At 40.3% G+C, this 576716-nt stretch overlaps 1 protein-coding gene and 1 long non-coding RNA gene across 6 annotated transcripts; both read right to left on the bottom strand.

Moving 5' to 3' along the window:
- Positions 1–122592: 122592 nt before the first annotated feature.
- Positions 122593–134104, bottom strand: LOC140194563 (uncharacterized). Its single transcript, XR_011885245.1, has 3 exons — positions 133891–134104; positions 132380–132585; positions 122593–127876 (listed from the first exon to the last, which is right to left on the bottom strand). It is a non-coding gene; the product is annotated as an uncharacterized lncRNA (long non-coding RNA).
- A 102304-nt stretch (positions 134105–236408) lies between these two features.
- setbp1 (SET binding protein 1) lies at positions 236409–501714 on the bottom strand. Of its 5 annotated transcripts, none has more exons than XM_072252440.1 (5): positions 500566–501714; positions 499496–500057; positions 306679–310225; positions 244432–244593; positions 236409–239918 (listed from the first exon to the last, which is right to left on the bottom strand). In XM_072252440.1, exons 2-5 carry the CDS (start codon positions 499943–499945, stop codon positions 239350–239352), a joined length of 4728 nt encoding a protein of 1575 aa, XP_072108541.1. In that variant the 5' UTR covers positions 499946–500057; positions 500566–501714; the 3' UTR covers positions 236409–239349. The 5 variants fall into 5 exon arrangements, with proteins under 5 accessions (XP_072108541.1, XP_072108542.1, XP_072108543.1 ...); XM_072252441.1 differs by having other exon boundaries at positions 500952–501714; XM_072252442.1 differs by having other exon boundaries at positions 500956–501714.
- Between the last annotated feature and the right edge of the window lie 75002 nt (positions 501715–576716).

The following is a 576716-nucleotide window of genomic DNA, read 5'->3' as shown; positions in this document are numbered from 1 at the left end:
CCCCCTCCAGTTCAGGTGCAAACCATCCCATTTGAACAGGTCCCAATTTCCTTGGAAGAGACCCAATGATCCAAGAATCTTCTGCCCTCCCTCCTACGCCAACTCCTTAGCCAAGTATTAACCAGTATAATCTTTCTAGTTCTGCCCTCACTAGCATGTGGCATGGGTAGCAATCCTGAGATCGTAACCCTGGATGTCCTGCCCTTAAACTTAGCACCTAACTCCCTGAACTCCCCATGCAGAACCTTGTCACTCGTTCTACCCATATCACTGGTACCCACATGGACCACGACTTCTGGCTGTTCACCCTCTCACTTAAAAATGCTGAGAACTCGATCCGAGGTATCCCGACCCTAGCAGCCAGAGGCAACATAGCATTTGGGAATCTCTTTCTTACTTACAGAACCTCCTGTCAATTCCCCCAACTAACAAATCCCTTATCACCACAACGTGCCTCTCCTCTGCCCTTCCCTTCTGACTCACAGAGGCAGACGTAGTGCCAGAGACCTGGCCACTATGACTTTCCTCTGTTAGGTCAACCCCCTCTACCCTCCCACCTTCCCCACCATAGTATCCAAAGAGATATACCTGATATTGACTGGATGGCCACAGTTGTACTCTGCACTGGTTCCTTAACCTCTTTCCCCTTGCTGTGTCCTGCACCCTGGGTGTACAAACCTCTCTATATGTCCTATCTATCACCCCTTCAGCCTCCCAAATGATCTGGAGTAAATCCAGTTCTAGCTCCAACTCCTTATCGCAGAGTATTAGAAACTGCAGCTGGATGAACTTCTCACAGTTGTAGTCATCAGGGATACTGGAGATCTCCTTGCCTTCCCACATCCTACAAGAAGGGCATTTGACTACCCCTTACTGGCATATCTACTGTCCTAGCTGAGCAGATATAAAGAAGGGAAGGAAAAAAAACATAACCTTGAGCTTTTGTTTCCTTTATTTCTTCTGACTGAAGCTTCTCTTCATTGAAGCCTTGATGAGCTAAAGCCTCAAGATCACCACTCTTAGTCTGTCTACTCAGACGACCGCTGCAACAACGATGGCCACAGCCCGTTCCCCTGCTTCCCTTTAATTTGCTCTTAGTAATTAATCCCAAATGCTGATCAGTCACTGGTCATAGCTCTTTCCTTTTTTTTGCTGTGGCAGCCTGCTGCTGGCTTTTCTACTCAAGCAGTGGACCTGAGTGAAATCCCCTCCTTCCGATGCGCGGATTGGTCGCTGGCTAAAGCTCTTTCTCAAAGAAGGCATGCAACGACTTCAGGAGTTTGCGAAGATTCAGCATGACATCTAAAACTTTGACAGACTTCTTTAACTGTGTAGTGGGAAGTGTATTGACTGGCTGCATCATAGCCTGGCATGGAAACACCAATGCCCTTGAACAGAAAATCCAAGAAAAAGTCACGGATATTGCCCAGTCTATCACAGGCAAAGCCCTTCCCACCATTGAGCACATCTACATGAAATGCTGTCACAGGAAAGCAGCATCCATCAATAGGGACCCCCACCACCCAGAACATGCTCTCTTTTCACCTCTGCCATCAGAACAATGTGACACCTACCTCAGGACTCACACCACCAGGGTCAGGACAGATATTACTCCTCAATCATCAGGCTCTTGAACCAAAGGGGACAACTTCACTCAACTTCATTTACCCCAGCGTTGAATTGTTCTCAAAACCTATGGATTCACTTTCATGGACTCTTCATTTCATGTTCTTGATTGTCATTGCTTGTTTATTGACATTCTTTCCTTCTTTTTGTACTTGCAGTTTGTTGTCTTTTGCTCACTGGTCGAATGCTCAAGTTGGTGTAGTCATTCATTGATTCTGTTATGGTTATTATTCTACAGATTTATTGAGTATGCCTGCAAAGAAACTAATCTCAGGGTTGTGTTTTGTGACATATGTACTTCGAAAATAAATTTACTTTTGAACTTTTTATATACATGGATTAATTGTATGTATGTAAAGTGATGTTAGATACAGGAGTGCCTGTACGTAAGGTGACTGACAGGAAGTGTTAAAGTGGTGGCTGGGATGTGGTGGGGTGGGTTACTGGGTGGAGGTGTTGATCATCCTTACTGCTTGGGAAAAGTAACTGTTCAGGAGTCTGGTGGTCCTGGCATGGATGCTCCGTGGCCTTCTCCCTGATGGGAGTGGGACAAACAGTCCATTTCTCTAACTTCTAGTAACTTTTCCCTCCTCCCTCTTCTGTCTTTTTCCAACCCCTATTCTGGCTTCCCTCTTATACCTTCTCTTCTCCTCAGCTGCCCATCACCTCCCTCTGGCACTCCTCCTCCTTCTCTTTCTCCCACGATCCACTCTCCTCCTCCAGCAGATTCCTTCTTCTTCAACCCTTAGTGGGTCCTCGGGTGGCTGTAGATGCCAATCTAGAACCCACATCCCTCAGGGGTGTTAGGGTGGATTCCCTTAGTGGAGAATCCCTGTGCATGGGCGGCCACTACACAGCCTTTTACAGATCAGGGTGAAGGTCCAGTGGCATGGGATGCAAGACATGGGATGTAATTAGTGAAAATACTTGGAACATCTATAACAAAATTAATGAGACAGCCTTTACATTGGGCACTCTGATGACAAAATTTGAGGAGTATTTGTCCCAAGTAAATACGTCACATTTGAGAGATATATTTTTTTCCCCTGTGACCAGAAACAAGGTGTTAGCTTTGACCAATGTTTAGCTGTGCTTCTCACACTGACTATGTCTTGTGGGTTTGGAGATTTGAGAGACTCACTAGTCAGAGACAAAATAGTTTGTGGAATCCCTGATAAAGGGCTCAGAGGAATACTGCTCTATGAAAAAGATTTGATGCTGGAAAAGGCTGTGAATATGTGGAGGGCAGCAGAGACCACATAAGCACAAGCTAAGGAGCTGCCCAGGGCAGACACAGCAGTATCAGAGGGGCAGAGCACAAGGCATTTTCCAAAGCAATGGCAAAGCAAAGATGTAAGCTCAAACTGCAAATGTGGCAAATGTGGAGAGAGGAACATCCCAAAGCTGAGTCCTACTTATGGAAAGTCCTGCAATAATTGTGGGGAGAAGAATCATTTTGCAAAGTGCTGCAAAGCTGGGGTTACCAAGTTAAAGGTGTACACAGTTGCTCAGGAAATGGAGGAAGTCTTTGTAGATTCTCTACAGACTGCTGGTGCTGGTAAAACAGAATGGATTGTTCCAGTGACTGTGAATGAGACAAAACGGTAATTCTATTCAAGCTTGACAATGGAGAACCTATTGTCCATGGATGATTACAAGATTCTCAAAGAAAACAGCAAGATTTACCCAGTGAAGTTAAAAGTGACAGGCTATACTGGAGAGAATTATCCAGTAAAAGGAGGCTGTACACTGACCTTCAAGCACAAGGGACAGCACCTAATGGCAAAGCTACTGATTGTAGGAAAGTGAGTGCAGGCAATACTAGGTCTGAGGGTATGTGAAAAGCTCAACCTGGTGAAAAGTGTTTTCGTAGTGGCTTCACAGACTAAAGATGACCACACAACACTCATGGAAGAATAAGCAAATGTCTTTGAGGGGCTTAGATGCTTGCCAGATGTAACTCAAGAAACTCATAATAGCATCCATGAGAGAATGAGAGAAGTTATGGAAGAGAAGCATAAGAACTCCACTTTCCATAGACATCCGTACCACCTACACTAGCATGACAGTCAGGATGCCAGTGCTGAACAGAGTGATCGTGATGAAGCAGCCGCCAGTCTTGCTTCCGTGTCATGAAGCTGTAGTTCAAAATCTGTCTCTCATCGACTTCCAGTTGAGGACTGGAAATCAAAACTATCTCCATGATCCACTCCAAAGTTGAAGAGGAAAAATAAAAAGGTAGATGAGAGACCACACAGTACCCAAGGTCAGAAGAACAGCAACAGTTTAACACAATCCAACAGGAGGAGTTGCTATCTATGATATGGAACCAACAGAAGGAGCTCTGTGAATTGAGACAGACTCAGTTAGAACTTGTGCCAAGACTCACTGATCACATGAATGTAGTCCAGGGCTCCATTATGGGGCATGTGGAGTGAATATTGGTCACAAAGCAGGAACAAGAACACAGACAAACAGGTAGGATCTTGGTAGAAGGATGTGAAAGAAATGTTGATCAGGATTTTCAGAAAGAAATTAATATTAACGCAGCAAATGAAAGCAGTGCATACATAGAAACAAACAGCAGATCAAAAAGAATCATCAAACTACCTGAGAGACTACCTGAAAGTTGCTGAGTGAATAATGGGCTGTGTTTGCTCATTACAATTGAAGTTAATATAGATATTTTTGTTGGAAAGGTTTATTGTTCCTTACAGGTTTTTGAGGACATAATATTGTGATTGTTTTTGTTTATACAGGGAAGATGTGTTAATATATGTGTACATAATAAAGAACTTACGTTCCCAGTGGGCAGTGAGGGTGGTTCACCCCAGACTGGAAGTGACAATGGTGCGCTGATTGCACACACACTGGTTGAACAGCATTGAGAGTAAAATGTGTTTGTGTTTTACCCACGCTAAGTTGTTTTCATTAAGAACAAACATAACAGTGCACTGCTTCTGCCATCCATCCTAGGCTCTTGGACTGTGGATGCCCAGTGGGGATATTATAATTTTGAAAGACGCTTCAAGAATATTCAACTATTTTCCTCGGCTAGCTAGCAATCTCTTCCTGCTGCAGAGCTCAGGATCGAGGATCTGTTGTCAGGTCAATGAACTATGTGGCCTGCTCAAAGTAACTGACTGGGCTTAATTAGTGTGCCTGTGCTGACAATGATGGCCTGGGAGAAAATTCTAAAATTGCTTCACTTATTAACAGCTTTTTTAAAGGAGTTTGCAGAGCCAGCATTGGTGGTTTCTCTCCAATGCTTTCAGGTGTTTGATGTAGCATTTCAAGTCTCGAGGATACAGGAAGGCAGCCATCACTACTGCCTGCAGACCATACGTTTCTATCTGGTTAGAAGCAGCTAGGATATGGAGTTAGAAGAATAGGCCAAAGTCAGAATCAGAATCAAGATTGATATCATTGGCATATGTTGTGAAATGTGTTGTTATGTGGTTGCAGTACATTGCAATACATAATAATACAAACTGTAAATTACAGTAAGAAGTATAAATATTTCAAAAAATATTAAATAAGTGGTGCAAAAAGAGGGGGAAAAGTAGTCACTCAGAACACCAAGTGGGTAAAATACCTTGTTTGGACTGAGCAAGCAACCAGGCAACGGAATACAGCTAGGGTCAAGTGGAACAAGAATGCCTTAGAAATAGGGGCGAGGAATCACTTCCGAAAAGAAAGAAGACCTTGCTGACTGGGTGTTCATTAAGTCCTCGTTGAGAGGTCAGAGGTGAATAGGATCTACCTGAGCCCAACACATAGAGCATGTCAGCAGCTCTACTTTCTTAAGAGTAGAGGAAATTTGAGATGTCACCAAAGACTCTTACAAACTTCTCTAGACGTACAGTCGAGAGCATCCTGACTGGTTGCATCACACAGCCTGGTAAAGAGGCACCACTGCACAGGAATGCAGGAGGGTGCAGAGTGTTGTACATTCAGCCAGTTCTATCATGGACTCGACAATTCCCACAATCAAGGACATCTTAAAGAAAGTGGCATCACCAAGGGCCTTCACCATCTGGGACATGCCCTCTTCTCATTATTCCATCGATGAGGAGTTAGAGGAACCTGAAGATCAACACTAAATATTCAGAAACAGCTTTTTCACCTCGACCATCAGATTCCTGAATGGTCCATGAACCCATGAACTACCTCATTATTCTTTTTTGAAATATTTATTTCTGCAGTTTAGAGTAACTTTATGTCGTTGCACTGTACTGCTTCTGCCAAACGACGTTTCGCATCATTGAAGTCAGTGATAATGAATCTGCATCTGATTCTGATTCAGAGGCTTCGGACCAGAACCAATCTAGGACTTCTCCCATTTCATAAGCAGGGCTCTGGGGTGTTTCAAGTCTGGTACTCTTCCAGTCTTCAGCTACATCTTCCCTGAACTGCTGTCGCATATCGGCCAAAATACTCTTTGTTGAATGGTTTAGTTCTTTAAAGTTTAAAGTTCATAATTTCAAAAGTAAAATTAATTATCAGAGTACATACTTGTCACCACAAACAGCCTTGAGATTCATTTATGCAGGCAATGAACAGGATCAATGAACAACAAATGGTGCAAATGCAGATATAAATAAATAGAAATAAATAACAGGCATGAAATAATAAAATAAAAGAGTCTGTGAATGAGTATAGCTGTTATCTTTAGTTCAGGAGCCTGATGGTCGAGGGTAGTAACTGCTCTTGAACCTGGTTGTGCAAGTCCTGAGTCACTTATACCTTCTTCCTGCTGGCAGCAGTGAGAAAAGAGCATGGCCTGAGTGGTGAGGACCTTTGATGATGGATGCTGCTCTTCCACGGCAATGTTTCATGTAGATGGGCTCAATGGTCAGGGGGGTTTTACCTGTGATGTACTGGGCTGAATCCACTAACTTTTGTAGAATTATCTACTCTTTGTGTTCCCATACCAGGCTGTAATGCAGCCAGTCACCACACCTTCCACCAAATGTAAATTGAAGTTTGCCGAGCTTTTTGATGACTTGCCAAATCTTTGAAGATTCCTAAGGAAGTAGAGGCGCTGTCATGCTTTCTTCGCAATTATATTTATATAATGGTCCAGGACAGGTCTTCTAAGATAGTGACATCCAGGAATTTAAAATTACTGACCCCCTACACCTCTGATCCTCCAATGACTACTGGCAGATGGACCTATGGTTTTCATCTCCTGAATACTACAATCACTTCCTTGGTCTTATTGACATTGAGTTATTATACCACTCAGCCAAATTTTTAATCTCCCTCCTGTATGCTGATTCATCACCACCTTTGATACAGCCACAACAGTGGTGTCATCAGCAATCCTATATATGGTGTTGGAGCTGTTTATAGCCACACAACCATAGGTGTAAAGCGAGTAGAGAAGGGGGACAAGTATACATCCCTGCAGTGCTCCTGTGCTGGTGGAGAATGTGGTGGAGATGTTTTTGCAAATCCAAAGGGACTGGGGTCTAAAGTGAGGAAATCCAGGATCCAATTGTGCAAGGGGGTATTGAGGCCCAGGTCTTACAGTTTACTAATTAGTTTTGAGGGGACGATGGTGTTAAATGCCAAGGTGTAATCAATAAAGAGTATCTGATGTTTGCATCTTTACTGCCCAGATGTTTCAGGGTTGAGTGAAGAGCCAACGTGATAGTATCTGCTGTAGACCTGTTGCTTTGGTAGGTGAATTGGAGCGGATCCAAGTCACCACTCAGAATGGAGCCTCTCAAAACACTTCATCACTGTGGATGTAAGTGCCACTGGGGTTATCACTTAGACAGGTCACCATGCTCTTCCTGGGCACTGGTACAATTGAAGCCTGCTTGAAGCAGGTGGATACCACACCCTGCCAAAGCAAGAGGTTGAAGATTCTGAGATGAAAGGACCACTGGGAGACATGGGAGTGCGCGATGGTTCCTTCCTGTTCTGGTTGTCAAAGCGAGCATAGAAGCTCATCTGGAAGCAAGGCTCTGCTGTCCCCTATGTCGCAAGATTTAACTTTGTAGGACGCTATGGCATTCAAACCCTGCACACAGCTATCGAGCATCCCTTGTTGTTTCAGTCTAGTCTGAAGTCTCCATTTCAACCATGAGATGGCTTCCCTGAGATCATACCTGCGGCTCTTGTAGTATTCTTGATCTCCAGACTTGAATGCCTCTGATCTGGCTCTCAGCAGTTTCCAGATTTCATTAACAAGAGAAAACCTGCGGATGCTGTCTGTATTTTATTATTCATCTAGGACCTCTGATTGTGAGAAAACTCTGAACGATTTCATGTGGACACACTCATCTAATGCTGTTTTAATAAGCTTGTAACGAACCTGGTGTAGTCGTCAGGTGCTTAGATAAATTCTTGAACAAGGCCCAGTCCATTGACTCAAGGCGATCCTGTAACCATTCCTCAGCCTTCTGTAACCACCTCTTAGTTGTCTTGGTCTCTGGAGCCTTGCTCTTTAGTCTCTGTCTGTATGAAGGTAGTAGGAGTGTAGACAAATGATCCGACTTGCCAAAATGTGGTCTCAGGAATGAATGATAGGCATTCCTTATGTAGCAATGGGCTAGTGTGTTGGGACCTCTGGTGCAACAGGTTATGTACTGGGGATAATTGGGCAGGGTCTTCTTCATACAGGGCTGGTTAAAGTCATTGACTATAATTTGAAATGCATTGGGTTGGAGTATTTCTTGCTTCCAAACAATATCATGCAGTTTCGCTTGCTTATACTGTAGTCGGCTGCTGGTGGTTTCTAAACTGCGGTCAGAATGACGATGAGAACTCCCGAAGCAAATAGAATGATCTACATTTAATCATTAGTTGCTGTTAGTCAGGGGAACGGGAAGATGACATAACCCTAATGTCTGTGCACCAATGAGGAGCACATGCCGCCACCTTGCTCCTTTCCAGAGTTTGCGGTTCGAGTCATTCTGAAAATTGTAAAACCTTCTGGTCATATAACAGCATCTGGAGTACTTGCCGTTAACCAAGTTTCGGTGCAGCAAACAACTGAGATGTCTCATCTGCTTCTGATACAGCAGCCGTGCCCTGAGATTAGCAATTTTATATTCCCGTAACTGCACATTCACCAGCAAGATGCCAGGTAGAGGGATCTCATTCCTCTGCTCTTCAGCCTGGTTTGAGTTCTGCCTCTCTTGCCACATTTTCAGCCATAGCGTTGACCCTTAAAGGAGACCTCCTTAACTGCTCCGCTGAAGTCTGTGACTTCTGCTCCGCATTTAACCATCAAATGTGAGATCTGAAGATTATTGATGTAATTTCGTAGTCTGTTGTTAAGCAAAAGCTTACATGCTGCAGATTGCAGCAAAAGTAATTCAAAGAGAGAATATATGAGGAAAACAGATACAATTTTCTGCAGTCCACAGAGTCGCTGATGTATGCCACCGCTATCTTGCTTTATCGAGTGTTGCAAGTAAAGGAGAATATGTGGCAGTGGTCAAAAGTCATCAGCCTCCCAGCCTGGAAAAGAACCAAACCAGATGTGGAATTGTAACTTAACATTGCAGTTTGTGACACAGTTGAAACACTCCTTAAGTTATTGAGATCATTGTAGGGTGAAATAGTTTTGGCCCTGAAGAGATCAGCTTTCACCATTGTGGTTGCGTTGTGGCCTCGGAGCTCGGAGTTCAATTCCGATGTCATCTATAAGAAGTCTGTATGTCTTTCCCAAGGAATGTGTGGTTTTTCTCCTGGTATTCCAGTTTCCTCCCACAGTATGAAAGACATATTGGCTAATAGGTTAGTTGGTCATTATAAATTGTCCTGCGGTTAGGCCAGAGTTAAATAAGGGCTAGCTGAGTGGTGCGGCTCGCAGGGCCAGAAAGGCCCATTCTGTGCTATACCTCAATAAATAAATAAATCTTGTACTCCGTAGCAGAGACCATGGCCAGTACAGAATGTGTCACTGCATACAAAACACATGGATTCACAGGCACATTGAGCCATCATTTTGGGAATTTTCCAAACAACCTCTCAACAATGTTTTCTGTCTTCTCAGCCTTAAGGAAATTAGAACTAACAAAGTATCACAAGCTGAGCAAATCTCCTTGTGTAGCGTCACTGAGTGATACTAATGATAGGCTTCCCGAATGCTTTCACTATTGTTAGTTCAGTGAAGGTAATAACAATGTCAACTGGTTTTAGATATAATGCCTTTCTAATCACTTCACACACACTAACTATAGCATTTAAACTCATCACATTGCTTTTACTTCCCACAGTTCGACTGGTTCTATACTTCAAGTTTAGCATGACTTCTTCATAGCCTCCTCGAACCTGTAAATCTGCCTTCACTGACACCTTCACTATTTGCCATCATATCATAGTCATGGTGTCATAGAACTGTACAGCATAGAAACAGGCCCTTACACATAATAATTTCACTGTCTTAACTCAATTTTTTCCCTTCCACATCTTCCCTGCAATTTAAATTATGCATGTCCACTAACTTTACTTCATACTGTTAAAAGATCATTGATCTGAAACATGAACTTTATTTTCATCTCTACTGATGCTTGCTGCCTGACCTCCAGGGTATTCCCAGGGCTTTCTGTTTCTCTTAAGTTTCTGCACAACTTCACCCTTGGTGCAGCATGATATAAGCACTTTCTGCGATTGTGTTTTACCAAACAAAGTCCTGGGAAGAGAAAATTGAGTGTACATATGCAAATCGGTAAAAAAGCTCATGCCAATTAATAAAAGCTCAGCAAATCATCAACAGGATTCAATAACTCTAATAATGAATTTTGAATACTGTGTGTTGATTTATTGCCAATAAAATGCATTTGGGTATTCTAAGGTTATAAAAGGTTCCATGTAAATGAATGTTCTTTCCTCTCAGATCTACTGAGATTCCACCCAGGTTGCATGAGACTAGAACTAGAGGTTATAGGTCAAGGGTGAAAGGTGAAATATTTAAGAGGAGCCTGAGGAGGAACTTCTTTACTCAGGGAGTGGTATGAGAGTGGAACAAGCAGCCAGTGGAAGTGGTATGTACAGGATCAACGGGTTCAATTGCAACAGTCTCTCAACACTTCACTTATGTTAAGAGGAAACACAAGTGACAATAACACGTTGTACATGCAGTATCTCTGCAAAAGTCTTAGGCACATATAAAAAGATTCTGAAAAGCAAAGATGCTTTCAAAAATAATAAGATGAAAAGTTTCTAAATGTCAAAAAAAACTATAAAAAGCAGTAAACCATTAAAAAAAACTGAATTGAATCAATATTTGGTGTGGCCACATCAACGGCATCAATTTTTGTACGTTTGTAGGTAAATCAGCTGGAAGGTTGTTCCAAGCATCTAGAAGTACTTGCCGCAGTTCTTCTGCAGACTCTGGCTATCTCACTTCTGCCTCTCCAGGTAGTTCCAGACAGACTCAATGATGTTGAGATCAGAGCTCTGTGGAGGCTGCACCATCTGAAATCATATAAAAAATCTACGGCGCCTAAGACTTTTGTACAATACTGTATCAAGTGTTGGTTTGACAGCACAATGAACATAAAAAAAGACATGTACTGACTACAACACACACAAATTCTGGAGGAACTCAGCAGGTGTGGCAGCATCTATGGAAAGGAATAAACAGTTGATATTCTGTGACAAGATCCAAAATGTCAACAGTTTATTCCTTTCTATAGATGCTGTCTGATCTGCTGAGCTCCTCTGACCATTTTCTGTGCATTATTCAGGATTTCCAACATCTGCAGAACCTGTTGTGTTCATATATTGACTGCATTATGCTTCCTGCATATATTCTTTCAGAAATGTATAGATTTAGAAATAGCGTAAATTTTTGGATTTAAAAAATTGTTTCAATGTGGTTAGAACTCCAGCCTTGTTCACCGGCAGCAGAGGCAGTGCTGAAATGTGCCATCAACAGAAGAGGGTGACTCCTAACAACTATTCCCTTCTCAATATGAGCAGACCTGACATCCACTTCTGCAGCATGGTTCCTGCTCTGTTAGTCTGCACAGAAAATAGCGATTCATTGTACAATGTTCACAAGGGTTAGTGAAAGGATAATCTATCGCTTTGAAAACACCTAAAAAAAAGAGCAGGCATTGGGGGTGAGCATTTAATCGATCACCGCTAGTGTTTGCATACCCTGGTGTCCTGAAACCCAGTACATAATGTGAATGGAGACACCATGCTGAGGATAAATGGCCAAGATAAATGGATTTGAAGTGGGAGAAAATTGACACAAGCCGATAAGAATAAACAGCAATCATTAGATAATTAAACAAAAAGCAAAATGCTAGAAATGCTCAACCGACCTTTTACCTTAAAGTTAAATCTATCTTTTATTCTGTTCTCTACACTGGGCCAGAACTTCCAGACCTTCTGTTTCTGTAACTTATATCAGTTACTGAGAATCCATGGCTTCTTGCTGTCCTGGAATGGTGATTCATGTACGTAAAGAATTTTCTTTGATTTTTCACATATAGATATAAACACTTACATCCACAAAATATATCATACAGTGCAAAGCAAACAACATCTTGAGGATAGTTTAGTGTCACCTTAAACCCGCTTTAATCACGTTTTCTGTGGAAATCATTAGCATCTAATTTTGGGAATTGTGCAGCTAGGGAAAAGTCTGATTATACGTGACCACCTGCAAATTTGAGCCTGTCTCTCAGATACCAGCCTTTCACAACCTATCTTGACCTTTCCGAGAGAAGTGAAAAAAAATCTGAAAGCCACAAAAAAGATAACCAAAAAAAAAACCTGCTCCTGAAACTAGAAAGCACACCCCCTACACCCACACACAGACACTCACATTAACTGAATTCACACTTGTTTCAGTAATGAATGGTTTCATTTTACATTCTAGTCTTTTTAATGAACTTCCTAACAGTGAGATTTGAGGCTTGTTCTTCCCCATACATTTTGTTAGCAATTGTAAAATTAACATCTTCTTTCAATGGGCAAGAAAATTCTCACAAGATCTCTGCGCCCCATTTTAGGCCTTTTCACACTTGCTCCCAGTCTCTTTGTCTGTTTTATAGATCAGTCTGCCAAGTTCAAGCACCTTCCTGTCTGGTAGCATTGACAGCCTGTTTATTAGCCTCTTTCGACTCTGAGGATTATGGACTGAATTGCAAGGAATTCCTTTTCAATGAGAACATTTGATGCCGGGAATGAAGAGTCGTGTTAAGAACTTAAAAGTGAAACTTTAATGTCTGATGTAGTAGCACATTCTATGGGGTAATTAGAGTTAGTTTTGCTTTGGAACAAAGACAAATTAAATATTTTTAAAAAAATGTTTCTTAAGTAGAAGTTCTGTATGATTTCTTCCCAGTTTTATAAAAATGAACTTGAAATTTAACAAGCAAAATGGAGAACATGACCAAATATAATCAAATTAAAGTATTGGGTACTTGTACAACCAACCATGGTGTGAGGAGAAAAGGACTTAAAAATCAGGACAACAGGGGGTAATCCACTATTTCTTTGGTTTCTCTTCCTTTCTCTTAGCTCCATAGCCATAGGAGTAACTGGGCTGAATAGAAGCTGCATGGTTTCAAGTTCACAAATTTTTTTGTTAACATCAATTTAAGGTTTGTTCAGCCAGCATATTCACACAACTTCAGATAAACTAATGCAATCAAGAGTATCCTTGCAGTGTTTGGCTTAACAAATTACCTCCTTTTCAATGATTCCGGTTGGCTTAATTTGTCCCCCCCCCCACCATTTTACAACCTTGAGTAATTGTACAATATGAGAACAGTGAGAGCGTGTTTTTGCTGTCATGGCAATCAAGTCTTACTTGGCTACAATTTGTCATTTACATTAGACACATGTGGGATTTTTGCAATTAAATATGAGCGGAGGGAAATACTATTTGAGACCTGCTCATTCTGACAGAAAGCATTTACTATATATATAAAAAATCTTATGTTCTGCCAAATGTATTTACACTGTGGAAGGTATTGGCACATCTAATGTGAGAACATATTGTTGGATTTCTCTGGCAGTTCATAAGTGCCGGCAATTTTTGGACTGTGGCATGAATACAGACAAGTCCACAACTTTCCTAGTAAGTTTTGCCAGTGATTGCCCAAGTGCATTCCCCACCCTGGATTCCAGATTGAGAAATGGGATCTTGGAGTTCCTCAACGTTTACACAAATGAATCTGCTCTTGGATCCAGCAAAGTGGTGCAGGGCTGATGAGTCTGTTCATATTGATGGAGGTTAGAATTTGAGGAAGAGGAAATAATGTTAAGAAAATAATAAGTTTTAATTATAGTATTGGTGTTTGGTTTCATTCTTTAATGGTCTAAGAGCATTTTCAAGTTTATTATCTCTCTATACCCATGACTGTGTGGCTAGGTATAGCTCAAATACCATCTATAAATTTGCTGATGATACAATCATTGCTGGTGGACTCTCAGGTGGAGGTGAGAGTGTGTATAGGAGTGAGGTAGGCCAACCAGTCGAGTGGAGTGGTGATGCAGTAACAACTTTACACTCAGTTTCAGAAAGACAAAAGAGCTGATTGTGGACTTCAGGAAGGCTAAGATGACGGAACATGAACCAATTCGCAAAGAGGGATCAGGAGTGGAGAAAGCAAGCAGTTTCGAGTTCCTGGGTGTTAGAATCTCTGAGGATCTAACCTAGTCCCAACATATCAATGCAACTATGAAGTAGGCAAGACGGTGACTATAATTCATTAGGGGTTTGAAGAGATTTGGTGTGTCAACTAGAACACTTGACAACATCTATTGATATACCATGGAGAACATTCTGACAGGCTGCATCACTGTCTGGTAAGGGGGTGGGGGTTAGGGGGTTAGACCAAAAAAAAGCTACAGAAAATCTTACAATCAGTCAGCTCCATTTTCTGTACTAGCCTACGTAATACCACAGACATCTTCAAGGAGAGTTACGTCAGGAAGATGATATCCATTATTAAGGACCCCCATCACCCAGGGCATGCCCTCTTTACATTGTTACTATCAAGAAGGAGGTATTGTTTTTAATATATATTATTTATGTTTTTGTACTTATTTTTAATCTATTCAATATACATATATATACTTACTGTAATTGATTTTTTTCCTTTCTATATTATAATGTATTGAACTGACTGAACTGCTGCTGCTAAGTTAACAAATTTCACAACACATGCCAGTGAGAACAAACTTGATTCTGATTCAGATTCTGAATAGGTAGCAAGATGGCGCTAGTGAACCATGGCGATGTGTTGCGGGTTGCTTACAAAACTTCTAAATATACTTTTTCTGAATTACTCTCAATGCAGTCTGCAGCCTGTAAGTTCTCTTTAAGCATACTTTTGAACTGTCATAATGAACCAGCGATTTCATGATCTTTTGAAGAATTTGGTGGATTTAACTCTCAGGGTGGATTTTGTCATGGCCAGAAGAAGGTGAGGAGGGGAGGGCTCCAAGCCAGACTGAAATGCCAAGGAATGAAAGTTCCTCTACCCAGCATCTTGTTAACAAATGTACAGTCACTGGAGAGCAAGACTGAGGACCTGAAGACAAGATTGTGAAATGAAGAACTGCTGTGTTTTGTGTTTCATGGAGACATGGCTCACTCCAAACACACCAGATAGGTTGATAAGACCTGAAGGCTTCTTAATACACAGGATGGAGTGGACTATTGATTTGGAGAAGACCAAAGGTGGGGTCTGTGTTTCATGATAAACTCTTTGCAGTGCTCGGATGTAGAGGTCTTGCACTCTTGTCTTCCCAACCTGGAAAATCTAATTCTACTCACCAAAAGAGTTCTCCTCATGATCCTGACCACAGTTTACATGCTGCCAAAAGCTAACAATAATGAAGCATTTGAGATATTGAATGCTGCCATCACCAAACAAGAAAAACCCACCCCGATGCATTTCAAATCATAGTCGAGGACTCCAATTAGGCTTTTTGGAAGAAATCTCTGCCCAATTATCATCAACCTGTAACCTGTAGCACCAGGGTTCCCAACAATATTACGACTGGGAACGCCTACCATTCCAAGCCCAGATTGCATTTCTGGAAATCTGACACAAAGTTCTCTTTCTCCTATCTGTATACAGGCAGAGGTTAAAGAGCAAGGCTCCAGAGTTAAGGACAACAAAGAGGTGATTGCGGTAGACAGAGGATTGCTTTGAGTAAATGGATTAGATTAGATTAGATTATGAGGACACTCAGTCCTCATTTATTGTCATTTAGAAATGTATGCATTAAAAAATGATCCAACGTTCCTCCAGAATGATATCACAAGAAAACACAAGACAAACCAAGACTAAAACTGACAAAACCACATAATTATAACATATAGTTACAACAGGGCAAAGCAATACCATAATTTGGTAAATAGCAGACGATGGGCACGGTAAAAAAAAGTTTCAAAGTCCCGATAGGCTCATCATCTCACACAGGCGGCAGAAGGAAGGGAGAAACTCTCCCTGCCAAGAACCTCCAAGCACTGCCAAATTGCCGATGCAGCACCATTGGAAGCACCCGACCGCAGCGGGCTCTGAATCCGTCCGAAAACTTTGAGCCTCCGACCAGCCCCTCTGACACAGCCTCTTCGAGCACCATCCTCTGCCGAGCGCTTTGACCCCATCCCGGCCACCACGCAACAAGCAAAGCCGAGGACTCGGGGCATTCTTCTCGGGATATTCTGGCCCACACAGTAGCAGCAGCAGCAAAGCAGGCATTTCAGAAGTTTCTCCAGATGTTCCTCCATGCTCTCACGTCCGTCTCCATCAAATCAGGATTGTGCACGGCACCCTACTTGACAAATAACAGATATCACCACCGGAGTGGCCGCTATGAGCTGCGTCGCGCCGCCATCTTCTCCTCCCAGATTGGGCTGTGTTCAAGGACTCAGAGGATCTAATGAATGCAACACAGTTGTAACGGACTTTACAAAGTGTGACCCACATATCATTTAGAGTCTTCCCCAACCGTAAGCCTGAATGAATCATCAGATCCACAATTGGCTTAGGGTCACATCAGTAGCATTCGGGCCTGGTGACTGAGTAAGATAGAAGAGGTTTAGGTATGATCGCCGGAAAGCCATCTCACGTGCGAGTGGCAATTTTGTACCAAACTTGATTCAGTGAACGATACTTAACAGCTGTGTAAGGACTTGAAAATTATTTCCTCTTACAAAGTGAGACCAAGCAACGTAGGTGACAAAGGAACTTTGCTCCCAGTTGAGCTCGATGAGGGCCACACAAATCATAAATGAACCTTCACCAACTCCCACAGCCCCCAGTGACCCTGTAATTTCAGTCTCTAGGGCTGACGTGAGAGCATCCTTTAGGAGGGTGAACCTACAGAAAGCATCCTACCAGAATGGCCACCTGGCTGAGAACTAAACAACTGTGCTGATCAACTGTCTTGTGTGTTCACCCATATCTTTAACTGCTTGCTTTGGCAGTCTGTAGTACCCACCTGTTTCAAGCTGGCTTCAAATTATGCCAGTGCCCAAGAACAGCATGGCAACCTGTCTCAATGACTATTGCCCAGTAGCACTTACTTCCCCTGTGATGCTTTGAGAGGTTGGTGGTGAAACATATCAACTCCTGCCTGAGAGGTGACTTAGATCCACTCCAATTTGTCTCATGTCACAGCAGATATCATTTAGTTTGCTCTTCATTCAATCCTGAAGTATCTGGACAGCAAAGATGCATGCATCAGGATTCTCTTCATCAACTACAGCTCGACACTCAAAACTATTATCCCACCAAAAGTAATCAATGAGCTCCAAGACCTTGGCCTCAATTGCTCCTTGTGCAGTTGGATTCTGGATCCTCTCACTTACAGACCCCAGTCAGTTTGGATTGGCAACAACATCTCCTCCACAATCCCCATTAGCACAGATGCAGCACCAAACTGTGTGCTTAGCCCCCTGCTCTACTTGCAGTACACTTTTGACTGAGAGGCTAAGTAAAGCTCCAATTCTAATATTCACGTGTGCTGATGACACCACTGTCATTTGCTGAGTCAAAGGTGGTGATGAGTCAGCATATAGGAGGGAGATTGAAAATCTGGCTGAGTGGCACCACAACAACAACCTCTTACTCAATGTCAGCAAGAGTAAGGAGCTGATTATTGACTTCAGGAGGAAGAAACTGGAGGTCCAAGGTCCAGTCCTCATCAGGAGATCGAAGGTGGAGAGGATCAGCAACTTTAAATTCCTCCATGTTTTCATTTCAGAGAACCTGTTCTGAGCCCAACACAGAAGTGTCATTATGAAGAAAGCATGACAGTAACTCCAGATCCCTAGAAGTTTGTGTAGTCTCAGCATGACATCTAAAACATTGACAAACTTCAATAGACGTTAGGTGGAGAGTACATTGACTGGTTGCACCATGGCCTGGTATGGAAACACCAATGCCTTTGAACAGAAATTCCTACAAAAAGTAATGGATACAGCCCAGTCCATCATGGGTAAAGCCCTCCCATCATTGAGTACTTCTCCACAGAGCACTGCTGCAGGAAAGCAGCATCCATCATCGAGGACTCCCACCATCCAGGGCACGCTCTCTTTTTGCTGCCGCCATCAGGGGGAAGATACAGGAGCCTTGGAACCCTCACCACCAGATTCAGGAAGTGTTATTACCCCTCAATCATTGGGCTCTTGAACTAGAGGGGTTAAGTTCAGTCACCCCATCAGGGAACTGTTCCCACAACCTCAGGACTCACTTTCAAAGACTCTTCATCTCATGTTCTTGATATTTATTGCTTAGTTATTATTATTATTATTATTAGCTTTTTCCCTCAGCTCAAGATGGTAAGATCTGAAGTAATTATTATTATTGTTATTACTATTATTATCTTCTTCTTCTTGTTTTGTGTTTGCATAGTTTGTTGTCTTTTGCATATTGGTTGTTTGTCCGTCCTGTTAGGTGGGGTCTTTCATTGATTCTATTGTGTTGCTTGCATTTATTATGTAAGCCCGCAAGAAAATGAATCTCAGAGTTGTATATGGTGGCATATATGTACTTCGATAATAAATTGACTTCGATCTTTTAATATTAAGAAATATTGAGAAAACATGATGTGACCTCCTATACATCATGATGCACACATCCCTCACCTGGAGCCATTCAGTCATCTAGAAGGTGCAAGGAAGCATAAAAAACAAGAACATTGGGGAAAATAACCTGAGTAATTTCCATCTGACCTCTTTTCTAAGGTGGGCTTACATTTCAAAGAAAATGTTCTAACTCAGATTTAGAAACACCTGTTTATCTCATCCCTAGATCATGGTTTTGACAAATTCTGCAGATATGAATTGAGGGAAGCTGTCATCAACCTACCACTGCCTCAACGTGGGACCATTCAAAGAACCATGTGGTAAATTAGAAATCATAGAGCTCAATTGTATTCCTGAGTACTTTATTGTTTGATGCCCTGTGTAGTTCATGTGAACCATATTAAAATATCAACCGCAGGTTGGATGTTTTCATTCAGTTACTCATTTACTGCCTGTGATTTAGACATCTGATCAAATGAAAAGTAGATTTTTGTGCCATAGTGAAGGCAACAAAAGTTTAGTTAATATTTTCTAATATTCCATATTACACAAGATCCAATTTTATTTATTTATTTAGTGATACAGTGTGGAGTGCTCCCTTCCAGCCCTTTGAACAGCATTGCCCCAGCAACCCCAATTTAACTCTAACCTAGTTACAGGACAAGTTACAATGATTAACTAACCTACTTAGTACAACTTCAGGCTGTGGGAGGAAACCAGAGAACCCGGGGAAAGCCCATGCATTCCACGGGGAGGATGTACAGACTCCTTACAGAGGGCACCAGGATTTTACTCCAAACTCTGATTCCCCAAGCCGTAATAGCGTCGCACTAACCACGCACTCAGAGCTAAGTTTTGCTAGTGAGATGAGATAGAGATAATCAGTGTTTACAAGTATAACTGCATCTGGTTTCACTTCTTGACAGAGCTAGTCAAATAAGTTTGATTGATTCTTCATCTATTCGAAGCTGATGTCTCTTACTGAAGACAGAAGGCAACCTTAATCCAGTCGGCCACTAATGTGTTCCATGACCAAACTGCACATTCCCTGTGGATATAATTATTATTAAAGGCTGAAACTTGAGTTGAGTTGTATTTGAATTGTATTCAATGGTAAATATTTGCTACGTAGATTTTTATCCAACTTTTTGTTGGACTTGGAAAAACAAATGTTATTGGTCCAGGATAATTATTTCAAAATGTTGTGCTCATTGTCACAATTAAATATTGCATTTTATTTATTTATGTCCAATCTAGATCTTGTTCTCTGCATAATATTGAACAAGTTAATTAGAACTAAGATCTTTTCATTTTCTGATTTTCTGTATGTGAGAATTTTTCATTGTGTTTACTTTTCATTGATATCTCTAATAAATGTGTTATACAATCTTTTTCATGAACCCATGTTGAGTCTGCCTGATCAAATACACTTTTTCCAAAGTCTGACGTCATTCCTTTAACAATAAATATCAAAATTTTACCAGTGACTGATCTTAGACTTATTGATTATCTTTGGGATCATTCCCTCAGTAATTTTTTAATATTTTTTTCACATTCATCTTTGACCTTTCTCGAATTAAAGGAATTTTGAAAGATGGCATCTACTGTCTCTGGTGCTACGTATCTTAGAACTTTAACCTCCAGTCTGTCAGGTCAAAAGAACTTGCCTCAGCTTGGTCCCACAAATTTGCTTCTCACACTTGACATTTCATTATATACAAACATATACAACCCTGAGATTTATTTGCTGGAGGGCATACTCAATAAATCAAATAACTTTAATAAAATCAATGAAAGACCACTCCACAGGGTTAACAACCAATGTGCAAACACAAAATCTCAATGGGTCTCCACACAGCCTTAGACCACCTGGACAGCACAAACACCTATGTCAGGATGCTGTTCATCGACTATAGCTCAGCAGTTAATACCATCATTCCTACAATCCTGATTGTGAAGCTGCAGAATCTGGGCCTCTGTACCTCCCTCTGCAATTAGATCCTTGACTTCATAACCAGAAGACCACAGTCTGTGTGGATTGGTGATAACATATCCTCCTCACTGACAATCAACACTGGCGCACCTCAGGGGTGTGTGCTTAGCCCACTGCTCTAGTCTTTATATACACATGAGTGTGTGTCTAGGCATAGCTCAAATACCATCTATAAAATTTGCTGATGATACAACCATTGTTGGTAGAATCTTAGGTGGTGATGAGAAGATATACAGGAGTGAGATATGCCAACTAGTGGAGTGGTGCCACAGCAACAACCTGGCACTCAACATCAGTAAGATGAAAGAGCTGATTGTGGACTTCAGGAAGGGTAAGACGAAGGAACACATACCAATTCTCATAGAGAGATCAGGAGTGGAGAGAGTGAGTAGCTTCAATTTCCTGGGTGTCAAGATCTCTCAGGATCTAACCTGGTCCCAAAATATCGATGTAGTTATAAAGAAGGCAAGACAGCGGCTATACTTTATTAGGAGATTGAAGAGATTTGGCATGTCAACAAATACACTCAAAAACTTCTATAGTTGTACCATGGACAGCATTCTGACAGGCTGCATCACTGTCTGGTATGGAGGGGCTACTGCACAGGACCAAAAGAAGCTGCAGAAGATTGTAAATCTAGTCAGCTCTATCTTGAGCACTAGCCTACAAAGTGCACAGGACATCTTTAGGGAGCGGTGTCTCAGAAAGGCAGCATCTATTATTAAGGACCTCCAGCACCCAGGGTATGCCCTTTTCTCACTGTTACCATCAGGTAGGAGATACAGAAGCCTGAAGGCACACACTCAGTGATTCAGGAACAGCTTCTTCCCATCTTTACTTTACTTTATTGTAGCCAAACAATTGATACCAGAGCGTACAATCATCACAGCATTATTTGATTCTGCGTTTCACGCTCCTTGGATTACAAATCGATAGTAAATATTAAAAATTTAATTTATAAATCATAAATAGAAAATAGGAAAGGGAAAGTAAGGTAGTGCAAAAAAAAACTGAGAGGAAGGTTCGGATATTTGGAGGATACGGCCCAGATCCGGGTCAGGATCCGTTCAGTAGTCTTTTCACAGTTGGAAAGAAGCTGGTCCCAATTCTGGCCATACGAGTCTTCAAGCTCCTGAGCCTTCTCCTGGAGGGAAGAGGGACAAAAAGTGTGTTGGCTGGGTGGGTCGCGTCCTTGATTATCCTGGCAGCACTGTTCCGACAGCGTGCGGTGTAAAGTGAGTCCACGGATGGAAGAATGGTTTGTGCGATGTGCTGGGTTGTGTTCACGATCTTCTGCAGCTTCTTCCGCTCTTGGACAGGCCAACTTCCATACCAGGCTGTAGAAGAATGGTTTCTACAGTGCATCTATAAAAATTAGCAAAGGTTTTAGGGGACAGGCCAAACTTCTTTAGCTTTCTCAGGAAGTAAAGGCGCTGGTGGGCCTTCTTGGCAGTGACTCTGCTTGGTTGGACTAAGTCAGGTCATTTGTGATATTGACCCCGAGGAACTTAAAGCTTTTGACCTGTTCCACTTGTGCACCACCGATATAAATTGGGTCGTGCGGTCCACTACTCCTTCTGAAGTCAACAACCAATTCCTTTGTCTTGCTGACATTGAGGGATAGGTTATTGTCTTCACACCATGCCACCAGGTTCTTAATTTCCTCTCTGTACTCAAACTCATCATTACCCGAGATACGGCCTACAATTGTGTCATCAGCAAACTTACATATTGAGTTTGATGGAAATTTGGCTACACAATCATGGGTGTACAGTGAGTACAGCAGGGGGCTAAGTGCACAGCCTTGTGGGGCACCGGTGCTCAGAGTGATTGTAGAGGAGAGCTTGTCCCCTATTTTTACAGCCTGCGTTCTGTCTGTGAGGAAGTTGAAGATCCAGCTGCAGATCTGAGTGCTAAGGCCCAGGTTCTGGAGCTTAGGAATCAGTTTATTTGGGATGATGGTATTAAAGGCAGAGCTGTAGTCAATCTGCCATCTGATTCCTAAATGGACATTGAATCTTTGGACGCTACCTCACTTTTTTTTAATATACAGCATTTCTGTTTTATAACGTTTTTTAAAATCTATTCAGTATATGTAAGTGATTTACTTGCTTATTTATTATTATGTTTTATTTTATTTGTTATTATTTCTCTCTCTCTCTCTCTCTCTCTCTCTCTCTCTCTACTAGATTATGTATTGCATTGAACTGCTGCTGCTAAGTTAACAAATTTCATGTCACATGCCGGTGATAATAAACCTGATTCTGATTCTGATTCTGAAAAGAAAGAAAGAAGGAAATAATAGTAATCAATAAAAAAAACAATAAATAACAAGAAAATGAGATGAAGAGTCCTTGAAAGTGAGTCCATCTGTTGTGGGAACACTTCAGTGATGGGGCAAGTGAAGTTGGGTGAAGATATACCCTCTCCTTCAGCAGCCTAATGATTGAGGGGTAAAAATGTATCTGAACCTGGGAGTGTGAGTCCTGAGCTTCCTGTATGTGCTCAGTGGTTGGGAGGGCTTTACCTGTGATTGACTGGGCCAAATCCACTACTCTTTGTAACATTTTCCATTTTCCATTCAAGGGTATCGGTTTTCCATACCAGGCCATGATGCAGCTAGTCAATATATTTTCCACCACACACCTATGTAAGTTTTAGATGTGATGCTGGATCTTCGTAAGCTCCAAAGGAAATAGAGGCACTGCTGTGCTTTCTTCATAGTTGCACATAGGTACTGGAACCAGGACAGGTCCTCTGAAATGATAAAACCAAGGAATTTAAATTTAAATTTAAAGATTCAGATCTTTACTGGCAAAAATTAACTCTATGAGTGTGAGGTAACCAAATTGAGCCTTACCCTCACCATTCTTCTTTCTACTTCTCATTCCTGAATGATAGTACCATGGACAGATTTTTTGATCCTCCATAATTTAGTTGTTGATGTCTTAAAGGCAGAAGGACATTTGATCAAAGTTCCTGTATCTTTAGATTCTGCATCGATGGATCTATTGTCACACTTTTATTGTTCTGCCCGAATACCACTGCATACTGGCCCAAGGTAGAGTGCTCTTATTATATGTCCAATTGGATCTATCCTTCCCATGATGTATTATAATATTTACAATTCAGACTCCAGCTTTACAACTCTGATCCAAAGTCCACCATGATGCAAACATTTCCTATCGACGTGGTTGCTGGGGATCTGGCTGTTCCCCGTCACTCACATGTTGCAGCCAAAACACATCACCTACTCTGCTATTCCCACCAAGTCTTTTTATGTATTTAATTAATTGAGGTTACTTACTTCTATCAATTGTTATTCAACTAATTATTTTACTGATTAACAGTTAATTGCTATCTTTTCATTCGTAACATGTTTGAAGACATTCCCATTCCACTGGGCAACAGATGTAATTTAAGTATGTCCTGTCTGAAATGAACATGAATTGGAGTCACCAGGCAACATTTTCCTCCCGTGTCCTATAAATTCCCAGGGCTCTGTTAAAAGCTGTACTTTGATTAAGTTATACACTAATGTGAGCACATTTCAACTACGTTCAAGTATTGACTTAGCCCCTGCAGGCAGTACAATATATTCTATCTATTCAAGTGACCAATATTTCTTTCTGTGTAGTCCCTCATGATTAAGTTGATTAACTTCCAGTCCAAATTTGTAGGCTCTGATATAGCTGATGAAAGCAATGTGCAGACTGCACACTGCTCCAAAAATAGGTGGTTGAGGCAATGTGGAGGTGGCTTATCTAATTAACTATCAACTAGAACTGATAGACAACTGGTTTACAAAAACTGGATTACATAGAACATAGGTCATATAGAATGAAGTGGAAGTGGAGCGGCTATTGTGTGAGTGGGATGGAGTTAGAGTGGGAGGTTCTGGCTCAACAGGTTTCGGCTGGAAAGGCGAAAGCTCTAGGTAAATTCCTAGTATAGTAACATAGATAACCTACAGCACAATACAGACCCTTCAGCCCACAATGATGTGCCGAACATGTACTTACTTTAAGAAATTACCTAGAGTTACCCATAACCCTCTATTTTTCTAATGTTTCTGGGGCCTCTATGTTTGTTTTTTTCTCTTTCTTTGACTATTAGTATGTAACTTGGATCCAAAATTAGTGATATGTTCTTTGTGTGAGATGTGGGAGATTTGGGAGACCTGCAGTCTCCCAGATAACTACATCTGCTGCTCCTTAGCGACCATATTAAGGAACTGGAGCTGCAACTGGATGACCTTTGGCAGATGAGGAAATAGGATGATTTGCAGTTGAGGAAATGTTTCAGATTTCTGGATCATTGGGATCTCTTCTGGGGCCATTATAATCTATAAGGACGGTTTACACTTGAACTCAAGGGACACCTTGTTATCCTTGTGGGTAAGTTTGCTAGAGCTGTTGGCAAGGAATTAAAATAATTTGTTTGGGGATGGGAACCAGAATAATTGAGCTGAAAATGGGGCAGTTGACATTCCATGTGAATGCAGTACGTAGTGGGACTGTGAGGAAGGACAGACAGATAACAGGGCACCATTGCAGTCAGTAGGATGAGTTGAAGTGTAAGTTGGAGGCAAAATTGAAAAGTGTGATGAAAATAGGACTGCAAGTATTATACTTGAATGCACACCATATACGGAATAAGGTAGATAATCTTGTAACATAGTTAGAGATTGGCAGGTATGACACCATGGTTCAAAGAAGATCATAGTTGGGAACTTAACATCCAAGTATACATGTTGTATTGAACGAACAGGCAGGTAGACAGAGGGGGTGGAGTTGCTTTGTTGGTAACAAATGAAATCAAATCCTTAGAAGGAGGTGACATAGGATTGGAAGATTGTGAATCCTTGTGGATAGACTTAAAAAACTGCATGAGTAAAAAGACCTTCATGGGAGTCATATACAGTCCTCTGAAAAGTAGCCATGATGTGGGGTGCAAATTACAGTGGGAGAAAGAAAAGACATGTCATAAAGGCAATGTTACGATAGTCATGGGGCATTTCAATATGCAGGTAGATTGGGAAAATTAGGTTGGTACTGGATCTCAAGAAAGGGAATTTGTAGAATGCCTATGAGATGTCTTTTTAGAAGAGATTGTGGTTGAGCCCACTAGAGAAAAGGCATTTCTGGATAGGGTATTTTGTAATGAACCAGATTTGATTAGGAAAATTAGGGGGCAGTGATCATAATATGACAGAATTCACTCTGCCATTTGAGATGGAGAAGTTAAGGTCAAATGTATCAGTATTCTAGTGGAGTAAAGGGAATTATGAAGACATGAGAGAGAAGCTGGCCTAAGTTGATTGGAAGGGGACACTAGCAGGAATGACAACACAACAGCAATGGCTTGAGTTTCTGGGAGCAATTTGGAAGGCACAGAATAGATACATTCCAAAGGAGAAGTCTTCTAAAGGGAGGATGACACAACCATTGCTGACAAGGGAAGTGAAGACAGAATGAAAGGAAAGAAAGTCAGTGGATGTTGTATATTTATATTGTCAGAAGGCTTTTGACAAGGTGCTGCTCATGAAGCTGCTTAATAAGGTAAGAGCCATTAGTATTACATGAAAGATACTTGCATGGATAGAAGATTGGCTATCTGGCTGGAGGCAGAAAATAGGAATAAAGGAGGCCTTTTCTAGTTGGCTGCCAGGTGACTAGTGGTGTTCTGCAGGGGTCAGTGTTGGGACCACTTATTTTCACGTTATATGTTAATGATCTGGATGACACAATTGGCGGCTTGTTTCCAAGTTTGCAGATCATATAAAGGTAGGAGGAGCAAGTAGTCTTAAGGAAGCAGTGTGTCTGCAGAAGGACTCAGACGGATTAGGAGAATGGGTAAAGAAGCTGTAGATGGAATATAGTGTAGGCAAGTGTATGATCACACACTTAAAGACATAGACTATTTTCTAGACAGGGAGGAAATTTAGAAATCAGAGGTGCAAAGGAACTTGGGAGTTGTCGTGCTGGATTCCCTAAAGGTTAACCTGCAAGTTGAGTCAGTGGGAGGGAAGGCAAATGCAATGTTAGCATTCATTTTCAGAGGACTAGAATATAACGGCAATGATGTAAGGCTGAGGATCAGTAGGCATTGGTCAGACACACTTGGCGAATTGTAGCAGTTTTCGGCCCCTTATCTTAGAAAAGATATGCTGGCATTAGTGAGGGTCCAAAGGAGATTCAGAAGAATGATTCCAGGAGTGAAAGGTTTAATGATTGAGGAGAGTTTGATGATTCTGAAGCTGTACTCGCTGGAGTTCAGAAGAATGAGGGGGTTCTCATTGAAACCTATCAACATTGAAAGGCCTGAATAGAATGGACGTGGAGACGATGTTTCCTGTAGTGGGGTAGTCTAGGACCAGAGGGCACAGCCTCAGAATAGAGGTACGCCCATTTAGCACAGAGGTAAGTAGGTATTTCTTTAGCCAGAGAGTGGTGAATCTGTGGAATTAATTGGTACAGATAACACTTTGGAAGGACAAACTCCAAGGCAGAGTACAAAGTAAATGGTAGGATACTTGGTAGTGTGGAGGAGCAGAGAGATCTGGGGGTACATGTCCACAGATCCCTGAAAGCTGCCTCACAGGTGGATAGGGTAGTTAAGAAAGCTTATGGGGTGTTAGCTTTCATAAGTCGAGGGATAGAGTTTAAGAGTCGCAATGTAATGATGCAGCTCTATAAAACTCTGGTTAGGCCACACTTGGAGTACTGTGTCCAGTTCTGGTCACCTCACTATAGGAAGGATGTGGAAGCATTGGAAAGGGTACAGAGGAGATTTACCAGGATGCTGCCTGGTTTAGAGAGTATGCATTATGATCAGAGATTAAGGGAGCTAGGGCTTTACTCTCTGGAGAGAAGGAGGATGAGAGGAGACATGATAGAGGTATACAAGATATTAAGAGGAATAGATAGAGTGGACAGCCAGCGCCTCTTCCCTAGGGCACCACTGCTCAATATAAGAGGACATGGCTTTAAGATAAGGGGTGGGAGGTTCAAGGAGGATTTTTTTTTACTCAGAGAGTGGTTGGTGTGTGGAATGCACTGCCTGAGTCAGTGGTGGAGGCAGATACACTAGTGAAATTTAAGAGACTACTAGACAGGTATATGGAGGAATTTAAGGTGGGGGGTTATATGGGAGGCAGGGTTTAAGGGGCGGCACAACATTGTGGGCCGAAGGGCCTGTACTGTGCTGTACTATTCTGTGTTCTACGTTCTATAACTGTAGAGGACGGTCATTGGATAAATTTAGGGTGGAGTTTGATAGGAGCTTTATTACTCAGGACGTCAAAGGTTACACGGAGAAGGCAGGAGAATGGCATTGGTAATAAATCTGCCATGGTGGAATGGTGGAGCAGATTCAATGAGCCAAATGGCCTGATTCTGCTTCTATGTCTTATGGTCTCATTGTTTTATGTTGGGGTAAACCAAGACCACAAGGGCTAAACAGAACAGTAACACCTGTTAAAAATAGTTTCATGACTGTTTCTGCATTGTGCTATGAAAAATAATGTCAGAAAAGCATTTGAGAAATTCTGATATTTTTAAATAAAATGCAAAATAAATTGTAAGTCAATTGCTACACCAACAGGACTAAAATAAATTCCTGAAATGTTTCTGTATGCGGAGTGTGAGTAAGTTTAATCATTTATCATTAACACTTTTTGTGGGCTGGGAGATGCAGTAGGGGTCAAGCAAATGGTGTGAAAGTAAGGAGAGATTGCTTTGGAGAGAGCTGCCTGAATTGGGTTGCAACCAGCAACTGCAGATTTTCTCTTGTTTGTGATTTAATTGGGTTGCCATTGTTGGGCTGTGACCTGTTCCGGGAGGCCCTTAACATTAGACAGCTGTAGACTTCACTCATGCTCTGAATATTTGCATGTGTATGAATAACACATGTATGATGTGGGCTGCATGCGTGTCATTGAAAAATAGAGAACTCGTGTTGAGTGTGTGCTGTGTGTCACTGCATTCCCCCGTACGTGTCTGCTTTCCTCTGTGCACAGCAATCTTGGACTTGGCACCTTAGGCACAGTGGTAGCGCCAGAGATTTTTTCTTGCTGGTGCTACAGTGGGGCTGAATTATTCAGTGATGGTGCTGAGGGATGTGCTGTATGGTACTGTAATATATATTCGCAAGGCCAGACGCTGGCGTTCAAAAGTCAGTTTCAAGCATTATGTGCCTACTATAAATGCCTCTGTTGATTCACAAGCAACAGCAATTGATAAATATAATATAGAAGTGAACTGTGACAATGTCAACAGCATCGGAGACAACCCGGGCTACACAGAGCATAAACAAACAGAGCATCCGACCCACAGCACACAATGTGAATCATGCACCAATCCCGCAATCAGCGTCAAATGCATGCTTTTCAACTGAAAAACACAACACTAACCCACAATGTCCACTGCTATTTGCATTACATAGACAGAAAATGCCAGAAGATACACCGTTATTAAAGTAAAATAAGGCAAACAACAGATGCAAGGCTTTACCAGGTGTTGGACAAATCACACTCTGACCATGCAATACCTCAATTAATTCGGCTACTGAATTTAAAACAAAAATCAACAGAATCACCTCTTGGAAGTCTAAGCAAAACCAGTACACTTAATAGCAGTAAATGTAATAGTTTAGGATTTGCAGGAAACATAAGGACTATGGGGTATTCACCGTAAAATAATAATAATAATAATCAGCATTAGTCTTGGCCCAAATTTTTTAAAAAATCAACTGCACTCACCATTGATGTTTTCGGAGAAGCACAATCCATCTGTTGATGTGATTGGTGGTGAAAGCATCAATGATTTTCTGGATGACAAGTGCTTTGGTCCTCCGGCTGTTTATGGCCAACAGGTTAAGTTGCTGTTCCGAGCATCGCCACTGCTATTCCTTAGGTAGTTTTTGGGGCGTCTGAGGCAAGAGAAACTCGGTTTGCATGAGGCAGATGTCACAGGTAGAGTCAGTGATATGCAGATTACTTTGTATGAGTCTATAAATGCATTGCGGTAGGGTCTCATTGGAGCTAGAAATTCCATTGTGTCATTCACTGTCTGTCCTTGCTAGAGACTCAACCACTGCTCTCATAAACTCACGATTTTCTTGGACAATCTTTGCATGTCCTTTGTCAAGCATATTTCCCAATCTTGAACCGTCTAGTTTTCTCAATCTGAATTCGGCCCATGCCTCCATAGCAAACTTCTGAGCTGCACTTACATGGTGGGTTTTGAAAGCTATTGTAGCTTTCCGCCAGTTGCAGTAACCGGTGACAGTGAAGGTAGACTCAGAATGGAACCCCTGTCCTCCACACAGGAAATGCCTGCATGCGAAGCAGAACGTACTATCTTTCATGATCGAATATTCCAGTCAGTCAAACCAGCCATGAATAAAACTCCTTTGCTGATTGCCAAACTGTTGCGAGCAGCAAAGGGTACTTTTTCAATGCTGGTCAACGGGGTCCTTCGTCAGGCTGCTGGCTGACATCACTAACAGTATTCTCACTAGCATGAAGAGCAGCTTCATTCACATTCTCTTCCGAATCCTGCTCCAGTTCTTGTTCCTCTACTTCGCCCTCACACTCCTTCAATGAACTGTTGTCGTCCTCATCCCCACTTACTTCTTTCTGCATGTCACTTTCAATTAAGACAGGCTCAGGTTGAAACACCACTGATTCCTCTGGATGAGGTCGTTTTCTCACTAAAAATCGATCCATTTTTCATGCCGGCCAAAATAATGCAAGTGCCAGGCCCACGCTGGCTTGTGAAAGCACAATGTGTGTGTGTGTGTGTGGGGGGGGGGGGGCACCTGTTAGTCTCGTGAGACCATGGATCTGCGCCTGGATGTATACTATCAATCTCTCGCGTGAGTGAGAGTGAGTGACATCACCACCTGAAATGATCTTAGATTAGCTTAACTGATCTGAGGACAGCAACGGCAAGACATTGACAACGAACAAAGTGTAGAGTGGATCTGACAGAGTTTATAACTTTATTGCTGTGTGGGTGCTATGGTAATTGGGGGCGCCATTTCACCAGATCAACTGGAGAAACAAGCTCTATTCAAAACTATACAGAGAAAGCAAAGCAGCTGCAATTTGTATGTGAAATTTCAGTTAATTTCTTGGTGGTGCTACGCTGGTGCTATTGCAATTTCTGCTAGGGTTATAGCACCAGCTAGCACCACCTTAGCGCCGCCCCTGCCTAGGCAACCAGTGCCTGATTTTCATTCGTGTTTCAATTTAATTCAATAAAATCTCAAACTGGCAAATAAAACAAAGGATCTGCATGGCACAATATCTAAGTAAAAGTAAAGACATTTGTGACATTTACCAGATGATTGATCCTAAACCTGGAAACACTGAAGCTGAAAATCAAGCCCAGTGGTTCTGTGGGCACCATGTAGTGTCTCAGCCCTTATGAACTTGAGAGTGTTGGTGAGACAGTCATGAGGATCAACAAGGCTGAGGAAGTGTGGAGAATCAGAAGCTGGTGGGATTCTGAGGTCTGGCAATATGAGAGACGGAAGCCAGCAACCTAATGAACAGGAGACCAAGGACATTTGGACTAAAGCTGGCCTCAACCTGTTTTAATTCTCAAAACCGCTGCCCCAATCTGTCATCAGCTCTTTTTGTGCCTGACTACCTGCTCCCACATACCTCTGTGAGTTTATATTTTTACATTCTAGGCTTTAACTATTTTTGTTTCTTAAAATTAACAACTGAAACATTAACAGAAGATTGGAGATTCTCAGTTCTTGCATGCAGGAATGTTATTGAATGGATTCTATGTTAGTTACTTCTTATCTATAAAATGATTAAATGGATATGGAAAATCAGTCACTCCAGGTGATTGACACTTACTAGTATGCAATATGAAAGCAAATCGATGGCTTTTGAAGTTACGGCAGTGCGATGCACGGAGATTGTACTGCACACATCAGTGACACCAACCGTCATGCTATGCAGGTTTGATATTGTTGCTGCGACACTGATGCATGTAGTTACAGATTTTGAGAAAACAGTACTGGCTTCACCAGAAAACAGGTCTTATCAGACTGAGGAATGGCTGCTCAATTGCTATTTAAAGCAGCAGTCATTGCCTGAGTTCCTTCCAGGGGATTTTCCATGAGAGAAGATCATGGATTATTCCCCATTGGATTAGACTTCTCTGCATGTTATGGATTAAGACTCCTGCTGTATTTGCTTCGGGAGGAGGAGTGGGTGTCTCTTATCCTTCTCATCCTTTGCCTGGTTGGTAGTTCTTGTTCAGCTCCAAAACTATGTGAAACATCCTGGTTTCCTTGGCTGTTTAAGTTTATGCAAGACACCTTCTGGTCCTGCCAAACTCGTGAGATTGAGACAACTGTTCCACCCCAGACCCCGGTTTGTGTGGATGCTGTGTAATTTGCTGCCCTGTTAAAAATTAGTGCCACAAAATGACAGACAGCACACTGCATATGATTAAAGGAATGATATTTATGAATCTTAACTTAACTGAAGGGTTAGCAAACAAAATTAAAAAAAGAAAAGGGCCCATTTTATTTAAACAGTCAACTGTATACAAGTTGGAGCTCAACGTTTCACCTTATTCACCGCTCCTCAATCGATCATCTCCCCTGGCTTCATCAAATCACAGTCCCGCTCCGGGTCGAATCCTACGCCCTGTTCTCTCCAGCATCTTCTCTGTTCATCTCCTGTCCTTCACCAGAAAAATCTCCCCTCAGTTCTACCATCCTAATTGGACGGCACACATTCCTCATCATCCCTTATCTTCAACAATAACCCAAACAAGCTGAAAGCAGAACAGACAGCTCTTAGGGAGGGGAGAGACGGAACGTCGACTCAGACCATGAGAGGCCTGCGTCGGGCATTTTCATGCCTTACAAGGCGCAGATTGGAAGTCTGTGTGGGGCGCCACTCCTCGCACAGACGCCACAGCCATGTGTGGTTAAGTGCCTTGCTCAAGGACACAAACACACTGCCACAGCTGAGGCTCGAACTAGCGACCTTCAGATCACTAGACGAATGCCTTAACCACTTGGCCACGTGCCCAACAGCTCTTACAGAACTGCTAAGTGAAATACATACACATAACAGTAAAAATATGAACCAGGGTATTACATGTGCATGGTTACTGTGTTGAACTACTTTTTACTTTTTATTTTTATTTAGAAATGCAGCAAAGTAACAGGGCCTTCTGGACCAGTGAGCCAGCACTACCCAATCATACCCATGTGACCAATTAACCCCCTAACCTACATGTCTTTGGAATGTTGGAGGAAACCAGAGCACCTGGAGGAAACCTTCGTGATCATGGGGAGAATGTATAAACTCCTTACCGACAATTGTGGGAATTGAACCTAGGACATCGTCACTGTACTAGCATTACATTACCCACTATATACAGTGCCACCTTGAATCACACTGCTTAAGCAAATGACTTTTCAGAATCCTGTAAGACAAACAAGAACTAACTGATGTAGGACCCCTGTTTTAAATTCTAACTCAGTGTATTTCACAACCTTCGCAATCTTCAAAAAAATAAATTCCAGGATAAAAGCACAGCCATTCTCAATAAAGTATTGGGAGAGGGGTAATTTTGGTGCAAGAGTGTAAAACAGCGACAGCTGACAATGGTTTGGTAGTGATTACATTGGTTAAGATTGTATTTGTCTTGACCTGTCACAAGTACAAGAACCAATCCTACGCCTGCTTTAACCTACTGTGGCCATGTGGTTACCAATGGCTGGAGACTATTGTCCCAGACAGCCTATCATTGAAGCTAGCAAAAGGACATCATAGCAACACACATAAAAATGTTGGTGAACGCAGCAGGCCAGGCAGCATCTATAGGAAGAGGTACAGTCGACGTCGGGTCTCGCCAATATATAGAAGGCCGCATCGGGAGCACCGGACGCAGTATATCGCCCCAGCTGACTCACAGGTGAAGTGACTTGCCAATATATAGAAGGCCGCATCGGGAGCACCAGACACAGGTTGGGAGACCGTTTCGCTGAACACTTACGCTCTGTCTGCCAGAGAAAGCAGGGTCTCCCAGTGGCCACACATTTTAATTCCACGTCCCATTTCCATTCTGATATGTCTATCCACGGCCTCCTCTACTGTCAAGATGAAGCCACACTCAGGTTGGAGAAACAACACCTTATATTCCGTCTGGGTAGCCTCCAACCTGATGGCATGAATATTGACTTCTCTAACTTCCATTAATGCCCCACCTCCCCTCCGTACCCCATCAATCATGAATTGACAATAAACTGGACTGGTCAAAGAACACTGAGGCTGTCTACAAGAAGAGTCAGAGCCATCTCTATTTCCTGAGGAGACTGAGGTCCTTTAACATCTGCCGGACGATGCTGAGGATGCTCTACGAGTCTGTGGTGGCCAGTGCTACCTTGTTTGCTGTTGTGTGCTGGGGCAGCAGGCTGAGGGTAGCAGACACCAACAGAATCAACAACCTCATTCGTAAGGCCAGTGATGTTGTGGGGATGGAACTGGACTCTCTGGCGGTGGTGTCTGAAAAGAGGATGCTGTCTAAGTTGCATGCCATCTTGGTCAATGTCTCCCATCCACTACATAATGTACTGGGTGGGCACAGGAGTACATTCAGCCAGAGACTCATTCCTCCAAGATGCAGCACAGAGCGTCATAGGAAGTCATTCCTGCTTGTGGCCATCAAACTTTACAACTCCTCCCTTGGAGGGTCAGACACCCTGAGCCGATAGGTTGGTTCATAATTTATTGGCATAATTTACATATTTCTATTTAACTATTTATTACTATTTTCTACTACTATTCTATTACTATTTATTATTTCTATGACTATGACTATTTACTATTTACTAATAGAAATATTACTATTACTATTTATTATTTATGGTGCAACTGTAATGAAAACCAATTTCCCCCGGGATCAGTAAAGTATGACAATGACTATGACTATGACTTCCCTATTTATTTATCTATCTATCTATTTATCTATCTATCTATCTATCTATCTATCTATCTATTTATTTATTTATTTACTTATTTATTTCTCTCTTTTTTTTTCTCCCTCTAACTCCTAGTCCATCCTCTGGGCTCCCCTCCCCCTTTCTTTCTCCCTAGGCCTCCTGTTCCATGATCCTCGCACTTCTCCAGCCTTGTATCCCTTTTGCCAATCAACTTCCCAGCTCTTAGCTCCATCCCTCCCCCTCTTGTCTCCTCCTATCATTTCAGATCTCCCTCTCCCCCTCCCATTTTCAAATTTCTTACTAACTCTTCTTTCAGTTAGTCCTGACGAAGGATCTCGGCCCGAAACGTCGACTGTGCTTCTTCCTATGGATGTTGCCTGGCCTGCTGCGTTTCACCAGCATGTTGTGTGTGTTGCTTGAATTTCCAGCATCTGCAGATTTCCTCTATGTTTCCCAGATATTATATCTGGGATACCTCCAACAATAAGAAACATCAAGTAAGCATTGTTTAAACATTTTTAAATTCAAAGTTCACTTAAAACACATGAATCTACTGATAATTAAAGAGAGCCATAAATATACAAAGATATGGGAAAAAAGAAACAAAAGAAGCTTAGTCAAATTTCCTTTCTGTTGAAGGTGTTGCCCCCCATTAACACCAATTATTGCTGGCAGACAGCTGGGGTACTGCATATAAAGTGCATCCAATCTCTACCTAGCACGTTACAAACACGAGAATATCTGCAGACGCTGGAAATCCAAACAACACACACAGAATGCTGGAGGAGCTCAGCAGGCCAGGCAGCATTTATGGAAAAGAATAAACAGTCGATGTATCGGGCCTTTATCAGGATCAAAGTGCTGAGTTCCTCCAGTATTTTATAGGTAGTATGTTACAGAATGCCCTGGATCAACAGGGTGACATCGTAAGGAAGCTTGCATGTTTCAAGGACTCCATCAGGCAATGCCAACTCAGGGCCACCATGTTGGAACGGCCATGGATGAGATGCCCTACGAAGATCGATCCAGCCTGGGCTCCCAAATGGACAGACTCACGTCTGCCCCTCCCGGGCCACACTTCATCAGCTGTACAACAACAACAGAATGCCCTTGAATTCATTATACATTGGAGTCCGAATGTTCAGCTGGCGGTGGAAATCCAGCCTATTATTCCCTAAGTCAATATTACTTCTTCACTTTTAATTCTCTAATCATCAACAAAGACACTGAGATCATGTGCAGATATTTGTTGATGCTGACCAATTAAGTTGGCAAAACTATTCTTTATTAATTCACACATACATCATACAGAATACAATTCATTCATACATCTATGAGTTAACTAGATGGAATCAATTTTCGGTGTCATTTTGAACAAAGTATAACTTCTGATGCTTTAATGCGTTTCTACCCTCCAGCTCCTGTTGATGCAAAATATATGCTCTGCAATGCTACACATTACACATTAACAATAGCATCTTAGAGTTTTACAAGTTGCAGGCATTTTAGCAGAAGGAGGCATTGATCCTGTCAAGGATTCATCTAACTTGGGTGTATAGTAAGCAAATTTAGCAAGCTCATTAACAGTAAGGATGCTTTTGCCTTTTAATTGCATGCTGGAGACAACAGATACAAGTGATAAGTCTGTTTCCTTCCAAGATTTAAATTACTTTCTGCTCATTATGGCACTGGTCCTCCATCTCTGGTGGTGTTCAGGGCTTCCTTCATCATGGCACTTTTCACTACCGTCAGTCATACAAGTCCTGGGTGAAGATTCAGGAATACTGTCGTACTCAGGTGTAGAAGGATACTTCATTGCTGTTTCCGTAACAATTTTGTTTTGCCATTCAGGGCTGTTAGCCCTGTGCTAAAGCTCTGAACCTGGAAGACCTGTCTGACCTCTACCCTTTGACCTGTTTGGCATGGGTGACCCTACCAAGAGCCAAAGCATAAAACCCTGACTCCAGCCAACATCGCTGTCCTGGTCATTGAAGCATGCAAGCCTCCAAACCACAAGGTTGTGGTCCTCTTGGAGGTAGAGATGTAAGTGTGGTATATTTGATCTGTTCAGTCTCTCTATGATCCCTCTTGATCTTTTCAAAATCTATTATGAACTGCTCCATCATAACATCCTACCCATATTCTACCCAAGGAGGGAGGAGAAGATGGAGGCGCGACGCAGCGTGCATGGCCGCTCTGAACGATATCGTATGTGTTAACTAGGGGCCGTGCACAGTCCTTATTTGATGTAGACAGCTATGAGAAGCACAGAGGAACACCTGGAGAAACTTCTGAAATGCCCGCTTCGCTGCCGCTGCTACTGTGCGATCGAGAAACTCCGAAGGGGAAGGCCCCAAAATCTTTGGCTTTGCCTATTGCCTGTTGCCGGGGCCGGGGTCGAAGTGCTCGGCAGAAATGGTGCTCAGTGCTCGGTGTCGGAGGGCTGGTCGGAGGCTCGGAGTTTTCGGACGGACCCAAGAGTCGGCTGTGGTCGGGTGCTTCCAGAATACTGCATCAGCAAGTTTGCAGCGTGGAAGCTCATGGCAGGAAGAGTTCTTTTCTTCCTTCTACCATCTGCGTGAGATGATAGGACTTTCGAGAGACTCTGAGACTATTTTTTAACCGTTCCATGGTCTGCTCTTTATCAAATTACGGTATTGCTCTGCACTGTTGTAACTATATGTTATAATTATGTGGTCTTTGTCAGTTTTTCAGTCGGTTTGTCTTGTGTTTCTGTGATATCATTCTGGAGAAACATTTTATCATTTCTTAATGCATGCATTACTAAATGACAATAAAAGAGGACTGCGTGTCCTCATAATCTAATCTAATCTAATGTTCCTGGAACAAGAAAATACATTTATACTTGGTTGTTGGCAACAAAGCGATGTGTAATTATTCCTGTCCATTGTTCCCAGCTCACATACATTCAATTCAATCAACTTCAGTGTATCAGAAACTTGTTGATACCTTTGCATGTGTTTAATACTGATAATCAAAGACCCTTTTCTAGAGTTACTTCACTAAGTATAATCAGGAACAAAAATAGGAAAGAAAATATCCTCAGAATTAGCCTGCAGATCTTGCTATGGAGCTTATTGTACTTCTCCTTAAGTTAAGCTCTAACTCAATATCTTTGTAATGTTTGGGACCCTGGTATATCAAGTAATTGAACAATCTCAACAACCCAATACAAAAAAAATAAAAAGGATCAGAAATGAAGATTACTAATCTTCAGAAATGGCCATTTAGGATAACATCAAGATTACTTGCATTGATTTTGAAGTGAGGAACATGCTGTGATTAATTTTTACAATATTAATCTTGGAAATATTGCTGCTGGAGTAAAAAGAATAACTTAATTTGTTCAGTACTTTTAATACAGAATCAGCATGGATAGGTTGGCCCATTTCTGGGCCATACAGCTCAATAGCTCTATGACTTTTATTAAATCTCAGGACATTTAAACAAGCCTGGCAAAGCTTGTGTCCATCCCCAAGTAAATTCAATTTTCTGAATCAGACTTGAATTGTTGAGGACTACTAGTGCAGAAATCAATGCTCAAGCGTGTATCTGACCCTTGTCCCTTATTCATGCCCTTCCGTTCAATAGAACACAAATGCAGAATACAACCCTTTAGAATGGAATATCTCACTGATTCTAGAAGCACTAGTATCATTCCAAGTACTATCCTGCACCCTAACTTAGATACATTATTCAACAGAGGAAATGAACTTAAGACCTCATTCATCTGTGTAACACATTTCCATACTCATCATCAGCGTTACGTGTCGTGTTGTATTACATAGGCGATTATGGTCTTTGAACATTATTGTTCTTGGCAAATTTTACCACAGAAATAATTTGTCAATGCCTTCTTCTGGACAGTGTCTTTACAAGACAGGTGACCCAGCCATTAGATAGATAGAGATAAATAGATAGTTTATTGATCCCAAAGGAAATTACAGTATCACAGTAGCATTACAAGTGCACAGATGTACAAATATTAGAAGAGCAGTAAAGTAAGAAAGAATAAAAAGTAAGTTACTTTAAAAATAGGATGCGCAAAATTTACAAGTCAAAATTACAAGATTTCCAAGTTCACACTGATAAGTTGGTAGTGCAAGAATTACCGCAATATTATACAGTAATGGATGCACATTCACACTGTCCAGATAAGAAGTAATGAAGTTTTGCACATGGTGTTCGTGGTAGCAGGGAGTGGTAAAGAGAGTTAAAGAGAGTTCTGGTAAACAGAAGTTAGTAACAGACTAACAGGAGGGGTCATCACTTCCCCGGCAATAGGTTGACTCATTATAAGGCCTAATGGCCGAGGGTAAGAATGACCTCATATCGTGCTCTCTGGAGCAGCACAGTTGTCTATTATTGAAAGTGCCCCTCTGTTCAGTCAAGATGGTTTGCAGAGGGTGAGAAACATTGTCGTCAATTGCCAGGATTCTGTAGGGTCCTCTATTTTACCACAGCCTCCAGTGTGTCCAGTTTGACTCCTATAACAGAGCCAGCCTTTCTAATCAGTTTATTGAGCCTGTTGGAATCACCCGTGTTGATGGCATTGTCCCAGCACCACAGCATAGAAGATAGTACTGGCAACAACAGGCTGGTAGAACATGTGAAGGAGAGGCCTGCATACTCCAAAGGACCTCAGTCTCCTCAGGAATTAGAGGCAACTCTGGCCCTTTTTGTACACAACCTCTGTGTTGGTGCTCCACTCAAGTCTGTTGTCCAGGTGCACCCCCAGGTACTTGTAGGTCCTCACCACATCCACATCCTCACCATCAATAGTAACAGGGACCAGTGCAAGCTTGGTCTTCCTAAAGTTCATCACCATCTCCATTGTCTTACTGATGTTGAGTTGCAGATGATTCAGCTTGTACCATTCAACAAAGTCCTCCTCCTGGGCTCTGTATTAATCCTCCTGTCCTCCCTTTATACACCCAAATTTTACTAAGTCATCAGAAAATTTCTGCAGATGACATGACTCAGTGATGTATTTAAAGTCCAAGGTATACAGGATAAACAGGAAGGGAGTCAATTCAGTCCCCTGTGGGGTCCCAGTGCTGCTTATGTCTGACACACAGCTCTGAAGTTGCACAAACTGTGGTCTGCCAGTCAGGTAGTTCATTACCCAGGATACAATGGAAGTGCCAATCTGCATTGACCAGAGCTTTCCCCCCAACAATGAGGACTGTATGGTATTGAAGGCACTGGAAACATCGAAAAACATGATTCTCACAGTGCTGCCCTGCTTATCCAAAAGGGAGTAGGCTCTGTTCAGCAGGTAGATTAGATTAGGTTAGATTATAAGGACACGCAGTCCTCTTTTATTGTCATTTAGTAATGCATGCATTAAGAAATGATACAATATTCCTCCGGTGTGATAGCACAGAAACACAAGACAGAGCAAAACTGAAAAACTGACAAAAACCATATAATTATAACATATAGTTACAACAGTGCAAGCAATACCGTAACTTGATGAAGAACAGGCCGCGAGCACGGTAAAAAAAGTTCAAAGTCTCTCGAAAGTCCCACATCTCACACAGGTGGGAGAAGGAAGAAAACTCTCCCTGCCATGCCCGACCACAGTCCGACTCTGAGTCATCCGAAAACTTCGAGCCTCCGACCAACCCTCCGACACCGAGCACCATCTCTGCCAAGCGCTTCGACCCCATCGTCAATTCCAACGTGTTCCTGGTAGGCAAACTGCAGGGAATCGAAGGCCGATCTGACCAGGGGTCGGAGGTGAGCCAGGACAAGCCTCTCTAGGGTCTTCATGATGTGTGAGGTCAGGGCCATTGGACAGTAGTCATTCAAGATTTCTGGTCGGCCCTTCTTGGGTACTGGGACAACACATGATGTTTTCCACATGGGTGTGGCCCTTTCCAGGCTGAGACTCAGACTGAAAATGTATTGGAGAACTTCACACAGCTACTCAGCGCACTCCTTCAGGATCTTTGGGTTCACACCATCCAGTCTCAATGCTTTTCTGTGCCTGAGTTTCCCCAGAGCCTTTTTCACATGCTCGGTGGTGAAGGTGAGTCCATGATGATGGGGTGGGGGGGTGTGAAGATCAGGACAATAGCAGTCGGTATGTGGAGGTATGGATAGTAGGTGCAGGGGAAGGAGGGGGTGTGGACAGTGGTAGCCTGTGTTGTTCATCCACAGGTTGAACTGAAGGGGGGAGGAGGGAGGAGGGAAGGCATTGGTGCTGAAGGAGTATTGGGCACCTGGGATAGTGTGCTGAGGGGGGGGGGCAGGGGATAATTGTCAAACCTATTGAAAAATTGGTTAACTCATTGGACCATTCACAGTTGCATTCCAAGGCTCTACAGCTAGGCCGATTATCAAAACTCTTCAGAGATTGTCTGCCTGGCGTCAGTGGTCGTATAACCAGGACTTGTGATATGTACCACCTGCTCACATGGTTTCACATGACCCTGATCGGGGGATAAGCAGGTACTACACCTTGCCCAAGGGACACTTGTAGGCTAGTGGAGGGAAGGAACACCTTACACCGCCTTTGGTAGAGATGTATCTCCACCCCACCACCCAATTTCTAAACTGGGAGGTGATTTTGCCAACTTTGCCACTGGGGAACTCTCAAATAAAAATAAACTGATTATTTAAAAATAAAATGAATTTATAATAATGATGAAAAGGTGTTGAAGTAAAGGAATGTGCCATTAAGAGTCTATTACAGATCCTGCAATTTCTTCCTCACTTTCTCTTTGGAAGATATTTTAGCTTTTGGAAAGGAGATCAATAGTTTCATCCAATACAAGTGACTCCTGTTAATTGCCCCAGGTTCCTGCCAATCAAGGAGTCAAAATTCAAGGTTTTCAAGCAGAGGTCGGCAGTGTAAGTTCATAACCTGTGCTCTACTGAATTTGATCTGTTGCTGCAAGGCATTAAGGATCTTCCAGACAGATGTCAGAGGGTGTAATGTTTTGTCAAAGGCAAGCTCCCTCATTTCTTCCTTCGTGTGAGGTGATATACGGTTATCAAGCCATTACAACTTAAATACACATTTACAACCCCATGAATTGAACCAAGATTAATAACAATTCTTTAATCTGCTGTCTAATGCCGGTAGTTCAGAAACACTAATTAATCCTAGCCGAACTCACAAGATTATGAACAGTATTTAGTATTTATAAAGAACTAAAATACATTATTTGACACAAGCCAGCAAAGGCAAGAGAATAAAATGGACTAATTTTGTAAGTTCTGCATCCATAGGTAAATTCTATTAACTCACAGGAATATTTTTTATCATTTATTTTGAGGCAGTAGCTGATACTTAAGTCATTGTATTTTCTACTGATAACTGTTGACCACAGATTAAACCATGAATGCCATGACTACAGATTATTGTTAAGTAACAAAAATACAACCAATTTTAACATGCATGAGAACATTTCAGTAGGACACCTTGGTGTAGTAAATGTTCTAAATAAGAATTGAGACATGACCTTGACTGTTAGCTCGCACGCATCAAAGTTGCCGCCTGGTTGAAAATTACTCTCCTCTCAAACATGTTTCAGATCTGGAGACACTTCATAAATCATTGGGCCAACTATCTTCCCAGAATCTAAACCAGATGCCATGAAATTGTACTTTGATCCCAGTTTTCCTAGTTTTACCCATCTTAAGTTATGGCTAGATCCTATAATCCCAGTTAGATAAGTTCCATGAGTCAATGTGTGACCCCCTTGCCCCACATGCTACCCCACCTCCCCACCAAACTGGGAAGAATTTTACCTGTGACATTAACATTTACCATATGAATCAATTGAATGTTTAGCATATGAATTTATCAGTTTAACATTGTAAGGAAAACATAGAAGACTGAAGATTACTGCATAGGAACAAGCCATTCAGCCCATGAAGTCTGTGCCAATGCCAATGTAAATCTGAAATTTGTCTGCATATGGTCTAATCTCTGTTTGTTTAAATGTCTAAATGCCTCTTAAACATTACTATTGTACCTGCTTCTACGACTTCCACTGGCAATGGTTTCCAGGCAATACCCTCTAAGTAAAAAACTTGCCTCGTAAATCTCCTTTGAACTTTCCCCCTCTTACCTTATCTCTGTGCTATCTTGTATGTGCCATTTCCATCCTGGGAAAAAGGATTCTGACTGTCTACCCTATGTACACCTCTCAATAGTTTATGTGCATTCAGTTGCTGTATAACTATTTGTTGATGCAAATTATCTAATCAGCCAATCATGTGGCAGCAACTCAATGCATAAAAGCATGCATACGTTGTCAAGAGGTTCTTTCGTTGTTCAGACCAAACATCAGAATGGGGAAGAATTGTGACACTGACCGTAGTATGATTGCTGGTGCCAGAAGTGGTGGTTGGATTATCTCAGAAACTGCAGATTTCTTGGGATTTTCATGCACAACAGAGTTTACAGAGAATGGTACAAGAAACAAAATACATCCAGTGGGTGGCAGTTCTCTGGGCAAAAACACCTTGATAGTGACAGAGGTCAAAAGAGAATGGCCAGACTTATTCAAGCTGTCAGGAAGGCGACTAGCGCACACTACACACACATTACAGCAGTGGTGTGAAGAGCATCTCAACACATTGAACCCTGAAGTGAGTGTGCTACAGCAGCAGAAGATCATGAACATACAGAAATATAGTTAGTGACCACTTCATTAGATATCTCCTGTACCTAATAAAGAGGTCAAAAAGTGTCATCACCACCCTGGAAAAGCAGCCTTTCACTAAGCCTGTGTACAAGCACAACACAAGCACAATAGATTTAGCATAATATGAAACATAATGACATCAAAATGAAACTGACCATATTTACATTATTTAACAATATACATCCAAATGTCTTACCTATAGGCTTTCCAGCTACATTTAGAAAACTTATAGGTGAGGCATTTAGATGTATGTTGTTAAATAACATAAACATAGTCAGTTTCATTTTGATCAAATTGCATTTGATATTATGCTAATAAATTTGTTTTCATTAGATGTTATTTAAGTTTGGGTAAGTGTGCAGAATGCTGAGAAAAGGGAAAATGCTTGGCACATTTACAGCCCTGATTGCCACCCTGAGTTGCATCCAGTCAATGAAACATTGTACAGCAAGTTACTGTAAATCAATTAGATAGAGCAGCTCTTATACTCTTCATCTTCATGTTAAAAAAGAGGCTTCTGTTAAAATGAGGAAGTGGCTCCTTGAAGTAAGGGTGTCTTTTTGCCAGTCTTTGCCTCATAATCACATGACTTCCTTAGAGTCTGAGTGGATGAATGGTCACACTAATCCTGAAATGGGGAAGCAAAATTACGAAGATATGGAGTCTTCACATAAGTTCACTCACTGCCTGGGGATTTATAAGTGATGTGGAGAGATGCTGAAACTTAGCTTTTCAGCTCCCTTCAACCCAAAGAACAATCTGGTCACAGGCTTACAATGGCTAAGTGGTTCATGAAGATATCTGGTAATACTTGAGAACTAAAGTCAGGAGAATCACCGCTATGAGTTTCACTGCACTGGAGTTTTATCCATGGGAACTGTTCAGGTGAAAATGCTCAAGGTACAGTAATGTAGAAGGCATAAATTGTGTCAAAATGCAGACACTGAGGCTAAACAAATATTAGTTTTCTGTTGACTTTGCATTCTCGCGCATGCTCAAAATAGATTTGTTTCCAAGAGATCATTTAACATTGCTCCATCTTATTAGTTTGAAAATTGTATTCACTGTAGAAATTAGACCGTTAACTGAATCTATTTATGGCCACTATATTTATTGTTGGCATAATGTCAATAATTCCTTCAGGGAAGTCTCATAATCCACCTTATTAAGAGTAACTCCCTGGCGCTACACTCAACTCTGGAGTACCTGGACAGTAAACACATCCACGCTGGATGGTTGTTTATTCAAAGTTTGATTTATTTAGTGATACAGTGCAGAATAGGCCCTCCCCATCCTTCAAGCCATGCTAGCCCAGCAACCCCCAACAAACCTGATTAACCCTAACCCAACCAAAGGTCAATTTACAATGACCAATTAACATAGAATAGTACAGCACAGTACAGGCCCTTTGGCCCACAATGTTGTGCCAACCCTCAAACCCTGCCTCCCATATAACCCCCCACCTTAAATTCCTCCATTTACCTGTCTAGTAGTCTCTTAAGCTTCACTAGTGTATCTGCCTCCACCACTGACTCAGGCAGTGCATTCCACGCACCAACCACTCTCTGAGTAAAAAACCTTCCTCTAATATCCCCCTTGAACTTCCCACCCCTTACCTTAAAGCCATGTCCTCTAGTATTGAGCAGTGGTGCCCTGGGGAAGAGGTGCTGGCTATCCACTCTATCTATTCCTCTTAATATCTTGTATACCTCTATCATGTCTCCTCTCATCCTCCTTCTCTCCAAAGAGTAAAGCCCTAGCTCCCTTAATCGCCGATCATAAATAAAGCCCTAGCTCCCTTAATCTCTGATCATAACCTACCCGGTACGTCTTTGGACTGTGGGAAGAAACTGGAGGACCCGGAGAAAACCCACGCATTCCACGGGGAGGACGTACAGAGATTCCTTACGGAATGGGGCCGGAATTGAACTCCGAACTCCAGAGCACCCTGGGCAGTAATAGTGTTGCGCTAACTGCTACTCTACCACAGTGCCGAAGTTCAAAGAAAATTTATCCTCAAACTACGTCCTGGGTAGTGTCACCTGAGATTCATTTTCAGGCCTTCATGGTAGAATCAAAGAAGACAGAATCAATGAAAAACTATACACAAAGACGGACGATCGACCGATCTGCTAAGGAAGACAAACTGTGCAAATACAAGAAGAAACAAATAACAATAACAATAAACAAAAAACAATAAATAGATATTGACTGCATCTCCGCCTTCAATACTATAGCTTTAACTGGAAGGGCATCTCCAGAGCTTGTTATTGATAAAAATTACCCTCAATGTTAAAGAATTCTTACTGCATAATTAATTGATGAATGATTGAACAGATATGAGACGCAGGATAATCCTCCTCTGCTTCTGTTTCTTATATTCTTTTGTTCTATCAAAACACTTACAGTGTTAAACACTTTTGAGGGTAAGAATTAATTAGGTTTCACCAACCCAAGAAATTTGCTAAGGTGGCAGGTGTGGACTTTCCCTTCTGATGAAAGACTCACTACACAGTCTCTTGGGATTGAGGATGACTTGTTTCCTCTCTGGTTTTGTGAAATCTGGGGTGGCTAATGAGGCCTAAATGCAAACCGCAGTCTTTTCCACAGATGAAGCAGAGGGAGACTACCAGGGTGTGTTGCTGGGTAGTGTCAGTGACATGATGTGTTCCTTCTGCCACCTACAAAGGATTTCTTTGTGAGAGATTCTTAAGGATGTCAATACCATCCCAAAAGACACTTCTCAATTTTTGAGTGTCATGGGCCAGACTTCCCAGGATATTGTAGGGACCTCCTCTAAGTGTAATGCAATATTTAATAAACTTTATATGGGAGGTTGAAGGGAATGCTGTTCAATGCATTGTATGATTTGGGTGGGTGATTGTCTTGGACATTTCTCTTGTGATTGCAAGACTCTGATGGACATTGATAATATAAGATGCCATGGGCCTGTGTCCCTTGTTTGGTGGTGAGGCAGGCAGCCTGGGAGGTTCATAGCCTCGGTTGTAACGAGGATTAGGCCTCAACCATGGCTTTCCTGCGGCTGCAGTCCAGGTGAGGAGATTCTGGATGTGGCATTGTGTGGCCTTCGTGCTCAGTTGGGAGGTGGCCTCTCCTGTTGGTGCTGCCTTCTAGTGCTTAATCTGTGAGATGACAGTCTAGATGGCCACGAACTGTAGTATTAATATGCGGGACATGTCTTTCAGGAGCATGGACTATATATGTGTTTTTTTTTTGCATGACTATGTTTTTTTTCTCACTATTTTGAATGCACTGTGTATGTTTTGTATCTTATTTCCAGAGTAATGCTGTTTCATTTGACTGTATTCATGTATGGTTGAATAATAATTAAACTTCATTTGAGTATCAATAGTTTCATTTAATATCAGAGAAAGGATACAATATACAACCTGAAATTCTTGCTCTTCATAGACATCCATGAAAACAGAAGAATGAGTGACAGTAAAAAAGTTAGAACCCGGAGCTCCCCCACTCACCCCTTCCACGCACCAGCAGTAAGGCATTGACCCTCCCCGTCCCCCACTTACTTCTGCAAAAAGCATCAGCACCCCCCACCCACCAAGCAAGCAATAGCAAAGTCCCCAAGAAAGACCATGATCTGCAGTACAACAAAAATGAATCATTCATTCAACAATTTAACATACCACAGGCACTCTCTCTCCCTAGTAATAGGACAGAGAGATATCACACAGCGACAGGTGCGTCATTTGGCACGCTTCCTTGTCCTTTGAGAATCGGAGTGTAGTGGACAATCAGTTCCATACTTCTAGGTGAACCATGATGTGTGAAAGAACTGTGGCATGGGGATTCCATGAGAATCTCTGGGCAATTAAGTCGTCCTTATTACATTTCCAGAAAATGGTTCCCCAATGATCATCACCCATTGGCATTTGTTGTTTCTGATGCTGATCAACTTTCTTCCATTTAGGCTCCTTTTCCTCCTCAACCACCATCCTGCTCCTCTCAATCAGTGTGGTCCTCCATTCGAGAGTTGAGCTTTCCTGGTGGTTCTGCTGTACTGTATCTAGCAGACAGCCATTCCATAAGATTTCTGAGGGAATTCCTAAACACAACATGAGAGCAGTACATCAGCCTCTAACCTATGTGTGGACAGATGGCAAGATGGCATACATTGTGTGTAGTTTGATAGGGACCTTGACATCTACGTGTACATCAATCCAAGTATGGGTGTGTGGCTGGTTGCCCACTTCGGAGATGTCTCAGTGACATTGCAAAGATATTGTTTCATAAGGACCTCCAGATGGGATCATGAGTCCCCATGAACTCAGTTCAGATGGGGTCTTTAAACATTCACATCTTAATGCTTCATCACTTAGTATCCCTGGCCTTCCATTAACAATTTGGAAGAGTGAACTGAGTGTAGCTCATCTAAGTTTGCTGATATCACTAAACTGAGTGGAAAAACAATTTGTGCAATGGATGCAGGGAGTCTGCAAAGAGATATAGATAGGTTAATTGAGTGGGCAAGGGTCTGGCAGATGGAGTACAATGTTGGTAAATGCAAGGCCATCTATTTTGGAAGGAAAAATAGATCAGATTATTAGTTGAATGGTGAAAGATAGCAGTATGCTTTTGTGCAGAGGAACTTGAGAATGCTCATGCATAAATCACAAAAGCTTAATTTGCAGATGCAACAGGTTATTAAGAAGGTATTGGAACCCCAAAGGTGACATCCTTCAGACAGTTCACAAAATGACTCTTCTTACTTCTTTTACTTCTTCTTTCAAATATGATTCTGCTACTATTGGAACCTATGGTCTACATTTTAATGGTGACTGTTCCATGCCAATTGAGCGATCTGGCGCTTTGCTATCTCTGAGGCAGCTTGGTGAGGTTTTGAGTGACGTGAAGGCCAAGAAGCCTGGAGACGGGGCATAAGCCCATGATCGCCTCCATTTCTCGTTGTTCTCGCCGATTAAAGTGTTGGGAAAACTAAAATCAACGAAGACAAGAGTGGAAGGTGAGTGGGCGTTCAGCACAGTCTGCCTTCATTTGACGGTCTCTCTCTCTCTTTCACTCTCATTCACTGCTCCCAGAAGAAGGTGCCTGAGTTTTGACCTGGTCTCTCTCTCCCTCTCACTCGGTGCTGCAGGAGATTGGTGCTGGAGTTTTGGGCAAGGTTTAACTGACGTGGTTTGTGGATTTGACTCATACTTCATGCTATGATATGTTTCTAGTTTCTGGTTACTCCTTTTATTTCTGCTATTTTTGTGGGATTTTAATCAGTTGCACTGGCTCAATGGCCTACACCCAATGAATGACTCAACACTAAATTGAACTGAACCAAACTGAACATTCCTAGACTGTTTCAATGATGGTGGTTTGATCTTTTATATTCTGTGTTTTTAACTTCTTTTTTGCTGTTTGCATGATTTGTTTCTTTTTTGTGCATTAGATGTTTGATTGTTTCTTTGAACAGGTTCCATGGTGTTTCTTTGTTTCGTGGCTTTCTGTGGGAAGATGAATCTCGGGGTTGTATACTGCATACGCACTTTGATAAAAAATGTACTTGGAATCTTTTGAATCTTTGAATGTTGGCCTTTATTGTGAGAGGGGTTGCATTTAAGAGCAAGGAGGTTATTCTGCAACTGTACAGGGTACTGGTGAGAATTACTACACGCAATTCAGATTGTCTTGCTTAAAGAAAGGTATCTTGGCTTTGAAGGTAGTTCACCAGGTTGATTCTGGAGATGAGGGGATTAGCCTATGAGGAGGATTGAGTCACCTGAGACTGTACTCACTGGAATCCAGAAGAACGAGTGGGGATCTTATAGAGACACATAAAAGTGTGAAAGGAATAGAATATATAAAGGCAGGGAAGCTGTTTCTTGGTAAAGGTAGAGACTAGAACTGAGGGACATAACCTCAAGATTCAGGGGAATAGATTAAGGATGGAGATGAGGAGAACCAGCTTTTCCCTGAAAGTAGTGAATCTGGGGAATCCTCCGTCTGGGGAAGCAGAAGAGACTACCTCATTAAATGCATTTAAGACACAGATAGATTTTTGCACGGTAGGGGAACTAAGGATTATGGGAAAAGGCAGGTAGATGGAGCTGAGTCCATGGCCAGATCAGCCATGATTGTATTGAATGGTGGAGCAGGCTTGACAGTTCAGGTGGCCTACTCCTGCTCCTGTTTCTTACATTCCTATGTTCTTATGTATTTAGTTCCTAAATGCTGATATGCTGTAACAGTGGGGCTAAGTGAAAGCCTCCTTGGTTAGATCATGATTTAGATTATGAAGACACACAGTCCTCTTTTATTGTCATTTAGTAATGCATGCATTAAGAAATGATACAATATTTCCACTGTTCCTCTAGTACAGTTTTTAGACCATGCATTTAGCCCCCAGAGAGCCCTACAGCCTACAGCCTACTGAGTAAGACGGAACCTTGAATGTGACTTGGTCTTTATATGACCTTTCCAGAGAGCAACAACTTGTCTGGAGTGTGACGAGTGTCCTCAATGAGAATGGATTGGACCCAAATGCTGGAGTGTCCAGGACTAGGATCGAGACATGGTTTCAAACAGGATCAAGAATCTGAGCACAGAACAAACACTAGACGGAATCACAAGTAGGCTTACAATTGAACACCAATCCTCAGTTCAGTTGCTCCTTAAATGCTCAGTCCTTGGTGCCAGAACAAGACTGCCAATTAGTGGGACTGTCCTGAATTTTTAAAGCTATCCATACTTCGGAGAGTTAGAGAGTCTAAACCTCAGCAGCTGGCGCGGATGGGTGCGTGTTGTAACAGGACCCCCTCCCCTACGGCTGATACCTGACGGCCCTGGCTGCTCGGAGAGATGACGATTGTAGTCATGGATGAAAGTCGGATCCAAGATGTCTCTTTCAGGCACCCAGCACCTCTTCTCTGGTCCCAACCCTTCCCAGTCCAGGAGATATTGCCGAACACCTCGAACAGTGTGTGAATCCAAAATTTTTCTCTCAGTGAAAACCTGCTCCCCATGGATATTGCCAAACAGTCCATGGAGATGTGAACCCATAGTCTTTCCAGAAAAGGCAGAGGGTGAAGGAGCCCTTGAGGTTGGGTGTGGAACTCCTTCTTCCAGGGTCACACCTCACCTGACTGCACGTATTGACAGACCCCCCCTTACTATTCCAGGCCACCAATATCTTCTCTTAATGAAATTGAGGGTCTTGGCAATGCCTGAGTGAGATGTCAATCTCGATGCATGTCCCCATTGAAGCACCTGAGACTGGATGGGACTAGGAATGAACAGCCAACACGGAGGGCTGTTCTGAGGAATCCCCCCCTTGCGCCTGGTCCTTGCGAACAAGTGTGTTGACCCCCAATGAATTGGTGCTAACACCTTGGCTTGGGTCAAAATGGTGGAAGGCTGCTTTTGTGTTTAGGTTCATCGAACTGACGGGACAAGGCATCTGGCTTCTGGTTCTTAGATCCCAGTCGATAGCTCAGGATGAAAATAAAACAGTTAAAGAAAAGAGACCACCTCATCTGCCTAGAATTCAGCTTCTTGGCTTCCTGAATATAAGCTAGGTTCTTGTGGTCCATCCATACAGTAAAAGGGTTCTTGGCCCCCTCAAGCCAGTAATTCAGCCCTCTAAATTCCTCCAGAGCTAACTTGACCACGAGTGGCTCTCTATTCCCAATGTCGTAAGTCACATCTGCCAGGGATCATCACCTGGAAAAAAAAAGGACATGGATGCAGTTTCTTATCCGAAGGTGTCCGTTGAGACTACACTTCACCCTCTCCAACGTCTGAAGTGTCCACTTCCATGATGAAGGGAAGGTCAGGGTTAGCTGCGACCAAAATGGGAGCTGTTGGGAATTGCGGTTTGAGCTCAGCGAAAGTAGGCTCTGCCTTGGTAGTCCAAACAAAAGGGCCCGTGGATCTCTTGGTTAGTGCCGTTAGCTGCGCCACCACTGAGCTGAAGTTTCTGATAAACTTTTGATAAAAGTTGGCAAATCCCAGGAATTGTTGGACTTGCTTCACATCAGTTGGTTGTGGCTAATCTCCGAATGCCTGGGTCTTGAGATTGACATTAGAGATGATGAAGCCCAAGAAAGAAATAGTGGTTACGTGAAATTTGGACTTCTCCAGCTTGATGTCAAGTCCATGATCAAGAAGTCTCTTTAGGATATCTCGACGTCAGCAATGTGCTCCTCCATGGACTTCAAGAAAATTAAGGTATCACCCAAGTAGACGAAGGCGTATTTATGGAGAGCATCCTGGAGCATGTTGTTTATAAAGGCCTGGAAAACTGCTGGGGGTGTGTTCACAAGGCCAAAGGGCATAACCAGATACACCTAGTGCCTTGTCGGTGTGTTGAATGTCATCGTCCACTCATCACCCTCCTTTATGCACTCTGAAAGCCCAGCTTCGAGAATACTCTGCCTCTTGGAAAATCTTGAAGGTAGTGTTCATGAGTGGAAGAGGGTAACAATTCTTGACTGTTATGTGTTTCAGCCCCCTATAATCAATGCAAGGCGGCAGACTCCCGTCTTTCTTCTGAATGAAGAAGAAGCCAGCGCCAGCTGGAGAGGTGTAGGGCCAAATGAATCCCAGGGCAAGAGCCTCCTTAGTATACTCCTCCATAGCACTTCTCTCTGGGCTTGAGAGTGCATATAATCGACCTTGCAGAGGACACGTACCTGGCAGTAGATCTATTGCACAATCATAAGGTTGGTGCGCTGGAAGAGTGAAGGCTTTTCCCTTACTGAAGACCTGTTCAGATCCTTGTAAACAGAAGGGAATTCTACCAGCTTGGGTGCTGCAATTACCTTGAACCTTCTTCCAAGGACAAATTCAGAGACTCTGTCGGTAGCGAGAGCTTCGGCAGACCCCAGAGTCCCCCCCCCCCACAGGTCCACAAGAGTCTTTAGTGAAAGCAGAAGCCAAATCACAGTCCAAGTCCTCGTCCGTCTCCTCAGACACCAGCAGCGGGGCGCCACATATGGTTCCAAGGATCTCCATGTTGGAGCCTTCCCCTTAGACAGGATCTGGCAACTGGAGCCCCTTGGCTCAGTTGCTAGAGTTCCAGACTGCTTGGGCACCTCCTTGGTTTGCTCCTGAACTGGAGATCTTGTTCCAGCACACCCCAGTCTGGAGTGGGTTGGGACTTACGCTGGCTTGACTTCTCTTGAAGGTAAGACTGGGTTTTCTGAAGGCTCCGGGTTACCTTGAGCAGAAGGCTGTCCCTGCTTTTGTTGCTGGTCTTGGGAGTGTCTAGGGGTTGTAAATCAAGCTGAAGACAAACCCCCTTACAATGGCTGGACCAAGCAGTGATTCTCCCCTCTCTCCAGTCCACAGATAAGTTATGCTGAGACAGCCAAGGGTACCCAAGGATCAGGGGTGTGAGTGGAGAGTCAATAATGTAAAAACTAATGTCTTCCACATGATCTCCTATCCTTATCTGCAACATCACAGTCTGTTGCTGGATCTGCCAGGAACCCAGCGGGCAGCCGTCCAAGACAGTCGCAGCCAAGGGCTGACTCAACTCTTGCAGCAGTATGTTGAACCGATGGGCATTTCCCCCATCAGGAAATTAACATTGCCCCAGAGTCCACAAAAGTCTTCACCTGCTTCAGGTTCTTACCTCAGGTAAACTCCGCCTTCAGCACAAAACCAGAATCTATGTGGTTGGGCGTGGTGGGTGCTACTGTCACGGTCCTCCTGACATTGGATAGTCTTAACAATCCCCCAGATGGCTACAGCTTTGACGTTCGGCCCGCAGGTGACCTGATATCCCATGGTAAAAGAAGCAACCTTGACTCTGGCACTGGGACCTTTCATCAGCTGAGAGTCTAGTGCATCCAGGCTGCATGGGTTCAACTGGATCTTGAGCAGGCGACGGGCTGGTCATGGGCCAAGGTTAGGGAGTGGCACAAGGATGCGTTGAGTCTGGGCTCGGGCTAGCCTTCTTCAACCCCATGATGTAGTCCCACCTACTCTCTGCCAGACGATTATTGAGACAGATGGACTGGTTGATGAGAACCTCTAAGTTCTCTGCTGTCTCCCCTGTTGGACCTTCATCAAGCAGTATGAGGCTTGGCTGGTTCCGGCGGCGTGATGACACACCTCCCTCCTGGAAGGCCATCTTTTTCTGCTCTGAAGGGAACAGGGATGACAGGAGCTCAAACAATAATGAACACTGAATGAGGAAGCTGCAGCAAGAACCCAGGTCCCCAATAAATCCCTCCGGGGCTGGAAGATATACTGGCTCCAGAGCAGGTCCGACTGGTTCTCCCAAGCAACTCTGGCTTCCTCCTTGCAACTGTTGACCAATGACTACCTGGAGGTCATGTATCTCCAGGCTCCTTCGGGAAATATCTTCGCTGTGGCTGGTCACAGCGGATGAAAGACTCTGATATCCTGCTGGGTCCATACTGGCTCAGTCGTACTGTGATGAGAGTGCCTGATGAGAATGGATTGGACCCAGATGCTGGAGTGTTCAAGAGTAGGATTGAGAAACAGTTTCAAACTGGATCAAGAATTTGAGCACTAAATGAACACTAGATGAAATTATGAGTAGGCCTATGATCAAGCACCAAATCACAGTTCAATTGGCCCTTAAATATTCCCTCCTTGGCACCCAAAACATGACTGCCAATTAGCGGGACTGTCCTGAATCTTTAAAGGGGCCGCGCCATCTATCCATAGTTAAAGCATCTAAACCTTGGAAGCTGGCACGGATGGGTGCATGTTGAAACATAGAAACTGCCCAGCGCAGTTGTGTTAGAGACCAATGCACCTCATTTTTACCAACAATGTTCTGAAAGTGTCACAACCATGGATTTCACACCACAGCAGATACGGCAATTGCGCTCACGAATATGCACATGTCAGCTAATTATTTCATTGTGATAGTATTTGATTCAACTCATTCCATTGTAGTGTTTGTCGAGACTTGGACACAGCAATGCTTCGCTGCCTGTTTGCATTCGACCTTGCCTGAGAAGTTGGACCGTCGAGTCAACTGACTCTGAAGACTAGTGGTATTCGTTTTATACTTTGTTGTTCTTTTCAGCTGCAATATAGGCTTCATTTTTCATTTGAGAGTTTTAGTTAACGGCCCAGTTTGGTCTAGTGCTTATTGCTTTGTTTCCCCTTTAGCACTGTTCGTATTAAAGTCTGTGAACTATGGACCTGCTTCAGTGTCTCTCACTCTGCACTTGGACCATATCCGAACCTGGTGCCAGAAAGTCTTGACCACACAAAGATGGACCCAGCAGCGAGAGAGGAGCTGACCTTGGCCATGAGATTCATTGATCAGAGTGATTCGTCAAGATAACAGTATTCCGTTGGAATTCCTATGGATAAACTCTTGTTTCTGTCTCCAGCGTGGCAGAAGGATCTTGCCAAGTAATGGATCCAGCAAAGTTTGAGGAGTGACATTTTGACATTGGTGGCTTGAGGAGAGGTTTCCTTCTATTCTCAGTGCATGTCCTGACTCTACATTTCGAGAGTCTCAAGTCTACATTTCAAACTTCCCTAGTTTCTCTGCTGTCCATTCCAAGCTTTTCAAGTCACAAGTACCCAGGTCCCCAGCTTTGTGATCCCGTGACTCAGGTCTGGATAACAAATGAACGCTTCAAGCAAGCTTATCAATTGATTCAACGTCAATTCATTCAAGTCAATAGTGTAAATTCTGGAAGAGCACTACTCCAAAAGCTGATCCCGGGCTGGAGTGTACAAATACACAAGTGAAGTAACCCTATCAAGAGTATTTTTAAACTCTTAATGAAAGTCATGGTACAGACTGGGAAAATTGAACTTTCATGTAGCAAATTAAAGAGGTCGACAGAAAACCCGCTAGCTTAGTGATGAAAGAAACCTGTTAATGCTGTCCTGATCTGTAGAATTGAGAGTATATCTTAATTGCATCTGGAAAAATTGTGAAAGATAAAACACTGTGAGCAAGATTTGAAAAAGTTCCTCCTCTAGGTTTCAAGTTTTGTGTTTTCAAGGTTTCCCAAGGACTTTTCTTTATGTTCCCAAGGATCTTTTCTCAATTGTTTCCAAGGCTTATTCAATATGTTTTAGGTTTTTCAATATCCTCCCCATCTCGAGGACTCCCAAACCTCCCCCTCAGCCCCGCCTGAGATTTCTTGATCTCACTCGAGGTTTCCTGGTCTCTCAGTCCTTTGGGGTTCCTAGATCTCTCAATCTCTCTGGATCCCCAAGTCTCCCAGTCTCTCTGGATCCCCAAGTCTCCCTGCCTCTCGAGTTCCCCATGCTTCCCTCTCAAGTTTCCCAGGTTTCTCGAGCCGTCTCGAGTTTTCAGATCTTCCTGGGCCATCAGATGCCAGCTATAGGGAAGTGGTGGGGGGGTCCTATAGTGACTTCTTCAGTCCTGTACAGGGCATCAGAGATCATTGGGCTCTGAGGTTTTTAGAGCAGCTGAATTGGTTAATTGTTGCTTAACAAGTTATAAATGGTTTGAGAGTTCCTTGTGTTTTTCCCAAGCAACTTGCACTTTGTAATAAGGTTTCTTGGTGCTTTCTGTTTGCTTATTTTGATAGGCTCAGGGATTCTGTGTTATTTTTATTGTTGAAGCAGATGCCTGATTAGCTCCAATCGGAGGGTCCTTTATGAGAATGGTTCTTCTCACCGTGTCACTTGGTCGAGCTACCTCTGAATAAGCTCTTCTTTCTGTCTCTATATGGAAGTCTTTGGCTCCGATATTGACAGTGCACAACATGGCACATATCTACCAGCATCACTGAAGGAAATATTGGACAAGTCTGTCATCCCGGACTTCCAGTGGACACAGGTCTGTGGGCGCCTCAGGAGCTGCGCCGAGAGATGGTGGCCCTGCCACAAACACAGATCTGGCAGCGCAGCAGATACGGCAATTGCGCTCGTGAATATGTATGTGTCAGCTAATTATTTCATTGTGATAGTACTTAACTCCATTCATTCCATCATAGTGTTTGTCAAGACTTGGACACTGCAACACTTCGCTGCCTGTTTATATTCGGCCTTGCCTAAGAAATTGGACTGTCGAGTCAACTGACTCTGAAGACTAGCGGTATTCATTTTATATTTAGTTGTTCTTTTCTGCTGCAATGTAGGCAGTGTAGGCTTCATATTGCATTTGAGAGCTTTAGTCAACGGCCCTGTTTGGCCTAGTGTTTATTGTTTTCTTTTTCCTTTAACACTGTTCTCATTAACGTCTGTGAACTATCGACCCACGTCAGTGTCTCTCATTCCGCACTTGGGCCATATCCGAAACCCGTGACAGAAAGAGTTCCACAAAAATTAACATTAGATACAGTGCATGACATGTTTATAAATGTGATATGATGCTTGAAACATTGTTGTTCCAGACACTGCTCCTCAGTAGTCTTCAATAATCTATTTACATCTCTAGTCTGCCTAATTATTTACATCTGCAGCAGATCATGGACGTTATTCAGAGAGGTATAGGCCCGAAAGTGAATCATCAGCACACAAATTTGCATCATAAGTTGAAGATTCAGGACAGCTGCATAACTTGCATATATAATTTATTTTCATTTATCTGAACTGTAAGAAGTAGTGTCCAAGTTCTAGGATTTTTTTCCCATTAAAAAACTTTGATTAGTACATTGATAAGTGTTTTCTGTAGATACCTTCAAGATTTTAAATTATATATCCTCTCATTTTCTATATATTTGAAACATGCTTTCCCAAGACATTCTTTTATTATTCTGAATCTATAAAAATAATACCATTGAAGTAAGCTCCGAAAAATATGGGTATTCTCATCATACAGAAAGTAGAAAGCGGTATGTGAAAACGTAAAGAGCTATTTTTCTCAAAAAGTTTGCTAAGCAAAATGAATTCACTAATTAGTACTACCCTTATATAAAAAAAGTGTTGAATACATTGTAAAATGTAGTTTGGAAATAAAAAATAAAATCTTTGAATGAGGTGCAGATATAGAAACTATTGCAATGATTTGTAATGAAGTGGAAAATTACTATTCTGGGTTAAAAGAGTTCAATTTATGAACTGCCATTATATAATTCAGGAAGACTGTGGTAATTACCCTGTGCATGGAACTGAAGCCACAGAATTAAAGGCAACAGATGCAAGATACTCAAAAAAATGTGGAAAAGCAGGAGGAAGCAAAGTAATGGTTTTTCCTATTATTAAGACTCAAGCTTTGTGTCATGCCAACAATTATCTGGTTACCCAAAGCAAAATTGTTTTGCCCGTGGGTTAAAGCACATAAAGGCAAGGGTAAGCTTCAGAAATCTGTTTTTTATTTTCCCCTTTGTGTAACAACCATAATGTCATTAAAATTCCGTTTAGTCCAGTTTGGAAAGAATAAGGATCAGTACTTGCTGTTTTTGACACATTTGGAACATATTATCATCACTTCTAGCATTTGAATAGTGGAATGCATGGCACTCAGTGGAGTTGAAATATAAAGTGAGAGGTTATATGGACTGCCAAAAATCATAACTGTGGAGTATGTTTTTCCATAAAAGTTAATTAACTTTGTGAACCAACATCTGAATCACAGTGAACCATCAATTTAAAATTATTACTCAAAATTGTACAGTTAAGTAATGAGAGGCAAATGTTAGAATTAACATAGTTTAGTAGTTTCTTGTTTGTTGCTTTTTTTTTCCAATTTTCATGATTTTTAATATCCTAGTGTTTCCTTGCCTCAATGTGGGTCAAAAGGTATCTGATTATTGTTCCATTTTTGTTGAGTGGGGATTGCAGAGAGAGAAATGACTATCTTACAAGATAAAGATACTGAATAGGTGATCTTACAATTTCTTGCATGGCTCAAGATCACTTTCTGGGGATGCCTTCAAAACATCAAATATGTTGTCTGATTTTCACCTTGCTGTTTAAAGTAGGAATTAGGGCCCTTGCAAAGATCCTAACATCCTTCTTCAGCTGATGTATCTCTGGGTTCTTTCATGTTGAAAACAATTGGAAGAAATACTCAAAGTAGCAGAAGCAATACATGTGTTCCAGTCATCCAGTCGTCACCAATGTCCATCGCCAAGAGGGGTCAGGCAATAACAGCACAGCCTGAGCTGGACTAATCTTAAAGGATGTAGGTGCCTCATTGGGTCAGTGGTAGGAAGCAAACCAAACTGAGGGATAAACCCCATCATCCTCACCAGTCTAGCTGCGACAGATGCACTGCTCCATGGCAGCCATGGTAAAAGTGAAGACAGATGTAGTATGGTACAATAACTGTGTTAAATGGAACAGATCTGTTAGCTCAAAACCGGACATCAATAAGTTGCTGGTGCCATAGAGAGCTGTAGAAAAGTACATTACCATTCTGTGTGGCATTGTTTCCCTTATTCTAACTTTATATTAAACCAAGGGTATCAAGTCAGGTTCAATGAGAACTGCAGGAGGGACAGCACCAGGCATATCACAAAATTATGCCATTCTAATGAGACTGCCACATGGGTCAACAGATGCGTAAAATGTTTAAAAACGCTATATTAGCAAAGAGACCTCACAACCAAAGCTCTGCAGTCACGTAACAGCTGGTTGAGGTTGGTGGTGGACAATTAAACCACAAACGGGTGAAGGACGCTCCAGAAACATCCCCATTCTCAATGACACTGGGCCCAGCATGTTAGAGCTAAAGGCTGAAGAAAGAACAACAATGTACATCTACAAGTACTGAATAGGTGATCCAGCTTGGCTTCCACCTGAAATCGCGGCTACCACAGAAACCAGTTGTTAGCCAATTTAACTGCTATTAAGAAACAAAATACAGCCAAGTCATAGGGGCCACATAATATTCTGGGTCTAATCCTGAACACCTACACTTCAGAACTAGCTGCATCATTTCCAACACACTTATGACAATGATATCTATCCAGCATCATGATAAGTTGCTCAGATAAATCCTGTCATTAAGTGACAGGAACAATTCAATCCAGTTAATTATATTCCAATAAGATGATTCTCGATCATCAGCAGTGATACTGTAGTGATATCAATCAGCAATTTCTCTCTAATTACCTGCTCTCTGTCCCAAAATTTATGTTTCATGATGAATGCCTGACCATAATATGCAAAAAATTGAACTGAGAATAATTGATATCACGGCAGTATTTCACTGAATGTGGCACCAATAGCCCTGGTAAAATAGAAGTCAGTGGGAATTAAAGGCAAAAAATAACCTACTGATGAAGTCATTAGTTGCATAGCTAGTTGTGGTTGATGGAGATCAGTGATGACAGTCCCAGGACATCACTGCAGGAGTTTCTCAGATCAGTGAAGTTAATCATCTTTAGTTGCTTCATCAATAACCTCCCTTATTTTATAACATGAGAATTCAGGGCTGCACAGAGTTCAATTCCATTCATTAACCTACGAAGGAGTCTATGCCTGCATGGAACACAACTTAGACAACATGGCAAATAACACTCATACTTCAGAACACAATGACCATCGAAAATAAGAGAGGGTCAAACCATCTACCTTTACATTAAAGGCATTACCATTGCTAAACCCAACTTCAACAACATCACTGTTGCAGTAGATATTATCTTTTCATGTATTCACTTTGAAAACTGAATAAAAATTATACTAAAAAAAACATCACTGTTGCTCAGAAACTTAATTGGACACATAAATACAGTGGCTGCAAAATAGAGTATCATAGGCTGGGAATCCTATGGCATGTGACGTACCTCATGTCAGACTGAATATCTTCCGCCATCTGCAAGACACAAGTCAGGATTTTGATGGAATACTCTTGACTTGCCTGAATGAATGCAACTCCAACAACTCTCTGGGAGTTTTAAGCATTCAGGACAAAGAGGCTGTCTGAGTGATGCTCCGTCCACCACTGTAAACACTCATTCCTTCCACCACCAGGGCATGGTGTACCATCTACAACATGCATTGCGGTTACTCTCCTAAACTACTCCAACAGCACCTCCCAGATGTGCATCTCCACCACTGGAAAAGACAAAAAACATTAGAACATCAACACCTGTAAGTAAGGTTTGCCACCATCTTGACCTGAATGTATAGACTCAGTAGCCACTTAATTAGGTACACCTGTACACTTGCTTGTTAATGCAAATATCTAATCAGCCAATCATGTGGCAGCACCTCAATGCATAAAAAGCATGCAGACATTGTCAAGAGGTTCCATTGTTGTTCAGACCAAACACAAGAATGGCAAAGAAATGTGATCTAAGTGATTTTAACCGTGGAATAGTAGTTGGTGCTAGTCGGAGTGGTTTGAGTATCTCAGAAACTGCTGATCTCCTGGGATTCTCATGCACAACAATCTCTAGTTTACAGAATGGTGCAAGAAACAATAAAAAATATCCAGTGAGCAGAGGTTCTGTGACAAAGATGCCTTGTTAATGAGTGAGGTTAGAGGAAAAATGGCCAGATTTGTTCAAGCTGACTGGAAGGCAACAGTAACTCAAATAACCACGCATTACAACAGTGGTGTGCAGAAGAACACAACAATTGAAACTGGAAGTGATTAGCTACAGCTGCAGGTGACCACGAACAAAAAACAGTGGCCACTTTATTAGGTACAAGAGAGTGGCCACTGACTGTATTCAGAAGGTATTTAATAAAGTGGACACTGAGTGTATAATGTGCAAGGAAACCTTCAGTGGACGGGCAGCAGCAGTTGAAGATGAGGGCTTGCCAGCACCTTCTCAAGGATGGGCAATAAATACTTGCTCTGTGAATGCTTCTCAAATCCTGGAAAATCTCTGCATGTTAAAAAGTGGTAGTGCGAGGCCCAAGTTTGAGCTAAAGTTCTGCTGTGGTTTTCTGGGTATGAGTATAAGCCAACAACCTGCCACTACCCAGAAAATTTGGTTTCATTTATTTGGTGAGGGTAGAAAGAGAAGCAGAAGGCTCTATACTCCTGATGGCCCAGGTCAGGCACCACTCCTCCCCTACCCACACCCTCCCCTACCCCTACACACTCCTCCTTCTCCTAGCATTTGATAACTTGCAATTGGCTTATTATTGACATGTACTAAAGAACAGTGAAAAACTTTGATCTGTATTCCATCCATATAGATCATTCCACGTTAGTACATCGTGGTGGTACAAAGGGAAAAGCAACAACTGAAAACCCAATAATGTGTTATTGTTACAGAGAAAGATATTTTTATCTAACAACAGCCAGAAGAAAATCTGCAGCTGCTTGAAATCCAAAACAATGCACATAAAATGCTGGTGAAACTCAGCAGGTCAGGCAGCATCGATGGAAAAAAGTAAACAGTCGACGTTTTAGGCCGAGCCACTTCATCCATCTTCATGAAGGGACTCAGCCCGAAACAGCGACTGTTTACACTTTAACATAGATGGTGCCTGACCGGCTGATTTCCTTCAGCATTTTATGTGTGTCATTTTTATTGAGTAATCATTTATTTATTTGTCATTTGATTTTCATTTGTTTGAACGCTACCAGGCAAAGCATGTGATCTGAACAATTGCTGGTCTTTCAGAACGTGTGCTTATAATTGGATAAGATCTGGGTTTGTGTCTCCATGCTGCCTGTGTAACAGTAACGATGGTCCTGAACGTGGACCATCCTTTTTTCTCCAGAGTAGAACTCTCATCTGTTTGTCCCATTGAGCCGATAGCAAAATATATTTTTACTCCTTTCAGTTTGTAGCCTTTAGTACACTTCTTCAAGCACAGTGGTTACAGTTACTGGAATAGCAACATATGGCCTAAGCTAAATAGAGATATTTATTCCAATGTCTTCATTCAGGTAATTTTAATTCAAATAAATTTGAAAGTAAATATAGAATAAAAGCACAAAAAAAACCAAATTGACAGTGAAACGTGAGTTGAGCAACATCTGAAGGGGCAAAAGTTTGGGTTGAAAATCATTAAGAAGGACTGAAAAGTTGGCAATTCATTTCCCCCCAATGATGTTGCTCAGCTTACTGAGTTCCTCCAGCAGTTTGCTTCTTGCTCCAGATTCTAGCATCTGCAGTCCACAGTCCAATCCGGAATGTAAAGCTAGTATGATACCTATGAAACTGTTGGATTGTTGTAAAAATCCATCTGGTTCACTGATGTCCTCCCGATGTTCTGACCTATATATGTTACCAATGTGGTTGTCTCTTAATTGCCTCGTCAGCCAAGGAGCAATTGGGGATGGTCAATAAAAGGTGACCTTCCCCGGCAATATTCACAGCTCCCTGAAAAAAATTAAGAAAGTATACAATTAAGAAAATTTTCCAGATATTTGGCTTTAGTTAGGAGTACCATGTAAAGTGGGTATTGAAAATCTTGGCAAATCCTACTACTATTGAGAACGTAACTGCAAATTACAGAAAAAATGATATGTTCCTAGGCAGCAAAACTCATAGCAAATGCTTATTTATTCCAACAATTACCAATATCAATAAATATTAGGCCTAGTATCCGGTCAAATATTGGCACAAAGCTTTTTGTTTGGAGTTGCATTGTTTGGTGTTAATTTTAAGCCATGCCAAACACAGCAAATGAACTAGATCAAATACTTGTCTTAAATTGCTGTTTCCAATAATTTCAAAGGAGGCAAAAATAAGAACAACAAGTGAAATTATTACAGGAAGAAATGACTGAGATATTAATTAAACATTTTGTATCTGTCTTCTCTGCCGAGGGCACAATAAATGAGACAGAAATGGCAGAGAGCCAAGGCTGTAATGACAGTGAAGGATTTAGCCACTAATATCACAAAAGAGATGCTGGAAATATTTGCTGGACCATGTTGGATGCAGCCGCTGTCTAGACTTACTGCTGCAGAGTCCATCTGCCAGCTCCTAGACTGGTTGGACGTGGTGGGGTGAAAAATTTGATCCCCTGCACCCAAGATGCATCCCATAAGGTGCAAGATGTATGTGGGCCTTAGGCAATGTACCCATTCCTGGAACGTTGCTGACAAATGACTTTGCATTATTCTCAAATTGCTTTATTATTTGAGTAGCTTAAAACTATTCAAAACCAGTTAGATAATAATAATAATAATAGACCAGACTCAAATATTAAGTGCAAAATGCAAACAAATAATTACTAATGCAAAAGTAAAATAATTTGAGCACTTACTCATACTTACCTTTTTCCACAGAGCTGACAATCACTTTCAAATGAATTGTTTTCTAGTCACAGCACAAACTGAGAGGGTAGATATGATCTGCACCTGGCCCCTCTTTCCAGCAGGTGGGAGAACTGCTGTGTGTGTCCAGAGGTGAATTCTGCAGTGGGGTGAGAGCCAAGATGTATCAGCATTTCATGTCCAAGTTCGTTTGAACCTTCAAGTTTGGTCAAGTAAGCATGTAAGTGGGATGTGTCACCCGATACAGAGGGGAGAGAGCTGTTCGGCAGAAACTCCTGGTCAGTTTGCTCCTGGGTCTGCTCAAGCCATTTGCCTATCCCTCTTCCAGGGTTACATCCATACCATGCTGTCTTTGGAGAAGGGAATGGCGGGATCTACAGGGGCTTAAGTGTGTTGTAAATAGTAATAATCATATTTCAATTTGAAACTGTAAGTAGTTTATGAAGCCCTGATTATTGTACAGTGTATTACTATGATATAATAGTCACTGAATAGACTTTTGTAAAAATAAATGGGAGTGGGGACTGCGCTGAACAGTGAGTGGCTGACGGGTGCCAGTCAGCTCTGTGTGGCCCATTCAGGGAACTAAAACCAGTCATTGTCTTTAAGTGTAAAAGAAGTGACTGGAGTAACAGAGGAAGCACTGGAGTTAATCTTACAAAATTTCCCAATGTGTGGAATAGTCTCAGCAAATGGGTTTCATCAGATGCAGCACCAATATTAAGAGAGAGAGAGAGAGAGAGAGAAAAAGAAGGAATTATAGATGACTCACCAAATGCTGGAAACAATAATTACTAAAGATACAGTAATAAGGATTTAGAAAATCATGATATAAATATCTATGCTCATGAAATAGAGGTACAGCCAATGGAATCACTACTGTCTGTGTAGAGTTTGTATGTTCTCCCTGTGACCTCCATCCCAAAGCCACCTGGGTTCGTAGGTTAACTGTCCAATCTAAGTTATCCCTACTGCATGGGTGAGTGTAGGATTGAAGTACTGTAAGTAGATGCTTGATGAGGATTCAGTGGGTGGAATGATCTGTTTGCATGCTGTAGACTATTTATGAAGGAAAATTCATCTTAGACAAATCAAAGTGGGCTTTTGAGAATATGACAAGTAATCTGAATCAGAATCAGGTTTAATATCACTGGCTTATGTCGTGAAATTTGTTAACTATGAACAATCTAATACATAATAAAGGGAGAACAGAACTGTGAATTTCATTATGAATATATTTATATATATGTGTGTGTGTATATATATATATATATAGTTAAATTAAATAAGGAGTGTAAAAAAGTAGTGAGTTGAATGTTCATTCAGAAATCAGATGGCAGAGAGGAAGAAGCTGTTCTTGAATCATTGAGTGTGTGCCTTCAGGCTTCTGTACCTCCTTCCTGATGGTTGAAATGAGAAGAAGGCATGTCCTGTGTGATGGAGATTCTTAATGATGGACACCACCTTTTCAAGGCATCTCTTCTTGAAGATGTCCTGGATACCAGGGAGGCTAGTACCCATGATGCTGACTAATTTTACAACTCTCTGCAGATTACTTCGATCCTGTGCAGTGTTCCCCCCTGCCAACACCCCTTTCCAGATGGTGATGCAATCAGTTAAAATGCTCTCCATGGCACACCTGTAGAAATTTGTGAGTAGGATGGATGATAGGATGCCAATGGAAAGGGCATTTGCCAAGCTAATTTAGAAAAAGTTGTTGCATAAAATAAGGGCTCTTATAGTTGGCAACCAATAAAATTGTGACAGAACTTTCCAGCACATACTCCAAAAAAACCCCAAAAGTTAAACACCATCCATGCAAAAAGCCCACATATGGTGATTCCATCAAATACTCTGAACATTCACTGCCTACATCATTGGTACTCCGTGGCTGTCTGTGTTTCACCTACAAAATGTTCTGCAGCACATTGCCGTGTCCTTTGACAGCTTCACCCAAACCTGTGAACTTTACCAGCAAGTAATGAGGAGCTGTCATTTTGGGACATTGCCAATTGTAGGTCTCTCTGTAAATGAGCAAATGAAAGAAGATCAAAGGAGATAAGCTGTCTATTCATATGTTCATACCCGAAGATTTTCTCTGCCTGGAAAGAATTAAGATGTAAAGTCTTACATCTGCCATCTTTATTTTATCTCCAGGTTCCAGTCTGCAGTAAAATTTGGACTTAAAGCTTCAGAGTGGTGTATGTTCTTTCATTATCAAACCTGATGAATCTTTTTCCAAACTGCTTAATGACAGCAGATGATAGAATCTTGTGCAACAAACAATCTGCTGGAAGAACTCAGTGGGTTGAGCAACATCTGTAGAGAAGAGAAATTGTTAGCATTTCAGATCAAAACCCTGCTGAAAAGATTAACAATTATTTTCCCTCTACAGAGGTTGTTCATGTTGCACAGATGAGCCCAAGGGAGGGGGGACTATCTTAAAAAGAATGCACGAAGAGTACTCTCGCCACTGATGACTTTAAAAACATATTTGAGATAAAATTTTAGTCATGAGATTGAATGACTGAGGTGTTGGACCTGCAATTCAGGTTCCAGGGCACACACATGCTATTATTTATCACTTTTGTGAATGGGACTAGAATGGGGACATGGGCCTTGACTTGACTTTGAAAAGGTGCCTGTTCTCTTTCAGAGTCCTCAGATAGGATCAACATCCCCCTAGCTCTGCAGCCAAAGAAGACTTGAGTCATCCTCCTGTGAAATTTGACACCACTGCACCTGTTTTAAATTTGTAAAGTGAACTCTAGGTTGAATTTAAACACCTCTTCTATTTTCATCTATAAAACTACAACATACTTGCCATTTTACCTTCTTGAAATAATAACCTTTTGGACTTTGTGATGGCTGGATATTCCTGTATACTGGTGGTGCTCTGTAATATGTACATCAAAGTGTCTTAAACTCCAGGATGACAATTTCTTTATGTAATGATTAATGTATCATTATTTCTCTCTATATGTGTGTTCTTTCATTTGAACTTGTCTATTTTCATCTACAAGAGAAAGGAATATTTTAGGTGTCTATTCCATTGCATTTCAATGTAATAGGAAAGAAGGCTGATATATATTTATTAACAGACAATTATCTCATGACCTCTATATCACTCTTGACCTAATCTGAGAATGCTGGACATCATAAACCAATTAGCATCTGTGACATGAAGAGATAAGGATTTAACACTCAATTAAAATGTAAAAGCTATGGTGAATAGAAGGAGAGGGCAGGAAATAAACTAAAAGTCATAAAAACAAGAGAAGTACAAGTACCACCCAGCAAATGTATTGGTTTCATTGCTAATGCAGTGTAGTTGTAATGTGTACAAAATGTACGTTAATTGCTCAGTCAGACTACTCCTTCTGCTGCTCTGAAACTTGACCAACAAGGGTAGCAGAAAGCACATGGGAACCCTCTACCTGAAATTCCCTTCCAAGCAGCATGCCATCCTGACTTGGAAATATATTGCCAATCCTTTGTCAGTGGGTCTAAATCTAGGAACTCCCTCCTCAGTAGTACCATGGGAGTACCATCATCGGAAGGTCTGAGGACTCTCTACCAACTGATCAAGGACAATTGGGGATAAACAATATAGACTGGTCTTGATAGAAGTGTCTAGGTCCTGGATATGCAAAAACGAAAGTGAAAAGACAGAGAAGATGATCAAAATTCAGACAGAAGCAAAAGTGTGATGGAGATATTGATATGGGATTTGAGAAAGGCAAAAAGAATAAGAGGGAATGTAATAAAGATCAAAATTTCTAATTTAAGGTCAAGGAAGAAGAATCTCCAAAGGGGGTGAACAATTTTTCAAAGGGTACTTAGAGTCTGTCTTCATAAAAGAAGATAAAATTAATTTTGCTTTGTGGAGGGGCTATGGTGGATAAAAACTGATAGAAAGCGGGTCTGACCTGTAAATGGACTATTCTGGCAGGTGAATAATGCAAAGATAGGCAAAACATCAATGAGCGAGTTGAATGGAAGCATATTTCAAAGGACACGGACGGGACTGGTACATGGTGGTATCAGAGGCAGGTTTATTGTCACTGTCTTGTACAATATGAAATTTGTTGTTTTGAGGCAGCAGTATAGTGTAAAGACATAAAATTACTATAAATTACAAAATCAGTAAATAGTGCAAGAAAATGAGTAATGAGGTAGTTTTCATGGATATTCAAAAATCTGATGGCATAGGGAGCAGCTGTTTCTGAATGGTTGATTGTGGGTCTTCAGGCTCTCGTAACTCCTCCCTGATGCTAACAACAAGAAGAGGGAATTTCCTGAAGTGTGTGGGTCCTTAATGCTCATGGAGGATTTCAATATGCTGGTAGATTGGGAAGATCAGATTGGTGCTGGATTTCTGGAGAGGGAATTTCTAGAGTGCCAACAAGATGATGTTTTAGAGCAACTCATGGTTGAGTCCACTAGGGGATCTGCTATTCTGTATTGGGTGTTGTGCAATGAACCAGAATTGATTAGAAAGCTAAAGGCAAAAGAACCCTTGGGGCAAATGATCACAATATGATCGAATTCACCCTGAAATTTAGGAAGGAGAATATAAATTCAGACTTATCAGTATAACAGTGGAGTAAAGGAAATTACAGAGGCATGAGAGAGGATCTGGCCAGAATTGATTGGAAATGAACACCGGCAGGGATGATGGCAGAGCAACAAAGGCTGGAATTTCTGGAAGCAATTCTGAAAATAGAGAATATATACATCCCAAAGAGGAAGATGACAAAATCATGGCTAATAAGAGAAGTCAAAGCCAAAGAAAGAGCATACAATACAGCAAGGATTAGTTGGAAGTTAAAGGATTAGAAAGCTTTTTAAAAGCAACAGACGGCAACCAAAGAAGTCATTAGGAATATAGAGATGGAAAACAAAGGTAAGCTAGCCAATAATATTAAAGAGGTTACTAAAAATTTCTTCAGATAGATAAAGTGTAAAAGAGAGGTGAGAGTGGACATTGAACTGCTGGAAAATGATGCTGAAGAGGTAGTAATGGAGGACAAGAAAATGGCAGACAAACTGAATAAGTATTTTGCATCAGTCTTCACTGTGGAAGGTGCTAGAAGTATGGTGGAAGTTCCAGGTGTCAAGAGTCAAGTGGCTGAAGTTACCATAGCCAGAGAGAAGGTTCTTGGGAAACGGAAAGGTCTGAAGGTAGGTAATCAGCTGGACCAGATGGTGTACATCCCAGAGTTCTGAAAAAAGTGGCTGAAGAGATTGTAGAGGCATTAACAATGATCTTTCAAGAATCATTAGGTTCTGGAATGGTTCCAGAAGACTGGAAAACTGCAAACATCATTCCACTCTTCAAGAAGGGAGAGAGGCAGAAGAAAGGAAACTATAAGCCAGTTAGTCTGACCTCAGTGGTTGGGAAGATGTTGGAGTCAATTATTAAGGATGAGATCTCAGGGTTTTTGGAGGCACATAATAAAATAGGCCGTAGTCAGCATGGCTTCCTCAAGGGAAAATCTTAATTGCCAAATCCATTGGAATTCTTTGAAGAAATAACAGGTAGGATAGATAAAGCAGAATTAATTGATGTGGTGACTTGGATTTTCAGAAGGCCTTTGACAAGGTGCCACACTTAAGGCTGCTTAACAAGCTACAAGCCCATACTACTACAGGAAATATTTTGGCATGGATCAAGCAGTGGCTGATTGGCAGGAGTCAAAAAGTGGGAGTAAAGGGAGCCTTTTCTGGTTGGCTGCCTGAGACTAATGTTGTTCCATAGGGGTCTGTGTTGGGACTGATTCTTTTTATGTTATGCGTCAATGATTTGGATGATGGAATTGATAGTTGTGTCACAAAGTTTGCAGACAATATGAAGATAAGTGGAGAAGCGGGTAGTTTTGAGAAAATAGAGAGGCTACAGAAAGACCTAGACAGCTTAAGAGAATGGGCAAATAAACTGCAGATGGAATACAGTGTTGGGAAATGTATGGTCATGCACTTTGGTAGAAGAAATGAAAGAATTGATTATTTTCTAAATGGAGAGAAAATACAAAAAACTGAGGTGCAAATGGATTTGAGAGTCCTTGTGTATGATTCCCTAAGTGTTAATTTGTAGGTTGAGGCTGCATTGTGGAAGTCAAATGCAATGTTAGCATTCATTTCAAGAGGACTAGAATATAAAAGCAAGGATGTAACATTGAGACTTTATAAGACAGATGTTAATAGATTCTTGATTGGTCAGGGCATGAAAGGATATGGGGAGAAGGCAGGAGATTGGGGCTGAGAGGAAAATTGATCAACCATGATGAAATTGTGGAGTAGACTCGATGGGCCAAATGGTCTAATTCTGCTCCTGTATCTCATGGTCTTCTGGTCTTAATGTTGAATGCAACACTGCCTCTTGAAGATGTCCACGTTGATGGAGAAGACCATAGGAAACACCCTCTCCACGTCCACTCTAACAAGTCCTTTCACTATTCGATAGGTTTCAATGAGGTCTCCTCTCATTCTCTGAATTCTAGCGAATACAGGCCCAGAACATGTATTCAAGAAAGTTGTTCTCATGACGGAACTGCTGGGTCTACAGCCCTCTGTATCCTTTTGCGATCCTCTACATTGGAGTCTCCATATCTGTGTTATGCTCTCAACAATTTAGCTTCTTCCCCTCTGCCATCAGATTTTTGAACAGTCCATGAATCAGTGGACACTACCTGGTTATTCCTTTTTATGTTCTATTTATTTATTTTGCACTCAATAGTAATTTTTAATGTCTTTGCTCTGTACTGCTGCTATAAAACAGCAAATTTTACATCATATGTCAGTGATAATGGACTTGATTCCAATTTTGAATATGTCAGTGGTATGACCTTGATGCATCACTGCACCTGATATCTTGTTCAATTGTAAGAATGGTTGCCTTAAATAAAGTAATACACACAAAACGCTGGAGGAACTCAGCAGACCTGGCAACATCTGTGGAAAAGGGTAAGCAGTCAATGTTTTGTGCTGAGACCCTTCATCAGGACTGGAATAGGACTCTCTTTGAATTGAAACACATATGGATAGGTCAGACACATTTGATAGCTCAAAAGTACAGGCAGACTCAATGATTCACCTTGTATATGAATCTTGCAGTGTTGCTTTTTAACACTAACAACATTGCTGAGGTCCCAGATGAGGAGAAAGGGCAGGGAAACCTGCCAATGTATGATGTGAGGAAGCTGATAATGCTGCTGGACTGGAGGTAAATGAGGTGACAATAATGCAAACTGCTTAAATACTATGAACCTAGTGAGTGAGGGGATAGCCACCGTCTGAGATGAATGAGAGGCTTGTTCGATTATCGTTCCAATGTTCAGATCGGAAACATTCTTCCCCTCGGTCAAGTCATGTGGATATTGTAAGGGGGTTCTGCAGGGAACCAGTAGGTCACATACACGCTAAATCTGGAAAAACTCAGGTTCATTGTGGTAGGAACCCTTGCTACAGAGACAATGGAGATACCCAGCTCCAAATACACAATCAAGATGGCTCTGTGTTAAGACTGCATATGACTGTGTTATGACAGTATGCAGGGTAAGGCATACTGCATAGAGTCAAGAAGCTAATTGCAGATAGAGATGATATTTACGCCTCGGAGAAGGGAGGCAGATCCATGGACCAGACCCACTGAATTCTGAAAATACTATGCACTCTGATGATGAAGAGTTGGCAAGAGGAATATTTGTTACACATCTGAAGAAACTGTTAAAAGTGATATATGTACTTGTATATAGCCAATCAGTTGTTGATTAAGGCAGCGGTTATAAATATAGAACATGGAACATAAAACAGTACAGTACAGGAACAGGCCCTTTGGCCCACAATGTTGCGCCAAACTAAACAAATTACTAATTTATTTCAATGTGAATAAATTACAAACTCCTTCTGCCTACACAATGTCCATATCCTACCATTTTCCTCACATTCATGTGCCTATCTAAACGTCTCTTGAAAGTCCTCAATGTATCAGCCTCTACCACCACCCCAAACAGCACATTCCAGGCACCGAAGACTCTGTAAAGAGTTTGACTCTAAGATCTCCTTTGAAATTACCACCTCTCACCTTAAATGCATGCACTCAGGCGTTAGACATTTCAACCCTGGGAAAATGATACTATCTGTCTACTCTATCAATAATCTTATCTCTCTCTCTTCTCTCTGGCTATCCATCCCATGGGATGATGATGGTTCCTTTCAGTCAGTTAGTGGGGTTGACCCCACTCCTCAGAAAGGAACAGCGTGTGCGTGAGTTGATTTTAGGTGAGTAGGGGGTTTCACAGGTCCAGACCCACCCTCTCGACATCCCCTCCCAGATCCAGCGGCATGGTGGGGTCCAAGATGGCTGGGGGAAGTTCTGTTGCAGTGAATAGCCAGACCAAGCTTCGATGCAAGGGATGTCCTTTCCGCACTTCAAGGCATGTGTTTGCTAGATGGCCGTTAACCTTACGAGAGGGTTCATCCACCCCTTGACAGGTCTTGTTTTTTGTCCTGCAGGGTGTCTAGCCACTCTCCTCACCAGGCAAGCCTGGTGCGGGAGCCGATTTAGTCGTCGACCACCCGACCATGCGACGGGTAGTACTGGGTTACATGGTACCAGTAGCACTCAGATAAGTGACCTGGCCTGGTAATCTTATAAACCTTTATCAGGTCTCCCCTCAGCCTCCGCTGCTCAAGAGAAAACAACCCAAGTTTGTCCAGCCTCCTGTTATAGCACATGCCCTCGAATTGCGCACCCTCTCCAAAGCCTTGATATCCTTCCTATAATAGGGCAGCCAGAACTGTATGCAATACTCAAGATGTAGCCTAACTAGAGTTTTATAAAGCTGCAACGTAACTCCCTGCCTTTTGAACTTAATGCCTTGACTAATAAAGCCAAACATGCCATATGCCTTCTTACCCACCCTATCAACCTGTCTACCCACTTTCAGGGAGCTATGAACTTGGACTCTAAAATCCCTCTGCTCATCAGTGTTGTTAAGGGTTTTGCCTTTTGTGTATACAAAATCATGGCAAGTCATTATAGGTGTTTGAAATGCGTGTTTGAAATACTTATACCTGTTCTGCTGGGTGGATTTACATGGAGTTGTGTGTCTACTTGGGAGACATTCTCAGAATCCTGGGTTAGATGGACAGCTAGGTGTCCGATAGGATCAGGTAACTGAAGTTTCTGTTGTGGTTATGGTCCTTTAAACACAAGTTAGCATTTCAGGCTGATGACCTTTCAGATGAACATTTACTCTGTATCTCTCTGCAAAAATTCTACCTGATTTGCAGTATTTTTTAATGTTCTGCTTAAGTATAATTGTTTAATTTTTTAAAAAATTTTGATAATTTAAATTAATCCTGTGCTTCCCTTCTCTACCCCCCTCCAACCCGCCCCCATCTTCAGATCCTCTGATTCCCCTCGGAGTCCAAGAATTTCTTGACTTGGCAAATCTCTCTAAGAAGGAAAATCATTTCATCCCAGGATTTAATCAAATAAATACGCTGAAGTGATACTGAAGAAGATATAATTATATTTGGGTATGAAGACAAAAACTCTGCAAAGTTCTCCAAGAGAGATCTCACAAAGGCCCTGTATCATTTCTCCAAGTTTTTCCAACTGTCTTGCAATCCAACATAGCAATTACCTCACAAATTGTTTGCTGTTCCAGCACAACAGGATCCCTCTGTATATCAACACACACACAAAATTGCAGGAGAAACTCAGCAAGTCAGGTTTTATTTTTAGAGGGAAATTAAAAGTTGACCAAAACGATGAAGGGTCTCAGCCTGAAGTGTTGTTTGTTCCCATCCATTGATGCTGCCTGACTTGTTGGGTTCCTCCAGCATTTTGTGTGCATTGTTCAAGATTTCCAGCATCTGCAGGATCTTTTGTGTCCCTCTGTATATCAAATGGTTTCCTTTGTACTCGCTACTTGTTTCCTGATCTGAATTGAGCATAGGGAGTGGATTACAAAGGGCAGCCAATATCCTAATACCATTCAATACTTGCAACAAAGGACTGATTTTTTAAAATATTTCAAGGTTTTTTCAACACATTCCATGGAATATTTTATAGAAACTGTAGACTGGCAAAGAATCATGAAATAAAGATCTTGCTATAAATTTTAAAAAATTTTAATTCTAACACAAGGAAGGAAATATTCCAATATACAAGAAAATTATATAATGGAATGTGAATTAAAATATTGAAAATTATTTTTTACTTATATCAATTATTTACTGACATCTAGGCTAATCCTGTGATAAAGCAACTGTGAATTGGCTTTAAGAGTTGGCTCTTTGCTGGAATGAATGATACACAGAGACAGCCTATAATTTATGGACGAATGATTGTTTTCATCTTCCACTTGTGTGTAACATTTTGAGCTCTGTTGTTCCTTACAGGTGATCTGCTGCTTTACTCTATGAGAAAGAGATTCGGTACAAAGCAATTAGTACAGTTTATATAAAACAGAAAAAATCAATTGCTATTTGAAACTACTGGATTTCTTTTTAAAGTAAGCAGATGCAGTAGTCTGGAGTCACAGTAACTGGGTTTCATATAACAAAAGAAAATCAGTGTTATCAGTTTTCTCAATTTGGCATTTCTTTTTTTAGGAAAAAAAAAGGTAAATGGTTGCTGACAGCTTGCTTTCAAGCCTGAATGATAAAAGAAAAACAGCACCATACCACATCTGGACAGCTTGCTGTGAGCTAATGAGCCTGAAGCAATTCAAATCCTGGCTACAGCAGTATGGCCACATTTCTGCCTTAATTTGAAAGGAAAGGGAAAAGGGAGGGGGGTGTTACCGAGTGACTTCAGTACGATATAAAGAGTTTGGGGACTGTTTAGTTAAAAAATAAAGCTATCCATATATATCATCACATATATATCATTTGAACACTCAGATGAGATTCAACAAAATGGTTCAATTAAGCTGTCAAGATGGTGCAGCTGATGCAGGGTTGCAACAGAGCTCAGTGCTAACCACTTGCCAAAAGGATTAATGACAGGGCTTGAAACGGCAGGCTGTGGCACTGCAGAAGCTGACAGACTGGCAGCTGAAATTAGTAGTGACTACAGGTACTCGTAAAATGCTAAGAATTAAATTATAGAGAAAGAATGTGTGACTGGAAACTGTAAGTGAATATTATTAAGTCTTTTGGGAAAAAATGTTTCAAGGCAAACATGTTGTCACGTTCAAGTGTTCCTTTTCACTCATTGTAACATATGGGATGAATTACAGCTGCTTACTTACTTTTTATACATGCTCATGCATGTTTCATTAAATACTGAAGCAGAAAAGGCTATAAGAAGCACTTTGTGACAAAGCCAGGCATTTTATTATTTATACATTGTAAAATCCATACATTCATATTGATCAAACTCAGACCCAACATTTAATATATATATAAAATATCATTATTTTTCATACCAAGCATTGGCTCATTTTTTCTCTTGATGCTTCTATAAGAATAAAGTAACTGGCCAGTAAAGATCAGTGGATCTAGTAATGGTATGTACATTTTAAGGGTGATCATCCTATTTTTTGCAAATTATACTTTATCTGATTTATTCATATCTGCAGAAGCTAGCCGGTTAAATGAAGCAGTAAGAGAGTAATTATTAGAATAGAGTGGAAACACAAGCTTGGTCTGGAACAGGGAAGAGCTCCATCAGTGCATCAAAAGAGAATATTTCAACATTTCTCAAACCCGAGGTACATGGAGGAGCTGCCAACGAGAGACAAATTTGGTTAGTTTACTGCTACCGTCGATTCAAAATTTAAGTACGTTTATTATCAAAGAATGTACGAATTACACAACCTTGAGATTTGTCTGCTTACAGGCAGCCATAAAGCAAGAACCCCAAAAGAATCCAATTAAAAAGAGGATTAAAAATAAGGACCAACACCCAATGTGCAGAGAAAGAAAAAAATAATAAAAAATCTTCGAACAATAGAAGTAAGCACAGCATTCTGAACCAAATCGCATCCTTAGATCTGAATCCCTGGAGCAGGCCAGAGATCCTTATCCAACCTTCTTGCTCATTTGGCTCCAAACAGTTTACACGAGTTGGATTATGCAAGAGTTTTTATTCATCTGTCTGCAACTGACTGACAAACATTTTCTAATTCCCCAGTGAAGACATCTTTAGACTCAGCTACATGTAATCTTGTTGAATAATGGATAACAAAGTCTCATTCTTCACTTTTTGCCTGCATTCTATACATTTACTTCCTGGTTTTCTGCTGGAGTTCACGAGTCACTCCTCTCACAGGTAGAAATGTTTGAAAATGTTGTTAGGAAGCTTATTTTAGGATGTCTCCATGTTGCTTGGTTAAATGTTACCAGAAGCAAATAAATTACTTTCAAAGAAAACTAAACTTGAGACAATGTGAGGTAACACAATGACTCTCTCTAAATAGAAACATAGAAACATAGAAAATAGGTGCAGGAGTAGGCCATTCGGCCCTTCGAGCCTGCACCGCCATTCAGTACAATCATGGCTGATCATCCAACTCAAAACCCTGTACCTGCCTTCTCTCCATACCCCCTGAACCCTTTAGCCACAAGGGCCATATCTAACTCCCTCTTAAATATAGCCAATGAACTGGCCTCAACTGTTTCCTGTGGCAGAAAATTCCATAGATTCACCACCCTCTGTGTGAAGAAGTTTTTCCTCATCTCGGTCCTAAAAGGCTTCCCCTTTATCCTCAAACTGTGACCCCTTGCTCTGGACTTCCCCAACATCGGGAACAATCTTCCTGCATCTAGCCTGTCCAATCCCTTTAGAATTTTATATGTTTCAATCAGATCTCCACTCAATCTTCTAAATTCCAGAGAGTATAAGCCTAGTCGATCCAGTCTTTCATCATATGAAAGCCCTGTCATCCCAGGAATCAATCTGGCGAACCTTCTTTTTACTCCTTCTATGGCAAGAATGTCTTTCTTCAGATTAGGGGACCAAAACTGAGCACAATGCTCCAGGTGTGGTCTCACCAAGGCCTTGTGCAACTGCAGTAGTACCTCCTCGCTCCTGTACTCGAATCCTCTTGCTATGAATGCCAGCATACCATTGGCCTTTTTCACCACCTGCTGTACCTGCATGCCCACTTTCAATGACTGGTGTACAATGACACCCAGGTCTCGTTGCACCTCCCCTTTTCCTAATCGGCCACCATTCAGATAATAATCTGTTTTCCTGTTTTTGCCACCAAAGTGGATAATCTCACATTTATCCACATTAAATTGCATCTGCCATGAATTTGCCCGCTCACCTAACCTATCCAAGTCACCCTGCATCCTCTTAGCATCCTCCTCACAGCTAACACTGCCACCCAGCTTCGTGTCATCCGCAAACTTGGAGATGCTGCATTTAATTCCCACATCTAAGTCATTAATATATATTGTAAACAACTGGGGTCCCAGCACTGAGCCTTGTGGTACCCCACTAGTCACCGCCTGCCATTCTGAAAAGGTCTCGTTTATTCCCACACTTTGCTTCCTGTCTGCCAACCAATTCTCTATCCACATCAATACCATACCCCCAATACCGTGTGCTTTAGAGTAGAATTTTAACTGCTTAAGCATTACACATGCAGCGTACAATATTATTGCAAGAGATGACCAACACAAGAGGTTCTGCAGATGATGGAAATCCAGAGTAACAAACACAGAATGCTGGAGGAATTCTGTAGGTCAGGCAGCATGAATGGCAAATAATGAGGAACTTATGTTTCAGGACTGATGAAGGGTCTCAGAACGAAATGTTGACTCTTCATTCCTTTCCATAGATGCTGCCTGACCTGCTGAGTTCCTCCAGCATCTTGTATGGTTATGTTGCAAGAAATCCATCGTTACATGCATAAGGTAACAATATATTCATGTGAACTCTCTATATATCCACCCCTATTATATCCTGCTCAGAAACACATATTCCCACACTATTCCTCTTTTGCATTATTTATTTCTTCTATTTCTTATTGTAACTTATATTAATTATTATATGCCTTGCACTGTACTGCTGCCACAAAATAACAATCTTCACCGGACTCTGATTCAGGAAGGCATTAAATCACAAGAATGTAACCATAATTGTATGCAGGGATGTGTAAAACAATTGTCTCAAAATTTGCAATTGATCCTGGTAAGGTATGACAGAACTTTTTATTTTCTCATGGACAAAATCAGATATTTGGAGCTGTTGCCTTTAACTCAGAAGACTGTGTGCTCATTCCACACGGAGGCAAAATTAAAATTTTCAGACAGACAATATATTACAGAAAATGTAGATGTGCAATTGAGACATCTAATTTGTGCACTGTAAGCTCTCATTTTGATTGAAGGATATATATATTGGTTAGTGAACTAGGGAAACCTCCCTTACTCTTCTTTGAGTAGCTCCATGAGATTGTTTCTATCCAATCTCATGGGGGGGGGGGAGGTGGGGAAGGTGGTAGACAGGACTTTTTTCAATAAAGTGCATACCTCTAACAATGCATCACTCCTCAGAACCAGACTGCATTGTTTGTGGGATTTCGCCCTGCACAAACTCAGTGTTGCATTTACTACATGACAAACGTGACTTCAGTTCAAAAACTTCTCTACTGACAGAGAACTTTGAGACATGCTGAGATATGGAAAGGTGTAATATAAGCATAACCTCTTTTTGTTTATTTGGAAAACATCCTATACTCTCACACAAAAATCCTTTTGCAACGTTTTGGCCACATTATTGTAGATCGTAGAGCAATGCAGCATAGATACAGGACCTACTGCAAGTCCAGCAAGTCCATGTTGACTGTGGTGCCTAACCAGCTAGTCCCAATTTCTTGCCTTCAGCCCATATCCCTCCAAGCCCTGTCCCAATATATACCTCTTCAAGTGCTTCTTAAATTATATTACTGTATCTGCCTCAACCACTCCTTCTGGCGGTTCTTTCCACTTCATGCGTGAAAAATTCATTCCTCAGATCCCTTTTAAGTCTTACCTCTCTCACCCTAAATCTATGTCTTCTTTCTCTTGGACTCCCCTATCCAGGGGATAAGACTATTACTGTTCACCTGATCTGTGCCTCTCATAATTCTAAACATTTCTATAAGTTCACCTTTCGCTCTTCTATGCTCCAAGAAGTAAAGACCTGGCCTGGCCAACCTCCATCTATAACTCCAGCATCCAAGTTCTGGCAACATCCGTGTAAATGTTTTCTGCACTCTTTCCTGTTTAACAATGTCCTTCCTATAACAGGGCTATCAAAATTGTACACATAATCCACTTGCGACCTCACCAACGACTTAGAGAACTGCAACGTAATGTTCCAACTTCTATACTCAGTGCCCTGACTGATGAAAGTCACCATATCTACTAGCGATGCCACTTTTAAAAAACTATGCACTTGTACCCCTGAGTCCCTCCGTTCCATTACACTCCCCAGTGTTCTGCATTCTTTATTTTAATCCAACATGGGTCTGTCTTTCCAAATTGCAACATTTCACACTTTCTGGTACTGAAATCCATTTGCCCACTTCCCTAACTGGTCAATTACCCATGTAATCTGCAATGACCTTCTTCACTATCAACCACACGGCCTAATTGTGTGTCTTTTGCAAACTTACTTATCAAGCTTTATGCATTTGCATCCAAATTATTTACATAAATAATGATAATTAAGGGACCCAACACCAACTCCAGCAGCACATCACTGGTCACCAGCCTCCATTCCAAGAAACAATTTCCAACCATCCTCCTCTGCTTCCATCCTCTGAGTCAATTTTGAATCCACTAATGTGATATCGATATGACTTTGCAATTGTCTCTTCACGATCCAAACCCATTACCTTGTTTAAAACAAGTATGAAATTAGATTTGGAGTCATGAATTCTGTTGCGTCATGTAACCTTTTGGTAAGCTGAACTATGGAATTCAATCTATGATTATGGTAGTTGTTCACATGTTGTATAAGTTATGCTATTTCCCGATCATTCCTGCACATGGGGCATATTTTGGGGCAGCACAATGCATCTGGCACATACTGAAATCTGGATGAAAGCCACATGGGCTGCAAAGATTTGATATTCTAACACATTGCATCCATTATCGTGGAGATTATTGGGCATGCACAATGGCATCACAAAGCAGGCAGTGTAATTCCCTTTGGAACCACTTCTGCCCACACCAGTTGCACATGCAAGACCCACAACGTGGTGCATGTTACTCATACAGAAGTAAGGCTCCCACAAGGTAAGTGTGACCTCTTTTTGTGCTATTCCAATAGATGGGTCCATTGTGTCCAATGTATGGGTCCTGCGTAGACAGGTATGTAAGATTTTAATTTAATCCCTTGCATCTAAGGCATTGGAAGCCTCTTCGGCTTTCCATTACCTGACACCAAGTTAATCTTGCAATCTTCCCTCAACCTTGCTGCAAACTCATCCTTCAATGCAATTCTGGTGTTACGACCACATTTTCCAACCAACACCCAGACCTATCTCTTCATGTCAGAAGAGACACCTTGGTCTCTCATCCATCAAAATCACCACCCTTTCTTTCACTTGGTCTTTAGATATATTCATGTGTGTAAACCTGTCCAAGCCTCCCACAGAAAGTTGAATGTACGTCCAAAAGTTGGAAGAATTTCTAGCCCTTTATTTTGTAATTGAAGTCAATTATAAATACAAAAAAGTGCTGAGATCTCAATACAGACCTTTAGAGGAAACACGAATAAAGGACTATGGATCTCATTAATTGTCTCTCCTCTCAATCTCCTACCTGCCCATTCCCTACCCATCTATATCATAAACACATTTTTACATATACCACAAACACGAGGAGTTCTGCAGATGCTGGAAATTCAAGCAACACACATCAAAGTTGCTGGTGAACGCAGCAGGCCAGGCAGCATCTCTAGGAGGAGGTACAGTCGGCCAGGCAGCATCTCTAGGAGGAGGTACAGTCCTGACGAAGGGTCTCGGCCTGAAACATCGACTGTACCTCCTCCTAGAGATGCTAACTGGCCTGCTGCGTTCACCAGCAAATTTGATGTGTGTTTTTTACATATACCATTTCTTTCATTAGTTGACTGAAGAGCTGATCATATTTATCTCTGTCATAAACATTTAATTGCCATGCAAAATGCTGGAGGAACGCAGCAGGCCAGGAAGCCTCTATGGAAAAAAATACAGTTGATTAGGACTAGGTGAGAGAGGTATAGCAATTGGGCCACTTGCAGAGATAATCAGCTTTCACTCATTAACGGATTTAAATTTGTTGATGTTTTTATGGCTTTTGTGCCTTTGTGAGGAGCAGGTCATGCCCCATGAGGCTAATTGAATTTTTTGAGGCACTGACAAGACTGACGAAGGTAGAGCAGTGGATGTGGTGTATATGTATGTTTGGTGTCCATTTGACAAGGTTCTCTGTGGTAGGCTCATTCAGAAAGTGAGGAGGTATTGAATTCAGGGAATCTTGGCTGTGTGGATTCAGAACTGGCTTTCTCACAGAGGCAGATGTTGATAGTAGATGAGGCATTTCTACCTGGCAGTCGGTGACCAGTGGTATTCTGTAGGGATCTGATCTGGGATCCCTGTTCTTTGTTTTTATAAATGAGTTGTATGGGGAAGTGGAAAGGTGGATTGGTAACTTTATAGATGACACTAAGATTGGTGGTGTTGTGGATAGTGTAGAAGATTGCACTAAATTACAACAGATCAGTGACAGGGTGTAGACACGTGTATGGTGTATTGGCCTTCATTAGTCGGTGGATTGATTTCAAGAGCTACGAGGTAATGTTGCAGCTCTACCCAATCCTGGTTAAAGCACATTTGGAATATAACTTTCAGTTCTGAATGCCTCATATTAGCAACAATTTGGAAGCTTTAGAGAGGATGCAGAGGAGATTTACCAGGATGATGCCTGAATTAGTAGCATGTCTTATGAGGATAGTGTTGTGGCGTGAATGAAATCACTGGAGAGACAGAGTTACTGGTAGATACAAAGCAGCTTCTATATTCGACACTAAAAGGTACAGCAGGCATCATACTGACAGAGACGTTTTCGGTAGAAAGGTCTGCTAGCCCAATGTGGACTCGATATTTACAGGTTTCCCCCGCCATCCGAAGGTAAAGCGTTCCTATGGAACAGTTCGTATGCTGGAATGTCGTAAAGCGAAGAAGCAATTACCATTTATTTATATGGGAAAATTTTGTGAGCGTTCACAGACCCAAAAATAACCTACCAAACCATGCCAAATAACACATAAAACCTAAAATAACAGTAAAATATAGTAAAAGCAGGAATGATATGCTAAGTACACAGCTTATATAAAGTAGAAATACCTGTAGAAATCATTGCCTGAACTGTTCTCCGTAGCGAAAATCTCACACAAGCGCTGTTGGCAAAAACACGCGCAAGTGCTCTCCAGTAACCTTTAAGCTATGAAGCTGCCAAATCATACCAAATAACACGTAAAAATACACAGCCCATATAAAGTAGAAATAATGTATGTACAGTGTAGTATCACTTACCAGAATTGGGAAGACAGCGCCGAGCACACTGATAGACTGAGTGTTAGACTGAGTCATCGGAGTTGGGGTGGTGCAGTGGCCCCCACACTCCGGGCAGTGACCCGATACCGATCCGCGAAGCATGCAGGGGTACAGCGGTGCCCGGGACACACCCAGCACATCTTTAAGAAAAAAGCCGAAATAAACAAGCTAATTAATTAGGTGCTGCCCGGCAAGTAGTTGTCGGCCCAGATCAGAGGCGATTGCCGATTGCATTGCCTCTAAACTGGGCCGACAATTACGTGCCGGGAGGTACCTAATTAATTAGCATGTTTATTTCGGGTATTTTCTTAAAGATGTGCTGTGTGTCTCCAGGATACCGCTGCATTCTCCGCGAATCGGTATCTGTCCGCGGCCTGGGTGTTGGGGTGGTGGAACAATGGGGTGTCATCTCGTCGTCTGTTTCCATTAGAGCAGGCAGCTCATCTTCTTCTATCTCTGCCTGCCTCGATATCGAAGGTCGAGGGTCGTCGTCTGCTGTGGCTGATGTGGAAGGCTTGCTTGACTGCTGAGCCTCGCGTATTTTTCTATCATACAGTTCTTTGTAAGCTCTCAAACCATCCTGCAAATATGCCTTAAACCGACATACCCTTTTAAAATTAAAGTCGTACTTTATCATTACTCATTCGGTTTCGATTGTTATCCTTTCCTCTTCCAATTGCATCAGCTCTTCATTTATCAGTTCTTGGTCATGGGATGCCAAAACCTCTTCAACATCAACTTCATCAGCTTCCACAAGCCAAGCTCACTTAGTCCTTACTTCGTTCACCACGATCGAAATGCTTAATTATGTCTAGTTTTACGCTAAGTGTAACACCTTTACGAGCTCTTTCAGGCTTTTCCGATACAATAGAACTCATCTTGAAAATGGCTGCTCACAGGCACGTGTTTAAGCAATGCTGGCTGGAACGCTGTTCCGAATCCGGGGGAGAGCGGCAGCTCGGGGCGCGCTGCCTTTTATCGCGCACTGCTTTTTCTGCACGCTGCTTTTTTGGTAACAGTGAAAACACCTTCTGTAGCGAAAACAGGGTACTAATGTAGGTCTTTCATAACAGTGAGGTTTCGTAAAGCAAACGTTCGAAAAGCGGGGGACACCTGTATATGCTAAACACAAAGAGCAATCTCTATTTATCAAATTATAGACAATGCTTCCTTTTGAAGCTACATACAAAACATCACACCTTCTGACTTCACCCTTTCCTCCTGACGCCAACATGCCTGCGTTGATACTCACAGCCTTTAGGAGTGCAAGTCAAATCCACAATACATTTATTTGGTATTTTACGTGCTAACATAGAGGACAATTAATATTATGAAGTATAGATAATACTGTCTTCAAAACTACCTGTAAACTTCACACTTCCATCCGCAGCATCTGGCTAGTATTTCGATATTCACAGCCTTTAGGAAATGCATTGTTGTGAACTCAATCCACAAACAGAAGACTGGTGGCCAGAGCTATTTAAGTGTAAATGAGAGGTACAGATAGGGGCTTCTGCGGCAACAGGTGGGATTTAAGGATGGTGTGTTGCCTCCCTGGTGCCAGGATCCAGGACGTCACAGACCGACTGCGGGGCATCCTCAAGGGAGAAGGTGATCAGCCGGAGGTGGTGGTTCATGTCGGCACAGACGACGTCGGGAAGAAGAGGAGAGACATTTTGCAGCGTGACTTCAGAGAACTCGGAAGAAGGCTGAAAAGCAGGATCTTCAAGGTGGTTATCTTCGGTTTGCTTCCAGTTCCTTGTGCTGTTGAGGGCAGGAACAGGGAGATAGGGGATCTGAATGTGTGGCTGAGGAGCTGGTGTGGGAAGCAGGGATTTAGATTCTTGGACCACTGGGATCTGTTTTGGGGTAAGGATGAATTGTACAGAAGGGATGTGTTGCACCTTAACAGACGGGGGACCAGCGTTCTGACAGGCAGGTTTGCCACTGGTACACGGGTGTGTTTAAACTAAGTAGTGGGGGGGGGAGGGGACGAACTGGAAATATAAGAATGGAGTTAAAGGGAAAGAGAGAATAAGGAAAGTTAAGAAAGACAACAGAATTAAAGGGGCAGAAAGCTCAGGAAGGGATCAGAGAGTATGGCCAAGTGCAATAGGAATCAATGTGAAAGGTGAGGGGAGTAAAAGTATTACTTTAAAAGGATTAGAGGTATTATATATGAATGCACGGAGTATAAGAAATAAAGTGGATGAGCTTGAGGCTCAGTTGGAATTTGGCAAGTATGATGTTGTGGGAATAACAGAGACGTGCCTGCAGGAGGACCAGGGCTAGGAAATGAATATTCAGGAATATACATCCTATTGAAAGGACAGACAGGTTGGCAGAGGGGGTGGGGCGGCTCTGTTGGTGAGGAATGAAATTCAGTCACTTGCGAATCAGGAGATGTAGAGTTGGTATGGATAGAACTGAGAAACTGTAAGGGCAAAAAGACCCTGATGGGAGTTATCTACGGGCCCCCAAACAGTAGCCTGGATATAGGATGCAAGTTAAATCAAGAGCTAAAATTGGCATGTTGCAAAGGTAATTCTACGGTTGTTATGGGGGATTTCAACATGCAGGTAGACTGGGAAAATCAGGTTGGTACTGGACCCCAAGAAAGGGAGTTTGTGGAGTGCCTCAGAGTGCCTCAGAGTTATTATGGGAAACAAGGAAATGGCAGACGAGCTGAACAGGTACTTTGGATCTGTCTTCACTAGGGAAGACACAAACAATCTCCCAGATGTAATAGTGGCCAGAGGACCTAGGGTAACAGAGGAACTGAAGAAAATTTGCATCAGGCACAAAATGGTGTTGGATAAACTGATGGGACTGAAGGCTAATAGATCCCCAGGACCTAATGGTGTGCATCTCAGGGTACTTTTATACATAGAGTGAACGCACTGCCAGGGGTAGTGGTGGAGGCAGATACATTCGGGACATTTAGGAGACTCTTAGATAGGCACATGGAAGAAGGAAAAATGTGAGGTAAGTGTTAGATTGATCTTGGAGTAGGTTAATGAGTTGACGCAATATTGTGTGCCAAAGGGCAAGTACTGTGCTGTACTGTTCTATGTTCTATGTTCTCAGTCAGTGCAACATCAACACAGAAATGAGTACAGCCCACTTTACGAGTTTATAGAAATTATTTGCTCTGCAAAAGAGTAGTTTGGCTTTGAAGCCTTATTGAAAGCAAGAAAACATAGCTTTCTTGCATTAAGAATATTACAGAAAAATCAAATGATATTTCTTTGTCACTTTTCATGACGTTACAACATCAGAGGAAATTCATTATTAGGAAATGTAATTTCGTAGCCAATGACACTTTAATGGCTCCAGTTCCACAATTACAGGTTCATAGTTCGCTGATTTAGCTGGCCAGCTGAGAAAGCAGGTGCGACAGTTAAGTTTAAGTTGGCAGCTAATACTGTAAACAGCTGAGAGTGTTTTAAATATTGTGTGTGCAATGGAAAACAGTTAATTGTGATCGAGCACTTTAAACATACTAACTGATCTCCTTTGTGTTAAATACAATGAATTGGAGACGATGCTTTTTTTAACAATGAAATGTTAGGTGACATTGCACAATTTAATATCAAATGATCATTGATTTACAGTAACTGAATAGGTCAGACTCCTTTCTATTAATTTCGAGCTATATTGGAAGGTTTGAAATTTAAAGTCAGTTGAATGACATTGATTTTGTATCCTGCCCCATTTTCTTTTTCATTCCTAGTTATTCTATCTGTTTCTTCTGTGCAAACTATAAATCAATGGTCTTGACTTCAACACTGCACAATCAATCTCCTGACCTTGTTCTCACAGAGAAAAATTCTTGATAATGCAGCCGAATGATTTAACTCCTCTATTAAAATAACACAGACAATAATACAGTAGGAATGGATTAAGTACACTTAAGAGAATAAACATAATAAGACACCTCCTTGCACCTGCTGGGAAAAAGCTACATGACATATTCCAACATATGAAAAATGCAAAGGTAATTATCCCATGTAAAATAAAGAAGACGGAGGCAATTGAATACCTCCGCTGTGTTCAGCAAGGTACTTGCATGAATCCTGCTGAAGACTCTGACCTTGCTGAGAGAGTCTATACTGTAGATTCTGAGCTTGAAGTTCCATGAAAGAAGTGTCTTTCAAAACAATAATATGTTTCCAAAACCAAAGCCATGGGCACCTGACACCAGTGCAGCAATTGTTAACCTAAAATACTCTCATCAGAAATATAATCTTCAAGATCTATTGAAAATTAACTGTCCATAGAAAATACTTCTCCTAATTAAGGAGTTAAGTGTGAAAAAAAGGTAATCTGCTATGGAAACAAAATATCATCACTGTGTAGCATTGACATTCAGATGAAGCAAGTAAGATATAGGATGAAGGATGAAGCAAAGCCTTTGCATTTTCTGCCCAACTTTTCTCAAACGTGTTTTCCAAAAGATCAATATGGCTGGCGTATGAAATTGATGATGGAACCCAGTTTGTTGAATATTAGACTAATTAAGAGCCAATAACATGTCAATCAGTTCACTGTTACATATGATCAAATCAAATCAAGTTTAGTTGTCATTCAAAACCAAATGAGACAGTGTTTCTTAGGGGCCAAGGTGCAAAAACATACCCACGTGTTCAAAATAAAGAGAAAAGAAAAAAAGAACATAGCTATGTAAGAAAACAAATTTTAGATCAAGTTCCTAGTCCGGCAAATTAATGGTTCCTGGCAGTCCAGCCTGTAATTTCAATGATCCACCACTGGGGGCAGTACCAATCGGAGAGGCCACACCAAACAGAGCCTGGTCACCACTCTACAACGCAAGCTTGAGGACTGAGGCTTAGTGCTAGCTACAATTGTGGTGACACTACCTCCTCACCACCTGACCCCCACCAAACAAAGGAAGCAGGCCTTTGGGTCAATGGCCAACAGAGTCTTGCAATCACAAAAGAAATGTTGATAAGACCAAAGACCAAAAGACCATAATTCATAAGAGCAGAATTAGGCCATTCAGCCCATCAAATCTGCTGTTCCATTCTATCATGGCTGATCCCGGATCCCACTTAACCCAATACACCTGCCTTCTCGCCATATCCTTTGATGCCCTGACCGATCAGGAAACAATCAAGTTCCACCTTAAATATATCCACGGACTTGGCCTCCACCGCAGTCTATGGCAAAGCATTCCACAGATTTACTACTCTCTGGCTAAAAGAATTCCTCCTTACTTCCGTGCTAAAGGGTTGTCCCTCAATTTTGAGGCTGTTCCCTCCAGTTCTGGATATCCCCACCATAGGAAACATCCTCTCCACATCCACCTTATCTAGTCCTTTCAATTCAGTAGGGTTCATTCTTCTAAGTTCCCGTGAGTACAGGCCCAAAGCTGCCAAATGCTCCTCATAGGTTAACCCCTTTATTCCCAGAATCATCCTCGTGAACCTCCTCTGGACGATATCCAAAGACAACACATCCCTTCTGACAGCAGCAGGCCAGGCAGCATCTCTAGGAAGAGATACAGTGGAAGTTTCAGGCCGAGACCCTTCCACAGGACTAACTGAAAGAAGAGATAGTAAGAGATTTGAAAGTAGGAGGGGGAGGGGGAGATCTGAAATGATAGGAGGAGACAGGAGGGGCAGGGATAGAGCTAAGAGCTGGAAAGTTGATTGGCAAAAAGAATACAAGGCTGGAGAAGGGAGAGGATCATGGGACAGGAAGCCTAGGGAGAAAGAAAGGGGCAGGGGAATGTACTACACAAGTGCTACACCTGCCCTTACACTTCCTCCCTCACCACCAATCAGGGCCCCAGACAGTCCTTCCAGATGAGGCGACACTTCACCTGTGAGTCGGCTGGTGTGATATACTGTGTCCAGCGCTCCCGATGCGGCCTTCGATATGTTGGTGAGACCCGACACAGACTGGGAGATCGTTTCGCTGAACACCTACACTCTGTCCACCAGAGTAAGCACGATCTCCCAGTGGCCACACATTTTAATTCCACGTCCCATTCCCATTCTGATATGTCTATCCATGGCCTCCTCTACTGTCAAGATGAAGCCACACTCAGGTTGGAGGAACAACACCTTATATTCCATCTGGGTAGCCTCCAACCTGATGGTATGAACATTGACTTCTCTAACTTCCGTTAATGCCCCTCCTCCACTTCACAGCCCATCGCTTATTTATTTATTTATTTGTTTGTTTGTTTGTTTGTTTATTTGTTTGTTCCTTTTTCTTCTCTCTCTCTCTCTTTTCTCTCTCTGTCCTCCTTACCTTCTCTCCATCTTCCTCTGGCGCTCCCCTCCCCCTTTCTTTCTCCCCAGGCCTCTCGTCCCATTATCCTCTCCCTTCTCCAGCTTTGTATCCCTTTTGCCAATCAACTTTCCAGCTCTTAGCTCTATCCCTCCCCCTCCTGTCTTCCCTTATCATTTTGGATCTCCCCCTCCCCATCTTACTTTCAAATCTCTTACTATCTCTTCTTTTAGTTAGTCCTGACGAAGGGTCTCGGCCTGAAATGTCGACTGTGCTTCTTCCTGTGGATGTTGCCTGGCCTGCTGCATTCCACCAGCATTTTGTGTGTGTTGCTTTCGTGTTTACGTCCTTTCTGAGATAGGGGGCTCAAAATTGCAGGCTGACTAGTGTCTTATAAAACTTCAGCATTATCTCTTTGCTTTTATATTCTATTCCCCTTGAAATAAATGGCAACATTGCATTTGCCTTCTTTATCACAGACTCAACCTGTAAATTAACCTTCTGGGAGTCTTGCAAGAGGACTCCTAAGTCCCTCAGCACCTCTGATATTTGAATCTTCTCCTCACTTCCATAATACCCTGTACTATTGTTCCTTTTACCAAAATGCGTTATCTTACATTTCCCAACACTGTACTCCATCTGCCTCTTTTATGCCCATTCTTCCAATTTATCCAAGTCCTGCTGCAATCGCATTGCTTCCTCAGCACTACCTACCCCTCCACCTATCTTTGTATCATCCGCAAACTTTGCCACAAAGCCATCAATTCCATTATCTAAATCACTGACAAACAATGTGAAAAGCAGTGTTCCCAGTACTGACCCCTGAGGAACACCACTAGTCACTGGCTGCCTTCCATCAGCATTTTGAGAGTGTTGCATCCAACCAGAAAAGGCCCCTTTTATTCCCATTCACTGCCTCCTACCTGTCAGCCATTCCCCTATCCATGCTGTATCTCTCCTGTAATGCCATAGGATTTTATCTCGTTAAGCAGCCTCATGTGTGGCACTTCATCAACTGCGTTCTAAAAATCCAAGTAAATGACATCCACTGCCTCTTCTTTGTCCACCCTGCTTGTTACTTCCTCAAAGAACTCTAACAGATTTGTCAGGCAAGATCTCCCTTTACAGAAATCATGCTGACTTTGATTTATTTTATCATTAGTCTCCAAGTACTTCGAAACCTCATCCTTAATGATAGACTCCAACACTTTCCCAACCACTGAGGTTAGGCTAACTGGCCTATAATTTCCTTTCTTTTTCCTTCCTCCCTTCTTAAAGAGTGGAGTGACATTTGCAACCTTCCACTCCTCCGGGACCATGCCAGAATCAAGTGATTCTTGAAAGATTAAGACCAGTGCATCTGTTATCTCTTTGGCAACCTTTCTCAGGACTCTGAGATGTAGTCCACCTGGCCCAGGTGACTTTTCCACCTTAAGACCTTTGAGTTGCCCTGCACTTTTTCCTTTGTAATAGCAATGTCGCTCACTCCTGCTCCCTGACACTCACAGACCTCTGGAACACTGCTAGTGTCTTCCACAGTGAAGACAAATGCAAAGCACCCATTAAGTTCATCTGCCATTTCTTTGTCCCCATTACTACCTCACCAGCATCACTTTCCAGCGGTCCAATATCAACTTTCACCATGACAGTCACTCACGGTTTCACTCCATGCTACCTTCGTGCAACTCAAAGGCACCAAATCTAATGCCTCCGAGTAGGAAGCAGCAGCATAGTCTCCAGCCAGGTCAGCCCTTCCAAACCCAATCCGGTTTCTCCTGCAACCTGACGGACTCACACGAATCCCCCAGCCCAACGGCCTGATTTGACCTCTATACACATTACACTGGTCTTGGCTCTGACCCAACTGATGAACTGAAGATTACAAGAACTGAATTCTCCTGATAGGCATGTAGCAAGTTTGACAAGGCAATCAACAAGAAGAAAACATTTGTCATGTCATGGAGTAAGATCTAATCAAAGCCTACATTGAAAATAGAGCTCTAGAAGAAAATGAATGCTCCAGATCCAACCCTTAACACTCACAAAGCATTGTTAACCAGAGTGGTGCGAAGTTAGTAAAGTCCTTATCACTTTTGGTGAACTTACTTTAAATAAAGTTACGAAACACTGAATGCAATGCTGTCCATCTGTCAGGCATTTGTCCTCAGGGAAAGCTTGTCTATGTACTCCAGACAGAAGTCTGAACATCTTCAATCTTCTCTGTCCTTCTGAAAAATCCTTGCAGTCACTTGGGACCACATGTCACCAACAGCAAAATCCTTGAATGTTCATAATTATGGTCTATGCTGACAATGTTAGATGCTTGCAGGTACCAATGCCTGAAGCACATATGCTGGCTAGTCTATGAGTCAAACCTGCCTGGATAATTTAAAAATTTATGCTCACTCAATTTTGGCCCATATTACCCAGGTTGTCAAAAAATTAGTTGCATGAGGTTAGAGGTTAAATATTCCAGTCTATGTTAGTGGTATCTTACAACTAAAATTAAGTCATCAAACCATTATGCATGAATTTAAAGAGTAAATGGTCTGACTTTCAGAACCAAGACAACCAGGAAGCTATAGACATGAAACCGTTTGCTCTAAATTCACTATCTAATTTGAAAACTGCACAGGTAAATTTCAGTTCATGACAGTTGCTATAAATTATATTGTGCACATTTAATTTCAAGATTAATTATGGCAAAGTTGAATTGTTTATGATCAAAATACATCCTTACACTAGTGAGCTAGTAAATGAACATTTATCAAGGGATTAAGGCTATACTGCATCAGTAAGGAAAACTAGATTCCTAAAGGTTGTTATAGCCAGGGGTGGAAGTGGGGACAAGCTCCCACTGTCTATTAAATGCTCCCAATGCATGCATCTCAAATAGCCTCTGACAACAAAGTCCAGTTCCTGGCCTTCACGTGTGTCTGAGCTACTAAGCCTAGTGCAACCATTTCCACTGATAGGAGAAGCAGCAAAGGTGGTTACTGGCTCCTTACAACCAGTTGTTTTGGGCAGATAGGGCATGTTAGCTAGAGCCAGCAGCTCACCGAGGAGAAGGAAAACTCTGATCTCAAGCCTCTGTTGCCTTGCAGCTATGTGCGCTCATGGGAAAGTTTCGAGAGTAAACCCCAAGGAAAAATCTGGAGCTGAAGTCCCTAAGGCAGTCCTATATTGAGTTCAATACCGACTGGCAACCCCTGTGACACCGCTGGTGGTAAACTGCAGTCACTACTGTCTCTTTGGATTTACCAGCTGTGTGGAGAGATGGATCCTGCTGCAAAGGCAACAGCTTGCTCTCCATATCGTGCTGCCCTGGCTTGTGTGCCATGTTCACAGCTGGGACACAGCATCCACGGTCAAAGCTGACCACTGGAGAGCCTCATAATAAGAAAAAGGACAACCTTCCAATCTCATCCAACACACACAAAATGTTGGAGGAACTCAACAGTTCAGTTAGCATCTATGGAGCAGAATAGATGTTGAGTAGATGACGTTTGAGGCCAAGGCCCATGACAGGATTGGAAAAGAAGGGGGAAGAAGCCAGAATAAAAGCTGGTAAGAGGAGAAGGAGTACAAGTTGGCAGGTGATAGGTAAACCCAACCGAGGGGGAAAGCAGATGGGTGCAGGACGGGGCATGAAGTGAGAAGTTGAGAGGTGATGGGTGGAAATGGTAAAGGGCTGAAGAAGAAGAAATCTTTTAGGAGAGGGGAGTGAAACATGGGAGAACAAAATGCCAAAGAGACAAGTTCCCAGGAAGGGCATGTGGCTGCAGCAGATCTGGGTGAGCAGATAGTTAAAGAGCAGCAGCAGAGATCACAGAGCAAGAGCTGTGAGAGGGGCCTTCACTGAACTCTCATCAAGGAGAAGATTTAAACTTCTTCAGGACAGATACACCTCAGAGAGACTTTGCAGTTGAGCAGCTTCTGAAGGTGCTGGAAATTCCGAGCAATACTGGAGGAACCAGTCGGTCAGGCAGCACCTATGTAGAGGAATGAACAGATGATGCATAAAATGCTGGAGGATCCTAATCCAGTTATAATCCAAGATATGTGCTGGATAATTTCATCCTGACACTCTTGTGGTATGGAACATTGCTCCGCTCCTCCAGTAACAAGCCCCCCTCCACCCTGCAGCATCCATAAATCACTTCCGTGTGAATTTAAAACTGCCTCCATATTAACTTCCACTACCTATCTCAGTCACAATGTGACTCTCCATTAAGAGGCACAGTTTGACTTGTAGAATTTTGATAGTTTGAACTGGTATCAACTATTCATAAAACTGGGTTTCCAGCATATAAATGCCAAAGTTCAGATAAAGGGTAGACAGCATGAACTCCATGCAGTGGATGGAAGGACAAGGATTAACATGGCACAGTGCAATTTAATGCAACTGTCTGTGAAGACTGCATGATTTGGATCTTTACTTACAAATGCTGTTAAAGATTGATCTTAATTCTTCCTTTTTTAATTTTCCACTGCTTTTTAATCCAAGACTAAAAACTTCTCTACTTGAACAAACACATTGAAAAGTGTTTAAAACCCAAGTGTCACTCATTCAACCCAACATACTTAGTTTTGCAGAAACATTTCAACAAGTTCCATATATTTTTCCTGGAAGTTCTTCAAATCCCGGTTTTCACTGGCTGATGTCAGTTGTTTGACTAGATGCCGTAGAAAAAAATTTTTTTATTTGACCCCAAGCTCTCAGGCTCAGACTTCCCACACAGTGAAGATAAAACAAAACCAGCCTTCTATTCACGCAGATGAACAACGCACTTCATAGGTTTGTGCACAGAACTTTTCAAAAGAATGGAATTATGCAAATACTCTGAGAATTTTAAATGTACAAAGTAATCAAACGTAAAAAATTATTAAACGTAACAGGGTCACAACTACTCAAAAAATAGCTTCTTTTTTTCTGCAAACTAATTTACAGTCTGTAGTGCAAGCTTAAATGAATTCCAGAAGTAGGCAACAATTAAGTTGCTCCACATGCATGAATGGATGAAATCAAGCTAAATCTCTTCAGATTCTAAATAGCGTTCTGATCAGACCAATGTGCAAATGGTGACAAATGGTGCAAATACAAACAGAAAAACAACATAATAACAATAAATAAGTAATAAATAATATTGAGAACAGGAGTTATAGAGTCCTTGAGTCCATATGTTGTGAAATTACTTCAATGTTGGGGTGAAGGAAGTTATCCACTCTGGTTTAAGAGCCTGATAACTGAGGGGTATTAACAGTTCCTGAAGCTGGTGGTGTGGAACCTAAGGCTCCAGTACCTCCTTCCCAATGGTAGCAGCGAGGAGAGAGCATGGCTTGGATGGTGGGGGTCTTTGATGATGGATGCTGCTTTTCTGCAACAGCGCTCCTTGTAGATGTGCTCAACGTGGGGAGGTCTTTACCTATGATGTTTCCACTACTTCTTGTAGATATTTCTGTTCAAGGACGTTGGTGTTTCCATACCAGGCCATGATGCAACGAGTCAATATACATTCCACTCAGCAATAAGAATTTTATTGAGGTTTTAGAGGGCAGCCGAATCTTTGCAAACATCTAAAAAAATGCAGAGGTGCTGCCGTGCTGTCTTCGTAATGCCAGTTCTGTGCTGGACCCAGGACAGATCATCTGAAATAATAACAGCCAGGAAGTGAAAGTGACCGAGTCTCTCCGCTGATGGGGCCTGCCTCACAAACCTTTGCTCTCTTCTTTCTTTCGATGCTGCTGTTGAACCTCATCCCACTATCCATACAGTTGGTTCACTCTCCTTCCCAAATTGAGTAGTTCTCACAAATATGAAAGCATGATGATATAAACTATTGGATCAATTTTTAACTGAATCACTAGTAAAGATATTTTATCTTCTTGCACTTATCCTTTAGATGTAAATTCAATACAATTTTTAAGAATTGAAAAATTCTGAGATTTCCTTTCTTACAACTAAGAAAATTGCAACTTTTTCTTACTGTAATAAAATTGATTGAAAACAGAATGATTGCATTTCTCCCACTGACCACTTTTGATTTTTATTTACCCAATGGAATTCAAAATCTGTCCACTTCCCATTCTGCAGTGATAATACAAAAGCCTATTTAAGGAATATAGCTGTCGCCATCTTGGTGTCCAAACCTTTTTAACATCCATAGGTGTCTTGCGTTAAGTTATCCATTGGTCTTTCATTCTAAAAAGTATACCCACATTCTGTTAGAAAGTCAGGCTATAAGATTATTTCTGTGCTATTCATAAGTCTGTGTTATAGTTGACCTAAAATTCTTCATGCTTGAGTGTTCTGCTTTCAGCATTAATTATAATGGAAAATCCATTTTCCAGGTTTTCCAATTAATCCAAATAAATTTAAATGCATTAGTATCCATGCAATATAAACTACATAACATAAACTGCTATACTTTCAACTTAACACTTCGATGATGTATCCAATCCAAAAACAAATGCACAGATCGGTTCAGGTCATTAGTTTAATATCAGTTTTATAACGTAGAAAGGCAGCTCAGCTGCTGCCTCACATGTCTAGCTGCCCAAGTTTAAACCTGACCTTTGGTGCTGAATGTGCAGAATTTGTACGTTCTCCCTGTGGCTGTGTGTGTTTCCTCCAGATACTCCAGATTCTAAAGGTGTGCTGGTTGGTAGGTAAATGGTGCCTAATTTGTGTTTGGATTAGGGAAGGAGAAGGGAGGCAATAGGAATGTGGAGAAAATAAACAGTGGTACTCAACAATCTCAGATGCTGGAAATGAAAAAAAAACTGAAAATACTGCAAATACCCAGGCTGCATTGGTGGGAAGAGAAATAAGATTTCATTTCTCATTGAAGTTACAATGCTTCATCAGAACTAGGAAGGAGACAAATATTGCAGCGAGGGTTGGTGAGGGGGATGTTTGGATATAGTAAAACTGGCTGGCCATCAGGACAATTGGTGAATCGGGGACAAACCAGCTTATCTGACCAGTAGGTGAAACTGAGTATTAGATAGTGAGAACACAGACATAAAAGAATGTAGGAGCTCTGAAATGCAGAGGAGGAAGAACTGCCCAGGAGGCAGGCAAGGCATGAGCCCCCCTCTGGCAGCTAAAGAAGGAAAATGAAAATAAAACAAAAGGAAAAGGTAAGGGGAAAAAATCAAACAAGTTGAGCCGGTATCACAAATGGACGCATTTCACTGTTCCTTTTGCAACTTCCTAGTTCACTTTTCTGTTTCCCATCAACTACCTCCCTTTTTATGGAACTCACATTTGCAACCTAGCAATGCAACACTTCTCCTTTCACCTCTTCCCTTCCCACCATCCGTAGAGTTAAACAGTCTTTCTCGGTGGAGCAGCAATTCACCTGCACTTCTTCGAACCTAATGTACTACATTCATTGTTACAAAACAGTCGTCTCTACATTGGCAGAACGGATGGTTGGCTTGAGGAACATCTAAGTTCAGTCCACAGGAGAAACCCTGAGTCTCCTGCTGGCTGCCATATTAATTTACTCCTATCAATCAATGGTCTCCTGCACCATCATTGCGAGGCCCGGCAGAAAGTGAGTATCATCAGCATTTTTAGCTTTTAAAATATAAACTTGGCTTAGTGTGGATGGGTGCTCTATTATCAGCATGACGATTATCTGATTGTGCTATATGATTCAACAATGGAGAAGGAGTTCATCCAGTCCATTGAAACTCTGCCAGATATATGAACAATTCCCTCTATCTCAATTTCCATCTTACTTCACTGCAAACCATTCTTTCTTCCATCCTCAATTATTCACCATTTGTCCATAAATTATAGAGGAGATTTACAAGTACCGCTTAACCTACCAACATCCTGACAAGACGGATAAAGCAGAGCGCCCAAGAGAAACCCATGCGCACGCTGAGAGGGTGTGCACAGTCGACACACAGCACGGGAAGTCAGGATTGAACCCAGGTTCCACTGTGTCATATTACCATAAGACCATAAAACATAGGAGCAAAATTAGGCTATTCGGCCCATCAAGTCTGCTCTGCCATTTCATCATGGCTGATTTATTATCCTACACTCTCCTGCTTTCTCCTTGTGATCCTTGGCACCCCTACTGATCACGAGCCTATCAACTTCCGCTTTAAGGACGCCCAATGACAGATTCACTACCTTCTGGCTAAAGAAATTCCCCCCTCATCTCTGTTATAAAGGTATGTCCTTGTATCCTGAAGCAGTGCCCTCTAGTCCTAGACTCTCCAACTATTGGAAACATCTTCTCTGTGTCCACTCTTTCTAGACCTTTCAACATCCAATAGGTTTCAATTGTTGCCTGAACTTAAGTCACACTGCTGCCAAGATGGTCTCTAGACTATTAGAACATGTGGGTTACTTATACCTTAAAACACTGTCTCCCTGTACCCTACCTATAGGAAATCATTCCTAAAATTTGTTGATCTTTGTCCCAAATTTGTCTTTTGCCTGTTATTCTATTCTCAATGTTCAATTTAACCAGAATCAGGCTCTGTTAAAACACTGTATGGTTTGATCTTCACATCCTCTGAAATTTTTTCTGTTATTTTGGCAACTCAGCTCAAGATTGTGCTGACTTTGTTGATTGGTTCTCTACACTGATTGGACGTGGTGTTTTGATAACATTCAGAAATTCTCCAAGGCAGACTGGTTTCCAGCAGCCCAGCTGTGTCTGGATGCTCCATACAATGATGAAATAGGCCGGGATAGTTCAATGACTGGAAGTACGTGTAAGAAAGATGTGTAAAAGTTGGAGTGTGTTGATGTTGGGTGCAATGCTGCTTAGAGGAGGTAATTAGAGCTATAGAGCACTACAACACAGAAGAAGGCCCTTTGGCCCATCTAGTCTGTGCCAAACTGTATTCTGCCTTGTCCTTTCGACCAACAACATAGACTACAGAACCATAGAACCATAGAACCATAGAAACTACAGCACAGAAACAGGCCCTTTGGCCCATCTAGTCTGTGCCAAACTGTATTCTGCCTTGTCCTATCGACTAACCACATAGACTATAACCCTCCATACTCCTGCCATCCATGTCGCAATCAAACTTGCATCAACTTTCCACTGGCATCTCATTCCACATTCACAACATCCTCTGAATTGAGTTCACCTTTCACCCTTAACCTATGGACCTCAGTGGAAAAAAACCTGTTTGCATTTACCATATGCATACCCTTCATAATTTTGTATACCTCTACCAAATTTTCCTCATTTTCCTATGCTCCAGGAAATAAAGCCTGAACATATTCAACTTTCCCTATAACTCAGGTCCTCAAGTCCCGGTGAAATACATGTAAGTTTTCTCCGTACTCTTTCAATCTTGTTGATCAAGACAGCGGCTATACCTTATTTCGAGTTTGAAGAGATTTGGCATGTCAACAAATACACTCAAAAACTTCTATAGTTGTACCGTGGAGAGCATTCTGACAGGCTGCATCACTGTCTGGTATGGAGGGGCTACTGCACAGGACCAAAAGAAGCTGCAGAAGGTTGCAAATCTAGTCAGCTCCATCTTGGGTACTAGCCCACAAAGTACCCAGGACATCTTTTGGGAGCGGTGCCTCAGAAAGGCAGCATCACCTTTTCTCACTGTTACCCTCAGGTAGGAGATACAGAAGCCTGAAGGCACACATTCAGTGATTCAGGAACAGCTTCTTCCCCTCCGCCATCCAATTCCTAAATGGACATTGAATTTTTGGACACTACCTCACTTTTTTAAAATATGAAGTATTTCTGTTTTTGCATGTTTTCTTAATCTATTCAATCTATGTAATTGATTTACTTGTTTATTTATTATTATCTTTATTTTATTTTTTATTATTATTATTTCTCTGCTAGATTATCTATTGCATTGAACTGCTGCTGTAAAGTTAACAAATTTCACGTCACATGCTGGTGATAATAAACCTGATTCTGATTCTGATCTCTCCTGTAGGGGGGTGACCAGAACTGCACATAATATTCTAAATTTGGCCTCACCAACATCTTACCAACAGCTTCAACATAACATCTCTGCTCCTCTGCTCAATACTCTGATTTATGAAGGCCAGTGTGCTCAAATATCTCCTTATGACCCTATCTACCTGTCTATCTACCCCTTCCTCCTCCCACTTTCAAATCTCTTACTATATCTTCTTTCAGTTAGTCCTGAATTTCCATCATCTGCCGATTTCCTCGTGTTTGCTATTTACCTGCGATGCCACTTTCAAGGAATTATGGGTATGTATTCCCAAATTCCTTCATTCTACCACACATCTCAGTACCTTATTGTTCACTGTGAAAGTCCTAACCTGGTTTCCCTTCCCAAAGGACAATACCTCACACTTGTCTGCATTAAATTCCAACTGCCATTTTTCAGCCAATTTTCCAGCTGGCCCAATACCGGCTGCAAGCTTTGATATCATTCCTCACTGACAACTATTCTCCCAATCAGTGTCATCTGCAAATATTCTGATCCAATTTCCACATTATCATCCAGATTGTAAATATTGATTGGTAGGGCACCATTTACAATGACCTTGACTGTACCTTTGAGTTTATTAACTATGTCACAACATCAGACCACGTGATGGTGCTGAACATCCTGACCACTTCCTCCCATTGTCCCTTTATTTACTACCCAGACTCTAGTTGCACAGGATTTCTCTCTGAACATTCATCTCTGCCTCCAGGTCTTTTTAAGGTTCATTCACCTCAAGCTGAAAAGCAACTTCTGGCAGCAGATATTGTGGTTATCCCTGCTTGGTGTGGACAAAAAGATTATGATGCACGTTAATTTTGGTGCCCGCGGAGCACCACTGAAAGGACAGTACATGAATGAAAACATAATCCCAAACAGGAAGGTTTAAGTGCAGAGATTCTTGCAGGAGAATTGATATATCTGCAGGCAATTACATTTGTCATTTGACTGTACAGCTAACTGAATAATCCCTCCACCTTCATGCTCAGAATATGTAAGCTGAAAATGAGTCATACACTTCATCATCACACACATCCAGTCCAATTGGTCAGGAAATAAGGAAATTTTATTTTAAAGTTACGTCTTTTTGGCCATTGGGACTGGGAAATGTGCTGCAGGGAGTTTGAAATCTGCAGCCATCTATGCCTCCCTTACCCAGCTCCCAACTAAGGGATAAAATTCACTTTATACACTAGAGGTTCTGCAGATGCTGAAAATCCAGAGCAACACACAGAGAAATATCCTATGATGTTTGTTAATTCTGTTTAACTTGCAGGTTCACATGCTATAACTGCCTTTAAAATGTGTCTCTTATCTTACCCTGACTTCCATGATCTGTTTTATTTTGTTTTTGCACTGAACCCCTTGTGGCAAAGCATAAGCAAAACTGACATCCCGTTCAGAGAGAGAGATCAATGTACTGAGACAGAGGTCGACTATACTGAGGAGGAGATTTCCTTGATGTAAAGGAAAATGGTTGTGAAGGTGTTTTGGTGCTCAAATCATTGAATGGACTTGGGGAGGCAGTAGTGTGCAAGGATTTCAAATAAGAGAAGAGAGAAGCAAGATATAATCAAAGTCGAAGAAGGAAACCAGGGGAATGTTCCAAGATAGTGATAACGTCCAATTGCCACTGCAAAAGTCTGGTGAATGGAAATGTGAAAGCTTCATTTAATGAGAAGGTGTTATCCTGTCTCAGTGGGTGGGTGGTGGCCAGCAAGATCAGTACAAGCACATGCTCCAGTGTTGGAGTTAATCATCTCACAATTACAATTTAGTCATAGAAAGCAGCAACTTAGCAAATACCTCCACTAACTAACACTCCTCCATAACATTGATGCACTCCAAAATTCATACTTTCTCGTTGTAAGCAGCTACAAATTCCATCAGGCAATTAGAGTTTAAGATACCAGAGTAATCATTTACAATAGGCAGAGCCAGAGGTAACCCAGTGACGAAGAGCCGGAATGAAAACTGGATTCCCAACAGCCCAAGTTGAGATCATTGCCATTTTGAATTCTGCCGTTATAAGCTTTGAGGGCATCATGCCACCTTCGATATCAGCCTACGAATGTAGATGCCCTGCTCCAGAGGAGTGACGGCAACCCTGTGGAACAAACACTGCCGTCGTCTTGCCTTGAAACAACAGCATGTTACCACCACTATTATTCTGATTGAGTGATATCACCTGTCACTTAGCCCAAACTTCTAGAAACATAGAAAAGTAGAAAACCTACAGCACAATACAGGCCTTTCGGCCCACAGATTTCTGCCGAACATGTCCCTCCCTTAGAAATAACTAGGCATACCTATAGCCCCCTATATTTCTAAGCTCCATGTACCTATCCAAAAGTCTCTTAAAAGACCCAATCGTATCCGCCTCCACCACCGTTGTCAGCAGCCCATTCCACGCACTCACCACTCTCTGAGTAAAAAGCTTACCCCTGATATCTCCTCCGTACCTACTCCCCAGCACCTTAAACCTGTGTCCTCTTGTGGCAACCGTTTCAGCCCTGGGAGAAAGCCTCTGACTAACCACATGATCAATGCCTCTCATCATCTCCAAGGAGAAAAGGCCGAGTTCACTCAACCCATTCTCATAAGGCGTGCTCCTGGCAACATCCTTGTAAATTTCCTCTGCACCCTTTCTATGGTTTCCACATCCTTCCTGTAGTGAGGTGACCAGAACTGAGCACAGCACTCCATATGGGGTCTGACCAGGGTCCTATATAGCTGCAACATTACCTCTCGGCTCCTAAATTCAATTCCACGATTAATGAAGGCCAATGCACCGTACGCCTTCTTAACCACAGAGTCAACCTGTGCAGCTGCTTTGTGCGTCCTATAGACTCGGACCCCAAGATCCCTCTGATCCTCCACACTCCTCTGATCTTCCACACTGCCAAGGCATCTGTTAGTCTTGCGAGACCATGGATCTGCGCCTGGAAAGTCTTCACTCTCCAGGGCGCAGACCTGGGCAAGGTTGTATGGAAGACCGGCAGTTGCCCATGCTGCAAGTCTCCCCTCTCCATGACACCAATGTTGTCCAAGGGAAGGGCAAGAGGACCCATACAGCTTGGCACCAGTGTCATCGCAGAGCACTGTGTGATTAAATGCCTTTCTCAAGGACACAACACGCTGCCTTGGCTGGGGCTCGAACTCCTGACCTTCAAGTCGCTAGTCGAATGCCTTAACCACTTGGCCACATGCCCACACTGCCAAGAGTCTTACCATTAATACTATATTCTGCCATCATATTTGACCTATCAAAATGAACCACTTCACACTTCTCTGGGTTGAACTCCATCTGCCACTTCTCAGCCCAGTTTTGCTTCCTATCAATGTCCCGCTGTAACCTCTGACAGCCCCCCACACTTTCCACAACACCTCCAACCTTTGTGTTATCAGCAAACTTATTAACCCATCCCTCCACTTCCTCATCCAGGTCATTTATAAAAATCACGCAGAGTAAGGGTCCCAGAACAGATCCCTGAGGCACTCCACTGGTGACTGACCTCCATGCAGAATATGACCTGTCTACAACCACTCTTTGCCTTCTGTGGGCAAGCCAGTTCTGGATCCACAAAGCAATGTCCCCTTGGATTCCATGCCTCCCTACTTTCTCAATAAGCCTTGCATGGGTTACCTTATCAAATGCCTTGCTGAAATCCATATACACTACATCTACTGCTCTTCCTTCATCAACGTGTTTAGTCACATCCTCAAAAAATTCAATCAGGCTCGTAAGGCACGACTTGCCCCTGACAAAGCCATGCTGACTATTCCTAATCATATTATACCTCCCCAAATGTTCATAAATCCTGCCTCTCAGGATCTTCCCCATCAACTTACCAACAACTGAGGTAAGACTCATTGGTCTATAATTTCCTGGGCTATCTTTACTCCCTTTCTTGAATAAAGGAACAACATCCGCAACCCTCCAATCCTCCGGAACTTCTCCTGTCCCCATTGATGATGCAAACATCATCGCCAGAGGCTCAGCAATCTCCTCCCACACCTCCCACAGTAGCCCGGGGTATATCTCATCCAGTCCTGGCAACTTACCCAACTTGATGCTTTCCAAAAGCTCCAGCACATCCTCTTACTTAATATCTACAAGTTCAAGCATTTCAGTCTGCAAGTCATCACTACAATCACCAAGATCCTTTTGCATAGTGAATACTGAAGTAAAGTATTCATTAAGCACCTCTGCTATTTCCTCTGGTTCCATACATACTTTCCCACTGTCACACTTGATAGGTCCTATTCTTTCACATCTTATCCTCTTCCTCTTCACATACTTGTAGAATGCCTTGGGGTTTTCCTTAATCCTGTCTGCCAAGACCTTCTCATGGCCCCTTCTGGCTTTCCTAATTTCCTTTTTATGTTCCTTCCCATTAGCCTTATAATCTCCTAGATCTCTAACATTACCCAGCTCTCTGAACCTTTTGTAAGCTTTTCTTTTCTTCTTGACTAGATTTATTACAGCCTTTGTGCACCACAGTTCCTGTACCCTACCATAACCTCCCTGTCTCATTGGAATGTACCATACAGAACTCCACACAAATATCCCCTGAACATTTGACACATTTCTTCCATACTTTTCCCTGAGAACATCTGTTCCCAATTTAAGCTTCCAAGTTCCTGCCTGATAACCTCATAATTCCCCTTACTCCAATTAAGTGCTTTTCTAACTTGTCTGTTCCTATCTCTCTCACATTTTTCGTCCCTCTTCCCTCCGGGAGAAGGCTCGGGAGCTTGAAAACTCGTACGGCCAGATTTGGGAACAGCTTCTTTCCAACTGTGATAAGACTACTGAACAGATCCTGACCCGGATCTGGGCTGTACCCTCCAAATATCCGGACCTGCCTCTCGTTTTTTTGCACTACCTTACTGTCCATTTTTCTATTTTCTATTTATGATTTATAATTTAAATTTTTAATATTTACTATCAATTTGTAATCCAGGGAGCGGGAAGCGCAGAATCAAATATTGCTGTGATGATTGTACGTTCTAGTATTAGTTGTTTGGCGACAATAAAGTATAAAGTATAAAGTAAAGTAAGGAGATAGAGATTTCCTGGTGGTGGCTGATGGAGTAACAGCAATCTGCCGTTGCTCCAATTCTAATTATCTTGCTATTTCCAACCTGTCTTGAAACTTCTTTTTTAAGTGTGATATTCTTTCATTATGGCTGGAAGGTGCACCAGAGGTACTAAAAAGGATGATTTCCTGCCTTTTTGGATTCTATTATGGAATCATACACAAGAAACCTCTGAGAAGTTTCAACAATTCAGCACTGAATTTAAACAGATAGATGGAAATTGGATTCTATTCAACAAACTCTTAATGAACACGATAAACGTATTAAAAATAATGAGGAAAATTTGTCGGCTCTGGAAACGGAAGTGGATGAATTGCAGAAGCTTTGTGAAAAACAGTCAAAGTCCAACGAAAAGTTAAGACAGGAGATTGTCAACTTAGAAAATAGAAGTAGAAGGAACAACCTACGGGTTCTGGGTCTCGAAGAATTAATTGAAGGTAATTATCCTATGGAGTTTTTTGCAAATTTTTGAAAGAATTATTTCCGGAGATTTTGATGTCTGTGCCTATGATCTATTGAGTTCACAGATCTCCTGCGTTTAGACCTCCTAACGGTCAGAGACCAAGATCAGTAATAATCTGTTTTCTGGAATTTAAAACAAAGGAACTCTTAATTCGTGCATCTCGTCGAAGAGGCATGATTGACTATAATGGTTGCAAAATTAGAATTGTCGAAGATTATTCTCTTGAGATTATGCAGGAACATGTTAAGTTCAAAGAAGTTATGTCCGAGCTTTTTAATAAGGGTTTTAAGCCTTCCATTTGCTACCCAGCCCTACTCAGAATCACACTTAAAAATGGTTATTTCGATTGGTTCCTCTTGACTGTTGAAGCACAAAAGTTTTTAAAATCCGAAGGCCAGCTGTTTAGTTTCTCCTTACATGAAGACACAAGATTAAATGAGAAACTTATAGTTCGCAAATCCCGTTGAAGGGGCATGATTGGTTATAGGGTGGAATATTAAGTGCCTTGAAGATTATTCGCTTGAGGTTATGCAGGAATGGGCTAAGTTTAAACAAGCTCCGTTGGAATTTTTTAAGTAAGGGTTTTAACCTGTCCCTTGGCTACCCAGTTTGACTGAGAATCTCATTAAAGATGGATCCTTCGAATGGTTTTGTTTGAATGCTGAAGCACAAAGATTTTTTAAATTTGAAGGCTAACTGCTTAGTCTGTTTTTCCATGAAGATATAAGATTAATGTTGGATGTCTATCTGTATGAATAATTGTATGTTTTACTTTTGGTAAACCTTTGTAACTGATTTCCTTTCGTATTTTTGATATATGAGAATTGAATCTCTTACTTGGGTATTGTTTAATTTAGGTTGGAATACAAATAACCTTGAAACTAATTGGAGCAATCACCAGGTTTTTTGGGGGGTTGTCTGTAGATCATATATGCCGACTTTCTATTGGTCGGATTTCTTTCTTTGGGAGGTGGGCGGGAGTATGGTTTCTTCTTCCCAGATGCCGTTTTCGAATTTTTAGCCAACTTGTTGCTTGATTACCATTTCTCAAGGTTTATGGCTTGGTTTTTAACGTACATTTTAACCATTCCTTTAAATAATATTAAAAATAGACCAAACTATTAATTTACTCAGTTTTAACATGAAAGGGTTAAATCACCCTGTTAAACATAGTAAGATTTTTGCTTATATTAAGAAATTTAAGGTCCCTATCATAATCTATGTTTTTTTTTAGCCGTTGGAATGGACTTTGTTTTCACTCTTCTTTTCAGCCCAAATCTAGAGGAGTTTCGATTCTTATAGATAATACACTTTCCTTTGTCCAACATAAAGTAGTGTCTGATACTAATCCCTGCGTTTTGTTATAGCTTCAGGAAAACTAGATAATAAGTTAATAGTATTTGCCAGTTGGCATGCCCCAAATGTAGATGACCCAGGATTCTTTGAACTTTTTTTTCATTTTTATCAGATCTGAATCTTTATTCTTTAGTGATGGGAGGAGATTTTAATTGTTGGCTAGAACCAATTTTAGACCGATCATCTTCTAAACCAGCGTCTCTTAATAAATCAGCTTTGTTTATTCAATCCTTTTTATTGAAGTGTGGTATAGTTGCTGTTTGGTGTTTTTTACATCCTTTCGATAGGGAGTATCCATTTTTTTCCCAAGTTCATCATACGTATTCCAGGACTGATTTTTTTATCGATAGTCAAATGATTTCATCAGTTCGTTCCGTGAATATAAAGAGATTGCTGTTTCAGATCATGCTCCTATATTTCTATCTTTAAAACTCCCTGGTCTTCTTCAAACCAACAGATTTCGGCGTTTTAATAAAACTTTGTTATCTGATAACGAATTTTTAAAATTTCTAGGGAAGCATATTATTTTGTTTTTTGAAGAGAATAAAAAGGAAAGGACTTCTAACTTTATTGTATGGGATACCTTCAAGGCCTATATTAGAGGACAAATTATTTCTTTTATTGCAAGTGTTAAGAATAAAGCTAATAAAGAAAGAATTGAATTAGCTAATCAATTGAAACAATTAGATCAAAAATATGCTATAGCTCCAGATCTTGTTTTATCTAAAAGACGTGTTGAAGTTAAAACTAAATATGATCTACCGTTAACATAACCAATTGAAACACAACTTCTTAAAGATAAAACTCAATTTTACATTCACGGAGGCAAAGTATTGGCTAACCAATTAAAAACTTCTGTAGTTAAATGACAAATTAAAGCAATTTGCAAAACTAATGGTGATAGGACAACTGATTACTCTGAAATAAATGATACCTTTAGAGAATTCTAAACTTTATAGTTCTGATTCCCTTAAAGATAATACTGCAATGAATAAGTTTCTAGATCAAGTATCCCTGCACTTTCTGTAGATAATTGCAAACAGTTGGATCAACCCATTTCTTATGAGGAAATCGCCGAGGCTATACGTTCATTACACACAGGTAAGCCTCCGAGTCCAGATGGATTTTCTGGAGAATTTTATAAGGCTTTTTCTTCATTAATTATACCACAGTTACACTTAGTCTTTTTGGATTCTTTCAAATTGGGTAGTTTGCCTAAATCTTTTTATGAAGCTTCTAATACGCTTATCCTAAAAAAAGAACAAGGGTCCAACTGAATGCTCTTAATATAAGCCAATTTCACTACTTAGTGTAGATAGTAAAATTCTTTCTAAAGTTCTGACTCGTAGGATTGAAAATATTTTACCTTCTATTATTTCTCATGATCAGACTGGATTTATTAAAAACCAACATTTCCATTTTAATATACGCCATGTATTAAATGTTACTTATTCTCCTTCTCAGGAGATATTGGAATGTATGATATCCTTAGATGCTGAGAAGGCATTCGATCGGTTGAATGGAATTATTTAGTTAAAACCTTAGAAGAATTTAATTTTGGACCAGATTTTATTCAATGGATTAAATTACTTTATCTCCTTCTGCTCGGGTTCTTACTAATTTTCAAAATTCTAAACCATTTAAACTTCACCTCGGAATTAGACAAGGCTGTCCGTTGAGTCTTTTGCTTTTTGATCTAGCTTTAGAACCCCTTGCCATTGCTTTTCAAGAGTCTAATGATAGCTGTGTTATTTTAAGGAGAGGTATCACCCACAAAACCTCGCTTTACGCTGATGATATATTGCTTTTTATCTCAGATGTTGAGACCTCGTTACTATGCGTACTTTCTTTGCTCTCCCGTTTTAGCCAGTTTTCAGGATATAAATTGAACCTACTGAGAATAAAGGTATTAAAGCTAAGAGTGAATTATTTCCTTTAAATAATTTGGTATCAATTAATACTAATCTCCCTTTTAAAATGGTAAAGAATCAATTTACTTATTTGGGTGTAACAATCACTAAGAATTACAAACATCTGTTTAAAGAAAACTTTCTTACTTTACTGAACCATGTAAAAAAGATATTATTAAATTGGTCAACTCTTTCAATATTATTGATTGGATGAATTAATTCTATTAAAAGGAATATTCTACCTAAATTTATATATCTTTTTCAGGCTTTACCCGTTTTATTCCTAAATCCTTTTTTGACTCTCTTAAGTCTATTTTATTCTCTTATATATGGAAAAAAAATTTAAATAAAGTTCATCTTCAAAAACTTAAAATGTCTGGAGGTTTAGGCTTACCTAAATTTAGGTTTTATTACTGGGCAGTTAATATACGATATCTTACGTTTTGGCTATATTATATTAATCATGTAGACTGTCCGGTATGGGTTTCTTTAGAAGCTAACTCTGTTAATAAATTTTGTATTATTTCTTTTCTTGGATCCACACTTCCTTTATTTGTAAGTAAACTAAATGATAATTTAATAGTTAAGCATACTCTTAGGATCTGGATACAATTTAGATAACATTTTGGTTTATTGAGATTTTCCCTTTCCAGTCTCATTTATTCTAATTTTTTTAAACCCTCCATGACTGATTTAGTTTTTAAAGAATGGGCAGGTTGGGTATTAAATGTTTTTGGGATCTGTTTGTTGGAAGAAATCTTTTCTCATTTGAGCAATTGTCAGCTAAATATAGCTTACCCAAAACTCACTTTTTAAGATATCTACAAATCAGAGACTTTCTAAGATCTCAATTATGCACATTTCCTATAAGCTCAGATAAGAACTTACTAGACGTAATTTTTAATTTGACACATTTTCATAATGGTTCAATATCTAATATTTATGGTATGTTACTGGAGAAAAGAAATGTTCCTTTAGACAAAATTAAGACTCTCCAGGAACAAGATTTACAGACAGCAATATCTGACGAAATTTGGAATGAAATTTTTAAACTGGTTAATACTTATCACTATGTGCTCGCCATTGCCTCATACAATTTAAGGTGGTACATAGAGTCCATATGGCTAAAGATAAGCTATCTCATTTTTATTCGGATATATCTCCCTATTGTGACAAATGTGATAATGGAGAAGCTTCATTAATTCATATGTTTTGGACTTGTCCATGTCTTGAAAAATATTGGAAGGAAGTTTTTCAAAATTGTTCTTTACTTTTCAAAGTCAATTTTAAGCCTAATCCTCTGACGGCCCTATTCAGTATTGTTGCAGGACAAGATATCAAGCTGAAGACATCTGATTTACATATTTTGGCCTTTAGCTCTCTTATAGCTAGGAGGGTGCTTTTGTTTAAATGGAAAGATGTCTCTCCTCCTACTCATGCTCAATGGTTATGCGACGTTATGTCATGCTTAGATTTAGAGAAGATTCGTTGTTCAATTTCTGAATCTCGTCAAGACTTTCAAACATTGTGGGGACCCTTTCCGAATTATTTTCAAAACTTTCAAAACCCTCAATTTGTTGTTTAAATTTAGATGTTGGCTATTATTAAATTTTATTATACGAGAAGGTATTTTACTTTTGTTCTCAATAAACAGCTTTGGTCTTGGTAGGGGTTAGACTCTTTTTTTGTAATAAATTAGTATATTTCAATATAACTTTGACTAACCTACATGAATACGGGATAATGAGATTGTTATTATGAATAGATATGATGTACAAAAGTAATTGGTAGTTTTTTTTACCTTTATATATACTTACTTGTACTCTGTATTCTTCTATGCAGAAACTAATAAAATATTGAAAGAGTAAAGGAGATAGAATTATGATCACTATCTCCAAAATGCTCTCCCACTGAAAGATCTAACAGCTGATCAGGTTCATTTCCTAATACTAAACCAAATACCGCCTCTCTTCTTGTCGGCTTATCTACATATTGTATCAAGAAACCTTCCTGAACACACCTAACAAACTCCACCCCATCTAAACCCTTTGCTCTAGGGAGATACCAATCGATATTTGGGAAATTAAAATTTCCCATCACGACAACTCTGTTATTATTACACCTTTCCAGGATCTGTTTCCCTATTTGCTTCTCGATATCCCTGTTACTATTGGGCGGCCTATAAAAAACACCGAGTAAAGTTATTGACCCCTTCCTGTTCCTAACCTCCACCCACAGAGACACCGTAGACAATCCCTCCATGGCATCCACCTTTTCTGTGGCCGTGACACTATCTCTGATCAACAGTTCCACACCCCCACCTCTTTTGCCTCCCTCCTGTCCTTTCTGAAACATCTAAAACCCTGACAAGAGAAAGCAATTCAAAACTAAACCATCCATGAAAAAAGCTATTCCAGGTCATTTTTCATGGTATTCTACAATCTCCTGAACTGAGCAACCTTCCATGAATTTGATTTATTAATATATCAAAAAAAGATTGATTACAAGCAACAAATGCTGACTCCTTAGAAATGAGAAATATGTAGACATTATTTTCAAATAGCTGAATTTGTCCTTTAAAGTTATAACTTAGCAGCATTATGAGGTCAGGAAAAATATAAGACACTTGCAAATCCTTTCCTTCAGCCAATCACAACATACCTTATCTTGCTGAGTCTACAATCTTCTCCAGCAATGAAACTAGCTCACGTTTTATATTGCTCACTGACCTGAACTTTGTATAGTTACACTGATCAAAATGCAGAGTCCTCTGATTGATTACGGGTATTCCGTGGCTCCTTAAATAAGGAGAAAGTGATAATGGGTGGGTCGGTATAGGAATTCAACTGACTTCATGCTTCAGTTAATGTGAGACTTGTTCTCTGGAATCTAGAGCAGCAAGCCATCTGCTGGAAAAAAAAATCAGGAGGACAATCAGCATCCATGGAGAAAGGAACTGTTAATATCAGGGAGAGAAATTTCACACTAGGACAATGTACTTCTCTTTATGCGCAGTTAAAGAAAAGTTTGTTTATAATGACAACCTAGTTAAAAAAGTTTTCATTGGCATCATACATGTAAGAACTTCTTTCTTCTAAATTAAGTGTATCTTTGTTTAAGATTAACTCCACATCTGGCCAATAACTCTATTAGCCTCTTGTTATTATCTTTCCCTTGAGGAAAGCAGCAATTACTTCATTTCCATGAATTTATTCTTGACATTAAATAAGCAATGTGTAAATTCTGTACATATTCCCTTTTGTTATTCATGTTACGACAGGAAGAAACCAGCTTTGTTGCAGATATTGGAATTTTAAAAAGTGATAACCATTTCCTTAATATTTACATAGCGAATATGTTTTATAACTAAAAATAGGGGTTTGTACTCTAGCAAGTAAATATCTTATCATCAATAGTCCAACCATGGATATAAGGACAAACTAAAGAGAACATTCAATCTAAGGAAAAGTTTTATAAAGTTGTCAGAAAGGCAGTTGACCTGAGAATTGGAAGCATTTAGAATTAAGTAGAGAATGATGTAGATGAAAGGAAAAATCGTGTATGAAGGTAAGGCAGTTCAAAACACTAAACAAATTGCAAGGGCTTCTATGGATACGTAGAAAGGAAAAGACTGAAGGCAAATGCAAGTCTCTTCCAGAGACAAGAGATTTCGTAATGGAGAATGAGGACGTGGCAAAGGAATTAAACGAATACTTTGTGCACTTTTCCATGGAAGAAGACACAAAGGTCATCCCACAGATAATGGAGAAACAAGGTTCTAGTGCAAGTGAGGAAAGAAAATAGATAATACCAGTAAAGAACAACAGAGATGTTAATGAGCTTGAAAATTAATAAATTACACAGACCTAAAAGAACTGCATCCTGACGATCTGAACCTAAATAAGAATCTGAGTAGTGATAAAACAGGCTTCAAAGGGATATCTGTAAGTTGGGTGAAGGATGAAGTCCAAAGTAGAAAACGGAAATTCACCATCTTCGTAAAAAAATCAGAAGTATTTTTCAAAATTGTATGGTAATATTGAGCTCTAAGGAACGTAGATATATTTCGGTAAATAATTGAAGGCTAACTTGCCAGTGGAGTTGGCTATTAAGAACATATATGGTATGTTAACCTTCTTTGCAAATTAAACTTTATTTTCGGATACTAGAATAAAAATAAAGATTATTTTAAATGGCAATTGAGTAGTTCATTCACATTTGGTTTCCCTTTGAATAAAAGGATCTACTTGTTCAAAAGGAAGTGTTGCAATGAATCATCATTTGCTGTTTCCTGCCATGACAGTCTGTCATGAGGACAGATGGAGAAGGATAGGGATTTATTCTCAAGTAACAAGATAAATGGGAGGTAACCTTAATGAAACATGCAATGCTTATTAAAGGGTTCAGCGGAGTAGTTGTAAAGAGGATATTTCCTTTGGTTGAGGAGTTGAGAACTTGGTGTCACAGTCTGAACATAAGGACATTAGAATTGAAAAAAGGAAGAATTCCTTCATTCATAACATGAATCTTTAGGGCTCTAGAATTAAAGGTTTTAGAAACTCAAGACAGAAATTAGTAGATACCCGGATATTAAAGGAATGAAGGGGCTTGGGAATAGGGCAGGAAAATGTTGTCTAAGGAAGAATATCAGCTTTGACCTTGTTAGTGCCGACTTAGGAACAGAAGGCCTATATCTGCATCTATTTCTTAGATTTGTTAAAGTAGTTCTCATCTTCACCATTCAAGTCTATGGAACCCATCAGATAATCATAAAATAGTTAGGATACAGAAGGAGATTATTAAAGGTTTCACTGTAATTTATTAACAAAGTACTGTATGTGTGCAGTATGCAACCCTGAGAGGCGTCTTCCCCACAGACAGCCACGAAGCAAAGAAAGCCAAAGAATACCATGGAACCTGTTGAAAGAATGCGCAACAAAAGCAAATCATAGTCATAGTCATACTTTATTGATCCCGGGGGAAATCGTGCAATTGACAACAAAAAAAATGAGCGAACAAACGCAGAATATAAAACACAAAATCGAAAGAGTCCAGGCAGATTCCCTTCAGCTTAGTTCATTATCTGTAGGCCGCCCTGATCAAAATCACCCAAGTTAGCAACAAAAAAAAGAGCGACCGGAAAACAGAAAAACATCGTAGCGTGAACTACAGAGTCTAATTTGCAAAGTGCATTGAACCAACCTGCCCAAGACCCAGAAATCTGGCACCATCCTTCAACAGTATCAGGGCAGAGAGATCATTCAAACTCAGGGACCTTCCTTTAGGAAGGTCATTAGGCCCATCAACTCAATGCCAGCTACTATTGAAGGAATGACATCAGTCCATTCCCCTATACTATTCTAGAGTCCTATAACTGCCTGTCCACTCCCTCATTCCCTTTTTATCAGCCAGTGATTTTCAGATCCTACCAACTCATTTTGTAAAAAAGCTTTTCCTCACATCTCCCTTAGTACCTTCCACACAAAAGTTTAAACCTGTATCCTCTGGAACCATCTTCAAAAGAGAACAGCTTTCTCTGTTTACCCTGTTTAAACTAATCATCAAAAAACGGAGCGATATGTTTAAGAAGAGACAAGTTTTAAAGAGAATCTGTGTAATTTATTCCACAGAGTGGTTCATGTCTGTGCTGTCAGAGCAGGTAGTAGATTTGGTATTGGTTTTATTATTGTCACATGTACCAAGATACAGGGAAAATTTTGTCTTGTGCTCTGTTCATACAGATCAAATCATTATTGAGGTGTACTGAGGTGGAACAAGGAAAAACAATAACAATGCAGAATGAAGTGTAACAGTTACAATGAAAGTGCAGTGCAGGTAAATAATGTTGAAAGATCATAACAGAGTAGATTGTGAGGTCAAGAGTCCATCTTATCATACTAGGAACTATTTAATAATCTTATAACAATGGGAGAGAAGCCATCCTTGAGCTTGGCGGTGAGTGTTCTCAGGCTTTTCTGCTTCCGCCCAGTGAAAGACAGGAGAAGAGAGAGAGAGCATGTGTTTTTGGGGAGAGGGGTCTTTGATTATGCTAACTGGTTTACTGAGATATAGACAAAGTCCATGGAGGGAGGTCTGCTTTCCATGATGTTCTGAGCTGCCTTCGCAATCTCTACAGTTTCTGGTGGGCACATGCAGAACCGTTGCTATATCAAACCATCATGCATCCATTTATAATGCATTCTACGCTGCATCGATAAGAATTTCTAAGTGCTAAATTTCCTACAGCCTATCTCAGTTTTTAGTTGGTTACAACAGTAATTTATGCCATAATAAATTTATGTTGCCCATAATTACCACCACATACCTTGAAATTTGGCATTCCAAGTGACTGCTCACATTTTAATTATTATGTTAAATATTACTTATGTGGTAAATTTATTTCTAATGCAAAAACTCCTTCATGCAGATAGCAATCCAGAGATCTGCATTTTGGTATGACTTTAGTTTAAGTCTACCTGCATTGCTGATCTTCTCTTCCAAGGTCTCGGATAAATATCAAATATTTTCTTTGAACATAAACTTTGTCCTTCTGGTTTGTTCCAATGTTTGCGATGGGGATGATTCAGAAGCAGCATATCTGAGCTGAGTAAAGCGTAGGAAGCTGTTATTACAAACTCCACAGGGTCTGAATGTAGTGGGAGCAAGGGGAAGTTCAGAATGTACTGTGTTCTAACTGCAGGCTATTGCATGAAACAATTACATGATGTTACCACATTTCTGCTTCAACGTGCACACTTGTTATGTTTCTCATGTTTTAATGCATATATTACAATTCCCATGATAATCAAATGGCAAACTGATTCACCTCGATGAAATAATTCAGAAAAGGCTATTACCATGATAATTGTGGTTTATCTGATCAGCAGCTTATACATGAAGCAGCTGTTATGTAATTGCCAAAGAATTTTGCAAAATGCAATCAGAACATTTTCTGGATGACCATCATTAGCATTAATATTTTCATTCTCGTGTCCAAGTTTACAATTGTTTATGTTACACAGTGTTCAGCACATTTTCATTTTGCTTTCATCAGAAGAACGAACTATTGAAAATGCAACAAAATCATTTTGCATCGTTAAACTATTGTACTTTGTCAGTACAGCTTTAGATAAGCTTGTACATCAGCATCTGTTCCATTGCATGACGATGGCTGAAGTTCACCAGCAAAAAGATGTTTCTTTTACTAGATGTCATTGGTAGCCAACACTGTTGCATATTCTTCCAGCTGAATAATTTTACTTATGGTATCACTTCTTTCACTGATTAATGGTCTTGAAAATAAATTGAATGGATATTATTTTGCATTTTATAACTGATGCCTCGTTAATGGATTTACTATTAAACTTGACCAAGACAGCTTTGCAATATAGTGTGTGACATGATTTAGTTTGTAATTCTATTTTGCATTTTGACTTTGATTTCACTTCTAATGAATTACAAGATAGCTCTAATCATCCCTTTCATGAAACACCACAGTTAAATTTGAAGGATAAACCTTTTAAATAAACTTACTTTACAAAAAGTTTCCAATATTTCTTATTTGCTATTATTTTGTCACTTTGACCCAAATCACCTATAGTATTTTATTCTTACTCTGGCCTTACTAGCCTATCGGTTATAAGAGCATGAAATCTCTACCCTTTTTATTGAAATGGCAAAAGCAGAATACACATGCACTAAATTGTTTGCTAAAGATTACAAGACACCATTTCTCAACCTTTGAAGTAAGAGGTGCAGGTGCATCATTTAATTGTTTTTCTTGGTATGGTGCCAATTGACCACTTCGAAGATTAACGACTGAAATAAAATCCCAGCAGGATTTTAGTCAAGGTTTTAAATCAAGGGAATAGTTTGACATATTTTTATAAAATGATGAATCTACCTGATTGAAATCTTGAATCTTGAAATAAAGATCAGGATCAGAAAAAAATCATGCATTTGGATAATACTGAATTTGGATGTTTAGAGACAGTAGATGCTCTGAGGAATGGGGAGAAAAGTCAGAGTGGCGTCTATGGTGCTGATTATACCAAGCAACACAGGTTCACAAAGCTCCAGAGATTAGGGTTACACAATATCTTCTTTATTTATGAGCTTTGGAAATGACAGAGAAGCAGAAGAGTTATATTTAAAAAAATCAAAATTTGCATTGACCAACGTTCATTCCATTTATATTTTGTTTGATGAGCTCTTTGTCATAAGGTATAGAATTTGCTACATTTTCATGTAGAAAATTGGTGGAAGCTTAGGTTTGTCCTTTAGGAAGTTTATTTATCTTCTCCAAGCCTGCTGAGGTCACAAGTCTGCAAACACAACTTTACCAAAATAGTGTATGCTCAAGAGCAAAACAGGAACACAAGATAAGCCTACAGGATGACCCCTGCTGTCTTGGAGGGGAACAACTATCAAATGTATGCAGATTAATTCATATATTATGTACATTACTAAACACTGGAAGTACCATTTAGTTCCAATGCCACAGGAACCAGATTATCATTATTAATATCTACCATTAATCATCAGCAATTCCCTCCATCCTCTTCCTGTTTGCTAGTTCAACATGTATGAAAATTTTAATAATTTTGTTGGCATCAGTTACTGTTAATTGGTGCCATCGCTAAAAAAGATAATTTAATTTTATAGTGTAATTAAGCAAAAAAGAAACCCAAGAAATGTGTGAATAAAACAAAAGCAGGAAAACACTTTGACCAATGTGCCACTCTTTAAATGAGTGCACTAAAAATAAGCAATAAAATTAATGCAGACAAAAGCTAAACTGAGAAATGTGACATGAGAGGCTTCACTGATGCATTAGTGTGAGATAGTCAGGACCAAAAACTAACTGTCCCAGCTGGAAAGGTCTGCAAGGACGAGGAGAGTGTGGTTAAGTGGAGCCTTCGTATTAAAGGTAAAAGAAAGAGAAGCACAAGCCTGAAGGCTGCCTGTCCATTCAATATGATCACGCCTGATCCGGCACAGTTCTCAGCTCCTCTACTGTTCCAGTTGCACGTTGGCCACGGTTCCCCAGTCCTTCAAAAAAAATGTATCTAGCCTTTGGTGGGCTCTGTGGTCAGCAGGAATGATTGAGCCAAAGGGCCTGTATCTGGGCTGTTTTGATCTTTGCTTTACGTGCCCCCAAAGGCATGAATCCATAGACTCATCACTAAGATTTCTTCAACTAGCGGAAACATTTCAGCATCTCCACCATTATTCCCCTTTAGGGCCTTATATAAGCTATCATTCATACTTTTCACTCTAAAGAATGTATATCTAATATTTTGAACAGTTTGTGATAGGACACTCTTCGCATGTCAGAAATCAAATCCAAGAACATGTAACTAAGATTGAAATTCATGGAATATAATATTATGCTTCAAAAACAATCAGTGAAGAATTATATATTGAGTAAAAATTAGAAGAAATGTTAAAACTGTAGAATGGCTAGCTATGATGGTTGAGTGCAAGGATTAGACAATGGTATAGTAAAGACAGGGAGGTATCAATGGAGGATTTTAACACACAATAAACTTGTGAGAGGCTTGCCAGAAAGATAGATGGATTAAGTAAAGATATTTAAATTATTCCACGCATTATGTAATTTAATTTAATTTAATTGTAAAAGGGAAATTATAAAGAAAAAAAACCGTGGGATTTACTGTGTTCCCTACAAAAAGTTGATTTTTCAGTTCCTCCATAATGAGCTCATAATGGCAAAATGAACCTTGAACTGTACATCCATGATAGTCACTAAATACTTACAACACCATTTTTCCTGGATCACATTATACTCCTGCACTCTCCCATTCAACATTCTTATCCCCACTCCTGAACGGGGATCTCATTCTCAATCCTGAATGATCTCTAGGTTAACAGTCCCAAACATCACCAACCCAATTTCTTAACACTTGAGTCTGACCTCTCACTTATCTCTTTCTTCATCATCAGCCGAATAACATGAATCTCTTGTCAATCTGATATCCCAATCTCCCCTTTTACTACCTGGATCCTCTATTCCCCAATATTTCTCTCCTTCTTGCAGTGCATACAGAGAAAAGGCTTTTAAGAAGGTACATTTGATGATAGACTGCTGTGTGCTTCAGGATTTTGCACCAGAAGGTACATAAAAGATAATGTTATTGGACAATTGTCAGTTTTTAGTAACAAGGGTCTCACTTGCCAAAATAAATGTTCAGTATGAATAATTGAAAGGTAGGGGGTTACAGAAGTTTTGTTTACTACTTGGTCAGGGTCTCAGAGTTGAGAACAAATTATTTCCATTTCTAAACATTGCATTTGATGGGATTTTGTATTCTTCCAAAATAATTCAACTGCACACTATCTTTTCAGATGTTTCTTCTTCATCTTGAGTTTTCTTAATTCTGGGATTGCCTCATGTCATTGATTCAATATGTTCTTCCACTCGAACACACCTACTCCCCTTTCGTACTTTCATTGATTCCTTTATGTAGACCTATGTTACTTCCAAGTAAAGAAAAATTCTGTTGTATTATGATTACTCTTCCCCAAACAGCTTTGACATCAAAATAAACAATCAACTCTCACACATTATAAAAATCAAGATACGCCTTTTCCCCTTATTGATTTCTTCACATAAAATTAGCATTTTGCACACTTCTTATATTTTCTTATGCTGTTTATTACAGTAAATTTAATTCATTCAGTCTACATCTAGATTAAAGTCTTCCACAATTATTATATTACCCCTTGTAAATAACCACTAATTTCCTGATTAATGGCATGCCTAATATTATAAATCCTATTTGGTGACCCATTAATAATTGTTAGCAACATTGTCTGCCCTCAGCTATTTTGTGCTTGATCCAAAATGTTTCCATAAGACCATTAGACATAGGAGCAGAATTCAGCCATCTGGTCCATCAAATCTGCTGCACCATTCAATCATGGCTAATCCTTTTTTTTACCTCCTCCTCAACCCCAGTTCCCAGCCTTCTCCCCATCTCCTCATAACCTTTGACGCCATGTTCAATCAAGAACCTATCAATCTCTGCCTTAAATTTACCCAATTACCTAGCCTCCACAGCTGCATGTGGTAACATATTCTATAAATTCACCACTCTTTGGCTGAAGAAATTTCTCCGCATCTCTGTTTTGAAAGGGAGCCCCTCTTGTCCTAGACTCTCCCATCATGGAAAACACCTTTTCCACATCTACTCTGTCTAGGCCTTTCAACATTTGAAAGGTTTCAATGAGATCCTCCTCATCCTTCTGAATTCCGGTGAGTACAGACCCAGAGCCATCAAGCGTGTCTCGTATGATAACCTTTTCATTCCTGGAATCATCCTAGTGAACCTCCTCTGGATCCTCTCCAATGCCAGCACCTCTTTTCTAAGATGAGGGGCCCAAAACTGTTCACAACACTCAAGGTGAGGCCTCACCAGTGCCTTATAAATCCTCAGCATCACATCTTCGCTCTTCTATTCTAGACCTCTTGAAATGAATGCTAACATGGCATTTGCCTTCCTCATCACCAACTCAACCTGCAAGTTAACCATCAGGGTGTTCTGCACAAGGACTTTCAAGTCCCTCTGCATCTCAGATTCCTGGATTTTCTCCCCGTTTAGAAAATAGTCCACACATTTATTTCTACTACCAAAGTGTATGACCATGCATTTTCGAACATTGTATTTCATTTGCCACTTTCTTGCCCATTCCCCTAATCTGTCTCAGTCCTTCTGCATCCTACCTGTTTCCTCAACACTACTTGTTGCTCCACCAATCTTCATATCATCTGCAAACTTGGCAACAAAGCCATCTATTCCATCATATAAATTATTTATATACAGCATAAAAAGAAGTGGTCCCAACACCGACCCCTGTGGAACACCACTAGCCACTGGCAGCCAACCAGAAAAGGACCCTTTTATTCCCACTCGCTGCCTCCTACCAATCAGCCAATGCCCTAACCATGTTAATAACTTTACTGTAATACCATGGGTTCTTAACTTGATAAGCAGCCTCATATGTGGCACCTTGTCAAAGGCCTTTTGAAAGTCCAAATATACAACATCCACTACATCCCCTTTATCCATCGTACTTGTAATCTCATCAAAGAATTCCAACAGATTCGTCAGGCAGGATTTGAAGGAAACTATGCTGACTTTGTACTATCTTGTCCTGTATCACCAAGTACTCCATCACCTCATCCTTAACAATTGACCCTAACATCTTCCCAACTACTGAGGTCAGGCTAACTGGTCAATTTCCTTTCTGCTGCCTTCCTCCTTTCTTACAGAGTGGAGTAAGATTTTCAATTTTCCAATCTTCTGGCACCATGCCAGAGTCCAATGATTTTTGAAAGATCATTTCTAATGCCACCACAATCTCTAACTCTACTTCTTTCAGAGCCCTAGGGTGCAGTTCCTCTGGTCTGGGTGGCTTATGCACCTTTCGGTCTTTCAACTTTTCGGGCACCTCCTCCCTTGTAACAATAAGTGCACCCGCTTCTCTTCCTTCACACAATACAACATCAGACATGCTACTAGTGTTTTCCACAGTGAAGAGTGATGCGAAATGCTATTTAGTTTATCAGCCACCTCCTTGTCCCTGTTATTATTTATCCTGCCTAATTTGCTAGCAGTCCTATCTCTCCCATTTCTCTTTTATTTTTAACATACTTGAAAAAACTTTTTACTATCCACCTTGATATTATTTGCTAGCTTGCTTTCATATTTCATCTTTTCCTTTCTAATAATTTTTTTAGTTGCTCTCTGTAGGTTGTTAAAAACTTCCCAATCCTCTATCTTCCCACTAATTTTTGCTTTGTTGTATGCCCTTTCTTTTGCTTTTTCAATGGCTTTGACTTCCCTTGTCAGCCACAGTTGTACTATATTACTATTTGAGTATTTCTTCATTTTTGAAATACACATATCCGGCACCTTCTCATTTCTCCCAGAAATGCACACCATTGCTGCTCTGCTGCCCTGCCAGCAGCTCCTTCCAATTTACTTTGGCCAACTCCTCTCTCATACTCCTGTAATTTCCCTTACTCCACTGAAATACTGCTATATCAGACTTTACTTTCTCCCTATCAAATTTCAAGTTGAATGCAATCATACTATGATCACTGGTTCCTAAGGGTTCTTTTACCTTAAGCTCCCTAATCACCTCTTGTTCATTACATAACACCCAATCCAGTATAGCTGATCCCCAAGTAGGATCAACGACAAACTGCTCCAAAAAGCTGTCTCTTACGCATTCAACAGACTCACTCTCATGAGGTCCATTACCAGCCTGATTTTCCCAATCGACCTACATGTTAAAATCGCCCATGACTACCACAACATTGCCCTTTTGACTCGCCTTTTCTATTTCCTGTTGTAACCTGTGGTCCACCTCCCAGCCATTGTTGGGAGGCCTGTATATAACTGCCATCAGTGTCCTTTTACCCTTGCAGTTTCTTAACTCAACCCACAAGGATTCAACATCTTCCGATTCTATGTCACATCTTTCTACTGATCTGCTGCCATTCTTTACCAGTACAGCCGCACCACCCCCTCTGCCTACCTTCCTGTCCCTCTGATATAATGTGTAACCTTGGACATTCAGTTCCCAACTACAACCATCCTGCAGCCATGATTCAGTGTTGGCCACAACATCATACCTGGCAATCTGCAATATTGCAACAAGATCATCCACCTTATTCCTTATACTCCACACATTGAGTTACAACACCTTGAGCACCGTATTTGCTATCCTTTCTGATTCTGCACCCCTAATGATTTGATACTCAGCCTGTTGGCTACAACTATGTCCCATCACCTGCCTGCCCTCCCTGACAGTCTGAATGCACACTATCTTTTCATTTTTACCATCTGTCCTACCCTGAGTCCCTTCACTCCAGCTCCCACCCCCCTGCCAAGTTAGTTTAACCCCCGCCCCAACAGCTCTATCAAAAATGCCTGCGAGAATATTGGTCCCCCTCGTGTTCAGGTGCAATCCGTCACTTTTGAACAGGTCATTCCTCCCCCAGAAGAGATCCCAATGATCCATGAACCTGAAGCACTGTCCCTGTACCAGCTTCTCAGCCGCACATATATCTGCCACATAATCCTGTTTCTACTCTCACTGGCATGTGCAATCCAGAAATTACTACTCTGGAGTTCCTGTTTCTCAGCTTTCTACCTTGCTCTCTAAATTCTCTGAGTAGGACCTCATTGCTTTTCCTTCCTATGTCATTGGTACCAATATGTACCAAAACATCTGGCTGCTCCCCCTCCCTCTCCAAAATGTTGAGATCTGAGACATCTCTGATCTTGGCACTTGGGAGGCAACATACCATCATGGGGTCTCGTTCATGTCCACAGAATCTCCTGTCTGTTCCCCTCACTATTGAGTCCCCTATCATTATTGCTCCCTTCTTCTCCCTCTTTCCCTTCTGCACCACGGACCCATGCTCAATGCCTGTAATCGGTTGCCATGGCATTCGCCCAGGAGGTCATTCCCCTACAAAAGTACCCAAAGATTTATCTTTCTCATGACTAAGAAAAGTATCTTCACAGGCGCCTTCTCCTCTCATTCTTCTAAATTTCAGGAACATTCCACCTTACCTGTTCAGCTATTTCTCCCTATGAACACCAGCATTCAGGTCTCAAAGTATTTTCTGAATTTCCATTCCTCCTATCAGAGTGAATAATCTCAGTTTTTATAGTATAATCCATTTGCTAATTATTTGGCCACTAACTTAACACATCTATATCCCTTTGAAGACTTTATGTGAACTTTACAACTTACTCCTCCTTCCTTTCTTCCTCTTTCCCATGTTCCATTAATTTCCTCAATAAATCGTTTCTTCTTGTCGGCTATCATCAAGAAAAAGGAAAGCTTAGATTACAGTCATAGCGTCACACCACAGAAAAGGGTACCACTTGACCCACAGAGTCTAGATCAATCTATAATAATCCTACAATTATCCCATTTTATTCTCCTGTCTCCAATTAATCTAACAACGCACAAGTCTTTGGAAAGAGGGAGGAAATTGAAGAGCAAACTCTACACAGCGCCAGAGGTCAGGATTGAATCCAGTTTGTTGGGACTGTGAAGAAATAGGATATCTATCTATTACACTGTGCTATCCATACAACTCAATACTGACCTTAATTCTTTCAAAGCATATAATTTTTATAATGAAGATCCCGGCTGAAAGAATTCAACTTTAAATTAAGAAAAGCCAGAGCTCACAACCCTAGAAGGATACTTGAGTATATTTGCATATAATAGTGGACTATTTAGTAGATGTTTAATAAACAACTTGCAATTAAGCAGTGCCTTTCACACAAGATGATTAACAAACAAAACCAAAACCCTACTTATTATCAGCATGCATTCACTTCACAACACAGATATTGGTACTTCCACAATAACATATGCAAGTTAGGTTATTTCTTCAAGTTGCTTGAAAGAGTTTTTTATGTATGAACATGGATGATCTGAATTGAGATTAGATTAGAATATGAGGACACTCAGTCCTCGTTTATTGTCATTTAGAAATGCATGCATTAAAAAATGATACAATGTTCCTCTAAAATGATGTCACAAAAAAAAACAGGACAAACCAAGACTAAAATTAACAAAACCACATAATTATAGCACATAGTTACAACAATGCAAAGCAATACCATAATTTGATAAAGAACAGACTATGGGCACGATAAAAAAAAGTCTCAAAGTCCCAATCGACCCATCATCTAACACAGGCGGCAGAAGAGAGAAACTCTCCATGCCATGAACCTCCAAGCGCCAACAACTTGCCGATGCATTGGAAGCACCCAACTGCAGCCGACTCTGAGTCTGCCCAAAAACTTCGAGCCTCCGACCAGCCCCTCCGATACACCCTCTCTGAGCACCATCCTCTGCCGAGCGCCTCGACTCTGCCCGGCCGCTGAGCATCAAGCAAAGCTGAGGACACGGGGCCTTCTCCTCCGGAGATTCTGGACCACACAGTAGCAGCAGCAACAAAGCAGGCATTTCAGAATTTTCTCCAGATGTTCCCCCGTGCTTTCATGTCTGTCTCCATCAAATCAGGATTTTGCACGGCACCCTACTTGACAAATAACAGACATCACCACCGGAGTGGTCGCTGCGTGCTGTGTTGCACCGCCATCTCCTCCCGACAGTATTCTTAAAAAATTGTACCTTGAGAATCAGGGAAGGGTGAGAGAGAGGAGGGAGGGGTTAGCGAGTGGGATAGGAAGGAGGTGGGAGATGGGGAGAGGTGGAAAGGGGGGAAGAGGGGAGAAGGGGAGGGGAGGGGAGAGGGAAAGGGAGAGATGGGGGAGAAGGGAGAGATGGGGAAGAGAGGAGAGGGGGAGAGAGGGGAGGGGAGAGAGGGGAGGGGTAGAGAGGGGAGGGGAGGGGCTAGTGGGGAGAGGGGGCAGGAGGAGAGGGGAGAGGGGTGGAGAGGGGGAGAGAGTGTGGAGAGGGCATGAGGAAGATTGGAGAGGGGGAGACGGGGGAGATAGGGAGAGGAGATGGGGGATGACGGGGGAGAGTACAGAGAGTGGTGAGTGATGGGAGAGGAGAGAGGGTGAGAGGACAGTAAGGTGGAATAGTGGGGGAGAGTGAGGAGACTGGGATAGGGGGAGGCTTAAGGCCATTTTTGATAATTGAATGAAAATGGAAGTATATGGTTATCCTTCATCTGTACTGATTTTCTAAGCTCATAGGAAGAAAGCAATCAAGAAGATGAAGAGCAGGTAAAAGAGATAGTTCAGAATAAATGATATAAGAGAAAGACAGGGCAGCAATAAAAAAGACAGACGTGTGAGGTAAAAGGAAGCCAGTGAATCAGAAATACTGATGGACAGGTGTGTGATAGCTGCAGCAGGAACTGTACCACTCAGAATTATCTCTAACAAGACCCATCAACTACCAATCACATTTAAATCAATGCTGGAAAATGAATACATGTGGTATAATCAGAGGAAACTGAAGGTAATGACCATAATTTTAGTATAAATCTACTCAGTCTGACGATTTAATCAAATCATTGATTGAGCAGTCTCAGGATTTTGCAAAACCTTCTATAATTAAGGAATAATGAACAAGAAGGCCACATTCGTCTCGAGTTTTAGCACACCAGGGATTGTTTTAACGTGATGCAAATTTGAACAGCAAAATGTACCCTTGTGTGTTAATACCTAGATTAGCAGACAGCTTTGTGTTCATTATGACTATAATGGACATATATTTTTAATACAATTTGTGAATTTATTATAGGCCGTCTGATTATCCTGACTTCAAAGAAGTAACCCTGGTTCAAATCAGTGAAATTGTGAGCGGAGGATGAAGAAAAATTTGGATCCACGCTAATTTTTCCCCTTAATCATGATTCAAATCTCATTCTGGCAATACAAGTTGCCAATGGGGAGTCATTTTTTTCAGATAGTCAATATTGTCACTATATAAATTAAGACATCCTTTAGGATATTTAGACCACAGACCACCACACGTAAGAGTAGAATTATGCCATCCAGCACTTAAAGAGTCTGCTCCATGCAGATGTAAGATACTGCCCATGAAAAAGGCCAAATTACATTTTTACAAAATGTTTATTATCAAATTATCAGAGAAAAATTAGCATTGGTAAAGAAGGAAACATTATGACATTGGCTGAAAAGTTAGCCAAAGTAAAATGCACCTTCTTAAAAGAAGAAAGAAATGAAGAGAAGCTGAGAAACGGGATTCATAGCAAGGCAATTAGAGAACTGCATGTGACCACCAGTGAGGCAAGAGTGACTTATGCATAAGGAAATATCCCTATAGCCAGAGAATTTTTGGGTAAGGATAAAGTCGCAAAGTAATTTGAATGCATGAATAATATGAGACTTAAGAAACAATCAGCAGAATCCCCAATGAGTGTAAGATTTATGCAAGGAAGACAGTACCAATAGCATCAAACAAAGATCATCAGTTGTATGATAAACTCAAGAGATTCTGCAGCTGCTGGAAATTCTAAACAACACGCACAAGATGCTGGAGGAAGTGAGGAAGTCAGCAAGTCAGGCAGCAACTATGGAGAGGAATGAACAGTCAACATCTTGGGCTGAAGCCCTTCATCAGGATTGGAAAGAAGGGGAAAGAAGCCCGAATAAGAAGGTGGAGGAGGGGAAGGAGTACAAGCTGGCAGATGATAGGTTAAACCAGGTAAAGAGGAAGAGGGGATTGAAGTAAGAAGCTGCAAGATGATAGGTGGAAGAGCCAAAGGGCTGAAGAAGAAGGAATCTGATAGAGCTGGAGAGTGGACCGTAGAAGGAAGAGGAAGTCACGAGGAAATCTGCAGATGCTGGAAATTCAAGCAACACACACAAAAAATGCTGGTGAACGCAGCAGGCCAGGCAGCATCTATAGGAAGAGGTACAGTCGACGTTTCGGGCCGGGACCCTTTGTCAGGACTAACTGAAAGAGGAGATAGTAAGAGATTTGAAACTGGGAGGGGGAGGGGAGATCCGAAATGATAGGAGAAGACAGGAAGGGAGGGGTGGATCTAAGAGCTGGAAGGTTGATTGGCAAAAGGGATACCAGGCTGGAGAAGGGAGAGGATCATGGGATGGGAAGCCTGGGGAGAAAGAGAAGTGGGGAGGGGAGCCCGGAGGGTAGAGAGCAGGCAAGGAGTTATAGTGAGAGGGACAGAGGGAGATAAAAGAGAGAGAGAAAAAAGGGGGAAAAATAAAAAAATATATTAAAAATATATTATATAAATAAATAAGGGATGGGGTGTGAAGGGGAGGAGGGGCATTAACGGAAGTTAGAGAAGTCAATATTCATGCCATCAGGTTGGAGGCTACCCAGACGGAATATAAGGTGTTGTTCCTCCAACCTGAGTGTGGCTTCATCTTGACAGTAGAGGAGGCCATGGATAGACATATCAGAATGGGAATGGGACGTGGAATTAAAATCTTGCTTTCTCTGGCAGACAGAGCATAGGTGTTCAGCAAAACAGTCTCCCAGCCTGCGTCAGGTCTCACCAATATATAGAAGGCCACATCAGGAGCACCGGACACAGTATATCACCCCAGCCGATTCACAGGTGAAGTGTCGCCTCACCTGGAAGGACTGTCTGGGGCCCTGAATGGTGGTGAGGGAGGAAGCGTAAGGGCATGTGTAGCACTTGTTCCGCTTACAAGGATAAGTGCCGGGAGGAAGATCAGTGGGAAGGGATGGGGGGGGGACGAATGGACAAGGGAGTCGCGTAGGGAGCGATCCCTGCAGAAAGCAGAAAGAGAGGGGGAGAGAAAGATGTGCTTGGTGGTGGGATTCTGTTGGAGGTTGCGGAAGTTACGGAGAATTATATGTTGGACCTGGAGGCTGGTGGGGTGGTAGGTTAAGACAAGGGTAACCCTATTCCTAGTGGGGTGGCGGGAGGATGGAGTGAGAGCAGATGTGCGTGAAATGGGGGAGATGTGTTTAAGAGCAGAGTTGATGGTGGAGGAAGGGAAACCTCTTTCTTTAAAAAAGGAAGACATCTCCTTCATCCTGGAATGAAAAGCCTCATCCTGAGAGCAGATGCGGCGGAGACGGAGGAATTGCGAGAAGGGGATGGCATTTTTGCCAGAGACAGGGTGGGAAGAGGAATAGTTACAGATAGCTGTGAGAGTCCATAGTAGAGGGAAGTGTTTGTTTCCTTCCATAGATGCTGCCTAACTTGCTAAGTTCAACCAGCGTTTGTGTCCATTTCTCAGTTGTTGGATGATACTGGTCAGTGGGGATCAGAACATGCTAACTTTCATGGTTCAGGAACAACCCTGAAACATGCCAGAGAAGATTTTGCCACATCTCTTCAATGGTAGGATCATGGAAATACTGTATACGCGTAAGGTATAGAAGTTATATTCTCATATATTTGCCTTTAATTAATAAATTTGATTTATTTGGAGTTAAAAGAAAAGGAATAATAAAGGTGCTTTAAGTTACTTAGTGCCTGTATGGGTTATTATATAATGGGAAGGAGATAGCAAGGTATATTTGCAAAAACCAGAATTGCTCCTTGTGTTATAGAGTTATATAGCATGGGAACGGGCTCTTTGCTGAACCAAGTCCACAAAGGGCCTGTTAACAAAGGAAACCCACGTTCTTCAGGAACAACAGTTTCTTCCACCAGGCCATCAGACTGCTTAATTCATGCTGGCGCAACTGTATTTCTATGTTATATTGACTATCCTGTTGTACATAACATTGATTATAAATTGCACATTGCACATTTAGATAGAGATGTAACATAAAGATTTTTACTCCCCATGTATATGGAGGATGTAAATAACAAAGTCAATTCAATTCAAACTCCACGCAGACGAGACTAGAAATAAAGATTGAATGAAGTTGCTGGAGTTGTTTCTGAATCACTGGGTGTGGGGTTTGGGGCTTCTAATAACCCCCATGACGGAGATCCTCAGTGATGGAGGCTGTCTTCTTGAAGCGGTGCACCTTGTTGTTGTTTTCAGTGGTGAACAAGGTTCTTCCCAGGATGGAGCTTCCTGAGTTGACAAGTTTTTGTGTTCCGTTGAACTGGAGCCTCCATACCAGACTGTATTGCAATCGGTCAAAAGTTCTCCAAGTGCATCCATAGAAATTTGTGAGTGTCTTTGGTGATATACCAAATCCCTCAATCTCCTAATAAAGTGGCATGTCTCTTTGTGAATACTATATCAATGTTTTGGGCCAGGATCTTCCAAAGTGTTGGCGCTCAGGCACTTCAAGTTGCTCTCCATTTTCACCATTGACGCCATCAATAATGACTGGTGTGTTCACCAAACCTGCCCCTTCCTGAAATCCATGATTAAATCTCTGTTGGCAAGGAGGAAATGTTATTACTTAAACCCACTGACTGTGGTCTCCCAATAAAGAAGTCAAGGAGTTAGTTGTAGAGGAAAATACAGCAGCCCAAATTTTGAAGCTTGGTGATTAGTACTGATGATGGTGTTGAACCATAATCAATAAACAGCAATCTGACATACAGTAGGTTTTGAAATGTTGAGAGCATTTCAGGAGAAGTAGCATTTACATTGTACAGAATGATTAGTTATGGAGAAGAGCAAGAGCATTTTTGAATATGAAAATACTCAAGTAAAGGGCAGTTAACTTTATTGATTGAGTTGAGATCAGGCCCAGGTTAATTGTAATCAAAAATGGTTGGATAGCATTGTAATAAAAGAGTTAATGGCTTCAAAACATGAGATGGCTCAAATACACTTGGGTTGCATTTCCAAAGTGGTCAAAGGAAGGATAACAAGATCCAGAGCTCAGGGTCAAGATCGTGTAAACACAAACAAGACAGGCAAAATGGACTGATGGCAAATATAAAACAGGAATCTATTATTGAAATATTAATTGTTTAAAGTGTTGTCTGAGAAACTTATGGAGTATTTTTTTATAAGTTACCAGGAAAATTGATCAAGGCAAGACAGTGAATGTTGTCTGCCTGGACGTTAGCAAGGCTTTTGACAAGATCCTCCATGGGAAACTGGTCATGAAGTTTCAGTCACTCAGTATTAAAGATAAAGGTAGTAAATTAGATTAGGTATTAGCTTTGCAGGAGAAGCCAGAGAGTATTAGTAAATGGTTGCCTCTCTGATGGGAGACCTGTGACCAGGGCTGTGCTGAAGGGATCAGTGCTAGGTCTGTTGCTGCCTGTCATCTATATCAATAATCTAGATGATAATGTAATAAACCAGATTGGAAAATTTGCAGATGACACCAAGATTGTTTAATGGACAGCAAGGAAGACCATCAAAGCTTGCAGCAGGATCTGGAGCAGCTGGGAAAATGGCAGATGGAATTTAATGAAGACAAATGTAAGGTTTTGCACTTTGGGAGGACAAACCAGGGTAGGACTGACACATTGAACCATAGTGCATGGAAGAGTGAGGTAGAGCAGAGGTCTCTGGGAATGCGGATCCATAATCCCTTGAAAATCGCATCACAGGTAGCTAGGGTTGTAAAGAGAGGTTTTGGCACACTGACTTTCATAAATCAAAGTATTGATTATAGGAGTTGGGATGTTATGTTGAAATTGTTGAGATGTTGGTTAGGCCTAAATTGAAATATTGTGTGCAGTTTTGGTCACCTACCTACAGGAAAGATATCAATGGGATAGAAAGAGTGCAGACAATTGACAAGGATGTTGCCTGGACTTGAAAATCTAAATTACAGGGAATGGTTGAATTGGCTAGGATATAATACTCTGGAGTTTAGGAGACTGAAGGGAGATTTGATAGAAGGATACAAAATTATGATGGGTATAGATAAGGTAAATGCAAGCAGGCTTTTTCCACTGAGGTTGAATGAGACCACAACTAGAAGTCATGGGTTAATGGTGAAAGGTGAAATGTTTAAGGGGAACATGAAGGGGAACTTCTTCACTTAGAGGGTGGTAAGAGTGTGGAACAAGCTGAGAGCAGAAGTGGATAACTAGGTTTGATTTCAACATTTAAAGAAAATTTGGATAGGAACATGGATGGGAGGCATATGGAGGGCTATGGTCCAGGTGCAGGTCAGTAGGACTAGGCAGATTACTAGTTCATCATGGACTAGAAGGGCCAAACGGCCTGTTTCTGTGCTCTAGTGCTATATGACTCTATGACTGACCACTGAAGATGGAAATTTACCAGAGACAGAAGCATATCTGTAGTACTAAATTAGTGATTTATGCCATTGTTTAACAAGAATGAAGAAGCTGCTTGGATTCTGAATGTAATAAAATCTGGATAAACTGGCAGTGCTAGAAAATGCTGTGGATTTACCATGTGGTCCTGGTGGGAGAAGAAGATCACTTGGATTAGTCAGATTTAACTTGTGCTCCACTAGTTCTAATGGTTTTCTTTGATCAGATAATCCTTGTTCAAAGGATTATCTCTGATAATAAATTTCGGAACCTTGCTCCACAATTAATATGAAATTAAGAACTTTGCAGATATTTAATCTTTCGTTCCCTTTTAAAATAAAGGAATGGCATTAGCAATGTTTTCATTAAATTGCAAGTCTCCCAAGAATTGGGATTAAGCAGCTCATGATGACTGAGCTTGCATTTAAACATCTAAACATCAATTTGACTTTTACCCCACAGCTGTTCTGCGTAGATCAATTGTAACACATGGAGCATACAAAGCGAAAAAAGCTGATGCAATAGCAAAAAGAGTTTACAACAAAAAAACATGCTGAATTGGCAACAAGCCTGAGCTGAGATTTATGAGTAAGGCAACATCTTAAAGGGAATTTATTAAGCGGGTCTTATTTCTAACCTATCTCTGGATTTTTTCTGTTTTTGTTATTATATACTCAAATCCACTATTTATTTTCTGTGAAGACTTAAACCCAGTTCTCCATATTTAACAAAATATTCTGAGGTAGCAGTGGGGCATCAATTTAACATGACTTATTCTGCAGACGCATCTAATACAACTTTGGCTGTATTACAGGAATGACTTTGGTGGTAAAGTTATATGCTTTTGAAGGGTAGGAGACCTGTTCAGCAAATTCATTTTTAAAGAAAGTTCCAGGCAGCTGTAACTTTCTTTCTGGCCAAAACTTCTCTTCCCCTCAATGAAAACTGAAAATACTTGAAACGACCCAGCAGGTCAGACAGCATTTGAGAAAGGCAAAACAGGATCAATGTTCCAGAGATGTTCCAGAAATGGGGGGGGGGGAGGGGGAAGAAAGTTGGACATTAAACAAGTTTAAAATTGCAAAGTAAGATGGGAATAGGAGGCGAGAAGAAAGGTTTTGTGACAGGATGGTAACCAGGAGTGCTTGTGTGGTGTCATCTGAAAGGTTATGATGTAGTCTAGTAAATAACAAAATATCAGGAGGAGCTGTAAATTGGAGATGAAAGAAAACTGAAATACTGGAAGAAAAGATAAATGTTACAAATATAAAAAAAGGTGACAGGCAGTGGGGGTTGGGGAGAGGTGGAACATAGAACACAGTACACAGAAATCTACAGCACATTACAGGCTCTTCAGCCCACAATGTTATGACAACCATGTAACCTACTCTAGAAACTGCCCAGAATTTCCCTACCTCATAGCTCTCTATTGTTCTAAGCTCTGAGTACCTACCTAAGAGTCTCTTAAAAGACCCTATTGTATCCACCTGGAAGCAGATAAAGTAGAATTCACTGCCACAGATGACTGTGGAGGCTGTCACCTGTCATTGGATATATTTAAGTTACAGGCTGATATGTTCTTGGTGAGTAAGGGTGCCAGAGGTTACTATTACATATCCCGTGAGCATGATGTAATTATCTTGAGAGCGTTATGTCATTATCTCATGATAGGTATGATGTAATTGTCTCACGATAGCGGGGTGATGTTATGTCACGTGATGGCATGTTCCAAACAGTATTTAAACAAAGCCCGCCACTGTGACGCAGTTCTCATTTTTATTTTTGTGCAGTGTTGTTGCCGGTCGGATGTTTGGAGATGCCACCGGTTTTGTTTGTTGCTCGTTTATTTTTTCCTTACAGTCCAGTATCGGAGAGTGAAGACGTTATCAGAGTTATCCGAGTTCAAAGGATTGGGTAAAGTTAATGTCGTTCAGCATCTTGGGAATGATCAACCTTTATAATCTTCGTTCAGGAATTGTGGCATGCACATTTGAGTGAAACCCCTGCAAGGTCGAGAAGGTTTGTGTAGTGACCACCCTCCAGTCAAAAAGTCAGTTCCTTTATTTCTTCGTGATTTCTTTGGACAAGGCATCTCTCATCTGTGATCGGCAGATTCGTCATTACTTCGGAGGAATCGTTTCGGGGAAGTCTCTCCTTAATGACTGTATAAATCACATGGACTTTTTGAATTTACCACTTTAAGTCTGTGCTTGGATGAGAACTCGTTAAGAACAGTTTATAAGTTTGACTGTTTGTTCGATATAGTCGCCTAACTGTTAACTTCCAGTTAAGTTAGTCGTTCGTTTACTTTTCGATGTTTTGAGCAGAGGTTAATAAATCTCGTAGTTTGTTTATAAACGCTGTCTCAGTTTCATATCTGTTGCTGCTGGCTCATAACATTACAGGGAAAAGACAAGAGAATGGGGTTGAGAGGAATAATAAATCGGCCATGAAGGAATACCAGAGCAGACTCAATGGGCTGAATAGCCTAATTCTGTTCCTATGTTTTATAATATTATAATCTGAGACTGTCAGATTTAATGTTGAGTCCTCAAGGGTGTAACCTGCCAAGCTGGGAGACAAGACATTATTCCGGATGATGGGTCAGTGTAGGAGGCCAAAGACAGGGAGAACAGAATAGGAGCTGCATGGACAATAAAAGTGACAGGCATTAAAAAGAAGCTCACCTCCATGGACTGAACAGGATTATCAGCAAAGCAGTCCCTCTTGTCGGCCTTTTAAATCCTGCAGCACTGGTAGCTTTTCCATCCATCACAGTAACACCAGATGAGTGGGGCTAATTAAGCAAATCCTACAACCTTGAAAGTTGCAGGCTCTCCCAATGCCCTGTGACCAAGAGCTGGTAATATTGGTTGTCCATGCGAAGGGCAGGCTATGAAGCGACAAAAATCAACAGCAAGGTTGTGAAGAGTGGCAGTGAGAAGGGAAGTAAGTACACTTGTTGCTTTCAATTAACTTATCAGACTTAGTGGTTTTTAAACAAAAAATTCTTACAATTACCAGCAAAACTTACTGTATATTCTCTTCCAGGCTCTCTCCCAAAAATAATTTCCCACAAATTCAATCCTTGACTAGTTTTGAGCATGTTATTTCTTTCCAGGGTGTAAATAACCATTTCAAAGTTTCCCTCATTAACTGACAAAACATTAGTTACATTGGTCCCGGTTCATAAAATGCATAATAAATTAGTAAGGAGCTTTGTCCAATTCCTCTGAAAGTTTGTTTTTCTATAATAATTTATTTTATCTTTTGTTTTGTTTGGTGACTAATATTTCTGCTGTCAGTGCTACCATAGTCAATCCATCTCTTAAACAAATGTTCTCATTACTGACAAGTTGGAGTCAGTGCATCCTTATGCTGCGAATGTCTCCTAGGTATGACCTCACAGCCCATTGTAATCCCCTGTTTCAACATGCATACCAAATCTCAGAACACAAGTATATCACAATGCAGGCAATTTTAACAAAACTTAACTATTCTCACATACAAGAAAATCATGTAAAGCAAAGCCAGAAACAGTTGTGGCTAGCATGAGGAATTTTGAACACAGAATGACAGATGCTGAGAAGTATTCCTTGAAGATCAGGTGTAACAACATTTGTAGCCCATACAGAATTCTCTGTGAATGATGATTAGAACACCATGAAGTAAATGAATGCCATGAAGGTTTTCAGCTCCAACTAGAAGAAACATTTGTCAATGGCAAGTTTTGTGTGCCAGTCAGGTTGATTTGTGGGTTCTGCAGCTTCAACTGCATTAAGGTGATACTCCTGATACCCACAGTTTGCCAAAGGTTTAGGCCCATACCATAAGATATAGGAGGAGAATGAGACCATTCGGCTCACGGAGTCTGCTCCCCCATTCGATCATGTCTCTTTCATCTTTCCCTCTCATTCCCATTCTCCTGCCTTCTCCCCCATGAACTTTGACACCTTTACCAATCAAGAACCTACTAACCTCTGCTTTAAATATACCCAATGACTTGGTCTCCGCAGCCATCCGTGACAATTAATTCTTTTAGTGTCTAATAGAAGCTGATACCAAAAGCAAAACTTCACTTCAACATTTTTGCAAATATTTTCTTCAATGCAGGTTATTTGGGTATACTATTATAATCATGGGGAAAATGAATTAGAAACTAATGGCATACAAACCTCTCTGGTCAACTATATCTTACCTGTTTGGTCAAAGCTCTGTTGTGCAGGTAAGTGAGTCTCTATCCAATGTTAACAGAGTTCATGAAAGTGAAGCAAGAAACAAAGGACTGGAGGAACTCAACAGGTCAGGCAGCAAAAGTTGAAGGAAATTGACATTCTGCTCTGCGGATACTGCCTGACTTGGTGAGTTCCTCTAGCAGTTTCATCGTTGCTCCAGATTCCAGCATCTGCAGTCACTTGTGTCTTTATGAAGGTACTTATTGGCCATTTATCTGCAGAAACTTCAAGTGAATTTTCCGGGAATGAAGTACAATGCACGCATAGACCACCATGTTGTGTGCTAACATTTGCACTCAAAAACAAATTCCTGCCCAGTGATTTCATTGAGCAAGGAATGTTGTCAATGCTTATTAGCAAAGCCCTGTATGAGAAAGCTACGAAAAGAACTTGCAGGTGCTGTTACATAATGTTGCTGCCTGCATTTCTTCCTTGCCAATATTTGTCTGGAGTCACTTGGGAGCTCATTTAAAGTGGTATGACGTTGCTCCAAATTTAATGAGATGGAGACCATAACAGTGTGGGAGGAGGCAGACTATTGCCAGGAGGCTCCCTAGCAGTATAATAGTTTTAATATGTTACATTTATTTTTCATCTCCTGCTGAGTTCATTGAATTTTTTTCTTGCATTGTTTCTGTGCCATTTAGTCAAGACTCTTCATGTTTATAGCCTCTGACATTCTTTCCACGCTCTGCACAATATGGCCATTAGAAGCCTGTATGTGTGACAGTGGCTTTCCTTCTTTGTTCCACATTTTACACCATTACACATTCAATGCCTCATCAAAGCACAGTTCCCACATTGTATTAGCCCTTCTGCCTGATTTATTTATTTACTATTCATTGAGATGCAGCATGAAGCCACGCAGCCCAGCAATCCTCTGATTTAATCCTAGTCTAATCACAGGACCAATTAATTTACCAACTGGTACATCTTTGGACTGTGGGAGGAAACCCACATGGTCATTGGAGAAGGTACAAACTCCTTACATACAGCAGTGAGAATGTAGTAATAATTTCCCTTAGACTGTTGAAAGAAGAATTCTTCCTTCTTGGCACTTATTTGAAGAAAGGTGGACTACTGGCATCACCAAATGGGGCAAGACTTTCCAGGATAGTTTTCAGCAAATTACATATTCCCAGCAGATGAAAGCTCCTTCAATGTACAACATTTACTTTGCAATCTCTTTGAGAGACACAAGAAGAGCAGTCACAGGATACCAAAGGCATCAGAGCAATGACCTCATCCCTTCTGACTGTAGCAGACCAGAGCTGTTAGTGGCTGACCATGTTAGTCACTAACCTGGGAAATATTCCTGCTTGTGTTGTAGCTCCCCTGCATGGTGTCAAGAAAAATCGGTCTTTAGGCAATAGAGAAGTGGTATTAACTTAGGGTAGACAACATGGGTCAGACAGTCTGAGCTTATAATAAACTAATCATACTTAGTCAATCTAATTGAAATCCTTGAAAAAGGATAAAAAGTTCAATTGGTGTGCTTTACATGAATTTACAACAACAATTAATGGGAAAACAAATTAGAACTAAAATAATGACACAAGGAATAAATTGGAAATAGCTACAGTGATATGGAACAACTTTAGCCACAGAAAGAAAAAGATTAAATTGAAAGGATCTTTATTCGATTGGAAATTTATGAGGAGCATTTCCACAAATATTTGATTTTGCATCTAGAATCACAGAATATAAAACCAGAGAGATAATGTTGGACTTTTATAAGTAATTGGACTGGCATACTATTGGGTGCATTTTCTCACATAACCATAATGGCCTTTTAGGCCTCAGGCTATTTTAATAAATATGAATGAAGGACATAGGTAAAATGGAAGAGTTTGTTGAAGAATCATAATCAAGTTTATTACACTGACATACTGTGTCATGGAATGTGCTGTTTTGCAGCAGCCATCCAGAACAAGACAAAAATTACTGTAAATTACAAAATTAAATACTGTAAGAATGGGATGATTTTTTTATTCAGCTAGGTTAAACGATGGTCATGTGGAACAGAACAGAGCTGCGACCTACTTAATATTCCTTTCTTCAGATACGTCAGAAGGAAAATGGTTGCCAGTTGCAGATTTACATGCCTCAATGACCCGGAGGGCTATGTTGACTGGAGTCAGGGTTTTATGCTTTGACTCTTGGTAGGGTCACCCATGCCAAACAGGTCAAAGGGAAGAGGTCAGACTAAGAGTGGGCCACCAGTTCTCCAGGTTTGGGGGTTCAGCTCAGGGCTAACAACCCTGACTGGTCAAACAAAATTGTTATGGTAACAGCAAATGCGAATCCTTCTACATCTGAATGTGACAGTATTCCTGAGTCTCCACCCAGAACTTGCAAGACTGACAGTAGTGAAAACCGAGAGGAAGCTATTGACACGATGAAGGAAGCCCCGAATGCCATCAGGGATGGAGGACTTTGATTAAGTAAGTAACAGCTGTAACGTTCCGTTATACTGGCTCGTGTATGTCTAGGGGAAATCCAGCCGAGCACCCGCCTCAACACTCCCCACAGGGTTGGTTGCCGCCCGAATCAATCACAACATCAATCATTAGCCAACACACCCAGTAAATTTTAACAAATACACTTTGTAGATATTACTAATTCTATGACATTAATATACATTTGATACAGAGAGGAAAGTAATGAAAAAAAAAGGCACCAACACTTATCAAAGTCCAAGTTCTTTGCGCGCTACGTTGGAGCTCAATTCGACTTCAGACGACCACCCAAATTCCGTCGACTCACAGCTCGGGACCACCCTGAGTGATCAACCGGAGCCTCTCCACACGTCCGCGGTCTTCGTCGTCTCTCCTCCGACTCCCCGCCAAAACTCAGTCCACAGTCATATCATACAGCATGGTATCCGAAAACAAAACGATACATAACCACCCATTGGCTAATAGAACCCTGTTATCTCATTTTAAAGTAAAACAAACTGTTAGCGCAAACTCTCTTCAGCGTTAAAGCACAACAAAGCCGCATTCCCCAGATTAACATAACAAAGTTGCCATTTTAAATGTAACAAAAGAAAGACCCCGTACACAGCCATTAAGTAAGTTATGTGCCTTCCAGGGGTTTATTAGGAGGGATGGGCTCAACTTGACTGTAGTTTGGAATTGCTCTGGTTACTGATTATTTTTTCTCAAAAGCCTAAAATGAAATCTGCCATAATTTCTAAAACAACACAGATTCAGATTCAGATTCATTTATCTCGCGTACATCGAAGTGTACAGAGAAATGTGTCATTTGCGGTAAAAAGCAGCACATTCAAGACATCCAACACAACCAACACACTCAACACATGCAACAACAACAAAATGAGCTCCTTTCCTATCCCTCCCATCCTCCTATTCTCCCACCTACCCACTCACTCACACACTCACACAGGCCTCCAACACAAGGACAGACTGTCTCCGGGTCTTCTTCCCCAGATTCTCAGACTCACAGACACCAGGCCTCCAATTTCAGACACCAGTCACAACTTTGATCTTCGAGCCTCCACTTCCAAACTTGCACTGACCTCTGACCCCGATGACCTGGGTCCTTATGTCTCCTTCAGAACCTCTGGACTCCTTTGTTCTTCTACCTTCAGTCTTCAACCTTCATCTTTGCCCTCCAGAGTTGGAGGGAGTCTACAAAATTCAATAGTGTTGATTCAGCTAGACAGGAGTTCAAGGAGAGGTTTTGCAACACTAATAGAGGAGGGGCTGAAGTTTTCTGCTCAGAAAGGCCTGTCCCTTTAGAACTATTCAGAAGCACAGTTCCAGCTTCTAAATATGTGATGGGAACTACTACTACGTCGACTCAGACCTAGGGGGATCGCGTCAGGCACGATGACAGACTCTCCACTTCTCCCTCTCCCTTCCCTTTGTGACGGGAAATACACCTGGAATTGTTTGTTTTCAAGAAACAGTTTACTGAATTCTGCCATCTTCTTTAAGCTGGGCTAATCACACTGCCTGCAGAGATGAAAGCTATGTAGATACAGCACATCTTAGCTTCTCAATGCATTCCATGTCTTCTCAGTTACAGCAAATTGCTGCATTCCAGTGTGACAGGGGTTTGGTTCTCAAGGAAGGAGAAGCTCAACTCCTAAACTACAAAGTAACAGGTAGAATAAGAGTGTGGATTTGCCCAGATTGCAGACTTCCAAAAGGCTCAGGTAACAGTCTAAACACCATTGGTCACAGACTTCCATTGAGAGAGAGAGAGAGAGAGAGAGAGAGAGAGACCCCCTCCACCACTACTCTCTACTCTCTATGACCAAGTCAATTTTTGTGTCCAGTTTAGATCTCATGTAATTTAATCTTATGGATTGATGTCTCATGAGAGACTTTGTCAAACGCTTTACTAATGTCCATGTAGGTGCCCTGGTCACATCAATCACCTTTATCATATCCTAAAAACCTTAATCAAGTTTCTGAGACAGGATTCCCTATAAAAAGACATCCTGATTTTCCCTAATAAGTCTATCCTTTTCCAAATATAGGGAAATTCCATCCGTAAGAACATTTTCCAATAATTTCCCTGCCCATGATGTACAATTCATTAGACTAGTAGATTCCTGATTTGTCCCTTTTGCTCTTCTTAAACAAAGGAACAATGCTGGCTATTCCACAGTTATCTGGGATCTTGCCTATTGCTGACATCTTTAAGAGGTGGCGCCTGGAGCCACAAGAAGACACCTTCCATCACTAAGGAGCCACACTATCTGGTACGTGCCCTCAACTCCTAACTTCAATTGGGGAGGAACTGAATTGACTTTATTTCTTACATCCTTCATATACATCAGGAGTAAAATGCTTTATGTTACATCTCCGCCTAAATGGGCAATTTATAGTCATTTATAATAAATAGCATGTGTAACCAGGTGACCATCGAATCTTATTCAGTATCGTTAAAAGTGTACTTAGGCGTCCATCCAGGTAATGCTAGAATAGTTGTTTGTGCCTTTAAGGGAGACGGTGATGTCATTATGCACACACTGGATAGTGGGGAGACCATTTTGCTTTCTGCTGAAGACGTGGTAAGGCGTTGGAATTGGGTTCTTCTCAGAGTGTGCTGGGCATGGTGAGGAAAGATTTTCTCAAGTAAGTGACTCAACGCTGGATTGCATGGCTTGGGCAAAGTTCCTCACCAGCCAAATAGAATTGCCACTACCGTATTTGTACTGTATTAGTACCGCATTAGTTCTGGTATTTTTATACTGCATATGCGATTTTGTTCTTACACAAGGGTGTGGATCGAAAGTTAAACTGAGATTGTAATGGCAAGAACTGGTTGTAAATTCGTTCGTTTTGTTTCGCGACCCTCTTCTGGCACTTAAATATCGAAAACCGATGAAGGAAATAAAACCCGAAAAAGTCTTTGTTGTCCTGAGTGTGTACTTTTCTCCAGGCTACAAAGTATGTACAACAGAACAATCGATATAACATAGAAATTGTATCAGCATGAATTAGTCGGTCTGGTGACCTGGTGAAAGAGGCTGTCCCAGAGTCTATTGGTCCTGGCTTTTATGCTGCGATACCGTTTCCTGGATGGTAGCAGCTGGAACAGTTTGTGGTTGGCGTGACTCGGGTCCCCAATGATCTCTTGGGCCCTTTTTACACACCTGTCTTTGTAAATGTCCTGAGAAGTGGAAAGTTCACATCTACAGATGCGCTGGGCTGTCTGCACCACTCTCTGCAGAGTCCTACGATTGAGGGAGCCTGAAGATGCACACTTGGTGATTCAGAAACAGCATCTTCCCCTCAGTCATCACATTTATGAATGGCCCATGGACCCATCAGCACTACCTCATTATTCCTTTTTTCCCATTCTTTATATACTTCTGTAATTTATAGTAATTTCATGTCTTTGCACTGTGCCACTACTGTGAAACAAGAAATTTCACCTCACCATATTCCAGTGCTAATAATTCCGATCCTGATGTAAAAATTTCTGTCAAGGCCCCAGCAATCTTCCTCCTTACTTCCTTCAGTATCCTCGGATAGATTCCATTAGGCCCTTAGGACATCCATCTGAATGCTTCTCAATACAAACATCTCCTACTTCTTAATGGCAGTATGTCCTAGGACATCAACACATTCCTCAGAATTAGAATCAGATGTATTATCCCTGACATATATCATGAAATTTATCGTTTTGTGACAGCAGTACACTGCAACACGCAAACATTTACTGTAACTTGCAAAAAGAAATACTAAAAAATAAATAAGTAATGTAAAAAGAGAGCAAAATTCCCTAATCTCACTATTATCTATGTCCGTTCTCATTGAAATATTCATGAAGGATTTTGCCTACATCATCTGGCACCATGCATAAGTTCCCATCTTTGACCTTGAAGGCACGTATCCTCTTCCTATTTACTCTCTTGTTCCTAATATACCTATCAGATGCCTTGGGATTCTCCTGAATTCTACTTGCCAAGGACATTTCATGACTGCTTTTCGCATTCTTAATTCTTTGTTTAAGTTATTCCCTGCTTCCTTCATATTCTCCCAGGGCCTCGTCTAATTTCAGCATTATAAACTTTACATATGCTTCCATTTGGCTTTTTGCTAAACTTAACAACATTTCCTGTCACTCAAGGTTCCCCAGCCTTCTCACCTTTATCATTCATCTTCACAATAACATGCTGGTTTAGAAATAACTGATCTTCAAAACTTATGCATATCAGATGTGGATTTGTTCACCCAATCTTCTTTCATCAGTTTCTACTCAATACTTCCCCCAGTTTCACACTTTCTCCCAACACCCATTGCCCAAATGCGTGGAGGTCAAAAGTCTGGACTCTACAATTTATGTTCTCGATATTATTTATGTACTTTTATTATTTGCATGCTTTTTCTGCACATTGGTTGCTTGTCAATCTTTGTTGTTTATAGTTTTTTTTGTTTTTCATAAATTTTATTGTATTTCATTATTTTCAGGTAAGTTCCTGCAAGAAAATGAATCTCAAGGCGACATTTGCGCACTTTGAATTGTAGTTTCTTACTTCCAGAAGCTAAGTTGAGACTTCCTGATCTCACTTCATTTAGAACCCTTAACATTCAAAGTTTTTCTGTATCCACATCCCAGGGTGAATTCTTCCCTACATCAGATGATGTAGGTTGAAAGGATATTGTGGTACTCTTATCCTTATCCATAACTATTAGTGGGAGAATGACATTGCCCTATGTGCCAGCATAGACTGGTTATGGACTTTCATTAGTAGTGGTGCATAATGGCCACCTCTACTTTGAGGGGCTGTATGACTTTAATTACGATAGGATACTTTCAACTAGTATAAGGGTTTCCTGAAATTACCTCCTGTTACATTAATTCATAAACTGTGCAATCAGCATTGTTTCTACAAAAAAATATAATTGCCTGAGATGTGCACATAAAGCCAGAACAAACATTCATTGCCCAACACATGTTGTCTTTCCAATTGCATTTCCAACTCCAAACATGTAACATGATTAATAATAAAAATATGCTACCTAAATATAATAAACAAATAAAAACAACTTTCTCCAGGTCTGGTCTGCAATTTGATTCATAAAATGTTTCAGTAACATAGCACAAACATAACCTAATAATACACTTAAAAAGTAAATTGCACAATTCACACTGCTAATCCCCGCGGGTGAAAAAAACATCTATAATGAGTCATGGTGTTTCTATGGCAACATGATGTACAGTGCTATTTATGTATCAGACCAGCCTTTAGTAATTGAGATTTTTGAATGTCCTAATGTACCCTGTAAGAATTGGACAGGACAAAACTGCTTGGTGGAATTACTTATAATAGAAAATACTCCACCAACAATGGATGAGAAACTGTTCAATTATCAGTGCAAAGGAAGGTAAAATTATTGCCTGTAATATTAAATAAAGATTTTAAAGAATCTTGTGTATTTCCTCATCTTTTAGCTGCTAACAGGGACTGCGTGCTAGATATACAAAAATTACTAATCTTTTTGCTTTATTCCTCGAGTAGCTATTTACTCCTGTGTGGCTCAGAATGGGCACTATTTTGGCACCATTTTCGTACAGAAATTGCCACAAATGATTTCCAGTAGAATCATTGAAAAGAAATCCAGGAACAAGACTTTTGGCCAGTTCTCCCTTTCCTGATGCCAGAGAATACCGAAGCCAATTGCTCTGGACAGCTGTGATTGCCAACGGCACAGATTGGAAATCCAAACTCAAGCCACATGGTCAGACATTCCTGAGTGCATTTGTGCAATAGATGTTCGGGTGATAAAGAAGTCCTCTGAGAAATTATTGCTGCCATTTCATGCTAGCTCATCACCTCACTTCATTTTCAGAGATCAATAGCATACAATAGGCAATAGGTGATAAATTTCCCAATAATTTACTGTGATAATCAAACTATTTTATTGCAAACATAAACCTCTAGATACTTTATCACAAAACTATGAATTGTCATTTCCTTGTGATAAAAAGCAATTTCCTAGTTTAAATGACAGAAAAACACTCTTGCAATGAAATATTATGCTATTAGTATAAAGTAAAATAAGGAAATTTGGGAGTTGAGAAATACAACATCCTTTCATCTCAAAGATTTTGGAGAGAATTCATCCTAGGCTCTCAGTAATAAAAAAATTCTTTAAACTCTAAGGACCCCAGATGAAATGTGTTCAGGAAGTATCAGCTTAGCTGTAAGTGTGAATTTACAATTTAAAATTGCCCAAACTTTTAACACTAAATGGAAATCATTAAATGTTACTTCAAGGGGGTTGATACAAGAAAGACTAAATTAATATGGTGGGAAGTCATCTTAACCTGAGAAATTGACTATATTAAAATAGATTATCACTTTGACACATTAAAATAAACATTAAATTACCTAATATGCTGCAGATCAGTGTGAGTGAGCAGTTGATCAAACCATAATTAGCTTAAGTTTATTAGAAATAAAAATAGTGGACATTGAGCTTAGCTGCATACTGAATAATCTTAAAGTTTTACCTAATCATCTTTTGCTGTGTACCATCATTGTCTTTTTCCCAATTATTAATTTCTATTAATACACAAGTACTAAATTATTCATTGGCAACTTCACAATATAAAAACTGGATACAAGATCTACCACATAGCTACAGCAGTTCATAAGTTAGAGGGATCCTGATCAAAAACAGAAGCAGACTTACTTACATGTTATGCATAAACTAATCTTCAAAATCCTGAAATATTTTGATGATATATCTTTGTCAGGTAAGCTGCTGAAATCTCATAAATGTTTCACCTTCCTAACAAGACTTTTCATTGTTTCTAATTCCTCATTCCACAAAATTCATCTAACATTTCAGCTCTTCTTGTGAATTTAAACTCAATCTCAGTCTTACAGAATTTATTATTTAAAGCTCTCATATCTTTGCATAAACCTTTAAGTTCAACACATATACAGGAAACAAAAACTACCCAATTGGCTCAATGGGTTAACTTTGTTCTTTGTGTTCCACGTAAGCCTTCTCCATTAATTTTTCTTTAACTTCAAGATATATCATCCCTTTATTTAATAAAGACAACTGATATGTTCATTCCTATGCCCAGAGTGGTCTAGCAAAGATGTTACATAATTGTAATATGGCATCCTTGTTTTTCAATTATTTTCCTAAAAATCAATCCCAATGATTTTTTTTTGTATGATGTGTCTTTCTCTTAAACTTGTATCAATACTTTTATTGATGATCTCAGTATCAATATTTCCAGTCCATTGGTTCCTTTATCAAATGCACACATTGCTTTTCCAAGGAATATGTTGCCCCCCTCTTAAATATGTGACTTCATACTTTCTTCAGTTCATCTACCAGTTAAACACACACATTCTCAAAGGTTATTATGTACACTGCACTTCAATGACTTAAGCTTTGTTCCTCTGTAAGCGCAAGAGATTCTGCAGATACTGGAAATCTTGAAAAACACACGCAAAGTGCTGGATGAACTCACCAGGCCAGGCAGCATCTACGGAGAGGAATGATCAATTCCTGCTGAAGAGTCTCAGCCCAAAGCATCAACTGTTTATTCCTCTCCGTAGGTGCTGCCTGGCCTGCCGAGTTCCTCCAGCATTTTGAGTGTGTTGTTCCTCTGTACTGAGTTCCTCATACATGCTTCCTTCGTTCCACAAATATGTGCCTCAATCCTTTCAGGAATTCCCACCTCAAATCCCATGCTGTCCATTGTTCATTCCTCAAAGAATATCCTCCTTAAAATCTGCTCTTTTTGAACAAGCTTCTGGTGACCAGATCTTTTCTTCTTTGACTCAAAGTCTCCCTTTTCCATGCGGTATGCAATCAAAATATTGCAATGATATTTAAATGACTTTGTACTTTAAAAACAGTAGGAAACCACAAGATGTTACAATTCCAGAAGCAATCACTCGAATTAATAAATCTGTCTGGTGTCACAATGCAGATGATCATTATAAGTCATTCTGACAATAATCTGACAGCTGCAGGTTATTTATGTCCCATATATTATAAAGAAGTGACTAAAAACATCTGATCATTCTTATTGTTTCTCTATTCCAAGGATTACTCCAATTCAAACACTTAGGGCAGCATAACCTTATTACAGTGGGTTCAATTCTGCCATTGTCTGTAAGGACTTTGTATGTTCTTCCTGTGACAGCGTGGATTTCCTCCAGGCGCTCTGGTTTCCTCCTACATTCCAAAACACAAGTAAGGGTTAAAAGGGTAAACATGAGGAAATCTGCAGATGCTGGAATTTCAAGCAACACACATAAAAGTTGCTGGTGAACACAGCAGGCCAGGCAGCATCTAAAGGAAGAGGAACAGTCAACGTTTCAGGCCGAGACTCTTCGTCAGGACTAACTGAAAAAAGAGATAGTAAGAGATTTGAAAGTGGGAGGGGGAGGGGGAGATCCGAAATGATAGGAGAAGACAGGAGGGGGAGGGATGGAGCCAAGAGCTGGACAGTTGATTGGCAAAAGGGATATGAGAGGATCATGGGACAGGAGGCCTAGGGAGAAAGAAAGGGGGAGGGGGGAAGCCCATAGTGAGTGGGACAGAGGGAGAAAAAGGAGAGAGGGGGAAAAAAATAAATAAATAAATAAATAAATAAATAACAGATGGAGTACGAGGGGGAGGTGGGGCATTAACGGAAGTTCGAGAAGTCAATGTTCATGCCATCAGGTTGGAGGCTACCCAGATGGAATATAAGGTGTTTTTCCTCCAGCCTGGGTGTGGCCTCATCTTTACAGTAGAGGAGGCTGTGGATAGACATATCAGAATGGGAATGGGACGTGGAATTAAAATGTATGGCCACTGGGCTTCCCCCCTCTCCCTTTTCTTTCTCCCTCAGCCTCCCATCCCACGATCCTCTCATATCCCTTTTGCTAATCAACTGTCCAGCTCTTGGCTCCATCCCTCCCCCTCCTGTCTTCTATCATTTTGGATCTCCCCCTCCCCTCCCACTTTCAAATCTCTTACTAGCTCTTCCTTCAGTTAGTCCTGACGAAAGATCTCGGCCCGAAACGTCGACTGTACCTCTTCCTAGAGATGCTGCCTGGCCTGCTGCATTCACCAGCAATTTTTATGAGGGTTAAAAGGGTAATTGGTTACATTGGGTGGCCAGAATGGCCTGCTACAGTGCTGTATCTCAAAATAAAAAATGAATAAAACAAAATAAATAAAAACTAAACAGTGGTCTCATCTCTGGCTAAGATTACTCTTGTACCAACCACATACCATTTTCAAATTGCAATGAAGAGCAATTCCACCTATGTATAAGCAGACTGTAGACTGGAATTGTTTTATTATCAAATGACTTTATAGAAGATAATTACTTATGAAATAGCATGTAAGCGGAAAGGGAAGACTGACCAGAAAACCATCCTCCATGAATTCATCAGTTCTGGTTTGAATGAGTATTGTTATACATCACTAATGTAATGATTGTTTAATAGGAGGTCGGAATGTTAGTTTTGGTATTATATGATATGCCAGAGCAAAGAATCAACATACAGAAAGACAGCTGATGAAATATACATTAGCTGGATTTAGACAAGATGCGCTGAATTGCTGTGCACTGTAGAATTCCAAAAAACGGCTGCAGAAGTGCCTGCTGCCTCAGTCTCAAATGTGAATACATTAGCATCTCAAAATGATCCAAATTTAAGGAGTTACTGAACCTCCAGCTTTGACTTTAATTCTGTATCATTAACACTAATAATACAGAAATTGCAGCTTTGTTCCAATATAATTTATATTTTTTAGACTGTAGAAATGTAAACATAATTATAACTAGAATATAAATTTCAGTGTGCATCATTTGTGATTGGGGAGCAAAAGTGGACCAACAATGAGGTGTGAAATTCCTAGTATGTATTTAAATTTAGTTGTTTCTGAGAAATGCTAAATATTAATTTGAAGATACTGATTTCCACCATCAACTAGTTGCTTCTGGATTGTATTTTTGAATTTAGAAACATCGGCTTACTTTTTCAATAATGCTGTATTTTGTTTCTAACAAGCACCCATAAAAAAGTTAGCTTAAATGCAAAAGTTATAAATTATTATAACTCTCCACGACATTATGGTTTGGATTTTAAATCTTTGAGGTGTACTTCAATACAATAACCTCCATGATAAAAACCTGCTGCCTTAACAACGTTGGTTGCATATTCAGTTGCCTAGCAACTCACTGAAAATGCCTCAGTGGCTGTGCATTCAGTTTTTTTTCCACTTTTTGTTCTTGCCAAGCAATTTTTTTATACCAATGAAAATGGCCAGGGAACATGTAATGCACATTTTTAAAATCTTCCAATTAATAAATTTTAGAGTATTTATTGAGCTGGTCCTCCGCTGTTTGACATTGTAAACTCTCAGCTCACTCATATTTTTAAGACGCACTTGGCACAGTCCCAGAGAGAGAGGAATTGCTGAAGCAACAGTCTGAAACCAAGGTGAAAACCCATTAAAGCTGCCATTCAGAATAGGTCAGATCCTGCTCAATCTGAACCCCACTCCTGTGCTCACCCTTGAATGTTGTTCTTGGTTGCACTTCTCACTAGTGTCTCTGTGGTTCCAATCAGCCTTGTGGCTTCGCTGTCCTAATTATTAATAGCAGTCAGACCTCACATGGTGTACCCTTGAGGGACAGCTCAGGCCACTCGAATGATCTCTTGACAGCTCACCACCATCAAGGGTCCTTGGGATGTTTTTTAAATAGTTGTAATATTCAGAGCCATTTAATCTCAGTCCAATAAAAGTTAAATATTGAAATAAATAACATTCAATATTTAATAATTACAAACTATTTGAAATGAATTTAAAACAGCATGCAAATAAAAGCATTTACCTGCACTTTTCTTTTTGTCTAGATTAGCCACTCCATTAAAATGAAAGGGACCAGGCTGCCACACATTCCTGGTGTAAAGCTGATCAGCCAGTAATCTGCATTCCTGACATATGAAATTCTGACTTCCATGTTACAATGTGTTGGTATGGAAGTGAGAAAAGGGCTGATCTGTGAGAAGGATGTTGCCAAGCAAATTCTTAGATAACACGGTTGCAGTAGGAGTTAGACAAATTGGAAGAAAGGGCAAAGAAGTGGCAGATGGAATACAGTGTTGGGAAATGTTTGATGTTGCGTTTTGGTAAAAGGAACAATAGTGCGGACTGTTACCTAAATGGAGAAAAGGTGAAAACATCAGAGGTGCAAAGGGACTTAGGAGACCTCATCCCAGAAGGTTAATTCACAGATTGAGTCTATGGTAAAGAAGGCAAAAGAAATATTGGCATTTATTTCAAGGGGAATAGAATATAAAAGCAAGGAGATAATGCTGAGCCTTTATAAGACCCTAGTCAGGCCGCACTTGGAGTATTGTCAACAGCTTCAGGCTCCTTATCCCAGAAAGATGTTTTGTCATTCGAGAGAGTCCAGAGAAGGTTCACGAGGATGATTCTGGCACTGAAGGGGTTAAGAGATGAGGAGTGTTTGACAGCTTTGGGCCTGTACTCACTGCAATTTAGAAGATTGTGGGGGGGGGGGGGTGGATCTCATCAAAACATACCCAATGTTGAAAGGACTAGATAAGGTGGATGTGGAGAGGATGTTTCCTCTGGTGGGGGTATCCAGAACTAGAGGGCACAGCCTCAAAATTGAGGTGCGACCTGTTAGAACAGAAATAAGGAGGAATTTTTTTAGCCAAAGAATGGTGAATCTGTGAAATGCTCTGCCACAGACTGCGGTGGAGGTCAGATCCATGGGTATATTTAAGGCAGATGTTGATAGATTCCTGTATGGGGCATCAAGGGATATGCTGAGAGGGCAGGTATATGGGGTTGAGTGGAATTTGGGATCAGCCATGATGAAATGGCAGAGCAGACTCGATGGGCTGAATGGACTAACTCTGCTCTAGAGTCTTATGTTCTAAGCCATATGAGGTGCAGGGAGATTGACCTCAGTTCAAAGGAGCAGTTAATTAACATGAGAAAATGCTGTACTGTGCTCAGGACAGATGGACCAAGTGAAGTGTTTTTGACTGTGAAGTCTGTGATAACCTTCTTGTTAATGTTAAGAAGTACATGTTGCTAAGTGGAAAAGCAAACTGAGGATAACTAAGGAAACCTATACACCTTCTTTTCATCTGTGAAAACTGATACAAAAGGATACTTCAATAATTTCAACAGAATTTTGTTGAAATTAACTCCCATAATTGCTCTTCCTTTACATTCACAACAGAGATATCAGTTAATAAATGTGCTCAAGAGCAATATTTACCATCTCAGGAGAACTTATCACTAGTTTCTGGAAAGGTCCCTCTTTAAGGCACTTCAAATTAATTAGTAAGCTCCAACTCAATTAAGAAATAACCACAGGCAGGTCAGACTATAGAGTAATTTAATTGGTGGCATTAAAGAAGAAACACTCAGCAGTAATTTATTCCCATGTAGAGTTGCAGTGTAGAACTGAAAGTTAATTAAGTAAGTGCAGAGCAAACAATCTACATCTTTATCCATTTTGCAAGTACAAGGCATTATCAAACACACCCATTTTTTTTCAAATTGGTTAGTCTCTTTATTGCTGAATAGGCCGATTACAACCGATAAATCAGAGCCATAAATGGATTAGCAGTCCCAATGTTGGTACTGATGGCTGGGGAGAGGCAATTCATCTCAGGAGCATATCAACTGACCTCAATGAACTTGGGGCTAGGGAGGGGAAAAATAATTATCTAGCACTTTCGGTCACACTTTTTATCCAGCAATCCTTGCTGGACAAAACGTGCGTGTGAACTTTAGGTCGTAACAGGAATAAGTTCGTCTTTGGAAGCCTCCGGTTTCAGAGATGAATTCTACATCTCTGAGTGAGGGAAGGAGATGCCTGAAAATACAGGCTAGCTGCTTTTACACGGTAACTTATCAGCTCCTGCCTAGACAGTGTGCTGAACTGGACTTAGGCTGTTACCTTGATTACACATTCCCATGCTGTTATTTTTTGTAAGTCCAAAACATTAAACTAATTAAAAGGAATACACGTCAGTCCAAAATATGAGTTGAATTTTGAGTTTACTTTAAGCAAGGCATGCATGTATCATATGGTAGCACCATGACATATGCAATTCACGTATTTTACATACGGTCCATAATGAATTATAAAAACAACAAAGGATGGTTAATCAAACAACATGTTTACAAGATTACTCAAATATTACTGAAGTATTAAGTACAAGACACATGGTTTTAGAAGGGCCTTGGAATGAAACTTTCCCTGAACTTCATTAGGTTCTCCTGTAAGGTAAAGGGAAAAGTGACAGTAAATGGTAGCCATGATAGAAAAGCAGATGGGTATGTCTATTCATGTTCACTCCTTGTCTGTTACAGTGCTCAATTTATCTGTTGGATTTTGAAGGGACATCATGTTAATTAATGAGAGAAACATTGAATTTCCTCTGCATTCCTTCAAGATGTTTGGAAACGTGCTTGTGGAATTAATTTCATGAGCAAGTCCTGCCTTAAGTAACTTATGTGTGGGGAAGAGAGCATCAACAGCACCAGGGTAAACAATTGTTAACTGCAAATACAAAGCAGACTTACTACAGCTATTTTGAGAGCAGACAGATTTCCGGTCCCTTGTCTCCATGTCAAGTGTTGGGGTCTAAATTTAACATTGTTGTGCTCTTTTTATGGGCCCAAATCTCCTCCTAAAATTACTGGTATAGCTGAGTTGAGGTACAAGCCATATGGGGAATTCAGTACCACTGCTGAATGGTCAGAGTATTTTTGTTTCAGTCTGCTAGCAGTTGGATTAAAGGAGCCTCACTTGATTTCATCTCCTGATATTACATTGATACCAGATGTCACAGGCTGCAGCTAAGACCTGCACATTGAAGACAGTTTCCCACCAACACTCTGCCCTTCTCTCCAAACCTATCAGCCTTCATCTGGGAGTAGCAGAGTTATATCAGAAAAAAAGGCAAAAATTATTATTAATATTTAAATGTACAGCCCCAAAACTAATTTTTATGCATTTTTTGCCAAAAATGCAAATAAATGAATGATTCAAGGTAGCTCATCTTATTGGGAAAGGAAACAAACACAGGACTTACCAGCAATGGCCGTACTGTCTAGTTCAGTTAAACAACAAGCAATGCTTGAAAGAATAGGGCAGAAAAATCCACCCTAATTTTTCAAAAATGTAATACTAGTAAGATTATTTCCTGCATTGGTAACAGAAGGTAAATATTTAAATAGTGCTTTAAAACATGGGTTATACCTTTGCAAAAAATCTGTAATAAATATGGATAGCAGCTGTTTCCTCTGGGAAAGATGTGCCCGTTTGAGGGTCAATTGGCTTGCTCTAGATTGCCCCTCCTGTATGTGGGTGACAAGAAAATTCAAAAGAGTGAGTTAAATTAGTGGAGATGTGAGAGGGGAAATGGAATAGTGTAGTTGGGTTCTTGATGGTCAACCCATATACGATGGCCCATTGGCCCTGTTTCGCTGACTTTTTGTCGCAACAACCCTATGACTCATTCAATGATCTTACTCTTTATCCTCACAGAATTGTTTCTTAAATGTAACGTTGTTTTCACTTTCCACTAGCACATGCAGAAGTCCATTCCATGTAGTGTTCACAGGTTGTAAGTGCCAGCTGTTTTCACCCCTTCCAGTAGTTTGACCCTGGCACAATCTTGCCTGTTTTGTCGCAAGTTAGTTTATTAGATACTTAATATTTTGTGCAGTTTATTGTCTTCATATTATTGAAAGATCATGTTAGCACATACACTCAGTGGCTACTCCATTAGGTGACTCCTGTGGCTAATGAATTCATTGTCTTCTGCTGCTATAGCCCAGCCACTTTAAGGTTTGATGTGTTGTGTATTCAGAGAAGCTCTTCTGCACACTACTGTGGTATCATGTGGCTATCTGCGTTACTGTCACTTTCCTGTCAGCTCGAGCCAGTCTGGGCATTCTCCTCTGGCCTCTTTCATTAACAAGGTGTTTTTGCCCACAGAACTGCTGCTCACTGGATGTTTTTGGTTTTTTCATGCCATTCTCTGTAAACACTACTGACTACTGTGCATGAAAATCCCAGGAGATTAATAATTTCTGAGATGCTCAAACCACCCCATTTGACACCAACAATCATTCCTTGGTCAAAACCACTTAGATCACATTTATTGCCCCTTGTAATGTTTGGTCTGAGCAACAACTGAAACTCTCGAGCAAGTCTACATTTATACATTGAGTTGCTGCCACATGTTTGGCTGAATAAATATTTGTATTAATGAGCAGGTGTGCTTTATAAAATGTCCATTGGGTGTGTCTCTCTATGAAGGTTAAAAATCAGCTGCTTTTTTTTCATTGGATGTTTCCATTGGCAAAATCTTCTGACCATATGATCCCAAAAAATTCAAGGGGACAAGAGTACAGGAGATGGTTCAAGTGAATGGGCAATAAGTTTAGATGAAATTAACAGCACAATCACATTTAAAATATCTTTCTTTCATTCCCTGCCTGCTGGCTGACCAGCTACCGAGCATCGTGTTCCAGAACAGTCGAAGTATTTAAGGGGAATCTAAAGGAAAACTTCTTCACTCTAGGGGGTGGCATGAGTGTGGAATGAGTCTCCAGTGGAAGTGCTAGGTAAGGATTCAATTGCAACATTGAAGAGAAGTTTGGATAGGTGAATGGATGAGAGGGATATGGAGGGCTATGGTCCAAGTACAGGTAGCTGGGATTAGGCAGAAGACTAAGTCAGCATGGCCTAGATGAGCTGAATGCTTCTGTACCATAGTACTTTGACTCTATAAGCTGAGATCAGGGGCTGTCAGTTTCCCTAATGTTTGTGATTCCTTACTTACATATGTGGAAAATATCCTTGTACCATGAGACTAGAATTCTCATCACTTGCAAAATGACAACAAGTCTGTTTGTGGTTCATTGCAAATATCATCTCTCTTGACAGTTTTACACCCCACCCTTGCTGTGGCAACCACCCAGCAATAGCACCCATCCTGACCAACCCACTTAACATCATTAACAGGGTTTGGTGTCAAGGCTTTGCAATTAGTCAGGTACTCTTTACTGCTCTGGCCTGTCAGGACATTGATTACAGAAGTTGGTGTGGTTTATAGGATGCTGCTGAGGCCGCACTTGTGGTCGCTCATCTACAGAAATGATACTGTTAAACTACCATATGATTCATTTTTTATAGGCATTTACAGGGAAAAAAGAAATACAACAGAATTTTATGAAAAACTACACATAAACGTAAAAAGACTGACAAGCACCAATGGCAAATGAAGACAAACTGGGTAAATAAAAATAATACTGAGAACATGACTTGGAAAGGGTCCTTGAAAATGAGTCTGTAGGTTGTTGAATCAGTTCAGATGAACTAAGTTATTGACGCTAGTTCAGGAGCCTGATGATTGTAGGGTGGTAGCTGTCCCTGAACCTGGTGTTATGGGGCTTAAGGCTTCTGTACCTCCCATTTAATGGTAGTAGCAAGAAGAGGGCATGACCTGGGTTTTGGAAGTTTGGCTAGACCTTGGGAGTCGAGGCTGAGGTTTTCCATGGCTAGTTGGTGGCCAGTGACAAACCAATGGTGAATTTTTGCAAGTCATTAAAGCATGAATGAAAATGAAGTTCAAACAGGAAACATTAACTTATTATAATCTGCAGACTTTATTTGTCTTGAATAATAATTCCTTTACTCAGAAGCAGCTGCAATAAAATATCAACAAATTTTCCATTATTTGATAAAATTGCCTGTATGTCAGAACACCAATATGTCAATTAGCCATGCTCTAATGAATGTTCTGTACATTATTAACAATCACTCCTCACAGCACCGGTTTTAAGATCTTATTAATTCAGCTTGTACCATTGAGTTTAAAAACTACTCCCACTGTGCTCCTGAAGTACAATTGCTTACAGCAGCACCTCTACTTTATTCCTTTCATGATATCAGGGCCTCAGTACATTTAATAAATGTAAACCATATGTTGCCAAACTTATCTTGTAACTGAGTGTCTGCAGTAAATTTTATTCATGAATATATATTGTACTCTTGATTAATTCTGTATGTTCCAAGTTGGATTTGCCCAAGTTTCTGTTTTCATCTTTTCAGTTTCTCTCCCAACTCTTTGCCCAAATGAAGGATTAACTTGTTCTTATTTGATGTAAACCAATAATTTTCACTTCCAGGACTGAGAAGAATCGGATGCATCATAGTTAATCGTGAGTACATTGACTTATCCTGGGATAGCATTACTAATGCGTTACGACGCTACCTACAAAGCCAGAAAGAAGCTGGCCGAATTTTTTTAAATGCATGGCAACTCAGAAAAATTTCCTTGTCATAAAGCGTCATGGAGTCTAGCAAGACACTCCAGAAGGCATAGTAGCATAACAGTAAGCGTTACGCCATTCCCACCGCTGCCTGTAAGGAGTTTGTATGTTTTCCCCGTGACTGTGTGTGCTTTCTCTGGGTGCTCCAGCTTCCTCACACTATGGGTTGCTAGGCTAATTGGTCACATGGGTGTCACATGGTGGCCTGGGATTGCTGGGCCTGAAGAGCCTGTTACCATGCTGTATCTTTAAATAAAAAGACCCTGTCTGTGAAAGCCTTTTTATTCTGTCCCACTGAAAGTATTTCCTCTCTCTCATTAAGCTGCAGCATTCAAACTGGTGAATTTATATCAACACTTTCTAAATGATTATTTTACCAACCATCCTATTTATGCAGCACTTCTTGAAAAAAACTCCTGTCATGTCTTTTTCCATTCTTCTTCTTGAAAGGGTTGTATTAACTCAATGTCTGTATCTTCAATTACTGCTTCAAGTTGCTGTACCTGTCAAATTGAAATACTCCATGAATTATTGCCAGCTATTTTTTGAGGTTATTTGATATCCTTTTTGCAGGAAGGAAAGAATGGAATAGAGGAATAATAATGGAGAAGGAATGGTTGCTCCATGGATATAATCCACTTCCACACTTAATATTTTGCTAATAATTGGGAAAATATTTATTTTCCAATCTCTCACTGAACATCAGCAAAACCAGAGAGCTGATTATCAATTACAGAAGGAAGAAGCCATGGGTCTGTGAGACAGTCCTCACCAGAGGATTGGAGGTGAGGAGGGTCAGTAGCTTTAAATTCCTGCACATTGTTATATCAGAGAATCTGTCTTGTGCCCAGCACATACAGTAAGTGCCATCGCAAAGAAGGCACAACAGCGCTTCTACCTTCTTAGAAATTTACATAGATTCAGCATGACATAGATGCAGAGTAGAGGGTATCCTGGATAGTTGCATCATGCCCTCGTATGGAAACACTAATTCCCAGAAAAGTTTACAGAAGATGGTGGATACATCCCAGTTCATCACAGGCAAAGTCCTCCCCACCATCGAGCACATTTACGAGGAGCGCCGTCACAGGAAAGCAGCATACACCGTCAAGGATCCCTACCATCCAGGCCATGCTCCCTTCTCGGTACTATCATCAGGTACAAGGACAAAGCCTTAGGTCTCACACAGTCAGGTTCAGGAACAGTTACTACTGTTCTGGTGCTGGTGTTGAAGTGTATCAGCTCCTGTCTGAGCAGTGACTTGGACCCGCTCCAGTTCGCCTACTGAAGCAACAGGTCTACAGCAGATGCTATCTCATTGGCTCTTCACACAACCCTGGAACATCTGGACAGAAAAGGTGCATACAGCAGGATGCTCCTTATCAATTACAGCTCAGCATTTAACACCATCATCCCCTCAAAACTGATCGGTAAACTCCAAGACCTGGTCCTCAATACCCCCTTATGCAATTGGATCCTGGATTTCCCCACTTGTAGACCTCAGTCAGTTTGGATTGGCAAAAACATCTCCTCCACAATCTCCATCAGCACAGGAGCACAACAAGGATGTGTACTCAGCCCCCTGCTCTCCTGGCGTTACACCTATGATTATGTGGAGAAGTACAGCTCCAACACCATATACAAGTTTGCTGATGACACCACTGTCGTGGGCTGTATCAAAGGTGGTGATAAATCATCATATAGGAGGGAGATTGAAAATGGCTGAGGGGTGTAATAACAACCTCTCAATCAATGTCAATAAGACCAAGAAACTGACTGTAGTCTTCAAGAGAGTGAAACCAAAGGTCCATGAGCCAGTACTCATTAGAGGATCCGAGGTGGAGAGGGCCAGTAACTTTAAGTTCCTGAGTGGCACTATCTCAGAGGACCTGTCCTGGACCCATCGTACAAATATAGTAGTGAAGAAAGCATGACAGTGCCTATACTTCCTCAGGAGTCTGCGGAAATACAGCATGTCATCGAAAACCTTGGCAAACTTCTCTAGATGTGCAGTGGAAAGTGTGCTGACTGGCTGCATTATGGCCTGGTATGGAACACCATCTTTGAGCAGAAAATCCTACGAAAGGTAGTGGATTCGGCCCAGTACATCACAAGTAAATCCTCCCAACCTTTGAACCCATCTACATGAAACATTGCCATATAAAAGCAGCACCCATCATCAAAGATCCCCACCGCCCAGGTCATACTCTTTTCTCACTATCGCTTTCAGGTAGAAGGTACATGTGCCTCAGGACTTGCACCACCAGGTTCAAAGACAGTTACTACCCTTCAACCATCAGGCTCTTGAACAAAAGTGGATAACTACTTCATTTGAGTACTCTTTTCTCTTGTTATTTTATGCTCAATATTTATTGCTGTTTATTTATATCTGCATTTGCACAGCTTGTTGTACATTGTTTACAGTTACTGTTCTATAGACTTGCTACGTATGCCCACACAAAAAGAATTGTTTGTGGTGACATGTATGTACTCTGATAATAAATCTTACTTTGAACTTTGAACTACTCTATCGCCATCAGACTCCTGAACGAGTGGATAACTTCACTCACCGCAACGCAACACAACTCAACCCACAGACTCATTTTCCAGGACTTTTTAACAACTTGGTATTTTCTACTTGTACATCTTGTCTTGTTTTGCATACTACTTGTTGGTCAATCCTTGTTTATGTATAGTTCTTCATAAATTCTACAGTAATTCTTTATTTCCCTACAAATGCCTGTAAGAAAATGAACCTCAATGTAGTAGTATATGTTAACATACTTTGATAATAAGTTTTACTTGACATTGAAATACTTATTTATGGCAACAACAAGTATATTGAACCATTCAAAGGTGACAATAACTAAAAGCAAGAGAACAATTGTGCTTTAGGATGATGATTAACTTTTAAATTTGAATACAATACATATGAAGTTAACTGGAAGCTATTGTTATTTCATGCACGTTTGATTGTACAACTATTCTAGGATCAGTATATAGAAAATGATCTGCAATAATGATAATGAATTTTTAAAATAAGAATATAACTTAAAAAGCCTTCATTATCTTTGGTGCTTAACCTTGAAAAGATACTAAATTGATAGCATATTTAATTTTGAAGTGTCTCCTTGAATGGTTGTGATCAACCTTCTCCATCAAAATATCAACCAAGGTTGTTCATTCCTCAGGAATAAATAGGTGACTACACCACACAGAAGAAGAACTCAACAATCTTCTTGGATCCTTTTAACAATCCAAGATCAGCTACATCAAAATTAGCCATTCTCTTAGCTAAACATTTCTGGTGCAACTTCAGTACTGACATTGTAGCATCAATGTATAAAATTGCCAGTGAATGTCACATTCACAAAACACAGTGGAAGACTAAACTGCCAAATTGCTACAATCTCTTCCCTAGCACCAGTTTTTATCTGTGCCATGAAGTGATGTCTATTCAATAAAAACCTCAGTTCAGGTTCTGCCGGAACTATTTGGCTCTTGACTATGTAAGTTCTGTGTTCAAATCGATACAAAAGTATTAGTCATTATATTTATATAGAACTGCTAACGTGGTAAAGTATGGCGATCCTTGGAGGCCCCATTAAATTCAATGATGCCAGAAAGAGAAGAACACAGGGAACTTGAAGCATCTCAAAGTTAGTGAGTAGCAAGTTCATGGAAGGGTTTGAAAACAGAATCTGAATTTTAAGATGGAAGAGCTGCTTACCATGGAGCCACTTAATTCAATGATTATGTGAATGATAAGTGAAGAACATTTTGTGCTTCACCATAAGACCAACCAGGAGGTTATTAATATGGTAATAAATGGATGAGGGTTTTAGCAGAGTTGAGACAACATTAGCAAAATTCAACCTCAATATTTATGTGGAATTCCAGACATCAGTCATGCCTTTAAATTAATGGGAGGAAAATCATAATCACCATTCAAGTCATTCCATAGGATGCACATAGAAAATCCATAAACGAACGACGGGAGGGCCCACCTGAATGGGTTACCTACCCAGGACCATGTGATTTCATCCACAAAGGTTAACTCTCAGCTAAGCTAATCTCATTTGATCACAAACAAATAAAACTCATAAACTGTACTATAGGACTTGACTGCATGTACAAACTCTATCCATCAGTGTTAAGTAATGTTGAGTATTGTTTAACACTGAAAGATTTTAGATCTGTGACGCCCTGGAGTTATGGCTTTTAAGCAGTAGGCGTTCAAATAGAATTTTTCATACGCGAAACAGACTTTCTGGTCAGTTTATAGTTTTTCACTCCACGGGTTAAACTAATCTGTTGCAAGATAGACTAGGGTTGGTTTAAAGGCATGTGAGCCTCAGAACCGGGTTTATGATCAACAGGCTATATGACATGAAATGTAATGTTTGGTAGCAGAGTGCAAAGACTTTTTTTAATATAAATTAAAAATAAGTAAATTGTGAAAAAAAGTAATAATGAGGTCGTGATCATGGACCATTTAGAAATCTGATGGCAGATAGGAAGAAGCTGATTCTAAATTGAGCGTTGGTCTTTAGGCTTCCGCACCTCCTTCCTGATGGTAGTAATGAGAAAGGAGCATGTCCTGAATGGCGCATGTCCTTGATGATGTATCCCCGCTTCTGGAGGGATCACCACTTGAAGGTGTCCTTGTTGGTGTGGAGGATGGTGCCCATGATGGGCTTGGCTGAGTCGACAGAACTATGAAGCAGCTTGTGATCCTGTGCACTACAGCCTCCATACCAGGCTGTGAGCCAACCAGTCAGAATGTGCGACTCATCGACAGAATTTGCAAGGGTCTTCGGTGAATTGTTATGTCATCAATTATCTTCAAGCTTCTAATAAAGTAGAGCCACTGATATGCTTTCTTCGTGTTTGCATCAATGTGTTGGGCCCAGGATAAATCCTCTGAGATGCTGAGAGCCCAAAACTTTCCACGACTGACCTCTCAGTGAGGGCTGATGTGTGTTCTCCTGACTTCTCCTCCCTGAAGTCCACAGACAATTCTTTGGCCTTGATGACATTCACTGCAAGGTTGTTGTTGTGACACCAACCTTGAAATTGAATCACATAATGTCTAAGGAAATGGGTTAATAGGTTCTATGTGGTCCATCTTCAATTTTGTTGCGAGATTTCATGGGTGAAATGATGTCAGGTGTCTCATTTCCCTATCTCACTTGAGGTAATGGTGACAAACAAGACTGCAGATGCAGTAACCTGTAGCAAATAAAAACTGTTTGTACAAAGTCAGTGAGTTGAGCAGCTTCTGTTGAACAAAGTGAACATCAGTGTTTTGCATTGAGACCCAGAATTAGAGGTGTCATCAGATTGTGCTAATTACTCACATCACAACCCTTTCTATTTTTACCATTTGAAATATAAATATATTTCAACATAGGAGGAGGAGAAGATGGTGGCGCGACGCAGCGGGCCGTGGCCACTCCGGTGAATGATATCTGTTATCTGTCAAGTAGGGTGCCGTGCACAATCCTGATTTGATGGAGACGGACGTGAGAGCACGGAGGAACATCTGGAGAAACTTCTAAAGTGCCTTCTTCACTGCCGCTGCTACTGTGTGATCCAGAATCTCCGGAGGAGAAGGCCTCGAGTCCTCAGCTTTGCTTGTTGCTCGGCGGCTGGGGCGGGGTCGAAGCACTCGGCAGAGGATGGTGCTCGGGAGGCTGTATCGGAGGGGCTGGTCGGAAGCTCGAGGTTTTCGGACGGACTCAGAGTCGGCTGTGGTCGAGGGCTTCCCATGCATTGGCAGTTGTCGGCACCTGGAGGTTTATGGCAGGGAGAGTTTCTGCCTTTTGCCACCTGCTATCGGGACTATCAGGAGTCGATCGGAACCTTGAGACTTTTTTTTACCGTGCCCATGGTCTGCTCTTTATCAAACTATGGTATTGCTTTGCACTGCTGTAACTATATGTTATAATTATGTGGTCTTGTCAGTGTTAGTCTTTGGTTTGTCCTGTTTTTTTTTGTGATATCACTCTGGAGGAACAATGTGTCATTTCTTAATACATGCATTTCTAAATGACAATAAACAAGGACTGGTGTCCTCATAATCTAATCTAATAATCTATTCTAATAAATAATAAATTACAGCAAAAAGCTTCAACAATGACCATTCATGAAACAGAGTCTTAGTAGAACTGGAATCACATCAGACATACTTTTGCTTCAGTTGTTGTTTAAAGAGAAACTCTGGTAAAGTCGTGAATTTAGACTGGACAGTATTAGAATTCACTAGTTGCTGCAGAGCATGTTTAAATTAAAGCAATTGTTCTTGTTCTCACGGCATCTAGCCTCGGTGGTCACAATGCTGGCAGCACTACAATACTGGAGACATTATTATGGCTGTGGCCATGGCTGGCGACTCAGCTTGGACTGGGAACTGTGGGGCTGGAGGTAATGACCTGCCCATTTGCCCCCTCAGAGACTCTACATCCCAACTGGACCAATGCATTCGCAGCCAAAAAATAGAAAATGCTAGAAATGTTCTGCATCTGCAGCAAGAGGTACAGGTAACAATTCAGGATAAAGAATTATCTCATTTTTGTCTCAGATTTTTAACACTTGCAGTTTTTAAAAAAATTGAATGTCTTCACAGTCTCAAGTTTTCAAAGGTTGTTATTACAGAGATGCAAAGGAAGACCTTCAGTCACACTCTTATACTTGAACTGATCTCTCTGAGGAGATCAGATCACACTGACTCTCAAATTGCCCAGCACAAGATCATTTCAAGAGGCTTCACCTGATTTCTGCTACAGTTCCTCTTTACCCCTAGTATCAGAGATCAAAAGACACTATACTCGTAGAGAAATGATTCCACTTCAGTGAGGAGCAGGAGAATATTGGGATTACCCAAAATTGCTGGTTCCCAACAAGTGCAGCAGTTGGTGACTGCCTACTAGGCCCAAAGGGGCTCCCTGGGGCACCTTATTATGCACCATGAGGAGAATTTATCATGTTCTTTGCCATATTTCTTGGAATCATGAATAATTTTGTCATTCTGAGGTACTCAGCACATTTTTTAGCAGACAGCACTACCTAGGCAGCACCAAGATGGCACAGTAGCTTAGCAGTTAGCACAACACTTTACGGTGCCAGCTGTAAGAGCAGGTTCAACTCCTGCCCCTGCTTGTAAGGTGTTTGTACCTTCTCCCTATAAACACATGGGTGTCCTCCAGATGCTCTGGTTTCCTCGCACATTCCAAAGATGCACAGGTTAGTGTTGAGGGCATGCTAAGTTAGTGCCGGAAGCATGGCGACACTTGGGGGCTGCCCCCACCCCCCCCCCCCATCACATCTTCGGACCACGATGGTTGTTGATGTAAATCATGCATTTCTCTGTATGTTTTGATGTATGTGTGACAATTAAAGCTAATTTTGATCTTGAATCTCGATCTATGAACACTGGTTTCAGATGGCTATGTCCTGCCTTCTCCTTCCCTGGTTCCTCGCAGCAGTTTGTTCTCCAACCATGGCTGCTACGTGTAGGTCGAAGATCCACACAAACGACCAGGATGGTAATGGGAAGCTCCATTGCTCTTCTCAAGAAAATTTATTTGCTGAAAGTTCACACTGGGGTTGAGAGAGTGAACAGCTTTAAGTTCCTCGGCATAAACATCACTGAGGATCTCACCTGGTCTGTACATACCGGCTGTGTAATGAAAAAGGCACAGCAATGTCTCTTCTACCTCAGACAGTTGAAGAAGTTTGGTATAGGCCGCCAAATCCATAGAACTTTCCACAGGGGCACAATTGACTGGTATGGGGCCTGTACTTCCCTCAATCGCAGGACTCTGCAGAGAGTGGTGCAGACAGCCCAGCACATCTGTAGATTTGAACTTCCCAGTATGCAGGACAGTTACAAAAACAAGTGTGTAAAAAGGGCTCAAAGGATCATTGAGGATCTGAGTCACCCCAACCACAAACTGTTCCAGCTGCTACCATCTGGGAAGCAGTATGCAGCATGAAAGACAGGACCAACAGGCTCCGGGACAACTTCTTCCACCAGGCCATCAGGCTGCTTAATTCATGCTGACACAACTGTATTTGATTATTAGATTATGAGGACACTCAGTCCTTGTTTATTGTCATTTAGGAATGCATGTATTAAAAAATGATACAACATTCCTCCAGAATGATATCACAAGAAAACACAGAACAAATCAAGACTAAAACTGACAAAACCATATAATTACAACATGTAGTTACAACAGTGCAAAGCACTACCATAATTTGATAAAGAGCAGACCATGGGCATCAGTATTTCTATGTTATACTGACTGTTCATATTTAACCATCTTGTTACTGTCCTGGTGTGCATACTATATATTATAAATTACTATAAATTGCACATGGCACATTTAGATGGAGATGTAATGTAAAGATTTTTACTCCTCATGTATCTGAAAGATGTAAAGAAGTCAGTTCAATTCAAACTACTGGGAAAACACCATTGCTCTTTGCAGATTATATACTGTAATTTTGCAGTCAGGAAGCAGTCAGTCCAAGAGGAAGTACACCAACCAGATGAAATAAGTGCTGGAAAATGGGTTTGATGTTGACAGGTACTTGATTGGCAGCTGGAAATCCTGCTTCGCTGCTGTGTCTCTGTTACTGGTCCAGATCCTGAGGGCCTTGAGAAAACCTGAAAAATAACAGGAGCAATGGAAGAAGTAGACACTTGCTCGGCCTCTGCAGTTTCATCTCCTGGATGCGCAGGGGAGACAGGCATCGGCCAGATGAGTTGGAGAGACAGACTTTCATTACCAAGCTGGAAATTAAACCCTCCTAATACAAACCAAGCCACACATCCCCTCCACACTACAGCAGTGGATACTAACATAGTTCAGTAATAATCACCCAGATGAGGTGACCCTGAATTTAATGAATGAATCAGCCCCTGCTCCACTTAGTTTAATGACTTGTATAGTTCCCAATAGGAGGTGCTTCGACAGACCTCCATATAAATTATATTTTTCTATGAAGATCTCTCTGCAAGTGTAAAGAGTCATATAAGTTACCGTGATGTAGCTGTGGAAGATAGCATTTCTTTCAGTATTGTTTCACTGTACAGTGATGCTCCCTCAGAAAGGAGGCAACTACAGCTGGCTGTTGCCAGGCATGTTTTATCATGGGCCTGGTGCGTCTTTAGCCACAACCCCTCTCTCCCCACCCCATCCTCCTGGCATGTGTCATGCTGGGAAAAAAAAACATAAGGAATGGAAACAAGAGGAGACAATTTTATCCTTGTCAAAACACACAGAACGCTGGAAGAACTCAGCAGGTCAGGCAGCATCTATGGAAAAGAATAAACAGTCAACATTTCAGGCTGAGACACTTACTCAGGACTAATAAGGAAGGGGGAAGATGCCAGAATAAAAAGGAGGCGGGAGGGGAGACGTTAGCTGGAAGGGGATAGGTGAAGCCAGGTGGGTGGGAAAGGCCTCGGGCTGGAGAAGAAAGAATCTGCTCCTTGTGCTTTCTTAGCCATCATAGCAGATGTATGTTCTCAGCCCCATTTATGTGCATTAGCCCTATATTCCTGATGCTAGATGCCTGAACATGGGAAACAACATTCTTTCATCCATTCAGTCAGTCCTGTAAGTATTTTGTCCATTTCAAGATTGCTTCCCATTTTCCCTAAACTCAGTAGTATCATAAGAACATATGAAATAGGAGCAGGAGTAGGCCATCTGGTCTGTCAAGCCTGCTCCGCCATTCAATAAGATCATGGCTGATCTGGCCATGGACTCATCTCCACATACCTGCCTTTTCCCCACAACTCTTAATTCCTCTACTATGCAAAAATCTATCCAACCTTGTCTTAAATATGTTTACTGAGGTAGCCTCCAGTGCTTCATTGGGCAGAGAATTCCACAGATTCACCACTTTCTGGGAAAAGCAGTTCCTCCTCACCTCCATCCTAAATCTACTCCTTATCTTCAGACTATGTCCCCTAGTTCTAGTCTCAACTACCAGTGGAAACAACTTTCCTGCCTCTATCTGATCTATCCTTTTCATAATTTTATATGTTTCTATAAGATCTCCTCTCATTCTTCTGAATTCCAGCAAGTGCAGTCTCTCCTCATAGTCATATCCCCTCATCTCTGGAATCAACCTGGTGAACCTCCTCTGCATCACCTCCAAAGCCAGTATATCCTTCCTCAAGTAAGGAAATCAGAACTGCAGGCAATACTCCAGATGTGAAGTACCCTGTACAGTTGCAGCATAACCTCCCTGCTCTTAAATTCAATCCCTCTAGCAATGAAGGCCACCATTCCATTTGCCTTCTTCGTAGCCTGCTGCACCTGCAAACTTTGAGATTCATGCACAAGCACTCCCAAGTCCCTCTGCACAGCAGCATGCTGCAATTCTTTTTACCATTTAAATAATAATCTGCTCTTTCATTTTTTCCTTTCAAAGTGGATGGCCTCACAGTTACCAACATCGTACTCCATCTGCCAGACCCTTGCCCACTCACTTAACGTATCTATATCTCTCTGCAGACTTTACGTATCTTCAGCACAATTTGCTTTTCCACTCAACTTAGTGTCATCAGCAAACTTAGATACACTACACTTGGTCCCCCCTTCCAGATTGTTATGGGCCCAGCACCGACCGCTCACCGCTGATTGCCAACCAGAGTAACACCCATGTATCCCAACTCTCTGTTTTCTATTAGTTAACCAATCCTCTATCCAAGCTAATACATCACTCCCAACTCTATGCACCTTTATCTTATGGATAAGTCTTTTATGTGGCACCTTATCAAACGCCTTCTGGAAATCCGAAGGCCGTCTGTTCCCCTCTATCCACTGTGCTCGTTATATCTTCAAAGAACTCCAGTAAGTTTGTCTAACAGGACATGCTTTTGCTGAATCCATGCTGCATCTGCCTGATGGATCAATTTCTTTCCAGATGCCTCGCTATATCTTAGAAACATAGAAAGAAACATAGAAAACCTACAGCACAATACAGGCTCTTCGGCCCACAATGCTGTGCCGAACATGTACTTACTTTAGAAATTAATTAGGGTTATCCATAGCCCTCTATTTTTCTAAGCTCCATGTACCTATCCAGGAGTCTATTATATCTTCTTTAATGATAGCTTCAAGTATTTTCCCAAGTACAGATGTAAAACTAACTGGTCTATAGTTACCTGCCTTTTGCCTACATCCTTTTTTGAACAATGGCATGACATTCGCCGTTTTCTAATCCGCCGGATCCTCCCCAGACTCTAGAGAATTTTGGTAAATCATTTCCAATGCCTCTACTGTAACTTCTGCTATTTCTTTCAGTACCATGGGATGCATTCTGTCAGGACTAGGGGACTTATCTTTCTTCAAGTCCACGAGTTTGCTCAGCACTACCTCTTTAGTTATCGTATCAAGGTCCTCACCTCCCATCACATCCATAACATCTCTCTTTGTCTTATTAGATATGTCCTCCACCATGAAGACCCACACAGTATAGTCATTCAAAGCCTCATTACCCAATATCAATTCCCCCTTCTCGTCCTCCAAGGGACCTACTTTCATATTAGCCACCCTTTTCCACTTTTAAAGGCATCTGTTAGTCTTGCGAGACCATGGATCTGCGCCTGGAAAGTCTTCACTCTCCAGGGCGCAGGCCTGGGCAAGGTTGTATAGAAGACCAGCAGTTGCCCATGCTGCAAGTCTCCCCTCTCCATGACACTGATGTTGTCCAAGGGAAGGGCATTAGAAGCCATACAGCTTGGCACCAGTGTCGTCGCAGAGCAATGTGTGATTAAGTGCCTTGCTCAAGGACACAACACGCTGCCTTGGCTGTGGCTCGAACTCACGACCTTCAGATCGCTAGTCGTACGCCTTAACCACTTGGCCACGTTTCCACTTTATATAATTATAGGAACTTCTACTATCCATTTTTATATTTTGTGCTAGCTTATTTTCATTATCTAGCTTCACTTTCTTTATTAGCCACTTAGTGGTTTTTTGTTGCTTTTTAAAGTTTTCCCATTCCTCCAGTTTCCTACTACTCTTGGCAACTTTGTACGCACAAGCTTTTAGTTTGATGCCTTCTTTTATTTCCTTAGTTATCCAAGGCTGGCTCTCCCCACCCTTACTGTCCTTGCTTTTAACTGGAATATACTTTTGTTGAGCACTGTGAAAAATCTCTTTGAAAGTTTCCCACTGTTCCTCAACTGTCCCACCATATAGCCTGTGTTCCCAGTCTACACTAGCCAAATCCTTCCTCATCCCATTGTTGTCTCTATTGCTTAGGCATAACACACTGGTTTTAGATTGATCTCTAGCACCCTGCATTTGTGTGAGAAGTTCAATCATACCATGATCACTGTTTCCAAGAGGATCCCTAACTACAAGATCACTAATTTTACCTGTCTCATTGCACAGAACCAGATCCAAGATAGCACATTCCCCTGTAAGTTCAGTAACACGTTGTTCAAGAAAGCCATCATGGATGCATTCTATGAAGTCCTCCTCAAGACTGCCTCGACCATCTTGATTCACCCAATCTATGTACAAATTAAAGTTCCCCATGATAACTGCTGTTCCATTCTTACATGCCTCAGATATTTCTCTGTTTATTGCCTGTGTCAGTGTAATGTTATTATTTGGTGGCTGATAGACAACTCCCACCAGTGATTTTTTTCCCTTTACTATTTCTAATCTCGACCCAGATGGATTCAACATTCTGCTCCTTAGATCTCTCAATATCGCCCTGATCTCATCTTTAATTAAGAGCGCCACCCCACCTCCCTTACCTTCCTGCCTATCCTTCCGTAGTACCTGATATCCTTGGATATTTAGTTCTTGATCCTCTCCACCCTGCAACCACATCTCTGTAATAGCCACTAAATCATACCTCTTTGTACTGATTTGAGCAACGTTCAATATAATCATCTATAATCTCTCCTCATCAGAAAAACCTCCTGCCCCAAGCCCCCATCTGAACTGAGCTCAGTTCCTGTCCTCTGCTGCCTCTGTCCCCTCCATGGCAATGAACGAGGTGCTGCTGCAGTCTGGCTGTTATCTAGGGTATCTCCTTAGGGGCTGTCCCGAATTCAGCTGCAGTGTCAGGAGATACTCAGAAATGGACAAGGTCCCTTGGGAGTCAGGTTTGTGCCATTTTAACAGTAAATGAAAATCAAAAACTTATAAAAGGGCCCAGGACTTGAATTACCAACATTTTCTCTTGCCTCAGATGCTGCCTGACTTGCTGAATGTTTCCTTTTTTTTTTGTTTCAGGTTCTGTTTTAGCCATTTGTTTCTGATTTCAATCCATTCTTATGTTTCAATCTGAATTTTGATCAACTTTATGATTTATTCTTGTGTTAAATTTGATCAAGCATTAGTGCTGAATGCAGTGATATTTCAGTGCATCCAAAATGGTTGTGATCCAGTTTTGGTGTTTTTCTGAATCGTTTGCTTGGCTCCTTCCTTTCCATTTTCTGAACTGTTAACATTTCTCTTATAGTATCCAAGACAAATATTTATTGTTCCTGACTGAAATGTTCCGACCTATGTTTGCCAGCAACATTTTGAGAAGTCAATCAGTACTTTTTGATAATGCCATATAAACACACATCAAACCCTTAGAAATAGTAAATGCTTCAGACATATTGACCAAAATCGAAATTGGCAAGCGAGTGAGATCGTAGTTGATTTCAGACAAAGCTCAAATGTGCATAATTCACATATTGAAGTGGCCTCAGAACCCAGAAAATCAAGCCAAAGCAACATATCCTCAGTCCCTAGGGACTGCTTAGAAGAGAATTATTACCAGAAGTTTGAAAGATTAACTAAATTTAAATAATAATCTTTAGTAAAGACATAAATACACTACATCCACTCCCTGCACCATCATCAAGTCATGGCTGCAGGATTTAGAATGTGCCATGAAGTTTACTCCAGGGCTATTCTAACAACACTTTCCAAGCCCATGGCTTCTGCCATTAAGAACACAGGCAGCAAATGCTTGGGAACATCAGCAGCTACAAGTTCCTCTCTTCATCACAGGTCATCAGGTCTATTTTGTGGTCTCCATTCATGATGGAATATGTGGTCAACATTAGAGTTACACAGCACCAAAAGAGGCCCTTTGGTCCATGCGGTCCATGCTGGTCCATGGTCTAAGATTTCCATCTAAGCTAACACCTTTTGCCTGCATTTGGCCCATATCCTTCTAAACCAGGTGATCCCAGCCTTGGGTCCATGGACCCCTCAGTTAATGGGAAGGCTCCATAGCATTAAAAAAGGTTGGGAATCTCTGCTCTAAACTTTTCCATAAGACACAGCATCAGAATCAGGCCATTCAGTCCATCGAGTCTGTTCTGCGATTTCATCATGTCTGATTCATTAACCCCCTCAACCACATCTTCCTGCCTTCTGTCGCACCATGTACCTGTCCAAGTCACTTTTACAAAGTGGGTCCAATTCAATAAGCATGCAGTTTCTGTTTCACTCTTTCTGATATTCTTTTTACTCCTCTTCTGACCACTTCCTATGTCTATAGTCAAATAAAAATAAATTTGCCAGTGATTGAAAATAATTCAGACTGTTAAAGATTAGACTTGGGTCTATGATAGTCTCTTGACATCAGCTGAAAGCTTAGGAAGTCTGACAGATGATGCATGTTCCTTCAGTTTAATTTTATGCTTTTTCACGTTTAGTTTTATTTTTATACAGCCTTAGACATTCAGTTACAAAGAAGAGAAAATATGCAGATGCTGGAAATCCAAGTAACACACACAAAATGCCAGAGGAACTCAGCGGGCCAGGAATATCTATGTAAAAAAGTACATTCGATCTTTCAGGCCAAACTCTCCAGCAGGACTGGCACGAAAAAGAAGAGGAGTAGATTTAAAAGGTTGGGGAGGGGAGAGAGAAACACAAGGTGACAGGTGAAACTGGGAGGGGGAGGGGTGAAGTAAAGAGCTGGGAAGTTGATTAGTGAAAGAGAAACAGGGCTGGAGAAGGGGGGAGTCTGATGGGAGAGGACAGAAGGCCTTGGAGGAAAGAAAAGGGGGAGGAGCACCAAAGGGAGGTGATTATAAGGTGAGACAGGAAAAAGGGGATGGGAAATGGTGAAGGGAGGGCATTACCAAAGTTCGAGAAATCGATGTTCATGCCTTCAGATTGGAGACCACTCAGATAGAATGTAAGGTGTTGTTCCTTCAACCTGAATGTGGCCTCATTGTGACAGTACAGGAGGCCATGGATTGACATATCGGAATGGAATAGGAAGTGGAATTAAAATGAGTGGCCACTGGGAGATCCCACTTTTTCTAGTGGACAGAGTGTAGGTACTTGGCAAAGCAGTGTCCCAATCTAAGTCGGGTCTCACTGATATATAGGAGGCCACAGCAAGAGCACTGAACACAGTATATTTCCCCAAAAGACTCACAGGTGAAGTTTCACCTCACCTGGAAGGACTGTTTGGGGCCCTGAATGGTAGTGAGGGAGGAGGTGTAGGGGCATGTGTAGCTCTTGTTCCACTTGCAAGGATAAGTGCCAGGAGGGAGATCAGTGGGGAGGGATGAATGGATAAGGGAGTTGCATAGGGAGCGATCCTTGCGGAAAGCAGAAAGTGCAGGGGGGGGCGCGGAGGGAAAGATGTGTTTGGTAGTGTGATCCCGTTGGAGATGGTGAAAGTTGTGGAGAATTATATGCTGGATGCGGAGGCTAGTGCGGTGGTAGGTGAGGACAAGAGGAACCCTATCCCTGGCGGGGTAGGGTGGCGGGAGGATGGAGTGAGAGCAGACGTGCATCAAATGGAAAAGATGTGGTTGAGGGCAGTGTTTATGGTGGAGGAAGGGAAACCCCTTTCTTTGAAAAAGGAGGACATCTTCGTTCTAGAATGAAAAGCCTCATCCTGAGAGCAGATGCGGCGGAGACAGAGGAATTAAGAGTAGGGATGGTGTTTTTACAAGTGACAGGATGGGTCGAGGTGTAGTCTAGGTAGCTGTGAGAGTCAGTGGTTTATAATAGACATCTGTAGTTAAGCTGTCTCCAGAGATAGAGACAGTGAGATTGAGAAAGAGAAGGGAGGTGTCAGAAATGGACCAGGTGAACTTGAGGGCAGGATGGAAGTTGGAGGCAAAGTGGATAAAGTTGATGAGCTCGGCGTGGGTGCAGGAAGCAGTACCAATGCAGTCGTCGATGTAGCATAGGAAGAGTGGGGGACGGATACTAGTGTAAGCTTGGAACATAGACTGTTCCACGTAGCCGACAAACAGGCAGGCATAGCTGGGACCCATGTGAATGCCCATGGCTACAGCTTTTGTTTGAAGGAAGTGGGAAGAGTGAAAGGAGAAATTATTAAGGGTGAGGACAAGTTCCACTAGATGGAGGAGAGTGGTGGTGGTGGGGAACTGGTTGGGTCTGGTGTCCAGAAAGAAACGGAGAGCTTTGAGGCCTTCCTGGTGGGGGATGGAGGTGTATAGGGACTGAATATCCATAGTGAAAGTAAGATGATGGGGGGCCAGAGAACTTGAAATCATTGAAAAGATTGAGCGTTTGAAGTGTCACAGATGTAGGTAGGAAGGGATTGAATGCGGCGGGGGGGGGGATAAAACAGAGTTTAGGTATGCAGGTATGAGTTCAGTGGGGCAGGAACAAGCAAAAACAATGGATCCTCCTTGACAAGTGGGTTTGTGGATCTTGGGTAGGAGGTAAGAACGGGAGGTGTGGGGTGCAGGAACTATGAGGTTGGTGGCAGTGCGTGGGAGATCTCAAGAGCTAATAAGGTCAGTGATGGTGTGGGGGACAATGACCCGGTGCTCCTTAGTGGGATCCTGTTCGAGGGGTAGGTAAGAGGAGGTGTCTGAGAGTTGTTGCCGGGCCTCAGCAACTACTACAGCTTCCCCTTTATCTGCGGGTTTCATGGTGGGGGGGGGTTAGTGCAGAAGGAGTGGAGAGCAGGGCGTCTGAAGGGGTGAGGTTGGAATTGGAGAGAGTGTTGAAGTAAGGACGGTTGATGTCCTGTCAGCAGCTGGCAATGAAAAGGCCCAGAGCAGGCAGAAGAGGTTACAAGGAAGAGGAGGAGGGATGAAGATGGGAGGAGTGCTGAAGACAGGAGCAGGGGTCATGTGTGTGGGGTGGAGAGTTCTTGCCAAAGAAGTAGGCTCGGAGTTGGAGGTGGCAGAAGAAAAGTTCAGCATCATGACGGGTGCAGAACTGGCTGAGGTGTGGGCGCAGGGGGACAAAGGTGAGGCCCTCACTGAGGACAGAACGTCCTGCTTCAGAGAGGGGAAGTTCAGAGGAAATGATGAAAACCCGGCATGGATGAGAGCCGGGATTGGAGGGGGGAAAAGGGGTTGGTAGTGTCTGAGGAGAAGGGAGGTTTTGGGTGTTCAGGGATGGTTGAGTGAGAGGAAGATGGTGTCTCCGAGGACCCAAGAGCTGGTGGTGGGACCTGAGAGAGACAGGATTGCAGAGTGATGGAGCGGGAAGGGGTGTCGGGGTGTGTTGCTTAGACTTTCAGTTCTCTATTTTATCCTCCATGGAGGCTGGTTAATTTTAAGAGCAAATAGCTACTTGAAAAAGAATGTTACTTTATAAATTTTGTTTAAACTCAATCAAAATCATGTAAAAATCTTTGGACTCAAAGATCTGCATAGTTAACATATTCACCTTAAAGTTCTCCTTTAACTGATATTTTGAAACCAGACATTATTTTAGCCAACTTGTGCTCAGTAGTTGAGCAATAAAATTTTCCAAAAGAATGTTGGCTTGCACTCATGAATAGATGGGTGCTATTTCCAAGCCAAAGTTCTGTGGAAAATTTGTTTAACTTTTATAAGTATATCTACAGAGCCTAACCATAATGACACAGTCCTACCCATAATACTCTGCATAACGGCATCAATGGAAACATCTGGCAGTGAAATACTGTGATTGTCCAAACTGGATTCTTCCATTGCCTGGCAGTAAATAGTTTCTAACGCTTCAATCAAGATTCTTATCATTAAAAATGTTTGCCATTTTAAGAGTGATCTATTATTAGATCACTCATAGTAATTGAACTGATAATATTTTACTTTAAAGTACTGATGACAGTAAAAACTGGATAATCCACTTTGTTACACCAAGTGGCACACAGTGAACAATTCTGCTGTTCAGATGTGCCAGAGTCTCCGTTGAAAGCAACCACCCTGCATGAAAATTTTCATTCAAGCAAAATGATTTGGAAGAGCACAGAATGAAGTTCAAGGTCTTATTTTGACGTTTTCAATGTATAATTAAGGAAGTAGACTTTGGAGCTGCGTAGCTTTCTTATTATATCAAGAGCATTTGGAAACTTTAATTATAGACTTTGATGCCACTTACATTACTGAGCTATAAGCAAATTAAAACAAAGACTTTGTTAATGTGTGCCCAGGCTACAAATAACATGGTATTACGTTTTTCCTCAATGTTTTTAATCTCAAGGGTTTGATTTAGCAAATCTCCACTGTATTTATTCTAGTGTACCTCCTGATAACAAAGAACTCATTTTCTATTATATTCTGCAAACACTTGTAATGGATTGCAGTGTATGGTCTAGCAAATAGAAGCAGTATATAAAGGTACAACCACAAATACATTTGATCTGTGCAGACCTGGTCACCATTATCATTACTTGTGGTTTGTGGCAAAGACTATCTCTCAGATTTTTACAGCCATAACTAAATATGAACGGTCCCCTAAGAAGTGAATGAAAATTACTTATGAAATGGAAGATCATGAAAGGCTTGACAAACCCACAAACAGTGTCCCTGGAGCCTTTTTTTTATTCTACTCTGTTCATTCTAGAACCTCTTAGAAACTAATTAAACAGTTGGATTCCAGAAGATTACAGATTAGGTTTCTGGGGATAATTATAAATATAGTGTAAATCTGTATTAAACAATCCTGAACAAGAAGCAAGTTCCAATTTATGATTTTTCCTTGTAGTTACTATTTTACTGTCTTATAATAGTACTCAATAATTGTTGGTTCTGCAATTTTAGACGAGTGAGCCAGGCTTACCTTAGACAGTCAAGTTGATCCAAACTGACATTTGCGCACAGAAATTTCAGGCAGGACTGAGCTTGCAGAAATCATGACTGAATTTCCTGATGGAAATCAATTTGCGAAGTAAAATAATTCTGCTCAGGATTTCATCCTCCCGGGATCACCATTTTAGTTTCATTGACTTAAGGTCAAGTCTTCACCTAGAAATTGGATCCAATTTCACATGTGCTAATCATTCATAATAGTGGTTATACCTGAGATGAATTGTACTAGTGATTATTTTCATGTTAAATCATCTCTATCAGGAAATTAACCTGGGCAGTTCTGTGCAGAATCAACTTTAATGTGGCTGACACTTTCTCGGCAATGATACTGGAGCTTTGCATTGCTTCTTTCACCAGACTGTCAGCATAAATTGGAGTTTTTGGCTACAACCTACATTGTTTATCGATCTGTCACAGAAAAATAAGGAGCATATCACTCAAGGATTGACAATGAGACGTCAGTTAAAAGATCTGCTCTGTTAGATTGATGTCTTGTGCACCGAACCTGCCAGCTCCAGTTTTCAGTGGAGGAAAACCCCAACACCGAAGTTTCCTTCAGTGTTTGCAGTATTCACACCAGGCACTTCTCAAAGCTCTCACTCCCTGCTCCATCAATTCACCATTGCTGCTGTCTGAACTATCCAACGATGCGCTCTAACAACCCATCAAGGCTTTATCAACAGTATCAAAATCTGTAACCTCCATTATGTAGAAATACAAAAGTGGGTACATTGCCATTTGCAAGATCCCCTCCAAGTTGCATTTTATCTTAATTTCCTGTGCTTTCTATGTAGCTTGGTCTAAATCCCAGATCTTCCCCCAGCAACACACACAAAATGCCTTCATCTCAGCCAGAATTACTGACTGTTCATTGCCCTCCATAAAAGATGCCTGTCCTGTTGAGTTCCCGCAGCATTTTGTGTGTGTTCCTCAGGAATTCCAGCATTTTGCATCTTCCCCATGCAGCAGCAGCAGCAGCACGTAAATACTTACCAACAGTTCGAGAAAACTTCTCAAAGTAACTTAAGGATGATTGGAGGATGACCATCAACTGGGCTAGCTGAAGATATCCAGAGCACCAGTCCTTTCCATGTATTAACACCTGATGGTCAGTGTGTAGCGTGATTGCTCATAACAGAAAACAAAGATTCTATGACTTCCCCCTTCTGCAGTTCTGCTGCAAATCTCCTTGGACAAAAAGATTGGCATAGATGGGATGGGCTGAAGGGCCTGTTTCTCGGCCGTACAACTCTGACTCTGTGAATCTGTTTCTTCAACCGTAAGTTTTACTCTTTTCATGTGGTTTATGGTTGCCACCTGTTCTCAGCACACAGAATGTAAAATCTTTATCTTCCACTTTCCTGCCAGTCGAAACAGAAATTGCCCTGATTTGGCATCTACAGTAGACCTGGCTCTATGTCACGATCTCAATAATGTGTAAGCATTTTTGTGTAACTTTTATGACCAAATATTCTTAATATCCTGAGTTATGCTTGCTTTCTGACCTCAATGTGCACCATGCTAATCTATGTAATCAGAACTTTACTTAATATTCTGTTCCAGACAATGTCACAACTAACTCCAGTGGCAGCACCCTGTGTTATGCTAGTGTTCCTTCTACTTCTGCTTTTGTAAGTGCTCTCAATGCCTCTTTTTCAGGTCAGCAGAGATCATGCACAACCGTGGACTTACTGAACACCATTCACGTGTCATTGAAGCCATCGGCATCTTGGCTGCTGCTGTCTTTGATATCTGATACGCAGTCCAGGGAGAACAGGCAGAACCGAACTCTTCTTCTGTTCTCGTAACTAGCAGGTGGATTAGGACATGAACTTTTAGGAATGTTTATTTGAGTTCCACCTCAGAAGGATAGACCTGGTGAGTCTGTCTGATAACCTGAAAAGCTTATACTTGAAACAAAGGTACTCACCTCAGCCTCTACAAAACAAATAGGTTTGATGTTTCAAACACGCCTATTTCAATTAAGAAAGCTTTGTTGAAGTTGACTACTTTAATGAAGTAACCACATGTATGTTTACATTTCCCTGCAATCACAAAGAATGCATATTTGACAGCAACTCTGTTCTCATTTTTGGATTTGATCTTGATGTGTTCTGCATACTTTGCTGCAATGAATTAAAAAAACAATAAAAGGGTACTCTAAAAATGTGAAAATGCTTCAGTCTTGAATTTTGTAGTATGCTAACGTGAAGATGGACAAAAAGACTGCCATGTACTGTTTCTCTGCCGTAAAACTCTGATTTTGTGAGTTTTACTCTTTTGAGATGGTTTATTGTTACCGCCTGTTCTAAACACACAGAATGTTAATCTCTATATTCCACCTTACTGCCAGTTGTTTGACCTCTCTTCAGATACTGAATTTGCAAAAGCAGAGGGACTGGCAAACCTTTAGGCAGCTGTCTCCTCCCTTTAAAGATTGAGCACAAAATAAAAGAAATCTGATGAAAATAATTGAATGTAAAACTTCTTCTGAGAAAACAGTTTATACAAATTCAGGAAAATCTTTTCCCAAGTTTATTGCTCTAATTATTTTAAGTGTAATTAAAATAGTAGTAATGTATAAATATTAAACCATATTAAACCTCATTTGAAAATGCACTAGAACTCATGAAATTATAATAAAGTCATTTTGGCAAATACAGAGGAAGAAGTTCAGGAAACACTAAAGGAAGTTTATCTGCATTCTTCTGAAGACTAACCACTGTGGATGCAAGTTACAAATCTTGGAAAATAGTCTTTGTTCTTTTCACTTTATTGTGGGAAATATTGGACAAGATAACCATGGTTTTCTTAGAGAGATCTAGGGCAGATTTTTCTCAACAGTTCAGTCTTGCAGCCACCAATTTAAAAGGGTCCTCACACCACTCAGACCACTCTGAGTCAGGACACCAGTCTGTTTAACATGCAGGTGATTGACAGCTTTGGCATTTCAGGTGAAAGCATAGCAGGGCTCCACAGTTGCAGAGCTTATAAAAGAAAATGAATAGATGCAGGTTGAGGTCTGCATTTTGTTGGATCACCAATTATTAAAATTAATAAGTAGAACACTTTAAATGAAAATAATTATTAATTAATTATAATTAATCAGTTGTTTATAATTAATTGTGGGGAGTAGGCCAGTGGTGAGAGTAGAAGCGACAGGCTTTGGCTCATTCGGGCTTCGGCAAGGAAAGTGGGTAGGTGGACTTCGTTTTTTGTTTTCCTTTGCTTTTTTTTGAGGAATAGAGAGCATGTCAGTAGGGTTAGTATTTTGCTCTACTGTCTGGGTGTCAGATGTGGGAATCTCGGGAATCTTCCAGTCTCCCCGATGGCCACATCTGTGCCAGGTGCACCGAGATGCAGCTCCTGAGAGACTGTGTTCGGGATCTGGAGCTGCAGCTCAATAACCTGCAACTTAGTAGGGAGAGTGAACAGGAGATAGAGAGGAGCTAGTCAACCCGAGGCTGCAGGAGTTAGATAAGTGGGTGATGGTCAGGGAAGTGAAGGGAAGAGCTCAGATAGTAGAGAGCACCTCTGTGGCCATGCCCCTCAGTAATCGTTATCTCATTTTGGATGCAGTTGAGCGGGATGACCTGACAGAGGACAACCACGGCGATTGGGTCTCTGGCACTGAGCCAGGTTCTGTGGTGCAGAAGGGAAAGAGGAAGATGAGGAATGCAGTAGTCATAGTGAAGGGAACAGACAGGAGATTCTGTCAGCCTGACAGAGATACCCGCATAGTGTGCTGCCTCCCAGGTGCCAGGGTACAGGATGTCTCGGATCGGGGGCAGAGTATTCTGAAGGGAGAGGGTGAACAGCCAGAAGTCTTGGTACACGTTGGTACCAATGACATGGGTAGAAAAAGGGAGAAGGTCCTGAAGACAGAATTCAGAGAGTTGGGTAGGAAGCTGAAAAGCAGGACCTCTAGAGTAGTAATCTCGGGATTGCTGCCTGTGCCATGTGCTAAGGAGCACAAGAATAGCACGATCAGGCATGTTAATGTGTGGTTGAGAGACTGGTGTAAGGTTCCTGGATCATTGAGACATCTTCTTGGGGAGGTACGACCTGTACAAAAAGGATGGGTTACACCTGAACCCAAAGGGGTCCAATATCCTAGCAGGCAGGTTTAATAGAGCTATTTGGGAGGGTTTAAACTAATTTAGCAGGGGAATGGGAACCGGAGTGACAGGGCTGAGGAAGGGGGAAACAGAAATAAATCAAAGATAGTGTACAACAGGGATGATAGAAAGGACAGGCAGGAGATGAGGCATAATCACAGCCAGTGGGATGAGTTACAGGGCAATAGAGGCGTGGTGCAGTTAAAACAGAAAGCAACAAATACCGGACTGTAAGTGTTATATTTGAATGCACGCAGCATAAGAAATAAAAGTGATGATCTTGAAATTCAGCTACAGATTGGCAAATATGACGTTGTGGCTATCTCTGAAACTTGGCTAAAGGATGGCTGCTATTGGGAGCTGAACGTCCAAGGAAAGATAGGTTAGTAGGCAGAGGGGGTGGTGTGGCTCTGTGTATAAGAAATAATACTAAATCCTTAGAAAGGGATGATATAGGATTGGAAGGTGTAGAGTCTCTATGGCAGATAACCCCAACAGGCGGACCGCAGGCCAGGTCCGGACCGCGAGAACCAAATGTCTGGACCACGCCGACCCATTGGCACTTACATGAACGCACCTGTCATAACATGTAAATAAAGCGCGCACTGCTCTAATTTATTTTAACCTCATCCCTCACCGTACATTTGACCTATGCCCCGTAGAGCACGTGACCTACTGTGCGCTCTCTACGGTCCTCGACTGGACAGCGGCACGCACCAGCTACCCGCCTGTCATCTAATAAGCGAATCTGTCATCTAAGCGAATTGTTACCAGCAGTAAGTCATGGACCCTAAACCAAAAACAACATGGCCTGCGCGAAAAAGCGCAAAGTCAACCAGGAAAACCGTCAGTTCAAATCTGCCTGGACTGATCAGTTTTATTTTAACGGACCATGCCAATGCTAAACCGACATGCTTAATAGGCATGCAGTCCGTAGCTGTCTGCAAATCAGAAAATCTAAAGCAGCACTTCAACACTATGCATGCTGCCAGTTTTACTGCCAACTACCCTGCAAAATCAGATCAACGCAAACAAAAAATTGCAAGTATGATAACATCATACAAGCACTTTGTTTCTACTATCTGTAAGTGAACATCTGCACAAGAGAGCACAACAGCTGCATCATTGCATGTGTCATGGAATCTTGCCAAAGCTAAGAAGCCATTCGCCGATGCCGAGTTGATTAAAACATGTACAATTGATATGGTTGGTAAAGTTTTAAGTCATGATGAGAAAACCAAGAAAACTGTTGTGGAGCTATTAAAGATGATGCTATTGTCGACTAACACGGCAACAAGAAGAGCAGAGGTTTTAGCGGAGGAGTGTTTTTCCAACCTACTCACCAATTTGGAGAAAGCAGAAACTATATCACTAGCCATAGACTCGTCCTGTGACCGAACCGATATGGAAGATCTATCTGTGTTCGCAAGATTTTTTGATGGGAAGACCTTTCGGGAAGAGCTACCTTGTTTGCTTCCTCTGCCTGGGTGCACAACTGGGGAAATAATTTTTAACGAATTGACACAGTTCTTTGAGAAGAATGGCTTGGATGTGAGCAAAATTGTGCCCGTTGTCACCAATGGGGTCCATCGACGGTGGGACAACACAAGGGCTTGGTAAGCAGGTTTTCCACTGTTAACCCAGCACTCTTGGCATTTCATTGCATTATTCACAAATCAGTGTTGTGCGCTAAACTGTGCGGGGAAATGAAACAGCAATAGATACTGTGACGAGACTGGTAAATTTTGTTCGTTAGAGTTCTAGTCTGCAACATCGCCTTTTCAGAGCATTGCTGGAGGAAATGTCAGCGGAACACAAAGATCTTTTGCTGCATAATGATGTTTGCTGGCTGAGCAAAGGCCGTGTGTTGGAGAGGGTGTGCGACCTGCGCGATGAGCTTGTGTCATTTTTATCCAGCCTGCAGAGCCAAAAAGCCCAAGGATTTAAGAGGTTTTTAAGTGACAACAAGGTAATAGCACATGTCCTTTTTTTGTGTGACATCATGTCTCATCTAAATCAACTTAATCTGCAATTACAAGGCAACAACCACACTGTTGCGGACATGTACAAGGTGATTGAAGCTTTCTGGTCAAAGCTGAACCTTTTGGAGAGAGACATTTACGGGAGAAAGTTGCACTTTCCACGTCTGCAGGAGCATTGCGAGAAGAACAAAATGTGGGAGGATCCAGTGATGAAGGATTTCGTGATGAGCCTGGCAGAAAACTTCAGGGAATGATTTGAAAGCTCCCCTAAACTCTCAGGTAACATCTTCCTCTTCCTGAGACAGCTGTTCTCTATTTCAACTGACGGCCAGCGGACTGCAGAGGCCAAAAGGCTCGTGCCTTCCATAGATGAGGCAACTCTTCAATTAAAAGCAGGGTAGACAAAGGAGATGCAGTATGATGTATGTCAATGATTTGGACTACGGCATAAATGGATTTGTGGCTAAATTTGCCGATGATACAAAGATAGATGGAGGAGCGAGTAATGTTGAGGAAACAGAGAGCTTGCAGAGAGACTTAGATAGTATAGGGGAATGGGCAAAGAAGTGGCAAATGAAATACAATGTTGGAAAGTGTATGGTCATGTACTTTGGTGGAAGAAATAAACGGGCAGACTATAACTTAGATGGGGAGAGAATTCAAAATGCAAAGGGACTTGGGAGTTCTTGTGCAAGGTACCCTAAAGGTTGACCTCCAGGCTGAGTCGGTTGTGAAGAAGGTGAATGCAATGTTGGCATTCATTTCTAGAGGTATGGAATATAAGAGCAGGGATGTGACGTTGAGGCTCTATAAGGCACTCGTGAGACCACACATGGAGTATTGTGTTGAGTTTTGGGCTCCTTATTTTAGAAGGGATATACTGACATTGGAGAGGGTTCAGAGATTCACAAGAATGATTCCAGGAATGAAAGGGTTACCATATGAGGAACGTCTGGCAGCTCTTGGGCTGTATTCCCTGGAGTTCAGGAGAGTGAGGGGGGATCTCATAAAAACATTCCAAATGGCAAAGTTATTTCCTACAGTAGGGGATTCTAGAACAAGGGGGCAGGACTTCAGGACTGAAGGACATCCATTTAGAACTGAGATGCGGAGAAATTACTTTAGTCAGAGGGTGGTAAATCTGTGGAATTTGTTGCCACGAGCAGCTGAGGAGGCCAAGTCACTGGATGTATTTAAGGCAGAGATAGATAGGTTCTTGATTAGCCAGGGCATCAAAGGGTATGGGGTGAAGGCAGGCAAATGGGGATGTCTGGAAGAAATGGATCAGCCCTTGATTGAATGGCAGAGCAGACTCGATGGGCCGAATGGCCTACTTCTGCTCTTATATCTTATGGTCTTAATTGCATATTCCAGTAATATAGGAAACAATAAACATTTGATGTTGTTTATTTGATTTCAGTCACAAAGTTGACAAATCATATTTTGATTTCTAATTATTTTGACTAATTTTCTGTGGCTCCATTTTCCAGCTAAACTCCAAACAGTTTTTTGGGAGAAAATGCCAAAGCAACAAATGTAATCTTCTTGAATATTGATCTTTATTACATAGCAAGCCACACCAAACTTTACTAATTAATAAGGATCTGAGCACTCCAGTTCAAACATCATTAATCACATTTCTTGTGATATTTTCATCAGCCACTAACCTACATGCCACAGTGAGTCAATTAATTCACAATAGGCAATATTTACCATGGACCGTGGGTGCAATTTTTTAAATTGCAGTCAGTAGCAAAGTGGTCAAATCAATGGAAATCTTCAATAAAGATTTTTGTATGTGCAACATTCAGCAATATAAAAAAGACTTTCAAATGAACAGCCAAAAAAGATCTTGCCTAAAAAACTGCAATGCAGCATTCAGTTACCCATCTGGGAATTTCACTTTATTTTTAGAACTGTCAAAAAGCAGAGAACGAAGATATCTTTTCTTTTTGCAGGGCTTCCTTCAGAAAAAAAGTACACTTCCGAGAGGCATATAAAGCCAAATTAAGAAGAAGGTTTGTTTATGTGGCTTGGTTATCAACACATTTTCAGATCACTCTAGCTTTAAACCTTGCACAGCATCACCCACTAAATGATGATGGCTTACCATCCTTGTTGCTGCTTTAAGGAAATGAGTGGCTTGTCAAACAGTATTTTGTTCTCTTGCCTGTCTCTGATGTATTTATTGTACTTTTTATCTTATTGTCTCTTTCCTGACTTCGCATTTTGCCTGTTCTCCCTCTCTATTTTAGTTGGGACCAGTGGATGATATCGTGGGGAAGGTCACTACAAACTGCATTAAAGGCAGGGTTGGGGAGGAAGTAAAGCATCAGCACCTTCTTCCCTTAACCTCTCTGCTAAGGTGTATTTCTATCCTCCACTTGTTCTTATCGTCCTCTTGACCCTTTCAGCTTCTTACCATCTCAGGCCTTCTTATCAGACCTCTTTCAAAGTATAACACAATTCCACCAGTTTTGGGTGTAAGTTAGAGAGGCCTATCAGGGGAGACTGTACTGGACCCTGTACGAGGAGGACCAAGTGTTGGAGATGACCATGGAGGAAACCTTTTGGAACAGCGACCATAGTTTGCTAAGTTTGAAGGTAGTCATGCACAAAGATAATTTCATAGCCATGTCCTAATTCTAATAGGAATTAGGAATGATATTTTCCAATTGTCAGCAAAGCCCAGGTAAATAATTAATTAACAATTTAAACATACAATTTCTTGAAAATTTAACCCTGGCAGACAGCCATTCCTCCAAAGGATATTCAGGGAGTAGTTGTTTAAACACAGCCTCAGTGAGAAACAATTTGGGAGAGTCACTGGTGCTACTGTAAAGGCATCCTCTCTGCAGGAGCTGGAATAACCACTGCAGCACAGGGGAAACACCACACAGCAAGACTTGTCAAGGTTAGCCCTGGCTTGTACTAGATCCTAAAGGGTTCCATTTGCTTATTGTCCAACTATTGTGTGATCACAAGCAGTAAAATCATTAAGATCCATTCCAGTATCCTGACAAGAATTTGGATGCCTGCATTGTGCACAGTCCATAGTGCCAGCTTCATTTGCTTCTGTATGCACAACCAAGGGTGGCCATTTCACAAAGCAGCAAGAGCTTACCATTTGTGAGTTGGATAATGTATCGCTTCAGTGGCTGCTTTTCAGGAAAGCAGCATACACAGGTGTGCTGCATGAACACAGGGAAAATCATAAAGGTATTAGAAATATGATAGTCCAGAACATTGCTTCATGGAAACAAGAGTTTTTCTGCTTTTAGGAAAGGAAGGGAAGAGAATTTAAGAATAGCAATCAGTTTAACTGATATCATGACCATGGAATCTATTGACATGGAAGCACTAACAGAATAAACAGGAATTTTTACATTGCTGGGCAGGATCAAGATGGATTTATGAAAGAAAAATCATGTTTGATGTTTGATAAATCATGAGAGGTTTTGAGGTAGCAGCTAGCATACTGGATAGGACTAATCAGTTAACATGCAAAATGCCTTTGAATACATCACACTATGGGCGATTCAGCCTACAATGTTGTGCCAGACCTTTAACCTACTCTAAGATTAATCTAACCCTCCCTCTCTCATAGCCTTCCAATACTCTATCATGCCTATCTAAGAGTTTCTTAAATACTCCAATGTATCTACCACCATGCATTACAGGATGTTCCACACAGCGATTACTCCATGTGTTAAAAAAATCTTGCCTCTGATCTCACCCCCTCCCCATACTTAGCTCCAATCACCTTAAAATTATAACCGCCCCCCCCGCCCCATTATTAGCCATCTCCACCCTGGGGAAAAGGTCTAGGGTTGTCCACGCAACCTATGTCTCGTATCATCCTGCACTAAAGGGGGAGCCCACAGTGACCGGTCCTCTGGTATTGAGTCCAGTGCTGTGGCTCAGAAGAGGACTGCAGTGTTGACAGATTTTTCTTAAAGGAACAGAGACGAGGTTCTGTGAGTGTGACAGAGGCACCTGGATGGTATGTTGCCTCTCTGATGCCAGGATCAGGGATGTCTCGGATCAAAATCTCAAGGACGAGGGTGAGCAGCCAGAAGTCAGTGCAAGTTAACACCAATGACATAGGTAGACAAGGAGAGGAGGTCCTGAAGAGAGATTTTAGGGAGCAAGGTAGAAAGCTGAGAAACAGGACCTCCAGGGTAACAACCTCTGGATTGCTGTCTGTGCCATGTTCCAGTGAGGGTAAGAATAGGATAATTTGGCAGATGAATGCGTGGCTGAGGAACTGGTGCAGGGTCAGAGGTTCAGATTTATAGATCATTGGGATCTCTTCTGGGGAAGGTATGACTTGTACAAAAGGGACTGCTTACACCTGAACCTGAAGGGGTCCAAAATCCTTGCGGACAGGTTAGCTAGAGTTGTTTCGGTGGGTGTAAACTAATTTGGCAAGGGGTTGGGAACCAGAGTGATAGTGCTGAAGCTGAGGTAGTTGCTTTACTACCTGATGATAGGGCAAAATTGCAGTCAACAGGATGAGTTTCAATGTAAAAGGTGGACAAAATCGAAAAGAGTGAATACAGAACTGAATGTATTATATTTGAATGCGTGTAGCATATAGAATAAGGTAGTTGAACTTTTAACACAGTTACAGATTGGCATGCATGTTGTTGTAGGCATCACTGAATCATGGCTGAAAGAAGATTAAAGCACGGAGCTTAATGTCCAAGGATACACATTGTATCCAAAAGACAGGCAGGAGGACAGAGGGGGTTATGATGCTCTGTTGGTAAAAATGAAATCAAATTATTAGAAAGGGGTGACATAGGCTCAGAAAATATTAATATATTGTGGATAGAGCTAAAGAACTACGAGGGTAAAATGACCCTGATGGGAGTTATATACAGACCCCCAAACACTGGTAAGGATGTGTTCTACATATTACAAAGGGAGATAGAAAATGCATGCCAAAAGCATACTGTTACAATAGTCATGGAAAAACTTCAATATGCAGGTAGATTGGGAAAATTGGGTTGATGCTGGATTCCAAGGGGGGCGGGGTGGATTTCTAGAATGCGAATGAGTTGGCTTTTTAGAGCAGCACTTGCTTGAGCCCACTCTAGGTTGGGTGTTGTGCAATGAACCAGATTAACAAGCTGAGGAACCCTTCGGGACAAGTGAACTTAATATGATTGAAATCACCCTGAAATCTGAGAAGGAGAAGCTAAGGTCAGATGTATTAGTATTTCAGTGGACTAAAGAGAATTACAGAGGCATGAGAGAGGGGTTGGCTGGAATTGATTGGAAAAGAACACTGGAAGGGATGATGGCAGAGCAGCAATGGCTGGAATTTCTGGAAACAATTCAGAAGGCATAGAATATATACTTCCCAAAGAAGAAGTATTCGAAAGGAAAGATGATACACCCATGGCTAACAAGATAAGTCAAAGTCAACATAAAAGCCAAAGAGAGGGCATATAATAGAACAAAAATTAGAGGGAAGTTAGAGGATTGGGAAGCTTTTAAATACTAACAGAAGGCAACTAAAAAATTCATTAAGAGGATTAAGATGGAATACAAAAGTAAGAAGGCCAATAATATTAAAAAGGATACCAAAACTTTCTTTATATACTTAAAGAGGCGAGAGTGGATATCAGACCACTGGAAAATGATGCTGAAGAGTAGTAATGGGGGACAATGAAATGGCAGACAAACTGAATAAGCATTTTGCATCAGTCTTCAGTGTGGAAGACGCCGGTATGGTGGAAGTTCCAGGAGTCAGCGTCATGAAGTGTGTGAAGTTACCATTACTAGAAAGAAGGTTCTTTGGAAACTGAAAGGTCTGAAGCTATATAAGTCACCTGGACCAGAGGAACTATGCCCAGGTTCTGAAAGAGGTGCCTGAAGAAATTGTGGAGACATTACTACTGATCTTTCAAGAATCATGAGATCTGGAATGCTTCTGGAAACTGGAAAATTACAAATATAACTCCACACTTCAAGGGGGAGAGAAGCAAAAGAAAGAAAACTATAGGCCAGTTAGTTTGACCTCAATGGTTGGGAAGATGTTGGAGTCGATTATCAAGGATGAGGTCTCAGGGTACTTGGAAGCACATGATAAAGTAAGCCATGGTCAGCATGGTTTCCTCAAGGGAAAACCTTGCCTGACAAATCTGTTGGAATTCTTTGAAGAAATAACAAGCAGGATAGACAAAGGAGAATCGTTTGATGTTGGGTATTTGTATTTTCAGAAAGCCTTTGACAAGATGCCATACATAAGGCTGTTTAACAAGCTACAAGCCCATGGTATTACAGGGAAGACTCTAGCACAGATTAGGCAGTGGGTGATTGGCAGGAGACAAAGAGTGGGAATAAAGTGAGCTTTTTCTGGTTGGCTGCCAGTGACTAGTGGTGTTCCACAAGGGTCTGTGTTGGGACCAATGTTTTTTACATTAAATGCCAATGATTTGGATGATGGAATTGATAGCTTTGTTGCAAAGTCTGCAGATGATACAAAGATAGGTGGAGAGGCAGGTAGTTTTGAGTAAATTGAGAGGCTACAGATTGTCAAAGTGGCAGATGGGATGTAATGTCAGGAAGTGTACAGTCATGCAATTCAGTAGAAGAAATGAAAGGATTCATAATTTTCTAAATGGAGAGAAAATTCAAAAATCTGAAGTGCAAAGCGACTTGGGAGCATTCCTTAAAGATTAATTTGCAGGTTAAGTCTGTGGTGAGAAAGGCAAATGCGATGTTAACATTCATTTTCAGAGGACTAGAAATGAAAAGCAGTGATGCAATGTTGAGATTTTGTAAAGCATTGATGTGGTCTAATTTGGAGTATTGTGAGCAGTTTTGGGCCCTTTATCTTAGAAAGGGTGTGCTAAAACTGGAGAGCGTTCAAACGAGGTTCACGAAAATGACTGCAGGATTGAATAGCTTGTCATATGAAGAGCATTTGATGGCTCTGGGCCTGTATTCACTAGAATTCAGAAGAATAAGGGCTGATCTTTTTGCAACCTATTGAATGGTGAAAGGCCTTGACAGAGCGGATATGGAGAAGATGTTTCCTATGGTGGGAGAGTCTAAGACCAGCGGACACAACCTCAGAATAGAGGGGTATCCTTTTAGAACAGGGATGAGGAGGAATTTCTTCAGCTAGAGAGTGGTGAATCTATGGAATTCTTTGCCACTAGTAGCTGAGGAGGCCAAGTCTGTATGTATATTTAATGCAGAGGTTGATAGATTTTTGACTGGTCAGGAAATGAGGAAATACAGGGAGAAGGCAGGAGATTGGGCCTGAGAGGAAGAATAGATCAGCCGTGATGAAATGGCAGAGCAGACTGGATGGGCCAAATGGACTCTTTCTGCTCCTATGTCTTATGGTCTTATGTTCTATCAAGTTGCCTGTCATCCTCCTTTGATGAAATGTTAACGAACAAGATGAGAGTGCAAAGTTTTGGGGATATCGTACTGGCATGGTTGACAAACAGAAAACAATAGAAATAAACAGGTTATTTCCATGTCAAGACATTGTGACCACTGAGGTGCTACATGGATTGGTGCCGAAGCCTCAGCTGTTCTCCATCTATATCAATGATGTGCATGAGGGGCTCCAGTATATTATCCTTTCTGAGATCTGATTGTAACTGGCAAAGGCAGCATTGATTACCCATCCTTAATTGCCCCAGGGACGATAATGATCAGCTTTCTTGAGCTACAGCTGCCTTTCTGGGTGAAGGCACTTCCACTGTGCCGTTAGGCAGAGAGCTCCACGGTTCAAGCCCAGCGATAATGAAGGACTGGTGATGGACTTCCAACGCAGGCCAGAATATGACCTCTAATGGAAACTGAGAGGAGGTCCTGTTTACATGTGCCCTTGTCTTTGGTGGTAGAGGTCAGAGGTTTGATAGGTACTGTCAGGGGAGGCTGGGTGAGGAAGAACAGTGTTTTTTGTAGAGGATACACATTGTAGCCAGTGACGATATGAAGGATGATTTTGGTGCTGAATGAACTGTCAGTCAAGAAGAATAATTTGTTCTAAACAATATGAAAATTCTTCGGATTTGCTGGTGCTGTCCTCAGCCTGAGAAGCAGAGGGTATTCCAGCATTCCATTTCTCCGTTCATGGCATCTTACAAGGATGAGAGGAATTACTCTGCTTGGCAGGAGAGACTTGTGGCTGTGAAACAATCTCAGGTTCATGGGCCTCCTCTGCTGTATTTGTAGAGGTGATTCTGGACTGCAGGAAGTGATTCTGACACCTCGCCACCTTTCTTCTCTAACAATTGCTTCTGCCCTCCTCAATGGATCGAAGTGTCACCTCCAGATAATATCAGACTTGATCTCCACTGTGTAGGAGGAGTGGTCCAGTTCTCTCCTTAATCTTTCAGAGTACCCACTTTTGATCGCCTCTGTAGTTCCTTGCCAGGACTGCTTGTCCAGGAGTGAAACATTGAACCTTCTTGTTTGAGGAGCCTTTAATTTGTCTCAGTTGTTTGTCCTGCATACTCCTCCTGAGACTGGGTTTAAGGAAATCCAAGTGTGAGCACAAGCGATGAACCAGAAACAGCATGTCTGGAGAGTTGTTGGTCATGGAGTGTTTTGCATTGTGATATGCAAGGAGGAAGTTGGTGATTTTCTAATTCAGTGTCAGTGTAGTGTGTTCTACTGACATTGCTCACAGTGCATTCATTAGACTCTGGACGAACCTTTTCACCAAACCATTTGTAACCAGATAGTATGGTGCAGATGTAATGTGTCTTATTCCATTCGTGTTTAAGAATGACTAAAACTGTTCCTTAACAAACTGAGGACATTGTCACTGACTAAGTGTCCAGGAGAACCAGCACTTGAAAAAAGGTTCTCAACACATCAACCATGTATGAGGTTGTAGTGGAGGCTATAGAAAACACTTCTGGCCACTTTGTAGCTGCATCCACTACTACCAAGAAATGTGCCCATGAATGGTCCAGCAAAATCCACATGAATCCTCTGCCAGGGCAATACAGGCCTTTCCCAGGAATGGAGAGGTGCTGCTCTTGGTATCTTCTGGACATGATGGCATCCCAAACGGTGCATAGCAAGCAGCTCGATCTGATGATCTATCCCAAGCCATCGGAAAAACTTTGAGCCAACACTTTCTTTTTGATCATACATAGGTGACAGGCATGTACCTCCTCCAGCACTTTAACTGTCAACTTGCATTGTATGTCAAGTCTCAATCCCAACATAAGGCAACCTTCACCAAGGGAAAGTTCATACTGGCACAGGTAAAAATGGGGGAACTGGGACATTCCAGCCATTTTGAGTGGCCATGTAGACCTGAGACCGTGTGGAGCTTTTTCTGATTTCCCTTTGGATCATGTCTGCTGTAACAGGGAGACTTTCAATTTGCGTTAGGGAGAATAGGTCAAGTGGAGTGCCCTTTTTATGTAAATTTTCCAGGTATTTCCTTTTCCCAAGGGTAAATGGTACAATCCATCAGCATTTCCATGATAAGACATCCTCTTGAATTCAATCTTGTAATTGTGTCCTCCAAGAGACAAAATCCATCTCAACATTTGTGCTACTGCTGTTAGTGGATGCAATTTTTTTACATATAACCCATCATTAATTACTTAAATGAACTAGAATGCTTAATTTAAAAAATGTATTAACAATATTACTCGAACTTTACTGAAATATTACATATACAACACAGGGTTCCATTCCAGTGAACTGTTTGTAAACCAGATAGCTGGAAATGTGGGCATGAACTACGTTACATGCACAGTAGAAGCAACACTCACAACACGCTGGAGGAACTCAGCAGGTTGGACAGCATCCGTGGAAAAGATCGGTCGACATTTCGGGCCGGAACCCTTCGTCAGGACTGTAGGGGGAAGGGGCAGAGGCCCTATAAAGAAGGTGGGGGGAGGGTGGGAAGAAGAAGGCTGGTAAGTTGCAGGTGAAGAACCAGTAAGGGGAAAGATAAAGGGGTGGGGAAGGCAGGCATGGAGGTGATAGGCAGGAATGGTGAAGAAGGAATAGGGGAAAACACAATGGGTAGTAGAAGAAGGCGTAACCATGAGGGAGGTGGTAGGCAGCTGGGGGAGTGGGCAGAGTGACATAGGGATAGGGGAAGGGAGGGGGGGAGGGAATTACCGGAAGTTGGAGAATTCTATGTTCATACCAAGGGACTGGAGACTACCTAGGGATCTCCACCCCTCTCCGTCTTCTGCAGGGATCGGTCCCTCCACGACTCCCTGGTCCACACGTCCCCCCCCACGGATCTCCCACCTGGCACATATCCCTGTAAGTGCAAGTGCTATACCTGTCCCTACATCTCTCTTGCCACCATTCAGGGCCCCAAACAGTACTTCCAAGTGAGGCAACACTTCACTTGTGAGTCTGTTGGGGTCATCAATTGCATCCGGTGCTCCCGGTGCAGCCTCCTCTACATCGGTGAAACCCGACGCAGATTGGGGGACCGCTTCGTCGAGCACCTCCGCTCCATCCGCCACAACAGACAGGATCTCCCGGTAGCCACCCACTTCAACTCTGCTTCCCACTCCCATTCGGATATGTCCATACATGGCCTCCTCTACTGTCATGATGAGGCTAAACTCAGGTTAGAGGAGCAACACCTCATATACTGCCTAGGTAGTCTCTAGCCCCTTGGTATGAACATAGAATTCTCCATCTTCCAGTAATTTCCTCCCCCTCCCTTCCTCTATCCCTATGTCACTCTGCCCCCTCCCCCAGCTGCCTACCACCTCCCTCTTGGTTCCTCCTCTTTCTACTACCCATTGTGTTTTCCCCTATTCTTTCTTCACCTTTCCTGCCTATCACTTCCCAGCCTCCCTTCCCCCACCCCTTTATCTTTCCCCTTACTGGTTTTTCACCTGGAACCTACCAGCCTTCTCCTTCCCACCCTCCCCCCACCTTCTTTATAGGGCCTCTGTCCCTTCCCCCTACAGTCCTGACGAAGGGTTCCAGCCCGAAATGTCGACCAGTCTTTTCCATGGATGCTGCCCGACCTACTGAGTTCCTCCAGCGTGTTGTGAATGTTGCTTTGACTCCAGCATCTGCAGATTATTTTGTGTTTACGATGCACAGTAGAAGATGCCTGTAGCCTCAAAGCAGATGACTATTTCAACCTGCCAGGCTCCTAAATGCTCATTTGTTATACATACAGTAAGCTGTGCGTAAGTTGGCTGTTGTTAACACAGGGAGGGCCAATGTGGCTCGATGTGGGTCAAGGTCTGAGGGCCATCCCTTGGAGTACCTATAAACAGAAAATGCTAGAAATACTCAGCAGGCCAGGCAGACCTGTAGGAAGAGAAATAGAGTTACCATTTTAGTTCAGTTCCAACGAAGGATCTTTGATCTGAAATTTTAACTGCTACCGGATTTGCCGTTTTTCCGGTCTTTGCTTTTTATTTCTGATTTCCAGCATCAGCACTTTGATTTTAATTTTCTATCCATGACATACTGGGCTCAGACTGCACCTTTTCGATCTGGGTTTGAATGTAGTCGCTGTGGTTTGTAGGTTTGCAGGTAATACAAAAGTTGGTGGTGAGATGGATATAGAGGAAGGTTGTCTATGGCTACAGCAGGGCGTAGATCAGATGGAAAGTGGAGGAGCATTAATGGATGGAATTTACTAAAACAAGTGTGAGTTGATGCATTTTGGGAGCTGAAATCGGAGTAAATGATAGGGGCTAAGGAATGTTGATGAACAGAGGGATTGGGTCTCAAATTCATAGATCCCTGAAAGTGGCAACACACAGGGTAGAGGTGAAGGTGTATGGCATGCTTGTCTTCATGGGTTGGAACACAGAAAGTTGGGGCATTATGTTGCAACATTACAAACCACAGTTTAGACCCCATTTCAAGTATTGTATGCAATTCTCTTCACCACACTACAGGGAACATGTGCTTGCACTGGAGAGAGTGGAACAAAGATTCACCAGGATATTGACTGGATTGGAGGACTTTAATTATGGGCTGAGATTTGGATTGGCAATAAAGTCAATAATCAACTCTCATTTTTTGCTGACCTTAAGGGAAAGGTTGTTGTCATGACACCATGCCACTAAGCTCTTTATCTTCTTCCTGTACTCTGCCTGATCATTGCTTGAGATGTGCCTACTCAGGTGATATCATTGACAAATTTGTAGAGCAGAACCTGTCCACACAGTCATGAGTGCACAGGGGGTGTACAAGTGGGCCAAGGGCTCGGCCTTGTGGAGCACCATTACTGAGGGTAACCATGCCTGTGCTTGCTGATTGTGGTTTGTTGGTCAGGAAGTTGAGGATCTAGATGAAGAGAGATGTTGAATCCCAGATCTAGGAGTTTGGAGATCAGTTTGCCTGGATTAATATCTTTGAAGATGGAGCTGTAGTCTATAAACAATAGTCTAATGTAGGAACCTTGACAAGATGAATTGTAAATAGTACACAAACATTTAATAAACTTTGGAGAGCCATAATTTGTTCACAACAGCTCTGTGGCATGAATTAAAATAATCAATTCAAATAATTAACTACATTAACAAATACATTACATACCATAATAGAAAATGACCTTTACTAGTAAAAACATCTTCCATTAAACTTGCATTTTCATAGAAAACCTACAACACAACACAGGCCCTTCGGCCCACAGTGTTGTGCCGAACATGTACTTACTTTCAAAATTACCTAGGGTTACCTATAACTCTCTATTTTCCAAGCATGTACCTATCCAGGTGTCTCTTAAAAGACCCTATTGCATTGGCCTCCACCACCGTCACCGGCAGCCCATTCCACACACTCACTACTCTCTGCGTAAAAAACTTACTCATGACATCTTCTCTGTACCTACTTCCAAGCACCTTAAAACTTTGCCCTCTCACGTTAGCCATTTCAGCCCTGGAAAAAAGCCTCTGACTATCCACATGATCAATGCCTTTCATCATCTTACACCCCTATCAGGTCACCTCTCATCCTCCACCTCACCAAGGAGAAAAGGCCGAGTTCACTCAACCTTTCCTCATCATTATGTAGCAACTCCCATTTTTAAGGACAACCTGGACTGATTATAACATTAAGCAAAAATTATTTGCTTTACGAAAGGACAAATGCTGACAGAACAATTTGGGTCTTCAGTGCAGCTCAATTAAGAACTGTACCCAAGAGGTATAAGAGAATTTCAGTAGTTGATTTGATTTGATTCTCAATATAAACACTGAAATCTCATTTGTGCCTGAGGACCAGCACTCTATGGTTTGAATCTTTCTTGCACAGTTAGTAGGATCAGAGACATCTTCTTTTGCATGCACCACTATTACCCAAGTGCCTAAAGACCCACATTCAATAATTCAGAAACATCTCCTTCCCCTCTGCCATCTGATTTCTAATGGTCCACAAAACCATGAATACTATTTCATTTGCAGTGCCTATAAAAAGTATTCACCCACCCCCCCCAAAAATTTTCAAGTTTTATTGTTTTACGACACTGAATCACAATGGACTTAATTTGGCATTTTTGACACTGATCAACGGAAAAAGACTCGCGTCAAAGTGAAAACAGATCTCTACAAAGTGATCTAAGTAAATTACAAATATAAAACACAAAATAATTGATTGCATAAATATTCACCCCTCTTTAATATGACACGCCAAATCATCACTGGTATACCCAATTGGTTTTAGAAGTCACATAATTAGTTAAATGGAGATCTGTTTTTGGAGACCTGTGTGCAGTCAAGGTGATTCAATTGACTATAGTAAAAATACACCTGTATCTGGAAGGTTGAACTGCTGCTGAGTCAGTATCCTGGCATGAAGACAAAAGAACACTCCAAGCAATACTGCGAAAAGACTATAGAAAAGCACAAGTCAGGTGCTGGGTACAAGTAAATTTCCAAGTCACTGTATATCCCTTGGAGAACAGTTAAGTCAATCATCTAGAAATAGGAAGAATATGGCACAGCTGTAAATCTGCCTAGAGCAGGCTGTCCTCAAAAGCTGAGTGACCGTGCAAGAAGGGGACTAGTGAGGGATGCCACCAAGGGAGCTATGACATCTCTGAAGGAGTTACAAGTTTCGGTGGCTGAGATGGGAGAGGCTGCGCATACAACAGTTGTTGCCTGGGTGTTTCATCAGTTGCAGCTTTATGAGAGAGTGACAAAGAGAAAGCCACTGTTGACCGATCCACACGCTGTCAAGGCTGTGATTGCTGCCAAAGGTGTATCTACTAAATGCTGACTTGAAGGAGATGAACACTTACGCAATCAATTATTTTGTGTTTTATATTTGTAATTAATATTGAACTCGTTGTTGAGATCTGTTTTCACTTTGACATGAAAGTGATTTTCTTTGTTGATCAGTGTCAAAAAGGCCAAGTTAAATCCATTGTGATTCAATGTTGTAAAACAATAAAACAGGAAAACTTCCAAAGGAGGTGAATACTTATTATAGGCACTGTAAGACAGTGATAATAAATCTGATTTGGATTCTGAGAAATGGTGTCCAGGAAGTGATAACCTGTCTCTAGTTGGGTGCTTACCTAGATTAGTGTGTCAGACACTTGGAAAATGCAAAGGGAAGACAGCAGAATGTAATCTGTAAAATTGAGGGGAGATTTGATAGAGGTATACAAAATTATGAGGGGTATAGATAGGGTAAGTGCCAGCAAGCCTTTTCCATGGAGGCTGGCTGAAACTACAACCAGAGGTCCTGGGTTAAGGGTGAAAAGTGAAAAGTTTAAGGGGAACATGAGGGGAAACTTCTTCACTCGGAGGGGCATGAGAGTGTGGAAGAAGCTGCCAGTACAAGAGGTGCATGCGACCTTGAGTTCAATATTTAAAAGCAATTTGGATAGGTAGATGGATGGTAGGGATATGGAGGGCTACGGTGTCAATCCAGGTCTGTGGGAGTAGAGAGTTTAAATGATTTGGCATGGTCTACTGTCAGTACCTCCTGTTGAACTTTGTCTTTTTGTGTTTTCCCTCTAGCTGTCAGTCTGTGATTTTGGATTGCCATGTGTTCCTGTCCCCGCTCCTGCTCTACTCCAGCCCCTGTATTACTGAGTACTCTGCCTCTTACCTGTTTCTCATTATTGCCTGTTTTGCTGCCACTTCTGTCTCATTGTGCTCCACCTATCATCTGCCTCTCCGTTTATTGCTCAGTGTACTTTAGTCCTATGTTTTCACTGTTTATTTTGGCCAGATCTTGCCGGTGACTTTTCCTGAGCCTTTCCAGCATTTGTATCTGTGCTCTGTCTGTCTGAATATCGAGTCTGCCTGTTTCCTGATTCTGGTTTTTGGATTTCTCTGGATGTTTTGATCTCTGCCTGAACTTTGATGCTGACTTTGCTTGCACCTTGGGATTTGTTACTCAATTAATATCACTGTGTGCACAGTATTGGGTCTGCAATTGGATCCCTGATCCAGTGTCCTGACATCTAAGTAGAGCAAAGGGCTTGTTTCTCTGCTGTACTTTTCTATAACTCTAAATTCACTCAACTTCACTTCATCACTGAAATGCTCCCACAACTTATGGACTCACTTTCATGGACTCTTCCTCTCATGTTCTCAATATTCATCGTTTATTTACTTATTATTCTTTCTTTCTTTTTGTACTTGCATAGTTTGTGTCCTTCGTACACTAGTGAAATGCCCAAGTTGGTGTTGTCCTTCATTAATTCTGTTATGGATTTATTGAGTATGCCCACAAGAAAATGGGTCTCAGGGTTGTATCTGGTGACATATATGACCTTTGATAATAAATTTAATTTGGACTTTTGAACTTTAAACGTTGTTTAGTATTCTTTGTTAAAGAAACCCAAGGCCTTTTACGCTTATCAATATACTTCAATTTATTTTGAATTCCTTTGTCTTCTGTAGTTGCATCTTGGGACATCATCCAAAGATACTCTATTTAAACTGATGTCCCTGATCTAACTCACTGCCATCTCTTTTCACTTTTCTATTACCTCTAAATTGTCAGACTATGGGTCCAGGATTGGATGACGGATATTGCTTCAAGCTAAGTATTGCAAAGAGCAATTGCCTCTGATTTCTGTCACAAAACCTTGACACCTCCAACTCAGCCATCCATATCCCAGGTAAGTGTCCGAGACAATTCTAAACCTTGGTGTCACATTAGATTGTGAAGTAAACTGTCAGCCCGGTTGAGAAGGAGGCTTGATAGAGGTAGTTAAAATCATGAAGGATGCAGACAGCAGATGGCAAGAGAAATGGTCCTTATTGACAGAAGGATCAAGAGCCAGGGGATATTGAATGAAGGTGACTGGTCAAAAACACCAACAATGGAAAATCTACAGTATTTTGTGTAGTAGACTTCCAGGAATGATACTGGAGTCAGATTCAAGTACAATATTCAAAAGAGAACTGGAAATCTTCCTGAAAGAGTTTGCAGGGTCTTGGTAGGACTTGCTATACTGGGTTCTTCCAGCATCTTGTGAGTGTTGCTCAAGATTTCTAGCATCTGTTGAATTTCTTTGTTCTCTAATATTGAATCAGGAAAGGTCCTGATGAACCAAAAGGCTTCTGGTTTGTAACTATTGTGATTTTTGGTTTTAATATTCTCATGCCTTTATTTAAAGCATCTCATGAGCTGAACTCTCCTTATCATTGTAATCTTTTCCAAGGCTGCAACCATCTGAGTGACCAGCACTCCTCCACTTCTGACCTCTTGCACATCCCTGGTTTGATTTGCTTCATGTTGGTGTACATACTTTAGCTACCTAGACTCTCAACTATGGAATCAGTCCCAAACTATTCTGTTGTTATACTTCAAATGGCTCAGGTTCTAATTCTGGTTGATGACCCTGTGGATCATTTTTGGCTATTTTACCATGCTAATGAAATTTATATAAATATAAGCTTTTAATATTGAGGTTATGTTAGGAGAAGATATATGGATTGTTTTAACAGCCACCTCTTTCTCGTAGTGGAGAGTTAATGTTGCCCATTGAAGTTGAGAATAAGATTTATATGGGACAAGTTGCATCAACCTAAGATTTTCAAACTTTTAGAGAAGTTTGGATATTAGGGGTATGGAGGGCTACAGCCCTGGTGCAGGTCGATGGGAGAAGGCAGTTTAAATAGTTTGGCATAGACTAGATGGGCTGAACAGCTTGTTTGTGCTGTACTCTTCAATAACTCTTTGACTCTATTTTCTGCATGCATTACTTCACACATCTGGCTAATTGAGCACACCTTCAGTCCCAGCAGAGAGTAACATTTCTCTGTGAAGAAACAAAGTTTCAGCGTTGCTGCTCTTTCCCACAATTGCATTGAGCTTGATTGCAGATTCCCATGAAAAGTATGAGCCCTTATTGATCTCAAAACAGCAAAACAAAATGGCTGGATTGGTGCTGCAGCAGATTGCATATCACATTTGAAGATGGATCAATCAAACTGTTCTTCGAGTGGCTCATTTGATCATTGTGGCTCTGTTTCTGCTAAGAAGTTTGCTTGTGTGGACACTTGGATGATGAGAGGTTTGCCCTGGATGCTGCTACAAAAAGATAACATTGATTGTCCAGTTTCATGTGTGAAGACATGTTTGTCAAATGGTAGCCAATCAACACTGGCAGAAGAGGAAAAGAAATTTAAAGAGATGACTCCCCATTATTCATGGAAAAGGTTGCATCAACTAATGTTAATTGCTACCCAGTGACTCCAGGGTAGTGAATCTAGTCAGCAGCAGTTCCTTGGAAAGAGCTGAATGCAGTAAATCACTGTAGGGACAATAAGCCTCTGGATTGATTCCAAGCGCATAGCACTTGCCTACCACTCCATTAACTTTCATTGCCACCTTTCTAAGGTCGTATTGCAGGTGATGTTGCTTACCGCACCATTTTATAGACACATCGTCAATAAAAGCCAGGCCTCAAGTGTTTCTGTGGTGGGAATGAACAATTTCAGGTAATAACATTTGACAGAAAAATAATATTATTCTTGTCAGGGGAATAAGTGCCTTAACTGGAGAGATTCACTTGCCAGAACATCTCAACATGAAGGTATTTGAGATAAAACCAAATGTAGCAAAAAGCCAGCAGATGAAGGATATTTTGCTTGTCCTCAGTTTCATAGCAAAACCTTTCATCTTAATACAGGTAGGAATAAAATTCAGTATTTTATTTCTTTCAGTATTATTTTTGTGGAGAGGGTGCTCTGGAATAATAACTGTTCATGTGCATCCTGAATGATGTCAATTTACAGCTCAATTTCCCACGGATGTTGTCAGAGTATACAAATTTCCATGAATAAGTAGCAATTAGGAGAAAGAACTAGAGCCACAGGGAATTACAAAACATACCTTATGGGTAACTGAATAGAATAGTCCTGAAATCAGATAGGGAGATCACAACCTATGACTGGGAGGGAGGGAGGAAAGGGGCTTGTATTTCCATAGTTGTTCTCTTGCTGTTGGTGCTCGTGGTGCTCAGCTGAACATTGTGGGCATTCTATGTTGGTGCCAGAATGTGTGGTGACACTTGTGGGCCACCACCAGCACATCCTTAGGTTGTGTTGGTTGTTAACATAAATGATGCATTTCACCGTATATTTCAATGTACACGAGATAAATAAATGAATCTGCATCTAATTAACCTCTGCCCACTCTTCGCAACGTCAGTTATGTGCTACTACAATCAAAGGTAGCCACACTGTTAACTGACTACGGCTCTTTGCAACGGACTGGTGCCACGCATAAAGGTCAGCACCTGAAGTGAAGCTGCGCTATTTCATTTTGGCTGGCAACCCAGCTTCCAATCTTCTAAGCCACAGCACAGTAGCCGTTGGTGCAGAGGACGAGAGGACACTCCAAGTAGTCTGAAGATAGAAGGGACGTGGAGCTGACTCTACGACCTACAGACTCACTTTCAAGGACTCGACAACTCATGTTCTCGGTATTCTTCATTATTTTATATTATTTGCATGATTTGTATTCTTTTGCGTGTTGGTTGTTTTTCAGTCTGTTTATAATTTTTCATAAATTCTACTTTCTTTGTTTCCTATAAATGCCTGCAAGAAAATGAATCTCAAGGCAGTACATGATGACATATACATACCTTGATGATAAATTTACCTTGAACTGTAAAATACATTCAAAGAATCATTTAATAGTGGTATGTGTGCAGTGTATAACCCTGAGATTTGTCTTCCCACATACAACCACAAAGCAAGGAAAACCATCGAACCCATTCAAAGAAAAGCAGCAAACCCCCTACGTGCAAAAAAAAAGCAAATTGCACAAATGGCAAAAAAGTGAGTTTAAAAACACAGGATATAAAAGATCAAACAATGAAACAGTCCAGAAGTGTTTTGTTTCAGTACAGTTCAGTTTAGCTCTGTGTTGTTCATTGACTGCCAGTCACAAAGCCAGACTGCCCTGATCAAAGTCATACAAAATAGCAAGAAAAAAAGCCGCAACTCGAAACTCATCATAATGTGAACTGCAGAGTTCTGCCCGCAAACGGCATTGACTAAACCTTGCCCAGGACCCAAGACTCCAGCACCAATGAGCAAGAGGGAGAGAGAGACTGATCAAACGCAGGCACCTTCCTCCAGGAGCAGTGAGAGAGAGACCTGTTACTCACCTTCTGCTCTCTATCTCATTAATTTCAATTTTCCTCGATGCTTTAATCGGCAAGATCAATGTAGTTGATCATGGGTTCGCACACTGTCTCTAGGCACCTTGGCCTCCAGGCTGGCCAGTTCACTGGAAACCTCATCGAACTTCCTCAGACAGCAAAGCACGAGATCGCAAAGTCAGCTCAAAAACACACCATGAGATAGTAGATCATAGTCTCCAATAGTAGCTGAATCATATTTGAAAGAAGAAAAGGAAGTAAATTTATGAACTGTCTGAAGGTTGTCACCTTTGGTACATTGTTTGCTGGTGCCATCTTCTCCGTGGTCCTTTGCCAGCTTTTGCCAATTGGGCCCTTGCCCTCAGATGAGGATGCAGTTGGCTGGAGCAGGTGGCTGAATTCAATAGTAGTATCCTTACAGGTATCTCCAACAATGGACACAGAAATCATTTCAAAATTTAAGAGAAATTTGGATAGGTTCATGGATGGGAGGGGTATGGTTTGGGTGTAGGTCAATGGGACTAGGCAGATTAATAGCTTGGTAAACACTAGATTGGCCAAAAGGCCTGTTTCTGTGCTGTAATGTTCTATGATACTATGACTCTAAAATGGTGGAAGTGCTCAGCAGGTCAGATAGCAACTATGAAGCACTGGAACCATAAGAATTTGTCCGTTCAGCCGTTCAAGCCTGCTCCACCCTTTGATTAAGGCTGATTTATTTTCACTCTCAACCCCATTCCCCTGCCTTCTTCCCATAACCTTTGATGCCCTCACTAATCAAGAACTTGTCAACCTCCGCTTTAAATATACCAAGCGACTTGGCCTCCAACAGCTGCCTGTGGCAAGGAATTGCACAGATTCACCACCCTCTGGCTAAAAAATTTCCCCTCGTCTCTGGTTGAAGGAGGCGTCCTTCTGTTCTGGGGCTGTGCCTTATAAAATATGAAAGAGATAAGAGAGAGTCACGAGCACCCCTACCCTGTGGTGCGGATCACCACACAACGTTTCTGAGGAATGAGCTGAGTACGATACTACCTCCAGCACTACTTGTCTGACAGAATCCCCAGCACAAGTTTTGCATCTACACCTAAGACACCCACTTTGCCATCAAGCAAACAGCCAAAGCACCCAGAGACAGGTGCTACTGAGTCCTATTTCATGGCCTATATATTCCGTGTTTTGAGTTAAATCTAGTCTCTGAGCTTTACAATATTTATTCGAAATGCAGTTGTGGAAGCTTTCATGTTTTTAATTTTGCACTGATAATGAGGTGAAATCAGAAATCACAGCACGAGGACAAATTTTAAAATATCACCGTAGAGTTGCAGAAACACTCTTTACTTCCCTGCGGACATGATTTTAAATGTGCAAAGCCATTGTAATTGCAGGTTCAATACATATTTAACCTGCAGAAATTGGCATTATAATTAACTCACATGCTCTCTAGCTGGACAAACAATATATAGGCTGCAAGAATGAATAAACCTGGTACATGATCCCAAGTTTCCTCGATCTTTTATGCAGGGTAGTTATTTCATTCCCTCATTTCTTCTGTCTCTAGGTACAAATTTCATCCCATTATCTCCAATATGTGAAAGAAACTTTCAAAATGATTGAGCTATAGCGGCCGTGCTATGACAGTAACTGTTGCAGTAAATTTGTCTGCAGAGCAGCAAAACCCTGACAGAGACATACTGTTTCTGCTAAGTGAAGTCCAACATTATGTTGTCAGTGATTCATGGGGATGTACTTAGCAGAGGTCATCTAGAATGACGATCAGCATCACAAAGCATATTGCAAATTTTCTGTACAGTTACCCTGACATTTACAGCTCCCTGTAGGTCGTTGGCCAGGCTAGAAAGAGTAAAAATATGACTTGCCTGTTAACTCTAGGAACATTTTAATTCTGGCACGGTGTTATCAATCCTGGTCTGCTGGTGCAAAGCTTTAAAGGAATTTATCCTTCTTGGGCTTTTCTGGCTGGAACTTTAAGATGCAATGTTTGCATTATGTATAAATAAATCTGCAGAATAACATCTCAGGTGGGGCATGTAACAGAATACAGAAGAGTGTCTTGTCTAAAACTGATTATACTTAAATAAATGTGAAACAGAGAGCAGTTTGAAATCCGCACATGCAAATGTTAGCGGCCACTCAATAAGACTAAAAATCCCAAAAGAAAAACTGTTGGCAGTGATGACCTGATAAAAATCTGGGTCTGAGTTGTTTGCGTACAGGAGATGCACCTATGGGGAGGCAAATGTGGTTCCAAATGTACATGTTCCTTTTGCCTCTTCTATGTCTTCCTGTTTTGTGTTTCACGCTTCATTTTCATCTTCCCGGTTACTTCACGTCCCCCCCACTTTTCTTCACTTACATATTCATTTCCTCTCACTGTCATTATTGCACCACTCGTGCCGACAGCCACACAAATCCTTGCAGCTGATCTTTTTGCATATTTTTCACCTCATTATTTCATCACTCTTACTGTCTCCAACCCACCAACAAATTAGTGAGAGTAAATGGGTGCTGTTTCACTGATTTATTCTTTGTTATAAAGTCACTGTCACAATCCCACATGTAAGCTGTGTTACAGGCCATTAGACTGTGATGTTAAAGTTACTGACTGGCTATGATTAAATCAGCGCAGCAGAAGAAAATTGCGTAAAATCTCAACAAAATTGACATTTAAGTACAGCATTACTCTGGCACTCAGTATATCATCACTACATAACATGAATGTACAAGGAAGGAATATAGCTCTATATACTGTTATCTTCATTTCCTTCCTTGTGTTTTGCTTTTCTTAGTTTTACAATTTTCTTCTAGCCACAATTTCCTATTTAATTCCTATTTTATTCTCAGTTTATTTATCACTACTTGTACCAAACTGTATCGGTCTTTGTTGTTCCTCTGGGATCTTCAGATGAGTGGACAGGGGGAGCTTGCTATATGAGCAACAGCTTGCTCTCCATATTGTACTGCCCAAACTTGCATAGCTAGGAACGCAACATCCATGGTCAACCCTGCCTGACGTAGGCCTTACTCACTTATTTATCACTGGATACCTTGATTTTTGTTCAGATATCTTCTCTTTGCTCCATTGGGAATTGCTGAGAAATAACAAAAGTACCTTCAGCTTTTACTTTAACCTGTAACTACGTCAACAATGTCAAACCTGATTTTAACAAGTGTTGTCAAGTTTGCATCCCCACCAATCAGGTCATAAATTATCCTGAGCATCAGAAATCATCATTTAAAAGGCCCCGCTCTTAAAGCCAGTAGAAGTTAAACAACTTGAACTATCTGTGAGTTCCACCTGTGAGCTGGATTACCTCCTTTTGTGAGGCCCCAGAGTCACAAATAGCAGACTAAAGCCGCTCTTACCATTTCAGTTAATGTAAGTTTGATTCCAATATGGATTTAGCAAGGATGATAGTTTTATATATCTGATGTGACAGTGATATACTAACACATCACGCTATGTAGGTCTGAAACAATTGTGCCTCTGAATCAGATCGTTGAGCTTTTAAGAAATTAAATATGCAATCAGGCTGTTTTGTTTTCTTTGTAGTAATAGAACATGCATAGAACACAGAACAGTACAGCACAGGAACAGGCCCTTCGGCACACAATGTCTGTGCCAAATATGAAACCAAACTAAACTAAGCCTCTTAAGCCTACACGTGATCTATATCCCTCCATTCCTTGAATATTTGCATGTCTATTGAAAACTTCTCAAATGCCACTGTTGTATCTGATCCCACCACTATTCCTGGCAGCTGATCCCAGGCACCCATCACTCTGTAAAACTAAGGTTCCCCCACACACCACCTTTAAATTTTCTCCCCCTCACCTTAAATGCATGTCCTGCAGTATCTAATATTTCAACTCTGAGAAAAAGACTCTGACCATCCTATCTATGATGCTCTTTAACTATCTGCCCTATGTCGGCATCTCAAAAACTTCCCCATAGCCCTCCATTCCACTCCCAACCATGTACTTATCCAAATTTCTCTTGTATGTTGAAATTGAATCCACATCTACTACTTCTGTCGGCAGATGTTCCCCCTCAGGTTCCCCTTAGACATTTCACTTTTCACCCTTAACCTGTGACCTCTCATTCTAGTTCTAGTCTCACCTAACCTCAGTGGAAAAAGACCGTTTTTGCCTCAGTGAATTTCACATTGTGAAATAATAGTCTAGAAGACATATGCATGTAGACAGATTCAGAACACTGATCTATGATCTTCCATTACCTAGTTCCCATCTTGCCCGAAGAGCTATCTATTATCTCTGGATGTAGGGAGTGAGAGCATGTAGTCTATTCTGTCATTTATAAGAGTCATTGAAACAGTGAAAAGGGGAAATTGACTAATCCTTTGCGTACAAATTTTTAGACAGGAAATAGAATCTCCATAAAACGGGAGAATGCATAAGAAAACTTCCTCCGCAGGAGGCTGAGTTTCAAAAAGAATCATTTGCTGGCTTATGGAAGGAATGTGGTGAATTCTGGTTGGTCAAATCATGATAAAATTTTGTGTTATAAATTGGAATCAATGTTGGCTTGGTAACGGGAGACAGAGATTGATGGTGGAGAGTTGCTTTTGTGATTGGAAGTCTGAGACCAGTGGTGTACCACAAGGATACATACTAGGGTGATTGCTGTCTATTATATACTTTAATGATTTAGATGTGAACGTAGGTGATATGATTAATAAGTTTGCAGATGATACGAAAATTGCTGGTGATGAGTAAGGTGGATAATATTTAGGTTGTGAAACAATACTGATCAACTGGCAAATTGGGCAGATCAACAGAAATGTAGTTTAGTCCTGATAAGTGCAAGGTTTTTTTTTGCGGAATCTGATAAGGATATGAGACGTACCATAAATGGTAAGGTCTCAGTGAGTATCGAGGAGTGCAGTGACATTGGCGTACAAGTCTATAGATCCCTAAAAGTGACAAAACAGGTAAATAAGGCGATGAAAATGCATCTTCTGAGACCACGTTAGGTTATCTCTGGGTGCTATAGTTTTCTCCAAAAGCCATAGAGGTCGCTATGCTATTTGGCCAATGTAAATTTCCCCTGGAGAGTTAGAATCTGAGGGAGAACAAAATAGGATTAGCGTGTGTGGATAATTGGAGATCCAAAAGGCTCTTGTGTGCTGTATGGGCCTATAACTCTATGATTCATCTATAGGATAAAGTACCAATGTATTAGAGAATTATTTAAAGCAACAAACAATCTGCTGGGGGAGCTCAACAGGTCGAACACTTGTAGGATAAATGGAATTGTTGACATTTTGTGTCAAAACTCTGCATCTGGACTGGGTCTCCATAAGAACAATAAACTTTAGGTAATAGTGGAGCCAAAGTCATACTGGGCAAGACACGGTTGGGGCATCAACTCATCTTCAAATTCAATGCTCAGTTCAATTTAACTGTTGAACTTCTGGGCCCAAATGAAGTTCTATGGTAGCCCGGCAGCCACTATCTTTAGGCAACTGATTTCCAGTGGATATTGCCTTTAGTTTAGGACAGATCCTTGCCTGGTGGAATGGAAGCAAAGATGGTGCAAGATAGAATAATAACATTTCAACTGTAGCATTCTTGAATTTCCAGATTTAGGTAAGAATCTCATTGTGCATCCTTGGCTATGGTACTCAGTGATAATCATATGGAGGATCTAAGCCTGGTCCCAAATTGGTCTCCCTCAGAGGGCCAGCCAAAAAAATAAGCTAAGGTGGCAAACAAACACAGTGCATGAAAAAATACTGCCAGATAAATTAATGGAAAAATCGAAGAAGTCTGATAAGAAAATGAAGTGGAAAGATGCTACATGTGGAAGGGGATCACTTTAAAGGAGAACAAAATGAAATATGTTTCTTCTGTTTTCCAGGAAGATATTGGTTAGTAAAATTATCATGGTGACAGCAATAACGATTACTGATATTGTCTTTCAAAGGATGTGCAAAATATTGAATAGAATAAACATAGGAAAGACATTATTGATAACTCTGGAGTCTAGGACATCAGATGAGTCATCAGACCCAAATGTACTGATGAGCAAGGATAGATGTGATGATCAGAAGTTCTGACTATCACATTTCAATCCTCTCTCATTAAGGCTGAGATACTGAAGGAAAGAGCTTGGGGCCTTTTGGGACTTTTTAGTGAGGCAGTGCAAGGTATAAAGATAGCTCAGGACCTTTTGTGGTCTTCTGGGACTTTTAGGCAGGCTGCAATAATATTAGGCACTCAGCAGGGGTCACTAAGAAGAAGCATGTATGCGGAGCAGCAATTGTGTGAATGGACAGTGTTAGAGTGGTCAGCCTTTGCCTCAACTGGCTTAGGCAGGAAAAGATTTGGGTGAGCACAGGCAGAGATTCTAATTAGGTTTCCAGTGAGTTGTTTTCTTTTTCTGTTAGTATATAGCTATTGCACTGAGAGTGAGTCCAGAACTAGTGGTGTGTTCTTTGTGTGAGGTGTGGGAATACTGGGAGATCTCCAGTCTCCCTAGCAACAACAGCTGCTTGAAGTGTATTGAGCTGCAGCCCCTTAGAGCCTGTGTTAATAACTGGAGCTGCAGCTGGTTGACCTTCGGCTCATATCGGAGAATGAGGTAGGAAAAGGGAGGAGGTCTTGAAGAGAGAATATAGGATGTTAGGCAGAAAGATGAAAAAAAGGACCTCAAAGATGAACAATAAGAACCTTGCATCAGTCTTCACTGTGGAAGAAACGAGCAGAATACCAGAAATGTGAGAGTATCAGGCATAAGTGAGTGTCATTGCTATTACTAAGAAGGTGCTTGGGAAGCTGCAAAGCCTGAAGGTAGATAAGTCACCTGAACCAGATGGACGACACACCAGGGTTCTGAAAGAGGTAGCTAAAGAGATTGTGGAGGTATTAGTAATGATCTTTTAAGAATCACTAGATTTGGAGTGTTCTGGGAGGACTGGAAAATTGCAAATGTCACTCTTTTCTTTAATGGAGACAGAAGAAAGGAAATTATATGTCAGTTAGCCTGACTTCAGTAGTTGGAAAGATGTTGGAGTCTATTATTAAGGATGAGGTTGTGGGGTACTTGGAGGCACACGACAAAATCGGCCAAAGTCAGGATGGTTTCCTTAAGGGTAAATCTTGCTTAATAAACCTGTTGGAATTTGTTGAGAAAGTAACAGGTAGGATAGACAACGAAAGTTGGTGGATATTGTTTATTTGGATTTTCAGAAGGCCTTTGACAAGGTGCTACACATGAGGCTACTTAACAAATATGGTATTACTGGAAAGATACTAGCATGAATAGAAGATTGGCTGACTGGCAAGAGACAAAGAGTGGGAATATAGGGGGCCTTTTTGGTTGACTGCCAGCGACTAGTGGTGTGCCAGAGGGATCAGTGTTGGGATGCTTCTTTTCACATTATATGTCAATGATTTGGATGAAGGAATTGATGGCTTTGCAGTCAAGTTTGCAGATGATACAAAGATAGGTGGAGGGACAGGTAATATTGAGGAAGCAGGGTGTTTGCAGAAGTACTTGCACAGATTGGGAGAATGGAAAAAAAGTGGCAGATGGAATATGGTGTAGGGAACTGCATAGTCATGCATTTTGGTGGAAGGAATAAAAGTGTAGACTATTTTCTAAAGGGGAGAAAATTCAAAAAGTCAGAGTTGCAAAAGGACTTGGGAGTCCTCGTATAGGATTCCCTAAAGATTAACTTGCAGGTTGAGCCAGTGTTCAGGAAGACAAATACAATGTTAGCACTCATTTCAAGAAGATTATAATACAATAGCAAGGATGTATTCAAAGGCTTTATAAGAGATTGGTCACACCGCACTTGTGGTATTGTGAGCAGTTTTAGTTGCCTTATCCAAGAAAAGATATGCTGGCATTGGAGGTGGTCCAAAGGAGGTTCACAAGAATGATCTCAGGAATAAAAGGGTTAAGATATGAGAAGTGTTTGAAGCTCTGGGCCTGTACTCACTGGAGTATAGAAGAATCGGGGAGGGTCTCATTAAATACTGAGAGGGCTAGATAGAGTGCATGTGAAGAGGATGTCCCTTATCGTGGGGGAGTTTAGGGTAGCCTCAGAATAGAGAGACATCCATTTAGAACAGAAATGAGGAAAAATTTCTTTAGCCAGATGGTGGTGAATCTATGGAATTCATTGCCACAAATAGCTGTGCAGGCCAAGTCACTGGGTATATTTAAGGCAGAGTTTGATAAGTTCTAAATTAATCAGGGTATCAGAGGTTATAGGGAGAAGGCAGCAGAATGTAATTGAGAGGGATAATAAATCAGCCATGATGGAATGGCAGAGCAGACTTGATGGGCTGAGTTCTACTCTGTCTTATGGACTGCAAACATTGCATCATTAATGTAAAAACAGTGAAATGGAAAGACTGAGTAATTACAGGCTATATAAACTATCATTGGTGGAGGGGAAATGATTGCAAAGATTTTGAGGGGTAACATTAATTAGCATTTAGAAAGGCACTGATTATTCAAGTGAAGAATGCATGCAATATTTTGTTCTCTGTTGAGAGGAAAGACAATATATTTGTTTAACATCTTTAACATTTCCTTATTCCCCATTCTTGTTTCTTCTCACTGGGATGCATATGCTTTCATTCACTTTTATCTACATGCAAAAGTTTCTATGAAGTATATATATTGTATATTTATTCTTGTTTTCTCACATGATTTATTTTCCCTCTCTTTGTTGACTTGTTTTCAGATGATGATATCTCAAACCATGCTTACCTTGGTGTTAGTAATGCTTTTTTTATTAACATTGTAAGATGCTTCATTTCTCTGTTTGTATTAAACTACTGATCATATTCTTTCAACATGAGAAGATTCGATCTGATTCATCATTTTGTCATATCTCTTATCTTTAATTTTCTCTCCAGAATAATAAAGATATCACACTCACAGTCCTTTAAGCTATTGTCCCATCTCCATCACTTTTTTCTCCACATATGCTTTCATCATTCAACTCCAGATGCAGTTTTTATGAACTCCAGGTCTGATTTCTGTCCCATAAGGTACTGAAACGGATCTGATGCAGCTGTAACGAATGTTGTCGTGCATCTTCAGACTTCTTCCCTTTACTTCCATTGACCACCCTTTTCTTCTCCAATATTTCTTCACCAGCATTTTCTGGGTAGAACCAAATTACTGGAGTCCAGTATTAACTATGTATTACATGTAAAGTCACCTGGAACGGGGTCTCGTTTGATTACCATTCTATTTGCTTGGATATCCTTTGAGAAATTATCATTGGTCCCCTCCTACTTCTCATCTACAATCTACTCCTCGGTGACAAGCAGGCTAAAACATAACAATTTCTCTTTATTCACATGTTTGACAAAGGAATTCTAGTGAGAAGGATTAAATAACATTGTTATTTCAGTATGGTCTTTGAATCAATTGAGTTCCATGCATCTACTGCTCATGTTTGTACATGTAAGTGATGTTGCTGAGCCTATTTCATCTCTTTCAACTTCTCTACCAAGTTTCAGTTGTCAGACTTCTTGTCCAAGATCAGCACTGAGTATGAAAGATGGATTTCCACCCAAACATCAGAAAATGAAAAAACAAACAGCAGACATTTCAAGCCGAAACCCTTAATCAGTCTCCACCCAAAATGTTGACTGTTTATTCCCTCGCCTGACTTGCTAAGTTTTTTTCTAGCATTTTGAACATCTACAGTATCTCTTGTGTTTCGGAAAATAAACTCGCACTCAAACTTCAGCACAAAATTTGTTTTCAAATCATTTTTTTCCCCGGAAAATTCTGAAGTTGAACTGGACTGTTTGCAGCTTTGGTATCACGCTTAAGTACATGGTGACCTATTGACTATAAATGCATGGCATCAGAAAGACTGGCTTATTCTCCCTCAAAAATATCCCCTGCTGGCTCTACCTCAGTGCACCTGGTATAGAAACCCTTGTTCAGGGCATTGGTACCTCTGAACTTCATCAGTCCAACACACTCTAGGTGTCATTCCTTGTTTTAAACTGTGCAAATTGACTTTATTTAAATCTCTGCTGTCCCTGGTCTAACCCTTGCACCATCACTTTAATCCTTCCACCCCTGCACTTGCTGACTAACTTTACTTCCTGGTTAAATGGTGCATGATTTTAAGCACATTTGGAAATCCGTTCATGGTCTCCCAGTTCCTTACTTCTGTAATTAACAGCCATACAATCCTCTGTGAAAAATGAGGTTCCCTAGTTCTGATCGCTCTTTATCTCCTTTAAAATCCTTATTAAAACCAATGTCTTTGAGCAAGACCGTGTGAAGCATTTTTGAATACCTTAGCATGTTAAATGTACATGGTGAAATTATATTTTTATACTTTTATTTCAATCCAAGACAGTTCTTCATTTTTATTGATTTAGAGATACAATGTGGAACAGGCTCTACCAGCCCAACGAACTGCACCACCAGCAACCCACCTAGTTAACACTAGCCTAACCACAGGAATTTACAATAATTAGCCCACTAACCGGTATGTCTTTGGACTGTGGGAGAAAAAGCATGTGGTTCATGGCGAGAAGGCACAAACTCCTTACAGAAGGCGCCGGAATTGAACTCCTAGCTCCAGAACGCCGAGCTGACATAGTGTCAGGTGAACCACTACGTTGCCATGACACCCACCACACTATGGTTTTCTTGCTATTCATGGTCTTAGCATGTTTAGAAGGGGAAGAATATTAGCAAAGAATTCATAAAATGTTTGTCTCCTCATGTCTTTTCACTTAATGCTAAATCTAACAGACTTAAGGAGATTAGTTGTAATCTTGCATCTACGTGGATGATCGATAAGTTTGTGGCCTAAGGTAGAAGCAGTCAATTTTAGAAAACCTAGCACATTTATTTTTCAACATAGTCCCCTCCTACATTTACACACTTATTCCAGCAGTCGTGGAGCATACAGATCCCTTCTTCGTAGAAGTCGGTGCCTTGGACCTCCAGAAAGTGGTCCACAGCAGGGGTGATTGATAAGTTCGTCGCCTAAGGTAGAAGGAGATGTGTTATTAACTTCAAACTTTCTGCATAATCACTCAAAGAGTTGAACTGCACATGCATATAACGAGAGCTGTATAACTCATCTCCTTCTACCTTAGGCCACAAACTTATCAATCACCCCTGCCGTGGACCACTTTCTGTCGACATCTTCAAAGAAGGGATCCGTATGCTCCACGACCACTGGACTAAGTGTGTAAGGTTTTCTAAAATTGACTCCATCTACTTTAGGCCACGAACTTATCAATCACCCCTCGTATATAGTGCCTTTCATCTGGCTTTTGTAATGGCCTAAAATGCTTAACTGCAGGTAAGATACTGCATGATGCAGAGTCACCGATTTGTGCACATTTTCACTTAGAGAAAATACTAAATGATGTTTCTGTGACATTGGATCAGAGGTAACTATTGAACTGGACAATGGGGATAGTTTCCTGCTTCCCCAAGAAAAGGTATTATGACCATATGAAACAAAATTTTTGTATTCAATTCTGAAAGAGAGCATTGTCTCATTACATGATACCAGAGCTAAACATAAACACCAGATTTTCACAGATGCTGGAAATCTTGAGTAACTCACAGAAGGTTAGAGGAACTCAACAAGTCAGGCAGCATCTGTAGAGGGAATGAACAAGTCAACGTTTCTGGCAGGAAGAGAAGGGGTACAAAGTTCGAAGTAAATTTTATTATCAACCCTGAGATTCATTTTCTTGTGGGCATACTCAAAAATTCCACAGAATAGCAACTATGACAGAATCAATGAATGACCACCAAACTAGGGGTTTCAACCAGAGTGCAGAAGGCAACAAACTGTGCGAATGCAAAAAGAAGAAGCAATAATATAAATAAATATGCAATAAGTATCGAGAACAGGAGATGAGGAGTCCTTGAAAGTGAGTCCATTGCTTATAGGAACATTTCAATGATGTGGCAAGCAAAAGCCAAGTGAAGTTATCCCCTTTGTCCAAGAGCCTAATGGTTGACGGGTATTAACAGTTCCTAAGCCTGGTGGTGCAAGTCCTAAAGCCTGAATAAGAAGATGGAGGGAAGGAGTTAGGTGAGACCAGGCAAGGGGAAAGGTGGGTGATGGTGGAGGAGGGGATAGGTGGAAGAGGTAAAAGGCTAAAGAAAAAGTAATCTATGTGGAGATACAGTGACCTTGGAAGAACGGGAAGGAGGAAGGGAGCCAGAGGGAGGTGATGGGCAGGTGAGGAGAACTGAGGGGGTGAGAGGGTAACCAGAATGGGGAGTGGAAAAAGAAAGAGGGGAGGGGAAGTAATTATCGGCAGTTAGAGAAATCAATATTCATGCCATCAGATTGGAGGCTACCCAGCTGAAATATAAACAGATGCTTCTCCATCCTTCACGTGGTCTCATTTTGGCAGCAAAGGAGGACGTGGACAGACATGTCTGAATGGGAATGCTTGCAGTGGTAAGTGCCTCTCAGCTCTTGTCTTATCCTCACCTCCCTTTGGTTCACCTCCTTGTTCCTTTTCTTCCATGATCCACTGTCCTTTCCTATTAGATTTCTTCTTCTACCATTTACCCCTTCCATCTAACCTCTCAGTTTACCTACTTCAAATCCCCCTCCCCCCACCAACCCATTTTTGTTTCACCTATCACCTGCCAAGCTTGTACTCTTTCCATGCCCCCCGCCCCCCAGCGGCCTTATTCTGGCTTCTGCTCCTTCCTTTCCAGTCTTGATGATGGGTCTTGGCCCAAAATGTTGACTGTTCATTCCCGTCCATAGATGCTGCTGACTTGCTGAGTTCCTCCAGGATTTTGTGTTTGTTATACCAGAGCTGAAGTAGCCTCTTTCCTAGCTGGGTTCTTGACAGACAGCAGTCTTCAATCTGCAACCAAACCTATTTTGAAGCTCAGATCTGTACTAACAGAGATTTGGCAGAAATTTACAATGTCCCAAGGGACTCATAGCCACTGAGTATTTCTGCAATGTACTTACTGTTGTAATTTGCCTCATATCGTGATCTTTGAAATGTGTTTAATCTCACTGTGGTACATTGGGTTAAGTTTGGAGAAAACGCCATAAGAAAGCTGGCTTGTTTATATTGCCTGGGCTGGGTTCAGGATGGCTAACTAATCCTTAGAGTAGAGAACTACATGCTAGTTTTTACAAGATTACAGCAGTAATTTGAAATGTCACGAACTTCTCAAGTGGGTGACTCCGTACAGGAAATTTCAGGTTCCATTTACCAGCTGTACAGTCTGACCGACTTTCAGCAGTGCCTTGAAATACCATAGAATTAGATGCTTCAGGCATGGGATAACTCAAACCAGTTCTAAAGACTGCCATTTTAAGAGTCATTGACACCAGACATTCTTGCTTCAACAGCCCAAGATTGCTATCAAGATAAAATGTTAGAATGTACAAGTAGCTTTTTCCAGCATTGAGTAAAATGCCAAATCATCAAATGTACAGTATGCAATTAAAGATCTGAATGGGAATGAGTCCACTTCAGCTCTAAAGGTTCTGCATAAGCTTTCTGAAATGAGTGACTTTCTTTATAGTGATGACTGTATTCTTCTGCTGACTTCTTTCAACAAGACTGTCAGATCCAATTCAGATCTATCTGCATCCATCAGGTTGGGATGAGCAAGTTATCTGTCTGCTATTTTGTCAGTGACAGGTAAGCCATTTATGGTTTGTGACAGGAAATAAATGTCTTTCTGGTCTGATATTACTTATATCTTCGTAATATACATTTATCGTGACCTGTACTACTGTTCGTTTGTGTGAACACTTCCTGAAAAATGATAGATGAAGAATTTTCCTTCAAAGGTATTTAAAATTATATTTTCTTATGAGACTTATGAGAGTAGCAGCTGCAGCTGTCTGTCTGAGTGTGCAAGTTTGCTTACGTTGGTCCCTTTTGCAGTAGTTATTAAAGTTTATTTTTAATTTTGTCCTGCCACGTTAAATATCTTCAGCTTTTCACATTCCTCTTTTCCAAGAATCTATTAACTACCAATATCATGGGCAGCATTTAAGCCTCAACCATAGCCATTTCAACAAACTTAACTGGTAATTTGAAACAAATGCAGAAGAATTCAGTTTCTCTCTGCAGGGACACTACCAGATCTTATACCACACAACCAAAAGTGGAGCTGGAGGAGTGAGGGTGAATAATACAGGAAGATGAGCGTAAGGTTTACTAAGTCAATGTTCTGTGTCCATTTGAGTTAATGGAGACATATGGAAAACCCTCCCAGGCCAATATGCTTGTCAGTATGGACATGATAGGCCAAGGCGCCTGGTTCTCTGCTACACGGGACTATGACTCTCACAGTGTCCTGACCACACTCGCCCACTTTCACTGAGGGTGGGACATTTTATCTTCAGAGCTGACACCAGACTCCCAAAGCCAGGGCTCTGCTCTCAAATCAATTATGACAAATGTTATTTAGGAGGAGAGAAAAGTGCTTCAAGAATGTTCTCAACTTCCTTTCAAGAAAAAGGGACATCTCATTAAATTACAAGTCATAGTTATGGAATTGGAATTGGTTTATTATCGCCATATGTACAGTACTGTGCAAAAGTCTTAGGCACCTATATGTAGCTAGGGTGCCTAATACTTTTACACAGCATTGAAGTAATTTTACGTATTGCACTGTACAGGTGCAAGAAAAAAAGAAACAAATTTCACGACATACGTGAGTGATGATGAGCCTGATTCTGATATGGGTCTCTCTTGTGGAATGAGAGTGGGAAGAGGGCAGGAAGAGGGGAATCATGGTTGGGAAAAGGGAAAGGGAGAGGGGAGGAAATGGAAGGCATCAGAAATACATTCTTTTATGATCAATAAACCCATTGTCTGGAATCAAATGACCTTGCCTGGTGTCTCAGGGCTGGGTGCGTCTGCACCTGTGCCAACACTCCCCCTCATCCTTTGCCACTTGTCCCACACCCCTCCTGTGGTGCTTCACCCTTGCCATTTCCAATGTGCTTTGCTCCACCAGATTTACAAATTCACTCTCCACTTCACATTGACAAATACTGAAAAACTGCCTTGTATAACCTACACAAACAAGAGGAACCCTGCTGATGCTGGAGATCCAAGCAACACACACAAAATGCTGGAGGAACTCAGCAGGCCAGGCTGTACCTATGGAAAAGAGTAAACAGTTGACGTTTCTGGCCAAGACCCTTCAGCAGGATCTACAGACCAGATCATTGCATAATACACTGAAGCAGAATGAGTAAAAAAAATAGCAATACAAAATAAACTGAACTGATACAGAGGAAGTGCTGTGCAGGCAAATTGTCCGTATACAGGCTAACCTGTTTGCCCATCTACACCAGTCCCATTTGCCTCCAATGCGACCACATTCTTCTCTGCCTTTGCCTATTATGTGCCTATCTAAATATTTCTTAAATGTAGTGATTGTATATGATTGTATCTGTGTCTGTTCTAATTTTATACTATACACACATCTTCCTAAGGTCAGCCCTTGGCCTCCTCTGCTCCAGGGATAATAGACCCAGTTCATCCAATCTGTCCCCAGAACTGAAGTCCTCCAATACAGACACTCCCTCCAGTGTAATCACATCCTTCCTTTAGTTTGGTGATCGGAACATCACATAATACTCCAAATGATATTAGATTAGATTATGAGGACATGCAGTCCTCTTTTATTGTCATTTAGTAATGCATGCATTAAGAAATGATACAATGTTCCTCCAGAATGATATCACAGAAACACAAGACAAACCAAGACTAAAAAACTGGCAAAAACCACATAATTATAACATATAGTTACAACAGTGCAAAGCAATACCGTAATTTGATAAAGAACAGACCATGGGCAAAAAAAAGTCTCAAAGTCTCTCGAAAGTCCCATCATCTCACGCAGACGGCAGAGGGAAGAGAAACTCTCTCCTTGCCATGAACCTCCAGCGCCGCAAATTTGCCGATGCAGCACCCTGGAAGCACCCGAACACAGCCGACTCTGAGTCTGTCCAAAAATTTCGAGCTTCCAACCAGCCCTCCAGCACCGAGCATTATCTCTGCCAAGCACTTCTACCCTGGCCCCGGCAACAGGCAATAGGCAAAGCCGAGGATCTGGGGCCTTCCCCTCCGGAGATTCTTGATCGCACAGTAGCAGTGGCAGCGAAGCGGGCATTTCAGAAGTTTCTCCAGATGTTCCTCCGTGCTTCTCACGCCCGCCTCCATCAAATCAGGATTGTGCTCGGCCCCTATTTAACAAATACGATATCAATTCAGAGCGGCCGCACGCGCTGCGTCACGCCACCATCTTCTCCTCCCCTCCTTAACCAGTGATTCGTAAAATTGTATTATTAATCCCCCAACTTTTCTATCCTCTGCCATAACATATGAAGGAAAGTGTTCCATTGCTTTCTTCACCAACCCCCATAGTCCCGAGACAATGACCACTCAAAGAGGTGAAGGAGCATCAGGATGGCACATGGGGTCTCCACAACAGCAGCAGGTGGAGGCCCTGCACCAACTGTGGAAGGAGTGAACAACATTTACCAAATCAATCTATCCAGTACTACCTGTCCTATCAGACTACAATTATAACAATAAAAAGGCCAATAAAAAGAAGCAAGGTTTTAGTGTAGTGGTCATTACTGGAGTTGGCAGGCTTTGGCTCAAGAGGTTTAGACAAGAAAAGGTGGAGACTCTAAATAAGTTTCTAGTAAGTTTTCTTTTTTTCCTCTTTCTTCATCTGTCAGTACATAGCTAACGTGGTGAGCATAGATCCAGGGTTAGAGGTATATTCTTTGTGTAAGATGCAGGATTACTGGGAGATCTCCAGTCCCCCTGATAACTACATCTGCAGAAAATGCATCAAGCAGCTGCTCTTTAGAGATCATGTTAAGGAACTGGAACTGCAGTGTTATCGCCTTTCTCACATATGGAAGAATGAAGTGGTGATAGATGGGAACCACAGGAGGTAGTTGGCTCTAAATTGCAGGAAGCAGTTAGCTGGTGACTGTCGAGAGGGAAAGAGAATAGGCAGCCGGTGCAGAGTACCCCTGTGGCCGTTCCTCTCAAAAATAAATATAGCAGTTTGGATACTGTTGGGGTGAGAGATGACCAACCAAGTGGAAGCAACAGTGACTGGGTTTCTTGCACTGAGTCTGGCTCTGTGGTTCATAATAAAAGGTGGGGGGGAGATGAGAAGAGGAGTGCAATGGTGATAGGGGATGCCATAGTTAGAGGAGCAGATAGGAGATCCTGTGGATGAGAAAGAGACAACTTTATTGTATCCCCTTCCCCCACCAATACTCTGCAATCCCATCTCCCTCAGATTCCACCATCAGCTCCTGGGTACTCAGAGGCTCCATCTTCCTCTCACCCCAACCATCCCCTCTCCACTGACACCCCTAGCCTCCACCCTCCCCCCTCTGATCTGAGCTCTCAAGATTCCAGCCTTGAACTCCAGGCCGGGTCTTTATGTGCTGCTATTGTGACTCCTGTCTCCCCTTCCCCACCACCACTCCGCAGCCCTGTCTTCCTCAGATCCCACCGTCAACTCCTGGGCCCTCAGAGGCTCCATCTTCCTCTCACCCCAACCCTCCCCCCTCCCCCCTCTGATCCCAGCTCTCATCCATGCCGGGTCTTTACCATCCCCTCCGACCTTCAACTGTCAGAGGCAGAACGCTCTGTTCTCAGTAAGGGCCTCACCTTTGTTCCCCTTCGCCCACACCTCAGTGAGTTCCGCATTCGCCATGATGCGGAACTTTTCTTCCACTGTCTCCGTCTCCGAGCCTACTTCTTCGGCAAGGACTCTTCCACCCCACCAATGACCCCTTCTCCCATCTTCAACCCTCCTCTTCTTCATGGACACCCCGCTCTGGTCTTCTGCCTGCTCTGGATCTCTTTATCGCTAACTGCTGACGGGACATCAACCGTCTCAACTTCACCGCAGCTTGTCCCCATTCCAACCTCACTCCCTCGGAACGCTCTGCTCTCCACTCCCTCCGCACTAATCCTAACATTATTATTACACCCGCCGAAAAGGGGAGTGCTGTTGTAGTCTGGCGTACTGACCTCTACCTTGCCGAAGCACAGCGAAAACTAGTGGATACCTCCTCTTATTTACCCCTCGATCGTGACCCCACTAAGGAGCACCAGGCCATTGTCTCCCACACCATCACTGACTTTATCCGCTCAGGGGATCTCCCATCCACTGCTACCAACCTTATAGTTCCCACACCTCGCACTTCCCGTTTCTACCTCCTACCCAAGATCCACAAACCTGCCTGTCCTGGCCGACCTATTGTCTCAGCTTGCTCCTGCCCCACCGAACTCGATTCTGCATACCTCGACACGGTTTTATCCCCCCTTGTTCAATCCCTTCCTATCTACGTTCGTGACACTTCTCACGCTCTTAAACTTTTCGATGATTTTAAGTTCCCTGGCCCCCACCGCTTTATTTTCACCATGGATGTCCAGTCCCTATATACTTCCATCCCCCATCAGGAAGGTCTCAAAGCTCTACGCTTCTTTTTGGATTCCAGACCTAATCAGTTCCCCTCTACCACCACTCTGCTCCGTCTAGCGGAATTAGTCCTTACTCTTAATAATTTCTCCTTTGGCTCCTCCCACTTCCTCCAAACTAAAGGTGTAGCTATGGGCACCCGTATGGGTCCTAGCTATGCCTGCCTTTTTGTTGGCTTTGTGGAACAATCTATGTTCCGTGCCTATTCTGGTATCTGTCCCCCACTTTTCCTTCGCTACATCGACGACTGCATTGGCGCTGCTTCCTGCACGCATGCAGAGCTCGTTGACTTTATTAACTTTGCCTCCAACTTTCACCCTGCCCTCAAGTTTACCTGGTCCATTTCCAACACCTCCCTCCCCTTTCTAGATCTTTCTGTCTCTGTCTCTGGAGACAGCTTATCCACTGATGTCTACTATAAGCCTACTGACTCTCACAGCTATCTGGACTATTCCTCTTCTCACCCTGTCTCTTGCAAAAACGCCATCCCCTTCTCGCAATTCCTCCGTCTCCGCCGCATCTGCTCTCAGGATGAGGCTTTTCATTCTAGGACGAGGGAGATGTCCTCCTTTTTTAAAGAAAGGGGCTTCCCTTCCTCCACCATCAACTCTGCTCTCAAACGCATCTCCTCCATTTCACGCACATCTGCTCTCACTCCATCCTCCCACCACCCCACTAGGAATAGGGTTCCCCTGGTCCTCACCTACCACCCCACCAGCCTCCGGGTCCAACATATTATTCTCCATAACTTCCGCCACCTCCAACGGGATCCCACCACTAAGCACATCTTTCCCTCCCCCCCTCTCTCTGCATTCCGCAGGGATCGCTCCCTACGCAACTCCCTTGTTCATTCGTACCCCCCATCCCTCCCCACTGATCTCCCTCCTGGCACTTATCTGTGTAAACGGAACAAGTGCTACACATGCCCTTACACTTCCTCACTCACCACCATTCAGGGCCCCAAACAGTCCTTCCAGGTGAGGCGACACTTCACCTGTGAGTCGGCTGGGGTGATATACTGCGTCCGGTGCTCCCGATGTGGCCTTGTATATATTGGCGAGACCCGACGCAGACTGGGAGACCGCTTTGCTGAACACCTACGCTCTGTCCGCCAGAGAAAGCAGGATCTCCCAGTGGCCACACATTTTAATTCCACATCCCATTCCCATTCTGACATGTCTATCCACGGCGTCCTCTACTGTAAGGATGAATCCACACTCAGGTTGGAGTAACAACACCTTATATCCCGTCTGGGTAGCCTCCAACCTGATGGCTTGAACATTGACTTCTCTAACTTCTGCTAATGCCCCACCTCCCCCTCGTACCCCATCTGTTACTTATTTTTATGCACTCATTCTTTCTCTCACTCTCCTTTTTCTCCCTCTGAATTTACCCCTTGCCCATCCTCTGGGTTCCCTCCCCACCTCCTTGTCTTTCTTCCCGGACCTCCTGTCCCATGATCCTCTCGTATCCCTTTTGCCAATCACCTGTCCAGCTCTTGGCTCCATCCCTCCCCCTCCTGTCTTCTCCTATCATTTTGGATCTCCCCCTCCCCCTCCAATTTTCAAATCCCTTACTCACTCTTCCTTCAGTTAGTCCTGATGAAGGGTCTCGGCCAGAAACGTCGACTGTACCTCTTCCTAGAGATGCTGCCTGGCCTGCTGCGTTCACCAGCAACTTTGATGTGTGTAACTTTATTGTATATTGCCTCCCAACTGCCAGGGTCAGGGACGTTTCAGTTCGGGTCTAGTGCATTCTAAAGGGTGGAGGGTGAACAGCTGCAAGTTGTAGTACATATTGATACCAATGACATTGGTAGGGAAAGGAAGGAAGTCCTGAAGAGAGAATACAGGGATTGGCTAGAAAGCTGAAAAGCAGGACCTTCAGTGTGGTAATCTCTGGATTTCTGTCTGTGCCATGTGCCGGTGAGGATGATTTAGCATATGAATACATGGCTGAGGAACGGGTGCAGGGAGTGAAGGGTTTCAGAATTTTGGATCACTCTTCTGGGGAAAGTACGAGTTGTACCTAAGGGACTACACCTGAATCTGAGGGGGACGAAAATCCTTGCGGGCACGTTTGCTGGAGCTGTTGGGGAGGCTAAAACAAAAATGACAGGGGGGGTGGGAACTGGAGTGAGAGGGCTGAAGATGGAGTGGTTGGTATACAGTACAAGCAGACGCAACGTGTAGTGAGACTGTGAGGAAGGACAGGCAGATGATAGGAAAAATTTCAGTGAGCGGGATGATTTGAAGTGTAACATGGGGAGAAAATTGAAAAGGGAAATGAATACAGGACTGAGAGTGATATATTTGAAAGCACACAGTATATGGAATAAGAATAAATTAGTGTTTTATTTCTATTCTGACATGTTTCAGCATCTGTCCAATGAACTCCGCTAATTCCTATGATATTAATTTTTAGTCTTTCCATTTCATTTATCACATTGTCCAATTTCCTTGCTTGATATAGGGTTCTTACATTCCAAGTGGCAATAATTTTCTTTTGTGTTACTTGAATTTTATGAGCAATAGGTTGATGACGGTCGGGGATCCCCTGCTGCCCAGAATCAACCCTACTGAGCGAAGCATCTTCAGAATTGTCTTGAAGATCCTCTTGACGCTGTTGTTGTGCAATACATTTTGTGATTTTGACCATGGTTTTCTTAGCAAATAGATTCTAGGAAACCTAGGATAGAATAGAAACCTAGAATAGCAACGGTGGTTTGCTATTGCCTTCCATTGGGCAAACTGAAGAAATTGCCATTTCTCTTCCCAAATGTTCATCCGCCTGTACTATAGCCGTTTGAGGTCGTAGCACATCCGCCTTCTCCATCATAAGTTCAGTTACTGAAACTTCCGGATCTGCCATTGCAGGTATATGCTCCAACAACAGATGGAACAAATGAGGATTTTGATAAATTCTAGAGCTTGAATAAGCAAAGAATGATGATGATATGGAATAAGATAGGATAAGGAATATAATTTGCGAAATCTTATAGGGTAGTTAGAGATTAGTAGATATGACATTGTGGGCATCCACTGAGTTGTGGCTGACAAATCATAGTTGGGGGCTTAAAATCAATTGTATTGAGAGGATGGGCAGGTAGGCAGAGGGGACGGAGAGGCTTTCTTGGTAAGAAAAAAAGGAAATCAAATCTTCTGTGGTCAAGTTTGCCAATGTTACTTAGATAGATGGAGGGGCAGGTGATTTGAGGAAGCAGGGAATCTGCAGAAGGACCAAGACAGATTGGGAGAATGGGCAAAGAAGTTGCAGATGGATACATATAATGTAGTAAATGGGGAGAAAATCCAAAAAGCTGATACGTAAATAAACTTGGGAGTCCTTGTGGAGGATTTCCTAAAGTTTAACTTGCAGGGTGAATAGGTGGTAAGGAAAGCAAATGCAATGTTAGCATTCATTTTAGGTGGACTAGAATATAAAAGCACAGATATGATGCTGAGACGTTATAAGGTAATGGTCAGACTGCACTTATAGTATTGTGAGCAAATTTGGACCCTTTTTCAAAGAAAAGATGTGCTGGCATTGGAGAGGATTCAGAGGAGAATTATTCTGGGAGTGAAAGAGTCAACATATGAGCACCGTTTAATAGCTCTGTCCTGTACTCACTGGAGTTGAGAAGAATGAAGGTGGGGAGATCTCACTGAAACCTACTGAATATTGAAAGGCTTAGAAAGAATGGATGTGGAGAGGATGTTTCCTATCACAGAATGGGCAAAAAATCTGGAGCAACAGGTCAAAGGCAGATGCCATCTCTCTGGCCCTACATTCCTCCTTAGAACACCTGGAGAATAAGGACACATATGTAAGGCTCCTTTTCATTGACTACAGCTCCGCCTTTAATACCATCATTCCAAATAAATTGATTCCTAAGCTCTGGAACCTGGGCCTTAGCACTCAGATCTGCAGCTGGATCTTCAACTTCCTCACAGACAGGACCCAGATTGTAAAAATAGGGGACAAGCTCTCCTCTACAATCACTCTGAGCACCGGTGCCCCACAAGGCTGTGTACTCAGCCCCCTGCTGTACTTACTGTACACCCATGATTGTGTAGCCAAGTTTCCATCAAACTCAATATATAAGTTTGCAAATGACACGACAATTGTAGGCCGTATCTCGGGTAATGATGAGTTTGAGTACAGAGAGGAAATTAAGAACCTGGTGGCATGGTGCAAAGACAATAACCTATCCCTCAATGTCAGCAAGACGAAGGAATTGGTTGTTGACTTCAGAAGGAGTAGCGGACCGCACGACCCCATTTACTCCGGTGGTGCGCAAATGGAACAGGTCAAAAGCTTTAAGTTCCTTGGGGTCAATATCACAAATGACCTGACTTGGCCCAGCCAAGCAGAGTCCACTGCCAAGAAGGCCCACCAGTGCCTTTACTTCCTGAGAAAGCTAGTCAATTTGGCCTGTCCCCTAAAACCCTCACTAATTTTTATAGATGCACCGTAGAAAGCATTCTTCTAGGGTGCATCACAACCTGGTAAGGAAGTTGTCCTGTCCAAGACTGGAAGAAGCTGCAGAAGATCGTGAACACAGCCCAGCACATCACACAAACCAATCTTCCGTCCTTGGACTCACTTTACACCGCACGCTGTCGGAGCAGTTCTGCCAGGATAATCAAGGATACGACTCACCCAGCCAACACACTTTTCATCCCTTTTCCCTCCGGGAGAAGGCTCAGGAGCTTGAAGACTCGTACGGCCAGGTTTGGGAACAGCTTCTTTCCAACTGTGATTAGACTGCTGAAGGGATCCTGACCCGGATCTGGGCCGTACCCTCCAAATATCCGGACCTGCCTCTCGGTTTTTTTGCACTACTTTACTTTCCATTTTCTATTTATATTTATAATTTAAATTTTTAATACTTACTATCGATTTGTACTTCAGGGAGTGGGAAGCGCAGAATCAAATATTGCCGTGACGATTGTACGTTCTAGTATCGATTGTTTGGCGACAATAAAGTATAGAGTATCATAGGGGGAACTCTAGGACTAGAGGGCACAGCATCAGAATAGAGGAATGCCCATTTAGAACAGAGATGAGGAGGAATTTCTTTAGCCAGAAGGTAGGGAATCTATGGAATTCATTGCCACAAATGGCTGTGGAGGCCAAATCATTTTGGGTAAATTTAAAGCAAAAGCTGATAAGCTCTTGATTAGTCAGAGTGTCAAATGTTATGGGGAGAAGGCAGGAGAGTGTGGCTGAGAAGGATAATAAATCAACTAACACACTCACCTTTGACTTTGGTGGATTGGCTTCTTGCATCATTTAGAAACAGAATGCACCCATCTTTTGAAACTTCTAAACCTGGGCTCAACTATCACTGTGGAATTATCCAGATACTGTCACACACCACAGAAACTGAGGAGCATTTATTAGTGTGAAAGTTGTCAACAGCACAGTGTATAATGTTTAAATCTTTAAATGTTTCTATTATGATAATGACGTCTAAACACTTCAAAGGCCATTCCTCAGGACTGAGGCTGACTTTCTTTCACTGCAGTTCTGTGGGCTCTGAGTTAGCTGAAGAATTCTCTGTGAGATCCATCTTCATTGGCATATGGTGGACGATGGGTAGACCTGTATTTGTTAGAAATGTTGTTCACTTCTTCCACTGTTTGTGTACTGTTCCTGTTGTTCATATGGTCACGACCCAAGATTCATGGCGTCTTTCTGATGCATCTTCTTTGTTTTGAGTGTTCACAGATCAGAGATTCTCCTGAGACAAGGAGGATGTCATATTTTTTTATAGTACTTGAGCATTTGTTGGAAATTTAGCACCCTATGTTTTGGTGGTATTTTTCAGAAGAGGCAGATGGAGTTCAATCTGGAAAAGTGTGAAGTGATTCACTTCGGAAGATAGAACTTGAAGGAAGAGTATAGGGTTAATGGCAGGATTCTTAGCACTGTGAGGAAAAGGAGGATAGAGTCATGCAAAACTACAGGACAGAAACAGACCCTTAGCCCATCTAGTACATGCCGAACATTTAAACTCCATAGTCCCATTGACCTCCAACCGAACCATAGCCCTCCATGCCCCTCTCATCCATGTACCTATCCAAATTTCTCAAATGCTGAAATCAAAATCACCTCCACCAGCAGCTCGTTCTGCTCTCTGAGTGAAGCAGTTTTCCCTCATGTTCCCCTTAAACACTTCACCTTTCACCCTTATTCCATGACCTCTAGTTGTAGTCTCACCCAATCTCAGTGGAAAAAGCCTGCTGCATTTACCCTATATATACCCCTCATAATTTTGTATACCTCGATCAAATCTTTCAATCTTCTATGCTCTAGGGAATAAAGTTCTAACTTATTTAAACTTTCCATATAACTCAGGTCCTCCAGTCCTTTTAAATTTTCTCTGTGTTCTTTCAATCTTATTTACATATTTCCTGTAGGTAGGTGACCAAAACTACACACAGTACTCCAAATTAGACCTCATCATTGCCTGCTACAACTTCAACATAACATCCCAACTCTTGTACTCAATACTTTGATTGATGAAGGCCAATGTGCCAAAAGCTTTATTTACAACCCTATCTACCTGTACTGCCACTTTGAATGAATTATGGACTTGTATTCTCAGACTCCTTTGTTCTACCGCATTCCTCAATGGCCTGCCACTCACTGTGTAAGACCTAGCCTGGTTGGTCATCCCAAAGTGCAACACCAGACAGTTGTCTACAATAAATTCTACCTGTCGATTTTCAGCCCATTTTACCATTGGTCCTGATCCTGCTGCACGTTTTGATAGTCCTCCTTGCTGTCCACTACACCCCAATCTTGGAGTGATCTGCAAAATTCAGTTAACAGTATTATCATCCAGATAGCTGATAAACAGTGGATGACAAACATCAATGGATCCAACACTAGTCACAGATCTCCAGTCAGAGAGGCAACCATCTACTACCATTCTCTGGCTTTTCCCACAAAGCCAATGTCTAATCTAATTTACAACCTTATCTTGAAGCCAAGCTTCTGAATCTTCTTGACCAACCTCCCATGCGGGACCTTGTCAAATGCTTTGCTGAAGTCCGTGTAGACGACATCCATTTGCCGTGCATTCATCATCTTTCCTGGTAACTTCCTTGAAAAACTCTGTAGAATTGGTTAGGCATGACCTATCACACACAAAGCTATGCTGACTATCCTTAATCGGTCCATGTCTATCCAAAAACTTATATATCCAGTCCCTTAGAATACCTTTCAATAAGCCAATAACTTTCCTGCGACTGATAACAGGCTCACCTGCCTATAATTTCCTGGTTTATTTTTAGAGCCTTCCTTAAATGGCAGGACACCGTTAGCTACCTTCTAATCCTTCGGCTGTTACCAAGGATGATTTAAATATTTCTGCTAGGGCCCCTGCAATTCCTGTGCTTGCCTCCTACAGCATTTGAGGAAACATTTTGTCAGGCCCTGGGGATTTGACAACTCTAATTTGCCTCTAGACAGTAAACAGCTCCTCCTCTGTAATCTGTCTCAGGTCTATGAAGTTGATGCTGCTTTGCCTTACCTTATAGACTGTAGGTCCGTCACCCGAGTAAATAAGATGCAAAAAGTCAATTTAAGATCTCTTTTGTCTCAACACAAGTTACCATTTCTGATCTTTCAGAGGACCAATTTTGCCCCTTGCAATTGTTTTGCTCTTAGCACATCCCAACCAAGGACCAGACCTAACATTTTCCACAACTACCTTGGAACAATGGCATCATGGTCACTATATGCAAAGTCCTGCCTTATACAACTTCTGTCACCTGACTTGTCTCTTTCCCTAATAGGCAATCAAGTATTGCACACATTCTCATTGGGACTTCTATGCACTGATTAAGGAAACTTTCCTGAACACATTTGACAAAGTCTATCTTAGCTAGTCCTCTTACAGTACAGGATTTCCAGTCAATATGTGGAAGTTAAAATCAGCTACTATCACAACCTTACGTTTCTTGCAAAAATCTGTGATCTCTCTACAAACTTGTTCCTCTAAACCCTGCAGACTGTTGGGTTGTCTTTAGTATAGCCCCATTAATGTGGTCATACCTTTCTTATTCTTCAGTTCCAACCATAAAGCCTCACTGGACGAGTTTCCTGTCTGTCCTGATTGAGCACTGCCATGACATTTTCCCTGACTAGTAACGCCACCCCTCTCCCTTTAATCACTTCTGCTCTCTCACATCTAAAACGGCGGAAGTCCAGAGGTTTGAACTGCCAGTCCTGCCCCTCCTGCAACCAAGTATCACTAATGGCTATAATATCATAATTCCATGTGTTGATCCATGCCCTGAGCTCATCTGCCTTGCCTATTATACTTCTTGCATTGAAATATATGCAACTCAGATATTAGTCCAACCATATTCAACCTTTTGATTCCTAACTTTGTCTGAGGTTTAACGACATCTGTCTCCACCACCTGTTCTGACACTCTGCTTTCCATCCCCTGCAACTCTGCTTTAAACACTGTCCCCTCACCATGCAGTACTAGCTAACCTTCCTGCTAAGATATTAGTTCTCCTCCAGTTTAGGTGCAAAACATCTCTTCTACACAGGTCCCACCTTCCCTGGAAGACAGCCCAATGATCCTAAAATCTTCTGCCCTTCTTCCTACACCAACTCCTTAGCCAAGTATTAAACCGTATTCCTATTTTTGGCTTCACTAGCATGGGGCCCACTTAGCAGTCCTGAGATCACAACCCTGAAGGTCCTGCCCTTTAACCTATCACCTAACTGCCTGAACTCATTTTGCAGAACCCCATCCCTCTTCTGACTTATGTAATTGGTAGCTATATGGGCCACAACTTCTGGTTGCTCACCCTCCCGTTTAAGAATGCTGAGGATTCAATCCAAGATGTTCCAGACCCTTGCATCCGGGGACAACATACCATCCGGGATTCTCATTCTCATCCACGGATCTTCTTTCTTTTCCTCTAATTAATGAATCCTCTATCATCACAGCTTGCCTCTTCTCCCTCCTCTCCTTCCAAGCTGCAGAGCCAGAGATCTGACCACTGTGACTTTCATCTGCTAGGTCATACCCCCAACAGTATCCAAAATGTATAACTGTTGTTAATGGGAATGGCTACAGGGGTACTCTGCACTGGCTGTTTAACCCCTTTCACCCTCCTGTCAACCAGACTCCTGTGTTCCACACTGTTGGGGCAATTACCTCTCTATATGTTCTGTCTATCACTCCTCAGCCTCCTGAATGATCCAGAGTTCATCCAGTTCCAGCTCCAACTCCAACTCCTTAACAGAGTGTTAGAAACTGCAGCTGGACCATTTCTTACAGGTGAAGTCATCATGATGTCCTGGGTATGACTCTAAACTGCAACCGGTGATGAGGCTCTGATTGGGGGCTTTCAGAGCTTTGGGGAAAGTGGAGTTACCCCTTAGTCATTCATTGCTCCCAGGGCCGCTCTGACCCAGAACGGTAGCACCTGCAAGAATTCCTGCTCAGGATACGAGCAAAGGCCAACGGCAGATCCGGCAGGTTCAGTAACTGAACTTATGACGGAGAAGGTGGATGAGCTAGGACCTCAAATGTCAACGGCTATAGTACAGTAGTACAGGCAGATGAACATTTGGGAAGAGAAGTGGCAATTTCTTTAGTTCGCCCAACAGTAGGCAATAGCAAACCACCGTTGCTAGTTACTAGGTTTCCTAGAATCTATTTGCTAAGAAAACCATGGTCAAACTCACAAAATGTATCACACAACAACAGCATCAAGAGGATCTTCAAGACAATTCTGAAGATGCTTCACTCAGTAGGGTTGATTCTGGTCAGCAGGGGATCCCCGACCATCATCAAGCTACTGCTCATAAAATTCAAGTAACACAAAAGAAACCTATTGCCACTTGGAATGTCAGAACCCTATATCAAGCAGGAAGATTGGACAATGTGATAAATGAAATGGAAAGACTAAAGGTTAACATCATGGGAATTAGTGAAGTTCGTTGGATAGGTGCTGGAACATGTCAGAATAGAAATAAAATGCTAATTTATTCTTGTGGAACATCCCATACTAATGAAGTAGGAATTCTTATGGATGAAATCATGGCAAGAAGTGTTTTCGGACATTGGGCAATATCAGAAAAAGTGCTCCTTGTTAGATTAGATTAGATTAGATTATGAGGACACACAGTCCTCTTTTATTGTCATTTAGTAATGCATGCATTAAGAAATGATACAATGTTCCTCCAAAATGATATCACAGAAACACAAGACAAATTAGACTGAAAAACTGACAAAAAACACATAGTTATAACATATAGTTACAACAGTGTAAAGCAATACCGTAATTTGATAAAGAACAGACCATGGGCATGGTAAAAAAAAGTCTCAAAGTCTCTCGAAAGTCCCATCATCTCACGCAGATGGTAGAAGGAAGAGAGACTCTCTCCTTGCCATGAACCTCCAGCGCCGCAAACTTGCCGATGCAGCACCCTGGAAGCACCCGACCACAACTGACTCTGAGTCCATTCGAAAACTTTGAGCTTCCGACCAGCCCTCCGACACCAAGCATCGAGCACCATATATGCCGAGCACTTCGACCCCGGCCCCGGCAACAGGCAATAGGCAAAGCTGAGGATCTGGGGCCTTCCCCTCTGGAGATTCTCGATCGCACAGTAGCAGCAGCAGCGAAGTGGGCATTTCAGGTTTCTCCAGATGTTCCTCCATGCTTCTCACATCTGTCTCCAGCAAATCAAGATTGTGCACAGCCCCTACTTAACAAATACAATATCATTTTGGAGCAGCCGCGTGCACTGCATCTCGCTGCCATCTTCTCCTCCCCTTCTTCAGAGGACGACCATTTGATTGAGCAATTATACAGGTATATGCACCAACAACAGATGGAACAAATGAGGTGCAGACCGTAATAGTGACCATAACCCAATAGTATGTCATGTAAAAGTAAAACTTAAAAAACTAAAGCAAAAACCTGAACAATCCTCTCTGGAATTCAGGGGGGATCTGATTGAAACGTATAAAATTCTAAAGGGATTGGACAGGCTAGATGCAGGAAGATTGTTCCCGATGTTGGGGAAGTACAGAACGAGGGGCCACAGTTTGAGGATAAAGGGGAAGCCTTTTAGGACCGAGTTGAGGAAAAACTTCTTCACACAGAGAGTGGTGAATCTGTGGAATTCTCTGCCACAGGAAACAGTTGAGGCCAGTTCATTGGCTACATTTAAGAGGGAGTTAGGCAAGGCCCTTGTGGCTAAAGGGATCAGGGGATATGGAGAGAAGGCAGGTATAGGGTTCTGAGTTGGATGATCAGTCATGATCGTAATGAATGGTGGTGCAGGCTCAAAGGGCTGAAAGGCCTATTCCTGCACCTATTTTCTATGTTTCCATTTCTAATCCCTTGACTAGCAATTAATTAAAGAAGAAAACTTAAGACAAAAATTTACAATTGAAGGAATAGATTTCAAAGTCTAGAAATAGAATCTGTTGAAGGCGATAGCAATCATGTAGAAATGAAATTTAACTCTCTAAAGGATGGCTTGGTAGAATCAGCAAAGTCAGTGATTCCTAAAAAAGAAAAAAGCACAAAGAATAAATGGATGACAGATGAAATCTAAAATCTAATGGAAGAAAGGAGACTGAAGAAAGCAAATCCTGTAGAATATAAATCCTTAGATAAAAAAGTTAAAAGCTTATATCAAAAAGCCAAAGAAGAATGGTTAAACCAGGAATGTGAGCAAATGGAAGGAATCCCTATTACTGATCCAAAAAGGTTACATCAACAAATGAAGTATATCACTGGTAAAAAGCTCCTCTGTTCTTCAGGTGGATGTTTGAAAGCAAAGGACGGTACCATTATCATGGAAAAAGATGGGATTATGAACAGATGGACTGAGTATATTCAGGAATTGTTTGAAGATGATCGAGGCGAAAAACCAGAAATTAAGAAAAACATTGAAGGTCCAAGTATTTTAAAATCTGAAGTTCGTAATGCAATAAATAAGATGAAGAAAGGAAAGGCAGCAGGTCCTGATGAATTCATAATAGAACAAATTAAGAATTTTGATGACAAGAGCTAAAAGTAAGATACAAACTGAAATAGGTAAAGAACCATGTGGTTTTGTGAAAGACAAAGGTACAAGAAACACGATATTAGAAGGCATGGATTAGAAGGGCCGAGATGGCCTGTTTCCGTGCTGTAATTGTTATATGGTTAATATTAATGTTAAGGATACTATCAGAATGAGCTATTCAAGTGGAAAAAGATTTGTTTGTTTGCTTTAACAACCACACAAAAGCATTTGATAAAGTGAAACAGAATAAGTTATTTGAAATATTACAGAAAACTCTAGATCTAGATTCGAAAGACCTCCGCCTAATCAGAAATCTGGACTGAGAACAAACTGCCGCTGTAAGAATAAATGGAGAAGTGAGTCAATTTACAAAAATCAAGAGAGGCGTTAGACAAGGGTGTGTTTTCTCCCCTGATTTATTTAATGTGTACAGTGAAACAATATTACAAAAAAATAAGAGGTATCTTGGGAATCAAAGTTGGCGATGAAAACATCAATAATTTCAGATATGCAGATGACACTGTGTTAATTGCAAGTACGGAGGAAGAACTACAAAACTTAATTGATATAATTGTTGAAGAAAGTGCAAAAATGGGTCTATCTATCAATTGCAAAAAGACAGAATATATGGTGATATCCAAAAAGAAGGAGAATCCTATCTGCAGGCTGAGAATAAACAGGGAAGACATAAAGCAAGTACAGAACTTTTGCCACTTAGGAAGCTGGGTGACATCAGATGGCAGGTGCAACATGGACATCAAAAGAAGAATAGGGATGGCAAAAGACACCTTTACGAGAATGAAGAGTATACTGACCAATACTAAACTAGGCATGACAACCCGCCTCAGAGTACTGAAATGTTATGTTTATCCAGTTATGTTACATGGCTCAGAATATTGGACAATATCTAGTAACATGAGGAAACGAATTGTAGCAGCAGAGATGTGGTTTTTGAGGAGGATGCAAAGAATATCATGGATGGAATGAATATCTAATGAGGATGTCATAAACAAAGCAAGCACAAAAAGAGAAATAATGTATGAGATCATGAAAAGGCAACGTAACTTCATTGGACATATGATTAGGAAAGAGGAGTTAGAATGCATGGTAATTATGGGAAAGTTTGAAAGGAAGAAAGCAAGAGGAAGACAAAGACAAATGATGATGGAGACAGCAGCCAGAGATCTGGAAATGAATACCAATGAATTGATCCACTTGACCTGAAACAGGAGTGTGTGGGCCATGGCAGTCAAAGTTCAAACTAGGCATGGCACCTGATGATAATGATGAAATCATCATGAATACAGGTCATCTCCCTGCTTTCCCACATCTTGCAAGAGGAATATTCCTCTATCCAGCCTGGCTCCAACTGTGCAATTATAAAGAAGGAAACAAACAAAAAAAACCTACCTACAGCTTTTCATCTTCTTTCACTCAAGCCTCAAATCCCCACTCTTAACACTAAACACTCCAGCAATGGCTGGTCCAATAAAGGCCACTCCACTGGCCCGTCTTTTTTTTTGTAATTTATTTTTTATTGAATTTCATCATCAAACAAACATTTCCATAATATGTATTTCAGATACTGTGGATATAAATTATATAATCATATTTGCCACAAATCTCCACATAATACTTATCTGAGGTATACACTTATAGAAAGGAGAGGAAAGAAAGAATAATCGAAAGAAGAAAACTGAGTAGGGAGTGATTTTTTTTTTACAACATATTCATTGACTTGTGAGAATAAAATCAGGCCTATGAGGTGTTATATAGTTAAACTATTTTTTCCAGTATGAATAAAATTGTACCAACTTATGATGGTTATTTGCTCAATAACCCTGACCTCTGGCTGCTGCTCAAATGCCGAAACTCCTGCTTTTTAATGCACACTTGCTGAACAGTGAGAGTTAGCTCTTCTCTCACTCCTGATTCTGACTGGTTGCTGTTGAAACTGATCTTGGGGTCTACACCCATAGGTCCTAGGTTGCCATGCAAGTTGATAAGAGGGGTTAAGAAGATATATGGTGTGTTGGTCAAAAGACTGAGTTCAACAGCCATGAGGTAATGCTGCATCTCTATCAAACCCTCGTTAGATCACACTTGGAATATTGTGTTCAGTTCAGTCCCCTCATAAAGAAGGATAAGGAAGCTTTAGAAAGGATGCAGAGGAGATTTGCCTGGATGCTGCCTGGATTAGAGGGTGTGATTTATGAGATTAGGTTGAGTGAGCCAAGGTTTATCTCTTTGGAGCAAAGGAAGATGTGTGAGATAACTTGATAGAGTTATGTAACATGAAAAGAGGTAGAGATAGAGTGGGTAGCCAGAGACTTTTTCCCAGCATGGCAATGGTTACTAAAAGAGGCCATAATTTAAATTGGAGGAAATGATGGGGGGGGGGCAGGGACAAGATGTCAAAAATAGTTTTTGTTTTACAGAGAGAGTGGTGGGTTTGAGGAATGTTACCGGGGTAGTGGTAGAGGCAGATAAATTAGGGACATCTAAGAGACTCTTAGATAGGCATATGGATGAAAGAAAAGTGGATGGCTATAATGGGAGGGAATGTTAGATGGACCTTAGAGTAGGTTAAAAAGTCAGCACAACATCTTGGGCTGAAGAGCCTGTACTGTGCTATACTGTTCTATGTTCCATAACACTGGAAGTTTCTCTGATGTAAAGCTCCCTCGAATGACATTGACAACACTGCAAGGGCAAAGTTTATCAAGCTCAGTGAATGGAAAAATGAAAAAATGTTTCTTAAGCCACAAAACAAACAATCCTTTGCTCAATCTGTTTGCCGAGAACCTTGCTTTTCAAAAGGCTGACAAAGTGGATTCTTTGTCCCCACTGAAACCTGTAGTATCCTCCAATCACATACACAGCCTATATTTTTACCTTAACTATTTTCCACAGAGGTTAGGGTCATTTTTCCAAGCCATAGTTTCCTGCTACTGATTTCTCCCACATCTCTGTTTGACGCTCACTGGTGCATCTGGGAATCACTCGAACTCGATGCTCAAGGACAGAAGACCTCCTCTACTTTTCCCTCAGGTTGCAGGAGCAGATGGTCCAAGCTCAGGAAGCTGGTAAAACTGCAGTCTTTCCCACTGTGTGCATTTTCAGTCTACAATCATGTATTGTATTCTGAGGAGTCTGGAAACAAGCAGCAGGCCAGGCTGAATCTGTGAAAAGGGAAACAATTAGAGTTTCAAGTTAGAACTGGGAAAGAGAGAAAACAAGTTAGACAGTGGGGGAGGGGTGAATAGAAGAAAGGGTATGGCTGATAGAGTGAGAGTAAAGATGCTAATGTGGACTTTCAAAGTATGTTTCTGATGAAAAGTCTTGGCCCGAAGCATCGACTGTTTATTCCTTTCCATAGATGCTGCCTAACCTATTGAGTACCTCCAGCATTTTGTATGTTATTTGGGTTTTTCAGCATCTGCAGAATTTCTTGCGTGCATTGAGTTTCTTTGTGTGTTAATGACAGGATTGTTGTACATACTTAGCAGGTCAGCCTATATTAATAGAGTGAGGAAACTTACCCTAAGCTAGGAGAAATGGCTTGTTTTTACTTCAGACTTTGACCATAAGACATGGTAGCAGTATTAGACCAATGGGACCGTCAATTCTGCTCTGCCATTCAATCATGGTTAATTTATTATCCCTCTCAACCCCACTCTCCTGCCTTATCCATGTAATCTTTGATCAAGAATCTATCAACCTTTGAAAAAGGATCTGGTGCTTTCCTGGCGCATATGACAAATAAACTCTTCAAACCAGTTTGAAGCCCGAGAAGCGTTTACTCTGTCAACTTTTGCTTTAACTGTACTCAATGACTTGGCCTCTACAGATTCACCACCATCTGGCTAAAGAAATTTCTCCTCATTTCTATTCTAAAGGGACATCCTTCTATTCTGTGGCTGAGATAGACTTCCCCACTACTGAAAACATCCTTTCCACGTTCTCCCTATCCAGGAATTTCAATATTTGCTAGGTTTCAATGAGGTTCCCCAACCCTCCGCCCCATTCTAAACTCCAGTGAGTACAGGCCCAGAGCCATCACATGCTCCTCATATGTTAACGCTTTTATTCCCGGGATTACTCTTGTAAACCATTCTTCAATGCCATCACATCCTTCCTTAGATAAGGGGCCCAAAACTGCTCACAATGGTCCAAATGTGGTCTGACCAATGGCTTGGCATTAGTATTATTTCCAGCAAATGCACTTTTCTTGTTATTCCTGACAGGGACCTTTACAGTTCCTGCCAGCAGTTTACACTTACTGTCCTGGCCACCTAGCACAGATACCATTCCTACTGCAGGGGCAGTTTCATTTAGCTAACTAGCCCATGAGCCCTGCAAGGAAAACTCTCCCAGCACTGTGGCATCTGTTCTCCAAACAGCACCACTCACTAGATGCTTAGGAACGCCTTGTGTATTTTACTGTTTCTGTCCTTTTATGGGCTGACTTCCAAGGTTGCAACAGCTCAGCTAAGTACTAGGATCAACAAGAGCTTCCCATAGATCAACAGAGTTGCATGCACTGATTTCTGACAGTGAAGAATTATACAATGAATCATGTCAACACTGTCCTGGTGTTCTTACAAATGATATCTCAATGTATAGGATTTCTATAAACACAGTTATGGTGATATACAATGCTGCTTTTACATCACTAAAATGTAAAGGCCAGACCCAAGCTTAGTTACCTCTCCCGAAGATTCATTAACTCTTGATTATGAATCTTTTATCGTCAATGATCACAAATTAACCAGTTACTGAACTGGATTGGCTGCACCAAAACTTTGTCTCAAATAATTAGGGGTTTCATATTCCTGCCTTTATCAGTCGTCTTTACTATTTTCAACCACTGATTTACCAGATCTCTTTCCACCAATTTACAGTGCTGTAAACGAAGATAGTTCTCATCTCAGCCCTAAATGACCAGTCCCTTATCTTCAGATTGCAGTCCCTGGGTCTACACACTACTCAGAAGAAGCAATTTCTCAGTAACTACTGTGTCAAGCCCTCTCACCATCTTACATATTTCTATGAGATCACCTTTCATTCTCCCAAATGTCACTGAGTAAAGGCTCACACCACTCATACTTGTTCAATTGCTTCTCCATTCTGGGGTTGGTTTTTAACAGTTAAGCTGCACCCACTCCAACGTATACCTTAAAGGTGACGTACAAGTCAAGCGAAAGATTAAATACTCTCAACAAAATGAATGCAGCTTCAAAACTTTCAGATACTCTGTACTATGTAAACATAGAGCAGTACCGCACAGATCCTTCGGCCCACAAAGTTGTGCCCACCTTTTAACCTACTCCAATATCAATCTAATCCTTCCCTCCCACACAGCCCTCCGTTTCTTTTCATTCAATGTACAGCATAGTACAGGCCCTATGGCTCATGATGTTTGCCGACCCCTTAAACTCCTCTATGAACAACCCAACCCTTCCCTCCCACCTCCATTTTACTGTTGGTAAGCTTAAAGAAAACCAGAAACGGGCCCAGTAAGTCTAAAATATGATTGACATATCCCTGTGAGCCAGATGTTGAAACAATAGGAGTTCTGAACAAATGAAAAGCAAGTAATTTGTTATCTTTGGAACAGAAGAAGCAGAGAAAGACCTTTCGGAGTCCTGGAGAAGTGGGTGGGAGGAACTTACCTTTCCGATGCACTGAAGCACTATAACTTGGGGCAGCATGGTTAGCGTAAACCTACTACAGCACTAGTGATCTGGGTTCAGCTCCATTACTGTCTGTAAGGAGTTCCTATATTTTCCTTGTCACCATGTGGTTTTCACCTGGGGGCCCCGGTTTCCACCCACATTCCAAGCATGTATGAGTTAGTAGATTAATTGCGCACATTGACGTAATTGGGTGGTATGGGCTCATTGGGCTGGAAGGGGCTGTTAGCATGCTGTATCTCTAAATAAGTGAATAAATTGTGAGTTGGGGGATATGTCAATGGCTTGGTACGATTACAGAGGAAGTGGAAGAACTTTCTCACTCAGTGGCTGATGATGATCTGGACCTACCAACTGCAAGGGTGGCAGGGACTGTAGCCCTCATCACATTTCAGTTACCTGGAGGAGCCCATATGACTATTAGAGGCTGTGATCTGGAACTAGTATTCCTCTGGAAAACACTTTTGGATGATGTGCACAACATAAGCTAGGTTAGATTCGTTTGGTTCTACCTGTTTAACAAACTGCTAAAATGGTAGGCTATTCTAATGATTTTGGTAATCAAAATTAACAAGAAGCTGTCATTTCCGGCATCCCATTTAAACTCAGCAGTCACATTCCAGGTCGCTTTTTAAATGAAAATACAAACAAAATCAAAATGTTTTTAGAAGATTTGCTCAATCCAAATCTGTTACCATTAAGCAGCCGTTGATGACTGGTTAGTTATAAACTTCAAATTATTATGTAACCAAAAAAGATACTTTTCCAATATATTAAATATCGAGATTATAAAATGTATTTAGAAAATTCAGAGATTTATTTAAGTAACAGTAATTTTATTACCCTCTATCGTAAACCTCACATATTGTTCAACAGATAGCATTTTACACAGTTTTCTTTTGTAGTTATCATTTCAGCTACAATTATTTTGTTCTGGAAACATTTGAAGGAATGAAAGGTTGTATTAGATTACTGACCTGTGTTCACTTGAAGTAGACAAGCCACCACAATTGTTCTTGGATTGTCCTGAAGTTATAACGTAGCACAGGTCGAATCCCTATGATCATTCTTCCTTTATATTTCTAAATATTTCAGAAATGGATATAGTATCCCGGAATTTTTAAGAAGTGCCATTTCTGGGGGCAGTATACATAAAAGTGGAGCAGTCAATCTTACCAAGTGCACAAGCATATCCTCAACAATTCAGTCCTAAATGCAGTGTGGAATTAGGGATAATGAAAATATTTCGGTGTGTAACTTTCTTAAAAAATGCATTAATCCATTTAAAAACATAATTAAGCAAGCTTTTGACATAATTCAATGTTTGACTTGATGCTCAGCATATTTGTTGGCTGTTCATATAATAAATTGAATAAATTGGCATAGATGTGATACAGAAGACATTTCATCTATTGAAATGGGACTGAAGATATTACACTTTATTTATTTGTACTGTAGCAAGAGATGACCAGTTAGTTGGTCCTTTATGTGTAAAAAGAGCTGGGGGTTTCTTCCGGGAGATGCAGCAACTTTTCCATAATGTGCAAAAGCAAATCAAGCCATATAGACAAAGATGACATTTTCAGTACTGGTTGTTGGTTTTGATTAAGTTTCTTTATTTTCACACAATGAATAACATATGAACAGATTACTTTTCAGTAAGTGCTCTATTGCTAACCTGATTTTGGCAGCAAAACAATGAGCTTCTCTCAGAAAAAAAGTTTTAAAAACCAACAACTATATGTAGAAGCATGACAATCAGCATGCCAGATACATAAGCGCCAATCAACAGCAGTTCATATCTATTCAATGTACAAAAATGCTTCATGAATAAAAACTGTTACAAAAAACATTTCAAACAACAATGTACAAGTTTGCTCTATGTTTAATTAGAATACAAATATAATATTTGTCTAAAATATGTGTACATACAGTCAAGTATAATAACATGCAAATACACTCTAAAAAAGGTTTAAAAACACTATGAATACAGACTAAAATAAGCCAGCACTATGTAAAAGGATCTTGTGCCCCATGTTTAAAGGTACATTTTTTCTGAAACTTCATTTGTAGTCTTATCAACTTTCGGCAAAAAATTGCTCTTCTTCCTAAATAAAAGCCAGAGTAAAAACAAAACACTGGGATTTGACTAGGACACCCGTGTAGAACATTTGGCAGTTCTTTCAATGTCTCTGTATTGTTTTAGTGTTGCAACCTTGGCAGGCTTTTCACTAGATATGTTACAATACATTATTTCACATCAGCACAATACCGTGCTATATCAGACCCAAAATTTACTGTACCTCCATGCTGATAAAATTTTGTCAATGTTGTGGTCCATTTTAAACAATTATGTCATTGTCATTTTAATGGTTTTGCTTCTGTGACACCGAGTACCAAATTTTAAAGGCAAGGGTTACTTTTAAAACTTGTATATTGTAGAATATATGAATTTCATCCCTCCCCACCCCCTCCACCCCCAACTTCAATTAGCCCCATTCCCAAACCCCAGATGCATTAAAAGAATTGTTTGGCATCAAAATCAATGGTTAAAGTTGATTGAAAAACAGTTAAAATGACAATTACACAGACAAGATGATTCAGACAGTTTGAACCCATGCAGGTCAAAGATGTGTAATTACATTATATACAACAGGTTATTGTTTTTGACTGAATTAAGGCTGCCATGATATAAACATTTTGCCTAAATATTAACTGCAGTCACAATTATTCATTTTTAAAAATAATTGAAAATATGTTTTGGATTATCATCATAAGAACACTTAATTTCTTTTTGCATAAGGGGAAATTAAATACAGAAATTCAAAAGCTTACGGTTAGTTTTTCATCGAGTTTTCATAAAGAAATATAAAAAAACACAATTACCAGGATACAAGACAACCATTACTCTGGGGATAAAGAAAACATCCATTTCTTTGATATTAAGTAACTGATTATTTGCATACAATAATTTAGGAAAGAGTGATTTACACTGACACTGTTAACTAGGACATGATTAAAAGAATTGTCCCTTTGCAGCAGAATATTTTCTTCACTAGTGATTGATTTTGAAAGGACAACTGGTGGATGAGGATTACCATCTGCTAAGAATGAACAGGTAAAAACAATATCTACGACCTGACCATCCATTGTATAGATTTCAGCTGGTGACAGTTCTGTTTTTTATGGAAAATATTCAACATGTTCTTTGTGTATTTTGGATGTTTCTATTTTGTGTGTTCAGAGGTGAGAGTTAATTTTAAAGTAATACTGTGGGCAAATCTGGGGCATTTCTCAGCGTAAATTTTATAATTTTGGAGAACAGTCTCTTAAATATTGCATGAATAAATTTGATGTGAAACTTAGATAATTGCAGAAAAAATATATTTAATTTTTTTTTGTTAACATCTATTTACTTTGGAAAACTGTAAGGCCATACAAGAGGGGACACAATGTTATACTTTTAAATGATCTAGATTACAACATCAATTCCTACCTTTACAGAAAGTCACTTGTGAAAATAATTGCTCAAAGATTTTAGGGGCAAGTGCGAGAGTTGGAAATCAATTATTTCTTTGGGGGGAGGGATCAGATGCAAATCTCTCTATTAAAAGAATACTTTGAATTTCTTTTCACTGTTAAAAGGTTGGCACAACATCATGGGCCGAATGGCCTGTACTGTGCTGCCCTGTTCTATGTTCACTGCTTTGTATGATATTGCTTCTCAAAGGAAGTGCCCAGTGATAAAAGTCTAGGTGGCAATAATAAATCCAGCAAATCCCTTGAGAAGTTCAGACTGAATCTATTTTGTGCTATGGACCTCTTTTAGATTCTGATTAATGTCACTTTCTGACAGGGTTGTCCATCAAGGCAGGGACATTTATTTTCAATACATAAAAAAAACTTGGGACATTTATTGATTGGAAATTCTTTTATGACTTTTCTTTTATTTCTGCTGAGTTTTCAAGAGCATATGTTGAACTGACGCAGAAAGTGCTTTACATGGATAACACTTTTGCATTTAAGGCTCTGTGAGTACAGTATTGCCTGAATGTCGGCAAGAATATTTTAAAATTTCTTTCTTTCTCCTTTAATCAACTAGCATATATTGATTATAAATCCAGTATATAAGAAACACAGTTGCAAGCGTAATGTTATTTTTGCCTGCCTTCCCAAGGAACATTTCATTAATACATTCTTCTAAAAGGCTGCCAAAAGTACTGTACTTGCACTAGCTTACCCTTTAAAACACCATTACACGTTGCTCACTTTGCAAATAATGGGTCCGTGGATAGAGCGCGGTAAACAGGGAGAAGGAATGTTTGTACAAAATAGTGAAACTGAACTGACATATCGAAACACCAGATGTTGACAGCAGAGTCTGGTATTTATAAAGAACGCAGTGAATGCTGGAATGAAGTCATCCCTTTCATACGGTGGATTGTGTGAGAAAATGGTTATCATTTAAAAATTTTCCAATATCTGAATCTTAGTCATTCCCTTCTCATTCACCAAGTAATATTAAAGTGCAGGAAGGTTTCAGTGATTGATGGCTGTTGATTGGTAGCTGGTGGCAGAGATGTTCAAACTGTTGTACCTTTTAGAACTTGTGGTGATTGCCTCTTTTTCAGTTTCTTTGGACTTCCTATGTCTCTTCACATTTTGCCCAATTTCCTCTTTCTGCTTTCTTTTGGTGCCTTTATCTGACTTCGGCTGCTGTTGCTGTGCCATGCATATTACAGCTTCAATTGTGTCCTTGATTGTGTCCTGACTGGCTGCAGCCAGCATTTCAGGGGCTAAATTGTACCTCAGACCTCGTTTACTGGGAAGATCCACACACTTCTCCAGTACTGGCATCTGGTCTGTTAAGTCTTCATCAAGCGGTAAAGGGTGCTTCCTTGGACGGCCTCTCCTCTTTTTTACTATGTTATTGCCAGTTTTTGACTGTCTTTGCAATCTTTTGGCTTTCAGGATCTTGTTGACATGGTCCAAGTTCTTTTTCGTTGCAAGAATTTTGTCATAATTGCACATCTTCCTGACCTCACATTGAATAGCTTCAATTTCCCTCCTCTTCAGCTTTCTCCTGGGTGAAGAAGTAGGACTTTGAACTAAATGGACAGAACACAGGGAATCATTATAATCACCAGATGTATACAATCATTTAACTACCAGCATGGAATTATACACCGTTCAATGCTACATTAGTGTTAAAATGATTTAAAGATGCATTTAACAGCCAGTACTAGTGCACAATATGTATTATAATGAATCAGACATACATGTATCCTGATGCAAAAATGCAGTATTACATTGAGTTAAGTCACTTATAGGGCATTTTGCAAAACACCTTCATTAGCAGATATTAATTCCTGGCCTTAGATAATATGTCACATTCATTGTAAGTATATTTGAAAATATTTAATTATTTTCAATGGTAGTACTAATGTTCTACCTCTTTTCTTTTAATATTAAAATTTAATCTGCATTCGGAAATTAGTTGTTGTTGAACCTGGTACTGATAGCCTGAACGATGATACCTGTATTAAAACAATGCCTTTGTAAAACGATACCCAAGTAATGATTCTCCTTAGTTGTTCACTACAGTGCATTACATTGCCCAAATATACCTTTCAGTGTCTCTAAAAGAAGTAAGGGGAAAGATGCTATTATTTTAAGATCGTTATGGACATAAGATGCCATTCCACAACATGATCTATGCAGCAGAAAAATCCTACTATATCAACATTTACATAAATAACTCATAATCTTTCATTATTTTATCTGGAAACCTATTTCAAATGACAAACACACTGTGTACAGGTGAGTGATCTCACTGAGAGCACGATCAAAATTAGTAAACAGTTTTGACAAGCCAATCTGAAATTTGAGTAAGTGTAATGTAAGTTTAGAATAGTTATCAGGATAAATCACATTTTAATCAAAGTTATGGTAACTGATTTAAATATTTTATCAGAAAGAGCTGTAACGTCAAAATTTTATTGCTGTTCAAAATGCAGTTAAATCCCTTAATTGGAAAGTTTAAGGTATTGGATGAATGAAACTAACAGTATTGCTTGTCTATATTTGTATAGTATTTATTCACACTGAAATGCTGAGAAATTCAAATGCTTTGCATAATTGCTAGGTGGTCATAAAGCAATGGAGTAATTTTATGACTAGTCATTTGGATCAGTAAGTATTACAGCTACTTCTGATGGTGCTAAAATGCTTCCAGTAGAAAATCTGTATATGTTGTAATGATCAGTGTCACTTTATAAAACACACACTTTTTCATTATGTGTGGGTGGTAAAAAAAAATGGGTCTTCAAGAACCATATGTCTTTGAGGCACTGTCAAAGAAATTTGTTTTAACTGCATGTATAAAAATCTCAAAGAACTAATATTGCAAGATAGAAATCACTGATAATTAAATAATATTTTCAGAAAGTTGTAAGGATTGCTTTCAGTATATATATCATTTGAAAATACAGGAATGCAGTCACTTTAGTCTAAAGTAGGTCATGTTTCAGTCCCACTTAATTGCTATTATTAAAGTCTAAGAATGCCTTCGGAGACCCACCGACTCTCTGCAAGTTTCACTGAACAGCTGGGTTCACTTGTAGATCCTTTTCCTTCCGCAAAAAAAAAAAATTCTTTTTGAACAAAAACTTTCAAAGGAGCCTTTTACTAATGACAGGAAGTTCTCAGAAGCTTTCCATTTTCTCTTTTAGACATTTTCTTAAGTTTTATGTTTATTATTTTGACACATGGATTGCAGAGGAATGGTTTGGACAGGATTTCTGTAATTCAAATAAAACCATCTTTCACAGTATCACAGATCTAAGTGCAAGAAAACTGAACATCGAACCTGAAGGCTAAAGTACACTCTTGGTAGCCTGCCTAGGGAATACAGAGGCATCATTTTGAAGGTCTCAAAGGAACAGACAAGCTTACATGTCAACATTTTTAAAATTTGAAAATAAAAGCTTTGCTTTTTAAATGCACCATGGAATTTCATCCATAACCAAATATGCCATCAGATGTTTGAGACACTCTGATCTCTGTTTGAAAGTAAAAGCTGGTCTCTCGCGACAACACCCATGGTGAGCCAACATGAAGCATGATTAAAGTGAACAGATAATTGAACTAAGACGTGTTTGTTCACACCCCATTTCAAATTTCCCATATTCTGATCATATTTTTGTTAATATTTTAATTCTCGTGTCTGTGCATATATCCTGACATCTCCGTTAAAATAAACCTACCCCCTTATTTTAAAAAAAGACATATTGATTATCCCTGCTGTAAAATGAGCTGAGGGCTTGCTCTACTTTTTTCTGATTCTAGTGGAGTTCAGTCATTAGACTCAGGCTTCATTTGCACTGTTGTAGATACAAATTTAGTGTAAATCTTTTTTAAAAAAAGCTTGATTCTGTTCTACGCTGATACCTCAGTTAATATGATAGATTTTACTGCATTTTTGTGTAGATCGAACTGTATACAAATTGAACATCATGTTTTCCAACTTTGTAATACTAACTGCACACCACTGGTTTACAGGTGCTTAGTAGTCCAGAATTTATGAAAGCTCTGTATCAATGAAACATTCCTATTTAATCAAATATCAACATTTGGCTATGAAAAAAATCTACAGATTATTTTAAATTCTGCCATGTTAGTTTAACTGAGACTGGAGAAGAATTATTTACCTCATTCAGACTATTAAGTGCAAGGGCTTGTACTGACTGGATACAAAAATGGACTGAATGAAATGATGAACGGTTTCATGGGGCACATTGGACTTCGATAGCTTTTGGGTAAACAATGGTGTTGAAGGAGAAGAAGGTTGTTGATCCATGAACTAGAGAGTGAACAGTATCTGCTTACGGAAAAGAGTACAGTCAACCTTTCGGGCTTAGACCCTTGGCCTGAAACATCAACTGTACTCTTTTCCATAGATGTTGCCTGGCTTGCTGACTTCCTTCAGCATTTTGTGTGTGTTACTTAGATTTCCAGCCTCTGCAGTTTTCTCTTGCTAGCATTTATCCAGTTTACATGGTTCTGTTAGTCAATGCAAAATAGTATGGTTGGGGGATATCCCATGAGAAATGTTTCACACTAATGTCCCAGTACGTGTTCTTAAAAGGAATACATGAAATAAAGTTCAGAAACCTTGCATTGCTGAAAGCACCATGACATTGGTATGAAGTGGTATTGGGCTTGATTTTAGAATTAATGTGCCAAATAGTCACAAGTCACCATAGAAATATCAGGTGCACTATGGATATCAATAACCTGGATAGGCAGTGACAACCAGATTCCAGTGTCATTTCTAGGGTACACATAAGAAACTGCCACCCTTTACAATGTAGAGAGAAATTTAGGAGACATAAACGAAGTCCAAAGCAAATGAATCTAATCACTCAACCAATATTGAAAATGAGAAGCAGCACTCATTTAGTTCAGCTGTAAATTTTTAAGAGTTGCTCTTAATCAAGATAGGTGCACCTCAAGAATGTGTGATTAGCCCGCTGCTCTGCTCTCTACACTTGTGCCTGTGTGGCTAGTCATTGCTCAAACACCATCTAGAAATTTACAGATGATATCACTGTTGGCAGAATCTCAGATAGCAATGGGGAGGAGTACAGGAGTGAGACAGATCGGATGGTTGAGTAGTGTCACAACAACTTTGAACTCAGTAGAGCCAAGGAGTTGATTGTGGACTTCAGGAAGGGGCAGTTGAAAGAGCACACCCCAATCCTCAATTGAGGTGTCAGCAGCTGAAAGGGTGAGGAGCTTCAGGTTCTTGGGCATCAACATTACAGAGCATCTATCCTGGGCCTAACACACTGATACAATCACAAAAAGGCACACAGGCAGCTCTGCTTCATTAGGAGTTTGAGATTTGGTTTGTCACCAAAGACTAGCAAATTTCTAAAGACATACAGTGCAGAGCATTCTGACTGGTTGTATCACAGCCTGATATGAAGGCTCCAACGTACAAGATCATAAAAGGCTGCAAGGGTTGTGACTCAACCAGCTCCATCATGAGCACAAAACTCCCACCACTGAGGACATCTTCAAGAGGCACTGTCTGAAGATCACCATATCAATCATTAAATGCCTTAACCATCTAGGACATGCCTTCTCATTATTACAATTGGGGAGAAGGAATAGGAGCCTCAAGACTCACACTCAATAGTTTATACTTTTTCCTCCCCGCCATCAGATTTTTGAATGATCCACGAACTCTTGAACACTACCTCATTATTTATCTTTTGAGCCATTTATTTATTTTGCTAACAGAATAATTTTTATGCCTTGCACTATACCACTGCAGCAAAATAATGAATTTCATGTCAGTGATAATAAACCTTATTCTGACTCTGATATTTCTTTTGCATATTATAAAGGTTAACCCGTGCTGAAATCAACAATGCTTGATTTGAGTCTAACCAGTATGTCTAATTAATTTAATGCTGGTAACTGCTAGGAGTTATACTTTATTCCACAAATATTCTGCCCAGAGACACAGTGTGGGAATCCAAATACACTGTAGGCTCGAAGGTCAGTTCCTAATAACTTTTGCACACCTAGGAAATTGTTATATTAGCAACTAACCTGATTCACACGATGGAGATGGTGAAGGTGAGGAAGATGATGACTGAGCTGATACAGTAATACTTTCAGTCGAAATTGCTTTCTTTCTGCTTACATTGGAAAGGCCACGATCATGTTTGTGCAACGTCATTTGATCCAGCTTGGAGTGTGAGTTTATTAAACCTAACAGCAGGGAAAGAAACAAATGACAAAATGCATTATTTGCAAAGCCAAGTAAGTCAGGCAAAGTAATCCTCATCACCATGGCTTGAATTCATGAGCTTCTGTGGTAAATAATTAGTTAGATTAGTCTGATATAGAATTGAATCACACTGATTAGGAAGGCCCGATATTGACCTCTAGACCATGCCGAGTTTATTAGTTCATTTGGAATGATCAGCTTGGTATTACAATTGTTCTTCAGGATCCTTTCCTTAGGAGATGGGAGAGATTAAAGAAAAATCAGTTGGGTCTCCTTGGCTCATCACTTTCAGGAGACCATGCTGGAAAACAAACACGAGTGGCTCTCATGCAAGAACAGGATCAGACTCAATCGCAGTCTCTGCCACCGGCAAAGAGTTTGCTAGTAGTCACTATGTCATAAAAAGAAAATCAGTGACGAGTGTTCCACAGCGATCGGTGGTAGGGCCACTAATTTTCACATTAGATGTTAGTGATGTGCATGATTGAAATGATGGCTTTGTGGCCAAGTTTATTGATGATACAAAGATAGGTGGAGGGGCAGGTAATGTTGAGCAAAGAGAGTCTGCAGAAGGACTTGGACAGATTAGGAGAATGGGCAAAGAGGTAGCAGATGGAATACAGCGTCACAAAGGAATAAAGGTGAAGAGTACTTTCGAAAAAGGGAGTGTGTGTGCAGGATGCCCAAAAGGTTGTAGGTCGAGTCTGTAGTAAGGAAAGCAAGTGCACTGTTAGCACTGATTTCAAGAAGACAAGAAGATAAAAGCAAGGATGTTATGCTGAGACTTTATAAGGCATTGGTCAGATTGCATTAAGAGTATTATAAGCAATTTTGGGTCCATATCTAAGAAAGCATATGCTGGCAATGGAGAGGGTCCAGATGAGGTTCATGAGGATGATCCTGGGAGTGAAAGGGCTAACGTATAAGCAGCGTTTGATGGTCTGGACCTGGACTCGCAAGAGTTTAGAAGAATGGGGGGGGGGGGGGGGGGAAGAGAAGGAATCTTATTGAAATCTGCCAAATATTGAAAGGCCTAGGTAGAGTGGATGTTGAGAGGATGTTTCCTATAGTTGGAAAGACTAGGACCAGCCTCAGTATATAACACAGCCCTTTAGACCGGAGATGAAGACGAATTTCTTTAGCTAGAGGGTGGTGAATATGTGGAATTCATTGCCACAGATTGCTTTGGAGATTAAGCCACTGGGCATATTTAAAGCAGGGGTTGAAAGGTACTTAATTAGTAAGGGTGTCAAAGGTTATGAGAAGGCAGGACTATGAAGTTAAGAGGAAATATAAATTAGCCATGATTGAATGATAGAGCAGACTCAATGGGCCAAATGGTTTACTTCTGCTCTTATGTGTTAAGATTTTATGGAGTCAGCGTTTAAACATAACAGAATAGGTTAAATTGGGCAACCCCAGAAAGAGTACTTGTAATGCACAATTAATGCACAGTTGTGGCTTCCAATGCTGAGAACACAGTAAATTCATGCTGTCTGCTTGTTGTAATGATTTTGCAATAAAGCTGACACAAACCTTGTCTGACTGTGTTAACAGATGCCCAGCCCTGTTTTATAAGTGGCCAGTTTCAATTAAAATTCATTAGTTAAAGCCAATCTGCAACTTTTAAAGGGGAATCACTTTGAGAGGCTGGTCATGACACCCATTAATTCCAGCCTCCCAGATTGCCCTGGCCCACTGCAAATTGCCTACTGTGAAATACGTCTTTGGCAGACACCATCTCGCTGGTCTTACACTCCTCGCTGGAGAACCTGGGCAGTAAAGCCACCTACTATTATTAATTGGCTACTGCTCTGCTTTCAGTATTATAATTGCAAGCAAACTCATCAACAATTCTCTGAGATCCGGGAGTCAACACAATTACTTTAAACACTGGTGGTCCACAAGTTTGCTTCCACAGCACCCTACTTATTACCTTGTATGCTCATGTATAACATTGTGAGCCAAACGGACTACGGCTCTACTGTTCTATGCTCTATGTTCCAACTGAAATTGTAACCTGAAATCACCAATGATATCATAATTCTAAATGACAATAATACACTCTGTGGCCAATTTTTAGGTACCTCCCATATGTGTATGCTCATGGTTTTTTGCTGTTGTAGCCCATCCACTTCAAGTTTCGATGTGTTGTGTGTTCAGAGAAGCTCTTCTGCACACCACTGTTGTAATGTGTGGTTATTTGAGTTACTGTCACCCTCCTGTCAGCTTGAACCAGTCTGGCCATTCTCCTCTGACCTCTCGCACTAAAAGGTATTTTTGCCCGCAGGACTGCAGCTCACGGAATATTCTTTTTGTTTCTCGCACCATTCTGTAGTGACTGTTGTGTGCAAAGATTCCAGGAGATCAGCATTTTCTGAGATACTCAAACCACTTTGTCTGGCACCAACAATCATTCCATGGTCCAAGTCACTTAGATCACATGTCTTCCCCATTCTGATGTCTGGTCTGGACAACAACTGAACCTCTTGATCATATCTGCATGCTTTTGTGCATTGAGTTGCTGCAATATAATTGTGGCTGCTTAGCTATTTGGATTAACGAGGTATACAGATGTACTTAATAAACTGAGTATACAATGTACAGTACATTCATTTTAATGCTTTCCTTCAAAGCACCTCAGGCCTTGTTTCCTCAAGACTTGAGAAATATCCTCTCTGTGAGCAATACAAGTGTATTAAAATATCAAATTGACATTTAAACATCTAAATATTCAGCCATTAGACTCAATTGTCACCTGCACTCCTGTGGCACAGAAGAGTACTTCACCAAGTTTTGGGCATTCAATCAAGCCCTCATTGTTCACATTATTATTACTTAAAGCCCACTGTTTTATTAACAATGCATTTTATATTTTTGTTTGAAAGATATTGTGGAATTGAAATAGATGGAGATTTTTTTGACTTATGTTTTGTTCAGACATGAGGAATAAAGAAAGATGCATAACTTCATGCAATGACATTGAAAAAAAGGAATATTTTCTTTGCATGTTGCCTATAACATTAATTGGTCAAAGGGTTAACATTGGGAATGTGGTGAAATCATGCCAAATTTGGTTGTAATCAAAATAGACACCATCCAACCTCCTTTAGCCACAAGAGTTCTTCTGAAACATGGTGCAAAAATAGCCAGCCATCATTTCCAAAAGCTAGCTATCACAAACCTTTCATCTACAAATATATGTATACACAGAATGATTGCATTAGTTGTTTTACTTAGAGCCACTTCTTGGAAAGGACAGTCACGCCCATTGTTGCATCACTATACCCTCAACTCACGCTTAACCCATTCCGAGATCAAATCTGAGATTGAAGCTAGTGCGTACCCAGCTACAAACGGCATGTATGTAATCGAAGCATCAGAGATTTTTAGTGCACCATTGGAATGAACTGATGGCCATTTTAAACAACCATTCAGCATTCACAACATAGCATGGAATGACACTGGAATATACTCCCTGTTCTTCCTTGAACAATTCTAAACACTGATGTACATCACAAGAACAGACAAGATCACAGTTTACACAATCATCCAAAGTAGTATCTTCAATAGCACTACACTCCTCCAGTCAAGGACAGCAGTGTGTATTTAGAATACACACCCAAATCCACAATCTTCAGATTCAGAGCTAATTCTGTTACAACAGACAAAGCTAACAATGAAAGTGTGAACTGACACTTTTAAAGTCATTATACTACTCTTAAGATCCTTCGTTCTCTATTTTACATTTATTTTAAAATACTCTGCATTACATGTGGTGGTGTTTTCAAGGATCTCTGCTCAAATTTTCCATTTACATTGGCTCACCTTTCTGCCCAGTTCGCCTGTTTGTAGTAATTCTTGAGTCTTTACCAAGTTGTCTTCTCATCTCTACTATCACTCTTTACACCTGCACAACCACCATGTAGACTTTAGACTGCTTTGATTAGTCCAAAATTAAAGATTTCCTTTGACCAAACAATGCCATGCTTTAAGTTCAATTCCCACCTGCTGCACTCTATATAAACTATACTTGCTTGTTATTTTTTTCTAATTTCTCATCAGATGCCTTCAGTAGTCGTTTAAAAATGTCAGGTTATAGCTTTGGTTTAACATGATAGATTCCACCAATGTTATTAGAGTACTAAGTTAAAATTACACTCAGTGCAATACAGATACGCTCCGTGGCCACTTTATTATGTACACCATAAGACCATAAAACATAGGAGCAGAATTAGGCCATCTGGCCCATTGAACCTGCTCCGGCATTCAATCATGGCTGATCCTTTTTTCCTGTCTCCTCCTCAACCCCACTTCCCGGACTTCTCCCCATAATCTTTGATGCAATGTCCAATCAAGAACCTATCAACTTCTGCCTTAAATACACCCAATGACTTGGCCTCCACAGCTGCATGTGGCAAGAAAATCCACAAATTCATCACCTTTGGCTAACGAAATTTCTCCGCATCTCTGTTTTGAAAGGGTGCTTCTCTATCGTGAGGCTGTGCCCTCTTGCCCTAGACTCTCCCACCATAGGAAACATCCTTTCCACATCTACCCTATCTAGGCCTTTCAACATTCAAAAAGTTTCAATGAGATCCCCCCTTCATCCTTCTGAATTCCATCGAGTACAGACCCAGAGCCATCAAACGTTCCTCGTATAACTCTTTCATTCCCGGAATCATCCTTGTGAAACTCCTCTGGACCCTCTCCAATGCCAGCACATCTTTTCTAAGATGAGGGGCCCAAAACTGTTCATGATACTCAAGGTGAGGCCTCACCAGTGCCTTATAAAGCCTCAGCATCACATCCTTGCTCCTATATTCTAGACCTCTTGAAATGAATGCTAACATGGCATTTGCCTTCCTCAACTCCGACTCAATCTGCAAGTTAACCAACTTAAGCTCTGCACAAGGACTCCCAAGTCCGCTTGCATCTCAGATTTTTGAATTTTCTCTGTTTAAAAAATAATCCGCATATTTATTTCTACTACCAAAGTGCATGACCATGCATTTTCCAACATTGTATTTCATTTGTCACTTTCTTGCCCATTCTCCTAATCTGTCTAAGTCCTTCTGCATCCTACCTGTTTCCTCAACACTATCTGCCCCTCCACTAATCTTCATATCATCTGCAAACTTGGCAACAAAGCCATCTATTCCATCATCTAAATTATTTATATACAGCATAAAAAGAAGTGGTCCCAACACCAATCCCCGTGGAACATCACTAGTCACTGGCAGCCAACCAGAAAAGGATCCTTTTATTCCCATTCACTGCCTCCTACCAATCAGCCAATGCTCTAACCATGTTAGTAACTTTCCTGTAATATCATGGGCTCTTAACTTGGTAAGCAGCCTTAAGTGTGGCACCTTGTCAAAGGCTTTCTGGAAGTCCAAATATACAACATCCACTGCATCCCCTTTATCTATCTTACTGTAATCTCCTCAAAGAATTCCATCAAGTTCGTCAGGTAGGATTTTCCCTGAAGGAAACCATGCTGACTTTGTACTATCTTATCCTCTGTCACCAAGTACTCCATCACTTCATCCTTAACAATTGACTCCAACATCTTCCCAAACACTGAGGTCAGGCTAACTGGTCTATAATTTCCTTTCTGCTGCCTTCCTCCTTTCTTAAAGAGTGGAGTAACATTTGCAATTTTTCAATCCTCTGGCACCATGCCAGAGTCCAATGATTTTTGAAAAATTATTTCTAATGTCACCACAATCTCTAACGCTACCTCTTTCAGACCCCTACGGTGCAGATCCTCTGGTCCAGGTGACTTATGCACCTTTCATTCTTTCAACTTTTTGAGCACCTCTCTTGTAACAGTAACTGCACCCACTTCTCTTCCTTCACACACAACTCCACAGTGAAAACTGATGCATACTACTCATTTAGTTCATCAGCCATCTCCTTGTCCCCCACTATTATTTCTCCTGCCTCATTTTCTAGTGGTCCTATATACACTTTCATTTCTCTTTTATTTTTAGCATACTTGAAAGACTTTAACTATCCACTTTGATATTATTTGCTAGCGTGCTTTCATATTTAATCTTTTCTCTTCTAATGATTGTTTTAGTTGCTCTCTGTAGATTTTTAAATACTTTCCAATCTTCCCGCTAATTTTTGCTTTGTTGTATGCCCTTTCTTTTGTCTTTACAATAGCTATGACTTCCCTTGTCAACTACGGTTGCACTACTTTAGCATTTGAATATTTCTTCATTTTTGGAATACACGTCTTGCACCTTCCTCATTTTTCCCAGATACACACACCATTGCTGCTCTGCTGACATCCCTATCAGCAGCTCCTTCCAATTTACTTCAGCCAACTCCTCTCTCATACCCTTACTCCATAATTTTCCTTACTCCACTGAAATACTGCTACATCAGACTTTACTTTCTCCCTATCAAATTTCAAGTTGAACACAATCATATTGTGATCACTGGTTCCTAAGGGTTCTTTTACCTTAAGCTCCCTTCTTTTACCTTAAGCTCCCTAATCGCCTCCGGTTCATTACATAACACCCAATCCAGTATAGCTGATCTCCTAGTAGGCTCAATGACAAACTGTTCTAAAAAGCTATCTCTTAGGCATTCAATAAACTCACTCTCTTGAGATCCATTACCAACCTGATTTTCCCAATCGACCTATATGTTAAAATCACCCATGGCTACCATAACATTGCCCTTTTGACTCGCCTTTTCTATTTCCTGGTGTAACCTGTGGTCCACATCCCAGCCACTGTTGGGAGGCTTGTATATAACTGCCATCAGTGTCCTTTTACCCTTGCAGTTTCTTAACTCAACCCACAAGGATCCAACATCTTCCGATCCTATGTCACATCTTTCTACCGATTTGATGCCATTCTTTACCAGTAGAGCTGCACCACCCCTCTGAATACCCTCCTATCCCTCTGATATAACGTGTAACCTTGGACATTCAGCTCCCAACTACAACCATCCTGCAGCCACGATTCAGTGATGGCCACAACATCATACCTGGCAATCTGTAATATTGCAACAAGATCATCCACCTTATTTCTCACACTATGTACATTTAGATACAACACCCTGAGTACCGTATTTGCTGTCCTTTCTGACTCTGCATCCCTAATGATTTGATACTCAGCCTGTTGGCTGCAACTAAGTCCCAAGACCTGCCTGCCCTTCCTGACAGTCTGAATGCATGCTATCTTTACTTTTTTACCATCCGTCCTATACTGAGTCCCTTCACTCCGGTTCCTATCCGCCACCCCGCCAAGTTAGTTCACTGACCTCAAACCTGCCTATGAGAATATTGGTCCCCCTTGGGTTCAGGTGCAACTTGTCACTTTTGAATAGGTCATACCTCCCCCAAAGAGATCCCAATTACCGAAGAACCTGAAGCCCTGCCCCCTGCACCAGCTTCTCAGCCACGCATTTATCTGCCACTAATGAAATATCTTATCAGCCCGTCATGTGACAGCAACTCAAAATCATAAAAGTTTGCAGACATGGTCAAGAGGTTCAGTTGCTGTTCAGACCAAACGTCAGAATGGCAAAGAAATGTGATCCAAGTGACTTTGACTGTGGAATGATTGTTAGTGCCAGATGGGGTGGTTTCAGTATCTCATAAACTGCTGTTCTCCTGTGAATTTCAGACACAACAGTCTCTAGAGTTTAGAAAAACAAAACACATCCAGTAAGCAGTAGTTCTGTAGGAGAAAACACCTTGTTAATGAGGAGGTCAGAGGAGAATGGTCAGACGATTTCAAGTTGATAGGAGGGTGACAGCAGCTTAATGTGACATATTACAACAGTGGTGTGCAGAAAAGCGTCTCTGAATGCACAATATGTCAAACCCTGAAGTAGATGGGCTCCAACAGCAGAAGACCATGAACATGCATACACTCAATGGCCATGAACAGTGGCCACTGAGTGTATATTCCTTTTTAAAATGTTTTTTAAAAATTATTTTGCCTACCCTGAATACAACAGCTTTCAATTTATTTAGCATGAGAAATTACCCCGGTCATATTCACACCTCCTCCAACCTAACTCTTTGTTATTTCTTCTAGGAACATGTATTCAAAAAGAGATTTGTTTATGTGTTGGTAAGTAGCAGCAAATGCTATGATTGGAACATGGTTAGCATGGCCCCCAATACAAGACTGAAAAACAGCTCCCTGAAACCAGCAAAATTAATATGGGTGGCAAGAGCAGCAACTGAAAGGGACCAAAACAAAATAATTTCTTTACTCCTTACATTAACTCTCCTTTAAGGATCACCTTCTACAGCTAGTTTGAAATAAAATCATTTTGACAATCTGTCATTTTCATATTTCTCTTGGTTCAATTTTTGGTTTGTTTACTTGTGTTGAGGCTGCAGCATAAACATTCACAGGCAATGAAATCAGCCTCCTCCAATTTACTGCAGTAGCTTTTAATAAACAGGTTAGACATATTGTGGCATTACTACGTTATGATAGGTGTAGATGCAAAGCAGAATAAATAATTGCTTAAGTATTAATTCTAATCCTTGTAGTAACAAGACCCACATTTCACCTCAAGGTGAATCACATAGTATGAGAAAAATAGATTGGCTGCATGTATCAAGTAAAATCCAAGCTGTTGCAAAAATGTACAATTTCCTTTTCATATAATTACTCATTTGGAAAACTGCAATTCTGAAAAGCTAAATTAAAAATCAGAACTTGCTGGAAAAACACTCAACTGTTCAAGCCACCTCTGTGAGCAGAGAAACAAAGCTAATGTTCCAGGTTGGATACCCTGTGTCAACGTGCTTTTGACCAGTATCCACTTGAAACTGAAGGTTACAGAATACAAATTTAAACAGGTGTTTAAACCTGAAGTTAGTCTCATGCGTTTTCATAACGTAATTGATAATAAGGCGCAACGTAAGCTCAAGAAACAACATTAATAATTAATCTGGGAATTTTCAGCCTTTCAGGCTCCATTTTGAATTCCACAATTTCAGGTAACTCATTTTGTCTGTGTCAGAATCATCCTTTTCTGCTGTAAGTTATTCATCGCTGCAATTGACTTAGTTATTCTTTCTGTATTTCTACAGACCTGTACTTCAACTCTTTTAGATTGTTTTTTTTCTTGCTCTGCACTGACCTCATTTCATAGCTTTTGTTCATTTTTTTCTAACTAATCCCATTTACTTTTCAACTGCATGGCTTCCTCAACTCATTCCAGTAGCAGCTCTGCCTACACCGTTGTTCAACTCGCCAGTCCATCCCTCACCACCCACCCCCCCATCATCTGTGACGTAAAAAGCAAGGTAGTTTTTATCTCTTCCCTCGTTCTGATGGTCTCCACCCAGTAGCGTTAAACTGTTTCTCTTTCAACAGATACTGTTTGGACTGCTGTACATCCCTGTATTTTGTTTTTATTTCAGATTTCCAGTGCCTGCAATTTCTCTATCACTCAAAGGTATATTAATGCTTGCAAAGTTTCTGTAATATTACTGTTGTGATTAGCTAGCACTGGAGTACAGCCAATGTTTCTGATGAAACTAGGCACATAAAGGGAACAGTTATTTTAGTTTCACACACAACCTGCTGGAAGAACTCAGTGGGTTAAGCAGTATCAGTGGGAGGAAAGATATTGTCAAAACCTCTGCTTTGGCTTTTTGATTCATGTCACTGATTTGTCAGATCTAGACAAACTTCGAAATTTTGCAGCATTTTCAATTTGAAAAACATGTTGAAAAACATGCTTGGCTTTCCTAACAGCTTTAGGATATTGAAATATTGAAATGAGTATTAAATATTCCAAGGCAGCACAAGGATCCTATCATTGGTAAAAATGGTTTCCTGGTTTAGTTAGAGGTGATAATACATTATTATGGAAAAAAAATTAAGAGAGTTTGAATTTACAGTGCCTTGGAAAAGTATTCAGCCCCCACAACTGTTTTCACATTTTACTGATTCATTTTCTAAATTTAAAATATATTGAAGTTAAGATTTTTGAGCTAATCTACAAAACACTGTGCACCACGTCACATCAAAAGGAACATTCCAAAACCTGTCAACAATTTACTAAAAATTAAAAACCAGAATTGTAAGACTGAAAAATTATTGAACCCCTTTGTAATTACTATGCTAACTTCCCTCAGGAGCAATACGGTATATTACTTTACCACTTCTCCCAATTTCTTGATGTAGAAAATTGGAGGATCACCTGAATACACTCTGTAAGGCCCAACAGTATGGTAGAGTTTCAACAGACCTAACCGAAATGAAGACTGAAGAGATTTCAAGGCAAGTCAGGGGAATGATAATAGAGAAACACAAATCTGGGGAAGGATACAAGACCATCTTAAAGGCACTGATCATACCTCAGAGCTACCGTAACTACACTGGTTAGGTCAGGCTGTCCCTCTAAACTTGGTCACCAGAGAAGAATGGCACTTGTGAGAGAGGCTATTGGATGCCAACAGTCACTCTGAGTGACCTGTAGAACTCAGTGGCTGCAATTAGAGATGAAGTTCATGGATCCACAATTTCTAAGGCCTAGCATAAAAGGAATATTTATGGAAGAGTGGCAAGGAAGAAAAAAAAAATCATTCCCATAAAGTCTTTGCAAAGTCTCACCTACAGAAGATACTATAAAAGAGGTCTTGTGGTCAGATAAGACTAAAGTGGGACTTATAGGCCTCAACTCTAAACGTACCGAGTGGCGTAAATCTAATACTGTGCATCAGCCAGGTAACACCATCTCTACTGTAGAGTGCTATGGTGATGCTTTTCAGCAGCTTGGACTGGAAATCTGGTCATAATTGATCAGAAGGCGAATGTTGCTAATTACAGAGAGATCCTGTGTAAAAACCTGCTAACCTCTGCCAGAAGACCTAAAACTGGGGAGTTTTTCATGCTTTACAATTTTCACTATTTTTGGGCTCTACAGTGGAAAAAAAAAGGAGCACACAATTCAAAAATAAAACTTCACAGTTCAATCGATCAAAATTCCTGGTTGTAATACTCATTTATGTGAACAAAGGGTTGGGGGCAGAATATTTTTTACAAGGCACTGTAATCTTAATTGTGCCACATAAGGAATGAAAGTGATTGCATTTATTTTGCATCTTTCATGATTTCATAATGTCATAATTCATTTTATAGCACAATGTGTTTACCATTACAATATTGCTAGATAAAAATTTTATGTCTATTTGAGACGATGTTGGACATTACACATAAAACCTTGTCCACAAGACATACTTCAACTGGAGCAATGCTCCTTTCGCTTTGCAAGAAAGTATTATCTAGATTTTTTTTTACTCAGAAGCCAGGTATTACTTCAGGAGAATAACTGATGAAAGTTATGATACAGCAGTGAGAATTCAGAGATACGTGGAAAGATAATCTCAGATACAGTTCTGATTTTTCCACTACACTTTGGCTGCGGAAAATAATCATTCAGTTTTATCACCCAAAACGTGTTGCTGCAGGAGAGAGGGGAGGGGTGGTGCAAAAAATGCGTCTGGTGATGTAATCTTATTTAAACATGTAGAAAATGCAAAGAATGACCCATTAAGCACTGAGACTGTGGGGTGCTAGTTAAGCAGTCTTTCCTGTACCAATTTAGCAATCAATATACAATAAAGAGTGCTTAATCTTGCACACCAGTCTAAATTGCTCAGCTATGATAGTCCGGGCTCAATTAATTCAGTGTGAACAGTTATTATGATACTATTACAGTTATAGGGCATGTTGGAAATATTTAACCTTGAGGTTCATGTGATATAACGCTTTTTTTAAATTCTATTTCTCTTTTCCAAAATGTGTTGACTATCATCATGGACAGAATTCCATCAAAAGCTGACATCAATGTACTGGTAATTCAGTGCGATAGTTCTTGAAGTCATGCCTGTGTTGCTCTGTCTTTATAGGAGTAAAAAACAATTTACCTTTGCAAAAGAAATCAAATCCATTGCCGGATAATGCTGTAGAATGCTATTACTTGTAGGACAACTCTTAGAATTTAAAACAGTTTTGTTTTACGGCAATTTCACGTTTAATTGCAACTGCAGCTGTCTTCAATAGATGACTCTAGGGAGCGATACCTTATTTGACTCTACAGGCTGATTGGGAAGCTTCCAAGTTGGGATAATTACAGACCATCCAATACTGCTGCACAAACCTTGTGTATTGTTTCACTTTCCCCATCAAGGACCTACCATTTCAGGTCATCGCGTGACAGTCACAAGACCCAACACGAATAAGGTCCCAGCAGTACATGGAGATCCAAAATGGTCACTCTCTACAGGAAGGAGAAATTTAAAGTGATCTACAAGTATTTATGATTAGTTAGTTAATCAGGATACCAGGAGATATATTTGCAAGTTTTGATATTATTCATATTTAAAGGGTACTTCAAATCCATTCTCCCAACACTTATCCTTATGCCAAGGTCTACGTGAATGGCTAGAACTCCCGGTAAGATGGCTGTATGTTTGGACACAGTGGCTTCTACAAGGTGAACCAAAGGTGTTACTGTCTTTTTTAAACATACATACTTTTTATGATTACATAACCCTGCTGGACATTGAGAACTTAAAAGTACTGCAGATGGACCCCATCAGCAAGTTGCTTGTTAGTGGAGAATCTGAAGGAGCTGGATTTGGTGTGGACTGTGATGCTGCCTGTGACAGAAGGGCACTGGTGTGCAAAAGAGCAGTGCGGTCTAACAGCAAGTGATCATCTTAGTCGGTTTTCTTGTGATTGCAAGACCCTTTTGCACACTGGTGCTGTGGAATGGTGCAAGTCCAATTCATTGGTTCATTGACGAATGGCAGGGAGAGCGGTGTGGCCTCGGTCGTAGCAAGGGCTAGGACCCAAGTCACAGTGTCACCTGTCTGCAGCTGCCCAGAGGCAGGTGTTCTGCCACAGTGCTGGAGGCAGTGTGGCATGCTACCCATGCTTGAGTCACTGCTGCCCTCCAGGGTTCACTAGGCAGAAGATAAGCTGTATTGTGTCTGACTGCAGACTGCTGCAACATTGACGGACTCAGGGACTTGAACTATATTTTTTGTGTGATTATATTTTACTGCCAACTTACATGTGCTTTCCATCTTATATATGCTAAACATGCCTTGTGCTGTGTAGACTGTTGATACTGTGCTTTGTACCTTGGCCCCAGAGTAACACTATTTTCTTTGGCTGTTTTCATGAGTATTCATGCAAGGTTGAATGACAAGTAAACTCGAACTTGAATCTGTTTTCTTCTGCATCTGAGAATTGTACATTAGCTATACATTAGCTGCTGCAGTATGGACTTTTACCCACTAGTTGTCACTGTGATGCTTTGGAAATTTATACCAAAGTCTGAAGTTGTCCAACTGTGAAGGCTGAACCTTGGTAACTTGCCATAAAGCCCAAGCAAATCCCGTTCTATTTGTGTTTATATTTACAATTTCATGGGTTTAAAATTAAACATTCCCAGAAAGGGCTGATGCTAACAAGGCCAACAGTTCTGCCTCCTGAGAGAATCTGAACTACCTTCCTGAAATGTTGCAGTCCATGTGGTGCTGGATCTTGCATCGCACTGCAAGAGGAATTCAAGGGTTTTGAGATAATGAGGGAATAGTGTTTTATTGCTAAACCAGAAAGGTGTGCAACAGTATGGTGAGGGTGTTCTCAAGCATCTGTGTCATTTTGGTCAGCAAAGAGATAGCAATTAGAACTGGCAAATGTGCATTCATCTGAAGGAGCAAAGATAACCGATATCCACAACCTATGGAGGATCAAACAAATTGAGTGTGAATGTACCTATAACATGGCTTCGTAAGGAAGCTTCGGTGAATGGTTGCAGTTCATCCTATGGATAATACAAGATTTATATTGATGACAGAGGACGTGGAAGTTGAATGATGGGGCCATAATAAGTGAGCTGCTCTACCCTGAAGTCCTTCAAGCATCTGCACTTCTCTGAACCGCATATATTTGAGCAATAGAAAATTTCATCAGACTCTAAATATATCCTTTACACATGACACAGCAGGTCAGGGGAGTTCGGAGGTAAACAACTTGCTGAAGAGTACTTAAACAGCTCTAGGAGCATAACTTTTTAAAAAATGTAGTTAGTACAATTCAGCCTATGAGTAATGGTGACTATTCTAGGCACTTTATTGAGATGTTGACTATACACCCTGTATTCACTGCTTGGAAGACAAGTGGCATGAATATTTGTGCCACGATCAAGTTGTGCCAAAATGCTGATTATGTCATTCTGCAAATGCGTGGTGGATGGCATCATTATCTAAGAAATTTTAGAGCTAACAATCGTGCAATCATATAATGATGGGCAGGTTATTGATGAATAGATAGGAACAGTAATTGGGAGTCAACATTCATAGTTCACTAAAACATTATGGACAGATACAAAAATACAATCAAGAGACTAACGGAGGGGTTGGGAATCAAGCTCTGCAAAGACAGATTAGACTACATCTGGAGCACCTTGTGCAGTTGTGGTAATTTCTTGCAAAGAAAATGGCTGTGATCATATCTTAAAAAGTGAACATGTTAAATCATGAGGGGACATTACAAGACTTATGATTGTTTTCTCTGTAATTTAGAACATCCAGAGATGACTTAGTTGACATTTTCAAGAATAATTGAAACTCACAAGATATATGAAAATAAGCTGTTCCCTAATTGCAGTATCTAAAAACGAGTCAGCTTTGCAGGAGGGAAGGTCACAAGCTCTTCTGCACACATAGGTGCAGGATGTTAAAAAGTTCCACCAGCAGTAAAGGCTTAGCTTATACCCTTGTATGACTTAAGTAGCTTTTCCATGGTCTGTCAGCTAACAGAAAGGTCAAGAATTACCACTGGCCTGCTGAGTCCAATCAACTGTCCCAGCTCACTGCATGCCAGTGATCTTGCTACACCACTGAGCAAAGCAGTGGTAGCTCTTGGCTCTTGGGTGAGCAGAATGACTATACTTCCAGTAACTGAGCAAGTACTGAATCAATGCACCCGTTTGCTGAAGGGTGAAAGACACCTCAGTGCTTTGTGGCACATGATACTGTTCCCAGCTCTGATGATTTCCAGTCTCGGTCTTCCCGATCTCTACCAATTTTTAACCCACCACAACATTACCAATTTTCCTTATTTTCCTCCATCCCTCAAAACTTGTTCTCCTAGCTTTTCCAATCTTTTCACAGTCCATACAATTTTCAGTTTCTTAAACTTCCTGATCACCAGTATCAACCCTTTCTTCCCTTTGCCATTATATATCCAGCTTCCACTTCCCAATTTTCATTCTCTCCAATCTTCATGATCTTCAATGTCACCTTCACCCTCTAGTCTCTCCCACAATCCACCATGTTGTGATCTTGCACCTTATTGTCTACCTACACTGCACTTTCTCTGTAGGTGTTGTACTTTATTTGGCATTCTGTAATTACTTTACTTTGTATGACCAGTATGCAAGACAAGGTTTTCAATGTGCCTTGGTATATGTGACAATAATAAACCAGTTTCAAATGCAATTCTTTCCTTCACCCTCCCAATCTCTTCCTAGTAAGTGTATCTCCACTCAGTCTCCAGCTTGCCAATCTCTATCTAGTTCATCCCAACCTTCCTAAATTCTAGCTTCTCCGTAGGCTTCTGCTGACACTGAAATGTACCGCATACTCTGCAACTAGAGAGCTCAGAGAGCTGGCTGGCTTCAGAAGATTTGGCCAGAATTTGGTAAGACACTCTTTCATAAACTGCAAAAGATGCCAGGACATCTGCTAAGTTTAAATCCGAGATATATTGCGTTAAGGTATAGTGCGGAAAGGCAGTTGTATAGAATTAGGTTGCAGGTCAGCTATGAATTTACTGAATGATGGAACGGCCGCCAGGGATTGCCTCCATCCCACCCTCTAATGTAGGCAAGTCTTGGATCAAGGATACAACCTCAGAATAGCGACATCCTTTTAAAACTGAGATAAGGACAAATTTCTTCAGCTTGAGGGTAGTGAATCTGTGGAATTCATGCAACAGAGGGCTATGCAAGCCAAGTCACTGGATGTACTTAAGGCAGAGATTGATAAGTTCTTGATTAGTTAAGGGGAGAAGGTGGGAGAATAGGGTTAGAAAAAAATTTAGCCACGATTGAGTAACAGAGAATAATCAATGGGTCAAATGGTCTGATTCTGCTCCTGTATCTTATGGAATGGCCTGCCCCTGATCTTCTGTATCTATGAAGAAAGTAAGAGAATGGTAATGGGTTTGTACAGCACAGAAATATGCCCTGCAGCCCAATTCAGCCATGCCAATCTTGAAGCCCATTGATGCTCCTCCCAGCTGCCTGCATTAGATCTGTATCCCTCAACTTCTTTTCTTTCCGAGTTCCTTTACAAATGCCTTTAAAATGTTGTAAGTGTATCTGCCTCCACTATCTCCTCTGGCAGCTTGTTCCACATAACTCTTTGTATGAAAACCTCCTCCCCCCCTCAGATTTCCTTTAAGTTTCTCCTGTTACGTACCCCATAACTGGGTTGCCAAACCAGCAGAAATGGACCACTTAGTTGGAGTCTGGATTACTGGAACTAAGGAAGTTTTATTAAAGAAATAAGTAACACAGTACTCTAATCATAAGGATATAAATGCAACAGATTAGCAATGATAAAACACACATGTACACAGAACTAGGATAATAGGAATCAATCAAGCTCTATCGCAGTCTAGGGGTAAAATGATCAGTCTCGAGTGACGCAGAGTTCAGTTCAGCTGAGTACGGTTCGCAGTAATCGCTGTTGTGCCGTTGGGGGGGGGAGGAGAGAGAGAGAGAGAGAGAGCGAATATGCAAATTCTGATTCAAACAGACCTTTGATGTTCCTCGCAGTTAGCTTTCGGGCGAGCCCTTTTTAATGACTTCTGAGGTCACCGACTGTGACCCCTCCGTTCCGGATACGATCGTTCTTCTGCGGTGAACCCAGCACCCAGGCAAGGGCGGACACACACACCAGGTTCCCGCCGATCGTACCTTTTCACCCTGTGCGTCTATGGTCGGTCCCGCGACCAGACCTCCAAACCCCCACCAACTTGTGGGGGCACACCGCTTTTCCAGGGTCTCATTATCTCCTGATCTTGTAGTGTCTGTCATGCCTTAGCGAACCTGTTCCTTTTATCCCCCTGCTGGGGTATCGCCTGTCCATCAAACTTCAAACAGTTCAGGTTCAAAGCAACCAGTCTGTCAATACTCGGAACTGTGTCTCTTTTCGTTAATCTCTCTCTTCTCTCATTAACATTTTGAACGCTTCTCCCTTTGTCTCTCTTATCTCTCTCATCAGCATCAATCTTCTGATAACTTGGTTTTTCGTCACACTCGCCTCTCACCTTAAACCTATGCGCTCTACTTATAGACTCCACTGTTAGGAAAAAGGCTCTACCTACCCTAAACACAAGAAATTCTGCAGATGCCGGAAATTTTGAGGAACACACACATAACGCTGGATGAACTCAACAGGTCAGGGAGCATCTGTGGAGAGGAATAAACAATCGATGTTTCTGGCCGAGACCCTTCAATAGGACTATCCACTCTATCGACCCTATGTGCCTCTTAATTTTATAAACCTATATAAGATCACTCCTCCTACATTTAGCGAGAATAAGTCAAACCTAACCAATCTCTCCTCAGTAAAGCCCTCCATTTCAGGCAGCAAGCTGATGAATCTATAATCTTTCTAATGTTACCACATCCTTCCTGTAGAGTGACGGCCAGAACTGTTGGATGTTTTGTACAGCTGCAACAAGACATCTAAACTCTGATACTTAATGCCCGGCCTCTGAAAGCAAACATGTCAAATGGATTCTTCACTACCTTATCTACCTGTGTAGCAATTTTCATGAGATCTATGACCTTGAATGCCAAGGAGCCTTTGCCAACAACATTCCTAAGGCCCCTGCCATTTACTGTAGAAGTCCTGTTAGATTCTGATGTCCCAAAATGCATTACCTCAAATTTGCCTAGATTCAATTCTATCTACCACTGCTCCAACTAATCCTTGGGTATCCCTTCACAACCTTATTTGCTATGTACAGCTTTACCAATTTTGTGTCAGTAACGGCTGAGTATAGAACACTGCCCAGAGTAACTCCTGCAATAACATGCTATATTAGAATCAGGATCAGGTTAATTGTCATGAAATTTGTTGTTTTGTGGCAGCTGTACATGCAAGACAAAAAAAAACCCACTAATTTATAAATAAAATAAATAATTGGTGCAAAAGAGGAACAGCAAGCTACTGTTAACGGACCATTCAGAAATCTGAATACTGTAGTATTGTGATACTATATCCTGCATAGTATTACTATAGAGTGCATTACTGGAAAGCATTCTCACTGACCCACACAACCTGCTGATTTAACAGGGTTCTTTGGTGTCGCAATTGGTAAAATGCTGCTTTGATAGTTATGGTAACCTTATCCCTGGACTGCACCTTTGCCTTCATATAGTGTGAAGTTGCAGTTAGTTTAGCAACTGCTTATTTTTTTTGCCAGAATGAGGAAAACAGAGGCTTGAGCCATCAATTCCATTCCTAATAGGCAAGAGGCCAGGATACAAATTAGATATGAAGATGATAAATTCATCATTACAAAGTATTGAAAATGGGAGAAAATATTGGTGTTGGGGACTAGATTTTACCAGACATCACATGCAGGCCCTTGGTGGAAGAACTTATATTTGTGAACCATGACATTTACTATTTTCCATCAAACAGCCCAAAAGCAACTCAACTGGATCATTCAGTACAGGCAGCCCATTTTATCCACGTAATTACCCGCTGAATGTGCATCACAGCATGAAGTTACTAGATGGTTGGGCACTGTCAGACTCACACCAGTAAACAAATGAAATCATTTCAAAGCGCATCATTACACCATAACTCAGGTGGAAACTATTGAGAAGGCAGTTAAAACAGGCCACTCGCTTGTCCAGTACCATCTCTCTGCCTTCCTGACATTCTCTGAACTTAACCTGTTCAGAGCCTAGGCAATATGTCTTTCCTTAAATACACAGAAAGTGCTGATGACTTGACAGTGGACAGAAAACCCCTCCCTCCACTTAAAAACAGAAATTCACACCCCAACCCGAGTCTCTGTCGCTGAACAACAGGAATGATTCCCTATGGATACCCAGCAGCAGCTGCTTGACTTGAAAATCCTACCCAATGCCCAGACAGTAAGAGCAGTTACCCAGGGTTCCACAGTAGTATCACCCAGGGTTCCACGGCCAGATACCAACAATCGCTTCCAAAATCATTAACTGGACTGTCTGCCTGATGGTCTTGATGGTCTGGCTGAATCAGGGTCTGTTAAATCATATCTGTGATTTCTGAGCTTAAGTTAAAAATAGGGATCATAAATACAGCACAGAAGTATGGTCTAACGTGAACAATGGCCACACAGCAAATGTAGCTGGAAATGTAATTACCAGAAGTTGTGGACACTGCTCACTAGCGCAAAGCCATATTATACTAACAGACTGCCACTGAAGTCAGTTTTCAACCTCAGAATCAAACCTACAGCAATGAATGGCTGACTGAACTGGCTAAGCATCCAATTTATACACACAATTCAAATTTCTGGAATGCAAGTACTACAAGTAGTAAAGCTGGTTTAGGTTCACTGGAGAAAAAGAATAGTGGCAGTGGCAAAGCAATCAGTGAGCAGAACAGATTTACCTTTCTGATTCATGGTGTCTGATAATGTACTTAGAAACCCAGGACACCAATGATCGAGCCTATGGATTTGTGTTTAATTACTCAATCTACCTTAAAATTATCAATGAAAAGTGCTTTTTTTTATTGAATTTGACATCACTTGTGGTAAGATTGTTATTATTGTGGTCCTGTTGACAATCAACCAAATACAAGCAATTTATTTTTAAGTAAACTGTTTTGGATAGAGCAGCTCGCCAATACCCATCTCCTTCCAAATCCGATCAGTCACTTTGACAGCTGGCAGGATGTGTCTGCTGACTGTTGACGAGGCTCTTGTTCCAGTTCAGGACTACTGAACAAGTCCACTTGATTTAAAGGTAACACCATCAGACTGAGGGTGCTTGAACGAGATCTCCTGGCAATATCCTAATTTGTACTGTCAAGTACTGTAAGTGTGCCTTTATCATATTAACTGCACTGGTTCGCTGTCCATTACTCTCATCATTTCAAGACAATATGCTCTTGTCAGTATCAGCTGCCCCTTGAGAGGAATAGATGAGATGAGATTATAAATTAGATATATTCTCCCTTAAGAAAATCACGTTATTAAATTTCCATAGGAAAAAAATGTACTGCTTGTGGTTGTGTATAACAAAATGTCCAGTTAGATAGCATGCAAAACAAAAACAGAAAATGACCAAAAATCAGCAGAAAGCACTTCTTGATGGTTTTCACTCAGAAATGTGCTAAAATAGATATGTGCAGCTCCTCATATCAAAGTTGCCGGTGAACGCAGCAGACCAGGCAGCATCTCTAGGAAGAGGTACAGTCGACGTTTCAGGCCGAGACCCTTCGTCAGGACTAACTGAAGGAAGAGTGAGTAAGGGATTTGAAAGTTGGAGGAGGAGGGGGAGACCCAAAATGATAGGAGAAGACAGGAGGGGGAGGGATAGAGCCAAGAGCTGGACAGGTGATAGGCAAAAGGGGATACGAGAGGACCATGGGACAGGAGGTCCGGGAAGAAAGACAAGGCGGGGGGACCCAGAGGATGGGCAAGAGGTATATTCAGAGGGACAGAGGGAGAAAAAGGAGAGTGAGAGAAAGAATGTGTGCATAAAAATAAGTAACAGATGGGGTACGAGGGGGAGGTGGGGCCTTAGCGGAAGTTAGAGAAGTCGATGTTCATGCCATCAGGTTGGAGGCTACCCAGACGGAATATAAGGTGTTGTTCCTCCAACCTGAGTATGGCTTCATCTTTACAGTAGAGGAGGCCGTGGATAGACATGTCAGAATGGGAACGGGATGTGGAATTAAAATGTGTGGCCACTGGGAGATCCTGCTTTCTCTGGCGGACAGAGCGTAGATGTTCAGCAAAGCGGTCTCCCAGTCTGCGTTGGGTGTCGCCAATATATAAAAGGCCACATCGGGAGCACCGGACGCAGTATATCACCCCAGTCGACTCACAGGTGAAGTGTTGCCTCACCTGGAAGGACTGTTTGGGGCCCTGAATGGTGGTAAGGGAGGAAGTGTAAGGGCATGTGTAGCACTTGTTCCGCTTACACGGATAAGTGCCAGGAGGGAGATCAGTGGGGAGGGATGGGGGGGACGAATGGACAAGGGAGTTGCGTAGGGAGCGATCCCTGAGGAATGCAGGGGGGGGGGGGGGAGGGAAAGATGTGCTTAGTGGTGGGATCCCGTTGGAGGTGGCAGAAGTTATGGAGAATAATATGTTGGACCCGGAGGCTGGAGGGGTGGTAGGTGAGGACCAGGGGAACCCTATTCCTAGTGGGGTGGCGGGAGGATGGAGTGAGAGCAGATGTACGTGAAATGGGGGAGATGCGGTTAAGAGCAGAGTTGATAGTGGAGGAAGGGAAGCCCCTTTCTTTAAAAAAGGAAGACATTTCCCTCGTCCTAGAATGAAAAGCCTCATCCTGAGAGCAGATGCGGCGGAGTCGGAGGAATTGCGAGAAGGGGATGGCGTTTTTGCAAGAGACAGGGTGAGAAGAGGAATAGTCCAGATAGCTGTGAGAGTCAGTAGGCTTATAGTAGACATCAGTGGATAAGCAGCTCCTAACGGGACCTCAGCCAATTCAGACAGCAGGAAAAATTGCCAGGGAGAAGCTGCACAAGTGATCACTTAAACAGACCTCAAAGCCCTGTCTACTGACAGTGTCCAGAAAGGAGGTCCAATGCACCAGGGAAGCCAGCAGATCCAAAAGGACTGTCGCTGAAATCCCTAGCAGATGACATCTGAACCAGTCTCCCTCAGGAGTCTGCAATTCTGCCCCACTGCGAAATCAAATTGAAACCATACTGGATGTCACCCTTATACTATATTTAAAAGTCCCATAATGATCATGATCTTCACTTACAAGGTTCCCAGAATAGTGTCTGAAAGTGTAAAGCCATGCTGTGTCATTTTTGGCACAGTACTACTCCACTGATCCATTACAAATTCCTGTACTTAGCCACATAGCTGAGGCTTCAGCAAGCAGCCCTTAAAGGAAATGTGCATATTAAAAGAGGCACTCTTTCAATTATTTCTGCATCAAGAATGGTTGCCACAGTGTTCTGGGCAGGGAGTAGTTCCTGAGAACAGCTATTAACAGACTGGTAGGAATAGTACTGGAGAAGGCATGTTCTTTGTGCAAAGTGGGCATGCAGACTCCCATGTGTCAAAAGATCTGCAACACTGCATTTTGCCCTTCAGAAACATGAGAAGTCAGCTGAAATGCTTCAGCAAGCAAAGCAGCATTTATGGAGGCAAATAAACAGTCAACATTTTGGGCCAAGACCCTTCATCAAGACTAGAAAGAATGGTGGCAGAAGCCAGGAAAAGGTGACGGGAGGGGTAGAAGTTCAAGGTGGTAGGTGATAGGTGAAATCAGGTGCTTCTGGTGTGGCCTCCTCTACAATGATGAGACCCAGCATAGATTGGAGGAGCTGCTTCGTCAAGCACCTTTGCTCTGTCCACCACAAAGGCAGGATCTCCCAGATCTCCCATTTGAATTCATCTTCCCATTCCCATTCTGACATGCCTGCCCATGGCTTCCTCTACTGCCATGATGAGACCAAGTTCATGTTCAAGGAGCAACACCTCACATTACCCCTGATGGCATGAACATCAATTTATCCAACTTTTGATCATTTTTCGCTTCTCCTTCCTTCCTTCTTTTTCCACTCCCATTCTAGTAATCTTCTCACCCCTTCTCTTCTCCTCACTTGTTGAAAAACAAATATATAATTATGAAGGAACTCAGCAAGTCAGGCAGCATCGACGAAGGGGAATAAACAGTCAACATTCTGGGCCCTTCATCAGGACTCTACTCCCTTTCTTTCTAGTACCAATGAAGGGTCTCGGCCTGAAACGTTGACTGTTTATTCCTCTCCCTAGATGCTGCCTGACTTGCTGAGTTCCTCCAGCATTTCATTTGTGTTGATCTCGACCTTCATGCTCATATAAAATGAAGGTTTAGGGAAAGCTAGGATAAATTTAGAGGGACTGAATGGGATGTTCATGCTGAGAGTGTTAAACACCTAGAATACACTGCCTGAGAGAATGGTTGAAGCTAGGTTATTGACAGTATTTAATAAGCACCTTGAAACTTAGGCATAAAGAGATGTGGACAAAGTGCTGGGTGAGGGTATTAATATGGAAGGATGTCCACTGGTCAGTGTGGCTGAATGGTTTGGTTTAATGCTGTGTAATTCTATGACCATCACACCAAAGTCAAGCATGTAAGGCTGTAACATAGATAGCATAGATCTCAGTGAGGACCAAGAATGTAGCTGTCAACAATGACTCTATAAAAGCCCCAATTTCTGGGGAAATGTTCACTGTCCCGCAAGTAAATAAAAATACTTGTTTTTCAGACCAGTGACATTGAAAATGAATGTTATGTATTGTATTCTTGTTGACATTATTTCAGAAAGTTTTATGCTTTGAAGAAAGTGTTCTTTTTTCCACTCTGATTTAAGTGTATTTTCCTCAACACAACACTTTTGCTTTTAGAGTTGTGGGACGGAATTCCTTGGCCAATGTATCTTATATACATGAACAGTTTGACTGACAGTGGTCTGACTTCCATGATGGCGCAGTCTACCACCAGCAGCACTCAAGGAAATACAGTAACAGCTGTTCAAGCAACTGTTCCTCTGTATGCCAGGAGGAATTGATGAAGCTTTAGAACATCAAACCATAACATTCATAATACTGGCTGATATCATGCTCTGGCTGATGTACATAAAATCAAATTCAGAGGCCACAACATCATTGCTAATCATCTGCATCTGCAGGAGACAACTGTTTTTGGTCATAGTTGGTGGTTTGCACTCTGGCTCATTCACCCAAAAAAGTAGATAACTTCCTCTCCAGTACAGGTACACTCCTTACTGTCAGCTATCCTGCAGTGACAACTAAGCCACTGTGACCTTTGTTATAGTGCAGCCAAGCTCCTTGTATCACACTCTCCTACTTGATCTGCCTAATGATGCTGAGGTCTGGTTTGAAAATATCCCTTTCCAGAAATGGGCTGTACAAGCCATGAGCAGCATGAATTGAAAAGATGTCAATTCTAAAACTGTGCACTGACGAAAGATATCTGAGATTGAATTCTAGATATATACAAGAGATTACCAACATGCTCTGCAATCGGTAGAACCTCAATCTAAACTAACCTTTGTAGGAAAATGACAATTTCACACCAAACTTTGAACTTCTACTGGAGTGTAAAAGCAGACAAGTTATAAACCAGGCAACAAATCAAAACTTACCCCATTATAGTTTAATCTAAAATCAAATTTAAGAGATTGGTTATCAAAGTGCACCCCGTCCTACCTTCTCTGTTCCATCTCTGACTACCATCCTTGGGTTCAACCTTCTCCACTTCTATCATGTGAAGGAAATTGTCTCCTCTAAAACTTAGCAAATGTGTTTGGCATTGAATTCTTGAAAGTAAGTCATCAATAGCTTCAAATGCAGAATAATAAAGTACATAAAAATACCAAAACATGGACCAAAAAAAATATTCTTAGGCAAATCTAAACTCTCATTCCCTCCCATCAGCCAATCTATTTCACTCCAACATCTCATTTCTTCTTTGAAAAAAAATTCTAAATCAACTACTGCAAAAGATTGTATTTTTCTGTAAGTTATTTTCTTCCCTCTCTATAAAGAAGTAAATGTCGAATAATGTCAGTATAGATTTAACTTAAGTCATGATAAATTCAGTTCTACTTTACCTTTCTCTTTGTTGCATGTGAGCCTATAGGTTTTAGCTTCCTCTGTGGAACAGTTCATAAATAAACATCCAAAAATTCAATGAGATAAGAATTAAATTAAATTACTATTTGTCTTGATGAAGGGGCCCTATAATTGGCTTTATATTTTTGTCTTACAGGGGTGAGGTTTCATCTTGCTAGGGTGCCGGAACTAGGGGTCACAGTCTTAAAACAAGAGTTCAGCCTTTCAACTTTAAGATAAGAAATTTCCTCATTCTGAGAGTAGTAAATCTTTGAAGTTCTGTACCCAAGAGGGCTGTGGATATTTAGTCATTGAAAATATTCAATAATCAATTGATATATTCTGAGATATCAAGAGTATCAATAAAAACAGGTTAAGTGCAGGAAATGGGAAACAGACCAGCCATGAATGCATTACTCCTACTTCTGTTTATGTCTTATGTTCTTACTTATGCTTGCCTTCAGATGTGTTCTCCAATATGTGGGAAGAGTTTTCCAGGGTTTCAATGTGATTCTTTATGTAATGTTGCTGGTTGGCAAAAGACCGTTCTTCAGTATAATACGTTAACTATAAGGCCCATTCTCTAGTATACTTCAGTGAACAAGTTAGCAATGATTGGAGCTTACTGCTGAACATGCATATAGACACAAGCATTGTCTGTGTATTGTACCTCAATTATTGAAGATGGCATGACCGTGGTTTTAGAAACAGGCTGAACAGATTTAGTCCTCTTACAAATCTGATTGGAGGTGAAGTATTGAATTGAATTGAGTTGACCTTATTTCTTACATCTTTCACATATGAGGAATAGAAGTCTTTATGTTACGTCTCCATTTAAATGTACAATGTGCAATCATAGTAACTTATAATAATTTATAATAAATAGAACAGTCAATGTAATATAGAGTACACTCAAATCAGCGTGAGTTCATCAGTCTGATGGCCTGGTGGAAGAAGATGTCCCGGAGCTTGTTGGTCCTGGCTTTTATGCTGCGGTACTACTTCCCGGATGGTAATAGCTGGAATAGATTGTGGTTGGGATGACTTAGCTCCCCAATGATCCTACGGGCCCTTTTTACACACGTGTCCTTGTAAATGTATAAGATTGGAATAGATTGTCAATTTTTTTCCCCTTCACCCATGTTGAAGATTGCAGGTAAAAGTTTTCATGGACAGCACAAAGTGCAAAATCCCAGTTGCTTTGTTGCTGAAGTGAATGAACTGGTATTGAAGATGAGCAGGTACGGCATCGTTGCAAGAAAGATTGAGCCACACATTGGTATGCATGCTTAGATACGAGTCTGCTCTGTACGTACACTTCCAGGAAGTCAATCATGGCAGGTACATTACACACACATTGCAGCATAGTCATGAACACACTTTTCTCTCTTACAGGGAAAAGTAACTAGTGGCTGAGATAGCAGCGAAGCAGAGACCCCATGTGCCCAAATGAGAAGGTGCTCTCAAACTCGCACTTGACCAGTGGAGGATCAGAAATCAATGAAAATAATAGTATGTTCATATCTAATTTTTCCTCTCATATCCCATTTTCTTCTTATCATGCAGCAGCAGAGGAGCAAGCATCCCCCAGCAACTACTGCATATGAACGTAATAAACAGGACGAAGAGTAAATTAATCAGCCCCTCAAATCTGCTCTGCCATTCAAAAAGGCCATGACTGATCCAACCTTAGCCTCAACATCACAGTCCCAATCTCTTCCTGCTCATCTTCAATACCAATTCATTCACTTCAATAACAATGCAACTGGGATCTTGCACTTTGTGCTGTTCATGAAAACTTTTACATGCAATCTTCAGCATGGGTGAAGGGGGAAAAAAATTGACAATCTACTTCAATCTGATTTAGCAATATGTTGCTGATCCTTCATAATCTTCGATAGGAAGGGGTTCTAGGTCCTGGATTTGGTCTTTCTTCTCCACCTACATACAGCACTGCAGGAGACGCATCACCTGCCCTTTTACCTTCGTACCGTCCACACTTGAACAGTGCTGCCAACTTCAGTGGCTTGCTTTTTCCATCTCTTTCAGAACTGGCCACTTCTGCCTCTCACTGGTCTGGCTCCAGCAGAACAGCCCCTGATATTAACTCATTTGGTCTCATTCTATCGATGGCGGTGCGACGCAGCGCGCACGGCCACTCCGCATTGATATCGTATTTGTTAAATAGGGGCCGTGCACAATCCTGATTTGATGGAGACGGACGTGAGAAGCACTGAGGAACACCTGGAGAAACTTCTGAAATGCCTGCTTCGCCGCCGCTACTACTGTACGATCAAGAATCTCTGGAGTGGAAGGCCCCGAATCCTTGGCTCTGCCTATTGCCGGGGCCGGGGTCGAAGCGCTCAGCGGAGATGGTGCTCGGTGCTGGAGGGCTGGTTGGAGGCTCGGAGTTTTCGGACGGACTCAGAGTCAGACTGTGGTCGGGTGCTTCCGGGATGCTGCATTGGCAAGTTTGCGGCACTGGAAACTCATGGCAGAGAGTGTTCCTCCCTTCAACCGTCTGCGTGACATGATGGGACTTTCGAGAGACTTTGAGACTTCTTTTTACCGTGCCCATGGCCTGTTCTTCATCAAGTTACGATATTGCTTTGCACTGTTGTAACTATATGTTATAATTATGTGGTTTTTGTCAGTTTTTTTTAGTCTTGGTTTGTCTTATGTTTCTGTGATATCATTCTGGAGGAACAAATTGTATCATTTCCTAATGCATGCATTACTAAATGACAATAAAAGAGGACTGCGTGTCCTCATGATCTAATCTAATCTAATGTTCCAATAGAGAGATATCCAACAGTAGAGGGTGGAAATTTAGGGTACGGGTTAAGAGATTAGAGAGGGTCTGAGGAAGTACTTCTTCCACCCAGAGTGAAACTGGACTCTGGAACATACTGCCTAAATGAGTGGCAGAGGTGGGTACTTTCATGACATTTAAAGAGTACTCACACAAGCACTTGAACCAGCGATATATGGAAGACTCTAAAACAAGTATTGGTAAATCAGATTAGTACAAGCAGGTACTTGACAGTTAGTATATACATGGTGAACCGAAGGGCCTGATTCTTTGCTGTATGGCTATATCAAAAGTTGGTACTGTTCTACCATTGATTTAATGGATTTCACAGTAATTACTGTCCTTACTGTGAAAGTCTGAATGAAAAATCACTATTTACAGAAGGCTTAATTGAGAAGCGCCTGATGCTGGTAAACGATCATATACTTTAGGTTGTGTTTTAAATAGTTCCTAAAGAATATAAACGATTGTATAAAAGGTCATTTGGGTTGTCAAACCATTTCCTCACAAAGACCATAGTCAGCACGCTCACCACGGATACCACTCAATCCAGTTATTTTCCCAAGGAAATGGTCTACATAATTTCTTTTTAGAAATGGTCCATATAATTTCTTTAAAATAGTCAGCTCTCTTGTACTTTGGTATGCAGAACACACCTTAAATTCTTGTTGATGGCTTTCAATACCAACTTTTCAATACTAGCAACAGAACCATGACATTTCTGCATCATACTTGATTACACCTCCTTATATGGTTCAGTAAAATGTTTCCTCTTATATTAACCTCCTGTACATAATAAAGTAGCCACTGAGTATACGTTTATTCTGCTGCTGTAGCCCATCCTCTTCAAGGTTCAATGTCTTGTGCATTCAGAGTTGTTCTTGTGCACACCACTGTTGTAACGTGTGGTTATTTGAGTTACTGTCGGCTTGAACCTGTCTGGCCATTCTCTTCTGACCTCTCTCATAATAAGGCTTTCTCACCCACAGAACTGACGCTCACTGGCAATGTTCCCTCTAATTTCTAATGACCAGTGAGTGCAAAAATCTTATGCTGTGCAATTCTTTTGCCCGGTGACAACAACACGTGTGCATTGAATAATTTCAACAAAAACAGCATGAATATGCCAGTTCTAAAATCTGCAGAAGAATTATCGCAAACTCCACATTGTCAACACCAAGTCAGAAACCAGAAATGATTGTGAAATAGGCCACCGAGATAGAGGGTGACAATCTTTTATGCCCAGTTTAAATTCCTGTGTGCTAATAGCAAAGGGGGAGTGCACGCACACCTTAGAGGGAACATTGCTCTCTAGATGTTTTTTGTTTCTTGCACCATTCTTTGTAAACTATAGAGACTGTCACGTGTTAAAATCCCAAGAGTTCAGCAGTTTCTGAGATATTCAAACCACCCGCACTGGCACCAACAATTATCCAAAGATCAAAATAATTTAGATCACATTTCTTCCCCCATTCTGATGTTTGGTTTGCATGCTTTTATGCACCGAGTTGCTGCAAAGTGTGTTTGCATTAATGAGGTGGACAGTTCTATCTAATAAAGTGGCCACTAACTATATCTAATTCTATTTTACTTCAAACATTCTGGACAGAGAGTGAACTGTTTATAAGTGATGAAGGACAATAAATATGCCAAGTTATTGGCGGGGGGGGGGGGGAACAGCATTTTTAAAATTGTAGTTGTTTCTCAGTTAAAGATCTTGCGGTTCTCAATTGTACACTTTTAGCTAGTATCAAGTAACTTTACTGTTCTGATGAACTGCTTCTTTGAAATAATTGTTTGAAGGTACGTACTTTGCAGCAGTTGGACAAAACACTAACAAATATTCTAGGTTTTCGCAAATAAAACTATGTGAGGCATTTTAAGTTTAAAACCATAACACTACATTTATTGAACTCCAAATCCTGAAAGCAACATGCGTTAAAAGTACTGTACATAGTTATGTCATCACGTCAGACCACCTTTTAATGTGAACCCCAACTCAATGTCGGTGGCTGTGAATTACGTACATTTCTACTGATTGCATTACCCTATAATATTACCCGACAATCAGAACTTGTCTCGAGTATTATTTTCCTGCAGCATCTCAGACTGTTTAATATCTAGATGACTGAATATGAAAACAGAAAATCATTGTGTTTAGGAAAGACATCCACACCCAAGGTAATGGAAATAGTCTAATGAAAAAGATATTTGAGAAATCATTAACTCTAAAATATTAACTATTAATTCTCTTCAAACAGGAAAAAAAAATGCAAGTCCAGAATAAGAAACACAGTTTATATTTGTACTTTGCTCTTTGTCAGCAGGAGGAACTTCAACCCCATGTTGGTCTGGAATTTGTATCATTACAGAAACAAAAGCTAATTTGGTCACATTTCTTGGTTGGGAGGTTTAAATGAATTTACAAGTATGGTCATTCTCTATGGCCATCAGGAAGTATTACGTTTCCTACCTCTGGTTTACAAAACTAACATTCATCTTCCATTTTTAAAATATGCTTCCATAAATTATTATTAAACTATTTGTATCTCTCAGATAACACATGTGCTTTTACTGCCCATCTTCCCAAGTGTGTTCCAATCTCTTTAGCTGGCTTCATAGCTGCGTTATATCTGACTAGGACTAAATCCAGCCACTTCAAGCTAAAATATAAATCAGGGCAGTTTATTTTCTCTTGAAAACTCTCTTAGAGAAAGTAACATCTTTTCATATAACATTGTTGCCTTAAATTTTCATTATAAGCACAATATTTGCTCAGATTGAAACCATTGAAGCATTTACAACATGTGGTGCACTGACTGTTCTCTGCAGAGCGTGCTAGTGGCTCGATGCCAATAACTGAATATTGTATGTATTTCTCATTTATTGACTTCTTCCAGCTAACAGTCCTTGGAGTTTCACACAGCAAACCATAAAATTTTACTTCTGACCATTCTGAAAACATGCTCAATGTATTTCAGTCTTCCTCCCAACCCTAACAACTGCTTCTACAGGGGAACAAGAAAAAAGTAGGTCATTCTGTTACTCCATTATTTGCCTTTTTCACTATTTATCTTTGTAGCACCTAGTAATTCTTGCATTTTGCATTGTACTGCCACAAAACAACAAATTTCACAACCTAGGTCAGTGATAATAAGCCTGATTCTGATCCCAAATTCATGGCTAACAAGATATTTTGGAGCCATATCGTCACTTAGTTATAGCATCAATTCTAGAATTAAGCTTTGCTGCAATACAACCAAAATAAGAGCTGAAACAATAATGAGAGAATTAGTCACGGAAATCATTGTTTGTAATGTTCTTTCAGAGGTGATGCTCATCAAGGTGACCATCCACTTATCTTTCAATGTTGAAATTGAAACTTTGCATGTCAAGGGCCATTGGTTTGGGGTTTAAACCCACAACCTTTTCTCCAGAATCAGAATCAGGTTGATATGATGTGGAATCTGTTGTTCTGTGGAAACATGTACATTTGGTATAAATTACAAAATAAACAGTACAAACAAAAGATTAGTGGACCGTTCAGAAATCTAATGACAGTGAAAGAACCTGTTCCTGAATTGTTGAGAGTGGATCTTCAGTCTCCTGTGCCTCCTCACTGATGGTAGTTAAGAGAAAGGGGCACGTCCTGGATAAGGGTCCTTAATGATGGATGCTGTCTTATTGAGACGCTGCTTCTTGAAAAAACCCCCAGTAGTGGGGAGGGTTGTGCCCATGGTGGAGTTGTCTGAGTCTGCAACCTTCTGCAGCCCCTTGCAATCTTGTGCATTGGAGGCTCCACACCAGATTATGATGCAGCCAGTCAGAGTTGCTCTCTACCGTACAGCGAGAGAAATTTGCAAGGGTCTTTGGTGATATACCAAGTCTCCTTAAACTCCTAATGAAGTGCTGTGCCTTCTTCATGATTGCTTCAATGTGTTGGTCCCAGAAAAGATCCTCGAGGATGTGGACACTCAGGGGCTTACAGTTGCTCGCCCTTTCAACCACTGATTGCTCAAGAAATAGTGGAGTGTGTTCTCCCGACTTCCCCTTCCTGAAGTCCACCATTACTTCCTTGGTCTAACTGGCACTGAGTCCAAGGTTTTAGTTACCACACACTCAATCAGCCGATCTACCTCACTCCTTTATACCTCCTCATAGCCAACCAAAATTTTGCCAACAAGTGGCATCATCTTTGATTTTCTATATGACGTTTGAGCTGTGCCTAGCTACACAGTCATGAGCAGAGAGGGTAGAGCAGTGGGTTGACACACGTCCTTGAGGTGTGCCTGTGTTGATTGTCTGGGAGGAGGAGAAGTTTTCACTGATCCATACTGGCTATGGTCTCAAAATGAAGAAGTCAAGGATCCATTTGCAGAGGGAGTACAAAAGGCTAAGGTTTAGAAGTTAGGTGATTAATAATGAGGGGATCATAGTATTGAACAAGTTGTAATCAATAAACAGCAAGCTGGTGTATGGTTTGCTGTTTTCTGGAGTGAGCAGCCCATGTGCTTATGTCTACTATAGACCTATTATGGCAGTAGACAAATAGTGCTTTGCAACACTTCCACATCCATAGTGTGGGGTCCTAGTGCTTTCAGCTAATGATCTGTCCCAGTAAACAGTGAGGCAATTAATATTTTTAACTATATTTCTCAACATTGAAAGAGGTCATTTGGCTCAATGAGTCCATGCCAGTTTTAAATCCCATCAATCTCATTCACCAACTTATTTCATACACCAAGAAGAGTACAGTACACAACAGGCCCAATGTTGTGCAGACCTACTCTCATATCATCTTAATCCTTCCCTCCCACATAGCCTTCCATTTTTTGTTCATTCATGTGCCTATCTAAGAGCCAAACTTAACCTTCCTTTACCCTTATTTGTTTGGTTCTTCTACACACACTTGCACTAGGGGTGATTTACAGTAGACAATTCAGCTGATAACCAGCACCTTTTGGGATACAGAAGGAATCCAGAGTAACTGGAGGAAACCCATGAGAGGTACAGAGAGAACACGTAAATTCCATTCACCAGCACTGAAAGGCAGAATTGAACCTGGATCACTGACAACATAAGGCAATAGCACTATCTGCTACACCACTATACCACTTTATTGAAGTACGTCCATTGAAATATGTTTCAGTTTCCCAATTTTAAATCACAATGTAATGGGCTTTGTGATGTCCTGCAATTTCAAAAAGCTCTACAGAAAGACACAAGTCTTTCTCTTTCCTTTCAGACTGCTAGTATAATTGTATACATGTATCAGGTATGACATACATAAGCTATAAACAACACATATTTTGCACATCAACAATTTGGGGGCATAGTGGACAATGAAGAAGGCTATCAATGCTTACAGTGGGATCTGGACCAGCTGGAAAAACGGGCTGACACCATGGCTGATGGAATCTACTGCAGACAGTGTGAGGCGTTTCACTTCGGGAATAGCATCCAGTGTAGGACTTGCAAAGTGAACAATAGGGCACTGAGGAGTGCGGTGGAACAGAGGGATCTGGGTGCACAGATCCATAGTTCCTTGCTCGTGGCATCACAGGTAGACAGGGTTATAAGGAGAGCTTCTGGTGCATTGGCTTTCATAAATCACAGTACTGAGTACAGGAGTTAGGTGTTATGTTGAAGTGATGTAATACATTGATGGGGTATTGTGTTCAGTTTTGGTCACCTACCCACAAGAAAGATGTAAGTAAGGTTGAAAGAGCACAGAAAAAATTTAGAGGAACGTAGCCAGGACTTGAGGATCTGAGTTATAGGGAAAGGATGAATACGTTAGGACTTCATTTCCTGGAGCATTGGAGAATGAGGGGAGGTATACAAAATCATGAAGGATATAGATAGGGTAAATGCAAGCAGGCCTTTACCGCTGAGGTTGGGTGAACTAGAGATCATAAGTTAAGGGTGAAAGGTGAAATATTTAAGAGGAACCTGAGAACCTCTTCACTCAGTGGGTGGTGTAAATGTGGAACACGCTGCCAGTGCAACTGCAGATGCAGGCTCAATTTAATCACTTAAGAGAAGTTTAGTTACGGACACGGATGGGAGGGGCATAAAGGGCTATGGTCCGGGTGCGTGTTGATGGAACTGGGCAGAATAACAGCCCAGCACAGACTAGATGGGCCAAAAGGCCTGTTGTAGTTCTCTATTACTTTATAACAGCACAACACAGAATTATTTCAATTGCAGGAAGGAGTCAGTAATGTATCGCTACAGTGCTATACAATGAAACTATTAATTGTTGCAAAAAGCTTTACGACACTGACTATATTATACCCTATCAGTTGTCACAGCTAAGCCATACAATGTTTAAGAAGCTAAATGGGTCATGTTGTATCATCTTAGCTCTAGATACTAACTGTACGTTATCACCTTTTCCCTCTCTTGGTTATTGCACACCTGTACCTGATGCATATAAACTGCCAGTATTGCATTTCCTTTCATACATACTAGCCAAATCAATGTATAATTCTTAATTCCAAATTTTTTAAGGTTCACTTTAACGAGCAGATGTCTAAACAGAATTTTTCCCCGATTTTCACAAGTTCAACTTTGATTAAGGCAATTGAGTTTAACAATAATATGAAAATCACTGGCTCTTTGGTAACAGAAATACAGATCACTCTAATAAAGGGTTCATTTCCTGATCATAGCCCCAAAGTTACTGAGTCTAAGGTTCTGATTCGGTGAGTACTGTTTTTCTCTAGACTCTGAACATCACCATAATGCTTCACTTGAGTGAGCAATCAAGACCATGATGAATATATCCTGCCTGAGTTAAGATTATGGGTTATTATTCAACATTACTGTCCCCATTTGTATACAAAGCTGAAACAAAATAAATACACAATAATATAACTTAAATGTTCTGTGCCAAGCATTCATGCCAAATCCCACTGCATGGATCACTTAAAGCGGAAAACTATCCCTGAAATTAGGTGAAATTTAAGATTGCTAAACCTTTAACAGTTGTTGCTAATGTATCCAAGGGAATTCAAGTACAGAGGTTAGCTTTCTACTGTATCTGATACAGCATGAATATCATGATAATTAACCAACTGTTTTCACAGTTTTCAAAGATCCACTTTTCCCACCCACTTACGTATAAAAAAATGTCATCTCATGGCCAAACCGGGGTCTGTCTGTCTGTCTGCACATTGAGAAATATTGGCTATAAACCAAAGCTCCTCACTGGTGCTGCCACATAACTGCCATCAACTCCAGTCCGATGCCTATTACATGAAACTTCCTTCTCAGTCATATTATACAGTCATGCAGCTTTATGACAACAAAAAAACAGGTAAAACTGTAAAACACAATTTACAGTATCGAGTTGCAGTATAAATAAACCTTTACAAATTTACACAATACAGCCCAAAGTGAAACTGCTTTCCATTATGCAGGTTGCAAATGTGCACTTTCAATTGAAAATGTTGATAATGCTATTAATACAGACTGACAGGCTCCTGGTGATTGGGGCTTGTAAGTGACCTTAGTTGTTATCTGAGGTTACAGAGTTCTTTTGTTTTCAAGCACCTGGAAACAAATCCTATAGACTTCACGCTTGAATCATTTGATGGATTGACAGAAACTGTTTGTTGTCAACCCAACAAAGCCTTTTTTTTCAAAGCCCAAGGCTTTCCTTAAGCCTCTGTTTACAGTCATTTTTTTCAAGAAAGCAGGTGTTTGGTGCCAGACCACCAGGAACAATGCAGTTGCTATGCATAGCTGCTGAAAACACTGAGGGGACAGTGGTGTTTGTCCTGTATTCTTCAGATATTACACCAGTGTGCACTGTGAAGTGATCGCTTTAATTTGTTCTCCAACTGTAGTTAGTCATTATTTTGGGAATAATGAGTTTTTTTTAATATATTCAGGAAACCACTTAATTTAAAAGAAGTACTGTTGTATGTCATAAGGACGATGGCAATTGTATTTTCTTGGGACTTCTACAGTCTGGGATTCTCTACTGGAATTATGCTTAGTAAACGACAGGCCTCTAGAGTCTACACTGGAATATAAATGAGCTAGTGTACTCCTTCAATCTTTATGGCTTCTGGTTGTCAATGCACATCACTGGTGCAGTCTCATCAAGCAACTGCCATTGAATTCACCGTTATGCTAATATCATGTCGGACGATGGTGTACTATGGACCCTAATCTGAATCACAAAGAAAAAAAAACAGACACTATTGTAGCAGCTGCTCATTCACCATTGTCTGCAACTTCATCGAAATAAAGGGGGGAAAAATCTTCCCCTTATAATGGCTTTCATGTGGTTAGGGCAGTTTAAGGGGATGAGGGTTGATCTATTTAAGGTGTTTAAAATAAATGGACACAGAAGTATAGATGAAGAGCAACTTGCCAGAAAAAGAAGGCAACGCTAATTCTCAGTCAAACAGGAGCAAAAATCAAGAAGCACTTTTTCCGCCACAAATTGAAGTGGAAATTCAGAAATATCTCCCCATAAAGCACTGAAGATGCCAAGCCAATTCAAAATCTCAAGATATCATCATAGATTTTGGTTAGCTATGTGTTATTTAGGGTTATGGATAAAGGCAGATAAATGAAGTAAAAATGGAGATCCTCAGAACATAGGAACAATTGTCACCTGGCCCATGGGCATGCTCTGCTGTTCAGACTGAGACTGGTTGTAATAAGAAATGCTAGAAACACTCAGCATGTGATGCAGCTACTGTGAGAAAGAAATGGTGTTAATGTCCAGGTTCAAGTCCTACCTCAACTGGGAAAATGAAAAGAACAGCATCAAAAACAGACTTTTCAGCTCCTTGAGCACCTTCCACCATTAAATCTATTAACTGGTGATGCAAGAGTTATCTCCATTCACTTGCATTCTCCCTGTGTTCTTTAATATTTTTGGTTATTAGAAATATTTCAATTATAGATTAAAAAGGAACACTTGGCTGCCATCATAAAAGAGAATTCAACATTTCCATCAAACTCGGTTTGCAAAAAATGTCTCATAACTTCAAACCTGAAAGGTCTGCCTTTAAATTTTACACAGTAATCCCAACCAACCTCCTACCTCTCACTACATTTACAAGATATGAAGCACATCAGTCATACTACTTCTAAATTCTATGAAACATTACCCTAGTTTCTGTAATTCTTTTTTGTAATTAAATCCCTTGAAGTCAGGTATGATTCTGTACATCTGTACTACACTCCAATTTATCATTCCTAAAGATCATTCCCTAGAGTGGTCCAGAAAAATCCAGATATTGTTTGACCATGTCTTTGATTTGTAGAAGCACTACTTCTATCTCCTTGCACACAAGTCCTCTAGCCATACAGACTAGAATTCCATTTACCTTTTGTTGACTGTATACCTGACCATCTGTCGATCTCCAAGTCTATTATCTACTGTTTCTCGCCTTTCACCATTTAGAAAATACACTGGTGCTTCCTTTTTCGGTCTAAAGTAGAAGATCACACATAAGCCTACACTAAGAGCTATTTTCCATGGGTTGCTCATTTGCTCAATCTGTTAATATCTCTTTGTAATCTAATATATTAATCTGTACTGCTGCCAACAACGCCTATACTTGTTATGAGCAAAATTGGAAATGTGGCTTTCTGTGCTATCATCCAAGTCAAACATAAGCAGGGTGAACAGTTGTGCGCCCCAACACCAACCCTCATGGGAGATCCCTATTCACAGTCTGTCATCTTGATTACCTGCCCATTATCCTGACTTTCTGTCCCTTGCTGCTCAGCCAATATTCTTTCCAAAATGCTTGAGAATTCCTCCCTCTAACACCAGGGATGCAATGTAACATATGGAGCACTCAATCCTGCTTACAAAGGATGATAACTGCCCCCTAATTAAGGAATCCCCTGACACCATCACGTTACTCTTCTCCTCCTCCTCCACCACCACCACTGAAGGCAGCTTCCAGTTTTGTGCCAGGGCCAGTGTTTTAGATATCCTTCTAAACAGTTTTTATCCTGTTCCTTGCAGGTAACAAGTATCTTGTAAATGGTGTGTATGATCCATTTCTGTGGGTCTTGCTTCTCCTTCCTACTGGGGATGTCCTTATTCTCTATTGTATTATGCATCTTTCTATCAGGTCCAGTGCAAATTTGCTCAGGTACTCCTCCTCCAGCTCCCTTATGTGTCTGGATGTTCAATCAACACTTCAGCTGAATGGCTCTGGCCAAAAATAAAGGCTTTTATCTATTTATGTTCATTCGTGACACTCTAATTCTATAAACAGACAATTTGCACTGCCATAATTTAATCTATGTAACTCATCTTTTACTTCTGAGTATTTTATTAAAGATTTCCAAGTTAAGCACAGTAACCTGCATTGGATAAAATGATAGATGCTTCCTGCTACCGACCCACTCTTCCTCCCTCTGCAGATAATTCCCCCTCTCGGCAAATTCGGAGCTTCCCACTCGGTTGAAGAAGATGCTTTTTCAGAGTACTACGTGCAAACACTTTAACTTTCTTCTTTTGCATAATCAGTAAGATCGGAATCTTCCTTAAATTTGAAAGGAGTCTGTGCTTGAGCTGCTCTCTTGCTAATTCTCGGATCTGGTTTGTTTCTGTAACATCGAGCTATCATTAGCATGCAAGAACATAAGAAATAGGGCAAGGAGAAGGTCACAAGGCTCTTCAAATCTGCTTCACCATTCAATAAGATCATGGGTGATCTGAACCTGATCTCCACTCCACTTTCCTGCTTGTTCCCGTTCACTCAATCCACCTAAAGTCTATTTTGGCCATGTATAAACCCAGCTTCTCCAGCACTCTGGGGTAGAGAATTCCAAAGATTTGCAATTTTTTTTAAAAGTAGAAATTCCTTCCATCTCTGTCTAGATCTGATAGTTGTAACAGGCTGGTAGCCTTCAAAACTGGTTTCGTTTACATTTAATCATTGCCCTCCTACAATCAAACACCTAACATTTGCTTTTTTTCCCTGTGACTGAGAATAGGTGAAAGGAAAGTCAAGGCCATATAAAGACTTCAGGCTATGCAGTGATATATGTAGCCACCCAAGCTGTGTAGCATTCTTGTAACTGAAACACATGGGACCTGGAGCAGTCTTTTTAACATACTTGTAGCAGCAACTTGAGAAGGAAATTAATAAAGGTGAAATGCTGAACAAAAATCTGTGGAATGTGCTGGACAAATAACTCAGTTTGGACTGAACTGAAAAAATAGGCTCAGTCTGCAAAGAAAATATTCATTACACATGCGATAGAAGATTATATAATATTATTAAAATAAGATCGTATCCTTTGAATTTTATTTTGAGTGTAATTAACATCTCCTGTACACCCTAATGTCCCATCAATTAAAACCAGCTCCATATTGCAGAAGGTATAACGAGGAGACTGTGTACGATGCAGACTCACTCAGACACTGCCTAACAAAGGGAAGTGCTAACACTGGGAATACTGTACATGAGAAAAATGTATGGTAAAGTGTAGGTCATGACCCAAATGATTGAAACACTTCAGATCATGCAAAGGTGGGAGAAAAAGAATGACTGGGAATTTAAGAAACCAGAATGATACTTCTGCTAGATGGAAAGTCTAGGACTGGAGTCATAATTTCAGAATAAGGAGGAAGTCATTTAGATCCATGAGGGTAAACTCCTTCACTCACAGGGTGGTAAATGTTTGGAATTCTTTACCCTGGAGGGCCGTGGATACTCGGTCATTGTGTTCTTTCAAAACAGAGATCAATAGATTTTGGATATTAAGGGAATCAAAGGATCTGATGATAATGCTGAGGTGGAAGTCAAGAGCTTAGTGAGTAGTAGAGAGCAGGCATTAGGACCAAATAGCTTCTACTAACTTCTGATGTAATAGATTGGCTTGAATTCAGGGTAAAAAAAAGGAACAGATAGAAACATAGAAACAGAAAATAGGTGCAGGAGTAGGCCATTCGGCCCTTTGAGCCTGCACCGCCATTTATTATGATCATGGCTGATCATCCAACTCAGAACCCTGCACCAGTCTTCCCTCCATACCCCCTGATCCCCGTAGCCACAAGGGCCATATCTAACTCCCTCTTAAATATAGCCAATGAACTGGCCTCAACTGTTTCCTGTGGCAGAGAATTCCACAGATTCACCACTCTCTGTGTGAAGAAGTTTTTCCTCATCTCGGTCCTAAAAGGCTTCCCCTTTATCCTCAAACTGTGACCCCTCGTTCTGGACTTCCCCAACATCGGGAACAATCTTCCTGCATCTAGCCTGTCCAATCCCTTTACGATTTTATATGTTTCAATCAGATCCCCCCTCAATCTTCTAAATTCCAACGAGTACAAGCCCAGTTCATCCAGTCTTCCTTCATATGAAAGTCGTGCCATCCCAGGAATCAATCTGGTGAACCTTCTTTGTACTCATGTACAGATGTAGTCAAATGTAAGAAAAGTAGAATATTGTACAAGAGAAATCAGAAGGGAATGGGAGGTTGCAGAAATCAGCTCCATGGTAATACATAAAAGTTAAAACATGGAAACGATCCATTAAACCTAAACAGATTTTACTCCTCATGGATGGAAAGCTGTGGAAATCAGTGCAGAGATACATAAATGTAAAAATGACCACAATAGTTTCCCCCAATAATAACAATCATAGAACCATAGAACACCACAGCACAGAAAACAGGCCATTCGGCCCTTCTAGTCTGTGCCAAAACAATATTCCGCTAGACTCATTGACCTGCATCCAGACCTCTCCCATCCATGTACCTATCCAATTTATTCTTAAAACTTAAGAGTGAGCCCGCATTTACCACGTCAGATGGCAGCTCGTTCCACACTCCCACCATTCTGAGTGAAGAAGTTCCCCCTAAACCTTTCCTCTTTCACCTTAAAGCCATGTCCTCTCGTATTTATCTCTCCTAATCTAAGTGGAAAGAGCCTATTCACATTTACTCTGTCTATACCCCTCATAATTTTGTAAACCTCTAACCTTCTACACTCCAAGGAATAAAGTCCTAACCTGTAACTCAACTCCTGAAGACCCAACAATATCCTAGTAAATCTTCCCTGCACTCTTTCAATCTTACTGATATCCTTCCTATAGTTAGGTGACCAGAACTGTACACAATACTCCAAATTTGGCCTCACCAATGTCTTATACAACCTCCCCATAATATCCCAACTCCTATACTCAATACTTTGATTTATGAATGCCAGAATCCCATGGACAAAAGTCACTAATCCAGCAGCATTTGGGGTAAACACAGAAATTTTTAGAATATTTTGCAAAATGTTGGGCAAGATATAAAATCCTATCAGAAATGGCAAAAGTTTCACATACACTCAGTGGTTATTTTATTAGGTACAGAAGTGGAACACAGTATGGTCTTCTGTGGCCCATCCACCTCAAGATTTGACATGTTGTATGATCAGCGAAGCTCTTCTGCACACCACTGTTGTACAGCTTAATTATTTGAGTTACTGTCACCTTCCTGTCAGCTTGAGCCAGTCTGGCCATTCTCCTCTAACCTCTCTCATTAACAAGATGTTTTCACCCACAGAACTGCCACTGGATGTTTTTTTTCCTGCACCATTCTCTGTAAATTCTAGGGACTGTTGTGTATGAAAAGCCCAGATCATCAGTAGTTTCTGAGATACTCAAACCACCTCATCAAGTGCCAACAATTGTTCCACCATCTAAGTCACTTAGATCACATTTCTTCCTCATTCTGATGTTTGGTCTGAACAACAACTGAACCTCTTGACTGTGTCTGCATGCTTCTATGCATTGAGTTGCAGCCACATGATCAGCTGATTAGATATTTGCATTAACAAGCAGATATACAGACGTACCTAATAAAGTGGCCACTGTGTATGTCTGGTGGGGCTGCCTCAGAATGTAAAAACTAGGTTCTTGTATACAATAAGATTTCAGACTGAGTTGTAAAAAATTAATATTCTTGTTAATTTATTAACAATGCATTGTAAGGTATATCTGGTGAGTTTATCTATTCATGTTGAATTTTAGAGTTAATAAATAATTAGATAATAGTGACCGTTGTAGAGATTTATAAAATCATGAGACATAGATAAGGTAGATGGTAAGTCTTTTTCCCAGGGTAGGAGAGACTGAAACTAGAGGGCGCAGTATTAAGGTGAGAGGAGTTAAATTTAATGTGGGACTGAGAAGCAAGAGGCTGGATATATAGAACAAGAAGTGGTAGAGCCAGGTACGATTATAATGTTTAAAAGAATTCGGAGAAGTTCAATGTTTAGAGGAATATGGGGTAAATGCTGGCAAAATAGAACGAGCTCTGGAAAGCACCCTATTCAGCATGCACAGGTTGGGCTGAGAGGCCTGTTCCCATATTGTGAGTCTCTATGGTCTTTCAGCAGCAGGCTTCTTTGGTATTGAGCATTCAACAACTTACTCTAGTAGCAATGAGTTCATCTTCAGCATTATTGTCATATTCTTTCAAAAATTATCTTCAATTTTAAGGTATAATGTAAAACTTTTGTTTTAGTTTCCTTAAAAGAAAACTACATATTTCCTAACTTTAAGCTTCAATGAGAATCACTTCAGTGAATAATGTATAAGTTAGCTAGGATTAGGATCAATTAACTACATCATACAGAGATATCATGAAGGAGGTTAATTAATTAAAGGTTTAAGAATTGGTAATCTCATGGGGTAAAGCTATCTTTAAAAATTAGTTTCCTACTCTGCAGTATTCATTAATTCTAATTAGCATCAGAAAAACAGATATATTTTCTGTGAGGATCATTAGACGTAACAAAAGTGACTAATACACCTGTAGATATTCAGCTCAAACCAATCACTGAAATATCATTGATAAGATTTCCGAAAGTAAAAGTTAATGAAGATTTATCAAAAATGTACTTTTTTTGTTTACAAAATATGAGACTGAAATATACTTTTGGCAATATATGGTTCTCTTTTCAAAGTACTCTATTTTAATTGAAATTGCAGTTGATCAATGGCACATGTAACAATCGGAATCAGGTCTATTATCATCATCTTCTTTTGATGTGGAATTTGTTGTTTTGCAGCAGCACAGCACAAAGACAGAAAATTACCATAAATTACAAAACAAATAAATAGAGCAAAGTGTTTGTGGACCATTCAGAAATCTGATAGTGGAGCCAAAGAAGCTCCTTCTATATCATTGAGTGTGGGTTTTCAGGCTCCTGTACCTCCTCTTCAATATTAGTAACAAAAAGAGGGTATGCCTCAGATGGTGAGGCTCCTCAGTGATAGATGCTGCCTTCTTGAACCACTGGATCTTGAGGATGTCCTCAAAGGTAGGAAAGGTTGTGCACATGATTGATAAAGAGGTATGTTTTATTTGTCACATGTATATCGAATTTACAACCTCTCAAAGTAAATAAATGTATTATCAAAGCATGTACAAAGTGGTCACTTTAATAAGTACACCTGCTCACTAATGCACATACAGTACATATCTAATTAGCTGATAATGCATAAAAACATGCAGACATGGTCAAGAGGTTCAGTTGTTATTCAGACCAAATATGAGAATGGGGAGGAAATGTGATCAAAGTGTCTTTGACCGTAGAATGATTTTTTGTGCCAGAAGGTGCAGTTTAAGTATCTCAGAAACTTCTGATCTCCTGGGATTTTCACGCATAACAGTCTCTAGAGTTTATAGAGTGCGAAAAACACCAAAAAAAAACCCAGTTAGTGGCAGTTCTGTGAGATAAAATGCCTTGTTGATGAAAGAAGTCAGAGGAGAATAGCCAGACTGATTAAAGCTGACATAAGGGACAGAGTCACAAACAGGAGAAATTCTGTAGATGCTAGAAGTCCAAGCAACACACACAAAATGCTGGAGGAACTCAACAGGCCAGGCAGCATCTATGGAAAAGAGAATAGTTGACATTTCAGGCCAAGACCGTTCATCAGGACAGGAGAAAAAAAGATGGAGTCAGATTAAGAAGGGGAGGAAGAAACATGAGGTGAGAGGTGAAACCAGGGAGAGGGGTGAAGTAAAGAGCTGGGAAGTTGATTGGTGAAAGAGATACACCGTTCGAAAAGGAGGAATCTGACAGGAGAAGACAGAAGGCCATGGAAGAAAGAAAAGAGAGAGAAGCACCAGAGGGAGGTGATGGGCAGCAAGGAAATAAGGTGAGAGAGGAGAAGGGAATGGGGAATGATTTGGGGGGGGGGGGGTATACCAAAAATTCGAGAAATCAAAATTCATGCCATCAGGTTGGAGGAGCAACACCTTATATTCAGTCCCCAGACCTGTTGAAGGGTCTTGGCCCGAAAAATCGACTGTACTCTTTTCCATAGATGCTGCCTGGCCTGCCGACTTCCTCCAGCATTTTGTGTGTGCAGAAATGAGACAGTAACTCAAATAGTCATAATCATAGTCATAATCGTTAGATTCTGGACTAGTTCCTGAGGATTGGAGGGTGGCTAATGTAACTCCACTTTTTAAAAAAGGAGGGAGAGAGAAACCGGGGAATTATAGACCAGTTAGCCTAACGTCGGTGGTGGGGAAACTGCTGGAGTCAGTTATCAAGGATGTGATAACAGCACATTTGGAAAGTGGTGAAATGATTGGACAAAGTCAGCATGGATTTGTGAAAGGAAAATCATGTCTAACGAATCTCATAGAATTTTTTGAGGATGTAACTAGTAGAGTGGATAGGGGAGAACCAGTGGATGTGGTATATTTGGATCTTCAGAAGGCTTTTGACAAGGTCCCACACAGGAGATTAGTGTGCAAACTTAAAGCACACGGTATTGGGGGTAAGGTATTGGTGTGGGTGGAGAGTTGGTTAGCAGACAGGAAGCAAAGAGTGGGAATAAACGGGACCTTTTCAGAATGGCAGGCGGTGACTAGTGGGGTACCGCAAGGCTCAGTGCTGGGACCCCAGTTGTTTACAATATATATTAATGACTTGGATGAGGGAATTAATGCAGCATCTCCAAGTTTGCGGATGACACGAAGCTGGGTGGCAGTGTTAGCTGTGAGGAGGATGCTAAGAGGATGCAGGGTGACTTGGATAGGTTGGGTGAGTGGGCAAATTCATGGCAGATGCAATTTAATGTGGATAAATGTGAAGTTATCCACCTTGGTGGCAAAAATAGGAAATGAATGGTGGCCGATTAGGAAAAGGGGAGGTGCAACGAGACCTGGGTGTCATTATACACCAGTCATTGAAAGTGGGCATGCAGGTACAGCAGGCTGTGAAAAAGGCGAATGGTATGCTGGCATTTATAGCGAGAGGATTCGAGTACAGGAGCAGGGAGGTACTACTGCAGTTGTACAAGGCCTTGGTGAGACCACACCTGGAGTATTGTGTGCAGTTTTGGTCCCCTAATCTGAGGAAAGACATCCTTGCCATAGAGGGAGTACAAAGAAGGTTCACCAGATTGATTCCTGGGATGGCAGGACTTTCATATGAAGAAAGACTGGATGAACTGGGCTTGTACTCGTTGGAATTTAGAAGATTGAGGGGGGATCTGATTGAAACGTATAAGATCCTAAAGGGATTGGACAGGCTGGATGCAGGAAGATTGTTCCCGATGTTGGGGAAGTCCAGTACGAGGAGTCACAGTTTGAGGATAGAGGGGAAGCCTTTTAGGACCGAGATTAGGAAAAACTTCTTCACACAGAGAGTGGTGAATCTGTGGAATTTTCTGCCACAGGAAACAGTTGAGGCCAGTTCATTGGCTATATTTAAGAGGGAGTTAGATATGGCCCTTGTGGCTACGGGGGTCAGGGGGTATGGAGGGAAGGCTGGGGCGGGGTTCTGAGTTGGGTGATCAGCCATGATCATAATAAATGGCGGTGCAGGCTCAAAGGGCCGCATGGCCTACTCCTGCACCTATTTTCTATGTTTCTATGTTTCTATACTTTATTGATCCCAGGGGAAATTGGTTTTCGTTACAGTTGCACCATAAATAATTAAGTAGTAATAAAACCATAAATAATTAAATAGTAATATGTAAATTATGCCAGGAAATATGTCCAGGACCAGCCTATTGGCTCAGGGTGTCTGACCCTCCAAGGGAGGAATTGTAAATTTTGATGGCCACAGGCAGGAATGACTTCCTATGACGCTCTGTGTTGCATCTCGGTGGAATGAGTCTCTGGCTGAATGTACTCCTGTGCCCACCCAATACATTATGTAGTGGATGGGAGATATTGACCAAGATGGCATGCAACTTGGACAGCATCCTCTTTTCAGACACCACCGTCAGAGAGTTCAGTTCCATACCCACAACATCACTGGACTTACGAATGAGTTTGTTGATTCTGTAGGTGTCTGCTACCCTCAGTCTGCTGCCCCAGTACACAACAACGCAAATAACCACGCATTACAACAGTGGTGTGGAGAACAGACTCTCTGAATGCACAACACATTGATCCATGAAGTGGATGGGGTACAGAAGGAGAAGACTACAATGGATTGCACTCTGGTACCTAATCAATGTGGCTACAGAGTGTATGTTACTATATACTACCTTGTGATTCATTTCCCTGCAGGCATTTATAGAAAAAGAGAAATACAGTAGAACCTTACGTAACAACATTCATAAACAAAGACTGACAAACCCTCTGCAATCTCCGGTGATTCTGTGCACTGGAGCCTTCATACCAGACTATGGTGTAACCAGTGAGAATGCTCTCCACTGTACGCCTAAAGAAATTTGCAAGGGCCTCGACTGGCATTCCAAATCTCCTCTAACTTTTAACAAAACAGAGCCTCTGGCCTGTCTTCTTCATGATTACATTAATATGTAGGGCCCAGGACAGGCTCTCCAGGATCTTGACCTAAAGCTGCACCTTTTCCACCGCTGACCCTTCAATTAGGACAGGTGCACATTCTTCCAACTTCTCCTTCCTGAAGTCCACAATTACTTCCTTGGTTTTACTGATGTTGAGTTCCAGGCTGTTCTTATGACACCACTCATTCAGCCAATTTATCTCACTCCTGTATGCAATAATAGTGGCGGTGGCTGCAAGTTTCTGGATAGCATTTGAGCTGTGCTTGGCCACACAGTCAACAGTGTAGTGTCAGTAAAGCAGTGAGAAAAGCACGCATCACTGAGATGCACCTGTGTAAATTTTCCATGAGGAGATGTCATTACTGGTCCATACTGACTTTGGCTGACGATCCAGATGCAAAGGGAGTGACAAAGACTCAGGTTTAGAAGCTTGGCGATTAATACTAAGGGGTTTATGGCATTGAATGATGAGCTGCAGTCAATAATCTGTACCCTGTTGTACATTTTGTTGTTGACCAGGTGCTCCAAAGCCGGGTGGAGAGGCAGTGAGATTGCATTCACTTTAGACCTGTTGTGGCAGTAGGTCAAATGCAGATGGTCCAAGTCCTTGATCAGGTGGGAGTTAATTCCAGCTATGAACAATATCTCAAAGAACTTCATTATGGTGGATGTGAGTGCTACTGCCTGATAGTCTATTTGAAGACTTACTTTGTATTGATTACATTATGATAAAACCTCAATGAAAATTCTCACCAATTACTTGTCATCTTCTGGTAACTGATACACAACTTACATTCGCAAACACGAGGAATTCTGCAGATGCTGGAAATTCAAGCAACACACATCAAAGTTGCTGGTGAACGCAGCAGGTCAGGCAGCATCTCTAGGAAGAGGTACAGTCGACATTTCAGGCTGGAAGGGTCCCGGCCTGAAACGTCGACTGTACCTCTTCCTAGAGATGCTGCCTGACCTGCTGCGTTCACCAGCAACTTTGATGTGTGTTGCCACAACTTACGTTAATACTTGACATCCCAAATACAGAATTTTATAGCTAAATAAATAAAACATGAAGTCCTTCAAACTGTTTCTAGTAAAATATTCACAACACTGAGCTTAGTATGGTCTCACCTAGACTATAAGATTCCAGTTCATCGAGCACCTATGCTTCATCCACCACAAAAAGCGGGATCTCCCAGTGGCCACCATTTAAATTCTACTTCCCATTCCCATTCCGTCACGTTAATCCATGGACTCCTCCACCTCCACGATGAAGCTACACACAGGTCGGAGAAGCAACACTTTATATCTCGTCTGGGTAGCTCCCAACCTGATGGCATGAACAGCAATTTCTCAAATTTCTGGTAATTGCCTCCCCCTCCTCTTCTTCACCATTCCCCATTCCTGTTTCCCTCTCTGACTTTAACTCCTTATCTGCTCATCACCTCCCTCTGGTACTTCTCCCCCTCCTCTTTTTCCCATGGTCTTCTGTCCTCTCCTATCAGATTCCCCTTTCTCTCTCTCTCTCACCAATTTCCCAGCTTTTCACTTCATCCCCCTCTCCCAGTTTCACCTATCATCTACCATATTCCTCTCTTCCCCCAAACTTTTTATTCTGACTTCTCCTCTTCTCCTCCAGTCCTGGAGAAATGTTACAGCATGAAACGTGACCAATTTACTCTTTCCATAGATGCTGCCTGACATGCTGAGTTCTCCAGCATCTTGTGTATTGTTATAATATTCTAATTCTTATCAGGCATGTTTAACAATGATATCATATGGGATAATTAAGTCCACGACCAAAGCAGAACTCTGAATTTCTGAAAAATGATCTGTAATAGATCATTATCGCCTTTCACTCCAAGGCAAAAACATTGTTAAAGTGGGGTGCTGGAATAAATATCATAGGTTTGGCTGATTTCAAGGTTCTTGTTTTTAATTTGCATTTTTTGATGCTTAAGTTCTTTATCATAAAGATGATTTGCGTGGTTGAAATTGCAAAATTTCCAATTGGTTCGAAGATTCACTTGCCCTCGATAATTAATATTCCCTCCTAATTCATAGTTTGCTGTACCATGATAAAAAGCCCCAGACATTTGGTTTGAAGGTAATGTCATGGGTGACAGATGACACATATTGTTCATAATAGAAGCTGTTTTACATAATTCACAAACACCGAGCTGTTGTGTTCACTTTAAGAGATGGCGTTTGATGTATTGACATCAGTAATGACATGGTTTTTTTTGTAGGTAGGTTTCTGTTTGAGAACAGGTTTGCAATGGAGCTTTTCTGAAGATATAACTGGTTGCAATGGTAATCTGTAATTCCTAGATCACAGCAGACAACTATGGCTCTATTACCTCAACAAAACTTGTTTGGTAACTAGTCATGAACAAACATAAACATATCGGAAATTGAAAGAAAAAGAAAAAAAGCTCTCTGAATCAGTATTATAAAACAAAAAAAACTCCGCTTATGTTACTCTCCTTTTGAACCAAAGGCTAAAGTCTATTAGAGCAAAAGGTTATAAAACCTTCAAATGTAATTGATGACTTTGAACTTTTCCTTATGCATTTGAGTAATGTGCTATGAATTAAGGTGGCGTTGCAAGGACCAGGAAATGGACTCTGTGGTGCTGCCTATATTCATGACAGTTTTATTAGGCTGGCTAGGAAATTGTTCAAACCATCATCTACAAATGAAGCTTTTATGATCAGCAACTTTGCTCTGATTTTCTTACCATCCACAAAGGGCACATAACCCACACAAATACAAGTGATTGACAGGATAGGGAATTTAGGCTGCAGGGTTTCTTTTGTTTCTCTGTAAATTGGCTATCCCTTACCATTTATGCAGTGTAATTAAGTTTGATTGGATTTTCACGTGTAACTTGTAAAATACTGCAACGTATCTGAACGCTGAATTTTTTTATAGTTTAAAGTACACATTTGTTCTGATGGAAGAACAGTGATCTAAAATGAAAGTTCTGTTCTACTTTTTGCAGATGCTGCCTAACCTGCAGAGCTTTTCCAATATTTACTCTTTTATTTCACATTTGCAGAGTCCACAATATATCCTGCTGGAATTTGTTAAGTATAAGTCATGCCTGATGAACTTAGTTGAACAAGAATAAGTAGGCGCTGTGAGGATCTGTGTTCGAACTGCAACTAGTCAGCATATTTTCAAAAGGCTTGAATCAATGAGATGAGAGGCCACATACCCAGATGTGCTGGTGACGCAAAATCAGCATAAGCTCTGAGCCATTTACATACATGCTGCAAGAGGAAAGTTTGAGGTTTGTCAGGTGAACCTTGAGAAGTTTGGATAAGTACATGGATGGAAGGAGCAGGGAGGGCTATTGTCCAAGTGTGGGTCAACAGGACCTGGCAGATTAACAGTTCAGCACAGACAAGATGGGCTAAAGGGCCTGTTTCTATGTTGTGGTGCTCTATGATTGTGTAACAGCGTAATATAGAATTATTTCAATTGTAGGAAGGGGCCAGTAATGTATTGCTACAGTACTGTACAATGGTACCAGTAATTATTGCAAAATGCTTTACTACACTGACTACCGTATCAGTTGTCCACTGACAGCAGCATCTTTTGATATTGTGTTGCATGCCATCTACCTTTCAAAATATCGGGTTAATCTGGGTGAAGAAACATTTAACAAACCCATCAAATATTGTATTGGTCACAACTCCTATATTAGCACATAAAGTAGATCCAAGAGGGCATCTCGCATACTGAATAACAGCAGAAGTCACAAATGTGGTGAAATAGCTTCAACAAAAGAAAATACATTTCAAAGTATAAGGCACAAACTAACAGTTAACAATTTGATTGATGTACCACTGACAGACGTAATTAAAGTTGGTAGTATGATATTGTTGACTACTGATTCAGTTTCAGAATGCCATCTGAAATGATCAGTACATAGTTAACGTTTGCTGGATGTATAGCTTGACAACACTCTACAACATAAATATGTCTCATAATCATATTAGGCAAAAGGTGGTGCTTGGCAGCAACATGCAGCTGTTAAATGTGGACTACCATGTTATTCTAAATAATAAGGAAATTGCAAACACTTTAAATAATTACAATAGGAAGTGATTGAATTTATATTCAGGGAATTATGGAAGGTGTTTCATCAGAACTATAGGATGCAAGTTATGAATAAAATAATGGTACTAAATTATGACAAATACCCGGGACCAGATTGCTTCTATCCTGGGATTTTAAAGGATGTGATGAGAATTCTGGAGGTACCCTAACATTAACTTTCTCTCCTCTACTTATGAAAGTTGAGAGAAGTTAAAAGGAATTACAGACAGATTAGTCCAACATCTGTTGTTAGTAAAGTTTTAAATTTCAGAATAAAATATTGAATCATCACACACGGGCCACAAGGCAGTGTAGTGGTTAGCGTGATGTTATTACAGAGTCCGGAGTTCCGTTCTGGTGCCTTTCTCTAAGGAGTCTCTGTACGTCCTCCCTGTGGAACGAGCGGGTTTTCTCCAGGTCCTCTGGTTTGCTCCCACAGTCCAAAGACGAACTGGGTAAGTTAATTGGTCATTGCAAATTGTTCCATGATTAGGTTAGGGTTAGTAGGGACTGCTTGGGCAGCATGGCGAGAAGAGCTGGAAGGGGCTGTTCTGTACTGTATTGTTAAATAAAAATCATATTATACAGCACAGGAAAGTGTCTTTGAAATACTGTGTGAGTGTGCCATCAAGCACCCATTTTCATTTTTCATAAACAAATCTCACTTGTTATTTTTTCCTTATTTCCATCAATTCAATATACATTCCAGTTGGGGCAAACCACAACCAACCAGTATCACGACATATGCCAGCAATATTAAACCTTATTCTGAACTACAGCAACCAGTTACCTTCCAGCCCTCACGTTATGCCTTTGGGATGTGGGAGGAAATTGCAGCACACAGAGAAAACCCAAGTGATCAGGGGACAACGTGCAAACATGTTTCAGATGACTCTGGGTTGCTGGAGTTGCCTTGCCAATTGCACCACTGTGCTCCATAAGAAACTGCAGCTGAAAACATCCTGTAGTTTTAACAGAGCTCATGTGTATTTTTAAATACTAATTCTGCATCAGAAATCCACCCACCAAACCTTCACCAGGTTAGCAACACCAGTACAATGTCAAGGAAATGGCTGAGGCAGGTTGGTAAATTTTCAGCATTTTAATTCTTTTGAGTTAACTATAAATTAAATTCATTGAGTTGTTTTAAGTGAAGTTTTTAAATTATTCTTAACCTTTTTAATATGTTAACTTATAATTTTTTAACTGTATTAACTCAGTACCTGTTTTGTTTTTGAATGCTTGTAAGAAACACTTGTCCTTAACAGCCCATGTGAGTTTGGAGTTGTGGTAGAATGTAACTTTTAATCTATGCGAACTGGTGCAGGAAGTGGGCTTCATCAGCAATCCTCAGCTTTCCTTGAAAAATTGAGGAAGTGCCTGCTTCAACTACTGAAATCCTTACGTTGATACTACTCCTATAGTGCTTTTGCAAATAAAATTCCAGTACTTAGTCTAGGGGCAATAAAGTAGTAGTGATATGTACTTACAATTCTTGATGGTATGTGATCTTCAAGCCTCCTTTAATTAGATATTCCTAAACATTTTCAGCAGAAGGAAAGACCCCACATTAAAAGCATTTAAAGGGATCAACAACAACTTTCGAGTAAGACGCTGACATGATCATATTGGCTGCAGTTACAACTTAAGTGTTTGGTGCTTTTTGGATTATATGTCCAGACAGCTTTTTGGTCCTCCTCCAGGGATCTCTCCTCCTTTCTACTTCTGCCACTAAATCTCCATTGTATTTGAGAAACTTTTAGCTTCTTTATCCCATATTATTTATATTACACCACATTTCCTAGGTCAGCTTCAGTTGGAAAACGTGCACATGGTGCAGTCATAATCAGACTTACCTTTCTTAAGAGGCACAAGTTACTTCTAAACTGTGCACGCATTGTTTTACTAATGTTATATTAATTATTATGTTGATAAATGTCCAGCCAAAGAGCAATGCTGACAATACATTCATCATTCTAATTACACAATAGCACAGATTTGCGTCTTGTTTGCATTACAGAGGTAAGGGTTAATCACCAATTTCCATTCCTGCAAACTATTAATGTTTCAGGTCTTCCAGTGAAACTGATAATGCTGATCAAAACACACATACATACAAAATGCTGAAGGCACTGCTGTCAGGCAGCATCTATGGAAGAGAATAAACAGTTCATGCTTCAGGTCAGGACCCTTGCCTCTAGCATTGTATGTGTGTTGCTCAAGATTTCCAGCATCTGCTGTTTCTAATAACGCCGAGGTGCTCTCATTGACTGTTTACTACTAGGTGACATGAATGCTACCAAAGTACTATTCCTCTCAGAATACTAGCGATGATGGTTCAACTCTCCTTCACAATTTCACAACAATTCTCTTCCTATCAAACTTTCACATTCATTGCCTGGGGATCACTAAGACAGTCATCAAATGGCCATCAACTGTTAGCTGCCATCAGATCACTCCAGAGCTTTGAAGAGCGTCAAACCAGAGCCTGATTTCATTTTTAAATGTCAACCATAGTAAAAATTTTTTAACAGGAAAATAGTGCCATGCTTTAAGGAGAAACTGTGTCCAAGCAGACAGTGATGTGGATGGACAGCTGTGTGAACCACCGGTGCAATAAACTACTTTTTTATCATTTTATAAACATAAACTTCTGTCTGTTAATTTAAATCTAAGATCGTTACAGTTTTTATTTTCCTTTCCAGTCGGTATAAGCAATTTGGAAGCTGTAAGAAAGAAAGAAAATGATTAATTCTAGTTAGGATGGTTTAAATCATATTTAAAAGAGAAAATCTGAAGGAAGATAGTTCTGCAATTAGTGAAATTAACACTTCCTTCCTGAGCTCCATGTTACACCAACTCTAACTTATCAAGAATGTCATCGTTACTTCCTATCTCATAGCTCTTGTTCACGTTCTTGGCAACAATAAATGAGTCCCAAATGCCAGAAAATCTATTTCAAAATCCTGCACCTGTCTCTAAATCCATCTATGATTTTGCACCATTCTATCTCCCAAATGTTGTTCAGTCCTACACTTCCTCCTAGTCATTTCTTCCTTTTACTTCAGTACTTTCAATGCTTTGCCTTAATCATGTACTAAATCATTTGTTGCAACACTCTGGAAACTCATCATGCAAGGGCTGTCAGGAAATATAAAAATGGATTATCATTAATCATAGTTTTTTTAAATGTCCAGTTAATCACAGCTTTAATTGCACTGTTAAATGATAACAGGATGCCATTATTTATGAATGATTCAATTAAAATGCATTTCCTATATAACTTCTAGTGACTTCATTTAAAACTCCCAATATCAAATCTCTCTATGCACCAACCCAATTCCATATCCCATAATACCCGTACTGTTGCAATTCCAGTTTCTTACATCTCACTACTTCTCTCTGCCTCTACCACTGGCAACTGTGAGATCTATTATCAAGGACATAGAGGTATTTACTGGAAAGCCTAAAACAAAGAAGAAAGAAGAAAGAAAAAAGAAAAAAGAAGCTGAGGAGAGGACAGGAGTAAGAAGAGAGGGAAGAATGGTATGAGAGGAGTTCATGGAGTGGGATGTTGAGGTCCAAAATGTCGGGAACACCAAAGAAGCTGTGTCAGGGTCAAGGAGCAGAGCTGTTAGTGTTGGGGGGGGGGGGGAGGAAGAGTCCATATATGCAAACCCAAGGTCAAGGTCCCTTCCTTTCCAACTGATCCAGTTGTCACTATTTGAATCAGAACACAATTCATCGGTTTCAACTTCAGGTTGACATAATGGATGAGATTTAGATGGAGATGTAATGTTGAGACTTTATAAGGGACTGGTGAGGCCTCACTTGGAGTATTGTGAGCAGTTTTGGGGCCCCTTATCTTAGAAAGGATGTGCGGAAACTGGAGCCGGTTCAAAGGAGGTTCACGAAAACGATTCCAGGATTGAATGGCTTGTCATATGAAGAGTGTTTGATGGCTCTGGGCCTGTATTCGCTGGAATTCATAAGAATGAGGGGTGACCACATTGAAACCTATCGAAGGGTGAAAGGCCTTGATGGCATAGATGTGGAGAGTCTATGGTGGAAGAATCTAAGACCAAAGGACACAGTCTCAGAATAGACTAGCATCCTTTTTGAATGGAGATCAGGAGGAATTTCTTTAGCCAGAGAGTGGTGAATCTGAGAAATTCTTTGCCACAGACAGCTGTGGAGGCCAAGTCTTGATGTATATTTAAGGCAGAGGTTGATAGGCTCTTGACTAGTCGGGGCATGAAGAGATATGAGAAGGCAAAGGATTGGGCCTGCGAGGAAAATTGGATCAGCCATGATGAAATTGTGGAGCAGACTCGATGGGCCAAAGGGCCTAATTCTGGTCCTATATCTTATGGTCTTATAGTCAAACTGATGAAAAAGAGTTGGTGCTCGAGTCACTCCATATGTGGTTTGTTCTGAGCCAGTGGTTGGCAGGCAGATAACCAATAAATCTGAGCCAACTATTTCCATTAGGTACAATTGCTACAGTTGCCTTCTGCCCTCCTCCATTCTATCACCTAGTAAAATGAGCGGTAATTTTCAACAGCCAATTATAAGTCACAACTAGTACATCATCGGCATACAGGAAAAAATGAGAACCTGAGGAACTGCAATTGGTCACAGGGAGAATATGCAAACCCCACACAGATCAAGATCAAATCTGGGTTGCTGGAGCTGACAGTCAGTCAGCAGTGTTAACTGCTTAACAAGGGCACTGCCCTAAACAAGAATAACAACTACCCGGAACTGCTTAACAACTGTGCTGCCCTATCCAAAACTGTGCAATTAAATAACTTTAGTCATGGATTTCCTGTGGAAAAATTGCAGTGTTCAGAGCTACATTAAGATAATCTGAACAAAATGAACCTCAGAGCTTGGGATTTGAGTTATCTAAATTGGATTGGCTATGCTTAAAGATACGATGATAAACAAGCAAGGGCCAACACTTGAAGTAGTAATCTATTATTTGCAATAAATATAAATATCCTAAAGGAATAAAAACACATTGGAAAAGTGTTCCAGCTATAAACATAATTACAAATAGGCAACATAAGATTAGAGAAAGGGCCTTAACATGTTTCTAGGAATTGTAAACATGAGGATTGCACTTTCAGAATTTCAGCCAAAGATGAACAATAAGCTCACAAAAAAAAATTAGCAAAAGCATAAGAACTGTCAAATACAGATCAAGTGCTGTTGACCGTGGAAGGCAGTTCCAAATGCAAGTGCTGATGTTCAGCAATTCACACTAAGCAAAATTCCAGGCATAGGTGAACCCGTTGCAAGTCCAGAACCAACTGAGTGACATCTGTCACTCTGCTCTTTCGCCAGAATCCACACAGTCTTTCAGTGGAAAGACTGTTGCTGGGATTAAATTGCCAATCAGATATTACGCCAGGTCAGACCTGGCGTTGGATCAGATACTCCTTTCATTTAAATTTTCAGCCTGCATAATGGGAAGGTAATTTCTGATATTAACTTCTATTTATTTAGAGATACAGCATGAAGCTGGCCCCTCCAGCCCATTGAGTCCCAATTACACCCATCCAACAATTAGCCTACTATCCCATACGTCTTTGGAATGTGTGAGGAAACCAGAGCACATAGAGGAAACCTACGCGGTCACAGGGAGATCTCCTTACAGTGGCAGAATGTTAATAATTTTAATGATTTTTAAATCATTAAAATCACTTGTAACTTTGTTTCAATGAATATTTATGCTTTTTATATTAACTTGCTAAATGATTTTATCGATTTTAATAATACTTAAATATCTTGAAACACCAGCGACACTTAAAAAGCAAATCCCTTGCCAACTTTGACCAAGGCAAGGCTGTCTCCAGCTTTGATTATTGCTAAAGTGCTTCAGGGGTGGGCTTCCGCAGGGTGTTGCCTGAGGCTAAACGGTTGCTGCGGCCTCATTATATCTGACCAAAAGCTTCCATAATGCAAATATATTCTACCCACATATCTGTACTACTTAAGTGCAGGTGTAGGAAGAGCAGAAAGTGAGGTTTCAGGTAATGGGTGGCTCCAGCAAGCTCTAGCCAATGGCTTCTACAGGTATGTACGGTACCAGAGGGATAAAAATAAGCAAACGTTGCAGGCAGAGAAGAGAGAAATTACATCAACATTAGTCAAATATTTTGTAACTGTATTCCCCTGTAAGTAACGAAAACATTCTGGAAATAATCTGAATCAATAGGTCAAGTGAGAATGAAGAGCATAATGAGTGTTAGTGAATGAATAGTACTGAAGAAATCAACAGGTATAAAAGCCTACAAAATCTTTGAACTTGATGGCCTGCATACCAAGGTTTTTAAATGACCAGACAGAACATGGAAATACTGATTATGATTGTCTGGAATTGATTAATTTTCAAAATGGTCTTCAGAAATTCACTCTGGACACCATACTATAAGAGAGATAAGGTAACACTAGAGAGACTGCAGATGATTCACCAAGATGTTGCATTAATTGGAGGATTTGTTATGGACAGAGACTGAAATGGCTGGGGATGATTGCCTGGAGCACAGAAGGTTGAGGGATAACCTGGTAGAGGTAAATAAAAATGTAAGGAGGTATAAATTGGATAAATAGCCAAATTATTTTTCTGATGGCAGGGATACCAAAAACAAGAGGGCATAGGTTTAAAGTGAATTTAAGGTTCAAGGTTCAACACTCAAAGGTTCATTTATTGTCAAAGCATACAACTCTTGAGATTTTTCAGCTCTAGATAACCACAAAACCAAGAACAAAAAGAAAGGCAACATGATCATTCCACACAAAGTAGCTGATATTTGGAACTCACTGCCACAGTAGATGTTGGAATAAGATACAATCATTATCTTCAAGAGATATTTATACTGGCACTTGAACAGGAATGACCTAGAAGAATATAGGCAAGTTGGATTCCTACAGATAGGCAAAGAGTTTGTTCTGGACAGTGAAATGAAAGGGCTGTTTCTGAGTTGTACAACTTTACTCTATGATGACAAATACAACATTTTAGGGATGTGGTAATGGTAATAGAACCCTTTTGCTCTTAAATTTCAAATCATAACTTAATATTGTAAGTAGCAATTTGAATATTAAGAGCAACCAGTTAGCTAGGGAGAGAGTAGGTCCCAATATGGCAACCTTCATTTGGAACAGTAGGAAAGAGATAAAGTCGTAAGTCAATACTTTTCATCTGTGTTTATTGTGGAGAGGAGGTGGAAGCTGCTGAGTTCAGGGGAGGGCTCAATGGATCACTGGAGCATATTAACATTACATAGGAGGTGGTATTACAGTTCTGGAAATGTATCATGTATATATCCATGGAGCCTCGCCAAGCATCTCTTAGGACATTATGGGAAGCAAGAGGTGAAACTGCTAGGGTCTTTGCAGAAAATATTGAATCATCATTAGCTATTGGTAAGGTACTGGAAGACTGGAAGTTAGTTAATTGTTGTGTTTTTATTTATGAAGGGCTGCAAGGATAAGCCAGAAAACTACAGGTTCTGCATCTGTGTGCGTATTTGAAAAGGCAAGAATTGATTAGACAGTCAGCATGACTTTGTGGATGGGAAATTATGTCTCATAAATCTGATTTAATTGCCTGAATATGTTGCCAAATGGATTCATCATGGTATTGTGTGTGTGTGTCTCTCTCTCTCTCTCTAATATATATGATAATAGCACTAAAATTGATGGTATACTAGACAGCAAAGAATGTTGTCTGAAGTTACAACTGGATATAGAACTAGGAAAGCATGAAAGGAAATGGTAGGTAGAATTTAACTCAAACAAGTGCAAAGTGATGCATTTTGAGTGTATCCTAAACCAAAGCAGAATATGGCAAGGCCCTGGGAGCTATTGTTAAGTGAGAATACCCTGGGAACAAGTACATCGTTCCTTGTAGACAGGTACGTGAGTATGGCATATGGCATGTGTACCATCACTGGCTGAGGCGTGGGTATAAGAGTTGGGATGTCCGGTTACAATGATATAAAATGTTGATTAGGCTATAGATCTGGTCCCCACACTACACGAAGAATGTGGTTAAGCTACAGAGGATGTAGAAAAGATTCACAAGGATGTTACCTGGACTGGAGGACTACAGTTTATTATTAAGACTGGGCAAACTAGATCTATTTTCTTGATATGAAGGAAACTGAAAAGTGATATTATAACATTAACAGAGCCCAAGATAGTGTCAGTCTCCTGTGGTAGGGGTGTCTAAAACCAAATAGCATAGATTTAAGATGAGAGGGGGAGGTTCAAAGAAGATAAGACCATATGACATAGAAGCAGAATTAGACCAATCTGCTATTTGACAATGGCTGTTTTATTGTGCCTCTGAACCCCATTCTCCTACATTCTCCTAATAATCTCTGCTTTAAATATACCCAATGACTTGAACTCCAGATTTGTCCATGGCAATGAATTGCATCGATTCACCACCTGGCTGAAGAAATTCCTCATCTCTGCACTAAAGGGGTATCCTTATATTCTGAGGCTATGCCCTCTGGTCCTAGACTCTTCCACTATTGGAAACTTCTCCTCCAAGTCCACACTAGGCCTTTCAATATATGGTATGTTTCAATGAAATCCTTCTTATTCTTCTGAACTTCAGTGAGTACAAGCCCAGTGCCAAACACTCCTCATACATTAACCTCTTCATTCCCCAATCATTCTCAAAAACCTCCTCTGGACCTTTTTCAATGTCAGCACATCCCTTCTTATACCTGGGGCATAAAAATGCTCACAACACTCCAAGTATGGTCTGATCAATCCCTGACAAAGCCTCAGCATTATATCCTTCTTTTTATATTCTAGTACTCTTCAAATGAACGTTAACATTGCATTTGCTGTTTTTATAACTGACCCAACCTGCAGTTAACCTTTAGGGAATCCAGCATTAGAACTAGAAAGTCCCTTTACATTTCCAATTTCTGAATTTAATTCTCGTTTAGACAGTCGTCTACACCTTTATTTTGTCTACCAAAGTGCATGACCATACACTTTCCTACACAGTATTCCATCTGCCACTCCTTTCACATTCTTTGGCAAAGGAGGTGGTGGAGGCAAGATTAGTAACTGTAGTTAGGAGGCATCTGGAAAGTTATTTTAATGAGTATGACATGGGTGTATATGGAATCAATATTAGTAAGCATGATGGTTGGCATACATACAATGGGCAGAAGGGCCTATTTCTATGCTGCAAAACATAGATAAATTGAATGAAGGATTTATAAATAGAATCTGACAAATTAATTATGTTAGTTTTGGATAGTCATTCTTAGGATAGCCAATGATATAGTACTTCTTAAAATTATTTCAAATTATAACTAACAAGAAATTATTGCACAGAATTGAGGCCTGTGAGGTGGTAAATACAGACAGGATAATGAACAGAATGCATAAAGTGGTTCCTCTTTGGATTGGTGGGCTGTAACTATTGGGCAATTGTGAGTACTACAATGCATATAACTGAATTGAATGATAGAACCTTGTATTATACATCCTGTTTTGCTGGCAATACAACCCAAGGCAAGAAAAGAAGAAAAAAGGGACCATAAACATATACAACAACTTAACTGATTGAGCAGAGATGATGCAATATAATGCAAAGTTATCAATTTTGATTGGGAAAGCAGAGAGATCAGAATTATTGGCATCTTGGACATCCACTGTTCCATAGTTTTCATAATTTACAATATATTTGAATTTTTCAAATGCAAATTGAGTCCACAGCTTTATTTGAAATCATTTTGATATTTTTAAGCATCCATACTACTTACTCTGCCACAATTTCTGGTGTAATTTGGTAAAATTAAAATGATGGCTCGCAACTGTGTTCACAAATCAGAATGAACTTCAGTAAACGATTAATACCTCTTTCAATTAAGGCTACCTATTAGTCTGATTTTTTTTAATCTTCTCTTGCCTAGGTAATATTTATCTTCATATCCATAAGCTTTAAATTTAATTGATTGGCTCTTATGTTGATCCATACGTTCTGTCCTCTGGGCATCAATGTTGACTGAACTCAAAGTTGTTCCCCTGTGTACTTTGGTTATTTATTCCAAAAAAAATTAAATCTGTTACACATGTTTGGATTTTAAATAAAGCTCTCCAATCAACTCAAATTTCTCTATCTGCTTTACTCTGAATTTCAATAATTTCCCCACAAGAGATGTTAAAGCAACAGGTTTATAATTTCCTGGTTTTTGTCTCTCATCTTTCATAAGAAATGGATTAAATTTACAATCTATAAGGGACAGCTCTCGATTCAAGATAGGATAAGGAAAATACAGCTAAATAATATACAATTTTCTTCCTTTAAAACTTCTATTGAAAATAATAGTCCTGGGCATTTATCAAACTTTGGTGCCAATGGTTCTACTAATACTTTAAAACTTCAGTGCATTCCAGTCCTTAATTTATTATTATTTTCCTGAAAAAAGTATCAGGCATGTTATCCTGTCCCTTTACTAACAGGAAAGTAATTACTAAACAACCTGCACTTCATTAACATATAATCAAACAGCTGATGCCTTACAGAAAGGATATTTTTTTAAACAAGTCTGTGGTGTTCCAATGCAACTGACTCCAGGTGCAATATTTATTGATGATTGAGCATTCGTATGTTGCTTTACATTTGGCTGGAACATCTTACAAGATGATGAATTCTATGTGTTTTGGAATTACTGCTGAAAAGTGACCAATTTTCTGTGATCTGTAGGCTTTGCTCAGTCTACTTTGTACCTCTGAAGACACATACAGAAACCTCTCAGAGGAATTATGAAAGGCAGAGATTTATTACATAATATCGACCATAAAGCAAAATTCTCCCATATGGAATTCAAGACAAATACCATCCTCTCAATCAACATGCTCCAGGCTTCTACATCCTGTACGACATGGAGCTAAATTTAAAACACTTAAGGATGTTTGAATGAGCAATGATCAGTGTTGTGAAGGTTTCATTGCTTTGCCAACTTAAGACTTGTGAAAAGATGTACATCAGCTTTCAAATACCACATGCTAGTAACTTACTGAATGCTTCAAATACATCTTATTCCATTCCTGCAAATTTACTGCATGCCATTATCATATTATTTTCAATGCCTTCACTGAAAATCAAAGCATAACAAAAATTACCGAAGTATTGACCACCGAAGTTAACTGTAAAAGGCTAGTAATTCCATAATTAAAGTTCTACCAGAAAGCAACTAATTTTAAAGCAAAGGTAAACGCTGATTAAAATACAGGAATGAAAAACATCACAGTTCTGAACCTTAGTTAGCCCTTTGGCACATCAAATTAGGTAGATTAACAGAGAGATGATCGAATATACACCCAATTAAATTGTTATATATGAGCATAAACTGCATTTTATGTACAATCAATACCACATAACATATTACAGCTGTTATATACTTTTGTAAACCAAATCTTTACCTGGTGCTGCAGGGGTACTGTATAGAGTTTGCCCCCAGTCTTTTCTGTTAGTCCTTAGCACAGGTCCATTCTTCTCCCGATATGATCCAAATCCCTCAAAGTGCCTTTTTCTATTCCCATTTGATTCATTTTCACGCTTTTCAGCCATACTGCTTGCAGAGTGCAGATCCCCAAATGGGTCCATGGAGCTATCCCGCCTCATCCGTGTCTCAGTGCTTGTGTATCTTTTTACACAGGCATCAATAGACTCAGTGATGGAATCATTTTTTTCTGTAGTCCTTGTCCATTGTGGTAAATCAGAAAAAGCTAATTTTGATGAAGTATCGATATCAAAGATGTTTTTTGAGATCTTTTGTCCTGTGTGCATCGGTTCAACCTGCTGCTGTCTCAGTTTCTCTTTATGTTTTCCTTTGTCAGCACCCAGTATAAGATCTTTGTCACAGCCTTCTAGCTTTTGATGGACTAAAGCTTTAGCAAAGTCAGACTTATGCCCAAAAATCTCACCCAAGTCTTCCCGTGACCCCATGAGCCGGTCATCTCGATGTTTATGCTTGTGCTTATGTTTGCGTTTATGAATTCGGCTGCTCGGTATTCCTGCACCACCACTACCTCTTTGTGATGTTAAAGAAGGCTGTACGGTGTTTAAATCCATCCCTAGTGAAGGCTGCAAATGCATGGCATGCTTTACCTTGTGTTTGGCAGTGGTTGGCATTTTTAAGTGTGAGCTGGCATGATACTGGGGTGGAGGCATTGTAGGCCTCATGAAGGGGGCTGACGACCCAAGTGCATGAGACAAGTAAAAAGGGGCTGAATATTGCCCATAATACCCAAGGTTCATCATACCTGTAGCAATAGGCATTGATGTATAAGGCATGCCATAGGGTGCATAGTAACTCCCGCCGGGTAATGGGTAACCAAAACCCTGTAAGAAAGGCACCTTTGTCATAGTCTCTTGGGCTTTGGGAGGTCTGCCGCGCCTTTTCTTAGACTTAAGATCAGCTGTCCGGCGAAGATAGTGTAATGGATCATAATGAATATATGGCACAGGATAGTAGTGATCAAAATTGACCCTAAAAATACTGGGATATGGGTTATCAGGATAAAAAGTGTAGCTTCTGTGAGAGATACGAAATACTTGGAACTTTGCAGTTAGTTCTTCGAGGTCTGCTATGAACTGCAGGTCATCTCTGCTGTGCATCTGCAAGCTCTTTCTCTTCCGTCTATGCTTCTGTTTCTTCATGTTTTCATGAATGCGATAATCATCTACAAGCAAGTGTTTCTGTCTGTGACTGTGCTTTCCTTTTGCACCAGGATCTACTGTTGCACCTTCTGAGGGATCAAGTGTATAAAAGTCAAAGGAGTACTTGCGGCGTGATTCCATACTCTTCTCTGCTTGATCTGAAGTGCTGTTATTGTCTGTTCCAATTCCACTGTCACTAGGTATTGTTTCCTCACTGTGAGATTCACTGATAGGTGACAGTGTAATCTCCTTCAAAGAAGCTGCCTCAGATAAATGGGAAGGAGAATTTGCCAGAAGCCTTGGTGGAGACAACTTCCAAGTGCTTGCATGCAAGCTTTTTGGGGTTTTTGTAGGAAGTGCACTAATTGGCTGAAGGTTTGGCATTGCCTTTGACTCGGATAAGTTGGTTTCACTGCCGACTGGGCTGAGGTTTCCTGCAGGCCCAACTGCCTGTGGAGGTGATGGTTGTGCAGTGGTTGGTGACATTGCTCCAGTCAGCTGTGAACCAAAAGGCACGGTTGGAGATTCTGAATGGGCAGAAATCGGCTTTGAATACTTCTCAGTACCTTTGTTTCCAATTTGCTGCAGTTGTCCCATGGCTTTTGGTTTTCTTCCTCTTTTTTTGCCGATATAAATAGTCCCTCGTTTGCTAACATTGATCTGCTTTCCTAACTTTGTCTCAAGGGCAGATGAGATTGTTGAAGCAGTGCTAGAGGACTGAACTTTCTTTTTCAGTACTGTATTATTAGAATAAGACAGAATTTGATTCAAGATATTCTTTCGTTTCATGGTTTTCATTTTATTGATAGTTTTGATTGTTTTCTTATCCAGGACATTGATTTTCCCATCCTTTTTAGGAAATGGCATGTGATTAGGCTCTAAGGTGACAGAATCAATTGGTATCAGTTTACTAGAGTTTTTTCTCTTTTTCTTTTTCTTACTGCCGTTGGGAGATTCACAACAGATGGGGCTTACTGGGCTTGTGGCAGTTCCTTCGTGTATTGTCTCAACTGTAAGTAAGGGTTGCTTCTTTGGTCTTCCCCGTTTCTTCTTCACTGGTGTGATCACTGTGAGACTATCTGTGTTAGAATACAATGGACTCGCTGGGGTTATAGGATAGGCAGAAGGAGGCTCCATGACTGTAGTCTTTTCCTGCAAGACACTGTTTTCTTTCAGAAGACTCAAGGTTTTGTATTTGGCAGAAATGGTGCTTTTAACCGAATGCTTTGAATGCTTCACTTCTGCCGACCCTCTTCTGCTTTTGGTGGGATCGATGAAGACAGGTGATGCCAATATTGCAGTTGGTTTTCTCACCCTGCTGCCATTATTTGAGAGGTCAGTTAACTCACAGGCTCTCCCCGCTGCTAGATTGATTTGACTAAGTTCATTCTCCATACTGCTACTCTGCTGCTTGGTGGCCTTGCCACCAATCTGGCTCCTGCTGGTTACGGTGCCTTCATCATTGGAAATGCTGCTACTTGCAGCATTCTTAACATTTGATTCAGCATACAAAGGCTCTGGCTGTAGTCTGTTATCCAAGATTGATTTTGATAACCTTCCCTTTCTCATTCTGCTGCCAGCAGACATTGGTGTCTGTGGATTTATTGGGATTCTAATCATTACAGAACCTGAATCTTTTTCTTGACTGCTCAATGCAGAGGGCCTGATGGGAGATGCTCTTGATGGTGACTCTCTGTTTGTAACATGACTAGCTAAAATATCCTTCTTACCTTTTGTAGTCCCACGAAATTCTAACTCTGCTCCCTTCTGGCCATTTTTGTCCCACTCAATGGAATTGTCTAATATCTGGATTTTGGAGCATTTGGCATCTCTTTTGCTGGTTTTTCCTGACCCACTCCCACGTTGTTGCTCTGTGGACTCACAAAGCTCTTTGTTTTTGTCCACTGCTTTAGTTTGTGTAACCATGGGCTCTTGGTGACCAGTGGGCAACTTAGGAGTCACCAGCCGGTTAGCGTTCATGATGGATAATCCAGCATTGCTGTTTATAAACTGATTCCAGGTACAGCCAGAAACACGCTTACTCAGTTGTGAAGCTGACAGGTCACAAAACTGATCTGAAATGGAATTTGTGTTAGCAGTGCTTGCCACTTCCCTTTGAGCATCAACATCTGTTACGTTACTCTGAAAAGTAGGGGAGATTCCAGAAGATGCTGACCATTCAAGCTGGTCCTGATTAAGTCTCTCCTGGTACTTTGGTTTCACACCATCAGCAATGAAGTCATGCTGCAACCTTGAGGGAATTTCACTGAATCGCACTTCTGGTTGCTTGTGAGACCTTGCTTGACCCTGTTAGAAGAAAAACAATCTTTTAGTAAATTTGACTTATGCCTGTGATGAATTACATAGGGTAAAGATGGCACACTGGGAGTGAGTGCAGTTTAAGTTAAGAACTCAGACATCATCAAAAGACCAAAGTTTGTACAGTCAAACTCAATAGAATTTAACCTCGAATTCATCACGTGGTGTTGGTGATAATATATAATGCGCAGTTGTATATAAACAGAACATCTGACTGAAAATGCAACCATAATTGGAGATGCAGCTCAGCAGCCCAGCATGGTGTACATCCTGCATTGGTTATTCCCCAGAGTGATTCTTTTTTTTAGTTCAATCCTGTTATCACAGGAGGCAGCTGGCACTTGCACATTTAGAGGAAAGGGCAACTGAAAGAATAGGACATCAATAATTACTCTTTCATGTTTCCAAATGCTGAATTGGCATTAATAGTGGCCTGGGGGACAGATCTTCATGTGAATACCCTTGGCTGTATTTGGCCTACGAACAGGAAAGAATGCAAATAATCTAAAAGAAATGCAATGCGTTAAACATTTCCAAACTATCTTCACATTGCCCAGGGTCAAAATACTGTAAAACTATACAAACTACTTATTGCTGTTATATTGACATGAAATATTCTTGATGCACAGGTCCCATCTGAAAATCACTTCTGATTTTGCTATAATAGGGCCTACTTTAGCAGCCAGCATTGTATAAACAGGTAGGACACAAGCTTATAAAAGGGAGTGACACAGCATTACACCAAGGCCTCCAAAAAGACTTCTCACTTAATTCAGAGAACAACCAGCCCTTAATATATTCTCTACCATCAGGTGTTTGGAAGGTATTTAGAAAATCACTTCACAATTCAAACTCAGCACTGTATATGTTTGCAGAGAATTGTTACCACACAAATTTTTGTTTCATAATATATTAATAGTTGTCTAATTAGATACTTTTGAACTATCTACGTGTAAAGTTAATTATGTCCTTGACATATGTGTGCTGCTAAATCAATTAAAATATCCAACAAATCTGAATTATTTTAATATTGTTTCATATTATTACATTATCATAATTTGAAGTACAAAAAATTAAATTGAAGCATGTATCATTCTATATATTGCCTATATAACATTTATAAAAGTGATAAAATGCAAGGCTTTTTACAAAATATAGTATTTATAACAGTTACTTCATACCTTGTGCTTATTTAATAAGTATGAAATATTCTAGAAGTCAATGACTGATTGGAAAGTGCAGGCAGAAACCCCCAATGTACCTCCTGTGATGAACACTTAAAAGAAGCTATATTGCACTGAGCTGTGGACCAAGAACTTGCATGTGAGATTAAGCTATTGCCCATTTTTGGCTGTTCTGTAACCTTTGATGATTCCATATTTTTAACATTACATCTAAACTAAAGCAAATAGTAGCAGAAATTGGATGATTGGCCCCCTGCTAGCCCAAGATATTACATTTACCCACAGACCATTTCTAAGGAAAAACTATTATACTGTAAACATTTGTCAGTATTTCCGTGCAGTTTCATGAGACTTGTAACATTTATGGATTCCTCTCCAAATTACCCAAAATCCTGATCAAGAAATATTTAGCTATTCCTCATCCTTGCTTGGTTTTGAATTGGAACTCCTTATTCGACAACACTGTGAAGTCACTTTAACCATTTAAGGACTGCAATGGTTCATTACCACCAGCAATGCCTGTATCACATAAAAAGTAAAATTTTAAAAACTGAAGTCATGGTGACAAATAGTGAGCCTGGTTATGTGAATTGCTCTCTGAATTTGTTGAGCAAGCTGCCATCATTTCTCAAGATTAGTATAGCATTTCCAAAAGCTCACTTAAAAACAGTGGAGAGGACTGCCAAAGCAGGTAGCATCCCAATGTCATTGTTGGACATGTGGGTTATGACCAAAGGAAAAATGGATGGAGTTGCTGAGCACTTTAGTGCAGGTGCATTTATTAGGTTGGTCAAAATTTTGTGAAAATTATGAAAAAAAAACTGCCAACATTTACAAAAAAATGTACTAGAAAAAAACAATAAAAGTGTGAACTCCTGGCAGCCCCCTTCTCTCTCTTTTTCTCTCTTACTGAGAGCAATCAGCTCCTTTTTTTAAAAAAAAGTACACTAGTATATACCATCTTTAATTACCAACAAAGTTAACTTAAAACTACACAGGAATTAGAAACTGATGCACTCTACAATGAAGTTACATTCATATTGCAAAATAAACATTAGTATCTACATTAAATACAGCATACAAATGACATTTCCACAGTTAGGTATCTCCATTACTAAAGAAATGGAATATTCTGCTGTGTATGGTGGGAAAGGCACCATAAAGCCAATCGGAGTGCGTCAGCTCAGTCTAAGACTCATTATGAGAATATAGTGAGGCAGACATTGAAATGCACACACTCAGCGCAACAGCAGAATTACAAGGCAATATTTGTGCGTGTGTAAACGCACATGCGTAAGGGTCGAGTGCTCTCCGCCACAATCACCATCTTGAAACTGCTGTAAGAAAATCATGGGGACTCATGCTGAGCTGAACACACCTTGTGCTGAAACATCCACTATTCTTCCTTTCAAATAATTCTGCTAAACATGACTTAATCCAGGCTTAACCAATAAAATGTACTGAATTGCATACTTCAGAGCCATACCAATTCTCAACTTTTGGTAGAAGTACTAAAGAAAGATCCAAATCAAAAACAGAATTCTGGGCTAGTATCATTTTACCCTTATGAGAAAAATGTAAACACCAGTGCACCATCAGGCCGCACAGTAGAAATGTGCAGGCTGTCTAGCAATCGCTTACATAGGGTTCTGAACAGGCTTGTCCTACTGAAATAGAGAAAGGATGGAAGGATAAAGGAACCAATGAGAAGTGGAACACTCAGGCTACATCCACACTAGACCAGATAAATCCGTAACTGAAGCTTGTTCTCTTCGTTTTTGACCCTTCGTCCACACTGAAACAGCGTTTTCCTCCCCTGAAAACGGAGCTTTTCTAAAACGCTCTCCAGAGTGTTTAAATCTGAAAACGCCGGTTGGGCGTTGTAGTGTGTACGGGGTAACCGGAGGTTTTAAAAAACCTGTCGTCCCTTTCATTGGTGAAGAGACTATGGCTGTAGGAAATGTTTCCAGGGTGACCCCTCTGTGGGAGTGGGGAAGATGTTCGTGGGTCTGTGTGTCCGTATGTGCAGCTATTGTAGTGGTTGTGAGGCTGGTATTGTGGCAGTGAAAAGTACTGGGGGGGAGCCATCATATTCCTCATCATTGCAAATCCCTCTGCAACAGAGTTAGTCAGTTTTTCAATGTTCGTTGTCAGCTGGGTCATACTGTCCCTGAACTCCCTGTCGGTTGCCTCCATACGCCCCAGTATTTTTTTTTAGTAAGTCCTCCTGCGCGAAAGCCAACAGCTGTCCGTCGTTTGGCAATTTCCTTTTAAGTTTTTCTCATCTGTAACTGGACAAACACACACCAAGTATACCGTTTCCTCTTTGCTTGTTTTCTGTAGACGTGTCCTGCGTATGCCCAGTAGGAGGAGATTCGCTCAAATACCCGTTTTAAGGTGGACGGAGGTATTTTCAAAAATGCCTGGTGTGGACGCCTATCGTTTTTACGCAAAACCGGCGTTTTCAAAATTATCCGGTCTAGTGTGGACGTAGCCTTAGTCAAGGGGAAAAAGGAAAGGAAGCATACATAGGTTGGTGAGTGAGCAAAAATCAAGCAGGGCTTGATAATTATAAAGTTATCTAGGAAGGAGTTTTAAAGTGACTTAGAAAAGCTGGGTGGGGGGGATGAGAATGCCTTGGCAAGTAGGATTAAGGGAAACCCCAAGGTGTTTCTACACGTACATGAAAAACAGGTGGATGACTACAGTGAGGGTAGGAACACTCAGAGATATAAAGCAAAAGGTGCATGGAGGTGGAGTATGGAAAGGAAATTCTTAATGAATACTTTCCTTCAGTATTTACCAGTGAGTGGGACTTTGAATGCAGGGTCAGCATAGAGCAGGCTAATGTGCTGGAGCACGTCAAGGTTAAGAAAGCTTCTAAAAGACATTAGGATAGATAAGTCCTCAGGGCTGGACAGGATATACCCCAGGTTACTAAAAATGTGAAGGGAGAGATTGCTGTGGCGTTGTTGATGATCTGTGCTACAGGAGTGGACCCAGTGACTGGCAAATGTTATTCAAGAAATTAAATAAGGATAATCCCAAATCTTACATCAGTGGGAGGCAAACTATTGTACAGGATTTCTGAGTATTTGAAGAGGTATAGTCTTATTGGAGATGGTCAGCATGGAGAGAAATAACTTGTCTGAGAGGTAGTGGGGAGGGTTAGTAAGTTTACAGATGACACGAAGGTTAGAAGTGTTGTGGATAGTGTAGGAGGTTGTCATAGGTTACAACAGTATACAGACCGAGATGCAGAGTTGGACAGAGAAGATGAAGATGGAGTTCAATTCAGAGAAGTGTGAAGTGATTTACTCTGGAAGATCAAACTTGAAGGTGGAGTACAAGGTTAATGGCAAGATTCTTATTGTGTGGAAGAACTGAGGGATCTTAGGTTTGAAGTCCATAGATCCTTCAAAGCTGCAACACAAGCTTATGGGGTGGTATATGATGTGCTGGCCTTCCTTAGTTATAGGATTGACTTCAAGAGCCCCTGAGAAATGTTACAGCTCTATTCAACTCCAGTTAGACTATACTTAAAGAGTATTGTGCTCAGTTCTGGTTGCCCCATTATGAAAAGGATGTGAAAACTTTAGAGAGGGTAGAGAGGAGATTTACCAGGATGCTGCCTGGTAATTATAGAGCATGTCTTATGAGGAAAGACTGAGCAAACTAGGGTTTTTCTCTTTGGAGTGACGGAGGATGAGAGGTCACTTAATACAAGTGTATAAGATAATAAGAAGCATAAAGTGGACAGCAAGCACCTTTTCCCAGGGCAGCAATGGCTAATATCTGAGGACATCCATTTAAGATGAGTGCAGGAAATTTGAGGGAGACGTCAGAGAGCAGTAAGTACCTGTAAAATCACTTCAGGCATGGTATTAGAGGCAGATTTATTAGGGGCACCTGGATAAGAAAAATGGAGGGTTATGTGTTGCGTAGGAGGGAAGGATTAGATTGATCATGGAGTACATTTATACTGGTTAGCATCACATCATGGACTAAAGAGCACATGATGAGCTGTACTGTTCTATGTTCACTATCAATGTACTTCTATTAGCAACAGAAAACGTTAACATTTGCACCCTTTCCTAAATACACTTAGTTACAGTTTTCAACTGAACACAACCCTTCATTCTTTACCTGCATTGAAATTAGACCAAAATATCAGAGTCACTTAGTCATACATCATGGGAACATAACCTTAAGGATAATGAGGTGGTCACGGGAGGCAGAGGAGCAGTTACAGGATTGCATCAGGTCAGTGTACTCAGCCGTGTTCAAGGACTCAGGATCTGAATGAATCCACCATGGTTGTCATGGACTTTCTAAAAACAGTTGTAGACAATTGTATCCCCACAAAACCATACAGAGTCTTCCCCAACCAGAAGCCCTAGATAAACCATGAGATCCTCAATCTGCTGAGGGTCAGATCCGAGGCTGTATGGTCTGGCAACTAAGATACAAGAGGTCCAGGAACAACCTCCAGAAAGCCATCTCACGTGTGAAGTGGCAATAACAGTCCAAACTTGAATCACTGAAGGATGCTCAACAGCTATGGCAGGGCTGGAAAACTATTACCCTCTTACAAAGGGAAACCAAGCAACATAATTGACAACAAGACTTTGCTCCCTGATTACCTCAATGCCTTCTATGCTTGCTTAATGACTATCAAAACATGGAGGAACCTTCATGATCTCCCACAGCCTCTGATGAATCTGTGCTTTCCGCCTTAGAGGCCGATGTGAGAGCATTATTTAGGAGGGTGAACCCACAGAAAGCATCTGGCCAGATGGGGTAGCTGGTTGAGTACTAAAAGCCTGTGCTGATCAGCTGGCTGGAATATTCACCGAGATCTTTAACCTTCATTTTCACAGACTGAGGTATCCAGCTGTTTCAAGTAGGCTTCATTTACACCGGTACCGAAAAAGAACAGGGTAATCTGCCTCAATGTCTATTACCCAGTAGCATTTACATCCATTGTGATGAAGTAGGTGCTTTGCGAGGTTGGTGATGAAACATATCAATTTCTGCCTGAGAAGCAACTTGGATCTGCTCCAATTTGCCTACTGGCACAACAGCTCCACAGTAGGTGCCATTTCATTGGTTCTTCAATCAACCTAGGAACATCTGGACAGTAAAGATGCTTACATCAGGATGCTGTTTATAAGCTACAGCTTGGCATTCAAAACTATCATCCCCTCAAAAGTAATCAATAAGCTCCAAGACCTTGGCCTCGATACTTCCTTGTGCAATTGGATCCTTGATTTTCTCACTTGTGAACCTCAATCAGTTTGGATTGGGAACAACATCTCCTCCATAATCTCCATTAGCACAGGTACACCACAAGTATCTATGTTTAGCCCCCTGCTCTACTTACAGTATATTTATAACTGTGCGGCTAGGTACAGCTCCATTGCCATATTTAAGTTTGCTGATGACACCACAATTGTTGCCCAAATCAAAGGTGGTGACAAATTAGCATATAGGAGGGAGATTCAACATCTGGCTAACAACAACCTCTCACTCAATGTCAGCAACAGCAAGGAGCTGATAATTGACTTCAGGAGAGGGAAACCGAAGGTCTATGAGCCAGTCCCCATCAGGGTATCAAAGGTGGAGACAGTTAGCAACTTTAAATTCCTGGGTGTTATCATTTCAGAAGATCTGACCTGGGCCCAGCAAGTAAGTGCCAATATGAAGAAAGCATGGCAGCACCTCTACTTCCTTAGAAGTTTGCAAAGATTTGGCGTGACATCAAAAACTTTGACAAACTTCTAACGATTTTGTGATGGAGATATATAACTGGTTGCATCGAGGCTTGGTATGGGATCACCAGTGCCTTTAAATGGAAAATCCTACCGAAGTGGTGGATACGGCCCACTCCATGATGGGTAAAGCCCTCCTCATCAATGAGCACTTCTACATAGAGAGCTGTCACAGGAAAGCAGCAGGAGTCATCCAGGACCCCCACCACCCAGGTCATGCTCTCTTCTCACTGTTGTCATCAGGAAGAAGGTATAAGATCCTCAGGATCTACTCCACCAGGTTCAGGAACAGTTATTACCCCCCCTCCCCCCAGCTATCACGCTCTTGAATCAAATGGTTTTTACTTCATTCAACTTCACTCACCCCATCACTGAAGTGTCTCCACAACCTATGGACTCACTTTCACGGTCTCTTCAATTTATGCTCTCGATATTTATCACTTACTTTTTATTTTTTCTCTATTGTGTTTTGCAGTTTGTCTTTTACACATTGTTTGTCCATCCTGTTGGACGTGGTTTTTCATTGATTCTGTTTTGCTTTGTGTATTTACTGTGACTGCCTGCAAGAAAATGAATCTCAGGGTTGCATATGGCAACTTTGTACCGTTCTGTGTTCTCTATCGTGTATCAATGTACTCTTTTTAGCATCAGAAAATGTTAAGAGTTTGTACCTTTTCCCAAATATACTGAGTTACACAGTCTTCAACCCTTCATTCTTTATCTCTATTGAACTCAGACCGAAGTATCAGAGTCAGTGAGTCATACAGCGTGGAAACATGTCCTTCAGCCCAATCATTCCATGCCAGACCATCAAGCACACATTTACACCAACCCTACCTAATCAATTTGCTTCTTCCCATATTCCCATTTAATCCACCCACATTCTACCAAACATTTATAGACTAGGGGCAATTTACAGTAACCAATTAATCTATCAGCCTGCACAGGGAGGACAGAGGAGCAGCCAGAGAAAATGCACATGATCAATGGGCGAATACAAAAATCTCCACACAGACAACACCAGAAGCTAGGATCAGGCCCAGAACACTGGAGCTGTGGGATGATAGCTCAACTAACAGTGCCATTAAACTGCTCAATTTCTGGTCCACTGTAATCCTTCCTCCGATTTGCCGCACAACTCTGTGACAAAGTTTGGCAATGGCTGGCAGGGTTATAAAAGACATAACTTCCACATAGCATAATTCAATTTATACAAAACATCTAAAGGGTTAAAAGATAAAGATCAGTTTTATTTGCCATATGTACATCAAAACATACAGTAAAATACTGTACATTGTTTGTTTCAAATCAAACCAGTGAAGATTGTGCTGGGGAGCCGCAAGTGTCGCCACGGTTCCAGCGCCAACATAGCATGCCTACAAATCACTAACCGTAACTGTACATCTTCAGACATGGAAGAAAACTGGAGCACCTGAAGGACGCCTACGCAGTCACACAGGGAACGTACAAACTCCTTTAGACAGTGGTGGGAGTCAAATCCAGATAGTACACCCAGCACTATAAAGCTAAATGCTCTGCTGCTGAGATCCTTTCCTTTGATAGGTTCTGCAGTGATTTTCCATCACCTGACCCAGAAGAGGTAGAGTGGAGGCTTGGGGGAGGAGAGCAATTGGGGTGGGGCAAGAGAATGTGGTAGCACGGATGGTGATTCGTAGTGGTGGGAGCAAGCTTCAGCAGCGCTGACAGAAACCAAACATAGCATATACAAACGTTTGTACTTGACCCGAGTTGTGAGCATTAAATCAGGTGATGGTCTTATCCATGAAAGCTGTGTCTTGCATTTTAATCTATCTATCAAGATTAATTGGAGCAAAACTGAGCAAGAGTTATTACTTGGTGTCCAGATTTTAAAAAATGCATTTTGACCAGGATTAACTAATTGGGTATATTTGACTCCTATTAACACACAAGAGATAGTTTTAGAAAATGCTATGCTTTGTGAATCAGCCACTCTTCCATCTGAGCAATTTACTTCCAAAGCGGAATCCTTCATTAAGAGGCCGCGTGTATTGAGATAAGCAGCTGGTTAGCGCCTCTTTAATTGCTTCCTGCTGCGATTCTCAAACATCTGAACCATTGTTCTATTCATTTGCATATATTAATAAATTCAAAACTTAAAACAACATACACTGCTGATTGTTCTTCTAGGTTAATTACAACATGCTCTCCATGTGGAGCCAAATTGAAAGCAGTTAAATGTTCAAAGCTTTCCATCAGTGAATTTGTTTTTTCTTAAATTAATAACATTAATGTCTATGGCCTGGATCACTGCAAAACACTCATCTCATCTCCAGGGAATAACCTGCACTTAGTACCTTTTTTTTCCCAAAACAGATTGTAGATCACCTTTCATGTCCCATGTAAAACTCAAAGACTGATTCAAAATGCAAGCAGAATCATTTTACAATAAAAAGACACAAAAAGCTTCTATAAATATGTAAAAATAAAAACATTAGTTGAAAGTTTATCTGGGTCCCATACAGGTGAGGAATTGAAAGATGTTGGAATTCAAAGAAACCAGAGTGTACAAATCACCAATAATTAGCATGCAGATACAGCGAGCAATTAGAACGAAAAGAGTGAAAGAACATTTACGTTTAAAAATAGAGATAGCTTTCTTCCAGTATATAAGGGTGAATCAGCCTGGTGTCCCTAACTAAAGAAGTTTATCACTGCAATAGGGGGTGTCCAAGGAAGGTTCATCATACTAATTGTTGGGATGGTGGGTTTGCTTTATAACAAGAGATTAAGCCGACTAGGTCTACACTCTAAAGTTCAGAAGAAAGAAAGGTACAGGTTTCCCCCGCCATCCGAAGGTACAGCGTTCCTATAAAACGGTTCGTAAGCCGAAATGTCGTAAAGCGAAGAAGCAATTACCATTTATTTATATGGGAAAATTTTGTGAGCGTTCGCAGACCCAAAAATAACCTACCAAATCATGCCAAATAACACATAAAACCTAAAATAACAGTAACATATAGTAAAAGCAGGAATGATATGATAAATACACAGCCTATATAAAGTAGAAATGCTTTTCCACAATCATTACTGAACTGTTCTCTGGAGCGAAAATCTCACGCAAGCGCCGTCAGCAGAAAATCTCACGCAAGAGCTGTTGGCAGAAACACTCTCTCCAGTAACCTTTAAGCTATGAAACTGCCAAATCATACCAAATAACACGTAAAAATACACAGCCCATATAAAGTAGAAATAATGTATGTACAGTGTAGTATCACTTATGGGAATTGGGACAGCGCCGAGCACACTGATGATGGTGTGTTAGACTGAGTCGTCAGAGTTTGGGTGGTGCAGTGGCCCCCCCCCACTCGGGCCGCTGAGCGATACATGGCCGCGAAGAACGCAGGGGTCCAGCAGTAGCCAGGAGGCACACAGCACATCTTTAAGAAAAAAGCCAAAACAAACATGTTAATTAATTAGGTGCCATCGTAATTGTCGGCCCAGATCAGAGGCGATTTCCGATTGCGTCGTCTCTGATCTGGGCCGACAATTACGTGTCGGCTGCACCTAATTAATTAGCTTGTTTATTTCGGCTTTTTTCTTAAAGATGTGCTGTGTGCCTCCCGGCTACCTTTGCATTCTCCGCGAATCGGTATCTGTCCGTGGCCTGGGGGTTGGGGTGGTGGGACACTGGGTGTCAGCTCTTCGCCTGTTTCCATTACAGCAGGCAGCTCATCTTCTTCTATCTCAGCCCGCCTCGATGTCGAAGGTCGAGGTGCGTCGTCTGCTGTGGCTGATGTGGAAGGCTTGCTTGACTGCTGAGCCTCACGTATTTTTCTATCACACAGTTCTTTAATAAGGACTCAAACCATCCTGCAAATATCCCCTAAACCGACGTACCCTTTCAAAATTAAAGTCGTACTTTATCGTTACTCATTCGGTTTCGATTGTTATCCTTTTTTCTTCCAATTGCATCAGCTCTTCATCTGTCAGTTCTTGGTGATGGGATGCCAAAACCTCTTCAACATCATCTTTGTCAACTTCCACAAGCCAAACTCACGGTGTCCTTACTTCATTCACCACGATCAAAACGCTTAATTATGTCTAGTTTTACCATAAGTGTAACACCCTTACGAGCTCTTTCAGGCTTTTCCGATACCATAGAACTCATCTTGCAAACGGCTGCTCACAGGCTCGTGTTTAAGCAATGCCGGTGAGAATCCAGGGGAGAGCGGCTGCTCGGGGCACGCTCTGCCTTTTATTGCGTGCTGATTTTTTTGCGCGCTGATTTTTTATCGCGGGTTGAATTTTTTTTCATAACAGTGAAAACACCTTCTGAAAGCAAAAATAGGGTACTAATGTAGGTCTTCTGTAATAGTGAGGTTTCGTAAAGCGAACGTTCGAAAATCGGGGGACACCTGTACTGTATCAGGAGGGTGTTTCCATCAGGGAGGTCTAGAATCAGGTATTAGAATAAGAAATCAGTCACTCAGAATTGAGAGAAACAAAAACTTCTTCGCCTGGAGGTTTGAATCTTTGTAGGTCTCCCAGAAAGAGACCTGCGGAGGTTTAGTTGCAAGTACATTCATAAATGAGATGGATAGATATTTAGATATTGTGAATCAAATGATATGGGGTTGGAGCAACATAGTGGCACTGAGATACAAGACCAGTTACTATCTTAATCAATGGCACAGTAGCACGAAGGGCAAAAAGCCTCCTACTGCATTTATTTCTTACATTCTGTTGACTGATTGCCATTTGAAATCTGCAGCAACCTTTTTAGATGCTGAATGTGTAATGAGCATTCATAGTTATTTAGTTCTATCCCATATTTGTGGCAATTCCATAAATGTTCAAGACATCTTTAACTAATTTTTTGCTTTTCCTTAAAAAAATTAGATTGAAAGACTTAAAGACAAATTTTTAAAACATATTTGCCTTTCTGTTTATAATGTGATTACTACAGTTGAAATTAATGAACTACTTAATGAACTGCTGATTTCCAGCAGATACTATATTAAATGATAAGTTAGAAAATTTCAAAGTCCAACCTCTCATTGATATAAAGACAGGTAGTTGTAATATTAAGCCAGCCAATGCAGAATGAACTGCCATTCACCAATTCAGCCATGGCTGTTTTACCGTGTGTTCTCCCTTGGGGCATCATTTCAGTCATCTCAAGCTACAGAAACAGCTGCATGTATCATGATTGATTTGGAAACAACGTGCAATGGCAGCACAGTTTAAACTGTCCCCTGTGGGGCAGGGGGATGGGAAGGATGTTGTAACAAAAGCCAGGTGATTAGGCTCCAGCCACTCACCTTGGGTTTGGTTCAGAAAGTAAACACAGAACAAAAAAAAACAGTAGTGGTTACTACAAATCAGTGGAGTTCTTAATCTGACAAAAATCACACTGAGAAACTTACAATAGCAGATTTATTACAAACGCAGCCAGTCATCTTCCAGCAGGCTCATTATACCTCAATATGACAGGCTCCTGTGGCAAACTGACTCCCCCCTCCTCCCCCACCATCCCTTTAACTCCTACACTTAGCATGCAGCACATGCCAGAAAAGCTGAAACGGGGCCAATAAAAATGCCTGCAATCTCAGAAGGGTCAGTCACACTGATGCAGTTGTATGATTATGCTTTCTGCTTACTGTAGAGTAGGGCACTGAATTATATCAGATCTGTCAGGATTTGAAAGTACACAGAAAAGTTATTATAAATGACATTTGAAGCCGTAATGTTGACTATCCTTTGCAATCAACTTGTTTAATTTAGACATAACTATCAAATTAATTAGACAAGCTCGCTTATTTTTCTATCTTAATTCTAATAAAGAAGTAGCTACAATGAAGCTTTCCAGAAGGGTGGAGGGCCAGCAGCTTGCCATCAACCCTGCTCCGTTTGAATAAAGGAAGGATTACAATATACTGCACACTTTCATTTTGTCAATCATGCCAGGACATTACACAATAAATTGGTGTAAAGTATTACATATTATCTGCCCATCTACCTAAGAGTTACTTCAGTTATCCTAAATTTGACTGCCGAAATTCATTATCATTTAGCATATGATGCATGCAAATGATTCATGATGGTCATCACCTTTGGGTTCATCACCTTTCAAGTGGTACAGCAGACAGATGACAGTCAAGCAAGACTGGGTCATCGCATAAACACTCCTCTCAATCCTTTAGCTCCAACAAACTCTTCAATGGAGTGCAGTTAATGTACAGGATGAACCCGAAACTTTTCTACCTCCGCTGCAGAACCAAAGTCACTCCAACCTCAGTCGTTGAATTGCAGCATACAGGCAACACCTGTGTATCTGCAGACAAGGCTGTACTCCAAGTCATTGTTGAGTTCTGGTTAAAATTGCTGTTTGATGAACTGCTGACTTCCAGCGGATACCATATTAAATGCTAGGTAAGAAATGACCAAAGTCCAACCTCTCATTAGTACAACGACAGGTAGTCGTAATATTCAGACAGCCTATATGCAGAATAAACTGCCAATCACCAATTCAGCCACGGCTGCTCTTACGGTGTGCTCTCCCTTGATACGTCAATTCAATCTGAGGGAGAATGGGCCTAATACTCAATGTATCAGAATCAGAAACAGGTTTATTATCACTGCCATACTGTATGTCATGAAATTTGTTGTTTTATGGCAGGCACATAGAGCAAGACAAGAAGTTACTAATAAGTTACCAAAAAAAACTAGTGCAAAAGGGGAATAGTGAAGTAGTGCTCACGGACCGTTCAGGAATCTGATTCCTAAATCACTGAGTGGAAGGGCAGGGTCCTCCACTATCCTGCTCTTGCCACAATACCTCTTCTATTTCACCATTTCATGCTAAAAAATAATGCTGATTTTACTTTTTATCAGAGATAAATCAGTTGCTCACTCCTACACTGGTACCCACAGGTAAATGATTTCAGTGAAACTCAATATTTTACCATGTTGCTATCAGGTCCGTTCCATAAGCCAATGAACAAAGGGGGATAAACAGCCTAATCAGGTACAATTTGTGGTCCAGAGTGAATACTTCGCTAAATCTTACGATTTCATCCAGGCATCTGTGTGAAACAGACCTTGTCTAGATGCCTGGCTAGAATGACAGTCCCTGATCTTCCATGTTCCTCCTTATCTGGTCCAAATACAAGCAAAAATAGCCCAAAGCATCCTAGAGTGTGGCTGAGTGGCAATATTATCTCCAACAGCACAATAAGGAGGCCCAACAGCTTCTGCTCAGAAACACTTCAGAACTATTAAACCTGAAGTAAATAATTTAAATAATAATGTTTGTTCAAATAATGAATAATAACATAAAAGGACCTGGAAATAATTATAAAAATTCAAAATAAGTTTGTTTAAAAATGGAACTTACCTTCCCCTTTTGTCTCTTAATCCAAACCTACACAGCCCATTGAAAATCACTGTGCCCAGGGAACTGACAGACAATTCCCCTGTATATTGCTGCAGAATCTCACCAAGACCGGGGTCAGCCTTTCAAACTCAAATGGAGTTCTGAGTGGCACAACAAACTGCCAGATTCTGCCTAGAGAACCTGTCTGAAAGTCCCGGACTTTCATATCTTGACAGCAATAGCTTGGAAGTCCAGGACAAACTATTGCTTAAGTGGCAAAATGGCTGCAGTTCTGTTCAGAACCCCTGGCGGTGAGAACCAGCCCATGTTGTTTAAGATTCAGGCATTGAAAGTACTATGATTGTGTGTGTGACCTTATGAAAAATGCACATAAAGCAATAAGTAGCCTATTAATGTTTAACCTTCCAAACGTGGAATGCCGAAAGAGAGTACAAGATAATTTTCAGACTGGGTTGAAAACTCGGCTCTGCAGCTTGACGACAAGTAGTGTTCATGGGTCATTTAATAAATATTGGAATAAGAATATTTTATAAAGTGCTGAAACAAAGAATGAAATAAAAGAAAATCAGATTATCATTTTTGAATCTGTTCTGAGCACAGGCAAATTGATCTGGATAGCTAACATTGCACTACTGTCTAAAAGGGGTGAAAGTACAAATAGGCCAATTAGCTATTTTGAAAATTCTGAAGGGCATTTTCAAATATCAAACAGCTCAGAATGATCAAAAATGGTAAGCATAGGTTTGTCAAATGAGTGTTGTGTTTGACTGAAATGAATGAATTTTTGAGGAGGCAAAGCGTATCGATGAGGGTAGAATACTTGATGTTGGCCACATGAACTTCAGCAAGACCTTTAACAAGTTCTACCTGTGACCCAGGAGGAAGTGACAGTTTGATCTGACGTTTGGCTCAGATCAGAAGACAAAAGGCGATGGTCATCAGGTGTTTGATGACTGAAAGATTACTTGCATTGAAATGCAGCAATGATTCATACCAAGATGAAGGGATCATAATTTTAAAACTACAGACATTTGAAGTTAATGGCTGATGGTTTATTAAATTTTAAACTGTAGAAGAACATCAGGGTAGAAGGAAGTGACAAATGGAGTTTGAACCACTATAATGTGAAGTAGCATGATTTGACAAGCCAAACAAGACAAAGGAATACACAAAAAAGCTGGGACACCCAGATGGGCAGGAGAATACAGGAACAATAAACCATTCACAGAAGGTAACATAACAAGTGCTTCATTTGTTGGGTGCAATAGAGAGCAAGATTCTCAGCCTTGCAAGAGGAGAAACTCACCCCTCATCTCCATCAAGCACAGCTTTCTTTATATGTTGACTCCCTCATTTCAATGAAACTCCTCTGCAATTCCTCCAATGTATGCACAGCCTTCCTTAAATACAGAGGCCAAAATATTTTTTCAGTGTTTCAGGAGCAGTTCCACAGCAGTTGGAAAATTCCCTTACAGTTTCCCTACATTTATACACCATACCCATTACAAAAATGGGCAGCACCCGATTAGATTTCCTAAATACTTTCCTAAGTACTCACAGTACTTGCACACTAATACTTTGCGTTTCATTTACTCGGGCACCACTTCTCTTTGTACCACAGCATTTTATTGTTTCACTTAATTTAAGCAATTATTTGATTTTTTTTATTCTTTCAATTGAAATGGACCACCTCATATTTTACTCTATCAGCCAAATTCTTGACTATTCTTTTAAGTTCATCTTTTTGCTAACTCTTCGTGTACTCCTCAGAACATGCAAGCCCACCTATTTTTATACCATCATAAAATGTGGCTGCAGTACACTCAGTCCTTTCATCCAAGTCATCAATGTGTAGATTATAAATAGTTGAGACCCGAGGAATGAACTCTGTGGCATCCCACTAGTTACAGACTGCTGATCTCTTTATCTACACTCTTTTCCTTGTAGTAGCCCTTCACATGGCACCTCTTCAAATGTTTTCTGGAAATTCAAAAACACCTACTTGTTCAAAAGTGAAGTAAATTTATTATCACCATATACAACCCTAAGATTCATTTTCTTGTGGGCATATTCAATAAATCCTTAATAGAATAATAATCATTACAGAATCAATGAAAGACTGAACCAATTTGGGCATTCAACCAGTGTGCAAAAGACAACAAGCTGTACAAATCCAAAAAAGAAAGAAATAATAATAATAAATAAACAATGAATATGGAGAACATGAGACGAAGAGTCCTTGAAAGTGAGTCCATAGGTGGTGGGAACATTTCCGGGGATAGGGGAAAGTGAAGTTCAGTGAAGCTATCCCATTTGGTTCAAGAGCCCAATGGTTGAGGGGTAACATCTGTTCCTGAACCTGGTGGTACGAGTCTTAGGGCTCCTGTACTTTTTTCTGATGGCAGCAGCAAGAAGAGAGCTGACCTGGATGGTGGGGCCCTTATAAAGCACTATTTGTTACATCCTTAAAGAATTCTCGCAAACTTGTCGTAAATTATGTCATTTTCATAAAATAATGTTGACTCTGCTTAATTGCTTAATGATTTCTTGAATGTCCAGCTATTATCTCCTTAATCTCCATGAATGGTGTTTGATCTGTATGAATAGCATTTGATCTATATAAATGGTATGCTAGATAAAATTTTCACCAGTACCTTAGAACACGTGACAATAATAAACTAATTTATCAATTTCATAATGGATTCCTGCATTTTCCCAATGACAGGTGTCAAGTCAACTGGAAAACTGCTATTATAGGGTGCACGATGGTGTTACATTTGTGGTCATGGCAGATTGCAACCAAAGCATCGACTTTGCCTGCAGCCACTTCCTTTAAAATACAAGAAAGAGCAGGACATTAAGTTGTGGAAGTGATTGGACTGGAGAGGGTAAAAACATAGAAAACCTACAGCACAATACAGGCCCTTCGGCCCTTAAAGCTGTGCCAAACATGTCTCTACCTTAGAACTACCTACGCTTTTCCCATAGCCCTCAATTTTTCTGAGCTTCATGTAGCCATCCAGGAATCTCTTAAAAAGATCCTACTGTTTCCACTTCTACCAACACTGCCTGCAGCCCACTCCACACACTCACCACTCCAAGTGTAAAAAAACTTACCCCTGACATCTCCTCTCTACCTACTTCCAAGCACCTTAAAACTGTGCCCTCTCGTGTTAGCCACTTCAGCCCTGGGAAAAAGCCTCTGACTATCCACACTATCCACATGCCTCTCATCATCTTACCCACCTCTATCAGGTCACCTCTCATCTTCTGTCGCTCTGAGGAGAAAAGGCCGAGTTCACTCAACCTATTCTCATAAGGCATGTTCCCCAATCCAGGCAACATCCTTGTAAATCTTTGTACAAAACACAGTGGCAAGTTATGAGAGGAATGATTTGTTTTCTTTGGAGAGATTTAATCATAATACATAATGTTATAAAGAAGTTTAGATAAAATAAGATAGGCATATTTTTTTTGGTAAAGAGGTCAATAAACAAGGATATTGCTTTGAAGTACTGGGTAAAAGGTTTAGAAGTTAGTTTAAGAGAATTTTTTTTCTCTTGGTCAGAATATGGAACTCAATGTTAACAGAAGAAACAGCCAATACATTTCCAAGTATGCACACATGCCCTATATAAGGTTGTGAACCAAGGGCTGGAAGTGAGATTACATTGCATAGCTCCCCTTTGGCAAGAAGTCACGGATGGGGATCCAGTTATTACTGGAGATACAGTGGCAAGAAGAAACAACAAATCAGCAGCAGTTCAAAGGACTGGTCTTTGAATAGAAGGACGTCCCTTTAGAACAGAGATGAGGAAGAATATATTTAGCGCTGAGGGTGGTGAATCTGTGGAACTTATTGCCACAGATGGCTGTGGAGGCCAAGTCATTAGGTATATTTGAAGCAAAGACTGATAGTTCTTGATTGGTAAGGACATGAAAGGTTACAGTGAGAAGGCAAGAGAATGGGGCTGAGAAGGGAAAAATAAACAGCCATGATCGATAGTGGAGCAGAGTTGATGGGCCAAGTGGCCTAATTCTGCCCCAATGTCTTATGGTCTTGGCTGTTTCAGGCAGCACAGAAAAAAAATGTATGCATCAGGCTGCTGGAGCTCCCTCCATTCTTTCCACACATTTTCTGTTCGCTAGCTCACGGATCTTCAGGAGGCTGTTGAGCAGCTCCCTTTCATTTAAGACAAGGCAGAGCTTCCAAACCAGAATGCCCAGTTCCTGGTTATACTCATTGAATTATCGAAGTATACAGCATAAACATGAGCCATGTGACTCATACATCGTAAACCTTTATGCCCACTGACATGAAACCTATTAACCCTGACTAGGTCCATAGCACCTCATAGTATCAGGTGCTAATTATAGTAGTCATTAATTGTCTGCCGGGTGCTATCTGAAGAGGCACTTTCTTCATTGGTCCCTTGTGACCTCCAATGTGGATTGTATTGTAGCAATATTTCTGTCACCGCCATTGTTTTGGGGGTGAGGCTGATGGCTACAATAGAGATTATTAGGCAGTGGTCAATGAAACAGTTATGGTGAAAGTGACGTGAACAAAATAATAGCCTCTCACTCTGAGTGAGGCATTTCCAATCGGGAAAAGGGGATGAATTGAAGAGGAGGCTGATCCTTCCTCTGCTGACATGTCTCCCCTGCTCGGATACCTACAGTAGCTCTCCTATAGTCTGTCATAGTGCTTTACACTACCCCCACCCCCCAACCAACTATACTCCTCACTCCACCCATAGCCACTAGCATCAGGTGCCTTACACTCTGAAGTAACTCATCACTTGTTATTCAAAGACAAACGTTGTGGTTGTTCTCACAGATGAAATGCAAGGGAGAGAACAGGAGGAAAGGAACTGGATACAAGAACAAGGACTATGCTGAGGGTGTAGCGAACAACTGCTGTGAATGCTGTGGAAAGGTCAAGGGTGTTAATTGAACAGCAAAGGTTAGAAAAAGAAATGAAAGACACTGACCAATGCATCTTAGTGATAAATTATTAATAAAATGATGGTTTATCAATGAAACAGCCTCCTTTTTTTTTACACAGATCTGAGTGCGATTAATTGCTTGAATTTGACAAAATCCTTATGAACACATTGTGTTATAGTCCAATTATTAGCAAAATTCACTGACCACCCATTACGTACAACAGTTAATGTATAGGAGGTTAACTTATTGTATGATAACCTAATCTTGAAACCTATAAAACCAAAAGATATTTTTAAAGACAGTTTTGTTAAAGTCAATTAAACAATGAGAAGCATGGTTGATATTATTTAAGTTGAGAACTTCATTCATAAAGCAACTGTTATGTAAAATATTTTCCTTCACTCTTTATTAGAATTACCTTAATCTCATAAACATGCTTCAAACAACAGCGATTAAGTTCAGCCAAATTAAAATTTGATTTACTCCACTAAGTGGTTTTCTCTTTTTTTTTCCCCTTACACAATAAATCTACAAACATGTTGTATAAAACAGATACTTTTAGCTGGGTGACATTCTTGCCCCAAGTGCCAGTTCATTACGTAAACAATGAGGTTTTAGAATGACAAAACATAATTGGAATAAGTGGAATGCTGTCATTCTTAATGAGGTATTTTAGATTCAATTTACAACATACATTAGATATTTATTAATGATGACAAAATTTTTAATACTGGTCCAAAAGAAGCAACTGTTTTCGTCCCCTTTTAAAAAAACCACTCGTGATTGACTCTTCCTATCAAGTGGGAGATGGAGATTTGGTGAGTCATGATGTACAAGAGCAATAGCTTTGGCCTGAGTCTGCAGGCCAAATGCTGGAGTAGGTTTATTGCTCAACTTAAAAGAACAGCACACAATTTCAGAGAAAACAAGACCATAAATATGATGACTAGCTCCTTGTTTTCTTATATCTAATCAACTATCAGAGAAGCAGGGTCTAAGCTTCCATGTCCACTCTAGTGAAAGATCATCCAGTTATTGTCCACTACTTATAGCAACTGTTCCCACTGACAACGGTAGTCACGCCAAAGGCTAATGATTCATATGTGCATAAGGAAATTCTCCAAAAGCCCTGGAAAAATGGTATAACTTTTCCCCTGCACAAAGTTATTCTAGTGCTTATTTCTGTGATTTGGAATTTCTAGCCAGTTCAGTTTAAGTGGTTGAGTAACATTACATTAAATGATTTGTCCTAATGAGATATGGATGTCATATGCAAAACTGCTTTGCACTCTGCCAACAATACTGGTAAACATTAGATAAATTACTTCCATTATATTTCTCACAAATAGAAAATCTGCTGAAAATATACTCTATGCTTCCATAGCAATGTCAAACCAGTACTGGCGTAATTGTCAGAAGAGCATCCATCAAATTTAGAGGAGAAAAGAGAAACGAAGAATGGAGAATGGTGTCTCTTACATCAGAATGCTGTTCATCGACTTCAGTTCTGCATTCAATACATTCAAACTGTCCTTGTAGGTCTCAAACACCACCCTCCGTAACTGGACGTTCAACTTCTTGATGAGGAAACATTAAACAAACCATGTTGTCTGTCACTATCTCTAGCTCTATCAAGCTGAGTACTGGCATCCCCCAGGGCTGCGTATTCAGCCGCTCCTGTTCAGACTGCAGACGTCAACTGTAATGCTAGATCCAAATCTAAGCACATCATTAAGTTTGTCGATGACACAACAGTTGGCCACATCAGCAATGAGCCCGCATACTGAGAGAAGGTAAAGAGGCTTGTGGACTGGCGCAAACTCAACGCAAACAAGACTAAAGAGATGATTGTAGACTTTAGGAAGGTGCAAGCTGACCAGTCCCCCTACTGCACATCAATGGTTCCTCCATGGAGAGAGTCAGGAGCACCAAGTTTCTTGGACTGCACGTGATGCATTACCTCTGCTGCTTCTTAAGTCAAGAAAGATCCTCCCTGATGGGAGCAATCAGAAGATTGCATGCTGTGAATGGTGGCAGTCCTCATTGATGGATGTTGCCCTCTTGGAGATGTCCTTGACGATAAGGAGGGTTGTACTTGCGATGGGGCTGGCTGAGTATATAACACTCAGCAGTCTTTTTCGATTCTGTGCATTGGAGCCTCCAAACCAGGCGGTGATTCAACTAGTCAGAATGCTCTCTGCCATACATTGAAGAAATTGACAAGTGTCATTGGTGACATTGCAAATCGCCAAAAACTCATGAAGTGGAGCTACTGTTGTGCCTTCTTTGTAATTTCACAGCAGTTGTAGTGATATTAAACCGGATTCTGATTCCACTTTCATTAGTATGTTGAGCCCAGGACAGATCCTCCGAGATGTTGACATCCATGCCTCTCAAATGTATGCCATCGTTCTCATTTCCCAATACTGAAAAATTACTCACGTTGAGTTTAATGTAAGACACATTTTCTTATCAACGCTTGTGTTACGCTGTCATTCTGAATTATTAGTTATATTAAAATTGATTGTGAGTATATCTCAGTTTCTTCTACCATTACAACCTTGTCAAAAATACATTCCTTTTAAATATTGAAATAAACACTAGTTTCAGAACCAAATGAACAGAGAAAGGCAACTCAATCATTTGATCATTATGATGCACCCAGTGGTAGTTTCCAAATAGTTAGCTTTCACTGAATATCTTTGATATCACCAGTTCAAAAACATCTGTGGCTAATTTACTCAAAGCTATTTCAATGTGCGATATCAAAGTTAAATTTCATCATGCATGCTGAGAAACTACTGGATTTCTGAAAAGTACTGGTATGGTACTTGATCTGAATTCTTAATCATCCCTAAGTGGAAGAGTAGGAAGAAATATACAAAAGAAAATGTAGCTTACCTTCAATAGTCTCATATTCCCGCCATGCTGTTCTAATTAGAGATCTTCCTGTTATCAACAGCTGTTGACAGCTGTTCAGTAAAAGGTGTTGGCTCATTTGGACTGTTCTATGTGATAACCCTCACAACAACTCCACTGACAGTATGTTCTCAAACAAGACAAGCTTTACTATTATTGTAAGGTACCCAATGTTGAGCCTCTATGAAAAACAATATATTTATTTATCCCAGACAAGAAAGATGTGAAATGAAAATTCATTCTGAATCTTGTATTGCAGCCCTTGCTTTTTATTTTAATTACGTTATCAAAAAATTGCCTGTGTATTTTCAGTTTGTCATATAATTTATGGGATTAGTGGTGCATTTGCAGTAAATGTTAGAGGAGCTCTTCTGAAGTTGAAAAGTGAGCTGTTAACTTTCTTCAATCCATAACCATATCATGGACTATATATCTGTTTACAATGATCATTAATATTTCATGGCATCAGCACTCAGCAGTTTTCAGTCACCTCTATGACAAGGCCAAATAAGGGATTATCCAATTTTGGGATGGTAACATATCACATTGACTTTAAAAAGGCAATCAAAGAACAAATAAAAACAGCAGATGCCAGAAATCTGAAGTAAAAGAGGGAAATGATGGAAAACACTGAATTGCCACCCTTTCATTCTTACACTTAATAGAATTTGTAGCTATAAGATAACATAATTATTAACTCCTTTGCATAAACACAAGGAAAAATCATAAACTATTTATTTGCCTCTTGTCATTTTTGCTAGAATTATGAAATTTGAGAAGCCTGTGGAATATCAAGTAAAGGAGATCAGGGCCACCAATAATGGGTGATTGCCTTGCTATGTTTGGAACAGCTCTGGTATGAGTGACAGGAGGAAGAATGATCCCATTGGAATGGCCGGTCAGAAAGCAGGTCAGGCAGAATCTATGATATGAAACTCCATGACAGTCATTCCACTAATAAGCTGTAAAATGGAAGGACGCTATCAAAGCACTGCAAGGTTCAAGAAAAAAGAATAACCCAACAGTGCTTGAGATAGGATATAAAGAATTTGTTTCTAATCATGCATCTCTTTGTAGCAGCTTCCGAGATTGTAGATACTTGAATACTCATAATCAATTAAATCAGATCATGGGGTTCATGTCTTGAGACCAAGTCAGGGAAGATTGGGCAGTTGGAAATGAGGCAACTGAATGAACAGATAGCAATGATGTTCATTCATTCAGATGATTCTTCATCCCATCATTTGTACCAGAGCCTGTTCCAACATGACAGCAAGACAACTACCTATTATTGGTTGCCCTTATCTCCTTATTCCACAAACTCCCCAAGTTCCATAGTTTCAAGAAAAACAGACACAAGGTGGAGTTTATGATGTTCTTCATGCTTATGCCCAGGAAAAATGAAGTTAACAATTATGTGATAGCTACAAATTCTAACAGAGATAGAAAGGATCGTAAATTCGTATTATAATCTTTTATGCACGTGTTTCTATAATCAAGCAATTATTCTCCAGTGACTGGATTGAAACATCAGATCCCTGGCATGGACAACCTCTTTCATGTACCTATGATTTTCATGCATCTGTTGCATTCACTTTTGATTTTGTTTTAGTAATCATACTGAATTTGGGAACAAGTTTCCCCACATTCAAATTTCATGACATACAGCTTGTCAGTGGTAATAAACTGGATTCTGATTCTGATTCTGGGAAAAATGAAGCAAAGACACAGAAGTTCATTTTTTGTCTTTGCATACAATAAATAAAGGATATAAAGCCAAAGGTGTCATTATATCTGATATTCACTGATTGCTAAGGTAATTAATACCTCTCTGTATTTTTGTATTGGTTACCACATATAATGCTTTGGCAGTTCTGACAGAAACATTTTCCAGCTGACAGTTTTTGAGTTCCCTTTGTACTTAAGACACCAGCAGGATCGTTGTGTTTGATACATACAGAACTGAAATTATGACAATGTATTATATGCACAAGCATAACAATGTGAAAGGTGTCTGCAGACAAGCCACCATGCTAAATAGCGAAGAAAAGTTGGCTACTGGAATTGTATTTAGCTCATCCAGAAATAATGAAAAACATTCCTCTGGATTTAAGTCTTTTATTGACAGATTTTGTGCTTCCAATTTTTAGTGTAAATAGTAAGACCACACCTCATTACTCGGTGTTGGTTAGGTAGGAGAGGTAGTAGATAAAATGATCTAATCCTGTCCTGTTTGTCATGCACATTCCAGAAATCAGCAACCAGCAATTTTTATCTGATATCTTTCCATTTCCCTTGCATAGGAGTCGCAAGGTTAATTGTATTAATACTTTTAACGTGGCATCTTAGGTAAAGTGATCCAATACAGATCAGGAATAGCAGAGAGTTACCAGAGTATGCAATATAAAAATTTCAGAATACTTTTAGAACTGCAAGTTAAAAAGGACATCAAGAGTAATTGAGTGAGTGAGGCCTCCGTTGGTCAGGGTCGATCACGGATTTTGCATCCTGGCTGTCTAGATATGCAAGCCTGGGCAGTACCATGTGGAGAGCAAGCTGTTGCCCATATAGCAAGTTCCTCCCATCTAACTGACTCAAAGAGAAATTACCTATTAGATATTAAGGTATTTTATAAATAACTCAATAGAAAATCATGTCAGCAGACTGGCCCTTACACAGAAGTCTTTCAAATATGAAATATGTTATTGATTTGCTAATGAGATGATATTAAGTAAACAACAAGTAATCTAAATGTTATCTCATTGGTTTGTTTTCCTTTTACATTTTAACTTGGATAGAATTGTTTTGCTTAATTTTTGGCAACCAGTAACACTTACAGATCCTACCTTACTGGGTGAAGCACAGCCTTTCCTGGTCTTAATCTAATTTAGACCCAACTTTACTTCTGATTAACGATCAGAGTAATCACTACTCACCCTTCTAATCCTTGTTCTAATTACATTAAATCTATGCACCTGGTAGGAAACAAGCACTCTTTATTTACCTTATTAAAGCTGTTCATAATACTCTATACCTGTTAAGTCTCTTTTCAGCCTTTTCTGTTCCAGAGAAAACAATCCCAGTCTTTCCCATCTTTCATCATAACTTGATATTTTCCAGCACCAGCAATTTCCCCAAACCCCCTCGAACACAAATACACTTTTTTTCTCTCTCTCGTTCCACAGAGTGTTCATGTTGTGGTCTAACCTAACCAGGGTTGTAGGTTTCAGTTCAATCTCCCTGAATTTACATTCTATGCCTTTGAGAAAATGTAGGAAAACACCCCATATTGACTTGCCCTGCTTCCTTAAAGAATCAGAGGCTATGTAGTCAGAGGTTCTCTTGTTTATCCAACTTCCCATTTTTTGAGTATTCCTTCACCTCCTCTGGCCTCTCTAAATGCATTAATTCACTCTTCACTGGCTTAAATTCCATTCACCATTTCTGTCAAATGGCCAGACCATCTTCCATCTGAAGCCTTCACTATCAGGGTAAAACAAATATCAGTTTTTGTATATCTGTAAATATGCTCATCAAGCCCTTGAGATTTATGACTAAGTTGTATACAAAAAGGTGGCACTGTGAGTCTCACCGGCAAACAGCCTTCCTTTGCAAAACTGCCATCAAACAATTCTCTATGCTATTGGACACTGAACTAATCTTTCATACAGTTGCTAATTTCCCCCAGTATTCTTAAGAACATTCTTGCATGGAATATAATTCTTTGACCTACCTGCCACATAGGACTTTATTATAAGGCTTTGCTAAAATGCACAAATAATCCGTATCAACTCTCCTCAAAAAAGTTAGACAAAATTCTCATTTAATAAGTTAATGCCAACCATTCATTATATATCTGTCTTTATAATGAAGACGTACTGCTTCTCAGAATTAATTTCAATAACTTGTTGATTGCAGATATTAAAATGGTTTACAATTTACTGTTTTTGACCTTCGGAACAATAGTACGATATTAACTATCCTCCAATCTTATGCCAGGGAGATTGCAAGTGATGGACAGAGCTTCTACAATTCTCTGCATTGCTTCTTTTTACAGTCAGGATTATAATTAACCTGGTCCTGGTGAGGTATCCATTTAATTAGTTAAACTCTTCATTCCTTCCTCTTTTATTATGTAGTATTCTACACTTTTCCAACTGTGACACTGGTATTGTTTCTTCCTTTTAGGAAGCAAAATACTTCCTCCTCTTCTTGACTCTCTGCAATATTAAGTACTCTGTTTCCTACATAAGCTTGCCATATTTGCCACCTTACACTCTATGCACCTGGTTATCCAGGGCTGTGGATATCTACATTTATTCTGAGGTTGATCTACCTTTGAGTAGTTACTTTGGCTCCACTTTTGCCAAATTAGTTTTCATCTTCATTTTAGAACTTTTATTCCTATTGTGCCTCTGTAATAAAGTTTAAGGGAAAGGGGGATTCTCAAGATTCCTGTAAACAATGGATTCAGTACTGACTATGTCTGTGACTGCAGTGTGTTTGAATAATGTCTCACAGCTGCCTTCTTTGGAGCAAGATAATTAAAGTTTGCCCAGATCCACATCAGATGTCTCTGGGCTTTTCACACCTTTTGACAAAAAGCAGTACCTGATGGAAATTAGACAGAACATTACTTTCTTAATTAAAGCATAAATTTGACGTATATTTTTATCTTTGTAATTAAGTTGTGGCTCCAGCAAACCAGGTAGGACATTCTTTTCTTTAATTAAGGTGGCTGGAGTGTCTAACAAATTGATTGTACTTTTGTATCAATAGTCCATTGACTTGACCGGAATGGTTATCAAACTGATTTTGTTCTTTTGTATCGGTGGTCTTATAACTTCTGACAATTCTGACATCAGGCAGTGAACTTGTAGAACCACCGCGGAGATGAGAAAGGATCTCTCCCTGATGTCGGGTCCAAGTTCACTCGCCGGCTGAGCTCGAAGAAGTAAACGGGTGAAAAGTTAAGTAACGATCTTTTTGTGCTGTCGTTATTTGATCTCGCAAAGTTATGTTTACATCTGAACTTTTCGTAATTAAGCACAATCCAAAGAAAAATCTCTATTACTGGTGCTCCTTTCACCTGCATTTCCTAAAACTTGCTACGTAGCACCCAAAAAGACACTTATGCAAGCAGATTCAGAATTCTACAATCTCGTACACTGACTGTATCCCAGTTAACGTTAGGTTAAATGAATTTTCCCAACTTTATTGACCTAGTGCTTCTGAACTTCAGAAATTCACTACAAATTTAATCGTCTACTTTCCACAGGCTATTTGGCGGTCTTTAGTAAATGGCAATTTGTTTGATTGCCCTTTGATGTTCTTTAATCCAATTCACATCACCTCCTTTGATGACCTTGGAACAGACAAAGCTGAAGATGGGACCTGCCAGAGCTATGCAAAAATTATGAAGGAAGCAGAAAGTTTAGATAGTGAGACATTTTCCATAGGTCAGTGGTCCCCAACCACCGGGCCACGAGAAAACAATATGAGTCAGCTGCACCTTTCCTCGTTCCCTATCACGCACTGTTGAACTTGAACATATGGTTGCCAACTGTCCTGTATTTGTCGGGACATCACATATATTGGGCTGAATTGGTTTGTCCCATACAGGACGGCCCTTGTCCCATATTTCCCCTGCTTAGGTACAGCGTTCCTATGAAACCGTTCAAAAGCAGAAATGGCATAAGGCGAAGAAGCAATTACCATTCATTTATATGTAAAAATTTTTTGAGCATTCCCATACCAAAAAATAGCCTACCAAATCATACCAAATAACACATAAAACCTAAAATAACACTAACATATAGTAAAAGCAGGAATGATATGACAAATACACAGCCTATATAAAGTAGAAATAATGTATGTACAGTGTAGTTTCACTTAGCAGAATCGGGATGATTAAACCAAAACCGATTTGCAGAAAAAAAAATCAGCACATACACGCATGCGCACACAGGTGCCCGCGCAAGGCTTCATGGTCATGGTAGTCTTTCTCGGGGTAAACACAAGTGTCCCGTATTTGACTGCTACTTTTGTCCCTTATTTGGGAGTGAGAAAATTGGCAACCCTAACTGTAAAAGACATGTTGAGGTGAGGTTAATCCTACTTGAACATCCCCCGCCCCCACTGGTCGGGCGGTCCGCAAGAATATTGTCAATATTAAACCGGTCCGCAGTGCAAAAAAGGTTGGGGACCCCTGCCATAGGGAACTACAGCCATATAGTATAGGTTTAAGATAAGGGGTAGGAAATTACAGAAGGAAATCAGAGGAGAATTTTTTTTCATCCAGATGGTTAGAATATCCTAAGGGTGAAAGAGGCAGAGACTCCTAGAGCATCTAATAAATAGCAAGTGAGCACCAACTTGCCAAGGTATAAAAGGCTACTGAGCAAGTACTAGTGAATGGGAATATAAAGTTGGTGCTTGATGTTTAGAATGGGCATGATGGGCCAAATGTTTTTTTCTCATAGTGCTAGCCTCTAAAACTATATCATGTCTTTCTGCAGCTCTAATTTTATTTTTAACCAAATTTTCTCTTATACCAAGTTTACCACCCCACACACATTTTTATCTCCTTCTCTACTTCATCTGACAATTATAACCAGTAGCATCAATAGCTAATGTCATTTTCAAAATAATAAACTTCCAATTGATTACCTGCCTTATTAACAATACTCCTTGTATTTAGGTAACTCCTCTTCTTGGGCAATTCCTGTGAGTGAAGATGACTTCCAGTCTGGCTTTGAGTTTTGTGGTGACTGATGTGGAAAACAAGGTCTTATCCACACATGGGGTAAGGGTTGCCTGACGGCAAGTGGATGGATAGCTTGCTAGATGCTGTAATCCATCCAGAGATTACAGACTTTGTGTCACTTCAATGCATGGAAAGCAGGTTTTCAATTCCAACCAAAAAAAAATGCAGATGGACTGCAGGGCTGTCATTCACACTTCAGAACTCTTACCTCAAGCTCCTTCACATTGACAACACTTCCACCATCTGTGATCATCCTGATGATGGAAAGCATCATGGTTTCCTGAACTGCTTGTGGTGTTCATTCCATGGTTCTTAGAATGCCCTGCAATACATCTGTTCATTGGATCAACTCTCTAAATAGAAAAACATTCAGCAGCAATCCAGAAGCCAGCACCTCTCCTTATGCTGATGTCAACCAAAATAAATCAGCCTTCCTTTGTTGCCACACCTTATTTTTTCTAAATTTGAGAAAATCATACATTAAGATCAGAACAAGGCATCCGAGTGCTTCAAGCTACCAGAAGCAGGATCTCAACAACCCTCCCATCCAACCCATGTGCTTATTCTCTTTGGGGTGAACTAATATGGACTAGGTGATCCGCTATTATCATTTTTACTTTTTTAGGGATGAGGATTTACAGCCTAATTGGCACGCAAATGGATAATCACTGCAGTAGCAGACCCTAGTCATGGTTGTGGTAGAGGTACTGTATAGAGAATATTAAGCACTAAAGAGGATAGCAATTAACAAAAGTGGAATTCTCAAATGGAAAAAGGGAAACGTGAAAACTCAAACCCAAACTACTGTTTTCCTGTGATTATTTAAATACTAATAGCTGAACTATTAAGATTTTTATTTATTTAATGAGATACAGCGTGGAATAGGCTCTTCCAGGCCTTTGAACTGTGTTGCCCAGCAACACATGATTCAACCCATACCTAGTTATGGGGCATTTACGATGACCAATTAAGCTACTAACCGGTTCGTTTTTGGAATGTGGGAGGAAATCGGAGCACCCGGAGAAAGTCTATGCACTCAGAGAGGAGGACGTACTGACTCCTTACAGATGATATTGGAATTGAACTCTGAACTCCAATGCCCCAATGTAATAGCATCACACTAAGCACTACCCAATCAGCATATATAAATGAGAAAAATAAGCCCTGAAAAATGTTAGATATATTCCTGAACCACAGTGCTTAATCAACAGAAGTAACTTTTGTCTTTGTTGCAGGAGTTATTTGTTCTTCATAAAGTGCAGCTTTTCATGTGCGAACAAATACTTAGCTTGGCTTTGAGGCATGCAACACCCTACAATTTCAAATAAATGTGAAAGTGTGAAGGTGTAAATGAGGAAACAGATAATAATTCACATCAAAGGGCTCAACATCAAATAACCCATTTTGAAGTTTCACAGCATTCAATTTACAATGTGAAAGATGATTTTGCAGATTCCACAAGCTGTTCCATTCAATAATCAATGCTATAATTTCCTTGCCTATTTTTCACAGTAATTTTTTTTACAGTGGGTGTTGTTACTCCAATCTAAAGATCAGGAGAAGGATGTGTTCACAGAAATAAAATTTCGTCTTTTTCACAATTACTAATATACATTTTCACAAACTCTATCTGTGATTCTATCATGAAAATAGGAAAGGCAGTTTTAGCGATATATATGCAGGAAGCTATTAAAAATATCATTCCTTCTTCATAACAACTAAACAACTAGTGTTGGCAAATCACATAAATCTAGTTTTCTAATCTGACCAGCTCTATGTCCTAGTCCCTGGATGCCCACTGCATTGATTTACTTGTTAATTAGTGCTGTCAGTTGTCAACTGGGTCTTTTTGATGGAACAATCTCACCACTCTTTTCTTGGCATGAAGCTCTCAGATGAAATAATCAACATACTCAATCCGATGTCTCTAGGACTTCCAGGAAGTATATTCACACACTGAAATACATTAGGCAATTTACGCCAAGCTAATGCTCATCATGTTGAAGAAGAAAATATTTGTTCCCTTCTGTCATCCATCTGGTCTGTGTTTTAACTGAGAACAGAATGGTCTGTTTCACACACCCTTTCCCCTTAACAATACTCATGTCTTTTGAGAACAATGAGATTGCAAAGGCTTACTCAAAACAATATGGTTCAGAACCAGCATCTGCAGATCTTGTGTTTATGGTTCAGAACACGCACCATGTGCCAGAGGAACTCAGCAAGTCAGGTAGTATCTATGGAGAGGAATAAACAGTTGACATTTTGGGTCAAAACCCTTTATTAGGACTGATGAAGGGGCTCAGCCTGAACCATTGCCTACTTATCCCCTTCCATAAATAATGCTACCCTTGCTGAGTTCCTCTAGCATTTTGTGTGTGTTGATCAATATTTTCAGCATCTGCAGAATCTCTTGCAAGTATGATCCAGAGAATGTTGTGCACCCAAACCAGTACATTAGAAAGGCATTTGAGTGTAGCACTGGGGCCACTGGTGAAATTAAATATTAAAGAAAGCAAGTAATGGGGCAAAATCCTCAATATGGTTGGAAGCTGAGAGCAGTAGACTGTGGGCAAGAAAATTGGGTGCTCACAGAGGTGATGAGTGTGGCTGAGTCTGGACCTCGGGGACATTAGGAATATCCAAGAGCCAGATGGCTAGGAGTCTGAAGCAACGTCAGGGAACGATGGGAGAGCTCAGAAGAATGAAAAGCAACTAAGGGAATTAACCTATGGAGGTCCCAGTTCCAGTTATACAGTATTGAGAATTGGTTGTCCCAGAAGTACACAGCAACTGATGTCAAAATCCCCCAACCATGCTCCAAAAGAAACAATGATAATCTTGTCAAATGTGCAAGGCTGTCTAATGACTGCGAGAATGTAGCTACACTTCTAGTGTGATAAATAATGATGTTGTACATAAGGCCATTATTGCATTCCACTGCAGTAAACAGTGATTAATAATCATAAATCACTGAAATAAACTGTTTCGAGACAAAAATGTGCTAAAATAAATAAGGTCAAAGGCCAGTCATGACAAGGAATTCAATTAATTTCTTTAGAGGTACTAACCCAATCTAAACAGTTCTACAGGTAGCTGTTCATATCCTTTCTGCTCTTCCAAGAAACCCCATTTACCCATTGTATAAAATGCTGAAAACCTCTACCAGATGGTATAATCAAAATAAGGCCATCACAGGACAAGAGGACATTCCAAGGTCATAAATGATAACTGCAATCCAAACAAAACCTATTTTCTTTCTTCAGCGCCCAACTCTCATAGAAATACATTGGGAAATGCCAAACTTTCACATCTATTTAGATTACAATGTAAGATGCAAAGAGAATAGAAAGCTAATGTCCACATCAGTGAATATGTTTTTGTTTTCTCTTTTGTCTAGCCACTTCAGGAGCTCTTGAAACATGCCTTCAGAGTTCTGCACCTTCATTAAAATAAGTTTTTAAGCCACAATACAGCTAAGTAGAAGTTATTGACGTCATAAGAGCTACTTGCAATGTGTTCAAGAACGGAAGCTGAGAAACTGTGAAAGTGGAGTGGTTAGATCAAGGACAAAAGTACCAAAAGAGCTGAAAAAAACATTACACTAGTTTTAATTTCAGTTCTCAAGATTTTTTTAAGATAAAGCTGCACAAATATTTCAATGACCGTTGCTCTTTCTCTTCTACAAGAGAATGACAGTCTGCTGAACTGCTGTCTATAATCCTTTATTTAACTTATATTCGGAAATCAAGCTTTACAGCCTAAACCACAAATAACAATATCTAAACAAATTAGCACTGCATTATAAAGTTACAATTGTAGCTCACAATATGCAGTCTGGGAACAGGCACTGTGGAATATACAATTTGCTCTGGATATTAACCAATCTGTCACCTTTTTACATAGACCATTAAGCAGGTTCAGCAGGCTAAAATTCAGGTAGAAAAATGTGTTATATGATGTCATTGGTGTTTAGTTATGATCTTCAATTGTGTTCCATGTACTTTCAGACAACTTGTGGTTAATTAGCTACCAGCACTGACAGTATGTTCACAAAATTCAAAAAAAAACAAAATTTTGAAAAGTGTAGTTTCCACATGATAAATATGCAGTAGAAATGTTATGGCTGCAAAGGCAAAAGCTAAACATACATTATATGTTTTATGTATAAGGTCAATTAAAGTTAAGCAAATTCTGTTTTAATTTGTAATTTGGCACTTTGTTAATGACAGATCCTATCTGATTAATTCAATTGAACTTTCTGAAGAAACCATCAGCATGCTGAACAGGGGAGTATCTGTAAATGTCATTCCTATGGGGGTTTTGATAAGAATTCATGCAAGTGATTTAATAAACATTAAAACACAGAATAGGAGGCAACCTTGTGACATGGATTGGTAATTGGCTGTGAGGTAAGAGAATTAGAAAAAAAAAGGGAACCCTCAGATCAGCATGAAATTCCCCAGGGATATGAATAAGGGCCTCTGCTTTTCATCAAACAGTTTAATGACTTAGAGAAGGAAACTAAGAACCGAACATCCAAATTTTCACATGACTCTGCTAGGATAAATGCTGCATATGAGAACGTGAGAATGTGAATTTACAAAGGAAAATAAACAAAATACATCAGCTGGAGTTCAATGGGGGGGGGGGACACAAGGTTGTCAAATCTGGGCACAAGGGAAACTAGTCAGAATATGAGAAAAGGTGTTGTGAATGAGCAATGGGACCCAAGTAGTCATGAACACAGTTGCTATAAGCTACACTGCAGTGAGAAAAATTACTCAGAGGTACTGTAGTGGACAAGAATAGACTTTTTCTTAAACAAAATTTGAATTTGCCAGGAATCATTTATGAATAAACATGGAAGGATGAAGTTTTTTTATTTTCTTATACCCAACTTCAAAAAAAATACAACTGCTTCATCTTCCTGTTTTATCATTGTTGTACTGGGCCCATGTTTATAAGGAAAGGAAAGAGACCATTAACTTTGTCAAACTTGCCATTTCCTATCATATCAGCAGGTTTAATGGCACCTTATCAGTCCTCGTAGAATGCACTGGTTAAGGCTGGAGTTGACTGACTTGAGGTGTGAAGATGTAGCTACTATTCTTTCAGCCATTCAGTCATCCTAAATAATGACATGGCAAGATGAAGCTGGCTCTTCACTTTAACTCTATGACTGATTTTCAACTGATAAAATTGCACGACTTTCTAACCAATCTATTCTGTCCAAGGTCCAACAGACTACTAAATGTGTTTTGATAGTTTGAGTGAGATAAGTTTACTTCCTTCCACAAAAGGAAGAACAGCAACTAACACAGTTGCATATTTTTCATTTAATAATTCATTCAATACTGAAAAGTGGTAACGTTAAAGTAAGCTGATGAATAAATTCAGTACTATATTATACCTTCGGGTCATATATTGAACATTGTTACTCCATAAAAACTCAAAGTTCAAAGTACATTTATTATCAAAGTATGTATATATTATACAACCTTGAGATTCGTCTCCTCACATGAGCCACAAGAAACTCAAAAGAACCCATTAAAAAAAACAAAAAAACACCCAATGTGCAGAGAGAGAAAAAAAACACAAATCTTACTAACAATAAAAATACTCCTAACTTCTTCATTGAAACAAAGAGACCGACAAATAGAGGGAATTTTGGAATGGAATGCCTATCACTACAATGAGGGCTCTTGGTTCTTGGTCACACACCACCTCAAACTCTGGGATTGCCTATTCTTGCAGTTCATTTGTGGAGCACATAGCATCATAAGTGTTAAAAAACATAGAGTCCAAATTCAAATGATGCTCTGGGCTCCAATCAAAAAGGTTTAATATTCTCTAGTGTACAAAGCAAATCAAGAAATGGAAGCATGTCATGGCTGCTATTGCATGGATTGATCTGATGGCAACAAATTCAGTGGAAGAATTGCATCTCTGGGCACAAGATCTCTCTTTGAAACTTTAGGATCCAGATATATATCTTCATGGGTTTTTGGAAATCAAGATGTTACTCCAGTACACTCACTTGGCTCAGGATCTTCTGGACTTTCCCTGACATTGGACCTGCCTCCTTTTATTCCTGGAGATGCTGGCGGCTTGCAGGATCCATTATAAACAGCAATAAAATACATACTTTATTGGACACTCACCAAGACTTGCAAGGTGACTTAAATAAAGCATTTTTCAACACCACAGAATGAAGTGAGATCTCTTTCAACTAAATTCCAACAAACCTGTAATAAATTCTGCTCCATTAAAAAGCAACCGGTTACATTAACTGTTTCTCTCTCCGTAGGTGTTTCCTGACCTGCTAAGCACTTCCAACACATTCTACTTTTACATTACAAGCATTACGAGAAAGGCCCACTTTCATGTGCAAGGTTTACACAAGCTACTTACCACTGAATTAATTTAATAGAGAGCTACCAATTAGGTGTTTCTCAGTCTCTGACATCATGCATATTCCACATGCTTCATGTGCCATGTACACAAACTCCAATGTCAATCTCACTGTGCAAAACTGCATCAGGAAGTTCCAGCAGAAATGACTGATTGACTGATTTAACACTTCTGTTCAAAAACATTGTGCATAAGATGCATGATAAAATTTGCACATTGTCATATTTATCGTCTAAAAAAACTAAAATTTACTACAGAATTCTATGTTCTGTCCTGAGCAAAAAAAAACCTTGACACATCGTCAGTGCACTAGCCTCTGTAGTATCCAGGACATCCTCAAGGAGCGATGCCTTAAAAAGACTGTGTCCATCACCCAGGTCACGCCTTGTTCTCATTGCAACCCATCAGGAAGGAGGTACAGAAGCCTGAAGGCACACGTTTAATGAGTCAGGAACAGCTACTTCCCCTCCGCCATCCATCTTCTGAATGGACATTGAACCCATGAAAACTACCTCACTAATTTTTTTATTTCTATTTTACACTACTTATTTAATTTAAATATATACATACACACACTTGCTGTAATTCACAGTTCTTTTTCACCCTCTATTATTATGTATTGCATTGTACTGCTGCCGCATATGCCGGTGATGTTAAACTTGATTCTGATTCTAAAGTCAGTGTGATAAAGGTGTGTGCAACAGCCAAAATTAACACCTGCAAGCACATCATTAAACCAGCATAGCTCAGAAATGATACTAGAGTGACAAGAAAAATCAAATATATCTAGCAAAGTTGATTTTGAAACTATGTTTTAAATAGTGCCATGGATCTTCTTCAATGAGATTTACCAACAAAATACTCAAATTGTCTGCAAACTTCATTAATAAACACTAAACAAAACTCAGTTGAAATGAGAGAATTGGTATAACCAGTGAGGATTTGAGGAAAACCTCTGATCTCACTCCAGACATTTAAGTATGAAAATAACGTTTTGACTCAAACAGCACATCAGGCACAGCATGTTAACAACCTCAACAAGGGCAAGATTTACAACTTTTAAATTAACTTGTACTCAAGCTAAATGGGGAAATGAGACTACCTTAAAAGGGAATCTTATTTGGCATACACCAGTTGGTCTGAGCAGCCTGTCTCTGTGCTGCATGACTCTCAAACTCTAAAGTTACATTTGCAGATATATATACAGATGCAGGTATCAACAAGGAAAATTGGTTAATGAGAACAAAAAATGTTTCAATGAAACATAATATAAAACCTGGGTAAAGTTTAAAGAAAGCTCATGAACAAATTCAGTTTCAGGATAGAACTTTATGACTTGTGGGTGGGAACATTATTGAGAGGAAATGATCTAAACAAAGCTATTGACAGGTAATTGTAACATTGGGTATTCAGGTGCAATTCACTAATACCCAAAGTTCTGCCATTCTTTAGGCTATGTATGTGACCAATTTGTGCTCTACGTACCATTACTTTGGAAATTCCAGATGTAATGGTCAATGAAGATAAACAATCTCCTTAACCTTCCAAAGTTCATTTCAGTTAGCTCTTTCATACAGGAGAGAAAGCTTGTTAACTTCCGACCCAATGATTAATAGTTCTGCTCACAGCCATGAAAGTATTAATCTGACTTTTATTACATTGGTGTGGTCAATTCAATTGGCAGTAGAGCAAATATTCTATTTCTCAAAAAGTTTATTATTCCCAACAATTCTGTTGTCTTAATATAACTTGCATTTCACAAATTTTTTGTGCATTAGTGCTTGACAAACTGCATATTTCACATCTCTTCCAATTACCCCTAGTGTATTGGAACCTCTAAATCTGGGATTGCTTTTACGCTTCTCCCTCTTTCATTTAAATCCACTTTTCTCCTTTGCCAAGAGAGCATGAAAAAGGAATCATAGACTGTTTTATGCTCTAAAATGATAATACTTCTGAAATTGGCAGCACTAGATAGTATCCACTTTATCCCCTTACAGCAACTTACATTATTAAAAATAAAGCCTTAAGAACACCTCAGTGGAAAGGCAAAGATGGACTTCAACATATCAAAGTTATCTCTCCAATTCCAACAGGAGGGTCTATGGTAGGATATGACAGGAAGAACACCAGTGTTTACAATGCCATTATCATTTCATAATTTATATTATTCTATCCACATTTTTAATATAGGAGACCTTTTTCTCTGTAGTCACAAGCTCTGTGCAACAATGATTTTGGCTGGGCCACTAAAATCCACGCTTAATCTCATCGTCACTCTCACATGCAAATGCTAGTAATACAAAATAAACTAACAGTTTTAATATTCATTGGTACATAACTGCTGTGTTACTTTGGTTGATAACATTCAGTTTTTCCACAGTGGTTCAAGTTGGCATAAATTTAACTGTTTCTCAAAGTTTCCAAACCAGCATCCATCAGTAGGGACCCCACCACCCAAGTCATGCTCTCTTCTCACTGCCTTCATCAGGAAGGTGGTACAGGAGCCTCAAGACTCACACCACCAGGTTCAAGAACAGTTATTACCCTTCAACATCAGGCTTTTGAACCAAAGGGGATAACTTCACTCAACTTCACTTGCCCCATCAGTGAAATATTCCCAAAACTTACGTTCAAAGACTCCGGTTCTCAATATTATAAACAAAAGAAAGTCTGCAGATGCTGAAAATCCAAGCAACACACACAAAATGCTGGAGGAACTCAGCAGGCCAGGCAGCATTTATGGAAAAGAGCGGGATCTCCCAGTGGCCACCTATTTTAATTCCACTTCCCACTCCCATTCCGGCATGTCCACCCATGGCCTCATCTACAGTCACGATGAGGCTACACTCCAGTTAGAGGAGCAACAACAACTTATAATCCACCAGGGTAGCCTCCAACCTGATGCCATGAACATCAATTTCTTGAACCTCTGGGTAATTCCTCTCTCCCTTCTCTATTCCCCATCCCCTTTTCCCTCTCTCACCATATCTTCTTGCTTGCCCATCGCCTCCCTCTGGTGTTCCTCCCCCTTTTTCTTCCTTCCATGGTCTTTTGATCTTTCCTGTTAGATTCACCCTTCCCCAGCCCTGTATCTCTTTCACCAATTTACTTCCCAGATCTTTACTTCACCCCTTCCCCCCTCCCAGTTTCACCTATCACTTTGTGTTTCTTCCTCCCCTCCCTTCTAACTCTGACTCCTCATCTTTTTTTCTCCAGTCCTGCTGAAGGGTCTCAGCCCGAAACGTCGACTGTACTCTTTTCCATAGATGTTGCCTGGCCTGCGGAGTTCCTCCAGCATTTTGTGTGTGTTTCTCAATATTATTACTTAGTTATTTATAGCTTATCAGTTTATTGTCTTTTTGCACACTTTTGCAAGTTGGTGTGGTGCCTGCAAGAAAATTAATTTCAGGGCTGTATTTGCTGACATATGTACTTTTATAAAAATTTTTGAACTTTGATATATACATTAAGCTTCAACCAGGATCTATAATAAGAATAAATTAAATAGTTTGCAGGTTTGCAATTTTCCTGAACAATGAAAGCTGCATTCAATTTGAAAATCTGATGCCAGAAAATTGCCAATGACAAACAGAACTCAATATCCTTCTTTCTGATGGGGGAAAGTAATGACCTCATTGAAATGAAGGGCAATTATAAATTCAAATCAACTACAGACTCCCACTTGTCTTCCTGGTGTTGGAGCAAAGGGAGATCCCAAGATCCATTGTCTACAGTATAATGTGGGGAATTCTGTGATAACTCAAAATGAAATTCTAGATATGTAATAAAGAGTGGGATAAAAAAAATTGATGGAGGGGCAGGCAGGGGTGGACATAGAGTCAAACCTAGCTATTTGACTTTAATCAGAAAGTGATAGAGACTACACAGAGAACAATTCTACACTCCATCGGAATTAGCTGCAATTACAGGAGTTGAAACCCTCAGAAAGAAATTATGAACCAAAGAACGAACTAACAAGTATGTTTCTTGTATGTTACCGTCAATTGCTTCTGCCTGATCACAGAAGTTTGTAGGAGAGGAGGTTATTTCACTCCTCATGTCTCTGCTAGTTTAACTACAGCAATCGAACACCAAGCCTATTACTCTACTACCACTCCTTTGGCCTGCTATTCCTCAGAAACACTTCTGCAGTCTGTAGATATTGAATAATTTCCTATGGTAATTCATTCATATTTTCAAGCATACAAATACATTCATTTTAGAATCATCAGAATTGTTAGATGAGAAAGACCAACATTCATCCCATTCACCTTCCACCAAAGAAATTGTTTGATACATTAATAATGAAGCTGTTTAGTTACATTAATCAATCTCAATAAAATACACCTACAACAAAGAAGGTAGCTGATTCCCTTAATTTGTTTTTGCCACGCCTGCCACTTTCTCTGGAAGTAAGAGAACGCAGACCATGAAATGTTACAATCTCAGCAAATATCTGGTTTTAGCTGTATAAAATGGGAGTTCTGTGTTCACTTTATTTAGCGCTACAAAAACTTATGTTTGCTTAAAGAAACAGACCGTTTTCTGTGATGGTAAAAAGGCGAAATCACTCAAACAATATTTCAGGTAAATTGACTTTCTGTAACAACACAATTTCATTTCAGCATTTGATAGTAATTTCAGATATCTTATTGCAAGTTTCTAATGCAAGCCCTTCTCACGGCCTGAATTCTATTAATAATCATTTTCCAGCATTTGTTGCTACTTAATCCAACACAGGACAAAAAGTCAAACAGAACAATAGCAATTTTAAAAGCCCATGTAAAGGGTTTGATGCGGTTTTAGAGGTCTATCACCAAAAATAATGACAGCTTTAAACTTAGCAGTGGTGAGAAAAAGCACATAAGAAATTATCACATCCGCAACATGTCACTGTATTGTTAACATGCAAGTAAATTAAAGGCCATCACGACAGTGTGGAGCCAGAGGCTGTTAAACAGACCATATTCTCTTTATAGTCCAATGAAATATATTTGCTAATCAAAAACACCTGTATACGTGCAGCTTGCTTTCACTTTATTCATTTAATTTCAAACAAACTTATTAAAGTTATAATTAAAGGTGGCAACAGCTGCAAGTGTTTACTAACTGCCTCAAAGGAAATTGATCTTTAATTGAGGAAGCCATGATTAAAAAGATAATTAGATAATTTTCCATTATAATCAACTTTGTGTCTAAATCTCCACTTCCACCTCTAACAACTCTTGAATGTGCCTCAGCTCACCTGTCACTGAAATCATTACCAATCATGTTACTTAAGACCTAATTATTGTAACGTTGAACTGGCCATTATACAAATTTGAACTTAGACCAACTTACATAACTTTTTGAATTCGCCCAACATAACTAATCATATTTTAATCTGAATTCATTCCTGTTCACTCATCTCCCTTGTGCTCGTGAACCAATACTGCAGCCCCAAGTGACAATGTATCAATTTAAAGATTCATATCCTGGTTTTAAAATTCTTAAGGCAGCCTTGCCCCATCCCTATTTTCTGCAACCTGATGCTTTCCAGATTTCATATGCTCCTCTAACATTGGTGTTGTGTGTGGATTTTTAACTATCCTGCCACTGAAGGAAAATCTAATAATTTTTGAGGATGTACCAAACAGGACACATCAGAGAAAACTAGAGATGTAATTAACTTAAAGTTTTAAAAGATATGAAGACATCTCACAAGAGATTGTTACATACATACAATGAATAGGATCAAAGCCAGCAGTTTTGGTAAGGATTTCTTCAACGACAGAAAGAAGTGATATGCGTTGTACAACATAAAATACCTTCATTTGGCCCATCGTGTCGATGCTGGCTCACAGAGCAAGCCCAATCATCCAAATACTTCCTGTAACCACAATTCACTCATATGCTCAACAACCCATTGTCCTTCATCCCCACCCCACCCCCATCCAAATGCCAGCTCTACTCTGCAAGAGAATCGACAGAAACAATGATAACAGAGTGGTTTGCTCTCGTTCTGGGAAGCACGTTGTGTACACCTGGAGTCACATGCATGCCAGAATTGCTAGGGGTGACAGATTTCTTTCTCAAAGATCACAAGCAAAATTATGAATTTTTGGATTTTTAATCATATTTGATATCTTTATGACCCACATTATGGGATACTACCTTAATTTTGTCATTCCAGATTCCACTTGGTAGGCTCATTCAGAAAGTAGTGTTTTCAATTACATTTCAATTTAAAAGCCACAGAATATCTTCAACATTTGTCTGGAAGGTAAATTCTCTACCAAATGTTATAATGCACCATTCAGATCTGTCCAAATTGATTTTGAATTTGCTCATCTTGGGTGGGAGTGTATTACAACTGCTATCATTCCCTTGTAATACAGTGGATTCTGACTTATTGGGAACAGCTCATTTTGGCCCCAATTAAACAGCTGCCCCAATTAGCCAAAGTTTCATGGAAATAGTTAAAAAGTATTAACAAATTATGTATTTAAATGAAATACTGGACAAATTAGAACACTACCAATAGTCCGACAGTAAAAGTATGAATTAGTTCCTAATAGGAATTCATCCAGCGTACACAAGGAATAAAATCAGTGCCAACACCTAATGCAGATTGCCATCATACAATGCTATCAGTGATTGCATCCCTAAATCTTCCTCTCCAATGTAACATTCAAGATGTTTGTCAATACCATCAAATTCTTCATAGTTCTTAACTTGAAGTAGTGAAATAGTTTCTGGCATCTCCAAGCCTGAATGCTTGAAACTGCAGTGAGAAAAACAGATCTGAATTGTCTTACTGCTTATTTCTTGCCAACCATCAGTGACAAAAATCACTGCTTTTTGAACACAAACGCACAGAACTGACGCTACTTGTAACAAACAAGGGAAAATCTGCAGATGCTGGAAATCCAAGCAACACACACAAAATGCTGGAGGAACTCAGCAGGCCAGGCAGCATCTATGGAAAAAAGTATAGTTGACATTTTTGGCCGAGACACTTCAACAGGACTTCACCTGCTGAGTTCCTCCAGCATATTGTGTGTGACACTATTTAAGACCTGTTTGCTCCAATGTGTAGTGCCTACACAAGTGCACGCATCTGACACTCATCAGAAACTGCTCAGCAAGTAGGTAGCACAGTGTCCCAAATAAACAAAGGGAATTCTAACTATTTTCTCGATTAGTTATTGTGTCATTAAAAATTGTCCCAAATAAACGGCTACACTCTGGATCAACAGATGGCCCAATTAACCAGAATCCGCTGTACTAATTTTTGAGAAACTCTCTGACAACAAGGTTGATTCAAGATGAGATAATTAAATAATTAAGCAACATTAAGCACTGAAGGCTTCCATCTGAAGAACAGCCTCTTAGGCGAGTACCAGAAAATTACTTGTAAGACTGCAGAACAAAAGTTATCTTCTCCTGAAAAGAGCATAGTTCTTTAAAATATATAAATCTTTATGCTGAATATAATATTTGGAAAGGGAATTTTATTTGCCTACCTAGTATTGTAAAATGTTTCAACCAATTCCCCTCATTAAAATAACCTCTACATTGGACATTACTGGAGTTTCAATTTATTTCCATCCTACTTGTTTTACAGCCAGACTGAATCACCTGTCATTTAATCCTATAATCCTTTGAAGAATTCTCCATCTATTGAGCCCAGAGGCACCACCTCTGTTTCAGTATGGTACCCTTTCCTCATCCATCAACACACTTTCCCCAGCAATGCAAAAGAATAGAGGTCCCTATACACAAACCTGCCTTCATTTCCATGTACTCAAGCACTAGAAAGTACATACGTTACTCATTAAGTAGCACAAGGGCATCATCAAATGCCGCAGGAACAATATTAGTGTCAATTTTAAATAAGATTTTCTGTTCTTCAATGTATTCCTTCTTTCACATTCTTAGAGGCAGAAATACCAACAGAGCTATCTATGAAGTGAATCCTAAATGATAAATTTCTCCAAAAACAACACAAGTCCGAATCACTGACAGTAAAAGTCCGATGTGCCTCATCACCAGAAATGTAAAAACAAAAAAAGTTTCACTGTCACACCGCAGAAAACAATCCATTAAAATTGGCTGTGGCAAATACCATTAATATTGGTTAGCCATACAAATGGACAGTGCTAATTAATAGGGCTGTTAAAGAAAATTTCAGTAAAACCACTCAGCAAGCACACATTTAATAAAGATTATTAGTATAATAGATGCATGTTGTGCCAAATTTTAAAGCAACAGATCATTATCCCATTGCTATTTGTGGGTGCAGACTGTGTGTAAATTTGCCAGCTCTGTTTCCTAAAGCTGGCCGGATTTCATAAATTTTTGCTATTAAAATTCTTTGGGACATTCTGAAAATGACAAGGCATTACATAAACTTCATATGATCAATATTCAACATGAAAATGACAATAAAAACAGAAATTGCTGATAATACCAGGTGAAGAGAGAGAAACAGCATAAACATTTCAGAGGGATTATGATCTTAAGAATGGAAAAGAAAGTGACAAACCACTTAATGACGTAAATTCAACTTGCTAAACAATTTGTGATGCATTAATAATGTATATTTACCTCAACATATGTTATACAACACAGATAGTCTACTTGGACAGAGTGGGCTGGAGAGCCTGCTTCTATGCAAAATGACTTTGGGTATCTCTAGAAAGCATGTTATACATGCGTTTTTTAAATTAAAGAATTTATAGACTTCACAGTGGAGTAAACCTGTTAGTCTTAATCTATAAGCTAGTAACACACAGTATAAGCAACACACAGAAAATGCTGGAGGAACTCAGCAGGCCAGGCAGCAGCTATGGAAAAGAGTACAGTCGACATTTTGGGCCAAGACCCTTCAGCACAACAAGAGGAAAAAAGCTGAGGAGTAGATTTAAAAGGTTGGGGAAGGGGTAGGAGTGAGAAAAACACAAGGTGATAGGTGAAACCTGAAGGGGGAGGGATGAAGTGAAAAGCTGGGAAGTTGATTGGTGAAAGAGATACAGGGCTGAAGAAGGGGTGCCTAATAGAAGAGGACAGAAGGCCATGGAATAAAGAAAAGGTGGGCGGGGGGGAGCACCAGAGGGAGACAATGGGTGGATAAGGAGATAACATAGAACAGTACAGGCCCTTTGGCCCGCAATGTTGTGCCGACCCTTAAACCCTGCCTCCCATATAACCCCCCGCCTTAAATTCGTCCATATACCTGTCTAGTAGTCTCTTAAACTTCACTAGTGTATCTGCCTCCACCACTGACTCAGGCAGTGCATTCCACGCACCAACCACTCTCTGAGCAAACAACCTTCCTCTAATATCCACCTTGAACTTCCCACCCCTTACCTTAAAGCCATATCCTCTTGTATTGAGCAGTGGTGCCCTGGGGAAGAGGCTCTGGCTGTCTACTCTATCTATTCCTCTTAATCTGGTAAGGTGAGAGAGGGAAAAGAGGATGGGGAATGGTGAAGAGGGAGAGTGGGGGGGCATTACCAGAAGTTAGAGAAAACGATGTTCATGCCATCAGGTTGGAGGCTACCCAAACGGAATATAAGGTGTTGTTCCTCCAGTCTAAGTTTGGCCTCATCACGACAGTGGAGGAGGTCATGAATAGACATATCTAAATGGGAATGGGAAGTGGAATTAATATGGGTGGCCACTGGGAGATCCTGCTTTTTCTGGCAGACAGAGCGTAGGTGCTTGGCGAAGCGGTCTCCCAATCTATGCTGGGTCTCACCAATATACAGGAGGCCACAACGGGAACACCAGACACAGTATATGAACCCAACTGACTCACAGGTGAAATGTCACCTCACCTGGAAGGACTGTTTGGGGCCCTGAATGGCAGCGAGGGAGGAGGTATAGGAACAAATTGTTCCACTTGCAAGGATAAGTGCCAGTAGGGAGATCGGTGCAGAGGGACAAGTGGACAAGAGAGTCGCGTACAGAGTGATCCCTGCGGAAAGCAGTAAGTGGGGGGGGGGAGGGAGGAGGGGGTAAGATGTGAAAGATGTGCTTGCGTGGTAGGTGAGGACAAGCGGAAGTCTATCCTTGGTGGGGTGGCGGGAGGATGGGGTAAGAACAGACCCAGACATGTGTGAAATGGAAGAGACGCGGTTGAGGGCGGTGTTGATGTAGGAGGAAGGGAAGCCCCTTTCTTTGAAGGAGGGGGACATCTCCTTCGTTCTGGAATGAAAAGCCTCATCCTGAGAGAAGTGGCGGAGACGGAGGAATTGAGAGAAAGGAATGGCGTTTACAGAAATAACAGGGTGGGAGGAGTTATAGTTCAGCTAACTGTGAGAGTCTGTGGGTTTGTAATAGACATCAGAAGATAAGCTGTCTCCAGAGATAATATAATACAAATTAAAAAATAGATATAAAATATAACACAGCATAATATGAAATATATAAACAAAAATAATTCTGGATGATGATAAACTTGGCAGATTTCAGTTAAAACCCTCTACTTTGAGTTGCTACTAATTAGTTGGGCTAGAAGTAAGTAATCCTGTGCAGAGTTTGCAAGGAACCTACACTAATCTGGTGGCATGAATAAGAATACTCAGAAGATTGTACAAGCTGCTCTAACTAGGACCAGCTGTTCTTTTCTAGTTATCAGGTTTACATGAACAAAGCATGTCAGCGTGCTTCTTAGATGACCCACAAAGGCTCAGTATCCCATAACATAAACTCACTTCCCAGCTTACAATATGTTATGCCAATTGCTGTGTGTGTGAATACAATCAAAGAATATATCCAAATACAACAGAAATACACAGTCAATTTTATATCGCTGTCGTCATGATTTCATTAAGCACACTGGTTAATCTTATCAATGGAATATTTAAATTCATTTGGCTTCAACGCTTGAAACTATAACAAGTAATGTTCATGATGAAAAGTCATTGACTTTAAGGATTAACTTTTGTTTCTTTTTCACAGCTGCTGCCTGTCCTGATGAGTATTTCTAGCATTTTCTATTTTATTTGATGTATATGCAACGATTTTTTTTATTCTACTTTTTTTCCTCATGTTCCACAATATTATTTTCAACACTTTAATATGAAAAACAGTTCAAGCTTGTAAGGCACTATTTATACAATGTTTTCATATCAGATGTTTTAATAATGTGCAAATGTTTCACACTTCAAAAATAATTGTACATGTTTTATAATTATTCAAATCGGAAATATTTGTCATTCCTACACTTTCTAAAACATCAGAGAAAGAGAAAGAATGAGCGAGGGGGGATAAGAGAAGAAATAGTGATGAAATAATAATGATTAGAAAGGGTGCATACTGCAGGCAAATTGCAATTTACCTGGAGAGATTACAAGAATGACTAATAAGGATGTTGCCTGGACTGGAAGATTTGAGTTATAAGGAGTTAATGAATAGTCTGGGACTGTTTTCTCATGGAGCACAAGAGAGCTGAAAGGCGAGATGACAAAAATATATGAAATTATGAGAATTATAGATTACGTAAAAAACCAGGGCTTGTCTCCCATAGTAAAAGTGTGTAAAGCCAGAGGACATAGGCTTAAGATGAGAGTGATGGAGTTTAAAGGGGATATGAAAGGTAAAATTTTTCACATAAGTGTTTGATATCTGGAATGAGCTGCCAGAGCAGACTGTGAAGACAAACAGTCAGAGCATTTAAGAGCTATCTGGTTAAGGTAACTGAATGAGCAAGGCATATGCCAGGCTGCAATCATCGTGACAGCTAGTTTGTTGGTGAGGCTGCATGAGGTTTAAAAAGAGCTCAGGGCTTCTCGGAACTTCTCGACAGGCTGCAATCATCACGATCTTAGGCACTCAGCAGGGGCTAATAAAAAGCAAGATGAAAGCAGAGTCACCATTGTGGGAGCAACCATCTGGGAATGGGCCAGTGTTAAGAGTGGTCAGGCTTTGGATCATGAGCTTGAGTGAGAACAAGCACAGGCTATATCAAGTGCTTAATAAGTTAGAGATGTAACAAGACTGCTGTTCAAGCAGTGGAATGTTCCTCCTATGAGATGTGGGATTCCAGGGTACCTGACAGTCTCTGTGATGACTAAAACTACAGGAAGTACATCCACCTACAGCTTCTTACTGAAAAGGTTAAGGAACTGAAGCTGGAGCTGGATGTACTCAGGACCATCTGGGAGGATGAAAATAACAAAATGAGACTTTTACTGAAATTATCACACCCAGAACGCAGACTTCTGATAGTAGATGGGCGACCACCAGGAGCAGTCAAGTGCAAGGTTCCACTGTGTCCATTCCCCTCAGCAACAAGTATACCCCTCAGGGGGTGGAGAGATGACCTATTAGGGAACAGCAGCAGCAGCCAGGCCAGTGGTATTTTGGCCTGCTCTGAGTTTCAAGGAAGACTAAAGTCAGTCAGAGTAATACTGATAGGAGACTTGAGTGTTTGGGGGGATGGCCATGAATTTCTGTGGTTGAGCAGCCAGAAGCCGTGGTACACATTGGCACCGATAACATAAGTAGAAAAGGAAAAGTCTTGGACAGTGAGAATTGCGACATAGGGAAGAGGTTGGAAGACTAGGTCCTCCAAAGTGGTAAACTCTGGATTACACCCGGTACCACATGCGAGTCAAGACAGGAATAGAATGATAGTACAGATTAATGAGTGGCTGAGGAAGTGGTGCAGGGGTCAGGACTTCAGTTTTCTGAATCATTGGGATCTCTTCTGGGCAAGTTTGACCTGTACAAAAAGGATGGGTTACACCTGAATCCGAGAGGGACTAATATCCTTGCGGGCCAGTTGTTTTTTAAAGAGCTGCTGGGGAGAGTTTAAACCAAGTTGGCAGGGGGATGAAATCCAGAGTGATAGGATTGAGGATGGGGCAATATACTACAAGTTGATGCAGTGTGCAGTGAGACTGTGAGGAAGGACAGGCAGCTGATAAGGCAAAATTGCAGTCAATGGGATGTTGAAGTGTAACATGGGGACAAATACAGGACTGAAGGTGTTATATTTGAAAGTACACAGTATACAGAATATGGTAGATGATCTTGTTGCACAATTACAGATTGATAGGTATGACGTTGTGGGCATCACTGAGTCGTGGCTGAAAGAAGATCATAATTGGGAGCTTAACATCCAAGATACACATTGTATCGAAACGGCAGACAGGTAAGAAGAGGGGGTGGCATGGCTCTGTTGGTAAACAGTGAAATCAAATCCTTGTTGATTGAGTTAAGAAACAGGAAGGGTAAAGAGACCCTGATGGGAGTTATAACTAGGCCTCCAAACTATAGACAGGACGTGGGATATAAATTACAACAAGAGAAAAGGGCATGTAATAAGGGCATTGTTATGATAGTCATGGGGGATTTCAATGTGCAGGTACATTGGGAAAAACGGGTTGGTGCTGGATTCCAAGTGAGGGAATTTGTAGACTGCTTACAAGATGGCTTTTTAAAGCAGCTCGCTGTTGAATCCACTAGAGAATAGGCAATTTTGGAGTAGGTGTTGTGTAATGAACCAGGTTTGATTAGGGAGCTTAAGATAAAGGAAACCATAGGAGTCAGTGATCATAGTATTGCAGTTTAAAAGGAAGAAGATAAAATTAGATATATCAATAAAGGGAAAAAGAGTCAAGCAGGCCAACATTGATTGGAAGGGGACACTATCAAGGATGATGGCAAAACAACAATGGCTGGAATTTCTGGGAGCAACTTAGATGGCACAGAATAGATAAACCCTAAAGATGCAGAAGTACTCCAGAGGGAGGATGAGGCAACCATGGCTGACAAGGGAAGTTAAAGACAGCAAAAGGCAGAAGAGAGGGCACATAACTGAGCAAAAATTAGTGGGAAGTTAAGAGGATTGGGAAGCTTTTAAAAATCAACAGAACACAGATACAAAGCCACAACTGGGGTATATTTCATCTGGCCAAATGACTTATCTACCTCCAGACCTTTCAGCTTCCCAAGCACTTTCTCCTTCGTAATAGCAACTACACTTCACTTCTGCATCCTGACACCTTCAAATTTCAGACAAACTGCTAGTGTTTTCCACAGTGAAGGCTGATACAAAATACTTACTAAGTTCATCTGCCATTTCTTTGTCCCAAACCACCTCTCCAGTGTCGTTTTCCAGCAGTCCAAAATACACTCTTGCTGCTCTTTTACTCTTTGTATATCTGAAAAATCTTTTGGTATCTTCTTATATTATTGCATATGAAGGCAAGCAATGCAAGAATACAAGAAGATACCTGTTAGAGTGGATTTCTTTTTGGGTAGATGATTTGTTAACACTTAAATGACTTTGGCCACCAGACTTCTATTTTAACTGTTTGACAAAGGACTGTGGATTGAGTCCACCACAATGGGCTTCCTAAGAGGTGTAAATACCAGATGCTTCTGGTGCCTGATGCTGTAGTTTCGAAGACAGTCTTATCTATACATTATAAATATTAATTGTCTTCTATGTTAGCATGTAAAATGCCAAATAAATATATTGTGGATTGAACTAAAGGCTGTGGATACCAACACAGACATGTTGGCGTCGGGAGGAAAGGATGGTGTGAGATTTTGTATGTAGCTTCAATAGGAAGCATTGTCCATGCATTGTCTGTAACTTTTTAAGTAGCGATTGCCTTTGTGTTTAGCATATAAATATCGAGCCCACATTTAGCTAGCAGACCTTTCTGCGGAAAGCGTCTCCGTCCGTTAAGATGCCTACTGTACCTTGCTGTGTCGAATAAAGAAACTGCTTTGTATCTACCAGTGACTCTGTCTCTCTGGTAATTTCATCCACGCTACAAGAATACCAAAAGATTTTTCAGATATACAAAGAGTAAAAGAGCAGCCATCTATATACTCTACTCTATGGGTTTCGCTGCTTTTCTTTACTTCTCGCAGATTAGTTCTTTGATTTCTGTAATACTAATAAGTATGAACACGTACCATCACTACAATTAGTTTTGAATTTCGAAATCAAAAATCATATTTAATGAGCACATGTCAATTAAAATTATGAAAGTTCACCTCCACAGCACATGCAGAAAACTGCCAATTATTCTTCAAAAGTTGTGGTACTTTGGGTAAGTTGATCCTTCAATGTGACAAAGGATCCCTCCTTGAAGCATTAACTCATCTTCTCTTTATAGACCACAATATTCTGCATTTAAAGCCTTTTCATTTTAATCTCTAATAGAGATCTCCCATGCATAAGCTCCTGTCATCACATACTCTTCCCCATCTGGGAACCCAATGACAAACTTTTCCATAAATGCTGTCACTGCTGTGCTGAATTTAGATGAACAGGTGCAGAATGCTGTTCAACAGCAAGCTAAACCTGGATGGGGGAGAGGGAGGGTCTTTTGGAGTGTGCTTTCCAGCAACTGGAAAACAAGCTCTGGTGCTCCCTAAGTTGCCAAGACCCCATACTTAACACAATTTTTTTGAAGATTTTCACAGCATTAAGCATCAAGACGACCGCTGGCAGAGAACATTTAGTGCACATAGTGCCCAAGCTGCAGAATTTATGGTTACTACATTGGATTATATTGATGCATGCACAAACAGGGTTAGGACATGAATAGTTAAAGCTGCAGAATTTACCTTTTATTACCCAGAGACAGGAAATAAAGCCATCAACTATCCTAAATGGCTTAATATGGTTTGTATGATTTCCAGCTGCTCATTTCTCAGCAGCAAAAGACCACAGAAGTCCTAAAATACCTTCTCAATTACATCCGTTTCATGGAAGGGTTTTGCAGCTCAGAAAAACACAAACATTATGGAGAACAATCAAGGGTTTGCCTACTCTCTGCAACAACACTCTAGTCAGTCACATTCTCTAACTTCTACCTAGTCGCTTTGAAATCCTTTTCTGCCTCAAGTATGTATTCAATTCCTTTTTGAATGTGACAATTGAACCTGTTTCTTACATCCTTTCAAATAGTAATTTCTAAATCATGGCCACTCATGACGTGAAGAGGTTTTTCCTCATATTGTCCTTATTCTTTTCACCTATCACTTTGGTTCTTGACCTTTCTATCAAAAGGAACAGATTCTCTTTCTTCACTCACTCCAGAGTCTAGATGCATGAAAACATCCTTCAAATAAACTTCAATCCTCTCAGCTCTGAAAACATTTCCAGCTTCTTCAAATCAGTCTAAAACACATTCATCCTCTCACAGTCATAGAACACTACAGCACAGAAACAGGCCCTTCAACCCATCTAGTCCATGCCAAACTATTAATCTGCCCAGTCCTACTGACCTGCATCTGGACCATAGCCCTCCATACCCCTCCCATCGATGTACCTATCCAAATTTTTCTTAAATGTTGAAATCAACCCTGCATCCACCACTTGCGCTAGCAGCTCGTTCCACACTCTCACCACCCTCCGAGTAAAGAAATTTCCCCTCATATTCCCTTAACATTGCACATTTCATTTTCAACCCATGGTGGCCTCTAGTTCTGGTCTCAATGGAAAAAGCCTGCTTGCTTTTACCCTATCTATATCCCTCATGATTTTATATGCCTCTACCAAATCTACCTTCAATTGTCTACATTCTAGGGAATAAAGTCTAACCTATTCAACCTTTTCCTATAATTCAGCTCCTCAAGTCCTGGCAACATCTTTGTAAATTTTCTCAGCAGTCTCTTCTGTATGGAGATGACTAAAACAGGACAATACTCCAAATTAGGCCTCATCAACGTCTTATACAATTTCAACATTACACCCAAACTCCTGTACTCAATACATTTATTTATGAAGGCCAATGTGCCAAAAGCTTTCTTTATGACCCTATCAACCCATGACACCACTTTCAAAGAATTATGGATCTGTATTCCCAGATACCTCTGTTCTACTGCACTCCTCATTATGTAAGACTGACCTTGGTTGGTCCTTCAAAAGTACAACACCTCACACTTGTCTTTATTAAATTCCATTTGCTATTTTTTTTAGCCCATTTTACCAGCTGGTCCAGATCCTGCTGCAAGCTTTGATAGTCTTCCTTGCTGTCCACTACACCCCCAATCTTGGTGTCATCTGCAAATTTACTGGTCCAATTTACCACATTATCATCCAGGCCTTTAATACTGATGACCAACAGCAATGGACCCAGCAATGATTCCCGATTCCTATACGACCAGTCACAGGCCTCCAGTCAGCAAGGAAACCATCTACAACCACTTTCTGGCTTCTTCCAAGAAGCCATGTATAATCCAATTTATTACCTCATCTAGAACGCCAAGTGACTGAACTTTCACTACCTACGTCCCGTGCAGGACCTTGTCAAATGCCTTGTAAACACCACCCACCTCCTTGCTTTCATCGACTTCCCTGGCTAACTTTCCAAAAAATTTTTAAGAATGGTTAGACACGACCTACTACACACAAAGCCATGCTGACTATCCCTACTCCGCCACTGTCTATCCAAATACCCATATATCCCGTCTCTTAGAATACTTTCCAATTATTTTCCCACTACTGACATGACGCTCACTGGCCTATAATTTCCTGGCTTATTCTTCGTGCCGTTCTTAAACAACCGAACATTAGCTATCCTCCAATCCTCCGGCACATCACCCATGGCCAAGCGTGCTGCGAGTATCTGCTAGCGGCTCAGCAATTTCTGCACTAGCCTCCCAGTAAGGTCCATGACCTCGCTGCTACATTGCCTGACATCTATAGACTCAACGTCTGTCTCTAGAGTAAATACAGTTGCAAAAAATCCATTTAAGATCTCCCCCATCTCTTTCAGCTACACACTGATTACCAATCTGATCTTCCAGAGGATCAATTTTGCCTCTTGCTCTCCTTTTGTTTTTAATATATTTGTAGAAGCCCTTGGGATTCACCTTCACTTTGTCTCAAGTTCCTCATTTCTCGAGTTCCTCATTTGTTTTTGCCTGCATATACCTGCTATGCACCCCCTTCTTTTTCTTCAATACCTTCCATACCAAGGCTTCAATACTTCTCAAAAACCAAGGTTCTCCAAATCTGTTATCCTTGCCTTTTATTCTGATAGGAACATATAAACTCTGTACTCTCAAAATTTTACTTTTGAAGGCGTCCCACTTACCAAGCACACCTTTGCCAGAAAGCAACCTGTCCCAATTCACGCATGCCAGTTCAAAGCTCAAAGTACATTTATCATCAAAGTACATATACAGAATACAACCTTGAGATTCATCTTCTTGCAGACAGCACAAAACAAAGAAACACCACAGAATTCATTTAAAGAAAACCCCCAAGCAACAACACAATCAGACATGCTTAAAAAAAACAAATCACACAAAAGAAAAAAGCGAACAAGTAACACACAAAGCATTAAAGATCAAGCCGTAGAATCCCCAAAAGTGAGCCAGAGCCATGAGCCACGGAGGCGAGTAAAGCCAGTCCAGGACCCAATGGTTGTAACCTCAGCCATCGAGTCAGTCAGTTCAGCGCTGTGTCGATGCTGCAGACCTCGATCAAATTGTGCAAATAGTAAAGTGTATTCAGCACTGAGGACACTAAACATCAAACCATAGCCAAAAGCAAGTTCACAACCACGAGCTGCAGAGGTGATCGAACCTTGCAGCGTGGGACACAAGATGCCTGTACCTTCCCCCGGAGGCAGTAAGGGGAAGACCAGTCAAACGCAGGCAGACGGCACTGAATACCAGTTCACTTCCCGCTCTCATCCTCATCTATTTTAATCTTGCTCGGCACTTTAATTGGCACGGACTAACTGAGCCGGCAACAGGTTTATATTCCACCATGAGGAATCAACGCAGCACACTCCCCCAGGGAAGGCCATTGCTGTACTCCACACCAAATCCCCCAGCAGATCGCAGAAGCACCAGATCATTCAGTCAGCCCAGAAGTACTGTCTATGAGGTAGTAGCACATGAAGAAGTACATGAAGTAGTAGTAGCACATGAAGTAGTGCATGAAGAAGTAGTACAAGAAGTAGAAGTAGTAGTATAAGTAGAAGAAGTAGTATAAGAAATAGAAGTAGAATAATAATAATATCCAGTAGACTTTGTAAACTGTCTGCAAGATGTTGTCTTTGGTCATGTGCCCGAAGCATTTCTGATACCATCAAAATTGGCCTTTCTCCAATTTAGAATCTCAACCCAAGGACCAGACCTACTCTTTTCCATAGTTAACTTGAATCTAATGGCATTATGATCACTAGATGCAAAGTGTTCCCCTGCAGTACAAGACCAACACAAACTTCTGTCACCTGCCCTGTCTCATTCCCTAATAGGAGATCCTGGTATTAAACTCTCTCTAGCTGGTACTCCTATGTACTGATTAAGGAAGCTTTCCAGAACACAGTTGACTAACTCATTTCCATTCAGCCCTTTTACAGTAAGGGAATCCCAGTCATTATGCGGAAAGTTAAAATCACCGACCATCACAAACTTACTTCTTCCAACAGTTTGCAATCTCTCTACAAATTTGCTCTTCTAAAAAATCCTGCAACCTGTTGGGTAGTCTATAATACAATCTCAATAACATGGTCATACCTTACTTATTCCCCAGTTCTCCCCATAGAGCCTCATTAGATGAGCTCTCCAGTCTGTCCTGAATGCTGTGACATTTTCCCTGACTAATAATGCTGCCCCTTCCCCTTTAATCCCTGCTGTTCTATCACATCTAAGACAACAGAGTGCCAGAACACTGAGCTGCCAGTGCTGCCCCTCCTGCAACCAAGTCTCACTAATGACTACAATGTCACAATTCTACCTTCAGATCCACGCCCTAAGCTCAACATGCCTTTCTAACAATACTTCTTGCATTGAAATATATGCAGCTCAGAATAGTAGTCCCACCATGCTCGAACTTTCGATTCCTGACTTTGTATGTAGCCTCAACAAAAACTTTCTCCACAACCAATCCACTATCTGTTCTGGCTCTAGATTAACCCTGAACCCGCCCCCTCCACCCCCCATCCATGCTACCAGCAAACCTTCCTGCTAGCATATTAGTCCCCCTCCAGTTCAGGAGTAGATCATCCCTTCTGTACATGTCAAACCTACCTTGGCAAAGAGCCCAATGATCCAAAAAGGAGGCCCTTCCTCCTGCACCGACTCCTTAGCCACATGTTAAACTGCATGACGTTCCTACTTCTGGTCTCACTAGCACATGGCATGGGTAACAATCTTGGAGTTCCTGTCCTTTAACTCTGACCTCACTCTGCAGGACCTCATTGTCCCTCCTACCCGTGTCATTGGTACTGATATGGACCATGACTACTGGCTGCTCACCCTCCTAATAAAGAATGCTGCGGACTTGATCCAGGATGTCTCTGACACTGGCACTGGGGAGGCAACAAACCCTCTGGGAACCTCGTTCTCATCCATAGAATCTCCTTTCTATTCCTCTAACCAATAAAATCACACTATAATACACACTATGGATCACTTTTTCTCTCCCCTTCTTAGCCACGGAGCCAGACTTAATGCCAGAGACCTGACCACTGTGACTTTTCACTGTTAGGTCATCACCCCCACACCTTCAATGGTATCCAAAGCAGTATACCTATTGAGGAGAATGACCATAGGAGTACTCTGCACTGGCTACCTATCCCCTTTCCACCTCCTGGTGATCACCCATTTACCTGTGTCTTGCATCTTTGGTGTAACTACCTTCCTGTATGTTCTATCAAACCCTCAACCACCAAATGATCTAGAGTTCATCCAGTTCCAGGTTCAATTTCTCAATAGAGTCTGTTCGAAGCTGCAGCTGGATGCACTTCTTGATGTGTAGTTATCAGGGACATTGGTGGTCTCCTTGCCTTCCCAAATCCCACAACAGGCACATTCCAGTATCCTGTCTGGCATCCTCGCTGTTCAAAATGTGCATTAAGAAATAAAGAAAGAATAAAAAACGACAAAAATAATCTACAGCCTTTACACCTTCTCACCGAAGCCTCGATGAGCCAAAGCCTCAACTCCACATTCCATCACTGGCTCACTCACGTAATGGCCGCTGCACTTAAATGTAACATCTTTTTATTGGTCCTTGCCAAATGCCTAATTATCACAATCCAATGTCTCGTCAGGACTATGGTGTTCAAAATGAGCATACTTGGACCATTCTCCTGAATATTTAAAAATCCCTCCCATGGACCTAAATATTGTTCAAAAGTTCAATGACCAAAACAGTGCAATACCTCTACGACTATTGGACCAGTGTTTTATGGAGGTTCACCATATTTTCCATGTTATTGTACTTCTGTGTCTCAGAAATATATACAGTATTTTCAGGTTAATTGGCCCATCAGTTAATTAGGACAGCTGCTTATTTGGGACACTATACCGCTTAATTGGTGCGGTAGAGGGCTGCTGAACAGTTTCTAACCAGCATCAGTCATATGCACTTGCATGGCCATTAGACACTACATCGTGCTTAGAGCAAACAGTTTTTAAATAGCATTAGTTGTGTGTGCTTGTGTTCAAAAAGCAGTGATTTTTGTCATTGATAGTTGGCAACAAATACACAGTAAGACAATCCAGAACTGTTTTTCTCACTGCAGTTTCAAGCATTCAGGCTTGGAGATGCTGGGAGTGAAAATGAAGCAATTTCACTACTTCAACAATTTAGGCACTATGAAGAATTTGAAGGTATTTACAATCATCTTGAATGTTACAACGAAAATGAACATTTAGAGGATGCAATTGTTGATAGCATTGTAGGAAGGAAGTCCATTATCTACACTAGGTGTCTGTGCTGATTTTGTTCATTGTGTACATTGGATGAATTGCTCCATTGATAACTATTAGTAATTAATAGTGTTATGGTACTGTAGTACTATTGGTAGTGTTCTAATATGTTATGTATTTCGTGTAAATACATAATTTGCTACTCACTTTGTTTTTTTTATACTTTTTTATTATTTCCATGAAATTTCAGCTAATTGGACCAGAAGTCCAGGTACGTCGGTTTCTTCCCGCTGTCCAAAGAAGTACCGCGTAGGTAAATTGTCCCGTGAATAGGTCAGGGTTAATTCAGGAGTTTCTGGGGCAGTGCTCCTTGAAGGGCTGGAAGGGCCTACTACACACTGTATCTCTAAATGAATGAATAAGTGAAAAGTACTGGTCCCGATGTTTCCAAGTTAACTGGAATCCACCGTACTTCCAATACAAATTAGTGCTGATGCCATTCATTAATAAGGAGAATCCTGAAATGCAAATTATGACTTCATTTGAAATTGTATACAGGCATTTTGATTTCCTTAGTTTATGACCCGCTTGATTGACCTTTTCTGATCATCTCACCAGGATGAAAATGAATTTTGTGTATGTCGTTCTATTCGTTAATTCAACAGAATATAATCTTGCATCAAACTAAACAGGGTCACTGATTATAATACAGCAACTGACTACATAGAAACGTATTTTTGTTCCATTATAAAACATGTGACAAGTAATATTATTTTCCTCAGAGAGTACAATTCTTTACTGTATTCCCATGTACCGTGCTGAAATGCAGTGTGAAAAACCAGATTGGCAGATAAATGGTTCAGCATTTGAACCTATGTTTACTTAATACAAAAAAAAACATATTCTGGTCAACACTCTCAACACATAATGAGAAGCATATATTGCTTCAGATGCCAAGCAAGCTAGAAAAATGCTATCATGCATGTTAAAAAATTGCATATTTAAGAAAAAGGATGAGTTAGTTTGATATGGAGAGAAATCACTTCGTAAGGATTCAAATGCCGCTGCAAGATTTTCATTGCACTTGTGCATACCAGCACCTTGCATATGACAATAACTCGACTTTGATTTATGGACAGCCATTTCATTCTTTTCCCAATATGCATCACCTTGAATTGAAATTGCTGCTTCCTTTAAGAGTGGTCTAATCACAAGGGAGAGGCAATTCTAGTGAGGCAAGAAGGCAAAAAAAGTGCATTTATTGTCCTGCTTCCACAAGAATACTTTGCATGTAACCTTTTAGTGATATTACAAATCATAATTCCATTACCTTGTGCTGTCTTATACCACAGATTAGAACATAAAAGCTCATTGGGTCTTCTGAAGAAGGGCATAGAAAAGTTCCAGACTTCTGCCTATAAGGATCATACACAAGCTAAATACCCAGATTTTGGAAATCAGAAACTAAAATAGAAAACACCAGGAATATTCAACAAGTCAGAGGATATCTGTGGAGAGCTGAAATTTAAGATCACTGAGTTTTGTTTGGAATGGCAGGTAATTGGGAGCTAAACTGGTTTTAAGAAGGAATGAAATGAGGAGAAGAGGAGGGAACAAATACTAAGTGATGAGAAATTGGATTTCACTTCTATCTGGTGTGCTAAATGGATGCAGCACTTAGTGCAGGCAGTCAAGTGGGAGGCCACCTGCAGAAATAAAAGTCACAAAATCACCAACATTTATCTATACGAGAAAAAGTTATCAGTGGCATTCTCCCTGATTGCTATATTAAAATGCAGCCCATGTTGATCTCAAATGGAGTTACCTGTACAGAATCAAATTGTCTCACCTCTGCCGCTCAAAGAATGGAAAGTAGGTCTTAGCCGGGAAGAACTGCCTGCAGGGCAGGCACAGTACAGGAATGTAACAGATCACTATGGAAGTGAGGGAATAGATGGGGGGGGGTACGATAGGGCCACAAATTTTCAGTGGGTGCGGCCAACATCCTTCAGCAATTCTCCTTACATGTAACATTCCATGTAGGGATTAGTTCTAATCCAACATGAGACAATGGGTTCTTCGCTCAGGCAGAATAAGCACCATATTTGTACATGATTAAGTTATCAAGCATTGTGAAAAATATGTACAGAGAGAAAACTCAGGAAGGCTATGCATATAGCAGACATCCATGCCCTCTCAGGATCTTTTATCTTGTGTCTCTTCACTGACTTACTCTGGGGTTTGTTCCTTACTTCTGTAGAAATTGTAATTGTTAAGTCATAGGTTACAATTAATTGCTCTGATTTCTGAGTATGGCAGAGGTAACACACAATTTAATGAGTTCATCACAAAGTGAAATGTACTGTAAAAATGTCGGCTGCAGAATGTCGATATGTGCCTATAGGTATATGGTCCAATTTCCCAATGGAAGGGATTAGGACACTACTGTAATAAAACATACGTAAAACTGTTTTTATAGGTGACTAGCACCTCATGATCCTATGCCCTCAAGTCTGTGACAGAGTAGGTGGCAGGAGAGATTAAATGTTAAAAAGGCAACAAAAGCATATAGTGTGAGAAGCTGAAATTTAGGGTGCAGAGTGATGTAGCTTGTGGAGCCTCTTCACTTCAAAGCTCCAAAAATCATGGTTTAATCCCGATTTCCTGAACTATCGCCTTGTGAGTGTATGTGACTCCTCTTGGTGCTGTGGTTCTTTCCCAAATCTCAAAGACATGCAAGTTAGTGGGATAATAGCCACTATAAATTGCCCTTACTACATATGTAAAAGTCAGAATCTGAGGGTAATTAAAGGGAATGAGGCAAAATAAAGTGGGATTAGTGTAGACTGAGTGTAAAATGGGTACTCAGTCGTCAATGCATATTTGAAGTCTGAAAGGTCTGTTTCTGAGCTTTGATGTCATTACTCCATGATTAATTATCTGAAATTAACAATGGAATTTGGAAAGGATGTCAGAGATCTGGAATACTGATTATCAAACATAACTGAATTCATTGTGGAACTGCAATCAGAATATGCAGTGTTATTTTTCAAGTTTACAATTATTTAATTCTTCAAGCTTGATTTAAACAATGAAGTAAGCCAAAGACCGAGATGATGGAATGGCAGTGAGACAGATAATTAAAGTGATAGATGATCTCATGCTTAAGTTTGAATCAGTTTTCTGTCAAGTTGTCCAACCAATCTCTATTTTGTCTCCTGAATGTAAAGGAGAGCATACAGCGCATCCCACTGAAAGTAAAACTAAATTGGTGCTTCTCACAAAAGGACTTCTTGAGTTCCTGAATGGTGGGTAGGATGGAGATGAGAGGCCAGAAGTTGCATTTCTTGCATATGCTCAGAAAGGCGCCACGGGAAAAGGATTAGGTATTGAGGAGATAGAAGGGTGAAGCAGGCCATCCTATATGGTCCTCTTAAAATGATGAATAGGATGAAGGAGGATGGATGTATCTGGCTATGGTGCTTGTTAGAAATCATCTGATGAGAACCAGGAAAACCTTATCCTGGTTCTGGAAAAGGAATATGTGGTGAAAACAGAAGTACTAGAAATGGAACCAGCTTGTTCAGATACCTTTTCAACCACAGCAGAATGGTTTATATCACTGAGGGAAAAAAAACAGCTATATTGGGAGAACTGTTACTACCAGTACATTTGCTCCCTTGATAACACCTTATTTGGAGTAGAAGTAACAATGAAGCCAAGGATATTAAGATGGCTTAAGAACAGAAAGCAGATTTGTGGTAAACTTGAATAACAGACAAAAAGGTGGAGGAACTCAGTAAGTCAGGGAGCATCTATGGGCGGGAAACAGTTGATGTATTGGGGTGAAACCTTTCATTGGGGCTCTGCCCCTTACTTTCCAGTCTGATGAAAGGCCTAGGCCTAAAACATCTACTGTTTATTTCCCTACAAAGATGCTGCCTGACTTACTGAGCTCCTTCAGCATTTTGTGTTGCTCAAGATTTCCAGCATCTGCAGAATCTCTTGACTTTATAGTCATGGTAAACTGCAGATAGTAAAAATGAAGACTGATGGACAGTGGTTTCCCCATGGGGTCCGTACCAATTACATTGTCTGATACATATTGAGGACTTGCATGTGAGTGTGGGGGATATAACAATACTGAGAAGTATGAAGTAGTAAGATTTTGATAGAAAGAGAGATTATGAAGTCCAAATGGCATAGTTTTAAAAGCATAGGGACTTGAGTGTAACAATATTTCAATCCTTGCAAATGATACGACATGTTGAAAGAGCAGTTGGTAAGGTCTACTGAATCTGGATATCACCGATGCCCAGAATAAAAAAAAGGAAGGTCATGTTGAACCATTGTAAGTGGCCTGGCCGCAAGTGGAAGACTGAATCCGACTGGATTCAAGTTGGATCCATGCTTTAGACCATAAGATATAGGAGTAGAAGTGGGCCATTCAGCCCATCAAGTCTGCTCCACCAATCATAGGTTGATCCAATTCTTCCAGTCATCCCCACTCCCCTGCCTTCACCTCATACCCTTTGATGCCCTGGCTATTCAAGAACCTATTTATCTCTGCCTTAAATACACCCAATGACTTGGCCTCCACAGCTGCTCATGGCAACAAGTTCCACAGATTTACCACCCTCTTACTAAACTAATTTCTCCCCACCTCAGTTCTAAAAGGACATCCTTCAATCCTGAAGTCGTGCCCTTTTGTCCTACAATCCCCTACCATGAGAAATAACTTTGCCATATCTAATCTGTTCCGGCCTTTCAACATTCGGAATGTTTCTAAGAGATCCCTCCTCATTCCCCTGAACTCCAGGGAATACAGCCCAAGAGCTGCCAGATGTTCCTCATAAAGTAACCCTTTCATTCCTGGAATCATTCTCGTGAATCTTCTCTGAACCCTTTCCAATGTCAGTATATCCTCTCTACAATAAGGAGCCCAAAACTGCACAGAATACTCCAAGTGTGGTCTTACGAGTGCCTTATATAGCCTCGACATCACATTCCTGCTCTTATATTCTACACCTCTAGAAATGAATGCCAATATTGCATTTGCCTTCTTCACAACTGACTCAACCTGGAGGTTAACCTTTAGGGTATCTTGCACAAGTACTCCCAAGTCCCTTTGTATCTCCGCATTTTGAATTCTCTCCCCATCTAAATAATAGTCTGCCTGTTTATTTCTTCCACCAAAGTGCATGACCATACACTTTCCAACATTGTATTTCATTTGCCACCTCTTTGCCCATTTCCCTAAACTATCTAAGTCTCTCTGCAGGTTCGCTGTTTCCTCAACACTATCCGCTCCTCCACCTATCTTTGTATCATCGGCAAATTTAGCCACAAATCCATTAATACCGTAGTCCAAATCATTGACATGTATCGTAAAAAGGTCAGGGGCTCCTTATGATGACACAGAAAAGATCTTTCTAGAATGATACAAGGATAAAGGATTTCAGCTACAGGATAGATAAGAGAAAATGGGGTTGTTCACTTTAAAGTCAAAATAATTAAGAGGATTTCACAGAGATGTCCATGCTTTAGATTGGGAACAACCTCACTGAGTTTTCCCTTTAGCAGTCACAGGTTCAATGCAATGGGAGAAAGATAAAGTGGGAGTGTGGGAGTGGAATATGAAGGCAATTATTTTATAAATAGAGTGAGTGCATCTAGAATTCAGTGTCTGTAAGGGTGTTGGAAACAGAGTCAATCAGGGCTTTCAATCAGGAATCTGATGGACTACATAATCTCCTTGTCTGCTGCAATGACTTGACACAACCTTATATACATCGTGATATACAGGCAGCAAATCATGCCATTTGTAACAAAGATAATTATGCCAATCTTATTTATTCGCTTGGTTGGTCTGACATATCAAAGACAGGAAGAATACTTTCAGTCAGCAACCATATCAAATAAAGTGATAAAAGTGAAATCACCAAATGTCATCTAGAGCAAAATCTCTATACAGTCCCAAGTCCAATTTGTGTTCTCCCTCGGTAACTGAATTCAGGACATTAAATCAGGATGACATTATCAAGGAATTCTCAGAACAATGAAATCCAGCTCAAGTTGTCCTCAGGAGACCTTTCAGCCAATCAACTTCTAACATGAAAATACGAGGAAGTTAAATGGCAGCAATGTCAACTGCTGTGACTATTATCATTTGCATATCACAAGGATACCACCTAACTTACTATTAATACCCATAGAAGAAGGAAAGGGGAGAAGGCAATAATTTTACTACATAGAAGGGAAATATGACACCTTTCTACTGAATATTTGTTAAAATTTTGCAGCAGATGCTGAATTTATTTCAGTATAGTAAAGCAGAGCAACTTATTTGAACATCCTGTATTTTGCCACTACATAATTCATTATTCTCCATTTCTACTTGTGTAATGCTGACACAAGCTGCTTCAGGAAACTGTAGCCTGATTAAGCTGGGACAGTTTTAGCTATAGACCTGGTACAGCTTGCTATCAATAGCATCTTGCTGAGTCTTGATTAACCAATGTATTGCATTCCACCTGCTGTTAATGGATCAGCAGATGTGTTTGTGAGGAATCTGGATTGGAAATCTAGTTTTTTTTAAGGCTTTTTGAATTAACCAAACCAAACGATAATACATCATCACACCTGCTACCATACTTATGCCTGATATCCTTCAACATAATTACGAACAGCTTCTAGCACAGTGCATTTTCACCCTTTAACAGAAGCTGCTGAAACTGAAAATGTTTTTGTGGAAAGAGATTCTATTTTTGTGCCACTGCAGCTCTTGTTGGCACCAGATCAGGTTTTCCTTGTCTTTCTAATTCCCTTCCCTCATCAATCTTCCTCCCAGATCTGTTGTGCGCTGAGCCTTAGTTTTGCATTTGCAGCCGAGCTGTGATTTGAAAAGAGGAAAAAATGCACAACACACTGCAGTACTTAAAATAATTCAAGATTTGATCAACCATGAAGCTTAATTTCTCACTTGGGTTAGCAGTCAAACCAACATTTGAAATGATTCACTTTCTTTCTTTACGATTGACTGAAATAAAGGTGTGCACATGAGTGTATTTATACTTCCAAAAATATATGAACATAGCGTGTATTAAAGCAAAGAACAAAACCTTTTTGCAGTCACAAAACTAAAACCTTTCAAGGTCATCTGCTGATGTTGTGTTTTTATTGTTGCCAGTACTTCTCCAAATCCCACCTTTTCCCACCAACCCAGCTAATTAGAAGGTACAAAAGATAAGATAGATCTACAAGCACTGTCATGGTGGATAGCCTCTTTTTCAATGATACAATGAACACTAATATGCCAAAATGCTTGCCAGTTTCTGCAACCTCCATTGGCAAAAAGCAACATAACTTATTTAATTCTTACATAAGCAATCAACACAGGTAGGTTGACATACTGTACATTTGAAGAGACTTAGAAGAAGCAATATTGGCAGGGACAAGCAAAACGCATCAGAGCAAAACATAACCTTTACCCAAAAACTGTTGTGATATTTGCCTGCATGCCAAGTCTAGCTTTTGTGCATAAAAGCTGTGGCACACAATCTTACCACATAAGAGAGGCCACACAATCCAACTTTCAAGAAGGTTCAAGACTTCAATTAAAAACTGCTTACACATATGAATGATCACAATAAAGAGGGAGAATAACTTAGAGAAGCAATGGCCTCAGAATATGTTTTCCTTCAAAAGCGTAGCCTAGCACTAGAATTTTTTTTCACATCTTCACTATAGTAGAAAGCTTAAGATATTACGTGACAGGATTTATACCGTGAGAGCAACAGGATGCAAAGAAAATCACTGCTTGACAGACATTCCTTTTTATGCAGTTCTGGAATTTTGCCACTCTGCTGAGAGCTAGGCCACAAACAATGCATTTGAATGGTGTTAGTCTGAGGATGCCTCACACCACCTGCCGGATATTCCCCCTTCTGTGTTAAAGCATTGCAAGACCAATAAAACCAGAGGTCATACTTTTAAAGCAACTATATGAACTGCAGAAAATTATATAAAACTATTTATAGAATAATAATAAAGTAATTTTGGGAAAAGTTGCAGTTTCTAACATTTCCTTTATTCCACCTTTGTTGGTACTTGTGACTACTCTTGCTGATCTTGATGGATATAGCACATGATACCATATCAACCAAGATGCCATTTGATGAGTTTTTTTGAATTCTTCAAAATTCTAGCTATCTCACACCATCCCAAGTTGCCTTTAATTCGGTCATCTGACTACATTCTCAGTCAAGCAGACAGCCTTTGGCACAGAACAAGCAAAATATATATGCATTTTTAAAAAGTGCACAAATTAACTAGTTCAACTTTCGTAGCCCTGGATATGCTATGTCAGAAAATATGGTCTCTTTCTTCCCATTTTCTTAATGGCATATTGCCTTGGATATTATTTTCTTTTGACATAGTTGCATAGTGGACAGTATGTCAAAGCAAGATCAATAGCAGCGGATAATATCAGCAATGAGGAATGTTGGTAAAACCTGACACCTTTCCTAATCCTCTGCATACCGCCTGGCCCCTCTCAAGCCCTCTGCCTTCTTCAATTTCCAACCATCCCTCATTGCTAAAGCAGATCACATCCCTTCTTAATTACTTCATTATCTTTTTTCTCCTCTAAAATTTTTCAGATTACTCACTTTCAATTTGTTTCAATCAAGCCAGATTCACTAAATCAGCTTCTCTCCTTTCACCCCTCCTCTATAAGTGTTTTTCTTTTCTCGTTTCCATATCCCTCTTTCCTTCCCTCCCTATATTCTGAATAATGCAAAATTAGAATTTATCCTCCTGATGTATGCAAATTTCCAATGATCAATTCTATTAACACCACCCTTCCCCAGCTCCCAGTCTTAGTTTAGTGATATCACTGCAGGTTGGAATTGACAAAATGGACAATGTAATTTGTCAAATACAGTGATCTGTTTATATTGGGCATTTCTATTGGTTGCAAGAAGCTTCCAATAACACTCCTAAAGTTTCCATTGCCACTTTATTACGTTATGAGAAAGTTTGTTACTGCCCTGAAAAGTAATTTGCTTCAGCTTCATCTTTTTACTCTTCGAGGTTTTGATTCCTAAGGACCTGCCAGGGAGAAACTACATGAAAGATAAATCTACTTCACCCCAACCTCAGCAATACAGCTGCAGCACAATTTTCTATTCAGCTTCTACTTCTTGGTGACACAAGCCCCAATTGCACCCTCAGGACACCCACCTTTCCATAAGTTATTCACATGACCACAGTGATAACAATGAAACAGAAATTGTAGTTCCTTGACAAGCTGTGTGCTATCAGTAGCAGAATTATATTCCGCACTATCTTCAAGGCTCAAGGCTGGTATATTGCTCACTGCCATCAGGTCATCAAAGGCCAATGAGAAGCATGAGAAAGCATTGCAGGAGTAACAACAGGTTGTCTAAACCTGACATGCCCACATTAAGTGCTAGAAATTCTGGATTACCAATGAATATGTGAATTAACCAGAAAGGTCATAGGGGCAATACATTAAAGAATTTCCAACTGTATTCTGACATTGGACTCCTTACAGATAAAAGATAGTCTGACCATACATTTCAGGACCTAATGCCTGGATGACAAAGGCATTTTGAAATACATAATAAACAATACAAGAGATAAATCTACTTTAACTCATCCTCAGCAATACACTTGCTATAGAATTCTCCTTTCTGGTCTAGAAACTTGTTTATGCAAATCCAAGTACAATTGGCTTAACTCAAAAGGGGAATTTTGCTCATATTTCTGTCTGTCTTCGTATCTATGCGGAAACTTAATTCTTTGGTTGGATGTCTCTTGCCCTAGATTTTTTATTGGGCATTGGGTTTACTGTGGCACAACCTTTCTTCTTGACCCTATGTTAGTTGGTATAAACAGTGGATATCTCTCCATATATGGCTACTCTTCTTGCTTATAATCTGTTGAAATTATCTGACTCAACACAACCAAACCTAAATGTTATATCTTTGCAAACTACCATACAAACATTAGTCCCTTTTTCCTTTATAAACCTCCGAATATGTTTAGATTCTTCTCTCCACCTTATCCAGAACTCCTTCTTTGATTGTCTAATTAAGCATATGCCTTGCCATAATAGCAGAACAATTCTGATCTATATCCTGATGATATCTAAAGTGATTACGTCAATGGCACATTATCTCTTCATGTCGTTTTCAACCATTGGCATGGACCCTCCACTGCCTATCCACTGCAGTCTAAGAATCGCACTAAAATATTATGTGTTTTAGTGCTTTAATCCATTATAACCATTTTAAATTAAAAAAGAAAAAGATGTGTGTTGTTTCTCAACTTTGTAGACCAGCAGCTTAATTCAAGACCTCTTCAACTATGCAAAGTACTTTAGCAAATATGTGGGCAATGCCAGTTCCTGCATGAAGCCACACTGAGGGTGATGGTGAAACAGGCTGGGTATCACACACGGTTGAGCAGATGCTCCATAACACAAGATCAGCTTCTCACATAACTGAAGTGCAACACAATACCCATTTATCTGAGGGGGATTGGTTGTTACCCATCACAGGAGCTGGACTATTTCTGGGGAAAGGTAACTAGCACTAGATAAGCTGACTTCCTGAGCCCCCTTGAAGTTGACCTACACAGTACATATACAGAACATTTAAAAGAAAGAAATTCACTCACATCTCTTGTGAACCTGTCACCTTTACAGAACAATATAAGATGCCAAACATGGATGACAGGCCAAGTATATAGAATACAGAATAGGGCTCAGAATGGAACACCAAGTGCTACGAATGATGTCTTCACCAAGATGGACATCATTGTATTCGTGGAGACAAATGTGACTGCAGATGCAAGAATCTGAACAAAAACAGAATATAGAAGAACTCAAGCAACACACATCAAAGTTGCTGGTGAACGCAGCAGGCCAGGCAGCATCTGTAGGAAGAGGTGCAGTCAACGTTTCAGGCCGAGACCCTTCGTCAGGATATATATCAACAGGTCAATTATAATCTGTGGAGGCAAAAGGTACATGTCTAATGTCTTTTTTGTAGATATACAATACTTTTGTTAGTTCTCTTTGATATATTGGACATCAGAAAGTGGCAGTGGCTGTTATTTGAAGGAAGAAAAGTCTGAAAAGAAGAAACTCACACACAAGTTTTAGTTAGTCAGCATTCAATTATGTTATCATAACCTTACTACAAGTAACTTGAATTAACAACTTAGTTGGGTTCTGGCATGTTTCAATGTTGACCCCTTACATTAAACTTCAGAGATTTAGTGTGCAAATTGGGAACTAAATTCAGTGAATAAAGATGACTTCTATTCCCCGCCCCCCCAGAGTTCAAAGTCCAAAGTAATATTATTACCAAAGTACATATACAAACATGAAGCACACATTAAAGTTGCTGGCGAACGCAGCAGGCCAGGCAGCATCTCTAGGAAGAGGTACAGTCGACGTTTCGGGCCGAGACCCTTCGTCAAGACTCACAACTTCCTGACGAAGGGTCTTGGCCCGAAACGTCGACTGTACCTCTTCCTGGAGATGCTGCCTGGCCTGCTGCGATCACCAGCAACTTTGACGTGTGTTGCTTGAATTTCCAGCATCTGCAGAATTCCTCGTATATACAACCATGAGATTAATTTTCTTGCAAGAACCTGCAGGAAAATAGATATAATAAAACAATACATAACAAAGACCGACAAACATCCAATATGCAAAGGAGTATAAATTGTGTAAATAATAAATATTACCCAGAACACGAGCTGCACAAACTTTGAAAGTGAGTCTACAGGGTGAGGAGTCAGTTCAACGCTGAGGCGAATGAAGCCCTCCGTGCCAGGCCAAGAGCCCGATGGCTGCAGGAGTTCCTGAACCTGGTAGTGTGAGATCCAAGACTCCTGCACCTCCTGCCCAATAGTAGTGAGAGGAGAGGGAGACGGGTCAAATGCAGGAAGACGTGACGGGCTCAGATGGTGGGTTCAGGCTGACATGGAATAGTAGGGATGACATCGATTCATTTTTCGCTCTCAGACATCGATACTTTAATATGACTTTAAGTCCACTCCGACACTCTCTTTTTGGGTGACAACCGACCTCCCTCTGCTTCAAGGTGTTATAGCTGCATTCCTGACAATCAAGTTCACAGGAACCTTCAAGATATCATAAAATTTCTAGTTCGTTTAGACTGTCCAAAAATGAGTTTCTTAAACAGGCTTAAGGACGCTGCAACTGTTGTTCAAAGTAAGTATGTCTCGTAGAATATCTAGTAGTTCTGAGACTGCCCGCAAATCGTTGCTATATATCGCCAGCTTCATCTTGGTATTGCCCTTTTTGACCCTATATATGACCCCGTGAAGTGTTCATATTACGTTCTTGCGGCCCCAGTCAAGTACAATATAATCACCAAAATTCACTGGTGGATGCAGAGTGAATAATTCTTCTTTTGGGAGAACTTAGATCAAGTGACAACCCTCATCACCCAGGACATGCCCTCTTTCTCATTGCCACCGTCGAGGAGGAGGTACAGGAGCTGAAGACACACACTCAATGTTTCAGGAACAGTTTCTATCTCTCCACCATCAGACGATGAACTTATGCATACCATCTCATTAATTTTTTGCTGTCTTTTTATGCTATTTATTTAATTTTATATATAAATTTCTTATTGTAATTTATAGGATTTTACATTATTATGTACAGCAATGTACTTCTGCCCACAAAACAACAAATTTCATGGCATATGGCAGTGATTCTGATTCTGTATATGACATCATGATCTTTTACTATATAATTACCAAATTCTAAATTAAGTGGGAACTATGGCAAACAATACCAGAGCTGTGAAGTGAAAAGTAAAATCCAACTCCCTGTAGCTAAATTATATAAAAATCACACATAAAGTAGATTTAAAAGTGTAATTACTTCCTTATTCTTTGCTCATAATGGAGGGCAGCTGATAAGATCACAATTCACTTGGCTCAATCCACAACATCTTCACCTCTAGGTCATAAGATTTTGTTTTTAGCTCTCCACCACATCACAAGTGTGTATCTAATCTAGGCTACCACTCCAGTTCAGTAGTTATTTGGTTTAATAAAGAATCAAATTTCAGCAATCCCATGAGAGAACATGTCCCAGGGTTACACATAAGACCGTAGGACTAAGTCCTAAATTCTCTAATCACATTTTCTTCAAGTATGGCTCTTTGAATGCCAAGGATCCATGATTTTATCTTGCCTGCCAATTTATTAAGTATCTTGTGTTGGCAAAAAGGATTCCCATACCTTCAATTCTTCTCATTTGCCTGAGACTGAAAGCCTCTTCTAGGGCTAGTTATCATAATATAATCATTCTAAGCCAGGCACAGATTTTCCCTGTCAGTCAAGATAAAGCTTTGCAGCAGTGTCAATTGGTACATAGTGTTCCAAAAGAAGAAAAAAGTCCCCCCAGAAAGCCCAAGTGTCAGAGTAACAGCATCAAAAAATAAGAGGAGTTTTAACAAGATGTTGCTCTGTATAAAATTATGAAAGGCCCACAAAACATTGTTCTCAACTCCCATTGAAAAGAAACTCCTCGTGTAATTCAGAAAATAGTTTTCAAAACTAAATTTCAAAAACTTCTATGGTTAATCGTTCAACATTGCACTTTATTTCTCCCTGCAAGACTCCCCCACGCTGAGTATTAAAACTCTCACCCACTCACTGGCATGCAGAGCGTTAGTGAATGACATGTTGGCAGCAAAGCAGACTTATTCACACATTCTCCTCTTCTTCTGCATGACAGGACTCTACCCAGCAACCACTTCAGTTTCCATGACAACATTTGGTCTCTAGTGAATGAAATATTTAAAGAATATACCAAATACGACTGAGAAAATAAGCTCCAGTTTATTCAATCTAAATGAAAAGCTATCCATTTTGCAATTTTTCTAAATGGCTTTTAAATCAATAGATTTTCTTCTGCTTTCCACAAAACATTTTATGGTCGTTTACTGAAATATTATCATTCATGTTGGTATGGTTAAAAATGGATTGGCGTCTTTTAAAATACAATTTTTGAGGTTTAAGACAAAACAATTGAATTTTGTTTTGTAGACGGGCACATTAAACTCAAGCAGCACACAAAGTGCTGGAGAAACTCAATGGGTCAGGCAGCATGTACGGATGGAAATGGACAATCAATATTTCAATTCAAGACCCTTCGTCCGGACTGGAAAGAAAGCAAGAAGCCAGTAAAAAGGGTGGGGGAGGAAGAGTCGGGCAAAAGCTTGTAGATGATAGGTGAACCCAAGGTGGGGGGGGGGGAGACAGGGAGGTGGGAAAGAGGGAGAGTGGGAATGATACAAGAAGCTGGGAAGTGGTAGGTGGAAGCGACAAAGGGCTGAAGAAGATGGAATCTGATAGGATAGTAGCCCATGGAATAAAGGGAGGGAGGTGAGAAGGGGAAGCAGAAGGAAGATGTCACGATATGCACTGGCAATGTCAGAACCCAAATCCAGAGGAAAGGCAGACTGCCATGTAGAGATGGCAACCAGAGTTTATTGATAAGGATGCCAAAAGAACTTTGGTGGTTCGGCCAAGCCATACTGTGAGACGTGACATTCTCCAAACTATGATCCCTCGATTAGTGCTAATCAGGGATCCACTTAAATAATACAAAATAACATGGAATCCCCAAGCTTATCAAAATAAACTTAGGACATTTAAACAGAAAGCTCCAGGAGACCACACAACAAAAATCAAGTTGCTCGAGAAAAACACAAGGAAATCTAAATGATTAACAACTCTCCTTAAACAACAATTAACCAATTCAGGTGCTCAATAATCCTCAGAGCCCATTGTCCTCTGGCTCCCCGCACAGGCTCGAACAGCTCATTACAGAAGAATGTGTGGGTGATGGGCAGATCAAGTGGGCAGGAGAAGGGAATAGAAGGAGCTGGGGGGCTAGGGGAAGCACAGGGGAGTGGTTACTAAAAAATAGAGTAACTGATGTTTATGCCATCAGTTTGGAGACTACCATCACAGAATATGAAGTGTTGTTAATCTAATCTGTGTCTAGCCTGAACTTGGCAGTAGAGGAGGTCATGGAAAGACATGTTGGTGAAAGGAATTAAAATGGTTGGCCACCAAGAGATCCTGGCTGTTAGAGCTGTCGGAATGAAGGTGCTCAATGAAACAATCCCCTAATCTGCATCGGGTCTCACTAATGTAGAGGAGGCCACACTAGGGAGACTGGATGCAATAAATCATATCGATGGGAGGACTAAACAGGGCCCTGAATGGTGGTGAGGGTGATGGTGTTGGTGTAACTCTTAGCGTGGTTGCAGGGATAAGTGCCTGGTGGAGAACCAGTGTGCAGGGACAAGCAGACAAGGGAGTCATGGAGAAAGCACACTCTGCAGAAAGTATTGCCCAAGACAAAGGGGAATAAAACGTTCTTCCTTCTTATACATTCTGATTCAATGCAACCTCACCCACTAGGAAACCTGCCAAACAGAGAGCTGAAACAAAGCTTTCCACCTGCTTAGATTAAAGCTATGAGCTATTAACCTGTGAGCTCATAAGTGCAGTGTCCCTCTGCATTGATTGTTTCAGCTAGGATCTGAGACAGGAAACTCCCCTGGAAAACAGTTATGCAATTGGGTTGAAGACTTAACGTCCCTTTAGGTAAGATTACATCTTTTTCTGCTTCCTCTGTCCACTTCTAGAAGAGATGCTGTAACTCACTTGTTATAGACTCAATCCATACCATTAAAGGAGATTGAGATCCCTTCTCCAGCATTCAGCTGGCCTCCTCACACACTTTCCACACAGTGAGTGGCCAGCTGCTCTTTAAGTGAAAGCAAGTGCTAATGTCACTGTGACCTTTCGCTGCCTCTGCCAGTACAACTTGCTATTTGCTATCAGAACTGTACCAAGCCAAAATCGGCATCGTCATACAAAATAAACATTTGGCTTGTCTTATTAAAGCTTTCGTTCGACAAGGAGTCAAATGCAGCGACATGCGGAAGAAATGAAAGGAGAAAATGCGTAGTGGTCTCTTATCACAAATATAACCATTTAATAGTTACTTTAGCACTAAATGTTCTCAAAACTCCTACTTATAAAAATACCATACTCTATCAGTGGAAAATTTATTTTACCTGAAACTCATTGAGATTAGTAGGATCAGTGAAGCTCCAGATAAAAGAATTGTTGATACCTATTTGAGTACCTACTAACTTACTCAATGTAAAGAGAAGCCACTTATCAAAGTGTCAAATAAATAAAGGCATTAACATCTCTATGATTGTACCATTTGTATTCCAGAAACACTAAGGTACAACTGAAGATCTGTAGAACAAAAGATTCCATGACAGAAAGATTGATCAAACATGACAGATTGAGATACTAATGAGCCAAGCGTATATTTTCGCGTGCATTTAACAGGAACATTGCATAATGGAGTTTTTTCCCCCCAATATGACAGGGTTTTTACTATATATCCAAAACTAAAATTTTGCTGTAATTTGAAATTAAAACAGAAAATTCTGAGCAGATCAGAAAGTGCTCACAGAGAGAGAAATACAGTTAACATTTCATAAGAAATGAGAAATTTTCAAGATATTATATGTTACAGACAGGTAAAGAGGAAGTGAATGGTGGAGAAGGGGGAAAGGAATCATCGGTAATAGCTGGAACAGTGAAATGAATGATGGTTCATGACAAGAAGGGTTTATAGTAGGATAAATAAGTTAGTCTGGACATACAGTAAATAGAAACTGCCTGAAATTGTTAAATATATGGAAGTTAGAAGGTTAGATGTTGAAATGAAAGAGGAGACAGATAAACAGAATACTGGAGGAACTCCGTGGTCAGTCAGCATCTGTGGAGTGAATGTTTTGAGTTGAGAATCTGCATCAGGATTGAGAGGGAAGAGGAAAGATTAGCAGTGTATAGTAATATGAGAAGGATTGGGATAGGGGGCCGGTAAAGCTGGGGAGAGGATAATGGGCAGATGGAATCAGATGGAGAGAATGGGAGAGATGAACAAAGGAACAAGAAAATCAGGTTGATGTGTGAGTGTGTGGAGGAAAACCCAAAGCTGTGGGTTATTGAAAGATTCACGATTCATAAAATTATGTTGTAAGCTACTTTAAGTAGAATATGAGTTACTCTTTTTTCCAATTTTTGTTTGGCCTTTCTGTTGCAATGGAGAAGCACAAGGATAGGCAGGTCAGCAGGGAATGGGTAGGAGAGGTAAATGGCATGCGACTGGAAGCTCAGGGTGGCCATTGTGACAGAATGCAGGTGCAATTGGGTTGAAGACTTAACGATGTCTTCTCAGCAGTTCAGAGACTGCGGGGAGGCCTGAAGAAAGTTTACAGAATTATGAGAGGCATAGATAGGATAGGCAGTCAGAAACATTGTCCCAGCGTAGAAATTACAAACTCTAGAAGACTTGTACTTCAGGTGAAAGGGGTAAAGTTTAAAGGAGATGTGCAAGGACATGTGATTTTCTTTTGCACAGAGAGTGGTAGCTGCCTGGAACAGTCTGCAAAGGGTAGTGGTGGAAGCAGATAGCGTAGTGATACTTACCCGACATTTAGATAGGTATATGTATATGCAGAGAATGGTGGGATACAAGTCTAGTTTATGGCTGGTTTCACCAGTGTAGAAGTCACATTGTGAGCACTGAATGAAGTAGACTAGGTTGGAAATAGGACGGTTAGCTCTGTAGCTGTTGGTGAGAGAGGAGGTGAAGAAACAGGTATTACAGCCACTACATTTGCAAAGGAAAGAGCCAGGGATGGGGACAGGTAGATAAGAGACAGATCAAGGAGAGAGTGACAGAGAGATGTGGGGTTAGGGGAAGAGGGGAAGATGTGACTAGTGGTGGGATCATACTGGAAAGTGGAAGTTCTGTCACTAAACTTATGTAGGGTTTCATTGGAATGGAGCCATAACCCACAAGGTAACAGAATTCCCAAATGATTACTATCACCATCCTCCAGCATTACTAATTGCTTACTTATTACAACACAAATGAAAATCAATCTGAGCTTGAGGAACAGTGACTTATTCTTCTGACTTAAATCATTACAAATAATGCAATTCAATGCTGAATTCAATAATTTCAGAGTCAAAGTGCAATACAGAAACTGGCTCTTTGACTTCCTTTGTCCATGTTAACCAAGATATCTACCTATGCTAATTTAAGTTTCCTGCATTTAGTTCACATCCCTCTATTCCTGTCCTATCCATGTACCTGCTCAAATACTTTGTAAATGCTGTGATTGTACCTGCCTCTACCAGCTCCTCTGGTGACTTGCCCCGTATAGCCACCACAATCCATGTGGAAAAATTTCTCCTCTAAATAATTCCCCTTTCGCCCTAAACCTATATCCCCTCTAGTTTTAGACTCCCATACATTTGGAAAAGGACTGTGACGATCAACTCTATCTAAGCACCTCATATTTTTATAATTATCATCAGCTTGTTGAGTTCATTGTTTCAACACAGGTGCACATATGCAGATGTGCAATGGAAAACCTGCAGTAGCATACATTAGAGGCATACCATTCAAAAGAAAAAAATATATAAATTATACAAAAAAAATACAGAAAAGAACACAATTAGAAAAAAAATGTCCATTGTAGTGCGAAGTGATCATGGTGTTTAGGTAGTAATTAGGGTTGTGCAAGTTAGTTCAAAACCAACTTGAACCTGGTGGAGTGGGACTTCAGGTTTCTCTTCCTCTTGCCTGATGGGAGCTGTGAGATAATGGCACGCCCCAGGTATTGGGGACATTTGATGACTGATATGTTTGCCTCACGTGGATATTTTCAGTGGTATATGGTCATGATGCCTTGGGACAAGTCTATAAAGTCAGCTCTCAGCCTCCTGCATTCCAGAGAGAACAATCTCAGCCTATCCAATCACTCTTCATAACTAAAGCCCTCAAGTATAGGATCCTTTCTGCGCTCTTTCTAGCACTACCATGTTGTGACTGTGTGGTAACCAGAACTGCATAATCAAAATCTCGTACAAACGCAAGATGATGTCTCAACTCTTATACTCAATGCCCTTACCCATGAAGGCACAGAAGCTATCCCACCCATTTGTATTGTCATTTTCACACCAAGGTCGCTCTGCACATCAATGCTTCCAAGGGCTCTACCATTTATTTCTGTTCATGTCTGGCCAGTATTAGACAGCCCAAAATCTAGACAATCATCCATTCCAATCTTGCATCTTGTACCCCTACCTTGCAGTTTTTCAAGCTCAAGTTTATTGTTATCTGTCAGTACATATACACAACCAAACAAAATAACGTTTCTCCGGTTCACGGTGCAACCACAAAACAAAACTGTGCCACAAATACAATATCGTTCAAAGTGCATGTAGTGCTCAGCACAGGTAAACAGTAAACAGCTCGTTGTCCTAGTGACGAGACCTCAGCAGTGGCTGAGTATTCATTTGTTTCACAGCCTGAGGGAAGGAGCTGTTACCCAGTCTGACAGTCCTAACCCTGATGCTACTGTACCTCCTTCCTGATGGTAGTGGGTCAAAGAGATTGTGAGATGGGTGGCTGGGATCCTCAACAATACTTGAGGCTCTTGCATTCAATTCTACTGGTAAATGTCACAAACAGGGGAGACAGAAACCCCAGTGATCCTCTCAGAAGTTTCTACTATGCTCTGTAGGGTCTTGCAGTCCGATACCTGGTAGCATCCTTTCTGTCCTTCTTGTACTCTATTTGTGTCCTCTTTCCATCACCCTTTACCATCCCGTCAGCCTGGGATACTCCCACTGATGTTATCTGATTTTTCCTGTTGTCCATTCTTTCAAGTTCTTGCCACCCTCCCTGCTTCTTGGCATTTAAAAGCATTCTCACCATTTAACATTTTCCCAATTCGGATGAAAGGTCATTGAGCAAAACACATCTCCACCATTTTCTGTTTTTAAATTCTGCTCTACAAGATTTTGATAAAAATCAACTGCCTGAACTTGTCTCAGCAAGTAGCAGTTTCAAGTTCTTTGCCGAAGTTAACGGAAATCCAAGGTATTGTGCACATCGGATTGTATTGCTCAGAACTGAGAATAGTTATGTTTGCTTGATATTAAACAAATATCAAGTCAGGCCTTGTACCAAGTATGTTAACCATATTCTACATTTTTTTAAAATTAAAATGGGGAAGTAGTGGATATATTGAAGAAAGGCATAAGGTACAGCTGTGGAAATATTATCACTCGAACTATTGGATCATATGTTATCCCAGTACCCAAGAAGGGCCAACCAAAAGCCGTGAATGACTGCCGTCCAGTGGCTCTGACCTCTCACATCATGAAGACCCTAGAGAGGTTAATCCTGGCTCACCTCCAATCCCTGGTCAGATCAGCCCTTGATCCCCTGCAACCAGCAGAACATTGGCGTTGATGATGCTGTCATCTACCTGCTGAATAGTGCCTACTCCCATTTGGATAAGCAGGACAGCATTGTGAGAATCATGTTTTTTGATTTCTCGAGTGCCTTCAATATTATACAGCCCTCATTGCTGGAGGAAAATCTCCATTCAAGGCAGGTATCCTGGATAATGGACTACCTGTCTGGCAGATCACAGCTCGTGTGGCTTCAGAGCTGTGTGTCAGACAAGGCTATAAGCAGTACTGGGGCCCCACAGGGGACTGTATTAGCTCCCTTCTCGTTTACCCTGTAAAGCCTCAGGCTTCAGCTACAACACTGAGTCATGTTATCTGCAGAAATTTGCTGATGACTCAGCAATAGTTGGGTGTATAAAAGGAGGATGGGAGTATGAATACAGGATTCTGTGGAGGACTTTGTCAAAGGGTGCAAAAGCTGAATCCTCTGCAGCTCAACATCAGTAAGACAAAAGGAGATGGTGATCCATTACTATTGATGGTGAGGACATGGATGTGGTGAGGATCTACAAGTACCTGGGGGTGCATCTGGATGACAGACTTGAGTGGAGCACTAACACAGAGGCTGTGTACAAGAAGGGCCAATGTCACCTCTATTTCCTGAGGAGATTGAGCTCCTTCACATGTTCTACCAGCCTGTTGTCACCAGTAAAATCTTCTAGGCATTGGTATGCTGGGGCAATGCATCAGCGCGGGTGATGCCAACAGGCCCTATAAATAGATTAGAAAGGCTGGCTCTGTTATAGGAGTCAAACTGAACACACTGGAGGCTGCGATAGAACAAAGGACCCTACAGAAAAATCCTGGCAACTCTGGACAATGTTTCGCACCGTATGCATGCCACCTTGGCTGAACAGAGGAGCACTTTTAGGAATAGATTAAGACAACTGCGCTGCTCCAAGGAGCGCTATATATGAGGTCATTCTTACCCTCAGCCATTAGGCTCTATAACGAGTCAAGCTATAGCCGAGGAGGCGATGACCTCTACCTCATGTTAGACTGTTTGAGGCAATTTATTTTTTTCATTTTTCTTACTTCTCTTCTAATATTTGTACATTTGTATATCTGTTCAGTTATAATGCTACTATGACACTGTAATTTCCTTTGGGATCAATAAAGTACCTATCTATCTACCTTAAGCTTCATCACCAAAGTTCAATCATCTTTGCTGCAGTAAAGTGAGTGATATCTACAATATCTTAAAGGTCCATGAGCTAAATATCAGACAACCAGTTCTATCACAGATATTTTATGAAGCACCACATCAAGCAAAGCTAATCAGTAGATAGGTCAGACTTAATATATTTTACATGAATTGAAACAACAGAAAAGAGCAGTACTGAGTTATTGTGTGGCAACATATTTTGAAAAATACCCGACAACCTACAAAAAAATCGTAATTGCCACATAATATGATTGGGAAGCACATTTTTTTTAGTGCTGATCAACTATGGTAAGAGTTCTCAAACTTCTTTTGAGTTAGAGAAAAAATGAGCAGGAAAGGAAAAGGATGGCAGGAAGCTGGGGGAAGGGACACTGGAGGTCTGGAAAGCAGAATTTATGAGGGGCATTGGAAAATAGAAAGGAAAGTGACAGAGTCGAAAATCTTCAGGAGCTGCTTTTCAAATGTCCCCACAACCTATAGACTCGACTCACTTTCAAAGACTCTTCATCTCATTATTATTTCTTTTTGTATTTGCACAGTTTATGATTTTTGAACATTGATTGAAGACCCAAGTTGGTGCAGTCTTTCTTTAGTTTGATTACAATTATTTTTCTATTGTGGATTTATTAAGTATGCCTGCAAAAATTGAACCGTGGGGGTGTATATGGTGAGATATGTGTACTTTGATAACAAATTTAATTTCAGTTTTGAAATAGTGAAGGAAAATTAACAAACCAGTCAAAAAGATGTTCAACTTGTTTGTTTGTCTAATACGTGTTCCTTCCATCAATTGCACTTTCATCTGAATATATTAGTCTGTCCATCTGCAGAAATTCACGTTTGCCCATGCCCCCTGCACAGATTACATAGATAAAAGTCTTGATTTAGCTGCTTTCTGTCAGTGTGGGAAAGGATTCCAAAAGAGAGCTCAGGATACAGCTCATTTACAGTACGTTGTCAAGTGACCTGCCAAAAGAGTGCTCTGTGGGAATTTGTACCCTCAGAAAATACACTACACTCACTCATGACATAGCCGTAAAGACTGCATACTTCACATTTATAGCACAAATAAAAGCCAAGCATTAGGTTAGGTTTCTATCTGTGAATGTGGCAAAATGCCTAAGTAAATCCAGCTAATTGTTACCATGTCAGCCCATTCTCCATCAACAGAGAAACAACTACAGCCATTGTTCAAAGTATATATGTAATTAATATAATGTAGATTACCAATCACCTGCCTACCTTCACACAGTTTAGATTTTTAAAAGTACCTGCCAACTCCAAGGCCTCATCAAAGATTGAGCCAAAACAACCGAATTCCAAAGGAGAGTTGAATGTGATTGCCCTTGACATTAAGACAAAATGTTTTGTTTCTCTTCCTTGTCATCGGTCCCTGGGATTGAGGACAACTTGCTACAACACTGCCTTGCGAGTGGGAATGGTAGAACTTTCCACAGATGAGGCGTGTGGTGGACTAACAGGTAGTTAATGAGTTGATGTGCACCTTTGTTCCCCCCACCCCCTTGCGCAGAGCTACTTTGTGCTCCTGCTGTATGGCCCTGAGACTCTCGGTACCATCCTGAATGCCCCTTCTCTACTCTAAGCAGTCATGGGTTAGACATTCTCTTCTTCTGCTGCATTTCCTCAAGGCAGTTTTGAGATATCATTTAATCTTTTCCTCTGCCACCTATTATCTCCTCCCATGTCTGTTTCCAGAGTCCAGTGTCCAGCATACAAATGATTATTGCCAGCTCAATGTAGACGACTGACAGTAACTAAGGTCTCAATGCAGTGTAGGTTCAGTGAGAATTTGGAGGATTTTGAAGAGGCAATGTTGGCAGTATTTTCCCAAAAGATCATAAGACCCTATGTGCCTTCTGGCAATAATTTCACATCTCAGAAGCACATCTGAGGTGAAGGTAACACTGCCGGCCAGCAGATCATTTGCTTTTTTTCTAGGCCTGACATCTTGATTTTCAAGTACCCTTTTCCTCACTCAACCAAAGGATGCGCTGATGCATTGAAGATAGTGGAGAACATTGTTCATTGAGAGATTGGTCCCAAGATACAAAAAGGGATTCATATTTTCCAGTCCCCCATCATCAGTATCTTGGGGATCACCAACCAGAAAGTTATCTGACCCAGTCACAAAAGCATTGTGGTGAGAAGAGCAAGTACCTTGCAGTTCATGTTCTGATTCACCAAAGCCTTTGTACCATCTTGAAGACACAGTTCAGACCTGCAATGGAATTCTTTCCACGTGTTTGCATGATTGCAAACCCAGCAAAACTCAGGAAGCTTGATGCCATTCAGCAAATCAGTCTGTTTGATGGCACCCCATGTACCAACCCAAATATTGACTCACTCCAGTTTCGGTTCCATTGTGCCCCATCAAGTCCCACTATTGCTTGTATAGGTTTCTTCAGGAACACCATCCAAAGCAATCACCATCTCCCCACTCACCACCTTGATCCAGTTATACATCACCCTCACCACTGCTAAGTCTAAATCCTGGATGTCTCCACCAAATAACATTACTGTCACATCTTCATTAGAAGGACCATAAGAGCCTGATTAGGTGATTCACCACCAATTTCACAAGAGCAATTAGGAATGGGCAATAAATTCTGGCCTAGATAAGTATGCTCACATCCTATCAAGTCAATGTAGCATTGTTTTAAAGAAATGAGCCCAAACAGTTAATGCTCCATAGGAATCTTCTCCTATTTCACTTCAACACAATGAACAGAAGTATTTATATTTCCTTGAAAACAAAACCATCTTCTCTTACTAATATTCATTAGCCTCTCCTATTCTACTCTTTACCAAGATCCACATTCTTCCCAGTCTCCAAGTAGTTTCAATTGAATCCCATATTGGATTTATTAGTGCTTTTCATATCTTTTACATGCAGGTTTAACAAATTGTCAGTTTCTGAATTCTATTCCCTGGAAATGATCTTGTTTATGAATTATGATCAACTGAAAGTCATGTTAAAAAACAGCTTCTCTGGTATTTCATTATGGGCTACAACCTTCAGGAGATGAATGTTAGTGATCTGACCTGGAATGAAATCAAACTAGCAACACCATTGGCACCCATCTCACTCGCTCCATCTCCTTTATTACTGCAAGATGCTGTATCTATTGGTTCAAAGGAGATCCATAGGATTTCATCAAAATAGAATGTTAAGCTGCCCTGTGACCTGAACTGATGACCTCAAGGTTACAAAGCAAGTTTTCTCAATGAAATGCTGACTTTCTATCACAGCTCTATCTACTCCATGACAAAATAAATGTGTACTAATAAATATTTTGCCTAACATCAATAGGACATCAAAGGCACATTCATTCAAAGCAATCCCTTTCTAGTAGCATGAATGTGCATTTTTAGACTTCAGGCAAGTGATCTTCACTTGTAACATAGTACAAAGAGCATGAAGGTTTCTTGAAACTTAAACAATTTCAGTTAATAATGTTTTGCAATTTGATCAGATGTAAATAAATGTGTACATTCACAGTTATTGCTTGGTTCAATACTCATTTAAATAGGAATATTTAAATAAGCAGCAGATACAATGTTGATCAAGGTAACCAATGCAGATGATTCTAAAATAGAAATGTAAAGTGTCATTACCAAGAATTTAGGAGTATGAAGGATTGCATACTCATAAAGGCATACATTTTGAAGTATTCTACTGTATACATTATCAGTGTATTATTCTGTCCTTCAGCACAACCCAATGCATCAATATCCAAGAATGGAACAATTCAATGAGCAGTATATGAAACCAGAATTTAACCTTCAACTAATTTATGCATTATTGAATGTAATCCATGTTCTGTACCTCTGAAAATATTGTTTAGTTTTTATTTTGTGGTCAGTAGAACTACTTTAAGACAAATATCCAGGCTTAATACAGTAAATGTAACAGGAAGTATATTCTTCTGAAAGTGTGCATGGCTTTCTGCCTTCTCCATTGTTCAATTAATCATCTTCCGAGCTTCTATCGCACAGCAGGGACTTGTGCACTTGCCTTGTAGGGCAAGTGTCAAATTAGCATAACTTGCCTGGATCTCAGTTTTGGCTGCCCCGGGCAAAGAGTTAACTGAACAGGGTCTTAATTTCTCACAATCTAGGTACTTCAATAAGTCTTCATGTTCAGAAAAATAGCTAATGTAATCTGCCTCTCAGTTTGAAGCAAATGAAAAAGCTTGAATGTGGCCAAGTGTAAATAGCTTCAAACAGCTTTTTCGAGGCAAGGTCAAAGAAACAGTAACATACACTACTAAATCATCCAGAAACTGCCATAAAAACAAATTGTTTAACATAATCTTCAACTAGCCTTTAGGGGCAATAGCAGTTGGGTATTGCACATTTCATATTTTCATATTGTTCACATCCTTCAGAGCTCAACATAACCCTCCAGGGACTTTTTTTTATTATTAAGGATGCAATGCCAACCAAATGCAAAATATTAATATAAAGAAGGCAAAGAGTCACAGAATACAATGTCTTGTTTTGCCTATTCCAAAGAGTAGGTCAATATATGTAATTTCATAAGGCAAGATGCTGGCAAGTTAACTTGCAAGATATGCAAGTACATGATCTACCAAAGGGACAAATTATTTAATTAATTTAACTTTCACATACAGTGCAGAACAGGTCCTTCCATTATAAGAGCAATGGTAATAGGATTCTGGGCTTCTTTTGCTCTTTCTATGGTGGGATCGCACCGATCTTGCAAATGAGCATTTTGCCCTACCGAAAGAAGTCAGTGACATCCTCCAGTATGGTTCAGTCCCTCCCTTAAACTTACAAAAACTTAGGCCATCACATCTGAATTCTAAAGCAAAATAAATCTTCCTGCATAGTTCCAAAATTCCATTTTGAGGAGGGATTCCCAATCTTTTTTATGCTATGGACCCCTATCATGAACAAACTGACCACTGCCCACTGACCCCAGGTTGGGAACCCCTGATTTTGAGTAATCCTAATGTTTCCACCTCCATAACATTCTCCATAGATGCTTCAAAGTACTTCTTATTTCCATCGATATTGCCTGGCCTGCTGAGTTCCTCCAAGCATTTTGTGTCTGTTACTTCTGTGAAACTAATTAGTAAGATATGGGCACTGCTGGCATGCCCAGCAGATATATCCCATGTGAGAAGGTGATGGCCAGCCAACTTCATGTACTGATGTTCTTCGAGTCGAGATCACTGTTGTGTAGGGAATTTCAGGGTTTAGACCAAGTGACAATGTGATAATGGTTTTACAAAGAAACAGACAGCTTCCAGCTTTTGAATACATGGGCACAGATTTAAGTTTCCTCACAGCTAAAGTGAAAAATCTTTTTAACGGAGATTTGAGAATGTGGATGGCATCACCAGATGAAGTGACTGAAACATACAGGAATGGTAACATGCACAAAATGCTGGAGGAACTCAGCAGCACCTAGATCTAGAAAAAGAGCACAGTCGACGTTTCGGGCCAAAACCCTTCGCCAGGACGGTAACAAGAATAGTAACAGGTTGGAAGAGAAGTATGGAAGAGTATGGTAAAGGATATATGGAACTTCAACAAACATTGGAATGAGAATTTTTCATCATGCGAGAGTAGCACAATCATGCACTTCTTAGGTCATTGTTAATTGCCCTGTAAAAATTAGAAAAACTTTTAGCAATATTTGTTCTAAACTTACTTTTCACCAGTTTAAACTCATATTCTCTGCGTCAGCTTCCTGGGTTAATTCAAAAGCAACACTGAGGCCCAGCACAAGCTTAAGGAACAGCACCTTTTGGGCTACTGGGCGTTATCCACCGGCTGTGCATTTTGCAACCTCCTATATTCCTTTGTTTTCTCATTCTCTACCTGCTCCCATTCACTCATTGACCAGGTAACACACACAAAATGCTGGAGGAACTCAGCAGGCCAGGCAGCATCTATGGAAAAGAGTCAATGTTTACTCTTTGGTTGTGATTGACCAGATAACTTTGTTTACAAGCTTATCATCATGGTCATTTCAGTTTCAACCTATAAGATACATCCTCATCCCGCACTCTTCCCACAATTTTACAAGCTTTTTCCCCCCTCTTTTTCAATTCTGATGAAGGATCTCCAATCAGAAATGTTGACTGTTTCTCCCCCACAGATGCTGCCTGACCCACTGCACATTTCCAGGATGTGCTTTTGTTTAGTCATTCTTCATTCTGGCAACAAATTCAGTTTAATGCTTGGAAAGATTCTATCAGCTACAAAATAAGCAGAGTTAGCATAAAGAATCACAGTGAATATACAGCACAGAGATAGGTTATTTAGGCTAATTAGTCCATACCATAATTAATACCCCAATTAAAGCTTCCTTATTCAACCAGGCTATTTATTTATTTATTGAGATTCAGTGCAGAGTAGGCCCTTCCAGACCTTCGAACCACAACATCCAGCAATCCCCCGATTTAATGCCAGCCTAATCACAGGACAATTTTACAATAACCCTTGAACTTTGGGGGGAAACTGGAGCACCTGGAAGAAACCAGTGCAGTCATGGGGAGAATGTACAAACTCCTTACAGGCAGCATCAGGAACTGAACCCAAGTCACCTGTATTGTAAATCGTTGTGCTAACCATTATGCGACCGTGCCACCCCAATTATCATAACTAACTGTAAGGAGTCCCAGCAACACACACAAAAGGCTGGTGGAACGCAGCAGGCCAGGCAGCATCTATTGGAAGAGGTACTGTCGACGTTTCGGGCTGAGATCCTTTTTCATCACGAAGGGTCTCGGCCTGAAACGTCGACTGTACCTCTTCCTATAGACGCTGCCTGGCCTGCTGTGTTCCACCAGCATTTTGTGTGTGTTGCTTGAACTTGCAGCATCTGCAGATTTTCTCACGTAAGGAGTCCCACATGCTCTGTATAATGAAGTTATTTTGGTGTTACTGTTTCTTTCTTCCACCTTGACTCTGACAGACTTTTGGGATTTTTCCATTTTCATCACATTCCTGTGGTAAATTCTGTCAAATTCTTTAATAATTTTAAAGAATATTTAGGATTCTTTTGTAATCTTTTCTGTTCATTTTCTCTGTTGCTGCTATTCCAAAGTGTTGACTCACTGCATTATCTCCTGAACGATCTTTTACCAAGCACTGCAAGTAAATCTCCTAACCTCAAGATCCGCTTTCCTCAAATTAATTTGTCTCTGCTGTGAAGAACAGTTATACTGATAATCATTCACAGCAGTCACATAAACTCCTTGACCCACAACTCAACAATGCAGTGCATATAGTGCCAAGCAAACTAATACCACCTCCTGTCAACTGTCTCTCTGTCCTATCACACATCCAGCTTCTACATATCAGAAGAACTCCCAGATATCATGTTTCCTCAACAAAGCCAGTACAAACTTGATAATTCCACTGTGCAACAACTTAAGCATCCTGCTGAAGCCAAGATTAAAATCCCAAACCCTCCTTGGAATCAGATCGATGTCCTCATATCCAATTTTAACACTTAAGGTTCAGCACAGAAATTCATGGAACATTTGATTGCTGTAAATAAACAACATTGGTTATTATGTAGAAGAGCCAATGGGATATAATCTATTTTTTTTTAGGAAGGATGTGGTGCAGATTAAACCACATTAAGACATCTTGCGGCAGACGGAGCCAAACACCCTCTTAAGTAGAGAATGTATAAAACTGCAGTCGTTTGAGTAAATATAAGTGAATAAACACCACACATATCATTCTAAGTTACTCAATTCTCTCTGCATTCTTTCTGCATCCACTGTATTCAACTGCACCAACTGCTTTTTCAATGCTCTGACTCATTTACAATATCCTCCATCAAATATTCCAACTACTTACAATCCTTAAAATAAACAAGTAGAGGGAAGGATGGGGCGGAGCTGTAATTCTGATAGTGAAGCATTCACATAAAAGAACAGATCTTTTCACAATACAAGGGAATGAAACACATCGACAAAAAAGAACTTGCCTATAACATGGAAATCATTCAACTGCTTCCAAAAATATTTAGCTGAAATCTTTAAAACTAAAGTGAATGAAACCAAAATAAATGTGCACAATACGGATAAGCAACTATTTTATTGTTTACACATCCAACAATATTAACGTATAGAAAAGTTACCCCTTGTCCATGGCTCTTTAAATAAATAAAGAGCATAATGTTACACAAGAGAATCCCTGATTTATCAAGGGGCCCTCAGCATCATTGAACCAATAGGCAGTAGTAGGAAACAAGGCAGGATGAAACATTATTCTTTTTAAGCTGAGTGTATCCCAATGTGCTCAAACATTTTGCATAAGGAATAGAAAATGAAATACAAGAAGAATGGGAAACGGAGAAAGACCAAAGTAGAAAAGGGAAGTGGAGACTGTATGAAAACTAATTGCCTATGTCAACCTTAGCCAAATACTGTATTCAGAATTACCACAGGTATATGAAAGGCTAGGGAAACTGGAGAGAGAAAAACACCAGTAACATCCAAAACAGTTACATTTTAAACTAACACCTATCAAAGTTGCTGGTGAACGCAGCAGGCCAAGCAGCATCTGTAGGAAGAGGTGCAGTCGACGTTTCAGGCCGAGACCCTTCGTCACCAGCAACTTTGATGTGTGTTGCTTGAATTTCCAGCATCTGCAGAATTCCTGTTGTTTACATTTTAAACTAAATCAGTATATAATTTCTACAATTCAGTAACCTGCTAGCAGCAGAGTGCTGGACTTAAAGTTCCATTTCCATCGAAGAGAAGCTGGTGAAGGTTGCAAAGGCACTATAACTGGTTTATAGACACTTTGTCCAATCGCAAATATAAAGCCTTGTTTATAGACCCCTTGAGTCAGTGTGCTCCCAGTCAAAAGTCCACACAGAATCTGAATCCTGTCAAGTCAAACGGCTTAATTCCAATCATGAGAACCCCTAATCACTGAGAAACCTGTTAAGGTGAAGTCAGGCCAAACCATTCAAAAATGTGACATGCTGTCCAATTAGACTTCTCAATTTAGTACAGGTAATACACAAAGAATACTAAGTGATTTTATGTGTCATTTTCGAAGAAAGCCAATTAAGTCATGATCCATAAACTTTCTGATATATTTAGTTCAATCGAAAGATCATTTTTGATGCAGCAAGTGAAATTTGAATTGTTTATACATCTAAATGAATGAAAAGGGTGTTAGCAGAACTGTGAAGACCATATAATTCAGAGTTCAGAAGAATGAGGGGGGATCTTAGAGAAACATACAAATTTTGAAAGGGATAGCTAAAATAGAAGTAGGAAGGTTGTTTCCATTGGTAGGTGAAACTAGAACTAGAGGACATTGTCTCAAGATTCAGGGGAGAAGATTTAGGACGGAGATGAGAAGAAACTGTTTTTCCTAGAGAGTGGTGAATCCATGGAATTCTCTGCCCAGGGAAGCAGTTGAGGGCTCTTCACTAAATATATTTAAGAAACAGTTAGATAGGTTTTTACATAGTAAGGGAATTAAGGGTTATGGGGAAAAGGCAGGTAGATGGAGCTGAGTTTATGGACCGATCAGCCATGATCTTACTGAATGGTGGGGCAGGCTCGATGGGCCGGATGGCCTGCTCCTGCTCCAATTTCTTATGTTCTTATATTGCTTTAAAACTTTTAAGTATGCTGTGATAAATCTAGTAAATCCTTAAAGAAATAATTCTATAACAACTTGCATTTAATTTACCGAACATCAGTAATGTAGCAAATATTGTCATTACCTATGAGGCAATGAGTCTGATGACAGAGATTTGGACAGGAGAGTGATTCTAATCATTGAGGGAAGACCAGTGCTCTGTATGTTCACTCAGGTCATACTGATCTGTAGTGGAGTACTGTGTTTCTGCTTGGTGCCAAGGCTTTCACAATAGACATTGAAAAGCTGCCATGAGAATAGCCATGACACTCTAAAAGGTACACAGTTTCTAATGTTGTCTGTATTACTGAAAAACATTCAGCGTACAGTTGGGAGGGGTAGAGAGTTGCCTGTACTCTGAGAGGCAAGGTATCCTGAGCCCGACTCTAAATTACCACTGTGTTAAGATAGCAATACACTAGGCTAAATGCTAGTTAAAACTGAAGATTCAAGATTGCTTAATTCATTTTCTGTACACAAGTGTAAAGGGGAACAAAATAATTGTTACTCCAGATTCAATGCAGTACAAACACAAACACAATATAAAACATAATAAATATAAATACATAAGATAGCTGATATACTTAGTCCAATTGTATGTTCATATAGTAACACTAAACAGAGGCATGTCTGTATTTAAGCTGACTCGAACAGGGAATGATAAGCTAGTGGTGCTGGGTTGGGTTAGTGGGTGGAGATGGTGGCCAGCCTTGCTGCTTGGGGAAAGTAACCGTTTTTAAGTCTGTTAATAATATGCAATTGGTCCATTTGGAAACCACCAGTTGAGAATGTAATCAAAATACCTTCACAAAATGCTGGAGGAACTCAGCAGGTCGGGCAGCATCCGTGGAGTCAACGTTTCGGGCCGGAACCCTTCATCAGGACTGAAGAGGGAAGGGGCAGGGACCCTATAAAGAAGGTGGGGGGAGGGTGGGAAGGAGAAGGCTGGTAGGTGCCAGGTGAAAAACCAGTAAGGGGAAAGATAAAGGGCTGGGGCGGGGGGAAGCAGGGAGGTGATAGGTAGGAAAGGTGAAGGAATAGGGGAAAGCACAATGGGTAGTAGGAGGCAGCGGAAACATGAGGGAGGTGATAGGCAGCTGGAGGAGGGGGCAGAGTGAAATAGGGATAGGGGAAGGGACGGGGAGGGAATTACTGAAAGTTGGAAAATTCTATGTTCATACCAAAGGGCTGGACGGTGTATGAGGTGTTGATCCCTCAGCCTGAGTTTAGCCTCATCATGGCAGTAGAGGAGACCACGTATGGACATATCCGAACGGGAATGGGAAGCAGAGTTGAAGTGGGTGGCAACCGGGAGATCCTGTCTGCTGTGGCGGATGGAGCGGAGGTGCTCGACGAAGCAGTCCCCCAACCCGTGTCGGGTTTCACTGATGTAGAGGAGCCCACACTGGGAGCACCGGATGCGATAGATGACCCCAACAGACTCACAAGTGAAGTGTTGTCTCACCTGGAAGGACTGTTTGGGGCCCTGAACGGTGGCAAGAGAGGAGGTGCAGGGACAGGTGTAGCACTTACGCTTACAGGGATAAGTGCTCGGTGGGAGATCCGTGGGGAGGGACATGTGGATCAGGGAATTGTGGAGGGATAGATCCCTGCGGAAAGTGGAGAGGGGTGGAGAGTGAAAGATGTGCTTAGTGGTGGGGACCTGTTGAAGGTGGCAGAAGTTGCGGAGGATAACGTGCTGGATCCGGAGGCTGGTGGGGTAGTAGGTGAGGAAAAGGGGAACTCTGTCCCTGTTGTGGTGGCGGGAGGATGGGGTGAGGGCCGAAGTGCAGGAAACGGAGGAGATGTGGGTGAGTGCATCACTGATGGCAGAAGGGAAACCACGATCCTTAAAGAAAGAGGACATCTGAGACGTCCTGGAATGGAAAGCCTCCTCCTGGGAGCAGATGCGGTGGAGACAGAGGAACTGGGAATAGGGAATGGCATTTTTGTATGTGGCGGGGTGGGAAGATTTATAGTCGAGGTAGTTATGAGTCAGTGGGCTTGTAGAAGATGTCAGTGGACAGTCTGTCTCCAGAGATGGAGACCGAGAGATCGAGAAAGGGCAGAGAAGTGTCCGAGATAGACCAAGTGAATTTGAGGGCTGGGTGGAAGTTTGAAGTAAAGTCGATGAAATTGATGAGCTCAGCATGGGTGCAGGAAGCAGCATCAATGTCGTCGTCAACCTTTGTGTTCTTAGCAATCTGAATTCATATCTTGGGTAAGAGACCAGCCCATAGTTGAGAAGCCTAATACACAAATTCAGTTTCCACACTGTGACTTATGGTTCAGAACCCATTTTTCTTCTGAGAGTTTTATTATGAGCAACTGTAAACTACACAACTTCTAGTTTTATCATTCTGTCTCTTTGTTTTTCTCTTCCTCTTTGTCCTTTTCCTTTCTCCTTTAGGGTAGGAGGTGTGTGACATGCTGGAGTAAAGGAGCCAACAGTGGATACAATTTACATTGAAAAATCCAAATACAGCTTATTTTTAGTTTATTTTGAGACACAGCGTGGAACGAGCTGCACCATGTAGCAACGCACTTAGCCAAAATACAGGTCAATTTATAATGACATTTAACTTACTAATCAGTACATTTTTAGACTATAAGCAGAGACCAGAGCTCCTGGAGGAAACTCACACATTCCAGGAAGATGGAAGAAAGTACAAATTCCTTACAGGAGGTGCCGGAATTTAACTCAGAACACTCCAAAATGTAATAGCGTTGCACTAACTGCTACACTACTGTGATGCCCTTTTCTATTTTTCTCCAAGTTACTCATCCTTTATTTTCACTTTGCTTCTATAATGTTTCTAACCCCTTAAAACTTCTTATCAAACCTTCACCTTTCTGGCATTCTCATAATCCTATCACAAAGAAGAGTAGAATTTGGTGATTCAGCACATGGCACCTACTCTGGCATTGGTAAGCTCATGGCAGAACTTCAACATTAACTGCATTTTCTTGCCAATCCCCACTTTCCTTAATTTCATAAGTGCACACAAATCTATTCATCCCATAATTGGAGTCAGTTCATTGTACTCACATTCTTCCATGATCGAATATTCCAAACATTCACACTCTATGTGAATGGACAGCTCTAATCCTGAGCCTAGTGGCTCCCAGTTCCAGACCTCCAGGCTCTCAAGAGCTACTACAGTCAACTCCTCTAAGTATATTGTACATTTCAATGAAACTCTAAAGTCATTCTGTGGATTAGCAGTTGTCACATGTCAGTAAACAAGTTCGTGGGCCTCATTTCGGATTCCCAGAGAAAGTACCAGTCATAGACTAACTGTAGATGTGGCTTACATGCTACAACAGGCTACACAACAAATTCAAGAAGCATTGCAAACAGTGCATACTTTCCCAATGAGCTAAGTGCAATCTGTGCACATTCTGAACAGAAGGAGAATGGATAGTCACCACCTACCCTGACAGTCTCCAATGCAGCTGAACCCACTATCCCCGCTGCAGAAGTAAGACCAGTCTTCTGTCAGTGAAGTTCAAGTTCAATTGTCACTCACCCGTTCACATGAATACAGCCAAACGAAACAGTACTCCTCCGAGGCCAAGGTACAAAAATGTCACACGTAGCACAAGGCACATATAATTACGACAGCAGTAAAATATATGGTCATAAAATAACACCACCCAAGTCCCTGAAATTCATGGCCTGTAGACTGATGATGCATGGGATCTTGACCTTAAGCCACATTTCCGCAAGAACAAGAACCTACGGTAAGCAAATGGCCTGGATGGTGTTCCTGTCTGTGTCCTCAGATCCTGTGTAGGTCAGCTGGTAAGGCTACTTTCAGACATTTTTAACCTCTTTTTTCTTCAATCTGTGCTTCCAGCTGCTTTAATAACACCATTATCATCCAGGTAATTAAGAAATCCAGATAATGTGTCTTCATGACTGCCACCCAGTGACTCTGACATTCACCGTCACTAACTGCTTCGAGTGGTTGGTTATGGCTAGTATCAAGTTCCTAGGTATAAGCGTCACCAATAGCTTGTCCTAATCCAATGATGTTGAAACGATGGCCAAGAAAGCTCATTTGTGCCTATAATTCCTCAGGAGGTGAAAGACAATTGGTATCCTCACCAATTTTTAATCGCTGCACCACAGAAAGCAACCTATCCAGATTACAACTGCTCAGTCCATGGCCACAAAAAACTGCAGAGAGTAGCTCAGCACATCACAGAAGCCAGCCTCTTGAACTCTTGTCCACACTTCTCACTACTTTGATAAAGAAGCCAGTATAATCAAAGATCCTAACCATACTGGACATTCTCTCTCTTCTTCCCTTTTCCATCATGGAGAAGATCCAGAAACCTGAAAGCACATGGGTGTAAGAAGAGTTGCATCTTGTTAAAAGACTACTGAATGGTTCCCAAGTGAAATAAGATGAATTCTTGACCTCCCCTCACAATCTAGCTTGTGACCTTTCACTTTACCATCCACCTGTACTGTGACACTCTATTCTGCACTCTCCTATTGCTTTATCTTGTACTACCTCAGTAGATTAGGTGTAGGAAAAGAGTGGATCTACACCCTACAGCACACACAAAAGGCATAAATTCCAACAGAGGAATACCCTCTCAGCAATCCACTGTTAGGGCACCTTAGATTTTTGTGTTCAAAGCCAAGTACCAACCATTTGAGTAGGTGCTAAGTGCTCAACTGAGCCAGGCAATTCCAACAAAGCTGCACCTTCCTCTGCCTTCCTATTCTTCATGTCACTTTCTTGTCTGAGCAATTAACCAATCTAAATGGGACACACAAGAGACGCTGAAAATCTGCAGTAATGCTCACAAAAGGAACTCACTCAGCAGGTCAGCCAGTATGTATGGAGGGAAATGAACAGTCAACATTTCAGGCCTATTTATATCTTACAGAATCAGACAGCACTACAGCACAGAAACATGCCTTTCATTTAGTCTGCCCTGGTCTGGTTCCACCTGAACCATAACCATAACCTTCCATATCTCTAATCCATGTAGCTTTTTCCTACTGGATTTATATCCCAAAAAACTTGGATAAATTAAAATCAGCGCCCTCATCTAACTAATCAGAAACAGAGATTGCAGTATACTAACAGTACTACTGGTTTCAGCCAGACTGGTTAATTCCCCAGTCAATCAAGCCTGGTGGCCACATTGCTGAAGATGACTGGAGTTGATTTTAAGTATTTTACTTCCAAGATACTACACTATAGTCACTCCTATATTCTGGTAAAATTATCGGAACAAGTTTATATATCTTTCGTAATAATCAGTGTTTGCTCTGCCCCTTAAATAGTCTCTGTTTTCTGAGTAAGTAGCCTTTGTTTGCACACAGTCATTTGTCTTGCCCCAGCACCAACAAATTGGCTGATGCGATGCTGCCAAAAGAGATTTTAAACCAAAACAAATGTAAATACGCAGTAGATCAGTCAGCATCTGTTGAGTATGAAAAACAGCTAACTTTTCAGTTAGATAAGCTCTCAACAGAAACAGGAAAAGAAGTGAGAACAGAATGTATAAAATATATGTAGTTAGCCAAACACCTGACATTGGGAAGATACTAGAATCCGTTTTTGAATTAAAACCAAGGCATAGAAAAACATAAAACAATAAGGCAGAATGAATGCTGTTTTATGAAAGGGAAATGGCATTTGTCAGATTTGGAAAAGTCTTATGAGGAAGCGAAAAACAGGATAGATTCAAAAAACAGGAAGCCAGTAGATGTAGTGCATTTGGATTTCCAGAAGGTATTCAATAAGATACCATATAAAAGACTACTGCACGGGATAAAATGGATAAGCTGGCAAAGATGACACAGTGGATACTTGTCTTCATTGAGGCATGGAGCACAAGTGTGAAGTTCAAAGTTCAATTATCAAAGTACATAAACATCACCATATACTACTCGGAGATTCATTTTCTTACAGGCATTCACAGTATAGGATTGTTATGATACAACCTCATTTACAAAATATTAGCTACGGCACAGCTGGAGTGGGTAATTGTACAGTTCTGGTCCGCACACTCTGGGAAGGACATGATTGCAATGGATTGAATGCAAAGGACATTCACCAGAATGTTGCCTGGGGTAGAGGCTCTTAGTTATGAGATGATTTTGGACAGGCTTGGTTTGTTTCCATTGGAGCAGAGAAGTCTAAATTGGGATTGGAGCAGATAGAGGCATACAAAAGTATTAAAGGAGCTCAGCTAAGATAGGTAGCCAGATATATTTCCCAATAGCCAAATTATTTTACACTGGAGAACATGTATTTAGGACAGAAGAAAAGGTCTAATAGGGATGTAAGGAGAAGGTTTTTCACATTCAGAGCACTACTTGAAAAGATAGATACTCTCACAAAATTTAATTCACAACTAGAATTGACCAGTTGTGGGGAAATAGACTTGGTGGTTAATATAGAAATAGTGAGCTTAAGTAATATCTAACTCTAAAAGCACATCTAAGTATTGACACGAGAGTATTGTTTAGAGAGTAACTGTTGGCAAGAAAAGGGGAACAGCTAACTTAGTTTTAGTTTAAATTAGTTTTCTTAGGATTGGCTGTCAGTAACTAGTGGAATATCACAGGAATCAGTGCTTGGTCCTCAGTTAATCTGTATGAATGATTTGGATCAATGGACTGAGTGTACTTATAAACAAATTTGCTGATCACATAAAGATAGATGATTTAACAACTAGTGAGGAGAAGACAAAAAGCCTGCAGAGAGATGAATGGTCAAGTGAGTGGGCAGGAAAGTGGCAGATGGAGAATCACACACAGATCCCTGATGAAAGGACTCAGCGCAAAACATTAACTGTTTACTCTTTTTCATAGATGATGCCTGGCCTGTTGAGTTTCTCCAGCATTTTGTGTGTGTTGCTTAGATTTCCAGCATCAACAGATTTTCTCATGTTTGAGATGGAGAATAATATGCAAGATGCGAAGCTATCTGTTTTGGTTGAAAGAAATTGAAAGGTAAATTTAATTGGAAAGTAGGCTAGAAAATCTTGCAATACAAATTTACTTCAGAATCCCAATGGATGAAACACAAAGAAATTAGCAATGTCACATTTGCAACGCTGTAATCCACTAGAACAATTTCTGAATCTATAGAACTGTGGAAGATAACCAGAATATTCATCAGTTCTGAAGCCATTTCATTCAAAACCAAGGGAGGTAATTATCAGGGCCCTGGTATTTATCTCCATTCAAGTTCACTGACTTTCCTCAAGTTACGTTTTGACCAGTACTTCATTCCTTCAATTTCTCATTCTTGCTAGACCTTGACTCTGATAATTGTGTCAAGTTGGAAGTTGTATGAAAACAAAGTTATTGTTAAATTCCTTTGCCATATCCCAATTACCTTTCAAAAATTCCTGTGTCCTTGCTAGACTTTTTTATTCAATACATTGAGCAGAAGGGCCTGTTTCGGTATGTCCCATGACTTTATAACTCTTACAGGCCATTTTTATGTTCCAAGTTAGGTCATCGTCATATTTTGCAGTGGCTTCCTCTATCATTAACTGAGTTAGAATATTCTTCCAACGCTCAGATTTTCTGCTACATTTGGCATCTTTGGAAGACTTTGATTTTGTAACGTTTTTATCCAGTATTCACAGATGAACGTTTCCTTTTAGGATTTTGTGCCTTGAGGGAATATTTCTTTGCCAATTCAAGCATTATTTATATAGATATTAATCATCACCTGCCCATCATGATACATTTTCAATGCATTCACCCAAGCAAACACAACCAACTCCCTTCTCTCATTTTATAATTACCTTTGATTAAATTTAAGACCTCCTTTGCATTGAACTAAGTTATTTTAAAGCTCATTGTAAAGTTGTATTGTTTAATAGTCACTCTTCCCCATACAGCATCAAAAACTAAGGGACACGGTTTCTGAACAATGAATCAACTTATTTCAAATGGAGATGAGGAGGAATTTCTCCTCTAAGATAGTGAATCTTTGTGATTCTCTATCCAGAAAGTTGCGGCAGTCAAATCATTGAGTGGAAGACTGACAGACATCTGAACTAGTCAAATGGCTTGATAGAAAGTGGGAAATGGTGCTGAGATCAAGTTTGGCCCAGCCATGACCGTACTGAATGAAAACCATGCTTGACATTTGATTGGCCTACTCGTCTTCTATATTCTAAGTGTAGGTTATGGAATGGATGGGGTCAGCAGCCTTATCAACCACAGTAGAAAAGTATCTTTAGATGAGAAGAACAAGAGACTTTTCAAAAAGATACATTACTGTGCAAAAGTCTTAGGCACAAATATATAGCTAGGGCGCCTCATGCTTTTGAATAGTACTTAAGTAATTGTATGTATTGTGCTGTACTGCTGCAGAAAAAAAACACGAAATGTCATGAAATACGCGAGTGATGATAAATCTGATTCTGATATGGGTTTCTATTGTGGACTGAGAATGGAAAGGGGGCAAGGAGAGGGCAATCATGGTTGGGAAAAGGGGAAGGGAGAGTGCAGGGAGCAGGAAGCACCAGACAGACATTCTATTATGATCAATAAACCAATTGTTTGGAATCATATGATCTTGCCTGATGTTTCAGGACTGGGTGCGTCTCCCTCCCACCCCAACCCCTCCCCCCCACCCCACACTCAGCCCCTGGCACTTCTTCTCTGCCACCTATCCCACACTCCTGTGGCACTCCACCCTCACCATTCCCAACCTCCCGGCGGATTTACCAGCTCACTCTCTGCTCCACGTTGACAAATACAGTAATGTGCAAAATCCTTAAGCACTCTAGTTATACATATGTACCTAAGACTTTTGCACAGTACTGCATATCCTTAGTTCAGAAGTGCAACTGACTGGGAGAAACTGGGAGAATGGAATATATAAATAACAGGAACGCGGGGCGAGAAGCAAGAAAGTTGCAATTATAGTGTCAGAACAATAAGTTTTCAATGGATATTGGTCGCAAGCCTTTCTCCCACAAAGGAGATGATATAGTGGGTGATGAAACTGGCAGATATGGACCACATCCAAGCAAGTGTGGAAATTGGTTGTAATCGTGGAGTCTTTTTCCAGATTAATAACTGACATAAATATGTGCAGATAAATCTCACAATTAAGTTCTTAAGCAGCCGTTTGTGAGCAATGCCACATGAGGAAACCAGTAATTATTTAAAACAGAACCTCTCATCTTACAAAGGGAAATGAACATCAAGATAAAATATGCACTTCCTCTGAAGAGATCCATAAACACTTCTTGCTGAATGGTCTAGATTGCACACATTGTATATATCCCTTCATAGATTTTATCTTTGAAGGGTCAATGGGCTTTTATTCACTATTGCAATTTTTAATTCTCACTACAACTACAAATAACCAAAAAGCTCTTAACACTTGGTAATTTGTGGTTACTTTCTTCTACCTTTAAAGTGTAAATGTAGTTTATAATACAAATGCAACCAATTTGACTTGCAACCAAAGCTTGCTTGCTGGCATACTCTTATTATGTGATGCACTGCATCTGTCATGGAAATTAAAATTAACTTGTGTAAATAAAATCCATATTGATGCAAGAATACAAATTCATGATAGCATAGTGGAGGTTGATGGAGCTCTGCAAGTACATGATTAGCTTTATCTGATGAATTTGAACTACATCTGCAGATTATACAAAATTACATCTGCAACGTCCTTAGTGCCACATACAAACTTGTAACATATTCCCATGCTGTCAGTGAGTACAAGAGTAAATAAGATCTTGACATCTTGCTCGTGATTTCCCCGCAGTTCTCATATTATCACATCAACCTCAACTCATATGTTGTGGCACCAAGTTCAAAACTAAAGTACAAACAAGCATTCTTGACCACTATAACAAAGCACTAAATCTCTGCGTTTATTTATCTACCACAGCTTCGGGTGTTTTGAAATATTAAACCCACTGAATTAGTTTACACTGAAAAGGTACTGCTTAACTGTTTTGATCTAAGCTTAGCTTTAGGAAAAGCTAGCTACAATATTTAAAGCACTTTCTGTTGTAACCAACTATGGCAATAATTTAAGGTGACAGGTCATTGTCACTTTACACATACGATTCCTAACATTAGATGATGTTTTGGTAGGTAATGTCAGCAAATGAAAGGCAGGAGTTGAAGTTCTAGTGGTTTAATTTTTGCTTCAGATTCCAGCATCTGTAGTCCCTTGTGTCTCTAAAGCACATACTGAATCTTTTCTTTTTCAACTTTCAAATGGTATGCTAATACCATGTTCTTCAACCATAGTGGTGATACCACTATTCAAATGATGCTTGGGAGAATTCAAAACTTTGTACAATATTATTTATTAACTGGACACTCTAATAGTATTTGTATTCATGGTAATTACTTCCTTTCATGGGGAATGCAGGAACTAGGATATACAACCTTAACACTAGATTTTGGGCATTTAGTGATAACATTAAGAAGTTATACTTACAAAACCAGCAGTGAAATATGAAGTGCTCCCTCTCCCAAAGGATTGGAAGTGGCACAAAAGGAACTGTCAAAGCAGAGACTAAAAGTAATTTATGTAAACGTTTTATGGAATAGAAAGAAAAAGGGGTCTATTGTAAAAGTCATAAACTATAGAAGTAATCAAAATATCACATAATAACCAGATATCCCAGGTCCATAATATTGGTGCTCCTTTGTAATTGTCTTGCCTTAAATAGACCAAATTCTTACTCCTCCATTCCCACTGATTACTTTTAATGGGACACACAGGTACCACCAGAGGCTCAGTGTGAGGATTACATTCACATTATGCACAATACCAGACTTCTGAAACTAGCACTCCATGTTAAGCTCAATCATTGGATGATATTCCAGAAAAGCAGAGAAAAATGCTCTAGGGTATTCATAAAGTATTTATGAAAAACTGCAAGATCCTCTGTGAATCATGAGAATCCATTGCCCATGACCTTTCAAAGTGGATCAAGAAAGCACTGAGCACTGGGAGACTGAGCAATGGATGAAGAGCCATTCAATCAACAAAAAGAGGAATGTGCAACACCAGTGACTACCTTCCCATCCACTCTGTCAAGATCCTCCTAATCCAACAGTGGCAGAGACTGAAAATCTCATATAATACTCATCAGCCATCCACACCAACCTTAACTACTACCACATTTTCAGTCCTGCGGCCTTTGTTTTTTTTTAAACAGTCCTATATGGGATTGCCATTTCTTGCTTTCCCTTTTTTAAAAAAAATTTAGGACGTTTTTCTTAAAGGCAATAAATCTGAAATTCTGCACAGCTTTGATGCACTCCGATTATTTTCCTGTACATAATCATAGTTGCATTGCCACAATGCATCTGAGATCCAACAATAAAAGAAATGACTAATTAATTCATTTTAGTCAATCTGTTTCAGGACTTATTGACAGCCTAAACATTAGAACTCCACTGGAGTTTCTGATAAAGTAAAATTTTACTTCTAACTGAGAGGACAGGGACCGCATGTTGTAAAGTAGTGCCACCTGAGACTTTGCGCCATTGCCTGGTGTGATGGAAGCCCTCAGCTCGAAGTCAGAAACAAGTGTTATAATTAAATGCACCAATTTCTGAATCGACACAGTAAGTACTGGAGAACTTCAGTGGGTCAGGCAGCATCTGTGGAAGAAAACAGTTACCCTTTCGAGTCAAGACCCCTTCATCTGGAATATCAAGTTGTCCCTCCACTTAAGTTATGGAACAGAAGGAGTGACGTACTCAATGTAATATACAAACCTTACTCGGTCAGTTGAGAAAATAATCAAGGAACTTCTATCAGCTTTCACACAGGTCAGGCAGCACTTATAAAAGTGAATAAGCAGTTGTCGTGTCCGGCTGACACTCTTCATTGGGACTGGAAAAGGAGGAAGACACCAGAATAAGAAGGTGGGGGAGGGGAAGAAGGGAAAGGAACATAGCTAGAAGGTGATAGGTGAAGCCAGGTGGGTGTGGGAAAGGGAAGGGGCTGGAGAAGGAAAATCTGATAGGAGAGCAGAGTGGACCATGGGGAAAAGAGATGGAGGAAGGGCACTGGGGGAAGGACAAGAAGGTGAGGAGAACAGGTAAGAGGCCAGAGTGGAGAATAGTAAAAGAGGGAAGGGGGGGGGTGGGAATCAGAAGAAATAGATGTCCACCCCAAGAGGTTGAAGGCTACCTAGATGGGATAGGAGGTGGTTGATCTTTTACCTTGAGAGTGGCCTCATTGTGGCATAAGAGGAGACTTATGAGGAGACAAATGAGAATGGGGATAGAAATTAAAATGGTTGGTCACTGGGAAATTTAGCTTTTGGAGGATGAAGGGTAGGTGCTCAACAAAACGGTCCCCCAATTTATGCTGAGTCTCACCAATGTAGAGAAAGCTGCAGCAGGAGCACCAGATACAATAGACGACACCAACAGATTCAAAAGTGAAGGGTTGGTTCACCTAGAACAACTATTTGGGGCTTTGAATGGAGGAGAGGACGGCAGTGAATGGGCAGGTGTAGCATTTCCCCCTTCCTTTCCAGTCCTGATAAAGGTCTCGGCCTGAAACGTCAAAATCTCATCTCCTAACAGACTCCTTCTCCAGCCCTTTAGTGTTTAACATTAACATAGTTTCACCTATCACCTTCCAGCTTGTCCTCCTCCCCCCACCTTTTAATTCTGGTGTCTTCCCCCTTCCTTTCCAGTCCTGATGAAAGGTCTTGGCCTAAAACATCAACTGTTCATTGATTTTCCTGGATACCGCCCGAACTGCTGAGTTCCTTCAGCATTTTGTTGGTGTTGCTCTAGATTTCCAGAATCTGCAGAATCATTCTTCAACCATTCTTTGACTTTTGTAAATCATGCACAGATTTATACAACTGATAAAACACATTAAAAATATCACCAGCAGGACATGTATCTGTAATGTATCTGACAGAAAATACCTATCGAGAAATTATCCATGACTGTATTTGTTTCAAGACCAAAAAGAAGGCTGGTTTCCTAAAAATAATTTTGTACATGATAACTCTGAAGTACAAGGACAGCTCCATTCTGCACAGAGGAAGGTTTCCAATGCTCTATTATATAACTGAATTATTGTAAACCAGGAGATACTTTTAAAGTTAATCAAAAACTGAAGTATGGACGAAATTTGGATTGTGTAACATTGCTAACAATATTTCAAACATCTTAACTAAAGTGCACCTGGATAAAATGAACATTCATTTAAATTTGTCACTATGCTAAAACAATTACTTAGTGATAATCATGATTATTTTACTGCCAGAAACTATTGCAACCATTAATTTTCCTTCCAGATTTATGACCGTAGACTTTACGCAGAAGTCATAAATCTATACATAAAAGTTAGAGCCTTGATTTTTATGTTAGAAAGTCTTTCTGGCAAGGTGCCAAAATAAACTCAGCAGTTACAGTGTTTATATCTATGTATATCTATGCTGATTTATATGTATTCATTTGGTCAATTTAATTTTTTTCCCCCTTCAGTTTCCATATGTTTTTTCTCTCCTGATTTAGGCTATGTCTTTACCTCAGTGTGGTTCTGGGCAGATGTCCAACACTAGCTTCCATATACAAAACAATTCCTCCACATCAATGCTGCCCTTTTTTTAACACCCTGAATGATTGATAATGTCCCCTCAGTCCCTTTGCTTAGAACCCATCTATTGGGGATCTATCCTCTGTGGGAAACAAATACTGCAGACACAAGCCATGAGACCTCTTTGGTTCTTTTGAAACAGAACCTATTCCAGCCATTCAAAAACAGGCCGGACAGGTCCAAAGCAAACAAACAAATGCATACCAACAGATATTTCTTTTGGCCCTTCACAGGTTGCAGATAGTCAGCAGGAAGACAAGATTTAAACTCACACAAGGCTAAGCAGACTCATCACTTCAATCCCTACTTTTCACAAAAAGAGGGTCTAATTGCATACATCAGCTTGCTTACAAAAGGTCACCTTGTAGGCGCTTCAACGCTTTCCCAAAACAGTTCACTCAGACACATTATGAAGTCCTTTATCAAATATATTCAAGTATGAAACAGATTCTTTAAGTGAAGGAAAACACAACTGCAATGCTTCATACTTTTAGATATGTTTGACAAAAAAGTAAACTCACTTTTAACCTACACCACACACGTTTTCCTCAAAATGTTTTATTCATGAGATATATGATGATATATCATTAATTAAATTGGCTTTATTTACTATATCAAATATAACAGAACTATTATAAGCATGCTTTTTTTCGTTTGAAATATTCCATCAGCCAATACCATACATGGACAGACCATTCTACTGGAATTTAAAGAAGGCAAGTGGCATTTTGGAAAAACAACTCTAAACTGTATTTGCTGTATGCCATTTTGTCTAACAGAGCTACAGTTATATACAAATTCCTATGTATGAATTCTTTTAGCTATTAGATACAAATATCCATTTACTTCATAACAAATTTAACCAAATTTTGATCCTTGATCCTAAAACAAAATAAAAATTAAGTCTTAAAAGGCAAAAGTAAATAAGGCATTTTAATACAACTTATCAGAAAAAAACTTACTTTTAATAAGGTTGAACAACTTGACGAAATAGGAAAGCATGATTTGTAGAAAGATCCTTTCGTCTTGAAATGATGTAATCAGACAAAGGTGTAGTGTAGCAAAACCAGCCACAGACCAGTTTCGTAGCCCATAAAAAGGAAGTAAGTGGCACTTCAATGGTACAATGAGAAAAGCTTTTACAACCTCAGCCCTATCAACACAGGGTGTCTGTTTTCATTGTGAGCCAAATAACAGACCTCTGAAAGGCCATAAACCACATTCATTGTCTTAAGCAAAAGGCATTTATTCGCAACCTAACATGGTCTTCTCATAAGGAATCTTTTGTTTGAGTGGCTTTCAAAGAAAAAATATATTCCTTATGTCTGCTCTTCACCTCATACATCTGTTACTTTACAGAATCCTTTTGCTTATCAGTAATGCTCATACACAGGCAATATCTCCACTTGGGGAATTCAAAACTAAGCTGGTCTAAAGACAGAGTATGAGTATGAACTGAAGATAGAGGTCAAATCTCCAACTTATGTCAAGACCCTGAAACTTGCAGAACCTTCAAGTTTGAAACCTGTCTCCATGTGAGGACAATGAGTGATTCCGCAGTGCCATCCTGGCATTGAAACAGTCTAAAACTCCACAAATGCAACAATGTTTAACAGTCTCTATGGAATATCTGCCACACACTGAGCCTAGTGCAATACTACAGAGGCAAAGATTAGAGCACACCAACAGATAGTTACTTTGGACGGTGAAAGAAAACCCCAGAGAGAGCATTCAATGCAAAAACTGATGAACATCGTATTAAACAACAATTACAACACAAATAAAAGAATCTTGGATAGTTGTCACAATAATCGCTTTCCAAAGCTACGTGCTATAATCATATGTGCTTCCTGCTGTGAAAAAAAATCAGTAAGGTGCTTCACTAATTGTCTCCATTATTAGATGCAAAATTGTCTTAAAATTGTCTTAAAGATGCAAAAATGCTTAAACTCCTCAGTGAAAACTGAGTCACAGCAGGAAGCACACATACCTGTAGGATCCCAGACTTGGTGTCTAGTCTGTCAAATGCACAATCACATATAAAGGGAAAAATAAATTCAAAACCCAAAGAAGGTGGCTTAATACAGTACCTCTTTACTTAATTTTAGCTATGATTTTAGCTTTTTGATTCTATCAAAAAGGGTAAACTCAGATTGAAAGTCTGTTTCACACTAGAAATGATTTGATTGTGCATTCAAGTCTATTGAAAGTAAAATTAGCTGTGTTGTTACAAGTGACTTCTTAAACTGGTTCTCACCAGAGAAAATTACACCCTACATTTAAACAGTTAATAAATACCTGCATTGGTAATCAGAGAACAAAGATTTATGGCGATTAGTAAATGTGCCAAAGGCAACATGAGGAAACATTTTTTAAAAAACACAAATAGGTTGTTCAAAGTGGAATGTACTTCCTGGTGGAACCATTTAATGGTAACTTTCAGATGTGAACTGCAGAAATATTTGAAGGAAAAAGATCACAGTACTACTGCGTCAAAGCATGGAATCAGTTTATTGAGTGTTTTTTTCCATAGAGCCAGCCGGCATAGGCTTGATGAGCTGAGAGGCACCATTCTGTGCAGTGTCATTCAATGACTTATTTATTTCATCACAGATACACAATAGCTGGTACAGAAGTAAAAGTGGCCACAATGTGGAGGTGATCTTGACAGTAGGAGTTTCTCAGACAGTGGGTCAGGTTAAACATCACCCGAATGTAGATCATCTTTAACAGTAACAGTAAAGGGCAGCACAACAGCCTGTACTGTTCTATCTTCTTCTATGTTCTAAAACTCAGACTCCACTGAGCTCTTTGCTCACACTGAAATTATCATTTACATGCCAATGAACAAGTGCTGACAGACACAGACCTCTACTGAGAATGGATGTGTGCAACTCAAAATTGTAATTCAGTTCTGTGTACTTCCAACACTAACCACACCAAAAACGCACAGTGAACATTAAGACTTACATCAGAGAGCCATCCCCCAATCTCTTTTTCTATTTTAGCTCATGCATTTATTAGGATGAATGATCGGCTAGATTTTGCTTTACATGACTGTACTTTGGATGATATGTGGACCAACGTACTATGATTCTGACAGTGCAAACAAGGTCTGAAAAGCTGCCTAGTACCAGGCCATGCAATGTCTATTCATTTGGAATGTGAGCAGTTAGGTACAATCAGGAAAATAGAGTGCAGGTAGGCTTAAGACCAAGATCAAGCATTAATAATATTAAAGACTCTCCAACATTTTAAAAGAATCAGTATGAATCAGCGTGTCATCAATATACATAATACATCTAAGCTATTCCCTCTCTCATCCAAACCACGTCTAAATTATAAAGTCCAACCCACGCACATAGAATAAATGCAAGGAGACAGCCTAAACAACTTCTATTAGATAATATAGGGAGAACTATATATAGGCATCCGTTAGTCTCGTGAGACCATGGATTTGCGCCTTGGAAGGTTTCCAGGATGCAGGCCTGGGCATGGAGGACCAGCAGTTGCCCATGCTGCAAGTCTCCCCTCTCCACGCCACCAATGTTGTCCAAGGGAAGGGCACTAGGGCCGATAAAGCTTGGGACTGGTGTCGTCGCAGAGCAATGTGTGGTTAAGTGCCTTGCTCAAGGACACAACACGCTGCCTCAGCTGAGGCTCGAACTAGCAACCTTCAGATCACTAGACGGACGCCTTAACCACTTGGCCATGCACCAACACACAGGGAGAACAGGGTCATACTAAATAGCATGTCAGAACGGTAGAGAAGATTGCAGCTAAAGTTTATCAAAAATTGTTACTCCAGTATGCTATTAAGTAGATTTTTCTAGAAGCCTTCCTTAGGCACATCTATTCAAATTACAAAATTATAATCTGTTTAGTTGGAATATGACAAATGATAGTTTTCAGGTTGCACAATAATGACAGATATTAGAAGCACAATCTAATATGACTCAGTTATTCAGTTAATAGTCTAATAAGTCAACTTAAACACTTGCATTCTTGTTTTTCCAATTTTCTCTCTACTATTAAGTATACCAGTAACTCTAGGGAAATAATCTTAACAGTCAGGTACTAGGCCATAAAAAACAAACTGTACTGACACAGGTGATTTTTGCTGTTACTAAGCAAAGAGAATGGTAGGGGGAATAGAAAGATTTTTTTAAATCTTTGTCCAAAAGCTCCGAACAAAAAGTTCTGTATAAAGATACAGATGTACAGAAAATGAAGACAGCACAGAGCTTGGCTCTACCATCTTTACCACATAAAATTCGGACAAATTATTTTAAAAAGTACATACACTCAATACCAGAGAACTGCAGGTAATGTACACTATATGACTGAGCTCACTCGGAAGATAGTAATAAAATTGTATAAAATAAACAACGTAAAAAAAAGTTCAGAAATGGCTGTTTTTATTTAATCCACAGGAACAACAACATTTGCTTCAGCTATTCAGCATGCTGTCTGGGACTTCAACAAGGTGTCAAATGCAATCATGTTTATGCTCAGGTCCCCGATCAAGTTCTGTGGATATAACACGACATATTCAATTACACTGGAGTTATGCAATTCTGAAAGCCTACACAGGAATAAAATTGTTTCTGTTTGTCATTTATAATTTTATCTTAATATGGGGTGGTACAGCAGTTTAGTGGTTAGTAACACTTTACAGCGGCAGTGATCGCAAGCAGGGTTCAATTCCTGCTACTGTCTGTGAGGATGTTCGCCCTGTGACCACGTGGGTTTCCTCCTGGTGTTCCAGCTTCCTGCCACGTTCCAAATATGTACGGGTTAGGGTTAGTAAGTTGTGGGCATGCTGTGTTGGCACCAAAAGCCAGATACCAATGTAGCACTGCCCCCACCACAATCCTCGGATACAAAATGATACTGTATGTTTTGATCCTTCAATGAACATGTGACAAACAAACTAATCTTAATCTAATTTAGATATAGTTCTGTCTTACCTGCTTTGTGATAAATTTGAGGTTAGCAGGACTTAATACTTCATTCCAACATTTTAGAACAAAATTACATTTCAGACATAGGATAAAACATATGGAGGTCAATAATTATTTTTCCCCCAGAAGTACTTGTGAAAATGACAATTGATATCTAACTGTAAAGACAACTAAAAACTCAAAGCAAGTTTGTAAAAGTATAAAAAAGATAAAAACACAGGGAAAAGCCACTTGTAGTATATCATCACAGATGATTACTTAACCCTAATGACACTAAATAGCTTCTTTTCAGTGCCAGCTGGTGGAAGCAATTGGGGAAGGGTCAACAAGTACCAGTTTTATCCAAATTAAGTAGGGTTCAACATGCTAATGAATTTAAGATAAAAAAAAGTGTGAAGTTGAAAACGAATCAAGCAATAAGATATATAGGGTGCAATTTTAATTGGTGGGTGAGGCAGGAACAGGCTATGCATTGGAAAAAGGTAGGCCAAGTTTAAACTACTGATAAAAAGTACTTGCAATGTCTGGCTTATGGCAAGAAAGTTTTGTTGGAAGCTTTGGCTGGAGTATTGTGTTCTCGGCAGAGCACTTCAGGAAGCATGTCAAGGCTTTGTTGAGGGTACAGACAACATTTGTTGGAAGGGCATCAGGAAAGACAGAGTTCAGTTATGTGGAGAGACTGAGGAAGTGAAGTGGGTCCTAGAGCAGAGAAGGGCATGTGGAGATTTGATGGGGTGTGCTCAAACTCAGAGTAGGTAAGGAAAAGAAGTTCCACTGGGAGAAGGGATGGCATTTGGAAAATACAAGTTTAAGAAGTCTGACGAAAAGGAATGGCGTTAAAATGAGCAAGCTTCATTTTGAAAGGCCAGTGAGTTGTGTAATTTGAAGTGCACCTGAAAAGATGGTAGAAAAGGCTGAACATTTTTCAAAAAGCAAAAGTGATACATGGTTTTTTAAAAAAAAACAAGAAATGTAACCCAACCAGTGATTTTGAATGTGGCTTGCACACATGATAGCTTAACACTGTAAGAGACTGCACTAACACGCAAAACTCCATAAAGCAGGAGTAAGTGATAATTGAAATGCAAGTTCTAAGTCGAACAAATATTCAGTTAATTTATGTATATCAAAGTTTCTTTTGTCAAACTCTGCCAAAGGTGTTGACAGTTAATGTGGGAGCAGGTTTTCACATTGTACAGGCAGAGCAGCTACCGAAAGCATTCGCCCATCCTACTGAATGTTGTTCTACTATCAGAATGCTGCAAGAAAGTGGAGTCACCTGTTAGATGCAACATTAACTGACCAGGCCAATGGCTTATTCCTGTGCTGTAACTTCTCACACATGGCAAACGATAGAATGGAAACAAGCCCTTCAACCACAAAGCTGCATCACTCACCAAACACCCATTAATACCAATCCTACATTGATCCTATTTTGTATTTCCCCCACATTCTCATCAACTCTACAGATTCTACCAATCAGTTGCACACTAGGGACAAATTACGATGATTAATTAACTTAACACCTTTGGGACGTGGGACAGACCAGATCTCCAGAAGAAACCCACACAGCAATAGGGAGAATCTGCACAGAGAGCACCCCAAATTAGGACAGAACCCAGTTCTTCTAGCTGCACAACTGTGTATTTTCATTTTTTTTAAAAATTGCTTCCAGTTCAACGTTCATTTAAACATCCCTCATCAGCTGGTACTGCTTGAGAATGATCACCACCTTCAAAGTTATCACTAAGAATATTAATTACGAGATAATATTAATTACAAGATTGGTGTTTGGTGTCGACAGCAATGTATGACTATCCATTACGAAAGCAAAATTCCGCAGATGCTGGAAAGCTGAAATGCAAACAAAATACGCTGGAAATACACAACACGTCAGGGAGCATGAATGGAGAAAGCATTAAGTGTTTCAGGTTGATGATCTTTGATCAGAAATGGCTAAGAGCAGGAGTAACAAGTTCATATTTATGAAAATTGAGGAGAGAAGGGGAAAGGGAAAATTGACAATGGAAGGGAAGTTGCTAAGATTTATGGCCAAAATACCGTAGATCGTAGCAAGAGGGGAGATATTTTTTCTGATGTTTTAGAATGTGAAAGAAGAGGTAATAAGAAATAAAGGAGCAATTTCTCAAAGAACACCATAAATACTGGAAATATGAGAAAAATGATGGAATTGCTGAAATTTTCAATTCAATGTCGATTATAGTGTAGAGTCCAGGACCTGAAAAGTTAATTGATTGTCCGCCCATAGATACAGCCTCACCTGCTGAGTGTATCCATCATAAACACAAATTTTAATTTTTTGTAACACACACAAAATGCTGGAAGAACCCAGCAGGTCAAGCAATAGTAATGGGGAAGAAGTCGATGTTTCAGTCTGAGACCTTTCATCAGGACTGGAAAGGAAGTGGGAAGAATCAGCTGTTTTTTGATAATCCAACCATGTGATTGGAAGTTCAGAGCTCTGGATTAACTTGAAAGCTCTCTGTAAAGGACAGCAAAAAGAAATGTAAACAAGGCAGTTGTAGGTGGTTAGGCCTGACCTACTGGTCACTTCCCTAGCCACTAAAATGGAAATAATCAAATTCAGGAAGCAGAGTTGATATGAAAAAGAATTTTATTATGTATTGAGAGACAACAAACTGGAACTTACTGGTTGTAAGGATGTTGGAATCAGAGGCGATCAACAATTTAAAAAGGAAATTTGAATAGAATTTTGAGAAAAATAATACCACTGTGCCCCAGGAACAGAGTGACGAAATGAGACCAACTATATTCTCTTGATATGTTTGGTAATGGAGCGCGGGTGTGTCACAAGGCAGTCCCCCAATTTTTGACAGGTCTCACCAATGTAGGAGGCGCAATCTGGTGCACCGGACACAATAGATGACCCCAGCAGATTCAAAAGTTTATTTATTATCAAAGCATGCATCCGTATACAACTTCGCAGGTGAAATGATGCCTCACCTCGAATGACTGTCCAAATGCAAAAATGACTCTCTACCATCAACCCTCTTCTATTGCCAGGCTAATTTTGAATCCAGTTTACCAAATTGCTCTGGATCCCATTCGGTTTAATTCATCAGACCATCCAATGCCTTCTCTGTCACTGATGACAAAGAAATTAGGAAGGCTAAGAAAGGTCATAAGTAATCACTAATGGACAAGATTAAGGTAAATCGGAAGACATTTTAGAAGTAGAGTATATTGAGGACATAAGGATAACTAGGGAAAGCACAAGGCCCAGTAAAGACAAAAGGGGATAACCTGTCCATGCTGAAGTCCTAAATGAATGCTTTTCATTGGCATTCGCAAAATAAATGGGACTTTGTTGATAGGGATTCTCTGAAGAGAAAGGTGACTTTGAGTGCAAATCTCCATAAAGACTAAGTACTCAATGCCTTTGCAGGCTTAAAGGTGGATAAATCCCCAAAGTCAGATGAGATTTATCTCAGGCTGCTAGAGGAGGCAAGTGAAGAGACTCCCATGGCTCTGAGATTTTTAAATCTTCACTGGCCACAAGTGAGGCACAAGGTGACTAGTGACATCAAGCGTAAACTCCCCTTTTTAAGTAGAGCAGGAAACAACAGTTTAGTAATTACAGATCTGTGAGCCCATTATCGGTGGTAGGGAAGTTACTTGATGGTCTGACGAATTAAGCCAAATGGGATCTAGATCAATTTGGTAAACTAGACTCAAAATTAGCCCAGCAATCGAAGAGGGTGATGGTAGAGAGTCACCTTTGCATTTGGACAACACTAATGGTCTGGCGTTCCAGGGATCAGTGGCTGGGACCCTTGCTATTTGTAATATACATTAAAGGTCTGGGTGTGGCTGCAGGAGGCATAAATTTGCAGATGACAGAAAGATTAGTGGAATTGTTAACAGTGGGGGTGGCTGGGGGGGGGGGGGCGGGGGTAGAAATGTAGCCGTAAAGTGTTAGTGAACTGAGATGAGAAATGACAGATGGTTTAAGCCAGATAGATGTGAGGTGATGCATTTCAGGAGTACCATTGACGCTAGGATATGCACCACGAATGGTGTGGTTTTAGAATGTATTGAGGAACATTCCAATGTCTAAAGATCCTTGAAGGTGATTGCCCAGGTAAATATGATTAAGAAGGCATCATATAGGATGGTGACCTTCATTAGTTGGGCCTCTGAATACTAAGAGCCTGGATGTTAGTTATGTTCCAACTTTCTGAAACAATTGGTCTTGCCTCAGCTGCAGTACTGTGCACAATTCTGGCCACTGCTCTCAGAGAGAGATGTAACAGCACTTGAGAGGAAACTCTATAATCATGAGTAAGTTTAGGCAGTAAATGTGCCTTTGCCCTTAAGACAAGAAATAAAAATGATCAAAATGTGGATAGATGTCCATTAATCAAGCAGACAGGTAACTATTATGTCCAATGGCTTTTTGTTACAATTTATTCTCATACTCAAATTATATAAATGTAGGTGGCAGGGAAAGCATTTTAAAAGTTCTTACACCAAATTATAAAATTCTGGCACTCGACTATAAATGGAGCAAAAACTGCCTTCAAGAGTGCATGGAGATTAAATGTTAATGTATCAACTGCAGTTGCTGGAAGTCACATGCCTAGGGCACAATATTTCAGAAAAAATGGTTTAAAAATCTCTGCATTTTCTAGCATGTCACAAGGTAACAACTAACCTCAGTTTCTCTCTTAAGGACTTGAGACAGAGGAACAGAATGGAGACATTCATTATTGATATGAATCTTCTGCTATTTTTGCAGCAGAGGGGTGATCTTAACCTGTTAACCATTAACTCAGTCTGAGTTCAGACTTGAGCCCTAGTCATACCAGTGTAATTTTCCATCTGAATAACAATTTTTTTTTACAATTGAGCTGAGATCCCATCACATTATCCACTCCACGTAACTTTCTGCAGTGCTTATGTTCAAGAGGAAATAAACAGAACAAATACCAGAATATATGTACTTGCTATCTGGAATTTCCCGCAGATGTGGTGAATATTTACAATAGCATCCATTGCCACACTGGTATGTACAACCTCACACCCCAATATAGGTGAAAGGTCATTTGAAGATTTAAAGAGGCTAAGCAGGCAGAAACTAATGCCTATTCTGTTGAAAAGCTCAACACTTAAAAATTCGTGGTCATCTTCCCAAGAAGTCTAAAAGGACTAGTCCTGACCTTGACTTGCAGACTTTAAGAAATTAAAATTATAACTCTGTCCTAAGAAATTAGATTATCAAAAAACCTATGTAACAATTGACTTTAAAATTAAAATTCGCTTCTACAGGGGTTCCTCAAGTTTTGAATGTTCGGCTTGAGAAATTGTGCTATAATGCCATTGCCCCTTTGGATAGATGTCTTCCGTTTACATAGCCATTATGAATAGTGCACCCACAGGGATACAGTATACTGAAATGCATTTTGCTCAGCCCTTTCAATTCACAAAGTTTTGCTTAATGAAATGTTTTCCAAGGCTCTAAATCACTAAAACAAATCACTCCTCCGAAGACTACAAGCATGTTACTCTACCAATAATGTTCAAATTTTAGTGGTATGTCAATAAAGCAGACATTGTTCAAATTCAAGTGTGAATTTCTTAACAAATTCCAGCATTTGATACAGTATTAGAGTAAAAACTTCAGTGACATGATCAGATGTGTTCACACGTGTTGCAAAGGAAATTATGTTTTTTTTATGTACAAGTTGTTCATGAAGGACTGAATATTACTGTTTACTAACAGAGGATGAGATAATTATGCAGAAAGGTTTTGCAAGTTGATCAGCAACTGCCAGTCTCTCTCTTCCCATCAAACAATAAAACATTGTTAAATTTCCATCACATTATCAATTACTGTACAATGAAAACAAGGGAGGCTCTGTATGCACGCATCCCACACCTTGTGAAAGCTGCTCAACAAACTGGGGACTAGATCAAATTCTTCTCTTCAAAACAAATGAAAAACAATTCTATCCAACCAAAAGCTTGAAATAACAAGCCTAATAAGACAAGTGAAAGAATTTTATCATTTGGTTTAAGAAACAGAATTTAGAAATAACATCTGCATTGTCTGCAGTTACATGAACCTGATGTGGGAAAAGATCACAATGAAGTTTTAAGAATACCAAAAGCCAAAGAGCATATTGCACAAATACATTTTTGATTACTAACTCATCCATGTTTTGATTTTTTTAAATTTCTTATCAAGCTGGGGGAAAGTCACAGTTACTGTCCAAACATATCTGCCATTGTTTTAGACCAATAGGTTCACTTTTTTGGGCATGTAAATATAGATCAAGGGGCCAATATTTACTGGGGTAGGTTTCCCAAAGCAGCAAGGACAGCCTTATCCCAGAGTACTCTGAGCCAGTGTATATTTAATTCCCAGGTATGCAAGCAACACACACAAAATGCTGGAGGAACTCAGCAGGCCAGGCAGCATCTATGGAAAAGAGATTTAAATGATGGGGCAGGGGAGGGAGAAACACAAGGTGATAGGTGAAACCTGGGGGTGGGGGGTAGGGGGAGGGTGGTGAAGTAAAGAGCTGGGAAGTCAATTGGTGAAACAGATAAAGAGATACAGGTCTGGAGAATGGGAGAATCAAATAAGAGAGGGCAGAAGGCCATGGAATAAAGAAAAGTGGGGGGCGGGGAGCACCAGAGAGGCGATGGGCAGGCAAGGAGATAAAGTGAGAGAGGGAAAAGGGGATGGGGACCATCTCCTTGCCTGCCCATCACCTCCCACTGGTGCTCCTCCCCCCTTTTCTTTCTTTCTCCCTTCCCTCCCCCCACCTTTTAACTCTACTCCTCATTTTTTCTTTCCCTCCCATCCTGTTGAAGGATCTCTGCCCAAAACATTGACTGTACTCTTTTCCATAGATGCTGCCCGACTTGCTGAGTTCCTCCAGCATTTTGCGTGTGTCACTTAGATTTCCAGCATCCACAGATCTTCTTTTCTTTGTCCCAGGTGTGCAAGTTCCTTTTTTTTAAAAAAAACACATTTCCTCCTTAGAATGATCCTAACTGATGGGTTAACCATCCTGTTGAGGGTTAAGAAAACCTTAAGAATTGGTCACCACCCAGAAGTGAGAAACACAACTGTTCCTCCTTTCCCTCGAGCACTCTGGAAAAGTTCTTGTCTCTTCCACATGGACGTTCGCACTCCAGAATTATACAGCACAGAAACAGGCCCTTTACCTACCATGTCAATGTTGACCAATCCTCTTCAACAGCAATGGTGATTCAAGTGTTGGTCTAGAAAACCTTTTAAATGCTGTGAGAGTGCCTGCCTCCAGCACACATTTAAAAAGCGTGTTCCACCAATCACCCTTCCTCAGATCACCTCTGAGCACTTTATCCCTTCCTTACCCTGGAGGGGACAAAACTGAAAGAATTCCAAACTCCTTGCTTAAAAAAACAAACAAAAAAAAATGTATGTATCATCTTGCAGGAATTTTAATCACGTCAATGATCAAATGACTTGTTGTGCAACAATGACTTGACCTTTTATTATCTTTGGTAGGATTGTGGATTTCGGTAACTTGGTGTCATAGCAAGAGAATGTAACCGGAGTTCAGTATGACTAACCAGCAGCTGGAATTGGAAAATCAGCTTTGCTGTTTTATACAATAAACAGCTGTATGAAGCAAAAAGCTGTAAAGGCAAATGTGAAAAGGAAAATACACATATTTGTCACCAACAGTAGCGACTTATCTTGGATCTTCTGCAATATGCCATTGCAATATGTTATCTATAATATCTCGCATACATGAATATAGATCAGAATTTGTATATATGATAATCAAGACAGGCACTGTAGATCATTAATGAACATCATCATTCCAGCTACAGATTTTATATAAGCATTAGCACTGAGTCACAACCAAATCGTTGTGTTGGAGGAACAACTCTGTGGAAACCTACAAAGCTATTAATTACTAGAGTCCTTTCATTTTGTGTACTAAAGGAAAGCTTATCTGAAACTGATCTAGAGCTTTTATATAACAAAGACAGCAACAAGGGCAGCTCAGTGTCACGGCTGATTGACCCTGTTTTCGCTGCCAGACTCAATACCAGTGTAAGCTAGTGAAAGTCAATACACAGCCTGTCAATTTCCATCAACTCCCAGTGCAAGGTATAGCAAGATGGTGTTATTCATTAAAGCAATTGTGCTTGCAAAATATTACTAGCTGGGGTAATGCATATGTAATTGCATGCTACTCATTAACATCTGTTCATTAGCATTACCTTGCATAAATACCTTATGTTACATGCAAATAAATAATTACATCATGAGCAGCAATTCAAAACCTGTAAATGTTATCATACTGTTACTGTACTTCAGGCATCCACAACCAACAAAAAACTACAACCTTCAGCAACTCCAATCAAAATCAATTTGTATTGCATCTTTAAAACTCAGATGAACAGAGGTTATACACTAACATATGCATTCATGTTTAGTGGTGATCAAATTCAGTTCATAGGTGCAATCAAGCAATAACCCAAAATGCAACATTACATAATTGCACAGGATATCAAAGCGCTCCATAAAATACCATGATATAGTAACTTTCTCACAACTGTTGCCAATCATTAATTCCTAAATAGCAAAAGAAAAGGGTTTCTGGTAAGTGGATATGTAAATCCTTTGTGGTGCCTTCATAAAGTTTGTAAAGTGATATCACCTCCTATGGTCAGCAGGATAAAGACAGGCACACATGAACTGAAGCCTTTTTGCAATGTAAGCTAAGAGAGGATCTGATGATCTACCATTCCACAATGTAACTGTAAGAATCAAAATTCGGTGCGCTTCAGCATATCCCAAGGAGTATAAAGCACCCTGCCATGCTGATTTGGCCAACACTTTACAAACTTTTCAATCTACTGATAGTGGGATACAAGCCACTCAAATGGTATAGTGCATAACAACTTCCTCAATAGATTCTTCCACTGTTCTCACTGGATCAGTGGTGTCACTCACACCCCTTTAATCAGAAAGTTGTTCTAGGGCACAAAATTCTGTCAACCAAAGGACTAGTTCATTTCTCAGTTACAGTATTTGGATAGATGTAATAGAATTTATGGTGCTCTTCATTGAACAGCAGCTAAGTTCTGACTAGCCTTTATCAACAAATTCTTTAAGAAATTCTGCCTGAACAATTTACTTTGGTATCATTTATGCACAAATTGCCCTACTGTAATGACATCCATTTTTCAAGAGTACAGTGGATTCCAGTTAATTGGGGATTTGGAACAACTCTTAAAGAACAAAAACTAAAAGCGAAAATAGCCGTTATTCTCTTTGTTTAGTTGGGAGACTATGCTGCTTAACTGGGGCAGGAGACTGTTACCGAACAGTTACTAACTAGTGTCTGTCATGTGAACTTGTGTGGCTATTAGACACTACACTGTGCTTAGAGTGAACGGTTTTCAAATAGTGTCAGTTGTGCGTGCTTGTGTTCAAAAAGCAGTGACTTTTGTCACTGCTAGTTGGCAAGAAATAAGCAGTAAGACAATTCAGAACAGTTTTGCTCACTATTTTCTAGCATTCAGGGTTGAGATGACAAAAGTGAATGGGAGTGAAAATGAAATGATTTTTCTACTTCAACAAGATAGCAACTATGAAGAATTTGAAAGTATTGACAATCATCTTGAATGTTACAATGAAAATGAAGAATTGGAGAATGCAATTGTCAATAGCATTGTATGAAGATGGTCCATTTTCTACACTAGACATCTGCACCAAATTTGTTCATTTATAGTTAATCAAAAGAATATGCCAGCATATTTAGAGTTAGATATGGCCCTTGTGGCTACGGGGGTCAGGGGGTATGGAGGGAAGGCTGGGGCGGGGTTCTGAGTTGGATGATCAGCCATGATTATAATAAATGGCGGTGCAGGCTCGAAGGGCCGAATGGCCTACTCCTGCACCTATTTTCTATGTTTCTATGTTTCTATACACTGGATGAATTCCTTCATCGATAATTATTAGGAGCGAACACAGTTTTATAGTACTGCCATAGTATTGCTAGTCTTCTAATTTGCTCTGTATTTCATTTAAATACATAATTTGTTACTCAGTTAAATGGTATGTTGTATTTTCTATATCGTTTTAACTATTTCCATGAAACTTTGTCTAATTGAGGCAACCGCTTAACTAGGCCAAAATGTACTGGTCCCAATATGTCCTAATTAATCTGAATCTACTCCATTTCGCTATTTTGAAATATTTTGGCTGTTGTGAATTGTGCCACAAATATTTTTCTCTTTATTTTTACTGTTTGGAAAATAGAAACTCTTGGCCATGCTCTTGTCTGATTTGCAATATCTATATTGGGACTCTAACTACATAAACAAAGATCAACAAAATTAGTAACAATCGTGTTTTGATACGAGTTTAACCTTTTAAAAAGATCTCAAAATACAAGCATAAATATTTAGATATGGACAAATTAAACCCAAGGCTCATCTTGAAAAGTGATCAATCTTCCCCACCACCCCAAATGGACCTACCTCAGAATTCCAGCATTTTATGAAAACAAGAAATTTTGCAGATGCTGGAAATTCAAATCAACACACACAAAATGCTGGAAAAACTCAGCAGGTCAAAACTCAGCATCCATGGAAATGAACAAACAGTCGACATCTCAGGCCAATGCCCTGCTTCAGGATTCAATGTGAGAGTTCTTCCAGCATTTTGTGTTCCCTTGTCAAAGCGTTCCACACTCTAGCAGGGAGAGTGAATACTATTAAACCAGTCAAATTGAAAACTTTTATTTGATCTTTTCATTCCTCACAAACATTCCAACTGAAAGGATGGGGTTGCTTACGGGAAGATGTTTGACAAAAGAAAAGATTCATTGTGCTTATTTCATTTAATAGGCATTTAAATGTCTGTGAATCATGAACTTCAAAAGACTCAATGATGCCACTTAACCTTCATACACACAGAAGTCATTAATTTTGATTAACTTCAGATAAATTAGCCTGAGCTGCATTTTCAACACACTCCCTTTCGCACAGTATATGACACAATGCATGATGCTTTTAATATTCCTTATCAGCAACAATTCAGTTTTTTTAATGGTCATTAAGCACAATGAACGAGGTAGAAATTCTTTTGTTAAACATATATGGATACAGGTACCAATTACTCTATTTTACATGGAACTGCTCCTAGGAATAAAAGCAAGGTCAGGGGCTAAAAGTTGCTTTACTACCTTTTAAACACATTAAAAGAGCATTATGGGTCATGAAGACCTTCAAGAGCTACAGTCAAGTGCTTACAGGAAGTCGCTGTAAGGACACGGGTGCAGTCCATGAATGCTTGTGCATTTAAAATTCCTGCAGCATCAACCTGCACATTTCAGCCTTGCTCTTGTAGAATGAAGGAAAAGTAAATGAAATTTTCTCTGCTGGAGTACAGAGCTTGAATAACCTCCCTGATGAAGCAGTGAACAATGAATGTGATAATGTGGCAGAAATCTGTAGCAACCGCGCCTGCAATAATCCTGAGGCTAGGAAACTGAGAATGACCCGAGGATGACCATAACCATGAATTCCATGGGCAAAGCAGTTCAGGAAATGCAGAAGTTCAAAGATCTCTGTTGGGTCAAAGAGTTCAGTCTGAGTGTTGGCCTATTGATTACCAGGGTTTGGAGGAAACAAGGTTAGTAAAAAACCAGTTCTTCCGCAAGAAAATAAACACTGCTGCTTTTCTGATCAGTGAGTTTAAAAATCTCAATGAAGCTGAATTTTGTTCCATTAACACCATTTGGAGATGTTTTATCTCAGAAAATAATTGCTGGGATAATCAAATACTCTACCAAAATTGTCAGGAGCCAAATTTCCTGGCAGAAACATCTACAGCATTGCTCTGCTCAGCATTAAGTCAATTCTCTTTATGGAGTTTTATGAAGGAATGACAAGACACAAATATATACATACAACATAGAAATCAGCAGGGAAAACAAGTAAAACATCATCTTCTGCTAAAACCATCCATCCCTTAGATCTAGTGTTTAAGGGAAACAAAGGTCAAACTAAAATAAATGCGCTGCTCCAAACAGCGCTATATGAGGTCATTCTTACCCTCGGCCATTAGGCTCTATAACGAGACAACCTATAGTCGGGGAAGTGATGACCCCCTCCTTTTAGACAATTTGTTAACCAACCTGGCTCGGACAGTTTGTTAACCAACTCAGCCCGGACAAACAGGACTGTTTGAGGAAACTTATTTTTTATTCTTTCTTACTTCTCTTCTAATATTTGTATATCTGTGCACTTGTGATGCTACTGTGACACTGTAATTTCCTTTGGGATCAATAAAGTATCTATCTATGTGGTCAAGATGGCACACCACATTAAACTGGTTCATACAAAGCAGACACGGCACAGAATGCAGGCGTGGCCCAGGAATGCCCAACCTTCGCTAGGACAGTAGGAGTAGAGCAACAGGCATCAGCAGGGAAAGAATAAAGCCCAGAGATGTCATTTGTCATCAGAAGCCTAATATGCAGAAAGGTGTGATAGAATTCTATCAGCTTGAATTACTAAACTTTGTCTTTTCTCCACAAATGTGTCCTCAGTTGCTGAATGTTTCCACCATTTTATAATTTTAATGCAGATATTCAGCATTAACAACCTTAGAAACAAAATGCATGATCACTTTACAAAATTCAGAAATTTATGCAGCTAGAAACTGGACTGCCCCTTTACTGGTGCGTTCAGCACTCAGTCAAAAATTGAGTTCTCAAAAAGAGCAAAAATATTGTTAAGTGTCTGTGTAAGTGTCTCAAAAAGTATCTTAAACCACAGTCTACATGGGTCTGGATAAGGGTAACATCACTGTACCACAGCTCCTAGCAGAGCACCTAGAAAAGATCAGCTCTTAAACACATCATACCTCATGACACACAGCCTGAAGGGGAGAAAAGAAATCCGAAAAGGCAGAAAGGCAGACAAACGTGCATCGCTCCTCGAAATGGATATCACTGCATGCCTTTGGTACTTGTGACATGATCACTGAAACAAACATAACATTATTTTCTCATCACCCTCGAAAGACTGTGCATGGGCTGAGCATTTTGGAACGAGCATGCTGGCTAACAGTGTCCCAATATCAGTACAGTAACCACTTAAGTGATGTTAGTGTTGTGCTTCTCACATTTTTTGACTCTACAGTAACAATCAATTATTGAACTTGGAAGCTCAATTTATTTTACAAGGGGTTGAAACATGTGTTAAACAACCACTGGAACCTGAAATTCTGATACCATCAAAATGCCAGATTTAGTAATGTGAATTATGACCAGAACTTGTCTGTCTAATTTTAAGTTTAATGCAAAGTAATTTAGAAGTGATCACAAACACACATAAGAGCAAAATGAGGCCATTCGGCTCATTGAGCCTGCTCCGCCATTCTATCATGGCAGCTTTATTATCCCTCTCAACCCCATTTTCTCTGTAACTTTTGACATCCTAACTAATCAAGAACCTATCAACCTCCACTTTAAATATACTCAATGGGTTGGCCTCCACAGCCATCTGTGACAATGAATTCCACAGATTCACCATCCAACCACCCAATGGTTAAAGCAATTCCTCCTTATCTCAGCTCCTTTTCTCCCCTGGCCCTACTCATCCATTATAGGAAACACCCTCTCCACATCCACACTATCAAGGCCTTTCAAATTTTTATTTATTTACTTATTGCGATCCAGCATGGAACAGACCCTTGCAGCCCTTTGAGCCACACCGGCCAGCAACCCCAGATTTAGCCCTAGCCTAATCATGGGGCAATTAACCTACTATCCGGTACATTTCTGGACTGTGGGAGGAAACCAGAGCACCAGAAGAAACATTCCACAGGGATGACATACAATCTCCTTAAAGATGATGTCAGAACTGCAAACATCAACACCCCGAGCTGGAAAAGTGCAATGCTGCCCGCTACTCTACCGTGGAGCCACCTATTCGACAGGTTTCTATTAGATCCCCCATCATTCTTCTAAATTCTAGTGAGTACAGGCTCAGAGCCATCAAATGCCCCTCAGACATTAACCTTTTCATTCCCAAAATCATTCTTATGAACCTCCTCTGGATCCTCTCCCAATGCCAGCGTGCCTTTCAAGTTTTGAGGAACACATGTTTAAAATTTGTGATACCAATCCTGTTTTCTGTGTTATCATTCATCACCCTCCTAAATCCAATGCCTCTCCGAATTCTCTGTATTCTTATCCTCTTATTATCTTGAACTATGACAGGATTCTCATCTCTGGTGATTTCAGTATTCATATTAATGATCTCTCAAATGCATACGCGATGGTCGCTGAATTCATGAGCTTACTAGACAGCCTAGATCATACCCAGCACGTCAATGAGTCCATCCATCAACTCAGAAATATACTTGATCTAGTAATGACAAAAGAGTTAAATATTATTAATGATTCATGTCTGATACTGCTGTCTCCGATCATTTTTGTGTATTTTTTGATGCCCTCCTGCCTGGAGCCAAGGCCATGAAAGTCATTACAGTTATAAGCGGTCTCTCGATGCTGCAACGCAACTTAAATTCTCTGAGCTGGCTAGTTTAACTCACCACATGACTTAAATGGCTCAGTAAATTAAATGGTTCATTCTTTCAACAATAACTTGACAAATATATTAAACACAGTGGCCCCACCTAGCTTTAAGAAAAATATCACTTAGTAAAACATCACCATGGTTAAACAATTCTGTCCATGAACTCTAGAGATCATGCAGAGTAACTGAGAGAAAATGGGAGAAAACTGGACCAGAAGTCCACTGCAATATTTTCAAGGAAAAACTAGGCTCTTTAACACTGCTCTATGCTCTGCAAGAAGAACCCATTTTTCCAAGACCATTAGAGAATAGTGGAGATTCAGAAATGTTGTTCTCAACTATAAACTGACTGTTGAACTCTGCCCAAACTGTCATGTCCTCAAGTCAAGCATCTGCCACAAAATGTGAGGAACTCTCCATATTTATTTATCTACAATATTATTTCTACTGGGAAGAGTAGAGCTACAGATACTAGTAACCTCTGTAGCCAACCTCTCAAAAAGAAAGAATCCATGTCAAAATTTACAAGCATTTCTGAGTCAGAACTCTATAACTTGCTATCTCGACCCTGCCCCTACCGCACTTTCTTTTAATAGTGTTTTCAATTCTGTTAGGAAATTATAAACACATCCCTTGAAACTGCAGTTTTTGCAGATGCCTTCAAAACTATGGCTGTCTAACCCCTACTTAAAAAAACCAAACCTTGAGAGTGAGGCACTAGCTAACTAAAGGCCTATATCAAGTCTTCCCTTCCTGGGCAAGATCCTTGAGAAAGTAATTTTCAACCACTCATCAATTTCTGAATGAGAACAATACTCTAGAAAAATTTCAGTCAGGTTTTAGAGCAAACCACAGCACAGTGACAGCCTTTACCAAGAACATCAGTGACCTTGGCCTCAGCACTGATGCCAACAGAGGCTCAGTTCTAATTCTTTTATATCTAAGTGTCGCCTTTGACACAATTGACCACAACATTCTCCTACATTGTCTGGAGAACTGGGTTGGCCTCTCTGATAGTGCCCTTAATTGGTTTTGGTCATGGACCTGACAAAAAATTTGTATGCCTGTCTTGGAGACCGAGTTTCTAAGAGATATAATGTATCTTTTAGTGTTGCTCAGGGAAGCCGTCTTGGTCTTCTACTTATCTCGTTATACATGCTTCCCTCAGGAGACATCATTACAGAGTACAGACATGATTTTCATAGTTAAGCAGATGACACAGGATTGTGCATTTCAGTTGACCCTGATGATGATATCACCCTGTCTTCTCTGACTTTGGGTATAGCTGCAACAAACAAAAGGGAGAGCAATAATTTCCTGAAGCTACATGAAGATAAAACTGAAATAATTATGGTTCATCCCAAAGCCAGAAGAGATAAGTTTCTTGATAAACTTGGGAACTTGGCCCAAAACTGCTCACAACATTCCAAGTGCAGTTTAACCAATGTCTTTTAAAGCCACAGCATTACACCCTTGCTTTTATATTCTAGTCCACACAAAATGAATGCTAACATTGCTTTTGCCTTCCTTACCACAGATTCTACCTGCAAATTAACCATTAGAGAATCCTCCATAAGGACTTGTAAGTCCCTTTGCAGCTCTGATTTTTTGAATTTTCTCCCTATTTAAAAAATAGTCTACACCTTTATTCCTTCTATCAAAGTGCATACACTTCCCTACATTATATTCCACCTGCCACTTCTCTGCCCGTTCTCCCAATCTGCCTAAGTCCTTCTGCAGATTCCTTGCTTCCTCAACATACCTGCCCTTCCACCTACTTTTGTATCATTCACAAACTTGACCACAAAGCCATCAATTCCGTCATCCAAAGCTTTGACATATAACATGGAGTTCTCAATACCAACCCTTGCAGAACACCACTAGTCACTGGCAGCCAACCCAAAGAGGCCCCCTTTATTCCTCACTCTCTGTCTCCTGCAATGAGTCAATTTTCTATCCATGCTAGTATCTTTCCTGTAATACCATGGGTGCTTATCCTGTTAAGGACCCTCATATGTGTGGCACTTTGTCAAAGGGCTTCTAAAAATCCATGTAAACGACATCAAGTGGCTCTCCTTTGTCTAACCTACCTGTTATTCTCAAAGAATTCCAACAGATTTGTCCTGTAAGATTTCCCCTTAAGGAAACCATGCTGACTTCTGCCTATTTTATCATTTGCCTCCAGGAACCCAAACCCTCATCTTTATTAACGAACTCAAACACCGTCAGATCCAAGATTGTATCTAGTTGTAGGAAGCATTCCCAATATCTGAAGCCAACCCATACTTTTCAACTGAGCTGAATCCAAGGAAAGCAGAACTTTCATGGTAAATACTGCAAATAAATGAACCTGAACTTAATGCATGTTAACACATTTATAAAGAATATATTTGGAATAACAAACAGCTCCAACATTACCATTTAAAAAAATATGTTTATTTCAAAATTGCAATAGATTCATGTGCATTTTACCTGGGACCTAGGGTATGCAAAACCCTGTCAGCCTAAATTCAAGCATTCCCACTCCTACAACAGCACAGTATGAAAGGAGTTTTCAGTACATTTGACAAGTTAGGATAAATCAAAGCTTGGACATTTAGAAGCATGGTGATAAGTTCAATTCACTTTGCAACTTTAATTTTAGAAATAGACTACTGGAGACAGATCCTCTTTAACATTATTCAATAGCATCTGTGCTATCCCTGGCTGAAGGTCACTGCACTTCACTATGTGGATCAACTAAGACACAGCTCATTTACTGCTTTATGTAGTGTGGTAATGCTTTGCAAGTGTAAAGACTGCAGCCATACCATACTTAGATATGTCACTCGAACAGCAAACTATGAAACTATGCTTGCCCACAGGGAAGAAATGGAAACATCTGTGTCACATCACAAATCTCACAAGTATAAAGTTGCAACTGCTTCCTAATTTAAAAAAAATCCTGTTCAAGGTGATATTTTACATTCTGCTGGAGTTTGGCTGCAGTCACTGGCAACCAAGGACCAAAATATGTTAGACTAATTATTTCCGTCGGAGTTCATCTCGTCAAGTAACACAATAAACAACGATAGATCAATGTAATGGGGAAAAAACAAACATCTAATGTAATGGTACAGTCCAAAAGTTGTTGCAAACAGTACAGTACATGTGTTGTTATTTGCCATTTGGTGTAATGTGCCATTGAGCACATCTACACCAGCGATGTAGCAGGAAGGCAGTATCCATCATCAAGGACCCCCACCACCCAGGCCACACTCCTTGCTTGCTGCTGCCATCAGGAAGAAGGTACAGGAGCCTCATGACCCGCTCCACCAAGTTTAGGAATAGCCATCACCTCTCAATCATTAGGCTCTTGAACCAAAGGAGATAACTTCACTCAACTTCACTTGCCCCATTACTGAACTGTGTAATAAACTATGGACTCACATTCAAGGACTCTTCATCTCATGTTCTCTATATTTATTGCTTATTAATTTTTTATTATTATTATTTTTCTTTTCTATGTGCAGTTTGTCTTTTTCATATTGGTTGTTTGTTCTATTGGTGTGGTATTTCATTTATTCTATAGTGTTTCTTGAATTTACCATGTTTGCCCGCAAGAAAACAAATCTCAGGGTTGTATATGGTGACACATATGTACTTTGATAGTAAATTTACTTAGAAGTTTGAACTTCCTTATATGTGATAGCAGCTAACACCTTTTAACTATGAACCCTATCGTAGTCTGAAAATTTGTTAACCATTGCCTGTGATCTCATCTTGGATCTTGGACGTCCGACTATCCTAGCGATATAATTAAACTGTAACTGGAGCTGTTGAAGTTTTTTTTTGGGGGGGGGTGTCATCCAAGATTACATTAATCAGAGGCCTGGTATACTGGTTCACCTCAACCCTTTCGGGAGCTTTACACTTCTATGCTATAACTTTTGCCAGTATTGTACTCTTCTGCATCTTCACGTTTTTTGAGAGATGAGTAGAGCAAGAGGCTACTATTGCAATCCAACATCCTTCAGTCTTTCACATGTTACTTGTGCCAAGAAACAACTATTCTAGCTGTAAATTGTAGCACACCCTACACAGGTCCCATGCAAGAATTGATCATTTATAAAATTAAGCCACGGGTTTTATATTTAACAAATTTCCACTAAGTTTTGCAGTTTTGTGAGACCAAGACCTTTGGGTTGTGTAGTGCCTTTTACTGCAATGTGCCACAAGTGAAAATATCATGAAGTCATATGACAATGGCCATTTCCTACCCACTTTACATGACACAGAACATTCAATTAGGACATTTATAGTATAAGCCATGCTCATGCATCCAACAGAATTTTCTTTTGGAGCATTGCAGAAGGAATTAAACAGGATGTCCTGAGGAATTATCCTGCGAGTGACTGTTGTATGGACTTGGACCCACCATTTATTTTCAGTCACCGCAACAGTACTGACCCACTCTCTGTGACACCTGGCCACTGGTAGTCAAACCAAACTCTCCAGCTGACGCAACATTTCCACCCATAGATCTTGCCAATTTCCCAGCCTAATCACCCACTAACATATCAACCTCCCACACACCACTGAAATTGTGAAGCTCAAGTCTAGTGATCACAGGGGCACCAATATTCAACTGCCTGCCTCCAGCTACAAAGGTACTTGTCCAATAACACACCACCAATAAGCATTGATTGCTAACTGACTAATGCAATTGCCTATTCATAATCCTTTGCAGGATCCAACTGCGCTGACACCCCAAGTTGGCCGTGCTCTCAAGTGACAAAGTTTAGTCTCTTAGAAAATACTGCATCCATTCAGTAGCACCTGAGGCTTTAGGCACCAATGACCTTTGCGGTGGTGGGTCCATCACCAAATTGGCAATAGCATGCTACTGATTAAATCATCTGGCTCACTCATCACGATGCACTAGAATTCCCAGACTGATATCTTAATGCACCATATATCAAATGAAGGTATACCTAGCAGACCAATTTGTTCAAAAAACCTTCAGCTAGGCAAACTAAAAGTGGCCTTTGTAATATACCTGCACAAATAACTTACTAACAGGACTGACTCTACTAAATGTCCAAAACACTACAGACTTTAATTTGAAAGAGTAAAGATCACTAAAGAAATTATGGCAATTTTTACTTTTGCCCAAGAGCAAAAATGAGTGGTCAGGGCTTCACTATTTGTTTTATACCTAAGCAATTTCTTTCCATTCCAAGTGGAGACAAGTGAGAAGAAAATCACTGGTTGTGTAAATTGAACGGCTGGTCAACAAATTCTGTTGTTCATGCAGCAGTTTAGTAAACAAATCCATTAATTTTTTTTTTAAGAAGCTGGCAGTTTCTACTCCACCATCTTTTTTGAGTTTGAAATAGTAGTAGAATTGCATTGGCAATTAGTAGATTTATCAGAATTATATTCATTCCACAGTCAGCATTACTAGAGCAGATTATCAGATCATCATCATGTCAGCAGCTTGCAGAACATTTTCTATCGTGACTGCACTTCTAACGCTATTTTTGACTGCAAGGTGTTTTAGTATGTCCTGAGATTGTGGAAGGTTCCATATTAATGTATATTTTATATTTTAAAAAGTTCTGCATGAAGTCAAAATCTAGGAGGGAATAAAAAATGAGGTTCTGTAGATATGATTTATGTTCCATTTTAAAGACCTATCCTTTTCCTATTTCATATTTCCACCAAAATACTTCCAATGCCTACTTGAATATCTTCATATCCTCTCTGGACAACAAAGATCTCGCTTCCTGAGTACTTTTTGGTGTACCTTATGGATTTTGTGCTGCTGATAATGAAAATCACCATGAAATTTCCCTATCACTCATCATTTTTTTTTGAAATCACCTACATTTGATATTCCAGTTCACAATTCAGGTCAGGATAATTGATGCCATTATTAAGGAAGGCATTTTTGCTGGTCCACCTATCAAATAGGTCATCAAGACCGGCAATTCGAAGAACTTCCAGTGAGATGACAGAAAAACACATGGAAGGCATTCAAGGATGTTGTCGAAAAGCTTCTTGGCAACAACAGAGCACCAAACTATGTGCAAGTGGTTGACAACATGCTTCAAGCGTACAAAACCATGAAGTACAAAATGTCAACATGCAGATTCATTTTCTGCATTCCCATTTAGACTTCTTCCCTGCAAATCTTGGCACTGTCAGTGACGAGCATGGTGAAAGGCTTCACCAGGACATTACAGTTATGGAGAAACTGTATCAGGGCAACTGGAATCTATCAAAGCTGGCTGATTACTGTTGGACACTTAAGAAACCTCACTGAGTACAAACAAAAATCATGAAGAGAACATTTTTAGCTTAGTTGAATAATTGAAAAGAGTCAGCACCGTTATGCAATTAAACACATTATATTCAATAAAAATTAATTTCTTGTTTCTCCAAATTCCTATGTGATATAGTCTGAAATTATATTTGTCTTCAAGCAGTCTATCATAAACAAACAAACATTCTGAAGAATCAACACTTCTGAAAAAATTTGTGGTGCCGTGTTAACAGAGGAGTGTCACACAGAGAGTGGTGGGTGCACTGTTAGCGAAGGTGGTAGAGGTGGATACAAGAGGGTCTTTTAAGAGACACTAAGGTACACGGAGCTTGGTAAGAGGGCTCTAGGCAGCTTCTAGTGCAGGTTATATGGCTGGCACAACATTGTGGGCCAAAGGGCCTATAATGTGCTGTAATATTCTATGTTCTATGAAGACATAGTGTAGTGCTTATTGCAACGCTATTACAGCTCGGGGCGCCGGCGTCCTCTGCAAGGTGTTTGCACATTCTTCTGGGTGCTCCAGTTTCCTCCTATAGTTCAAAGATGCAATGGTTAGTAGAGTAGTTGGTTATTGTAAGTTGTCCTGTGCTTAGGTTAGGGTTAAAACAGGGGTTGTTGGGGGCTGTAGTGCAGCATAGCTCAAAGGGCAGAATCTCTACATTTAAGAAAAATTAATGAAGTGATTTCACCTTTAGTCAAAGGGTAATTCTTCCCTTGCATACTCAGTGCTCAATCCTAACTATCTTGCATCTTCTGGTGTTTATAATTTACAGCATTTGTTCTTTCTAAGGGTGTCTGGTCTTAATCTTTTCACATCTGGTAATGCCAGTCCAAAATAGCTGGTCTTCTCTGGGCAACGCAACTCTAACCAACACCCTTCAGGTGCTTTGTACATCTCAGATAAGTTAAAATAAAAAGGATTAAAATAATTAAACCACAAGACAGAACTAAGAGAAATAGAAATTGAAACAATAATAGAAGGTTTTAGTGTGCAACCTAAACATCCTTTACACAAACAGGAGTTCAAGAAGACCAGTCTCAATTAATTGTAGGAACTTACTTAATTAGGAGGATATGACATAACAGTCATGATGAGGTTGGAACACTAAATGTACAGGAGAATGAATATTCTTAGTAGCCAAAGATCAAATCACATCAATAATTTAAAAAAATGTGGCCATTCAAGCAGACATTGGAAGCATTGATTTTGATAAAATTACAGAATTAACCCTTACATACAGTTCATATTCTATACCACAGTATGGTCTGGGTCAATTTTGACCCGGCCAAAGAATCCCCTCATAACAAGTGTCTATACCAAATTTTGAACCACAGGTCTATTTAAAATGTATAAATAGCCTATCTGACATTAATAAATGGGTGATTAATCCTTAATTAATGTTTCAGAAATGTAAAATCCATTTCGATAGATACAGGTCAAATTTAACCCGGAACAGCCTCAATGTACATTAATCCTTAATTAATGTTTCAGAGATTTAATATCCATTTCAATAGATACAGGTCAAATTTGATCCGGTACAGCCCCAATGTACAAAAATTTGTAGTGCCCGTACAAAAGTATAAAATTTTTAAATATGTTCATCTTTGCGCATTTTAGATCACTTTAGGAAAAGTCATCAAATTTCAGCTAAAAGAAACAGCATTTAGGGTGTTTTTACTGCTGTCAAATGTCAAAATGGGTCAAATTTGACCCGAACAGTATGTAAGGGTTAAGAAACAGTAAATTATTTAAGACTTGAATGAGAGTTGCGTATAATCCTCCAGGTAGGAACGATGAAGAAGTAGAATGTTTAATTGTAGAAATTAGAGGGTTCATATGCCAAGGTCAGGGTAAATTTCAAAGGGATATGGTGGGAGTTGGGGGTTGGGGGTTGGGGCAGAATTTCAATATTGATTGCGATAGTCAGATATTTCAAATGTACCTCATGCTTGAAAGACAGAAAATTATTTTGGTATATTACAAGATCATTCTCTCCAAGAACATGTTCTAGAACCAGCATGCTAATAAGTTCAAATATTATTTAGTTGGCAGCCTAACTAACCACCTAATTGTGATCATGTATGATCTCGATTGAAAGGGAGAGGCACCAAACAGCCACAAAGATTTGTTTAAACCAGAAAACCAAACAATGAGACTGGTGAAATCCATACTAAACCGAACAAATCTACAAGTGGTTAAGATCATAGAGAGTATTAGTAGGTCTTCAGAAATTAAGTTAATGTGATACAGAACCAGCTTACGCCTCTGAAGGAGCAAGGTCACTAAACTGCAAAAATATCCAACATGGGAAAAGATAGCATGAAGGGACCAAGACCAAACAACTGCTGACCAATGAGAGAAGAAATGAGTCTTAAGAATGATGGCACAGATGTTGATTAGGACCCACACTAATCACCTACAGCATGTGTGGAAGACATTTAGAATTCAAATTGAGACTGGATATATAAATGTAATTGTTGAATTTTTCAGAATAGAATAGAGAAAACAGACTTGAAAAAGATGAAAGCTGCATTTGAAAAGGTTCTGAGTTCAGATTCAGATTTGGACAACCATTCCTTAGCCAGATTTTGCAAGAACCTATCAAATTACTAGACAGTAAATGATCCTTTGGGTGGTGCAAGGCAGATACATCTCTACCAAAGGAGGTGTAAGGCACCCCTTCCCTCTGCTAGCCTACAGGTCACCCTTGGGCAAGGTGTAACACCTGCTTAGACGCCCCCACCCAACTCAGGCCCATGTGAAGCCATGGGTGAAGGTGGTGAATGGTCGTATGAGCAGCTGATGCATGTCACAAGTCCTGAATATTGCTCATTGATGCTAAGCAGAATCTCTAAAGAGTATTGTTAAAGGCTGAAGTCACCCGTCTTGTAAAGACACTGCACAGAAGGCGGCAATGGCAAACCACTTCTGTAGAAACATTTGCCAAGAACAATCATGGTCATAGAAAGACCATGATTGCCCATGTCATATGACACGGCACATGACAAACGAACGAAATGACTCTCAGAAGCATTAAAAGTATATGAGGATCTTAGGGTGCAACTCTATTGCCCCCTGAAAGTGGCAACACAAGTAAATTGGGTGATTTAAATAATCACTAGTTTACTTGATTTCTGGTTTTGTGGCATTAAGTAGTAAAGCAGGAAAGTCATGCTACAGCTGTATAAAACTTTGGTTAATCAAAGTTAGAGAATTGTGTGCAGTTTTGGTCACTGCATTACACAAAGATGTGGAGGCTTTGGAGAGAGTCTAGAATAATTCACCAAGTTGCTGCCTGCACTAGACAGTATTAACTACAAGGAGAGATTGGTTAAGCTTGGATTATGATATCCACATCCCATTACTGAAAAGGGAATCAGTGAATTGACGCATTTAAAGTACTTAGAACCTTTTAGCACTCCAAGTTCTTCTACAAATGCTTTGTCTTTGTACATGATATAAAAGTGAATTTTTATCATTATCCAATATATTTACTCCAACATGGCCTAAATTTTTATGACATTTCAGTGTCTACCATCCAGCTTTCAATTTGTTTCATTTTCAATAAAATTATTAAAATATTAGATATAAATTGCTTGGTTTTCTTCCTGATTCGCTGGCTTGTGAAATACTTAAACTGATAAGATGTTGAGCCAGTTTGATAATATCACTACTGTCACACGACACCAACTAACATAGAAAATCGGGAGGTCTTCTTCAGGGACATAGCCAGATCAATCATGGCAGATTCATTTGAGGACAGTGGCAATAGAATTACAAAATACAAAAAGGCAAAAAGTTACTTGCACTTCACTGTGAGATTTAGAATACTGCACCTGATTAAAAACAAAATAGGATAGTGTTTACTTTGCTTCTCGTCCTAACATGGTTTCCAGTTTGATGACCTCTCCAACCCAGTTATCAGCCCCAACACAGAGCAAGTTTTAAAACAACCACCGCCAAGTCAATGCTTCAGACTTTTGTAAACCCATCTCAGCATTTGTCCACCTGCCAGCTGTCATTGCAGTAGCACCTTCCAAGGGTCTCTACTAATAAAACGATGTGTCCATGTATGCCAGGTCTAGCATTCAGCCAATGTTTCATGACCGACAGAACATGACTTAGATATTGGTCCCCAGTCCAAGAGGAAGTGAGAAATCCCTGACTTAGCTCCTGGCTTTTAGTTAGGTAACAAATGTATTTTTGTATCATTTTCTTCTTCCTCACACTGGATCATTTGCAGAGCGTGAGGAATCAAAATTGTCAAAATCCTGTCTCCCATGCAACAAAAACCTAAAAGTTATACAGTCACTGTTGTCAAAGTTAATGACTACTTGAGTGTACCAATAAGAATTTTTTTATTCTTAATTTAATTTCAACATAGCAAAATGTGTAACACTGTAGTTCATTACCTTTTACAATCAATCTTTTTAATACATCATTCAAACCAAGAACCAAGCAAGCACCTGAATTTTTCTATGAATTTCTAAACATACCTACTCAAGGCATTTTGATTACACTAAATTTGATCAACATGAATATATTGGTTGTTGACTTCAGAAGGAGTAGCGGATTTACATCGGTGGTGCACAACTGGAACAGGTCAAAAGCTTTAAGTTCCTCAGGGTCAATATCACAAATGACCTGACTTGGTCCAACCAAGCAGAGTTCACTGCCAAGAAGGCCCACCAGCACCTTTACTTCCTGAGAAAACTAAAGAAATTTGGCCTGTCCCCTAAAACCCTCACTAATTTTTATAGATACACCGTAGAAAGCATTCTTCTCGGGTGCATCACAACCTGGTATGGAAGTTGTCCTGTACAAGACCGGAAGAAGCTGCAGAAGATCGTGAACACGGCGCAGCACATCACACAAACCAATCTTCCGTCCGTGGACTCACTTTACACCGCACGCTGTCGGAGCAGTGCTGCCAGGATAATCAAGGACACGACCCACCCAGCCAACAGACTTTTCGTCCCTCTTCCCTCCGGGAGAAGGTTCAGGAGCTTGAAGACTTGTATGGCCAGATTTGGGAACAGCTTCTTTCCAACTGTGATAAGACTGCTGAACGGATCCTGACCCGGATCTAGGCCGTACCCTCCAAATATCCGGACCTGCCTCTCTATTTTTTTGCACTACCTTACTTCCCATTTTTCTATTTTCTATTTATGATTCATAATTTAAATTTTTAATATTTACTAATTTTAACTATTTCTAATATTTTTAATATTTAATATTTGTAATCCAGGGAGTGTGGTAAGTTATAGTACAAATTGTTTGGCAACAATAAAGTATAAAGTATTGAAGTATTAGAGTATGATTAAAGACAAATAACAATGCATTGACTTAACTAGCAAGAAATGTGAGTAAAGTAAAATGCAATAAAAATTTAATATTCTGAAACTTAAGCTGGGGTGGTTTTTAAATTGGTGTCTGGCAAAGAAATGATGGATAGATTATGATTTCTCCCCATCTTAATCTTCTGTTCTCTCCTATAATAGTGGCTCTGATTACATAGCAACCATATTCCCCAATGGTTACCCAAATGACAATTCTGTATACACAAGTAATAAGGTCCATAGGCTAGTCAATAAGCAAAGCTTTGCAGCTTAGTCAAACAGCCCTTATTAGTACATTCTCCAGTAAAAGTCACTTAGCAATAAAAATAAGAGCTTATCTTACTCTTTTTCTCAATGGATACAGGTGTCTATTGTAGTGTCTTCCTATTGGTAAAATGTGAACAGCACAGCCCAAAATGGGGGTTCCCTTTCTCCATATGACTTAGTACATCACAGGACAATGATTTATCCCTGGATCATCAAGCAAGAAGGTTGTGCCAGTCACCACAACAGAAATCCAGCAAAAAAAAATAAACGAAATAAAAACAGGTGGAAACACTCAACAAGTAAGTCTGCATGTGTGAAGAAAAAGAGTTGAAGTGTCAGATCAATGATCTTTCAGCACAACTGCTCATCTCTCCACAAATACAGCTTGACCTGTAAGCATACACTGTCTTTTGTTTTTCTGAAACAAAAATTGACAAGGAATTGAATGCCTCAATGCTTTTTTCCCCCAGCTTCTCTTGACTTTGGAATCCCACATTTGTAAGAAATCATTTGTTGCTATGATGTTAAGTGTGGAACTTCATGTCTGCTAACTTTATACTCCAAAATCTCTGACAAGTCCCACATTTATAATAATATGACTTGAAGCACTCTCCCTCCTTCCTGACTGAGCAGCCTCACCTGATTTTCCTTAAACTTTCTGTTCTTGTGAGATGACTAGTTTGTCTTGACTCATTGTTTCTTAAAAACGATGTTTTAACAGGAAACTGTTACGTGTGTTTTTAACAGTAGAATGTAAGAACGTAGGGAGGATGAAGTGTGTCAAATATGTACATTCAGAAGAAAAAGAAATAGCCCAGAGTAGAACCAGCCACGATAGTATCTGCTTGATGCAGAAACACAGGATGAAAGGTATAGACTGGGAGAGCGCAGCTAGGGTTAGAATTTAAAACAAAACAGGCACAAACTTGTTTCTACTACTTTATACAAGCTGTATTTAACTAGTCCACACTGAGGCTGAAAGTTATTCTGCAAATAACAGGTCACAATCAGAAAATAAGTAACTTCAAAAGATTAAGGATAGGGATCTTCCAAAAAAAAAGTTAAGATGTTACATATTTCTTACAGGCAAAGCTAGTTTCACAAAAGTGCCCAAGGTAAGGAAGGAGTAATGGCATTCTAAAGACAGGAACACCTACAGCCACACTGCCCACATTCCAGCAACAACTTTGCTTCAGCACTCAATCACAATATTCACCAGATGTAACTTATTATCCAAGATACACAATCAAACTGAATGTGTTTTAAATACAACTTAATATCCTTCATACACTTAGTGCAATTAATCTTTCTGGATTTCAAACAAAATTTCTGAAACATGTAAGAAATTTAACAGATAAAATTTGAATATATTTTTAGAGCTAAATAAATAAAGAAACCAAGGCCTGCTTCTCATATTAAATACCAAACTAAAGATACACTGTTATAAAAATTGCAACTATATCATCAGCACAATTCCTGAAGAAACAAAGAAATTAACAGGATACTGAATATTTAACTGCTAAAGTAAACCTTAGTGTCATTTGCAGTTTTATTAAACAGTAAAGCTACAGCTTTATTTTAGGGAGACCTTCTGAATTTTTTTTTGTCTTTACATTTACATTTCCACTTTTATAACCTTACTTATAAATAAATACAATAAAAGCTTCTCAAGAAATTAATAAGTATTGGAGAGTTTTTCAACTCTCCACAGCCTATTCTCACCTCAGGGACACTGGGTAGGCAGAGGCTGGCATTCACTGGATAGTTTAGAAAGAGTCAGGGTTATTCTGGAAATCAGAGCAATTTGGGAGTCTGGGGATTTGGGCCTGGGATGATTAGAGATTTGAAAGAATGGAAAGACAAAGTAATAGGTTATAGTTGGGTGGTTATTCCAGGAATGAGCAACAGCAGTCACTCTTCAGAATGATATACAATAATTCCACTGACATCACTCTGAAAGAAACACAGTGTACAGATTGACAGTGCATGGTGTACCAAAGAAGGAATCGTGACAAATGTGCAAAGAATGATTTACAGCATGAGAAGTCCAACCGAATCTCTGGAATAGTCCTGTTCAACCTAGAAATGATATTTACAGCATATTCAGTAAAATAACAGCACCTTCATGCATCTGAATATCTACGCCATGTAATTCATTGCATCAGACAAATGGCAATCAACAGAGTAGACTTTCAGTAATGTACAGCAGGTGAGCCTGGGATGATTATTCATTTGTAAGAGACTTGAACAAACATTGGCTTGACAAGAAGATGGATTGTCATAGGAATCTATTGATTAGGTTCCCCTAACAAGATGATTCTTGTACCATTGATGAAAAGAGAAAGGCTACTCCTTTAGTACCTAAAATGCCAAGCACCTATTATGGATGTGAATGAAGTAAATTACCTTTCAGTGAGATGGCACAACAACAGAACCTTTGTAAGCCTTCTTAAATGATTATCAACAGCATCTACTAGAATAAACTGGAAGTTTCAGTGAATAATGTTTGGGTGGTATGTTTTATCATTTGCCTTGATATTACACCAAACTGATGTAAGAGATGCCATCAAACAGAAGAAAACATTGCTGATGGCCCAGCCTAGTAACAGTTAAAACTAAACGTAAACACCCAGATTTGACTAATCCTTCAGGCTTAGTTGTTTGGAGCTGTTGCTAGCAATGCTATTATATTTAATCAAATTTAAAACACAAACCTTAACTTCCAGAGAGAAGAAGTTAGCACAAATTATAAATTAAAGAAAATTGGAGAAAGATTTATATACATATGTCCTAACTGTTTTCTACATCTGAATTCAACCAATGTTCTGACTCCATATCCAATGAAAAGAGCTATAATGCCTCAATCTAATAGTGCATTTTTGTTAGTGCGCAAGAAAATATAAATGTGTACAAATGAGGCCATGGCATTCATAATATCCAACACAGATAAAAATCATAACAAGCTGAAATACAGTGAAAGCCAACGTGTCTTGTATTATATCATCAGTGACAGGAAGGAAAATCACCAGAGAAGAAAACAAGCAGGGATGTAGAAACAGTAAGATATACATACGTACCTCATCTTGGTTGCCGTGGACTAGTTAAGGCTGAAGAGCCCGCAGCCATGATGTTTGGCTCTATTCGGTTGTTAAAGAACTTGCAGGTACAAATATGATCAATTCAACATGTTACGAAAAACAGAATCAGTGGCACCTATCTGAGATGTTGCATGATAGCATATAGTACGAATTTGACAGACTTAATTTTCAATAATGTGAACTACTATTACAGCTAAATATCCAAAACATAGAATTCTTGGATAAGAGTTCATCCAAGCTTTATTCCAAAATCATACTATTTAAAGTGGCATTTGAAGAATGAATTTGGTGCTATTTAGAAATGAATCTGATATTTTTAGATTATTAGATTAATAACCAAATTATTTATTACAATATGATTCATCTCAGTAGCATTGAAAGAATGCTACTGAAATAAATATAATGATGAAAGTATCCAATTGCATAATTTCATGGCACATTTATCACGGCAAACTGTAAGTATTTTTACTGTGTATTTTCTGCCCCAGGTTACAAGTTCCGATGAAAGTGTAAAAATAAGAAGACAGGAGGGAAAGAGAATTGTAGAAAGGAATTCTCTTAACTACATACAAAAAAAACTTCCAAAAGTCTCTCTTCGGAGTATGTCACACAGACAGAAAGGAGAAAAAAATGCAAAAATATTCCATACAGTGGTGTTCCACAAAACCTGCACTCCTCATTTTCTTAAGAAACAAACCCCTGCACTGGAAAAGGTGGCAGAATGGAAGGTGGTTAATCAGCTTAGCAGGGAAGAAAACGGAAACCCAAACCTGTGCCAATTAAAGGAAATTGCAGCTATTACTCAGAATCAAACTGGGGACTACAGTGAGATTCCTGGAAGGCTAATGACAAACAGAAGGCGTAGTCACTGTGCTCTTCATTGCCCTGTTCAATGGTAAAGACTCAGGAAGCAATTACTATAATCCTAGCAGGAGCTGACAGGAACTGGTCAGCCACAGCTATTAGCGGCCTACACAGTGTGACTCAACTCAGTTTCAATACAGCAGCTGAGAGTCCCATTGCTAGTGCTCTCCTGAGGGGGTAGGGGGAAAGACATCATCAAGAGAGTCATCTAAGCAAAAAGCACATCTCAAGACAACAGGGGCCATTTATCAATAAGGCAAAGGACAAACACTTTTGGTAGCACTATGATGTCATGTACTGATTTTCAGAACTGGTAGGACAACACCATGTACCTGCAGTTAATACAACCCCAGCTGTGTGCAGCACAGAGGGAAAAGCAACTATTTTTCCTCAGGAGAAAATGGATGTGGACAAAGGAGACAATCTTTCACTTTTACCTACACACAATAATTGGTTGAAATGCTCTACGAAAAAATAAATAATATATGCAGTCCTTTAAGTGATAATTTGAGTAAAATTTTAAAAATAGGGGACTGTTACTTGTATGAAAGAATACGCATCAGCTAATTTTCCTTATTATAATACATCCATTAATGTTGTGAGTATATATTTCAAAAATACAATGAATTCTATTCTTGTCTCAAATTTCAGAGGTTTAGAAAGTGAAAATAAGAGTCTGCCATTAATTTGCCTCTTCTCATCTCCTACACCCCCACCCCTTTTGAAAATTATCTAAGCTCTTTATACTAGTTTCAGCCTCTCACGGTAGTGACCAAGTGGACTGACAGCTGGTGTTTGGGTGGTGGTAAATCACCCTGAAACAAGACTCTTCCCCTACTGAATGGGGAGAACAACAAAAGGAGGCACGGTTTGGAGTCAGCCAGCGACATAAATGATGGCTTCATTCAGAACCTAGAGTCGTGCAGCCCTGAAACAAATACCACTGCAAACCTCAGACAATGGCCCATTGCAACTAATGTTAGAGTTGAACAGATTTCCTATATGTGACTATTCCTGCCCTTTTGGAACAAAAAGATGCCAGAAACATGACACATGTATATTTGCCAATGTACACATGCATATTACATTATATCACCTAGATTATTTGTATGTATTCACTTACTACATTAATCTGACATAAGTATACTGAGTATATCAATTCTTTATAATATCTGGACAGAAAGATACCCCGCCAAACTATACTCCAAGGTCCGTTATTTTAAAAACATCAATTAAGTACTACTCTGTTTAATTGCATTACTATAGCTCATGAAACATGGCTATAATTCTTCATAACTGTTTGAAAATATCTGAATGTTTAATCATATGATACATGTACTGCTTTTAGAATGTTGTCTATTTTCAGAGTTTGTAAAGTTTTTCTTTGATATGTCACAACAGAAACCATGTTATGTTGGTATTACCTTTATATATTAGGACCCAGCACAGAACCCTTTTTTCCATTCACACCTTCAGGCCTTTGTAGATTTCACCTACGTGAACAAGCTTTCACTAGTCCCTGAAATGCCATATTGCATCTAATTTCCCCCCAACCTTGCTGTATTTTTCTGCTGTAACTTGAACCCTCAGCAGGAGCTGAAATTAAACAGGCCACCCATATGCCATGCCTCACTTGTTGTCCTTTCCTTGCTACCATCTGGCATATTTGTTCAGCCAAAAATCCAGACACAATGACATAGGAGCCACTGATGCTGTCTGCCCCATCTGCTCACAGCAGAATCCTCAACCTTACCGGACAGACAGCAATGCTTAACCCAAACACTGCAAAATGTATTTAACCTGTTAATTCAGATCAGCTTTCATATGGCTGGCTGTCAGTATGGCAGTTTACAAGGAAGCCTAGAAAAAGCAAAATGAAAAGTTAGGACAAATGATAATTAATAAAAACTTACATTTCTGGTATTCTTGAATGCATCCAACACCACCCCCAAGAACTTGATGAAATAATAATTAAGCCATTTCAACGATTTGTTTTATAATTAAGGGTATAGAATGAATAAGTTTTAGCTGCACATGTGATTAACATGATCTTGCTATGCAATACTCCTCTAAATTGTGGTTCCTGAGTGAAAAGATAATTTGTCACTACATTCACCAATCCCTCTGATGTAGTTCCATTCAATTGCTAATGTTGGCAAAAAAAAACAACATGAGCTAAAAATTGGATTTCTTTTTGCCAGTTTTCCCTCATATTGAAAAATATACAGCCCGTAAGCACTCTTCCAAAACAGGGGGACTGAGTTTTGCTTTAGTTTGTTTTTGTAGGGAAAAAAAAATGACAGAAAATTGTTTCTTTCTAACGTATTCCTTCCAATAATATTCCAAAGTGCAAGGTATCAATTGAACACTCTTTCTGAAAACTATGACTGCTCCAAAACAAAGAACATAAGAAATAGGAGCAGGAGTAGGCCATTTGGCCTGTCAAGCCAGCTCTGCCATTAGATAAGATCATGGCTGTTCTAGCAGTGCACTTGGATCCACCTACATGCCTTTTCCCCATAACCATCAATTCCCTTGCTATGCAACTGTGTCTTAAATATATTTAATGATGTACCCTCCACTGCTTCCCTGGCTGAGAATCACAGAGATTCACTTCTCTCTGGAAAAAGAAGTTTCTCCCCATCTCCGTTCTAAATCTATTCCACCAAATCTTGAGGCTATGTCCGCTAGTTCTAGTCTCACTCACGAGTGGAAACAACTTTACTGCATTTTTCGTATTTATCCCCTTCATAATTTTCTATATTTCTATAAGATCCTCTCTCATTCTTCTGAATTCTGTTGAGTATAGACCAGGTGACTCAATCTCCTGTCACAGGCAAACTCCCTCCTCTCTGGAATCAACCTGATGAAGCTCCTGCACCACCTCCAACGCAAATATATCTGCTGAGCTCATCATAAGCAGCTAGTTCCACAGCACAGTCAGAGCAGCAATTACTTTGGCTCTCAGAAAAATGGACAAGAACCATCACCATAGCCTGAACCTGCCAGTTTTAATGCCTTCAATTTCACACAGGTGGCACTCCAGGTTTAGTTGCATGGTTTGAAATAATATATTGAGTATAAAATAAATGGGTGGTGGAAAACAAACAAAAATAAAAACCTCGATCTTAACAGAAGTTGTCCAAGTCTGGACGTGACAGGAAGATGAGATCAGAGAAGAGGGTGGAGTAGGTGGATCACCTGCTTCAACTTTTCATCAAGATTGTGTACCTCAAATGTTATTTCCATTTCACTGTTAACCTTAGCAGCTTGCTTTTTTAAGCCTCAGGAAATACGGCAACGAAAAGAGCAAAGGGATGTTTCTTGGAAGAACAGCGTTCTTTTGCACAATTTGTGATCCACAGGCAAGATTATCTTTTCATGCATCCAGCTCACACCCTTCCCTTTTCTCCCCAACAAGCAAACCTATTTAATTCCCAAGGGTTTGAGAAACAGCACCATCCTAGTTCATGATCTGGTATCCGACCCCCCCATGTCCTCCATGAAGCATAGCCTGCACAGACCCCTAAAATCTTGTCTTGTTTACCCCAATGTTTCCTCGCTCTCTGTCTCTTGGAAAATTCATAATCCACTACATCTCATAACCCTGTCCTTTTTCTCTTGGCCACACCACTTTGCCCCATGAATGATCCAATTTCTCCACTACTCTACTCGTCCCAATCAGTATCTCAAGTGCTTGCTGCACTGTTTTCTGACTCTTGACTGCCTTGACACTGCAGGCTACCTATCCATCAGTCCACCAGCCTCTCTTCTGATATCTGGAAAGAAACACCAACAACGATTATCAGATACTGCCAATTATTTCAGTAAGGTGTACAGGAAATCTTTCATTCTAGTGTTTTTATTTCCAAACTGTAAAACTACTCCAGCTCTCTCCCCACCAACACTGCAATCTAATTACCTTTCACAAACAAAAGAAAATAAATATGTAAGCAATCTTAGAGTTGCTCACTCATTGCCGTTCCTATTCATTTAATTAATTGGTTCTAGAGTGGTAAAGGTTTCTTTAGTTAGTTCTGCCACAGACTTTGAGAGATGAGAAAATAGATAAAAGTTTGTAACCTTGTTAAAAGGAATATTTTCTTGATTAAATGTTTTCTCAGCTTCTATCTCCCAACAATCTTTTCTTCCTGAATTTTAAAAAGTGGTTAAAAGTACTGTTTTACTGTACTATGAGTCTTCATTAATTCTTAAAATATTGGTTAGAACACTTTGTAGTAACTCAATGTAATGAGTAAGGATTTATTGAGACTGGGCAAGGATTAATATTAATCCAATTTATTGTCGGATTAAAATTAAAGCTGTTGAAGGTCTTGTGGTATAGATCATGAATTTAGTTTCATGCTTAAAGTCTTTGAATGTTCTTTTTCTTAATCCACCAGAAGTTGTCTGACCCATTAAAGACCATGGTGAATTTTATCATCAACAAGTACCTTTGCTGAGATGTGGTTCCCAAAATATGGGAGTGTGGTCTTGGTTTTCCAGGATCTCTTTCTAAACCTTTATTATTATTGGGGACAATGTTGTGCAGGCTACTAGACATCCTTTCTATAGTAGTGTTTAATGTGAAGCCCGTTCTTTTTCATGCTTCAGTGTACAAATAAGCAATGACTTGGGGCTCAGCCTCCAAGTGTGTGCATATACAAGCACAGTCTGCATACTGTATTTTATCAAATGAGGTTGGAATAAACTTGGTCTGAGATTGTAAACGCTAAAGTAAAGGAGTTTCCCATTCACTCTGAAGACTCTAGTGGAAAGTTTGTTGGAATAATTCTAGACTAAGAAGTGAGTCGGTCTGATGAAAGGACCATGCAACTGGGCCTTTGATAGACCGACTGGTTGGTTTTGGCACTGGTATTGATTTATTATTATAACATGTACCAAGAAACAGTAAAATACTTACCTTGCATACTGTTTATAAGGATCAAATCATTACACAGTGCATTGATCTAGAATATGGTAAAATGGTAACAATGCAGTACTAAGTGTAAACGCAACTGAAAAATTGCAGTGCGGGTAAAAGATAAAAATGCAAGATCATAACGAGATCGAGTATGAGGCCAATAGTCCAACCGTTGGAGTCACAGTTTGCGTCTCATCAAGTAGCAAAAACAGAACTCAGTTTTACAGTTTCAAAGACTTTTTTTGAGGTTAAAAAGCCAAGCATAAAGGCTGGTACTATTTCCTGTAGCCCAATGAAAATCATGCCCAGTCTGCTTCTTTGCAGATGGAATCTGCATTACAACTTGGTAAGGAAATCCTGGGCAGCAGGAGGTGCCAATTGAGGAGGACCCTTGCAACGATTTGCCCTCTGACAAACCGTGGTAAGCACTCATACGGTTCCTGTAATTAGATCTGTCACCTTTCTTGAAGATAATTCTGATTATAGCACCACAGATATCCCTAGCCATGATGGGCATGAGTCTGCATACTCATGCCAGATGCTTCTATCTGCCAAGTTTTGGAACTTCAGGAGGGTCACCATCAACTTGTACGTTTAGCATAAGGCCTTTTCAGCCTCCTGTAAGACTAGAACAGCAAGGTCAGACAAGACAAAATAGTGTGGCGTGGGGTCAAAGACCCTGAAGGTGTGGTCACAACATTGATTTTTTTAGGTAGCCTTCTCCTGTTAAATCTCCAAGACATCAATTCCCTGACTAAGCAACACTTAGTTTGTTGCTGTTCAGACTACGAGTGTTTCTAGCCCTGAACTTCATACCAAGAAGCAGAAGTTACCTATATACACATTAGCACACGGTCTTGACAGAGCTAAGCTTTAGTCCAACGGCAAGTCAGTCAAGAATGAAAGGACACCACACTCCCTGAAAGCTCATCAACTTGTAATACTCAATATTCTTCTCTCAACACAACTGATACTTGAGCTGCTGAGTACTTCCAACATCTTTTTTTTTCCTTTGTATACAGACAATTTAATATTCGTCAGCTTCTGAGGGTCAGATTAGTGACATTCAAGTCTGGCAACCAATTAAGATACAAGAGGTCCAGGTATGATCTCCGGAAGCCATCTCAGATGTGAGTGGCAAGTCCAGATCATACGTGAGTCACGAGGAGATGCTCGACAGCTGTGGCAGGGCTTGAATGCTATTACCTCTTACATAAGTGACAATTAGTGACATAAGTCCCAGACGAGTTCAATGCCCTCTATGCCTGCTTAACCCCTGCTCTACCCACTTTATGACTGTGAGGCTAAGCACAGGTCCACTGCCATATTCAAGTTTGCTGACAACACCACTGAATCAAAGGTGGTGACAAATCAGCATATAGGAGGGAGATTGAAAATATGACCAAGTGGTGCCACAACAACAACCTGACACTCAGTATAGGCAAAACCAAGGAGCTGATTATTGACTTCAGAGTATGAAACTGGAGGTCCATGAGCCAGTCCTCATCAGGGGATCAGAGGGGGAGAGGGTCAGCAACTTTAAATTACTCCGTGCTATTGTTTTGAAGGATCTGTCCTGGGCCCAACACACAAAAGCGATTATGAAGAAAACACAGCAGCGCCTCTACTTCCTTAAGAGTTTGCAAAGATTTGGCATGACATCTAAAAAAACTGAACAACTTCCATTGATGTGTGGAGAGTATATTGACAAGCTGCATCATAGCCTGGTATGGAAACACCAATGCCTTGAATGGAAAATCCGACAAAAAGTAGTGGATACAGCCTCGTCCATCATGAGTAAAGTCCTCCCCGCCAATGAGCACACAGACACTCAGCACTGTTGCAGGAAAGCTGCATCCATCATTAAGAACCCCCACCAACCAGAACACACGCTCTCCTCACTGCTGCCATCAGGAAGAAGGTACAGGAGCCTCAGGACCTACACCATCAGATTCAGGAACAGTTATTACTGCTCAATCATCAGGCTCATGAACAAGACAGGATAACTTCACTCGCTCCATTACTGAACTGACCCCACAACTTATGGGCTCACTTTCAAGGACTCTTCATCTCACGTTCTCAATATTTATTATTTTTTTCTTCTTCTCTTTCTTATTTGCACAGCTTGTTATTCTTTGCACATTGATTGCTTGTCCGTCCTGTAGGATGCAGTCTTGCACTGATTCTATTGTGTTTCTTGGATTTACTGTGTAGGCCCGCAAGAAGACAAATCTTAAGCTTGTATATAGTGATATACATGTACTTGATAATAAATTTACTTTGAACTTTGAACTCCATAGAAAGGATCTGCACCTCAATACACTGTCATTGACCATCACTCCAAAATAATTTCACAACGTTGCTTGTTGGTTCCTCTAACATCCTGCTTGATAATTGACAATAGATAAGACAACTTATTGTTCTGTTCAGGATGCGGAATCTAATTTCTGCTCAGTACATTGCCCCTAGATGTTATTGTACTATGCATCACAAGGTGAATCCACCTTCTACCACTAAATGCTATCTTCACCTATCAATGCTTTTGCTCATGCACAAACAGCTCTGCAATATAAACAAACAGCTTGCTGAACAAAAAAATGACAATATCAACTTATAGTGACGTGTATAACTCAACCTCAACGACAGCCCGGTAACAAGCAAGATAACAAGAATTATCAACGGTAAATCTGATGCTGTCTTAAATGTCGAACATTAGTAGCTAAATGGGTGCATAGATCACAATGTATAATTAACCCAATCTGTTAATTGCAATATTGAAATCACACCAGCATCAGCAGAGAGTCAATACCATGAGTGGCTCACATCTGATAATGTTCACATATACAGTTCAGGTCAGCCTTAAACAAATCCATTCCGACTGATGTGCTGGAAGATGTTCTTCAAATGACCTAGGAAACTCCAAAAGAGGAACGACATGGAAGACATTGGACTCCACGAAGTTCAGATATTGTACTAAAAGCCATTAACAGAAGAGAAAGTGAAGTAGATTAAAGTATACTGAGTTTGTTATAGCAGCTGAGAAGTCTATGTTCCAACAAACAACGAGAGCAGCTGAGGCACTTTGCTGCAACAAAGGAAGCAGCTACATGAAGGTTGGCCTCCAAAGTCATCTACTGTCTTCCCCACTAAAAATCCACAGCCTTACACCAGGCATGCTACACCACTGAGTAACATCGTACACAAGAGAATGTGCAGATAAACACTCAAATAATTAGCAATACACAGGGAAGGATAGGGAGATTAAATAATTTCTGTACATATTATGGCTTCATTTCATTTGTAACTATGGCTTGATATGCTAATTTTGTACCAAACTGAACAAAAGCCCAGTAAATGAAGTGAGGACTGCTGGTAAATGGGGGACACGGACTCAGCCAATTGGTGGTGAACTAAGGTAGCAAATGGCTGTCTAGTCTGCCTCCTGACTTCTTCCTCCTCTTTGTGCTTCTGGTTCTCACAGACGGTAATACGGCCTAGCCTTCAGCACGCTGATTAATGTCTAGATCTCAGGTTTAGTGTGCTTCCTGCTCATACAGCTATCTGGAGAGGTTGTCCAGTGACAGTCACACGAAAAATGCAGAAACACCATTTTGCAGCTCTGAGGGTAGTCAGGGCACCCAAACCACAAACAATGATTATTCTGATTCCTCAATGGCTTGAGTCAACATTGCTAAATGAGATATTTTTCTTCACCTACTGATAAGACATATAAAGATATAGCAGTTGCTATGCTGGCAGCAAAGCCTGCCCTGTGGTCCAGAACTTGCTCACAGGTCAGCAACTGTTCTGTACCACAGGGAAGGCTTTGCTACCAGCACAGCTAACATGTACATAACAGCATGCTTGGCTCATGCACTCAGTCACTAACAGTCAATACTTATTCATTCATTTAGAGATATAGCGTGGAGTAGGCCCTTCAGCCCTTCAAGCAGCACTGCCCCAGGAACTCCCGAATTAACCCTGACCTATTCACAGACAATGGTACTTCTTTGGACAGTGGGAGGAAACCGAAGTACCTGGAGAAGAACCCACACGTTGCATGGAAAGGATGTACAGACCCCTTACACAGGACATTGGGATTGAATTCTGAACTCCGACATCCCAAGCTGTGATAGCGTCAGGCTAACTGCTATGCTACTATAGCACCCAAGATGACAGTTGCCTCTTCCAGGTTTTGTACTCTAGTTGGCTCCATCTCATTTTCTTCGCATGGAGCACCTTGTTTACGTTGTTCTCTTCACGTTCAGAATAGATGTCTCAATTTAAATAGTAATATAAAATGCTGCAATTCTTAGACAGTACCACGGGATTGAGGGTGACCTTTTTTCCACTCTCGTTTTCTGGGTCCTAAGGTGGCTAACAAAGCCAATGTGAGATCTGCAGACTCTTCTACAGATGGGGCAGAACGTCGCTGACAGTAATGGCAGAGTAGTTAGAGAGGTGGTTCACTCCTACCACTTCTACAGTGCTTCAATGTATAGTTTCAAGTTTCTCAGTACATCCCTTGTCCACTGTCAGTGGCATGAACCAGCGATTTCCGGAAATCGGAGGGAAATATTGCAGTTTTTAGAGAAGGCTTTGTGCACATCCAAGTGTCTTTCTATATGATTGATAATTCCTCTCTAAAGCAGTTCAGAAGAGTGTCTTTTTGGGAATCTGGTATTCGGCAGCAAGGGCCTCAATACTTGGAATGCTGGTCTGGCATTGGACACTGTCCTTTCTGTGAATTTGGAACACACTGCTGAAACAGAATTGATATATTTTTCTCGTGCTTAAATTACCACCTAAACTGTCTCTGCAACAGAATAAAATACATCACTGATCTGCAGCAGGCATTTTCAACATGATTCAATTATGAATTAATTTTATAAACTATTGGTCTTCTGCCCAAGTCCCCAGGATCCACAATGACACTTTATCCAGTAGATCTGGTAGCTAGCAAAACAATGTGACACTAAAGATGCAGAAATACCCGATGCTATTTCAATTTTTAAGTAAACAGATAAGGCCAAAACTTTACTAAAGAAGAGATTTCATACTACTTTAAATTCCTGACAAAACCTAATAATCAAGGAACATTTTGAAAATCTGCCATATTTAATTGCTATTCACAGACAAAGAAAAGTTTAACTTTTTTAGCCAATGACTTTGTACATACTAGCAAGTAAGCCACTTAACCAGTTAGAAATGAACCAGAAACCATGAATAGTCATTAGTGACTATGCATTAAACAGAGAGAAAAAAATGGTCCATCCTAACCTGGGTCACTTTAAAATCTTGGTTATGGCTCATTTTGCATCTAGGATGGGATCAAGAGCACCTCAGATAATTAACAATGCGAGCACTTCTTCTCACACTTAATGATTAGGGAATGGAAATATTCATGTATCGCTTAATGAGGTCTAGCAGTTTCCAATGATGACTAATTACTTTTGACACTCCTGCACTGTTTTTCACTTTTGTTAAAAGAATACTGAAATTAGTCCAGATGCAAGGCTGATACGTAGTACAAAAGATATTAACACCTTCCTGCCTAGGTGTTCTACAAAGGTGTGAAAGCAAACCACCCAGTCAAGAACTGGTAATTAAAAATGTGTGTGGGGAAGGATGGAAAGAGACATGGCTGACACATATAGCAGTCTGAGAATGTAATCCTGTTGCACAAACATTAATAATACGCTGTTTTCATCACAGCATCAGTTACCTGGGACTTGGTTTAATTTAAGTATAAATATATAAACAGTCTTCAGAACTTGGGTTCAAACTGAATTTTTAATTACTGGTCAATAAGATCATACAATTCTCAAGATGTTGATTCCCATTCATTTTAGTGGAGAACAAAAGATACACCTTCATCCCTTGGATCTTGTTTCTATCCCATCGATTTGTGCAGATATTTCAGAACATGATGTTTGTATAAATCAGCAGTCATCGCCTTTCGACTATAGTCTGGTCTCCTGAACAAATTTCTCTAGCACCATAGGCAAACTGGTTCAGTTCCACACTGCCAAGCAATTCCCTTGTATTGCACCACTGAATTCAGTCATTACTGCCATAAAATTGAAAATGATAAGTCCAACATAATAAACAAAGAGGGGAAACAGCTATAAAAATTAATGCAATGATGTGGCACCAAAGCCACAATATAACTGAACTACTGAAGGCTTGTTGACAGAAATAAATATGGTATGAATGATGTATTAGTATAAGCAGATACAACAAAAGACTTAAAACATTAACTCACAAGTTAGCGAGTTTATATCTGAGCGGGAATAGATACATTTGATGTGTTGAAGCACACCAAAAATAAGAATCATCCTCCCTATTGTTCTTAAACAAAATGATTGACTGCTGGGAAAGGAATACATCAATTAAATGGATTTCACTGTACTTCTTACAAGGAGCTCAGGATCCAATTAAAGTCAATGGTACGTGACGCTTTATCAAGTTTTAGCATACAGCAGAAAATGAACTCAACAGCACCCGAGGATATGGTCCCTTCTGCACAGATTTTGTCACAATTTAACACATGATAGTGAACTAATGGTCCCATTGCTAAGTTCAACTCTGCTGTCCATTAGCTAATCAAAATCAGGTTCCAGTTTTGGCACTAGCTTGCTTCTCTTTTTCTTTTCAACACCCTACTTGTGTTATTTATAAGATAAAAAATGGGAGAGAAATAATTTCCAGACAATGAAGAGATTTCAGTTCTTGGCCAGTATTCTTCATTTAGATTCCGAGGAAGTAAAGAAAAGCACTACTTGAACAAGGGTGTTACCATGCAATGAGACCCACACATCAGTTCATTAAGAAAGTGCAAGCAAGAATTGTTCCGATCAACCACAACTCAATTCTGCAGAAATATTTATAGTTCATCGTAAATAATAAAGATGGCTGCAACAATCACATTATAGCACAAACCAGCATTCACCCTTGTTGATTATGCATTACAATGAAACTATCCATTAACTTCTTGCAAAGACAGAATCAAAGTTGAACATACTCAATTTCTCTTGTCAATTTAAGACATTCAAGTAGTGAGGAGAGGTGATGTTCCTCCTTGTTTCTACAATGTACATCCAATGATTGTCAGGTTCTTATCTACATAAAGAACAAGCTGTTGAAATCATATATGGCACTTCTTTTTAATTAGTTAAGGCTGCATACCTCCAATCACAATATTCAGATAAAGACTGAAAAATGTTGTTCTATAACAAAAGCCACAGCTCCTCTTTCAAACTGTCAAACTTAAGGGTTATTTTGAAATAAAAGTGGAAAATGTTAAAAATACTCAGCATGTTAGCATCTGTGGGAAGTGAAACAGGGTTAATGTCTGAGGTCACAGACCTTCTTATCAGGTGTGTTTTGAGAGAATCATATATGGGGTTTTTGACTATATGTTTGCCTGGCAAATGAACTGCACAATGTTGGTTTCTTTGGTACCAATCATTTGAAAGCTCCATGCATCTAAAAGTGAATCACCTTTCTAGTCATCTCTGGTTTGAATCATGCCAATCGAGTAATTCATATATATTCTTGGTATTATGCATCAAGAAGACTCAGATCATCTATCAACCATCACCAACTGAGACAAGTCCGATAGAACCATCAATTCAACTTGGTGTAACAACCCTGGAAAACGTGGACCACTTTCCGTATCTTGGAAGTCACCTCTCCTCCAATGTCGACCTTAATGACGAGATCGAACATCGTCTTAAATGCGCTGGAACAGCTTTTGGACGTCTCCAAACAAGAGTCTTTCATGATCGTGACATCCGAACAGACACCAAAATGTTAGTGTACAAAGCAGTGGTAATCCCAACGCTCCTGTATGCATCAGAAACCTGGACCACATACTGACAACATCTGAAGACACTTGAAAAGTTCCATCAACGCTGTCTTCGAAACATCTTAAGTATTAGCTGGGAAGATAGAAGAACCAATGTCAGTGTGCTAAATGAAGCAAAAGCAACAAGCATTGAAGCCTACGTCATCAACTAAGATGGAGCGGTCATGTTGTTCGGATGAAAGATGAACGTCTGCTGAAACAAATCTTCTACTCCCAGCTTAAGGAAGGCAAACGTAAAAGAGGCGGACAACAGAAGAGATTCAAAGACGCCTTAGAAGCCAACATGAAGAAATGTAACATTGACATCAACAATTGGGAAACCAATGCCAAGTACAGGAAACTCTGGCAAGCCATCATCTGAGAAGGAACTTTCGAAGCCAATAGATGTGCAAAATTAGAAGGAAATAGAAGAAAATGGAAAGAGAGGCAGTAACAACCAAAGCCCGATCTGCCATCTGGAACTACCTGTCCTGAATGCGGAAGAACTTTCAAAGCCAAGATTGGACTCATAAGCCACTTGAGAGCCCATAAGTAGATCAATAAAATGAAGACCATCATCCTCGACCTCAAGGGATAGGCATGACGATTATGCAACATCTTTGATTTCATGTAACCTCAGCATTAGGGATGTATATGATATGTAATTTCTCTTTGGTCTTTCTTTTGTTGCATTCAATGGAACTTGAACCTATCTGTACCAAGGCACACTGAACTCATGGGGGTTCCATGGGCAATCTACCCTTCGAAGCACTTCACCATTCTGGGAGGCCTGCAAGATAGGAAAATGAAATGTGTCACCATCATGGCTGCTAGTATCTGATGCAAGGCCATCCCATGTCTCCAAACCACCCTCAATCCACCCTGACGTTGTGGGCACAGGCTTACTCACCTCCTGCAAGTATGAAAACCCAATCTCCCGCAATGGAGGTCTTGAGACCCAGTAACAGTTCAAGGTTTGTGTGATGGGACAATGAGCAAAACAGTGTGGTTTCATTAAACCTTCACCATTTCAGCACTAAAAATTTTATCATTTAGCACTGTCACTCTCTATATACAATTCCTCAAAGGCAATGCAATGGCTGGATACATCAGGATATCCTACAGAAGCAATATTTTCTTTGGTGAATCACTACGTCACTTGGTTTCAAAAGTAGAATCAAATTGAAAAAGCTCAATATAAATATAACCATGCAGTAGTACACTAAGTAACATTATTAAGTTCAGAACGAATCACCTGAGCTTTAATAAGCAAAGGTCAAACCTTTTGTATTACAAATTACAATACTTATGTGCCATCCCATGAATACACATGTAATCTATTTTAAAGGCACAGATATGATATCACTTACCATTACCTAATAATGCCCTGATGCTCTTACCCTGTATATCTCAACAAAACTAACAATGACATAATCTTCAATTACAACATTCTGCCATTGTTTATGGCAGCTGTTCCTAAATAGCATTAGTTGTCATGGCAATAAATTAGGCAAGATAATGATACCAAACAGTTTAACGAGGAAAAAGATATGCTTTTTTGGTTAATAAGGATTTTTTTTTCTTTTTACACATACCTTTCCTCACTGCTCTTCATCTATTTAGTTGTCACTATGGTCAAGGTCAGTGGAAGTCACAAGTTAACGAGCCACTATATGTGTATACAAACTTTGCTCCAAGATTCTTCTTTTATTATTCTGTGCCTATGGACTCCTAGCCCCCTGCATACTGAGAAGTACTCCAAAAATTGAATATAACTTACCAAATTACGCTCTGGTGCCATATTTTACAAATACAGTCTTAAAATTCCTTTCTTCTGCAACCTCTAACATGATTCACAATAAGCACACATAATTTATCGAAGCAAATAAGAAAAATACCTTACAAAATCTAGAATAATGTCACTAACTCTTTTTGAATACTTTTTGAATAATATTTCAATCGAATTTTCAAACAAAAATAGATTTTGTTCCCAACATACAGGGCTTCTATGATTATTTTGTTGAGGGCAGTTTAAAGTAGAAATGTAAATTGACCAGACTGCACATGATCTGGCCTGGACCACGAGATCAAATCCACCCGCCCATCTCTCTGGCTATTCCCACAGCCACACTGATGTTTTCTGGCCCTGTAGGTCCAAATGGACTTCAAGATCACATTAGTTAACAAGCCACTGACAATGTCATTAGAAATGTACACTACGTTTTGCTTCAAGAGCCCCCTTCTGTCCCCATGACACCTAGCATCGTTGCACACTGAGATGTAGGACTCCAAAAATTGAATACAAAGTACCAAATTACTACCCTGGTGGTGTGCCTAACAACTACAATTGATCTCCAGGTTTACTTTCTCCTGACTTTACTGCAAAGTTTGCAATTGTTACAGCCCACTGAGCTACTTCCAATCAAAGTATTTGAAAATATTAAGCTAACAGCAAACTATTTATGTTCACAGTTGAGGTCAGTGACCCCAATCAGACATATAGGGTTGTGGTTCATTCACCGCTAGCTAAGGCGCAAAGTTAGACAACTGGGCGCTCGGCTCCAGACCCCGAGCCCTGCAACTGAACAGAAGTCAGGTGCCTTGTCCTCGCATCTCCACTTTGTTTCTGACTTCAGTTCTGCACATTGCAGCATGGAAATTGGAGACAAACTGGCCTGTTACGAACAACTTGACAGCAGTTCCAGACCCATGTGTTCTTTACATAGCTGAACATTTCCATGTCTGCTTGCAAACCCAACTGTGCTTAGATTGCTCAAAAGCACAAAAGGTTATAGCAAGAAAGACATCTATTTGACTCACTGAATCAATGCTGGTTCAATGCAAGATTAATTTAGATCTATCCCTCTCCTCTGACATCGCCCTGCAAATGTTTTCAAGCACTTAATTCAGCTCCTTTCTAAATGCCACGATTAACTCTGTATCCAATGTTTCCTCCAGCACTCCAGATCCTTACCACTCGCTGCACAAGGAAGTTCTCCCTCACAACACTTTCAATTTTCACAAATCATTTTAGAGCAGTACTAGACAACGGGGTGACCCGTTGGAGCACCCTTTGAGAGAAAGGTAGTGCAGTCTGATGTGACCAGAATGAACATTAAATTTTCCTGAATGCTACTGGTATCACTTTGCTTTGGAAACTGAAGTAGAAAACCTCAGTTTATTAAAGAAGAACGACGCGTAGCAAAGCAAATATAGCTGCTCCTCCTTTAACGAAGGACACTTTTGGATGGCAACATTTCTGGTTTATCTGCCACCCTTGTGCCTCTCGTTGTCATTTTGGAGACGTGCAGTCCTTTCATCCCCCGTCTCTTCATCTCTTCTGCTGTTTGTTATTTGTCTCTGATCCTGGAGACATGCATGCTGCTTCCTCCTCTGTCTCTTCTTCTCTCATCTTTTTTTGTCCTGACTCTTTGATCCTGGAACCGTGCGGCCCTGGCCTCATCCGATTCTTGTTCTCTCCCTCTCCTTGCCACTTCCCGACGACGTTTGGCGTCATCTCTTGACCATAATATCCCCCTTCCCTCTCCACACGGCATAATTAGGCTGACCATTTTTTTTTTACCTTAATGCTGGATAGAAGATGCGAAGCAGTAATACCAAAGGATGCTGATTATTCTTGATGATGTGGTTGGCGCTCTCCAAAATGGACGCGATATAGTCACCGCTCTCCTTTGACAGCAGCAAAGGGCTTTACGGGTGTCTCGAAGTACGTCATTACAATAAGATTTAATTATCTCTTATTGATGGGTGGCAGTTAGATCTGTCCCAATCCTGCACATGCTGATGGTGATTAGCAGAGTGTGACCCCTCAAAATAGAGTTTCCCTGCTCTTTTGCTCCGGTAGGTGTCGCTGTTGAGGCTGGCCGTGCTCATGCCTCGGGCTGTCGCGTCCCAATTTCCATGATGGCGGATCAGCTCTCGGGTTAAAAGGGAGCCAGTTGATTTTGGGGAATAAGCAATTTTATATGAATATATAACCCTGAACTTCGCCTGCATTCTGTAAGTTAGCGCATTTTAATTCAATTTAGCCAAAAAAAGTGCCACTGTAATGCACCATTTGCGCTAATTGGAGGTCACAAACAGACAGACAGATAGAGCATAAGAGTTTTAGTAGTATATAGATTTTTCCAGTTCTGGACCCATAAGCAAATGGGAACACAGTTATTCGGTTAGGAACTTTCATATAAAAATGTTTTATACAATCTGATAACCCCTCAACCATCAATCACCAACCAACCCCCTTTATTCCAAAGAGAACCACACCCCAAAGCTTTACCTATACATTTATTTTTCCTGGAATTGTTCCAATAAGTCTCCTCTCTTAAGGACCTTTATTTCCCAAATATACTGGTATGATGTCCGTTTACAATCAAAACGGTCTATTATTGACATTTTCACAAATGGGACAACAGAGCATGAACCGGTTTCATCGTTCTTGCAAAATGGATCTGATTTTTCAAAACTAAGTTGATTTCACTTAATTGTATCTAATTATACCTCTATAAACGAAGTGAATGTTACAGAAGTTTAGATTACATAAAGAAGAATCCAGAGATTCAATTGGTTAAAATGCTGCATTCTTTCACTTCAGGTATTTCAACAACTCTGCAAGAAGCAACCGCCTTAAAAATTAAGCTCCAAAATAGTGAAAGGTTCTAATCACCTCAGATGTCCATTTTTGCAACACAGATCAGGCTGGCAGCCAATTTGAAGCATCTTCAATAAAAAGATGTAGGTAAGGTGATCACTCTTAAGGACTGCTGTCTATTTTGTCAACAAAAATTTTGTTGAAACAATGGAGGATTAACAACTTCGATGCACTTGAATGATAACAATGGAATACTTGAAACTAGACAGCTGTTGCAAAAATAAACACATACAGTGGAGAACTAATAAGATTATAAAGGTATTAGGTTATTTTATAAAGTTGCACTAGATAAGTCATCACACTCCATCAATTAAATTAGAACCAAGAGGTAATTTCTAGGAACTCGATCACAGATCTAAAACGCCACGGGCGATTTTCAGTTCATTCCACTCTAACATTCCCTGAGCTATATTCCCCAGCTTTATTTTCAGTACGCATGTTGCTGTCTATCTTTACTGCTGTGGTCTGTTGGTCAGGAAGTCAAGGATCCATGGTAGCACAGCGGTTAGCACCACGCTATCACAGCTCAGGGTGTCGGAGATCGTAGTTCAATTCCGACCTCATCTGTGAGGAATCTGTATGTCCTCCCCGTTGAGAGCGTGGATTTTCTTTGGGTGGTCCAGTTGCCTCCCACAGTCCAAAGACGTACCAGTGTCCCGTGATTGTAAACTGTCCCATGATTAGGTTAAGGTTCGATCGGGGGTTGCTGAAGCGATGTGGGTCAAAGGAGCTGGCTCCACACTGTATCTCTAAGTAAGTGAATGAATGAATGAATAAATAAATACATACATACATGATATAAATAAATAAATAAATCAGATACAAAGTGATGTATTGTGTCCCAGGTTTAGGCATTCAGAGATGAGTTTGCTTGCAATTATAGTATTGAAGATGATGGGGAGGTCGTCAATAAGTACTAGTCTAACATTAGCACAAGAGATTTTGCAGATGCTGGAAATCCAGAACAAAACACACAAAAATCACAGTGGACTCAGCAGGTCAGACAACAGCCATGGAAAGGAATAAACAGTCAATATTTCACCCGAGACCCTTCATCAGACCTCTAACATTGGTGTCTTTACTGTCCAGTTGCTCGTAAGATGAATATTGGGTCAGGAAGATGGCATCAGCCATAGACTTGTTTTGGCAATTGGCAAATTGTAGTGGGTTGTGGTTGTTTGAGAGCCTGAAGTCGATGTGTGCCATGAGCTGGCTGGGTCTGCTTACCTTAGTTCGGAGCATAGAAAACTGAAGGAGGACATGAGAGAGGTATCCTAAATTATGAACAGCATGGATAGGGGAGGTAGAAAGAACTTATCCACAAAACAGAAATAGAGAACATAGTTTTAGGATAAGGAATGCAAATGTTGGAGCAAATCTGAGCGAAAAATGATTTCATGCACAGTGGTTGAATACTGTCATGCACTGCTTGCATAGGCTGTGGAGGAATGAATTCTCTCAGATTTAGAAAGCATCTAGACAAGTATTGAATCACCAAGATATAGAGGGCTAAGGACCAAGTGCAGTTAAATGGGATTAGATAAGATAGATACTTGATGGTTACATGATTATGCTAGGATAAAAGGCCTGGTTCTGGGCTGTGTAACGGTATAACTTTCTGACTCCCTGACAAAAGCTGGCTCTGATTAAGGACCGCTTAGATCACTGTGCTGATACTATTTCATTCACTTCTTCACCACAAATTTCAAATCAAGTGATCCCTTTTCTTGGGAAGACTGCTCTCCAGTGCATCGTTCTTTTTCACATAGCTGTCTTGGAACCCTGCACTATAGAACATCCTGCTCAAAGTGGACATAGCCCAGATCAAAGGGATCTCTAAAGACAACTGTTGCCTTCATGAGGTAGCACATCACGTAGATACTACTAATGGAGGGAAGAGATGTGCCGGTGATGTATTGAGTTAAGTTCACTACTCAGTAGTTTTGCAAAACTAATGTGCCCCAAATGTAAATAAATTCAAAGCTGAATTAAAAATGGTCTCTCAATGAGAACAAGTTAAAAGCAAAGTTTTGGTTTTAATAATCTAGTAGGCTGCTTTATACTCCAGAGAAATTTACTATTCAGGAACAATGTAGAGTACATCTTAATTGAGGGGAAGCCTATTAATAGTAATGTTCAGAATATGTATGGGTGAGGAGTGGGTACATTTCTAATCATGCCAAACAGTGCTCACAGGTAACTAGTGCAGGAGACAGCATTCAGAAAGAGTGGGACCCGTGAATAAAGAAAGGGAGGTAGATTTTACCATTTATATAAAAACTATAAAGTGGAACAAAATTGATGCAATTTTTTTTTAACAGAAGGACACAGCTCAGAGGCACATGCATAGTCCTCCAGAGTAATTTAAACCAAATAGTTAATCAAGTAAAATAACAAATAACAAAATCAAAAGAGTGTACACTGTTATTAGAAATTAACCAAATGCACATTGATCTTTGACAACAAGCTCTACATTCTGTAGCTTTAAACATGAACAAACAACAACATATACTAATGTGGTATTTATAACATGACATACCATCACCAACTATTTTACAGAAGCAGCAATAAATAACCTTGCTCAAACCCCAGGAGGTAGGCTTTAAGGTGTATCTAAAATGAGAAAAGGAAGGTGGAGTGCCCGAGTGGTTTATGGAGGAAACTGCAGAGCTTTGGCCTTTTGCACTAAAGACTGAGCCAACTTTGGATAAGTGGAGAGTGACACACAAAGGAAATTATCAGACATGCCCGGAGACTGAGAAGGATAAGAGTAGCAAAGCCTTGTGAAGCATTAAATAAGCCAAAAGCATTTAATACAGGTCTATGTGAGATTTATTTGAAGAAAAGTGTCTATGACCATCTCAAAAGGAGACAGAGATGAACTGAGGAAGCAGTTAAAATCTGTTGAGTCATTTCAGCCTCCTCCTGAGCTCTACATCATCACAAAGGCAGTTTCTAGGCAATTTGATTCACTCCACAGGGTATCAAAACACAGCTAAGACCACTGGATATATGAAAACAGACATCTTGGCTGTAGTACTGAAGACCCATGCTCTAGAATGAGCAGTACACCTGCAACCTGTTCCAGTACAGTTAGAACACTGGCCTCTATACAACGATGTGGAAAACTGCCCAGGTATGTACATTCTTGAAAGGAAGGCACATCTAATCCAACTAATTACTGTCCAATCCATTTATTTGCAATCATCAGCAAAATGATGGAAGCTGTCACCTACAGCATTATCACGTAGAGCTGACTTACCGATAACCGGCTCACATTTCTCCAATATTAACTTCAAATCTTATCACAGTGTTGGTCCAAAAGTGGATCAAAGACGTTTGCCACTAGCTTCCTGTGAAACAAGGGAAGAGACTGACCAAGTGTGGCATCAAGGAAGACTGGTAATGGCTTGCTCAGCAAGTCCTGTGGTTAGACCTTTATTTCATACATAAGGTGATTGTAGCTATTGAACATTAATCACCCTGTCCCCAGGACATCACTGCAGGGCCTCAAGACATCTTCAGCTGTTGATAAAAGTCATAAATATTGTAAGTGTCTTTCCTTCTTCAAGATGTTTAAATGTATTTGATTAAGCTTACTCTCATCTGTCTTCAAATCAGTTGTGTGACAATGTCGAAAATGCTTAACGAGATGCCATGAAGCTCCAAGGGACAGTTGAGTTAGGAAAGCGTCATACAAGTACAAGTCATTGCAGTCTTGAGGATGTTGGAAGTGCAAGGCTCAGCAAGCCCTAATGTTGTGACAACATAAAGTGAAAGTAGTAAATTACAATGAAACAGTGAATCTGGCAACAGAACAAAAATACTCCACAACCGCCAAAGAGAAATAAAACTATTTCTATCAGCAGATGTGAAGAGGAGAAAGGGCATGAATACAATTACCAATTAGTCACTGAAAAACCAAGTTCCTAGTCACTGTGAATTCATGACTAAAATTCCATCATAGCCATTAAGGTTTTATTCAAATAATCCACTTAAGTAGGCTCAGTCAACTCAGCTGATAAATGTGTAGCAGGAAAAAGGAAAAGAAAACATTGATTGAATGACTCCTTTCCCTACAGCTTGTTTTTGATTTAGAATTGGTTGTGGGCAATTCTAAAATGCCATTATTAACAATCAATAATTAATTGCTGTATTTTGCTGCACAGACTTCACTAACATGACCTGCAAAGTTACATTTGCAGCACGAGAATTCTGCTCTCCCCAGCATCAAATGGATGAAAGTGTAGAACTGATCAAAAGGGATAATTCCAGTAACTGAGCTCCAAGGTTAATAAGGGATTCACAGAACTTAACCAAAAAACTTTTTGTTCTGCATTCTCTGACAGGTGAGACTGTTCAAACCACACCCCATAATGACCCGGATATACATCGCGAAAATCACAACCCTTTCTGCGTCCACAGATGATGTCTGATCAGCTGAATGTTTCCAGCATATTCTGTTTTGATGCAGATTTTTAATAATCCCAATATTTCATTTTTGATTTAGAAGATTAAAGAATTGCCTGCTTACTATATACAGGAAGTTGCTAATTTGGTGCAACTTAAGTCATAGGTTGGCAAGACTCGAGGCATCCGCTGTGTGCTGCTTAATCAGCACAGAGAACAAAGTTGCTTCCTGCTGATTATCAACATGGCCACCCGAAGTATATGGACACTACTTACAGAGAATAAGTCTCTTCTCACCTGAGGCAACTCTGCCAGACATTCATCCAGGTTTTCAAAGACTCACGTCAAAGGACCTACTCACTTTCCAAAATAAATGTTCACTTTTTGTAAGCTTACTCAGCCCCATAGACATTCCACTTATCTCCCTCGAATAAGGAGGCACTGGCTGGTGTATCAGATGCACAGGTTGCCAACACTGTGATCTGTTTGGCATGCATGCAACAATAATTCAAAAGCAGTACTTCAGAGCAGCTTAAAATAACCATAAAGTACAAGATGCTGTTACGATTATCCCCCTGAAATTCTTTTCAGTACATGGCACAAGTAGGGGGAGGCTTTTCTCATTCCAGCCAAGGCGATAAAACATTATCGCAGAAGAACGGCTTCTTTTTTGTTGTGCTACAAGTTGACCAAGACTTCAGTTAAGTTTGGAGATAAATCCAACTTTTGCCTCCTCACTGAAGTCCAAAACTTATATCAAATCTGAAGTCCCATCAATTGAACAGATGCACTTTGTACCTTCCGGGTTAATATCCTATCGCTGCACTTAAATGAAGCCATTACATACCACTGCTCTACCATATATAATGCCACTCCTCCTGTTCCAAGAAGGAAAAGCCTGACAAAGCCCATTTAGTCACAGAAAATGCCCTATCCACCACTGAGCACACCTACAAACAGCGCTTCCACAAGACAGCAGTACCTATCATCGAGGGTCCCCACCATCCAGGCCAGGGGTTCCCAGACTTTCTGAATGCCATGGACCAATATCATTAAAGGAAGGGTCCATGGACCCCAGGCCGGGAAACCCCTGATCCAGGCCATACTCTCTTCGACCATCAGGAAGGAGGTACAGGAGCCTCAGGTCCCATACCACCAGATTCGTGAACAGTTATAGCCCTTCAACCATCAGGCTCCCGAACCAACATGGACTACTTCACACCACAACACTGAGCACAACCTACGGACTCTACAACTCGTGTTCTCAGTATGTTTATAATTATAATTTTTTTTTGTATTTGCACAATTTGTTTTGGTTGCCTGTCAGTCTTTGTGTATAGTTTTTCACTGATTCCATAGTATTTCTTTGTTCTACTGTGAGTGTTTGCAAGAAAATTAATCTCAGAGTACTATTTGGTGACATATATATGTACGTACTTTGATAAATAAATATACCTTGAACTTGAACTTTGCTCAAGATGGCAAATGAAGCACAGGACAAATCAGTTAAATTGTCTAGAAGAGAAGTGCCACAATTCTTTCTGTTCATCAGGTCAACCACAGAAGATTATGGAAATGAATGGATCAAAAGCAATTACACAAACATACGATTTTGAATGGAACAGGAAGATACCCATCAACTGAAATATTAAAGCTCGGAGGAATACAAAGGTATTGAGGTGGCAGAAATACAACAATCACAATTTGAAGAGCCCTTGGTCTAATATGAATAATACTAACAACAGACTTAATTAATATTAGCCAAACAGAGGAAAACTTTGTACAATATTTCCTTTCAAAATGAAATTGTTTATATAGAAGAATGAAAAAAAGAAAGCTAATGTTTATATTGCGTTTTACATAGCTCAGGCTAATCCAAGAAACACACACGCAAAATGCTGGAGGAACTCAACAGGCCCGGCATCAATGGAAAAGAGTAAACAGTCCACGTTTTGGACCAAGACCCTTCACCAGTCCTGATGAAGGGTCTTAGCCCGAAACGTTGCTTTCCTAGAAAACTGCCCGTATCATGATTTTCCATAATACCAAAGTTGTGTCATCTGCACAAATATCAGGAAACATTATTTATTTACATTTTATTTACAAATAATATCCACAAGCGTGATTTTTATACCTTACTTCAAATTTCTAGATAGCAATTTGTGAAATCTGAAAGGCCATATTTCTGTAACCCAAAAAGCCGTAATGCAGGGATCGCCTTTACTTTATACTCTATAGATCGGGCAAGTAAACATGTTGCATAATTTCTTTACATGCCAGTAATTTCTACGAGGAGTGCTATCACAGGAAAGCAGCATCTAACATCAAGGACACCCATCATCTGTGCGATACTCTCTTCTCACAGTTGCCATCAGGGAGGTGGTCTTGGGTACTACACCGTCAGGTTCAGGAACAGTCATTACCCCTCCACCATCAGGCACCTGAACAAGATTGGATGTCTTCACGCACCCCAACACTGAACTGATTCACAATCTATGAACTCACTTTCAAGGATTCTACAATTCATGTTCTCAATGCTTGTTCTTTATTTATTGTTATTAATTTGTTTTCTTTATTGTATTTATTGACTTTGGCACATTGGTTGTCCGCCCATTTGTGCAGCGCTTCACTGATTGCATTGTGCTTTTTTGTATTTACTACATTCGAGTGGTGTCTCTCTTTTTCGATGTTGTCAGAGGACGTTTATGGGTTAGACTGTGGACTATTTCAGTCTCATGATTTTGATGTTTTGTGCTTTCACCAGTACTTTCTAGTTGTTTTTTTTTATGCGGGGCAGAGGGGGTTGAAGAGTTGATGTTCTTGTTGCCATTTGTGCGGGGCGGGGGTCAATGTTCTTGCAGCGTTTCGTTAGTTTTTTTTGTGCTGGGAGGGGCCTCTGGGAGTTGATGTTGTGCCGTTATTTTTCTTTTGTGCTGTTTGCTGTTTCTCTTTGAACTGACTTCTATGGTTTTCTTTGTTTTGTGGCTATCTGGATAAGACAAATCTGATAGTTGTATTCTGCTTACATACAGTACGTAGATAATAAACGAACCTTTGAATGTCCACAAGAAAATGAATTGCAGACTAGTGTATGGTGACGTAAATGTACTTTGACAACAAATCTACTTTGAACTGCAACTAAAATACCTTTGCATGTGCAAAGAACTCTGTCCAAAACTTAATGGCATCATAGCACACACTTACCTGAGCTAAAACCACTTCCAAGGAACACACCACCACAACATCAGCAAATCATGTACAATATCCAACAAGTTAAAACTACAAGAAAAATTGAACTTTCCTCTTTGCGTTAATCAGTTTAAGCAAATTAAGTACATTTACAAGCCTCAGAAAACATACATATGAAAGAAAAAGCTGAGTGAAATTATTTGAAAAACCTTGTTAATTTTGAATACTTGCCTTATCTTGAATAATGTGGAAGATTAGTACAAAATGGAATGACACTTTCAACCACAGATCCTATAATGCAGCATTAAATACCAATTTCTATTTATATACAAAAAGGTGCTAAATCTAATATCTTAAATTTGATAGCCTACTACCATTAACTTATTTGTGGCACGACCAAACTATTCAACAGGAATTGCTGTATTATAATTTAAAATCAAATTTCGTAGAGAGCTATGATGCAAATAAGCAAGACTCAAGCTCAGGATATGTTACTGGTGGGTGGTGACTGACTTGTTTCTGAGTACGTCAGAATTTGCTCAGTGATAAGATCTGAAGAGAATGAACTGTACATGGAGTTCAGCAGCAGAAGTTTCTATCAGGCAAGAGAATGGAAAATATTTCAGTGTCATGGAATCAAATTAGCTGTATGACTAAAATATAATTGAATACTGTTGGATCCAGTGCAACGTTATATTACCAGCTTCTATGTCGCCCTTTGGCCAAAAATAGATCCGTATTTAATGAAAAGACCGACCAGTGTGAGATGACCTCCAAAAAGGCAATCTACCATCAGTTCAAATTGGGTGCATCAGGTAATTACTGCACACAATTCCACACAGCTTTGTTCTGATGTTAAAATAACTAATCCATCAGTTAGACGATGAGACACAAAAAAAGAAATGAGAATACCATCAAATTTCTAAAGTCCAAAGCGCATTCCTTCCTATATAACACACATTTAGCATGTGGAACAGAACACACATTTCAACTCCTGGAGAATATTGAACAAGAAGTCATGGAAAAAAAATACTGTGCATGACCTGACGATTCTTCAGCATGGCAGGTCTATGAATGTTTTATTTAAGGACTTTCCACAACATAATTCTAATGTACTCTCAGCTCAAGTTTTCCTGCACAATAAACAAAATTCCACTTCCCTAATGCTTAATTCAACACAGCTAATTGCTGGCTCATCTATCTATTTCTCTACCATCAAAATAACTGAAAAGTTTATAAGTTTCAGAAAGCAGTTCCCTGTTAGAAATTACACACAATACTTAACACGTTGATTCCTGGATCTGGAATCTGCTCCAGAAAAAGCTAATTTCCTAAACTTCAGTCAACTGTAGGGGGTGCAAATATTTTGACCATTCCTTCACTATTATCCAGAATCTTCAGCCTAAAGTATAATTTCATTATGACATTGTTTATGATTATCTGGATAAATGACTCTGGTCCCTGGAAATGGATGTAACACAGACAAAATGCTGGAGGAACTCATCAGGCCAGGCAGCATCTATAGAAAAGAGTACAATCAATGTTTCGGACTGAGACCCTTCAGGAGGACTGGAGAAAAAAAAAGTGGATGTCTGACAAACTAGACAGACAGGAGCATGTTCCAAATTTTATTATTTATCTGATTTTATCCAGTTACAATTCCAATCCCTGGAAATAGATGTCGGACAAACAAGAAGCATGTTCCAAAGGTTATAATTTCCCTGATTTCAGCCAGTTACAATTCCAATTTTATATCAGATGGAGCTCTCAAGCTCTATATTACCAGGTCGGTACTGTACACTGGGCTCTATACTCCATATAGCTTCAATGCAGCCATTACTCCTTCTCGATAACTTTTCATGACCTTGCCACCACAGGACCTAAGAAAACTGAAGTAGACTTAGATGATTCCTTGATGGAAGAATTTACCAGCATCCCATTCACTGACTGGTCAGTGTGTGAAAATTATTGGAGATCACACCATCTCATTTGAAAAGACTGTCATCTCAGAAATACATCATGGCAGTAATTTGGTTTTCCTTTCCTTCTGTGAGAATGGATAAGAAATGATCTTTGCAGGTTAACAAGAAAATTTTATTTGATACTATACAAATCATCGTAATCTAAAAGTAGAGCAGGGAGGGAAAGGCCATTATTGCATATTCAGTAGGATGAAAGGTTTAAATATCAAACATTCTTATTTCATGAACCCTGATTTTGTGCATCAAGTCCTAATGTTTTCTGTTTTGTCCCACCCAACCTGGCCAATTTAGTGCAGAAAATACAAGGAACGTTAATTCATTGACCAGGACAAATGGTGGATACAGGAGAGCAGATGCTGAAAGACGATGCACATGCACTACTAACATGGAAACCAAACTAGAAGTGTTTAGGTATAAAAAAACAGCTTGTATCCAATTGAAATATATGTCTAATTGTATAATGACTATACATTTCTTTTTAATTTGACCCATGTCCAGAAAGATCATTTTGATCTTTGACAGTGATGAGATTGCCATTTAATGAAAAAGCAGAAAATTGCATTTGAAACAATAAATTAAGAACATCACCCCAATTTTCTTAAGACTACTTCATCATAAACAAAATGCATATTCTATAGCAATGCCACCACTTCACAAAGTTTAAAGACATAGTTCCAAATGAATCTGCAGCAAATCCTTGATTTACAAAAGGGATGGGCGCATGCAAAAATATTCCATTAAGCAATCTCTGCACAAGGAGTGTGGCACACTATTCACCATCTCAAAAACTATGCTTGTAAATCAATGACATGTAACAGCATTATAAAGATATTTGAATATTTAATTGAAAAATTACTGTATATAATTTGTAAATAAATGACAATTAAGCATTTTAATCAGTCAGTATTTTATTTATTCTATCAGAGATGAAGAATTTACTCCAGTTAAGTCCACTGTTTTACCTAAAAAGTAGCTAATAGGCCAGTAGTTTCAGAAAATAATCCAATACATAACAAAGTACCATAGCAGAGACTGCAGAGACAGGCAAAATACAACTTCTGTCCCATTTACCCAAACGCACACAACTGAGGTCATGCAATGTCACACCTGCCTCTTTCACCAGCAACTCAGAATTAAAAATAATCACCCACTGAAAAAAAGAATATAGCTACATCTTTTAAATACACAAAGGGGTCTCCCTACCATCTGCCTCAATCCCCTTTGAATTTGTTAAAAATAAAGACTCGCCAAAATCTGATCAGCCAGACATTACGTGTCACTGTGAATTACATATCAGCTACGTAAGCAGTTGGCCGTAACAGCCAGTATGCTAATTTCACCAAGTCACAAAGATTTGCTTCTGTTTGAGTCTGTGCAAACAAGAAGGCATTTCATCACTCCCATATGGCTTGGCTTCTTTTACAATAGGTTCTAACAAGATTTGCCATTACTAATCAATTCTTCAAGTAGTTCCCACCAGTCCCAGATTGGTTAGGGCTTCCCTTTGAAAAAAACAGGTTCCTTTGAAGACTTCATTTAGTCTAAATCTTTCAACATTAATGGATCTACTATGTAAAGGAGCTTAGAGATTTCCCTCAAGTATGTTCAGCTTAATTTTGAAAACAAGTTTTCTTTAAATTAAATAGGCAAGCGAATAAAAAGTGTCAACTTTTCAAGTCCGAATTTCCAAACTGAAAAGATCACCTGAAGATAGGACAAAATGGTTAGCTATCTCTGGTACAGTCAGGTACACATGGCTGCTGTGAGCAACTCTCATCTCTGTGCATTGGATGGCATTTTCCCTTTGGGTGAGCAGATGGGATTTTGTTCATCACGTATTATGTTACTGGAGTTTATTGAGATTTAGCTGCTACACATTATATATAAAAAAAAGTTTAAAAGCCAATTCTCATTTTCTTATACAAATGCAAAAAGATTTTGATCTTTCAGACATTTTTTTGATTTTAAAAAAGTATATGTTGCAAAATCAATTAAACAGAAATACTACCTTTGAAGGCAATTCAGAAGTATTATTCTTCAAATTGTTCACACTATGTGCAGATATAAAAAGAAATTTACATTAGAAAATGTTAAGACTAACAGAATATTGTAATCTAAAGTAGTGATGTTACAATCAGAACGAAGTTCTGTTTAATTTTTAAATAACATTTAAATACATGGATGATGATTAGTAACTTTTATGCAAATTCAGTGCCAAGTGGGGCAAGAAAATCTCCTTAGCGTTGGGGCTAGAAGAAAGGAATGGCAAGGAGTATAAAATTCAGCATAGATGTAGTTCAACAGGGCAATAAAACACTAGCTCCCCTTTGTAACTCCATTCTACCTACGTAAACCAGCTGTGCATTTTCCCTTCAGTCTGAGTTGTTTGAATCACCTGTCAATCACAGAGTACACACAACGTTTAACAGCAGCCTCCAGCTTGGGTCTAATAACTGTGACATCAGTTCTGGATCTAAATCATTGAGTAATAGAAAAGTTCAAGACCATGACTGGCGAATTAGTGCACCTGCTCGTCATTATTGTAAATCACTGCTTTTCAAATTAATTTCAATGGAACTTTTAAGACTGTGGACACCATTTTGCCTTCATACACCTTACCATCTTGCTTTTAATCATGTTGTTGAAAACCTACATCAAATAGTTTATAATACCCCAAATTAGAAAGAGCCTTCAATAAAACATTACACCAGTAAAATCTACCAGAAGGCATTTCCACGGAATCATTTCCAAGAACTCAAGCCCAGTTTTTCCCCATTGCTCTGAATGTCCTGCAGGTTAATAGAACAATACAGGAAAATGCCCACAATAACACATATAACATTCCCATTCTGACTCCATAACCTTCGCAATAGTAAAATAATTTCCTGCAAGCCAGAAATGTGGTCCAAATATACAGGCTCAAGCTAGTTGCAAGTGAACTAAAATCTGGCAGAAAAATGTTGTGACAGCCATTTGCCATTGTCACCAACAAGGCTTTGCCTGCTGAAACAGAGTGCAAAACCAGCACGCACATTTTCTTGTTTATATCATGATACTACCCCTGCCAACAGAGCTGTAAAAATGAATAAGGTATGACAAGCAGTGACACACATTTACCCCACCACAAAAATAGAACTGAGGAATAATTTGTCAAATGTTAATACTGTATTAGACTCTCCTGATGTCTCAACCACAATTCTGTCAACAGAACAATTCATAGCAGAAACGTCAGTTACGCTCCAATGCTCATATAAGTGAGTGCTTACACTGCTAATCTGCATTCATGCTATAAAAATCATCACTTTAAGTCATTCGGAGAGTAACATGACAAGCATTAGAGGCCTTTTATTGTTCTCAGATATAAAAAGAGATTTAGTATTGATCAATCTCAAAATTGCTCTTTTCCAAAAGATTCAATCCACCCCTTCATAAATTCATGAACCATGAACCACAGTTGTTAACCATTATATATTTTCCTTTATCTTCTTCGCATTTGCAGAGGATATCTCTAAAAGCTCTGACTGTTACAGTTGTGTACTGTCCAGCCTGTTGCAGATCAAGAAGGTTCAATCACAACCAGTGCTGAGAAAGTTGAACTCATTTGGATAACCATTTGACTGATGCCTTTTATCTCAAGGGTCAGATTACAAATGAGTGAAGAAATTTTGCTTTGGCCAGACGCCATCTGGAGAACTCCTCATGCGAGTTCATAGGGCAAATACATAGAAATTATTTCCTTTGGTAGAGGAATCCAAAAGGGGCTCTGATGTTAGAAATCCACTGGGACCTCAACGAAATCAGGATGTATTCTCAGACAGCACTAATGGAAAAAGATCATTATAAAATGTTACATAAACTCTGATGCAAATCTGACAGCGTAGCTATGCCAAGAATGTGGCACAAGCCGCTGTCTGCTACGCCGTGGTACTGGGAATGTGGTTGAGGGTTCAGCCCTCTACTTGTTTCTCCTATAACAACAAAAGGGACCTCACTGACAGGCAACTCGGTCTGAGAGCCAACAAGCCAACTGCAATGGCTACCTGTGAGGGCTGGTACTGGGTGAGTGATGCAGCCATTTGGCACTGAGATGCAGGGCTCAGCGGTGTGTTCTGGTTTGGACAGTGAGCACAGGCCATGACTGGGGGCTACTCGGGGTGTCGACCAACAGCCCAGATCCTATGATTCCACTAGATGTATGGATGACGCTGTTGATAGATAACAGAATTTTGTGGGCAGCTAACAAAACTACTAACTATTCTACTAAATATACTTTTTCTAAACTACGAATTTCGAAATCTGCAGCCTTTGGGAGCTAGCTGTTCTTTAGAACTGTCCAAACAACCTGGCCTATTTGTGGTATCCTGAAGGATTTGGCGAACTTGACTCTCGAGAATGCAGGTACAGCCACGTCAGCCATTGCTGGAGTGGACTTCGGGCTGGACTGAAACTTCGGGTCGAACTGAAGTGGTGGGGCTCAGGCACAAGAGAGAAAAAAAATGAACCAGTGTTCATATGATTGAAGTGCTGAGCCAGACTTAAAAGGTTAAGACACTGAGGCCAAAGGCAGAGGATGAACCGGTCTTCAGTTCACTACTCCATGTTAGCCAGAATCCCCCAACCTGAACCCATATTGTCTGCCTGCATCTGACCCGCCTCCCTCTCCTTTTGCTACCACCATCAAGCGTGAGGTACAGAAGTCACTCACCTCCGCGCTGAACTGCCTCAGTGGGGTTGTGGACTCGCTTTTGGTGACTCTGGAGTTGACATTTCGTGTATTATTTGTTTACATTTTTATTGTTTGCACGGTTTGTTCATTTTTGCACACATTAGATGTTTGACTGTCTTTGTGGTGTGGGGATTTTCATGACATCTATTGTGTTTCTTTGTTTCGTGGCTGCCTGTAAGAAGTTGAACCTCAAGGTTGTATACGGTATACATATTTTGATAATAGACGTACTTTGAACTTTGAAAGCTGATGTTCCGCCGTCACTTTGTTCCACTGCAAAGCTCTCTAGGCTGAGCTTGTTATCACAAAGAAATCACCAGATTAGAGGGAGTTATCACAATCAGAATCATGTTTATCATCACTGACATACATCGTGAAATTTGTTGCTTTGCAGCTGCAGTACAGAGAAATGTGGGCACGTGGCCAAGTGGTTAAGGCACTCGACTAGCAACCTGAAGGTCGTGAGTTCAAGCCCCAGCCAAGGCAGCATGTTGTGTCCTTGAGCAAGGCACTTAACCACAGAGTGCTCTGCGACGACACTGGTGCCAAGCTGTATTGGCCCTTGCCCTTCCCTTGGACAACATCGGTGTCGTGGAGAGGGGAGACCTGTAGCATGGGCAACTGCCGGTCTTCCATACAACCCTGCCCAGGCCTGCGCCCTGGAGAGTGAAGACTTTCCAGGCGCAGATCCATGGTCTCACAAGACTAACGGATGCCTTTACAGAGGAATGCATAAAAAATTACTATAGATTGCAATAAGAAATATAAAAATGTGTGTATAAAGAGGGCTAAATAGTGAGGAAGTATTCATGAACTGTTCAGGAAATCTGATGGCAGGGGGGAAGAAGCTGTTCCTAAAACATTGAGAGTGGGTCTTCAGGCTCCTGTAACTCCTCCCTAATGGTGGTAATGATAAGAGGGCATGTCCTGGATGGTGAGGGTCCTTAACAATGGATGGCACCTTCTTCAGCCACTGTATTTTGAAGATGTCCTCAATGATGAGAACCAAAAAACGGGAAAGAAGACATCACCTGATGTCAATTCCAAGAAGAAACAATGAGATTATAGAAGCACACCTGCTCCTGTCCCCAACAACAGTGCATACACACCAGTGACCAATGTGCACCCCAAATCACACATCTCAGTGCCAAGTGGCCTTACCACTCAACCAACATCAGCCCACCCAGACAGCCACTCCACATTGCTTCAGGGCTCACTCCACATTAAAGACTGTGACAACAAGATAACTTTTCTCATTGCCAGCTTTCCATCATAGCAATAGGCAGGCCAAGTGGGTGTCTATTTTTAAGCACAGTACGGTGAGTATTCAGACTTTGGGGTGAATAAAACACTAACAATTCAGCATTCTCAGATGTAGTACGTGTAAAGCTCGGCTACACAGAACTGAAATCAGGAGTACTATTTCATACAACTCTTAACAGAAATTTGAGGTCTTTTACCATTGTTGCAGTTACTAGATGAAATTAAACTCCCTATAAGTAAAATTAACATTTTACCTCAGATGAATATATTAAGGAACATGAAGGAGATGCAATTAAACAGAAATGAGGCAAAGATCAACATAGATCTAGCAGAATGGTAGAGTAGACTTCAGAGGCTAATATTCAATTGTTCCTATGTTTTAAACAAAAACATACCCCAAAACTTCCACTTCTTGAGATATTTAAGTCTAAGCATACCTTGAAAGGACGTTTAACAGTAGTCATTGATTAAAATCCTGCCACAAATCATTATCAAGGTTCAACAATAAATGACAGAGCCTCTAAAGTGCTACATAGCATCAGCTGAGTTGTAGTTGCACGAATGCTTTCAGTAAGGAAAGGAGATGGACATGTTAAACATGTTAAAAATGGTATCTAATGAATACACAGGGCAAAAGAGAAGCCACATACATGTGATTAACCTTTACTTTTGGTGTCCAAGTTAACAACAAATTATAAAATGGTATTAATCAACAGTAACGAAGCCAATTTATTCACAGAATTTTTTTATAAAAGCTAATTTTAAAAAAATTGCAATGTAAAGCTACACTGAGTCTTAACTGAAAGGAATCCATGTCATTGGCTTTCAAAGAAACATTTCTAGCAATGTGTTTTTCTTACCAGATGCTATTCTGTGGCAAATGTGACAAAGTTATATCTCCACATCATTAGCAAGCTCCTAAGGTTTTTGGAGACTAGAAGTCTGGCACATGACTTTCAATTGAGGAAAAGCACCCCTCTGCAGCTGCTAAAACAGCTGCTACCTCTGACACCTTAGTAAGCTGGTGATGCTCAGAAAGGAGAATAAAGCCAATCTTCCTCCAAGGGTTCGGACAGTATGATAAAAACTAACCTAGTAACAGCTATGAACATTTCTCAATGTTTACATTATTTAAACAAGAAATATAAAACTATAGAAAGTGCACAGGATATTATTTTCAAATTCCTTCAAGGGCTAGGCAAAAGAAATGTACTTTACTTTAGAAACAGGAAGGATTATTTGAATCAACCCAGCCTACCATTCACCACTTTGCTCAGAAAGCCTCTTTTTTAAAATACCTCATTATTCTTTTCAGTATGGTTCACATTGAGGAACTCACAGTGGTTCCTCCTTTCTACTTCATAAGATAAATTTATTTATTTATTGATTGAATGATTGATTGAGATACAGTGTGGAATAGGCCCTACATCCCCTGATTTAATCTAAGTTTAATCACGGGACAATTTACAATCACCAATTAATCTGCCTTTGGACTGTGGGAGGAAACTAGAGCACCCGATGAAAACCACGTGGAGAGAACATACAACCTCCTTATAGGCAGCGGCAGGAATTGAACCCAGGTCGCCAGCATTGTGCTAACCACTATGCTATCACGCTGCCCTAATCAAGTCAGTTATTTGGCATTCTTCAGCTACTTTTATATTGCTGAGAGTTTTGTGATTATCTGACTCATTTCCAAAGTTAACTCTCATATGATCAGTCACAACAAACAGCCAAGCAAATCTGCTAGGTTCTCCAAATCTAGTGCGCAATGTAAACTGGACATTCGTCAATGTTTAAGACAGTACGTAAATGCAATACTTCATTATAAAACTCATGTTCTGGACATTGGCCTTTGCCGTTTGGTAATTTGCCAAAAGTTGTGTTTGATTTAGTTATGGACAATCAGCAGCGTAATCCTTGTTTTACAATTGTCAGTTACTTCTTCAGATTTCCTTCCAGTACATAGCAAAAACACTCATTCTGACCATCTAAACAAAATAAATACCATATAAACTATTGTAACTTACAATTCCTGGAGGTATGATTGGGCAAGGTGTATGCAAGCTGCTTTACTGATCAGTTGAGTTAACTCTTAACTGGTTTTTAAGCAAATGAAGATGACAATAGATAACTGCTGCTGGTGGCTCTGCACCTCTGATAACACAACAAAAAGTTCTTTGCTGGGCAGTTCGGGTTCAGCACTGGTATCCCAGCTACAAGTGATAGCAATGCCTCGAAACAAGTACAGCTCTATATACGGTAAATAATTCAATCCATAATTAATATTAAGATGCTGACTCATTAAGAGTCTTCAAAGCACCTTTATGAAACTGGAAGTTTAAGGCAATGTCCAGACATCTGCTTCACCTTCTTACACTATCTTTCATCCCAAATGCAGATAAAGTAAATCACTTTAACTATTGAGATCCATACAAATGCTGGCTATATTTGGATCTCATACAGAACAACTAAAGTCAATGAATTGGTTTACTGTCACATATTCAGTCCAGTGAAAAGCTTTGATTTGCATGCCATCCATGCAGATCAATTTATCGCATCAATACACTGAAGAATTCTTAAAGTCATAGAATTTAGATTTTAAAGAGTAGACTTGAATTGACTTGAGAATTCACCTCCTGGATTTATGACTATATTCACAGCCTATGTTATTCAATATTACCTCAATAACGTACCAACACAGTCAAATTCTTTGCCTTTTCTCTTTTCAATAAAATTGATTAACTCATTAGGAGTCAGGACTGAGAATTTCTCTATTAAAAAGTATCTGTCTTACATGGTTAATAAAAGTTACTTTTTAAAGACACATTAAATTGAGTTTTAAAAGATTATGCACCCACATATGGTACACTTGATGCTGCATTCATTAAAATAACAATTATATGATTTAAATACAAATCTCACCAAGAAAGAATTTCATCAAAATTTGTGGAAATACTCATCAGGTCAGACAGCTCCGAACGAGAACAAACTAGAATTAATATTTCAGATCACTAACCCTTCATAACGTTCTGAAGAAAAGTCATTGATCTGAAATAGAAACAGTTTTTCAGAGCACAGATGTTGCACAACATATTAGTATTTGCAAAAATTTCTGTTTTTGTAACAATTTGAGAAGCTCAGGATGTTTATTATATTTTCCCCATGTAACTATAAGCTAGGCTCTCTTATTATAAGACAGGCGGAAGCCATTTAACACCATCAGGTCCATGTCATCTCCCAGCAGAATAATCCCATCTGTCCCATTCCCCCTCCATGCCTCTGCAATTTATTCTCACACACATATCCATCAATTCCCTTTTCATTGTTATTGCCACCTGCTTACAAGTGGGGTAATTTACAGTAGCCAATTAATCAACCAGCATGCTTTTCAGGTGTGGGAGGAAACCAGAGCTCCCAAAAGAAACTCGCTCATCTGCTGGGAGAACATGGGCCTTGACTATGTAGAACAGAGAAGACCCAGATTGAAGCTAGATTTCTGAAGCTGTGACACAGCAGCATTAACTGCTTTGCCACCATGCCACACTTTAAATAATGGGTACCTTTGAAACAGAGTTGAATAAATGGATGCAACAAAGACATTGGTAATTCAAAGCCTACAGAGACCCATGTCTGCTAAGAGGAAGATTTCTTCTTCCACATCTATTGCAGAAACCCCCTCATATCTATAACTTCTATAATGTAGACACTGTCAAAGCCTATGGAAAAAGATAATAACTCAATAACCTATTTTAATGTGTTTGAATGAGAAATATTTGCCAGACATAGAAACTAATTCCACTGCCGTTCAGTATGTCCCCTTATTGCCCACCTGAGAAGCAGACGTCATATTGGTTTAAAAATCAGCACTCCAACAGTGCGATACACCTACAGTTCTACACTAGAATGCATGATTTCTGTGTGCAAGCCTCTAAAGAGGAACTTCTGTCTAGAACTTCCAGAGTGAAGTCTTCTATCCACTGAAGCACAACTAACTCATGTAAAATTTACCAACGGGTAGCACAGCTGTGCAGCTGATAGAATCACAGGCCCCCAAACTCCAGTTACCCGGGTTTGATCCTGATCTCCAACAATGTCTGTATGGAGTTTACACGTTTGCCCAAAGACCACAAATGTGTCCTCTGGCCACTCTGGTTTCCTCCCATTTCCCAAAGGCACGTGGGTTGGGAGATTAATTGGAAATTGCTCCCAGTATGTCAGTGAGTGGTAGAATCCAGAGTACAGTTAATAGAAATGTGGAGAGCCTACAGTATAATTAGAGTAAATGGATGCTTTGTGGTTAACCTAAATTTGGTGGGTAGAAGTACCTGTTTCCTTGTTGCATCTCTCTAACTCTGTGATCTTAAACATTACAGGTTTTAATTTCATAGAGTTTGACAAGATGTGTTATTACATGGCTGTTTCCAAAGTAAAGGGAAAAAGAAGAAACAAAACGGGTACTGATCGGTGGTGATAATTCTGTTATCAAAGTTATATATCAAAAATATTGATGAAGGTACAGAAACTAAAAGAGAGAAAAAAGATCAATAACTTATGCAAGAATGTGTAATACAAAATTATGAGGGATATAAATAGGGTAAATGCAATTAGGCCTTTTCCACTGAGGTTGGGTGAGACAAGAATTAGATGCCATATGGGTCAAGGGTGAAGGATAAAATGTTTAAGGAAAACATGAGGGGGAACTTCTTCACTCAGAGGGAGGTGAGAGTGTGGAACAAGCTGCCAGCAGAAGTGGCGGATATGAGTTTGATTTCAACATTTAAGAGAAATTGAGATAGGTATATGGGAAAAGGTATGGAGAACTGATGGTCCAGGTGCAGATCAACGAGACTAGACAGATTAATAGTTCAGCATGGACCAGACTGGCAAAGGTCCTGTTGTGTTCTATGACTTTGCAACTCCAAGTAGAACTCAGCAGAATCTTAACCCTGTGAATGGCAGATGGTATTCAACACAGGAGGAAGTAATGGATGCACACCAATACCAAGAATAGAGAGTACCATCAAAATGAAGGAAAGGAAAAAGGAAATTGCCTTTTAAACTCATGAGAGAGCATCGGCCATCAACTTTTTGCTGTTTTTTGTTTCTGTAGCAGGCAATTTCTCTTCTACGAGGTCGAGTTGCTAGCTCGATGCTCAACCCAGCACGGATGGAAAGCGTGCCTGGGGAGCCGGCTGGGTTCGAACTCGGGAGCCTTCGCTCCGAAGTCCGGCGCTGATGCCGCTACACCATCAGCCGGCCTATCAAAATGAAGGCTATGACATTAAGGGGGGAAAAATGAGTTTAAAGGCTGACCAAAATTTAAATGTAAAATAAATTTATAAAATTTATAAGTGATAACAATTGAATGAGCAGTTCTAAAGCAGATGTGAAAATTGGTAGAGGCAATCATGGTACATTTCATTCCATATTAGACATGTAATATAAAGAGTTAAAAAAGCAAAGTAAATGAGCAATGTTGAATGTTGGGGAAATAGCAATATAAGCAGACCACAGAAAACAATAACTAAGGAATGTATGAGTATCCAGAAGTAGGATAAGACTCAGAATAAAGGAAGTCACATTAGGATTGGGATTCATAAGGATTTCTTCTCTCAGAGGTTGAAAATCTTTGGTATTCACTGCCCCAAAGAGCTGTGGATTCGAAGACAGTAAGTAGATTCAAGGGCCAGATAGATTTTTAGACCATTGTAAGTGCAATGATAATGAAGAAAAGGTACACAAGTGGAATTATGTCACATAGCCCTTTTCTCAGGTTGGCTTGAGACCTGAACCTCATACCTGTACTCTCCAGGCCTTGAACCCTCTTAACCATTGCAATCACTCATCATTATGTTTCAATTACAGTGAGCGCTCAAGGGGCAAATATAGATAGGAGTATGAAATATATATAATATTTATTTTGCTTACAACACTAATCATATTAGCTGGATATGCGAACAGTCTTTTCTCTTTCCTTGCATGTCATTTATTGAGTGACAAATGTTAATTAAACATCCCACGATATTCACTGACTCATGTTACTGGTGCAATGTCTGTGAACTTCACCATATAAAGTAATTCTCCAAACTGCACCCTGTACCGTCCCACATTACAAGCCAACATTCAAAGTACTACAATGACAAACAAGGGAACGATGACATGAAACAAATCACCAAACATTTATAATGTAAGGTTTCTAACTACTTCAAAATCATGTCAGTTGGTGATTTTTTGACAGATTGGTAAATTTATAACTAATGAGTATTTAAACCTGCTTTTTGCAATATTCCCAATCCTCAATGTCACCTACACCACAGAATTTCTGATTTTTCACTCCTAAAATCAGTCATCCACAGTTGACAATTATACTGGATTGATATTCAAGAATATATCAAAATTAATGTTAATAATTGCCCAGCTTGTAAATGGCGATATGGTTGAACTCGATTGTATATGAAAGCCATCAGTTTTGATATTGTAGAGCTGCCTCAGTTCGACACTAAAGTGTCAGCCTACATTTTGTGCTCAATTCTTGGAGTGCTGCTTCAACTGTCAACCTTCTACCCAGAAGCAAAAGTGAACGAATAAGCAACAATCCAATATTAAACCAGCTAAGACGAAATGTGGACATACGATTGGCTAAGATCAAAAAGTATTGAAACATTTAAAAGTGATGTGAAGTCACCTATAAATCATTTTCCTGGAGCAAATTAGTTGGTGGAAATCATCAAGAAAGGGGTATTTTTTGGAATAGTGAACTTTATGCAGATACTGATGAAGAGACCTAAATTATTTTGTAGCTGTAACTGTGAATGCTGGAGGTTAGCAGTGAGGCAGCCAGTCAGTAGAGATTTTAACCCTAGAACTGACAAATGTGAGAAGGGAGTCCACTGGGCAGAGTGGGAATTGTTATGAAAATGCAAGAATTCAGTTTATGAAATATAAGTTTTTGATACATGGTAGTAGATACATAAAAAGAAATATGTCACTGGGTCAAACACTTGGCAAGACACGCCGCACCGTGCCCTAAGAATTAAATTGTGCAATGTGGTTTATTTAAATACTATGCAATTAAGAAAGCATGCTTCTCTCCTGAAATTCAGCCCAGTACTTCCAAGCATGAGTCACATTTGCATTTCTGACATGATTTCCTATCAGATATCATGCCCTGAGCAATGCTTCTTTTGGAGAGACATAAATTTAACAATGTTGCACCAGAGAAGACCATTGCTGGTTACTCACAGACCAACCAGCTCTTCAGACAACAGTGTAAAATAATGGTAAAATTTCATCTCCTGATCCACCGACAGCCTAAAACCCAACATCGCAGTTGGCCCATGACTTCCCTCAACCATCCTTCTCCCCAACTCCTAACCCCAATGGTTGGCTTAAGGGTCCAGCATGCCTTCCCATTGATTTCTACCCGCCCCTAATCCTCCCACAAAGCGTACCCTCACTCACACAATTTTCTCAATAATTCCAATCACCAACGTCCATTGTCCAGTATACTATCACCTCCAATGGCAGCCCAATCTCCATTAGTACTGACTTGATTGCCCAACCTACCCCTGCGTTCCTCGGCTACTCACCCAATTACCAATCAGATTCACCCAGACCAATTCAACCCTGGTCCCAGTCCACTACCAGTCCTCTTCACTACTCCATCTTTGCAGCTTGGCCCTGGGTAGCACATAATCTTTCAAGAAAATGTGCATGCACATTAAGTAAAATCTAAACTGGAATTTTTAAAACTCTGTCAGAGTTGGCTGTGAAAGACTCTGGTGGAACAACCATCAGGTATTTATTCATGAAGATGCAGGCACAAGCAAAACAGTTTTGGTTATACAAAACAGGAAATTGGAAGAAGTCAAGCAGCATCTGTGGATTCAAGAAGGGTTTGAGTCAAGACCCTGCATTAGGGCTATGTCTGCTTTGGTTATTTTGGAAGATTTCAGAAGATGCATTCTAATATTTTCAAAACAATTATTTTCTTGCTCCTAACTCAAGATACACAGCTGTGTATTATATAGAAAAGTTTCAGCTGCTCTCACAAAAAAAGTCATTAATATGGTTTAAGAAACAAGGCATAAGGAAAGTGTATATTCTGCAATGACCCATGTAACATATGGCAAGGGGCAAGGAGTAAGCAAAATGGATTACAGCAACTCACACTTTAAGTGACAATACTGGCATACAAGAAGTGGGCCTCCATGATGTTCTGTGAGCATAACAAAATTTTGGTGCTTACACTTTTAATTCCCAACTTTGACACATGTAATACAGCATATGTCAACAGCATGCACTGTACAAGCCTCAACTACTTAAAGAATCTGCATGCAAAACTGCAGTTCATGAGACATGAATAATTTAGCACATTCCAGTCAAGGAGATAACACTTGTCTTCACATTATTCTCATTAACAAGTTCATAGCAGAAAATTAATATGGTAACAAAGCCATACTAAAACACAATTATGAGCACAGTTAGATTGAACAGAAATACAAAAGAGAAAGTAAACAACTTATTTATTTCTGAAGACTTACACTGCTCTGTTACCAATTGTTCAAGGAGAACAAAACAAATTCATGGTTCAGTTCCTTGCTCTATGGTTTCCATTTTGTAATAACTCTCAAAACAAGTAAAGCAATTATAGAAGATAATTTCCCATAATTTACTGCACTCTGGAACTTTGCATTTTACAGTTCTAAACCAGAAAAATATAAAACCAAGCTTTAAAGGTTTTCTAACTTCCAAGGTATCCTGTCCAGTGGAAATAAGTGTCAAAACAACTTCAGGTATAAGGTCTTAATCTTTCCATCTTCTACATACTAAGCGCCACAATAACTTATACTACAGACATGCACATAAGACAGCCACTGCATCTATGTTTTCTTTCTTTCTCATGTTTCCTTTAAGAATTATTCTTCCTCCCACATTTTGTGATATATGGGAATCCAGTACCATCAAATTGTCCTCTTACTCTTTTGCAACTACTCGAAACATCACCGTCCTCAGTCCCATACCATTCTTATTCAGAACATCATAAACTACATAATGACATGCAAATTGTAACCTTGATCAACAGAGCTAACACATACCCAATCCCAGCAACAACTTCGGTCAAAAGAGACCATGGCTTTGCAGCAACTTTTCTCTCAATCCTCTTCACAGAAGTGAGACACCGAATCTCCAACATGTGAGTTAATGTACTGACAAGTAACAAACTGTTCAACCCAACCTTCAGCAACACCACTCTAGAACCAAGATCTTGAAACTATGTTCGGCTGATGACACGTACTTATTTTTTCACTTAGAGACCAAGTTCAAAGAAGCTGCTGACTCCTTTACTTCAAGCCTTTAAAAGAACAAGTCTTTGAAATGCCAAAAATCCAGAACAAAAACATTCTCAATGACCTTCCCCCACCACTCAACACAGCCCCAAAAATCAAAATATAATTAGAGACACTAGAAAACATGGATTATTTTCCATATCTCAGAGAAGACCCGAGTTATTCACCAATAACTGTACTATGTAGCATCAGTCTTTGGCCAATCCTGTATTCAAAAGCCAATACCTCAATCCAAGGCAGTATTGAGCACTTATCACTTGTTCCAACAAAGATCACAAGACTCCTTGTGAAAAAGAGAACAGAAGATAACATTCAAGGATATCTCTTCTCCGATTTCTGCAGCAAAATCCAAATAATTTCTCTGTGGAATGTGCTCAGCAAGTTCCTCACTGCACTTTCCCCACAGCAAGCAGGAAAAAAATCTTTAAGTATCTATTTTTTTTTACCCAGTTTGATACTTGTATCAATTAAATCTTTTAAACACCTCACCATACTTATCATACTCTCAGAATCAAAGGTAAAAAGCCTCAGATCAATTTAAACCAAAAAAGTCGCTACGGAATCCCTTATCAAACATCCAGCAAAGCCGCTTATGACTTGAAAAATATTGTAAACACCTTGTCAGTATTTTGAATATCATATAATAACAAGATTAATTCATAACTGATTCTGCAGGACCATACAACAGATCTAAATGCCCGGCTACGTATAGTGATAAATATTCCATTCCTGTTTCAGGGCTCTACTGAAAGATGCAACAAAACTTGGGATATAACTTATCATCCAGCACAGTTGTTCAACTGTCAAATCCTTGTGAGGGAACCTTTCAGAGTCAGGTACAATGTTTTGGTGTCTCAAAGTTCAGAAAAGCAACTTATTGTGTACGTCTTAACATCCTGTCACGTATTTTCATTGACAGAGAGAAAAAGTTAACGACACAATAAAGTATTTGAAGGATGGACAAGAGCTCTACATATTATTTTAAACTAGAATTGCATTTAAACTACAATTTCATAACAAAATCACTAAAATTGATAACAGATGACTAAAATTGGGAGATGAGAATTATGATAACTTAGAGGGCAAACAAAAGGTTTCACTCCTTACTGAGAGCCTGTAGGAATCAAAAAAGTTGTTAACAATCCAGTAAACAGTAAGAAAAAAACCTTTCCTACCCTTGAAGAATAGAGAATCTGGGTAAATGATCTAAAAACCAGAACATCATATCAGATTTTAGATTCAAATTTAGATTTAGCTATCACATATGCATCAAAACATACAGCAAAATATGTTGTTTGCATTAACAACCAACATCTGAATTATTGCTTCTAGTACAAAAATTCATTTTTGAAATTTCTTAAGTGACTTTTTAACAAAAAGCAAACATGGTTTTTCCTGGTATTGTTTTTATCATCAACACCTAGTACAATATCAGATGCTGAATTCCTTAGTGGTTCAGTAGTTGAACACACAATTTGTACTCGCAGGTAAAAAGGTGAGCAAACAGTATTGAACAAACATGACTCGTGTTTGAATATAAAATCAGCTATAAAAATTATGAACTTTTTGGCAGGGTGAAAGGGAGAAAATATATACCAGGGTGGGATTACTGTTCCTTCTTATCAGCCAATAACCTTTATTAGAAGCCCGTGTGAAATCTTGTGTAAGAACTGAATGAGACTAAACTCGATGCATCTCAACATACACTTGTAAGTTCCCCAGGTAAATAAAACAGAGGTACCAATCCATACCATACTCCAACAGAGAGCTACACTTCTCAGAAGAGAATGGAGTGAGGACAATAGATGGTATATACAAATAATTTGCTAACTTGTATTGTGCTGGAATCATTTTCAACATCAGCACGGTGCTGGAAGTATATTGACAACATAACATTAGAATACATATGCATTTTAGTGCAAATCACCAACTCTTCGAAGACTCCAATGCAACCGAGGGCCTTGTACCAAATGTGTCAATATTATAACTTTATCTAGATAGCATTTAATTGCATAGCTCCAACAGCAGGGTGATATTTAGAGAAAGAGCATAGAACAGGCCCTTCTGACCCAGCATCTTCAAAAGCAAAGATCAACAACTGATACTTGTATCAGATTTACCAGCTGGACTTTGGCCATGTATATACACAACCATCATAAGTCAAAGATACTCACAAGTTTCCAAATATCCAAAACAAAAATCAGTATTCCTCACAGCAGAAGTATCATACAAAGTTATACAACTATTCTCACTGGAAAAAGGCACAAGCAAGACAGAAGGAATGGCTGCAGCAACAAGAGATATATATGATAACCATATTCAACAATGTCTTATTTTAACCTGTGCTCCATTCATTTTCTCCACTTTTATCTGCTCCACCGCTGCTCTAATTCTTCAGGACAGAGATGCTTGCCCAATAAATTTAACTGCTTTATCAGCGACCCTGCATTATAAATTCAGAAATGGAGGCATTTTCTGAAATGTCAAGGTTCAGTTTAATTTGGAAATAACAAAGTAAACTGTGCCCAAATGTAACTAAATCAAGACAAAACCTAGAACTAAGCCAATGTGGAAAACAGCATTCATAGGAGACAACTGTCATTAACCATATATGAAAGAGATAGTCGAACCACATCCATTCAATATTCAGTGGTTTCCCATTTCTGATTTTTTCCCCCACTGTCAGCAGTCTGAGTCTTTTCATTATTTACATGACTCAAGAATGAGATAATATTACATGGAAGAGTGCAGGCTCCAAAATCACCCAAGCAGCTCAGTTATATATAGAACAACACAGCTTGCTTGATTAGCATTGAATTTACCTTCTTAAACATTCCTTCACCAACGTTGCAATATGGCTATAGGGTGTGTGTTATTCAACAAGATACACTGCAACATATCACCAAGGTTAGGTCACTAGCCCTTCCCAAATCTACAAACTTGAAAGATAAGGGCAGCAGGCACTTGGGAATGGGCAAATCTCTCTCCAACTTAATCTGGATATATGTTGGTTGTCTTCATCAACATCCTCAAACTCCCTATCCAATACTGTTGCAGACGCACCAGCTCTACATAGATTATAATGACATGAGAAGAATGCCCTCCACCCTCAATAAATAGTTTGCTAGTGATGGATCTAATTTATGAATTAGTAAAAATACACAGTTAAGTATTATTATGTACAAATATACATACATCATAAACTAGGAGCAGAAAATGCCACTTAAACCCTCAAATTTGCCCTTCCATTCAATAAGAACATATCAAATCTGATCATAATCTCAATTCCACATTTCAATGTACCTACAATAACTTCACTGCCTTCCTCTGTGATAAAAAAAAACAAAAAAGACTTTCTCACACTGCCTTTCTTGGAAGAAAGTTCTGAAGCTCAAGTACATTTGAAAAAAAAAATCATTGTTAACTATCAATCCATAAAAAATATTAAAAGTCCAAGGTAAATTTTCAAAGAAGGGTTCATGTTTTGCAGACTCACTTGACAGTCATAGATTTGGCTCTTGGTTCCCAACATCCTCAAAATTCCAAAGATCAAGAATAATCACCATAAACTCTGGAGAACTGTGAACCGGACATACAGCTGTGTGTGAATATTTCTTTGGTCCCCAACTCATTAAGTAAGGCTCCATACCAGAACAAGAACATAAAATTTCAGCAAGTTAGTAAAAGAATTTAAAATATGTGCAATGGTGCTCTTGAGTATTTGGAGTGATTTTGGTCACTGTTTTTTTCCAATATTCCATGTAGGTTTGCCAAAAGTCTCCTCAATATTTCTTTTACCATCTGACAAGAAATTTAGTGCTATATTAAAACATGTATCCTATGCAAGCCAAGAAAAAGACATTGCAACTTGATGTATAGTTTGCCATTACCTCTGAACACAAAAATATGTAGGGTTATTATAAAAAGAATCTTGTTTCCCCAATAGGTTGAACTGTGCCAAAACATTATCTTGTATCATGTAAAACTATTTTGTCACTGCAGGTAACCAGAATATATCAGGTCCGTAATAATACTAACAGACTAATTCTGATGAAGGGCAAATAACAGCTGCTATACTATACAGGTGAACATACATACCTACTGTATATTAATAAAATTAAGTTCCTCTATCAATATTTTGATAACAAAACTTAACATTGCTATTGCCAGAACCTCCTTACATAAACATATTTTCATATACATAACTAGGTATTCTACATTAGTTCTATATTAATCCCAGCAAATGAATTTTATATTAGTTTCCATCAGTTACAATTCTTTTAAAACATTGTTGGGTATCTGCTGATCCCATTCAGGAAAAGGTTCATGAGGTTTTCACATAGGCCAGTTTTTTAAGGTCAGACTATCAATAGAAGTCAACAGTTTGCAGCAAGTGTAAGTGTGATGCAGTGAGGAAAGCTTTGTGCGAATAAAGTAGCTTACTTAATACAAATTACTTAACACTGGGAAAACAATAAACATTTATGACCAATAAATAGCCAATGTGTAAACACGTAAAATGTTTTACTAAAAGCATACTTGTCAAGAAAGCATTTTTTCTAATTTCCTGAATCAATGGGACAGCAACTGGACAAAAGGGTTTACTTACAATGATGTTACATGTCTAGCGTCAGAGATCAATAGCATATTTAAGTTACATTACCACATAACCAATTACTGCAACTTGTGAGTTGTTCCATCAAAAATGCACATATAGAGCATGAAAAATATGAAATACCGATGTTATCTTTTTCTCCCAATCAACATTTTGGTATCTGTAAACTCTTAAAATTGTACTCCCATTTACTTGGTTTCTGCCTTTATTAAAATGACTATTTCCTCACAATCAAAAATAACCAATATGTTTTTCTCCCTTGCTAAATTTCATAAGCCATTTATTATTTTTGAGTAGTATTAGTGGTTCTGTCACCAGTCCCTAATGTCATTTTTATCTGCGTCAGGGAATTTGTATGATGTGAAAGAGAGGCTGCGATTTAAATCTATGACTTTGTAATTTGTACCCAAATACACTGTTACCATCGCTACTTCACTTCCTTTGACATTCTTTCTTGACCACTCACCCAAACATTGCAAAGAATACAACAGAGTGTAAACTTACATACAAATCCAATATTAAGATTACTCTGCACCTTCGCAAATGGAAAATGAATTACTTATTATATATAATATGTAATGATTTTATATCAAAGAACTTCCTAAACTTGCTATTGAAAATATTGATTTGGAGTCCAAATAATAGATGACAGTTATTAAGCCTTCTAGAATTCTGCATGTTAAAGGTGTACAACAATTCTAATGTCAGAGCCCTGATCGGTTGTAGTTTTCAACCATAATTCAATTTGCATAGACCCTTTAAAGAAGAAAGACTTTAAGGCTCTTCGCAGGAGAGCTATTATCAAATTAAATTTGACACTGAAGCATTTACAGATATATTGGGATAGTGAATGAAAAGCTTGGTCATCGAGTTAGGTTTTAATGAGCTTCTTTAAAGATAGAAATACAGGAGAATTTCAAGCTTTGTGACTTATAGTGAACACTCATATAGTGAAGCAGGATTGGTCAACTGCCAGCACTGACAAATGCAAGTGTGGCAATACTGGTCAATAAGGGGATTCTACATTCAGCTGAAGAAAGAATTACGCAAAAATCAAAAGATGGATAAAAATGTATTCTAAAAAAATGTTACTCAAACTGAACAAGCTAGATGCACATGAGCCCAAAGCTGATTAGAGGTGATGTGATTCAGTCCTGTGTAAAACTGCTCTGACAGTCTGCCCTAGTGGTGACAATTTTTCAGCTAATGGTCAGGGTGAAACCAATTTATATTCGCCAAAGCCCTATTGCCTACTAAATTCATTGTCCATTTCTCCATCACCGAAGCTCACTTATTGATCTTATTCTTCAATCACTTCGCTACAAAGTGGGTAATGACAAAAAGTAGCTGAATGGAGGGGTGGGGGAAGAAATTATAGAGAAGGGTGTTTGAGACCCAAGATTATGAGTAATTTATGAAACATAGACCACTTTTCACATCTCAGATGCCACTTCACAATGAGGAAAAATATGATGATAAAATTCGCAATCACATTCAGTAAACCAGCAATGCTTTTGACTGTCTTAAGATAAAGAATATTTGAGCTTTAAGGACTTCAATCCCAATTGAAGGTTCATGGTGTACCAGGCATCAACAACCCCTGTTTCTGAGACTCAGGCTATCTACCTTCAGCACATAACTCAAATCAGTGGAGAGATACTATTAATGCCACCACAAAATCCTCCAAACCCATTGGTAGGATAAATAAACAACTGTTAATATCACCTTCTAGGCTAGTGTCAACATTTAGTTGGCTCTATGGCTGAATCCCAAAGCAGACTCTGTAATTCATGCTCCATCATGGAAGGAAATCACCAAGTGACAACAAAGTTAAGGACTGGCCTCAAAGCTTCCAGGAGAAATTGAGTTAGCAGCACCGTGGGTCACGATTGCAAGAGTTGGAGAAAGAGTGTTGCGTATGGTATTGAGAACCTTGCATCCATTTATCCAGGGCACATGTGAGCAAAGCATTAATGGTAGAAGGAGCCCAACAGTTCCCAAGCTACTATGAAGTGCTTCCTATCGACAGCCAGAGGAATAGTTCCAAATCTACTACAATATGCTTCCTATCCCACCCACAGAAGTTGTTGTGGGTCCCACACTAGTCTCCTCAGAACACAGTGAACCTCAGTGGAAACAAGTAATCCTCAATCCTGAGGGAACTGCCAAAGAAAAAGAGGTAAGCAAAAGACGCAATCCAGATTATAGACAACGAAATAGTAATACATTCATTTCTGCCTCCATGAAAGGTGCTACCAACTAGATAAAGCATAAATTTGAATCCAAAGTCCTTATACTTAATTTTCTTTGCTGATCTTTCTTTTGACTCACTTAATTCCAAAATTCTAGACAGTTGATTAAAACGAGTCATCACAGAAATAGGCCCTTTTGCCCCATTCGTCCCAGCTGACCAAGACGTCCATCCGAGCTAACCCTACTTGCTTGCTTTTGCCCACATCCTTTTCTATACATGCCCAGTCACAGAGTCCCGTGGGCAGCCATGCAGCAGATCTGGTACAAAGGTTTCCAAAAGGACTTCAAGATGAAATTCAAATATATTTCAACTGAAACATCTTAGACTTAGTTCCATTGGAAAAATTAGTTATGCCTCCAAAATGCCAAAAATGTGCTCTGATGTTCAATGTCCAAGCTTATCACCACCTAAATAAGACTGATGCACTGGCTTCCTATCAAGAAGATATTTTTCGGGACCACAAATGGAAATACCTGCAATCAAAATTTTATGATGAGTTTTCCACTTAATTCCATTCCAATATCAGAAAGCATCTGTTTCTGAACATACACTACACAGATACGTGATAAAGGACATAAATGCCTCAATACAAAAGATAGCAATTTGAAACCTGATGAATAAGTTAATCGCAATTAAGCTTCTTCTTTTGCAAGCTAATGAACTGCATGAAACTGATACAATGAAATTAAAATCCATTCTTGTGCTCCTCCTTGGAATTTGTTAATTTGTCTCCAAAGAGATTGTCAAAAATGATCCAATATTTTATTTCTAATTTTTTTTCATCTAGTATACTTGCAATGCTAAAAGAAGCTTCTGAAATTATTAAAAATCCTTTACAGGACTTCAAGCAGCACTGAGTAAATTATAAACCATTTCCCCAACATGCCACAAACTGGATTTTTACAATCTGCCCTGACCAGCACAGACTGGTTCCAATTACTTCTATTGCACTATGAGCCAGGACACAATCCTGATAGTAAAACATTCAGTATTGGTGAGGGGGTGGGGTAGGACACTATGCACTCACTTTTAAAAGAGTAGGTCTCTTTTCAATATATACTTCATGCATTTATGACCACTGCAATGCTTTCTAACTTGACAATTCCCTTGTGCTATCATCCTAAAAGGACCAATCCAAGATTGTTCGGTTGGGAATTGTAATGTTTCAGCATCCCACCACTAAAGCATTTTAACCACAGAACAGGCCCTTTAAGGAGGTCAGCATTATTTTCATCCTTTGCAAAACTGAGTAATACAGTAAACCACTACCAGTCTATTAAAACTTTACCATTCAAACTCTGATTTCCTCAATGTCTCTTGGAATTTAAGGTCTAATTCTGTACCTCACAGGAGACGGTTCTGATTAATTAGAGTAAATTAATCATATGCAGAAAAACTACAAATGCGAATAAAATCTTTACAAAACTGCCTGAAGTCGCATGTACCAGTCTTCCAAGATATCTTGTTCTGTAGAATAATAAGTAAATGGTAACAGCGTGCTGTCGCAGTAAACCAGCAAAAATTCAAAGGTAAAATCATAAAAGACTCCAGGATGACTCTGGTATGGTTCACTCCAGGTATTACCAAGATAATCAACAGAGCCTGTCTGTTTACACTATAGACACAGCAGGCATCTTTGATCATTGATAACAGAACAGTGATGGGCAGATGCTGGAGAAATAATGTCAGGCTTAACTGATGTCACTTTATGAACAGTTTCATAACAGATTACAAACTTTTATTAAGAGATATTCTGAGCAAAGACCTGTCATGTACCTGATAAAAAAAATGTACTGTGCAGGTGTGCGCCTCAATAGTAACAATACATCAAATTCAAACTAAAAGTAAAATGTATAGAATCAAATTAGCAAATGTGATATAGAGAAAACATTAATTTCACAAAGCACTCTCAAATTTAATTATCCCAGGTGTATTTGAAGTCAGTGCCCCAATTGGAAAGGTGCCAATTTATAACATTGTCAGAACTGGACAAAGAACAAAACCAAAAGGATGAGATGGGTGGAAAATAACAAACCACAGGTATTGGTTTAACCCTTAATGTTAGTCTAATGACTTTTCTATGTCATGTATGAGGACAGAGGTCATGTCATAATCCATTTTCATGCCATACCTTAGGTTCTGATGTGCAGTCACTTCCAGAAATGTCCATGTTTACTTTGTCACAGATCAACATTTAAACATTGTGTTCTAAGCTCTGTTTCTAATTCGAAACAATACTCACTTTGCTCGGTTTAAAATCATTTTCCAAAGAACTGAATGCTCTTACTGACATTGCCATCTGCACTCAAACCTTTTTATCTGCATTTTAATTGTCGGTATTTTTCCCAAAATTATGATAGATCCAATGTTGACAGTCGCATGAGTAGTGTTCACAGAAATCAGTAAATTTGTAAACCAATTTTAAAAAGCTAATAAAAAGCACGTGTTTGGTAAAGACGTTTATCTCAATGAAAGAAAACGTGCCAAATAATCAAATGCAAATATAAAAGCGAACACAGCCACTTGATTCCCACTGCGCCTTCCCCCCTCTGCAGTCATAACAGGGGGTATCAAGCATCTTGTAAAAACATGTTTATCGCCTATCAAAATACAAGCCAGGGCGGAGTGTAAACACAAAAGGAAGTTGAGTAGTTGTGAGCCTCTTACCTTCTTTTTCTTTTCATCCTCTTTTGACATCTTGTTACTTTTGCTCGGCCTGCAGCTTTTCTGCTCCCCTGGCTGTTTGATTGTGATCTTGATCTCCGGAGGGCAGATATAATTCTCCAGGTTCTTGGGAGGTTTCTTGGGCCGTTTGGTGGTCTGGATCTTGAGTTTCAGGCTGCCCTCTGTGAAGTTCGCCTCCTTGATGGAAAACTCGTGTTCCTCCAGGCCGTCTCCCTGCATTGATTTATCGCTGTCTGTGATGGAGTTGGAGTCCTGGCTACAACAGGCACTCTCCTCGTCGTCCTGATCCAGCCTTCCCCCGTTCATCTGGCTCCCAGACGACTGCATCAAAGCTCCAGGAGAGACTGCAGACTTGGTACTACTGCCGGCCGACCTGAAATCCCCATCAGCCGGCTTCTGCCTGCAGCCCAACGCCGCCTCCCTCTGTTCCATCCCAACGTATGCGAAAGGCACAGAGAGTATGGAAAGCAGGAATTCAGCACTTTTCAGTGTCCCCCGTCACTCCAAAGTAATCCGATCTCCCAAATAAAACACACACTACAATCTGCAGAATGAAAAAAAAATACAAAGTAGATCTTAACAGTAAACAGCAAGTAAATATACTACAATCGTATTGAAATACCAATTCCTTCTGGATTATTGATGATTGAGGTAAATAAAATAACGCAGTTATTAACAGACTATCAAGACGTCCAAATAATTCAACTAAAACCCTTTACTGCTTAAAAGGACTCCTGCACCATCTCCCTCCACTACCACCCCCCAACACACACACGCCACAATCCAGTGAATTTTCAACAAGCATATACACTATTAAAATAACGGGCGCATTTTGTACTTCGATTTTGCGCCTTTATTGGTCTTAAAAATATACACGGCCCTCTTTTTCAAGGCAACTACATCTTTAAAAAAAAGTTAAACCGTGGTGCTAACCTCCGTCCCTCACCCCAACCAAAAAAAAATCCCATGAAAATGAGCTTCATATCCCTTCGAATCAGTCCAACAGCCACGTTACGGGCTCCTGTCAAATGAATCCTCTACCTCCAGCGTACCGTTTACTTCATTTATTTGCTAAATCCGCCTTCGGTAATCCAGTTGCCTTTTAAAGGTCGACCATGTCAGATCTGTCATGTTGGAGTTGGTTGTCTTTTATATTTTTTTCTCTCTCTCTCCCTCTCTGCAGCGTCCAAGTACTCTGCACCCTCCGTAAAAGCTCTGAGATACAATGAGTTGAGGCTGAGAACTGCAGCTGCTGGAATCCGATGCTAGAGGCTCTCTAGCTCCACTCCAATCCGACCAAAAAGACGGACTTTTTTTTCAAACAACCGAATTGCACCATCGACTCCTTCTCACCGAACACGTACACATTTCTGTGTTGTTCTTAGACAATAATTGAAATCAACCACAAGGAAAACAAAAATCGCCTATTGCCACTTACTAACCCATGTCCAGCGCTGATAACCTGCGATCTCAACTAGTCCCAAAGCTCCCAGGGTCCTGAAAATGGCATGCTCCGATCTGTCAACTCGAGCAGTGAACAGGAGGCGAGCAGAGCCCGGTCTCGGCTCCGAGCCGCAGAGGGAGGAAAATGGCGCCTCCGATGCTCCGAGCTGCTAGTCTGTAGGAAATTCAATCCGCAAACAAGCCGGGCTCCCCGATCAATCGCCTTGTTTTGGAAGGGGGGTTCCTCGGGATGAAAGCACTTGTCGATGCGGGCGGCTCGCTGCTGTTCGCTGCCGCTGCGGAGCTCCGCAGTTTGCTAGGAGGGAGGGGAGGGGAGAGGAGAGGAGAGGAGGGGGGAGGTGGAAAGGGACGAGCCAACAGCGCACGGCAGTGATTGTTACAGCAACGGGCCTCCTACAATGCTAATTCCGAGCCGAGCTGGAGCAGCCTGCGCTTCTCACACCGCACAGCGTTTGCCTCTGCTCGTTACCTGCCTGTTGCCACATGGGGGAGGGGACGAGGGTGAGCTGCACTCACAATTAATCTGGCCCTTGCAATCACGCTTGGCACTCATGCCGAACACTGAGTGTGCGTGCGCGGGATTACCCTTAGTTGCATTTTAACACACACTAAATTTATTCCATTACATCTTACAGTCATGCGGCAGCCCACGCATGCTCCCTTTTCACTATTTCTTTGCAGGCGCTATTTTCCCCGTGCCCCCCGTTGTTGCTGTCATCCTACCGCGCGTGAACAGCGTGTCCCGACGTCGGTTTGCCGAGAACCCCCGCCCCCATCCCATCCCCACCCCACCCCACCCCACCACCCGTCACCGCGTGCTCGTGACATCACCCCTTCCAGTAGCGGCCCCGACATGCACTCACCCACGCCGGTGCGGCAAGTTGGCGGGTCTGCTTTGCAGTTTTTTTTCTTCTCCAAAAGCCTTGCCTGTTCGTGTACTTGGACCCCAGCCAGCATAATAAATGTAGACCCTCCGTAGACCTCTCAGACGCGCGAGTCACAACACGGGCAGCGTTGATGAAGTGGGGTGAAGCTAATCAAAGGATGAGTAGAGTTACCCCATCAGCAGGACAGCAGAACTAAAACAAACCCTAATTTATGTCCCTGTGCTTTCTATGTTGTACTTCAACAAATGATTATGCTAGCATTATAATTCATGAACCCCAGAGTAGCCATTTGGTTGGCATACTTATGGTAATACGGATAAGCTTACAAGAACATTTTTGTGTATTATACAGTTGTTGAAATGGGGTGTATACCTATCAGCAGTTTTAAGACTCCAAGAATATTCAAAAGTGCTTGCAATCCTACTATCCTAAAATATCACTTCAACGTCCCTGAGTGAACCTAGAACTCCCAAAATGAGTGCAGTTGAAGTAGCATCTCCAGAACTGAGGCTGTTCCAGAAACTAGCTCACCCCCACATTCTCAGGGATAATTCATAAGCTTGATGCATGTAGCACAGTGCTACCAAAGGAGGTTGCCCATGGGGTGCTCATTAAGCTCATGTTCTGACCTTTAAAGCAATTTTACCTTTGTTAAAGGGCAACAACTCCCACCATACAAACTTGTGCCACACAGTGGAAAAACACATTCCATAAGCCCAACCAAGTGGCATTTCATGAGAAAATGTCAAAGTTAAAACTTGGCAACCTCAGCAGTGTCATCTCAGCAAAGACCCAGCATTGAAAGAATGAGCTTGAGAAAGTCGCAATGTCACATTCGCACCTTAGTCAAAGAGTTAAAGTCATCCATTGACCCATGTTACATTTTTTTAAACATCCAATATTTGAGGAACATAAAAGTAATTTTTAAAAAAAGGATTGTAAAACAAAAATTAGCCAAGAACAGAAATTAATTATTTTCAGTATAACTCAGTGCTGTCGGAAGAGGTCCATTGAACTGAGAGTAAAATTGAGAGGCTTTAATTATGTGGAGAGAATAGAGAACTTGGGTAAGCTAAAAAAAATGAACTGATAGAATTGAATCATACAAGTGATGTTTTAAGATAAATAGAGACAACCTACTTGCTCTGCTGGTTAGAGAGATTACATCATTAATCAGCAAAAATAAAGTAAGAGGAATTTGAATCTTTTTGTACAGAATTGTCAGATTTCAAAATCAATTATATCAGTTAAAAAATAAAAAACAGACTTTCAACATATAAAAAGAAAACTGCAGATGCTGAAAATCTGAAACAAAAATAAAAATGCAGGACAACACATTTTTAGTGGGGTTATATTAAGGAGATGGTGCATTACAAGTTAGGGACAATATCACAGCTGCATTCAGTGAAGAAATAGAAAGCTCATTGACCAAGTTTATTTGGATAGAACTCGTATCTAATAAGGTGCCATTACTCTGAAGGGGTTATGCTATAGACCTCCAAATATCCCCAAGGACAGGCATATTAAGGAAAAGAGCAAAAAGCAAGGAAAAGGAATTTGAATATTTTTTGTAGAGTTGTCAGATTTTAAAATCAATTATATCAGGAAAAAAGAAAAAGAAACATTTTGTGTGTTTTCAAGTTCTACAACATGGGCTGGGAATTCCTTGGTCGTATGGGGTAGAATTTGTTGGTTTCTTGAAGCAGCATGTGGATTGAAGGATGTAGCGGATCTTGCACTGAGAAATGAGTCTGATCTGGTGACCGACCTTTCAGTGGATGAATACTTGGGAAACAGTAATCACAGCTCCTTAACCTTTAAAATAGCTGTGAATAAGGTTAAGAGTGTAGGACGGTGTTCATTTGGGGTGGGGGGGCAATTTATGAGGGCTTCAGAGGGGAGGGGCTAGGGAAAGTTAATTGGGAACAGTTGTTTTCAGGCAATTTACATCTGGCGTGGAGCTTGTTTAAAGATGAACTGCACAGAGTTCAGAACCAGCTTGTTTCAGTAAGAGAGAAGGACAAGGATGTTAAGGTACAGGAACCTTGCATCACAAGGGAGGTAGTTAATCTGGTCAAGAAGAAGTGAGACTTAGGAAGCAGGAACCAAACGGAACACTTGGGGACCATAAAGGAGCCAGAAGGGAATTAATAAAGGAGCTAGAAGGGGCTTAGGAGAGCCAGAAGTGGCCATGAAAGGGCCTTGGTGATTAGGATTAAATAGAATCCCAAGGCATTCTACACATACATCAAGAACAAGCGGATAACTGGAGAGTGGGTAGGACTGCTCAACGGTAAAGCAGGAAGCTTGTGCTTAGAGGCAAAGGATGTGGACGAGATCCTAAATGAGTACTTTGTGTTAGTATTTACCGAGGAGAGTGATGCAGAGTACATCGAGGTCAGAGCGGACAGCCAGTGTCTTTTCCCCAGGATTGAAATGTCTAGTCCCAGACAGCGTGTATTTAAAGTAAGAGGGGTAAGGTACAAAGGAGATGTGCAAGGAAGTTCTTTTTACAACAAGAGTGGTGGGGGCCTGCATTCTAGAGATCCAACATAAAGGTACAGTACACAGTTAATGTAAGAATCCTTAACAACGTTGATAAACAGAGGAATATTGACGTCCAGATACATGGGTACCTAAACATGGCACATGTTGATAAATTGTAAAAGAAAACATATGGCAGACTCACACTCTTTAGCTGAGGCATTGATTTCAAAAGCCAGTAAGTTATAAACATCATAAAACTAGTTTAGGCCACAATTAGAGTATTGCATTCATTGTATCACCTCATTGCAGGAAGGATATGAAGGCTTTGGAGAGGATGTAGAAGAGGTTTACCAGGATGCTGCCTGGTTTAAAAGGTGTGTGGTCTAAGGAGAAATTGGACACGCTGGGGCTGTTTCCTCTAGATCAGTGGAGACTAAAAGAAGATCTGATGGAGTTTATAAAATTATGCAAGGCATTGATAAAGTAGACAGCCAGGATCTAATACCTGAGGGCACATATTTAAGGTGAGAAGTAGAAAGTATGGAGGAGATGTGAGAGACAATTTTTTTGCATAGAGAGTGGTGGGAGCCTGGAAGGTGGAACAGGCTGATAACATAGGGGTGTTTGAGAGATTCTGAGTTAGGCACATAAACATGCAGAGAAGGGAGGGATGTGATTAATTAGGGGTGACTGGTTTAATTATTTCAGAACAACATCATGGGCCGAAGGATCCGTTCTGGCTGTAGTATTCTATGTTCCATGTTCTATATAAGTGCAAATGAATACCTGCTTCACCTAGTACTGCTTGTGTCTTTGAGAGGTGGGAAGGAAAGTGATAAAAAGATTGGTGTTGTGTATTGTGTTGTCGTATAGAGAGAAGGAAGTGGAGATGGAAGAAATGACCTAGAGTTACAAAGGGAGCTGTCTATTTGGAATGCTGAAAAGGAAGGAGAGGGGAAAAATGTGTGTTGGAATATTGTTAAAAATGGCAGAAATTTTAATAAGCCTGAGGAAGACATGAGAATGACAGCATGATTATTTATTTTAGGGAGTCAGCATAGAAATAACAGGAAAAATGAACTCCTTATGATCTATATAGTTCTAAGAATGTATAAACAGCTATTGATTAGTTCACAATTCTTACTTCTTCTCATACAAGGACGTGTAAAATTCAACAGTTGTAAAGGGAAGATATTTGTGGAGTTGTGTGACTGTATATAGTGATATAGACAGACATTGGGTTCAGTCTGCCTTCCCCCACATGATAAGCTTTGTAAGCTTGCCATAACATGAGGTAAAATCTTATGAATAAATTAACCGAGAAAACAGGTGTGGCTTTTGTGCCTTATGAATGAAACTGTTCATCTGATAACTAATGGAACATGGTACTAGTAAAATCTAATTGTTAAATGATAAATATGTAGAAAGAAACATGGTAAATAATACATCTGTGTTTCTCAGACAAAACTATTTCTGTATTGAACCATATTGCCCAATAATTTCTTTAAGCTACTTACCAAATCATTAAAAGTAACAATATAAATGTTTTAACAATATTTTTATTGAATTTTACATATATTTCACAAATACAAATAAACAATAATAATAATTAAACTAAATAGTGAAACATGTCCTCATGTTTTTCACAATCATCAAAGGAAAAAAAATATAACATTTCACATACTTCACATACTTAACAAAGAAATAAAATAAAAACACACAAAAAAGACATGGAAGCACTCAACAACACAGCTATTTCAAAATGACTGTGCACCTTGACATCCAAGAAACTCCAAAAAGGTTTCCACACATTTTCAAATTCTCCTGCCCTTCCTCTGGTTATCTGAGTCAGTCTCTCCAATACAACACAAGATGCCGTCTCCTTCACCCATACATGTATCGAAGGTATATCCATTTTTCTCCAAGATAAAGCTATCATCCTCCTGGTCTGCAGGAGTCCAAAGTCAATTAAAATTGACTGTTTTGAACTAACAGTAAAGTTCTTTGGATATATACCTAGTACACACATTTTTGCTTGGTGAGGCACCTTTACTCCAACCATCTCAGATATAGTCTGAATAACTGTTTTCCAGTATTTTTTAAATTTTGGACAATCCCATACACAGTGAAACAGAGTACCTTTCTCTTCTAACTATTTAACACAAGTGTCCGGGATGTCAGGGAACCAACGGTTCAGTTTGACCAGGGTAACATAGAATATTTTTATATGCTGACGACGTGATTCTTTTTTTAATAAATTTATCCATCAGTATTCCAAACTTAATGCAACAGATTGAATTGTTTGGGCAGTTCTATGGTTATAACATTAACAACTCAAAATCATCAATACTACTTTTGAACAAAAGAAAGATTGAAACCAGTTGTAAAAGCCCCAGTTATAAATGCAAAGGAAGGATTTACCTACCCCGGTGTCAAAATTACCCCTGAAATTAAAACGATCGTCCCAACAAACTATGATCCATTAGTGGGCGAAGTGAAGGAGACGTTAGATCGATGGATAACAATACCCATATCAATGATTGGCCATATAAACATGATCAAAATGAATATATTAGCAAAATTTCTATACCTTTTTCAATCACTTCCTCCCCACTACCAAAATTTTTTTTTGATAAGATTAACAGTATTTTTAGTAAATTCATTTGGAATAATAAAAAACCTAGACTGAGACTTAGGCTGCTATATCTGCCTTATGAAAGAGGAGGGCTACGGCTCCCGAACCTGAAATGGTATTATTGGTCTGTTCAGTTACGTTCTGCAATGTTTTATTTCTCAGTGGAGGCCATTCCAGCCTGGGTGAATATTGAACAGACATCAGTACCAAACCTCCCATTGAAGCTCGATCTATACTCTGCAGACCCGAGAAATCTGAAAAGAACAACCGAGAACAATATAAATGTTAATGTCAATTGGTGAAACTGATATGAAAATAAATATCTTCGCACACTCCCTTGTCTCCCAATGATTCTTTGGTCTCAGTATCTGAAGCCGACGTGCAGGCTGCCTTCAAGAGAGTGAATCCAAGAAAAGCATTTGGTCCAAGCAAGGTACCGGGCCGAGTACTGAAAACCTGTGCTGACCAACTGGCTGGTGTATTCACAGATATCTTCAACCTCTCACTCCAGCAGTATGTGGTACCCACCTGCTTCAAGCAGGCTTCAATTGTGCCCAAAAAGAGCGTGGTAACCTGTCTAAGTGACTATCGCTCAGTGCCACTTACATCCACAGTGATGAAGTGTTTTGAGAGGCTGAAGTTGAACCGTATCAGCTCCTGTCTGAATGGTGACTTAGGTCTGCTCCAGTTTGCCTACTGAAGCAACAGGTCTACAGCAGATGCTATCTTGTTGGCTCTTCACACGACCTTGGAACATGTGCCTACATCAGGATGCTGTTTATTGATTACAGCTCGGCATTTAGCACTATCATCCATTCAAAGCTAATCAGTAAACTCCAAGTGCTGGGCCTCAATACCCCCTTGTGCAATTGGATCCTGGATTTTCTTCACTTGTAGACCCCACTCAGTTGGGATTGGCAAAAACATCTCTTTCACAGTCTCCTTCAGCACAGGAACACCATAGGGATGTGTTCTTAGCCTCCTGCTCTACTGGCTTTACATCCATGACTGTGTGGCTAAGTACAGCTCCAACATCCTATACAAGTTTGCTGATGACACTACAGTTGTGAGCTGTATCAAAGGGGTGGAGAATCAGCATATAGGAGGGGGACTGAAAATTTGATTGAGTAATAACAATAACTCAATGTGAATAAGACCATGGAACAGATTGTAGACTTCAAGAGCGGGAAACCAGAGGTCCATGAGCTAGTAATCATCGGAGGATCAGAGGTGGAGAGGGTCAGTAACTTTAAGTTCCTGGTGTCACTATCTCAGAGGACCTGTCATGGACCCATCATATAAATCTAATTGTGAAGTAAGCACAACAGCGCCTCTAATTTCTCAGGAGTGAGGTTCAGCATGTCATCGAAAGTCTTCACAAACCTCTGCAGATGTGTGGTGGAAAATGTGCTGAATGGCTGAATTACAGCCTGTTATGGGAACACCAATACCTTTGAGCGGAAAATCCTACAAAAGGTAGTGGATTTGGTCTGGTATATCACAGGTAAAACCCTCCCAACCATTGAGCACATCTATGGGAAACATTGCTGTAGAAAAGCAGCATCCATTATCAAAGATCCTCACCGCCCAGGCCATGCTCTTTTCTTGCTGCTGCCTTCAGGTCGAAGATATAGGTGCCTCAGGACTCGCACCAAGGTTTAAGGATTGTTACTACCCCTCAACCATCAGGCTCTTGAACAAAAGGGGATAGCTACACTCATCTAAGGAATCTGCTATATTGTTTCTTGATGCTTGTTATGTATTACTGTTTATTTATATCTGTATTTGCAGTTTGTTTACAGTTAACAGTTCCTGATGGTTACAGTTTACAATTACTATTCTATAGATTTGCTAAGTAAGCCCACAGAAAAAAGAATCTCAGGGTTGTAAGTACTCTGTATGTACTCTGATCATAAATTTTACTTTGAACTTTGAATTTTGAACTTTGATATCTACCTGACGTGTCCCCATATACTTTAAAAACTATCAACAAAAATCTATCAGTCACAAACCTAAAAACTAATAAATGACCTTCTCCTGACTCCTGAAAGGCCCAAACTCACCCTTGAAAAATCCAATTTTAATGATGGATCTTCTGCTTTTCTTCTTAGACTAGAACCAATGAAATAAGTTTATCTCCACCAGGCAAGTCAGATAATCCAAAAAAAACATTGCTTAAACTATGCCGGCTTATGTTCTGTAGCTAAGAGAATACAATTTTAGTCTGTGCAATAAAAAAGCAAAGTATTGCAGATGTTGGAAATCTGAAATAAAAACACAATTTTTTTAAAATACTCAGCAGAATCATCCTTCAAACCTCTTGTAACCGCTGCTATTTATATATTCTTTCAAAGCAAGCTATTTTCAGACAACTTACACAAGTCACACTGTAGTCTTTTTCCATGTCTTCCATTTCTTACCCATTGAATCACTGTCCCAGTCTTAACCCTTTTTGTATACTAAATCTGCTTCTCATGTCACTGAGCAGAGCAACTATGCATTCTCTATTCATCCGACTGCATCAATTGTACATTTCAATTTGCAGACTGGGAGAGAGGCATGGTAAAATTACAAGGTGGGGGGGGGGGCACAACTGCAATAAAACCAAAAGTTTTTATTTAATATTTAATTGGAATGGAGAATATCAGATAAATGGGTGACACTGGAGGGAAAGATAATCAAACAAATCTTTCCACAGTAGGGCCTGACAAATAAAATTTGAGAACCATTTCTAGATACTTGAAACATGTTATAATTAGTTTTCAATATTGACAACGTAATACAAATAGACCAGATATATTAAAAAAATCTGTCCTGAGCTTACCTGTGGCCACTGGTTCCACTGAGGTCTGCTTGCTATCTGAACTGCATAGTTCTGCTCATTCTGAATTTCCAAGCATAAATGGTCGAATGTCCAAGAGAAGCTGGAAGTCATCGTACCTGACCTCTCCAGTGGATCCAGTAATAAAAAGATCACTAAACTGCCGAGGACAAGGGCTGGATCCCTTAGCTTTACTCCAGAGCTGAGTGGAATGAGAAATGGGACTCCACTCATTTAAATGGTGTCACTGACTCTCTGAAAAGGGGTAAGCAAAGTAAGTGGCTATGGCTTATATATATTTTGCATCATTTTACTATTTTCAATTACTCTTTCCTTTAAGGAGTTTTGTTTATTTTTTCATCTTATGATTTTAGAACGAATAGATAATTATGCTTCCAATATATCTTAAATGTAACTAATAGAGTCATATAAAATCTGTTCCAAAATGCTGAACGGCAGGGACCTGTCAATTACCAGCAGATTGTTCCTATGGCCTTTTGAGAGCAGGGCCTCAGTTTCTTTTGCCTAAAGTTTGTGCTTGGTGTAGAGTCTTCACCTTCTTAGTGGACACCTCTCAAGCACTGACGACTACCCTGTTTGGCAGGTCATACCTGGAACAGGTTAGTTAGTTAAGGTGAGTAGAAACTGCTCGCAGCTAGTTTGGATGGTGGTCTGAATCCAGGATCTTCTGGCCCAGTAGAGATTAAGTCTGACCCTTTGATTGCATTCTATTTCTTCTTATTTCATTCAGACACATGCTTCCAGTGGAGTATCTTAGACACTTTGTTTTAGTTGTAGGACAGACTTGAAGATTTTTTTTAATTACTTGGTTAAAAAAAATCTTCAAGTCTGTCCTACAACTAAAACAAAGCTAAGTGAAGGGCTAAATTGGACTCTTTGTTTTGATTCACCTCAGGCCTTTATATTCATTAAACCATTTGCACTCCTTATTTAGGAGAGAACCCACCAGTGCCAGTATGAAGTATTTAACTCTTCGTATTACTATGTATTATGAATGCACCAGAATTTCCTCTCAAGCATATTAATTAAGAAAATAGTTCAATACTTTACAGGACTCTTAATAACAGCAGATTTTTTTTTCTAGAAAAAGAAACAGTGGAGGAATTCTTTAGCAAAAGGTTAATAGTCTCAGCCTGTCAGATTTTAGTTGTAGTTGAATATGGGATTAAATATAATCTTTATTTACATATACAAGGGGTAAAGACTAAAGACTCTAAGTGCACTGAACATGTCAAGGTTGTGATGTAGATATAGCTTTTGGAAACAGCGTAATATAACTAATAAAGAACAACTACCAAGCTAGATCAAAATTCAGAAATGTAGTCCTTAGTGGAGATACAAAATTGTTACTTTTGGCATACAATGAAGCCTTTATAAATGGTATCACTATTTTATTGAGCTTAAAATTCCAACATTTTCCAAAGAAAGGGAATGTGAATGGGTATTTTGTATTTGATGATTTTCTATTCCTTCATTTGCTGATAACAAAATTTTATTAGTTTTAAAGTAATAGCAGCCAATTAAAATTTAACACTTCTCAAGATATTAACTGCTACATAAATGCCAAAAGCTTAGCTGATACATAAATGCCAAAAAGTATATTAAACTTTTTGCAGTGTAGGCAATTGTACAAAATGTCTAATCAGCAGAAAATAAAAATATTAATTTATGCACTGGCATGTGCTTAGTGATAGTCTTGACATTGCTACTGATGAATGGTTTAAAATGAAGTGCAATTATCTGTTTTCTTTAGCTGATAGCTCCTGTAATTCAGTTGCTTCAAGCCATTTCAATGTATTTCTCATCTTTCCTTATAACATAGAAGATGGTCATTCAGGCCACTGAGTTTCTGCCAGCTCTCAGAAATCCCATCAATCCATTTTATTTCTCTCATCACTGTAATCCTTTCTCTCTGAGATGCAAATTAATTCCCCTCTGATTCTACACTAATTGAACTTTTCAAATGCACTTGTTGGCTTTTAAGAAAAAACAGAAACATTTTGGGGAGCCCCACACGGTCACAGGAGGAATGTTCAAAGTCCAATCAGACAACACTGGGGTTCAGGATTGAATCCACAATAGATGTGAGTCAGCGCATTATCCCCTGTGCCACCTTCTTTCAACCATTTTTGAAATTTTTTTTCTAACCAAGTAATATCTACAAAAAAAGTCACAAAAGCACCTTTCAGTACAAATTTAAGAAAAAATTTTGAATTTCAGTCTGAAGAAACTTAACACATCTAATGACCTTGGGAAAATTAATATCCTACTCAGCCAAAATGCTCTTCACTGTTAACCTTACATGAGGAAATCTGCAGATGTTGGAATTTCAAGCAATACACATAAAAGTCGCTGGTGAATGCAGCAGGCCAGGCAACATCTCTAGGAAGAGGTACAGTCGACATTTCGGGCCGAGACCCTTCGTCAGGAGTAACTGAAAGAAGAGCTAATAAGAGATTTGAAAGTGGGAGGGGGAGGGGGAGATCCGAAATGATAGGAGAAGACAGGAAGGGGCGGGATGGAGCCAAGAGCTGGTGATTGGCAAAAGGGATATGAGAGGATCAGCTCTTGGCTCCATCCCTCCCCCTCCTGTCTTCTCCTATCATTTCGGATCTCCCCCTCCCCCTCCCACTTTCAAATCTCTTACTCACTCTTCCTTCAGTTAGTCCTGACGAAGGGTCTCGGCCCGAAACGTCGACTGTACCTCTTCCTAGAGATGCTGCCTGGCCTGTTGCGTTCACCAGCAACTTTTGTGTGTGTCACTGTTAACCTTATCCTTTTTGTAATGAAGATTTTCTTCATTGAGGTAACGAACAACTCAATAAATGTGTTGTGATTCAGTTATGGTGCATTTATAATACGCAAGGTTTGATAATATCCTACTTGCTAGAAGTTCTTTACTGGTGATCTTTTCCTGCCTGCAGCAGACCTCCATGTTTTATGTGGACAATGCCTTTAAACAGGAATGAGTAAACAGTGACATTTTGCACTTCTATGAATTGTCTGGAATTTTGTGACCAGAAATATCATGTGAAGAGAAATACTACATGGAGATAATTCAGACTATATGTCCGTGTAAATCCCATATTTATTAACCACAGACAGATTTCAGAAGGTAAATATACATATCTATATTACATTTTTGGTTTGTTTGATGAATACCGAGTCTCTGAATTACCTCCAGTTTTACCAAGTACTGTACGGTAACCATAATATGACAAAATAAAAAGATTTATGTTTTTTCTGACACATTTCAAGATATTAAGAGGTCTCAAAGCACACTATAAGCAGTTAAATACTTCTGTACTATGGCTGCTTTTCTATATGGAAATATTGTACGGTAACTACATATTGGAGAGAAAGCTCCCAAAAACAAAAACCTGTGATAAGTGTCAATAACCGGCCATTTTGCAACTCTTCAAAATAGTTCTATATGCTCTTTCCTAGAAGGAGACATGGTTTCACTGTAGCTTTTCTTCTGAACAATGGTACCTCCAAGAATGGATAATTCATACAGTGCCATTCTACAATCTCCATCTCGATGAAGGGTTCTCAACCCCTGGGATCCACAGAGCCCTCAGTTAATGGTAGGGGTCCGTGGTATAAAAAAGGTTGGGAACCCTGATCTACATTGTTAAACCTGAAATGAAAATCTTCTGATTGAAAGGCAATATTTCCACAGCTTCCTCTATTAATATGATCTTCAAAACTATGTCAGAAGAACCTTCTGGCAACTGTTGTTGGGTCATCCACTTTAATAAATACTCAGTGGCCACTTTATTAGATGCCTCCTGTACCTAATAAAGTGGCCACTAAAGTGTATGTTTGTGGTCTTCTGCTGCTTTAGCCCATCCACTTCAAGATTTGACATGTTGTGCATTCAGAAATACTCTTCCGCACATCATTGTTGTAATGCACTGTTATTTGAGTTACTGTTACTTTCCTTTCAGCTTGTGTAATTCTGGCCATTCTTTTCTGACCATTCTCATTGACAAGGTGTTTTGCCCACAGAAATGTTGCTCACTGTATGTTTTTTTTTGTTTTCTCGCACCATTCTCTGTAAGCTCTAGAAATGTTGTGTGTGAAAATCCCGGGAGATCAGTAGTTTCTGAGATACTCAAACCACTGCCTGGCACCAACAATCATTCCATGGTCAAATTCACTTAGATGACATTTCTTCCCCATTCTAATGTTTGGTCTGAACAACAACTGAATCTCTTTACCATGTCTGCATGCTTTTATGCATTGAGTTGCTGCCACATGTTTGGCTGATAAAATATTTGCATCAATGATCAGGTCTTCAGGAGTACCTAATAAAGTGGCCACTGAGAGTGCACCCTCCAGGAAGTGATTCAATTACTTTTTTGGGACTGGTATCTGTAGGCCTTTGAACTTTACCATGAAAGTAATCTGGATAGTTCAAAAGTGTAGAAATAAGTTATATTTTTAAACGCTCAATTCAAATTTTCCATCCTTTGGAGACCACAACTCACCTTTTAATAACTAATATTTGACCATAATCATGTTTCATTTCCCTTCTGGCATTTTTAGAGTAGGTGGGGTATTTGAGCATGGTGTAAATGTTAAAGGATAAAAGAATAAATTGATCTCATCAATACAGTTATCCTTTATAACCACTTAGCTATTGAAATCTTTACTGAACTTTGTAAATACCTGCAATCTGTGTTGTTTGGAGAAGTTATGGAAAGCCATAAATTTTATTAACCAATACACTTAAACTTGAATATAAGTCATTAAAAATATTGTACATAAAGCTAATTGAAAAAAATGCATATTAAATCTAATGTTGTTAGATTGTAAATGTTCTCTTCTAGTACAATGGAACGGGGTTACATTTCACTAACAATTTTATTCTTTGAAAGTTGATCCCTGAAGGCACTTCCCAAGTCTACTGTCAAAAGCTACATCTCCCCAGATTCAGGTAATCCATATCTAAACTTGTAATTACTTAACTTTTCAAAGGATATATGGTATTTCAGGTGTGCTGCTTGTCTTACTTAAAGAATTCCCAATTTGTGCCACACAGATTTCACTATTTGTAGCTCCTTTTAAGTTTAAGTTGGGCTGAGTATGCCAGATTTACTTCAGAAGACTCTGATAAGTATTCTTTATTCATGATTTGTTATGTCCTAACTGTAATGGTGCTCAGGTATTAAAACAAGTTTTAGAATGCTGGCACAATTCTAAGCAATCAGATTTCTAATTGAACTGAAAGGAGAAAAAGTAATTTAAAATAATGTGAACACATCCTTCCTGAAAATGCTGACTCCTGTGTTTGCTGTTATCATCTACATTCCTGGAACTTTGCCCAAAGGGCCTTCAATACGTGAGATTTCATCGGTATTTGCAGTTTATAATGGCATTTGAGTAAGTGGGAATACTGTGCTTTATATGCAAGATTTAATTTTTATATAAATTCAGAGCTATGTTCCCCAAGAAAAAGTTGGTTTTTGCTCTCTTTTGCACTCAGGGCACAATAAAACTTTTAAAAAATGTATTGGGCTGAGCACTGGAGTCGTCAGAACACAGAAGGTTATGGACCAAACACTTGTAAACAGGATTCGGATGGATGGATCCCTGATGGTCAACATAAAAATGATGGGCTGCAAGTCTCGTTTCTAGATGGTGACTCCACACTTGACTAAAAGCACTTCAAAATCCTTAATCCTGACAAATTCACAAACTTGCACTTGTGATGCCAGAATAGTTGGTGTAAAGCTCCTCCAAGCCTTGTTTTTTCAATACACTTAACATTACAGCTTGGGGTTCCTATTTAACACTGTCTGTTCTGTCATCAATTCAACTATACATAATTACCAATTATAGCATGGTTTCATGTTTTGATCTGAAATTGTCTGATACAGCTCATTCTTTTTTAAGTTTTCTATGCACTCATTTTCAAATTACTGTACTATATCTTTCAGTTATCTTCACAGCTATCACCACAGCTATAAGATGAAACTCAGCTTCCAATATTTTCAGTGTGAAGATCATGCTATTGTTTCTTACATTTGAATTCTCATCTTGACAATGTAACTGTATCTGTGTTTAAAGATTTTATTACTTGGTTGCATGTGGCTATTAGCACATCATTTTGATCATAAAGACGGTGATCTGTATTTTGTAGTGCCTTGTCCATGACAGCATGAAAAAGGATACCTACTTACCATTTCCATCAGAAGTGCACCATCAGGCAACACCCCTTTGAGGGATCAGAAGTGGAGAGAGTGAGCAGTTTCAAGTTCCTGGGTATCAAGAGCTCTGAGGATCTAACCTGGTCCCAACATATCAATGTAGTTATAGAAACATAGAAACATAGAAAATAGGTGCAGGAGTAGGCCATTCGGCCCTTCAAGCCTGCACTGCCATTTATTATGATCATGGCTGATCATCCAACTCAGAACCCCGCCCCAGCCTTCCCTCCATACCCCCTGACTCCTGTAGCCACAAGGGCCATATCTAACTCCCTCTTAAATATAGCCAATGAACTGGCCTCAACTGTTTCCTGTGGCAGAGAATTCCACAGATTCACCACTCTCTGTGTGAGGAAGTTTTTCCTAATCTCAGTCCTAAAAGGCTTCCCCTCTATCCTCAAACTGTGGCCCCTCATTCTGGACTTCCCCAACATCGGGAACAATCTTCTTGCATCTAGCCTGTCCAATCCCTTTAGGATCTCATATGTTTCAATCAGATCCCCCCTCAATCTTCTAAATTCCAACGAGTACAAGCCCAGTTCATCCAGTCTTTCTTCATATGAAAGTCCTGCCATCCCAGGAATCAATCTGGTGAACCTTCTTTGTACTCCCCCTATGGCAAGGATGTCTTTCCTCAGATTAGGGGACCAAAACTGCACACAATACTCCAGGTGTGGTCTCACCAAGGCCTTGTACAACTGCAGTAGTACCTCCCTGCTCCTGTACTCGAATCCTCTCGCTATAAATGTCAGCATACCATTCGCCTTTTTCACCGCCTGCTGTACCTGCATGCCCACTTTCAATGACTGGTGTGTAATGACACCCAGGTCTCATTGCACCTCCCCTTTTCCTAATCGGCCACCATTCAGATAATAATCTGTATTCCTATTTTTGCCACCAAAGTGGATAACCTCACATTTATCCACATTAAATTGCATCTGCCATGAATTTGCCCACTCACCCAACCTATCCAAGTCACCCTGCATCCTCTTAGCATCCTCCTCACAGCTAACACTGCCACCCAGCTTCGTGTCATCCGCAAACTTGGAGATGCTGCATTTAATTCCCTCATCCAAGTCATTAATATATATTGTAAACAACTGGGGTCCCAGCACTGAGCCTTGCGGTACCCCACTAGTCACCGCCTGCCATTCTGAAAAGGTCCCGTTTATTCCCACTCTTTGCTTCCGGTCTGCTAACCAAATCTCCACCCACACCAATACCTTACCCCCAATACCGTGTGCTTTAAGTTTGCACACTAATCTCCTGTGTGGGACCTTGTCAAAAGCCTTTTGAAAATCCAAATATACCACATCCACTGGTTCTCCCCTATCCACTCTACTAGTTACATCCTCAAAAAATTCTATGAGATTCGTCAGACATGATTTTCCTTTCACAAATCCATGCTGACTTTGTCCGATCATTTCACCGCTTTCCAAATGTGCTGTTATCACATCCTTGATAACTGACTCCAGCAGTTTCCCCACCACCGACGTTAGGCTAACCGGTCTATAATTCCCCGGTTTCTCTCTCCCTCCTTTTTTAAAAAGTGGAGTTACATTAGCCAATCCTCAGGAACTAGTCCAGAATCTAACGAGTTTTGAAAAATTATCACTAATGCATCCACTATTTCTTGGGCTACTTCCTTAAGCACTCTAGGATGCAGACCATCTGGCCCTGGGGATTTATCTGCCTTCAATCCCTTCAATTTACCTAACACCACTTCCCTACTAACATGTATTTCGCTCAGTTCCTCCATCTCACTGGATCCTCTGTCCCCTACTATTTCTGGAAGATTATTTATGTCCTCCTTAGTGAAGACAGAACCAAAGTAATTATTCAATTGGTCTGCCATGTCCTTGCTCCCCATAATCAATTCACCTGTTTCTGTATGCAGGGGACCTACATTTGTCTTTACCAGTCTTTTCCTTTTTACATATCTATAAAAGCTTTTACAGTCCGTTTTTATGTTCCCTGCCAGTTTTCTCTCATAATCTTTTTTCCCCTTCCTAATTAAGCCCTTTGTCCTCCTCTGCTGAACTCTGAATTTCTCCCAGTCCTCAGGTGAGCCACTTTCTCTGGCTAATTTGTATGCTTATTCTTTGGAATTGATACTATCCCTAATTTCTCTTGTCAGCCGCGGGTGCACTACCTTCCTTGATTTATTCTTTTGCCAAACTGGGATGAACAATTGTTGTAGTTCATCCATGCAACCTTTAAATGCTTGCCATTGCATATCCACCATCAATCCTTTAAGTGTCATTTGCCAGTCTATCTTAGCTAATTCACGTCTCATACCTTCAAAGTTACCCCTCTTTAAGTTCAGAACCTTTGTTTCTGAATTAACTATGTCACTCTCCATCTTAATGAAGAATTCCACCATATTATGGTCACTCTTACCCAAGGGGCCTCTCACGACAAGATTGCTAATTAACCCTTCCTCATTGCTCAAAACCCAATCCAGAATAGCCTGCTCTCTCGTTGGTTCCTCGACATGTTGGTTCAAAAAACCATCCCGCATACGTTCCAAGAAATCCTCTTCCTCAGCACCTTTACCAATTTGGTTCACCCAATCTACATGTAGATTGAAGTCACCCATTATAACTGCTGTTCCTTTATTGCACACATTTCTAATTTCCTGTTTAATACCATCTCCGACCTCACTACTACTGTTAGGTGGCCTGTACACAACTCCCACAAGCGTCTTCTGCCCCTTAGTGTTACGCAGCTCTACCCATATCGATTCCACATCTTCCCGGCTTATGTCCTTCCTTTCTATTGCGTTAATCTCTTCTTTAACCAGCAACGCCACCCCACCTCCCCTTCCTTCATGTCTATCCCTCCTGAATATTGAATATCCCTGAACGTTGAGCTCCCATCCCTGGTCACCCTGGAGCCATGTCTCTGTGATCCCAACTATATCATAATCATTAATAACAATCTGCACTTTCAATTCATCCACCTTATTACGAATGCTCCTTGCATTGACACACAAAGCCTTCAGGCGCTCTTTTACAACTCTCTTAGCCCTTATACAATTATGCTGAAAAGTGGCCCTTTTTAATGCTTGCCCTGGATTTGTCGGCCTGCCACTTTTACTTTTCTCCTTAGTACTTTTTGCTTCTACCCTCACTTTACACCCCTCTGTCTCTCTGCACTGGTTCCCATCCCCCTGTTGTGAACTAACCTCCTCACGCCTAGCCTCTTTAATTTGATTCCCACTCCCCAACCATTCTAGTTTAAAGTCACCTCAGTAGCCCCCGCTAATCTCCCTGCCAGGATATTGGTCCCCCTAGGATTCAAGTGTAACCCGTCCTTTTTGTACAGGTCACGCCTGCGCCAAAAGAGGTCCCAATGATCCAAAAACTTGAATCCCTGCCCCCTGCTCCAATCCCTCAGCCACGCATTTATCCTCCACCTCATCGCATTCCTACTCTCACTGTCGCGTGGCACAGGCAGTAATCCCGAGATTACTACCTTTGTGGTCCTTTTTCTCAACTCCCTTCCTAGCTCCCTATATTCTCCTTTCAGGACCTCATCCCTTTTCCTACCTATGTCATTGGTACCTATATGTACCACGACCTCTGGCTCCTCACCCTCCCACTTCAGGATATCTTGGACACGATCAGAAATATCCCGGACCCTGGCACCAGGGAGGCAAACTACCATCCGGGTCTCTGGACTGCGTCCACAGAATCGCCTATCTGACCCCCTTACTATCGAGTCCCCTATCACAACTGCCCTCCTCTTCCTTGGCCTACCCTTCTGAACTACCGGGCCAGACTCTGTGCCGGAGGCACGGCCACTGTCGCTTCCTCCGGGTAAGCTGTCCCCCCCAACAGTACTCAAACAGGAGTACCTGTTGTTAAGGGGCACAGCCACCGGGGTACTCCCTATTACCTGACTTTTCCCCTTCCCCCTCCTAACCGTGACCCACTTGTCTGCCTCCCGTGGCCGTTATAAAGAAGGGAAGATAGTGGCTATACTTTATTAGGAGTTTGAAGAGATTTGACATGTAAACAAATACACTCAAAAACTTCTATAGGTGTACCGTGGAGAGCATTCTGACAGGCTACATCACTGTCTGGTATGGAGGTGCTACTGCACAGGACTGAAAGAAGCTGCAGAGGGTTGTAAATTTAGTCCGCTCCATCTTGAGTACTAGCCTACAAAGTACCCAGGATATCTTCAAGGAGTGGTGTCTCAGAAAGGCAGCATCCATTATTAATGACATCCAGCACCCAGGACATTCCCTTTTCTTACTGTTACCATCAGGTAGGAGGTACAGAAGCCTGAAGGCACATATGCAGCGATTCAGAAACAGCTTCTTCCCCTCGGCCATCTGATTCCTAAATGGACATTGAACCAGAGAACGCTATCTCACTTTTAAAATATATATTATTTCTGGTTTTTTGCACTATTTTTAATCTATTCAAGTGTGGGCACGTGGCCAAGTGGTTAAGGCATTGGACTAGCGACCTGAAGGTTGTGAGTTCGAGCCCCAGCTGAGGGAACATGTTGTGTCCTTGAGCAAGGCACTTAATCACACACTGCTCTGCGACGACACTGGTGCCAAGCTGTATGGGTCCTAATGCCCTTCCCTTGGACAACATCGGTGTCATGGAGAGGGGAGACTTGCAGCATGGGCAACTGCTGGTCTTCCATACAACCTTCCCCAGGCCTGTATACTGGAGAGTGAAGACTTTCCAGGTGCAGATTCATGATCTCTCAAGACTAACGGATGCCTTTAATCTATTCAATATACTATACTATAATCACTTATTTATCTATCTATCTATCTATCTATTTATCTATCTATTTATTTATTTATTATTACTTTTTCCTCTTCTTCTGTATTATGTATTGCATTGAACTGCTGCTGCTAAGTAAACAAATTTCACAACACATGCCGGTGATAATAAACCTGATTCTGATTCTGATCGTACTTCTGTTTTGAATTCTTGCTGCTTTCTGTTATCTATGACCTACACTCACTGGACAATTTATTAGGTACCTCCTGACCTAATAAAGTGGGCACTGCGTACATGATCATTGCCTTCTGCTGCTGTAGCCCATCCACTTCAAGGTTCAATGTGTTATGCATTCAGAAATGCTCTTCTGCACACCATAGTTGTAATGTATGTTTGATTGAGTTGCTGTCACCGTCTTGCAGCTTGAACCATTCTGGCCATTCTCAACCTGACCTTCCTTATTAACAAGACATTTTCACCCACAGCTCACAGGATGTTTGTTGTTCCTTACATCATTCTCTGTAAACTCTAGAGACCCTTATGCATGAAAATTCAGGAGATCAGCCGTTACTAAGATACTCAAACCATCCTTTATGGCACCAACAATCATTCCACGGTCAAAGACACTTGGATCATATTTCTTCCCCTTTCTGATGTTTGGCGTGAACCATAACTGAACCTCTTGCCCATGTCGGCATGCTTTTTTACATTGAGTTGCTGCCACGTGATTGGCTGATAAGATATTTGCATTCATGAGCAGGTGTTCCTAATAAAGTGGCCACCGAGAGTACTGTATAGTGTAAATGCTATATCAATCCAATAGTTCATTAATCTCATTGGCTCTTAGCAATGAAAACATATAACTGCATTTGGTTCATTTACTATCTTGTCTTTTGATTTACATGCTAAGGTTGTACCTTTTATCCTGGAAGTTAGAACATTTTTTTTGTGTGGTATACATTTTGCCATTTTAAACAGAGTGATACTTCCACTGCCTCTATGATATTAGCTGCCTCAGTATGTTCTGTATTCTGTATTGTCCTCCCACCTTCGCTTTTAGACTCTGACAGTGAACCACCATTGTATTTGTATCTTGAATTTGATGACATTCTTTGGCATTCCTTGATGTAATCCCCGTAGATGTTTCAATTTTACTCACAAGATCAAATGAAATTTGGTGTGGTTGATTACTTTGAATTCGTTGATCAATCAGACCACAAACGTGTCACACTATGCATTGTGTAAGATGGTGTCAAATTTAGAGCAATGAGACATATCCTCATTCTTATAACTGAGACTGTTCTCACTATTGCTGTTCAGGTGACATTCAGCTTAGTTTCCAATCTATCACAGGGGGACTTTAGGAAGAATTGCTTTGGTCTGTTCTGTCATTTAATTTGCCGTTACTGTATATTTGTCAGTTGACGGACCTTTCAGTCGTTCAGTGATTCACGCGAAGGACTTCTCATTTCAGCACGGTTTTCCAACACATGACAGTTCTTGCAGCATAAGCAAAGGTATTCCAGATGAACGTTATGGAATTGGACATACATTGCCTGAGCTATATAAGGTTGCTCACCAGATTTTCATGTGCCCAGAAGTTTTACGGATTAAATAGTTAAAACAAAATGAAAACAAAATAGATTTGCAAGTCATAACCCTAACCTACCCCACAACCACTACTTTTTTGTTACCTGTCAGAGTTACCTTATGTGCAGATACTCCAGTACCAATGTCGTTTTATGTACATAAAATCAGTCTATGTATATAAACTAATCTTATGAATTTATATTTATTCTGTTTTGTTATTCTGCATCAGATCTGGAGTCACAATCATTTTGTTCTCCTTTACACTTGTGTACTGACGAATGGAAATAAATAGTCTTGAACCTTGAATCTTGAATCTTGGAAATGTGGCCAAATTGTAGGAGGTATATTCATAATGTACATAAGAGCCCAAGTGTAAAGCATCGCAAAGCTTCTCCAATAGAACACTGTCATAGACAGAGTATAGTTGAGGAGCTGAATGGGATCCTCCCGCTCCTTTAACACTAATTTTAGTATGATACAGTTGCATAAAAAGAACAGCACCTGGAGAAACAGGAAAACAGGACGGTGTGGAAAATCTATCGAAGTATCCTCCCTAGTCATCGTCGTACCATCTTCCCAAGGAACAGGACCCTCTTCTTCGAGAAGAAACTGCTTTGATGGTTCCGTGACTCCATCTGGATGGGTCGTCCCTTCACAACATTCAGATGAGGCAAAGTGAAGGGTACAGGAAGAACTGATCTGAAACAGAAACAACATTTTCATTGCCGGCATTACATTCACTCAGGAAATACGGATTTATCAAGCTTGAAAATGATAGGTGAAAGTTATTGGAGTAGCCTGCTACAACTGTGCCCCTCTTCTGATATTCACATCTCTAACTCACAACCTCACCCAACTAGGAAGTCAAAGGGAGCATGAGAGCACATCTCTCTCAACAATGCTCCTTGTCACACACCAACCCAATAGAGAGAAAAATATTCCATTATAGTCACTCCCAGTATCCTCAAATTTTAAGCAAACATGGTTGTGGGATCCCTCAACTTCCCACAGAGGCAGTTCAAGCAACATGTCTATCATTATCTTCTCAAGGAAGCCCATTCTGTGATTTACGAAAAAAACATGCAAGCTTATATCACAGAAATGTACAGCATGGAAACAAGCCATTTGACCCAACTTATTCACAGTAGCCAGTGAGCACACTTCCATATCATCCTATTGCCCAGCACTTGGTCCATATCCCTCCATACCTAAACAATTCAAATGTTCATCTGGGCATTTCTTCAATGCTGTGCATCACCCAGCTACAGCCACTCCCTTAGGCAGTACATTACAGGTACTACCACTCTCCGTGTGATAAATATCTGTTCACATCCCCTCCAAGTCTCTTCCCACTTAACCTAAGCAGATATTTTCTAGTTTTATCTGCATGTGCTCAGTATTACTTTCAATTGCACAGTATTTGTCTGGCAAAATATCATTTTTCATATTTTATTTCCCTGTAAATCGATCTCAAATGGCCACTTTATTTTGTGTCTCCTAAACCTAATGAAGTGGCCACTGATTATATGTCTATGGTGTTCTAATGCTGTAGCCCATCTACTTCAAGGTTCAATGTATTGTGCACTCAGAGGTGCTCAAGTAACACGTGGTTATTTGAGTTACTGTCACCTTCTTGTTAGCTTGAACCAGTCTGGTCATTCTCCTCTGACCTCTCTCATTATCAAGGAGTTTTCCTTTACTGAACTGCTTCTCACTGGATGGTTTTTGATATTCGTAACTTTCTCTGTAGACTTTAGAGAATCTTGTACATGAATATCCTAGGTGATCAGCAGTTTCTGAGGTACTCAAACTGCCCCACCTAGTACCAACAATCACTCCAAGGTCAAAGTCACTTAGGCCACATTTCTTCCCCATTCTGATGCTTGGGCTGAACAACTGAACTGCTGGACCATGTCTGCGTGCTTTCATGCATTGGACTGCTGCCACATGGTTGGGTGATTAGTTTTGCATTGATGAGCAATTTAATTTCAATGCTTGTACCTAATAAAGTGTCCACTAATTGTACATATTCTTTGAAAACTTATTATTAAACTTAAAACAAATTTACTTCAAGCTTTGAACTTTGATCTGATATGGTGAAAGTTCCTTCAGTTTTCTGTACCTATTGATGGTGACATTTCAGTTGTTTCAGAATGCCATGAAGTAAGTTTCTTGTTTTGAATGCCACTTCCTATCCTATAAATTGAAATTTGCATACAATCCTATTAATTTTATGTATATGTTTTTCTAACCAAGAGGAGCAGACTCAAATTAGGATATCAGCAAATATCACAAAGTTCAGCAAAGGCAACCTCCTCCTGTATTTTAATTTTCTGATCTGCATATTATTCTGCAAGAAAGAAGTCCACCATTATCCTGCATTGACATTATAATACTAATTTACAAATATCATGATAATCTACTATTCATAAATTATTATGGATCCAATTTGAATGCTTTCGACAAATGTACAGTGTACTCACAAGTTTATTACCAGATGACAATTTAAACAATATGCAGTAATAAATCAATTTATGACATTCATAATATGCATTTAATAGTGGGATAAGATTTAATGTTCATCAAAATAATACTAATTAAATTCATGAGAAGAAAATATATTATACCATGAAAATATAGAATTGACAAGAACAAGCTCAAAGAGTAGGGCAAAACAAGTGTATGTGATACATACATGTAATAGGTAATAATACTTGGATTCAAAACAAAAGATAATTAAGTACAAAGTAAATTCTCCTTTTTAGAATTTTTAACTGTTTCGCATACCAGATGTTGTATCGGGAATTTAGAAACATAGAAACATAGAAAACCTACAGCACAATACAGGCCCTTCAGCCCACAAAGCAGTGCCGAACATGTCCTTACCTTAGAAATTACCTAAGGTTACCCATAACCCTCTATTTTTCTAAGCTCCATGTACCTGTCCTGGAGTCTCTTAAAAGACCCTATAGTATCCGCCTCCACCACCGTCGCTAGCAGCCCATTCCACGCACTCACCACTCTGCGTAAAAAACTTACCCCTGATATTTGGATTCCGCTATTTCACACATTTTAATTTCAATGCCTGTAAATTCATTTATGTTGCAAAATATACAAAATGAAGTCCTCCACAACACAGTGTTGTTGAAATGCTAGGGTATAATATGCACACATATGTGGAACTATGCTTGGCATAATTTTGCATATTCTGCAAAAGAAACCACCATTCAAATGTCAGAATTGGGTGCATCAAGGCCTACAACTGGTTGGAGTTCCATCTCTGTTTTAAAAGGCAATGCCTATTCAAGGAATAAATTGGTACCTGGGATATATTGGAATCAGATTCGTGGTCGAAATCGGGAAATTATTTGGATGCCCTTTACCTACTTGCAGCTAAATAGCTGGGACAGGAATTGGAGTTGTGGAGAGTGATGGCTGAAAACCACCCCATCTGTGATTCAAGAGAATGCTCTTCAATTCATTTTTATTAGCAACATTTACAGTTATAATCATTTATTGTAGAGTCAAAACCATTCCTGAACTACTCTATCCCAGTATTGATGGAAACAATATCAACATAATTTGTGAAAATAAATTATAAAGCATAATGTTCATGTGTGAAAATGTTCCAAAATAGTATTACAATCACATAGCAAAAGTAGTACATCAGGAGAAGAAGAATCCACAAGGAGAAACATTTCAAGAATTGCACCTTCATTATCAACTTATTGTTCATAAATACAGTAAATTGAACTACTGAGTGTGGCTGAATATCAATTCACAATATAGAAAACCTATGGAGACCTTTTGGAATTTCGCTAATTTCCCACTGTAATATAATTTAAAGTACTTCTTCAAGGTTCTGACTGAATTGTCAGCCACAGGTTGATGAAAGAATGTAGCCATTCACCTCCTAACACTTATTTGAAACACTATTGAATATTACACTTGTATATAGAGAAACTGTGATGCACAGTTGTGCAGTTGTAGTTTTATTTGATGGAAAACGGATAATCTTGATAGGCACAGCTCCCTGCCTAACTGATTAATATTAGGAAATCTTCCTTGCAGTTAGGTTCCTCACATGCAGTTGAACCATGTGAGAAGCCTCAGGATCTCAAAAGGTTTATAGACTTAGCCAGCTCCATCACAGACACAACCCTTCCCACCATCAAGAACATCTTTAAGAGGCAGTGCTTCAAAAAGACAGCATCATCAGTAAAGACCCTCATCATATCCTCTTCTCATTACTTCCATCAGGGATGACATACAGGAGCCTGAAGATTCACACTTAATGATTCTGAATTCACTTCTTACGCCCGCCATGAAGTTTCTGATCGGTTCTCCCACAGTCCAAACACTACCACATTATTCCTTTTTTTTACATTACTTATTTACTTCTGTGACTTATGGTAATTTTATGTCTTTGCACTGTACTGTTGCTGCAAGTTAACAAACTTCTCACCATTTCAATGATAATAAATCTGGTTCTGATTCTGATTCGGAATCTAAAAGTTTTTGGTGGAATGATCTTCACATTTATGAAACAATAATGACCCATAGGTTTTCATTTGCAGTTGTGATTTGTTACTATTGTATCTAACAGTGTACTAATAATATTGAAAATATGTAGTATTATTTAAAATTTAAAAAAAAATCTTGGTGGCAACTTTTCAATAGGCAGATTGTCCCGAGGTTCACTATATATATCTTATCCTGGGCCTTAAAATGGTACATCATGCTATTTTTGCTTATTCTAAAATATTTAGCTGAGAATACAAAAGGCTTCCCAAAGCTCTTGACAACATATTTGGTGTAACTTTCTATATCATAAAATGTGCCAAATCAATGTCTGGTTTTTTTAACAAGTAAAATAACAATGAATTATTCAAATTTTAAATAATTTGAAAAAGCACAACTGAGGTAGCAACTTAAATGATTTCTTTATTCTTGGTAGTCTTTGAAAAACTTGGCAAATATATTCACATGTCTCTGCAAGTATACAGTATGTCAACAATGATTGACAAAAAATCTGTTGAACACTGTAGTGTAGCGGCTAGCTTAACACTTTACAGTAGCAGCAACACAGGTTCATTTCTCTCTTCTGTCTGTAATGAGGTTTTACGTTCTCCCTGTGACCATGTGGGTTTCCTCTGGGTGCTCCAGTTTTTTCCCACAGTCCAAAGACATATGGGTTAGTAGGTTAATTGGCCATTGTAAATTGTTCCCGTGATTAGAACTTGGTTAAATCGGGGGTTGCTAGGCAGCGTGTTTCGAAGGGCTAGACGGGCCTATTCTGCACTGTATCCCAATAAATAAAACCAGAAGATTTAAAGTTGTACAATATTTACAGGTGAAGTCAATACATAGCAGAAGTCTTCAAAGCAATTAGAAAAGATCCTGTGCGGTAAGAGCACTCTTTCCAAGACTTCTGAGTCAAGGACTTGATATAGAATATATAGGATAGAACATAGAACGATATAGCACAAGAATAGATCCACAATGTTGTGCCAAACCAATTAAATTGGTATTCAAATTTACAACAAAACTAACCCCTCATGCCTGCACAATATCTATATCCCTCTATTCTTTGCACATTCATATGTTTACCTAGGAGCATCTTAAATGCCTCTATTGTATTTGCCTTCTCTGCCATACCAGGCAGCTCATTCCAGGCACCCCCCCCCCCGCCACCCGCTGTGTGAAACATCTTTGACCTTGGACCACAAGTTACAGGAGCAAAATTAGGCCATTTGGCCCATTGAGTCTGCTCCACCATTTCATCATGGCTGATTCATTTTCCCTCTCAATCCCAACTTGCCCCCTCTTACCTTAAATGCAGCGCTCTGGTATTAGACTGTTGAACCCCAGGGTTAAAAAAGAGACTAGCTGTCTACTCTATCCATACCTCGTGTAATCTAATGAACTTCTATCACTTCTCCCCTTCGCCTCCGCTGCTCCAGGGAGAACAACCTTAGCTCTTTTTATAGCATGTCTCCTAATCCAGACAGCAGCCTTTTAAACTCCTTTTACACCCTCTCTAAAGCGTCGCTTCCTATAAAGGGGTGACCAGAACTGAATGCAATACTCCAGGGGCAGCTGAGCTAGAGCTTAATAAAGCTGCAACATAACTTATCACTTCTAGAACATAGTTTCCTGACTGAAAATGGCAAGCATGCCATCTGCCTTCCTTACAACCTTATCAACCTCTGTAGCCACTCCCAGGGTGCTGTAGACTTGGACCATGAGATCCCTCTGCACATCACCACAGTTAAGGGTATTGCCATTAACAGTGTAGTGTCTCCAAAGTGCAACATTTCATATTTGGCTGAAATATCCTTGTCACCATGTTTAACAGTTGGTTGAAATACTTTTGGAAACTTTTCAGAAACAACTAATCTTCTAAAAATCATAATGATCTTTCATAAACAAAATATTAAATGGCTTCAGCCGATCGACAGTGGAATTTCTCATGGTAACACTGAATATGTTATTTTGATAACATCTGGTATGCCATATAACACACAATATCCTGCACTGCAATGCTCCTTTGCTGTTCTACATGAACAAAATAAACTGACTGTTGATTTTATGTATCAAGTGAGATTAGTTTTGGTTGCTCCAGAAAACAGCTGTTGCAAATACCATAAACCAAATGCACTTCTTCTGTGTGGTTTCTATGGTTCTATTGTTTTTATATACAGTCCCAGTAGGCGAGGCTCCCACTGTGAAGACATGTTTCTAAAATCCATCATTAAATTCCTTTTTTATTAACCATACCTCTAACTCTTTCTTCATTCTTGGTCGATTTGTCCGTGGAGAAATTTGCCTCATTTCACTCTTGCATATTCTAATGATGAGTTTGGCACCGATTTCAGGCCCTCCAGGATTTTTTCAGCTGGACGATATTGCCTGAGGTGCCGACAGAAGAGGAAAATTTTCAGTTTAATTTACTTCATAGTGGATCTGGTGCCCCTCCCCTGCTTCTCCCAGATCCACTCCAGGGGTGAGTGGTAGGCACTGACAACAGGCTCTTATTCTCCTTTGCCCTTTTCCAAGCCCAACTGAGCAATACTGCTAGCATTGAAAATGGCAAAAGCAGGCAAGAGATAGGCAAATAGACAGTTGAAAAGCTCTTGCTACTGTGGTGGAATTGACATTATCAATACAGCAGATTCAGAATCTTTAACCCTTCAGTTGCTCAGTTCTGTCTAACACTGCCTCCTGCTGAAGTCCAGTAAACAGCCAGATGCTTGCAGGTAGTTCTTCTTCTGGATGATATCAAATTTCTTGAGTCCTATTGGATCTGCACACTGCCAGACAAGTGGAGAGTATTCTACTGGATGTTTGAAATGGCTTTTGCTGATTGAATGAAGGGCCTCAGCTTGAGAAGTCATTTCTTTATTCCTCTCCATTGATGCTGTCAAGCCTGCTGTATTTTGTGTGTGTATGAAACTGGGACTAAAAGGGTTAAATTATGAAGGCCTGTTGCTTAACATTGTTGCATTCCTTTGAGCACAGCATATTTTGTGGATGATCTGATTGAAGTTTAAAGCATAATTCAATAGCGCAGTTAATGAAAAATTGTTCCCTGTAGGAAGAGAATACAGATTATGGGCCATAATCTTAAACTTAAAATTTAATCACTCAGGAATGAAATCAGAAATAAAATCACAAAGAGTCAAAATCGTAACTCTCTCCCCAAATGGCTAAGGATGCTGCTTCAAATGGAATTTTCAAAACTGAGATCACGTTTTTTTCATTAGATGTAAGTATTAAGAAATGTGGACCAAAGGTAGGATAGAAGGAACTTAGGAATTGATCAAACACATTGAAAGTTCCGATTAACTTAAGTGTTTTAATTAGCTGGATTTATTCATATGTTCCAATACTTTATTTGTTCCATCATGTACTAGCTCAATTATATCACAAAAGTTGCCGTGTCTCAATACATATCACGTATTAACTCAATCGGGTTGGGAGAGGTGGGAGAGGGTGTTGGTGTGGGAATCACACTCAGGGGTGGTTTCTTCAGGCATGGAATCCAAATACAGTGTTCCACCAATGAGCACCTCTGACACTGTGACTCAGAATGTCTCTCTAAGATCCCGGGAGAATAGCTGGCATTTCAAATTAGTTAAATGAGTAAAAAGCTTACAATGTCCAGTCAGCAAGTCCTGCTATACTTTCTTCAACAACTGCAAACACAGAATCTAGTACTTTCCATGGGGCAAGACAGGAATGGTTTTGTTATGTTTTGTAACTCCAAAACATAAAACTAAGTAAAAGAAAAAGACATGAGTCTGGAATAGAAGTATGTTAGTTTTGTTTTTACATTAAGTGAGGTGTGGATGTATGACATGCTGGCACGATGACCTATGCCACTCACATGCATACTTATACCCCATAATGAATTATTTAAATGAAAAAGATTGCTTAAACAAACAATATATTTACAATATTACTCAAATATTAGTTGAATATTAAATGCACAACGCTCTGCACAGCTTAGTTATAAACGCCAACTACTCCAACTCAATATAGAATGCATCTCAAATTATATCCATACATGCTGTACAGTATAGACATTTACAACATAGCACATTTAGAATTATCCCATTCAGGCCTAAAGTTTTAATTGCTATGGGAGCTTTCATACTCTTGTGCGATAACGTCTTTTGTGATAGGGTTTGTGGGGACACTGTGCTTAGCAGGAAAGACGTGTGGCTCTGAAACAATACCGGGTTCTGCAGCGTTCTCTGTGGTGGCTGTAGGAGTTGACTCTGGGACAACAGAAAGTGGTTCTGACAGCTTTGACTCCCCCCTTCTTTTCTCTAACACTTGACTCTGCCCTCTTCAACTGATTGAGGTGTTGTCTTCAGATGATATCAGACACAATCTCCAATGTGAAGGAGAGTGGTCCAGTTTTGTCCTTAATTATTCTAAGTACCCATTTTTGATCACCTCTGTAGTCCCTTGCTGGGACTGCTTGTCCAGAAGTGAAACATCAAGCCTCCTTGTTTGATTAGACTTCAGTTTGTCTCAGCTGTTTGTCCTGCGTAGGCCCTCTGTGACTGGCTTTGAGGAGGTCCAAGCGGGAATGCAACAGATGGCCCAGGAACAGCAAAGCCAGTGAGTTATTGGTTGTGGAGTGTGCTGCATTGCAATATGCAAGGAGGAAATTGGCGAGCTTCTGATTCAGTGTCAGTGTGGTGTGTTCTGCTGACATTGCTTGCAGTGCGTTCTTTAGACCCTGGACAAATCTTTCCAGCAAGCCATTTGTAGCTGGGTGCAGATGTACTATATCTTATTCCATTCATTTTCAGGAATGATTGAAACTTTTCCACATCAGTTGTGGTCAATTGTCACTAACTTCTGGAACTCCAGTCCTTGAAAAGAGTCTTCTCAACACATCAACAGTGTGCGAGGCTGTAGTGGAGTCTATTGGGAACACCTCTAGCCACTTTGTAGCTGCAGCCACTGATGCACCAAGAAAATTGTACCCATAAATCTACATGAATCCTCTACCAAGTCAATGGCTGCCATTCCTAGGGATGGAGTGGAGCTGCTCTTGGCATCTTCCAGATATGTTGGCAACCTGAACAATGCATGGTAAGCCGCTCGATCTGCTGATTTATCCCAGGCCACCAGACAAAACGTCAACTCAACACTTTCATTTTGACCTTGCCTAGATGACCGTCATATAGCTCCTCCAACACTTTAGCTTTCAGCTTGGATCATACAACAACTCTCAATCCCCACATAAGGCAATTTCATCCCAGCGCTGGAAAAAATGAGGGTTCTGGATTTCTGCCGCACATTCCATCATTTTGGGTGGCCATGTAAACCTGAGATGGTGTGGCATCTTTTCTGCTTTCCCTTTGAGTCATCGCTGCCATTATAGCGAGAATTTTGATTTGTGTTAGGGAGAATATGTCAAGAGGATTGTCCTCTTTTGTAAATTTTTCAGGTGTTTCCTTTTCCAAAGGTAAGTGGGACAATCCGTCAGCATTTCCATAATAGTCATCCTCTTGAACTTGACCCTGTGATTGTGTCCTTCAAGAAACAGAGCTCCTCTCTGCATTTGTGCTGCTGCTGTTAGTGGAGCACTCTTTTGTGAATTGAAAGTGGACAGTAGAGGTTGATGATCAGTAATGAGGGCAAATTTTCTACCATACAAGTACTAGTTGAAACATTTTACACCACAAACCAGACTCAAAGCCTCTCTGTCAATTGTGTGTAATTTTTCTCTGCAGCCATAAGGGAACGTCGTGCAAAGGCTACTTTATCATGGATGGTATAAGGAACCAAACAGGCTCTGTAAAACACATGGGTGTGGCATTTTCCTTTAACACTTTTTTACCTTTCATATGTTTGCATTTTCTAATGTCATCCTTCAACACTGCTGTGGCATCATCCAGTGCCTTTCTTAATCACCTTCAGTCGCATCTGTTGCAGGGGGCTGTGGTTTTCAAATGGTAGATGGAGCTCCAGCCAAGCTGTAGTCGTCCCGGCCACTCACGACCCCACAATGCTGGTCCTCCTGTTTTTACCACATACAAGCCCAACGTGGCTTGTTGTTTGTTGTATTTCACTGTTAAGAATGTCATTTCCACAGGAGTTACCTTTCCGCCAGTATAAGTTCTTAATTAGATATCTGCAGGCTTCAGTTCAGTATCTTTGAAATGCCGTTCAAACTCATTTTGTGGGATGACTGAAACAACCGAGCCGTATCCAATTCCATTTAAATTAATTTGCTGTTCACTTCTGGTGGAAGCCGTATTACTTGTCTATTGTTAAGTTTTCACATTGTAAATTTCAAGGCTACCCAACCCTTGTCATTTTCATCATTATCAGATTTTTCACCAACAGCATGCAGATTCGTGCTCTTTTTGAAACTGCAACTTGACTTCTTGTCTTTAACCCTTCCCTGTGCAGTTCATTTATTTATGTCTGCCTGATATGCTCTTTTTATCTGTCCTACTTTGTTGCATTTTCTGCAAGTTTCGCCCTTCAACCTGAATTGCTCTGGTGTATGTGAATCCTTGCCACAATAGTAACACAATTTGTTTAGCCAGGCAGGTTCCTGTTTAGATGTTGCAATTTTGTTCACACTCACTTTCATTACTGATTGTAACTTAATTGTGTCTCTGTCTGCTGTTTCCATTGATACAGATATTTCAACTACGTATTCATTTGAATGTAAATTGTGCTTCAGTCAGGAGCTGTTATTGAATGATTTCTTGTGAGATTTATGAAATCTAAAGCCTTCTGCAATCAACAATGGTTTCAATTCTAAATTTCCTACATTACTTTTATGACATTAGTAAAGCTCATTTCGACTGCTTTTGTTGGAGCAGTCAAACTTCTAAGCAAATTATATGCTTTTCCACCCAATGCACTCAGCAAAACTGGTACTTGTTTTTTATTGGCTATTCAATTTGCTTTAAAATACTGCTCAATTTGCTCAGTAGACAGTACATATTCCAGTTTCCTCTTGTGCAATCAAACGTATCTATCTTCCTGAAGTATCCAGCAACTTCTGATTTTTTATTTATGATTATTATCACCTAGTATTGAAGTCAAGAATTTGTCCTTTTCTGCCTTTTTTTAAATTCAAACATCTTTTTCAAAGAAGCACATGCTGCACTGCATTTTTTTACTCAAATGTCTCTCTGCGCTTCAACAGGTAGATGGTTGTCTCGCATTCATTTTAGTACTTTAGTACTTCCTTTGTCATCGTTTTTAACTCTGAAACATCAAAACTAATTATAAGGAAAAAACATGGAGCCAGGAGATAACTCGTGTATGTTTGTTTTTACTTTAAGCAAGATCGCATGAATGATGTGGTGGTGTGACGACATATGCCATTCACGTATTCTAACATATAACCTGTAATTAATTACTCAAACAAACAAGAATGATTAATCAACAATATATTTACAATATTATTCAAAAATTACTTAGATATTAAATACATAACAGGTTTGACGAGGAGAAGGGGTAGCTTCATTTCTAGTTTTTCAGTGACTTAATTGGCTTTGAGCATAAGCCTCATTAATGCAACAATTGGTTAAATAAATGTTTTGCTTGTCTATATTAAACAAATAGTAAAATGTTTATGAAAATATGTTCTAAATCTGGAAAACGTGTTTGGAAAAATCCACAGTATACCTTTTCTTTGTAGCAGCTGGATAAAGGCAGGGTGTAATTTGGCTATCTAGGGAGAAGTGGAGGATTCAAGGCTTGATTTATGTGTAGTTCCTGCATGTGTTTCATTTTCTTCTAAAATGACTGCACCAGGAGCTGGCAGCTATTGCTTTGTATGAATATATTTCTTAATATTACTCCCATTCTTGTAGCTAGAAACACCTTTATTGCAATTGCAGGTTTTGAAAAATTCCTGGCTTGTATTTTTTTTTAGAAAAGTTTCTTGAAACTTGCAAAAGTTAACAAATTTCGCGACACATGCCGATGATAATAAACCTGATTCTGATTCTGAAAACTTTAATATTGAGTTTCCTTCTGTGGATCCATTTTATTATCTCAGCTGACTTTGATGAAAACTTGGCAAATTTGTCATCACCATCATGTTACATAAAAAAATTGTCTGGAAGTTGGTACAAATTCAAAACAATTTAAAAGTAATCAAAATTAAACCTTTTCTGTTGATTTAATAGTTGTAAATTTGGAATTAGTAAGGAAGTAGGAACTCAAGAATTATGCAATCCCTTGGCCACTGAGTAATTTGTTGGAACTGAGGGCTGACTAAGTCTCGAGGCATGAAGGACTTTCTCCTTGGATCTTAAAAGAAGTGACGAGAGAGATAGTTGATGTTACAATTATGTTTTTGGAAGTTTACTGGATTCAATCATGGTACCATTAAATTAGAAAATATTACATGCACATTATGCATTTCACAACATCAGCGATGTCCTCCTTCAAAATATGGGGTTTCCCTTCCTCCACCATTGATGCTATCTTCACCCGAATCTCCACTTCTCCTACATCTGCTCTCACTCCATCTTCCCGTTGTCTTAACAGGGATAGAGTTCCTTGTGTCCTCACCTGCCACTCCATTAGCCTCTGCATCCAGTACACCATTCTTTGCAACTTCTGCCATCTTCAACAGGATCCTACCACCAAGCACATTCTTACCCTCCTTCCCACTCTCCACTTTCCACATGGGTCACTCCCTCTGAGACTCCATTGTCCATTCATCCCTCCTTACTAACTTCCCTCCTGGCATTTATCCATGCAAATGGAAGAAATGCTGCACCTGCCCATTCACCTTCTCCATCATCTCCATTCAGGGCCCTATACAGTCCTTCCTGGTGAGACCACACTTACCCACAAACCTGTTGTGGTTGTCTATTGTATCTGGTGCTCCTGATGTGGCCTCTTCTACATTGGTGAGATCTGTAATTGGGGGAACGCTTTGTCAAACACTTTCGCTCCGTCTTCAAGAAGCAGAATTTCCCAGTGGCCAACCATTTCAATTCAAGTCCCCATTCCCATTCTGACATGTTGGTTCATAGCCTCCTCTACTGCTATGATGAAGCCACCCTTAGGTGGAGGTGCAATTCTTCATTTCCGTCTGGGTAGCCACCAACCTAATGGCATGAAGATCGATTTCTCTATCTTGGTCTACTGTCCTTTCTTATCAAATTCCTTCTCCAGCCCTTTACCTTTTCTATCTATCATCTCCTAGTTTCTTACTTCATCGCCCCTCCCCCAAACACCTGGTCTCACCTATCACCTTCTAGCTTGTACACCTTCCTCTCCCCTACCTTCTTATTCTGCCTTCTTTTCCTTTTCTTTCCAGTCCTGATAAAGGGTCTCAGCCAAAAACATCGACTTTTGATTCATTTCCATTAATGCTTTCTGACCTGCTGAGTTCCTCCGGCATTATATGTGTGTTGCTCTGGATTTCCAGCATCTGCAGAATCCCTTGTGTAAATACTAGATGTAGATGCTTTATTCAAAAAGGGAATGAGGCAGAAAGTTTGAAACTACAGGCCAGTTACCTTAACATCAATAATGAGGAAGTGCTATTATTATGAAAGTAATCGGAGATCCCTCAATAAGTACAGTACACTGTAGTCAGGTAACACCAGTGTGATTTTGTGTGTTAAAAAATTATGTTTGTCCATTGGAAGCAATTCAGAGAAGGTTTGCTAAACTGTTACTGAGTTGTCTTATGAGGAAAGGTTAGACAGGTTGTGATTACCTCCATGGGAGTTTAGAAGATTAAGAGAGAGACAGGTCTTGACAGAGTGGGTGTGGAGAAGATCCCCCCATCATCTTATTCTTGCTTCTACTCCCCTCCTTTCCAGCCATGATAAATGGTGTCGGCCCAAAATGTTGACTCTTTATTCCTCTCCATCAGTGGTGCCTGACTAGTTCAGCTTCCCAACATTTTGTGTGTGTTTCTCTCTATTTCCAGCATCAGCAGAGTGTTTGGAATCTAGCTGGTGACACTTTAAAAATAAAAGGTCATCCTTTGGAGAATGGAGGAAGTATTTTTTTCTCTGAGGATTGTGAAAGTTTGGAGCTCCCTTCTGCAAAAGACAGTGGAAGCAAAATCTTTGAATGCTGTGAATCAGGTGCCATGTAGATTAGCAGTTAGTGCATCATCAGCCGTTGGTGATCGGGGCTCAATTCCCGCTGCTCTCTGTAAGGAGCTTGTATGTTCTCCCCATGATCACGCGAGTTTCCTCTGGGTGCTTTGGGTCTCCTCCCACAGTCCAAAGATGTGGGGGTTAGGGTGAGTAAGGTGTGGGCATGCTATGTCGGTGCTGAAAGCATGGTAACACTTTTCTAATTTAACCAATTTCCCCTGGGATCAATAAAGTATGACTATGACTATGACTATGACTATGAGTAACACTTACGGCTGGCCTGTAGTTCATATGCTGACTGTGCTCTTCATTGAGGCTGATGATGCATTTCACTGTAGGTTTCAATATTTCCATGTACACATGACAAATAAAGCTAATCATTTTAATTTTAAGACAGAGATAGTAAGATACATATAAATAAGAACATTAAATTCTCTGTGATAGATGGATTTGGAGTTGAGGTTGAAATCAGAGAGCCTTGATCTCATTAAATGCCAAAAGCAGGCCCGTGGGACCAAGTGGCCTATTCCAGCTCCTAATTTTTGTGTTCATATGTTTATATGTATGATATAAACAGGCATCGTTCACACTACTCAACTAAAAAAAACAGAGAGGATGTGTCACAGGCAACACCAACTAAGACAAATATTTATACCAATGAGACTGATTGGGTAACTCTCTAATGATAACAGGAATAATCTCATATGAAATATGAGTTTATTGTAACTCATTGTTCCATAATTCATTCTATTTATACCATATTTTTAAGACTTCTTTTGTAACTTATGTGCCTTTTATATGGAGATAGAAAAAATCATTCCAAAGCCTTCACCCCACTGTTTGGTATAATTATGGTTTGTCAGTGTGGAAGAAATATCTTTAGAGAAAGTTTCCATTTGACATCTGGAATTTTTTTGTGTATTCCTATGCACATTCAAACTTTTGTTTCTAAACCATCAATGATTTCTAAAATATTGCAACCAAAGTAACCATTGGAGTATCTAAAAAAAAACCTTTTCCAAATCATTGTATTGAAAAGTATTGAAAAAAAGTCTTGGATGGATTCTACTGCACTGGCATTTAACAATTGAGAGATTTATTAAACATAACCCAGGAAAAGTGCATGAATTGATTTGTAATCGGCAACACTCCACACTCACGTGAAGAAGAACAAGTCTGTTCGAGCGGCATATTAGCATAGTGGTTAGCACAATGCTTTACAGTACTAGCGGCCCAGGTTCCATTCCTGCCACCACCTGTAAGGAGTTTGTACATTCTCGCCACGAATGCGTGGGTTTATTCCAGGTGCTCTGGTTTCCTCCCACTGTCTAAAGATGTACTGGTTAGTAGGTTAATTGATCATTGTAAATTGTCCATAGCTAGGGTAAAATTGGGGTTTTCTGGCAAGTATGGCTCGAAGAGCCGGGAGGGCCTACTCTGCCCTATATATCAATAAGTAAATCAACATTTATTAGCCAATCCTAAGGATCCTACATTCTAGAACATAATTGAATAAGTGTTAGTAATTACACTTTATTCTAAGAAATAATTACTACCAGCAGGCCAGGCAGCATCTATGGAAAAGAGTACAGTTGATGTTTTAGCCTGAGGCCTTCAGCGGGATTGGGGAAAAAATTGCTGAGGAGTAGGTTTAAAAGGTGGGGGTAGGGATAGAAACAAAAGGTGATAGGTGAAACCTGAAGGAGGAGGGATAAAGTAAAGAGCTGAGAAGTTGATTGGTGAAAGAGTTAGAAGGCCATGGAAGAAATTTCTTGTCTTTTATGAATTATTTCAATATATAAATTGTACATATATATCTGAACATCCAGAGTAATAATACATTTTTTTTTACCAGACTGATGGAGAACTCTCTCATCCGTGGCTTCTACCTATTTTCTAATACTTAAAAAAGCAGACAAATCAACTTTAAGGTAAATCTCAGAATGATGAAATCTATTAGAAAGTCATCATCAAGCTGTCTCACCCCACACAGCTGCTGTTTGTTCTCTTGAGTATTTTCATTAAAATTATTTTATTTAACTTTAGATTTCCAGTGCGTTTAGTAGTGTTATTGCGCTGATCTTTACCAAGGATAACTTGGCAAATCTGTCGAAGGAAAAGGAAGGATATAAGAATATTGTGGAATATAAAATTAAAGTTGCTGTGTGTCAAATAGTTAAGAGACACACACAAAATGCTGGAGGAACTCGAGGAACTCAGCAGGGCAGGCAGCATCTATGGAAAAGAGTACAGTCGACATTTTGGGCTGAGGCCTTTCAGCAGGACTGGAGAAAATATTCTGAGGAGTAGACTTAAAAGGTAGGGAGAGGGGAGAGAACCACCAGGTGACATGTGAAACCTGAAAGGGAAGAGGATGAAGTAAAGAGCTGAGAAGTTGATTGGTGAAAGAGACAGAAGGCCATGGAAGGAAGAAAAGGGGGGAGGAGCACTAGAATGGGTGGGCATGGAAATAAGGTGAAAGAGAGAGAGAGAGAGATGAGAAATGGTGAAGGAGGGGGGCCGTTGGGGGTATTATCAGAAGTTCAAGAAATCGATGTTCATGCCATCAGATTGGAGGCTACCCAAACGGAATATAAGGTGTTGTTTCTCCAATCTAAGTGTGGCCTCATCATAACACCGGAGGAGGCCATGGATAGACATGTCGGAATAGGAATGGGAAGTTGAATTAAACACTTACTTAGGTTGGAGGAACAACACTCTATATTCCATCAGGGTAGCCTCCAAGCTGATGGCATGTATATGGATTTCTTGAACTTCCAGTAATGCCCCCTACCCACCCTTTCCTTCACCATTCCCCATCCCCTTTTCCCTCTCTCACCTTATCTCCTTGCCCGCCCATCACCTCCCCCCTTTTCTTTCTTCCATGGCCTTGTGGCTCTTCCACCAATCAACTTCCCAGCTCTTCATTTCATCCCCTCCCCCTTCAGGTTTCACATATCACCTTGTGCTTCTCCCTCCCCTCCACCCACCTTTTAAATCTACTCCTCAGCTTTTTTTCTCCAGTCCTGCCAAAGGGTCTCGGCTTGACATGTCGACAGTAATCTTTTCCATTGATGCTGCCTGGCCTGCTGAGTTCCTTCAGCATTTTTGTGTGTTGCTCAGATTTCTAGCATCTGCAGATTTGCTCTTGTTTATAAATAGTTGAGCTCAGTCATGAGGTGAGGTCCTATGATAGGAGTATCATTTTGGATCTCCCCCTCCCCCTCCCACTTTCAAATCTCTTACTAACTCTTCCTTCAGTTAGTCCTGACGAAGGGTCTCGGCCTGAAACGTCGATTGTACCTCATCCTAGAGATGCTGCCTGGCCTGCTGCGTTCACCAGCAACTTTGATGCGTGTTGTTTTAACATTGACCACTGAGAAACACCACTATTTGTCATCCTTCAGTGTGAAAAGAAACTGTCTACCACTAACTTTACATTTCTTTACAGTTTCTCATTCTAGAAAGAGAGCAAAGAGAAATGAAAGAAGAACGACAGAACAAAAGTAATCTGAAACCAACAAACTTTTCACTTTGACATTTGAAGTTCATAAAATGAATAAAGTACAGTGATTCCCCGGTTACAATGACTGAACTTTATGCAAATTCTCCTGTACATTTTTAAAGTATTTTCAAAACCAGAGGGAGGGAGGGAAAACTAAGGGAATATCCATGTGGAAACCGAGAAAATACAGGCTAGAGCAGAATGAGTAACAAAAAAAGAATGCTGAACTATGAAATACAGAGCATGGCAGCTGCTGGAAGGAGAAAACTGGGAAAGCCCAGCAAATGTGGAAAAGAGTGAAACTGAGTTAGATCAAAATTGACCTGGCACTGAAAAACAAAAAGCTGCAGATGCTGGGAATCAGAAATAGAAATGGAAATTTAAGGCAACTCTCAGCAGGCCAAGCACCATCCATGGGGAGACAAATGGAGCCCAGCTCCAGGTGGACAACTCCCCACCAAGACAGGTCACTTAGAAACTAACCTTATTCCTTTTCCAAGGGTGCCACTTAACATGCTTAGCAACCCCATAATTCCCTGCTCTTCCATCTACACTGGCCAATTCTGACACAAGTTGTAAAGGTTAGTTCCCTGAGGCTACTGAACTGGCATTGAACTCCAAGAGGTGAAGAATGCCTTAAATGAAGAGAGGATGTTGTTTCTTGAGATTATGTTAGTTTTGACTATGGAGTAGGTGAATATTTTGTTTCTGTTAAGAAACACTTACATAAAATAGACAGAGATAATTCTGGCGAACTAAGTAAAAGCATCAGATTCAGGTTTATTATCACTGGCGTGTGACGTGAAATTTGTTAACTAGCAGCAGCAGTTCAATGCAATACATAATCTATCAGAGAAAAAATAAAATAATAATAAAAATAAATAAACAAGTAAATCAATTACACATATTGAATAGATTTTTTAAAATGTGCAAAAACAGAAATACTGTATATTAAAACAAAAGTCAGGTGGTGTTCGAAGGTTCAGTTTCCATTTAGGAATTGGATGGCAGAGAGGAAGAAGCTGCTCCCGAATCGCTGAGTGTGTGCCTTCAGGCTTCTGTATCTCCTACCTGATGGTATCAGTGAGAAAAGTGCATGCCCTGGGTGCTGGAGGTCCTTAATAATGGACTCTGTCTTTCTGAGACACTGCTCCCTAAAGATGTCCTGGATACTTTGTAGGCTAGTGCTCAAGATGGAGCTGACTAGATTTCCAACCTTCTGCAGCTTCTTTCTGTCCTGTGCAGTAGCCCCTCCATAACAGACAGTGATGCAGCCTGTCAGAATGCTCTCCACGGTACAACTATAGAAGTTTTTGAGTGTATTTGTTGACATGCCAAATCTCTTCAAACTCCTAATAAAATATAGCCGCTATCTTGCCTTCTTTATAACCTCATCGATACCCAATATCCTCCCAATATATAAAAAAAATCTAAGGTGTGTAATACAGGGCAGGCATCCTGAAGAAGGGTCTTGGCCTGAAACATCCTCTGTTTACTCATCTCCATAGATGCTACCTGACCAGCTGAGTTCCTGCCCCATTTTGTGTGCATTGCTCTGGATTTCCAGCATCTACAGATTTTCTTGTGTTGGTGTATTACACACCTTTGATTTTTTTTATATTGGGAAAATCTAGTATTTCTCAAACTTGTCTCTAAAACTGCTGCGAGTAGGAGATGATTCTTTTCCCTACAGTTCCACTGTTCCCCAACTTGAGGACAAAGCGTACCCTGGGGTGTGTAAAAAGAGCACTGTTCTGTCAACTAACTGGATATATGTTAGACTGACAGATAAATAAACATTGGACACAGTACTTCATCTTAACCTTTCTTGTGCTTGTTCCTCTGGCTGTGTTCCAGGTTTTTCAACTTCTACATGCTGCAGACAAACTCCATATGTCTGTCATAAGTCACAAGTGCCTGCTTTTACCAACACAGAAATATTGGGATGGTTTTAAGATCATTCCAAGGAACAAGAGTTAAACATATTTTTTTGCATCCTGTATATACAGGATACATAAAGGAAAGCAATATCTTTTCAAAGATATACCAATAGCATCATTAACTCTACAGGAGATATGGACTTTAGTCCGATTTTATATTTAGTACATTTTCATATGGTACTTCTCACAGATTTTCTATTACACCAGACATCTGTGTGGTACTTTCACATCATTATTACTGTGTTGGAAAAGTCAATTCTTCAGTAATTCAGAGCAGATGCACATTGAGGAGGAAGGCCAGGATACAGAGTAATACAGGATGGTGATGAAAATTGAAGTGGTTGCAGACCACTGGTGCATAAAGTGGTGCTTTATGGTGGGAATGCACATCTGGTTTATGGTTCAGATGCATGGCATAAAGTCAAACATTCTCATGAAAAACAGGTCATCACAGCATGGCTCAGGTGAAGGGTTTGTTTTTTTTCCACAAAGTGGGTAACTCCTTCATCATACATCATGTGCACTAATTTATGTCCTGGAACTCTGACAACATTTTATCGCTTACCTTGAATGTTGACCATGGACTGACAGGCTAGATTCTAAAAACCTCCATTCCTTCATAATATCGTGCATTAGATCAGTGAAGGTCATTTTCACATTTCCTGAACAGTGCTGGTGGTTTTGAGATTTTTCTCCTGCTCTAATGTAATTAAATTGTTTTTCAATCTCAGTAACTCTGCATTTATTAATCAAGATTCTGTGCCCATCATCTGCTGTTTGGTACCGCGTTTCATTATTTTCTTACTTTCGTTTCGACAAAACTTTAGTGTTAGCCTTGGAGTGTGATCAGAGCAGAGTCAGAGTCAGGCAGCACAAAGATCAGCCTATGCTAACATAACTTACTTAGTTACATTAACCCCATAACAATCTCCTTTTTATTCTCCCCATATTCCACAACTCCCCCTGATTCTACCACTCAACAGCATGCTGGGGAAAATGTACAATTAACCCACCAACTTGCCCAACTTTAGGATGTGGAAGGAAATCAGAGCACCTGAGGGTGTAACAGGAAGAACATGCACTCAAAAACATTTAAGATTAACACTGAAACAGGTTCTAAAGAGCAGAGTCACAGCTATGTCACTGTGCTGCATTCAAAAGCAATATTACTTACCATTGCAGCACTGTGATTTAGCGAGTGGGGTTGCCACATAGGTCAGGATTAAATTGTGTAATAATTTTTGTCTTGCCCTAAAGAAGTTCACATTTTCTCATTTTCGTCTTGTCATTTCTGGCTGCTTTGGAAAGCTCGGAAGCTGACCCATTTTCCAACATACGGGTGGGTTAACACTGACCCTGATTTGTTCCAATGGATAAAGCGAAATGAATCACAATGGTTGCCCTCGTCTTTTTCCTGTTGAAACAAAACAGGCTAATGATTTGTTGCAAGTTTCATGACACCGAACGTCTGGAGGAGGCTGAAAGAGCGTTCATGGAAAAGATACAGATGCCCCGTGTAGGTGGCGAGGAGATGTTGTTGTTCTGATCCCAGATTACTCCTCAGCACAGTTAGATATGGGGTGATGCGAAAAACCTCCCAGCGATGTGTATGTTATGTTATTTTTATATATTTAGGGAACAGCACTGTAGCAGGCCCTTCTGGCTCAAAGATCCCATGCTGCCCAATTACAACCTTGTGACCAATTAATCTACTTATACACATTAAATGTATTTTTATTGACTTATTGAGGTACAACGTGCCAAAGGCCCTTCCAGCCCTTCGAGCCGCGATGCTCAGCAACTCCTGATTTAACCATAGCCTAACCATGGGCAATTTACCATAACCTATTAACCTACTGACCGTTACGTCTTTGGACTGCGAGAAGAAACTGGAGCACCTGGCAGAAACACGTGGTCACGGGGAAACATACTCACTCCTTACAGACAGCAGCAGGAATTGAACCCGAGTCACGGGTATTGTAAAAGCATTGTGGTAATCACTACACTGCCATGCCACCTTATTTTGAATGTGGGGGGAAATCGAATCACCCACGTGGGCACGGGCAGAACGTGGTCACGGGCAGAACGTAGAAACTCCTTACAGGACAGTGCTGGTATTTGAACCCGGGTCACTGATGCTTTAACAGTGTTACACTAACCACTACGCTACTATGCTACTTGGAATTAAAATACTAAGACCCCTTATGGGAACGATTCTTGCCACCAAAAGTAAGGCAGTTCATTTGGCAGACCTGAGTTATAGCAGTCAGTGTTTTCTTAATTTGCAGGTATGAAATGTGATTTGACGTATGCAAGAAACTGCTATGAAATAATTTTTTTAAAAGAACAGGAAAATTTTTGATGCAGTGAAAAAATTGTCTTCTGCACTTCCTCTTTAAGAAGCTTTTAAGAAAGAGACATTTTACCAAGGGACTACATATTTGTGTAGTGTGGAAGGTTGTTAGATGGTATTTAAATATTCATTCCATTCTTGGAGAAAGAAAGCTGATGAAACCTGAGTAAATAACAGGTACAGGTAACAGGATGTGTCACTAAAAGTTCATGGCAGAACAATGAAGTCTTTGTAAAGGAAAGGGCAAGGTAGTCACATGCTTAGAAAGAAGCAGAACAAGGCATTCTGTCACTCAATGGTAGCTAATGCTAATTTTTAGCATTGGTCCGAAAAAGATTTGCACAAATATTTTTGGTTTTTCAGACAAAAAAAACTTTATTGGACAAGCTATAATTTAGCACAGAAAGGTACTAACTTAATCACTATATTCAGGAATAGGGTACAGATAAAATGTAATGGAACGCTACAGTAAAGGTCGTTCCAACCTGAACCCTGTCCAATGTTTGCACTGGTGGATTTACAACTGGGATTGGCAGTGAGGCTCAAAAGCTTTTATCTAAAATAGATGGGGCTTTGGAAACATGTTATAATTAACAGGAAGTAATGTGCAGCTGAATGCTCTATTTTTCTTATGGCAGTATTGTCCGAGTTCTTTATCATATATTAAATATTAGATATTTGTAGATGGAAAAGAGACATTTTAAATATGAAGATGTTAGACTGTGTGACCCTTATCGGGTACATATTGATCTTTGTAATTTCTGCTAGAGGAGTTGTCGAAGGATTTATTTGAAAAGCTCCCTACCACTTGAAAATCTTTCTATTTTGTTTGATTGGAAGAGCACTGTGAGAAGAAAAATGAGAAAAAATTATTAAAGAAACAAAAGAAACTGCATATAATGAGATAGCAGGTACCTGTCTTTACCTTTCCAATCAAGGCTGTGGTCTAAAATAAATAGGACCCAAACTCATTAGTATTTGAAACTTGGTTGCAATCCAGCAGCATGTACAAAAGGCAAAGACCCAAAAACTTCATCCTCATTATTGGAGTGAGCTGCAACTTTCAATTGTACATCCTCACTGATTTCTGGGATTGTTATGGGCATGGGGACTGATTGACCTTCACTTAAAGACACCCTTGATCTAATAATAATAATATTCCATCAAAAGGTTATACTTTCCAGCTGTATTGATACATTACTTTGATCCCATCAATGAATTTATTCACATCATAGTCATGCTAGACAAAAAGAGAATTTAAAAAAGGATGAGCCAAGTTTTCCTCTTGAGGGAAAACAGTAAAATGTCTGTTGCTTATGGAAATCTATGACTCACAGCAAATGGCATGCACTTGCAAAAAAGATCTATGAACATTTTGGAAGAAGCTAATAAGCCTTTTAAACAGTCTAAATATTGATTGCAAACGATGCAGTTTTTGTGAGAAATGGATTAATGCCAAACATTAGGAGTCCATTTCACAGACTAGCACTTGTCACATGCGTAAAGGATTGACAGTAGCAGATTTCTGGACAAGCTCCTGACAAAGGGCTAGAAACACAGCAGGAAATCACTGAGGGAAAAACATAATCAATGTCAGTGATTCAAAAATCCTGACAAATTTAGCAAAATTTAAAAATAGCATATTGATAAAATTAAGATAATATTGTGGCATTCTGGACAATGTGTGCTGGAAAGAAGAGTCAATTCTTTCAAGAAATATCAGCATTGCCAAATGGAAATTGCTGATTAACCACAGGTATGGTTATTATGACAGTGCTCTGGCCAAAATACACCAAATTTAGGAGAAAATATCTTAAAATAGAGGTAAATGTACCTTGCCTGGATATTATTTCTCACAAACATCTATTGCTATTTTATAACCAAGGAAATAAAGTATGCACAATTATAGAAAAATAAATATTGTGTTTAGTCTTATCATTCTACAAGCAAGTTCACAAAAAAGTTAAAATAGACAGATGAACACATAAGTGATTACTGTTAATTTTATTTTCACCCAATTTTATTTTCAAGACAGCTCAAGTTGCAGTCCAGGAAGTTAAGCACAGAAGTCTCTGCCTACAGCCACAGAGGGAGTGCTGAGCCATTAGTGATGTTTTTTTTGGGCTAGACATTGAATTGAAGCTCTGAGGGCCCCTTTCAGCTGGATATAGATATATACTGTATATATATATAAATCCATGACACTTTTGAAGAACAGGGCACGTATCCTTGGGTGCTTTCTAATATTTAATCTGCATTGCTAAGTTAGTCAACTGGTGATTATCATCTTGCTCTTTGACGCAGTCTGCTCTTTTTTTAAGTGGTCCTTTGACATTGAGAATGAGTTGATTCCATTCTGGTTTACAGCTGCTGGGGTAAGCAAAAAGGCCAATGTGTTGACTATAGCTCAACTATTGAAGTTTAGTGACCTTGGTGCAGAGGTAATGTAGGTTGAACGGTTTCCCACAGTATTGTCAATTAGTTCCTTCAGTCAGCAAGCTTGTTGGAAGTGAGGTGCACATTGAAGCTTGAAGATTTGAAATGGTGTCAGGGCAATGATGTAGTCTGCCCAAGACTGGTGTACACAGAAATGGGCTCTGTTGTAGATTCATTGCTTATTTTCATGGCTTGCACAGCAACTTGAAGCAAGCGTGTAACGATGAATTTCTGCAACAGTTACATTTGAGGACAGTGCTCCATTCTCCTTTATGGTAACAGAAAAGCTTTATGAGGTGGAGTTGTGCAGTGATTTGGTGCTGCTCCCTACATTTCTCTTGGAGATAGAAAGTGCCTCTAGATAGATGGAATCCACATGTAGGTGCTCAGTGAAGCGATATCTCAATCTATGTAGGGTCCCACCGATATACAAGAGGCCACACCGGGTATTGATGAGACCCGATGTAGATTGGGAGACCGCTTTGCCAAGCACCTATGTGCTCCAGAAAAAGTGGGATCTCCTAGTGGCTGCCCATTTTAATTCCACTTCCCATTCCGGTTCCAATATGTCCATCCACGGCCTCCTCTACTGTTGTGATGAGGTCACACTCAGGTTGGAGGAGCAACACCTTATATTCCATCTGAGTAGCCTCCAACCTGATGGCATGAGCATTGATTTCTCGAACTTCCTGCAATGCCCTCCCCCTCCTTCCCTATTCCCTGTCCCCTTTTCCCTCTCTCACTTTATTGCCTCAAACCATAGGCCATAAGGCATAGGAGTAGAATTAGGCCATCTGGCCCATTGAGTCTACTCCGCCATTCCATCATGGCTGACACTTTTTTTCTATCACCTCCTCAACCCCACTTCCCAGCCTTCTCCCTGTAACCTTTGAGGCTACGTTCAATCAAGAACCTATCAATCTCTGCCTTAAATACACCCAATGACCCGGCTTCCACAGCTGCATGTGGCAACGAATTGTATAAAGTCACCACACTTTGGCTAAAGAAATTTCTCTGCATCTCTGTTTTGAAGGGGCGCCCCTCTATCCTGAGACCGTGCCCTCTTATTCTAGACTCTCCCACCATGGGAAACATCCTTTCCACATCTACTCTGTCTAGGCATTTCATCATTCGAAATGTTTCAATGAAATCCCCCCTCATCCTTCTGAATTCCAATGAGTACAGACCCAGAGCCATCAAACATTCCTCGTATGATAACCCTTTCATTCCTGGAATCATCCTTGTAAACCTCCTCTGGACCCCCTCCAATGCCAGCACATCTTTTCTAAGATGAGGGGCCCAAAACTGTTCATAATACTCAAGGTGAGGCCTCACCAGTGCCTTATAAAGCCTCAGCATCACATTCTTGCTCTTGTATTCTAGACCTCTTGAAATGAATGTTAACATGGCATTTGCCTTCCTCAACTCTGACTCAACCTGCAAATGAACCTTTAGGGTTTTCTGCACAAGGACTCCCAAGTCCCTCTGCATCTCATATTTTTGGATCTTCTCCCCATTTAGGAATAGTCCGCACATTTATTTCTACTACCAAAGTGCATGACCATGCATTTCCCAACATTGTATTTCATTTGCCACTTTCTTGCCCATTCTCCTAATTTGTCTAAGTCCTTCTGCATCCTACCTGTTTCCTCAACACTACCCGCCCCTCAACCAATCTTTGTATCATCTGCAAACTTGGAAACAAAGCCATCTATTCCATCATCTAAATTACTTATATACAGCATAAAAAGAAGTGGTCCCAACACCTACCCCTGCAGAACACCTTGCCTGCCCATCGCCTCCCTCTGGTGCTCCCCCCCCAACCTTTTTCTTTCTTCCATAGCCTTCTGTCCTCTAATATTAGATTCTCCCTTTTGCAGCCCGGTATCTCTTTCACCGATCAACTTCCCAACTCTTTACTTCACCCCTCTCCCTTCTTGGTTTCACCTGTCACCTTGTGTTTCTCCCTCCCCCACCACTCCACCCTCTGACTCCTTACCTTTTTTTTCTCCAGTCCTGCTGAAGGGTCTTGGCCTGAAACGTCAACAGTGCTCTTTTCCATAGATGCTGTCTGGCCTGCTGAGTTCCTCCAGGACTTTGTGTTAGTTGGATTTCCAGCATCTGCAGATTTTCTCTTGTTTGATATTGGAGTTGGCCACACCCGTATTCATTATTTGCCATTGTGACTCTTGACTAACAGAATGAACAATTTATATTGCATATATTCGCTATGTCTCTATAATTTCCTGAAATGTTTTATCGCCAATAATATTTTTTCTGCAATATAGCCACCAATAAGCCACTGAATATAGCAGAGAATTTGATAATATCAATTTTCAGATAATTGTGGTGTTGTTTGTTAAGTAGCACTGGCCAGGATGCCAAGAGGTTTTCCTGCCTTTTGAAAAAATTTGTCAGTAAGTTCCAACATACCTCCATTTTAAAATAGTGAACAGGGATAAGAGGTAGTTTACTATATTATCAAAAACAGCCCTATGGATATTAGCCATATTGCTGGTTACTAAGGTAAGACTTTAACCTGAGTTTACCAGCATCTTGTCTTCCTTTTCTTGGGCTCTTAGCTCCTTGTGGAGCATAGGCCATAAGACCATAAGACATAGGATCAGAATTAGGCCATTCAGCTCATCCATGGTGATGATTTAGTTAAGTTTCCAATCAAGAGTGAGATTGGAGAAGGTGAGGATTTGACAAAGGTAATAACATTAAATGTCAAGGGGAGCCACTTTCACTTGTAATACAGATCAGATCAGAAGATGTCTCACTATTGCCCAGATCTTGTGGGGATACACTGCTTGACTGTGCTGTCAATGAAAGCTGAATAAGAACAGAAAAACAGTGGACATTTGAACTTGGGGGCAGGAATGAAGGCAAGTACTGTGTAAACAATATCAATTAATTATAATCTTTCTATGTTATTTCATATGATAATGGAAGATTTTGTTGGCTCAGTGCAGATGAACGAAGATCCATTGTATATTTTTGCCATCATTTGTTCTTACACTATATCACAGTAATTAGCTGGATTGCTTCCTCCATAATATGAGTTTCCCTGTTGGTCACAATAATCTATCATCAGCAACTGACAATTTCCTCCTAATGTGTTTCCTTAACCACTGGGGAGCTATTCTCCCTGGATGTTAATTTTAACGAAAAAGCAGACGTGAGTAAACAAACAAGCATGTGCAGCAGGGAGGACTGACGGGCATCACGATTGTAACTGCTGCTGGCCTCAGTCTCGCTCCTCATCCTTTGAAAGGAAGTTATCAAGAAAGTCTTTGAAAGGTGTTATCCTGAGCAACACATCCAATATTGTGCATAGGGGGATATAAGAGAATGGTAACTTTTACGCCATCAAGTTCTTCTAGACATCCATGGGAGTCAGTTGCACCTCTGGTATATATCTTCCCACCTTCATATATCCAGCTCACATAGTTCTCAACAACAATAAAAGGACAACTGCAGCAGAATCAAATATGTATTTTCCAATATTAGTGACTTTTCTAAGGTACAGATGATCTCTGACTGCCTCCTTTAAATACTCATGTGGTTACCAGCCAAGGGATAACAGAATACCTGGAGGCAGATGTTGTTAATCATTAATAAGTGAGTAGTGTGCAACTCATACAAGAAGACGCACATCTGATGACATGAACATTGATTTCTGTGACCTGATAATTACTCTCCCTACCCCCTTCTCTCTTTGTCCATTCTTCATTCGGGCCCCGCTCTTACCCCTTTCCATCTCTGCACCTGCCTATCACCTCCCTCTGGTGCCCCAACTCATTCCCTTTCTCTCATGGTCCACAGTCCAATCCTGTCAGTTTCCTTCTTCTTCAGTCTTTTATCTTTTCCACCTATTGCCTCCCAGCTTCTCACATCATTCCCCCCTCTCCACTTACCTACCTTCCCCTTCACTTAGTTTCACCTATCATCTTTGTATTGTACTCCTTCCCCTCCCCTCACCTTCTTATTCTGGGCTCTCTTCTTTCCTTTCCAGCCCTGTTGAAGGGTCCCAGCCCAAAATGTCAGCTCTGACTAGTGTTGAGCAAACTTGTGGTCCTAAAGATAGACAGGTCCCCTGGTCCTGATGGAATGCATCTCAGGGTACTGAAAGAAATGGCAGAAGTTATAGTAGAACCTTTGGTGATAGTTTACCAAAACTCTGTGTACTCTGGGCAAGTCCTGGCGGATTGGAAGATGGCAAATGTCACCCACTGTTCAAAAAAGGATGTAGGCAAAGGCAGGTAACTATAGACCAGTTAGTGTAACATCTGTAGTTGGGAAAATGCTTGAAGTTATCATTAAAGGAGATAGTGAAGCATATGGAAAGAAATGGATCCATCAGGCACCCGCAGCTTGGATTCAGCAAAGGCAGATCCTGTTTGACAAACCTACTGGAGTTCTCTGAGGTTATAACGAGCACAGTGGATAGAGGGGAATAGATGGACACCATTTACTTGGATTTCCGGAAGGTGTTTGATAAGGTGCCACATAAAAGATTTGTCTATAAGTTAAGGATGGATAGAGTTGGGGGTGATATATTAGCATGGATAGAGGATTAGTTAACTAATAGAAAGCAAAGAGTTGGGATACATGGGTGTTACTCTGGTTGGCAATCAGTGGTGAGTGGTGTGCCACAGGGGTTGGTGCTGGGCCCGCAACTGTTCATGATATACATTAACAATCTGAAAGAGGGGACTGCGTGTAGTGTATCTAAGTTTGCTGATGACACTAAATTGAGAGGAAAAACAAATCGTGCAGAAGATACGGAGAGACTGCAGAGAGATATAGATAGGTTAAGTGAGTGGGCAAGGGTCTGGCAGATGGAGTACAATGTTGGTAAGTGAAAGGTCATCCACTTTGGAAAGAAAAATGGAAAATGGTAAAAAAATTGCAGCATGCTGCTGTGCAGAGGGATATAGGAGTGTCTGTGCATGAATCACAAAAGGTTGGTTTGCAGGTGCAGCAGGCTATCAAAAAGATTGGCCTTCATTGCTAGAGGGATTGAATTTAAGAGCATGTAGGTTATACTGCAGCTGTACAGGGTACTGGTGAAGCCTCACCTGGAGTATTGCATGCAGTTCTGGTCTCCTTACTTGAGGAAGGATATACTGGCTTTGGAGGCGGTGCAGAGGAGGTTCACCAGGTTGATTCTAGAGATGAGGGAGTTAGACTATGAGGTGAGATTGAGTCTCCTGGGACTCACTGGAATTCAGAAGAATGAGAGGAGATCTTATGGAAACGTATAAAAATATGAAAGGGATAGATAAGATGAGGGCAGGAAAGTTGTTTCCACTGATAGGTGAGACCAGAATTAGCGAACATAGCCTCAAGGTTCAGGGGGAGTAGATTGAGGACAGAGATGAGCAGGAATTGCTTTTCTCAGAGAGTGGTGATTCGGTGGAATTCTGTGCCCAGTGAAGCAGTGGAGGCTACCGCAGTAAATATATTTAAGACAAGGTTGAATAGATTTTTGCATAGTAGGGGAATTAAGAGTTATGGGGAAAAGGCAGGTAGGTGGAGATGAGTGCATGGCCAGATCAGCCATGTTCTTATTGAATGGTGAAGCAGGCTTGATGGGACAAATGTCCTACTCCTGCTCCTATTTCTTGTTCTTATGTTCTTATGTTCTCTTTGTTCCTCTCCATAGAAGCTGCCTGACCTGCTGAGTGCTGGGTGTTTTATATTACACATCTGTCTCTGCTTTTTGGTAAACCTACCCTGGCATTGATGATCCACTGTACAACTGCCTTTGTGGAGAATTGGATCCCAGATCTGAGAAGTTTAAGGTTCACTCCATCTTATGTGAATGGCTCAATGAAGCTGACAAGTTCTGAGATTTTATATGATTGTGATTTTAAACATTGTTTAAGACATATTTCTATTCTGACATGTTCCAGCACCTATCCAATGAACTTTGCTAATTCCCATGATGTTAATCTTTAGTTGTTCCATTTCATTTATCACATTGTCCAGTCTTCCTGCTTGATATAGGGTTCTTTCATTCCAAGTGGCAATAAGTTTCTTTTGTGTTACTTGAATATTATGAGCTGTAGCTTGATGATGGTCGGGGATCCCCTGCTGCCCAGAATCAACCCTACTGAGTGAAGCATCTTCAGAATTGTCTTGAAGATTCTCTTGACGCTGTTGTTGTGTGATACACTTTGTGAGTTTGACCATGGTTTTCTTAGCAAATAGATTCTAGGAAACCTAGTATCTAACAATGGTGGTTTGCTATTGCCTTACGTTGGGCGAACTAAAGAAATCACCATTCCTCTTCCCAAATGTTCATCCGCCTGTACAATAGCCGTTGAATTTATTCTTGTAGAACATCCCATACTAATGGAATAGGAATTCTTATGGACGAAAACATGGCAAAAAGTGTTTCAGGACATTGGGCAATATCAGAAAGAGTGCTCCTTGTTACATTCAGAGGACAACCATTTGATTTAGCAATTATATAGGTATATGCACCAACAACAGATGGAACAAATGAGGATATAGACAAATTCTATGAAGAGCTTGAACGAACAAAGAATGGATGCAAATCTCAAGATATTGTTATTGTCATGCTAAAGTAGGACAAAGTGCTGATGGAAATACCATAGGAAAATTTGCACTAGGGGAAAGAAATGAAAGAGGAGAGAAATGGATAGAATGGTGCAAGATAAATAATCAGGTCATTATGAGTACCTACTTTAAAAACCATCCAAGACACTTGCGGACCTGGAAAAGTCCAGGTGATAACACTAGAAATCAAATTGACTTTATTACTATAAACCAAAAGATTCAGAAACTCAGTGACTCAATGCAAAACATAGCCAGGTGCAGACTGTAATAGTGATCATAACCCAATAGTATGTCATGTAAAAGTAAAACTTAAAAAGCTAAAGAAGCAAAAACCTGAACAATCCCTTGACTACTCGCAATTAATTAAAGAAGAAAACTTAAGACAAAAATTTACAATTGAGTAAGGAATAGATTTCCAAGTCTAGTAATAGAATCTGTGGAAGATGATGGTAAACATGTAGAAATGAAGTTTAACTCTCTGAAGGATGCCTTGGTAGAATCAGCAAAGTCAGTGATTCCTAAAAAAGAATAAAGCACAAGGAAAAAATGGATGACAGATTAAATCAAAAATCTAATGGAAGAAAGGAGACAGAAGAAAGCAAATCCTATAGAATATAAGTCCTTAGATAAAAAAGTTAAAAGCTTATGTCAAAAAGCCAAAGAAGAATGGTTAAACCAGGAATGTGAGCAAGTAGAAAGAATCCCTATTATTGATCCAAAAAGGTTACACCAACAAATGAAGAATAACACTGGTAAAAAGCTCCTCTGTTCTTCAGGTGGATGTTTGAAAGCAAAGGACAGTACAATTATCATGGAAAAAGATGAGATTATGAACAGATGGACTGAGTATACGAAGGTAGAGTGTTCCTATGAAACGGTTCGTAAGCCGAAATGTCGTAAAGTGAAGAAGCAATTACCATTTATTTATATGGGAAAATTTTGTGAGCGTTTGCAGACCCAAAAATAACCTACCAAATCATGCCAAATAACACATAAAACCTAAAATAACAGTAACATATAGTAAAAGCAGGAAGGATAGGATAAATACACAGCCTATATAAAGTAGAAATACTTTTCCACAATCATTACTGAACTGTTCTCTGTAGTGAAAATCTCACGCAAGCGCCGTTGGCAGAAAATCTCATGCAAGCGCTGTTGGCAAGAACACTCTCTCCAGTAACCTTTAAGCTATGAAGCTGCCAAATCATACCAAATAACACGTAAAAATACACAGCCGATATAAAGTAGAAATAATGTATGTACAGTGTAGTATCACTTACGGGAATCGGGAAGACAGCGCCGAGCACACGATGGTGTGTTAGACTTATTGGAGTTTGGGTGGTGCAGTGGCCTCACCCTCCGGGCCGCCGCTGAGCGATACATTGCCGCAAAGAATGCAGGGGTCCAGCGGTAGCCAGGAGGTACACAGCACATCTTTAAGGAAAAAGCCGAAACTAACATGCTAATTAATTAGGTGCCGCCCGTAATTGTCGGCCCAGATCAGTGCCGATTTCCGATTGCGTCGTCTCTGATCTGGGCCGACAATTACGTGTCGGCGGCACCTAATTAATTAGCATTTTAATTTCGGCTTTTTTCTTAAAGATGTGCTGTGTGCCTCCCGGCTACCTTTGCATTCTCTGCAAATCGGTATCTGTCCGTGGCCTGGGTGTTGGGGCAGCGGGACACTGGGGTGTCATCTCGTCGCCTGTTTCCATTAGAGCAGGCAGCTCATCTTCTTCTATCTCTGCCCACCTCGATGTCGAAGGTCGAGGTTCGTCATCTGCTGTGGCTGATGTGGAAGGCTTGCTTGACTGCTGAGCCTCGCGCATTTTTCTATCACACAGTTCTTTAATAAGGACTCAAACCATCCTGCAAATATCCCCTAAACCAACGTACCCTTTCAAAATTAAAATGGTACTTTATCATTACTCATTCGGTTTCCATTGTTATCCTTTTTTCTTCCAATTGCATTAGCTCTTCATCTGTCAGTTCTTGGTGATGGGATGCCAAAACTTCTTCAACATCATGATCGTCGGCTTCCACAAGCCAAACTTGCCTTGTCCTTACTTCGTTCACCACGATCAAAATGCTTAATTATGTCTAGTTTTACCATAAGTGTAACACCCTTACAAGCTCTTTCAGGCTTTTCCGATACCATAGAACTCATCTTGCAAACAGCTGCTCACAGGCATGTGTTAAAGCAAAGCAGTTCCGAATCCAGGGGAGAGCGGCTGCGTGGGGCGCGCTGCCTTTTATCGCGCGCTGAATTTTTTTTTTCGTAACAGTGAAAACACCTTCTGAAAGCGAAAACAGGGTACTAATGTAGGTCTTTCGTAACAGTGAGGTTTCGTAAAGCGAATGTTTGAAAAGCGGGGGACACCTCTATTCAGGAATTTTTTGAAGATGATCAAGGCAAAAAACCAGAAATTAAGAAAAACATTGAAGGTCCAAGTATTTTAAAATCTGAAGTTCGTAATGCAATAAATAAGATGAAGAAAGGAAAGGCAACAGGTCCTGATGAATTAGTAATAGAACAAATTTTCGCCCTTGAAGTAAGATACAAGCTGAAATAGGTAAAGAACAATGTGGTTTTGTGAAAGACAAAGGTACAAGAAACGCAATATTGATGTTAAGGATACTATCAGAATGAGCTATTCAAGTGCAAAAAGATTGTTTGTTTTATCGACTACACAAAAGCATTTGATAAAATGAAGCACAATAAGTTATTTTTTATATTACAGGAAACTCTAGATCTTGATTTGAAAGACCTCTGCCTAATCAGAAATCTATACTGGGAACAAACTGCCGCTGTAAGAATAGATGGAGAAGTGAGTCAGTTTACGAAAATCAAGAGAGGCGTCAGACAAAGGTATGTTTTCTCCCTTGATTTATTTAATGTGTACAGTGAAACAATATTACAAAAAAGAAAAGACATCTTGGGAATCAAAGTTGGCTGTGAAAACATCAATAATTTCAGATATGTGGATGACACTGTGTTAATTGCAAGTACGGAGGAAGAACTCCAATACTTAATTGATATCGTTGTTGAAGAAAGTGCAAAAATGGGTCTATCTATCAATTGCAAAAAGGCAGAATGTATGGTGATATCCAAAAAGAAGGAGGATCCTATCTACAGGCTGAGAATAAACGGGGAAGACATAAAACAAGTACAGAACTTTTGCTACTTAGGAAGCTGTGTGATATCAGATGGCAGGTGCGACTTGGACATCAAAAGAAGAATAGGGATGGCAAAAGCCACCTTTACGAGAATGAAGAGTATACTGACCAACACTAAACTAGGCATGACAACCCGCCTCAGTGTACTGAAATGTTACATTTATCCAGTTATGTTATATGGCTCAGAATGTTGGACAATATCTAGTAACATGAGGAAATGAATTGTAGCAGCAGAGATGTGGTTTTTGAGGAGGATGCAAAGAATATCATGGACGAAACGAATATCTAATGAAGATGTCATGAACAGAGCAAACACAAAAAGAGAAATAATGTATGAGATCATGAAAAGGCAACGTAACTTCATTGGACATGTGATTAGGAAAGAGGAGTTAGAATGCACGGTAATTATGGGAAAGATTGAAGGGAATAAAGCAAGAGGAAGACAAAGACAAATGATGATGGAGACAGCAGCCAGAGATCTGGAAATGAATACCAATGAATTGATCCACTTGACCCAAAACAGGAGTGTGTGGGCCATGGCAGTCAAAGCTCAAACTGGGTATGGCACCTGATGATGATGATGATGATGATGATTAAGGCATATGGTTGTAAGTCCCTTTGAACAGAAGAGATCAACCTTTTAAAACTGAGATAGATTGCATGATTAGCCACGAACACTTCCACAGGGTCTGTGCACCCTTGCAGGTGAACTGTGCAATGGGTTTGGGAAATCACACTCATGAGTATGCATATTTCCCACCAATTAGTGTTTCATTGTGGTAGTATTTAACTCCCTTCCACTTGATTCATTCTTGTCAAAATTTGACCAAAAGCAGAGCAAAGTCAGTACTCCCTGCTTACCATTGTCCTGGCTCTGGGAAAGAAGACTAATGTTTAGACTGACGTTGTTAATAAGCGATATTAATTTACTATTAAGCTACTACTGCCAAGCCGCTGTATTGGCTTTAGCTATAGTTTGTTTGAAAGTTCTAGTTAATGGCCCTCTTGGCCTAATGTTTATTGTTTTTCCTTTACTTCTGCACAGTTCCTATTAAAAGTCAGTGAACTTATGATCCACTTCAGTGTGTCTCTCTTGGCACTTGGTACATAACTGTACATCCCTGTCAGCAACTCTCAACCAAAGAAAATGGACCCAGTAAAGAGAGAACACCCTACCCCGCCTCTCTCTCTCTCTCTCACATACTTTTCAGATTGTCTTCAATTTAACCATGAGCAGAGTCTATCAAAATTAATTTGTTTGCATTTCAAAAGATCAGAATCAGGTTTGACATCACTGGTATATGTTACGAAATTCACTATTTTGTGGTACATCAAAATAAAAAAATCAATAAATTGCAATGAGAAACTATTGATTATTGATATTATTGAATATTATTGATATTGTGCAAAAAGGGAGCTAAAATATAGTGAGGTAGTTTTTATGGATTCATCGTCCATTCATAAATCTGGTGGAGGGGAAGAAGCTGTTCCTGAAATGTTGAGTGTGTGTCTTCAGGCTTCTGTAGCTCCTCACTGATGGTAGCAATGAGAAGAGGGCATGTCCTGGGTGAAGGGGATCCTTAATGATGGATGGATGGCACCCTTTTGAAGCATCTCCTTTTGAAGGTGTCCCAGATGCTAGCGAGACTAGTGCTGGTGATTAAGCTGACAGAGTTACCAACTTTCTGCAGCTTTTTCCAATCCTGTGCAGTGGCCCTTCCATACCAGACAGTGTTACAACCAGTTAGAATGCTCTCCATGATACACCTGTAGCAATTTGTGAGAGTCTTTAGGGACATACCATGTCTCCTCAAATTGCCAATGAAATATAGACACTGTCGTGCCTTCTTTGTAATTCCATCAAAATTTTGGACCCAGGATAGATTTTCGGAGATGTTGACATCCAGGAACTTGAAACTGCTCACCTCTTCCACTGCCGATCACTTAATCACTTAATATGTTAATCACTTAAATGATCAGTTAGTATGAATGTTCCTTCCCTTCACCAAGATTTCTTTCTATCCGAGGAATCAAAAGCCGTTTATGTGTTTTTGGGGCCAGAATTTCGTATTGTTCTGCATCACAAACCATACAGCTGGTACCAGTTGTAAACTGCATAAGATTTTCATTCTGAGATTTTCAAACGTTGCATCGATCATCCTTGGAACATCTGGGAAGTAGAGATGATTTGTCAATGGTTTCACTTCTTTTCTATGGGTTTCATCCTATTTCGCCTGGGATCTGCACTCGAAGATTGCTTTATAAGTGATCTGACCTAGCATGGCAAATGACAGTGTTCGTCGCTAGCCATCAGATATAGGTTCACCGCCCCAAATAGTGTAAACTGCAGTGCAAACTCCTCCAAGGGACTAGGAGGACCGTTCCTCATTCAACAGTGTCATCATCTTCAATCTGCTAGAACTACATGCACATTATATCCCTAAAGAGGCAAGAAAAAATTGTTTATGATAGAAATAGATAGGACTGTCAGGTTAAGAGGCAGAGCCCCCAAAACATTGTAATAAAGAAAACAGGAGAGGGAATATGTCATTCAGCCCATCAGGCTTGCTGTACCATTCAATTCAATCATGGTCTATTAATCACTCTGTTCCTGCCCTCTTCCCATAGAACTTGATCCTTTCACAATAAGAGGTATATCAAAATCCTTAAAATTATTTAATAACTTGTCCTCCACTGTCTTCTGTGGTGGAGAATTTCCGGTGTGAAACTATTCTCTTGATCTCATTTCAATGAGAGAACGTCAGTTCAGTGACATTCCATTTATCCTGAGGGTGTCATTCTTGCTTCTGGGCTCTTTAGCCATTCCACTTTACCTCGTCATTTTTTTTCAGGTTTATTACACCTGACATATGTCATGAAATTTGTTGTTTTGCAGCGGCAATATGACGCAAGACCTAAAATTACTGTGAGCTAAAAAAACACAGTGAAAAGATGAACAACGAGGTAGTGTTCATGGGTCCACAGTCTGAAGGAGGAGGGCAAGAAGCTGTTCCTAAAACTTTGAGTGTAGGTCTTCAGGCTCCTTACTGCCTCCCTGATGGTCATAATATGAAGAGCGTGTGTCCCAGTTGTTGAGGATCTTTAATCCTCTTGAAGATCTCTTCGGTGGCATGGAGGATCATACCTGTGATGGAACCCACTGAGTATACAACCCTCTGCAGTCTCCTGTGATCTCGTGCAACGCAGGTTTCATACCAGGCTGGTGAGCAACCATACAGAATGCTCTCCACCACATATTTGTAAAAAGTTGAAAGAGATTTTGGCGACATACCATATCTGCATATCCAGTCTGTGCATGATCGGTGTTCAGACCACTTCTTTCACAGGTTATTTTCACAAATTTCATGATTTGGATGATGAAATTGAATGCTATGTGGTCAAGTTTGCAGATGATACAAAGATAGGTGGAGGGGCAGATAGTGTTGATGAAGCAGCAAGTCTGCAGAAGGACTTAAACAGTTTGAAAGAATGGACAAAGAAGTGAAGATGGAATATAATGTAGTGAAATGTATGATCATGCTGTTTGGAAGAAAGAATAAAGATGTAAAACCATTTTCTAAATTCAAAACTCAGAGGTGCAAAGGGTCTCAGGAATCCTTGGGCAGGGTTCTCTGAAGGTTAACTTGCAGGTTGAGTCAGTGGTAAGGATGGAAAATGCAATGTTAGCATTCAGTTCAAGAGGATTAGAATATAAAAGCAAGGATTTAATGCTGAGGCTTTATAAGGCATTGTTCTGACTGCACTTGGAATATAGTGAGCAGTTTTGGGCCCCTTATCTAAGAAAAGATGTGCTGGCATTGAAGAGGGTCATGAGAATGATTCTAGGAATGAAAGGGTTAATGTTTGAGAAGATTCTGGGTCTGTACTCATTGGAGTTTAGAAGAATGGGTTGGGGCAGGGGGGAACGGATCTCATTGAAACCTATTGAATAAGGAAAGACCTAGATGCAGTAAAAGTATGGGCAGAGAAAGTTTCCTATCGTGGGTGAGTCTAGGACAGGGGTTCCTAACATTCCTATGGTATGGGTCCATGGCATACAAAAGGTTGGAACTCCTGGCATCGGACCAGAGGGCATAGCCTCAGAGTACATAGTGATAGACATAGTCATAGTCATAGTCATACTTTATTGATCCCGGGGGAAATATGTATAGGGACATCCATTTAGAACAGACACGAGAAGAAATATCTTTAGCCAGAGGATGGTGAATTTGTGGAATTCATTGCCATGGAAGGTTATAGAGGCCAAGTCATTAAGAATATTTAAAGTGGAGGTTGATAGGTTCTTGGTGAGTCAGGGTGTCAAAGGATACAGGAAAAAGGCAGCAGAATGGGGTTAGAAGGGATACTAAATCAGTTATGATGGAAAGTCAGAGCAGATGCGATGGATCGAGTGGCCTAATTATGCTCCTATGTCTTATGGTCTTATGCTTTAATGTACTGCTGTAATGCACTAGAATTGATTTTACTCACACAGTTTGTATTATGTAATTAACTTTCTGTGATTGTATTTTGCTGCAGAAATAATCTTGCCATACTCAGGAGACATGGTTTCACTGATTTATTCAGAGACATTGTCAATGAAATTCAGAGGTCTCACTGCTTCTCAAACTTATTGGCTGACACATAGTGTCAATATTAACTTTAGATAAATTAAGACTTCATCTCTCAAGTCTTTCCTCCATTGGGCTGGTAACAGAAACTGTACTTTGCTCCATCCTAATGCTATCCAAAGTCCATATTCAGGGTCCTTCACACATCATTTTAAGAGAGCTGACTGCTCAGATGTTTAGGCTCTGGGGAAGACTGTGGCTACCACAGCAATATTCACTTCAGATAACTCCAAAAAAATTCTGTGGTATTGCTTCTCTTTTTCTAGGCCAAAGAAAAAGCTACTCTGCATTCTTCCAAAAATGACATGCCAAAAATGTACGATAATATTTTTCCTTTCCCTCAGGAAAATGCCCTTTGATCTCAGGATATATTTTGTTGATGAAGACACCTCTCTTTAGAAAACCCTTGATGTTCTCCGCCCACTGTAACACACAAAGCACACAATGCAAAATGCTTTAAATTTTCAAATAGTCAGCCCCCATCACGGATCTAGATCACCAATAAATTCCGGCAATACTGGCTCAGCAGACTTCTGTGATATTCCTATTCTGAGAATAGATTTGGTTGGGTTTGAGGAAGATTCTGACTTGGATTCTTTTCTTCATGATTATAATCCTGGTGAAGGAGACATTTGGAGTGGACACTGGGCGTGTTGTCACAAACTTACGAGACAAGGCTGGGATCTGCTGTTCTTGGATCTTGGGCTAATTTCCGCCCACCCTGGGTTCAGGAAAAAGAGCACCTGAACAGCTGCCAATTGACTGCTCCTATATAAATAGGAAAAGATTTGTCAAGCTTCTTTTTCTCAAAGGCAGCACGCCTTTAATAATATTATTCTTTGGTACTAGAAATCTATATTTTTGAGATAATTTGTATAAATTCAACTTTCCAGTAATACTGTGTAGACAGCTTTTCAATAAAAATTCTCTGTTGCTGGATACTCTGCACTGAGAATGACTGAAAAAACAGGGCTAAAATACAACTTTGCTTATTATAAGTGATATGTGTTTCTCTGTAGTGTCAATCCACAAAACTGAAACTGACATTGCATTCAAAGAGAGTAACAAGTAAAACAACTAGAATAACTAATGTGAGTGTTAGTACTGTTTAAAACACATAAATTTTTTTTGCATTAATTTAGTACATGGAACATTATTTGAACCTCTCTGCTTGATGCATGATAAAAATAAATCCAGATTAAATTTTAGTACTTCACTACAATGAATACCACAGAAGAATCCTCATGAGGACAATATATAAGTGAAACTATTGAAAGTAGCTCAAAGATACTAAAGAAAATACTATTTAGTTTAACTTCAATAGAGCAGAGCATACGTGAAAGCGTGTTTTGATCTGAATCCAACAATAACTCATTCATTCTGGCTGACAGGTGTGTTATGAAAACCCTTGGCAAGTGAACAAGTAAATGTCACAGCAAAGAAATAAAACTGACCTGCTCGTCAAATCATATTTTCTGGGAATAACTTCTTAGACCTAAACTGTTAGAATTATTTGTGATATAAGCTGATGTATAGACTTAGTGTTAATAATTAAAATAAAAAAATAGTGATGTACCTGAGGTATTGTCCCAATTGATTCCCATGAGTTATGAAACCTTAAAAATAATGTGGACATTCATTGAGAAGCTTAGGATAGGAAATCCTTGGGGAAATACCTGTAAACTAATAATATTGTATTGATCAGAATTTCATTATTAGATTGGAGGGTAGCAAATTGAGAATTGTCTTAAGGTTTGCTTTGTAAGACTTTTAGTGAAAAACATCCTTCATTGAGTCACATAAGCCCAAGGCTGCATTCAGTTTTCAGCCTGTTAAAGTGTGGGACCTGCTTGCTCAGTTGAATTAATGATCCGAGCTCCATGAATTGTTTTATTGGTATGACAACATAAAACAAAATATAATTTCTGCTGAAATGTTCATGAAAAATACAATACTCTGTCAGCAAGCTAATTTTTTTTAACCACAAAGCATTACTATATGGACATATTGATTCACTGACAATTTCAGTTTGCTCCATATTCCTCTGATTCTGTTTTAGTTTATATTGCAGGTATTCATATTTATTTTAGAGTTAATGGTAGAAAGCTGGACCTTATGAATATTGACTGATAATTCACTCCAGTACTGAAATAATAAATGTTGCAATGTCGGATTCATTTCCTCCTCGTTCAGTGTCTTGCACCCTGCATTGGATGACCCTCAGTCTGGGATATAACGATTTTCACCTAGGCCATCCAGGTATCTCGATTAAATGCTGGCCCAGGTCTCTTGATTACAATGTCCACCCTCGGACTGCATGCTCTTTGAGACAGGACCTGTTGTTACCTGTTAGTGGAGAAATCTACTCGCCACACTTTTGATGTTATTTTGCCATGGCTATGCCTACCTCTGCCCTTTTAACATCATGATAAACACATGGATAATATACAACTATGAAGTGGGAGTGACCTTAAAGCAAATTGAGCCTGTTTCTTCTAATTCCAACACTTTTATGGTACCATAATCATATACATTTTCACCTTCTCTCTTTCCTCTCAGCATTCTGTGGGCACTAATGCTTCTTTAACATCCTGGCCCATTCTTCAGTTACTCTGAATAAGATCAAAAGACACTGGAACAGAATTGGGACATTTGGCCCATTGACTCTACCGCACCATTCCCTCATCAACCACCGCTTTAAATAATCCCATTGACTTAGTCTCCCCAGCTGTTCATAGCAATGAGCAATCCTTCCTCTTAATGCCAGCAAATGACTATGGACTCACTTTCAAGGTCTCTGCAACTCATGTTCTCAATATTATTTATGACTTTATTATTCTTATTATTGTAGTATTTTTATTTTTACTCACCTCAAGCTGATAAAACCTGAGGTCTGGGCATAGACAAGCACACTCAATTACTAGGAACTTTTGGACTATTTTAGTGCTGTTTAGTATTGTGCCTTTCTGGAGATTTACATAAATATTGTTGTTGTAGGCCTAATTATTTAATTCTATTGTGTAGTGACTTTGGAGTAATACCAGTTGTAGATATTACAGTTGGGACAATGTATTCCCTGTTCATGTTCCATAGTCTTTCAATTTCCTCTTTTAATTCAGCATATTTCTGGTGTTTTTCACTTATTGATTTCTGAATATTATATGTGTTTGGAATGGCTGTATCTATTAAGTAAGTTGTTTTTGTTTGTTTATCCTGTAATATTCTATCTGGACTATTATTATAGATTGTAATGTAATGAATGTGTTGTAATATGATTTGAGGACTTTGACTTTAAAACTTATTATTATTATTATTTGCTTTTCTTTTTTGTATTTGCACAGCTTGCTCATTTATTGTTTGTCTGTCTTTCTATTGTCCTTTTGTGGTTCTTTGTATATACTGTGAATACCTGCAAGAAAATGAATCATAAATTTACTTCGAACTTTGAGCTTTTGAAGGAAGACAAATCTCTGCTTCCTGTACTCTTCTTTCCATCTTCCAGGATCCTAATAACATGCCCAGGTAAAAAAAAACAATTACTGGTGCTTTTTGACACTGTACTTCTGATTCATCCATGTTTGAAGGATTAAAGGCGGACTGGGTGTCTGCTTTGCCTCTCAACATCTCAGATCAATCTGCAAGTTTGACCCTGAGCTTCTAGTTACAGGTCACTTAAACTCCCTGCCTCTCCATTCTCTGCCCTCTACACTCATTCCAATAAAGTTCAATATGAGTGCCAGTAATGGCATTGTTTCCAACAGCTGAATGTCTTGCATTCAATGCTGAGTTCAACAATTTTAGACCATAAGCACCATTTCCAATTTAATTACTGTTAGTAACTATGGTTCTTATTTAATAAACTCTTCTTACTTGTGTTACTGAGTATAATTGTACATCATTATATTTGTAATGTGGCTAGGTTTCACCATGAAATAATATGACCCAAGACCATAAGACCAATAGATATAGGAGCAAAATGAGGCATTTCGACCCATTGAGTCTGCTCTGCCATTCCATCATGGCTGATTTATTATTCCTCTGAACTCCATTCTCTTGCCTTCTACCTGTGACCTTTGATGCCTTTACTAATCAACAACCTATCAACCTCTGTTTTAAATATATCCAATGACAACTACTTGTGGTCATGGATTCCACAGATTCACCAATCTCTAACTAAAGAACTTCCTCGTCATCTCTGTTCTTAAGGGACATCCTTCCATTGTGACTCTAGTCCTCGACAACCCCTCAACATTCTCTCCCAGTTCACTCTATGCAGCCGTTTCAATATTCAATAGGTTCCCCCCCCCCCACCATTCTTCTAAACTCCAGTGAGTACAGGTCCAGAGCCATCAAATGCTCCTTATATATTAACCCATTCCTTCCCAAGATTATTCTCATGAACCTGCTCTGGACTCTCACCAATGCCAGCCCATCCTATTTTGGGCAAGATGCTCAAGGCTGCTCATAATACTCCAAGTGAGATTTGACCAATACCTTATAAAACCTCTGCATTACATCCTTGCTTTTATATTCTACTCATCTCAAAATGAATGCTAACCTTGTATTTACCTTCCTCACTACCAACTCAACCTGATAGTTAACCTTTTGGGAATCCTACATGAGGACTCCCAATATTCCCATGAAGGCTTAATGGCAACTTGCATTAAAGAGCCAAATGAGACAAAAAATTATCTAAGTCTTTTCTCTAAAGTATATTCACAATGATGGGACATTGAGCTAAAATAGGAGCTACTTGGATTGGTAACCAAAAGTTTAATTCAAAAGGTGCGCTTAAGAGATTTTGGAAAAGTTGTGAGAAGACTAAGAGAATGCGAAGTGTATCACAAAGATTTCTGAATATAAACTACTGATGGTAGATTCAAGGAGGAGAAGGGAAGTTAATGGCAGAGTCAGAGGAAGAAGGAGTTTGTAGGAAGAGATAAAAATGCTGGAATGAGTGGTGTCACATCAGCAACCTTGCGCTCAACCTCAGTAAGACCAAGGACTTCAGGAAGGGGGTGTCAAGGGAACACACACGAGTCCTCATAGAGAGTTCAGAGGTGGAAAGGGTGAGCATTTTCAAGTTCCTGAATGTCAACATCTCTGAAGATCTACAGTATCCCGGGTCCAACATATTGATGCGATTACAAAGTAGGCATGACAGTGGCTATATCGCATTAGGAGCTTGAGGAGACTTGGTGTGTTACCAAAGACTCTCACAAATTTCTACAGGTGCATTGTGGAGAGCATTCTAACTGGTTGCATGCCTGGTGTGGAGAGGCCACTGCACAGGATCGGAAAAAGCTCAGTCAGCTCCATCGTGGGCACTGGCCTCCCCAGCTTTGAGGGCACCTTCAAAAAGTGATGCCTCAAGAAGGCAGCATTTGTCATCAAGGGACCCCCATCACCCAGAACATGCCCTCTTCTCATTGTTTTCAGGAAACGGTTCCAACGTTTCAGGAACAGCTTCTTCCCCTCCACCATCGGAACTCTGAATGGACATCGAACCCATGAACACCATCTCGCCATTATTTTGCCCTCTTTTTGCACCACTTACTTAATTTAATTTGTATGTATATTTCTTAATGTAATTAACCATTTAAAAAATTACTATATATTGCAATGTACCGCTGCAATAAAGCAACAAATTTCATGACATATGCTTGTGATATTAAACCTAATTCTGATTCTGCAAGATGTTGTAAATCTATATTTATTCTGCGCTTTATCTAGCTTAAATAAATTGAGTAGTTTCACTCAAAATGGATCCACAAAGAATAGTATGATAAGCGTAATCAGTTTAGCCCATGTTGTCAGATAGGGAGTATATTAGCTAGGATTTTAGGGATAGTTCCTCTGTGTTTTCCTTATAAATAGTACCTAGGGATCTTTTACATTTACCTGGGACCTTGCTTTGACATCTCATTCGAAAGAAGGCACCCCTGACATTGAACGTCTTCTCATCACATCAGGACTGACAGCTGGTATCTAACAAGCAATGAGGCAGAACAAAAGCAGTGTTGGTTTTGACAGAGGTGGTGAAGAGACTAGGGCTGAGCACGATCAGTGCACAAATACACATTTGCAGATGATTTAGTGAAGTGGCAGCAAAGACTTGCGCCTTTATGATGGAAACATAAACCTTTAGCAGAAATCCTATATCCCATTGTCCATAGTAAATCTAAAATTTAAAAATTATGGAAGTTATGCATGAATTAAAAACAGTGCAACAGGCAGCTGAAAGAGAAAGATGGGTCAGCACTGAAGTACAATCATTTACAATAGCTAATTTCCAAATGCTGAATATGATGTATTCTTCCTTCTACCAAAGGTTCATATAATTGGAATCCATTTGGTTTTGAAAATATGTAGGAAATTGTATTGAATTCTTTCTGTACACCTCACTACAATATTCAAGATTATCTCTCCTCATTGATCTGCTGAGTCACAGGACATGGACGACTTTGCTTCTGTCAACCATCTTTTCGGGAGAGAGGTTCATTACCAAAGTTGAAGAAGTAAGTATCGTGGGACACGTTTACATTTTGCTTTGCCTACAGCATATTGATGGCATTAATAGAACATAGAACAGTACAGCACAGTACAGGCCCTTCGTCCCACAATGATTAATGAACTATAATACTGCATGGGTCAGGTGCAGTTCCACGAGAAATTCCGCATGGTTATAGTTTGTGTGTCAGTATATTCTGGACTTCTGAACCTATGCAAGGCAGTGGGATAGTCAGTAACAATACGGAGGTGGTGGCTTCTTGCTTTATCCTTAGACTCCGCTGAGTCTACTGGCAATTCCTAATCCTATAGATCAGAATATACTTTGTATTCAATTCCTGAGCTTAAAGTCAACTATGGCTGAGGCATCTCATGCAGCCTAATGCTGACCTTCGTTGGAAAAAATAAATGAAGGGTATTTTTTCCTTCTGTAATTAATCTTAATGTCAAAAATTAATTTTCAACTGAATATGTATTAGAATAGATGTATTGTTCTGATATTTTAGGTAATTTTATATATTTGTCTCTTTTTCCTTTTCATGGTGAATGGGGGTCCTGTCAAAGACTCTGACCTAGAGCTGCATTCAAACTTTGGTTCTTTACGGTGTTATTTCCCGCTCTTGGGGCTCACAGACTGGATGATTTTTGATATCCCAAGGACGCGGCCTAACAGATGAGTCCACCTTTGGGGTTTCAAGGCTTTGTGACCTTGGAGGTGAGCTGATTCTATGCCAGTGTCACTGACTGAAGCTTTGTGGGAGAAATCAGAATATTGGGAACATTGGATTAGCTGTCGGGGGCTCTGTACTGTACTTGGCATATTGCGCACTGTCTCCCTTTCTCTCATTGGTGGGGGAGACATCGTTGCTGTTTCTCGAGTCAGACTTTAGCACTGTAGATTAGCGAGTTGTTTTGTTTATGTCTTCCCTCTGAGTGACACCTCTCTGCCCCTTCTGTTAGGGAGAGAGAGGGAGAGAGAGAGACTGTGGTGTGTCAAATTGTCGGGTGAGTGATTAGTTTTTGTTGTACTGCAGGTCATGGTCTTTATTGGGGGCTTTGCTATTGCTTGCTTGGTGGGCGGAGCTTGCTGATGCTTTTTGCTGCAGTAAGTGGGGGATGGGGAGGATCGGCGCTTTGCCGCTTGTGCATGTTAGGGGGAAGTGGGGGGGCTTTAGTGTTTTAACTGTCACTCATTCTTTCAGTCACTCTTCTGTTTTTGTGGATATCTTGAAGAACAAGAATTTCAGGTTGTATATTGTATACACTATCTGATATTGAATGGAACTATTAAACTTTTGAACTAACTATTGAACTATACTTTTTTAGTTATTTTCATTGCTAGTACAAGTCATCAGAAATATTTAAGTTCAAAGTACATTTATTATCAAAGTACTGTATGTTACCATATAGTAACTTGAGATTCAATTTCTTGCAGGAAATATAAATACAATAGAAATTTATGATAATGTATACATAAGCAAAGATTGACAACCAATGTACAAAAGTAGACAAACTGTGTAAATAAAAATAATATTGAGAACATGATTGTAAAGTTTTGTATCTAGGTTAATGAAAGCCTGAGCTCTAAACTAAGGCGGCAATAAAGAGGCAAACAACAGGAATTCTGCAGATGCTGGAAATTCAAGCAACACACATAAAAGTTGCTGGTGGACGCAGCAGGCCAGGCAGCATCTCTAGGAAGAGGTGCAGTCGACGTTTCAGGCCGAGACCCTTCGTCAGGACTAACTGAAGGAAGAGTGAGTAAGGGATTTGAAAGTTGGAGGGGGAGGGGGAGATCCAAAATGATAGGAGAAGACAGGAGGGGGAGTGATGGAGCCAAGAGCTGGACAGGTGATTGGCAAAAGGGGATACGAGAGGATCATGGGACAGGAGGTCCGGGAAGAAAGACAAGGGTGGTGGGGGGACCCAGAGGATGGGCAAGAGGTATATTCAGAGGGACAGAGGGAGAAAAAGGAGAGTGAGAGAAAGAATGAGTGCATAAAAATGAGTAACAGATGGGATACGAGGGGGAGGTGGGGCCTTAGCGGAAGTTAGAGAAGTGGATGTTCATGCCATCAGGTTGGAGGCTACCCAGACGGAATATAAGGTGTTGTTCCTCCAACCTGAATGTGGCTTCATCTTTACAGTAGAGGAGCCCGTGGATAGACATGTCGGAATAGGAATGGGATGTGGAATTAAAATGTGTGGCCACTGGGAGATCCTGCTTTCTCTGGCGGACAGAGCGTAGGTGTTCAGCAAAGCGGTCTCCCAGTCTGTGTCGGGTCTTGCCAATATATAAAAGGCCACATCAGGAGCACTGGACGCAGTATATCACCCCAGCCGACTCACGGGTGAAATGTTGCCTCACCTGGAAGGACTGTTTGGGGCCCTGAATGATGGGAAGGGAGGAAGTGTAAGGGCATGTGTAGCACTTGTTCCGCTTACACGGATAAGTGCCAGGAGGGAGATCAGTGGGGAGGGATGGGGGGGGACAAATGGATACGGGAGTCGCGTAGGGAGCGATCCCGGCGGAATGCAGAGGGGGGGGAGGGAAAGATGTGCTTAGTGGTGGGATCCCATTGAAGGTGGCGGAAGTTACGGAGAATAATATGTTGGACCCGGAGGCTGGTGGGGTGGTAGGTGAGGACCAGGGGAACCCTATTCCTAGTGGGGTGGCGGGAGGATGGAGTGAGAGCAGACGTATGTCAAATGGGGGAGATGCGTTTAAGAGCAGAGTTGATAGTGGAGGAAGGGAAGCCCCTTTCTTTAAAAAAGGAAGACATCTCCCTCGTCCTAGAATGAAAAGCCTCATCCTGGGAGCAGATGCGGCGGAGATGGAAGAATTGCGAGAAGGGGATGGCGTTTTTGCAAGAGACAGGGTGAGAAGAGGAATAGTCCAGATAGCTGTGAGAGTCAGTAGGCTTATAGTAGACATCAGTGGATAAGCTGTCTCCAGATACAGAGACAGAAAGATCTAGAAAGGGGAGGGAGGTGTCGGAAATGGACCAGGTAAACTTGAGGGCAGGGTGAAAGTTGGAGGCAAAGTTAATAAAGTCAACGAGCTCTGCATGCGTGCAGGAAGCAGCGCCAATGCAGTCGTCGATGTAGCGAAGGAAAAGTAGGGGACAGATACCAGAATAGGCACGGAACATAGATTGTTTCACAAAGCCAACAAAAAGGCAGGCATAGCTAGGACCCATATGGGTGCCCATAGCTACACCTTTAGTTTGGAGGAAGTGGGAGGAGCCAAAGGAGAAATTATTAAGAGTAAGGACTAATTCCGCTAGACGGAGCAGAGTGGTGGTAGAGGGGAACTGATTAGGTCTGGAATCCAAAAGGAAGCGTAGAGCTTTGAGACCTTCCTGATGGGGGATGGAAATATTTAGGGACTGGACATCGACTTCTCTAACTTCCGCTAATGCCCCACCTCCCCCTCGTACCCCATCTGTTACTTATTTTTATACACACATTCTGTCTCTCACTCTCCTTTTTCTCCCTCTGTCCCTCTGAATATACCCCTTGCCCATCCTCTGGGTACCCCCCGCCCCACCGTCTTCTTCCCGGACCTCCTGTCCCATGATCCTCTCATATCCCTTTTGCCTATCACCTGTCCAGCTCTTGGCTCTATCCCTCCCCCTCCTGTCTTCTCCTATCATTTTGGATCTCCCCCTCCCCCTCCAACTTTTAAATCCCTTACTCACTCTTCCTTCAGTTAGTCCTGACGAAGGGTCTCGGCCTGAAACGTCGACTGTACCTCTTCCTAGAGATGCTGCCTGGCCTGCTGCGTTCACCAGCAACTTTTATGTGTGTTGCGGCAATAAAGAGTTCTGGGTGCAGGTGCCTTGGTTTGCTCTGTCCAGGGAATTATAGCAGTATACTGTAGAACAAAACCATTTATCTCATTTTTTTCTAAAACTGCAGCGAGTGTGTGTGCCTGTGTTCCTGAAATACTATTTTCCTAACATGTCTACTAACTTACTGAGGGAACAATTGATAAGCTATTTTTGGAACTAAAATGTAGGCATCTCTTGCCTTCATTAAAACTGTATCCGGTTAGGAATGTAGAAATATCTTTTATTAGTTTGAGCTTCCAGAGTGCTTTTGGGTTTACTGTTTTGGTGGCAACCTGGCTGTTCAACTTTGTTTTCTGTAATTCATTACCATTTCACTGTTAGAATTTGCTTGGTCAGGGACTTCTGAGAGACCTAGGGATGGCTCCTAAACAAATTCGGTGAGGGGCTTACCCTCAGAGTCCCACGGTTATTTTTTTAAGAATGGAGTGCAGATGTGCCAGGAAACTGCTAGGTTCTGCTCTGTCTCACCCACTCCCATCCACATTCTTCTTCAGGTTTTGATATTCAGGGGAACTTGAGCTTTTATCAATGGTATTGGAGATGCTTTGAGAGGTCCATCACTGTGGTGTAACCTGCAGTGCTTGTACAGCAGCCCACTTGTTTTAAGTTTCATGTCACATGCAGTATTCCTGTTGGACCCAGACTGCAAAAGAGTCTCTCACATAGTGGATAGGCCACCATCCAGTGCACCAAGAAGTTCGTTTTGGATGGTTTTCAGTCATGTGTATGACGGATATCCAGTGTCTTCATCTGAATCCCAAGTATATTGGATAGGCTTTTTCCATTGAGAGTGGGGAAGATTCAAACGAGAGGACATGAGTTGAGAGTTAAAGGGCAAAAGTTTAGGGGTAACATGAGGGGGAACCTCTTTACTCAGAGAGTGGTAGCTGTGTGGAACGAGCTTCCAGCAGAAGTGGTTGAGGCAGGTTCAATGTTGTCGTTTAAAGTTAAATTGGATAGATATATGGACAGGAAAGGAATGGAGGGTTATGGGCTGAGAGCAGGTCGGTGGGACTAGGTGAGAGTAAGAATTTAGCGCTGACTAGAAGGGCCGAGATGGCCTGTTTCCGTGCTGTAATTGTTATTATGGTTATATATTATAATCTATGGTTACATGCAAAATTGATTTTCAACCCTCAGGTGAATTACCATTCACCAGGACTGTAACACTGTACCTTATCTCTTGCACTTTTGTAAGTAGTCTGGATGAATTTCAAGGGTAGGTGCTCTGGGGCATTTTGCATCAAGTGATTGTTTTGCACAGGAAGATGCCTCCAAAGCAATTTTTACCTTTTTTTTCTTTTTGCTGAATGTGACCTAATTTGGAATGATTGATAGTCAGCCACTTCAGGTATTTTAGTTCAGTTATTATTAGGGAGAGAAAAGGCAATCTAAGGTCACTGCAAACCAAAAGTTCCATGTATGAAAAAGAGACCATTGACTAAACTTGCCTTCTGAGCTTCTGAAGGGAGAGTGTGAAATGACTTTCTGAGCAAAGATCAGCAAAATTTGAATCTTGCTTAATACCAATATTAATCTGACAAAATATTTTCGGACACAATTTTAGAAGCCAATGTACTTTATTTCCAGGCAAGGTTTTCTATGTCCTGCTTTCTTACAGTTCTTTGCAGTTGCAGTTTGCAAAATCTTAAATCAAGTTGGCATCCCCAAATTTTAACACAATCACTTCCTGTGGAGTCAGTTCTGGGGAAGGTATGAACTTGTACATACCAAGCACTTCCTGTAGAGCCATTTCCAGGGAAGGTTGACTTGTACAAAAAGGATGGGTTACATCTAAACCCGAGGGGTACTAATATCCACATAAGCAGGTTTGCTAGAGCTTTTGGGGAGGGTTAAAACTGATTTGGCAGGAGGATGGGAACTGGAGTGATAATGCTGAGGATGGGGCAGTTGGTATACAAGTAGATCAGTGTGTAGTGAGACTGTCAGGAAGGACAGGCAGATGATGGGGCAAAACTTCAGTCAGTGAGATAAGCTGAAGTGAAAATGGGGGCAAAATTGAAAAGGTTGATGAATGACTGAAAGCGTTGTATTTGAATGCAAGCTGTATATGGAATAAGGTAGATGAACTTTTCGTGCATTTAGAGATTGCCAGGTATGGCGTTGCAGGCAGAGGGTAGTGAATCTATGGAATTCACTGCCAGAAACAGCTGTGGATGTCATATAGGGGGCGCTGGGATCAGACCCAAATGCAAGACACAGACACTGAAGTACTAGGAACAGGACTTGACTAGAGAGCTGGGTTAGGGATGTGACTGGATGCAGACTAGGAGCTGGGACAAGAACACAGACTTGGGCTAGGACATTGGCTAGTCAAGTGGGACCAGGACAAGGAACCAGGAACTGGAAGCCTGGGCTTGGACTCCAAGCCAGAGACTGGACAAGGAACCAGGAACTGGAAGCCTGGGCTTGGACTCCAAGCCAGAGACTGGACAAGGACCCGGAACCTGGGTCTTGACTCGGGCTCGGACCCTGGAACTAGGCGAGGACATGACATGGCTACAGGACTGGACATGGCTTGGGTTCCTTGAGGCGAGGACATGACAAGGCTTGGGTTCCTCGAGGCGAGGACATGACAAGGCTACAGGATGAGGACAGGCAACAGGACTAGACCTGAGACTCCTGGACTGGACGAGGACACTTGGATGTGGCTAGAACTGGACGAGGACACTTGGACGTGCCTAGAACTGGACGAGGACATTTGGACGTGCCTAGAACTGGACGAGGACACTTGGACGTGCCTAGAACTGGACGAGACCCTAAAGCCTTGACTTGGTTTCAGGAGACAGAAATGCAGAACACAGAGCCTTGGAAATCTTGGGAGACAGGAACGCAGAACAGGGACCCTCTCTTTGGGAACTCATGCACAGAATGCTGAACACGACGAGATGGTTCCCAACACTAGGTAGCAGCAAACAGCCAGACCTACCTAGTGAAGGCGTGGACACAGACAGTTCAAAACAACGATAGACAGTTCCTTATCTTGCTCCGGCGGTTGAACTTGCCAGCAGTGCAGGCGAGGGTTACAGGTGGGGCTACAGGTGAGGCAAAGCTTCAGACAAGGCAAGGTGAGGCAAGGCTCCAGAAAGAAGGGGAAGGGAAAGGAACAGTCCATCCTCAGGGTAATGGCAAAGATGGTCTGACTTACTTCAGAGGCGAGGACGAGATACTAATGAGACAAACCAGCAACAACACTCGAACCCAGGGCCACTTATATTCCCAGCCCCAAGACGAGCATCAGGTGCCTATGATTAAACCCAACTGAAACAAGGGACAGCCGGAAGACCTGGAGTCCGGAGTCCACAGACCAGACTGTGAACTGGAATGTGGACTTCATGGACCGGACCATGACAGAATTCCACCCCCCCCCCCCCGACCTTATGGGAGCCTCCAGGTGACCAAACCAACTCTCCAGGACCAAGGACGACCCGGGTGGGTGGGGGTGTAGTCAATCAGGAGGGAACCCAGGATGATGGGTGTTAGGCGACAGTGTCTGCGTTGCTGGGTCCATGCATGGCTGGTTTGTTCTGTCATAAGAGGGGGCTGGGAATGGACCCAAATGCAAGGCACAGACACTGAAGTACTAGGAGCAGAACTTGACTAGAGAAAAACAACAGGAATTCTGCAGATGCTGGAAATTCAAGCGACACACATCAAAGTTGCTGGTGAACGCAGCAGGCCAGGCAGCATCTCTAGGAAGAGGTGCAGTCGACGTTTCAGGCCGAGACCCTTCGTCAGGACTAACTGAAGGAAGAGTGAGTAAGGGATTTGAAAGTTGGAGGGGGAGGGGGAGATCCAAAATGATAGGAGAAGACAGGAGGGGGAGGGATAGAGCCAAGAGCTGGACAGGTGATAGGCAAAAGGAGATACAAGAGGATCATGGGACTGGAGGTCCGGGAAGAAAGACAAGGGCGGTGGGGGGACCCAGAGGATGGGCAAGAGGTATATTCAGAGGGACAGAGGGAGAAAAAGGAGAGTGAGAGAAAGAATGTGTGCATAAAAATAAGTAACAGATGGGGTACGAGGGGGAGGTGGGGCCCTAGCGGAAGTTAGAGAAGTGGATGTTCATGCCATCAGGTTGGAGGCTACCCAGATGGAATATAAGGTGTTGTTCCTCCAACCTGAGCGTGGCTTCATCTTTACAGTAGAGGAGGCCATGGATAGACATGTCAGAATGGGAATGGGATGTGGAATTAAAATGTGTGGCCACTGGGAGATCCTGCTTTCTCTGGCGGACAAAGCGTAGATGTTCAGCAAAGCGGTCTCCCAGTCTGCGTCGGGTCTCGCCAATATATAAAAGGCCACATCGGGAGCACCGGACGCAGTATATCACCCCAGTCGACTCACAAGTGAAGTGTTGCCTCACCTGGAAGGACTGTTTGGGGCCCTGAATGGTGGTAAGGGAGGAAGTGTAAGGGCATGTGTAGCACTTGTTCCGCTTACTTGACTAGAGAGCTGGGTTAGGGATGTGACTGGATGCAGACTAGGAGCTGGGACAAGAACACAGACTTGGGCTAGGACATTGGCTAGTCAAGCGGGACCAGGACAAGGAACTGGGAACTGGGAGCCTGGGCTTGGATTCTGAGCCAGAGACTGGACAAGAACCTGGGTCCTGACTCGGGCTCGGACGCCGGAACTAGGCGAGGACATGATGGGGCTACAGAACATGATGAGGCGAGGACACAATGAGGCT

The sequence above is a fragment of the Mobula birostris genome, chromosome 3, assembly GCF_030028105.1.
Source record: "Mobula birostris isolate sMobBir1 chromosome 3, sMobBir1.hap1, whole genome shotgun sequence".
NCBI lineage: Eukaryota > Metazoa > Chordata > Chondrichthyes > Myliobatiformes > Myliobatidae > Mobula > Mobula birostris.
The sequence above is the reverse complement of the archived record's forward strand: the minus strand, read 5'-3'. Positions and strand labels throughout refer to the sequence as shown.

Coding starts and splice junctions, on each gene's coding strand:
- setbp1 (XM_072252440.1), bottom strand. CDS start 499,945: ATGGAACAGAGGGAGGCGGCGTTGGGCTGCAGGCAGAAGCCGGCTGAT. Junction 310,226..499,495: donor AGGATGAAAAGAAAAAGAAG/GTAAGAGGCTCA, acceptor TTCTTCTAACAG/GGTCAAGCAAGGTCTCACAA. Junction 244,594..306,678: donor CAGTACCCCTGCAGCACCAG/GTAAAGATTTGG, acceptor CCCTGCTGTTAG/GTTTAATAAACTCACACTCC.